This window comes from Asterias amurensis, chromosome 16 (assembly GCF_032118995.1).
Source record: "Asterias amurensis chromosome 16, ASM3211899v1".
Taxonomy (NCBI): domain Eukaryota; kingdom Metazoa; phylum Echinodermata; class Asteroidea; order Forcipulatida; family Asteriidae; genus Asterias; species Asterias amurensis.
Window position 1 is genome coordinate 7,817,873 of NC_092663.1, and position 490,554 is coordinate 8,308,426.

The window sequence follows — 490,554 nt, forward strand, 5'->3', positions numbered from 1 at the left end:
TGGCGGTAATCGACGATTTTTGGACAAATTATGACGTCACTTTTGCACCAAAAAGTTGTAATTCCCAAGGTTTTACGAATTTTGCATGACTCCACACAGGAAAGTTGTTCAGGATGCTCAACTTGGTCGATTTGCACCGTCAAAACTCGATTTCCAGAGTTGAACATTAGAAAAACAAGATGGCCGCTCTTCCCTTTTCCCTGCACGGGGAATAAACTTTTTAATTTTCGAGCTCCCGAAAAGCCGAATTAGCGTGATTACTTCTTGCGGATACCCCACCCGAGTGTGCCGGTGCAAATTTGAACCCATTTAATGTTTCACTTTGGCGGTAATCGACGATTTTTGGTCAAATTATGACGTCACTTTTGCACCAAAAAGTTGTAATTCCCAAGGTTTTACGAATTTTGCATGACTCCACACAGGAAAGTTGTTCAGGATGCTCAACTTGGTCGATTTGCACCGTCAAAACGCGATTTCCAGAGTTGACTATTAGAAAACAAGATGGCCGCTTTTCCCTTTTCCCTGCCCGGGGAATAAACTTTTTAATTTTCGAGGCACCCCGAAAACCCGAATTAGCGTGATTACTTCTTGCGGATACCCCACCCGAGTGTGCCGGTGCAAATCTGAACCCCGTCAATGTTTTACTTTGGCGGTAATCGACGATTTATGGACAAATTATGACGTCACTTTTGAACCAAAAAGTTGTAATTCCCAAGGTTTTACGAATTTTGCATGACTCCACACAGGAAAGTTGTTCAGGATGCTCAACTTGGTCGATTTGCACCGTGAAAACGCGATTTCCAGAGTTGACTATTAGAAAAACAAGATGGCCGCTCTTCCCTTTTTCCTGCCCGGGGAATAAACTTTTTAATTTTCGAGCTCCCAAAAAGCCAAATTAGCGTGATTACTTCTTGCGGATACCCCACCCGAGTGTGCCTGTGCAAATTTGAACCCCATCAATGTATTACTTTGGCGGTAATCGACGATTTTTTGTCAAATTATGACGTCACTTTTGCACCAAAAAGTTATAATTCCCAAGGTTTTGCGAATTTTGCATGACTCCACACAGCAAAGTTGTTCAGGATGCTCAACTTGGTCGATTTGCACCGTCAAAACGCGATTTCCAGAGTTGACTATTAGAAAACAAGATGGCCGCTCTTCCCTTTTCCCTGCCCGGGGAATAAACTTTGTAATTTTCGAGGCACCCCGAAAAGCCGAATTAGCGTGATTACTTCTTGCGGATACCCCACCCGAGTGTGCCGGTGCAAATCTGAACCCCGTCAATGTTTTACTTTGGCGGTAATCGACGATTTTTGGACAAATTATGACGTCACTTTTGCACCAAAAAGTTGTAATTCCCAAGGTTTTACGAATTTTGCATGACTCCACACAGGAAAGTTGTTCAGGATGCTCAACTTGGTCGATTTGCACCGTCAAAACGCGATTTCCAGAGTTGAACATTAGAAAAACAAGATGGCCGCTCTTCCCTTTTCCCTGCCCGGGGAATAAACTTTTTAATTTTCGAGCTCCCAAAAAGCCAAATTAGCGTGATTACTTATTGCGGATACCCCACCCGAGTGTGCCTGTGCAAATCTGAACCCCATCAATGTTTTACTTTGGCGGTAATCGACGATTTTTTGTCAAACTATGACGTCACTTTTGCACCAAAAAGTTGTAATTCCCAAGGTTTTTGCGAATTTTGCATGACTCCACACAGGAAAGTTGTTCAGGATGCTCAACTTGGTCGATTTGCACCGTCAAAACGCGATTTCCAGAGTTGACTATTAGAAAACAAGATGGCCGCTCTTCCCTTTTCCCTGCCCGGGGAATAAACTTTTTAATTTTCGTGGCACCCCGAAAAGCCGAATTAGCGTGATTACTTCTTGCGGATACCCCACCCGAGTGTGCCGGTGCAAATCTGAACCCCGTCAATGTTTTACTTTGGCGGTAATCGACGATTTTTGGACAAATTATGACGTCACTTTTGCACCAAAAAGTTGTAATTCCCAAGGTTTTACGAATTTTGCATGACTCCACACAGGAAAGTTGTTCAGGATGCTCAACTTGGTCGATTTGCACGGTCAAAACGCGATTTCCAGAGTTGACTATTAGAAAAACAAGATGGCCGCTCTTCCCTTTTCCCTGCCCGGGGAATAAACTTTTTAATTTTCGAGCTCCCGAAAAGCCGAATTAGCGTGATTACTTCTTGCGGATACCCCACCCGAGTGTGCCGGTGCAAATCTGAACCCCGTCAATGTTTTACTTTGGCGGTAATCGACGATTTTTGGACAAATTATGACGTCACTTTTGCACCAAAAAGTTGTAATTCCCAAGGTTTTACGAATTTAGCATGACTCCACACAGGAAAGTTGTTCAGGATGCTCAACTTGGTCGATTTGCACCGTCAAAACGCGATTTCCAGAGTTGACTATTAGAAAACAAGATGGCCGCTCTTCCCTTTTCCCTGCCCGGGGAATAAACTTTTTAATTTTCGAGGCACCCCGAAAAGCCGAATTAGCGTGATTACTTCTTGCGGATACCCCACCCGAGTGTGCCGGTGCAAATCTGAACCCCGTCAATGTTTTACTTTGGCGGTAATCGACGATTTTTGGACAAATTATGACGTCACTTTTGCACCAAAAAGTTGTAATTCCCAAGGTTTTACGAATTTTGCATGACTCCACACAGGAAAGTTGTTCAGGATGCTCAACTTGGTCGATTTGCACCGTCAAAACGCGATTTCCAGAGTTGAACATTAGAAAAACAAGATGGCCGCTCTTCCCTTTTCCCTGCCCGGGGAATAAACTTTTTAATTTTCGAGCTCCCAAAAAGCCAAATTAGCGTGATTACTTATTGCGGATACCCCACCCGAGTGTGCCGGTGCAAATCTGAACCCCATCAATGTTTTACTTTGGCGGTAATCGACGATTTTTTGTCAAACTATGACGTCACTTTTGCACCAAAAAGTTGTAATTCCCAAGGTTTTGCGAATTTTGCATGACTCCACACAGGAAAGTTGTTCAGGATGCTCAACTTGGTCGATTTGCACCGTCAAAACGCGATTTCCAGAGTTGACTATTAGAAAACAAGATGGCCGCTCTTCCCTTTTCCCTGCCCGGGGAATAAACTTTTTAATTTTCGAGCCACCCCGAAAAGCCGAATTAGCGTGATTACTTCTTGCGGATACCCCACCCGAGTGTGCCGGTGCAAATCTGAACCCCGTCAATGTTTTACTTTGGCGGTAATCGACGATTTTTGGACAAATTATGACGTCACTTTTGCACCAAAAAGTTGTAATTCCCAAGGTTTTACGAATTTTGCATGACTCCACACAGGAAAGTTGTTCAGGATGCTCAACTTGGTCGATTTGCACGGTCAAAACGCGATTTCCAGAGTTGACTATTAGAAAAACAAGATGGCCGCTCTTCCCTTTTCCCTGCCCGGGGAATAAACTTTTTAATTTTCGAGCTCCCGAAAAGCCGAATTAGCGTGATTACTTCTTGCGGATACCCCACCCGAGTGTGCCGGTGCAAATCTGAACCCCGTCAATGTTTTACTTTGGCGGTAATTGACGATTTTTGGACAAATTATGACGTCACTTTTGCACCAAAAAGTTGTAATTCCCAAGGTTTTACGAATTTTGCATGACTCCACACAGGAAAGTTGTTCAGGATGCTCAACTTGGTCGATTTGCACCGTCAAAACGCGACTTCCAGAGTTGACTATTAGAAAAACAAGATGGCCGCTCTTCCCTTTTCCCTGCCCGGGGAATAAACTTTTTAATTTTCGAGCTCCCGAAAAGCCGAATTAGCATGATTACTTCTTGCGGATACCCCCACCCGAGTGTGCCTGTGCAAATTTGAACCCAGTCATTGTTTTACTTTGGCGGTAATCGACGATTTTTGGACAAATTATGACGTCACTTTTGCACCAAAAAGTTGTAATTCCCAAGGTTTTACGAATTTTGCATGACTCCACACAGGAAAGTTGTTCAGGATGCTCAACTTGGTCGATTTGCACCGTCAAAACGCGATTTCCAGAGTTGACTATTAGAAAAACAAGATGGCCGCTCTTCCCTTTTCCCTGCCCGGGGAATAAACTTTTTAATTTTCTAGCTCCCGAAAAGCCGAATTAGCATGATTACTTCTTGCGGATACCCCACCCGAGTGTGCCTGTGCAAATTTGAACCCCATCAATGTTTTACTTTGGCGGTAATCGACGATTTTTTGTCAAATTATGACGTCACTTTTGCACCAAAAAGTTGTAATTCCCAAGGTTTTGCGAATTTTGCATGACTCCACACAGGAAAGTTGTTCAGGATGCTCAACTTGGTCGATTTGCACCGTCAAAACGCGATTTCCAGAGTTGACTATTAGAAAACAAGATGGCCGCTCTTCCCTTTTCCCTGCCCGGGGAATAAACTTTTTAATTTTCGAGGCACCCCGAAAAGCCGAATTAGCGTGATTACTTCTTGCGGATACCCCACCCGAGTGTGCCGGTGCAAATCTGAACCCCGTCAATGTTTTACTTTGGCGGTAATCGACGATTTTTGGACAAATTATGACGTCACTTTTGCACCAAAAAGTTGTAATTCCCAAGGTTTTACGAATTTTGCATGACTCCACACAGGAAAGTTGTTCAGGATGCTCAACTTGGTCGATTTGCACCGTCAAAACGCGATTTCCAGAGTTGAACATTAGAAAAACAAGATGGCCGCTCTTCCCTTTTCCCTGCCCGGGGAATAAACTTTTTAATTTTCGAGCTCCCAAAAAGCCAAATTAGCGTGATTACTTATTGCGGATACCCCACCCGAGTGTGCCTGTGCAAATCTGAACCCCATCAATGTTTTACTTTGGCGGTAATCGACGATTTTTTGTCAAACTATGACGTCACTTTTGCACCAAAAAGTTGTAATTCCCAAGGTTTTTGCGAATTTTGCATGACTCCACACAGGAAAGTTGTTCAGGATGCTCAACTTGGTCGATTTGCACCGTCAAAACGCGATTTCCAGAGTTGACTATTAGAAAACAAGATGGCCGCTCTTCCCTTTTCCCTGCCCGGGGAATAAACTTTTTAATTTTCGAGCCACCCCGAAAAGCCGAATTAGCGTGATTACTTCTTGCGGATACCCCACCCGAGTGTGCCGGTGCAAATCTGAACCCCGTCAATGTTTTACTTTGGCGGTAATCGACGATTTTTGGACAAATTATGACGTCACTTTTGCACCAAAAAGTTGTAATTCCCAAGGTTTTACGAATTTTGCATGACTCCACACAGGAAAGTTGTTCAGGATGCTCAACTTGGTCGATTTGCACGGTCAAAACGCGATTTCCAGAGTTGACTATTAGAAAAACAAGATGGCCGCTCTTCCCTTTTCCCTGCCCGGGGAATAAACTTTTTAATTTTCGAGCTCCCGAAAAGCCGAATTAGCGTGATTACTTCTTGCGGATACCCCACCCGAGTGTGCCGGTGCAAATCTGAACCCCGTCAATGTTTTACTTTGGCGGTAATCGACGATTTTTGGACAAATTATGACGTCACTTTTGCACCAAAAAGTTGTAATTCCCAAGGTTTTACGAATTTTGCATGACTCCACACAGGAAAGTTGTTCAGGATGCTCAACTTGGTCGATTTGCACGGTCAAAACGCGATTTCCAGAGTTGACTATTAGAAAAACAAGATGGCCGCTCTTCCCTTTTCCCTGCCCGGGGAATAAACTTTTTAATTTTCGAGCTCCCGAAAAGCCGAATTAGCATGATTACTTCTTGCGGATACCCCCACCCGAGTGTGCCTGTGCAAATTTGAACCCAGTCATTGTTTTACTTTGGCGGTAATCGACGATTTTTGGACAAATTATGACGTCACTTTTGCACCAAAAAGTTGTAATTCCCAAGGTTTTACGAATTTTGAATGACTCCACACAGGAAAGTTGTTCAGGATGCTCAACTTGGTCGATTTGCACCGTCAAAACGCGACTTCCAGAGTTGACTATTAGAAAAACAAGATGGCCGCTCTTCCCTTTTCCCTGCCCGGGGAATAAACTTTTTAATTTTCGAGCTGCCGAAAAGCCGAATTAGCATGATTACTTCTTGCGGATACCCCACCCGAGTGTGCCTGTGCAAATTTGAACCCAGTCATTGTTTTACTTTGGCGGTAATCGACGATTTTTGGACAAATTAATTATGACGTCACTTTTGCACCAAAAAGTTGTAATTCCCAAGGTTTTGCGAATTTTGCATGACTCCACACAGGAAAGTTGTTCAGGATGCTCAACTTGGTCGATTTGCACCGTCAAAACGCGATTTCCAGAGTTGACTCTTAGAAAAACAAGATGGCCGCTCTTCCCTTTTCCCTGCACGGGGAATAAACTTTTTAATTTTCGAGCTCCCGAAAAGCCGAATTAGCGTGATTACTTCTTGCGGATACCCCACCCGAGTGTGCCGGTGCAAATTTGAACCCATTTAATGTTTCACTTTGGCGGTAATCGACGATTTTTGGTCAAATTATGACGTCACTTTTGCACCAAAAAGTTGTAATTCCCAAGGTTTTACGAATTTTGCATGACTCCACACAGGAAAGTTGTTCAGGATGCTCAACTTGGTCGATTTGCAACGTGAAAACGCGATTTCCAGAGTTGACTATTAGAAAAACAAGATGGCCGCTCTTCCCTTTTCCCTGCCCGGGGAATAAACTTTTTAATTTTCGAGCTCCCAAAAAGCCAAATTAGCGTGATTACTTCTTGCGGATACCCCACCCGAGTGTGCCTGTGCAAATTTGAACCCCATCAATGTATTACTTTGGCGGTAATCGACGATTTTTTGTCAAATTATGACGTCACTTTTGCACCAAAAAGTTGTAATTCCCAAGGTTTTGCGAATTTTGCATGACTCCACACAGGAAAGTTGTTCAGGATGCTCAACTTGGTCGATTTGCACCGTCAAAACGCGATTTCCAGAGTTGACTATTAGAAAACAAGATGGCCGCTTTTCCCTTTTCCCTGCACGGGGAATAAACTTTTTAATTTTCGAGGCACCCCGAAAAGCCGAATTAGCGTGATTACTTCTTGCGGATACCCCACCCGAGTGTGCCGGTGCAAATCTGAACCCCGTCAATGTTTTACTTTGGCGGTAATCGACGATTTTTGGACAAATTATGACGTCACTTTGGCACCAAAAAGTTGTAATTCCCAAGGTTTTACGAATTTTGCATGACTCCACACAGGAAAGTTGTTCAGGATGCTCAACTTGGTCGATTTGCACGGTCAAAACGCGATTTCCAGAGTTGACTATTAGAAAAACAAGATGGCCGCTCTTCCCTTTTCCCTGCCCGGGGAATAAACTTTTTAATTTTCGAGCTCCCGAAAAGCCGAATTAGCATGATTACTTATTGCGGATACCCCACCCGAGTGTGCCTGTGCAAATCTGAACCCCATCAATGTTTTACTTTGGCGGTAATCGACGATTTTTTGTCAAACTATGACGTCACTTTTGCACCAAAAAGTTGTAATTCCCAAGGTTTTTGCGAATTTTGCATGACTCCACACAGGAAAGTTGTTCAGGATGCTCAACTTGGTCGATTTGCACCGTCAAAACGCGATTTCCAGAGTTGACTATTAGAAAACAAGATGGCCGCTCTTCCCTTTTCCCTGCCCGGGGAATAAACTTTTTAATTTTCGAGCCACCCCGAAAAGCCGAATTAGCGTGATTACTTCTTGCGGATACCCCACCCGAGTGTGCCGGTGCAAATCTGAACCCCGTCAATGTTTTACTTTGGCGGTAATCGACGATTTTTGGACAAATTATGACGTCACTTTTGCACCAAAAAGTTGTAATTCCCAAGGTTTTACGAATTTTGCATGACTCCACACAGGAAAGTTGTTCAGGATGCTCAACTTGGTCGATTTGCACAGTCAAAACGCGATTTCCAGAGTTGACTATTAGAAAAACAAGATGGCCGCTCTTCCCTTTTCCCTGCCCGGGGAATAAACTTTTTAATTTTCGAGCTCCCGAAAAGCCGAATTAGCATGATTACTTCTTGCGGATACCCCCACCCGAGTGTGCCTGTGCAAATTTGAACCCAGTCATTGTTTTACTTTGGCGGTAATCGACGATTTTTGGACAAATTATGACGTCACTTTTGCACCAAAAAGTTGTAATTCCCAAGGTTTTACGAATTTTGCATGACTCCACACAGGAAAGTTGTTCAGGATGCTCAACTTGGTCGATTTGCACCGTCAAAACGCGACTTCCAGAGTTGACTATTAGAAAAACAAGATGGCCGCTCTTCCCTTTTCCCTGCCCGGGGAATAAACTTTTTAATTTTCGAGCTCCCGAAAAGCCGAATTAGCATGATTACTTCTTGCGGATACCCCCACCCGAGTGTGCCTGTGCAAATTTGAACCCAGTCAATGTTTTACTTTGGCGGTAATCGACGATTTTTGGACAAATTATGACGTCACTTTTGCACCAAAAAGTTGTAATTCCCAAGGTTTTACGAATTTTGCATGACTCCACACAGGAAAGTTGTTCAGGATGCTCAACTTGGTCGATTTGCACGGTCAAAACGCGATTTCCATAGTTGACTATTAGAAAAACAAGATGGCCGCTCTTCCCTTTTCCCTGCCCGGGGAATAAACTTTTTAATTTTCGAGCTCCCGAAAAGCCGAATTAGCATGATTACTTCTTGCGGATACCCCCACCCGAGTGTGCCTGTGCAAATTTGAACCCAGTCATTGTTTTACTTTGGCGGTAATCGACGATTTTTGGACAAATTATGACGTCACTTTTGCACCAAAAAGTTGTAATTCCCAAGGTTTTACGAATTTTGCATGACTCCACACAGGAAAGTTGTTCAGGATGCTCAACTTGGTCGATTTGCACCGTCAAAACGCGACTTCCAGAGTTGACTATTAGAAAAACAAGATGGCCGCTCTTCCCTTTTCCCTGCCCGGGGAATAAACTTTTTAATTTTCGAGCTCCCGAAAAGCCGAATTAGCATGATTACTTCTTGCGGATACCCCCACCCGAGTGTGCCTGTGCAAATTTGAACCCAGTCATTGTTTTACTTTGGCGGTAATCGACGATTTTTGGACAAATTATGACGTCACTTTTGCACCAAAAAGTTGTAATTCCCAAGGTTTTGCGAATTTTGCATGACTCCACACAGGAAAGTTGTTCAGGATGCTCAACTTGGTCGATTTGCACCGTCAAAACGCGATTTCCAGAGTTGACTCTTAGAAAAACAAGATGGCCGCTCTTCCCTTTTCCCTGCACGGGGAATAAACTTTTTAATTTTCGAGCTCCCGAAAAGCCGAATTAGCGTGATTACTTCTTGCGGATACCCCACCCGAGTGTGCCGGTGCAAATTTGAACCCATTTAATGTTTCACTTTGGCGGTAATCGACGATTTTTGGTCAAATTATGACGTCACTTTTGCACCAAAAAGTTGTAATTCCCAAGGTTTTACGAATTTTGCATGACTCCACACAGGAAAGTTGTTCAGGATGCTCAACTTGGTCGATTTGCAACGTGAAAACGCGATTTCCAGAGTTGACTATTAGAAAAACAAGATGGCCGCTCTTCCCTTTTCCCTGCCCGGGGAATAAACTTTTTAATTTTCGAGCTCCCAAAAAGCCAAATTAGCGTGATTACTTCTTGCGGATACCCCACCCGAGTGTGCCTGTGCAAATTTGAACCCCATCAATGTATTACTTTGGCGGTAATCGACGATTTTTTGTCAAATTATGACGTCACTTTTGCACCAAAAAGTTGTAATTCCCAAGGTTTTGCGAATTTTGCATGACTCCACACAGGAAAGTTGTTCAGGATGCTCAACTTGGTCGATTTGCACCGTCAAAACGCGATTTCCAGAGTTGACTATTAGAAAACAAGATGGCCGCTTTTCCCTTTTCCCTGCAAGGGGAATAAACTTTTTAATTTTCGAGGCACCCCGAAAAGCCGAATTAGCGTGATTACTTCTTGCGGATACCCCACCCGAGTGTGCCGGTGCAAATCTGAACCCCGTCAATGTTTTACTTTGGCGGTAATCGACGATTTTTGGACAAATTATGACGTCACTTTTGCACCAAAAAGTTGTAATTCCCAAGGTTTTACGAATTTTGCATGACTCCACACAGGAAAGTTGTTCAGGATGCTCAACTTGGTCGATTTGCACGGTCAAAACGCGATTTCCAGAGTTGACTATTAGAAAAACAAGATGGCCGCTCTTCCCTTTTCCCTGCCCGGGGAATAAACTTTTTAATTTTCGAGCTCCCGAAAAGCCGAATTAGCATGATTACTTCTTGCGGATACCCCCACCCGAGTGTGCCTGTGCAAATTTGAACCCAGTCATTGTTTTACTTTGGCGGTAATCGACGATTTTTGGACAAATTATGACGTCACTTTTGCACCAAAAAGTTGTAATTCCCAAGGTTTTACGAATTTTGCATGACTCCACACAGGAAAGTTGTTCAGGATGCTCAACTTGGTCGATTTGCACCGTCAAAACGCGACTTCCAGAGTTGACTATTAGAAAAACAAGATGGCCGCTCTTCCCTTTTCCCTGCCCGGGGAATAAACTTTTTAATTTTCGAGCTCCCGAAAAGCCGAATTAGCATGATTACTTCTTGCGGATACCCCCACCCGAGTGTGCCTGTGCAAATTTGAACCCAGTCATTGTTTTACTTTGGCGGTAATAGACGATTTTTGGACAAATTATGACGTCACTTGTGCACCAAAAAGTTGTAATTCCCAAGGTTTTACGAATTTTGCATGACTCCACACAGGAAAGTTGTTCAGGATGCTCAACTTGGTCGATTTGCACCGTCAAAACGCGATTTCCAGAGTTGACTATTAGAAAAACAAGATGGCCGCTCTTCCCTTTTCCCTGCCCGGGGAATAAACTTTTTAATTTTCGAGCTCCCGAAAAGCCGAATTAGCATGATTACTTCTTGCGGATACCCCACCCGAGTGTGCCTGTGCAAATTTGAACCCCATCAATGTTTTACTTTGGCGGTAATCGACGATTTTTTGTCAAATTATGACGTCACTTTTGCACCAAAAAGTTGTAATTCCCAAGGTTTTGCGAATTTTGCATGACTCCACACAGGAAAGTTGTTCAGGATGCTCAACTTGGTCGATTTGCACCGTCAAAACGCGATTTCCAGAGTTGACTCTTAGAAAAACAAGATGGCCGCTCTTCCCTTTTCCCTGCACGGGGAATAAACTTTTTAATTTTCGAGCTCCCGAAAAGCCGAATTAGCGTGATTACTTCTTGCGGATACCCCACCCGAGTGTGCCGGTGCAAATTTGAACCCATTTAATGTTTCACTTTGGCGGTAATCGACGATTTTTGGTCAAATTATGAAATCACTTTTGCACCAAAAAGTTGTAATTCCCAAGGTTTTACGAATTTTGCATGACTCCACACAGGAAAGTTGTTCAGGATGCTCAACTTGGTCGATTTGCAACGTGAAAACGCGATTTCCAGAGTTGACTATTAGAAAAACAAGATGGCCGCTCTTCCCTTTTCCCTGCCCGGGGAATAAACTTTTTAATTTTCGAGCTCCCAAAAAGCCAAATTAGCGTGATTACTTCTTGCGGATACCCCACCCGAGTGTGCCTGTGCAAATTTGAACCCCATCAATGTATTACTTTGGCGGTAATCGACGATTTTTTGTCAAATTATGACGTCACTTTTGCACCAAAAAGTTGTAATTCCAAAGGTTTTGCGAATTTTGCATGACTCCACACAGGAAAGTTGTTCAGGATGCTCAACTTGGTCGATTTGCACCGTCAAAACGCGATTTCCAGAGTTGACTATTAGAAAACAAGATGGCCGCTCTTCCCTTTTCCCTGCCCGGGGAATAAACTTTTTAATTTTCGAGGCACCCCGAAAAGCCGAATTAGCGTGATTACTTCTTGCGGATACCCCACCCGAGTGTGCCGGTGCAAATCTGAACCCCGTCAATGTTTTACTTTGGCGGTAATCGACGATTTTTGGACAAATTATGACGTCACTTTTGCACCAAAAAGTTGTAATTCCCAAGGTTTTACGAATTTTGCATGACTCCACACAGGAAAGTTGTTCAGGATGCTCAACTTGGTCGATTTGCACCGTCAAAACGCGATTTCCAGAGTTGAACATTAGAAAAACAAGATGGCCGCTCTTCCCTTTTCCCTGCCCGGGGAATAAACTTTTTAATTTTCGAGCTCCCAAAAAGCCAAATTAGCGTGATTACTTATTGCGGATACCCCACCCGAGTGTGCCTGTGCAAATCTGAACCCCATCAATGTTTTACTTTGGCGGTAATCGACGATTTTTTGTCAAACTATGACTTCACTTTTGCACCAAAAAGTTGTAATTCCCAAGGTTTTTGCGAATTTTGCATGACTCCACACAGGAAAGTTGTTCAGGATGCTCAACTTGGTCGATTTGCACCGTCAAAACGCGATTTCCAGAGTTGACTATTAGAAAACAAGATGGCCGCTCTTCCCTTTTCCCTGCCCGGGGAATAAACTTTTTAATTTTCGAGCCATCCCGAAAAGCCGAATTAGCGTGATTACTTCTTGCGGATACCCCACCCGAGTGTGCCGGTGCAAATCTGAACCCCGTCAATGTTTTACTTTGGCGGTAATCGACGATTTTTGGACAAATTATGACGTCACTTTTGCACCAAAAAGTTGTAATTCCCAAGGTTTTACGAATTTTGCATGACTCCACACAGGAAAGTTGTTCAGGATGCTCAACTTGGTCGATTTGCACGGTCAAAACGCGATTTCCAGAGTTGACTATTAGAAAAACAAGATGGCCGCTCTTCCCTTTTCCCTGCCCGGGGAATAAACTTTTTAATTTTCGAGCTCCCGAAAAGCCGAATTAGCGTGATTACTTCTTGCGGATACCCCACCCGAGTGTGCCGGTGCAAATCTGAACCCCGTCAATGTTTTACTTTGGCGGTAATCGACGATTTTTGGACAAATTATGACGTCACTTTTGCACCAAAAAGTTGTAATTCCCAAGGTTTTACGAATTTTGCATGACTCCACACAGGAAAGTTGTTCAGGATGCTCAACTTGGTCGATTTGCACGGTCAAAACGCGATTTCCAGAGTTGACTATTAGAAAAACAAGATGGCCGCTCTTCCCTTTTCCCTGCCCGGGGAATAAACTTTTTATTTTTCGAGCTCCCGAAAAGCCGAATTAGCATGATTACTTCTTGCGGATACCCCCACCCGAGTGTGCCTGTGCAAATTTGAACCCAGTCATTGTTTTACTTTGGCGGTAATCGACGATTTTTGGACAAATTATGACGTCACTTTTGCATCAAAAAGTTGTAATTCCCAAGGTTTTACGAATTTTGCATGACTCCACACAGGAAAGTTGTTCAGGATGCTCAACTTGGTCGATTTGCACCGTCAAAACGCGATTTCCAGAGTTGACTATTAGAAAAACAAGATGGCCGCTCTTCCCTTTTCCCTGCCCGGGGAATAAACTTTTTAATTTTCGAGCTCCCGAAAAGCCGAATTAGCATGATTACTTCTTGCGGATACCCCCACCCGAGTGTGCCTGTGCAAATTTGAACCCAGTCATTGTTTTACTTTGGCGGTAATCGACGATTTTTGGTCAAATAATGACGTCACTTTTGCACCAAAAAGTTGTAATTCCCTAGGTTTTGCGAATTTTGCATGACTCCACACAGGAAAGTTGATCAGGATGCTCAACTTGGTCGATTTGCACCGTCAAAACGCGATTTCCAGAGTTGACTATTAGAAAAACAAGATGGCCGCTCTTCCCTTTTCCCTGCCCGGGGAATAAACTTTTTAATTTTCGAGCTCCCGTTAAAGCCGAATTAGCGTGATTACTTCTTGCGGATACCCCACCCGAGTGTGCCGGTGCAAATCTGAACCCCGTCAATGTTTTACTTTGGCGGTAATCGACGATTTTTGGACAAATTATGACGTCACTTTTGCACCAAAAAGTTGTAATTCCCAAGGTTTTACGAATTTTGCATGACTCCACACAGGAAAGTTGTTCAGGATGCTCAACTTGGTCGATTTGCACCGTCAAAACGCGACTTCCAGAGTTGACTATTAGAAAAACAAGATGGCCGCTCTTCCCTTTTCCCTGCCCGGGGAATAAACTTTTTAATTTTCGAGCTCCCGAAAAGCCGAATTAGCATGATTACTTCTTGCGGATACCCCCACCCGAGTGTGCCTGTGCAAATTTGAACCCAGTCATTGTTTTACTTTGGCGGTAATCGACGATTTTTGGACAAATTATGACGTCACTTTTGCACCAAAAAGTTGTAATTCCCAAGGTTTTACGAATTTTGCATGACTCCACACAGGAAAGTTGTTCAGGATGCTCAACTTGGTCGATTTGCACCGTCAAAACGCGATTTCCAGAGTTGACTATTAGAAAAACAAGATGGCCGCTCTTCCCTTTTCCCTGCCCGGGGAATAAACTTTTTAATTTTCGAGCTCCCGAAAAGCCGAATTAGCATGATTACTTCTTGCGGATACCCCACCCGAGTGTGCCTGTGCAAATTTGAACCCCATCAATGTTTTACTTTGGCGGTAATCGACGATTTTTTGTCAAATTATGACGTCACTTTTGCACCAAAAAGTTGTAATTCCCAAGGTTTTGCGAATTTTGCATGACTCCACACAGGAAAGTTGTTCAGGATGCTCAACTTGGTCGATTTGCACCGTCAAAACGCGATTTCCAGAGTTGACTCTTAGAAAAACAAGATGGCCGCTCTTCCCTTTTCCCTGCACGGGGAATAAACTTTTTAATTTTCGAGCTCCCGAAAAGCCGAACTAGCGTGATTACTTCTTGCGGATACCCCACCCGAGTGTGCCGGTGCAAATTTGAACCCAGTTAATGTTTCACTTTGGCGGTAATCGACGATTTTTGGTCAAATTATGACGTCACTTTTGCACCAAAAAGTTGTAATTCCCAAGGTTTTACGAATTTTGCATGACTCCACACAGGAAAGTTGTTCAGGATGCTCAACTTGGTCGATTTGCACCGTCAAAACGCGATTTCCAGAGTTGACTATTAGAAAACAAGATGGCCGCTCTTCCCTTTTCCCTGCCCGGGGAATAAACTTTTTAATTTTCGAGGCACCCCGAAAAGCCGAATTAGCGTGATTACTTCTTGCGGATACCCCACCCGAGTGTGCCGGTGCAAATCTGAACCCCGTCAATGTTTTACTTTGGCGGTAATCGACGATTTTTGGACAAATTATGACGTCACTTTTGCACCAAAAAGTTGTAATTCCCAAGGTTTTACGAATTTTGCATGACTCCACACAGGAAAGTTGTTCAGGATGCTCAACTTGGTCGATTTGCACCGTCAAAACGCGATTTCCAGAGTTGAACATTAGAAAAACAAGATGGCCGCTCTTCCCTTTTCCCTGCCCGGGGAATAAACTTTTTAATTTTCGAGCTCCCAAAAAGCCAAATTAGCGTGATTACTTCTTGCGGATACCCCACCCGAGTGTGCCTGTGCAAATTTGAACCCCATCAATGTATTACTTTGGCGGTAATCGACGATTTTTTGTCAAATTATGACGTCACTTTTGCACCAAAAAGTTGTAATTCCCAAGGTTTTGCGAATTTTGCATGACTCCACACAGGAAAGTTGTTCAGGATGCTTAACTTGGTCGATTTGCACCGTCAAAACGCGATTTCCAGAGTTGACTATTAGAAAACAAGATGGCCGCTCTTCCCTTTTCCCTGCCCGGGGAATAAACTTTTTAATTTTCGAGGCACCCCAAAAAGCCGAATTAGCGTGATTACTTCTTGCGGATACCCCACCCGAGTGTGCCGGTGCAAATCTGAACCCCGTCAATGTTTTACTTTGGCGGTAATCGACGATTTTTGGACAAATTATGACGTCACTTTTGCACCAAAAAGTTGTAATTCCCAAGGTTTTACGAATTTTGCATGACTCCACACAGGAAAGTTGTTCAGGATGCTCAACTTGGTCGATTTGCACCGTCAAAACGCGATTTCCAGAGTTGACTATTAGAAAAACAAGATGGCCGCTCTTCCCTTTTCCCTGCCCGGGGAATAAACTTTTTAATTTTCGAGGCACCCCGAAAAGCCGAATTAGCGTGATTACTTCTTGCGGATACCCCACCCGAGTGTGCCGGTGCAAATCTGAACCCCGTCAATGTTTTACTTTGGCGGTAATCGACGATTTTTGGACAAATTATGACGTCACTTTTGCACCAAAAAGTTGTAATTCCCAAGGTTTTACGAATTTTGCATGACTCCACACAGGAAAGTTGTTCAGGATGCTCAACTTGGTCGATTTGCACCGTCAAAACGCGATTTCCAGAGTTGAACATTAGAAAAACAAGATGGCCGCTCTTCCCTTTTCCCTGCCCGGGGAATAAACTTTTTAATTTTCGAGCTCCCAAAAAGCCAAATTAGCGTGATTACTTCTTGCGGATACCCCACCCGAGTGTGCCTGTGCAAATTTGAACCCCATCAATGTATTACTTTGGCGGTAATCGACGATTTTTTGTCAAATTATGACGTCACTTTTGCACCAAAAAGTTGTAATTCCCAAGGTTTTACGAATTTTGCATGACTCCACACAGGAAAGTTGTTCAGGATGCTCAACTTGGTCGATTTGCACCGTCAAAACGCGATTTCCAGAGTTGAACATTAGAAAAACAAGATGGCCGCTCTTCCCTTTTCCCTGCCCGGGGAATAAACTTTTTAATTTTCGAGCTCCCAAAAAGCCAAATTAGCGTGATTACTTCTTGCGGATACCCCACCCGAGTGTGCCTGTGCAAATTTGAACCCCATCAATGTATTACTTTGGCGGTAATCGACGATTTTTTGTCAAATTATGACGTCACTTTTGCACCAAAAAGTTGTAATTCCCAAGGTTTTGCGAATTTTGCATGACTCCACACAGGAAAGTTGTTCAGGATGCTTAACTTGGTCGATTTGCACCGTCAAAACGCGATTTCCAGAGTTGACTATTAGAAAACAAGATGGCCGCTCTTCCCTTTTCCCTGCCCGGGGAATAAACTTTTTAATTTTCGAGGCACCCCAAAAAGCCGAATTAGCGTGATTACTTCTTGCGGATACCCCACCCGAGTGTGCCGGTGCAAATCTGAACCCCGTCAATGTTTTACTTTGGCGGTAATCGACGATTTTTGGACAAATTATGACGTCACTTTTGCACCAAAAAGTTGTAATTCCCAAGGTTTTACGAATTTTGCATGACTCCACACAGGAAAGTTGTTCAGGATGCTCAACTTGGTCGATTTGCACCGTCAAAACGCGATTTCCAGAGTTGACTATTAGAAAAACAAGATGGCCGCTCTTCCCTTTTCCCTGCCCGGGGAATAAACTTTTTAATTTTCGAGGCACCCCGAAAAGCCGAATTAGCGTGATTACTTCTTGCGGATACCCCACCCGAGTGTGCCGGTGCAAATCTGAACCCCGTCAATGTTTTACTTTGGCGGTAATCGACGATTTTTGGACAAATTATGACGTCACTTTTGCACCAAAAAGTTGTAATTCCCAAGGTTTTACGAATTTTGCATGACTCCACACAGGAAAGTTGTTCAGGATGCTCAACTTGGTCGATTTGCACCGTCAAAACGCGATTTCCAGAGTTGAACATTAGAAAAACAAGATGGCCGCTCTTCCCTTTTCCCTGCCCGGGGAATAAACTTTTTAATTTTCGAGCTCCCAAAAAGCCAAATTAGCGTGATTACTTCTTGCGGATACCCCACCCGAGTGTGCCTGTGCAAATTTGAACCCCATCAATGTATTACTTTGGCGGTAATCGACGATTTTTTGTCAAATTATGACGTCACTTTTGCACCAAAAAGTTGTAATTCCCAAGGTTTTACGAATTTTGCATGACTCCACACAGGAAAGTTGTTCAGGATGCTCAACTTGGTCGATTTGCACATTGAAAACGCGATTTCCAGAGTTGACTATTAGAAAAACAAGATGGCCGCTCTTCCCTTTTCCCTGCCCGGGGAATAAACTTTTTAACTTCCGAGCTCCCGAAAAGCCGAATTAGCATGATTACTTCTTGCGGATACCCCCACCCGAGTGTGCCTGTGCAAATTTGAACCCAGTCATTGTTTTACTTTGGCGGTAATCGACGATTTTTGGACAAATTATGACGGCACTTTTGCACCAAAAAGTTGTAATTCCCAAGGTTTTACGAATTTTGCATGACTCCACACAGGAAAGTTGTTCAGGATGCTCAACTTGGTCGATTTGCACCGTCAAAACGCGATTTCCAGTGTTGACTATTAGAAAAACAAGATGGCCGCTCTTCCCTTTTCCCTGCCCGGGGAATAAACTTTTTAATTTTTGAGCTCCCGAAAAGCCGAATTAGCATGATTACTTCTTGCGGATACCCCACCCGAGTGTGCCTGTGCAAATTTGAACCCCATCAATGTTTTACTTTGGCGGTAATCGACGATTTTTTGTCAAATTATGACGTCACTTTTGCACCAAAAAGTTGTAATTCCCAAGGTTTTGCGAATTTTGCATGACTCCACACAGGAAAGTTGTTCAGGATGCTCAACTTGGTCGATTTGCACCGTCAAAACGCGATTTCCAGAGTTGACTCTTAGAAAAACAAGATGGCCGCTCTTCCCTTTTCCCTGCACGGGGAATAAACTTTTTAATTTTCGAGCTCCCGAAAAGCCGAATTAGCGTGATTACTTCTTGCGGATACCCCACCCGAGTGTGCCGGTGCAAATTTGAACCCATTTAATGTTTCACTTTGGCGGTAATCGACGATTTTTGGTCAAATTATGACGTCACTTTTGCACCAAAAAGTTGTAATTCCCAAGGTTTTACGAATTTTGCATGACTCCACACAGGAAAGTTGTTCAGGATGCTCAACTTGGTCGATTTGCACCGTGAAAACGCGATTTCCAGAGTTGACTATTAGAAAAACAAGATGGCCGCTCTTCCCTTTTCCCTGCCCGGGGAATAAACTTTTTAATTTTCGAGCTCCCAAAAAGCCAAATTAGCGTGATTACTTCTTGCGGATACCCCACCCGAGTTTGCCTGTGCAAATTTGAACCCCATCAATGTATTACTTTGGCGGTAATCGACGATTTTTTGTCAAATTATGACGTCACTTTTGCACCAAAAAGTTGTAATTCCCAAGGTTTTGCGAATTTTGCATGACTCCACACAGGAAAGTTGTTCAGGATGCTCAACTTGGTCGATTTGCACCGTCAAAACGCGATTTCCAGAGTTGACTATTAGAAAACAAGATGGCCGCTCTTCCCTTTTCCCTGCCCGGGGAATAAACTTTTTAATTTTCGAGGCACCCCGAAAAGCCGAATTAGCGTGATTACTTCTTGCGGATACCCCACCCGAGTGTGCCGGTGCAAATCTGAACCCCGTCAATGTTTTACTTTGGCGGTAATCGACGATTTTTGGACAAATTATGACGTCACTTTTGCACCAAAAAGTTGTAATTCCCAAGGTTTTACGAATTTTGCATGACTCCACACAGGAAAGTTGTTCAGGATGCTCAACTTGGTCGATTTGCACCGTCAAAACGCGACTTCCAGAGTTGACTATTAGAAAAACAAGATGGCCGCTCTTCCCTTTTCCCTGCCCGGGGAATAAACTTTTTAATTTTCGAGCTCCCGAAAAGCCGAATTAGCATGATTACTTCTTGCGGATACCCCCACCCGAGTGTGCCTGTGCAAATTTGAACCCAGTCATTGTTTTACTTTGGCGGTAATCGACGATTTTTGGACAAATTATGACGTCACTTTTGCACCAAAAAGTTGTAATTCCCAAGGTTTTACGAATTTTGCATGACTCCACACAGGAAAGTTGTTCAGGATGCTCAACTTGGTCGATTTGCACCGTCAAAACGCGATTTCCAGAGTTGACTATTAGAAAACAAGATGGCCGCTCTTCCCTTTTCCCTGCCCGGGGAATAAACTTTTTAATTTTCGAGCTCCCGAAAAGCCGAATTAGCATGATTACTTCTTGCGGATACCCCACCCGAGTGTGCCTGTGCAAATTTGAACCCCATCAATGTTTTACTTTGGCGGTAATCGACGATTTTTTGTCAAATTATGACGTCACTTTTGCACCAAAAAGTTGTAATTCCCAAGGTTTTACGAATTTTGCATGACTCCACACAGGAAAGTTGTTCAGGATGCTCAACTTGGTCGATTTGCACCGTGAAAACGCGATTTCCAGAGTTGACTATTAGAAAAACAAGATGGCCGCTCTTCCCTTTTCCCTGCCCGGGGAATAAACTTTTTAATTTTCGAGCTCCCGAAAAGCCGAATTAGCATGATTACTTCTTGCGGATACCCCCACCCGAGTGTGCCTGTGCAAATTTGAACCCAGTCATTGTTTTACTTTGGCGGTAATCGACGATTTTTGGACAAATTATGACGTCACTTTTGCACCAAAAAGTTGTAATTCCCAAGGTTTTACGAATTTTGCATGACTCCACACAGGAAAGTTGTTCAGGATGCTCAACTTGGTCGATTTGCACCGTCAAAACGCGATTTCCAGAGTTGACTATTAGAAAAACAAGATGGCCGCTCTTCCCTTTTCCCTGCCCGGGGAATAAACTTTTTAATTTTCGAGCTCCCGAAAAGCCGAATTAGCATGATTACTTCTTGCGGATACCCCACCCGAGTGTGCCTGTGCAAATTTGAACCCCATCAATGTTTTACTTTGGCGGTAATCGACGATTTTTTGTCAAATTATGACGTCACTTTTGCACCAAAAAGTTGTAATTCCCAAGGTTTTGCGAATTTTGCATGACTCCACACAGGAAAGTTGTTCAGGATGCTCAACTTGGTCGATTTGCACCGTCAAAACGCGATTTCCAGAGTTGACTCTTAGAAAAAAGAGATGGCCGCTCTTCCCTTTTCCCTGCACGGGGAATAAACTTTTTAATTTTCGAGCTCCCGAAAAGCCGAATTAGCGTGATTACTTCTTGCGGATACCCCACCCGAGTGTGCCGGTGCAAATTTGAACCCATTTAATGTTTCACTTTGGCGGTAATCGACGATTTTTGGTCAAATTATGACGTCACTTTTGCACCAAAAAGTTGTAATTCCCAAGGTTTTACGAATTTTGCATGACTCCACACAGGAAAGTTGTTCAGGATGCTCAACTTGGTCGATTTGCACCGTGAAAACGCGATTTCCAGAGTTGACTATTAGAAAAACAAGATGGCCGCTCTTCCCTTTTCCCTGCCCGGGGAATAAAATTTTTAATTTTCGAGCTCCCAAAAAGCCAAATTAGCGTGATTACTTCTTGCGGATACCCCACCCGAGTGTGCCTGTGCAAATCTGAACCCCGTCAATGTTTTACTTTGGCGGTAATCGACGATTTTTGGACAAATTATGACGTCACTTTTGCACCAAAAAGTTGTAATTCCCAAGGTTTTACGAATTTTGCATGACTCCACACAGGAAAGTTGTTCAGGATGCTCAACTTGGTCGATTTGCACCGTCAAAACGCGATTTCCAGAGTTGACTATTAGAAAAACAAGATGGCCGCTCTTCCCTTTTCCCTGCCCGGGGAATAAACTTTTTAATTTTCGAGGCACCCCGAAAAGCCGAATTAGCGTGATTACTTCTTGCGGATACCCCACCCGAGTGTGCCGGTGCAAATCTGAACCCCGTCAATGTTTTACTTTGGCGGTAATCGACGATTTTTGGACAAATTATGACGTCACTTTTGCACCAAAAAGTTGTAATTCCCAAGGTTTTACGAATTTTGCATGACTCCACACAGGAAAGTTGTTCAGGATGCTCAACTTGGTCGATTTGCACCGTCAAAACGCGATTTCCAGAGTTGAACATTAGAAAAACAAGATGGCCGCTCTTCCCTTTTCCCTGCCCGGGGAATAAACTTTTTAATTTTCGAGCTCCCAAAAAGCCAAATTAGCGTGATTACTTCTTGCGGATACCCCACCCGAGTGTGCCTGTGCAAATTTGAACCCCATCAATGTATTACTTTGGCGGTAATCGACGATTTTTTGTCAAATTATGACGTCACTTTTGCACCAAAAAGTTGTAATTCCCAAGGTTTTACGAATTTTGCATGACTCCACACAGGAAAGTTGTTCAGGATGCTCAACTTGGTCGATTTGCACATTGAAAACGCGATTTCCAGAGTTGACTATTAGAAAAACAAGATGGCCGCTCTTCCCTTTTCCCTGCCCGGGGAATAAACTTTTTAACTTCCGAGCTCCCGAAAAGCCGAATTAGCATGATTACTTCTTGCGGATACCCCCACCCGAGTGTGCCTGTGCAAATTTGAACCCAGTCATTGTTTTACTTTGGCGGTAATCGACGATTTTTGGACAAATTATGACGGCACTTTTGCACCAAAAAGTTGTAATTCCCAAGGTTTTACGAATTTTGCATGACTCCACACAGGAAAGTTGTTCAGGATGCTCAACTTGGTCGATTTGCACCGTCAAAACGCGATTTCCAGTGTTGACTATTAGAAAAACAAGATGGCCGCTCTTCCCTTTTCCCTGCCCGGGGAATAAACTTTTTAATTTTTGAGCTCCCGAAAAGCCGAATTAGCATGATTACTTCTTGCGGATACCCCACCCGAGTGTGCCTGTGCAAATTTGAACCCCATCAATGTTTTACTTTGGCGGTAATCGACGATTTTTTGTCAAATTATGACGTCACTTTTGCACCAAAAAGTTGTAATTCCCAAGGTTTTGCGAATTTTGCATGACTCCACACAGGAAAGTTGTTCAGGATGCTCAACTTGGTCGATTTGCACCGTCAAAACGCGATTTCCAGAGTTGACTCTTAGAAAAACAAGATGGCCGCTCTTCCCTTTTCCCTGCACGGGGAATAAACTTTTTAATTTTCGAGCTCCCGAAAAGCCGAATTAGCGTGATTACTTCTTGCGGATACCCCACCCGAGTGTGCCGGTGCAAATTTGAACCCATTTAATGTTTCACTTTGGCGGTAATCGACGATTTTTGGTCAAATTATGACGTCACTTTTGCACCAAAAAGTTGTAATTCCCAAGGTTTTACGAATTTTGCATGACTCCACACAGGAAAGTTGTTCAGGATGCTCAACTTGGTCGATTTGCACCGTGAAAACGCGATTTCCAGAGTTGACTATTAGAAAAACAAGATGGCCGCTCTTCCCTTTTCCCTGCCCGGGGAATAAACTTTTTAATTTTCGAGCTCCCAAAAAGCCAAATTAGCGTGATTACTTCTTGCGGATACCCCACCCGAGTTTGCCTGTGCAAATTTGAACCCCATCAATGTATTACTTTGGCGGTAATCGACGATTTTTTGTCAAATTATGACGTCACTTTTGCACCAAAAAGTTGTAATTCCCAAGGTTTTGCGAATTTTGCATGACTCCACACAGGAAAGTTGTTCAGGATGCTCAACTTGGTCGATTTGCACCGTCAAAACGCGATTTCCAGAGTTGACTATTAGAAAACAAGATGGCCGCTCTTCCCTTTTCCCTGCCCGGGGAATAAACTTTTTAATTTTCGAGGCACCCCGAAAAGCCGAATTAGCGTGATTACTTCTTGCGGATACCCCACCCGAGTGTGCCGGTGCAAATCTGAACCCCGTCAATGTTTTACTTTGGCGGTAATCGACGATTTTTGGACAAATTATGACGTCACTTTTGCACCAAAAAGTTGTAATTCCCAAGGTTTTACGAATTTTGCATGACTCCACACAGGAAAGTTGTTCAGGATGCTCAACTTGGTCGATTTGCACCGTCAAAACGCGACTTCCAGAGTTGACTATTAGAAAAACAAGATGGCCGCTCTTCCCTTTTCCCTGCCCGGGGAATAAACTTTTTAATTTTCGAGCTCCCGAAAAGCCGAATTAGCATGATTACTTCTTGCGGATACCCCCACCCGAGTGTGCCTGTGCAAATTTGAACCCAGTCATTGTTTTACTTTGGCGGTAATCGACGATTTTTGGACAAATTATGACGTCACTTTTGCACCAAAAAGTTGTAATTCCCAAGGTTTTACGAATTTTGCATGACTCCACACAGGAAAGTTGTTCAGGATGCTCAACTTGGTCGATTTGCACCGTCAAAACGCGATTTCCAGAGTTGACTATTAGAAAACAAGATGGCCGCTCTTCCCTTTTCCCTGCCCGGGGAATAAACTTTTTAATTTTCGAGCTCCCGAAAAGCCGAATTAGCATGATTACTTCTTGCGGATACCCCACCCGAGTGTGCCTGTGCAAATTTGAACCCCATCAATGTTTTACTTTGGCGGTAATCGACGATTTTTTGTCAAATTATGACGTCACTTTTGCACCAAAAAGTTGTAATTCCCAAGGTTTTACGAATTTTGCATGACTCCACACAGGAAAGTTGTTCAGGATGCTCAACTTGGTCGATTTGCACCGTGAAAACGCGATTTCCAGAGTTGACTATTAGAAAAACAAGATGGCCGCTCTTCCCTTTTCCCTGCCCGGGGAATAAACTTTTTAATTTTCGAGCTCCCGAAAAGCCGAATTAGCATGATTACTTCTTGCGGATACCCCCACCCGAGTGTGCCTGTGCAAATTTGAACCCAGTCATTGTTTTACTTTGGCGGTAATCGACGATTTTTGGACAAATTATGACGTCACTTTTGCACCAAAAAGTTGTAATTCCCAAGGTTTTACGAATTTTGCATGACTCCACACAGGAAAGTTGTTCAGGATGCTCAACTTGGTCGATTTGCACCGTCAAAACGCGATTTCCAGAGTTGACTATTAGAAAAACAAGATGGCCGCTCTTCCCTTTTCCCTGCCCGGGGAATAAACTTTTTAATTTTCGAGCTCCCGAAAAGCCGAATTAGCATGATTACTTCTTGCGGATACCCCACCCGAGTGTGCCTGTGCAAATTTGAACCCCATCAATGTTTTACTTTGGCGGTAATCGACGATTTTTTGTCAAATTATGACGTCACTTTTGCACCAAAAAGTTGTAATTCCCAAGGTTTTGCGAATTTTGCATGACTCCACACAGGAAAGTTGTTCAGGATGCTCAACTTGGTCGATTTGCACCGTCAAAACGCGATTTCCAGAGTTGACTCTTAGAAAAAAGAGATGGCCGCTCTTCCCTTTTCCCTGCACGGGGAATAAACTTTTTAATTTTCGAGCTCCCGAAAAGCCGAATTAGCGTGATTACTTCTTGCGGATACCCCACCCGAGTGTGCCGGTGCAAATTTGAACCCATTTAATGTTTCACTTTGGCGGTAATCGACGATTTTTGGTCAAATTATGACGTCACTTTTGCACCAAAAAGTTGTAATTCCCAAGGTTTTACGAATTTTGCATGACTCCACACAGGAAAGTTGTTCAGGATGCTCAACTTGGTCGATTTGCACCGTGAAAACGCGATTTCCAGAGTTGACTATTAGAAAAACAAGATGGCCGCTCTTCCCTTTTCCCTGCCCGGGGAATAAAATTTTTAATTTTCGAGCTCCCAAAAAGCCAAATTAGCGTGATTACTTCTTGCGGATACCCCACCCGAGTGTGCCTGTGCAAATTTGAACCCCATCAATGTATTACTTTGGCGGTAATCGACGATTTTTTGTCAAATTATGACGTCACTTTTGCACCAAAAAGTTGTAATTCCCAAGGTTTTGCGAATTTTGCATGACTCCACACAGGAAAGTTGTTCAGGATGCTCAACTTGGTCGATTTGCACCGTCAAAACGCGACTTCCAGAGTTGACTATTAGAAAACAAGATGGCCGCTCTTCCCTTTTCCCTGCCCGGGGAATAAACTTTTTAATTTTCGAGGCACCCCGAAAAGCCGAATTAGCGTGATTACTTCTTGCGGATACCCCACACGAGTGTGCCGGTGCAAATCTGAACTCCGTCAATGTTTTACTTTGGCGGTAATCGACGATTTTTGGACAAATTATGACGTCACTTTTGCACCAAAAAGTTGTAATTCCCAAGGTTTTACGAATTTTGCATGACTCCACACAGGAAAGTTGTTCAGGATGCTCAACTTGGTCGATTTGCACCGTCAAAACGCGATTTCCAGAGTTGAACATTAGAAAAACAAGATGGCCGCTCTTCCCTTTTCCCTGCCCGGGGAATAAACTTTTTAATTTTCGAGCTCCCAAAACGCCAAATTAGCGTGATTACTTATTGCGGATACCCCACCCGAGTGTGCCTGTGCAAATCTGAACCCCATCAATGTTTTACTTTGGCGGTAATCGACGATTTTTTGTCAAACTATGACGTCACTTTTGCACCAAAAAGTTGTAATTCCCAAGGTTTTTGCGAATTTTGCATGACTCCACACAGGAAAGTTGTTCAGGATGCTCAACTTGGTCGATTTGCACCGTCAAAACGCGATTTCCAGAGTTGACTATTAGAAAACAAGATGGCCGCTCTTCCCTTTTCCCTGCCCGGGGAATAAACTTTTTAATTTTCGAGCCACCCCGAAAAGCCGAATTAGCGTGATTACTTCTTGCGGATACCCCACCCGAGTGTGCCGGTGCAAATCTGAACCCCGTCAATGTTTTACTTTGGCGGTAATCGACGATTTTTGGACAAATTATGACGTCACTTTTGCACCAAAAAGTTGTAATTCCCAAGGTTTTACGAATTTTGCATGACTCCACACAGGAAAGTTGTTCAGGATGCTCAACTTGGTCGATTTGCACGGTCAAAACGCGATTTCCAGAGTTGACTATTAGAAAAACAAGATGGCCGCTCTTCCCTTTTCCCTGCCCGGGGAATAAACTTTTTAATTTTCGAGCTCCCGAAAAGCCGAATTAGCGTGATTACTTCTTGCGGATACCCCACCAGAGTGTGCCGGTGCAAATCTGAACCCCGTCAATGTTTTACTTTGGCGGTAATCGACGATTTTTGGACAAATTATGACGTCACTTTTGCACCAAAAAGTTGTAATTCCCAAGGTTTTACGAATTTTGCATGACTCCACACAGGAAAGTTGTTCAGGATGCTCAACTTGGTCGATTTGCACCGTCAAAACGCGACTTCCAGAGTTGACTATTAGAAAAACAAGATGGCCGCTCTTCCCTTTTCCCTGCCCGGGGAATAAACTTTTTAATTTTCGAGCTCCCGAAAAGCCGAATTAGCATGATTACTTCTTGCGGATACCCCCACCCGAGTGTGCCTGTGCAAATTTGAACCCAGTCATTGTTTTACTTTGGCGGTAATCGACGATTTTTGGACAAATTATGACGTCACTTTTGCACCAAAAAGTTGTAATTCCCAAGGTTTTACGAATTTTGCATGACTCCACACAGGAAAGTTGTTCAGGATGCTCAACTTGGTCGATTTGCACCGTCAAAACGCGATTTCCAGAGTTGACTATTAGAAAAACAAGATGGCCGCTCTTCCCTTTTCCCTGCCCGGGGAATAAACTTTTTAATTTTCGAGCTCCCGAAAAGCCGAATTAGCATGATTACTTCTTGCGGATACCCCACCCGAGTGTGCCTGTGCAAATTTGAACCCCATCAATGTTTTACTTTGGCGGTAATCGACGATTTTTTGTCAAATTATGACGTCACTTTTGCACCAAAAAGTTGTAATTCCCAAGGTTTTGCGAATTTTGCATGACTCCACACAGGAAAGTTGTTCAGGATGCTCAACTTGGTCGATTTGCACCGTCAAAACGCGATTTCCAGAGTTGACTCTTAGAAAAACAAGATGGCCGCTCTTCCCTTTTCCCTGCACGGGGAATAAACTTTTTAATTTTCGAGCTCCCGAAAAGCCGAATTAGCGTGATTACTTCTTGCGGATACCCCACCCGAGTGTGCCGGTGCAAATTTGAACCCATTTAATGTTTCACTTTGGCGGTAATCGACGATTTTTGGTCAAATTATGAACAACTTTTGCACCAAAAAGTTGTAATTCCCAAGGTTTTACGAATTTTGCATGACTCCACACAGGAAAGTTGTTCAGGATGCTCAACTTGGTCGATTTGCACCGTGAAAACGCGATTTCCAGAGTTGACTATTAGAAAAACAAGATGGCCGCTCTTCCCTTTTCCCTGCCCGGGGAATAAACTTTTTAATTTTCGAGCTCCCAAAAAGCCAAATTAGCGTGATTACTTCTTGCGGATACCCCACCCGAGTGTGCCTGTGCAAATTTGAACCCCATCAATGTTTTACTTTGGCGGTAATCGACGATTTTTTGTCAAATTATGACGTCACTTTTGCACCAAAAAGTTGTAATTCCCAAGGTTTTGCGAATTTTGCATGACTCCACACAGGAAAGTTGTTCAGGATGCTCAACTTGGTCGATTTGCACCGTCAAAACGCGATTTCCAGAGTTGACTATTAGAAAACAAGATGGCCGCTCTTCCCTTTTCCCTGCCCGGGGAATAAACTTTTTAATTTTCGAGGCACCCCGAAAAGCCGAATTAGCGTGATTACTTCTTGCGGATACCCCACCCGAGTGTGCCGGTGCAAATCTGAACCCCGTCAATGTTTTACTTTGGCGGTAATCGACGATTTTTGGACAAATTATGACGTCACTTTTGCACCAAAAAGTTGTAATTCCCAAGGTTTTACGAATTTTGCATGACTCCACACAGGAAAGTTGTTCAGGATGCTCAACTTGGTCGATTTGCACCGTCAAAACGCGATTTCCAGAGTTGAACATTAGAAAAACAAGATGGCCGCTCTTCCCTTTTCCCTGCCCGGGGAATAAACTTTTTAATTTTCGAGCTCCCAAAACGCCAAATTAGCGTGATTACTTATTGCGGATACCCCACCCGAGTGTGCCTGTGCAAATCTGAACCCCATCAATGTTTTACTTTGGCGGTAATCGACGATTTTTTGTCAAACTATGACGTCACTTTTGCACCAAAAAGTTGTAATTCCCAAGGTTTTTGCGAATTTTGCATGACTCCACACAGGAAAGTTGTTCAGGATGCTCAACTTGGTCGATTTGCACCGTCAAAACGCGGTTTCCAGAGTTGACTATTAGAAAACAAGATGGCCGCTCTTCCCTTTTCCCTGCCCGGGGAATAAACTTTTTAATTTTCGAGCCACCCCGAAAAGCCGAATTAGCGTGATTACTTCTTGCGGATACCCCACCCGAGTGTGCCGGTGCAAATCTGAACCCCGTCAATGTTTTACTTTGGCGGTAATCGACGATTTTTGGACAAATTATGACGTCACTTTTGCACCAAAAAGTTGTAATTCCCAAGGTTTTACGAATTTTGCATGACTCCACACAGGAAAGTTGTTCAGGATGCTCAACTTGGTCGATTTGCACGGTCAAAACGCGATTTCCAGAGTTGACTATTAGAAAAACAAGATGGCCGCTCTTCCCTTTTCCCTGCCCGGGGAATAAACTTTTTAATTTTCGAGCTCCCGAAAAGCCGAATTAGCGTGATTACTTCTTGCGGGTACCCCACCCGAGTGTGCCGGTGCAAATCTGAACCCCGTCAATGTTTTACTTTGGCGGTAATCGACGATTTTTGGACAAATTATGACGTCACTTTTGCACCAAAAAGTTGTAATTCCCAAGGTTTTACGAATTTTGCATGACTCCACACAGGAAAGTTGTTCAGGATGCTCAACTTGGTCGATTTGCACCGTCAAAACGCGACTTCCAGAGTTGACTATTAGAAAAACAAGATGGCCGCTCTTCCCTTTTCCCTGCCCGGGGAATAAACTTTTTAATTTTCGAGCTCCCGAAAAGCCGAATTAGCGTGATTACTTCTTGCGGATACCCCACACGAGTGTGCCGGTGCAAATCTGAACCCCGTCAATGTTTTACTTTGGCGGTAATCGACGATTTTTGGACAAATTATGACGTCACTTTTGCACCAAAAAGTTGTAATTCCCAAGGTTTTACGAATTTTGCATGACTCCACACAGGAAAGTTGTTCAGGATGCTCAACTTGGTCGATTTGCACCGTCAAAACGCGATTTCCAGAGTTGAACATTAGAAAAACAAGATGGCCGCTCTTCCCTTTTCCCTGCCCGGGGAATAAACTTTTTAATTTTCGAGCTCCCAAAACGCCAAATTAGCGTGATTACTTATTGCGGATACCCCACCCGAGTGTGCCTGTGCAAATCTGAACCCCATCAATGTTTTACTTTGGCGGTAATCGACGATTTTTTGTCAAACTATGACGTCACTTTTGCACCAAAAAGTTGTAATTCCCAAGGTTTTTGCGAATTTTGCATGACTCCACACAGGAAAGTTGTTCAGGATGCTCAACTTGGTCGATTTGCACCGTCAAAACGCGATTTCCAGAGTTGACTATTAGAAAACAAGATGGCCGCTCTTCCCTTTTCCCTGCCCGGGGAATAAACTTTTTAATTTTCGAGCCACCCCGAAAAGCCGAATTAGCGTGATTACTTCTTGCGGATACCCCACCCGAGTGTGCCGGTGCAAATCTGAACCCCGTCAATGTTTTACTTTGGCGGTAATCGACGATTTTTGGACAAATTATGACGTCACTTTTGCACCAAAAAGTTGTAATTCCCAAGGTTTTACGAATTTTGCATGACTCCACACAGGAAAGTTGTTCAGGATGCTCAACTTGGTCGATTTGCACGGTCAAAACGCGATTTCCAGAGTTGACTATTAGAAAAACAAGATGGCCGCTCTTCCCTTTTCCCTGCCCGGGGAATAAACTTTTTAATTTTCGAGCTCCCGAAAAGCCGAATTAGCGTGATTACTTCTTGCGGATACCCCACCAGAGTGTGCCGGTGCAAATCTGAACCCCGTCAATGTTTTACTTTGGCGGTAATCGACGATTTTTGGACAAATTATGACGTCACTTTTGCACCAAAAAAGTTGTAATTCCCAAGGTTTTACGAATTTTGCATGACTCCACACAGGAAAGTTGTTCAGGATGCTCAACTTGGTCGATTTGCACCGTCAAAACGCGACTTCCAGAGTTGACTATTAGAAAAACAAGATGGCCGCTCTTCCCTTTTCCCTGCCCGGGGAATAAACTTTTTAATTTTCGAGCTCCCGAAAAGCCGAATTAGCATGATTACTTCTTGCGGATACCCCCACCCGAGTGTGCCTGTGCAAATTTGAACCCAGTCATTGTTTTACTTTGGCGGTAATCGACGATTTTTGGACAAATTATGACGTCACTTTTGCACCAAAAAGTTGTAATTCCCAAGGTTTTACGAATTTTGCATGACTCCACACAGGAAAGTTGTTCAGGATGCTCAACTTGGTCGATTTGCACCGTCAAAACGCGATTTCCAGAGTTGACTATTAGAAAAACAAGATGGCCGCTCTTCCCTTTTCCCTGCCCGGGGAATAAACTTTTTAATTTTCGAGCTCCCGAAAAGCCGAATTAGCATGATTACTTCTTGCGGATACCCCACCCGAGTGTGCCTGTGCAAATTTGAACCCCATCAATGTTTTACTTTGGCGGTAATCGACGATTTTTTGTCAAATTATGACGTCACTTTTGCACCAAAAAGTTGTAATTCCCAAGGTTTTGCGAATTTTGCATGACTCCACACAGGAAAGTTGTTCAGGATGCTCAACTTGGTCGATTTGCACCGTCAAAACGCGATTTCCAGAGTTGACTCTTAGAAAAACAAGATGGCCGCTCTTCCCTTTTCCCTGCACGGGGAATAAACTTTTTAATTTTCGAGCTCCCGAAAAGCCGAATTAGCGTGATTACTTCTTGCGGATACCCCACCCGAGTGTGCCGGTGCAAATTTGAACCCATTTAATGTTTCACTTTGGCGGTAATCGACGATTTTTGGTCAAATTATGAACAACTTTTGCACCAAAAAGTTGTAATTCCCAAGGTTTTACGAATTTTGCATGACTCCACACAGGAAAGTTGTTCAGGATGCTCAACTTGGTCGATTTGCACCGTGAAAACGCGATTTCCAGAGTTGACTATTAGAAAAACAAGATGGCCGCTCTTCCCTTTTCCCTGCCCGGGGAATAAACTTTTTAATTTTCGAGCTCCCAAAAAGCCAAATTAGCGTGATTACTTCTTGCGGATACCCCACCCGAGTGTGCCTGTGCAAATTTGAACCCCATCAATGTTTTACTTTGGCGGTAATCGACGATTTTTTGTCAAATTATGACGTCACTTTTGCACCAAAAAGTTGTAATTCCCAAGGTTTTGCGAATTTTGCATGACTCCACACAGGAAAGTTGTTCAGGATGCTCAACTTGGTCGATTTGCACCGTCAAAACGCGATTTCCAGAGTTGACTATTAGAAAACAAGATGGCCGCTCTTCCCTTTTCCCTGCCCGGGGAATAAACTTTTTAATTTTCGAGGCACCCCGAAAAGCCGAATTAGCGTGATTACTTCTTGCGGATACCCCACCCGAGTGTGCCGGTGCAAATCTGAACCCCGTCAATGTTTTACTTTGGCGGTAATCGACGATTTTTGGACAAATTATGACGTCACTTTTGCACCAAAAAGTTGTAATTCCCAAGGTTTTACGAATTTTGCATGACTCCACACAGGAAAGTTGTTCAGGATGCTCAACTTGGTCGATTTGCACCGTCAAAACGCGATTTCCAGAGTTGAACATTAGAAAAACAAGATGGCCGCTCTTCCCTTTTCCCTGCCCGGGGAATAAACTTTTTAATTTTCGAGCTCCCAAAACGCCAAATTAGCGTGATTACTCATTGCGGATACCCCACCCGAGTGTGCCTGTGCAAATCTGAACCCCATCAATGTTTTACTTTGGCGGTAATCGACGATTTTTTGTCAAACTATGACGTCACTTTTGCACCAAAAAGTTGTAATTCCCAAGGTTTTTGCGAATTTTGCATGACTCCACACAGGAAAGTTGTTCAGGATGCTCAACTTGGTCGATTTGCACCGTCAAAACGCGATTTCCAGAGTTGACTATTAGAAAACAAGATGGCCGCTCTTCCCTTTTCCCTGCCCGGGGAATAAACTTTTTAATTTTCGAGCCACCCCGAAAAGCCGAATTAGCGTGATTACTTCTTGCGGATACCCCACCCGAGTGTGCCGGTGCAAATCTGAACCCCGTCAATGTTTTACTTTGGCGGTAATCGACGATTTTTGGACAAATTATGACGTCACTTTTGCACCAAAAAGTTGTAATTCCCAAGGTTTTACGAATTTTGCATGACTCCACACAGGAAAGTTGTTCAGGATGCTCAACTTGGTCGATTTGCACGGTCAAAACGCGATTTCCAGAGTTGACTATTAGAAAAACAAGATGGCCGCTCTTCCCTTTTCCCTGCCCGGGGAATAAACTTTTTAATTTTCGAGCTCCCGAAAAGCCGAATTAGCGTGATTACTTCTTGCGGGTACCCCACCCGAGTGTGCCGGTGCAAATCTGAACCCCGTCAATGTTTTACTTTGGCGGTAATCGACGATTTTTGGACAAATTATGACGTCACTTTTGCACCAAAAAGTTGTAATTCCCAAGGTTTTACGAATTTTGCATGACTCCACACAGGAAAGTTGTTCAGGATGCTCAACTTGGTCGATTTGCACCGTCAAAACGCGACTTCCAGAGTTGACTATTAGAAAAACAAGATGGCCGCTCTTCCCTTTTCCCTGCCCGGGGAATAAACTTTTTAATTTTCGAGCTCCCGAAAAGCCGAATTAGCATGATTACTTCTTGCGGATACCCCCACCCGAGTGTGCCTGTGCAAATTTGAACCCAGTCATTGTTTTACTTTGGCGGTAATCGACGATTTTTGGACAAATTATGACGTCACTTTTGCACCAAAAAGTTGTAATTCCCAAGGTTTTACGAATTTTGCATGACTCCACACAGGAAAGTTGTTCAGGATGCTCAACTTGGTCGATTTGCACCGTCAAAACGCGATTTCCAGAGTTGAGTATTAGAAAAACAAGATGGCCGCTCTTCCCTTTTCCCTGCCCGGGGAATAAACTTTTTAATTTTCGAGCTCCCGAAAAGCCGAATTAGCATGATTACTTCTTGCGGATACCCCACCCGAGTGTGCCTGTGCAAATTTGAACCCCATCAATGTTTTACTTTGGCGGTAATCGACGATTTTTTGTCAAATTATGACGTCACTTTTGCACCAAAAAGTTGTAATTCCCAAGGTTTTGCGAATTTTGCATGACTCCACACAGGAAAGTTGTTCAGGATGCTCAACTTGGTCGATTTGCACCGTCAAAACGCGATTTCCAGAGTTGACTCTTAGAAAAACAAGATGGCCGCTCTTCCCTTTTCCCTGCACGGGGAATAAACTTTTTAATTTTCGAGCTCCCGAAAAGCCGAATTAGCGTGATTACTTCTTGCGGATACCCCACCCGAGTGTGCCGGTGCAAATTTGAACCCATTTAATGTTTCACTTTGGCGGTAATCGACGATTTTTGGTCAAATTATGACGTCACTTTTGCACCAAAAAGTTGTAATTCCCAAGGTTTTACGAATTTTGCATGACTCCACACAGGAAAGTTGTTCAGGATGCTCAACTTGGTCGATTTGCAACGTGAAAACGCGATTTCCAGAGTTGACTATTAGAAAAACAAGATGGCCGCTCTTCCCTTTTCCCTGCCCGGGGAATAAACTTTTTAATTTTCGAGCTCCCAAAAAGCCAAATTAGCGTGATTACTTCTTGCAGATACCCCACCCGAGTGTGCCTGTGCAAATTTGAACCCCATCAATGTATTACTTTGGCGGTAATCGACGATTTTTTGTCAAATTATGACGTCACTTTTGCACCAAAAAGTTGTAATTCCCAAGGTTTTGCGAATTTTGCATGACTCCACACAGGAAAGTTGTTCAGGATGCTCAACTTGGTCGATTTGCACCGTCAAAACGCGATTTCCAGAGTTGACTATTAGAAAACAAGATGGCCGCTCTTCCCTTTTCCCTGCCCGGGGAATAAACTTTTTAATTTTCGAGGCACCCCGAAAAGCCGAATTAGCGTGATTACTTCTTGCGGATACCCCACCCGAGTGTGCCGGTGCAAATTTGAACCCCATCAATGTTTTACTTTGGCGGTAATCGACGATTTTTTGTCAAATTATGACGTCACTTTTGCACCAAAAAGTTGTAATTCCCAAGGTTTTGCGAATTTTGCATGACTCCACACAGGAAAGTTGTTCAGGATGCTCAACTTGGTCGATTTGCACCGTCAAAACGCGATTTCCAGAGTTGACTCTTAGAAAAACAAGATGGCCGCTCTTCCCTTTTCCCTGCACGGGGAATAAACTTTTTAATTTTCGAGCTCCCGAAAAGCCGAATTAGCGTGATTACTTCTTGCGGATACCCCACCCGAGTGTGCCGGTGCAAATTTGAACCCATTTAATGTTTCACTTTGGCGGTAATCGACGATTTTTGGTCAAATTATGACGTCACTTTTGCACCAAAAAGTTGTAATTCCCAAGGTTTTACGAATTTTGCATGACTCCACACAGGAAAGTTGTTCAGGATGCTCAACTTGGTCGATTTGCAACGTGAAAACGCGATTTCCAGAGTTGACTATTAGAAAAACAAGATGGCCGCTCTTCCCTTTTCCCTGCCCGGGGAATAAACTTTTTAATTTTCGAGCTCCCAAAAGCCAAATTAGCGTGATTACTTCTTGCAGATACCCCACCCGAGTGTGCCTGTGCAAATTTGAACCCCATCAATGTATTACTTTGGCGGTAATCGACGATTTTTTGTCAAATTATGACGTCACTTTTGCACCAAAAAGTTGTAATTCCCAAGGTTTTGCGAATTTTGCATGACTCCACACAGGAAAGTTGTTCAGGATGCTCAACTTGGTCGATTTGCACCGTCAAAACGCGATTTCCAGAGTTGACTATTAGAAAACAAGATGGCCGCTCTTCCCTTTTCCCTGCCCGGGGAATAAACTTTTTAATTTTCGAGGCACCCCGAAAAGCCGAATTAGCGTGATTACTTCTTGCGGATACCCCACCCGAGTGTGCCGGTGCAAATCTGAACCCCGTCAATGTTTTACTTTGGCGGTAATCGACGATTTTTGGACAAATTATGACGTCACTTTTGCACAAAAAAAAATGTAATTCCCAAGGTTTTACGAATTTTGCATGACTCCACACAGGAAAGTTGTTCAGGATGCTCAACTTGGTCGATTTGCACGGTCAAAACGCGATTTCCAGAGTTGACTATTAGAAAAACAAGATGGCCGCTCTTCCCTTTTCCCTGCCCGGGGAATAAACTTTTTAATTTTCGAGCTCCCAAAAAGCCAAATTAGCGTGATTACTTCTTGCGGATACCCCACCCGAGTGTGCCTGTGCAAATTTGAACCCCATCAATGTATTACTTTGGCGGTAATCGACGATTTTTTGGCAAATTATGACGTCACTTTTGCACCAAAAAGTTGTAATTCCCAAGGTTTTGCGAATTTTGCATGACTCCACACAGGAAAGTTGTTCAGGATGCTCAACTTGGTCGATTTGCACCGTCAAAACGCGATTTCCAGAGTTGACTATTAGAAAACAAGATGGCCGCGCTTCCCTTTTCCCTGCCCGGGGAATAAACTTTTTAATTTCGAGGCACCCCGAAAAGCCGAATTAGCGTGATTACTTCTTGCGGATACCCCACCCGAGTGTGCCGGTGCAAATCTGAACCCCGTCAATGTTTTACTTTGGCGGTAATCGACGATTTTTGGACAAATTATGACGTCACTTTTGCACCAAAAAAATGTAATTCCAAGGTTTTACGAATTTTGCATGACTCCACACAGGAAAGTTGTTCAGGATGCTCAACTTGGTCGATTTGCACCGTAAAAACGCGATTTCCAGAGTTGACTATTAGAAAAACAAGATGGCCGCTCTTCCTTTTCCCTGCCCGGGGAATAAACTTTTTAATTTCGAGCCACCCCGAAAAGCCGAATTAGCGTGATTACTTCTTGCGGATACCCCACCCGAGTGTGCCGGTGCAAATCTGAACCCCGTCAATGTTTTACTTTGGCGGTAATCGACGATTTTTGGACAAATTATGACGTCACTTTTGCACCAAAAAGTTGTAATTCCCAAGGTTTTACGAATTTTGCATGACTCCACACAGGAAAGTTGTTCAGGATGCTCAACTTGGTCGATTTGCACGGTCAAAACGCGATTTCCAGAGTTGACTATTAGAAAAACAAGATGGCCGCTCTTCCCTTTTCCCTGCCCGGGGAATAAACTTTTTAATTTTCGAGCTCCCGAAAAGCCGAATTAGCGTGATTACTTCTTGCGGATACCCCACCCGAGTGTGCCGGTGCAAATCTGAACCCCGTCAATGTTTTACTTTGGCGGTAATCGACGATTTTTGGACAAATTATGACGTCACTTTTGCACCAAAAAGTTGTAATTCCCAAGGTTTTACGAATTTTGCATGACTCCACACAGGAAAGTTGTTCAGGATGCTCAACTTGGTCGATTTGCACGGTCAAAACGCGATTTCCAGAGTTGACTATTAGAAAAACAAGATGGCCGCTCTTCCCTTTTCCCTGCCCGGGGAATAAACTTTTTAATTTTCGAGCTCCCAAAAAGCCAAATTAGCGTGATTACTTCTTGCGGATACCCCACCCGAGTGTGCCTGTGCAAATTTGAACCCCATCAATGTATTACTTTGGCGGTAATCGACGATTTTTTGGCAAATTATGACGTCACTTTTGCACCAAAAAGTTGTAATTCCCAAGGTTTTGCGAATTTTGCATGACTCCACACAGGAAAGTTGTTCAGGATGCTCAACTTGGTCGATTTGCACCGTCAAAACGCGATTTCCAGAGTTGACTATTAGAAAACAAGATGGCCGCGCTTCCCTTTTCCCTGCCCGGGGAATAAACTTTTTAATTTTCGAGGCACCCCGAAAAGCCGAATTAGCGTGATTACTTCTTGCGGATACCCCACCCGAGTGTGCCGGTGCAAATCTGAACCCCGTCAATGTTTTACTTTGGCGGTAATCGACGATTTTTGGACAAATTATGACGTCACTTTTGCACCAAAAAAAATGTAATTCCCAAGGTTTTACGAATTTTGCATGACTCCACACAGGAAAGTTGTTCAGGATGCTCAACTTGGTCGATTTGCACCGTAAAAACGCGATTTCCAGAGTTGACTATTAGAAAAACAAGATGGCCGCTCTTCCCTTTTCCCTGCCCGGGGAATAAACTTTTTAATTTTCGAGCCACCCCGAAAAGCCGAATTAGCGTGATTACTTCTTGCGGATACCCCACCCGAGTGTGCCGGTGCAAATCTGAACCCCGTCAATGTTTTACTTTGGCGGTAATCGACGATTTTTGGACAAATTATGACGTCACTTTTGCACCAAAAAGTTGTAATTCCCAAGGTTTTACGAATTTTGCATGACTCCACACAGGAAAGTTGTTCAGGATGCTCAACTTGGTCGATTTGCACGGTCAAAACGCGATTTCCAGAGTTGACTATTAGAAAAACAAGATGGCCGCTCTTCCCTTTTCCCTGCCCGGGGAATAAACTTTTTAATTTTCGAGCTCCCGAAAAGCCGAATTAGCGTGATTACTTCTTGCGGATACCCCACCCGAGTGTGCCGGTGCAAATCTGAACCCCGTCAATGTTTTACTTTGGCGGTAATCGACGATTTTTGGACAAATTATGACGTCACTTTTGCACCAAAAAGTTGTAATTCCCAAGGTTTTACGAATTTTGCATGACTCCACACAGGAAAGTTGTTCAGGATGCTCAACTTGGTCGATTTGCACGGTCAAAACGCGATTTCCAGAGTTGACTATTAGAAAAACAAGATGGCCGCTCTTCCCTTTTCCCTGCCCGGGGAATAAACTTTTTAATTTTCGAGCTCCCGAAAAGCCGAATTAGCATGATTACTTCTTGCGGATACCCCCACCCGAGTGTGCCTGTGCAAATTTGAACCCAGTCATTGTTTTACTTTGGCGGTAATCGACGATTTTTGGACAAATTATGACGTCACTTTTGCTCCAAAAAGTTGTAATTCCCAAGGTTTTACGAATTTTGCATGACTCCACACAGGAAAGTTGTTCAGGATGCTCAACTTGGTCGATTTGCACCGTCAAAACGCGACTTCCAGAGTTGACTATTAGAAAAACAAGATGGCCGCTCTTCCCTTTTCCCTGCCCGGGGAATAAACTTTTTAATTTTCGAGCTCCCGAAAAGCCGAATTAGCATGATTACTTCTTGCGGATACCCCCACCCGAGTGTGCCTGTGCAAATTTGAACCCAGTCATTGTTTTACTTTGGCGGTAATCGACGATTTTTGGACAAATTATGACGTCACTTTTGCACCAAAAAGTTGTAATTCCCAAGGTTTTACGAATTTTGCATGACTCCACACAGGAAAGTTGTTCAGGATGCTCAACTTGGTCGATTTGCACCGTCAAAACGCGATTTCCAGAGTTGACTATTAGAAAAACAAGATGGCCGCTCTTCCCTTTTCCCTGCCCGGGGAATAAACTTTTTAATTTTCGAGCTCCCGAAAAGCCGAATTAGCATGATTACTTCTTGCGGATACCCCACCCGAGTGTGCCTGTGCAAATTTGAACCCCATCAATGTTTTACTTTGGCGGTAATCGACGATTTTTTGTCAAATTATGACGTCACTTTTGCACCAAAAAGTTGTAATTCCCAAGGTTTTGCGAATTTTGCATGACTCCACACAGGAAAGTTGTTCAGGATGCTCAACTTGGTCGATTTGCACGGTCAAAACGCGATTTCAAGAGTTGACTATTAGAAAAACAAGATGGCCGCTCTTCCCTTTTCCCTGCACGGGGAATAAACTTTTTAATTTTCGAGCTCCCGAAAAGCCGAATTAGCGTGATTACTTCTTGCGGATACCCCACCCGAGTGTGCCGGTGCAAATCTGAACCCCGTCAATGTTTTACTTTGGCGGTAATCGACGATTTTTGGACAAATTATGACGTCACTTTTGCACCAAAAAGTTGTAATTCCCAAGGTTTTACGAATTTTGCATGACTCCACACAGGAAAGTTGTTCAGGATGCTCAACTTGGTCGATTTGCACGGTCAAAACGCGATTTCCAGAGTTGACTATTAGAAAAACAAGATGGCCGCTCTTCCCTTTTCCCTGCCCGGGGAATAAACTTTTTAATTTTCGAGCTCCCGAAAAGCCGAATTAGCATGATTACTTCTTGCGAATACCCCCACCCGAGTGTGCCTGTGCAAATTTGAACCCAGTCATTGTTTTACTTTGGCGGTAATCGACGATTTTTGGACAAATTATGACGTCACTTTTGCACCAAAAAGTTGTAATTCCCAAGGTTTTACGAATTTTGCATGACTCCACACAGGAAAGTTGTTCAGGATGCTCAACTTGGTCGATTTGCACCGTCAAAACGCGACTTCCAGAGTTGACTATTAGAAAAACAAGATGGCCGCTCTTCCCTTTTCCCTGCCCGGGGAATAAACTTTTTAATTTTCGAGCTCCCGAAAAGCCGAATTAGCATGATTACTTCTTGCGGATACCCCCACCCGAGTGTGCCTGTGCAAATTTGAACCCAGTCATTGTTTTACTTTGGCGGTAATCGACGATTTTTGGACAAATTATGACGTCACTTTTGCACCAAAAAGTTGTAATTCCCAAGGTTTTACGAATTTTGCATGACTCCACACAGGAAAGTTGTTCAGGATGCTCAACTTGGTCGATTTGCACCGTCAAAACGCGATTTCCAGAGTTGACTATTAGAAAAACAAGATGGCCGCTCTTCCCTTTTCCCTGCCCGGGGAATAAACTTTTTAATTTTCGAGCTCCCGAAAAGCCGAATTAGCATGATTACTTCTTGCGGATACCCCACCCGAGTGTGCCTGTGCAAATTTGAACCCCATCAATGTTTTACTTTGGCGGTAATCGACGATTTTTGGACAAATTATGACGTCACTTTTGCACCAAAAAGTTGTAATTCCCAAGGTTTTACGAATTTTGCATGACTCCACACAGGAAAGTTGTTCAGGATGCTCAACTTGGTCGATTTGCACGGTCAAAACGCGATTTCCAGAGTTGACTATTAGAAAAACAAGATGGCCGCTCTTCCCTTTTCCCTGCCCGGGGAATAAACTTTTTAATTTTCGAGCTCCCGAAAAGCCGAATTAGCATGATTACTTCTTGCGAATACCCCCACCCGAGTGTGCCTGTGCAAATTTGAACCCAGTCATTGTTTTACTTTGGCGGTAATCGACGATTTTTGGACAAATTATGACGTCACTTTTGCACCAAAAAGTTGTAATTCCCAAGGTTTTACGAATTTTGCATGACTCCACACAGGAAAGTTGTTCAGGATGCTCAACTTGGTCGATTTGCAACGTGAAAACGCGATTTCCAGAGTTGACTATTAGAAAAACAAGATGGCCGCTCTTCCCTTTTCCCTGCCCGGGGAATAAACTTTTTAATTTTCGAGCTCCCAAAAAGCCAAATTAGCGTGATTACTTCTTGCGGATACCCCACCCGAGTGTGCCTGTGCAAATTTGAACCCCATCAATGTATTACTTTGGCGGTAATCGACGATTTTTTGTCAAATTATGACGTCACTTTTGCACCAAAAAGTTGTAATTCCCAAGGTTTTGCGAATTTTGCATGACTCCACACAGGAAAGTTGTTCAGGATGCTCAACTTGGTCGATTTGCACCGTCAAAACGCGATTTCCAGAGTTGACTATTAGAAAACAAGATGGCCGCTCTTCCCTTTTCCCTGCCCGGGGAATAAACTTTTTAATTTTCGAGGCACCCCGAAAAGCCGAATTAGCGTGATTACTTCTTGCGGATACCCCACCCGAGTGTGCCGGTGCAAATCTGAACCCCGTCAATGTTTTACTTTGGCGGTAATCGACGATTTTTGGACAAATTATGACGTCACTTTTGCACCAAAAAGTTGTAATTCCCAAGGTTTTACGAATTTTGCATGACTCCACACAGGAAAGTTGTTCAGGATGCTCAACTTGGTCGATTTGCACCGTCAAAACGCGATTTCCAGAGTTGAACATTAGAAAAACAAGATGGCCGCTCTTCCCTTTTCCCTGCCCGGGGAATAAACTTTTTAATTTTCGAGCTCCCAAAAAGCCAAATTAGCGTGATTACTTATTGCGGATACCCCACCCGAGTGTGCCTGTGCAAATCTGAACCCCATCAATGTTTTACTTTGGCGGTAATCGACGATTTTTTGTCAAACTATGACGTCACTTTTGCACCAAAAAGTTGTAATTCCCAAGGTTTTTGCGAATTTTGCATGACTCCACACAGGAAAGTTGTTCAGGATGCTCAACTTGGTCGATTTGCACCGTCAAAACGCGATTTCCAGAGTTGACTATTAGAAAACAAGATGGCCGCTCTTCCCTTTTCCCTGCCCGGGGAATAAACTTTTTAATTTTCGAGCCATCCCGAAAAGCCGAATTAGCGTGATTACTTCTTGCGGATACCCCACCCGAGTGTGCCGGTGCAAATCTGAACCCCGTCAATGTTTTACTTTGGCGGTAATCGACGATTTTTGGACAAATTATGACGTCACTTTTGCACCAAAAAGTTGTAATTCCCAAGGTTTTACGAATTTTGCATGACTCCACACAGGAAAGTTGTTCAGGATGCTCAACTTGGTCGATTTGCACGGTCAAAACGCGATTTCCATAGTTGACTATTAGAAAAACAAGATGGCCGCTCTTCCCTTTTCCCTGCCCGGGGAATAAACTTTTTAATTTTCGAGCTCCCGAAAAGCCGAATTAGCATGATTACTTCTTGCGGATACCCCCACCCGAGTGTGCCTGTGCAAATTTGAACCCAGTCATTGTTTTACTTTGGCGGTAATCGACGATTTTTGGTCAAATAATGACGTCACTTTTGCACCAAAAAGTTGTAATTCCCTAGGTTTTGCGAATTTTGCATGACTCCACACAGGAAAGTTGATCAGGATGCTCAACTTGGTCGATTTGCACCGTCAAAACGCGATTTCCAGAGTTGACTATTAGAAAAACAAGATGGCCGCTCTTCCCTTTTCCCTGCCCGGGGAATAAACTTTTTAATTTTCGAGCTCCCGAAAAGCCGAATTAGCGTGATTACTTCTTGCGGATACCCCACCCGAGTGTGCCTGTGCAAATTTGAACCAAGTCAATGTTTTACTTTGGCGGTAATCGACGATTTTTGGTCAAATTATGACGTCACTTTTGCACCAAAAAGTTGTAATTCCCAAGGTTTTACGAATTTTGCTTGACTCCACACAGGAAAGTTGTTCAGGATGCTCAACTTGGTCGATTTGCACCGTCAAAACGCGATTTCCATAGTTGACTATTAGAAAAACAAGATGGCCGCTCTTCCCTTTTCCCTGCCCGGGGAATAAACTTTTTAAATTTCGAGCTCCCGAAAAGCCGAATTAGCGTGATTACTTCTTGCGGATACCCCACCCGAGTGTGCCTGTGCAAATTTGAACCCCATCAAAGTTTTACTTTGGCGGTAATCGACGATTTGTTGTCAAATTATGACGTCACTTTTGCACCAAAAAGTTGTAATTCCCAAGGTTTTGCGAATTTTGCATGACTCCACACAGGAAAGTTGTTCAGGATGCTCAACTTGGTCGATTTGCACCGTCAGAACGCGATTTCCAGAGTTGAATATTAGAAAAACAAGATGGCCGCTCTTCCCTTTCCCTGCCCGGAGAATAAACTTTTTAATTTTCGAGCTCCCGAAAAGCCGAATTAGCATGATTACTTCTTGCGGATACCCCCACCCGAGTGTGCCTGTGCAAATTTGAACCCAGTCAATGTTTTACTTTGGCGGTAATCGACGATTTTTGGTCAAATAATGACGTCACTTTTGCACCAAAAAGTTGTAATTCCCTAGGTTTTGCGAATTTTGCATGACTCAACACAGGAAAGTTGATCAGGATGCTCAACTTGGTCGATTTGCACCGTCAAAACGCGATTTCCAGAGTTGACTATTAGAAAAACAAGATGGCCGCTCTTCCCTTTTCCCTGCCCTTGGAATAAACTTTTTAATTTTCGAGCTCCCGAAAAGCCGAATTAGCTTGATTACTTCTTGCGGATACCCCCACCCGAGTGTGCCTGTGCAAATTTGAACCCAGTCATTGTTTTACTTTGGCGGTAATCGACGATTTTTGGACAAATTATGACGTCACTTTTGCACCAAAAAGTTGTAATTCCCAAGGTTTTACGAATTTTGCATGACTCCACACAGGAAAGTTGTTCAGGATGCTCAACTTGGTCGATTTGCACCGTCAAAACGCGATTTCCAGAGTTGACTAGTAGAAAAACAAGATGGCCGCTCTTCCCTTTTCCCTGCCCGGGGAATAAACTTTTTAATTTTCGAGCTCCCGAAAAGCCGAATTAGCATGATTACTTCTTGCGGATACCCCCACCCGAGTGTGCCTTTGCAAATTTGAACCCAGTCATTGTTTTACTTTGGCGGTAATCGACGATTTTTGGACAAAATATGACGTCACTTTTGCACCAAAAAGTTGTAATTCCCAAGGTTTTACGAATTTTGCATGACTCCACACAGGAAAGTTGTTCAGGATGCTCAACTTGGTCGATTTGCACCGTCAAAACGCGATTTCCAGAGTTGACTATTAGAAAACAAGATGGCCGCTCTTCCCTTTTCCCTGCCCGGGGAATAAACTTTTTAATTTTCGAGGCACCCCGAAAAGCCGAATTAGCGTGATTACTTCTTGCGGATACCCCACCCGAGTGTGCCGGTGCAAATCTGAACCCCGTCAATGTTTTACTTTGGCGGTAATCGACGATTTTTGGACAAATTATGACGTCACTTTTGCACCAAAAAAAATGTAATTCCCAAGGTTTTACGAATTTTGCATGACTCCACACAGGAAAGTTGTTCAGGATGCTCAACTTGGTCGATTTGCACGGTCAAAACGCGATTTCCAGAGTTGACTATTAGAAAAACAAGATGGCCGCTCTTCCCTTTTCCCTGCCCGGGGAATAAACTTTTTAATTTTCGAGCTCCCGAAAAGCCGAATTAGCGTGATTACTTCTTGCGGATACCCCACCCGAGTGTGCCGGTGCAAATCTGAACCCCGTCAATGTTTTACTTTGGCGGTAATCGACGATTTTTGGACAAATTATGACGTCACTTTTGCACCAAAAAGTTGTAATTCCCAAGGTTTTACGAATTTTGCATGACTCCACACAGGAAAGTTGTTCAGGATGCTCAACTTGGTCGATTTGCACGGTCAAAACGCGATTTCCATAGTTGACTATTAGAAAAACAAGATGGCCGCTCTTCCCTTTTCCCTGCCCGGGGAATAAACTTTTTAATTTTCGAGCTCCCGAAAAGCCGAATTAGCATGATTACTTCTTGCGGATACCCCCACCCGAGTGTGCCTGTGCAAATTTGAACCCAGTCATTGTTTTACTTTGGCGGTAATCGACGATTTTTGGTCAAATAATGACGTCACTTTTGCACCAAAAAGTTGTAATTCCCTAGGTTTTGCGAATTTTGCATGACTCCACACAGGAAAGTTGATCAGGATGCTCAACTTGGTCGATTTGCACCGTCAAAACGCGATTTCCAGAGTTGACTATTAGAAAAACAAGATGGCCGCTCTTCCCTTTTCCCTGCCCGGGGAATAAACTTTTTAATTTTCGAGCTCCCGAAAAGCCGAATTAGCGTGATTACTTCTTGCGGATACCCCACCCGAGTGTGCCTGTGCAAATTTGAACCAAGTCAATGTTTTACTTTGGCGGTAATCGACGATTTTTGGTCAAATTATGACGTCACTTTTGCACCAAAAAGTTGTAATTCCCAAGGTTTTACGAATTTTGCTTGACTCCACACAGGAAAGTTGTTCAGGATGCTCAACTTGGTCGATTTGCACCGTCAAAACGCGATTTCCATAGTTGACTATTAGAAAAACAAGATGGCCGCTCTTCCCTTTTCCCTGCCCGGGGAATAAACTTTTTAAATTTCGAGCTCCCGAAAAGCCGAATTAGCGTGATTACTTCTTGCGGATACCCCACCCGAGTGTGCCTGTGCAAATTTGAACCCCATCAAAGTTTTACTTTGGCGGTAATCGACGATTTGTTGTCAAATTATGACGTCACTTTTGCACCAAAAAGTTGTAATTCCCAAGGTTTTGCGAATTTTGCATGACTCCACACAGGAAAGTTGTTCAGGATGCTCAACTTGGTCGATTTGCACCGTCAGAACGCGATTTCCAGAGTTGAATATTAGAAAAACAAGATGGCCGCTCTTCCCTTTTCCCTGCCCGGGGAATAAACTTTTTAATTTTCGAGCTCCCAAAAAGCCAAATTAGCGTGATTACTTCTTGCGGATACCCCACCCGAGTGTGCCTGTGCAAATTTGAACCCCATCAATGTATTACTTTGGCGGTAATCGACGATTTTTTTGTCAAATTATGACGTCACTTTTGCACCAAAAAGTTGTAATTCCCAAGGTTTTGCGAATTTTGCATGACTCCACACAGGAAAGTTGTTCAGGATGCTCAACTTGGTCGATTTGCACCGTCAAAACGCGATTTCCAGAGTTGACTATTAGAAAACAAGATGGCCGCTCTTCCCTTTTCCCTGCCCGGGGAATAAACTTTTTAATTTTCGAGGCACCCCGAAAAGCCGAATTAGCGTGATTACTTCTTGCGGATACCCCACCCGAGTGTGCCGGTGCAAATCTGAACCCCGTCAATGTTTTACTTTGGCGGTAATCGACGATTTTTGGACAAATTATGACGTCACTTTTGCACCAAAAAGTTGTAATTCCCAAGGTTTTACGAATTTTGCATGACTCCACACAGGAAAGTTGTTCAGGATGCTCAACTTGGTCGATTTGCACCGTCAAAACGCGATTTCCAGAGTTGAACATTAGAAAAACAAGATGGCCGCTCTTCCCTTTTCCCTGCCCGGGGAATAAACTTTTTAATTTTCGAGCTCCCAAAACGCCAAATTAGCGTGATTACTTATTGCGGATACCCCACCCGAGTGTGCCTGTGCAAATCTGAACCCCATCAATGTTTTACTTTGGCGGTAATCGACGATTTTTTGTCAAACTATGACGTCACTTTTGCACCAAAAAGTTGTAATTCCCAAGGTTTTTGCGAATTTTGCATGACTCCACACAGGAAAGTTGTTCAGGATGCTCAACTTGGTCGATTTGCACCGTCAAAACGCGATTTCCAGAGTTGACTATTAGAAAACAAGATGGCCGCTCTTCCCTTTTCCCTGCCCGGGGAATAAACTTTTTAATTTTCGAGCCATCCCGAAAAGCCGAATTAGCGTGATTACTTCTTGCGGATACCCCACCCGAGTGTGCCGGTGCAAATTTGAACCAAGTCAATGTTTTACTTTGGCGGTAATCGACGATTTTTGGTCAAATTATGACGTCACTTTTGCACCAAAAAGTTGTAATTCCCAAGGTTTTACGAATTTTGCTTGACTCCACACAGGAAAGTTGTTCAGGATGCTCAACTTGGTCGATTTGCACCGTCAAAACGCGATTTCCATAGTTGACTATTAGAAAAACAAGATGGCCGCTCTTCCCTTTTCCCTGCCCGGGGAATAAACTTTTTAAATTTCGAGCTCCCGAAAAGCCGAATTAGCGTGATTACTTCTTGCGGATACCCCACCCGAGTGTGCCTGTGCAAATTTGAACCCCATCAAAGTTTTACTTTGGCGGTAATCGACGATTTGTTGTCAAATTATGACGTCACTTTTGCACCAAAAAGTTGTAATTCCCAAGGTTTTGCGAATTTTGCATGACTCCACACAGGAAAGTTGTTCAGGATGCTCAACTTGGTCGATTTGCACCGTCAGAACGCGATTTCCATAGTTGACTATTAGAAAAACAAGATGGCCGCTCTTCCCTTTTCCCTGCCCGGGGAATAAACTTTTTAAATTTCGAGCTCCCGAAAAGCCGAATTAGCGTGATTACTTCTTGCGGATACCCCACCCGAGTGTGCCTGTGCAAATCTGAACCCCGTCAATGTTTTACTTTGGCGGTAATCGACGATTTTTGGACAAATTATGACGTCACTTTTGCACCAAAAAGTTGTAATTCCCAAGGTTTTACGAATTTTGCATGACTCCACACAGGAAAGTTGTTCAGGATGCTCAACTTGGTCGATTTGCACCGTCAAAACGCGATTTCCAGAGTTGAACATTAGAAAAACAAGATGGCCGCTCTTCCCTTTTCCCTGCCCGGGGAATAAACTTTTTAATTTTCGAGCTCCCAAAAAGCCAAATTAGCGTGATTACTTATTGCGGATACCCCACCCGAGTGTGCCTGTGCAAATCTGAACCCCATCAATGTTTTACTTTGGCGGTAATCGACGATTTTTTGTCAAACTATGACGTCACTTTTGCACCAAAAAGTTGTAATTCCCAAGGTTTTTGCGAATTTTGCATGACTCCACACAGGAAAGTTGTTCAGGATGCTCAACTTGGTCGATTTGCACCGTCAAAACGCGATTTCCAGAGTTGACTATTAGAAAACAAGATGGCCGCTCTTCCCTTTTCCCTGCCCGGGGAATAAACTTTTTAATTTTCGAGCCATCCCGAAAAGCCGAATTAGCGTGATTACTTCTTGCGGATACCCCACCCGAGTGTGCCGGTGCAAATCTGAACCCCGTCAATGTTTTACTTTGGCGGTAATCGACGATTTTTGGACAAATTATGACGTCACTTTTGCACCAAAAAGTTGTAATTCCCAAGGTTTTACGAATTTTGCATGACTCCACACAGGAAAGTTGTTCAGGATGCTCAACTTGGTCGATTTGCACGGTCAAAACGCGATTTCCATAGTTGACTATTAGAAAAACAAGATGGCCGCTCTTCCCTTTTCCCTGCCCGGGGAATAAACTTTTTAATTTTCGAGCTCCCGAAAAGCCGAATTAGCATGATTACTTCTTGCGGATACCCCCACCCGAGTGTGCCTGTGCAAATTTGAACCCAGTCATTGTTTTACTTTGGCGGTAATCGACGATTTTTGGTCAAATAATGACGTCACTTTTGCACCAAAAAGTTGTAATTCCCTAGGTTTTGCGAATTTTGCATGACTCCACACAGGAAAGTTGATCAGGATGCTCAACTTGGTCGATTTGCACCGTCAAAACGCGATTTCCAGAGTTGACTATTAGAAAAACAAGATGGCCGCTCTTCCCTTTTCCCTGCCCGGGGAATAAACTTTTTAATTTTCGAGCTCCCGAAAAGCCGAATTAGCGTGATTACTTCTTGCGGATACCCCACCCGAGTGTGCCTGTGCAAATTTGAACCAAGTCAATGTTTTACTTTGGCGGTAATCGACGATTTTTGGTCAAATTATGACGTCACTTTTGCACCAAAAAGTTGTAATTCCCAAGGTTTTACGAATTTTGCTTGACTCCACACAGGAAAGTTGTTCAGGATGCTCAACTTGGTCGATTTGCACCGTCAAAACGCGATTTCCATAGTTGACTATTAGAAAAACAAGATGGCCGCTCTTCCCTTTTCCCTGCCCGGGGAATAAACTTTTTAAATTTCGAGCTCCCGAAAAGCCGAATTAGCGTGATTACTTCTTGCGGATACCCCACCCGAGTGTGCCTGTGCAAATTTGAACCCCATCAAAGTTTTACTTTGGCGGTAATCGACGATTTGTTGTCAAATTATGACGTCACTTTTGCACCAAAAAGTTGTAATTCCCAAGGTTTTGCGAATTTTGCATGACTCCACACAGGAAAGTTGTTCAGGATGCTCAACTTGGTCGATTTGCACCGTCAGAACGCGATTTCCAGAGTTGAATATTAGAAAAACAAGATGGCCGCTCTTCCCTTTCCCTGCCCGGAGAATAAACTTTTTAATTTTCGAGCTCCCGAAAAGCCGAATTAGCATGATTACTTCTTGCGGATACCCCCACCCGAGTGTGCCTGTGCAAATTTGAACCCAGTCAATGTTTTACTTTGGCGGTAATCGACGATTTTTGGTCAAATAATGACGTCACTTTTGCACCAAAAAGTTGTAATTCCCTAGGTTTTGCGAATTTTGCATGACTCAACACAGGAAAGTTGATCAGGATGCTCAACTTGGTCGATTTGCACCGTCAAAACGCGATTTCCAGAGTTGACTATTAGAAAAACAAGATGGCCGCTCTTCCCTTTTCCCTGCCCTTGGAATAAACTTTTTAATTTTCGAGCTCCCGAAAAGCCGAATTAGCTTGATTACTTCATCGAGCTCCCGAAAAGCCGAATTAGCTTGATTACTTCTTGCGGATACCCCCACCCGAGTGTGCCTGTGCAAATTTGAACCCAGTCATTGTTTTACTTTGGCGGTAATCGACGATTTTTGGACAAATTATGACGTCACTTTTGCACCAAAAAGTTGTAATTCCCAAGGTTTTACGAATTTTGCATGACTCCACACAGGAAAGTTGTTCAGGATGCTCAACTTGGTCGATTTGCACCGTCAAAACGCGATTTCCAGAGTTGACTAGTAGAAAAACAAGATGGCCGCTCTTCCCTTTTCCCTGCCCGGGGAATAAACTTTTTAATTTTCGAGCTCCCGAAAAGCCGAATTAGCATGATTACTTCTTGCGGATACCCCCACCCGAGTGTGCCTTTGCAAATTTGAACCCAGTCATTGTTTTACTTTGGCGGTAATCGACGATTTTTGGACAAAATATGACGTCACTTTTGCACCAAAAAGTTGTAATTCCCAAGGTTTTACGAATTTTGCATGACTCCACACAGGAAAGTTGTTCAGGATGCTCAACTTGGTCGATTTGCACCGTCAAAACGCGATTTCCAGAGTTGACTATTAGAAAACAAGATGGCCGCTCTTCCCTTTTCCCTGCCCGGGGAATAAACTTTTTAATTTTCGAGGCACCCCGAAAAGCCGAATTAGCGTGATTACTTCTTGCGGATACCCCACCCGAGTGTGCCGGTGCAAATCTGAACCCCGTCAATGTTTTACTTTGGCGGTAATCGACGATTTTTGGACAAATTATGACGTCACTTTTGCACCAAAAAAATGTAATTCCCAAGGTTTTACGAATTTTGCATGACTCCACACAGGAAAGTTGTTCAGGATGCTCAACTTGGTCGATTTGCACGGTCAAAACGCGATTTCCAGAGTTGACTATTAGAAAAACAAGATGGCCGCTCTTCCCTTTTCCCTGCCCGGGGAATAAACTTTTTAATTTTCGAGCTCCCGAAAAGCCGAATTAGCGTGATTACTTCTTGCGGATACCCCACCCGAGTGTGCCGGTGCAAATCTGAACCCCGTCAATGTTTTACTTTGGCGGTAATCGACGATTTTTGGACAAATTATGACGTCACTTTTGCACCAAAAAGTTGTAATTCCCAAGGTTTTACGAATTTTGCATGACTCCACACAGGAAAGTTGTTCAGGATGCTCAACTTGGTCGATTTGCACGGTCAAAACGCGATTTCCATAGTTGACTATTAGAAAAACAAGATGGCCGCTCTTCCCTTTTCCCTGCCCGGGGAATAAACTTTTTAATTTTCGAGCTCCCGAAAAGCCGAATTAGCATGATTACTTATTGCGGATACCCCACCCGAGTGTGCCTGTGCAAATCTGAACCCCATCAATGTTTTACTTTGGCGGTAATCGACGATTTTTTGTCAAACTATGACGTCACTTTTGCACCAAAAAGTTGTAATTCCCAAGGTTTTTGCGAATTTTGCATGACTCCACACAGGAAAGTTGTTCAGGATGCTCAACTTGGTCGATTTGCACCGTCAAAACGCGATTTCCAGAGTTGACTATTAGAAAACAAGATGGCCGCTCTTCCCTTTTCCCTGCCCGGGGAATAAACTTTTTAATTTTCGAGCCATCCCGAAAAGCCGAATTAGCGTGATTACTTCTTGCGGATACCCCACCCGAGTGTGCCGGTGCAAATTTGAACCAAGTCAATGTTTTACTTTGGCGGTAATCGACGATTTTTGGTCAAATTATGACGTCACTTTTGCACCAAAAAGTTGTAATTCCCAAGGTTTTACGAATTTTGCTTGACTCCACACAGGAAAGTTGTTCAGGATGCTCAACTTGGTCGATTTGCACCGTCAAAACGCGATTTCCATAGTTGACTATTAGAAAAACAAGATGGCCGCTCTTCCCTTTTCCCTGCCCGGGGAATAAACTTTTTAAATTTCGAGCTCCCGAAAAGCCGAATTAGCGTGATTACTTCTTGCGGATACCCCACCCGAGTGTGCCTGTGCAAATTTGAACCCCATCAAAGTTTTACTTTGGCGGTAATCGACGATTTGTTGTCAAATTATGACGTCACTTTTGCACCAAAAAGTTGTAATTCCCAAGGTTTTGCGAATTTTGCATGACTCCACACAGGAAAGTTGTTCAGGATGCTCAACTTGGTCGATTTGCACCGTCAGAACGCGATTTCCATAGTTGACTATTAGAAAAACAAGATGGCCGCTCTTCCCTTTTCCCTGCCCGGGGAATAAACTTTTTAAATTTCGAGCTCCCGAAAAGCCGAATTAGCGTGATTACTTCTTGCGGATACCCCACCCGAGTGTGCCTGTGCAAATCTGAACCCCGTCAATGTTTTACTTTGGCGGTAATCGACGATTTTTGGACAAATTATGACGTCACTTTTGCACCAAAAAGTTGTAATTCCCAAGGTTTTACGAATTTTGCATGACTCCACACAGGAAAGTTGTTCAGGATGCTCAACTTGGTCGATTTGCACCGTCAAAACGCGATTTCCAGAGTTGAACATTAGAAAAACAAGATGGCCGCTCTTCCCTTTTCCCTGCCCGGGGAATAAACTTTTTAATTTTCGAGCTCCCAAAAAGCCAAATTAGCGTGATTACTTATTGCGGATACCCCACCCGAGTGTGCCTGTGCAAATCTGAACCCCATCAATGTTTTACTTTGGCGGTAATCGACGATTTTTTGTCAAACTATGACGTCACTTTTGCACCAAAAAGTTGTAATTCCCAAGGTTTTTGCGAATTTTGCATGACTCCACACAGGAAAGTTGTTCAGGATGCTCAACTTGGTCGATTTGCACCGTCAAAACGCGATTTCCAGAGTTGACTATTAGAAAACAAGATGGCCGCTCTTCCCTTTTCCCTGCCCGGGGAATAAACTTTTTAATTTTCGAGCCATCCCGAAAAGCCGAATTAGCGTGATTACTTCTTGCGGATACCCCACCCGAGTGTGCCGGTGCAAATCTGAACCCCGTCAATGTTTTACTTTGGCGGTAATCGACGATTTTTGGACAAATTATGACGTCACTTTTGCACCAAAAAGTTGTAATTCCCAAGGTTTTACGAATTTTGCATGACTCCACACAGGAAAGTTGTTCAGGATGCTCAACTTGGTCGATTTGCACGGTCAAAACGCGATTTCCATAGTTGACTATTAGAAAAACAAGATGGCCGCTCTTCCCTTTTCCCTGCCCGGGGAATAAACTTTTTAATTTTCGAGCTCCCGAAAAGCCGAATTAGCATGATTACTTCTTGCGGATACCCCCACCCGAGTGTGCCTGTGCAAATTTGAACCCAGTCATTGTTTTACTTTGGCGGTAATCGACGATTTTTGGTCAAATAATGACGTCACTTTTGCACCAAAAAGTTGTAATTCCCTAGGTTTTGCGAATTTTGCATGACTCCACACAGGAAAGTTGATCAGGATGCTCAACTTGGTCGATTTGCACCGTCAAAACGCGATTTCCAGAGTTGACTATTAGAAAAACAAGATGGCCGCTCTTCCCTTTTCCCTGCCCGGGGAATAAACTTTTTAATTTTCGAGCTCCCGAAAAGCCGAATTAGCGTGATTACTTCTTGCGGATACCCCACCCGAGTGTGCCTGTGCAAATTTGAACCAAGTCAATGTTTTACTTTGGCGGTAATCGACGATTTTTGGTCAAATTATGACGTCACTTTTGCACCAAAAAGTTGTAATTCCCAAGGTTTTACGAATTTTGCTTGACTCCACACAGGAAAGTTGTTCAGGATGCTCAACTTGGTCGATTTGCACCGTCAAAACGCGATTTCCATAGTTGACTATTAGAAAAACAAGATGGCCGCTCTTCCCTTTTCCCTGCCCGGGGAATAAACTTTTTAAATTTCGAGCTCCCGAAAAGCCGAATTAGCGTGATTACTTCTTGCGGATACCCCACCCGAGTGTGCCTGTGCAAATTTGAACCCCATCAAAGTTTTACTTTGGCGGTAATCGACGATTTGTTGTCAAATTATGACGTCACTTTTGCACCAAAAAGTTGTAATTCCCAAGGTTTTGCGAATTTTGCATGACTCCACACAGGAAAGTTGTTCAGGATGCTCAACTTGGTCGATTTGCACCGTCAGAACGCGATTTCCAGAGTTGAATATTAGAAAAACAAGATGGCCGCTCTTCCCTTTCCCTGCCCGGAGAATAAACTTTTTAATTTTCGAGCTCCCGAAAAGCCGAATTAGCATGATTACTTCTTGCGGATACCCCCACCCGAGTGTGCCTGTGCAAATTTGAACCCAGTCAATGTTTTACTTTGGCGGTAATCGACGATTTTTGGTCAAATAATGACGTCACTTTTGCACCAAAAAGTTGTAATTCCCTAGGTTTTGCGAATTTTGCATGACTCAACACAGGAAAGTTGATCAGGATGCTCAACTTGGTCGATTTGCACCGTCAAAACGCGATTTCCAGAGTTGACTATTAGAAAAACAAGATGGCCGCTCTTCCCTTTTCCCTGCCCTTGGAATAAACTTTTTAATTTTCGAGCTCCCGAAAAGCCGAATTAGCTTGATTACTTCTTGCGGATACCCCCACCCGAGTGTGCCTGTGCAAATTTGAACCCAGTCATTGTTTTACTTTGGCGGTAATCGACGATTTTTGGACAAATTATGACGTCACTTTTGCACCAAAAAGTTGTAATTCCCAAGGTTTTACGAATTTTGCATGACTCCACACAGGAAAGTTGTTCAGGATGCTCAACTTGGTCGATTTGCACCGTCAAAACGCGATTTCCAGAGTTGACTAGTAGAAAAACAAGATGGCCGCTCTTCCCTTTTCCCTGCCCGGGGAATAAACTTTTTAATTTTCGAGCTCCCGAAAAGCCGAATTAGCATGATTACTTCTTGCGGATACCCCCACCCGAGTGTGCCTTTGCAAATTTGAACCCAGTCATTGTTTTACTTTGGCGGTAATCGACGATTTTTGGACAAAATATGACGTCACTTTTGCACCAAAAAGTTGTAATTCCCAAGGTTTTACGAATTTTGCATGACTCCACACAGGAAAGTTGTTCAGGATGCTCAACTTGGTCGATTTGCACCGTCAAAACGCGATTTCCAGAGTTGACTATTAGAAAACAAGATGGCCGCTCTTCCCTTTTCCCTGCCCGGGGAATAAACTTTTTAATTTTCGAGGCACCCCGAAAAGCCGAATTAGCGTGATTACTTCTTGCGGATACCCCACCCGAGTGTGCCGGTGCAAATCTGAACCCCGTCAATGTTTTACTTTGGCGGTAATCGACGATTTTTGGACAAATTATGACGTCACTTTTGCACCAAAAAAAATGTAATTCCCAAGGTTTTACGAATTTTGCATGACTCCACACAGGAAAGTTGTTCAGGATGCTCAACTTGGTCGATTTGCACGGTCAAAACGCGATTTCCAGAGTTGACTATTAGAAAAACAAGATGGCCGCTCTTCCCTTTTCCCTGCCCGGGGAATAAACTTTTTAATTTTCGAGCTCCCGAAAAGCCGAATTAGCGTGATTACTTCTTGCGGATACCCCACCCGAGTGTGCCGGTGCAAATCTGAACCCCGTCAATGTTTTACTTTGGCGGTAATCGACGATTTTTGGACAAATTATGACGTCACTTTTGCACCAAAAAGTTGTAATTCCCAAGGTTTTACGAATTTTGCATGACTCCACACAGGAAAGTTGTTCAGGATGCTCAACTTGGTCGATTTGCACGGTCAAAACGCGATTTCCATAGTTGACTATTAGAAAAACAAGATGGCCGCTCTTCCCTTTTCCCTGCCCGGGGAATAAACTTTTTAATTTTCGAGCTCCCGAAAAGCCGAATTAGCATGATTACTTCTTGCGGATACCCCCACCCGAGTGTGCCTGTGCAAATTTGAACCCAGTCATTGTTTTACTTTGGCGGTAATCGACGATTTTTGGTCAAATAATGACGTCACTTTTGCACCAAAAAGTTGTAATTCCCTAGGTTTTGCGAATTTTGCATGACTCCACACAGGAAAGTTGATCAGGATGCTCAACTTGGTCGATTTGCACCGTCAAAACGCGATTTCCAGAGTTGACTATTAGAAAAACAAGATGGCCGCTCTTCCCTTTTCCCTGCCCGGGGAATAAACTTTTTAATTTTCGAGCTCCCGAAAAGCCGAATTAGCGTGATTACTTCTTGCGGATACCCCACCCGAGTGTGCCTGTGCAAATTTGAACCAAGTCAATGTTTTACTTTGGCGGTAATCGACGATTTTTGGTCAAATTATGACGTCACTTTTGCACCAAAAAGTTGTAATTCCCAAGGTTTTACGAATTTTGCTTGACTCCACACAGGAAAGTTGTTCAGGATGCTCAACTTGGTCGATTTGCACCGTCAAAACGCGATTTCCATAGTTGACTATTAGAAAAACAAGATGGCCGCTCTTCCCTTTTCCCTGCCCGGGGAATAAACTTTTTAAATTTCGAGCTCCCGAAAAGCCGAATTAGCGTGATTACTTCTTGCGGATACCCCACCCGAGTGTGCCTGTGCAAATTTGAACCCCATCAAAGTTTTACTTTGGCGGTAATCGACGATTTGTTGTCAAATTATGACGTCACTTTTGCACCAAAAAGTTGTAATTCCCAAGGTTTTGCGAATTTTGCATGACTCCACACAGGAAAGTTGTTCAGGATGCTCAACTTGGTCGATTTGCACCGTCAGAACGCGATTTCCAGAGTTGAATATTAGAAAAACAAGATGGCCGCTCTTCCCTTTTCCCTGCCCGGGGAATAAACTTTTTAATTTTCGAGCTCCCAAAAAGCCAAATTAGCGTGATTACTTCTTGCGGATACCCCACCCGAGTGTGCCTGTGCAAATTTGAACCCCATCAATGTATTACTTTGGCGGTAATCGACGATTTTTTTGTCAAATTATGACGTCACTTTTGCACCAAAAAGTTGTAATTCCCAAGGTTTTGCGAATTTTGCATGACTCCACACAGGAAAGTTGTTCAGGATGCTCAACTTGGTCGATTTGCACCGTCAAAACGCGATTTCCAGAGTTGACTATTAGAAAACAAGATGGCCGCTCTTCCCTTTTCCCTGCCCGGGGAATAAACTTTTTAATTTTCGAGGCACCCCGAAAAGCCGAATTAGCGTGATTACTTCTTGCGGATACCCCACCCGAGTGTGCCGGTGCAAATCTGAACCCCGTCAATGTTTTACTTTGGCGGTAATCGACGATTTTTGGACAAATTATGACGTCACTTTTGCACCAAAAAGTTGTAATTCCCAAGGTTTTACGAATTTTGCATGACTCCACACAGGAAAGTTGTTCAGGATGCTCAACTTGGTCGATTTGCACCGTCAAAACGCGATTTCCAGAGTTGAACATTAGAAAAACAAGATGGCCGCTCTTCCCTTTTCCCTGCCCGGGGAATAAACTTTTTAATTTTCGAGCTCCCAAAACGCCAAATTAGCGTGATTACTTATTGCGGATACCCCACCCGAGTGTGCCTGTGCAAATCTGAACCCCATCAATGTTTTACTTTGGCGGTAATCGACGATTTTTTGTCAAACTATGACGTCACTTTTGCACCAAAAAGTTGTAATTCCCAAGGTTTTTGCGAATTTTGCATGACTCCACACAGGAAAGTTGTTCAGGATGCTCAACTTGGTCGATTTGCACCGTCAAAACGCGATTTCCAGAGTTGACTATTAGAAAACAAGATGGCCGCTCTTCCCTTTTCCCTGCCCGGGGAATAAACTTTTTAATTTTCGAGCCATCCCGAAAAGCCGAATTAGCGTGATTACTTCTTGCGGATACCCCAGCCGAGTGTGCCGGTGCAAATTTGAACCAAGTCAATGTTTTACTTTGGCGGTAATCGACGATTTTTGGTCAAATTATGACGTCACTTTTGCACCAAAAAGTTGTAATTCCCAAGGTTTTACGAATTTTGCTTGACTCCACACAGGAAAGTTGTTCAGGATGCTCAACTTGGTCGATTTGCACCGTCAAAACGCGATTTCCATAGTTGACTATTAGAAAAACAAGATGGCCGCTCTTCCCTTTTCCCTGCCCGGGGAATAAACTTTTTAAATTTCGAGCTCCCGAAAAGCCGAATTAGCGTGATTACTTCTTGCGGATACCCCACCCGAGTGTGCCTGTGCAAATTTGAACCCCATCAAAGTTTTACTTTGGCGGTAATCGACGATTTGTTGTCAAATTATGACGTCACTTTTGCACCAAAAAGTTGTAATTCCCAAGGTTTTGCGAATTTTGCATGACTCCACACAGGAAAGTTGTTCAGGATGCTCAACTTGGTCGATTTGCACCGTCAGAACGCGATTTCCAGAGTTGAATATTAGAAAAACAAGATGGCCGCTCTTCCCTTTCCCTGCCCGGAGAATAAACTTTTTAATTTTCGAGCTCCCGAAAAGCCGAATTAGCATGATTACTTCTTGCGGATACCCCCACCCGAGTGTGCCTGTGCAAATTTGAACCCAGTCAATGTTTTACTTTGGCGGTAATCGACGATTTTTGGTCAAATAATGACGTCACTTTTGCACCAAAAAGTTGTAATTCCCTAGGTTTTGCGAATTTTGCATGACTCAACACAGGAAAGTTGATCAGGATGCTCAACTTGGTCGATTTGCACCGTCAAAACGCGATTTCCAGAGTTGACTATTAGAAAAACAAGATGGCCGCTCTTCCCTTTTCCCTGCCCTTGGAATAAACTTTTTAATTTTCGAGCTCCCGAAAAGCCGAATTAGCATGATTACTTCTTGCGGATACCCCCACCCGAGTGTGCCTGTGCAAATTTGAACCCAGTCATTGTTTTACTTTGGCGGTAATCGACGATTTTTGGACAAATTATGACGTCACTTTTGCACCAAAAAGTTGTAATTCCCAAGGTTTTACGAATTTTGCATGACTCCACACAGGAAAGTTGTTCAGGATGCTCAACTTGGTCGATTTGCACCGTCAAAACGCGATTTCCAGAGTTGACTAGTAGAAAAACAAGATGGCCGCTCTTCCCTTTTCCCTGCCCGGGGAATAAACTTTTTAATTTTCGAGCTCCCGAAAAGCCGAATTAGCATGATTACTTCTTGCGGATACCCCCACCCGAGTGTGCCTTTGCAAATTTGAACCCAGTCATTGTTTTACTTTGGCGGTAATCGACGATTTTTGGACAAAATATGACGTCACTTTTGCACCAAAAAGTTGTAATTCCCAAGGTTTTACGAATTTTGCATGACTCCACACAGGAAAGTTGTTCAGGATGCTCAACTTGGTCGATTTGCACCGTCAAAACGCGATTTCCAGAGTTGACTATTAGAAAAAACAAGATGGCCGCTCTTCCCTTTTCCCTGCCCGGGGAATAAACTTTTTAATTTTCGAGCTCCCGAAAAGCCGAATTAGCATGATTACTTCTTGCGGATACCCCCACCCGAGTGTGCCTGTGCAAATTTGAACCCAGTCATTGTTTTACTTTGGCGGTAATCGACGATTTTTGGACAAATTATGACGTCACTTTTGCACCAAAAAGTTGTAATTCCCAAGGTTTTACGAATTTTGCATGACTCCACACAGGAAAGTTGTTCAGGATGGTCAACTTGGTCGATTTGCACCGTCAAAACGCGATTTTCAGAGTTGACTATTAGAAAAACAAGATGGCCGCTCTTCCCTTTTCCCTGCCCGGGGAATAAACTTTTTAATTTTCGAGCTCCCGAAAAGCCGAATTAGCATGATTACTTCTTGCGGATACCCCCACCCGAGTGTGCCTGTGCAAATTTGAACCCAGTCATTGTTTTACTTTGGCGGTAATCGACGATTTTTGGTCAAATAATGACGTCACTTTTGCACCAAAAAGTTGTAATTCCCTAGGTTTTGCGAATTTTGCATGACTCCACACAGGAAAGTTGATCAGGATGCTCAACTTGGTCGATTTGCACCGTCAAAACGCGATTTCCAGAGTTGACTATTAGAAAAACAAGATGGCCGCTCTTCCCTTTTCCCTGCCCGGGGAATAAACTTTTTAATTTTCGAGCTCCCGAAAAGCCGAATTAGCGTGATTACTTCTTGCGGATACCCCACCCGAGTGTGCCTGTGCAAATTTGAACCCCATCAATGTTTTACTTTGGCGGTAATCGACGATTTTTTGTCAAATTATGACGTCACTTTTGCACCAAAAAGTTGTAATTCCCAAGGTTTTGCGAATTTTGCATGACTCCACACAGGAAAGTTGTTCAGGATGCTCAACTTGGTCGATTTGCACCGTCAAAACGCGATTTCCAGAGTTGACTATTAGAAAAACAAGATGGCCGCTCTTCCCTTTTCCCTGCCCGGGGAATAAACTTTTTAATTTTCGAGCTCCCGAAAAGCCGAATTAGCATGATTACTACTTGCGGATACCCCCACCCGAGTGTGCCTGTGCAAATTTGAACCAAGTCAATGTTTTACTTTGGCGGTAATCGACGATTTTTGGTCAAATTATGACGTCACTTTTGCACCAAAAAGTTGTAATTCCCAAGGTTTTACGAATTTTGCTTGACTCCACACAGGAAAGTTGTTCAGGATGCTCAACTTGGTCGATTTGCACCGTCAAAACGCGATTTCCATAGTTGACTATTAGAAAAACAAGATGGCCGCTCTTCCCTTTTCCCTGCCCGGGGAATAAACTTTTTAAATTTCGAGCTCCCGAAAAGCCGAATTAGCGTGATTACTTCTTGCGGATACCCCACCCGAGTGTGCCTGTGCAAATTTGAACCCCATCAAAGTTTTACTTTGGCGGTAATCGACGATTTTTTGTCAAATTATGACGTCACTTTTGCACCAAAAAGTTGTAATTCCCAAGGTTTTGCGAATTTTGCATGACTCCACACAGGAAAGTTGTTCAGGATGCTCAACTTGGTCGATTTGCACCGTCAGAACGCGATTTCCAGAGTTGAATATTAGAAAAACAAGATGGCCGCTCTTCCCTTTTCCCTGCCCGGGGAATAAACTTTTTAATTTTCGAGCTCCCGAAAAGCCGAATTAGCATGATTACTTCTTGCGGATACCCCCACCCGAGTGTGCCTGTGCAAATTTGAACCCAGTCAATGTTTTACTTTGGCGGTAATCGACGATTTTTGGTCAGATAATGACGTCACTTTTGCACCAAAAAGTTGTAATTCCCTAGGTTTTGCGAATTTTGCATGACTCCACACAGGAAATTTGATCAGGATGCTCAACTTGGTCGATTTGCACCGTCAAAACGCGATTTCCAGAGTTGACTATTAGAAAAACAAGATGGCCGCTCTTCCCTTTTCCCTGCCCTTGGAATAAACTTTTTAATTTTCGAGCTCCCGAAAAGCCGAATTAGCATGATTACTTCTTGCGGATACCCCCACCCGAGTGTGCCTGTGCAAATTTGAACCCAGTCATTGTTTTACTTTGGCGGTAATCGACGATTTTTGGTCAAATAATGACGTCACTTTTGCACCAAAAAGTTATAATTCCCTAGGTTTTGCGAATTTTGCATGACTCCACACAGGAAAGTTGATCAGGATGCTCAACTTGGTCGATTTGCACCGTCAAAACGCGGTTTCCAGAGTTGACTATTAGAAAAACAAGATGGCCGCTCTTCCCTTTTCCCTGCCCGGGGAATAAACTTTTTAATTTTCGAGCTCCCGAAAAGCCGAATTAGCGTGATTACTTCTTGCGGATACCCCACCCGAGTGTGCCTGTGCAAATTTGAACCCCATCAAAGTTTTACTTTGGCGGTAATCGACGATTTTTTGTCAAATTATGACGTCACTTTTGCACCAAAAAGTTGTAATTCCCAAGGTTTTGCGAATTTTGCATGACTCCACACAGGAAAGTTGTTCAGGATGCTCAACTTGGTCGATTTGCACCGTCAGAACGCGATTTCCAGAGTTGAATATTAGAAAAACAAGATGGCCGCTCTTCCCTTTTCCCTGCCCGGGGAATAAACTTTTTAATTTTCGAGCTCCCGAAAAGCCGAATTAGCATGATTACTTCTTGCGGATACACCCACCCGAGTGTGCCTGTGCAAATTTGAACCCAGTCAATGTTTTACTTTGGCGGTAATCGACGATTTTTGGTCAAATAAAGACGTCACCTTTGCACCAAAAAGTTGTAATTCCCTAGGTTTTGCGAATTTTGCATGACTTCACACAGGAAAGTTGATCAGGATGCTCAACTTGGTCGATTTGCACCGTCAAAACGCGATTTCCAGAGTTGAATATTAAAAAAACAAGATGGCCGCTCTTCCCTTTTCCCTGCCCGGGGAATAAACTTTTTAATTTTCGAGGCACCCCGAAAAGCCGAATTAGCGTGATTACTTCTTGCGGATACCCCACCCGAGTGTGCCGGTGCAAATCTGAACCCCGTCAATGTTTTACTTTGGCGGTAATCGACGATTTTTGGACAAATTATGACGTCACTTTTGCACCAAAAAGTTGTAATTCCCAAGGTTTTACGAATTTTGCAAGACTCCACACAGGAAAGTTGTTCAGGATGCTCAACTTGGTCGATTTGCACCGTCCCACCCGAGTGTGCCTGTGCAAATTTGAACCCCATCAATGTTTTACTTTGGCGGTAATCGACGTTTTTTTGTCAAATTATGACGTCACTTTTGCACCAAAAAGTTGTAATTCCCAAGGTTTTGCGAATTTTGCATGACTCCACACAGGAAAGTTGTTCAGGATGCTCAACTTGGTCGATTTGCACCGTAAAAACGCGATTTCCAGAGTTGACTATTAGAAAAACAAGATGGCCGCTCTTCCCTTTTCCCTGCACGGGGAATAAACTTTTTAATTTTCGAGCTCCCGAAAAGCCGAATTAGCGTGATTACTTCTTGCGGATACCCCACCCGAGTGTGCCTGTGCAAATTTGAACCCCATCAATGTTTTACTTTGGCGGTAGTCGACGATTTTTGGTCAAATTATGACGTCACTTTTGCACCAAAAAATTGTAATTCCCAAGGTTTTGCGAATTTTGCATGACTCCACACAGGAAAGTTGTTCAGGATGCTCAACTTGGTCGATTTGCACGGTCAAAACGCGATTTCCAGAGTTGACTATTAGAAAAACAAGATGGCCGCTCTTCCCTTTTCCCTGCCCGGGGAATAAACTTTTTAATTTTCGAGCTCCCGAAAAGCCGAATTAGCGTGATTACTTCTTGCGGATACCCCACCCGAGTGTGCCTGTGCAAATTTGAACCCCATCAATGTTTTACTTTGGCGGTAATCGACGATTTTTTGTCAAATTATGACGTCACTTTTGCACCAAAAAGTTGTAATTCCCAAGGTTTTGCGAATTTTGCATGACTCCACACAGGAAAGTTGTTCAGGATGCTCAACTTGGTCGATTTGCACCGTCAAAACGCGATTTCCAGAGTTGACTATTAGAAAACAAGATGGCCGCTCTTCCCTTTTCCCTGCCCGGGGAATAAACTTTTTAATTTCCGAGCTCCCGAAAAGCCGAATTAGCGTGATTACTTCTTGCGGATACCCCACCCGAGTGTGCCTGTGCAAATTTGAACCCCATCAATGTTTTACTTTGGCGGTAATCGACGATTTTTTGTCAAATTATAACGTCACTTTTGCACCAAAAAGTTGTAATTCCCAAGGTTTTGCGAATTTTGCATGACTCCACACAGGAAAGTTGTTCAGGATGCTCAACTTGGTCGATTTGCACCGTAAAAACGCGTTTTCCAGAGTTGACTATTAGAAAAACAAGATGGCCGCTCTTCCCTTTTCCCTGCACGGGGAATAAACTTTTTAATTTTCGAGCTCCCGAAAAGCCGAATTAGCGTGATTACTTCTTGCGGATACCCCCACCCGAGTGTGCCTGTGCAAATTTGAACCCAGTCAATGTTTTACTTTGGCGGTAATCGACGATTTTTGGTCAAATAATGACGTCACTTTTGCACCAAAAAGTTGTAATTCCCTAGGTTTTGCGAATTTTGCATGACTCCACACAGGAAAGTTGATCAGGATGCTCAACTTGGTCGATTTGCACCGTCAAAACGCGATTTCCAGAGTTGACTATTAGAAAAACAAGATGGCCGCTCTTCCCTTTTCCCTGCCCTTGGAATAAACTTTTTAATTTTCGAGCTCCCGAAAAGCCGAATTAGCATGATTACTTCTTGCGGATACCCCCACCCGAGTGTGCCTGTGCAAATTTGAACCCAGTCATTGTTTTACTTTGGCGGTAATCGACGATTTTTGGACAAATTATGACGTCACTTTTGCACCAAAAAGTTGTAATTCCCAAGGTTTTACGAATTTTGCATGACTCCACACAGGAAAGTTGTTCAGGATGCTCAACTTGGTCGATTTGCACCGTCAAAACGCGATTTCCAGAGTTGACTATTAGAAAAACAAGATGGCCGCTCTTCCCTTTTCCCTGCCCGGGGAATAAACTTTTTAATTTTCGAGCTCCCGAAAAGCCGAATTAGCGTGATTACTTCTTGCGGATACCCCCACCCGAGTGTGCCTGTGCAAATTTGAACCCAGTCATTGTTTTACTTTGGCGGTAATCGACGATTTTTGGTCAAATAATGACGTCACTTTTGCACCAAAAAGTTGTAATTCCCTAGGTTTTGCGAATTTTGCATGACTCCACACAGGAAAGTTGATCAGGATGCTCAACTTGGTCGATTTGCACCGTCAAAACGCGATTTCCATAGTTGACTATTAGAAAAACAAGATGGCCGCTCTTCCCTTTTCCCTGCCCGGGGAATAAACTTTTTAATTTTCGAGCTCCCGAAAAGCCGAATTAGCGTGATTACTTCTTGCGGATACCCCACCCGAGTGTGCCTGTGCAAATTTGAACCCCATCAAAGTTTTACTTTGGCGGTAATCGACGATTTTTTGTCAAATTATGACGTCACTTTTGCACCAAAAAGTTGTAATTCCCAAGGTTTTGCGAATTTTGCATGACTCCACACAGGAAAGTTGTTCAGGATGCTCAACTTGGTCGATTTGCACCGTCAGAACGCGATTTCCAGAGTTGAATATTAGAAAAACAAGATGGCCGCTCTTCCCTTTTCCCTGCCCGGGGAATAAACTTTTTAATTTTCGAGCTCCCGAAAAGCCGAATTAGCATGATTACTTCTTGCGGATACACCCACCCGAGTGTGCCTGTGCAAATTTGAACCCAGTCAATGTTTTACTTTGGCGGTAATCGACGATTTTTGGTCAAATAATGACGTCACTTTTGCACCAAAAAGTTGTAATTCCCTAGGTTTTGCGAATTTTGCATGACTCCACACAGGAAAGTTGATCAGGATGCTCAACTTGGTCGATTTGCACCGTCAAAACGCGATTTCCAGAGTTGAATATTAGAAAAACAAGATGGCCGCTCTTCCCTTTTCCCTGCCCGGGGAATAAACTTTTTAATTTTCGAGGCACCCCGAAAAGCCGAATTAGCGTGATTACTTCTTGCGGATACCCCACCCGAGTGTGCCGGTGCAAATCTGAACCCCGTCAATGTTTTACTTTGGCGGTAATCGACGATTTTTGGACAAATTATGACGTCACTTTTGCACCAAAAAGTTGTAATTCCCAAGGTTTTACGAATTTTGCAAGACTCCACACAGGAAAGTTGTTCAGGATGCTCAACTTGGTCGATTTGCACCGTCCCACCCGAGTGTGCCTGTGCAAATTTGAACCCCATCAATGTTTTACTTTGGCGGTAATCGACGTTTTTTTGTCAAATTATGACGTCACTTTTGCACCAAAAAGTTGTAATTCCCAAGGTTTTGCGAATTTTGCATGACTCCACACAGGAAAGTTGTTCAGGATGCTCAACTTGGTCGATTTGCACCGTCAAAACGCGATTTCCAGAGTTGACTATTAGAAAACAAGATGGCCGCTCTTCCCTTTTCCCTGCCCGGGGAATAAACTTTTTAATTTCCGAGCTCCCGAAAAGCCGAATTAGCGTGATTACTTCATGCGGATACCCCACACGAGTGTGCCTGTGCAAATTTGAACCCCATCAATGTTTGACTTTGGCGGTAATCGACGATTTTTTGTCAAATTATAACGTCACTTTTGCACCAAAAAGTTGTAATTCCCAAGGTTTTGCGAATTTTGCATGACTCCACACAGGAAAGTTGTTCAGGATGCTCAACTTGGTCGATTTGCACCGTAAAAACGCGTTTTCCAGAGTTGACTATTAGAAAAACAAAATGGCCGCTCTTCCCTTTTCCCTGCCCGGGGAATAAACTTTTTAATTTCCGAGCTCCCGAAAAGCCGAATTAGCGTGATTACTTCTTGCGGATACCCCACCCGAGTGTGCCTGTGCAAATTTGAACCCCATCAATGTTTTACTTTGGCGGTAATCGACGATTTTTTGTCAAATTATAACGTCACTTTTGCACCAAAAAGTTGTAATTCCCAAGGTTTTGCGAATTGTGCATGACTCCACACAGGAAAGTTGTTCAGGATGCTCAACTTGGTCGATTTGCACCGTAAAAACGCGTTTTCCAGAGTTGACTATTAGAAAAACAAGATGGCCGCTCTTCCCTTTTCCCTGCACGGGGAATAAACTTTTTAATTTTCGAGCTCCCGAAAAGCCGAATTAGCGTGATTACTTCTTGCGGATACCCCACCCGAGTGTGCCTGTGCAAATTTGAACCAAATCAATGTTTTACTTTGGCGGTAATCGACGATTTTTTGTCAAATTATGACGTCACTTTTGCACCAAAAAGTTGTAATTCCAAAGGTTTTACGAATTTTGCATGACTCCACACAGGAAAGTTGTTCAGGATGCTCAACTTGGTCGATTTGCACGGTCAAAACGCGATTTCCAGAGTTGACTATTAGAAAAACAAGATGGCCGCTCTTCCCTTTTCCCTGCCCGGGGAATAAACTTTTTAATTTTCGAGCTCCCGAAAAGCCGAATTAGCGTGATTACTTCTTGCGGATACCCCACCCGAGTGTGCCTGTGGAAATTTGAACCCCATCAATGTTTTACTTTGGCGGTAATCGACGTTTTTTTGTCAAATTATGACGTCACTTTTGCACCAAAAAGTTGTAATTCCCAAGGTTTTGCGAATTTTGCATGACTCCACACAGGAAAGTTGTTCAGGATACTCAACTTGGTCGATTTGGCGCGTCAAAACGCGATTTCCAGAGTTGACTATTAGAAAAACAAGATGGGCGCTCTTCCCTTTTCCCTGCCCGGGGAATAAACTTTTTAATTTTCGAGCTCCCGAAAAGCCGAATTAGCGTGATTACTTCTTGCGGATTCCCCACCCGAGTGTGCCTGTGCAAATTTGAACCCCATCAATGTTTTACTTTGGCGGTAGTCGACGATTTTTGGTCAAATTATGACGTCACTTTTGCACCAAAAAATTGTAATTCCCAAGGTTTTGCGAATTTTGCATGACTCCACACAGGAAATTTGTTCAGGATGCTCAACTTGGTCGATTTGCACCGTCAAAACGCGATTTCCAGAGTTGACTATTAGAAAACAAGATGGCCGCTCTTCCCTTTTCCCTGCCCGGGGAATAAACTTTTTAATTTCCGAGCTCCCGAAAAGCCGAATTAGCGTGATTACTTCATGCGGATACCCCACCCGAGTGTGCCTGTGCAAATTTGAACCCCATCAATGTTTTACTATGGCGGTAATCGACGATTTTTTGTCAAATTATAACGTCACTTTTGCACCAAAAAGTTGTAATTCCCAAGGTTTTGCGAATTTTGCATGACTCCACACAGGAAAGTTGTTCAGGATGCTCAACTTGGTCGATTTGCACCGTAAAAACGCGTTTTCCAGAGTTGACTATTAGAAAAACAAGATGGCCGCTCTTCCCTTTTCCCTGCACGGGGAATAAACTTTTTAATTTTCGAGCTCCCGAAAAGCCGAATTAGCGTGATTACTTCTTGCGGATACCCCACCCGAGTGTGCCTGTGGAAATTTGAACCAAATCAATGTTTTACTTTGGCGGTAATCGACGATTTTTTGTCAAATTATGACGTCACTTTTGCACCAAAAAGTTGTAATTCCCAAGGTTTTACGAATTTTGCATGACTCCACACAGGAAAGTTGTTCAGGATGCTCAACTTGGTCGATTTGCACGGTCAAAACGCGATTTCCAGAGTTGACTATTAGAAAAACAAGATGGCCGCTCTTCCCTTTTTCCCTGCCCGGGGAATAAACTTTTTAATTTTCGAGCTCCCGAAAAGCCGAATTAGCGTGATTACTTCTTGCGGATACCCCACCCGAGTGTGCCTGTGCAAATTTGAACCCCATCAATGTTTTACTTTGGCGGTAATCGACGTTTTTTTGTCAAATTATGACGTCACTTTTGCACCAAAATGTTGTAATTCCCAAGGTTTTGCGAATTTTGCATGACTCCACACAGGAAAGTTGTTCAGGATGCTCAACTTGGTCGATTTGCACCGTCAAAACGCGATTTCCAGAGTTGACTATTAGAAAAACAAGATGGCCGCTCTTCCCTTTTCCCTGCACGGGGAATAAACTTTTTAATTTTCGAGCTCCCGAAAAGCCGAATTAGCGTGATTACTTCTTGCGGATACCCCACCCGAGTGTGCCGGTGCAAATTTGAACCCATTTAATGTTTCACTTTGGCGGTAATCGACGATTTTTGGTCAAATTATGACGTCACTTTTGCACCAAAAAGTTGTAATTCCCAAGGTTTTACGAATTTTGCATGACTCCACACAGGAAAGTTGTTCAGGATGCTCAACGTGGTCGATTTGCACCGTCAAAACGCGATTTCCAGAGTTGACTATTAGAAAAACAAGATGGCCGCTCTTCCCTTTTCCCTGCCCGGGGAATAAACTTTTTAATTTTCGAGCTCCCAAAAAGCCGAATTAGCGTGATTACTTCTTGCGGATACCCCACCCGAGTGTGCCTGTGCAAATTTGAACCCCATCAATGTTTTACTTTGGCGGTAATCGACGATTTTTTTGTCAAATTATGACGTCACTTTTGCACCAAAAAGTTGTAATTCCCAAGGTTTTGCGAATTTTGCATGACTCCACACAGTAAAGTTGTTCAGGATGCTCAACTTGGTCGATATGAGCGTAAAAACGCGATTTCCAGAGTTGACTATTAGAAATACAAGATGGCCGCTCTTCCCTTTTCCCTGCACGGGGAATAAACTTTTTAATTTTCGAGCTCCCGAAAAGCCGAATTAGCGTGATTACTTCTTGCGGATACCCCACCCGAGTGTGCCGGTGCAAATTTGAACCCATTTAATGTTTCACTTTTGCGGTAATCGACGATTTTTGGTCAAATTATGACGTCACTTTTGCACCAAAAAGTTGTAATTCCCAAGGTTTTACGAATTTTGCATGACTCCACACAGGAAAGTTGTTCAGGATGCTCAACTTGGTCGATTTGCACGGTCAAAACGCGATTTCCAGAGTTGACTATTAGAAAAACAAGATGGCCGCTCTTCCCTTTTCCCTGCCCGGGGAATAAACTTTTTAATTTTCGAGCTCCCGAAAAGCCGAATTAGCGTGATTACTTCTTGCGGATACCCCACCCGAGTGTGCCGGTGCAAATTTGAACCCATTTAATGTTTCACTTTTGCGGTAATCGACGATTTTTGGTCAAATTATGACGTCACTTTTGCACCAAAAAGTTGTAATTCCCAAGGTTTTACGAATTTTGCATGACTCCACACAGGAAAGTTGTTCAGGATGCTCAACTTGGTCGATTTGCACGGTCAAAACGCGATTTCCAGAGTTGACTATTAGAAAAACAAGATGGCCGCTCTTCCCTTTTCCCTGCCCGGGGAATAAACTTTTTAATTTTCGAGCTCCCGAAAAGCCGAATAAGCGTGATTACTTCTTGCGGATACCCCACTCGAGTGTGCCTGTGGAAATTTGAACCAAATCAATGTTTTACTTTGGCGGTAATCGACGATTTTTGGTCAAATTATGACGTCACTTTTGCACGAAAAAGTTGTAATTCCCAAGGTTTTGCGAATTTTGCATGACTCCACACAGGAAAGTTGTTCAGGATGTTCAACTTGGTCGATTTGCACGGTCAAAACGCGATTTCCAGAGTTGACTATTAGAAAAACAAGATGGCCGCTCTTCCCTTTTCCCTGCCCGGGGAATAAACTTTTTAATTTTCGAGCTCCCGAAAAGCCGAATTAGCGTGATTACTTCTTGCGGATACCCCACCCGAGTGTGCCTGTGCAAATTTGAACCCCATCAATGTTTTACTTTGGCGGTAATCGACGATTTTTTGTCAAATTATGACGTCACTTTTGCACCAAAAAGTTGTAATTCCCAAGGTTTTACGAATTTTGCATGACTCCACACAGGAAAGTTGTTCAGGATGCTCAACTTGGTCGATTTGCACGGTCAAAACGCGATTTCCAGAGTTGACTATTAGAAAAACAAGATGGCCGCTCTTCCCTTTTCCCTGCCCGGGGAATAAACTTTTTAATTTTCGAGCTCCCGAAAAGCCGAATTAGCGTGATTACTTCTTGCGGATACCCCACCCGAGTGTGCCGGTGCAAATTTGAACCCCATCGATGTTTTACTTTGGCGGTAATCGACGATTTTTTGTCAAATTATGACGTCACTTTTGCACCAAAAAGTTGTAATTCCCAAGGTTTTACGAATTTTGCATGACTCCACACAGGAAAGTTGTTCAGGATGCTCAACTTGGTCGATTTGCACCGTCAAAACGCGATTTCCAGAGTTGACTATTAGAAAAACAAGATGGCCGCTCTTCCCTTTTCCATGCACGGGGAATAAACTTTTTAATTTTCGAGCTCCCGAAAAGCCGAATTAGCGTGATTACTTCTTGCGGATACCCCACCCGAGTGTGCCGGTGCAAATTTGAACCCATTTAATGTTTTACTTTGGCGATAATCGACGATTTTTGGTCAAATAATGACGTCACTTTTGCACCAAAAAGTTGTAATTCCCTAGGTTTTGCGAATTTTGCATGACTCCACACAGGAAAGTTGTTCAGGATGCTCAACTTGGTCGATTTGCACCGTCAAAACGCGATTTCCAGAGTTGACTATTAGAAAAACAAGATGGCCGCTCTTCCCTTTTCCCTGCACGGGGAATAAACTTTTTAATTTTCGAGCTCCCGAAAAGCCGAATTAGCGTGATTACTTATTGCGGATACCCCACCCGAGTGTGCCGGTGCAAATTTGAACCCATTTAATGTTTCACTTTGGCGGTAATCGACGATTTTTGGTCAAATTATGACGTCACTTTTGCACCAAAAAGTTGTAATTCCCAAGGTTTTACGAATTTTGCATGACTCCACACAGGAAAGTTGTTCAGGATGCTCAACTTGGTCGATTTGCACGGTCAAAACGCGATTTCCATAGTTGACTATTAGAAAAACAAGATGGCCGCTCTTCCCTTTTCCCTGCCCATGAATAAACTTTTTAATTTTCGAGCTCCCGAAAAGCCAAATTAGCGTGATTACTTCTTGCGGATACCCCACCCGAGTGTGCCTGTGCAAATTTGAACCCCATCAATGTTTTACTTTGGCGGTAATCGACGATTTTTTGTCAAATTATAACGTCACTTTTGCACCAAAAAGTTGTAATTCCCAAGGTTTTGCGAATTTTGATGACTCCACACAGGAAAGTTGTTCAGGATGCTCAACTTGGTCGATTTGCACCGTAAAAACGCGATTTGCATAGTTGACTATTAGAAAAACAAGATGGCCGCTCTTCCCTTTTCCCTGCACGGGGAATAAACTTTTTAATTTTCAAGCTCCCGAAAAGCCGAATTAGCGTGATTACTTCTTGCGGATACCCCACCCGAGTGTGCCTGTGCAAATTTGAACCCCATCAATGTTTTACTTTGGCGGTAATCGACGAATTTTTGTCAAATTATGACGTCACTTTTGCACCAAAAAGCTGTAATTCCCAAGGTTTTACGAATTTTGCATGACTCCACACAGGAAAGTTGTTCAGGATGCTCAACTTGGTCGATTTGCACGGTCAAAACGCGATTTCCAGAGTTGACTATTAGAAAAACAAGATGGCCGCTCTTCCCTTTTCCCTGCCCGGGGAATAAACTTTTTAATTTTCGAGCTCCCGAAAAGCCGAATTAGCGTGATTACTTCTTGCGGATACCCCACCCGAGTGTGCCTGTGCAAATTTGAACCCCATCAATGTTTTACTTTGGCGGTAATCGACGATTTTTGGTCAAATTATGACGTCACTTTTGCACCAAAAAGTTGTAATTCCCAAGGTTTTGCGAATTTTGCATGACTCCACACAGGAAAGTTGTTCAGGATGTTCAACTTGGTCGATTTGCACGGTCAAAACGCGATTTCCAGAGTTGACTATTAGAAAAACAAGATGGCCGCTCTTCCCTTTTCCCTGCCCGGGGAATAGACTTTTTAATTTTCGAGCTCCCGAAAAGCCGAATTAGCGTGATTACTTCTTGCGGATACCCCACCCGAGTGTGCCTGTGCAAATTTGAACCCCATCAATGTTTTACTTTGGCGGTAATCGACGATTTTTTGTCAAATTATGACGTCACTTTTGCACCAAAAAGTTGTAATTCCCAAGGTTTTACGAATTTTGCATGACTCCACACAGGAAAGTTGTTCAGGATGCTCAACTTGGTCGATTTGCACGGTCAAAACGCGATTTCCAGAGTTGACTATTAGAAAAACAAGATGGCCGCTCTTCCCTTTTCCCTGCCCGGGGAATAAACTTTTTAATTTTCGAGCTCCCGAAAAGCCGAATTAGCGTGATTACTTCTTGCGGATACCCCACCCGAGTGTGCCGGTGCAAATTTGAACCCCATCGATGTTTTACTTTGGCGGTAATCGACGATTTTTTGTCAAATTATGACGTCACTTTTGCACCAAAAAGTTGTAATTCCCAAGGTTTTACGAATTTTGCATGACTCCACACAGGAAAGTTGTTCAGGATGCTCAACTTGGTCGATTTGCACCGTCAAAACGCGATTTCCAGAGTTGACTATTAGAAAAACAAGATGGCCGCTCTTCCCTTTTCCATGCACGGGGAATAAACTTTTTAATTTTCGAGCTCCCGAAAAGCCGAATTAGCGTGATTACTTCTTGCGGATACCCCACCCGAGTGTGCCGGTGCAAATTTGAACCCAGTCAATGTTTTACTTTGGCGGTAATCGACGATTTTTGGTCAAATAATGACGTCACTTTTGCACCAAAAAGTGTAATTCCCTAGGTTTTGCGAATTTTGCATGACTCCACACAGGAAAGTTGTTCAGGATGCTCAACTTGGTCGATTTGCACCGTCAAAACGCGATTTCCAGAGTTGAATATTAGAAAAACAAGATGGCCGCTCTTCCATTTTCCCTGCCCGGGGAATAAACTTTTTAATTTTCGAGCTCCCAAAAAGCCAAATTAGCGTGATTACTTCATGCGGATACCCCACCCGAGTGTGCCTGTGCAAATTTGAACCCCGTCAATGTTTTACTTTGGCGGTAATCGACGATTTTTGGACAAATTATGACGTCACTTTTGCACCAAAAAGTTGTAATTCCCAAGGTTTTACGAATTTTGCATGACTCCACACAGGAAATTTGTTCAGGATGCTCAACTTGGTCGATTTGCACTGTCAAAACGCGATTTCCAGAGTTGACTATTAGAAAAACAAGATGCCGCTCTTCCCTTTTCCCTGCCCGGGGAATAAACTTTTTAATTTTCGAGCTCCCAAAAAGCCGAATTAGCGTGATTACTTCTTGCGGATACCCCACCCGAGTGTGCCGGTGCAAATTTGAACCCATTTAATGTTTCACTTTGGCGGTAATCGACGATTTTTGGTCAAATTATGACGTCACTTTTGCACCAAAAAGTTGTAATTCCCAAGGTTTTACGAATTTTGCATGACTCCACACAGGAAAGTTGTTCAGGATGCTCAACTTGGTCGATTTGCACCGTCAAAACGCGATTTCCAGAGTTGACTATTAGAAAAACAAGATGGCCGCTCTTCCCTTTTCCCTGCCCGGGGAATAAACTTTTAAATTTTCGAGCTCCCAAAAAGCCGAATTAGCGTGATTACTTCTTGCGGATACCCCACCCGAGTGTGCCTGTGCAAATTTGAACCCCATCAATGTTTTACTTTGGCGGTAATCGACGATTTTTTTTCAAATTATGACGTCACTTTTGCACCAAAAAGTTGTAATTCCCAAGGTTTTGCGAATTTTGCATGACTCCACACAGGAAAGTTGTTCAGGATGCTCAACTTGGTCGATTTGGCGCGTCAAAACGCGATTTCCAGAGTTGACTATTAGAAAAACAAGATGGGCGCTCTTCCCTTTTCCCTGCCCGGGGAATAAACTTTTTAATTTTCGAGCTCCCAAAAAGCCGAATTAGCGTGATTACTTCTTGCGGATACCCCACCCGAGTGTGCCGGTGCAAATTTGAACCCATTTAATGTTTCACTTTGGCGGTAATCGACGATTTTTGGTCAAATTATGACGTCACTTTTGCACCAAAAAGTTGTAATTCCCAAGGTTTTACGAATTTTGCATGACTCCACACAGGAAAGTTGTTCAGGATGCTCAACTTGGTCGATTTGCACCGTCAAAACGCGATTTCCAGAGTTGAATATTAGAAAAACAAGATGGCCGCTCTTCCATTTTCCCTGCCCGGGGAATAAACTTTTTAATTTTCGAGCTCCCAAAAAGCCAAATTAGCGTGATTACTTCTTGCGGATACCCCACCCGAGTGTGCCTGTGCAAATTTGAACCCCGTCAATGTTTTACTTTGGCGGTAATCGACGATTTTTGGACAAATTATGACGTCACTTTTGCACCAAAAAGTTGTAATTCCCAAGGTTTTACGAATTTTGCATGACTCCACACAGGAAATTTGTTCAGGATGCTCAACTTGGTCGATTTGCACTGTCAAAACGCGATTTCCAGAGTTGACTATTAGAAAAACAAGATGCCGCTCTTCCCTTTTCCCTGCCCGGGGAATAAACTTTTTAATTTTCGAGCTCCCAAAAAGCCGAATTAGCGTGATTACTTCTTGCGGATACCCCACCCGAGTGTGCCGGTGCAAATTTGAACCCATTTAATGTTTCACTTTGGCGGTAATCGACGATTTTTGGTCAAATTATGACGTCACTTTTGCACCAAAAAGTTGTAATTCCCAAGGTTTTACGAATTTTGCATGACTCCACACAGGAAAGTTGTTCAGGATGCTCAACTTGGTCGATTTGCACCGTCAAAACGCGATTTCCAGAGTTGACTATTAGAAAAACAAGATGGCCGCTCTTCCCTTTTCCCTGCACGGGGAATAAACTTTTTAATTTTCGAGCTCCCGAAAAGCCGAATTAGCGTGATTACTTCTTGCGGATACCCCACCCGAGTGTGCCGGTGCAAATTTGAACCCATTTAATGTTTCACTTTGGCGGTAATCGACGATTTTTGGTCAAATTATGACGTCACTTTTGCACCAAAAAGTTGTAATTCCCAAGGTTTTACGAATTTTGCATGACTCCACACAGGAAAGTTGTTCAGGATGCTCAACTTGGTCGATTTGCACGGTCAAAACGCGATTTCCATAGTTGACTATTAGAAAAACAAGATGGCCGCTCTTCCCTTTTCCCTGCCCATGAATAAACTTTTTAATTTTCGAGCTCCCGAAAAGCCAAATTAGCGTGATTACTTCTTGCGGATACCCCACCCGAGTGTGCCTGTGCAAATTTGAACCCCATCAATGTTTTACTTTGGCGGTAATCGACGATTTTTTGTCAAATTATAACGTCACTTTTGCACCAAAAAGTTGTAATTCCCAAGGTTTTGCGAATTTTGATGACTCCACACAGGAAAGTTGTTCAGGATGCTCAACTTGGTCGATTTGCACCGTAAAAACGCGATTTGCATAGTTGACTATTAGAAAAACAAGATGGCCGCTCTTCCCTTTTCCCTGCACGGGGAATAAACTTTTTAATTTTCAAGCTCCCGAAAAGCCGAATTAGCGTGATTACTTCTTGCGGATACCCCACCCGAGTGTGCCTGTGCAAATTTGAACCCCATCAATGTTTTACTTTGGCGGTAATCGACGAATTTTTGTCAAATTATGACGTCACTTTTGCACCAAAAAGCTGTAATTCCCAAGGTTTTACGAATTTTGCATGACTCCACACAGGAAAGTTGTTCAGGATGCTCAACTTGGTCGATTTGCACGGTCAAAACGCGATTTCCAGAGTTGACTATTAGAAAAACAAGATGGCCGCTCTTCCCTTTTCCCTGCCCGGGGAATAAACTTTTTAATTTTCGAGCTCCCGAAAAGCCGAATTAGCGTGATTACTTCTTGCGGATACCCCACCCGAGTGTGCCTGTGCAAATTTGAACCCCATCAATGTTTTACTTTGGCGGTAATCGACGATTTTTTGTCAAATTATAACGTCACTTTTGCACCAAAAAGTTGTAATTCCCAAGGTTTTGCGAATTTTGCATGACTCCACACAGGAAAGTTGTTCAGGATGCTCAACTTGGTCGATTTGCACCGTAAAAACGCGATTTCCATAGTTGACTATTAGAAAAACAAGATGGCCGCTCTTCCCTTTTCCCTGAACGGGGAATAAACTTTTTAATTTTCAAGCTCCCGAAAAGCCGAATTAGCGTGATTACTTCTTGCGGATACCCCACCCGAGTGTGCCTGTGCAAATTTGAACCCCATCAATGTTTTACTTTGGCGGTAATCGACGATTTTTTGTCAAATTATGACGTCACTTTTGCACCAAAAAGTTGTAATTCCCAAGGTTTTACGAATTTTGCATGACTCCACACAGGAAAGTTGTTCAGGATGCTCAACTTGGTCGATTTGCACGGTCAAAACGCGATTTCCAGAGTTGACTATTAGAAAAACAAGATGGCCGCTCTTCCTTTTTCCCTGCCCGGGGAATAAACTTTTTAATTTTCGAGCTCCCGAAAAGCCGAATTAGCGTGATTACTTCTTGCGGATACTCCACCCGAGTGTGCCGGTGCAAATTTGAACCCCATCGATGTTTTACTTTGGCGGTAATCGACGATTTTTTGTCAAATTATGACGTCACTTTTGCACCAAAAAGTTGTAATTCCCAAGGTTTTGCGAATTTTGCATGACTCCACACAGGAAAGTTGTTCAGGATGCTCAACTTGGTCGATTTGCACCGTAAAAACGCGATTTCCATAGTTGACTATTAGAAAAACAAGATGGCCGCTCTTCCCTTTTCCCTGCCCGGGGAATAAACTTTTTACTTTTCGAGCTCCCGAAAAGCCGAATTAGCGTGATTACTTCTTGCGGATACCCCACCCGAGAGTGCCGGTGCAAATTTGAACCCATTTAATGTTTCACTTTGGCGGTAATCGACGATTTTTGGTCAAATTATGACGTCTGTTTTGCACCAAAAAGTTGTAATTCCCAAGGTTTTACGAATTTTGCATGACTCCACACAGGAAAGTTGTTCAGGATGCTCAACTTGGTCGATTTGCACCGTCAAAACGCGATTTCCAGAGTTGACTATTAGAAAAACAAGATGGCCGCTCTTCCCTTTTCCATGCACGGGGAATAAACTTTTTAATTTTCGAGCTCCCGAAAAGCCGAATTAGCGTGATTACTTCTTGCGGATACCCCACCCGAGTGTGCCGGTGCAAATTTGAACCCATTTAATGTTTTACTTTGGCGATAATCGACGATTTTTGGTCAAATAATGACGTCACTTTTGCACCAAAAAGTTGTAATTCCCTAGGTTTTGCGAAATTTGCATGACTCCACACAGGAAAGTTGTTCAGGATGCTCAACTTGGTCGATTTGCACCGTCAAAACGCGATTTCCAGAGTTGACTATTAGAAAAACAAGATGGCCGCTCTTCCCTTTTCCCTGCCCGGGGAATAAACTTTTTAATTTTCGAGCTCCCGAAAAGCCGAATTAGCGTGATTACTTCTTGCGGATACCCCACCCGAGTGTGCCGGTGCAAATTTGAACCCAGTCAATGTTTTACTTTGGCGGTAATCGACGATTTTTGGTCAAATAATGACGTCACTTTTGCACCAAAAAGTGTAATTCCCTAGGTTTTGCGAATTTTGCATGACTCCACACAGGAAAGTTGTTCAGGATGCTCAACTTGGTCGATTTGCACCGTCAAAACGCGATTTCCAGAGTTGAATATTAGAAAAACAAGATGGCCGCTCTTCCATTTTCCCTGCCCGGGGAATAAACTTTTTAATTTTCGAGCTCCCAAAAAGCCAAATTAGCGTGATTACTTCATGCGGATACCCCACCCGAGTGTGCCTGTGCAAATTTGAACCCCGTCAATGTTTTACTTTGGCGGTAATCGACGATTTTTGGACAAATTATGACGTCACTTTTGCACCAAAAAGTTGTAATTCCCAAGGTTTTACGAATTTTGCATGACTCCACACAGGAAATTTGTTCAGGATGCTCAACTTGGTCGATTTGCACTGTCAAAACGCGATTTCCAGAGTTGACTATTAGAAAAACAAGATGCCGCTCTTCCCTTTTCCCTGCCCGGGGAATAAACTTTTTAATTTTCGAGCTCCCAAAAAGCCGAATTAGCGTGATTACTTCTTGCGGATACCCCACCCGAGTGTGCCGGTGCAAATTTGAACCCATTTAATGTTTCACTTTGGCGGTAATCGACGATTTTTGGTCAAATTATGACGTCACTTTTGCACCAAAAAGTTGTAATTCCCAAGGTTTTACGAATTTTGCATGACTCCACACAGGAAAGTTGTTCAGGATGCTCAACTTGGTCGATTTGCACCGTCAAAACGCGATTTCCAGAGTTGACTATTAGAAAAACAAGATGGCCGCTCTTCCCTTTTCCCTGCCCGGGGAATAAACTTTTAAATTTTCGAGCTCCCAAAAAGCCGAATTAGCGTGATTACTTCTTGCGGATACCCCACCCGAGTGTGCCTGTGCAAATTTGAACCCCATCAATGTTTTACTTTGGCGGTAATCGACGATTTTTTTTCAAATTATGACGTCACTTTTGCACCAAAAAGTTGTAATTCCCAAGGTTTTGCGAATTTTGCATGACTCCACACAGGAAAGTTGTTCAGGATGCTCAACTTGGTCGATTTGGCGCGTCAAAACGCGATTTCCAGAGTTGACTATTAGAAAAACAAGATGGGCGCTCTTCCCTTTTCCCTGCCCGGGGAATAAACTTTTTAATTTTCGAGCTCCCAAAAAGCCGAATTAGCGTGATTACTTCTTGCGGATACCCCACCCGAGTGTGCCGGTGCAAATTTGAACCCATTTAATGTTTCACTTTGGCGGTAATCGACGATTTTTGGTCAAATTATGACGTCACTTTTGCACCAAAAAGTTGTAATTCCCAAGGTTTTACGAATTTTGCATGACTCCACACAGGAAAGTTGTTCAGGATGCTCAACTTGGTCGATTTGCACCGTCAAAACGCGATTTCCAGAGTTGAATATTAGAAAAACAAGATGGCCGCTCTTCCATTTTCCCTGCCCGGGGAATAAACTTTTTAATTTTCGAGCTCCCAAAAAGCCAAATTAGCGTGATTACTTCTTGCGGATACCCCACCCGAGTGTGCCTGTGCAAATTTGAACCCCGTCAATGTTTTACTTTGGCGGTAATCGACGATTTTTGGACAAATTATGACGTCACTTTTGCACCAAAAAGTTGTAATTCCCAAGGTTTTACGAATTTTGCATGACTCCACACAGGAAATTTGTTCAGGATGCTCAACTTGGTCGATTTGCACTGTCAAAACGCGATTTCCAGAGTTGACTATTAGAAAAACAAGATGCCGCTCTTCCCTTTTCCCTGCCCGGGGAATAAACTTTTTAATTTTCGAGCTCCCAAAAAGCCGAATTAGCGTGATTACTTCTTGCGGATACCCCACCCGAGTGTGCCGGTGCAAATTTGAACCCATTTAATGTTTCACTTTGGCGGTAATCGACGATTTTTGGTCAAATTATGACGTCACTTTTGCACCAAAAAGTTGTAATTCCCAAGGTTTTACGAATTTTGCATGACTCCACACAGGAAAGTTGTTCAGGATGCTCAACTTGGTCGATTTGCACCGTCAAAACGCGATTTCCAGAGTTGACTATTAGAAAAACAAGATGGCCGCTCTTCCCTTTTCCCTGCCCGGGGAATAAACTTTTTAATTTTCGAGCTCCCAAAAAGCCGAATTAGCGTGATTACTTCTTGCGGATACCCCACCCGAGTGTGCCTGTGCAAATTTGAACCCCATCAATGTTTTACTTTGGCGGTAATCGACGATTTTTTTTCAAATTATGACGTCACTTTTGCACCAAAAAGTTGTAATTCCCAAGGTTTTGCGAATTTTGCATGACTCCACACAGGAAAGTTGTTCAGGATGCTCAACTTGGTCGATTTGCACCGTAAAAACGCGATTTCCATAGTTGACTATTAGAAAAACAAGATGGCCGCTCTTCCCTTTTCCCTGCACGGGGAATAAACTTTTTAAATTTCAAGCTCCCGAAAAGCCGAAATAGCGTGATTACTTCTTGCGGATACCCCACCCGAGTGTGCCTGTGCAAATTTGAACCCCATCAATGTTTTACTTTGGCGGTAATCGACGATTTTTTGTCAAATTATGACGTCACTTTTGCACCAAAAAGTTGTAATTCCCAAGGTTTTACGAATTTTGCATGACTCCACACAGGAAAGTTGTTCAGGATGCTCAACTTGGTCGATTTGCACGGTCAAAACGCGATTTCCAGAGTTGACTATTAGAAAAACAAGATGGCCGCTCTTCCCTTTTCCCTGCCCGGGGAATAAACTTTTTAATTTTCGAGCTCCCGAAAAGCCGAATTAGCGTGATTACTTCTTGCGGATACCCCACCCGAGTGTGCCGGTGCAAATTTGAACCCCATCGATGTTTTACTTTGGCGGTAATCGACGATTTTTTGTCAAATTATGACGTCACTTTTGCACCAAAAAGTTGTAATTCCCAAGGTTTTACGAATTTTGCATGACTCCACACAGGAAAGTTGTTCAGGATGCTCAACTTGGTCGATTTGCACCGTCAAAACGCGATTTCCAGAGTTGACTATTAGAAAAACAAGATGGCCGCTCTTCCCTTTTCCATGCACGGGGAATAAACTTTTTAATTTTCGAGCTCCCGAAAAGCCGAATTAGCGTGATTACTTCTTGCGGATACCCCACCCGAGTGTGCCGGTGCAAATTTGAACCCAGTCAATGTTTTACTTTGGCGGTAATCGACGATTTTTGGTCAAATTATGACGTCACTTTTGCACCAAAAAGTGTAATTCCCTAGGTTTTGCGAATTTTGCATGACTCCACACAGGAAAGTTGTTCAGGATGCTCAACTTGGTCGATTTGCACCGTCAAAACGCGATTTCCAGAGTTGAATATTAGAAAAACAAGATGGCCGCTCTTCCATTTTCCCTGCTCGGGGAATAAACTTTTTAATTTTCGAGCTCCCAAAAAGCCAAATTAGCGTGATTACTTCATGCCGATACCCCACCCGAGTGTGCCTGTGCAAATTTGAACCCCGTCAATGTTTTACTTTGGCGGTAATCGACGATTTTTGGACAAATTATGACGTCACTTTTGCACCAAAAAGTTGTAATTCCCAAGGTTTTACGAATTTTGCATGACTCCACACAGGAAATTTGTTCAGGATGCTCAACTTGGTCGATTTGCACTGTCAAAACGCGATTTCCAGAGTTGACTATTAGAAAAACAAGATGCCGCTCTTCCCTTTTCCCTGCCCGGGGAATAAACTTTTTAATTTTCGAGCTCCCAAAAAGCCGAATTAGCGTGATTACTTCTTGCGGATACCCCACCCGAGTGTGCCGGTGCAAATTTGAACCCATTTAATGTTTCACTTTGGCGGTAATCGACGATTTTTGGTCAAATTATGACGTCACTTTTGCACCAAAAAGTTGTAATTCCCAAGGTTTTACGAATTTTGCATGACTCCACACAGGAAAGTTGTTCAGGATGCTCAACTTGGTCGATTTGCACCGTCAAAACGCGATTTCCAGAGTTGACTATTAGAAAAACAAGATGACCGCTCTTCCCTTTTCCCTGCCCGGGGAATAAACTTTTAAATTTTCGAGCTCCCAAAAAGCCGAATTAGCGTGATTACTTCTTGCGGATACCCCACCCGAGTGTGCCTGTGCAAATTTGAACCCCATCAATGTTTTACTTTGGCGGTAATCGACGATTTTTTTTCAAATTATGACGTCACTTTTGCACCAAAAAGTTGTAATTCCCAAGGTTTTGCGAATTTTGCATGACTCCACACAGGAAAGTTGTTCAGGATGCTCAACTTGGTCGATTTGGCGCGTCAAAACGCGATTTCCAGAGTTGACTATTAGAAAAACAAGATGGGCGCTCTTCCCTTTTCCCTGCCCGGGGAATAAACTTTTTAATTTTCGAGCTCCCGAAAAGCCGAATTAGCGTGATTACTTCTTGCGGATACCCCACCCGAGTGTGCCGGTGCAAATTTGAACCCATTTAATGTTTCACTTTGGCGGTAATCGACGATTTTTGGTCAAATTATGACGTCACTTTTGCACCAAAAAGTTGTAATTCCCAAGGTTTTACGAATTTTGCATGACTCCACACAGGAAAGTTGTTCAGGATGCTCAACTTGGTCGATTTGCACCGTCAAAACGCGATTTCCAGAGTTGAATATTAGAAAAACAAGATGGCCGCTCTTCCATTTTCCCTGCCCGGGGAATAAACTTTTTAATTTTCGAGCTCCCAAAAAGCCAAATTAGCGTGATTACTTCTTGCGGATACCCCACCCGAGTGTGCCTGTGCAAATTTGAACCCCGTCAATGTTTTACTTTGGCGGTAATCGACGATTTTTGGACAAATTATGACGTCACTTTTGCACCAAAAAGTTGTAATTCCCAAGGTTTTACGAATTTTGCATGACTCCACACAGGAAATTTGTTCAGGATGCTCAACTTGGTCGATTTGCACTGTCAAAACGCGATTTCCAGAGTTGACTATTAGAAAAACAAGATGCCGCTCTTCCCTTTTCCCTGCCCGGGGAATAAACTTTTTAATTTTCGAGCTCCCAAAAAGCCGAATTAGCGTGATTACTTCTTGCGGATACCCCACCCGAGTGTGCCGGTGCAAATTTGAACCCATTTAATGTTTCACTTTGGCGGTAATCGACGATTTTTGGTCAAATTATGACGTCACTTTTGCACCAAAAAGTTGTAATTCCCAAGGTTTTACGAATTTTGCATGACTCCACACAGGAAAGTTGTTCAGGATGCTCAACTTGGTCGATTTGCACCGTCAAAACGCGATTTCCAGAGTTGAATATTAGAAAAACAAGATGGCCGCTCTTCCATTTTCCCTGCCCGGGGAATAAACTTTTTAATTTTCGAGCTCCCAAAAAGCCAAATTAGCGTGATTACTTCTTGCGGATACCCCACCCGAGTGTGCCTGTGCAAATTTGAACCCCGTCAATGTTTTACTTTGGCGGTAATCGACGATTTTTGGACAAATTATGACGTCACTTTTGCACCAAAAAGTTGTAATTCCCAAGGTTTTACGAATTTTGCATGACTCCACACAGGAAATTTGTTCAGGATGCTCAACTTGGTCGATTTGCACTGTCAAAACGCGATTTCCAGAGTTGACTATTAGAAAAACAAGATGCCGCTCTTCCCTTTTCCCTGCCCGGGGAATAAACTTTTTAATTTTCGAGCTCCCAAAAAGCCGAATTAGCGTGATTACTTCTTGCGGATACCCCACCCGAGTGTGCCGGTGCAAATTTGAACCCATTTAATGTTTCACTTTGGCGGTAATCGACGATTTTTGGTCAAATTATGACGTCACTTTTGCACCAAAAAGTTGTAATTCCCAAGGTTTTACGAATTTTGCATGACTCCACACAGGAAAGTTGTTCAGGATGCTCAACTTGGTCGATTTGCACCGTCAAAACGCGATTTCCAGAGTTGACTATTAGAAAAACAAGATGGCCGCTCTTCCCTTTTCCCTGCCCGGGGAATAAACTTTTTAATTTTCGAGCTCCCAAAAAGCCGAATTAGAGTGATTACTTCTTGCGGATACCCCACCCGAGTGTGCCTGTGCAAATTTGAACCCCATCAATGTTTTACTTTGGCGGTAATCGACGATTTTTTTTCAAATTATGACGTCACTTTTGCACCAAAAAGTTGTAATTCCCAAGGTTTTGCGAATTTTGCATGACTCCACACAGGAAAGTTGTTCAGGATGCTCAACTTGGTCGATTTGCACCGTAAAAACGCGATTTCCATAGTTGACTATTAGAAAAACAAGATGGCCGCTCTTCCCTTTTCCCTGCACGGGGAATAAACTTTTTAAATTTCAAGCTCCCGAAAAGCCGAAATAGCGTGATTACTTCTTGCGGATACCCCACCCGAGTGTGCCTGTGCAAATTTGAACCCCATCAATGTTTTACTTTGGCGGTAATCGACGATTTTTTGTCAAATTATGACGTCACTTTTGCACCAAAAAGTTGTAATTCCCAAGGTTTTACGAATTTTGCATGACTCCACACAGGAAAGTTGTTCAGGATGCTCAACTTGGTCGATTTGCACCGTCAAAACGCGATTTCCAGAGTTGACTATTAGAAAAACAAGATGGCCGCTCTTCCCTTTTCCATGCACGGGGAATAAACTTTTTAATTTTCGAGCTCCCGAAAAGCCGAATTAGCGTGATTACTTCTTGCGGATACCCAACCCGAGTGTGCCGGTGCAAATTTGAACCCATTTAATGTTTTACTTTGGCGATAATCGACGATTTTTGGTCAAATAATGACGTCACTTTTGCACCAAAAAGTTGTAATTCCCTAGGTTTTGCGAATTTTGCATGACTCCACACAGGAAAGTTGTTCAGGATGCTCAACTTGGTCGATTTGCACCGTCAAAACGCGATTTCCAAAGTTGAATATTAGAAAAACAAGATGGCCGCTCTTCCATTTTCCCTGCCCGGGGAATAAACTTTTTAATTTTCGAGCTCCCAAAAAGCCAAATTAGCGTGATTACTTCTTGCGGATACCCCACCCGAGTGTGCCTGTGCAAATTTGAACCCCGTCAATGTTTTACTTTGGCGGTAATCGACGATTTTTTGACAAATTATGACGTCACTTTTGCACCAAAAAGTTGTAATTCCCAAGGTTTTACGAATTTTGCATGACTCCACACAGGAAATTTGTTCAGGATGCTCAACTTGGTCGATTTGCACTGTCAAAACGCGATTTCCAGAGTTGACTATTAGAAAAACAAGATGGCCGCTCTTCCCTTTTCCCTGCCCGGGGAATAAACTTTTAAATTTTCGAGCTCCCAAAAAGCCGAATTAGCGTGATTACTTCTTGCGGATACCCCACCCGAGTGTGCCTGTGCAAATTTGAACCCCATCAATGTTTTACTTTGGCGGTAATCGACGATTTTTTTTCAAATTATGACGTCACTTTTGCACCAAAAAGTTGTAATTCCCAAGGTTTTGCGAATTTTGCATGACTCCACACAGGAAAGTTGTTCAGGATGCTCAACTTGGTCGATTTGGCGCGTCAAAACGCGATTTCCAGAGTTGACTATTAGAAAAACAAGATGGGCGCTCTTCCCTTTTCCCTGCCCGGGGAATAAACTTTTTAATTTTCGAGCTCCCGAAAAGCCGAATTAGCGTGATTACTTCTTGCGGATACCCCACCCGAGTGTGCCGGTGCAAATTTGAACCCATTTAATGTTTCACTTTGGCGGTAATCGACGATTTTTGGTCAAATTATGACGTCACTTTTGCACCAAAAAGTTGTAATTCCCAAGGTTTTACGAATTTTGCATGACTCCACACAGGAAAGTTGTTCAGGATGCTCAACTTGGTCGATTTGCACCGTCAAAACGCGATTTCCAGAGTTGAATATTAGAAAAACAAGATGGCCGCTCTTCCATTTTCCCTGCCCGGGGAATAAACTTTTTAATTTTCGAGCTCCCAAAAAGCCAAATTAGCGTGATTACTTCTTGCGGATACCCCACCCGAGTGTGCCTGTGCAAATTTGAACCCCGTCAATGTTTTACTTTGGCGGTAATCGACGATTTTTGGACAAATTATGACGTCACTTTTGCACCAAAAAGTTGTAATTCCCAAGGTTTTACGAATTTTGCATGACTCCACACAGGAAATTTGTTCAGGATGCTCAACTTGGTCGATTTGCACTGTCAAAACGCGATTTCCAGAGTTGACTATTAGAAAAACAAGATGCCGCTCTTCCCTTTTCCCTGCCCGGGGAATAAACTTTTTAATTTTCGAGCTCCCAAAAAGCCGAATTAGCGTGATTACTTCTTGCGGATACCCCACCCGAGTGTGCCGGTGCAAATTTGAACCCATTTAATGTTTCACTTTGGCGGTAATCGACGATTTTTGGTCAAATTATGACGTCACTTTTGCACCAAAAAGTTGTAATTCCCAAGGTTTTACGAATTTTGCATGACTCCACACAGGAAAGTTGTTCAGGATGCTCAACTTGGTCGATTTGCACCGTCAAAACGCGATTTCCAGAGTTGACTATTAGAAAAACAAGATGGCCGCTCTTCCCTTTTCCCTGCCCGGGGAATAAACTTTTTAATTTTCGAGCTCCCAAAAAGCCGAATTAGCGTGATTACTTCTTGCGGATACCCCACCCGAGTGTGCCTGTGCAAATTTGAACCCCATCAATGTTTTACTTTGGCGGTAATCGACGATTTTTTTTCAAATTATGACGTCACTTTTGCACCAAAAAGTTGTAATTCCCAAGGTTTTGCGAATTTTGCATGACTCCACACAGGAAAGTTGTTCAGGATGCTCAACTTGGTCGATTTGCACCGTAAAAACGCGATTTCCATAGTTGACTATTAGAAAAACAAGATGGCCGCTCTTCCCTTTTCCCTGCACGGGGAATAAACTTTTTAAATTTCAAGCTCCCGAAAAGCCGAAATAGCGTGATTACTTCTTGCGGATACCCCACCCGAGTGTGCCTGTGCAAATTTGAACCCCATCAATGTTTTACTTTGGCGGTAATCGACGATTTTTTGTCAAATTATGACGTCACTTTTGCACCAAAAAGTTGTAATTCCCAAGGTTTTACGAATTTTGCATGACTCCACACAGGAAAGTTGTTCAGGATGCTCAACTTGGTCGATTTGCACGGTCAAAACGCGATTTCCAGAGTTGACTATTAGAAAAACAAGATGGCCGCTCTTCCCTTTTCCCTGCCCGGGGAATAAACTTTTTAATTTTCGAGCTCCCGAAAAGCCGAATTAGCGTGATTACTTCTTGCGGATACCCCACCCGAGTGTGCCGGTGCAAATTTGAACCCCATCGATGTTTTACTTTGGCGGTAATCGACGATTTTTTGTCAAATTATGACGTCACTTTTGCACCAAAAAGTTGTAATTCCCAAGGTTTTACGAATTTTGCATGACTCCACACAGGAAAGTTGTTCAGGATGCTCAACTTGGTCGATTTGCACCGTCAAAACGCGATTTCCAGAGTTGACTATTAGAAAAACAAGATGGCCGCTCTTCCCTTTTCCATGCACGGGGAATAAACTTTTTAATTTTCGAGCTCCCGAAAAGCCGAATTAGCGTGATTACTTCTTGCGGATACCCCACCCGAGTGTGCCGGTGCAAAATTGAACCCATTTAATGTTTTACTTTGGCGATAATCGACGATTTTTGGTCAAATAATGACGTCACTTTTGCACCAAAAAGTTGTAATTCCCTAGGTTTTGCGAATTTTGCATGACTCCACACAGGAAAGTTGTTCAGGATGCTCAACTTGGTCGATTTGCACCGTCAAAACGCGATTTCCAGAGTTGAATATTAGAAAAACAAGATGGCCGCTCTTCCATTTTCCCTGCCCGGGGAATAAACTTTTTAATTTTCGAGCTCCCAAAAAGCCAAATTAGCGTGATTACTTCTTGCGGATACCCCACCCGAGTGTGCCTGTGCAAATTTGAACCCCGTCAATGTTTTACTTTGGCGGTAATCGACGATTTTTTGACAAATTATGACGTCACTTTTGCACCAAAAAGTTGTAATTCCCAAGGTTTTACGAATTTTGCATGACTCCACACAGGAAATTTGTTCAGGATGCTCAACTTGGTCGATTTGCACTGTCAAAACGCGATTTCCAGAGTTGACTATTAGAAAAACAAGATGCCGCTCTTCCCTTTTCCCTGCCCGGGGAATAAACTTTTTAATTTTCGAGCTCCCAAAAAGCCGAATTAGCGTGATTACTTCTTGCGGATACCCCACCCGAGTGTGCCGGTGCAAATTTGAACCCATTTAATGTTTCACTTTGGCGGTAATCGACGATTTTTGGTCAAATTACGACGTCACTTTTGCACCAAAAAGTTGTAATTCCCAAGGTTTTACGAATTTTGCATGACTCCACACAGGAAAGTTGTTCAGGATGCTCAACTTGGTCGATTTGCACCGTCAAAACGCGATTTCCAGAGTTGACTATTAGAAAAACAAGATGGCCGCTCTTCCCTTTTCCCTGCCCGGGGAATAAACTTTTAAATTTTCGAGCTCCCAAAAAGCCGAATTAGCGTGATTACTTCTTGCGGATACCCCACCCGAGTGTGCCTGTGCAAATTTGAACCCCATCAATGTTTTACTTTGGCGGTAATCGACGATTTTTTTTTCAAATTATGACGTCACTTTTGCACCAAAAAGTTGTAATTCCCAAGGATTTGCGAATTTTGCATGACTCCACACAGGAAAGTTGTTCAGGATGCTCAACTTGGTCGATTTGGCGCGTCAAAACGCGATTTCCAGAGTTGACTATTAGAAAAACAAGATGGGCGCTCTTCCCTTTTCCCTGCCCGGGGAATAAACTTTTTAATTTTCGAGCTCCCGAAAAGCCGAATTAGCGTGATTACTTCTTGCGGATACCCCACCCGAGTGTGCCGGTGCAAATTTGAACCCATTTAATGTTTCACTTTGGCGGTAATCGACGATTTTTGGTCAAATTATGACGTCACTTTTGCACCAAAAAGTTGTAATTCCCAAGGTTTTACGAATTTTGCATGACTCCACACAGGAAAGTTGTTCAGGATGCTCAACTTGGTCGATTTGCACCGTCAAAACGCGATTTCCAGAGTTGAATATTAGAAAAACAAGATGGCCGCTCTTCCATTTTCCCTGCCCGGGGAATAAACTTTTTAATTTTCGAGCTCCCAAAAAGCCAAATTAGCGTGATTACTTCTTGCGGATACCCCACCCGAGTGTGCCTGTGCAAATTTGAACCCCGTCAATGTTTTACTTTGGCGGTAATCGACGATTTTTGGACAAATTATGACGTCACTTTTGCACCAAAAAGTTGTAATTCCCAAGGTTTTACGAATTTTGCATGACTCCACACAGGAAATTTGTTCAGGATGCTCAACTTGGTCGATTTGCACTGTCAAAACGCGATTTCCAGAGTTGACTATTAGAAAAACAAGATGCCGCTCTTCCCTTTTCCCTGCCCGGGGAATAAACTTTTTAATTTTCGAGCTCCCAAAAAGCCGAATTAGCGTGATTACTTCTTGCGGATACCCCACCCGAGTGTGCCGGTGCAAATTTGAACCCATTTAATGTTTCACTTTGGCGGTAATCGACGATTTTTGGTCAAATTATGACGTCACTTTTGCACCAAAAAGTTGTAATTCCCAAGGTTTTACGAATTTTGCATGACTCCACACAGGAAAGTTGTTCAGGATGCTCAACTTGGTCGATTTGCACCGTCAAAACGCGATTTCCAGAGTTGACTATTAGAAAAACAAGATGGCCGCTCTTCCCTTTTCCCTGCCCGGGGAATAAACTTTTTAATTTTCGAGCTCCCAAAAAGCCGAATTAGCGTGATTACTTCTTGCGGATACCCCACCCGAGTGTGCCTGTGCAAATTTGAACCCCATCAATGTTTTACTTTGGCGGTAATCGACGATTTCTTTTCAAATTATGACGTCACTTTTGCACCAAAAAGTTGTAATTCCCAAGGTTTTGCGAATTTTGCATGACTCCACACAGGAAAGTTGTTCAGGATGCTCAACTTGGTCGATTTGCACCGTAAAAACGCGATTTCCATAGTTGACTATTAGAAAAACAAGATGGCCGCTCTTCCATTTTCCCTGCACGGGGAATAAACTTTTTAAATTTCAAGCTCCCGAAAAGCCGAATTAGCGTGATTACTTCTTGCGGATACCCCACCCGAGTGTGCCTGTGCAAATTTGAACCCCATCAATGTTTTACTTTGGCGGTAATCGACGATTTGTTGTCAAATTATGACGTCACTTTTGCACCAAAAAGTTGTAATTCCCAAGGTTTTACGAATTTTGCATGACTCCACACAGGAAAGTTGTTCAGGATGCTCAACTTGGTCGATTTGCACGGTCAAAACGCGATTTCCAGAGTTGACTATTAGAAAAACAAGATGGCCGCTCTTCCCTTTTCCCTGCCCGTGGAATAAACTTTTTAATTTTCGAGCTCCCGAAAAGCCGAATTAGCGTGATTACTTCTTGCGGATACCCCACCCGAGTGTGCCGGTGCAAATTTGAACCCCATCGATGTTTTACTTTGGCGGTAATCGACGATTTTTTGTCAAATTATGACGTCACTTTTGCACCAAAAAGTTGTAATTCCCAAGGTTTTACGAATTTTGCATGACTCCACACAGGAAAGTTGTTCAGGATGCTCAACTTGGTCGATTTGCACTGTCAAAACGCGATTTCCAGAGTTGACTATTAGAAAAACAAGATGGCCGCTCTTCCCTTTTCCATGCACGGGGAATAAACTTTTTAATTTTCGAGCTCCCGAAAAGCCGAATTAGCGTGATTACTTCTTGCGGATACCCCACCCGAGTGTGCCGGTGCAAATTTGAACCCATTTAATGTTTTACTTTGGCGATAATCGACGATTTTTGGTCAAATAATGACGTCACTTTTGCACCAAAAAGTTGTAATTCCCTAGGTTTTGCGAATTTTGCATGACTCCACACAGGAAAGTTGTTCAGGATGCTCAACTTGGTCGATTTGCACCGTCAAAACGCGATTTCCAGAGTTGACTATTAGAAAAACAAGATGGCCGCTCTTCCCTTTTCCCTGCACGGGGAATAAACTTTTTAATTTTCGAGCTCCCGAAAAGCCGAATTAGCGTGATTACTTCTTGCGGATACCCCACCCGAGTGTGCCGGTGCAAATTTGAACCCATTTAATGTTTCACTTTGGCGGTAATCGACGATTTTTGGTCAAATTATGACGTCACTTTTGCACCAAAAAGTTGTAATTCCCAAGGTTTTACGAATTTTGCATGACTCCACACAGGAAAGTTGTTCAGGATGCTCAACTTGGTCGATTTGCACGGTCAAAACGCGATTTCCAGAGTTGACTATTAGAAAAACAAGATGGCCGCTCTTCCCTTTTCCCTGCCCATGAATAAACTTTTTAATTTTCGAGCTCCCGAAAAGCCGAATTAGCGTGATTACTTCTTGCGGATACCCCACCCGAGTGTGCCTGTGCAAATTTGAACCCCATCAATGTTTTACTTTGGCGGTAATCGACGATTTTTTGTCAAATTATAACGTCACTTTTGCACCAAAAAGTTGTAATTCCCAAGGTTTTGCGAATTTTGATGACTCCACACAGGAAAGTTGTTCAGGATGCTCAACTTGGTCGATTTGCACCGTAAAAACGCGATTTCCATAGTTGACTATTAGAAAAACAAGATGGCCGCTCTTCCCTTTTCCCTGCACGGGGAATAAACTTTTTAATTTTCAAGCTCCCGAAAAGCCGAATTAGCGTGATTACTTCTTGCGGATACCCCACCCGAGTGTGCCTGTGCAAATTTGAACCCCATCAATGTTTTACTTTGGCGGTAATCGACGAATTTTTGTCAAATTATGACGTCACTTTTGCACCAAAAAGCTGTAATTCCCAAGGTTTTACGAATTTTGCATGACCCCACACAGGAAAGTTGTTCAGGATGCTCAACTTGGTCGATTTGCACGGTCAAAACGCGATTTCCAGAGTTGACTATTAGAAAAACAAGATGGCCGCTCTTCCCTTTTCCCTGCCCGGGGAATAAACTTTTTAATTTTCAAGCTCCCGAAAAGCCGAATTAGCGTGATTACTTCTTGCGGATACCCCACCCGAGTGTGCCTGTGCAAATTTGAACCCCATCAATGTTTTACTTTGGCGGTAATCGACGATTTTTTGTCAAATTATGACGTCACTTTTGCACCAAAAAGTTGTAATTCCCAAGGTTTTACGAATTTTGCATGACTCCACACAGGAAAGTTGTTCAGGATGCTCAACTTGGTCGATTTGCACGGTCAAAACGCGATTTCAAGAGTTGACTATTAGAAAAACAAGATGGCCGCTCTTCCCTTTTCCCTGCCCGGGGAATAAACTTTTTAATTTTCGAGCTCCCGAAAAGCCGAATTAGCGTGATTACTTCTTGCGGATACCCCACCCGAGTGTGCCGGTGCAAATTTGAACCCCATCGATGTTTTACTTTGGCGGTAATCGACGATTTTTTGTCAAATTATGACGTCACTTTTGCACCAAAAAGTTGTAATTCCCAAGGTTTTGCGAATTTTGCATGACTCCACACAGGAAAGTTGTTCAGAATGCTCAACTTGGTCGATTTGCACCGTAAAAACGCGATTTCCAGAGTTGACTATTAGAAAAACAAGATGGCCGCTCTTCCCTTTTCCCTGCCCGGGGAATAAACTTTTTAATTTTCGAGCTCCCGAAAAGCCGAATTAGCGTGATTACTTCTTGCGGATACCCCACCCGAGTGTGCCGGTGCAAATTTGAACCCATTTAATGTTTTACTTTGGCGATAATCGACGATTTTTGGTCAAATAATGACGTCACTTTTGCACCAAAAAGTTGTAATTCCCTAGGTTTTGCGAAATTTGCATGACTCCACACAGGAAAGTATTCAGGATGCTCAACTTGGTCGATTTGCACCGTCAAAACGCGATTTCCAGAGTTGACTATTAGAAAAACAAGATGGCCGCTCTTCCCTTTTCCCTGCCCGGGGAATAAACTTTTTAATTTTCGAGCTCCCGAAAAGCCGAATTAGCGTGATTACTTCTTGCGGATACCCCACCCGAGTGTGCCGGTGCAAATTTGAACCCAGTCAATGTTTTACTTTGGCGGTAATCGACGATTTTTGGTCAAATAATGACGTCACTTTTGCACCAAAAAGTGTAATTCCCTAGGTTTTGCGAATTTTGCATGACTCCACACAGGAAAGTTGTTCAGGATGCTCAACTTGGTCGATTTGCACCGTCAAAACGCGATTTCCAGAGTTGAATATTAGAAAAACAAGATGGCCGCTCTTCCATTTTCCCTGCCCGGGGAATAAACTTTTTAATTTTCGAGCTCCCGAAAAGCCGAATTAGCGTGATTACTTCTTGCGGATACCCCACCCGAGTGTGCCGGTGCAAATTTGAACCCCGTCAATGTTTTACTTTGGCGGTAATCGACGATTTTTGGACAAATTATGACGTCACTTTTGCACCAAAAAGTTGTAATTCCCAAGGTTTTACGAATTTTGCATGACTCCACACAGGAAATTTGTTCAGGATGCTCAACTTGGTCGATTTGCACTGTCAAAACGCGATTTCCAGAGTTGACTATTAGAAAAACAAGATGCCGCTCTTCCCTTTTCCCTGCCCGGGGAATAAACTTTTTAATTTTCGAGCTCCCAAAAAGCCGAATTAGCGTGATTACTTCTTGCGGATACCCCACCCGAGTGTGCCGGTGCAAATTTGAACCCATTTAATGTTTCACTTTGGCGGTAATCGACGATTTTTGGTCAAATTATGACGTCACTTTTGCACCAAAAAGTTGTAATTCCCAAGGTTTTACGAATTTTGCATGACTCCACACAGGAAAGTTGTTCAGGATGCTCAACTTGGTCGATTTGCACCGTCAAAACGCGATTTCCAGAGTTGACTATTAGAAAAACAAGATGGCCGCTCTTCCCTTTTCCCTGCCCGGGGAATAAACTTTTTAATTTTCGAGCTCCCAAAAAGCCGAATTAGCGTGATTACTTCTTGCGGATACCCCACCCGAGTGTGCCTGTGCAAATTTGAACCCCATCAATGTTTTACTTTGGCGGTAATCGACGATTTTTTTTCAAATTATGACGTCACTTTTGCACCAAAAAGTTGTAATTCCCAAGGTTTTGCGAATTTTGCATGACTCCACACAGGAAAGTTGTTCAGGATGCTCAACTTGGTCGATTTGGCGCGTCAAAACGCGATTTCCAGAGTTGACTATTAGAAAAACAAGATGGGCGCTCTTCCCTTTTCCCTGCCCGGGGAATAAACTTTTTAATTTTCGAGCTCCCGAAAAGCCGAATTAGCGTGATTACTTCTTGCGGATACCCCACCCGAGTGTGCCGGTGCAAATTTGAACCCATTTAATGTTTCACTTTGGCGGTAATCGACGATTTTTGGTCAAATTATGACGTCACTTTTGCACCAAAAAGTTGTAATTCCCAAGGTTTTACGAATTTTGCATGACTCCACACAGGAAAGTTGTTCAGGATGCTCAACTTGGTCGATTTGCACCGTCAAAACGCGATTTCCAGAGTTGAATATTAGAAAAACAAGATGGCCGCTCTTCCATTTTCCCTGCCCGGGGAATAAACTTTTTAATTTTCGAGCTCCCAAAAAGCCAAATTAGCGTGATTACTTCTTGCGGATACCCCACCCGAGTGTGCCTGTGCAAATTTGAACCCCGTCAATGTTTTACTTTGGCGGTAATCGACGATTTTTGGACAAATTATGACGTCACTTTTGCACCAAAAAGTTGTAATTCCCAAGGTTTTGCGAATTTTGCATGACTCCACACAGGAAAGTTGTTCAGGATGCTCAACTTGGTCGATTTGCACTGTCAAAACGCGATTTCCAGAGTTGACTATTAGAAAAACAAGATGCCGCTCTTCCCTTTTCCCTGCCCGGGGAATAAACTTTTTAATTTTCGAGCTCCCAAAAAGCCGAATTAGCGTGATTACTTCTTGCGGATACCCCACCCGAGTGTGCCGGTGCAAATTTGAACCCATTTAATGTTTCACTTTGGCGGTAATCGACGATTTTTGGTCAAATTATGACGTCACTTTTGCACCAAAAAGTTGTAATTCCCAAGGTTTTACGAATTTTGCATGACTCCACACAGGAAAGTTGTTCAGGATGCTCAACTTGGTCGATTTGCACCGTCAAAACGCGATTTCCAGAGTTGACTATTAGAAAAACAAGATGGCCGCTCTTCCCTTTTCCCTGCCCGGGGAATAAACTTTTTAATTTTCGAGCTCCCAAAAAGCCGAATTAGCGTGATTACTTCTTGCGGATACCCCACCCGAGTGTGCCTGTGCAAATTTGAACCCCATCAATGTTTTACTTTGGCGGTAATCGACGATTTTTTTTCAAATTATGACGTCACTTTTGCACCAAAAAGTTGTAATTCCCAAGGTTTTGCGAATTTTGCATGACTCCACACAGGAAAGTTGTTCAGGATGCTCAACTTGGTCGATTTGGCGCGTCAAAACGCGATTTCCAGAGTTGACTATTAGAAAAACAAGATGGGCGCTCTTCCCTTTTCCCTGCCCGGGGAATAAACTTTTTAATTTTCGAGCTCCCGAAAAGCCGAATTAGCGTGATTACTTCTTGCGGATACCCCACCCGAGTGTGCCGGTGCAAATTTGAACCCAGTCAATGTTTTACTTTGGCGGTAATCGACGATTTTTGGTCAAATAATGACGTCACTTTTGCACCAAAAAGTGTAATTCCCTAGGTTTTGCGAATTTTGCATGACTCCACACAGGAAAGTTGTTCAGGATGCTCAACTTGGTCGATTTGCACCGTCAAAACGCGATTTCCAGAGTTGAATATTAGAAAAACAAGATGGCCGCTCTTCCATTTTCCCTGCCCGGGGAATAAACTTTTTAATTTTCGAGCTCCCAAAAAGCCAAATTAGCGTGATTACTTCTTGCGGATACCCCACCCGAGTGTGCCTGTGCAAATTTGAACCCCGTCAATGTTTTACTTTGGCGGTAATCGACGATTTTTGGACAAATTATGACGTCACTTTTGCACCAAAAAGTTGTAATTCCCAAGGTTTTACGAATTTTGCATGACTCCACACAGGAAATTTGTTCAGGATGCTCAACTTGGTCGATTTGCACCGTCAAAACGCGATTTCCAGAGTTGACTATTAGAAAAACAAGATGCCGCTCTTCCCTTTTCCCTGCCCGGGAATAAACTTTTTAATTTTCGAGCTCCCGAAAAGCCGAATTAGCGTGATTACTTCTTGCGGATACCCCACCCGAGTGTGCCGGTGCAAATTTGAACCCATTTAATGTTTCACTTTGGCGGTAATTGACGATTTTTGGTCAAATAATGACGTCACTTTTGCACCAAAAAGTTGTAATTCCCAAGGTTTTACGAATTTTGCATGACTCCACACAGGAAAGTTGTTCAGGATGCTCAACTTGGTCGATTTGCACCGTCAAAACGCGATTTCCAGAGTTGACTATAAGAAAAACAAGGTGGCCGCTCTTCCCTTTTCCCTGCCCGGGGAATAAACTTTTTAATTTTCGAGCTCCCAAAAAGCCAGATTAGCGTGATTACTTCTTGCGGATACCCCACCCGAGTGTACCTGTGCAAATTTGAACCCCATCAATGTTTTACTTTGGCGGTAATCGACGATTTTTTGTCAAACTATTAGGTCACTTTTGCACCAAAAAGTTGTAATTCCCAAGGTTTTGCGAGTTTTGCATGACTCCACACAGGAAAGTTGTTCAGGATGCTCAACTTGGTCGATTTGCACTGTCAAAACGCGATTTCCAGAGTTGACTATTAGAAAAACAAGATGGCCGCTCTTCCCTTTTCTCTGCCCGGGGAATAAACTTTTTACTTTTCGAGCTCCCGAAAAGCCGAATTAGCGTGATTACTTCTTGCGGATACCCCACCCGAGTGTGCCGGTGCAAATTTGAACCCAGTCAATGTTTTACTTTGGCGGTAATCGACGATTTTTGGTCAAATAATGACGTCACTTTTGCACCAAAAAGTTGTAATTCCCTAGGTTTTGCGAATTTTGCATGACTCCACACAGAAAAGTTGTTCAGGATGCTCAACTTGGTCGATTTGCACCGTCATAACTCGATTTCCAGAGTTGAATAGTAGAAAAACAAGATGGCCGCTCTTCCATTTTCCCTGACCGGAGAATAACTTTTTAATTTTCGAGCCACCCCGAAAAGCCGAATTAGCGTGATTACTTCTTGCGGATACCCCACCCGAGTGTGCCGGTGCAAATCTGAACCCCGTCAATGTTTTACATTGGCGGTAATCGACGATTTTTTGACAAATTATGACGTCACTTTTGCACCAAAAAGTTGTAATTCCCAAGGTTTTACGAATTTTGCTTGACTCCACACAGGAAAGTTGTTCAGGATGCTCAACTTGGTCGATTTGCACCGTCAAAACGCGATTTCCAGAGTTGACTATAAGAAAAACAAAATGGCCGCTCTTCCCTTTTCCCTGCCCGGGGAATAAACTTTTTAATTTTCGAGCTCCCAAAAAGCCAGATTAGCGTGATTACTTCTTGCGGATACCCCACCCGAGTGTGCCTGTGCAAATTTGAACCCCATCAATGTTTTACTTTGGCGGTAATCGACGATTTTTTGTCAAACTATTAGGTCACTTTTGCACCAAAAAGTTGTAATTCCCAAGGTTTTGCGAGTTTTGCATGACTCCACACAGGAAAGTTGTTCAGGATGCTCAACTTGGTCGATTTGCACTGTCAAAACGCGATTTCCAGAGTTGACTCTTAGAAAAACAAGATGGCCGCTCTTCCCTTTTCCCTGCCCGGGGAATAAACTTTTTAATTTTCGAGCTCCCGAAAAGCCGAATTAGCGTGATTACTTCTTGCGGATACCCCACCCGAGTGTGCCTGTGCAAATTTGAACCCAGTCAATGTTTTACTTTGGCGGTAATCGACGATTTTTGGTCAAATAATGACGTCACTTTTGCACCAAAAAGTTGTAATTCCCTAGGTTTTGCGAATTTTGCATGACTCCACACAGGAAAGTTGTTCAGGATGCTCAACTTGGTCGATTTGCACCGTCAAAACGCGATTTCCAGAGTTGACTATTAGAAAAACAAGATGGCCGCTCTTCCCTTTTCCCTGCCAGGGAATAAACTTTTTAATTTTCGAGCTACCGAAAAGCCGAATTAGCGTGATTACTTCTTGCGGATACCCCACCCGAGTGTGCCGGTGCAAATTTGAACCCATTTAATGTTTCAGTTTGGCGGTAATTGACGATTTTTGGTCAAATTATGACGTCACTTTTGCACCAAAAAGTTGTAATTCCCAAGGTTTTACGAATTTTGCATGACTCCACACAGGAAAGTTGTTCAGGATGCTCAACTTGGTCGATTTGCACGGTCAAAACGCGATTTCCAGAGTTGACTATTAGAAAAACAAGATGGCCGCTCTTCCCTTTTCCCTGCCCGGGGAATAAACTTTTTAATTTTCGAGCTCCCAAAAAGCCAGATTAGCGTGATTACTTCTTGCGGATACCCCACCCGAGTGTGCCTGTGCAAATTTGAACCCCATCAATGTTTTACTTTGGCGGTAATCGACGATTTTTTGTCAAATTATGACGTCACTTTTGCACCAAAAAGTTGAAATTCCCAAGGTTTTGCGAATTTTGCATGACTCCACACAGGAAAGTTGTTCAGGATGCTCAACTTGGTCGATTTGCACCGTCAAAACGCGATTTCCAGAGTTGACTCTTAGAAAAACAAGATGGCCGCTCTTCCCTTTTCCCTGCCCGGGGAATAAACTTTTTAATTTTCGAGCTCCCGAAAAGCCGAATTAGCGTGATTACTTCTTGCGGATACCCCACCCGAGTGTGCCTGTGCAAATTTGAACCCAGTCAATGTTTTACTTTGGCGGTATCGACGATTTCTTTGTCAAATTATGACGTCACTTTTTGCACCAAAAAGTTGTAATTCCCAAGGTTTTGCGAATTTTGCATGACTCCACACAGGAAAGTTGTTCAGGATGCTCAACTTGGTCGATTTGCACCGTCAAAACGCGACTTCCAGAGTTGACTCTTAGAAAAACAAGATGGCCGCTCTTCCCTTTTCCCTGCCCGGGGAATAAACTTTTTAATTTTCGAGCTCCCGAAAAGCCGAATTAGCGTGATTACTTCTTGCGGATACCCCCACCCGAGTGTGCCTGTGCAAATTTGAACCCAGTCAATGTTTTACTTTGGCGGTAATCGACGATTTTTGGTCAAATAATGACGTCACTTTTGCACCAAAAAGTTGTAATTCCCTAGGTTTTGCGAATTTTGCATGACTCCACACAGGAAAGTTGTTCAGGATGCTCAATTTGGTCGATTTGCACTGTCAAAACGCGATTTCCAGAGTTGAATATTAGAAAAACAAGATGGCCGCTCTTCCATTTTCCCTGACCGGAGAATAACTTTTTAATTTTCGAGCCACCCCGAAAAGCCGAATTAGCGTGATTACTTCTTGCGGATCCCCCACCCGAGTGTGCCTGTGCAAATTTGAACCCTGTCAATGTTTTACTTTGGCGGTAATCGACGATTTTTGGAAAAATTATGACGTCACTTTTGCACCAAAAAGTTGTAATTCCCAAGGTTTTACGAATTTTGCATGACTCCACACAGGAAAGTTGTTCAGGATGCTCAACTTGGTCGATTTGCACGGTCAAAACGCGATTTCCAGAGTTGACTATTAGAAAAACAAGATGGCCGCTCTTCCCTTTTCCCTGCCCGGGGAATAAACTTTTTAATTTTCGAGCTCCCAAAAAGCCAGATTAGCGTGATTACTTCTTGCGGATACCCCACCCGAGTGTGCCTGTGCAAATTTGAACCCCATCAATGTTTTACTTTGGCGGTAATCGACGATTTTTTGTCAAATTATGACGTCACTTTTGCACCAAAAAGTTGAAATTCCCAAGGTTTTGCGAATTTTGCATGACTCCACACAGGAAAGTTGTTCAGGATGCTCAACTTGGTCGATTTGCACCGTCAAAACGCGATTTCCAGAGTTGACTCTTAGAAAAACAAGATGGCCGCTCTTCCCTTTTCCCTGCCCGGGGAATAAACTTTTTAATTTTCGAGCTCCCGAAAAGCCGAATTAGCGTGATTACTTCTTGCGGATACCCCACCCGAGTGTGCCTGTGCAAATTTGAACCCAGTCAATGTTTTACTTTGGCGGTATCGACGATTTCTTTGTCAAATTATGACGTCACTTTTTGCACCAAAAAGTTGTAATTCCCAAGGTTTTGCGAATTTTGCATGACTCCACACAGGAAAGTTGTTCAGGATGCTCAACTTGGTCGATTTGCACCGTCAAAACGCGACTTCCAGAGTTGACTCTTAGAAAAACAAGATGGCCGCTCTTCCCTTTTCCCTGCCCGGGGAATAAACTTTTTAATTTTCGAGCTCCCGAAAAGCCGAATTAGCGTGATTACTTCTTGCGGATACCCCCACCCGAGTGTGCCTGTGCAAATTTGAACCCAGTCAATGTTTTACTTTGGCGGTAATCGACGATTTTTGGTCAAATAATGACGTCACTTTTGCACCAAAAAGTTGTAATTCCCTAGGTTTTGCGAATTTTGCATGACTCCACACAGGAAAGTTGTTCAGGATGCTCAATTTGGTCGATTTGCACTGTCAAAACGCGATTTCCAGAGTTGAATATTAGAAAAACAAGATGGCCGCTCTTCCATTTTCCCTGACCGGAGAATAACTTTTTAATTTTCGAGCCACCCCGAAAAGCCGAATTAGCGTGATTACTTCTTGCGGATCCCCCACCCGAGTGTGCCTGTGCAAATTAGAACCCTGTCAATGTTTTACTTTGGCGGTAATCGACGATTTTTGGAAAAATTATGACGTCACTTTTGCACCAAAAAGTTGTAATTCCCAAGGTTTTACGAATTTTGCATGACTCCACACAGGAAAGTTGTTCAGGATGCTCAACTTGGTCGATTTGCACGGTCAAAACGCGATTTCCAGAGTTGACTATTAGAAAAACAAGATGGCCGCTCTTCCCTTTTCCCTGCCCGGGGAATAAACTTTTTAATTTTCGAGCTCCCAAAAAGCCAGATTAGCGTGATTACTTCTTGCGGATACCCCACCCGAGTGTGCCTGTGCAAATTTGAACCCCATCAATGTTTTACTTTGGCGGTAATCGACGATTTTTTGTCAAATTATGACGTCACTTTTGCACCAAAAAGTTGAAATTCCCAAGGTTTTGCGAATTTTGCATGACTCCACACAGGAAAGTTGTTCAGGATGCTCAACTTGGTCGATTTGCACCGTCAAAACGCGATTTCCAGAGTTGACTCTTAGAAAAACAAGATGGCCGCTCTTCCCTTTTCCCTGCCCGGGGAATAAACTTTTTAATTTTCGAGCTCCCGAAAAGCCGAATTAGCGTGATTACTTCTTGCGGATACCCCACCCGAGTGTGACTGTGCAAATTTGAACCCAGTCAATGTTTTACTTTGGCGGTAATCGACGATTTTTTGTCAAATTATGACGTCACTTTTGCACCAAAAAGTTGAAATTCCCAAGGTTTTGCGAATTTTGCATGACTCCACACAGGAAAGTTGTTCAGGATGCTCAACTTGGTCGATTTGCACCGTCAAAACGCGATTTCCAGAGTTGACTCTTAGAAAAACAAGATGGCCGCTCTTCCCTTTTCCCTGCCCGGGGAATAAACTTTTTAATTTTCGAGCTCCCGAAAAGCCGAATTAGCGTGATTACTTCTTGCGGATACCCCACCCGAGTGTGCCTGTGCAAATTTGAACCCAGTCAATGTTTTACTTTGGCGGTAATCGACGATTTTTGGTCAAATAATGACGTCACTTTTGCACCAAAAAGTTGTAATTCCCTAGGTTTTGCGAATTTTGCATGACTCCACACAGGAAAGTTGTTCAGGATGCTCAACTTGGTCGATTTGCACCGTCAAAACGCGATTTCCAGAGTTGACTATTAGAAAAACAAGATGGCCGCTCTTCCCTTTTCCCTGCCCGGGGAATAAACTTTTTACTTTTCGAGCTCCCGAAAAGCCGAATTAGCGTGATTACTTCTTGCGGATACCCCACCCGAGTGTGCCGGTGCAAATTTGAACCCAGTCAATGTTTTACTTTGGCGGTAATCGACGATTTTTGGTCAAATAATGACGTCACTTTTGCACCAAAAAGTTGTAATTCCCTAGGTTTTGCGAATTTTGCATGACTCCACACAGGAAAGTTGTTCAGGATGCTCAACTTGGTCGATTTGCACCGTCAAAACGCGATTTCCAGAGTTGACTCTTAGAAAAACAAGATGGCCGCTCTTCCCTTTTCCCTGCCCGGGGAATAAACTTTTTAATTTTCGAGCTCCCGAAAAGCCGAATGAGCGTGATTACTTCTTGCGGATACCCCACCCGAGTGTGCCTGTGCAAATTTGAACCCAGTCAATGTTTTACTTTGGCGGTAATCGACGATTTTTGGTCAAATAATGACGTCACTTTTGCACCAAAAAGTTGTAATTCCCTAGGTTTTGCGAATTTTGCATGACTCCACACAGGAAAGTTGTTCAGGATGCTCAACTTGGTCGATTTGCACCGTCAAAACGCGATTTCCAGAGTTGACTATAAGAAAAACAAGATGGCCGCTCTTCCCTTTTCCCTGCCCGGAGAATAACTTTTTAATTTTCGAGCCACCCCGAAAAGCCGAATTAGCGTGATTACTTCTTGCGGATACCCCACCCGAGTGTGCCGGTGCAAATTTGAACCCCGTCAATGTTTTACTTTGGCGGTATCGACGATTTCTTTGTCAAATTATGACGTCACTTTTTGCACCAAAAAGTTGTAATTCCCAAGGTTTTGCGAATTTTGCATGACTCCACACAGGAAAGTTGTTCAGGATGCTCAACTTGGTCGATTTGCACCGTCAAAACGCGATTTCCAGAGTTGACTATTAGAAAAACAAGATGGCCGCTCTTCCCTTTTCCCTGCCCGGGGAATAAACTTTTTACTTTTCGAGCTCCCGAAAAGCCGAATTAGCGTGATTACTTCTTGCGGATACCCCACCCGAGTGTGCCGGTGCAAATTTGAACCCAGTCAATGTTTTACTTTGGCGGTAATCGACGATTTTTGGTTAAATTATGACGTCACTTTTGCACCAAAAAGTTGTAATTCCCTAGGTTTTGCGAATTTTGCATGACTCCACACAGGAAAGTTGTTCAGGATGCTCAACTTGGTCGATTTGCACCGTCAAAACGCGATTTCCAGAGTTGAATATTAGAAAAACAAGATGGCCGCTCTTCCATTTTCCCTGCCCGGAGAATAACTTTTTAATTTTCGAGCTCCCAAAAAGCCAAATTAGCGTGATTACTTCTTGCGGATCCCCCACCCGAGTGTGCCTGTGCAAATTTGAACCCTGTCAATGTTTTACTTTGGCGGTAATCGACGATTTTTGGACAAATTATGACGTCACTTTTGCACCAAAAAGTTGTAATTCCCAAGGTTTTACGAATTTTGCATGACTCCACACAGGAAAGTTGTTCAGGATGCTCAACTTGGTCGATTTGCACCGTCAAAACGCGATTTCCAGAGTTGAATATTAGAAAAACAAGATGGCCGCTCTTCCATTTTCCCTGACCGGAGAATAACTTTTTAATTTTCGAGCCACCCCGAAAAGCCGAATTAGCGTGATTACTTCTTGCGGATACCCCAATCGAGTGTGCCGGTGCAAATCTGAACCCCGTCAATGTTTTACATTGGCGGTAATCGACGATTTTTGGACAAATTATGACGTCACTTTTGCACCAAAAAGTTGTAATTCCCAAGGTTTTACGAATTTTGCATGACTCCACACAGGAAAGTTGTTCAGGATGCTCAACTTGGTCGATTTGCACCGTCAAAACGCGATTTCCAGAGTTGACTCTGAGAAAAACAAGATGGCCGCTCTTCCATTTTCCCTGACCGGAGAATAACTTTTTATTTTTCGAGCCACCCCGAAAAGCCGAATTAGCGTGATTACTTCTTGCGGATACCCCACCCGAGTGTGCCGGTGCAAATCTGAACCCCGTCAATGTTTTACATTGGCGGTAATCGACGATTTTTTGACAAATTATGACGTCACTTTTGCACCAAAAAGTTGTAATTCCCAAGGTTTTACGAAGTTTGCATGACTCCACACAGGAAAGTTGTTCAGGATGCTCAACTTGGTCGATTTGCACCGTCAAAACGCGATTTCCAGAGTTGACTATTAGAAAAACAAGATGGCCGCTCTTCCCTTTTCCCTGCCCGGGGAATAAACTTTTTAATTTTCGTGCTCCCGAAAAGCCGAATTAGCGTGATTACTTCTTGCGGATACCCCACCCGAGTGTGCCGGTGCAAATTTGAACCCATTTAATGTTTCACTTTGGCGGTAATTGACGATTTTTGGTCAAATTATGACGTCACTTTTGCACCAAAAAGTTGTAATTCCCAAGGTGTTACGAATTTTGCATGACTCCACACAGGAAAGTTGTTCAGGATGCTCAACTTGGTCGATTTGCACCGTCAAAACGCGATTTCCAGAGTTGACTATTAGAAAAACAAGATGGCCGCTCTTCCCTTTTCCCTGCCCGGGGAATAAACTTTTTAATTTTCGAGCTCCCAAAAAGCCAAATTAGCGTGATTACTTCTTGCGGATCCCCCACCCGAGTGTGCCTGTGCAAATTTGAACCCTGTCAATGTTTTACTTTGGCGGTAATCGACGATTTTTGGACAAATTATGACGTCACTTTTGCACCAAAAAGTTGTAATTCCCAAGGTTTTACGAATTTTGCATGACTCCACACAGGAAAGTTGTTCAGGATGCTCAACTTGGTCGATTTGCACCGTCAAAACGCGATTTCCAGAGTTGAATATTAGAAAAACAAGATGGCCGCTCTTCCATTTTCCCTGACCGGAGAATAACTTTTTAATTTTCGAGCCACCCCGAAAAGCCGAATTAGCGTGATTACTTCTTGCGGATACCCCAATCGAGTGTGCCGGTGCAAATCTGAACCCCGTCAATGTTTTACATTGGCGGTAATCGACGATTTTTGGACAAATTATGACGTCACTTTTGCACCAAAAAGTTGTAATTCCCAAGGTTTTACGAATTTTGCATGACTCCACACAGGAAAGTTGTTCAGGATGCTCAACTTGGTCGATTTGCACCGTCAAAACGCGATTTCCAGAGTTGACTCTGAGAAAAACAAGATGGCCGCTCTTCCATTTTCCCTGACAGGAGAATAACTTTTTATTTTTCGAGCCACCCCGAAAAGCCGAATTAGCGTGATTACTTCTTGCGGATACCCCACCCGAGTGTGCGGTGCAAATCTGAACCCCGTCAATGTTTTACATTGGCGGTAATCGACGATTTTTTGACAAATTATGACGTCACTTTTGCACCAAAAAGTTGTAATTCCCAAGGTTTTACGAATTTTGCATGACTCCACACAGGAAAGTTGTTCAGGATGCTCAACTTGGTCGATTTGCACCGTCAAAACGCGATTTCCAGAGTTGACTATTAGAAAAACAAGATGGCCGCTCTTCCCTTTTCCCTGCCCGGGGAATAAACTTTTTAATTTTCGAGCTCCCGAAAAGCCGAATTAGCGTGATTACTTCTTGCGAATACCCCACCCGAGTGTGCCGGTGCAAATTTGAACCCATTTAATGTTTCACTTTGGCGGTAATTGACGATTTTTGGTCAAATTATGACGTCACTTTTGCACCAAAAAGTTGTAATTCCCAAGGTGTTACGAATTTTGCATGACTCCACACAGGAAAGTTGTTCAGGATGCTCAACTTGGTCGATTTGCACCGTCAAAACGCGATTTCCAGAGTTGACTATTAGAAAAACAAGATGGCCGCTTTTCCCTTTTCCCTGCCCGGGGAATAAACTTTTTAATTTTCGAGCTCCCAAAAGCCCAGATTAGCGTGATTACTTCTTGCGGATACCCCACCCGAGTGTGCCTGTGCAAATTTGAACCCCATCAATGTTTTACTTTGGCGGTAATCGACTATTTTTTGTCAAATTATGACGTCACTTTTGCACCAAAAAGTTGTAATTCCCAAGGTTTTACGAATTTTGCATGACTCCACACAGGAAAGTTGTTCAGGATGCTCAACTTGGTCGATTTGCACCGTCAAAACGCGATTTCCATAGTTGACTATTAGAAAAACAAGATGGCCGCTCTTCCCTTTTCCCTGCCCGGGGAATAAACTTTTTAATTTTCGAGCTCCCAAAAAGCCTAATTAGCGTGATTACTTCTTGCGGATACCCCACCCGAGTGTGCCTGTGCAAATTTGAACCCCATCAATGTTTTACTTTGGCGGTAATCGACGATTTTTTGTCAAATTATGACGTCACTTTTGCACCAAAAAGTTGTAATTCCCAAGGTTTTGCGAAATTTGCATGACTCCACACAGGAAAGTTGTTCAGGATGCTCAACTTGGTCGATTTGCACCGTCAAAACGCGATTTCCAGAGTTGACTCTTAGAAAAACAAGATGGCCGCTCTTCCCTTTTCCCTGCCCGGGGAATAAACTTTTTAATTTTCGAGCTCCCAAAAAGCCGAATTAGCGTGATTACTTCTTGCGGATACCCCACCCGAGTGTGCCTGTGCAAATTTGAACCCCATCAATGTTTTACTTTGGCGGTAATCGACGATTTTTTGTCAAATTATGACGTCACTTTTGCACCAAAAAGTTGTAATTCCCAAGGTTTTGCGAAATTTGCATGACTCCACACAGGAAAGTTGTTCAGGATGCTCAACTTGGTCGATTTGCACCGTCAAAACGCGATTTCCAGAGTTGACTCTTAGAAAAACAAGATGGCCGCTCTTCCCTTTTCCCTGCCCGGGGAATAAACTTTTTAATTTTCGAGCTCCCGAAAAGCCGAATGAGCGTGATTACTTCTTGCGGATACCCCACCCGAGTGTGCCTGTGCAAATTTGAACCCCATCAATGTTTTACTTTGGCGGTAATCGACGATTTTTGGTCAAATAATGACGTCACTTTTGCACCAAAAAGTTGTAATTCCCTAGGTTTTGCGAATTTTGCATGACTCCACACAGGAAAGTTGTTCAGGATGCTCAACTTGGTCGATTTGCACCGTCAAAACGCGATTTCCAGAGTTGAATATTAGAAAAACAAGATGGCCGCTGTTCCCTTTTCCCTGACCGGAGAATAACTTTTTAATTTTCGAGCCACCCCGAAAAGCCGAATTAGCGTGATTACTTCTTGCGGATACCCCACCCGAGTGTGCCGGTGCAAATTTGAACCCCGTCAATGTTTTACTTTGGCGGTATCGACGATTTCTTTGTCAAATTATGACGTCACTTTTTGCACCAAAAAGTTGTAATTCCCAAGGTTTTGCGAATTTTGCATGACTCCACACAGGAAAGTTGTTCAGGATGCTCAACTTGGTCGATTTGCACCGTCAAAACGCGATTTCCAGAGTTGACTCTTAGAAAAACAAGATGGCCGCTCTTCCCTTTTCCCTGCCCGGGGAATAAACTTTTTAATTTTCGAGCTCCCGAAAAGCCGAATTAGCGTGATTACTTCTTGCGGATACCCCACCCGAGTGTGCCTGTGCAAATTTGAACCCAGTCAATGTTTTACTTTGGCGGTAATCGACGATTTTTTGTCAAATTATGACGTCACTTTTGCACCAAAAAGTTGAAATTCCCAAGGTTTTGCGAATTTTGCATGACTCCACACAGGAAAGTTGTTCAGGATGCTCAACTTGGTCGATTTGCACCGTCAAAACGCGATTTCCAGAGTTGACTATAAGAAAAACAAGATGGCCGCTCTTCCCTTTTCCCTGCCCGGAGAATAACTTTTTAATTTTCGAGCCACCCCGAAAAGCCGAATTAGCGTGATTACTTCTTGCGGATACCCCACCCGAGTGTGCCGGTGCAAATTTGAACCCCGTCAATGTTTTACTTTGGCGGTATCGACGATTTCTTTGTCAAATTATGACGTCACTTTTTGCACCAAAAAGTTGTAATTCCCAAGGTTTTGCGAATTTTGCATGACTCCACACAGGAAAGTTGTTCAGGATGCTCAACTTGGTCGATTTGCACCGTCATAACGCGATTTCCAGAGTTGACTATTAGAAAAACAAGATGGCCGCTCTTCCCTTTTCCCTGCCCGGGGAATAAACTTTTTACTTTTCGAGCTCCCGAAAAGCCGAATTAGCGTGATTACTTCTTGCGGATACCCCACCCGAGTGTGCCGGTGCAAATTTGAACCCAGTCAATGTTTTACTTTGGCGGTAATCGACGATTTTTGGTCAAATAATGACGTCACTTTTGCACCAAAAAGTTGTAATTCCCTAGGTTTTGCGAATTTTGCATGACTCCACACAGGAAAGTTGTTCAGGATGCTCAACTTGGTCGATTTGCAAAGTCAAAACGCGATTTCCAGAGTTGAATATTAGAAAAACAAGATGGCCGCTCTTCCATTTTCCCTGCCCGGAGAATAACTTTTTAATTTTCGAGCTCCCAAAAAGCCAAATTAGCGTGATTACTTCTTGCGGATCCCCCACCCGAGTGTGCCTGTGCTAATTTGAACCCTGTCAATGTTTTACTTTGGCGGTAATCGACGATTTTTGGACAAATTATGACGTCACTTTTGCACCAAAAAGTTGTAATTCCCAAGGTTTTACGAATTTTGCATGACTCCACACAGGAAAGTTGTTTAGGATGCTCAACTTGGTCGATTTGCACCGTCAAAACGCGATTTCCAGAGTTGAATATTAGAAAAACAAGATGGCCGCTCTTCCATTTTCCCTGACCGGAGAATAAACTTTTTAATTTTCGAGCCACCCCGAAAAGCCGAATTAGCGTGATTACTTCTTGCGGATACCCCAATCGAGTGTGCCGGTGCAAATCTGAACCCCGTCAATGTTTTACATTGGCGGTAATCGACGATTTTTGGACAAATTATGACGTCACTTTTGCACCAAAAAGTTGTAATTCCCAAGGTTTTACGAATTTTGCATGACTCCACACAGGAAAGTTGTTCAGGATGCTCAACTTGGTCGATTTGCACCGTCAAAACGCGATTTCCAGAGTTGACTATTAGAAAAACAAGATGGCCGCTCTTCCCTTTTCCCTGCCCGGGGAATAAACTTTTTAATTTTCGAGCTCCCGAAAAGCCGAATTAGCGTGATTACTTCTTGCGGATACCCCACCCGAGTGTGCCGGTGCAAATTTGAACCCATTTAATGTTTCACTTTGGCGGTAATTGACGATTTTTTGTCAAATTATGACGTCACTTTTGCACCAAAAAGTTGTAATTCCCAAGGTGTTACGAATTTTGCATGACTCCACACAGGAAAGTTGTTCAGGATGCTCAACTTGGTCGATTTGCACCGTCAAAACGCGATTTCCAGAGTTGACTCTTAGAAAAACAGGATAACCGCTATTCCCTTTTCCCTGCCCGGGGAATAACTTTTTTAATTTTCGAGCTCCCAAAAAGCCAAATTAGCGTGATTACTTCTTGCGGATACCCCACCCGAGTGTGCCTGTGCAAATTTGAACCCCATCAATGTTTTACTTTGGCGGTAATCGACGATTTTTGGACAAATTATGACGTCACTTTTGCACCAAAAAGTTGTAATTCCCAAGGTTTTACGAATTTTGCATGACTCCACACAGGAAAGTTGTTCAGGATGCTCAACTTGGTCGATCTGCACCGTCAAAAAGCGATTTCCAGAGTTGAATATTAGAAAAACAAGATGGCCGCTCTTCCCTTTTCCCTGACCGGAGAATATCTTTTTAATTTTCGAGCCACCCCGAAAAGCCGAATTAGCGTGATTACTTCTTGCGGATACCCCACCCGAGTGTGCCGGTGCAAATCTGAACCCCGTCAATGTTTTACTTTGGCGGTAATCGACGATTTTTGGACAAATTATGACGTCACTTTTGCACCAAAAAGTTGTAATTCCCAAGGTTTTGCGAATTTTGCATGACTCCACACAGGAAAGTTGTTCAGGATGCTCAACTTGGTCGATTTGCACCGTCAAAACGCGATTTCCAGAGTTGACTATTAGAAAAACAAGATGGCCGCTCTTCCTTTTTCCCTGCACGGGGAATAAACTTTTTAATTTTCGAGCTCCCAAAAAGCCGAATTAGCGTGATTACTTCTAACGGATACCCCACCGAGTGTGCCGGTGCAAATTTGAACCCATTTAATGTTTCACTTTGGCGGTAATCGACGATTTTTGGTCAAATTATGACGTCACTTTTGCACCAAAAAGTTGTAATTCCCAAGGTTGTACGAATTTTGCATGACTCCACACAGGAAAGTTGTTCAGGATGCTCAACTTGGTCGATTTGCACCGTCAAAACGCGATTTCCATAGTTGACTATTAGAAAAACAAGATGGCCGCTCTTCCCTTTTCCCTGCCCGGGGAATAAACTTTTTAATTTTCGAGCTCCCAAAAAGCCGAATTAGCGTGATTACTTCTTGCGGATACCCCACCCGAGTGTGCCTGTGCAAATTTGAACCCCATCAATGTTTTACTTTGGCGGTAATCGACGATTTTTTGTCAAATTATGACGTCACTTTTGCACCAAAAAGTTGTAATTCCCAAGGTTTTGCGAAATTTGCATGACTCCACACAGGAAAGTTGTTCAGGATGCTCAACTTGGTCGATTTGCACCGTCAAAACGCGATTTCCAGAGTTGACTCTTAGAAAAACAAGATGGCCGCTCTTCCCTTTTCCCTGCCCGGGGAATAAACTTTTTAATTTTCGAGCTCCCGAAAAGCCGAATGAGCGTGATTACTTCTTGCGGATACCCCACCCGAGTGTGCCTGTGCAAATTTGAACCCCATCAATGTTTTACTTTGGCGGTAATCGACGATTTTTTGTCAAACTATGACGTCACTTTTGCACCAAAAAGTTGTAATTCCCAAGGTTTTGCGAATTTTGCATGACTCCACACAGGAAAGTTGTTCAGGATGCTCAACTTGGTCGATTTGCACCGTCAAAACGCGATTTCCAGAGTTGACTATACAAAAACAAGATGGCCGCTTTTCCCTTTTCCCTGCCCGGGGAATAAACTTTTTAATTTTCGAGCTCCCAAAAAGCCAAATTAGCGTGATTACTTCTTGCGGATACCCCACCCGAGTGTGCCTGTGCAAATTTGAACCCCATCAATGTTTTACTTTGGCGGTAATCGACGATTTTTTGTCAAATTATGACGTCACTTTTGCACCAAAAAGTTGTAATTCCCAAGGTTTTGCGAAATTTGCATGACTCCACACAGGAAAGTTGTTCAGGATGCTCAACTTGGTCGATTTGCACCGTCAAAACGCGATTTCCAGAGTTGACTCTTAGAAAAACAAGATGGCCGCTCTTCCCTTTTCCCTGCCCGGGGAATAAACTTTTTAATTTTCGAGCTCCCGAAAAGCCGAATGAGCGTGATTACTTCTTGCGGATACCCCACCCGAGTGTGCCTGTGCAAATTTGAACCCCATCAATGTTTTACTTTGGCGGTAATCGACGATTTTTTGTCAAACTATGACGTCACTTTTGCACCAAAAAGTTGTAATTCCCAAGGTTTTGCGAATTTTGCATGACTCCACACAGGAAAGTTGTTCAGGATGCTCAACTTGGTCGATTTGCACCGTCAAAACGCGATTTCCAGAGTTGACTATACAAAAACAAGATGGCCGCTTTTCCCTTTTCCCTGCCCGGGGAATAAACTTTTTAATTTTCGAGCTCCCAAAAAGCCAAATTAGCGTGATTACTTCTTGCGGATACCCCACCCGAGTGTGCCTGTGCAAATTTGAACCCCATCAATGTTTTACTTTGGCGGTAATCGACGATTTTTGGTCAAATTATGACGTCACTTTTGCACCAAAAAGTTGTAATTCCCAAGGTTTTGCGAATTTTGCATGACTCCACACAGGAAAGTTGTTCAGGATGCTCAACTTGGTCGATTTGCACCGTCAAAACGCGATTTTCAGGGTTGACTTTTAGAAAACAAGATGGCCGCTCTTCCCTTTTCCCTGCCCGGGGAATAAACTTTTTAATTTTCGAGCCACCCGAAAAGCCGAATTAGCGTGATTACTTCTTGCGGATACCCCACCCGAGTGTGCCGGTGCAAATCTGAACCCCGTCAATGTTTTACTTTGGCGGTAATCGACGATTTTTGGACAAATTATGACGTCACTTTTGCACCAAAAAGTTGTAATTCCCAAGGTTTTACGAATTTTGCATGACTCCACACAGGAAAGTTGTTCAGGATGCTCAACTTGGTCGATATGCACCGTCAAAACGCGATTTCCAGAGTTGAATATTAGAAAAACAAGATGGCCGCTCTTCCCTTTTCCCTGCACGGGGAATAAACCTTTTAATTTTCGAGCTCCCGAAAAGCCGAATTAGCATGATTACTTCTTGCGGATACCCCCACCCGAGTGTGCCTGTGCAAATTTGAACCCAGTCAATGTTTTACTTTGGCGGTAATCGACGATTTTTGGTCAAATAATGACGTGACTTTTGCACCAAAAAGTTGTAATTCCCTAGGTTTTGCGAATTTTGCATGACTCCACACAGGAAAGTTGTTCAGGATGTTCAACTTGGTCGATTTGCACCGTCAAAACGCGATTTCCAGAGTTGAATATTAGAAAAACAAGATGGCCGCTCTTCCCTTTTCCCTGACCGGAGAATAACTTTTTAATTTTCGAGCCACCCCGAAAAGCCGAATTAGCGTGATTACTTCTTGCGGATACCCCACCCGAGTGTGCCGGTGCAAATCTGAACCCCGTCAATGTTTTACTTTGGCGGTAATCGACGATTTTTGGACAAATTATGACGTCACTTTTGCATCAAAAAGTTGTAATTCCCAAGGTTGTACGAATTTTGCATGACTCCACACAGGAAAGTTGTTCAGGATGCTCAACTTGGTCGATTTGCACCGTCAAAACGCGATTTCCATAGTTGACTATTAGAAAAACAAGATGGCCGCTCTTCCCTTTTCCCTGCCCGGGAAATAAACTTTTTAATTTTCGAGCTCCCACAAAGCCGAATTAGCGTGATTACTTCTTGCGGATACCCCACCCGAGTGTGCCTGTGCAAATTTGAACCCCATCAATGTTTTACTTTGGCGGTAATCGACGATTTTTTGTCAAATTATGACGTCACTTTTGCACCAAAAAGTTGTAATTCCCAAGGTTTTACGAATTTTGCATGACTCCACACAGGAAAGTTGTTCAGGATGCTCAACTTGGTCGATTTGCACCGTCAAAACGCGATTTCCAGAGTTGACTATTAGAAAAACAAGATGGCCGCTCTTCCCTTTTCCCTGCCCGGGGAATAAACTTTTTAATTTTCGAGCTCCCAAAAAGCCAAATTAGCGTGATTACTTCTTGCGGATACCCCACCCGAGTGTGCCTGTGCTAAATTGAACCCCATCAATGTTTTACTTTGGCGGTAATCGACGATTTTTTGTCAAATTATGACGTCACTTTTGCACCAAAAAGTTGTAATTCCCTAGGTTTTGCGAATTTTGCATGACTCCACACAGGAAAGTTGTTCAGGATGCTCAACTTGGTCGATTTGCACCGTCAAAACGCGATTTCCAGAGTTGACTCTTAGAAAAACAAGATGGCCGCTCTTCCCTTTTCCCTGCCCGGGGAATAAACTTTTTAATTTTCGAGCTCCCGAAAAGCCGAATGAGCGTGATTACTTCTTGCGGATACCCCACCCGAGTGTGCCTGTGCAAATTTGAACCCCATCAATGTTTTACTTTGGCGGTAATCGACGATTTTTTGTCAAATTATGACGTCACTTTTGCACCAAAAAGTTGTAATTCCCAAGGTTTTGCGAATTTTGCATGACTCCACACAGGAAAGTTGTTCAGGATGCTCAACTTGGTCGATTTGCACCGTCAAAACGCGATTTCCAGAGTTGACTCTTAGAAAAACAAGATGGCCGCTCTTCCCTTTCTCTGCCCGGGGAATAAACTTTTTAATTTTCGAGCTCCCGAAAAGCCGAATGAGCGTGATTACTTCTTGCGGATACCCCACCCGAGTGTGCCTGTGCAAATTTGAACCCCATCAATGTTTTACTTTGGCGGTAATCGACGATTTTTTGTCAAATTATGACGTCACTTTTGCACCAAAAAGTTGTAATTCCCAAGGTTTTGCGAATTTTGCATGACTCCACACAGGAAAGTTGTTCAGGATGCTCAACTTGGTCGATTTGCACCGTCAAAACGCGATTTCCAGAGTTGACTCTTAGAAAAACAAGATGGCCGCTCTTCCCTTTTCCCTGCCCGGGGAATAAACTTTTTAATTTTCGAGCTCCCAAAAAGCCAAATTAGCGTGATTACTTCTTGCGGATACCCCACCCGAGTGTGCCTGTGCAAATTTGAACCCCATCAATGTTTTACTTTGGCGGTAATCGACGATTTTTTGTCAAATTATGACGTCACTTTTGCACCAAAAAGTTGTAATTCCCAAGGTTTTGCGAATTTTGCATGACTCCACACAGGAAAGTTGTTCAGGATGCTCAACTTGGTCGATTTGCACCGTCAAAACGCGATTTCCAGAGTTGACTCTTAGAAAAACAAGATGGCCGCTCTTCCCTTTTCCCTGCCCGGGGAATAAACTTTTTAATTTTCGAGCTCCCAAAAAGCCAAATTAGCGTGATTACTTCTTGCGGATACCCCACCCGAGTGTGCCTGTGCAAATTTGAACCCCATCAATGTTTTACTTTGGCGGTAATCGACGATTTTTTGTCAAATTATGACGTCACTTTTGCACCAAAAAGTTGTAATTCCCAAGGTTTTGCGAATTTTGCATGACTCCACACAGGAAAGTTGTTCAGGATGCTCAACTTGGTCGATTTGCACCGTCAAAACGCGATTTCCAGAGTTGACTCTTAGAAAAACAAGATGGCCGCTCTTCCCTTTTCCCTGCCCGGGGAATAAACTTTTTAATTTTCGAGCTCCCGAAAAGCCGAATGAGCGTGATTACTTCTTGCGGATACCCCACCCGAGTGTGCCTGTGCAAATTTGAACCCCATCAATGTTTTACTTTGGCGGTAATCGACGATTTTTTGTCAAACTATGGCGTCACTTTTGCACCAAAAAGTTGTAATTCCCAAGGTTTTGCGAATTTTGCATGACTCCACACAGGAAAGTTGTTCAGGATGCTCAACTTGGTCGATTTGCACCGTCAAAACGCGATTTCCAGAGTTGACTATACAAAAACAAGATGGCCGCTTTTCCCTTTTCCCTGCCCGGGGAATAAACTTTTTAATTTTCGAGCTCCCAAAAAGCCAAATTAGCGTGATTACTTCTTGCGGATACCCCACCCGAGTGTGCCTGTGCAAATTTGAACCCCATCAATGTTTTACTTTGGCGGTAATCGACGATTTTTTGTCAAATTATGACGTCACTTTTGCACCAAAAAGTTGTAATTCCCAAGGTTTTGCGAATTTTGCATGACTCCACACAGGAAAGTTGTTCAGGATGCTCAACTTGGTCGATTTGCACCGTCAAAACGCGATTTCCAGAGTGGACTATTAGAAAACAAGATGGCCGCTCTTCCCTTTTCCCTGCCCGGGGAATAAACTTTTTAATTTTCGAGCCACCCGAAAAGCCGAATTAGCGTGATTACTTCTTGCGGATACCCCACCCGAGTGTGCCGGTGCAAATCTGAACCCCGTCAATGTTTTACTTTGGCGGTAATCGACGATTTTTGGACAAATTATGACGTCACTTTTGCACCAAAAAGTTGTAATTCCCAAGGTTTTACGAATTTTGCATGACTCCACACAGGAAATTTGTTCAGGATGCTCAACTTGGTCGATTTGCACCGTCAAAACGCGATTTCCAGAGTTGACTCTTAGAAAAACAAGATGGCCGCTCTTCCCTTTTCCCTACCCGGGGAATAAACTTTTTAATTTTCGAGCCACCCGAAAAGCCGAATTAGCGTGATTACTTCTTGCGGATACCCCACCCGAGTGTTCCGGTGCAAATTTGAACCCATTTAATGTTTCACTTTGGCGGTAATCGACGATTTTTGGTCAAATTATGACGTCACTACTGCACCAAAAAGTTGTAATTCCCAAGGTTGTACGAATTTTGCATGACTCCACACAGGAAAGTTGTTCAGGATGCTCAACTTGGTCGATTTGCACCGTCAAAACGCGATTTCCATAGTTGACTATTAGAAAAACAAGATGGCCGCTCTTCCCTTTTCCCTGCCCGGGGAATAAACTTTTTAATTTTCGAGCTCCCAAAAAGCCAAATTAGCGTGATTACTTCTTGCGGATACCCCACCCGAGTGTGCCTGTGCAAATTTGAACCCCATCAATGTTTTACTTTGGCGGTAATCGACGATTTTTTGTCAAATTATGACGTCACTTTTGCACCAAAAAGTTGTAATTCCCAAGGTTTTGCGAATTTTGCATGACTCCACACAGGAAAGTTGTTCAGGATGCTCAACTTGGTCGATTTGCACCGTCAAAACGCGATTTCCAGAGTTGACTCTTAGAAAAACAAGATGGCCGCTCTTCCCTTTTCCCTGCCCGGGGAATAAACTTTTTAATTTTCGAGCTCCCGAAAAGCCGAATGAGCGTGATTACTTCTTGCGGATACCCCACCCGAGTGTGCCTGTGCAAATTTGAACCCCATCAATGTTTTACTTTGGCGGTAATCGACGATTTTTTGTCAAACTATGACGTCACTTTTGCACCAAAAAGTTGTAATTCCCAAGGTTTTGCGAATTTTGCATGACTCCACACAGGAAAGTTGTTCAGGATGCTCAACTTGGTCGATTTGCACCGTCAAAACGCGATTTCCAGAGTTGACTATACAAAAACAAGATGGCCGCTTTTCCCTTTTCCCTGCCCGGGGAATAAACTTTTTAATTTTCGAGCTCCCAAAAAGCCAAATTAGCGTGATTACTTCTTGCGGACACCCAACCCGAGTGTGCCTGTGCAAATTTGAACCCCATCAATGTTTTACTTTGGCGGTAATCGACGATTTTTTGTCAAATTATGACGTCACTTTTGCACCAAAAAGTTGTAATTCCCAAGGTTTTGCGAATTTTGCATGACTCCACACAGGAAAGTTGTTCAGGATGCTCAACTTGGTCGATTTGCACCGTCAAAACGCGATTTTCAGGGTTGACTATTAGAAAACAAGATGGCCGCTCTTCCCTTTTCCCTGCCCGGGGAATAAACTTTTTAATTTTCGAGCCACCCGAAAAGCCGAATTAGCGTGATTACTTCTTGCGGATACCCCACCCGAGTGTGCCGGTGCAAATCTGAACCCCGTCAATGTTTTACTTTGGCGGTAATCGACGATTTTTGGACAAATTATGACGTCACTTTTGCACCAAAAAGTTGTAATTCCCAAGGTTTTACGAATTTTGCATGACTCCACACAGGAAAGTTGTTCAGGATGCTCAACTTGGTCGACCTGCACCGTCAAAACGCGATTTCCAGAGTTGAATATTAGAAAAACAAGATGGCCGCTCTTCCCTTTTCCCTGCCCGGGGAATAAACCTTTTAATTTTCGAGCTCCCGAAAAGCCGAATTAGCATGATTACTTCTTGCGGATACCCCCACCCGAGTGTGCCTGTGCAAATTTGAACCCAGTCAATGTTTTACTTTGGCGGTAATCGACGATTTTTGGTCAAATAATGACGTCACTTTTGCACCAAAAAGTTGTAATTCCCTAGGTTTTGCGAATTTTGCATGACTCCACACAGGAAAGTTGTTCAGGATGCTCAACTTGGTCGATTTGCACCGTCAAAACGCGATTTCCAGAGTTGAATATTAGAAAAACAAGATGGCCGCTCTTCCCTTTTCCCTGACCGGAGAATAAACTTTTTAATTTTCGAGCCACCCCGAAAAGCCGAATTAGCGTGATTACTTCTTGCGGATACCCCACCCGAGTGTGCCGGTGCAAATCTGAACCCCGTCAATGTTTTACTTTGGCGGTAATCGACGATTTTTGGACAAATTATGACGTCACTTTTGCATCAAATAGTTGTAATTCCCAAGGTTTTGCGAATTTTGCATGACTCCACACAGGAAAGTTGTTCAGGATGCTCAACTTGGTCGATTTGCACCGTCAAAACGCGATTTCCAGAGTTGACTATTAGAAAAACAAGATGGCCGCTCTTCCTTTTTCCCTGCACGGGGAATAAACTTTTTAATTTTCGAGCTCCCAAAAAGCCGAATTAGCGTGATTACTTCTTGCGGATACCCCACCCGAGTGTGCCTGTGCAAATTTGAACCCATTTAATGTTTCACTTTGGCGGTAATCGACGATTTTTTGTCAAATTATGACGTCACTTTTGCACCAAAAAGTTGTAATTCCCAAGGTTGTACGAATTTTGCATGACTCCACACAGGAAAGTTGTTCAGGATGCTCAACTTGGTCGATTTGCACCGTCAAAACGCGATTTCCATAGTTGACTCTTAGAAAAACAAGATGGCCGCTCTTCCCTTTTCCCTGCCCGGGGAATAAACTTTTTAATTTTCGAGCTCCCGAAAAGCCGAATGAGCGTGATTACTTCTTGCGGATACCCCACCCGAGTGTGCCTGTGCAAATTTGAACCCCATCAATGTTTTACTTTGGCGGTAATCGACGATTTTTTGTCAAATTATGACGTCACTTTTGCACCAAAAAGTTGTAATTCCCAAGGTTTTGCGAATTTTGCATGACTCCACACAGGAAAGTTGTTCAGGATGCTCAACTTGGTCGATTTGCACCGTCAAAACGCGATTTCCAGAGTTGACTCTTAGAAAAACAAGATGGCCGCTCTTCCCTTTTCCCTGCCCGGGGAATAAACTTTTTAATTTTCGAGCCACCCGAAAAGCCGAATCAGCGTGATTACTTCTTGCGGATAGCCCACCCGAGTGTGCCGGTGCAAATCTGAACCCCGTCAATGTTTTACTTTGGCGGTAATCGACGATTTTTGGACAAATTATGACGTCACTTTTGCACCAAAAAGTTGTAATTCCCAAGGTTTTGCGAATTTTGCATGACTCCACACAGGAAAGTTGTTCAGGATGCTCAACTTGGTCGATTTGCACCGTCAAAACGCGATTTCCAGAGTTGACTATTAGAAAAACAAGATGGCCGCTCTTCCTTTTTCCCTGCACGGGGAATAAACTTTTTAATTTTCGAGCTCCAAAAAAGCCGAATTAGCGTGATTACTTCTTGCGGATACCCCACCCGAGTGTGCCTGTGCAAATTTGAACCCCATCAATGTTTTACTTTGGCGGTAATCGACGATTTTTGGTCAAATCATGACGTCACTTTTGCACCAAAAAGTTGTAATTCCCAAGGTTTTGCGAATTTTGCATGACTCCACACAGGAAAGTTGTTCAGGATGCTCAACTTGGTCGATTTGCACCGTCAAAACGCGATTTACAGAGTTGAATATTAGAAAAACAAGATGGCCGCTCTTTCATTTTCCCTGACCGGAGAATAACTTTTTAATTTTCGAGCCACCCCGAAAAGCCGAATTAGCGTGATTACTTCTTGCGGATACCCCACCCGAGTGTGCCGGTGCAAATCTGAACCCCGTCAATGTTTTACTTTGGCGGTAATCGACGATTTTTGGACAAATTATGACGTAACTTTTGCACCAAAAAGTTGTAATTCCCAAGGTTTTACGAATTTTGCATAACTCCACACAGGAAAGTTGTTCAGGATGCTCAACTTGGTCGATTTGCACCGTCAAAACGAATTTCAATAGTTGACTATTAGAAAAACAAGATGGCCGCTCTTCCCTTTTCCCTGCCCGGGGAATAAACTTTTTAATTTTCGAGCTCCCAAAAAGCCGAATTAGCGTGATTACTTCTTGCGGATACCCCACCCGAGTGTGCCTGTGCAAATTTGAACCCCATCAATGTTTTACTTTGGCGGTAATCGACGATTTTTTGTCAAATTATGACGTCACTTTTGCACCAAAAAGTTGTAATTCCCAAGGTTTTGCGAATTTTGCATGACTCCACACAGGAAAGTTGTTCAGGATGCTCAACTTGGTCGATTTGCACCGTCAAAACGCGATTTCCAGAGTTGAATATTAGAAAAACAAGATGGCCGCTCTTCCATTTTCCCTGACCGGAGAATAACTTTTTAATTTTCGAGCCACCCCAAAAAGCCGAATTAGCGTGATTACTTCTTGCGGATACCCCACCCGAGTGTGCCGGTGCAAATCTGAACCCCGTCAATGTTTTACTTTGGCGGTAATCGACGATTTTTGGACAAATTATGACGTCACTTTTGCACCAAAAAGTTGTAATTCCCAAGGTTTTACGAATTTTGCATGACTCCACACAGGAAAGTTGTTCAGGATGCTCAACTTGGTCGATTTGCACCGTCAAAACGAGATTTCCAGAGTTGACTATTAGAAAAACAAGATGGCCGCTCTTCCTTTTTCCCTGCACGGGGAATAAACTTTTTAATTTTCGAGCTCCCAAAAAGCCGAATTAGCGTGATTACTTCTTGCGGATACCCCACCCGAGTGTGCCGGTGCAAATTTGAACCCATTTAATGTTTCACTTTAGCGGTAATCGACGTTTTTTGGTCAAATTATGACGTCACTTTTGCACCAAAAAGTTGTAATTCCCAAGGTTGTACGAATTTTGCATGACTCCACACAGGAAAGTTGTTCAGGATGCTCAACTTGGTCGATTTGCACCGTCAAAACGAATTTCAATAGTTGACTATTAGAAAAACAAGATGGCCGCTCTTCCCTTTTCCCTGCCCGGGGAATAAACTTTTTAATTTTCGAGCTCCCAAAAAGCCGAATTAGCGTGATTACTTCTTGCGGATACCCCACCCGAGTGTGCCTGTGCAAATTTGAACCCCATCAATGTTTTACTTTGGCGGTAATCGACGATTTTTTGTCAAATTATGACGTCACTTTTGCACCAAAAAGTTGTAATTCCCAAGGTTTTGCGAATTTTGCATGACTCCACACAGGAAAGTTGTTCAGGATGCTCAACTTGGTCGATTTGCACCGTCAAAACGCGATTTCCAGAGTTGAATATTAGAAAAACAAGATGGCCGCTCTTCCATTTTCCCTGACCGGAGAATAACTTTTTAATTTTCGAGCCACCCCAAAAAGCCGAATTAGCGTGATTACTTCTTGCGGATACCCCACCCGAGTGTGCCGGTGTAAATCTGAACCCCGTCAATGTTTTACTTTGGCGGTAATCGACGATTTTTGGACAAATTATGACGTCACTTTTGCACCAAAAAGTTGTAATTCCCAAAGTTTTACGAATTTTGCATGACTACACACAGGAAAGTTGTTCAGGATGCTCAACTTGGTCGATTTGCACCGTCAAAACGCGATTTCCATAGTTGACTATTAGAAAAACAAGATGGCCGCTCTTCCCTTTTCCCTGCCCGGGGAATAAACTTTTTAATTTTCGAGCTCCCAAAAAGCCGAATTAGCGTGATTACTTCTTGCGGATACCCCACCCGAGTGTGCCTGTGCAAATTTGAACCCCATCAATGTTTTACTTTGGCGGTAATCGACGATTTTTGGTCAAATCATGACGTCACTTTTGCACCAAAAAGTTGTAATTCCCAAGGTTTTGCGAATTTTGCATGACTCCACACAGGAAAGTTGTTCAGGATGCTCAACTTGGTCGATTTGCACCGTCAAAACGCGATTTCCAGAGTTGACTATTAGAAAAACAAGATGGTGGCCGCTCTTCCCTTTTCCCTGCCCGGGGAATAAACTTTTTAATTTTCGAGCTCCCAAAAAGCCGAATTAGCGTGATTACTTCTTGCGGATACCCCACCCGAGTGTGCCTGTGCAAATTTGAACCCCGTCAATGTTTTACTTTGGCGGTAATCGACGATTTTTGGTCAAATAATGACGTCACTTTTGCACCAAAAAGTTGTAATTCCCAAGGTTTTGCGAATTTTTCATGACTCCACACAGGAAAGTTGTTCAGGATGCTCAACTTGGTCGATTTGCACCGTCAAAACGCGATTTACAGAGTTGAATATTAGAAAAACAAGATGGCCGCTCTTTCATTTTCCCTGACCGGAGAATAACTTTTTAATTTTCGAGCCACCCCGAAAAGCCGAATTAGCGTGATTACTTCTTGCGGATACCCTACCCGAGTGTGCCGGTGCAAATCTGAACCCCGTCAATGTTTTACTTTGGCGGTAATCGACGATTTTTGGACAAATTATGACGTAACTTTTGCACCAAAAAGTTGTAATTCCCAAGGTTTTACGAATTTTGCATAACTCCACACAGGAAAGTTGTTCAGGATGCTCAACTTGGTCGATTTGCACCGTCAAAACGAATTTCAATAGTTGACTATTAGAAAAACAAGATGGCCGCTCTTCCCTTTTCCCTGCCCGGGGAATAAACTTTTTAATTTTCGAGCTCCCAAAAAGCCGAATTAGCGTGATTACTTCTTGCGGATACCCCACCCGAGTGTGCCTGTGCAAATTTGAACCCCATCAATGTTTTACTTTGGCGGTAATCGACGATTTTTTGTCAAATTATGACGTCACTTTTGCACCAAAAAGTTGTAATTCCCAAGGTTTTGCGAATTTTGCATGACTCCACACAGGAAAGTTGTTCAGGATGCTCAACTTGGTCGATTTGCACCGTCAAAACGCGATTTCCAGAGTTGAATATTAGAAAAACAAGATGGCCGCTCTTCCATTTTCCCTGACCGGAGAATAACTTTTTAATTTTCGAGCCACCCCAAAAAGCCGAATTAGCGTGATTACTTCTTGCGGATACCCCACCCGAGTGTGCCGGTGCAAATCTGAACCCCGTCAATGTTTTACTTTGGCGGTAATCGACGATTTTTGGACAAATTATGACGTCACTTTTGCACCAAAAAGTTGTAATTCCCAAGGTTTTACGAATTTTGCATGACTCCACACAGGAAAGTTGTTCAGGATGCTCAACTTGGTCGATTTGCACCGTCAAAACGAGATTTCCAGAGTTGACTATTAGAAAAACAAGATGGCCGCTCTTCCTTTTTCCCTGCACGGGGAATAAACTTTTTAATTTTCGAGCTCCCAAAAAGCCGAATTAGCGTGATTACTTCTTGCGGATACCCCACCCGAGTGTGCCGGTGCAAATTTGAACCCATTTAATGTTTCACTTTAGCGGTAATCGACGTTTTTTGGTCAAATTATGACGTCACTTTTGCACCAAAAAGTTGTAATTCCCAAGGTTGTACGAATTTTGCATAACTCCACACAGGAAAGTTGTTCAGGATGCTCAACTTGGTCGATTTGCACCGTCAAAACGAATTTCAATAGTTGACTATTAGAAAAACAAGATGGCCGCTCTTCCCTTTTCCCTGCCCGGGGAATAAACTTTTTAATTTTCGAGCTCCCAAAAAGCCGAATTAGCGTGATTACTTCTTGCGGATACCCCACCCGAGTGTGCCTGTGCAAATTTGAACCCCATCAATGTTTTACTTTGGCGGTAATCGACGATTTTTTGTCAAATTATGACGTCACTTTTGCACCAAAAAGTTGTAATTCCCAAGGTTTTGCGAATTTTGCATGACTCCACAAAGGAAAGTTGTTCAGGATGCTCAACTTGGTCGATTTGCACCGTCAAAACGCGATTTCCAGAGTTGAATATTAGAAAAACAAGATGGCCGCTCTTCCATTTTCCCTGACCGGAGAATAACTTTTTAATTTTCGAGCCACCCCAAAAAGCCGAATTAGCTTGATTACTTCTTGCGGATACCCCACCCGAGTGTGCCGGTGCAAATCTGAACCCCGTCAATGTTTTACTTTGGCGGTAATCGACGATTTTTGGACAAATTATGACGTCACTTTTGCACCAAAAAGTTGTAATTCCCAAGGTTTTACGAATTTTGCATGACTCCACACAGGAAAGTTGTTCAGGATGCTCAACTTGGTCGATTTGCACCGTCAAAACGAGATTTCCAGAGTTGACTATTAGAAAAAACAAGATGGCCGCTCTTCCTTTTTCCCTGCACGGGGAATAAACTTTTTAATTTTCGAGCTCCCAAAAAGCCGAATTAGCGTGATTACTTCTTGCGGATACCCCACCCGAGTGTGCCTGTGCAAATTTGAACCCCGTCAATGTTTTACTTTGGCGGTAATCGACGATTTTTGGTCAAATTATGACGTCACTTTTGCACCAAAAAGTTGTAATTCCCAAGGTTTTGCGAATTTTGCATGACTCCACACAGGAAAGTTGTTCAGGATGCTCAACTTGGTCGATTTGCACCGTCAAAACGCGATTTACAGAGTTGAATATTAGAAAAACAAGATGGCCGCTCTTTCATTTTCCCTGACCGGAGAATAACTTTTTAATTTTCGAGCCACCCCGAAAAGCCGAATTAGCGTGATTACTTCTTGCGGATACCCCACCCGAGTGTGCCGGTGCAAATCTGAACCCCGTCAATGTTTTACTTTGGCGGTAATCGACGATTTTTGGACAAATTATGACGTAACTTTTGCACCAAAAAGTTGTAATTCCCAAGGTTTTACGAATTTTGCATAACTCCACACAGGAAAGTTGTTCAGGATGCTCAACTTGGTCGATTTGCACCGTCAAAACGAATTTCAATAGTTGACTATTAGAGAAACAAGATGGCCGCTCTTCCCTTTTCCCTGCCCGGGGAATAAACTTTTTAATTTTCGAGCTCCCAAAAAGCCGAATTAGCGTGATTACTTCTTGCGGATACCCCACCCAAGTGTGCCTGTGCAAATTTGAACCCCATCAATGTTTTACTTTGGCGGTAATCGACGATTTTTTGTCAAATTATGACGTCACTTTTGCACCAAAAAGTTGTAATTCCCAAGGTTTTGCGAATTTTGCATGACTCCACACAGGAAAGTTGTTCAGGATGCTCAACTTGGTCGATTTGCACCGTCAAAACGCGATTTCCAGAGTTGAATATTAGAAAAACAAGATGGCCGCTCTTCCATTTTCCCTGACCGGAGAATAACTTTTTAATTTTCGAGCCACCCCAAAAAGCCGAATTAGCGTGATTACTTCTTGCGGATACCCCACCCGAGTGTGCCGGTGCAAATCTGAACCCCGTCAATGTTTTACTTTGGCGGTAATCGACGATTTTTGGACAAATTATGACGTCACTTTTGCACCAAAAAGTTGTAATTCCCAAGGTTTTACGAATTTTGCATGACTCCACACAGGAAAGTTGTTCAGGATGCTCAACTTGGTCGATTTGCACCGTCAAAACGAGATTTCCAGAGTTGACTATTAGAAAAACAAGATGGCCGCTCTTCCTTTTTCCCTGCACGGGGAATAAACTTTTTAATTTTCGAGCTCCCAAAAAGCCGAATTAGCGTGATTACTTCTTGCGGATACCCCACCCGAGTGTGCCGGTGCAAATTTGAACCCATTTAATGTTTCACTTTAGCGGTAATCGACGATTTTTGGTCAAATTATGACGTCACTTTTGCACCAAAAAGTTGTAATTCCCAAGGTTGTACGAATTTTGCATAACTCCACACAGGAAAGTTGTTCAGGATGCTCAACTTGGTCGATTTGCACCGTCAAAACGAATTTCAATAGTTGACTATTAGAAAAACAAGATGGCCGCTCTTCCCTTTTCCCTGCCCGGGGAATAAACTTTTTAATTTTCGAGCTCCCAAAAAGCCGAATTAGCGTGATTACTTCTTGCGGATACACACCCGAGTGTGCCTGTGCAAATTTTAACCCCATCAATGTTTTACTTTGGCGGTAATCGACGATTTTTTGTCAAATTATGACGTCACTTTTGCACCAAAAAGTTGTAATTCCCAAGGTTTTGCGAATTTTGCATGACTCCACACAGGAAAGTTGTTCAGGATGCTCAACTTGGTCGATTTGCACCGTCAAAACGCGATTTCCAGAGTTGAATATTAGAAAAACAAGATGGCCGCTCTTCCATTTTCCCTGACCGGAGAATAACTTTTTAATTTTCGAGCCACCCCAAAAAGCCGAATTAGCTTGATTACTTCTTGCGGATACCCCACCCGAGTGTGCCGGTGCAAATCTGAACCCCGTCAATGTTTTACTTTGGCGGTAATCGACGATTTTTGGACAAATTATGACGTCACTTTTGCACCAAAAAGTTGTAATTCCCAAGGTTTTACGAATTTTGCATGACTCCACACAGGAAAGTTGTTCAGGATGCTCAACTTGGTCGATTTGCACCGTCAAAACGAGATTTCCAGAGTTGAATATTAGAAAAACAAGATGGCCGCTCTTCCTTTTTCCCTGCACGGGGAATAAACTTTTTAATTTTCGAGCTCCCAAAAAGCCGAATTAGCGTGATTACTTCTTGCGGATACCCCACCCGAGTGTGCCGGTGCAAATTTGAACCCATTTAATGTTTCACTTTAGCGGTAATCGACGATTTTTGGTCAAATTATGACGTCACTTTTGCACCAAAAAGTTGTAATTCCCAAGGTTGTACGAATTTTGCATGACTCCACACAGGAAAGTTGTTCAGGATGCTCAACTTGGTCGATTTGCACCGTCAAAACGCGATTTCCATAGTTGACTATTAGAAAAACAAGATGGCCGCTCTTCCCTTTTCCCTGCCCGGGGAATAAACTTTTTAATTTTCGAGCTCCCAAAAAGTCGAATTAGCGTGATTACTTCTTGCGGATACCCCACCCGAGTGTGCCTGTGCAAATCTGAACCCCATCAATGTTTTACTTTGGCGGTAATCGACGAATTTTTGTCAAATTATGACGTCACTTTTGCACCAAAAAGTTGTAATTCCCAAGGTTGTACGAATTTTGCATGACTCCACACAGGAAAGTTGTTCAGGATGCTCAACTTGGTCGATTTGCACCGTCAAAACGCGATTTCCATAGTTGACTATTAGAAAAACAAGATGGCCGCTCTTCCCTTTTCCCTGCCCGGGGAATAAACTTTTTAATTTTCGAGCTCCCAAAAAGCCGAATTAGCGTGATTACTTCTTGCGGATACCCCACCCGAGTGTGCCGGTGCAAATTTGAACCCCATCAATGTTTTACTTTGGCGGTAATCGACGATTTTTTGTCAAATCATGACGTCACTTTTGCACCAAAAAGTTGTAATTCCCAAGGTTTTGCGAAATTTGCATGACTCCACACAGGAAAGTTGTTCAGGATGCTCAACTTGGTCGATTTGCACCGTCAAAACGCGATTTCCAGAGTTGACTCTTAGAAAAACAAGATGGCCGCTCTTCCCTTTTCCCTGCCCGGGGAATAAACTTTTTAATTTTCGAGCTCCCAAAAAGCCGAATTAGCGTGATTACTTCTTGCGGATACCCCACCCGAGTGCGCCTGTGCAAATTTGAACCCCGTCAATGTTTTACTTTGGCGGTAATCGACGATTTTTGGTCAAATAATGACGTCACTTTTGCACCAAAAAGTTGTAATTCCCAAGGTTTTGCGAATTTTGCATGACTCCACACAGGAAAGTTGTTCAGGATGCTCAACTTGGTCGATTTGCACCGTCAAAACGCGATTTACAGAGTTGAATATTAGAAAAACAAGATGGCCGCTCTTCCATTTTCCCTGACCGGAGAATAACTTTTTAATTTTCGAGCCACCCCGAAAAGCCGAATTAGCGTGATTACTTCTTGCGGATACCCCACCCGAGTGTGCCGGTGCAAATCTGAACCCCGTCAATGTTTTACTTTGGCGGTAATCGACGATTTTTGGACAAATTATGACGTAACTTTTGCACCAAAAAGTTGTAATTCCCAAGGTTTTACGAATTTTGCATAACTCCACACAGGAAAGTTGTTCAGGATGCTCAACTTGGTCGATTTGCACCGTCAAAACGAATTTCAATAGTTGACTATTAGAAAAACAAGATGGCCGCTCTTCCCTTTTCCCTGCCCGGGGAATAAACTTTTTTATTTTTGAGCTCCCAAAAAGCCGAATTAGCGTGATTACTTCTTGCGGATACCCCACCCGAGTGTGCCTGTGCAAATTTGAACCCCATCAATGTTTTACTTTGGCGGTAATCGACGATTTTTTGTCAAATTATGACGTCACTTTTGCACCAAAAAGTTGTAATTCCCAAGGTTTTGCGAATTTTGCATGACTCCACACAGGAAAGTTGTTCAGGATGCTCAACTTGGTCGATTTGCACCGTCAAAACGCGATTTCCAGAGTTGAATATTAGAAAAACAAGATGGCCGCTCTTCCATTTTCCCTGACCGGAGAATAACTTTTTAATTTTCGAGCCACCCCAAAAAGCCGAATTAGCGTGATTACTTCTTGCGGATACCCCACCCGAGTGTGCCGGTGCAAATCTGAACCCCGTCAATGTTTTACTTTGGCGGTAATCGACGATTTTTGGACAAATTATGACGTCACTTTTGCACCAAAAAGTTGTAATTCCCAAGGTTTTACGAATTTTGCATGACTCCACACAGGAAAGTTGTTCAGGATGCTCAACTTGGTCGATTTGCACCGTCAAAACGAGATTTCCAGAGTTGACTATTAGAAAAACAAGATGGCCGCTCTTCCTTTTTCCCTGCACGGGGAATAAACTTTTTAATTTTCGAGCTCCCAAAAAGCCGAATTAGCGTGATTACTTCTTGCGGATACCCCACCCGAGTGTGCCGGTGCAAATTTGAACCCATTTAATGTTTCACTTTAGCGGTAATCGACGATTTTTGGTCAAATGATGACGTCTCTTTTGCACCAAAAAGTTGTAATTCCCAAGGTTGTACGAATTTTGCATAACTCCACACAGGAAAGTTGTTCAGGATGCTCAACTTGGTCGATTTGCACCGTCAAAACGTATTTCAATAGTTGACTATTAGAAAAACAAGATGGCCGCTCTTCCCTTTTCCCTGCCCGGGGAATAAACTTTTTAATTTTCGAGCTCCCAAAAAGCCGAATTAGCGTGATTACTTCTTGCGGATACCCCACCCGAGTGTGCCTGTGCAAATTTGAACCCCATCAATGTTTTACTTTGGCGGTAATCGACGATTTTTTGTCAAATTATGACGTCACTTTTGCACCAAAAAGTTGTAATTCCCAAGGTTTTGCGAATTTTGCATGACTCCACACAGGAAAGTTGTTCAGGATGCTCAACTTGGTCGATTTGCACCGTCAAAACGCGATTTCCAGAGTTGAATATTAGAAAAACAAGATGGCCGCTCTTCCCTTTTCCCTGCCCGGGGAATAAACTTTTTAATTTTCGAGCTCCCAAAAAGCCGAATTAGCTTGATTACTTCTTGCGGATACCCCACCCGAGTGTGCCGGTGCAAATCTGAACCCCGTCAATGTTTTACTTTGGCGGTAATCGACGATTTTTGGACAAATTATGACGTCACTTTTGCACCAAAAAGTTGTAATTCCCAAGGTTTTACGAATTTTGCATGACTCCACACAGGAAAGTTGTTCAGGATGCTCAACTTGGTCGATTTGCACCGTCAAAACGAGATTTCCAGAGTTGACTATTAGAAAAACAAGATGGCCGCTCTTCCTTTTTCCCTGCACGGGGAATAAACTTTTTAATTTTCGAGCTCCCAAAAAGCCGAATTAGCGTGATTACTTCTTGCGGATACCCCACCCGAATGTGCCGGTGCAAATTTGAACCCATTTAATGTTTCACTTTAGCGGTAATCGACGATTTTTGGTCAAATTATGACGTCACTTTTGCACCAAAAAGTTGTAATTCCCAAGGTTGTACGAATTTTGCATGACTCCACACAGGAAAGTTGTTCAGGATGCTCAACTTGGTCGATTTGCACCGTCAAAACGCGATTTCCATAGTTGACTATTAGAAAAACAAGATGGCCGCTCTTCCCTTTTCCCTGCCCGGGGAATAAACTTTTTAATTTTCGAGCTCCCAAAAAGTCGAATTAGCGTGATTACTTCTTGCGGATACCCCACCCGAGTGTGCCTGTGCAAATCTGAACCCCATCAATGTTTTACTTTGGCGGTAATCGACGAATTTTTGTCAAATTATGACGTCACTTTTGCACCAAAAAGTTGTAATTCCCAAGGTTGTACGAATTTTGCATGACTCCACACAGGAAAGTTGTTCAGGATGCTCAACTTGGTCGATTTGCACCGTCAAAACGAGATTTCCATAGTTGACTATTAGAAAAACAAGATGGCCGCTCTTCCCTTTTCCCTGCCCGGGGAATAAACTTTTTAATTTTCGAGCTCCCAAAAAGCCGAATTAGCGTGATTACTTCTTGCGGATACCCCACCCGAGTGTGCCTGTGCAAATTTGAACCCCATCAATGTTTTACTTTGGCGGTAATCGACGATTTTTTGTCAAATCATGACGTCACTTTTGCACCAAAAAGTTGTAATTCCCAAGGTTTTGCGAAATTTGCATGACTCCACACAGGAAAGTTGTTCAGGATGCTCAACTTTGTCGATTTGCACCGTCAAAACGCGATTTCCAGAGTTGACTCTTAGAAAAACAAGATGGCCGCTCTTCCCTTTTCCCTGCCCGGGGAATAAACTTTTTAATTTTCGAGCTCCCAAAAAGCCGAATTAGCGTGATTACTTCTTGCGGATACCCCACCCGAGTGCGCCTGTGCAAATTTGAACCCCGTCAATGTTTTACTTTGGCGGTAATCGACGATTTTTGGTCAAATAATGACGTCACTTTTGCACCAAAAAGTTGTAATTCCCAAGGTTTTGCGAATTTTGCATGACTCCACACAGGAAAGTTGTTCAGGATGCTCAACTTGGTCGATTTGCACCGTCAAAACGCGATTTACAGAGTTGAATATTAGAAAAACAAGATGGCCGCTCTTTCATTTTCCCTGACCGGAGAATAACTTTTTAATTTTCGAGCCACCCCGAAAAGCCGAATTAGCGTGATTACTTCTTGCGGATACCCCACCCGAGTGTGCCGGTGCAAATCTGAACCCCGTCAATGTTTTACTTTGGCGGTAATCGACGATTTTTGGACAAATTATGACGTAACTTTTGCACCAAAAAGTTGTAATTCCCAAGGTTTTACGAATTTTGCATAACTCCACACAGGAAAGTTGTTCAGGATGCTCAACTTGGTCGATTTGCACCGTCAAGACGAGATTTCCAGAGTTGACTATTAGAAAAACAAGATGGCCGCTCTTCCTTTTTCCCTGCACGGGGAATAAACTTTTTAATTTTCGAGCTCCCAAAAAGCCGAATTAGCGTGATTACTTCTTGCGGATACCCCACCCGAGTGTGCTGGTGCAAATTTGAACCCATTTAATGTTTCACTTTAGCGGTAATCGACGATTTTTGGTCAAATTATGACGTCACTTTTGCACCAAAAAGTTGTAATTCCCAAGGTTTTGCGAATTTTGCATGACTCCACACAGGAAAGTTGTTCAGGATGCTCAACTTGGTCGATTTGCACCGTCAAAACGCGATTTCCATAGTTGACTATTAGAAAAACAAGATGGCCGCTCTTCCCTTTTCCCTGCCCGGGGAATAAACTTTTTAATTTTCGAGCTCCCAAAAAGTCGAATTAGCGTGATTACTTCTTGCGGATACCCCACCCGAGTGTGCCTGTGCAAATCTGAACCCCATCAATGTTTTACTTTGGCGGTAATCGACGAATTTTTGTCAAATTATGACGTCACTTTTGCACCAAAAAGTTGTAATTCCCAAGGTTTTGCGAATTTTGCATGACTCCACACAGGAAAGTTGTTCAGGATGCTCAACTTGGTCGATTTGCACCGTCAAAACGCGATTTCCAGAATTGAATATTAGAAAAACAAGATGGCCGCTCTTCCATTTTCCCTGACCGGAGAATAACTTTTTAATGTTCGAGCCACCATGAAAAGCCGAATTAGCGTGATTACTTCTTGCGGATACCCCACCCGAGTGTGCCGGTGCAAATCTGAACCCCGTCAATGTTTTACTTTGGCGGTAATCGACGATTTTTGGACAAATTATAACGTCACTTTTGCACCAAAAAGTTGTAATTCCCAAGGTTTTACGAATTTTGCATGACTCCACACAAGAAAGTTGTTCAGGATGCTCAACTTGGTCGATTTGCACCGTCAAAACGCGATTTCCAGAGTTGACTATTAGAAAAACAAGATGGCCGCTCTTCCCTTTTCCCTGCCCGGGGAATAAACTTTTTAATTTTCGAGCCACCCCGAAAAGCCGAATTAGCCTGATTACTTCTTGCGGATACCCCACCCGAGTGTGCCGGTGCAAATCTGAACCCCGTCAATGTTTTACTTTGGCGGTAATCGACGATTTTTGGACAAATTATGACGTCACTTTTGCACCAAAAAGTTGTAATTCCCAAGGTTTTACGAATTTTGCTTGACTCCACACAGGAAAGTTGTTCAGGATGCTCAACTTGGTCGATTTGCACCGTCAAAACGCGATTTCCATAGTTGACTATTAGAAAAACAAGATGGCCGCTCTTCCCTTTTCCCTGCCCGGGGAACAAACTTTTTAATTTTCGAGCTCCCAAAAAGCCGAATTAGCGTGATTACTTCTTGCGGATACCCCACCCGAGTGTGCCTGTGCAAATTTGAACCCAGTCAATGTTTTACTTTGGCGGTAATCGACGATTTTTGGTCAAATAATGACGTCACTTTTGCACCAAAAAGTTGTAATTCCCTAGGTTTTGCGAATTTTGCATGACTCCACACAGGAAAGTTGATCAGGATGCTCAACTTGGTCGATTTGCACCGTAAAAAAAGCGATTTCCAGAGTTGAATATTAGAAAAACAAGATGGCCGCTCTTCCCTTTTCCCTGCCCGGGGAATAAACTTTTTAATTTTCGAGCCACCCCGAAAAGCCGAATTAGCGTGATTACTTCTTGCGGATACCCCACCCGAGTGTGCCGGTGCAAATCTGAACCCCGTCAATGTTTTACTTTGGCGGTAATCGACGATTTTTAGTCAAATTATGACGTCACTTTTGCACCAAAAAGTTGTAATTCCCAAGGTTTTGCGAATTTTGCATGACTCCACACAGGAAAATTGTTCAAGATGCTCAACTTGGTCGATTTGCACTGTCAAAACGCGATTTCCAGAGTTGACTGTTAGAAAAACAAGATGGCCGCTCTTCCCTTTTCCCTGCCCGGGGAATAAACTTTTTAATTTTCGAGCTCCCGAAAAGCCGAATTAGCGTGATTACTTCTTGCGGATACCCCACCCGAGTGTGGCGGTGCAAATTTGAACCCAGTCAATGTTTTACTTTGGCGGTAATTCACGATTTTTGGTCAAATAATGACGTCACTTTTGAACCAAAAAGTTGTATTTCCCTAGGTTTTGCGAATTTTGCATGACTCCACACAGGAAAGTTGTTCAGGATGCTCAACTTGGTCGATTTGCACCGTCAAATCGCGATTTCCAGAGTTGACTTCTAGAAAAACAAGATGGCCGCACTTCCCTTTACCCTTCCCAGGGAATAAACGTTTTAATTTTCGTGGCACCCCGAAAAGCCGAATAAGCGTGATTACTTCTTGCGGATACCCCACCCGAGTGTGCCGGTGCAAATTTGAACCCCGTCAATGTTTTACTTTGGCGGTAATCGACGATTTTGGGTCAAATTATGACGTCACTTTTGCACAAAAAAAGTTGTAATTCTCAAGGTTTTGCGAATTTTGCATGACTCCACACAGGAAAATTGTTCAGGATGCTCAACTTGGTCGATTTGCACCGTCAAAACGCGATTTCCAGAGTTGAATATTAGACAAACAAGATGGCCGCTCTTCCCTTTTCCCTGCCGGGGAATAAACTTGTTAATTTTCGAGCTCCCGAAAAGCCGAATAAGCGTGATTACTTCTTGCGGATACCCCACCCGAGTGTGCCTGTGCAAATTTGAACCCCATCAATGTTTTACTTTGGCGGTAATAGACGATTTTTTGTCAAATTATGACGTCACTTTTGCACCAAAAAGTTGTAATTCCCAAGGTTTTGCGAATTTTGCATGACTCCACACAGGAAAGTTGTTCAGGATGCTCAACTTGGTCGATTTGCACCGTCAAAACGCGATTTCCAGAGTTGACTATTAGAAAACAAGATGGCCGCTCTTCCCTTTTCCCTGCCCGGGGAATAAACTTTTTAATTTTCGAGCTCCCAAAAAGCCGAATTAGCGTGATTACTTCTTGCGGATACCCCACCCGAGTGTGCCTGTGCAAATTTGAACCCCATCAATGTTTTACTTTGGCGGTAATCGACGATTTTTTGTCAAATTATGACGTCACTTTTGCACCAAAAAGTTGTAATTCCCTAGGTTTTGCGAATTTTGCATGACTCCACACAGGAAAGTTGTTCGTGATGCTCAACTTGGTCGATTTGCACCGTCAAAACGCGATTTCCAGAGTTGACTATTAGAAAACAAGATGGCCGCTCTTCCCTTTTCCCTGCCCGGGGAATAAACTTTTTAATTTTCGAGCCACCCCGAAAAGCCGAATTAGCGTGGTTACTTCTTGCGGATACCCCACCCGAGTGTGCCGGTGCAAATCTGAACCCCGTCAATGTTTTACTTTGGCGGTAATCGACGATTTTTGGACAAATTATGACGTCACTTTTGCACCAAAAAGTTGTAATTCCCAAGGTTTTACGAATTTTGCATGACTCCACACAGGAAAGTTGTTCAGGATGCTCAACTTGGTCGATTTGCACCGTCAAAACGCGATTTCCAGAGTTGACTATTAGAAAAACAAGATGGCCGCTCTTCCCTTTTCCCTGCCCGGTTAATAAACTTTTTAATTTTCGAGCTCCCGAAAAGCCGAATTAGCGTGATTACTTCTTGCGGATACCCCACCCGAGTGTGCCTGTGCAAATTTGAACCCCATCAATGTTTTACTTTGGCGGTAATCGACGATTTTTGGTCAAACTATGACGTCACTTTTGCACCAAAAAATTGTAATTCCCGAGGTTTTGCGAGTTTTGCATGACTTCACACAGGAAAGTTGTTCAGGATGCTCAACTTGGTCGATTTGCACCGTCAAAACGCGATTTCCAGAGTTGACTATTAGAAAAACAAGATGGCCGCTCTTCCCTTTTCCCTGCCCGGGGAATAAACTTTTTAATTTTCGAGCTCCCAAAAAGCCAAATTAGCGTGATTACTTCTTGCGGATACCCCACCCGAGTGTGCCTGTGCAAATTTGAACCCCATCAATGTTTTACTTTGGCGGTAATCGACAATTTTTTGTCAAATTATGACGTCACTTTTGCACCAAAAAGTTGTAATTCCCAAGGTTTTGCGAATTTTGCATGACTCCACACAGGAAAGTTGTTCAGGATGCTCAACTTGGTCGATTTGCACCGTCAAAACGCGATTTCCAGAGTTGACTATTAGAAAAACAAGATGGCCGCTCTTCCCTTTTCCCTGCCCGGGGAATAAACTTTTTAATTTTCGAGCTCCCAAAAAGCCGAATTAGCGTTATTACTTCTTGCGGATACCCCACCCGAGTGTGCCTGTGCAAATTTGAACCCCATCAATGTTTTACTTTGGCGGTAATCGACGATTTTTTGTCAAATTATGACGTCACTTTTGCACCAAAAAGTTGTAATTCCCAAGGTTTTGCGAATTTTGCATGACTCCACACAGGAAAGTTGTTCGTGATGCTCAACTTGGTCGATTTGCACCGTCAAAACGCGATTTCCAGAGTTGACTATTAGAAAACAAGATGGCCGCTCTTCCCTTTTCCCTGCCCGGGGAATAAACTTTTTAATTTTCGAGCCACCCCGAAAAGCCGAATTAGCGTGATTACTTCTTGCGGATACCCCACCCGAGTGTGCCGGTGCAAATCTGAACCCCGTCAATGTTTTACTTTGGCGGTAATCGACGATTTTTGGACAAATTATGACGTCACTTTTGCACCAAAAAGTTGTAATTCCCAAGGTTTTACGAATTTTGCATGACTCCACACAGGAAAGTTGTTCAGGATGCTCAACTTGGTCGATTTGCACCGTCAAAACGCGATTTCCATAGTTGACTATTAGAAAAACAAGGTGGCCGCTCTTCCCTTTTCCCTGCCCGGGGAATAAACTTTTTAATTTTCGAGCTCCCAAAAAGCCGAATTAGCATGATTACTTCTTGCGGATACCCCACCCGAGTGTGCCTGTGCAAATTTGAACCCCATCAATGTTTTACTTTGGCGGTAATCGATGATTTTTTGTCAAATTATGACGTCACTTTTGCACCAAAAAGTTGTAATTCCCAAGGTTTTGCGAATTTTGCATGACTCCACACAGGAAAGTTGTTCGTGATGCTCAACTTGGTCGATTTGCACCGTCAAAACTTGATTTCCAGAGTTGACTATTAGAAAAACAAGATGGCCGCTCTTCCCTTTTCCCTGCCCGGGGAATAAACTTTTTAATTTTCGAACTCCCGAAAAGCCGAATTAGCGTGATTACTTTATGCGGATACCCCACCCGAGTGTGCCGGTGCAAATCTGAACCCCGTCAATGTGTTACTTTGGCGGTAATCGACGATTATTGGACAAATTATGACGTCACTTTTGCACCAAAAAGTTGTAATTCCCAAGGTTTTACGAATTTTGCATGACTCCACACAGGAAAGTTGTTCAGGATGCTCAACTTGGTCGATTTGCACCGTCAAAACGCGATTTCCAGAGTTGACTATTAGAAAAACAAGATGGCCGCTCTTCCCTTTTCCCTGCACGGGGAATAAACTTTTTAATTTTCGAGCTCCCGAAAAGCCGAATTAGCGTGATTACTTCTTGCGGATACCCCACCCGAGTGTGCCTGTGCAAATTTGAACCCCATCAATGTTTTACTTTGGCGGTAATCGACGATTTTTGGTCAAACTATGACGTCACTTTTGCACCAAAAAATTGTAATTCCCGAGGTTTTGCGAGTTTTGCATGACTTCACACAGGAAAGTTGTTCAGGATGCTCAACTTGGTCGATTTGCACCGTCAAAACGCGATTTCCAGAGTTGACTATTAGAAAAACAAGATGGCCGCTCTTCCCTTTTCCCTGCCCGGGGAATAAACTTTTTAATTTTCGAGCTCCCAAAAAGCCAAATTAGCGTGATTACTTCTTGCGGATACCCCACCCGAGTGTGCCTGTGCAAATTTGAACCCCATCAATGTTTTACTTTGGCGGTAATCGACAATTTTTTGTCAAATTATGACGTCACTTTTGCACCAAAAAGTTGTAATTCCCAAGGTTTTGCGAATTTTGCATGACTCCACACAGGAAAGTTGTTCAGGATGCTCAACTTGGTCGATTTGCACCGTCAAAACGCGATTTCCAGAGTTGACTATTAGAAAAACAAGATGGCCGCTCTTCCCTTTTCCCTGCCCGGGGAATAAACTTTTTAATTTTCGAGCTCCCAAAAAGCCGAATTAGCGTTATTACTTCTTGCGGATACCCCACCCGAGTGTGCCTGTGCAAATTTGAACCCCATCAATGTTTTACTTTGGCGGTAATCGACGATTTTTTGTCAAATTATGACGTCACTTTTGCACCAAAAAGTTGTAATTCCCAAGGTTTTGCGAATTTTGCATGACTCCACACAGGAAAGTTGTTCGTGATGCTCAACTTGGTCGATTTGCACCGTCAAAACGCGATTTCCAGAGTTGACTATTAGAAAACAAGATGGCCGCTCTTCCCTTTTCCCTGCCCGGGGAATAAACTTTTTAATTTTCGAGCCACCCCGAAAAGCCGAATTAGCGTGATTACTTCTTGCGGATACCCCACCCGAGTGTGCCGGTGCAAATCTGAACCCCGTCAATGTTTTACTTTGGCGGTAATCGACGATTTTTGGACAAATTATGACGTCACTTTTGCACCAAAAAGTTGTAATTCCCAAGGTTTTACGAATTTTGCATGACTCCACACAGGAAAGTTGTTCAGGATGCTCAACTTGGTCGATTTGCACCGTCAAAACGCGATTTCCATAGTTGACTATTAGAAAAACAAGATGGCCGCTCTTCCCTTTTCCCTGCCCGGGGAATAAACTTTTTAATTTTCGAGCTCCCAAAAAGCCGAATTAGCATGATTACTTCTTGCGGATACCCCACCCGAGTGTGCCTGTGCAAATTTGAACCCCATCAATGTTTTACTTTGGCGGTAATCGATGATTTTTTGTCAAATTATGACGTCACTTTTGCACCAAAAAGTTGTAATTCCCAAGGTTTTGCGAATTTTGCATGACTCCACACAGGAAAGTTGTTCGTGATGCTCAACTTGGTCGATTTGCACCGTCAAAACTTGATTTCCAGAGTTGACTATTAGAAAAACAAGATGGCCGCTCTTCCCTTTTCCCTGCCCGGGGAATAAACTTTTTAATTTTCGAACTCCCGAAAAGCCGAATTAGCGTGATTACTTTATGCGGATACCCCACCCGAGTGTGCCGGTGCAAATCTGAACCCCGTCAATGTGTTACTTTGGCGGTAATCGACGATTATTGGACAAATTATGACGTCACTTTTGCACCAAAAAGTTGTAATTCCCAAGGTTTTACGAATTTTGCATGACTCCACACAGGAAAGTTGTTCAGGATGCTCAACTTGGTCGATTTGCACCGTCAAAACGCGATTTCCAGAGTTGACTATTAGAAAAACAAGATGGCCGCTCTTCCCTTTTCCCTGCACGGGGAATAAACTTTTTAATTTTCGAGCTCCCGAAAAGCCGAATTAGCGTGATTACTTCTTGCGGATACCCCACCCGAGTGTGCCGGTGCAAATTTGAACCCATTTAATGTTTCACTTTTTCGGTAATCGACGATTTTTGGTCAAACTATGACGTCACTTTTGCACCAAAAAGTTGTAATTCCCAAGGTTTTACGAATTTTGCATGACTCCACACAAGAAAGTTGTTCAGGATGCTCAACTTGGTCGATTTGCACCGTCAAAACGCGATTTCCAGAGTTGAATATTAGAAAAAACAAGATGGCCGCTCTTCCTTTTTCCCTGCACGGGGAATAAACTTTTTAATTTTCGAGCTCCCGAAAAGCCGAATTAGCGCGATTACTTCTTGCGGATACCCCACCCGAGTGTGCCGGTGCAAATTTGAACCCATTTAATGTTTCACTTTGGCGGTAATCGACGATTTTTGGACAAATTATGACGTCACTTTTGCACCAAAAAGTTGTAATTCCCAAGGTTTTACGAATTTTGCATGACTCCACACAGGAAAGTTGTTCAGGATGCTCAACTTGGTCGATTTGCACCGTCAAAACGCGATTTCCATAGTTGACTATTAGAAAAACAAGATGGCCGCTCTTCCCTTTTCCCTGCCCGGGGAATAAACTTTTTAATTTTCGAGCTCCCAAAAAGCCGAATTAGCGTGATTACTTCTTGCGGATACCCCACCCGAGTGAGCCTGTGCAAATTTGAACCCCATCAATGTTTTACTTTGGCGGTAATCGACGATTTTTTGTCAAATTATGACGTCACTTTTGCACCAAAAAGTTGTAATTCCCAAGGTTTTGCGAATTTTGCATGACTCCACACAGGAAAGTTGTTCGTGATGCTCAACTTGGTCGATTTGCACCGTCAAAACGCGATTTCCAGAGTTGACTATTAGAAAAACAAAATGGCCGCTCTTCCCTTTTCCCTGCCCGGGGAATAAACTTTTTAATTTTCGAGCTCCCAAAAAGCCGAATTAGCGTGATTACTTCTTGCGGATACCCCACCCGAGTGTGCCTGTGCAAATTTGAACCCCATCAATGTTTTACTTTGGCGGTAATCGACGATTTTTTGTCAAATTATGACGTCACTTTTGCACCAAAAAGTTGTAATTCCCAAGGTTTTGCGAATTTTGCATGACTCCACACAGGAAAGTTGTTCGTGATGCTCAACTTGGTCGATTTGCACCGTCAAAACGCGATTTCCAGAGTTGACTATTAGAAAACAAGATGGCCGCTCTTCCCTTTTCCCTGCCCGGGGAATAAACTTTTTAATTTTCGAGCCACCCCGAAAAGCCGAATTAGCGTGATTACTTCTTGCGGATACCCCACCCGAGTGTGCCGGTGCAAATCTGAACCCCGTCAATGTATTACTTTGGTGGTAATCGACGATTTTTGGACAAATTATGACGTCACTTTTGCACCAAAAAGTTGTAATTCCCAAGGTTTTACGAATTTTGCATGACTCCACACAGGAAAGTTGTTCAGGATGCTCAACTTGGTCGATTTGCACCGTCAAAACGCGATTTCCAGAGTTGACTATTAGAAAAACAAGATGGCCGCTCTTCCCTTTTCCCTGCACGGGGAATAAACTTTTTAATTTTCGAGCTCCCGAAAAGCCGAATTAGCGTGATTACTTCTTGCGGATACCCCACCCGAGTGTGCCGGTGCAAATTTGAACCCATTTAATGTTTCACTTTGGCGGTAATCGACGATTTTTGGTCAAACTATGACGTCACTTTTGCACCAAAAAGTTGTAATTCCCAAGGTTTTACGAATTGTGCATGACTCCACACAGGAAAGTTGTTCAGGATGCTCAACTTGGTCGATTTGCACCGTCAAAACGCGATTTCCAGAGTTGACTATTAGAAAAACAAGATGGCCGCTCTTCCCTTTTCCCTGCCCGGGGAATAAACTTTTTAATTTTCGAGCTCCCAAAAAGCCGAATTAGCGTTATTACTTCTTGCGGATACCCCACCCGAGTGTGTCTGTGCAAATTTGAACCCCGTCAATGTTTTACTTTGGCGGTAATCGACGATTTTTGGTCAAATAATGACGTCACTTTTGCACCAAAAAGTTGTAATTCCCTAGGGTTTGCGAATTTTGAATGACTCCACACAGGAAAGTTGTTCAGGGTGCTCAACTTGGTCGATTTGCACCGTCAAAACGCGATTTCCAGAGTTGAATATTAGAAAAACAAGATGGCCGCTCTTCCATTTTCCCTGACCGGAGAATAACTTTTTAATTTTCAAGCCACCCCGAAAAGCCGAATTAGCGTGATTACTTCTTGCGGATACCCCACCCGAGTGTGCCGGTGCAAATCTGAACCCCGTCAATGTTTTACTTTGGCGGTAATCGACGATTTCTGGACAAATTATAACGTAACTTTTGCACCAAAAAGTTGTAATTCCCAAGGTTTTACGAATTTTGCATGACTCCACACAGGAAAGTTGTTCAGGATGCTCAACTTGGTCGATTTGCACCGTCAAAACGCGATTTCCAGAGTTGACTATTAGAAAAACAAGATGGCCGCTCTTCCTTTTTCCCTGCACGGGGAATAAACTTTTTAATTTTCGAGCTCCCGAAAAGCCGAATTAGCGTGATTACTTCTTGCGGATACCCCACCCGAGTGTGCCTGTGCAAATTTGAACCCCATCAATGTTTTACTTTGGCGGTAATCGACGATTTTTTGTCAAATTATGACGTCACTTTTGCACCAAAAAGTTGTAATTCCCAAGGTTTTGCGAATTTTGCATGACTCCACACAGGAAAGTTGTTCGTGATGCTCAACTTGGTCGATTTGCACCGTCAAAACTTGATTTCCAGAGTTGACTATTAGAAAAACAAGATGGCCGCTCTTCCCTTTTCCCTGCCCGGGGAATAAACTTTTTAATTTTCGCGCTCCCGAAAAGCCGAATTAGCGTGATTACTTTATGCGGATACCCCACCCGAGTGTGCCGCTGCAAATCTGAACCCCGTCAATGTGTTACTTTGGCGGTAATCGACGATTTTTGGTCAAATTATGACGTCACTTTTGCACCAAAAAGTTGTAATTCCCAAGGTTTTACGAATTTTGCATGACTCCACACAGGAAAGTTGTTCAGGATGCTCAACTTGGTCGATTTGCACCGTCAAAACGCGATTTCCAGAGTTGACTATTAGAAAAACAAGATGGCCGCTCTTCCATTTTCCCTGACCGGAGAATAACTTTTTAATTTTCGAGCCCCCAAAAAGCCAAATTAGCGTGATTACTTCTTGCGGATACCCCAACCGAGTGTGCCTGTGCAAGTTTGAACCCCATCAATGTTTTACTTTGGCGGTAATCGACGATTTTTGGTCAAATCATGACGTCACTTTTGCACCAAAAAGTTGTAATTCCCAAGGTTTTACGAATTTTGCATGACTCCACACAGGAAAGTTGTTCAGGATGCTCCACTTGGTCGATTTGCACCGTCAAAACGCGATTTCCAGAGTTGACTATTAGAAAAACAAGATGGCCGCTCTTCCTTTTTCCCTGCACGGGGAATAAACTTTTTAATTTTCGAGCTCCCGAAAAGCCGAATTAGCAAGATTACTTCTTGCGGATACCCCACCCGAGTGTGCCGGTGCAAATTTGAACCCATTTAATGTTTCACTTTGGCGGTAATCGACGATTTTTGGTCAAATTATGACGTCACTTTTGCACCAAAAAGTTGTAATTCCCAAGGTTTTACGAATTTTGCATGACTCCACACAGGAAAGTTGTTCAGGATGCTCAACTTGGTCGATTTGCACCGTCAAAACGCGATTTCCATAGTTGACTATTAGAAAAACAAGATGGCCGCTCTTCCCTTTTCCCTGCCCGGGGAATAAACTTTTTAATTTTCGAGCTCCCAAAAAGCCGAATTAGCGTGATTACTTCTTGCGGATACCCCACCCGAGTGTGCCGGTGCAAATTTGAACCCATTTAATGTTTCACTTCGGCGGTAATCGACGATTTTTGGTCAAATTATGACGTCACTTTTGCACCAAAAAGTTGTAATTCCCAAGGTTTTACGAATTTTGCATGACTCCACACAGGAAAGTTGTTCAGGATGCTCAACTTGGTCGATTTGCACCGTCAAAACGCGATTTCCAGAGTTGACTATAAGAAAAACAAGATGGCCGCTCTTCCCTTTTCCCTGCCCGGGGAATAAACTTTTTAATTTTCGATCCCCCAAAAAACCGAATTAGCGTGATTACTTCTTGCGGATACCCCACCCGAGTGTGCCTGTGCAAATTTGAACCCCATCAATGTTTTACTTTGGCGGTAATCGACGATTTTTTGTCAAATTATGACGTCACTTTTGCACCAAAAAGTTGTAATTCCCAAGGTTTTGCGAATTTTGCATGACTCCACACAGGAAAGTTGTACAGGATGCTCAACTTGGTCGATTTGCACCGTCAAAACGCGATTTCCAGAGTTGAATATTAGAAAAACAAGATGGCCGCTCTTCCATTTTTCCTGCCCGGGGAATAAACTTTTTTAATTTTCGAGCCACCCCGAAAAGCCGAATTAGCGTGATTACTTCTTGCGGATACCCCACCCGAGTGTGCCGGTGCAAATCTGAACCCCGTCAATGTTTTACTTTGGCGGTAATCGACGATTTTTGGACAAATTATGACGTCACTTTTGCACCAAAAAGTTGTAATTCCCAAGGTTTTACGAATTTTGCATGACTCCACACAGGAAAGTTGTTCAGGATGCTCAACTTGGTCGATTTGCACCGTCAAAACGCGATTTCCAGAGTTGACTATAAGAAAAACAAGATGGCCGCTCTTCCCTTTTCCCTGCCCGGGGAATAAACTTTTTAATTTTCGAGCTCCCGAAAATCCGAATTAGCGTGATTACTTCTTGCGGATACCCCACCCGAGTGTGCCGGTGCAAATTTGAACCCATTTAATGTTTCACTTTGGCGGTAATCGACGATTTTTGGTCAAATTATGACGTCACTTTTGCACCAAAAAGTTGTAATTCCCAAGGTTTTACGAATTTTGCATGACTCCACACAGGAAAGTTGTTCAGGATGCTCAACTTGGTCGATTTGCACCGTCAAAACGCGATTTCCAGAGTTGACTATAAGAAAAACAAGATGGCCGCTCTTCCCTTTTCCCTGCCCGGGGAATAAACTTTTTAATTTTCGAGCTCCCGAAAAGCCGAATTAGCGTGATTACTTCTTGCGGATACCCCACCCGAGTGTGCCTGTGCAAATTTGAACCCCATCAATGTTTTACTTTGGCGGTAATCGACGATTTTTTGTCAAATTATGACGTCACTTTTGCACCAAAAAGTTGTAATTCCCAAGGTTTTGCGAATTTTGCATGACTCCACACAGGAAAGTTGTTCAGGATGCTCAACTTGGTCGATTTGCACCGTCAAAACGCGATTTCCATAGTTGACTCTTAGAAAAACAAGATGGCCGCTCTTCCCTTTTCCCTGCCCGGGGAATAAACTTTTTAATTTTCGAGCTCCCGAAAAGCCGAATTAGCGTGATTACTTCTTGCGGATACCCCACCCGAGTGTGCCGGTGCAAATTTGAACCCATTTAATGTTTCACTTCGGCGGTAATCGACGATTTTTGGTCAAATTATGACGTCACTTTTGCACCAAAAAGTTGTAATTCCCAAGGTTTTACGAATTTTGCATGACTCCACACAGGAAAGTTGTTCAGGATGCTCAACTTGGTCGATTTGCACCGTCAAAACGCGATTTCCAGAGTTGACTATAAGAAAAACAAGATGGCCGCTCTTCCCTTTTCCCTGCCCGGGGAATAAACTTTTTAATTTTCGATCCCCCAAAAAACCGAATTAGCGTGATTACTTCTTGCGGATACCCCACCCGAGTGTGCCTGTGCAAATTTGAACCCCATCAATGTTTTACTTTGGCGGTAATCGACGATTTTTTGTCAAATTATGACGTCACTTTTGCACCAAAAAGTTGTAATTCCCAAGGTTTTGCGAATTTTGCATGACTCCACACAGGAAAGTTGTACAGGATGCTCAACTTGGTCGATTTGCACCGTCAAAACGCGATTTCCAGAGTTGAATATTAGAAAAACAAGATGGCCGCTCTTCCATTTTTCCTGCCCGGGGAATAAACTTTTTAATTTTCGAGCCACCCCGAAAAGCCGAATTAGCGTGATTACTTCTTGCGGATACCCCACCCGAGTGTGCCGGTGCAAATCTGAACCCCGTCAATGTTTTACTTTGGCGGTAATCGACGATTTTTAGACAAATTATGACGTCACTTTTGCACCAAAAAGTTGTAATTCCCAAGGTTTTACGAATTTTGCATGACTCCACACAGGAAAGTTGTTCAGGATGCTCAACTTGGTCGATTTGCACCGTCAAAACGCGATTTCCAGAGTTGACTATAAGAAAAACAAGATGGCCGCTCTTCCCTTTTCCCTGCCCGGGGAATAAACTTTTTAATTTTCGAGCTCCCGAAAATCCGAATTAGCGTGATTACTTCTTGCGGATACCCCACCCGAGTGTGCCGGTGCAAATTTGAACCCATTTAATGTTTCACTTTGGCGGTAATCGACGATTTTTGGTCAAATTATGACGTCACTTTTGCACCAAAAAGTTGTAATTCCCAAGGTTTTACGAATTTTGCATGACTCCACACAGGAAAGTTGTTCAGGATGCTCAACTTGGTCGATTTGCACCGTCAAAACGCGATTTCCAGAGTTGAATATTAGAAAAACAAGATGGCCGCTCTTCCATTTTCCCTGACCGGAGAATAACTTTTTAATTTTCGAGCCACCCCGAAAAGCCGAATTAGCGTGATTACTTCTTGCGGATACCCCACCCGAGTGTGCCGGTGCAAATCTGAACCCCGTCAATGTTTTACTTTGGCGGTAATCGACGATTTTTGGACAAATTATGACGTCACTTTTGCACCAAAAAGTTGTAATTCCCAAAGTTTTACGAATTTTGCATGACTACACACAGGAAAGTTGTTCAGGATGCTCAACTTGGTCGATTTGCACCGTCAAAACGCGATTTCCAGAGTTGACTATAAGAAAAACAAGATGGCCGCTCTTCCCTTTTCCCTGCCCGGGGAATAAACTTTTTAATTTTCGAGCTCCCGAAAAGCCGAATTAGCGTGATTACTTCTTGCGGATACCCCACCCGAGTGTGCCGGTGCAAATTTGAACCCATTTAATGTTTCACTTCGGCGGTAATCGACGATTTTTGGTCAAATTATGACGTCACTTTTGCACCAAAAAGTTGTAATTCCCAAGGTTTTACGAATTTTGCATGACTCCACACAGGAAAGTTGTTCAGGATGCTCAACTTGGTCGATTTGCACCGTCAAAACGCGATTTCCAGAGTTGACTATAAGGAAAACAAGATGGCCGCTCTTCCCTTTTCCCTGCCCGGGGAATAAACTTTTTAATTTTCGATCCCCCAAAAAACCGAATTAGCGTGATTACTTCTTGCGGATACCCCACCCGAGTGTGCCTGTGCAAATTTGAACCCCATCAATGTTTTACTTTGGCGGTAATCGACGATTTTTTGTCAAATTATGACGTCACTTTTGCACCAAAAAGTTGTAATTCCCAAGGTTTTGCGAATTTTGCATGACTCCACACAGGAAAGTTGTACAGGATGCTCAACTTGGTCGATTTGCACCGTCAAAACGCGATTTCCAGAGTTGAATATTAGAAAAACAAGATGGCCGCTCTTCCATTTTTCCTGCCCGGGGAATAAACTTTTTAATTTTCGAGCCACCCCGAAAAGCCGAATTAGCGTGATTACTTCTTGCGGATACCCCACCCGAGTGTGCCGGTGCAAATCTGAACCCCGTCAATGTTTTACTTTGGCGGTAATCGACGATTTTTGGACAAATTATGACGTCACTTTTGCACCAAAAAGTTGTAATTCCCAAGGTTTTACGAATTTTGCATGACTCCACACAGGAAAGTTGTTCAGGATGCTCAACTTGGTCGATTTGCACCGTCAAAACGCGATTTCCAGAGTTGACTATAAGAAAAACAAGATGGCCGCTCTTCCCTTTTCCCTGCCCGGGGAATAAACTTTTTAATTTTCGAGCTCCCGAAAATCCGAATTAGCGTGATTACTTCTTGCGGATACCCCACCCGAGTGTGCCGGTGCAAATTTGAACCCATTTAATGTTTCACTTTGGCGGTAATCGACGATTTTTGGTCAAATTATGACGTCACTTTTGCACCAAAAAGTTGTAATTCCCAAGGTTTTACGAATTTTGCATGACTCCACACAGGAAAGTTGTTCAGGATGCTCAACTTGGTCGATTTGCACCGTCAAAACGCGATTTCCAGAGTTGAATATTAGAAAAACAAGATGGCCGCTCTTCCATTTTTCCTGCCCGGGGAATAAACTTTTTAATTTTCGAGCCACCCCGAAAAGCCGAATTAGCGTGATTACTTCTTGCGGATACCCCACCCGAGTGTGCCGGTGCAAATCTGAACCCCGTCAATGTTTTACTTTGGCGGTAATCGACGATTTTTGGACAAATTATGACGTCACTTTTGCACCAAAAAGTTGTAATTCCCAAAGTTTTACGAATTTTGCATGACTACACACAGGAAAGTTGTTCAGGATGCTCAACTTGGTCGATTTGCACCGTCAAAACGCGATTTCCAGAGTTGACTATAAGAAAAACAAGATGGCCGCTCTTCCCTTTTCCCTGCCCGGGGAATAAACTTTTTAATTTTCGAGCTCCCGAAAAGCCGAATTAGCGTGATTACTTCTTGCGGATACCCCACCCGAGTGTGCCTGTGCAAATTTGAACCCATTTAATGTTTCACTTTGGCGGTAATCGACGATTTTTGGTCGATTTGCACCGTCAAAACGCGATTTCCAGAGTTGACTATAAGAAAAACAAGATGGCCGCTCTTCCCTTTTCCCTGCCCGGGGAATAAACTTTTTAATTTTCGAGCTCCCGAAAAGCCGAATTAGCGTGATTACTTCTTGCGGATACCCCACCCGAGTGTGCCTGTGCAAATTTGAACCCCATCAATGTTTTACTTTGGCGGTAATCGACGATTTTTTGTCAAACTATGACGTCACTTTTGCACCAAAAAGTTGTAATTCCCAAGGTTTTGCGAATTTTGCATGACTCCACACAGGAAAGTTGTTCGGGATGCTCAGCTTGGTCGATTTGCACCGTCAAAACGCGATTTCCAGAGTTGACTCTTAGAAAAACAAAAAGGCCGCTCTTCCCTTTTCCCTGCCCGGGGAATAAACTTTTTAATTTTCGAGCTCCCGAAAAGCCGAATTAGCGTGATTACTTCTTGCGGATACCCAACCCGAGTGTGCCGGTGCAAATTTGAACCCCGTCAATGTTTTACTTTGGCGGTAATCGACGATTTTTGGACAAATTATGACGTCACTTTTGCACCAAAAAGTTGTAATTCCCAAGGTTTTACGAATTTTGCATGACTCCACACAGGAAAGTTGTTCAGGATGCTCAACTTGGTCGATTTGCACCGTCAAAACGCGATTTCCAGAGTTGACTATAAGAAAAACAAGATGGCCGCTCTTCCCTTTTCCCTGCCCGGGGAATAAACTTTTTAATTTTCGAGCTCCCGAAAAGCCGAATTAGCGTGATTACTTCTTGCGGATACCCCACCCGAGTGTGCCTGTGCAAATTTGAACCCCATCAATGTTTTACTTTGGCGGTAATCGACGATTTTTTGTCAAACTATGACGTCACTTTTGCACCAAAAAGATGTAATTCCCAAGGTTTTGCGAATTTTGCATGACTCCACACAGGAAAGTTGTTCAGGATGCTCAACTTGGTCGATTTGCACCGTCAAAACGCGATTTCCAGAGTTGACTCTTAGAAAAACAAAAAGGCCGCTCTTCCCTTTTCCCTGCCCGGGGAATAAACTTTTTAATTTTCGAGCTCCCGAAAAGCCGAATTAGCGTGATTCCTTCTTGCGGATACCCCACCCGAGTGTGCCGGTGCAAATTTGAACCCATTTAATGTTTCACTTTGGCGGTAATCGACGATTTTTGGTCAAATTATGACGTCACTTTTGCACCAAAAAGTTGTAATTCCCAAGGTTTTACGAATTTTGCATGACTCCACACAGGAAAGTTGTTCAGGATGCTCAACTTGGTCGATTTGCACCGTCAAAACGCGATTTCCAGAGTTGAATATTAGAAAAACAAGATGGCCGCTCTTCCATTTTTCCTGACCGGAGAATAACTTTTTAATTTTCGAGCCACCCCGAAAAGCCGAATTAGCGTGATTACTTCTTGCGGATACCCCACCCGAGTGTGCCGGTGCAAATCTGAACCCCGTCAATGTTTTACTTTGGCGGTAATCGACGATTTTTGGACAAATTATGACGTCACTTTTGCACCAAAAAGTTGTAATTCCCAAGGTTTTGCGAATTTTGCATGACTCCACACAGGAAAGTTGTTCAGGATGCTCAACTTGGTCGATTTGCACCGTCAAAACGCGATTTCCAGAGTTAAATATTAGAAAAACAAGATGGCCGCTCTTCCCTTTTCCCTGCCCGGGGAATAAACTTTTTAATTTTCGAGCCACCCCGAAGAGCCGAATTAGCGTGATTACTTCTTGCGGATACCCCACCCGAGTGTGCCGGTGCAAATCTGAACCCCGTCAATGTTTTACTTTGGCGGTAATCGACGATTTTTGGACAAATTATGACGTCACTTTTGCACCAAAAAGTTGTAATTCCCAAGGTTTTACGAATTTTGCATGACTCCACACAGGAAAGTTGTTCAGGATGCTCAACTTGGTCGATTTGCACCGTCAAAACGCGATTTCCAGAGTTAACTATTAGAAAAACAAGATGGCCGCTCTTCCCTTTTCCCTGCACGGGGAATAAACTTTTTAATTTTCGAGCTCCCGAAAAGCCGAATTAGCGTGATTACTTCTTGCGGATACCCCACCCGAGTGTGCCTGTGCAAATTTGAACCCCATCAATGTTTTACTTTGGCGGTAATCGACGATTTTTTGTCAAACTATGACGTCACTTTTGCACCAAAAAGTTGTAATTCCCAAGGTTTTGCGAATTTTGCATGACTCCACACAGGAAAGTTGTTCAGGATGCTCAACTTGGTCGATTTGCACCGTCAAAACGCGATTTCCAGAGTTGACTATTAGAAAACAAGATGGCCGCTCTTCCCTTTTCCCTGCCCGGGGAATAAACTTTTTAATTTTCGAGCTCCCGAAAAGCCGAATTAGCGTGATTACTTCTTGCGGATACCTACCCCGAGTGTGCCGGTGCAAATTTGAACCCATTTAATGTTTCACTTTGGCGGTAATCGACGATTTTTGGTCAAATTATTACGTCACTTTTGCACCAAAAAGTTGTAATTTCCAAGGTTTTACGAATTTTGCATGACTCCACACAGGAAAGTTGTTCAGGATGCTCAACTTGGTCGATTTGTACCGTCAAAACGCGATTTCCAGAGTTGATTATTAGAAAACAAGATGGCCGCTCTTTCCTTTTCCCTGCCCGGGGAATAAACTTTTTAATTTTCGAGCCACCCCGAAAAGCCGAATTAGCGTGATTACTTCTTGCGGATACCCCACCCGAGTGTGCCGGTGCAAATCTGAACCCCGTCAATGTTTTACTTTGGCGGTAATCGACGATTTTTGGACAAATTATGACGTCACTTTTGCACCAAAAAGTTGTAATTCCCAAGGTTTTACGAAGTTTGCATGACTCCACACAGGAAAGTTGTTCAGGATGCTCAACTTGGTCGATTTGCACCGTCAAAACGCGATTTCCAGAGTTGACTATTAGAAAAACAAGATGGCCGCTCTTCCCTTTTCCCTGCCCGGGGAATAAACTTTTTAATTTTCGAGCTCCCGAAAAGCCGAATTAGCGTGATTACTTCTTGCGGATACCCCACCCGAGTGTGCCTGTGCAAACTTGAACCCCGTCAATATTTTACTTTGGCGGTAATCGACGATTTTTTGTCAAATTATGACGTCACTTTTGCACCAAAAAGTTGTAATTCCAAAGGTTTTGCGAATTTTGCATGACTCCACACAGGAAAGTTGTTCAGGATGCTCAACTTGGTCGATTTGTACCGTCAAAACGCGATTTCCAGAGTTGACTATTAGAAAACAAGATTGCCGCTCTTCCCTTTTCCCTGCCCGGGGAATAAACTTTTTAATTTTCGAGCCACCCCGAAAAGCCGAATTAGCGTGATTACTTCTTGCGGATACCCCACCCGAGTGTGCCGGTGCAAATCTGAAACCCGTCAATGTTTTACTTTGGCGGTAATCGACGATTTTTGGACAAATTATGACGTCACTTTTGCACCAAAAAGTTGTAATTCCCAAGGTTTTACGAATTTTGCATGACTCCACACAGGAAAGTTGTTCAGGATGCTCAACTTGGTCGATTTGCACCGTCAAAACGCGATTTCCAGAGTTGACTATAAGAAAAACAAGATGGCCGCTCTTCCCTTTTCCCTGCACGGGGAATAAACTTTTTAATTTTCGAGCTCCCGAAAATCCGAATTAGCGTGATTACTTCTTGCGGATACCCCACCCGAGTGTGCCGGTGCAAATTTGAACCCATTTAATGTTTCACTTTTTCGGTAATCGACTATTTTTGGTCAAACTATGACGTCACTTTTGCACCAAAAAGTTGTAATTCCCAAGGTTTTACGAATTTTGCATGACTCCACACAGGAAAGTTGTTCAGGATGCTCAACTTGGTCGATTTGCACCGTCAAAACGCGATTTCCAGAGTTGAATATTAGAAAAAACAAGATGGCCGCTCTTCCTTTTTCCCTGCACGGGGAATAAACTTTTTAATTTTCGAGCTCCCGAAAAGCCGAATTAGCGCGATTACTTCTTGCGGATACCCCACCCGAGTGTGCCTGTGCAAATTTGAACCCCATCAATGTTTTACTTTGGCGGTAATCGACGATTTTTGGTCAAATTATGACGTCACTTTTGCACCAAAAAGTTGTAATTCCCAAGGTTTTGCGAATTTTGCATGACTCCACACAGGAAAGTTGTTCAGGATGCTCAACTTGGTCGATTTGCACCGTCAAAACGCGATTTCCAGAGTTGACTATTAGAAAACAAGATGGCCGCTCTTCCCTTTTCCCTGCCCGGGGAATAAACTTTTTAATTTTCGAGCCACCCCGAAAAGCCGAATTAGCGTGATTACTTCTTGCGGATACCCCACCCGAGTGTGCCGGTGCAAATCTGAACCCCGTCAATGTTTTACTTTGGCGGTAATCGACGATTTTTGGACAAATTATGACGTCACTTTTGCACCAAAAAGTTGTAATTCCCAAGGTTTTACGAATTTTGCATGACTCCACACAGGAAAGTTGTTCAGGATGCTCAACTTGGTCGATTTGCACCGTCAAAACGCGATTTCCAGAGTTGAATATTAGAAAAACAAGATGGCCGCTCTTCCCTTTTCCCTGCCCGGGGAATAAACATTTTAATTTTCGAGCTCCCGAAAAGCCGAATTAGCGTGATTACTTCTTGCGGATACCCCACCCGAGTGTGCCTGTGCAAATTTGAACCCCATCAATGTTTTACTTTGGCGGTAATCGACGATTTTTGGTCAAATTATGACGTCACTTTTGCACCAAAAAGTTGTAATTCCCAAGGTTTTGCGAATTTTGCATGACTCCACACAGGAAAGTTGTTCAGGATGCTCAACTTGGTCGATTTGCAGCGTCAAAACGCGATTTCCAGAGTTAACTATTAGAAAAACAAGATGGCCGCTCTTCCCTTTTCCCTGCACGGGGAATAAACTTTTTAATTTTCGAGCCACCCCGAAAAGCCGAATTAGCGTGATTACTTCTTGCGGATACCCCACCCGAGTGTGCCGGTGCAAATCTGAACCCCGTCAATGTTTTACTTTGGCGGTAATCGACGATTTTTGGACAAATTATGACGTCACTTTTGCACCAAAAAGTTGTAATTCCCAAGGTTTTACGAATTTTGCATGACTCCACACAGGAAAGTTGTTCAGGATGCTCAACTTGGTCGATTTGCACCGTCAAAACGCGATTTCCAGAGTTGAATATTAGAAAAACAAGATGGCCGCTCTTCCCTTTTCCCTGCCCGGGGAATAAACATTTTAATTTTCGAGCTCCCGAAAAGCCGAATTAGCGTGATTACTTCTTGCGGATACCCCACCCGAGTGTGCCTGTGCAAATTTGAACCCCATCAATGTTTTACTTTGGCGGTAATCGACGATTTTTTGTCAAATTATGACGTCACTTTTGCACCAAAAAGTTGTAATTCCCAAGGTTTTGCGAATTTTGCATGACTCCACACAGGAAAGTTGTTCAGGATGCTCAACTTGGTCGATTTGCACCGTCAAAACGCGATTTCCAGAGTTAAATATTAGAAAAACAAGATGGCCGCTCTTCCCTTTTCCCTGCCCGGGGAATAAACTTTTTAATTTTCGAGCCACCCCGAAGAGCCGAATTAGCGTGATTACTTCTTGCGGATACCCCACCCGAGTGTGCCGGTGCAAATCTGAACCCCGTCAATGTTTTACTTTGGCGGTAATCGACGATTTTTGGACAAATTATGACGTCACTTTTGCACCAAAAAGTTGTAATTCCCAAGGTTTTACGAATTTTGCATGACTCCACACAGGAAAGTTGTTCAGGATGCTCAACTTGGTCGATTTGCACCGTCAAAACGCGATTTCCAGAGTTAACTATTAGAAAAACAAGATGGCCGCTCTTCCCTTTTCCCTGCACGGGGAATAAACTTTTTAATTTTCGAGCTCCCGAAAAGCCGAATTAGCGTGATTACTTCTTGCGGATACCCCACCCGAGTGTGCCTGTGCAAATTTGAACCCCATCAATGTTTTACTTTGGCGGTAATCGACGATTTTTTATCAAACTATGACGTCACTTTTGCACCAAAAAGTTGTAATTCCCAAGGTTTTGCGAATTTTGCATGACTCCACACAGGAAAGTTGTTCAGGATGCTCAACTTGGTCGATTTGCACCGTCAAAACGCGATTTCCAGAGTTGACTATTAGAAAACAAGATGGCCGCTCTTCCCTTTTCCCTGCCCGGGGAATAAACTTTTTAATTTTCGAGCTCCCGAAAAGCCGAATTAGCGTGATTACTTCTTGCGGATACCTCACCCGAGTGTGCCGGTGCAAATTTGAACCCATTTAATGTTTCACTTTGGCGGTAATCGACGATTTTTGGTCAAATTATTACGTCACTTTTGCACCAAAAAGTTGTAATTTCCAAGGTTTTACGAATTTTGCATGACTCCACACAGGAAAGTTGTTCAGGATGCTCAACTTGGTCGATTTGTACCGTCAAAACGCGATTTCCAGAGTTGATTATTAGAAAACAAGATGGCCGCTCTTTCCTTTTCCCTGCCCGGGGAATAAACTTTTTAATTTTCGAGCCACCCCGAAAAGCCGAATTAGCGTGATTACTTCTTGCGGATACCCCACCCGAGTGTGCCGGTGCAAAGCTGAACCCCGTCAATGTTTTACTTTGGCGGTAATCGACGATTTTTGGACAAATTATGACGTCACTTTTGCACCAAAAATTTGTAATTCCCAAGGTTTTACGAAGTTTGCATGACTCCACACAGGAAAGTTGTTCAGGATGCTCAACTTGGTCGATTTGCACCGTCAAAACGCGATTTCCAGAGTTGACTATTAGAAAAACAAGATGGCCGCTCTTCCCTTTTCCCTGCCCGGGGAATAAACTTTTTAATTTTCGAGCTCCCGAAAAGCCGAATTAGCGTGATTACTTCTTGCGGATACCCCACCCGAGTGTGCCTGTGCAAACTTGAACCCCGTCAATATTTTACTTTGGCGGTAATCGACGATTTTTTGTCAAATTATGACGTCACTTTTGCACCAAAAAGTTGTAATTCCAAAGGTTTTGCGAATTTTGCATGACTCCACACAGGAAAGTTGTTCAGGATGCTCAACTTGGTCGATTTGTACCGTCAAAACGCGATTTCCAGAGTTGACTATTAGAAAACAAGATGGCCGCTCTTCCCTTTTCCCTGCCCGGGGAATAAACTTTTTAATTTTCGAGCCACCCCGAAAAGCCAAATTAGCGTGATTACTTCTTGCGGATACCCCACCCGAGTGTGCCTGTGCAAATTTGAACCCCATCAATGTTTTACTTTGGCGGTAATCGACGATTTTTGGTCAAATTATGACGTCACTTTTGCACCAAAAAGTTGTAATTCCCAAGGTTTTGCGAATTTTGCATGACTCCACACAGGAAAGTTGTTCAGGATGCTCAACTTGGTCGATTTGCACCGTCAAAACGCGATTTCCAGAGTTGACTATTAGAAAACAAGATGGCCGCTCTTCCCTTTTCCCTGCCCGGGGAATAAACTTTTTAATTTTCGAGCCACCCCGAAAAGCCGAATTAGCGTGATTACTTCTTGCGGATACCCCACCCGAGTGTGCCGGTGCAAATCTGAACCCCGTCAATGTTTTACTTTGGCGGTAATCGACGATTTTTGGACAAATTATGACGTCACTTTTGCACCAAAAAGTTGTAATTCCCAAGGTTTTACGAATTTTGCATGACTCCACACAGGAAAGTTGTTCAGGATGCTCAACTTGGTCGATTTGCACCGTCAAAACGCGATTTCCAGAGTTGAATATTAGAAAAACAAGATGGCCGCTCTTCCCTTTTCCCTGCCCGGGGAATAAACATTTTAATTTTCGAGCTCCCGAAAAGCCGAATTAGCGTGATTACTTCTTGCGGATACCCCACCCGAGTGTGCCTGTGCAAATTTGAACCCCATCAATGTTTTACTTTGGCGGTAATCGACGATTTTTTGTCAAATTATGACGTCACTTTTGCACCAAAAAGTTGTAATTCCCAAGGTTTTGCGAATTTTGCATGACTCCACACAGGAAAGTTGTTCAGGATGCTCAACTTGGTCGATTTGCACCGTCAAAACGCGATTTCCAGAGTTAAATATTAGAAAAACAAGATGGCCGCTCTTCCCTTTTCACTGCCCGGGGAATAAACTTTTTAATTTTCGAGCCACCCCGAAGAGCCGAATTAGCGTGATTACTTCTTGCGGATACCCCACCCGAGTGTGCCGGTGCAAATCTGAACCCCGTCAATGTTTTACTCTGGCGGTAATCGACGATTTTTGGACAAATTATGACGTCACTTTTGCACCAAAAAGTTGTAATTCCCAAGGTTTTACGAATTTTGCATGACTCCACACAGGAAAGTTGTTCAGGATGCTCAACTTGGTCGATTTGCAGCGTCAAAACGCGATTTCCAGAGTTAACTATTAGAAAAACAAGATGGCCGCTCTTCCCTTTTCCCTGCACGGGGAATAAACTTTTTAATTTTCGAGCTCCCGAAAAGCCGAATTAGCGTGATTACTTCTTGCGGATACCCCACCCGAGTGTGCCTGTGCAAATTTGAACCCCATCAATGTTTTACTTTGGCGGTAATCGACGATTTTTTGTCAAACTATGACGTCACTTTTGCACCAAAAAGTTGTAATTCCCAAGGTTTTGCGAATTTTGCATGACTCCACACAGGAAAGTTGTTCAGGATGCTCAACTTGGTCGATTTGTACCGTCAAAACGCGATTTCCAGAGTTGACTATTAGAAAACAAGATGGCCACTCTTTCCTTTTCCCTGCCCGGGGAATAAACTTTTTAATTTTCGAGCCACCCCGAAAAGCCGAATTAGCGTGATTACTTCTTGCGGATACCCCACCCGAGTGTGCCGGTGCAAATCTGAACCCCGTCAATGTTTTACTTTGGCGGTAATCGACGATTTTTGGACAAATTATGACGTCACTTTTGCACCAAAAAGTTGTAATTCCCAAGGTTTTACGAAGTTTGCATGACTCCACACAGGAAAGTTGTTCAGGATGCTCAACTTGGTCGATTTGCACCGTCAAAACGCGATTTCCAGAGTTGACTATTAGAAAAACAAGATGGCCGCTCTTCCCTTTTCCCTGCCCGGGGAATAAACTTTTTAATTTTCGAGCTCCCGAAAAGCCGAATTAGCGTGATTACTTCTTGCGGATACCCCACCCGAGTGTGCCTGTGCAAACTTGAACCCCGTCAATATTTTACTTTGGCGGTAATCGACGATTTTTTGTCAAATTATGACGTCACTTTTGCACCAAAAACTTGTAATTCCAAAGGTTTTGCGAATTTTGCATGACTCCACACAGGAAAGTTGTTCAGGATGCTCAACTTGGTCGATTTGTACCGTCAAAACGCGATTTCCAGAGTTGACTATTAGAAAAAAAGATGGCCGCTCTTCCCTTTTCCCTGCCCGGGGAATAAACTTTTTAATTTTCGAGCCACCCCGAAAAGCCGAATTAGCGTGATTACTTCTTGCGGATACCCCACCCGAGTGTGCCGGTGCAAATCTGAACCCCGTCAATGTTTTACTTTGGCGGTAATCGACGATTTTTGGACAAATTATGACGTCACTTTTGCACCAAAAAGTTGTAATTCCCAAGGTTTTACGAATGTTGCATGACTCCACACAGGAAAGTTGTTCAGGATGCTCAACTTGGTCGATTTGCACCGTCAAAACGCGATTTCCAGAGTTGACTATTAGAAAAACAAGATGGCCGCTCTTCCCTTTTCCCTGCCGGGGAATAAACTTTTTAATTTTCGAGCTCCCGAAAAGCCGAATTAGCATGATTACTTCTTGCGGATACCCCCACCCGAGTGTGCCTGTGCAAATTTGAACCCAGTCAATGTTTTACTTTGGCGGTAATCGACGATTTTTGGTCAAATAATGACGTCACTTTTGCACCAAAAAGTTGTAATTCCCTAGGTTTTGCGAATTTTGCATGACTCCACACAGGAAAGTTAATCAGGATGCTCAACTTGGTCGATTTGCACCGTCAAAACGCGATTTCCAGAGTTGACTATTAGAAAAACAAGATGGCCGCTCTTCCCTTTTCCCTGCCCGGGGAATAAACTTTTTAATTTTCGAGCCACCCCGAAAAGCCGAATTAGCGTGATTACTTCTTGCGGATACCCCACCCGAGTGTGCCGGTGCAAATCTGAACCCCGTCAATGTTTTACTTTGGCGGTAATCGACGATTTTTGGACAAATTATGACGTCACTTTTGCACCAAAACGTTGTAATTCCCAAGGTTTTACGAATGTTGCATGACTCCACACAGGAAAGTTAATCAGGATGCTCAACTTGGTCGATTTGCACCGTCAAAACGCGATTTCGAGAGTTAAATATTAGAAAAACAAGATGGCCGCTCTTCCCTTTTCCCTGCCCGGGGAATAAACTTTTTAATTTTCGAGCCACCCCGAAGAGCCGAATTAGCGTGATTACTTCTAGCGGATACCCCACCCGAGTGTGCCAGTGCAAATCTGAACCCCGTCAATGTTTTACTTTGGCGGTAATCGACGATTTTTGGACAAATTATGACGTCACTTTTGCACCAAAAAGTTGTAATTCCCAAGGTTTTACGAATTTTGCATGACTCCACACAGGAAAGTTGTTCAGGATGCTCAACTTGGTCGATTTGCACCGTCAAAACGCGATTTCCAGAGTTAACTATTAGAAAAACAAGATGACCGCTCTTCCCTTTTCCCTGCCCGGGGAATAAACTTTTTAATTTTCGAGCTCCCGAAAAGCCGAATTAGCGTGATTACTTCTTGCGGATACCCCACCCGAGTGTGGATGTGCAAATTTGAACCCCATCAATGTTTTACTTTGGCGGTAATCGACGATTTTTTGTCAAACTATGACGTCACTTTTGCACCAAAAAGTTGTAATTCCCAAGGTTTTGCGAATTTTGCATGACTCCACACAGGAAAGTTGTTCAGGATGCTCAACTTGGTCGATTTGCACCGTAAAAACGCGATTTCCAGAGTTGACTATTAGAAAAACAAGATGGCCGCTATTCCCTTTTCCCTGCACGGGGAATAAACTTTTTAATTTTCGAGCTCCCGAAAAGCCGAATTAGCGTGATTACTTCTTGCGGATACCCCACCCGAGTGTGCCTGTGCAAATTTGAACCCCATCAATGTTTTACTTTGGCGGTAATCGACGATTTTATGTCAAATTATGACGTCACTTTTGCACCAAAAAGTTGTAATTCCCAAGGTTTTGCGAATTTTGCATGACTCCACACAGGAAAGTTGTTCAGGATGCTCAACTTGGTCGATTTGCACGGTCAAAACGCGATTTCCAGAGTTGACTATTAGAAAAACAAGATGGCCGCTCTTCCATTTTCCCTGCCCGGGGAATAAACTTTTTAATTTTCGAGCTCCCGAAAAGCCGAATTAGCGTGATTACTTCTTGCGGATACCCCACCCGAGTGTGCCTGTGCAAATTTGAACCCCATCAATGTTTTACTTTGGCGGTAATCGACGATTTTTTGTCAAATTATGACGTCACTTTTGCACCAAAAAGTTGTAATTCCCAAGGTTTTGCGAATTTTGCATGACTCCACACAGGAAAGTTGTTCAGGATGCTCAACTTGGTCGATTTGCACCGTAAAAACGCGATTTCCAGAGTTGACTATTAGAAAAACAAGATGGCCGCTCTTCCCTTTTCCCTGCACGGGGAATAAACTTTTTAATTTTCGAGCTCCCGAAAAGCCGAATTAGCGTGATTACTTCTTGCGGATACCCCACCCGAGTGTGCCTGTGCAAATTTGAACCCATCAATGTTTTACTTTGGCGGTAATCGACGATTTTTTGTCAAATTATGACGTCACTTTTGCACCAAAAAGTTGTAATTCCCAAGGTTTTACGAATTTTGCATGACTCCACACAGGAAAGTTGTTCAGGATGCTCAACTTGGTCGATTTGCACGGTCAAAACGCGATTTCCAGAGTTGACTATTAGAAAAACAAGATGGCCGCTCTTCCATTTTCCCTGCCCGGGGAATAAACTTTTTAATTTTCGAGCTCCCGAAAAGCCGAATTAGCGTGATTACTTCTTGCGGATACCCCACCCGAGTGTGCCTGTGCAAACTTGAACCCCGTCAATATTTTACTTTGGCGGTAATCGACGATTTTTTGTCAAATTATGACGTCACTTTTGCACCAAAAACTTGTAATTCCAAAGGTTTTGCGAATTTTGCATGACTCCACACAGGAAAGTTGTTCAGGATGCTCAACTTGGTCGATTTGTACCGTCAAAACGCGATTTCCAGAGTTGACTATTAGAAAAAAAGATGGCCGCTCTTCCCTTTTCCCTGCCCGGGGAATAAACTTTTTAATTTTCGAGCTCCCGAAAAGCCGAATTAGCGTGATTACTTCTTGCGGATACCCCACCCGAGTGTGCCTGTGCAAATTTGAACCCCATCAATGTTTTACTTTGGCGGTAATCGACGATTTTTTGTCAAATTATGACGTCACTTTTGCACCAAAAAGTTGTAATTCCCAAGGTTTTGCGAATTTTGCATGACTCCACACAGGAAAGTTGTTCAGGATGCTCAACTTGGTCGATTTGCACCGTCAAAACGCAGTTACCAGAGTTGACTATTAGAACAACAAGATGGCCGCTCTTCCCTTTTCCCTGCACGGGGAATAAACTTTTTACTTTTCGAGCTCCCGAAAAGCCGAATTAGCGTGATTACTTCTTGCGGATACCCCACCCGAGTGTGCCGGTGCAAATTTGAACCCAGTCAATGTTTTACTTTGGCGGTAATCGACGATTTTTGGTCAAATAATGACGTCACTTTTGCACCAAAAAGTTGTAATTCCCTAGGTTTTGCGAATTTTGCATGACTCCACACAGGAAAGTTGTTCAGGATGCTCAACTTGGTCGATTTGCACCGTCAAAACGCGATTTCCAGAGTTGAATACTAGAAAAACAAGATGGCCGCTCTTCCATTTTCCCTGCCCGGGGAATAAACTTTTTAATTTTCGAGCTCCCAAAAAGCCAAATTAGCGTGATTACTTCTTGCGGATACCCCACCCGAGTGTGCCTGTGCAAATTTGAACCCCGTCAATGTTTTACTTTGGCGGTAATCGACGATTTTTGGACAAATTATGACGTCACTTTTGCACCAAAAAGTTGTAATTCCCAAGGTTTTACGAATTTTGCATGACTCCACACAGGAAAGTTGTTCAGGATGCTCAACTTGGTCGATTTGCACCGTCAAAACGCGATTTCCAGAGTTGACTATTAGAAAAACAAGATGGCCGCTCTTCCCTTTTCCCTGCCCGGGGAATAAACTGTTTAATTTTCGAGCTCCCGAAAAGCCGAATTAGCGTGATTACTTCTTGCGGATACCCCACCCGAGTGTGCCGGTGCAAATTTGAACCCCGTCAATGTTTTACTTTGGCGGTAATCGACGATTTTTTTGTCAAATTATGACGTCACTTTTTGCACCAAAAAGTTGTAATTCCCAAGGTTTTGCGAATTTTGCATGACTCGACACAGGAAAGTTGTTCAGGATGCTCAACTTGGTCGATTTATACCGTCAAAACGCGATTTCCAGAGTTGACTATTAGAAAAACAAGATGGCCGCTCTTCCCTTTTCCCTGCCCGGGGAATAAACTTTTTACTTTTCGAGCTCCCGAAAAGCCGAATTAGCGTGATTACTTCTTGCGGATACCCCACCCGAGTGTGCCGGTGCAAATTTGAACCCAGTCAATGTTTTACTTTGGCGGTAATCGACGATTTTTGGTCAAATAATGACGTCACTTTTGCACCAAAAAGTTGTAATTCCCTACGTTTTGCGAATTTTGCATGACTCCACACAGGAAAGTTGTTCAGGATGCTCAACTTGGTCGATTTGCACCGTCAAAACGCGATTTCCAGAGTTGAATATTAGAAAAACAAGATGGCCGCTCTTCCCTTTTCCCTGCCCGGGGAATAAACTTTTTAATTTTCGAGCTCCCAAAAAGCCAAATTAGCGTGATTACTTCTTGCGGATACCCCACCCGAGTGTGCCTGTGCAAATTTGAACCCCGTCAATGTTTTACTTTGGCGGTAATCGACGATTTTTGGACAAATTATGACGTCACTTTTGCACCAAAAAGTTGTAATTCCCTACGTTTTGCGAATTTTGCATGACTCCACACAGGAAAGTTGTTCAGGATGCTCAACTTGGTCGATTTGCACCGTCAAAACGCGATTTCCAGAGTTGACTCTTAGAAAAACAAGATGGCCGCACTTCCCTTTTCCCTGCACGGGGAATAAACTTTTTAATTTTCGAGCTCCCGAAAAGCCGAATTAGCGTGATTACTTCTTGCGGATACCCCACCCGAGTGTGCCGGTGCAAATTTGAACCCATTTAATATTTCACTTTGGCGGTAATCGACGATTTTTGGTCAAATTATGACGTCACTTTTGCACCAAAAAGTTGTAACTCCCAAGGTGTTACGAATTTTGCATGACTCCACACAGGAAAGTTGTTCAGGATGCTCAACTTGGTCGATTTGCACCGTCAAAACGCGATTTCCAGAGTTGACTCTTAGAAAAACAAGATGGCCGCACTTCCCTTTTCCCTGCACGGGGAATAAACTTTTTAACTTTCGAGCTCCCGAAAAGCCGAATTAGCATGATTACTTCTTGCGGATACCCCCACCCGAGTGTGCCTGTGCAAATTTGAACCCAGTCAATGTTTTACTTTGGCGGTAATCGACGATTTTTGGTCAAATAATGACGTCACTTTTGCACCAAAAAGTTGTAATTCCCTAGGTTTTGCGAATTTTGCATGACTCCACACAGGAAAGTTCATCAGGATGCTCAACTTGGTCGATTTGCACCGTCAAAACGCGATGTCCAGAGTTGAACATTAGAAAAACAAGATGGCCGCTCTTCCCTTTTCCCTGCCCGGGGAATAAACTTTTTAATTTTCGAGCTCCCAAAAAGCCAAATTAGCGTGATTACTTCTTGCGGATACCCCACCCGAGTGTGCCGGTGCAAATTTGAACCCCATCAATGTTTTACTTTGGCGGTAATCGACGATTTTTTGTCAAATTATGACGTCACTTTTGCACCAAAAAGTTGTAATTCCCAAGGTTTTACGAATTTTGCATGACTCCACACAGGAAAGTTGTTCAGGATGCTCAACTTGGTCGATTTGCACGGTCAAAACGCGATTTCCAGAGTTGACTATTAGAAAAACAAGATGGCCGCTCTTCCATTTTCCCTGCCCGGGGAATAAACTTTTTAATTTTCGAGCTCCCGAAAAGCCGAATTAGCGTGATTACTTCTTGCGGATACCCCACCCGAGTGTGCCTGTGCAAATTTGAACCCCATCAATGTTTTACTTTGGCGGTAATCGACGATTTTTTGTCAAATTATGACGTCACTTTTGCACCAAAAAGTTGTAATTCCCAAGGTTTTGCGAATTTTGCATGACTCCACACAGGAAAGTTGTTCAGGATGCTCAACTTGGTCGATTTGCACCGTCAAAACGCAGTTACCAGAGTTGACTATTAGAACAACAAGATGGCCGCTCTTCCCTTTTCCCTGCACGGGGAATAAACTTTTTACTTTTCGAGCTCCCGAAAAGCCGAATTAGCGTGATTACTTCTTGCGGATACCCCACCCGAGTGTGCCGGTGCAAATTTGAACCCAGTCAATGTTTTACTTTGGCGGTAATCGACGATTTTTGGTCAAATAATGACGTCACTTTTGCACCAAAAAGTTGTAATTCCCTAGGTTTTGCGAATTTTGCATGACTCCACACAGGAAAGTTGTTCAGGATGCTCAACTTGGTCGATTTATACCGTCAAAACGCGATTTCCAGAGTTGACTATTAGAAAAACAAGATGGCCGCTCTTCCCTTTTCCCTGCCCGGGGAATAAACTTTTTACTTTTCGAGCTCCCGAAAAGCCGAATTAGCGTGATTACTTCTTGCGGATACCCCACCCGAGTGTGCCGGTGCAAATTTGAACCCAGTCAATGTTTTACTTTGGCGGTAATCGACGATTTTTGGTCAAATAATGACGTCACTTTTGCACCAAAAAGTTGTAATTCCCTACGTTTTGCGAATTTTGCATGACTCCACACAGGAAAGTTGTTCAGGATGCTCAACTTGGTCGATTTGCACCGTCAAAACGCGATTTCCAGAGTTGAATATTAGAAAAACAAGATGGCCGCTCTTCCCTTTTCCCTGCCCGGGGAATAAACTTTTTAATTTTCGAGCTCCCAAAAAGCCAAATTAGCGTGATTACTTCTTGCGGATACCCCACCCGAGTGTGCCTGTGCAAATTTGAACCCCGTCAATGTTTTACTTTGGCGGTAATCGACGATTTTTGGACAAATTATGACGTCACTTTTGCACCAAAAAGTTGTAATTCCCAAGGTTTTACGAATTTTGCATGACTCCACACAGGAAAGTTGTTCAGGATGCTCAACCTGGTCGATTTGCACCGTCAAAACGCGATTTCCAGAGTTGAATATTAGAAAAACAAGATGGCCGCTCTTCCATTTTCCCTGACCGGAGAATAACTTTTTAATTTTCGAGCCACCCCGAAAAGCCGAATTAGCGTGATTACTTCTTGCGGATACCCCACCCGAGTGTGCCGGTGCAAATCTGAACCCCGTCAATGTTTTACATTGGCGGTAATCGACGATTTTTGGACAAATTATGACGTCACTTTTGCACCAAAAAGTTGTAATTCCCAAGGTTTTACGAATTTTGCATGACTCCACACAGGAAAGTTGTTCAGGATGCTCAACTTGGTCGATTTGCACCGTCAAAACGCGATTTCCAGAGTTGACTATTAGAAAAACAAGATGGCCGCTATCCCTTTTCCCTGCCCGGGGAATAAACTTTTTAATTTTCGAGCTCCCGAAAAGCCGAATTAGCGTGATTACTTCTTGCGGATACCCCACCCGAGTGTGCCGGTGCAAATTTGAACCCATTTAATGTTTCACTTTGGCGGTAATCGACGATTTTTGGTCAAATTATGACGTCACTTTTGCACCAAAAAGTTGAAATTCCCAAGGTTTTACGAATTTTGCATGACTCCACACAGGAAAGTTGTTCAGGATGCTCAACTTGGTCGATTTGCACCGTCAAAACGCGATTTCCAGAGTTGACTATTAGAAAAACAAGATGGCCGCTCTTCCCTTTTCCCTGCCCGGGGAATAAACTTTTTAATTTTCGAGCTCCCAAAAAGCCAGATTAGCGTGATTACTTCTTGCGAATACCCCACCCGAGTGTGCCTGTGCAAATTTGAACCCCATCAATGTTTTACTTTGGCGGTAATCGACGATTTTTTGTCAAATTATGACGTCACTTTTGCACCAAAAAGTTGTAATTCCCAAGGTTTTGCGAATTTTGCATGACTCCACACAGGAAAGTTGTTCAGGATGCTCAACTTGGTCGATTTGCACCGTCAAAACGCGATTTCCAGAGTTGACTCTTAGAAAAACAAGATGGCCGCACTTCCCTTTTCCCTGCACGGGGAATAAACTTTTTAATTTTCGAGCTCCCGAAAAGCCGAATTAGCGTGATTACTTCTTGCGGATACCCCACCCGAGTGTGCCGGTGCAAATTTGAACCCATTTAATATTTCACTTTGGCGGTAATCGACGATTTTTGGTCAAATTATGACGTCACTTTTGCACCAAAAAGTTGTAACTCCCAAGGTGTTACGAATTTTGCATGACTCCACACAGGAAAGTTGTTCAGGATGCTCAACTTGGTCGATTTGCACCGTCAAAACGCGATTTCCAGAGTTGACTCTTAGAAAAACAAGATGGCCGCACTTCCCTTTTCCCTGCACGGGGAATAAACTTTTTAACTTTCGAGCTCCCGAAAAGCCGAATTAGCATGATTACTTCTTGCGGATACCCCCACCCGAGTGTGCCTGTGCAAATTTGAACCCAGTCAATGTTTTACTTTGGCGGTAATCGACGATTTTTGGTCAAATAATGACGTCACTTTTGCACCAAAAAGTTGTAATTCCCTAGGTTTTGCGAATTTTGCATGACTCCACACAGGAAAGTTCATCAGGATGCTCAACTTGGTCGATTTGCACCGTCAAAACGCGATGTCCAGAGTTGAACATTAGAAAAACAAGATGGCCGCTCTTCCCTTTTCCCTGCACGGGGAATAAACTTTTTAATTTTCGAGCTCCCAAAAAGCCAAATTAGCGTGATTACTTCTTGCGGATACCCCACCCGAGTGTGCCGGTGCAAATTTGAACCCCATCAATGTTTTACTTTGGCGGTAATCGACGATTTTTTGTCAAATTATGACGTCACTTTTGCACCAAAAAGTTGTAATTCCCAAGGTTTTGCGAATTTTGCATGACTCCACACAGGAAAGTTGTTCAGGATGCTCAACTTGGTCGATTTGCACCGTCAAAACGCGATTTCCAGAGTTGACTATTAGAAAACAAGATGGCCGCTCTTCCCTTTTCCCTGCCCGGGGAATAAACTTTTTAATTTTCGAGCCACCCCGAAAAGCCGAATTAGCGTGATTACTTCTTGCGGATACCCCACCCGAGTGTGCCTGTGCAAATCTGAACCCCGTCATTGTTTTACTTTGGCGGTAATCGACGATTTTTGGACAAATTATGACGTCACTTTTGCACCAAAAAGTTGTAATTCCCAAGGTTTTGCGAATTTTGCATGACTCCACACAGGAAAGTTGTTCAGGATGCTCAACTTGGTCGATTTGCACCGTCAAAACGCGATTTCCAGAGTTGACTATTAGAAAAACAAGATGGCCGCTCTTCCCTTTTCCCTGCCCGGGGAATAAACTTTTTAATTTTCGAGCTCCCAAAAAGCCAAATTAGCGTGATTACTTCTTGCGGATACCCCACCCGAGTGTGCCTGTGCAAATTTGAACCCCGTCAATGTTTTACTTTGGCGGTAATCGACGATTTTTGGACAAATTATGACGTCACTTTTGCACCAAAAAGTTGTAATTCCCTACGTTTTGCGAATTTTGCATGACTCCACACAGGAAAGTTGTTCAGGATGCTCAACTTGGTCGATTTGCACCGTCAAAACGCGATTTCCAGAGTTGACTCTTAGAAAAACAAGATGGCCGCACTTCCCTTTTCCCTGCACGGGGAATAAACTTTTAAATTTTCGAGCTCCCGAAAAGCCGAATTAGCGTGATTACTTCTTGCGGATACCCCACCCGAGTGTGCCGGTGCAAATTTGAACCCATTTAATATTTCACTTTGGCGGTAATCGACGAGTTTTGGTCAAATTATGACGTCACTTTTGCACCAAAAAGTTGTAACTCCCAAGGTGTTACGAATTTTGCATGACTCCACACAGGAAAGTTGTTCAGGATGCTCAACTTGGTCGATTTGCACCGTCAAAACGCGATTTCCAGAGTTGACTCTTAGAAAAACAAGATGGCCGCACTTCCCTTTTCCCTGCACGGGGAATAAACTTTTTAACTTTCGAGCTCCCGAAAAGCCGAATTAGCATGATTACTTCTTGCGGATACCCCCACCCGAGTGTGCCTGTGCAAATTTGAACCCAGTCAATGTTTTACTTTGGCGGTAATCGACGATTTTTGGTCAAATAATGACGTCACTTTTGCACCAAAAAGTTGTAATTCCCTAGGTTTTGCGAATTTTGCATGACTCCACACAGGAAAGTTCATCAGGATGCTCAACTTGGTCGATTTGCACCGTCAAAACGCGATGTCCAGAGTTGAACATTAGAAAAACAAGATGGCCGCTCTTCCCTTTTCCCTGCCCGGGGAATAAACTTTTTAATTTTCGAGCTCCCAAAAAGCCAAATTAGCGTGATTACTTCTTGCGGATACCCCACCCGAGTGTGCCGGTGCAAATTTGAACCCCATCAATGTTTTACTTTGGCGGTAATCGACGATTTTTTGTCAAATTATGACGTCACTTTTGCACCAAAAAGTTGTAATTCCCAAGGTTTTACGAATTTTGCATGACTCCACACAGGAAAGTTGTTCAGGATGCTCAACTTGGTCGATTTGCACGGTCAAAACGCGATTTCCAGAGTTGACTATTAGAAAAACAAGATGGCCGCTCTTCCATTTTCCCTGCCCGGGGAATAAACTTTTTAATTTTCGAGCTCCCGAAAAGCCGAATTAGCGTGATTACTTCTTGCGGATACCCCACCCGAGTGTGCCGGTGCAAATTTGAACCCATTTAATATTTCACTTTGGCGGTAATCGACGATTTTTGGTCAAATTATGACGTCACTTTTGCACCAAAAAGTTGTAACTCCCAAGGTGTTACGAATTTTGCATGACTCCACACAGGAAAGTTGTTCAGGATGCTCAACTTGGTCGATTTGCACCGTCAAAACGCGATTTCCAGAGTTGACTCTTAGAAAAACAAGATGGCCGCACTTCCCTTTTCCCTGCACGGGGAATAAACTTTTTAACTTTCGAGCTCCCGAAAAGCCGAATTAGCATGATTACTTCTTGCGGATACCCCCACCCGAGTGTGCCTGTGCAAATTTGAACCCAGTCAATGTTTTACTTTGGCGGTAATCGACGATTTTTGGTCAAATAATGACGTCACTTTTGCACCAAAAAGTTGTAATTCCCTAGGTTTTGCGAATTTTGCATGACTCCACACAGGAAAGTTCATCAGGATGCTCAACTTGGTCGATTTGCACCGTCAAAACGCGATGTCCAGAGTTGAACATTAGAAAAACAAGATGGCCGCTCTTCCCTTTTCCCTGCCCGGGGAATAAACTTTTTAATTTTCGAGCTCCCAAAAAGCCAAATTAGCGTGATTACTTCTTGCGGATACCCCACCCGAGTGTGCCGGTGCAAATTTGAACCCCATCAATGTTTTACTTTGGCGGTAATCGACGATTTTTTGTCAAATTATGACGTCACTTTTGCACCAAAAAGTTGTAATTCCCAAGGTTTTACGAATTTTGCATGACTCCACACAGGAAAGTTGTTCAGGATGCTCAACTTGGTCGATTTGCACGGTCAAAACGCGATTTCCAGAGTTGACTATTAGAAAAACAAGATGGCCGCTCTTCCATTTTCCCTGCCCGGGGAATAAACTTTTTAATTTTCGAGCTCCCGAAAAGCCGAATTAGCGTGATTACTTCTTGCGGATACCCCACCCGAGTGTGCCTGTGCAAATTTGAACCCCATCAATGTTTTACTTTGGCGGTAATCGACGATTTTTTGTCAAATTATGACGTCACTTTTGCACCAAAAAGTTGTAATTCCCAAGGTTTTGCGAATTTTGCATGACTCCACACAGGAAAGTTGTTCAGGATGCTCAACTTGGTCGATTTGCACCGTCAAAACGCAGTTACCAGAGTTGACTATTAGAACAACAAGATGGCCGCTCTTCCCTTTTCCCTGCACGGGGAATAAACTTTTTACTTTTCGAGCTCCCGAAAAGCCGAATTAGCGTGATTACTTCTTGCGGATACCCCACCCGAGTGTGCCGGTGCAAATTTGAACCCAGTCAATGTTTTACTTTGGCGGTAATCGACGATTTTTGGTCAAATAATGACGTCACTTTTGCACCAAAAAGTTGTAATTCCCTAGGTTTTGCGAATTTTGCATGACTCCACACAGGAAAGTTGTTCAGGATGCTCAACTTGGTCGATTTATACCGTCAAAACGCGATTTCCAGAGTTGACTATTAGAAAAACAAGATGGCCGCTCTTCCCTTTTCCCTGCCCGGGGAATAAACTTTTTACTTTTCGAGCTCCCGAAAAGCCGAATTAGCGTGATTACTTCTTGCGGATACCCCACCCGAGTGTGCCGGTGCAAATTTGAACCCAGTCAATGTTTTACTTTGGCGGTAATCGACGATTTTTGGTCAAATAATGACGTCACTTTTGCACCAAAAAGTTGTAATTCCCTACGTTTTGCGAATTTTGCATGACTCCACACAGGAAAGTTGTTCAGGATGCTCAACTTGGTCGATTTGCACCGTCAAAACGCGATTTCCAGAGTTGAATATTAGAAAAACAAGATGGCCGCTCTTCCCTTTTCCCTGCCCGGGGAATAAACTTTTTAATTTTCGAGCTCCCAAAAAGCCAAATTAGCGTGATTACTTCTTGCGGATACCCCACCCGAGTGTGCCTGTGCAAATTTGAACCCCGTCAATGTTTTACTTTGGCGGTAATCGACGATTTTTGGACAAATTATGACGTCACTTTTGCACCAAAAAGTTGTAATTCCCAAGGTTTTACGAATTTTGCATGACTCCACACAGGAAAGTTGTTCAGGATGCTCAACCTGGTCGATTTGCACCGTCAAAACGCGATTTCCAGAGTTGAATATTAGAAAAGCAAGATGGCCGCTCTTCCATTTTCCCTGACCGGAGAATAACTTTTTAATTTTCGAGCCACCCCGAAAAGCCGAATTAGCGTGATTACTTCTTGCGGATACCCCACCCGAGTGTGCCGGTGCAAATCTGAACCCCGTCAATGTTTTACATTGGCGGTAATCGACGATTTTTGGACAAATTATGACGTCACTTTTGCACCAAAAAGTTGTAATTCCCAAGGTTTTACGAATTTTGCATGACTCCACACAGGAAAGTTGTTCAGGATGCTCAACTTGGTCGATTTGCACCGTCAAAACGCGATTTCCAGAGTTGACTATTAGAAAAACAAGATGGCCGCTATCCCTTTTCCCTGCCCGGGGAATAAACTTTTTAATTTTCGAGCTCCCGAAAAGCCGAATTAGCGTGATTACTTCTTGCGGATACCCCACCCGAGTGTGCCGGTGCAAATTTGAACCCATTTAATGTTTCACTTTGGCGGTAATCGACGATTTTTGGTCAAATTATGACGTCACTTTTGCACCAAAAAGTTGAAATTCCCAAGGTTTTACGAATTTTGCATGACTCCACACAGGAAAGTTGTTCAGGATGCTCAACTTGGTCGATTTGCACCGTCAAAACGCGATTTCCAGAGTTGACTATTAGAAAAACAAGATGGCCGCTCTTCCCTTTTCCCTGCCCGGGGAATAAACTTTTTAATTTTCGAGCTCCCAAAAAGCCAGATTAGCGTGATTACTTCTTGCGAATACCCCACCCGAGTGTGCCTGTGCAAATTTGAACCCCATCAATGTTTTACTTTGGCGGTAATCGACGATTTTTTGTCAAATTATGACGTCACTTTTGCACCAAAAAGTTGTAATTCCCAAGGTTTTGCGAATTTTGCATGACTCCACACAGGAAAGTTGTTCAGGATGCTCAACTTGGTCGATTTGCACCGTCAAAACGCGACTTCCAGAGTTGAATATTAGAAAAACAAGATGGCCGCACTTCCCTTTTCCCTGCACGGGGAATAAACTTTTTAATTTTCGAGCTCCCGAAAAGCCGAATTAGCGTGATTACTTCTTGCGGATACCCCACCCGAGTGTGCCGGTGCAAATTTGAACCCATTTAATATTTCACTTTGGCGGTAATCGACGATTTTTGGTCAAATTATGACGTCACTTTTGCACCAAAAAGTTGTAACTCCCAAGGTGTTACGAATTTTGCATGACTCCACACAGGAAAGTTGTTCAGGATGCTCAACTTGGTCGATTTGCACCGTCAAAACGCGATTTCCAGAGTTGACTCTTAGAAAAACAAGATGGCCGCACTTCCCTTTTCCCTGCACGGGGAATAAACTTTTTAACTTTCGAGCTCCTGAAAAGCCGAATTAGCATGATTACTTCTTGCGGATACCCCCACCCGAGTGTGCCTGTGCAAATTTGAACCCAGTCAATGTTTTACTTTGGCGGTAATCGACGATTTTTGGTCAAATAATGACGTCACTTTTGCACCAAAAAGTTGTAATTCCCTAGGTTTTGCGAATTTTGCATGACTCCACACAGGAAAGTTCATCAGGATGCTCAACTTGGTCGATTTGCACCGTCAAAACGCGATGTCCAGAGTTGAACATTAGAAAAACAAGATGGCCGCTCTTCCCTTTTCCCTGCCCGGGGAATAAACTTTTTAATTTTCGAGCTCCCAAAAAGCCAAATTAGCGTGATTACTTCTTGCGGATACCCCACCCGAGTGTGCCGGTGCAAATTTGAACCCCATCAATGTTTTACTTTGGCGGTAATCGACGATTTTTTGTCAAATTATGACGTCACTTTTGCACCAAAAAGTTGTAATTCCCAAGGTTTTGCGAATTTTGCATGACTCCACACAGGAAAGTTGTTCAGGATGCTCAACTTGGTCGATTTGCACCGTCAAAACGCGATTTCCAGAGTTGACTATTAGAAAACAAGATGGCCGCTCTTCCCTTTTCCCTGCCCAGGGAATAAACTGTTTAATTTTCGAGCCACCCCGAAAAGCCGAATTAGCGTGATTACTTCTTGCGGATACCCCACCCGAGTGTGCCTGTGCAAATCTGAACCCCGTCATTGTTTTACTTTGGCGGTAATCGACGATTTTTGGACAAATTATGACGTCACTTTTGCACCAAAAAGTTGTAATTCCTAAGGTTTTGCGAATTTTGCATGACTCCACACAGGAAAGTTGTTCAGGATGCTCAACTTGGTCGATTTGCACCGTCAAAACGCGATTTCCAGAGTTGACTATTAGAAAAACAAGATGGCCGCTCTTCCCTTTTCCCTGCCCGGGGAATAAACTTTTTAATTTTCGAGCTCCCAAAAAGCCGAATTAGCGTGATTACTTCTTGCGGATATCCCACCCGAGTGTACCTGTGCAAATTTGAACCCCACCAATGTTTTACTATGGCGTTAATCGACGATTTTTTGTCAAATTATGACGTCACTTTTGCACCAAAAAGTTGTAATTCCCAAGGTTTTGCGAATTTTGCAAGACTCCACACAGGAAAGTTGTTCAGGATGCTCAACTTGGTCGATTTGCACCGTCAAAACGCGATTTCCAGAGTTGAATATTAGAAAAACAAGATGGCCGCTCTTCCATTTTCCCTGCCCGGGGAATAAACTTTTTAATTTTCGAGCTCCCAAAAAGCCAAATTAGCGTGATTACTTCTTGCGGATACCCCACCCGAGTGTGCCGGTGCAAATCTGAACCCCGTCAATGTTTTACATTGGCGGTAATCGACGATTTTTGGACAAATTATGACGTCACTTTTGCACCAAAAAGTTGTAATTCCCAAGGTTTTACGAATTTTGCATGACTCCACACAGGAAAGTTGTTCAGGATGCTCAACTTGGTCGATTTGCACCGTCAAAACGCGATTTCCAGAGTTGACTATTAGAAAACAAGATGGCCGCTCTTCCCTTTTCCCTGCCCAGGGAATAAACTTTTTAATTTTCGAGCCACCCCGAAAAGCCGAATTAGCGTGATTACTTCTTGCGGATACCCCACCCGAGTGTGCCTGTGCAAATCTGAACCCCGTCATTGTTTTACTTTGGCGGTAATCGACGATTTTTGGACAAATTATGACGTCACTTTTGCACCAAAAAGTTGTAATTCCCAAGGTTTTGCGAATTTTGCATGACTCCACACAGGAAAGTTGTTCAGGATGCTCAACTTGGTCGATTTGCACCGTCAAAACGCGATTTCCAGAGTTGACTATTAGAAAAACAAGATGGCCGCTCTTCCCTTTTCCCTGCCCGGGGAATAAACTTTTTAATTTTCGAGCTCCCAAAAAGCCGAATTAGCGTGATTACTTCTTGCGGATACCCCACCCGAGTGTACCTGTGCAAATTTGAACCCCACCAATGTTTTACTATGGCGTTAATCGACGATTTTTTGTCAAATTATGACGTCACTTTTGCACCAAAAAGTTGTAATTCCCAAGGTTTTGCGAATTTTGCATGACTCCACACAGGAAAGTTGTTCAGGATGCTCAACTTGGTCGATTTGCACCGTCAAAACGCGATTTCCAGAGTTGAATATTAGAAAAACAAGATGGCCGCTCTTCCATTTTCCCTGCCCGGGGAATAAACTTTTTAATTTTCGAGCTCCCAAAAAGCCAAATTAGCGTGATTACTTCTTGCGGATACCCCACCCGAGTGTGCCTGTGCAAATTTGAACCCCGTCAATGTTTTACTTTGGCGGTAATCGACGATTTTTGGACAAATTATGACGTCACTTTTGCACCAAAAAGTTGTAATTCCCAAGGTTTTACGAATTTTGCATGACTCCACACAGGAAAGTTGTTCAGGATGCTCAACCTGGTCGATTTGCACCGTCAAAACGCGATTTCCAGAGTTGAATATTAGAAAAACAAGATGGCCGCTCTTCCATTTTCCCTGACCGGAGAATAACTTTTTAATTTTCGAGCCACCCCGAAAAGCCGAATTAGCGTGATTACTTCTTGCGGATACCCCACCCGAGTGTGCCGGTGCAAATCTGAACCCCGTCAATGTTTTACATTGGCGGTAATCGACGATTTTTGGACAAATTATGACGTCACTTTTGCACCAAAAAGTTGTAATTCCCAAGGTTTTACGAATTTTGCATGACTCCACACAGGAAAGTTGTTCAGGATGCTCAACTTGGTCGATTTGCACCGTCAAAACGTGATTTCCAGAGTTGACTATTAGAAAAACAAGATGGCCGCTCTTCCCTTTTCCCTGCCCGGGGAATAAACTTTTTAATTTTCGAGCTCCCGAAAAGCCGAATTAGCGTGATTACTTCTTGCGGATACCCCACCCGAGTGTGCCGGTGCAAATTTGAACCCATTTAATGTTTCACTTTGGCGGTAATCGACGATTTTTGGTCAAATTATGACGTCACTTTTGCACCAAAAAGTTGAAATTCCCAAGGTTTTACGAATTTTGCATGACTCCACACAGGAAAGTTGTTCAGGATGCTCAACTTGGTCGATTTGCACCGTCAAAACGCGATTTCCAGAGTTGACTATTAGAAAAACAAGATGGCCGCTCTTCCCTTTTCCCTGCCCGGGGAATAAACTTTTTAATTTTCGAGCTCCCAAAAAGCCAGATTAGCGTGATTACTTCTTGCGAATACCCCACCCGAGTGTGCCTGTGCAAATTTGAACCCCATCAATGTTTTACTTTGGCGGTAATCGACGATTTTTTGTCAAATTATGACGTCACTTTTGCACCAAAAAGTTGTAATTCCCAAGGTTTTGCGAATTTTGCATGACTCCACACAGGAAAGTTGTTCAGGATGCTCAACTTGGTCGATTTGCACCGTCAAAACGCGATTTCCAGAGTTGACTCTTAGAAAAACAAGATGGCCGCACTTCCCTTTTCCCTGCACGGGGAATAAACTTTTTAATTTTCGAGCTCCCGAAAAGCCGAATTAGCGTGATTACTTCTTGCGGATACCCCACCCGAGTGTGCCGGTGCAAATTTGAACCCATTTAATGTTTCACTTTGGCGGTAATCGACGATTTTTGGTCAAATTATGACGTCACTTTTGCACCAAAAAGTTGTAACTCCCAAGGTGTTACGAATTTTGCATGACTCCACACAGGAAAGTTGTTCAGGATGCTCAACTTGGTCGATTTGCACCGTCAAAACGCGATTTCCAGAGTTGACTCTTAGAAAAACAAGATGGCCGCACTTCCCTTTTCCCTGCACGGGGAATAAACTTTTTAACTTTCGAGCTCCCGAAAAGCCGAATTAGCATGATTACTTCTTGCGGATACCCCCACCCGAGTGTGCCTGTGCAAATTTGAACCCAGTCAATGTTTTACTTTGGCGGTAATCGACGATTTTTGGTCAAATAATGACGTCACTTTTGCACCAAAAAGTTGTAATTCCCTAGGTTTTGCGAATTTTGCATGACTCCACACAGGAAAGTTCATCAGGATGCTCAACTTGGTCGATTTGCACCGTCAAAACGCGATGTCCAGAGTTGAACATTAGAAAAACAAGATGGCCGCTCTTCCCTTTTCCCTGCCCGGGGAATAAACTTTTTAATTTTCGAGCTCCCAAAAAGCCAAATTAGCGTGATTACTTCTTGCGGATACCCCACCCGAGTGTGCCGGTGCAAATTTGAACCCATTTAATGTTTCACTTTGGCGGTAATCGACGATTTTTTGTCAAATTATTACGTCACTTTTGCACCAAAAAGTTGTAATTCCCAAGGTTTTGCGAATTTTGCATGACTCCACACAGGAAAGTTGTTCAGGATGCTCAACTTGGTCGATTTGCACCGTCAAAACGCGATTTCCAGAGTTGACTATTAGAAAACAAGATGGCCGCTCTTCCCTTTTCCCTGCCCGGGGAATAAACTTTTTAATTTTCGAGCCACCCCGAAAAGCCGAATTAGCGTGATTACTTCTTGCGGATACCCCACCCGAGTGTGCCTGTGCAAATCTGAACCCCGTCATTGTTTTACTTTGGCGGTAATCGACGATTTTTGGACAAATTATGACGTCACTTTTGCACCAAAAAGTTGTAATTCCCAAGGTTTTGCGAATTTTGCATGACTCCACACAGGAAAGTTGTTCAGGATGCTCAACTTGGTCGATTTGCACCGTCAAAACGCGATTTCCAGAGTTGACTATTAGAAAAAACAAGATGGCCGCTCTTCCCTTTTCCCTGCCCGGGGAATAAACTTTTTAATTTTCGAGCTCCCGAAAAGCCGAATTAGCGTGATTACTTCTTGCGGATACCCCACCCGAGTGTACCTGTGCAAATTTGAACCCCATCAATGTTTTACTATGGCGTTAATCGACGATTTTTTGTCAAATTATGACGTCACTTTTGCACCAAAAAGTTGTAATTCCCAAGGTTTTGCGAATTTTGCATGACTCCACACAGGAAAGTTGTTCAGGATGCTCAACTTGGTCGATTTGCACCGTCAAAACGCGATTTCCAGAGTTGACTATTAGAAAACAAGATGGCCGCTCTTCCCTTTTCCCTGCCCGGGGAATAAACTTTTTAATTTTAGAGCCACCCCGAATAGCCGAATTAGCGTGATTACTTCTTGCGGATACCACACCCGAGTGTGCCTGTGCAAATTTGAACCCCATCAATGTTTTACTTTGGCGGTAATCGACGATTTTTGGACAAATTATGACGTCACTTTTGCACCAAAAAGTTGTAATTCCCAAGGTTTTGCGAATTTTGCATGACTCCACACAGGAAAGTTGTTCAGGATGCTCAACTTGGTCGATTTGCACCGTCAAAACGCGATTTCCAGAGTTGACTCTTAGAAAAACAAGATGGCCGCACTTCCCTTTTCCCTGCACGGGGAATAAACTTTTTAATTTTCGAGCTCCCGAAAAGCCGAATTAGCGTGATTACTTCTTGCGGATACCCCACCCGAGTGTGCCGGTGCAAATTTGAACCCATTTAATGTTTCACTTTGGCGGTAATCGACGATTTTTGGTCAAATTATGACGTCACTTTTGCACCAAAAAGTTGTAATTCCCAAGGTTTTGCGAATTTTGCATGACTCCACACAGGAAAGTTGTTCAGGATGCTCAACTTGGTCGATTTGCACCGTCAAAACGCGATTTCCAGAGTTGACTCTTAGAAAAACAAGATGGCCGCACTTCCCTTTTCCCTGCACGGGGAATAAACTTTTTAACTTTCGAGCTCCCGAAAAGCCGAATTAGCATGATTACTTCTTGCGGATACCCCCACCCGAGTGTGCCTGTGCAAATTTGAACCCAGTCAATGTTTTACTTTGGCGGTAATCGACGATTTTTGGTCAAATAATGACGTCACTTTTGCACCAAAAAGTTGTAATTCCCTAGGTTTTGCGAATTTTGCATGACTCCACACAGGAAAGTTCATCAGGATGCTCAACTTGGTCGATTTGCACCGTCAAAACGCGATGTCCAGAGTTGAACATTAGAAAAACAAGATAGCCGCTCTTCCCTTTTCCCTGCCCGGGGAATAAACTTTTTAATTTTCGAGCTCCCAAAAAGCCAAATTAGCGTGATTACTTCTTGCGGATACCCCACCCGAGTGTGCCGGTGCAAATTTGAACCCATTTAATGTTTCACTTTGGCGGTAATCGACGATTTTTTGTCAAATTATTACGTCACTTTTGCACCAAAAAGTTGTAATTCCCAAGGTTTTGCGAATTTTGCATGACTCCACACAGGAAAGTTGTTCAGGATGCTCAACTTGGTCGATTTGCACCGTCAAAACGCGATTTCCAGAGTTGACTATTAGAAAACAAGATGGCCGCTCTTCCCTTTTCCCTGCCCGGGGAATAAACTTTTTAATTTTCGAGCCACCCCGAAAAGCCGAATTAGCGTGATTACTTCTTGCGGATACCCCACCCGAGTGTGCCTGTGCAAATCTGAACCCCGTCATTGTTTTACTTTGGCGGTAATCGACGATTTTTGGACAAATTATGACGTCACTTTTGCACCAAAAAGTTGTAATTCCCAAGGTTTTGCGAATTTTGCATGACTCCACACAGGAAAGTTGTTCAGGATGCTCAACTTGGTCGATTTGCACCGTCAAAACGCGATTTCCAGAGTTGACTATTAGAAAAAACAAGATGGCCGCTCTTCCCTTTTCCCTGCCCGGGGAATAAACTTTTTAATTTTCGAGCTCCCGAAAAGCCGAATTAGCGTGATTACTTCTTGCGGATACCCCACCCGAGTGTACCTGTGCAAATTTGAACCCCATCAATGTTTTACTATGGCGTTAATCGACGATTTTTTGTCAAATTATGACGTCACTTTTGCACCAAAAAGTTGTAATTCCCAAGGTTTTGCGAATTTTGCATGACTCCACACAGGAAAGTTGTTCAGGATGCTCAACTTGGTCGATTTGCACCGTCAAAACGCGATTTCCAGAGTTGAATATTAGAAAAACAAGATGGCCGCTCTTCCATTTTCCCTGCCCGGGGAATAAACTTTTTAATTTTCGAGCTCCCAAAATGCCAAATTAGCGTGATTACTTCTTGCGGATACCCCACCCGAGTGTGCCTGTGCAAATTTGAACCCCATCAATGTTTTACTTTGGCGGTAATCGACGATTTTTGGACAAATTATGACGTCACTTTTGCACCAAAAGGTTGTAATTCCCAAGGTTTTGCGAATTTTGCATGACTCCACACAGGAAAGTTGTTCAGGATGCTCAACTTGGTCGATTTGCACCGTCAAAACGCGATTTCCAGAGTTGACTCTTAGAAAAACAAGATGGCCGCACTTCCCTTTTCCCTGCACGGGGAATAAACTTTTTAATTTTCGAGCTCCCGAAAAGCCGAATTAGCGTGATTACTTCTTGCGGATACCCCACCCGAGTGTGCCGGTGCAAATTTGAACCCATTTAATGTTTCACTTTGGCGGTAATCGACGATTTTTGGTCAAATTATGACGTCACTTTTGCACCAAAAAGTTGTAACTCCCAAGGTGTTACGAATTTTGCATGACTCCACACAGGAAAGTTGTTCAGGATGCTCAACTTGGTCGATTTGCACCGTCAAAACGCGATTTCCAGAGTTGACTCTTAGAAAAAACAAGATGGCCGCACTTCCCTTTTCCCTGCACGGGGAATAAACCTTTTAACTTTCGAGCTCCCGAAAAGCCGAATTAGCATGATTACTTCTTGCGGATACCCCCACCCGAGTGTGCCTGTGCAAATTTGAACCCAGTCAATGTTTTACTTTGGCGGTAATCGACGATTTTTGGTCAAATAATGACGTCACTTTTGCACCAAAAAGTTGTAATTCCCTAGGTTTTGCGAATTTTGCATGACTCCACACAGGAAAGTTCATCAGGATGCTCAACTTGGTCGATTTGTACCGTCAAAACGCGATGTCCAGAGTTGAACATTAGAAAAACAAGATGGCCGCTCTTCCCTTTTCCCTGCCCGGGGAATAAACTTTTTAATTTTCGAGCTCCCAAAAAGCCAAATTAGCGTGATTACTTCTTGCGGATACCCCACCCGAGTGTGCCGGTGCAAATTTGAACCCATTTAATGTTTCACTTTGGCGGTAATCGACGATTTTTTGTCAAATTATTACGTCACTTTTGCACCAAAAAGTTGTAATTCCCAAGGTTTTACGAATTTTGCATGACTCCACACAGGAAAGTTGTTCAGGATGCTCAACTTGGTCGATTTGCACCGTCAAAACGCGATTTCCAGAGTTGAATATTAGAAAAACAAGATGGCCGCTCTTCCATTTTCCCTGACCGGAGAATAACTTTTTAATTTTCGAGCCACCCCGAAAAGCCGAATTAGCGTGATTACTTCTTGCGGATACCCCACCCGAGTGTGCCGGTGCAAATCTAAACCCCGTCAATGTTTTACATTGGCGGTAATCGACGATTTTTGGACAAATTATGACGTCACTTTTGCACAAAAAAGTTGTAATTCCCAAGGTTTTACGAATTTTGCATGACTCCACACAGGAAAGTTGTTCAGGATGCTCAACTTGGTCGATTTGCACCGTCAAAACGCGATTTCCAGAGTTGACTATTAGAAAAACAAGATGGCCGCTCTTCCCTTTTCCCTGCCCGGGGAATAAACTTTTTAATTTTCGAGCTCCCGAAAAGCCGAATTAGCGTGATTACTTCTTGCGGATACCCCACCCGAGTGTGCCGGTGCAAATTTGAACCCATTTAATGTTTCACTTTGGCGGTAATCGACGATTTTTGGTCAAATTATGACGTCACTTTTGCACCAAAAAGTTGAAATTCCCAAGGTGTTACGAATTTTGCATGACTCCACACAGGAAAGTTGTTCAGGATGCTCAACTTGGTCGATTTGCACCGTCAAAACGCGATTTCCAGAGTTGACTCTTAGAAAAACAAGATGGCCGCACTTCCCTTTTCCCTGCACGGGGAATAAACTTTTTAATTTTCGAGCTCCCGAAAAGCCGAATTAGCGTGATTACTTCTTGCGGATACCCCACCCGAGTGTGCCGGTGCAAATTTGAACCCATTTAATGTTTCACTTTGGCGGTAATCGACGATTTTGGGTCAAATTATGACGTCACTTTTGCACCAAAAAGTTGAAATTCCCAAGGTGTTACGAATTTTGCATGACTCCACACAGGAAAGTTCATCAGGATGCTCAACTTGGTCGATTTGCACCGTCAAAACGCGATGTCCAGAGTTGAACATTAGAAAAACAAGATGGCCGCTCTTCCCTTTTCCCTGCCCGGGTAATAAACTTTTTAATTTTCGAGCTCCCAAAAAGCCAAATTAGCGTGATTACTTCTTGCGGATACCCCACCCGAGTGTGCCGGTGCAAATTTGAACCCATTTAATGTTTTACTTTGGCGGTAATCGACGATTTTTGGACAAATTATGACGTCACTTTTGCACCAAAAAGTTGTAATTCCCAAGGTTTTGCGAATTTTGCATGACTCCACACAGGAAAGTTGTTCAAGATGCTCAACTTGGTCGATTTGCACCGTCAAAACGCGATTTCCAGAGTTGACTATTAGAAAAAACAAGATGGCCGCTCTTCCCTTTTCCCTGCCCGGGGAATAAACTTTTTAATTTTCGAGCTCCCGAAAAGCCGAATTAGCGTGATTACTTCTTGCGGATACCCCACCCGAGTGTACCTGTGCAAATTTGAACCCCATCAATGTTTTACTATGGCGTTAATCGACGATTTTTTGTCAAATTATGACGTCACTTTTGCACCAAAAAGTTGTAATTCCCAAGGTTTTGCGAATTTTGCATGACTCCACACAGGAAAGTTGTTCAGGATGCTCAACTTGGTCGATTTGCACCGTCAAAACGCGATTTCCAGAGTTGAATATTAGAAAAACAAGATGGCCGCTCTTCCATTTTCCCTGCCCGGGGAATAAACTTTTTAATTTTCGAGCTCCCAAAAAGCCAAATTAGCGTGATTACTTCTTGCGGATACCCCACCCGAGTGTGCCTGTGCAAATTTGAACCCCGTCAATGTTTTACTTTGGCGGTAATCGACGATTTTTGGACAAATTATGACGTCACTTTTGCACCAAAAAGTTGTAATTCCCAAGGTTTTACGAATTTTGCATGACTCCACACAGGAAAGTTGTTCAGGATGCTCAACCTGGTCGATTTGCACCGTCAAAACGCGATTTCCAGAGTTGAATATTAGAAAAACAAGATGGCCGCTCTTCCATTTTCCCTGACCGGAGAATAACTTTTTAATTTTCGAGCCACCCCGAAAAGCCGAATTAGCGTGATTACTTCTTGCGGATACCCCACCCGAGTGTGCCGGTGCAAATCTAAACCCCGTCAATGTTTTACATTGGCGGTAATCGACGATTTTTGGACAAATTATGACGTCACTTTTGCACCAAAAAGTTGTAATTCCCAAGGTTTTACGAATTTTGCATGACTCCACACAGGAAAGTTGTTCAGGATGCTCAACTTGGTCGATTTGCACCGTCAAAACGCGATTTCCAGAGTTGACTATTAGAAAAACAAGATGGCCGCTCTTCCCTTTTCCCTGCCCGGGGAATAAACTTTTTAATTTTCGAGCTCCCGAAAAGCCGAATTAGCGTGATTACTTCTTGCGGATACCCCACCCGAGTGTGCCGGTGCAAATTTGAACCCATTTAATGTTTCACTTTGGCGGTAATCGACGATTTTTGGTCAAATTATGACGTCACTTTTGCACCAAAAAGTTGAAATTCCCAAGGTGTTACGAATTTTGCATGACTCCACACAGGAAAGTTGTTCAGGATGCTCAACTTGGTCGATTTGCACCGTCAAAACGCGATTTCCAGAGTTGACTCTTAGAAAAACAAGATGGCCGCACTTCCCTTTTCCCTGCACGGGGAATAAACTTTTTAATTTTCGAGCTCCCGAAAAGCCGAATTAGCGTGATTACTTCTTGCGGATACCCCACCCGAGTGTGCCGGTGCAAATTTGAACCCATTTAATGTTTCACTTTGGCGGTAATCGACGATTTTTGGTCAAATTATGACGTCACTTTTGCACCAAAAAGTTGTAACTCCCAAGGTGTTACGAATTTTGCATGACTCCACACAGGAAAGTTGTTCAGGATGCTCAACTTGGTCGATTTGCACCGTCAAAACGCGATTTCCAGAGTTGACTCTTAGAAAAACAAGATGGCCGCACTTCCCTTTTCCCTGCACGGGGAATAAACTTTTTAACTTTCGAGCTCCCAAAAAGCCGAATTAGCATGATTACTTCTTGCGGATACCCCCACCCGAGTGTGCCTGTGCAAATTTGAACCCAGTCAATGTTTTACTTTGGCGGTAATCGACGATTTTTGGTCAAATAATGACGTCACTTTTGCACCAAAAAGTTGTAATTCCCTAGGTTTTGCGAATTTTGCGTGACTCCACACAGGAAAGTTCATCAGGATGCTCAACTTGGTCGATTTGCAACGTCAAAACGCGATGTCCAGAGTTGAACATTAGAAAAACAAGATGGCCGCTCTTCCCTTTTCCCTGCCCGGGGAATAAACTTTTTAATTTTCGAGCTCCCAAAAAGCCAAATTAGCGTGATTACTTCTTGCGGATACCCCACCCGAGTGTGCCGGTGCAAATTTGAACCCATTTAATGTTTCACTTTGGCGGTAATCGACGATTTTTTGTCAAATTATGACGTCACTTTTGCACCAAAAAGTTGTAATTCCCAAGGTTTTGCGAATTTTGCATGACTCCACACAGGAAAGTTGTTCAGGATGCTCAACTTGGTCGATTTGCACCGTCAAAACGCGATTTCCAGAGTTGACTATTAGAAAACAAGATGGCCGCTCTTCCCTTTTCCCTGCCCGGGGAATAAACTTTTTAATTTTCGAGCCACCCCGAAAAGCCGAATTAGCGTAATTACTTCTTGCGGATACCCCACCCGAGTGTGCCTGTGCAAATCTGAACCCCGTCATTGTTTTACTTTGGCGGTAATCGACGATTTTTGGACAAATTATGACGTCACTTTTGCACCAAAAAGTTGTAATTCCCAAGGTTTTGCGAATTTTGCATGACTCCACACAGGAAAGTTGTTCAGGATGCTCAACTTGGTCGATTTGCACCGTCAAAACGCGATTTCCAGAGTTGACTATTAGAAAAACAAGATGGCCGCTCTTCCCTTTTCCCTGCCCGGGGAATAAACTTTTTAATTTTCGAGCTCCCGAAAAGCCGAATTAGCGTGATTACTTCTTGCGGATACCCCACCCGAGTGTACCTGTGCAAATTTGAACCCCATCAATGTTTTACTATGGCGTTAATCGACGATTTTTTGTCAAATTATGACGTCACTTTTGCACCAAAAAGTTGTAATTCCCAAGGTTTTGCGAATTTTGCATGACTCCACACAGGAAAGTTGTTCAGGATGCTCAACTTGGTCGATTTGCACCGTCAAAACGCGATTTCCAGAGTTGACTATTAGAAAACAAGATGGCCGCTCTTCCCTTTTCCCTGCCCGGGGAATAAACTTTTTAATTTTCGAGCCACCCCGAAAAGCCGAATTAGCGTGATTACTTCTTGCGGATACCACACCCGAGTGTGCCGGTGCAAATCTGAACCCCGTCAATGTTTTACTTTGGCGGTAATCGACGATTTTTGGACAAATTATGACGTCACTTTTGCACCAAAAAGTTGTAATTCCCTAGGTTTTGCGAATTTTGCATGACTCCACACAGGAAAGTTGTTCAGGATGCTCAACTTGGTCGATTTGCACCGTCAAAACGCGATTTCCAGAGTTGACTATTAGAAAAACAAGATGGCCGCTCTTCCCTTTTCCCTGCCCGGGGAATAAACTTTTTAATTTTCGAGCTCCCAAAAAGCCAAATTAGCGTGATTACTTCTTGCGGATACCCCACCCGAGTGTGCCGGTGCAAATTTGAACCCATTTAATGTTTCACTTTGGCGGTAATCGACGATTTTTGGTCAAATTATGACGTCACTTTTGCACCAAAAAGTTGTAACTCCCAAGGTTTTGCGATTTTTGCATGACTCCACACAGGAAAGTTGTTCAGGATGCTCAACTTGGTCGATTTGCACCGTCAAAACGCGATTTCCAGAGTTGACTATTAGAAAAACAAGATGGCCGCTCTTCCCTTTTCCCTGCCCGGGGAATAAACTTTTTAATTTTCGAGCTCCCGAAAAGCCGAATTAGCGTGATTACTTCTTGCGGATACCCCACCCGAGTGTACCTGTGCAAATTTGAACCCCATCAATGTTTTACTATGGCGTTAATCGACGATTTTTTGTCAAATTATGACGTCACTTTTGCACCAAAAAGTTGTAATTCCCAAGGTTTTGCGAATTTTGCATGACTCCACACAGGAAAGTTGTTCAGGATGCTCAACTTGGTCGATTTGCACCGTCAAAACGCGATTTCCAGAGTTGACTATTAGAAAACAAGATGGCCGCTCTTCCCTTTTCCCTGCACGGGGAATAAACTTTTTAATTTTCGAGCCACCCCGAAAAGCCGAATTAGCGTGATTACTTCTTGCGGATACCACACCCGAGTGTGCCGGTGCAAATCTGAACCCCGTCAATGTTTTACTTTGGCGGTAATCGACGATTTTTGGACAAATTATGACGTCACTTTTGCACCAAAAAGTTGTAATTCCCTAGGTTTTGCGAATTTTGCATGACTCCACACAGGAAAGTTGTTCAGGATGCTCAACTTGGTCGATTTGCACCGTCAAAACGCGATTTCCAGAGTTGACTATTAGAAAAACAAGATGGCCGCTCTTCCCTTTTCCCTGCCCGGGGAATAAACGTTTTAATTTTCGAGCTCCCAAAAAGCCAAATTAGCGTGATTACTTCTTGCGGATACCCCACCCGAGTGTGCCGGTGCAAATTTGAACCCATTTAATGTTTCACTTTGGCGGTAATCGACGATTTTTTGTCAAATTATGACGTCACTTTTGCACCAAAAAGTTGTAATTCCCTAGGTTTTGCGAATTTTGCATGACTCCACACAGGAAAGTTGTTCAGGATGCTCAACTTGGTCGATTTGCACCGTCAAAACGCGATTTCCAGAGTTGACTATTAGACAAACAAGATGGCCGCTCTTCCATTTTCCCTGACCGGAGAATAACTTTTTAATTTTCGAGCCACCCCGAAAAGCCGAATTAGCGTGATTACTTCTTGCGGATACCCCACCCGAGTGTGCCGGTGCAAATCTGAACCCCGTCAATGTTTTACTTTGGCGGTAATCGACGATTTTTGGACAAATTATGACGTCACTTTTGCACCAAAAAGTTGTAATTCCCAAGGTTTTGCGAATTTTGCATGACTCCACACAGGAAAGTTGTTCAGGATGCTCAACTTGGTCGATTTGCACCGTCAAAACGCGATTTCCAGAGTTGACTATTAGAAAAACAACATGGCCACTCTTCCCTTTTCCCTGAACGGGGAATAAACTTTTTAATTTTCAAGCACCCAAAAAGCCAAATTAGCGTGATTACTTCTTGCGGATACCCCACCCGAGTGTGCCTGTGCAAATTTGAACCCCATCAATGTTTTACTTTGGCGGTAATCGACGATTTTTTGTCAAATTATGACGTCACTTTTGCACCAAAAAGTTGTAATTCCCAAGGTTTCGCGAATTGTGCATGACTCCACACAGGAAAGTTGTTCAGGATGCTCAACTTGGTCGATTTGCACCGTCAAAACGCGATTTCCAGAGTTGACTATTAGAAAACAAGATGGCCGCTCTTCCCTTTTCCCTGCCCGGGGAATAAACTTTTTAATTTTCGAGCTCCCGAAAAGCCGAATTAGCGTGATTACTTCTTGCGGATACCCCACCCGAGTGTGCCGGTGCAAATTTGAACCCCATCAATGTTTTACTTTGGCGTTAATCGACGATTTTTTGTCAAATTATGACGTCACTTTTGCACCAAAAAGTTGTAATTCCCAAGGTTTTGCGAATTTTGCATGACTCCACACAGGAAAGTTGTTCAGGATGCTCAACTTGGTCGATTTGCACCGTCAAAACGCGATTTCCAGAGTTGACTATTAGAAAACAAGATGGCCGCTCTTCCCTTTTCCCTGCCCGGGGAATAAACTTTTTAATTTTCGAGCCACCCCGAAAAGCCGAATTAGCGTGATTACTTCTTGCGGATACCACACCCGAGTGTGCCGGTGCAAATCTGAACCCCGTCAATGTTTTACTTTGGCGGTAATCGACGATTTTTGGACAAATTATGACGTCACTTTTGCACCAAAAAGTTGTAATTCCCAAGGTTTTGCGAATTTTGCATGACTCCACACAGGAAAGTTGTTCAGGATGCTCAACTTGGTCGATTTGCACCGTCAAAACGCGATTTCCAGAGTTGACTATTAGAAAAACAAGATGGCCGCTCTTCCCTTTTCCCTGCCTGGGGAATAAACTTTTTAATTTTCGAGCTCCCGAAAAGCCGAATTAGCGTGATTACTTCTTGCGGATACCCCACCCGAGTGTGCCGGTGCAAATTTGAACCCATTTAATGTTTCACTTTGGCGGTAATCGACGATTTTTTGTCAAATTATGACGTCACTTTTGCACCAAAAAGTTGTAATTCCCAAGGTTTTACGAATTTTGCATGACTCCACACAGGAAAAGTTGTTCAGGATGCTCAACTTGGTCGATTTGCACCGTCAAAACGCGATTTCCAGAGTTGACTATTAGACAAACAAGATGGCCGCTCTTCCATTTTCCCTGACCGGAGAATATCTTTTTAATTTTCGAGCCACCCCGAAAAGCCGAATTAGCGTGATTACTTCTTGCGGATACCCCACCCGAGTGTGCCGGTGCAAATCTGAACCCCGTCAATGTTTTACTTTGGCGGTAATCGACGATTTTTGGACAAATTATGACGTCACTTTTGCACCAAAAAGTTGTAATTCCCAAGGTTTTGCGAATTTTGCATGACTCCACACAGGAAAGTTGTTCAGGATGCTCAACTTGGTCGATTTGCACCGTCAAAACGCGATTTCCAGAGTTGACTATTAGAAAAACAAATGGCCGCTCTTCCCTTTTCCCTGCCCGGGGAATAAACTTTTTAATTTTCGAGCTCCCGAAAAGCCGAATTAGCGTGATTACTTCTTGCGGATACCCCACCCGAGTGTGCCGGTGCAAATTTGAACCCATTTAATGTTTCACTATGGCGGTAATCGACGATTTTTGGTCAAATTATGACGTCACTTTTGCACCAAAAAGTTGTAATTCCCAAGGTTTCACGAATTTTGCATGACTCCACACAGGAAAGTTGTTCAGGATGCTCAACTTGGTCGATTTGCACCGTCAAAACGCGATTTCCAGAGTTGACTATTAGAAAACAAGATGGCCGCTCTTCCCTTTTCCCTGCCCGGGGAATAAACTTTTTAATTTTCGAGCTCCCGAAAAGCCGAATTAGCGTGATTACTTCTTGCGGATACCCCACCCGAGTGTGCCGGTGCAAATTTGAACCCCATCAATGTTTTACTTTGGCGTTAATCGACGATTTTTTGTCAAATTATGACGTCACTTTTGCACCAAAAAGTTGTAATTCCCAAGGTTTTACGAATTTTGCATGACTCCACACAGGAAAGTTGTTCAGGATGCTCAACTTGGTCGATTTGCACCGTCAAAACGCGATTTCCAGAGTTGACTATTAGAAAACAAGTTGGCCGCTCTTCCCTTTTCCCTGCCCGGGGAATAAACTTTTTAATTTTAGAGCCACCCCGAATAGCCGAATTAGCGTGATTACTTCTTGCGGATACCACACCCGAGTGTGCCGGTGCAAATCTGAACCCCATCAATGTTTCACTTTGGCGGTAATCGACGATTTTTGGTCAAATTATGACGTCACTTTTGCACCAAAAAGTTGTAATTCCCAAGGTTTTACGAATTTTGTATGACTCCACACAGGAAAAGTTGTTCAGGATGCTCAACTTGGTCGATTTGCACCGTCAAAACGCGATTTCCAGAGTTGACTATTAGACAAACAAGATGGCCGCTCTTCCATTTTCCCTGACCGGAGAATAACTTTTTAATTTTCGAGCCACCCCGAAAAGCCGAATTAGCGTGATTACTTCTTGCGGATACCCCACCCGAGTGTGCCGGTGCAAATCTGAACCCCGTCAATGTTTTACTTTGGCGGTAATCGACGATTTTTGGACAAATTATGACGTCACTTTTGCACCAAAAAGTTGTAATTCCCAAGGTTTTGCGAATTTTGCATGACTCCACACAGGAAAGTTGTTCAGGATGCTCAACTTGGTCGATTTGCACCGTCAAAACGCGATTTCCAGAGTTGACTATTAGACAAACAAGATGGCCGCTCTTCCATTTTCCCTGACCGGAGAATAACTTTTTAATTTTCGAGCCACCCCGAAAAGCCGAATTAGCGTGATTACTTCTTGCGGATACCCCACCCGAGTGTGCCGGTGCAAATCTGAACCCCGTCAATGTTTTACTTTGGCGGTAATCGACGATTTTTGGACAAATTATGACGTCACTTTTGCACCAAAAAGTTGTAATTCCCAAGGTTTTGCGAATTTTGCATGACTCCACACAGGAAAGTTGTTCAGGATGCTCAACTTGGTCGATTTGCACCGTCAAAACGCGATTTCCAGAGTTGACTATTAGAAAAACAACATGGCCACTCTTCCCTTTTCCCTGAACGGGGAATAAACTTTTTAATTTTCAAGCACCCAAAAAGCCAAATTAGCGTGATTACTTCTTGCGGATACCCCACCCGAGTGTGCCTGTGCAAATTTGAACCCCATCAATGTTTTACTTTGGCGGTAATCGACGATTTTTTGTCAAATTATGACGTCACTTTTGCACCAAAAAGTTGTAATTCCCAAGGTTTCGCGAATTTTGCATGACTCCACACAGGAAAGTTGTTCAGGATGCTCAACTTGGTCGATTTGCACCGTCAAAACGCGATTTCCAGAGTTGACTATTAGAAAACAAGATGGCCGCTCTTCCCTTTTCCCTGCCCGGGGAATAAACTTTTTAATTTTCGAGCTCCCGAAAAGCCGAATTAGCGTGATTACTTCTTGCGGATACCCCACCCGAGTGTGCCGGTGCAAATTTGAACCCCATCAATGTTTTACTTTGGCGTTAATCGACGATTTTTTGTCAAATTATGACGTCACTTTTGCACCAAAAAGTTGTAATTCCCAAGGTTTTGCGAATTTTGCATGACTCCACACAGGAAAGTTGTTCAGGATGCTCAACTTGGTCGATTTGCACCGTCAAAACGCGATTTCCAGAGTTGACTATTAGAAAACAAGATGGCCGCTCTTCCCTTTTCCCTGCCCGGGGAATAAACTTTTTAATTTTCGAGCCACCCCGAAAAGCCGAATTAGCGTGATTACTTCTTGCGGATACCACACCCGAGTGTGCCGGTGCAAATCTGAACCCCGTCAATGTTTTACTTTGGCGGTAATCGACGATTTTTGGACAAATTATGACGTCACTTTTGCACCAAAAAGTTGTAATTCCCAAGGTTTTGCGAATTTTGCATGACTCCACACAGGAAAGTTGTTCAGGATGCTCAACTTGGTCGATTTGCACCGTCAAAACGCGATTTCCAGAGTTGACTATTAGAAAAACAAGATGGCCGCTCTTCCCTTTTCCCTGCCCGGGGAATAAACTTTTTAATTTTCGAGCTCCCGAAAAGCCGAATTAGCGTGATTACTTCTTGCGGATACCCCACCCGAGTGTGCCGGTGCAAATTTGAACCCATTTAATGTTTCACTTTGGCGGTAATCGACGATTTTTGGTCAAATTATGACGTCACTTTTGCACCAAAAAGTTGTAATTCCCAAGGTTTTACGAATTTTGCATGACTCCACACAGGAAAAGTTGTTCAGGATGCTCAACTTGGTCGATTTGCACCGTCAAAACGCGATTTCCAGAGTTGACTATTAGACAAACAAGATGGCCGCTCTTCCATTTTCCCTGACCGGAGAATAACTTTTTAATTTTCGAGCCACCCCGAAAAGCCGAATTAGCGTGATTACTTCTTGCGGATACCCCACCCGAGTGTGCCGGTGCAAATCTGAACCCCGTCAATGTTTTACTTTGGCGGTAATCGACGATTTTTGGACAAATTATGACGTCACTTTTGCACCAAAAAGTTGTAATTCCCAAGGTTTTGCGAATTTTGCATGACTCCACACAGGAAAGTTGTTCAGGATGCTCAACTTGGTCGATTTGCACCGTCAAAACGCGATTTCCAGAGTTGACTATTAGAAAAACAAATGGCCGCTCTTCCCTTTTCCCTGCCCGGGGAATAAACTTTTTAATTTTCGAGCTCCCGAAAAGCCGAATTAGCGTGATTACTTCTTGCGGATACCCCACCCGAGTGTGCCGGTGCAAATTTGAACCCATTTAATGTTTCACTATGGCGGTAATCGACGATTTTTGGTCAAATTATGACGTCACTTTTGCACCAAAAAGTTGTAATTCCCAAGGTTTCACGAATTTTGCATGACTCCACACAGGAAAGTTGTTCAGGATGCTCAACTTGGTCGATTTGCACCGTCAAAACGCGATTTCCAGAGTTGACTATTAGAAAACAAGATGGCCGCTCTTCCCTTTTCCCTGCCCGGGGAATAAACTTTTTAATTTTCGAGCTCCCGAAAAGCCGAATTAGCGTGATTACTTCTTGCGGATACCCCACCCGAGTGTGCCGGTGCAAATTTGAACCCCATCAATGTTTTACTTTGGCGTTAATCGACGATTTTTTGTCAAATTATGACGTCACTTTTGCACCAAAAAGTTGTAATTCCCAAGGTTTTACGAATTTTGCATGACTCCACACAGGAAAGTTGTTCAGGATGCTCAACTTGGTCGATTTGCACCGTCAAAACGCGATTTCCAGAGTTGACTATTAGAAAACAAGTTGGCCGCTCTTCCCTTTTCCCTGCCCGGGGAATAAACTTTTTAATTTTAGAGCCACCCCGAATAGCCGAATTAGCGTGATTACTTCTTGCGGATACCACACCCGAGTGTGCCGGTGCAAATCTGAACCCCGTCAATGTTTCACTTTGGCGGTAATCGACGATTTTTGGTCAAATTATGACGTCACTTTTGCACCAAAAAGTTGTAATTCCCAAGGTTTTACGAATTTTGTATGACTCCACACAGGAAAAGTTGTTCAGGATGCTCAACTTGGTCGATTTGCACCGTCAAAACGCGATTTCCAGAGTTGACTATTAGACAAACAAGATGGCCGCTCTTCCATTTTCCCTGACCGGAGAATAACTTTTTAATTTTCGAGCCACCCCGAAAAGCCGAATTAGCGTGATTACTTCTTGCGGATACCCCACCCGAGTGTGCCGGTGCAAATCTGAACCCCGTCAATGTTTTACTTTGGCGGTAATCGACGATTTTTGGACAAATTATGACGTCACTTTTGCACCAAAAAGTTGTAATTCCCAAGGTTTTGCGAATTTTGCATGACTCCACACAGGAAAGTTGTTCAGGATGCTCAACTTGGTCGATTTGCACCGTCAAAACGCGATTTCCAGAGTTGACTATTAGAAAAACAAATGGCCGCTCTTCCCTTTTCCCTGCCCGGGGAATAAACTTTTTAATTTTCGAGCTCCCGAAAAGCCGAATTAGCGTGATTACTTCTTGCGGATACCCCACCCGAGTGTGCCGGTGCAAATTTGAACCCATTTAATGTTTCACTTTGGCGGTAATCGACGATTTTTGGTCAAATTATGACGTCACTTTTGCACCAAAAAGTTGTAATTCCCAAGGTTTCACGAATTTTGCATGACTCCACACAGGAAAGTTGTTCAGGATGCTCAACTTGGTCGATTTGCACCGTCAAAACGCGATTTCCAGAGTTGACTATTAGAAAACAAGATGGCCGCTCTTCCCTTTTCCCTGCCCGGGGAATAAACTTTTTAATTTTCGAGCTCCCGAAAAGCCGAATTAGCGTGATTACTTCTTGCGGATACCCCACCCGAGTGTGCCGGTGCAAATTTGAACCCCATCAATGTTTTACTTTGGCGTTAATCGACGATTTTTTGTCAAATTATGACGTCACTTTTGCACCAAAAAGTTGTAATTCCCAAGGTTTTGCGAATTTTGCATGACTCCACACAGGAAAGTTGTTCAGGATGCTCAACTTGGTCGATTTGCACCGTCAAAACGCGATTTCCAGAGTTGACTATTAGAAAACAAGTTGGCCGCTCTTCCCTTTTCCCTGCCCGGGGAATAAACTTTTTAATTTTAGAGCCACCCCGAATAGCCGAATTAGCGTGATTACTTCTTGCGGATACCACACCCGAGTGTGCCGGTGCAAATCTGAACCCCGTCAATGTTTCACTTTGGCGGTAATCGACGATTTTTGGTCAAATTATGACGTCACTTTTGCACCAAAAAGTTGTAATTCCCAAGGTTTTACGAATTTTGTATGACTCCACACAGGAAAAGTTGTTCAGGATGCTCAACTTGGTCGATTTGCACCGTCAAAACGCGATTTCCAGAGTTGACTATTAGACAAACAAGATGGCCGCTCTTCCATTTTCCCTGACCGGAGAATAACTTTTTAATTTTCGAGCCACCCCGAAAAGCCGAATTAGCGTGATTACTTCTTGCGGATACCCCACCCGAGTGTGCCGGTGCAAATCTGAACCCCGTCAATGTTTTACTTTGGCGGTAATCGATGATTTTTGGACAAATTATGACGTCACTTTTGCACCAAAAAGTTGTAATTCCCAAGGTTTTGCGAATTTTGCATGACTCCACACAGGAAAGTTGTTCAGGATGCTCAACTTGGTCGATTTGCACCGTCAAAACGCGATTTCCAGAGTTGACTATTAGAAAAACAAATGGCCGCTCTTCCCTTTTCCCTGCCCGGGGAATAAACTTTTTAATTTTCGAGCTCCCGAAAAGCCGAATTAGCGTGATTACTTCTTGCGGATACCCCACCCGAGTGTGCCGGTGCAAATTTGAACCCATTTAATGTTTCACTTTGGCGGTAATCGACGATTTTTGGTCAAATTATGACGTCACTTTTGCACCAAAAAGTTGTAATTCCCAAGGTTTCACGAATTTTGCATGACTCCACACAGGAAAGTTGTTCAGGATGCTCAACTTGGTCGATTTGCACCGTCAAAACGCGATTTCCAGAGTTGACTATTAGAAAACAAGATGGCCGCTCTTCCCTTTTCCCTGCCCGGGGAATAAACTTTTTAATTTTCGAGCTCCCGAAAAGCCGAATTAGCGTGATTACTTCTTGCGGATACCCCACCCGAGTGTGCCGGTGCAAATCTGAACCCCGTCAATGTTTTACTTTGGCGGTAATCGACGATTTTTGGACAAATTATGACGTCACTTTTGCACCAAAAAGTTGTAATTCCCAAGGTTTTGCGAATTTTGCATGACTCCACACAGGAAAGTTGTTCAGGATGCTCAACTTGGTCGATTTGCACCGTCACAACGCGATTTCCAGAGTTGACTATTAGAAAAACAAATGGCCGCTCTTCCCTTTTCCCTGCCCGGGGAATAAACTTTTTAATTTTCGAGCTCCCGAAAAGCCGAATTAGCGTGATTACTTCTTGCGGATACCCCACCCGAGTGTGCCGGTGCAAATTTGAACCCATTTAATGTTTCACTTTGGCGGTAATCGACGATTTTTGGTCAAATTATGACGTCACTTTTGCACCAAAAAGTTGTAATTCCCAAGGTTTCACGAATTTTGCATGACTCCACACAGGAAAGTTGTTCAGGATGCTCAACTTGGTCGATTTGCACCGTCAAAACGCGATTTCCAGAGTTGACTATTAGAAAACAAGATGGCCGCTCTTCCCTTTTCCCTGCCCGGGGAATAAACTTTTTAATTTTCGAGCTCCCGAAAAGCCGAATTAGCGTGATTACTTCTTGCGGATACCCCACCCGAGTGTGCCGGTGCAAATTTGAACCCCATCAATGTTTTACTTTGGCGTTAATCGACGATTTTTTGTCAAATTATGACGTCACTTTTGCACCAAAAAGTTGTAATTCCCTAGGTTTTGCGAATTTTGCATGACTCCACACAGCAAAGTTGTTCAGGATGCTCAACTTGGTCGATTTGCACCGTCAAAACGCGATTTCCAGAGTTGACTATTAGAAAAACAAATGGCCGCTCTTCCCTTTTCCCTGCCCGGGGAATAAACTTTTTAATTTTCGAGCTCCCGAAAAGCCGAATTAGCGTGATTACTTCTTGCGGATACCCCACCCGAGTGTGCCGGTGCAAATTTGAACCCATTTTATGTTTCACTTTGGCGGTAATCGACGATTTTTGGTCAAATTATGACGTCACTTTTGCACCAAAAAGTTGTAATTCCCAAGGTTTCACGAATTTTGCATGACTCCACACAGGAAAGTTGTTCAGGATGCTCAACTTGGTCGATTTGCACCGTCAAAACGCGATTTCCAGAGTTGACTATTAGAAAACAAGATGGCCGCTCTTCCCTTTTCCCTGCCCGGGGAATAAACTTTTTAATTTTCGAGCTCCCGAAAAGCCGAATTAGCGTGATTACTTCTTGCGGATACCCCACCCGAGTGTGCCGGTGCAAATTTGAACCCCATCAATGTTTTACTTTGGCGTTAATCGACGATTTTTTGTCAAATTATGACGTCACTTTTGCACCAAAAAGTTGTAATTCCCAAGGTTTTGCGAATTTTGCATGACTCCACACAGGAAAGTTGTTCAGGATGCTCAACTTGGTCGATTTGCACCGTCAAAACGCGATTTCCAGAGTTGACTATTAGAAAACAAGTTGGCCGCTCTTCCCTTTTCCCTGCCCGGGGAATAAACTTTTTAATTTTAGAGCCACCCCGAATAGCCGAATTAGCGTGATTACTTCTTGCGGATACCACACCCGAGTGTGCCGGTGCAAATCTGAACCCCGTCAATGTTTCACTTTGGCGGTAATCGACGATTTTTGGTCAAATTATGACGTCACTTTTGCACCAAAAAGTTGTAATTCCCAAGGTTTTACGAATTTTGTATGACTCCACACAGGAAAAGTTGTTCAGGATGCTCAACTTGGTCGATTTGCACCGTCAAAACGCGATTTCCAGAGTTGACTATTAGACAAACAAGATGGCCGCTCTTCCATTTTCCCTGACCGGAGAATAACTTTTTAATTTTCGAGCCACCCCGAAAAGCCGAATTAGCGTGATTACTTCTTGCGGATACCCCACCCGAGAGTGCCGGTGCAAATCTGAACCCCGTCAATGTTTTACTTTGGCGGTAATCGATGATTTTTGGACAAATTATGACGTCACTTTTGCACCAAAAAGTTGTAATTCCCAAGGTTTTGCGAATTTTGCATGACTCCACACAGGAAAGTTGTTCAGGATGCTCAACTTGGTCGATTTGCACCGTCAAAACGCGATTTCCAGAGTTGACTATTAGAAAAACAAATGGCCGCTCTTCCCTTTTCCCTGCCCGGGGAATAAACTTTTTAATTTTCGAGCTCCCGAAAAGCCGAATTAGCGTGATTACTTCTTGCGGATACCCCACCCGAGTGTGCCGGTGCAAATTTGAACCCATTTAATGTTTCACTTTGGCGGTAATCGACGATTTTTGGTCAAATTATGACGTCACTTTTGCACCAAAAAGTTGTAATTCCCAAGGTTTCACGAATTTTGCATGACTCCACACAGGAAAGTTGTTCAGGATGCTCAACTTGGTCGATTTGCACGGTCAAAACGCGATTTCCAGAGTTGACTATTAGAAAACAAGATGGCCGCTCTTCCCTTTTCCCTGCCCGGGGAATAAACTTTTTAATTTTCGAGCTCCCGAAAAGCCGAATTAGCGTGATTACTTCTTGCGGATACCCCACCCGAGTGTGCCGGTGCAAATTTGAACCCCGTCAATGTTTTACTTTGGCGTTAATCGACGATTTTTTGTCAAATTATGACGTCACTTTTGCACCAAAAAGATGTAATTCCCAAGGTTTTGCGAATTTTGCATGACTCCACACAGGAAAGTTGTTCAGGATGCTCAACTTGGTCGATTTGCACCGTCAAAACGCGATTTCCAGAGTTGACTATTAGAAAACAAGTTGGCCGCTCTTCCCTTTTCCCTGCCCGGGGAATAAACTTTTTAATTTTCGAGCTCCCGAAAAGCCGAATTAGCGTGATTACTTCTTGCGGATACCCCACCCGAGTGTGCCGGTGCAAATTTGAACCCATTTAATGTTTCACTTTGGCGGTAATCGACGATTTTTGGTCAAATTATGACGTCACTTTTGCACCAAAAAGTTGTAATTCCCAAGGTTTCACGAATTTTGCATGACTCCACACAGGAAAGTTGTTCAGGATGCTCAACTTGGTCGATTTGCACCGTCAAAACGCGATTTCCAGAGTTGACTATTAGAAAACAAGATGGCCGCTCTTCCCTTTTCCCTGCCCGGGGAATAAACTTTTTAATTTTCGAGCTCCCGAAAAGCCGAATTAGCGTGATTACTTCTTGCGGATACCCCACCCGAGTGTGCCGGTGCAAATTTGAACCCCATCAATGTTTTACTTTGGCGTTAATCGACGATTTTTTGTCAAATTATGACGTCACTTTTGCACCAAAAAGTTGTAATTCCCTAGGTTTTGCGAATTTTGCATGACTCCACACAGCAAAGTTGTTCAGGATGCTCAACTTGGTCGATTTGCACCGTCAAAACGCGATTTCCAGAGTTGACTATTAGAAAAACAAATGGCCGCTCTTCCCTTTTCCCTGCCCGGGGAATAAACTTTTTAATTTTCGAGCTCCCGAAAAGCCGAATTAGCGTGATTACTTCTTGCGGATACCCCACCCGAGTGTGCCGGTGCAAATTTGAACCCATTTAATGTTTCACTTTGGCGGTAATCGACGATTTTTGGTCAAATTATGACGTCACTTTTGCACCAAAAAGTTGTAATTCCCAAGGTTTCACGAATTTTGCATGACTCCACACAGGAAAGTTGTTCAGGATGCTCAACTTGGTCGATTTGCACCGTCAAAACGCGATTTCCAGAGTTGACTATTAGAAAACAAGATGGCCGCTCTTCCCTTTTCCCTGCCCGGGGAATAAACTTTTTAATTTTCGAGCTCCCGAAAAGCCGAATTAGCGTGATTACTTCTTGCGGATACCCCACCCGAGTGTGCCGGTGCAAATTTGAACCCCATCAATGTTTTACTTTGGCGTTAATCGACGATTTTTTGTCAAATTATGACGTCACTTTTGCACCAAAAAGTTGTAATTCCCAAGGTTTTGCGAATTTTGCATGACTCCACACAGGAAAGTTGTTCAGGATGCTCAACTTGGTCGATTTGCACCGTCAAAACGCGATTTCCAGAGTTGACTATTAGAAAACAAGTTGGCCGCTCTTCCCTTTTCCCTGCCCGGGGAATAAACTTTTTAATTTTAGAGCCACCCCGAATAGCCGAATAAGCGTGATTACTTCTTGCGGATACCACACCCGAGTGTGCCGGTGCAAATCTGAACCCCGTCAATGTTTCACTTTGGCGGTAATCGACGATTTTTGGTCAAATTATGACGTCACTTTTGCACCAAAAAGTTGTAATTCCCAAGGTTTTACGAATTTTGTATGACTCCACACAGGAAAAGTTGTTCAGGATGCTCAACTTGGTCGATTTGCACCGTCAAAACGCGATTTCCAGAGTTGACTATTAGACAAACAAGATGGCCGCTCTTCCATTTTCCCTGACCGGAGAATAACTTTTTAATTTTCGAGCCACCCCGAAAAGCCGAATTAGCGTGATTACTTCTTGCGGATACCCCACCCGAGAGTGCCGGTGCAAATCTGAACCCCGTCAATGTTTTACTTTGGCGGTAATCGATGATTTTTGGACAAATTATGACGTCACTTTTGCACCAAAAAGTTGTAATTCCCAAGGTTTTGCGAATTTTGCATGACTCCACACAGGAAAGTTGTTCAGGATGCTCAACTTGGTCGATTTGCACCGTCAAAACGCGATTTCCAGAGTTGACTATTAGAAAAACAAATGGCCGCTCTTCCCTTTTCCCTGCCCGGGGAATAAACTTTTTAATTTTCGAGCTCCCGAAAAGCCGAATTAGCGTGATTACTTCTTGCGGATACCCCACCCGAGTGTGCCGGTGCAAATTTGAACCCATTTAATGTTTCACTTTGGCGGTAATCGACGATTTTTGGTCAAATTATGACGTCACTTTTGCACCAAAAAGTTGTAATTCCCAAGGTTTCACGAATTTTGCATGACTCCACACAGGAAAGTTGTTCAGGATGCTCAACTTGGTCGATTTGCACGGTCAAAACGCGATTTCCAGAGTTGACTATTAGAAAACAAGATGGCCGCTCTTCCCTTTTCCCTGCCCGGGGAATAAACTTTTTAATTTTCGAGCTCCCGAAAAGCCGAATTAGCGTGATTACTTCTTGCGGATACCCCACCCGAGTGTGCCGGTGCAAATTTGAACCCCGTCAATGTTTTACTTTGGCGTTAATCGACGATTTTTTGTCAAATTATGACGTCACTTTTGCACCAAAAAGATGTAATTCCCAAGGTTTTGCGAATTTTGCATGACTCCACACAGGAAAGTTGTTCAGGATGCTCAACTTGGTCGATTTGCACCGTCAAAACGCGATTTCCAGAGTTGACTATTAGAAAACAAGTTGGCCGCTCTTCCCTTTTCCCTGCCCGGGGAATAAACTTTTTAATTTTAGAGCCACCCCGAATAGCCGAATTAGCGTGATTACTTCTTGCGGATACCACACCCGAGTGTGCCGGTGCAAATCTGAACCCCGTCAATGTTTCACTTTGGCGGTAATCGACGATTTTTGGTCAAATTATGACGTCACTTTTGCACCAAAAAGTTGTAATTCCCAAGGTTTTACGAATTTTGCATGACTCCACACAGGAAAAGTTGTTCAGGATGCTCAACTTGGTCGATTTGCACCGTCAAAACGCGATTTCCAGAGTTGACTATTAGACAAACAAGATGGCCGCTCTTCCATTTTCCCTGACCGGAGAATAACTTTTTAATTTTCGAGCCACCCCGAAAAGCCGAATTAGCGTGATTACTTCTTGCGGATACCCCACCCGAGTGTGCCGGTGCAAATCTGAACCCCGTCAATGTTTTACTTTGGCGGTAATCGACGATTTTTGGACAAATTATGACGTCACTTTTGCACCAAAAAGTTGTAATTCCCAAGGTTTTGCGAATTTTGCATGACTCCACACAGGAAAGTTGTTCAGGATGCTCAACTTGGTCGATTTGCACCGTCAAAACGCGATTTCCAGAGTTGACTATTAGAAAAACAAATGGCCGCTCTTCCCTTTTCCCTGCCCGGGGAATAAACTTTTTAATTTTCGAGCTCCCGAAAAGCCGAATTAGCGTGATTACTTCTTGCGGATACCCCACCCGAGTGTGCCGGTGCAAATTTGAACCCATTTAATGTTTCACTTTGGCGGTAATCGACGATTTTTGGTCAAATTATGACGTCACTTTTGCACCAAAAAGTTGTAATTCCCAAGGTTTCACGAATTTTGCATGACTCCACACAGGAAAGTTGTTCAGGATGCTCAACTTGGTCGATTTGCACCGTCAAAACGCGATTTCCAGAGTTGACTATTAGAAAACAAGATGGCCGCTCTTCCCTTTTCCCTGCCCGGGGAATAAACTTTTTAATTTTAGAGCCACCCCGAAAAGCCGAATTAGCGTGATTACTTCTTGCGGATACCCCACCCGAGTGTGCCGGTGCAAATTTGAACCCCATCAATGTTTTACTTTGGCGTTAATCGACGATTTTTTGTCAAATTATGACGTCACTTTTGCACCAAAAAGTTGTAATTCCCAAGGTTTTGCGAATTTTGCATGACTCCACACAGGAAAGTTGTTCAGGATGCTCAACTTGGTCGATTTGCACCGTCAAAACGCGATTTCCAGAGTTGACTATTAGAAAAACAAGATGGCCGCTCTTCCCTTTTCCCTGCCCGGGGAATAAACTTTTTAATTTTCGAGCTCCCGAAAAGCCGAATTAGCGTGATTACTTCTTGCGGATTCCCCACCCGAGTGTGCCGGTGCAAATTTGAACCCATTTAATGTTTCACTTTGGCGGTAATCGACGATTTTTGGTCAAATTATGACGTCACTTTTGCACCAAAAAGTTGTAATTCCCAAGGTTTTACGAATTTTGCATGACTCCACACAGGAAAAGTTGTTCAGGATGCTCAACTTGGTCGATTTGCACCGTCAAAACGCGATTTCCAGAGTTGACTATTAGACAAACAAGATGGCCGCTCTTCCATTTTCCCTGACCGGAGAATAACTTTTTAATTTTCGAGCCACCCCGAAAAGCCGAATTAGCGTGATTACTTCTTGCGGATACCCCACCCGAGTGTGCCGGTGCAAATCTGAACCCCGTCAATGTTTTACTTTGGCGGTAATCGACGATTTTTGGACAAATTATGACGTCACTTTTGCACCAAAAAGTTGTAATTCCCAAGGTTTTGCGAATTTTGCATGACTCCACACAGGAAAGTTGTTCAGGATGCTCAACTTGGTCGATTTGCACCGTCAAAACGCGATTTCCAGAGTTGACTTTTAGAAAAACAAATGGCCGCTCTTCCCTTTTCCCTGCCCGGGGAATAAACTTTTTAATTTTCGAGCTCCCGAAAAGCCGAATTAGCGTGATTACTTCTTGCGGATACCCCACCCGAGTGTGCCGGTGCAAATTTGAACTCATTTAATGTTTCACTTTGGCGGTAATCGACGATTTTTTGTCAAATTATGACGTCACTTTTGCACCAAGAAGTTGTAATTCCCAAGGTTTTGCGAATTTTGCATGACTCCACACAGGAAAGTTGTTCAGGATGCTCAACTTGGTCGATTTGCACCGTCAAAATGCGATTTCCAGAGTTGACTATTAGAAAACAAGATGGCCGCTCTTCCCTTTTCCCTGCCCGGGGAATAAACTTTTTAATTTTCGAGCTCCCGAAAAGCCGAATTAGCGTGATTACTTCTTGCGGATACCCCACCCGAGTGTGCCGGTGCAAATTTGAACCCATTTAATGTTTCACTTTGGCGGTAATAGACGATTTTTGTTCAAATTATGACGTCACTTTTGCACCAAAAAGTTGTAATTCCCAAGGTTTTACGAATTTTGCATGACTTCACACAGGAAAGTTGTTCAGGATGCTCAACTTGGTCGATTTGCACCGTCAAAACGCGATTTCCAGAATTGACTATTAGAAAAACAAGATGGCCGCTCTTCCCTTTTCCCTGCCCGGGGAATAAACTTTTTAATTTTCGAGCTCCCAAAAAGCCAAATTAGCGTGATTACTTCTTGCGGATACCCCACCCGAGTGTGCCTGTGCAAATTTGAACCCCATCAATGTTTTACTTTGGCGGTAATCGACGATTGTTTAGTCAAATTATGACGTCACTTTTGCACCAAAAAGTTGTAATTCCCAAGGTTTTGCGAATTTTGCATGACTCCACACAGGAAAGTTGTTCAGGATGCTCAACTTGGTCGATTTGCACCGTCAAAACGCGATTTCCAGAGTTGACTATTAGAAAAACAAATGGCCGCTCTTCCCTTTTCCCTGCCCGGGGAATAAACTTTTTAATTTTCGAGCTCCCGAAAAGCCGAATTAGCGTGATTACTTCTTGCGGATACCCCACCCGAGTGTGCCGGTGCAAATTTGAACCCATTTAATGTTTCACTTTGGCGGTAATCGACGATTTTTGGTCAAATTATGACGTCACTTTTGCACCAAAAAGTTGTAATTCCCAAGGTTTCACGAATTTTGCATGACTCCACACAGGAAAGTTGTTCAGGATGCTCAACTTGGTCGATTTGCACCGTCAAAACGCGATTTCCAGAGTTGACTATTAGAAAACAAGATGGCCGCTCTTCCCTTTTCCCTGCCCGGGGAATAAACTTTTTAATTTTCGAGCTCCCGAAAAGCCGAATTAGCGTGATTACTTCTTGCGGATACCCCACCCGAGTGTGCCGGTGCAAATTTGAACCCCATCAATGTTTTACTTTGGCGTTAATCGACGATTTTTTGTCAAATTATGACGTCACTTTTGCACCAAAAAGTTGTAATTCCCAAGGTTTTGCGAATTTTGCATGACTCCACACAGGAAAGTTGTTCAGGATGCTCAACTTGGTCGATTTGCACCGTCAAAACGCGATTTCCAGAGTTGACTATTAGAAAACAAGTTGGCCGCTCTTCCCTTTTCCCTGCCCGGGGAATAAACTTTTTAATTTTAGAGCCACCCGAATAGCCGAATTAGCGTGATTACTTCTTGCGGATACCACACCCGAGTGTGCCGGTGCAAATCTGAACCCCGTCAATGTTTTACTTTGGCGGTAATCGACGATTTTTGGACAAATTATGACGTCACTTTTGCACCAAAAAGTTGTAATTCCCAAGGTTTTGCGAATTTTGCATGACTCCACACAGGAAAGTTGTTCAGGATGCTCAACTTGGTCGATTTGCACCGTCAAAACGCGATTTCCAGAGTTGACTATTAGAAAAACAAGATGGCCGCTCTTCCCTTTTCCCTGCCCGGGGAATAAACTTTTTAATTTTCGAGCTCCCGAAAAGCCGAATTAGCGTGATTACTTCTTGCGGATACCCCACCCGAGTGTGCCGGTGCAAATTTGAACCCATTTAATGTTTCACTTTGGCGGTAATCGACGATTTTTTGTCAAATTATGACGTCACTTTTGCACCAAAAAGTTGTAATTCCCAAGGTTTTACGAATTTTGCATGACTCCACACAGGAAAAGTTGTTCAGGATGCTCAACTTGGTCGATTTGCACCGTCAAAACGCGATTTCCAGAGTTGACTATTAGACAAACAAGATGGCCGCTCTTCCATTTTCCCTGACCGGAGAATAACTTTTTAATTTTCGAGCCACCCCGAAAAGCCGAATTAGCGTGATTACTTCTTGCGGATACCCCACCCGAGTGTGCCGGTGCAAATCTGAACCCCGTCAATGTTTTACTTTGGCGGTAATCGACGATTTTTGGACAAATTATGACGTCACTTTTGCACCAAAAAGTTGTAATTCCCAAGGTTTTGCGAATTTTGCATGACTCCACACAGGAAAGTTGTTCAGGATGCTCAACTTGGTCGATTTGCACCGTCAAAACGCGATTTCCAGAGTTGACTATTAGAAAAACAAGATGGCCGCTCTTCCCTTTTCCCTGCCCGGGGAATAAACTTTTTAATTTTCGAGCTCCCGAAAAGCCGAATTAGCGTGATTACTTCTTGCGGATTCCCCACCCGAGTGTGCCGGTGCAAATTTGAACCCATTTAATGTTTCACTTTGGCGGTAATCGACGATTTTTTGTCAAATTATGACGTCACTTTTGCACCAAAAAGTTGTAATTCCCAAGGTTTTACGAATTTTGCATGACTCCACACAGGAAAAGTTGTTCAGGATGCTCAACTTGGTCGATTTGCACCGTCAAAACGCGATTTCCAGAGTTGACTATTAGACAAACAAGATGGCCGCTCTTCCATTTTCCCTGACCGGAGAATAACTTTTTAATTTTCGAGCCACCCCGAAAAGCCGAATTAGCGTGATTACTTCTTGCGGATACCCCACCCGAGTGTGCCGGTGCAAATCTGAACCCCGTCAATGTTTTACTTTGGCGGTAATCGACGATTTTTGGACAAATTATGACGTCACTTTTGCACCAAAAAGTTGTAATTCCCAAGGTTTTGCGAATTTTGCATGACTCCACACAGGAAAGTTGTTCAGGATGCTCAACTTGGTCGATTTGCACCGTCAAAACGCGATTTCCAGAGTTGACTTTTAGAAAAACAAATGGCCGCTCTTCCCTTTTCCCTGCCCGGGGAATAAACTTTTTAATTTTCGAGCTCCCGAAAAGCCGAATTAGCGTGATTACTTCTTGCGGATACCCCACCCGAGTGTGCCGGTGCAAATTTGAACCCATTTAATGTTTCACTTTGGCGGTAATCGACGATTTTTTGTCAAATTATGACGTCACTTTTGCACCAAAAAGTTGTAATTCCCAAGGTTTTGCGAATTTTGCATGACTCCACACAGGAAAGTTGTTCAGGATGCTCAACTTGGTCGATTTGCACCGTCAAAATGCGATTTCCAGAGTTGACTATTAGAAAACAAGATGGCCGCTCTTCCCTTTTCCCTGCCCGGGGAATAAACTTTTTAATTTTCGAGCTCCCGAAAAGCCGAATTAGCGTGATTACTTCTTGCGGATACCCCACCCGAGTGTGCCGGTGCAAATTTGAACCCATTTAATGTTTCACTTTGGCGGTAATAGACGATTTTTGGTCAAATTATGACGTCACTTTTGCACCAAAAAGTTGTAATTCCCAAGGTTTTACGAATTTTGCATGACTCCACACAGGAAAGTTGTTCAGGATGCTCAACTTGGTCGATTTGCACCGTCAAAACGCGATTTCCAGAATTGACTATTAGAAAAACAAGATGGCCGCTCTTCCCTTTTCCCTGCCCGGGGAATAAACTTTTTAATTTTCGAGCTCCCAAAAAGCCGAATTAGCGTGATTACTTCTTGCGGATACCCCACCCGAGTGTGCCTGTGCAAATTTGAACCCCATCAATGTTTTACTTTGGCGGTAATCGACGATTGTTTAGTCAAATTATGACGTCACTTTTGCACCAAAAAGTTGTAATTCCCAAGGTTTTGCGAATTTTGCATGACTCCACACAGGAAAGTTGTTCAGGATGCTCAACTTGGTCGATTTGCACCGTCAAAACGCGATTTCCAGAGTTGACTATTAGAAAAACAAATGGCCGCTCTTCCCTTTTCCCTGCCCGGGGAATAAACTTTTTAATTTTCGAGCTCCCAAAAAGCCGAATTAGCGTGATTACTTCTTGCGGATACCCCACCCGAGTGTGCCTGTGCAAATTTGAACCCCATCAATGTTTTACTTTGGCGGTAATCGACGATTGTTTAGTCAAATTATGACGTCACTTTTGCACCAAAAAGTTGTAATTCCCAAGGTTTTGCGAATTTTGCATGACTCCACACAGGAAAGTTGTTCAGGATGCTCAACTTGGTCGATTTGCACCGTCAAAACGCGATTTCCAGAGTTGACTATTAGAAAAACAAATGGCCGCTCTTCCCTTTTCCCTGCCCGGGGAATAAACTTTTTAATTTTCGAGCTCCCGAAAAGCCGAATTAGCGTGATTACTTCTTGCGGATACCCCACCCGAGTGTGCCGGTGCAAATTTGAACCCATTTAATGTTTCACTTTGGCGGTAATCGACGATTTTTGGTCAAATTATGACGTCACTTTTGCACCAAAAAGTTGTAATTCCCAAGGTTTCACGAATTTTGCATGACTCCACACAGGAAAGTTGTTCAGGATGCTCAACTTGGTCGATTTGCACCGTCAAAACGCGATTTCCAGAGTTGACTATTAGAAAACAAGATGGCCGCTCTTCCCTTTTCCCTGCCCGGGGAATAAACTTTTTAATTTTCGAGCTCCCGAAAAGCCGAATTAGCGTGATTACTTCTTGCGGATACCCCACCCGAGTGTGCCGGTGCAAATTTGAACCCCTTCAATGTTTTACTTTGGCGTTAATCGACGATTTTTTGTCAAATTATGACGTCACTTTTGCACCAAAAAGTTGTAATTCCCAAGGTTTTGCGAATTTTGCATGACTCCACACAGGAAAGTTGTTCAGGATGCTCAACTTGGTCGATTTGCACCGTCAAAACGCGATTTCCAGAGTTGACTATTAGAAAACAAGTTGGCCGCTCTTCCCTTTTCCCTGCCCGGGGAATAAACTTTTTAATTTTAGAGCCACCCCGAATAGCCGAATTAGCGTGATTACTTCTTGCGGATACCCCACCCGAGTGTGCCGGTGCAAATCTGAACCCCGTCAATGTTTTACTTTGGCGGTAATCGACGATTTTTGGACAAATTATGACGTCACTTTTGCACCAAAAAGTTGTAATTCCCAAGGTTTTACGAATTTTGCATGACTCCACACAGGAAAAGTTGTTCAGGATGCTCAACTTGGTCGATTTGCACCGTCAAAACGCGATTTCCAGAGTTGACTATTAGACAAACAAGACGGCCGCTCTTCCATTTTCCCTGACCGGAGAATAACTTTTTAATTTTCGAGCCACCCCAAAACGCCATATGAGCGTGATTACTTCTTGCGGATACCCCACCCGAGTGTGCCTGTGCAAATTTGAACCCCATCAATGTTTTACTTTGGCGGTAATCGACGATTTTTTGTCAAACTATGACGTCACTTTTGCACCAAAAAGTTGTAATTCCCAAGGTTTTGCGAATTTTGCATGACTCCACACAGGAAAGTTGTTCAGGATGCTCAACTTGGTCGATTTGCACCGTCAAAACGCGATTTCCAGAGTTGACTCTTAGAAAAACAAGATGGCCGCTCTTCCCTTTTCCCTGCCCGGGGAATAAACTTTTTAATTTTCGAGCTCCCGAAAAGCCGAATGAGCGTGATTACTTCTTGCGGATACCCCACCCGAGTGTGCCTGTGCAAATTTGAACCCCATCAATGTTTTACTTTGGCGGTAATCGACGATTTTTTGTCAAACTATGACGTCACTTTTGCACCAAAAAGTTGTAATTCCCAAGGTTTTGCGAATTTTGCATGACTCCACACAGGAAAGTTGTTCAGGATGCTCAACTTGGTCGATTTGCACCGTCAAAACGCGATTTCCAGAGTTGACTATTAGAAAAAACAAGATGGCCGCTCTTCCCTTTTCCCTGCCCGGGGAATAAACTTTTTTAATTTTCGAGCTCCCAAAACGCCATATGAGCGTGATTACTTCTTGCGGATACCCCACCCGAGTGTGCCTGTGTAAATTTGAACCCCATCAATGTTTTACTTTGGCGGTAATCGACGATTTTTTGTCAAGCTATGACATCACTTTTGCACCAAAAAGTTGTAATTCCCAAGGTATTGCGAATTTTGCATGACTCCACACAGGAAAGTTGTTCAGGATGCTCAACTTGGTCGATTTGCACCGTCAAAACGCGATTTCCAGAGTTGACTATTAGAAAAACAAGATGGCCGCTCTTCCCTTTTCCCTGCCCGGGGAATAAACTTTTTAATTTTCGAGCTCCCAAAAAGCCAAATTAGCGTGATTTCTTCTTGCGGTTACCCCACCCGAGTGTGCCTGTGCAAATTTGAACCCCATCAATGTTTTACTTTGGCGGTAATCGACGATTTTTTGTCAAATTATGACGTCACTTTTGCACCAAAAAGTTGTAATTCCCAAGGTTTTGCGAATTTTGCATGACTCCACACAGGAAAGTTGTTCAGGATGCTCAACTTGGTCGATTTGCACCGTCTCACCCGAGTGTGCCGGTGCTAATGTGTACTCCGCCATTGTTATATTTTGGCGGTAATCGACGATTTTTGGTCAAATGATGACGTCACTTTTGCACCAAAAAGTTGTAATTCACAAGGTTTGCGAATTTTGCATGACTCCACACAGGAAAGTTGTTCAGGATGCTCAACTTGGTCGATTTGTACCGTCTAAACGCAGTTACCAGAGTTGACTATTAGAAAAACAAGATGGCCGCTCTTCCCTTTTTGCCTACCCGGGGAATAAACTTTTTAATTTTCGAGCCACCCCAAATAGCCGAATTAGCGTGATTACTTCTTGCGGATACCCCACCCGAGTGTACCGGTGCTAATTTGAAATCCGTGATTGTTATATTTTGGCGGTAATCGACGATTTTTGGTCAAATTATGACGTCACTTTTGCACCAAAAAGTTGTAATTCCCAAGGTTTTGCGAATATTGCATGACTCCGCACAGGAAAGTTGTTCAGGATGCTCAACTTGGTCGATTTGCACCGTCAAAACGCGATTTCCAGAGTTGACTATTAGAAAACAAGTTGGCCGCTCTTCCCTTTTCCCTGCCCGGGGAATAAACTTTTTAATTTTAGAGCCACCCCGAATAGCCGAATTAGCGTGATTACTTCTTGCGGATACCACACCCGAGTGTGCCGGTGCAAATCTGAACCCCGTCAATGTTTTACTTTGGCGGTAATCGACGATTTTTGGACAAATTATGACGTCACTTTTGCACCAAAAAGTTGTAATTCCCAAGGTTTTGCGAATTTTGCATGACTCCACACAGGAAAGTTGTTCAGGATGCTCAACTTGGTCGATTTGCACCGTCAAAACGCGATTTCCAGAGTTGACTATTAGAAAACAAGATGGCCGCTCTTCCCTTTTCCCTGCCCGGGGAATAAACTTTTTAATTTTCGAGCTCCCGAAAAGCCGAATTAGCGTGATTACTTCTTGCGGATACCCCACCCGAGTGTGCCGGTGCAAATTTGAACCCATTTAATGTTTCACTTTGGCGGTAATAGACGATTTTTGGTCAAATTATGACGTCACTTTTGCACCAAAAAGTTGTAATTCCCAAGGTTTTACGAATTTTGCATGACTCCACACAGGAAAGTTGTTCAGGATGCTCAACTTGGTCGATTTGCACCGTCAAAACGCGATTTCCAGAGTTGACTATTAGAAAAAACAAGATGGCCGCTCTTCCCTTTTCCCTGCCCGGGGAATAAACTTTTTAATTTTCGAGCTCCCAAAAAGCCAAATTAGCGTGATTACTTCTTGCGGATACCCCACCCGAGTGTGCCTGTGCAATTTTGAACCCCATCAATGTTTTACTTTGGCGGTAATCGACGATTGTTTAGTCAAATTATGACGTCACTTTTGCACCAAAAAGTTGTAATTCCCAAGGTTTTGCGAATTTTGCATGACTCCACACAGGAAAGTTGTTCAGGATGCTCAACTTGGTCGATTTGCACCGTCAAAACGCGATTTCCAGAGTTGACTCTTAGAAAAACAAGATGGCCGCTCTTCCCTTTTCCCTGCCCGGGGAATAAACTTTTTAATTTTCGAGCTCCCGAAAAGCCGAATGAGCGTGATTACTTCTAGCGGATACCCCACCCGAGTGTGCCTGTGCAAATTTGAACCCCATCAATGTTTTACTTTGGCGGTAATCGACGATTTTTTGTCAAACTATGACGTCACTTTTGCACCAAAAAGTTGTAATTCCCAAGGTTTTGCGAATTTTGCATGACTCCACACAGGAAAGTTGTTCAGGATGCTCAACTTGGTCGATTTGCACCGTCAAAACGCGATTTCCAGAGTTGACTATTAGAAAAAACAAGACGGCCGCTCTTCCCTTTTCCCTGCCCGGGGAATAAACTTTTTTAATTTTCGAGCTCCCAAAACGCCATATGAGCGTGATTACTTCTTGCGGATACCCCACCCGAGTGTGCCTGTGTAAATTTGAACCCCATCAATGTTTTACTTTGGCGGTAATCGACGATTTTTTGTCAAGCTATGACATCACTTTTGCACCAAAAAGTTGTAATTCCCAAGGTATTGCGAATTTTGCATGACTCCACACAGGAAAGTTGTTCAGGATGCTCAACTTGGTCGATTTGCACCGTCAAAACGCGATTTCCAGAGTTGACTATTAGAAAAACAAGATGGCCGCTCTTCCCTTTTCCCTGCCCGGGGAATAAACTTTTGAATTTTCGAGCTCCCAAAAAGCCAAATTAGCGTGATTTCTTCTTGCGGTTACCCCACCCGAGTGTGCCTGTGCAAATTTGAACCCCATCAATGTTTTACTTTGGCGGTAATCGACGATTTTTTGTCAAATTATGACGTCACTTTTGCACCAAAAAGTTGTAATTCCCAAGGTTTTGCGAATTTTGCATGACTCCACACAGGAAAGTTGTTCAGGATGCTCAACTTGGTCGATTTGTACCGTCAAAACGCAGTTACCAGAGTTGACTATTAGAAAAACAAGATGGCCGCTCTTCCCTTTTTGCCTACCCGGGGAATAAACTTTTTAATTTTCGAGCCACCCCAAATAGCCGAATTAGCGTGATTACTTCTTGCGGATACCCCACCCGAGTGTACCGGTGCTAATTTGAAATCCGTGATTGTTATATTTTGGCGGTAATCGACGATTTTTGGTCAAATTATGACGTCACTTTTGCACCAAAAAGTTGTAATTCCCAAGGTTTTGCGAATTTTGCATGACTCCACACAGGAAAGTTGTTCAGGATGCTCAACTTGGTCGATTTGCACCGTCAAAACGCGATTTCCAGAGTTGACTCTTAGAAAAACAAGATGGCCGCTCTTCCCTTTTCCCTGCCCGGGGAATAAACTTTTTAATTTTCGAGCTCCCGAAAAGCCGAATGAGCGTGATTACTTCTTGCGGATACCCCACCCGAGTGTGCCTGTGCAAATTTGAACCCCATCAATGTTTTACTTTGGCGGTAATCGACGATTTTTTGTCAAGCTATGACATCACTTTTGCACCAAAAAGTTGTAATTCCCAAGGTATTGCGAATTTTGCATGACTCCACACAGGAAAGTTGTTCAGGATGCTCAACTTGGTCGATTTGCACCGTCAAAACGCGATTTCCAGAGTTGACTATTAGAAAAACAAGATGGCCGCTCTTCCCTTTTCCCTGCCCGGGGAATAAACTTTTGAATTTTCGAGCTCCCAAAAAGCCAAATTAGCGTGATTTCTTCTTGCGGTTACCCCACCCGAGTGTGCCTGTGCAAATTTGAACCCCATCAATGTTTTACTTTGGCGGTAATCGACGATTTTTTGTCAAATTATGACGTCACTTTTGCACCAAAAAGTTGTAATTCCCAAGGTTTTGCGAATTTTGCATGACTCCACACAGGAAAGTTGTTCAGGATGCTCAACTTGGTCGATTTGCACCGTCTCACCCGAGTGTGCCGGTGCAAATGTGTACTCCGCCATTGTTATATTTTGGCGGTAATCGACGATTTTTGGTCAAATGATGACGTCACTTTTGCACCAAAAAGTTGTAATTCACAAGGTTTGCGAATTTTGCAAGACTCCACACAGGAAAGTTGTTCAGGATGCTCAACTTGGTCGATTTGTACCGTCAAAACGCAGTTACCAGAGTTGACTATTAGAAAAACAAGATGGCCGCTCTTCCCTTTTTGCCTACCCGGGGAATAAACTTTTTAATTTTCGAGCCACCCCAAATAGCCGAATTAGCGTGATTACTTCTTGCGGATACCCCACCCGAGTGTACCGGTGCTAATTTGAAATCCGTGATTGTTATATTTTGGCGGTAATCGACGATTTTTGGTCAAATTATGACGTCACTTTTGCACCAAAAAGTTGTAATTCCCAAGGTTTTGCGAATATTGCATGACTCCGCACAGGAAAGTTGTTCAGGATGCTCAACTTGGTCGATTTGTACCGTCAAAACGCAATTTCCGGAGTTGACTATTAGAAAAACAAAATGGCCGCTCTTCCCTTTTCCCTACCTGGGGAATAATTTTTTTAATTTTCGAGCCACCCCGAAAAGCCAAATAAGCGTGATTCCTTCTTGCGGATACCCCACCCAAGTGTGCCGGTGCTAATTTCAATTCCACCATTGTTATATTTTGGCGGTAATCGAAGATTTTTGGTTTAATTATGACGTCACTTTTGCACCAAAAAGTTGTAATTCCCAAGGTTTTGCGAATTTTGCATGACTCCACACAGGAAAGTTGTTCAGGATGCTCAACTTGGTCGATTTGCACCGTCAAAACGCGATTTCCAGAGTTGACTATTAGAAAACAAGATGGCCGCTCTTCCCTTTTCCCTGCCCGGGGAATAAACTTTTTAATTTTCGAGCTCCCGAAAAGCCGAATTAGCGTGATTACTTCTTGCGGATACCCCACCCGAGTGTGCCGGTGCAAATTTGAACCCATTTAATGTTTCACTTTGGCGGTAATAGACGATTTTTGGTCAAATTATGACGTCACTTTTGCACCAAAAAGTTGTAATTCCCAAGGTTTTACGAATTTTGCATGACTCCACACAGGAAAGTTGTTCAGGATGCTCAACTTGGTCGATTTGCACCGTCAAAACGCGATTTCCAGAGTTGACTATTAGAAAAAACAAGATGGCCGCTCTTCCCTTTTCCCTGCCCGGGGAATAAACTTTTTAATTTTCGAGCTCCCAAAAAGCCAAATTAGCGTGATTACTTCTTGCGGATACCCCACCCGAGTGTGCCTGTGCAATTTTGAACCCCATCAATGTTTTACTTTGGCGGTAATCGACGATTGTTTAGTCAAATTATGACGTCACTTTTGCACCAAAAAGTTGTAATTCCCAAGGTTTTGCGAATTTTGCATGACTCCACACAGGAAAGTTGTTCAGGATGCTCAACTTGGTCGATTTGCACCGTCAAAACGCGATTTCCAGAGTTGACTCTTAGAAAAACAAGATGGCCGCTCTTCCCTTTTCCCTGCCCGGGGAATAAACTTTTTAATTTTCGAGCTCCCGAAAAGCCGAATGAGCGTGATTACTTCTAGCGGATACCCCACCCGAGTGTGCCTGTGCAAATTTGAACCCCATCAATGTTTTACTTTGGCGGTAATCGACGATTTTTTGTCAAACTATGACGTCACTTTTGCACCAAAAAGTTGTAATTCCCAAGGTTTTGCGAATTTTGCATGACTCCACACAGGAAAGTTGTTCAGGATGCTCAACTTGGTCGATTTGCACCGTCAAAACGCGATTTCCAGAGTTGACTATTAGAAAAAACAAGACGGCCGCTCTTCCCTTTTCCCTGCCCGGGGAATAAACTTTTTTAATTTTCGAGCTCCCAAAACGCCATATGAGCGTGATTACTTCTTGCGGATACCCCACCCGAGTGTGCCTGTGTAAATTTGAACCCCATCAATGTTTTACTTTGGCGGTAATCGACGATTTTTTGTCAAGCTATGACATCACTTTTGCACCAAAAAGTTGTAATTCCCAAGGTATTGCGAATTTTGCATGACTCCACACAGGAAAGTTGTTCAGGATGCTCAACTTGGTCGATTTGCACCGTCAAAACGCGATTTCCAGAGTTGACTATTAGAAAAACAAGATGGCCGCTCTTCCCTTTTCCCTGCCCGGGGAATAAACTTTTGAATTTTCGAGCTCCCAAAAAGCCAAATTAGCGTGATTTCTTCTTGCGGTTACCCCACCCGAGTGTGCCTGTGCAAATTTGAACCCCATCAATGTTTTACTTTGGCGGTAATCGACGATTTTTTGTCAAATTATGACGTCACTTTTGCACCAAAAAGTTGTAATTCCCAAGGTTTTGCGAATTTTGCATGACTCCACACAGGAAAGTTGTTCAGGATGCTCAACTTGGTCGATTTGTACCGTCAAAACGCAGTTACCAGAGTTGACTATTAGAAAAACAAGATGGCCGCTCTTCCCTTTTTGCCTACCCGGGGAATAAACTTTTTAATTTTCGAGCCACCCCAAATAGCCGAATTAGCGTGATTACTTCTTGCGGATACCCCACCCGAGTGTACCGGTGCTAATTTGAAATCCGTGATTGTTATATTTTGGCGGTAATCGACGATTTTTGGTCAAATTATGACGTCACTTTTGCACCAAAAAGTTGTAATTCCCAAGGTTTTGCGAATTTTGCATGACTCCACACAGGAAAGTTGTTCAGGATGCTCAACTTGGTCGATTTGCACCGTCAAAACGCGATTTCCAGAGTTGACTCTTAGAAAAACAAGATGGCCGCTCTTCCCTTTTCCCTGCCCGGGGAATAAACTTTTTAATTTTCGAGCTCCCGAAAAGCCGAATTAGCGTGATTACTTCTTGCGGATACCCCACCCGAGTGTGCCTGTGCAAATTTGAACCCCATCAATGTTTTACTTTGGCGGTAATCGACGATTTTTTGTCAAACTATGACGTCACTTTTGCACCAAAAAGTTGTAATTCCCAAGGTTTTGCGAATTTTGCATGACTCGACACAGGAAAGTTGTTCAGGATGCTCAACTTGGTCGATTTGCACCGTCAAAACGCGATTTCCAGAGTTGACTATTTAGAAAAAACAAGATGGCCGCTCTTCCCTTTTCCCTGCCCGGGGAATAAACTTTTTTAATTTTCGAGCTCCCAAAACGCCAAATGAGCGTGATTACTTCTTGCGGATACCCCACCCGAGTGTGCCTGTGTAAATTTGAACCCCATCAATGTTTTACTTTGGCGGTAATCGACGATTTTTTGTCAAGCTATGACATCACTTTTGCACCAAAAAGTTGTAATTCCCAAGGTATTGCGAATTTTGCATGACTCCACACAGGAAAGTTGTTCAGGATGCTCAACTTGGTCGATTTGCACCGTCAAAACGCGATTTCCAGAGTTGACTATTAGAAAAACAAGATGGCCGCTCTTCCCTTTTCCCTGCCCGGGGAATAAACTTTTGAATTTTCGAGCTCCCAAAAAGCCAAATTAGCGTGATTTCTTCTTGCGGTTACCCCACCCGAGTGTGCCTGTGCAAATTTGAACCCCATCAATGTTTTACTTTGGCGGTAATCGACGATTTTTTGTCAAATTATGACGTCACTTTTGCACCAAAAAGTTGTAATTCCCAAGGTTTTGCGAATTTTGCATGACTCCACACAGGAAAGTTGTTCAGGATGCTCAACTTGGTCGATTTGCACCGTCTCACCCGAGTGTGCCGGTGCAAATGTGTACTCCGCCATTGTTATATTTTGGCGGTAATCGACGATTTTTGGTCAAATGATGACGTCACTTTTGCACCAAAAAGTTGTAATTCACAAGGTTTGCGAATTTTGCAAGACTCCACACAGGAAAGTTGTTCAGGATGCTCAACTTGGTCGATTTGTACCGTCAAAACGCAGTTACCAGAGTTGACTATTAGAAAAACAAGATGGCCGCTCTTCCCTTTTTGCCTACCCGGGGAATAAACTTTTTAATTTTCGAGCCACCCCAAATAGCCGAATTAGCGTGATTACTTCTTGCGGATACCCCACCCGAGTGTACCGGTGCTAATTTGAAATCCGTGATTGTTATATTTTGGCGGTAATCGACGATTTTTGGTCAAATTATGACGTCACTTTTGCACCAAAAAGTTGTAATTCCCAAGGTTTTGCGAATATTGCATGACTCCGCACAGGAAAGTTGTTCAGGATGCTCAACTTGGTCGATTTGTACCGTCAAAACGCAATTTCCGGAGTTGACTATTAGAAAAACAAAATGGCCGCTCTTCCCTTTTCCCTACCTGGGGAATAATTTTTTTAATTTTCGAGCCACCCCGAAAAGCCAAATAAGCGTGATTCCTTCTTGCGGATACCCCACCCAAGTGTGCCGGTGCTAATTTCAATTCCACCATTGTTATATTTTGGCGGTAATCGAAGATTTTTGGTTTAATTATGACGTCACTTTTGCACCAAAAAGTTGTAATTCCCAAGGTTTTGCGAATTTTGCATGACTCCACACAGGAAAGTTGTTCAGGATGCTCAACTTGGTCGATTTGCACCGTCAAAACGCGATTTCCAGAGTTGACTATTAGAAAAAACAAGATGGCCGCTCTTCCCTTTTCCCTGCCCGGGGAATAAACTTTTTAATTTTCGAGCTCCCAAAAAGCCAAATTAGCGTGATTACTTCTTGCGGATACCCCACCCGAGTGTGCCTGTGCAAATTTGAACCCCATCAATGTTTTACTTTGGCGGTAATCGACGATTGTTTAGTCAAATTATGACGTCACTTTTGCACCAAAAAGTTGTAATTCCCAAGGTTTTGCGAATTTTGCATGACTCCACACAGGAAAGTTGTTCAGGATGCTCAACTTGGTCGATTTGCACCGTCAAAACGCGATTTCCAGAGTTGACTCTTAGAAAAACAAGATGGCCGCTCTTCCCTTTTCCCTGCCCGGGGAATAAACTTTTTAATTTTCGAGCTCCCGAAAAGCCGAATGAGCGTGATTACTTCTTGCGGATACCCCACCCGAGTGTGCCTGTGCAAATTTGAACCCCATCAATGTTTTACTTTGGCGGTAATCGACGATTTTTTGTCAAACTATGACGTCACTTTTGCACCAAAAAGTTGTAATTCCCAAGGTTTTGCGAATTTTGCATGACTCCACACAGGAAAGTTGTTCAGGATGCTCAACTTGGTCGATTTGCACCGTCAAAACGCGATTTCCAGAGTTGACTATTAGAAAAAACAAGACGGCCGCTCTTCCCTTTTCCCTGCCCGGGGAATAAACTTTTTTAATTTTCGAGCTCCCAAAACGCCATATGAGCGTGATTACTTCTTGCGGATACCCCACCCGAGTGTGCCTGTGTAAATTTGAACCCCATCAATGTTTTACTTTGGCGGTAATCGACGATTTTTTGTCAAGCTATGACATCACTTTTGCACCAAAAAGTTGTAATTCCCAAGGTATTGCGAATTTTGCATGACTCCACACAGGAAAGTTGTTCAGGATGCTCAACTTGGTCGATTTGCACCGTCAAAACGCGATTTCCAGAGTTGACTATTAGAAAAACAAGATGGCCGCTCTTCCCTTTTCCCTGCCCGGGGAATAAACTTTTGAATTTTCGAGCTCCCAAAAAGCCAAATTAGCGTGATTTCTTCTTGCGGTTACCCCACCCGAGTGTGCCTGTGCAAATTTGAACCCCATCAATGTTTTACTTTGGCGGTAATCGACGATTTTTTGTCAAATTATGACGTCACTTTTGCACCAAAAAGTTGTAATTCCCAAGGTTTTGCGAATTTTGCATGACTCCACACAGGAAAGTTGTTCAGGATGCTCAACTTGGTCGATTTGTACCGTCAAAACGCAGTTACCAGAGTTGACTATTAGAAAAACAAGATGGCCGCTCTTCCCTTTTTGCCTACCCGGGGAATAAACTTTTTAATTTTCGAGCCACCCCAAATAGCCGAATTAGCGTGATTACTTCTTGCGGATACCCCACCCGAGTGTACCGGTGCTAATTTGAAATCCGTGATTGTTATATTTTGGCGGTAATCGACGATTTTTGGTCAAATTATGACGTCACTTTTGCACCAAAAAGTTGTAATTCCCAAGGTTTTGCGAATTTTGCATGACTCCACACAGGAAAGTTGTTCAGGATGCTCAACTTGGTCGATTTGCACCGTCAAAACGCGATTTCCAGAGTTGACTCTTAGAAAAACAAGATGGCCGCTCTTCCCTTTTCCCTGCCCGGGGAATAAACTTTTTAATTTTCGAGCTCCCGAAAAGCCGAATGAGCGTGATTACTTCTTGCGGATACCCCACCCGAGTGTGCCTGTGCAAATTTGAACCCCATCAATGTTTTACTTTGGCGGTAATCGACGATTTTTTGTCAAACTATGACGTCACTTTTGCACCAAAAAGTTGTAATTCCCAAGGTTTTGCGAATTTTGCATGACTCGACACAGGAAAGTTGTTCAGGATGCTCAACTTGGTCGATTTGCACCGTCAAAACACGATTTCCAGAGTTGACTATTTAGAAAAAACAAGATGGCCGCTCTTCCCTTTTCCCTGCCCGGGGAATAAACTTTTTTAATTTTCGAGCTCCCAAAACGCCAAATGAGCGTGATTACTTCTTGCGGATACCCCACCCGAGTGTGCCTGTGTAAATTTGAACCCCATCAATGTTTTACTTTGGCGGTAATCGACGATTTTTTGTCAAGCTATGACATCACTTTTGCACCAAAAAGTTGTAATTCCCAAGGTATTGCGAATTTTGCATGACTCCACACAGGAAAGTTGTTCAGGATGCTCAACTTGGTCGATTTGCACCGTCAAAACGCGATTTCCAGAGTTGACTATTAGAAAAACAAGATGGCCGCTCTTCCCTTTTCCCTGCCCGGGGAATAAACTTTTGAATTTTCGAGCTCCCAAAAAGCCAAATTAGCGTGATTTCTTCTTGCGGTTACCCCACCCGAGTGTGCCTGTGCAAATTTGAACCCCATCAATGTTTTACTTTGGCGGTAATCGACGATTTTTTGTCAAATTATGACGTCACTTTTGCACCAAAAAGTTGTAATTCCCAAGGTTTTGCGAATTTTGCATGACTCCACACAGGAAAGTTGTTCAGGATGCTCAACTTGGTCGATTTGCACCGTCTCACCCGAGTGTGCCGGTGCAAATGTGTACTCTGCCATTGTTATATTTTGGCGGTAATCGACGATTTTTGGTCAAATGATGACGTCACTTTTGCACCAAAAAGTTGTAATTCACAAGGTTTGCGAATTTTGCATGACTCCACACAGGAAAGTTGTTCAGGATGCTCAACTTGGTCGATTTGTACCGTCAAAACGCAGTTACCAGAGTTGACTATTAGAAAAACAAGATGGCCGCTCTTCCCTTTTTGCCTACCCGGGGAATAAACTTTTTAATTTTCGAGCCACCCCAAATAGCCGAATTAGCGTGATTACTTCTTGCGGATACCCCACCCGAGTGTACCGGTGCTAATTTGAAATCCGTGATTGTTATATTTTGGCGGTAATCGACGATTTTTGGTCAAATTATGACGTCACTTTTGCACCAAAAAGTTGTAATTCCCAAGGTTTTGCGAATATTGCATGACTCCGCACAGGAAAGTTGTTCAGGATGCTCAACTTGGTCGATTTGTACCGTCAAAACGCAATTTCCGGAGTTGACTATTAGAAAAACAAAATGGCCGCTCTTCCCTTTTCCCTACCTGGGGAATAATTTTTTTAATTTTCGAGCCACCCCGAAAAGCCAAATAAGCGTGATTCCTTCTTGCGGATACCCCACCCAAGTGTGCCGGTGCTAATTTCAATTCCACCATTGTTATATTTTGGCGGTAATCGAAGATTTTTGGTTTAATTATGACGTCACTTTTGCACCAAAAAGTTGTAATTCCCAAGGTTTTGCGAATTTTGCATGACTCCACACAGGAAAGTTGTTCAGGATGCTCAACTTGGTCGATTTTTACCGTCAAATGCGATTTCCAGAGTTGACTATTAGAAAAACAAGATGGCCGCTCTTCCCTTTTTCCCTACCCGGGGAATAAACTTTTTAATTTTCGAGCCACCCCGAAAAGCCGAATTAGCGTGATTACTTCTTGCGGATACCCCACTAGAGTGTCATGGGGCTAATTTGAACTCCGCCATTGTTATATTTTGGCGGTAGTCGACGATTTTTGGTCAAATTATGAATTCACTTTTGCACCAAAAAGTTGTAATTCCCAAGGTTTTGCGAATTTTGCATGACTCCTCACATGAAAGTTGTTCAGGATGCTCAACCTGGTCGATTTGTACCGTCGAAACGCGATTTCCAGAGTTGACTATTAAAAAAACAAAATGGCCGCTCTTCCTTTTTCCCTACCCGGGGAACAAACTTTTTAATTTTCGAGCCACCCCGAAAAGCCGAATTAGCGTGATTACTTCTTGCGGATACCCCACTAGAGTGTCATGGTGCTAATTTGAACTCCGCCATTGTTATATTTTGGCGGTAATCGACGATTTTTGGTCAAATTGTTACGTCACTTTTGCACCAAAAAGTTGTAATTCCCAAGGTTTTGCGAATTTTGCATGACTCCACACAGGAAAGTTGTTCAAGATGCTCAACCTGGTCGATTTGTACCGTCAAAACGCGACTTCCAGAGTTGACTATTAAAAAATAAAATGGCCGCTCTTCCCTTTTCCCTACCCGGGGAATAAACTTTTTAATTTTCGAGCCACCCCGAAAAGCCGAATAAGCGTGATTACTTCTTGCGGATACCCCACCCAAGTGTGCCGGTGCTAATTTCAATTCCACCATTGTTATATTTTGGCGGTAATCGAAGATTTTTGGTCAAATTATGACGTCACTTTTGCACCAAAAAGTTGTAATTCCCAAGGTTTTGCGAATTTTGCATGACTCCACACAGGAAAGTTGTTCAAGATGCTCAACCTGGTCGATTTGTACCGTCAAAACGCGACTTCCAGAGTTGACTATTTAATAAACAAAATGGCCGCTCTTCCCTTTTCCCTACCCGGGGAATAGACTTTTTAATTTTCGAGCCACCCCGAAAAGCCGAATAAGCGTGATTACTTCTTGCGGATACCCCACCCAAGTGTGCCGGTGCTAATTTCAAATCCACCATTGTTATATTTTGGCGGTAATCGAAGATTTTGGGTCAAATTATGACGTCACCTTTGCACCAAAAAGTTGTAATTCCCAAGGTTTTGCGAATTTTGCATGACTCCACACAGGAAAGTTGTTCAGGATGCTCAACTTGGTCGATTTTTACCGTCAAATGCGATTTCCAGAGTTGACTATTAGAAAAACAAGATGGCCGCTCTTCCCTTTTTCCCTACCCGGGGAATAAACTTTTTTATTTTCGAGCCACCCCGAAAAGCCGAATTAGCGTGATTACTTCTTGCGGATACCCCACTAGAGTGTCATGGGGCTAATTTGAACTCCGCCATTGTTATATTTTGGCGGTAGTCGACGATTTTTGGTCAAATTATGAATTCACTTTTGCACCAAAAAGTTGTAATTCCCAAGGTTTTGCGAATTTTGCATGACTCCTCACATGAAAGTTGTTCAGGATGCTCAACCTGGTCGATTTGTACCGTCGAAACGCGATTTCCAGAGTTGACTATTAAAAAAACAAAATGGCCGCTCTTCCTTTTTCCCTACCCGGGGAACAAACTTTTTAATTTTCAAGCCACCCCGAAAAGCCGAATTAGCGTGATTACTTCTTGCGGATACCCCACTAGAGTGTCATGGTGCTAATTTGAACTCCGCCATTGTTATATTTTGGCGGTAATCGACGATTTTTGGTCAAATTGTTACGTCACTTTTGCACCAAAAAGTTGTAATTCCCAAGGTTTTGCGAATTTTGCATGACTCCACTCAGGAAAGTTGTTCAAGATGCTCAACCTGGTCGATTTGTACCGTCAAAACGCGACTTCCAGAGTTGACTATTAAAAAAACAAAATGGCCGCTCTTCCCTTTTCCCTACCCGGGGAATAAACTTTTTAATTTTCGAGCCACCCCGAAAAGCCGAATAAGCGTGATTACTTCTTGCGGATACCCCACCCAAGTGTGCCGGTGCTAATTTCAATTCCACCATTGTTATATTTTGGCGGTAATCGAAGATTTTGGGTCAAATTATGACGTCACTTTTGCACCAAAAAGTTGTAATTCCCAAGGTTTTGCGAATTTTGCATGACTCCACACAGGAAAGTTGTTCAGGATGCTCAACTTGGTCGATTTTTACCGTCAAATGCGATTTCCAGAGTTGACTATTAGAAAAACAAGATGGCCGCTCTTCCCTTTTTCCCTACCCGGGTAATAAACTTTTTAATTTTCGAGCCACCCCGAAAAGCCGAATTAGCGTGATTACTTCTTGCGGATACCCCACTAGAGTGTCATGGGGCTAATTTGAACTCCGCCATTGTTATATTTTGGCGGTAGTCGACGATTTTTGGTCAAATTATGAATTCACTTTTGCACCAAAAAGTTGTAATTCCCAAGGTTTTGCGAATTTTGCATGACTCCTCACATGAAAGTTGTTCAGGATGCTCAACCTGGTCGATTTGTACCGTCGAAACGCGATTTCCAGAGTTGACTATTAAAAAAACAAAATGGCCGCTCTTCCTTTTTCCCTACCCGGGGAACAAACTTTTTAATTTTCGAGCCACCCCGAAAAGCCGAATTATTGTGATTACTTCTTGCGGATACCCCACTAGAGTGTCATGGTGCTAATTTGAACTCCGCCATTGTTATATTTTGGCGGTAATCGACGATTTTTGGTCAAATTGTTACGTCACTTTTGCACCAAAAAGTTGTAATTCCCAAGGTTTTGCGAATTTTGCATGACTCCACACAGGAAAGTTGTTCAAGATGCTCAACCTGGTCGATTTGTACCGTCAAAACGCGACTTCCAGAGTTGACTATTAAAAAATAAAATGGCCGCTCTTCCCTTTTCCCTACCCGGGGAATAAACTTTTTAATTTTCGAGCCACCCCGAAAAGCCGAATAAGCGTGATTACTTCTTGCGGATACCCCACCCAAGTGTGCCGGTGCTAATTTCAATTCCACCATTGTTATATTTTGGCGGTAATCGAAGATTTTTGGTCAAATTATGACGTCACTTTTGCACCAAAAAGTTGTAATTCCCAAGGTTTTGCGAATTTTGCATGACTCCACACAGGAAAGTTGTTCAAGATGCTCAACCTGGTCGATTTGTACCGTCAAAACGCGACTTCCAGAGTTGACTATTTAAAAAACAAAATGGCCGCTCTTCCCTTTTCCCTACCCGGGGAATAGACTTTTTAATTTTCGAGCCACCCCGAAAAGCCGAATAAGCGTGATTACTTCTTGCGGATACCCCACCCAAGTGTGCCGGTGCTAATTTCAAATCCACCATTGTTATATTTTGGCGGTAATCGAAGATTTTGGGTCAAATTATGACGTCACCTTTGCACCAAAAAATTGGAATTCCCAAGGTTTTGCGAATTTTGCATGACTCCACACAGGAAAGTTGTTCAGGATGCTCAACTTGGTCGATTTTTACCGTCAAATGCGATTTCCAGAGTTGACTATTAGAAAAACAAGATGGCCGCTCTTCCCTTTTTCCCTACCCGGGGAATAAACTTTTTTATTTTCGAGCCACCCCGAAAAGCCGAATTAGCGTGATTACTTCTTGCGGATACCCCACTAGAGTGTCATGGGGCTAATTTGAACTCCGCCATTGTTATATTTTGGCGGTAGTCGACGATTTTTGGTCAAATTATGAATTCACTTTTGCACCAAAAAGTTGTAATTCCCAAGGTTTTGCGAATTTTGCATGACTCCTCACATGAAAGTTGTTCAGGATGCTCAACCTGGTCGATTTGTACCGTCGAAACGCGATTTCCAGAGTTGACTATTAAAAAAACAAAATGGCCGCTCTTCCTTTTTCCCTACCCGGGGAACAAACTTTTTAATTTTCGAGCCACCCCGAAAAGCCGAATTAGCGTGATTACTTCTTGCGGATACCCCACTAGAGTGTCATGGTGCTAATTTGAACTCCGCCATTGTTATATTTTGGCGGTAATCGACGATTTTTGGTCAAATTGTTACGTCACTTTTGCACCAAAAAGTTGTAATTCCCAAGGTTTTGCGAATTTTGCATGACTCCACTCAGGAAAGTTGTTCAAGATGCTCAACCTGGTCGATTTGTACCGTCAAAACGCGACTTCCAGAGTTGACTATTAAAAAAACAAAATGGCCGCTCTTCCCTTTTCCCTACCCGGGGAATAAACTTTTTAATTTTCGAGCCACCCCGAAAAGCCGAATAAGCGTGATTACTTCTTGCGGATACCCCACCCAAGTGTGCCGGTGCTAATTTCAATTCCACCATTGTTATATTTTGGCGGTAATCGAAGATTTTGGGTCAAATTATGACGTCACTTTTGCACCAAAAAGTTGTAATTCCCAAGGTTTTGCGAATTTTGCATGACTCCACACAGGAAAGTTGTTCAGGATGCTCAACTTGGTCGATTTTTACCGTCAAATGCGATTTCCAGAGTTGACTATTAGAAAAACAAGATGGCCGCTCTTCCCTTTTTCCCTACCCGGGTAATAAACTTTTTAATTTTCGAGCCACCCCGAAAAGCCGAATTAGCGTGATTACTTCTTGCGGATACCCCACCCAAGTGTGCCGGTGCTAATTTCAATTCCACCATTGTTATATTTTGGCGGTAATCGAAGATTTTTGGTCAAATTATGACGTCACTTTTGCACCAAAAAGTTGTAACTCCCAAGGATTTGCGAATTTTTCATGACTCCTCACAGGAAAATTGTTCAGGATGCTCAACCTGGTCGATTTGTACCGTCAAAATGCGATATCCAGAGTTGACTATTAGAAAAACAAGATGGCCGCTCTTCCCTTTTTCCCTACCCGGGGAATAAACTTTTTAAAATTCGAGCCACCTCGAAAAGCCGAAATAGCGTGACTGCTTCTTGCGGATACCCAACCCGAGTGTGCCGGTGCTAATTTGAACTCCGCCATTGTTATATTTTGGTGGAAATCGACGAATTTTGGTCAAATTATAACGTCACTTTTGCACCAAAAAGTTGTAATTCCCAAGGTTTTGCGAATTTTGCAAGACTCCACACAGGAAAGTTGTTCAGGATGCTCAACTTGGTCGATTTGTACCGTCAAAACGCGATTTCCAGAGTTGACCATTAGAAAAACAAGATGGCGCTCTTTCCTTTTCCCTACCAGGGGAATAAACTTTTTACTTTTCGAGCCACCCCGAAAAGCCGAATTAGCGTGATTACTTCTCGCGGATACCCCACCCGAGTGTGCTGGTGCTAATTTGAACTCCGCCATTGTTATATTTTGGCGGTAATAGAAGATTTTTGGTCAAATTATGGCGTCACTTTTGCACCAAAAAGTTGTAACTCCCAAGGTCTTGAGAATTTTGCAAGATTCGACACAGGAGAGTTGTTCAGGATGCTCAACTTGGTCGATTAGTACCGTCAAAATGCTATTTCCAAGGTTGACTATTAGAAAAACAAGATGGCCGCTCTTCCCTTTTTCCCTACCCGGGGAATAAACTTTTTAATTTTCGAGCCACCCCGAAAAGCCGAATTAGCGTGATTACTTCTTGCGGATACCCAACCCGAGTGTGCCGGTGCTAATTTGAACTCCGCCATTGTTATATTTTGGCGGTAATCGACGATTTTTGGTCAAATTTTGACGTCACTTTTGCACCAAAAAGTTGTAATTCCCAAGGTTTTGCGAATTTTGCATGACTCGACACAGGAAAGTTGTTCAGGATGCTCAAGGTGCTCAACCTGGTCGATTTTTACCGTCAAATGCGATTTCCAGAGTTGACTATTAGAAAAACAAGATGGCCGCTCTTCCCTTTTTCCCTACCCGGGGAATAAACTTTTTAATATTCGAGCCACCCCGAAAAGCCGAAATAGCGTGACTACTTCTTGCGGATACCCCACCCGAGTGTGCCGGTGCTAATGCGAACTCCGCCATTGTTAGATTTTGGCGGTAATCGACGTTTTTTGGTCAAATTATGACGTCACTTTTGCACCAAAAAGTTGTAATTCCCAAGGTTTTCCGAATTTTGCATGACTCCTCACAGGAAAAATGTTCAGGATGCTCAACCTGGTCGATTTGTACCGTCAAAACGCGATTTCCAGAGTTGACTATTAAAAAAACAAGATGGCCGCTCTACCCTTTTCCTTCCCGGGGAATAAACTTTTTAATTTTCGAGCCGCCCAAAATAGCCGAATTAGCGTGATTACTTCTTGCGGATACCCCACCCGAGTGTACCGGTGCTAATGCGAACTCTGTCATTTTTATATTTTGGCGGTAATCGACGATTTTTGGTCAAATTATGACGTCACTTTTGCACCAAAAAGTTGAAATTCCAAAGGTTATGCGAATTTTGCAAGACTCCACAATGGAAAGTTGTTCAGGATTCTCAACTTGGTCGATTTGTCCCGTCAAAACGCAATTTCCAAAGTTGACTATTAGAAAAACAAAATGGCCGCTCTACCCTTTTCCCTACCCCGGGAATAAACTTTTTAATTTTCGAGCCACCCCGAAAAGCCGAATTAGCGTGATTACTTCTTGCGGATACCCCACCCGAGTGTGCCGGTGCTAATTTGAACTCCGCCATTGTTATATTTTGGCGGTAATCGACGATTTTTGGTCAAATTTTGACGTCACTTTTGCATCAAAAAGTTGTAATTCCCAAGGTTTTGCGAATTTTGCAAGACTCGACACAGGAGAGTTGTTCAGGATGCTCAACTTGGTCGATTTGTACCGTCAAAACGCGATTTCCAGAGTTGACAATTAGAAAAACAAGATGGCCGTTCTTCCCTTTTCCCTACCCGGGGAATAAACTTTTTTATTTTCGAGCCACCCCGAAAAGCCGAATTAGCGTGATTACTTCTTGCGGATACCCCACCCGAGTGTGCCGGTGCTAATTTGAACTCCGCCATTGTTATATTTTGGCGGTAATCGAAGATTTTTGGTCAAACTATGACGTCACTTTTGCACCAAAAAGTTGTAATTCCCAAGTTTTGCGAATTTTGCATGACTCCTCACAGGAAAGTTGTTCAGAATGCTCAACCTGGTCGATTTTTACCGTCAAAACGCGATTTCCAGAGTTGACTATTAGAAAAACAAAAAGACCGCTCTTCCCTTTTCCCTACCCGGGGAATAAACTTTTTATTTTTCGAGCCACCCCGAAAAGCCGAAATAGCGTGACTACTTCTTGCGGATACCCCACCCGAGTGTGCCGGTGCTAATTTGAACTCTGCCATTGTTATATTTTGGTTGAAATCGACGATTTTTGGTCAAATTATGACGTCACTTTTGCACCAAAAAGTTGTAATTCCCAAGGTTTTGCGAATTTTGCATGACTCCTCACAGGAAAGTTGTTCAGGATGCTCATCCTGGTCGATTTGTACCGTCACAACGCGATCTCCAGAGTTGACTATTAGAAAAACAAGATGGCCGCTCTTCCCTTTTCCTTACCCGGGGAATAAACTTTTTAATTTTCGAGCCGCCCCAAATAGCCGATTTAGCGTGATTACTTCTTGCGGATACCCCAGCCGAGTGTACCGGTGCTATTTTGAACTCCGTCATTTTTATTTTTTGACGGTAATCGACGATTTTTGGTCAAATTATGACGTCACTTTTGCACCAAAAAGTTGTAATTCCCAAGGTTTTGCGAATTTTGCAAGACTCGACACAGGAGAGTTGTTCAGGATGCTCAACTTGGTCGATTTGTACCGTCAAAACGCGATTTCCAGAGTTGACAATTAGAAAAACAAGATGGCCGTTCTTCCCTTTTCCCTACCCGGGGAATAAACTTTTTAATTTTCGAGCCACCCCGAAAAGCCGAATTAGCGTGATTACTTCTTGCGGATACCCCACCCAAATGTGCCGGTGCTAATTTGAATTCCACAATTGTTATATTTTGGCGGTAATAGAAGATTTTTGGTCAAATTATGGCGTCACTTTTGCACCAAAAAGTTGTAACTCCCAAGGTCTTGAGAATTTTGCAAGACTCGACACAGGAGAGTTGTTCAGGATGCTCAACTTGGTCGATTAGTACCGTCAAAATGCTATTTCCAAGGTTGACTATTAGAAAAACAAGATGGCCGCTCTTCCCTTTTTCCCTACCCGGGGAATAAACTTTTTAATTTTCGAGCCACCCCGAAAAGCCGAATTAGCGTGATTACTTCTTGCGGATACCCCACCCGAGTGTGCCGGTGCTAATTTGAACTCCGCCATTGTTATATTTTGGCGGTAATCGACGATTTTTGGTCAAATTTTGACGTCACTTTTGCACCAAAAAGTTGTAATTCCCAAGGTTTTGCGAATTTTGCATGACTCGACACAGGAAAGTTGTTCAGGGTGCTCAGGGTGCTCAACCTGGTCGATTTTTACCGTCAAATGCGATTTCCAGAGTTGACTATTAGAAAAACAAGATGGCCGCTCTTCCCTTTTTCCCTACCCGGGGAATAAACTTTTTAATATTCGAGCCACCCCGAAAAGCCGAAATAGCGTGACTACTTCTTGCGGAAACCCCACCCGAGTGTGCCGGTGCTAATGCGAACTCCGCCATTGTTAGATTTTGGCGGTAATCGACGTTTTTTTTTGGTCAAATTATGACGTCACTTTTGCACCAAAAAGTTGTAATTCCCAAGGTTTTGCGAATTTTGCATGACTCCTCACAGGAAAAATGTTCAGGATGCTCAACCTGGTCGATTTGTACCGTCAAAACGCGATTTCCAGATTTGACTATTAAAAAAACAAGATGGCCGCTCTACCCTTTTCCTTCCCGGGGAATAAACTTTTTAATTTTCGAGCCGCCCAAAATAGCCGAATTAGCGTGATTACTTCTTGCGGATACCCCACCCGAGTGTACCGGTGCTAATGCGAACTCTGTCATTTATATATTTTGGCGGTAATCGACGATTTTTGGTCAAATTATGACGTCACTTTTGCACCAAAAAGTTGTAATTCCCAAGGTTTTGCGAATTTTGCATGACTCCACACAGAAGAGTTGTTCAGGATGCGCAACTTGGTCGATTTGTAACGTCAAAACGCGATTTCCAGAGTTGACTATTAGAAAAACAAGACGGCCGCTCCTCCCTTTTCCCTACCCGGGGAATAAACTTTTTAATTTTCGAGCCACCCCGAACAGCCGGATTAGCGTGATTACTTCTTGCGGATACCCCACCCGAGTGTGTCGGTGCTAATTTGAACTCCGCTATTGTTATAGTTTAGCGGTAATCGAAGATTTTTGGTCAAATTATGACGTCACTTTTGCACCAAAAAGTTGTAATTCCCAAGGTTTTGCGAATTTTGCATGACTCCTCACAGGAAAGTTGTTCAGGATGCTCAACTTGGTCGATTTGTGCCGTCAAAACGCGATTTCCAGAGTTGACTATTAGAAAAACAAAATGGCCGCTCTTCCCTTTTCCCTACCCGGGGAATAAACTTTTTAATTTTCGAGCCGCCCCAAATAGCTGAATTAGCGTGATTACTTCTTGCGGATACCCCACCCGAGTGTACCGGTGCTAATTTGAACTCCGTCATTTTTATATTTTGGCGGTAATCGACGATTTTTGGTCAAATTATGACGTCACTTTTGCACCAAAAAGTTGTAATTCCAAAGGTTATGCGAATTTTGCAAGACTCCACAATGGAAAGTTGTTCAGGATGCTCAACTTGGTCGATTTGTCCCGTCAAAACGCAATTTCCAAAGTTGACTATTAGAAAAACAAAATGGCCGCTCTACCCTTTTCCCTACCCCGGGAATAAACTTTTTAATTTTCGAGCCACCCCGAAAAGCCGAATTAGCGTGATTACTTCTTGCGGATACCCCACCCGAGTGTGCCGGTGCTAATTTGAACTCCGCCATTGTTGTATTTTGGCGGTAATCGACGATTTTGGTCAAATTATGACGTCACTTTTGCACCAAAAAGTTGTAATTCCCAAGGTTTTGCGAATTTTGCATGACTCCTCACAGGAAAGTTGTTCAGGATGCTCAACCTGGTCGATTTGTACCGTCAAAACGCGATTTCCAGAGTTGACTATTAGAAAAACAAGATGGCCGCTCTTCCCTTTTCCCTACCCGGGGAATAAACTTTTTAATTTTCGAGCCGCCCCAAATAGCTGAATTAGCGTGATTACTTCTTGCGGATACCCCCACCCGAGTGTACCGGTGCTATTTTGAACTCCGTCATTTTTATATTTTGGCGGTAATCGACGATTTTTGGTCAAATTATGACGTCACTTTTGCACCAAAAAGTTGTAATTCCCAAGGTTTTGCGAATTTTGCATGACTCCTCACAGGAAAAATGTTCAGGATGCTCAACCTGGTCGATTTGTACCGTCAAAACGCGATTTCCAGATTTGACTATTAAAAAAACAAGATGGCCGCTCTACCCTTTTCCTTCCCGGGGAATAAACTTTTTAATTTTCGAGCCGCCCAAAATAGCCGAATTAGCGTGATTACTTCTTGCGGATACCCCACCCGAGTGTACCGGTGCTAATGCGAACTCTGTCATTTTTATATTTTGGCGGTAATCGACGATTTTTGGTCAAATTATGACGTCACTTTTGCACCAAAAAGTTGTAATTCCCAAGGTTTTGCGAATTTTGCATGACTCCACACAGAAGAGTTGTTCAGGATGCGCAACTTGGTCGATTTGTACCGTCAAAACGCGATTTCCAGAGTTGACTATTAGAAAAACAAGACGGCCGCTCCTCCCTTTTCCCTACCCGGGGAATAAACTTTTTAATTTTCGAGCCACCCCGAACAGCCGGATTAGCGTGATTATTTCTTGCGGATACCCCACCCGAGTGTGTCGGTGCTAATTTGAACTCCGCTACTGTTATAGTTTAGCGGTAATCGAAGATTTTTGGTCAAATTATGACGTCACTTTTGCACCAAAAAGTTGTAACTCCCAAGGTCTTGAGAATTTTGCATGACTCGACACAGGAGAGTTGTTCAGGATGCGCAACTTGGTCGATTTGTACCGTCAAAATGCGATTTCCAAGGTTGACTATGAGAAAAACAAGATGGCCGCTCTTCCCTTTTTCCCTACCCGGGGAATAAACTTTTTTATTTTCGAGCCACCCCGAAAAGCCGAATTAGCGTGATTACTTCTTGCGGATACCCACCCGAGTGTGCCGGTGCTAATTTGAACTCCGCCATTGTTATATTTTGGCGGTAATCGAAGATTTTTGGTCAAACTATGACGTCACTTTTGCACCAAAAAGTTGTAATTCCCAAGGTTTTGCGAATTTTGCATGACTCCTCACAGGAAAGTTGTTCAGGATGCTCAACCTGGTCGATTTGTGCCGTCAAAATGCGATTTCCAGAGTTGACAATTAGAAAAACAAGATGGCCGCTCTTCCCTTTTCCCTACCCGGGGAATAAACTTTTTAATTTTCGAGCCACCCCGAAAAGCCGAATTAGCGTGATTACTTCTTGCGGATACCGCACCCAAGTGTGCCGGTGCTAACTTGAATTCCACCATTGTTATATTTTGGCGGTAATAGAAGATTTTTGGTCAAATTATGGCGTCACTTTTGCACCAAAAAGTTGTAACTCCCAAGGTCTTGAGAATTTTGCAAGACTCGACACAGGAGAGTTGTTCAGGATGCGCAACTTGGTCGATTTGTACCGTCAAAATGCGATTTCCAAGGTTGACTATGAGAAAAACAAGATGGCCGCTCTTCCCTTTTTCCCTACCCGGGGAATAAACTTTTTTATTTTTCGAGCCACCCCGAAAAGCCGAAATAGCGTGACTACTTCTTGCGGATACCCCACCCGAGTGTGCCGGTGCTAATTTGAACTCTGCCATTGTTATATTTTGGTGGAAATCGACGATTTTTGGTCAAATTATGACGTCACTTTTGCACCAAAAAGTTGTAATTCCCAAGGTTTTGCGAATTTTGCATGACTCCTCACAGGAAAGTTGTTCAGGATGCTCATCCTGGTCGATTTGTACCGTCACAACGCGATTTCCAGAGTTGACTATTAGAAAAACAAGATGGCCGCTCTTCCCTTTTCCTTACCCGGGGAATAAGCTTTTTAATTTTCGAGCCGCCCCAAATAGCCGATAGCCGATTTAGCGTGATTACTTCTTGCGGATACCCCAGCCGAATGTACCGGTGCTATTTTGAACTCCGTCATTTTTATTTTTTGACGGTAATCGACGATTTTTGGTCAAATTATGACGTCACTTTTGCACCAAAAAGTTGTAATTCCCAAGGTTTTGCGAATTTTGCATGACTCCTCACAGGAAAAATGTTCAGGATGCTCAACCTGGTCGATTTGTACCGTCAAAACGCGATTTCCAGATTTGACTATTAGAAAAGCAAGATGGCCGCTCTTCCCTTTTCCCTACCCGGGGAATGAACTTTTTAATTTTCGAGCCACCCCGAACAGCCGAATTAGCGTGATTACTTCTTGCGGATACCCCACCCGAGTGTACCGGTGCTAATTTGAACTCCGCTATTGTTATAGTTTAGCGGTAATCGAAGATTTTTGGTCAAATTATGACGTCACTTTTGCACCAAAAAGTTGTAATTCCCAAGGTTTTGCGAATTGTGCATGACTCCTCACAGGAAAGTTGTTCAGGATGCTCAACCTGGTCGATTTGTACCGTCAAAACGCGATTTCCAGAGTTGACTATTAGAAAAACAAAATGGCCGCTCTTCCCTTTTCCCTACCCGGGGAATAAACTTTTTAATTTTCGAGCCACCCCAAATAGCTGAATTAGCGTGATTACTTCTTGCGGATACCCCACCCGAGTGTACCGGTGCTAATTTGAACTCCGCCATTGTTGTATTTTGGCGGTAATCGACGATTTTTGGTCAAATTATGACGTCACTTTTGCACCAAAAAGTTGTAATTCCAAAGGTTTTGCGAATTTTGCATGACTCCTCACAGGAAAGTTGTTCAGGATGCTCAACCTGGTCGATTTTTACCGTCAAAACGCGATTTCCAGAGTTGACTATTAGAAAAACAAGATGGCCGCTCTTCCCTTTTCCCTACCCGGGGAATAAACTTTTTAATTTTCGAGCCGCCCCAAATAGCAGAATTAGCGTGATTACTTCTTGCGGATACCCCACCCGAGTGTACCGGTGCTAATTTGAACTCCGCCATTGTTGTATTTTGGCGGTAATCGACGATTTTTGGTCAAATTATGACGTCACTTTTGCACCAAAAAGTTGTAATTCCAAAGGTTTTGCGAATTTTGCATGACTCCTCACAGGAAAGTTGTTCAGGATGCTCAACCTGGTCGATTTTTACCGTCAAAACGCGATTTCCAGAGTTGACTATTAGAAAAACAAGATGGCCGCTCTTCCCTTTTCCCTACCCGGGGAATAAACTTTTTAATTTTCGAGCCGCCCCAAATAGCTGAATTAGCGTGATTACTTCTTGCGGATACCCCACCCGAGTGTACCGGTGCTAATTTGAACTCCGTCATTTTTATATTTTGGCGGTAATCGACGATTTTGGGTTAAATTATGACGGCACTTTTGCCAGCTCCAAAATTTGATTTGCCCAATATATCAGTCTTTAAGATTGCGGAATAAAAAAGCAAATATTTGTCTTAATGAAGGGTACAAATTCTTTGCAAATTGTTTTTAAGTCAACCGCATTGTTATGTGCGGTAAAATATATTGAAAATTGCGTATATTACTGTGATTAATTAACCACTAATTAGTGGACCAAATTGGCCAGCTCCAAAATTTGATTTGCCCAGTATATCAGTCTTAAAGATTCTGGAACAAAAAAGCAAATTTTTGTCTTAAAGGAACACGTTGCCTTGGATCGGTCGAGTTGGTCTTTGAAAAGCGTTTTTGACCGTTTATTATAAAATGCATATGGTTAGAAAGATGATGTAAAAGTAGAATACAACGATCTACACAAATATGCCTCGAAATTGCGTGGTTTTCTTTTTACCTCGTCCAATAACACGGTCGGCCATTTATGGGGGTCAAAATTTTGACCCCCATACATGGCCGACCGTGATAGTTCGCGACGTAAAAAGAAAACCGTGCAATTTTGAGAGATACTTGTGTGGATCATTATATTCTACTTTTAAAACATCTTTCTAACCATATATATTTCATAACAAACGGTTTCAAACGCTTTTTATAGACCAACTCGTCCGATCCAAGGCAACGTGTTCCTTTAATGAAGGGTACAAACTCTTTGCAAATTGTTTTTAAGTCAACCGCATTGTTATGTGCGGTATTACAATATATTGAAAATTGCGTATATTACTGTGATTAATTAACCACTAATTAGTGGACCAAATTGGCCAGCTCCAAAATTTGATCTGCCCAGTATATCAGTCTTATAGATTCTGGAATAAAAAAGCAAATATTTGTCTTAATGAAGGGTACAAACTCTTTTCAAATTGTTTGTAATTCAACCGCATTGTTATATTTACACAGTATATTAAAATGACATAGTGCAATACAAACGATTTGATTTTTGCCTTTGTATTTGCCGGTCATTTTGTGACGTCTTCTTAATAGTTTATTTCTTTGTTCATTGTTTTTTAATCATATATACTAGTTAAATTGATATATTATTTAAAAAAAAATGTGTTTTATGGCTAATATTTCAGAATTCGTTCGAATAAAACAGATCTTCACCTTCAGAATTGAACCTCCCTGTACTGTATGTGTTCTATTTCCCGAATACGCGGCTGGCTTTTCCGGGAATACGCGGCTGGCTATTTCGGGCCCAATACTGTGCTAGGTTCCGTTCGGTTATAAAAATAAACCATTCTGTGCATGAAAAGCTGGTTTACCTAGGCATCATCAACAACTTAACATGTTAACCACAATGATGCGCCCATATATTAATGGGGACCAGACTGATTTACTCAGGGCGCTCATTTACTTTTTGCGCAGACGGGCGTAAAATGCGCAAAGGAAGCTTGCACACTACTGCACACAATTTTGATTTGCTCATCAGCGCGCATGCAGAGCGCAATCAAGGTGGATTGTCCCAAGATTGTCCCTATACTATAAAATGACGGACCTCTTGCGCTTTTCAAATTCACCAGTTCACCGTCGTCGCGTCCTCATGAAGAACACAAACCATCTAAAACCAGAACACAAATGATTCAGTTGCATTAAACATAGGCTACAGATTTAATACTCACCCTATTATTTGTGATGTCTAGCAACGATAACTATTGCCAAACTGGAAAGCTAGAAAAAATCGTCTATTAGGCACGGTGGATCCTCAATCTGATAGCTTTTCTTGCAGTTGTATATGGCGCAAAATCGTTGACACGTGTTACTTTCTTAACTCTACGTACGAGTCGAATGATTTCACTTCTTGTGTTAGCCTTTTGAATGAACTAGCGGGAAGCCGCGCTTAGCGCGGCAACCCCGCTAGAAATGCGGCGTAAAAACCTGCACGTGTATTGACCAAACCAACAGCGGACGAGCCGCCAACTACAGGAAAGGATTCACACAAATTAAAACTCTTCATATAGACTATATAAAATAACATGTGTGTACGAGTTAACAATTAAAATAGAAAACATTTTAGGAAAGAAAATTGAAGGAAAAGTTGAGAAATAAATATTGTAAAAATTGGGAACAGAAACAAATAAACATGAACGACTAGACTGTGAAAAAAGTTGTACAAATACATTATAAATATTTCAAAAAGCATGCCTACATTAAAAAAGAATAAAGGTTTAAATTTTTATGTGGATATCACTGAAGGCAAAAATAACAAAGGAAATAACGTGAAACAAACTGACAAAAAAACAAAAAATAATATAAAATAAATATTTGTTGAGATGACAAAAAAATACATGGAGAAATAACAAAGGAAACAATACCTGTTCCGACGGTAAGTACGTACACGTGATTATATGTACTAAGTTCCTATTCCTAAATCAGTGACATAATGCCATAATTTAAACGCTGTTTTGTCACAATGGAAAAAGTTTGGTTTTATGGATTTTGAAAATTTGCAGTATTTATGAAGTACATGGTCAACTGTATACAAACATCATGATATTACTCTATTATTTTTTTGAGATTTTGGATATGTTTGTAACAAAAAACGCTAGGACAACAAAATGAAAAAAATATAAACAATCTGTTTTCATCTGAAATATCTTTATTTTGTATTCATAAAGAGACAGATCATCGATGCAACAAGTTTGATGAACATGGTGATATTTCAATTTTTCACCTAAACCCTTGCAAGTATTTTGATTTCACACCACATGCCTGTCATGAAATGCACGGTCAGAATGATGTTTTAGAACTAGTCAAACTGTTGAATTGCAGACCATATTAGTTCCAATAATATGTAAAAGGAAAACCACCCAATTTAAAGTCATGCTTGTGTTGATCATTCTATCCTACTTTATACAACCAAATCACCCGATCTAAGACATGTGTCTCTTTAAAGGGTCTATGTAACTTTTGTAAAACAAAAAACTCAATATCCACAGATTTACACCAAACTTACACAACTTGAAGATAATGATGGTAGAAAGTTTCCCTGAAAATATTATTTGCCGAGGTGCTGCAGTTTTTGGGAAAAGAGTAAAACAGTTTCATGAAAATAATTTTCGTTTCATGAGACGAAAATTATTTTAATCATTTAAACGTATTTTCATGACATTGTTTTATTCATTTCTCAAAAACTACAGCACCTCAGTAAGTAAAATTTTAAGGGAAGCTTTCCACTATCATTATCTTCAAACCCTGTAAGTTTAATGTAAATCTATGGACATTTTGAAAAGGTACCCAAATCCTTTAAAGGGAAGGTACCCGTTTGGTAATTGTCACACACCAGTGTTCTCACTTGGTGTATCCCATACAAAAAGCATAAAATAACAAGCCTATGAAAATTTGAACATGATGAAAGAAAAAACACCCTTGTTGGACGAATTTGTGTGCTTTCAGATAGGAATAAAAGACTTCTAGCTAGAAGTCTTTTATTATTTAAGTGAGAAATTACCTCTTCCTCAAAAACTACGTTACTTCAGAGGAAGTCGTTTCCCACAATGTTTTATACTACCAACAGCTCCCAATGCTCATTATCAAGTCAGGTTTTAAGTTAATATTAGTTTTTAGTAATTACCAAACGTGTACCTTCCCTCTAAAGGGAATTAATACCTCAGATATTAGTCTTTCCAAGGTAAGCCGTTGGTCCCGTGTGTTGTGTAACGCACATAAAAGAACCAAGTCCACCTATCAAAAAGAGTAGGGGTTCACCCCAGTGTTCCTGGCTGAATTGGCGGCATATGACGCCACATACAGCATATCGTAAACCAATACATGGTGCTATTATTATGTATGGAGTATAGATCTCACAATTCAAAACTTAGTCCCATACCTTGCATTTAATACTGTATGTTTCAGCGCTTTGAGACGCCCTTCGGGTGTATAAAGCGCAATATAAATATCGACTATTCTTCTTATTATTGGTAATTACTATAATTTATCACCATAAACCTCACTTGATACAGTCCACATGAGAGGCATGTAAAAGGACTTGTTTCAATACTGCAATGGGGTTTTTCTTTCACTGTTTCTTGCAACTTCTTTTGCCCAAGTTAGCCCAAACTGCACAGGTTTAAGTATACCATACATTAATCATTATCATTTGAAAATACAAGCAGAGTTTTATTGTGTACTGGTGTGTATTATACAAACATTTGTCTCAATTGTCCTTATAGTCTTATAAAGTTCCTATAAATTTGTGTCCAAGACTCTCTTCGTTTACAAAATGATACAAACGAAATGCCCCATAATGACGGAAATACCCACAACCCAACTAATTACCTTCAAAACTGGCTACTGGTCTCTCCATAATATTTTTTTAAAGACAGTAAATGGAATGCAAATGTCTTCCCAAGTAAAAGGCTTCGCAGTCCTCTTTATAGACGTTTGCACCGGTCAGCATCCCGTCCCGAGCTTCCCAGAATCGAAAGAGGATGCGCTTATGGCTTGCGTTACCTTTTATACCGTTTATGACTTTCTCAAGCATGACCATGTCTTGAGAGGTAGTACGCGCGCCCTTATCAAAGCACATATGTGGGGAAAGTAAAGAAAGAAGTACGGTTCAGGTTTAAAGGTACAAAATGTGACCATATAAAACTTTCCAGTATCAATGAGACGAAGGAAAACGGCCATTTTAACAGGCAAAACTTGTCCGTTCTTAATGTGTCCATTTCCACTCAACATTTAAAGTGAGGAATGAATTTTTATAAGCGGGAATTAATATTGAATTCGTGTATACAATGATGTTTTACTGTTTTTATCCGGACTTTGCCACCGGGGAATAGTTATAGCAAAAGTATACATCAATCCTGATTCATTCACTTGATAGGGGCCTAATTTTTATTGTGTCTTGTTCTTTCTTTACGCGTAGCAGATTATTTATTCACATACAAGGCAAATTGTAGTTGTTTTTAATCCATCTAAACTTTTTGTTTGTGATTAAACTACGGTGGAAGGACCCATTTGTTGAGCCATCGACGGCATTTTTCTACAGATGAAGCGTGAATTCTCGTGTCAATTTTTTTGTCAATGTCGCTTAAATGCAAGTTTCTGTATTCGTCATTACCAACCGGTTCCAGTAAATCCACGAACCTAGTATCATACCCAGGGAACGTAATCTCGAAGGACTTTTCTCTCGCCAGTTCCAAGCTGTCTGGGAACATATTGGTGTCCAGGTGCTCATCTGCATGCCCTCCCCGTGGTTGTATTTCAGATCTTGCTTTCCATTTTGTCGACACATTTTGGTTTGTAGTGTGCGAGTTCTGAATGATCGGTATTTTATTTTCAGCATGATTGTTGGACAAGACACGAGTTCGAGACTGTAGCGAGGCTTGCCGATGTATATCAGCAATGCCGACAGGTGTCCGCTTTCTAACAGTTGCATCAAACGTCCGACTCCTTAGCATTTTAACCATCATTGGGCACTTCTTAGTTTCATTTGACTGCTCTATACCAACGTCACTTGTTCGACCTCGGACATCAGGCGTGGATTGTACATCAATTTTGGTTTTATGAATACTCTGGCGGGTCTGCCGCTTGCAATCTTTGGATTTCCTTGCCGATACTTTTCCTTCAGAAGAGCTTGTAGGGATACAGTTTGGCAAGGAGTTTGGTGGTTTGGTGATGCTCTGTTGACGACCCGCGAGTTTTCGACCTGCGAGGTTTGTGGCCGGCAACTTTGTACTCTTTGCTTGAAACGCGCCAGTCATTGAAAGTGTTCCTAACTGGCGATTGATGGTATCACAGTGACATGCATGAACATGTTTCCCGTCGATGTTGGGAAGTTTCAGCTTACACCAAAAGGGTCGCGACTCTGATACTTGAACATGACTCTCACCTTGTTTCCCCAATATAGCCTGTACCATGGAGTGCTGATACTGCTGTCCCCTTTCTCGACTGATCTGATCCATGACCAATCTGGCTTGTAGCGATGGATCTCGACAAGCAAAAGTTATTCCACCGTTGCCAATAGTCTTTGATGGTTGCTTGCTCTCCATAGGAGCCAAATTCATGTCTGGCGTACATTCGCCAGTATCAAACCTAGGATCCATACAAACTACAACGCTTAAAATCTCAAGAATCAAGTAAGTTTCACGATGAAGAAAAGATTATTTTTTTCCCGCAAATGATGCTATAGATATTTTTACAATGGTATTTTTAACTCATTCCGTAAGGTTATCCGTTTTAAGATATAGCAAGTTCATGGCTGTTGAATTAATAGTAATACCAAAGAATATCAGAGGCCTATAGAAGAACATTCATTGCTGGTTTTCTGATAGCACTTTTGTGTCCGATCTGCACTACACCAACAATTAACCAACCTTGGCCTAACGTCCCAACTTTAAGGATCCTGCTGAGTAACCAACGTAAACGTAAACGTACACGTAAACGTATAAAGTAAATTAGTTTCAGTTGCCTACCGTGTGGCTGCGCTGGCTGGAATGTTCTGTTTATTACCAGGAGGTTGTTGAGTATAATGTACAAAGCTGGTTACCGTGTGCATGTCTGCTAATAACTAGAAAACGGTTGTCAAAATAAGCCACTGTAGCTGTGTGAAGAATTACGGCAGTTATTTCCCATACACGCCTCTGGGAGGAGACGCTTTCAGTGTCACCGGTATGACGAAATACACCTACAATATCGTATCATTGTCTACGACGTACCATGAATGTTTGCTTTTAATGTTCCATTACAAACGAACTCGTGTGCTTTTGTAATAATTGTGTCACCGGTACGACACCTATTACCGTATCATTGTCTACGACGTACCATTATATGGAATGTTTGCTTTTAATGTTCCATTACAAACGAGTTCGTGTGCTTTTGTAATAATAATCAGTCCTTTTAGTCTGGCACTCCACGGAATGTCGGCTTTCAAGTGGCTGAACTTATCTCAATGCGATCGAAGGTCAACAACTATTTAAATTATGCCCATATATGTTTTTTGAAGCTAGGAAAACAAATATTATTGTCTGCGCTTCATGGGATTGTTGATATGCACGACAAAATAATGAACTCAACAATACAAGTCTTTATACAATCATCTAGACCCAACTGGACGAATAATTTATATATCATCTAGCCCATATACAATGTAAAAAGTAAACTAGACATTAAGTGTTTGTGAACAAACACGAAGCTGTTCCGTGATGTTTTGCTTGGATTATGTGCTTCATTGCCCAAGGAATTTATAACTGAAAAAAAGTTTCAAAAAAGTTGTGTAGCTCTTGATATTAGGTCACACTTCCCGGTTGACCCGCAAGTAAAGGTCAAAATGGGCCCACAGCTACCCAAGACTAATCTGCAATGCCAAGGAGTCTATAAATGAAAAAGTGAAAACAATCGGTTGGGAAGATCTTGATATATAGTCCCACTTCCGGTTGACCAAGAAGTAGAAGTCAACATAGGGTCACAGTTTTCCAAAGTTAATATTTATTGCATTAGAGTCTATAACTGAAGTTTTAACATTGGCTCTGTACTTCTTGAGATATGGGCCTACTTCCGGTCGACCCGGAAGTAAAGGTCAACATGGGGTCAAATGTGTTTTAAACTAACTTTGAATGCCCAAGGAGTCTATAACTGAAAAAAGTTTGAAAATCGGTTGTATATTTCTTGAGATATGGTCCCACTTCCGTTTGACCCGGAAGTAGAGGTCAACTTGAGGTCACGGTTTGTCAAAAGTAATATTTAATGCTTAAGGAGTTTATAACTGAAAAAAGTTTAAAAATCTGTTGTATAACTCTTGAGATATGGTCCCACTTCCGGTCGCCCCGGAAGTAGGGGTCAACTTGAGGTCACGGGTTTATTTAAATTAATCTCCAATCCCCATAGTGTCTTTAGCTTAAAACAGTCTTAAAATCGGCTGTATACTTATTGAGATATGGTGCTACAAAGATTTTCTGACTTAATATGCAAATGAGGGTCATGTGGTTAATTAGTTACTAATTGACATTTTTCAAAAACAAATAAAAGATACCAACATCACGACATCATCATCTCAGACTTTCCTCGAGAGTCCTCCTCAACCCATACAGGCCCGCAGTGTGTTGCAAGAGCCATTGAAAAGTTTAATCATTTTAATGAAAGTGACTGCACCCAGTTTATGAGGTACTACGTTGTACCCATGACGCTAAGATTCTAATCGATTAATTAATTAATAGGCGAACGTTGATTGCTTTTATGGACTGAAACAAATCTTATTAGAATCAGTGTATTTTTCTACACATAATATGATATTTAGGAAACTAACAGAAGTTATTGTGTTTTTGACCAGTTCAAAGTATAGATTTGAAGAGCCATTGTGTTTGTGCATAGACACAAAACGTGCATTACATGACGTCATGGTGACGTCATCCGAAATTTTATGTCAGAAATCACCTTAACAGGACCTGACTAGTGTAAAGCTGAAAAAAGTTTCAGGATCGGCGGTCTACTTTTTGAGATATGGTGTTAACTAGGTTTGCTAATTAAGTATTAATAAGCTTAATTAAGGCTTATTAATTAACCATTTTAATTTTTTCTACGATAAGAATTAAGCTTATTAATTTTTTGTTTTTACCCATATACACCGATGTGTGTAGCACTGTATACTCAGTACTTTCCCGAGTCCTGTGAGGAAAAAAAACAAAAAACACAGGCATTTTACTCGGGAGGGATTTGAACCCACGACCTTTGCAATTCCAGAGCAGTGTCATACCAACTAATTAAGCTTATGTTCTAAGCTTCAGTTTGGTATAATAAACTCACTCTTTCGTATTATGGTTTAGGAGATTAGGCTGCCGCAAAAACGTGTACAAACGCTATGGGATTTAGGGAGAAACAAAGAATAATAATAATAATAATAAAAATAATAAAAATCTCGACGAAAACAAAACCTGTTCCGACGGACGGTCGGAACAGCTAATTACTGTATAAACAAAATCAACAATTAAATGTTAATTGATTCATAGCCGAAGGTTGCCCGGTCCATTACTTTACCGTATGCATAATCATCATAATACAGGTGCATTTGGTTTTGTTTCTCTTTTTGGTTATGAATATTAAATGTCCAGTGACTAGGTGAACACTAAAAATGTTAGTGTACTTTCAGACGGCTATGGAAGCTGTTGCACCTTCGTCTGCAACAGAAGCCGTCATGATTTGGAGGATCGCTATTAGCACACATATTATATGCCAGCACCTATAGCCAACACGCTTCTTCCAACCCCCTTTATCCAGCACAAAGCCATGACACGCATGATGTTAGTTATATAGGCCAAGCACTTTATCAAACACACTTAGCCAACATCTTACCCAGCACACTACAACAAACACGCTTGAGCCAAAACGAATGAGCCAAACGCTTGTTTTTCGGGTTTATTTCCGAACACACTGGACACGTATTTGTCAAAGATCAGTCTTCTCACTCATTTTATCTCAAACCATGCATACACAATTACAAACCTATAAAAATTTGAGCACAATCGGTCGTCGAAGTTGCGAGATAATATGAAAGAAAGAACACTTTTGCCGCACGAAGTTGTGTGCTTTCAGATGGTTGGTTTCAAGACTTCAAATTCTAAATCTGAGGTCTCGAAATCAAATTCGCGGAAATTTACTTCTTTCTCGAAAACTATGGCACTTCAGAGTGAGCCGTTTCTTACAGTGTTTTGTACGATCAACCATGGAGGTAGCCATGGATCGACCTCTCCCCATTACTCGTTACCAAGTGATGTTTTATGCTAATAATTATTTTGATTTAAATTACCAATAGTGTCCACTGCCTTTAACATCATCTTCAGGTGCGGATCTATGACATAAGTTTTAGGGGACAAATTTGTCAAAGAGTCTGCACGCAAGTGTGAAACCTTTACGGCACGGGTCCGGGCCTGCTGCTGTGAAGGGCCCGGGAAAATTTAGAATTCTAAATGCCGTGTTTTTTCAAAAGTGTTTTCATTCTTTTTCCCCAAGGATGCCTATGGCGGGACACAGGGTTTGGTCTTACACTTTGCAATACTTGGCTTCATGATAAAGGTGGTCAAAAAGATGGGGGCATTTTATTTTGATATAATAATAATAATAATAAACCGTTCTTTTAAAGCGCATTACACACGGAGTCCCAATGCGCTGTACAAAGTCAGAAAGAAAAAGAAAAAAAGAAAAAAAAAAAAAAAAAAAACAGACAAAACTAGTTGGAGTTTAACAAGTGAGATTTGAGAAGGCGTTTGAATTTATCCAGAGTTTTAGCGTCTTTGATGTTGCGGGGGAGTTTGTTCCAAAGAGTAGGAGAAGACGTAGAAAATGCACGCTGGCCGTAAGACTTAGTAGAAGCGGATGAACAGGCAAGTAGAGATTGTGATTGAGAGCGGAGATTTCGAGAAGGCTGGTATTTGTGAACAAGTTCTTGCAAGTATGTAGGTGCGTGGCCATGGATACAGCTGTATGTCAGAAGAAGGGTTTTGTAAGCAATCCGTTGTCTAACCGGAAGCCAGTGCAAGTCCGAGAAAATAGGTGAAATGTGGTCACAGGTTTTGGATCGTGTGACCAATCTGGCTGCTGAGTTCTGAACTCGCTGAAGTTTGGAGATTCCGGAGTCAGGTAGACATTGTGTCCCCCTCCCTCCAAAAGATAGAAAGGAGGGTAGGGTGGACATGTCCCCTTGTACCCCTCCCCCCCCCCCCCCCCCCCGATTGACGCCCACGGCATGCTGTGAATCGAGTTGGCCCAGCACAAGAATGTTCAACTTGTCAAATTCTAGAGCCTGGAACCCTTTGAGATTTTGTAAATTGACGGGGGAACCGAAAGCAATCAGTCGAATTTCCCTAGATTTTTCGGTGAATGGAGTCGGTTCAGCGGAAAATCACTTGACTTTGGAGTTGAAGGTCCCGGGTTGTTTCCATGAAGTATAAAATCAAACCACTGGACCAACTGGCTCGACTAAGAAACTTAGGAAAATTGTTAAAATTATTCATACAAATCGGGAAGCTGGATTTGTTTGCCGTCGATTACTTACCGTAGTCGATGACAACAAATTGGGTCTCATAGTTTGGTTTTAGAAAGAAGACAAAAATCTGAGCCCCAGTCAAAGATTCGAACCAGGTTCTGGACATTAAAATATGAAATCCAACTACTGGACCAACTGGCTCGACTGAAACACGCAGCGAATTTATAATATCCACGAAAGTCACATCTTTAAAACAAACTTTACGAAAACTTAATTTAAAATTTAACAATTTAAAGTTTGAGAAACACAAGAGACTCATTCTGAAAGTTGCACAAGGCCTTGTTTTTGTGTGTATTTTCCTGAAAGTTTTTTTCAACTCGTATGAGCCCCATATGAATCTCGGGTTCATCGGCAGAAGCTTTTGGTTTAGCCCATGTTGCTTTGGACCGTTATCTTGAGAATGCTGCATGAGGAGGGTCTGTTTATACGTACCTGCAAATTTCTCACAAAATGCCACTGAATTGGTAGCGGTGTAACTAGCCCCCCCCCCCCCCCAACCTCCTCCCAAGACCTGAATGCCCTTCAAAAGCAGGTTCAATAGGATCTAATTGAAAATTTATAACCAATGAGCATAATTATCTCACTCGATATTTTTTAAGAATCTGGACAAAAAACAAAAAAAGTGTAATTCATTTAAGTTGTTTTTATTTGGTATCAAAATGTTTTTTTAATCATCACTCACCAGGTAATAACCATTACACAATCACAACGTAACTTATTAAAATAAAATGTTTTATTTGAAGTCTTTTGAAGTTACTCGCTTATTTTTTAATTCGATCCAAATACTCCCAATAATATCATTATTCATTACCCCGATGCACAGCAAACACACATGCGTCTATCCCTGTCCGCCATTTTGGAGTCAAAATCGTGCACAATTAATGCAAAATTTGAATCCCAAAAGATGGAAATGGTTGACGTGCATCTGTAAGCAGGTAGGTTCTGCATGTAATGTGTTCCTATTTATACGAATAATGTCATCATGCTGACAGGTAAGCTAAAGGTCTCTCCGACGTTAATGCGCAACGAACAGCTATCGTCCAATGGTCTGCCTCCTTTACACCGCTGTTCAGAGCTCTACATCGAGTGCCAAATAGTTTTGCGCATGCGCGAGATTTTCAGAAAGTCCAACATTAGATAAATTATTCACAGCAGTGACCCCATCGCTGTTTTGTGCATGTTTCTATGCATTTAACGATGAGTTTTGTTGGCGTTTGTGAGTAAAATTGAATTTCCCTGATATTAAAACAATGTTTGTTGTAGAGGAAAATTATTATTCTATCAAATTATTCCGTTTATATAGCAGCAAACCCTCTGGATTAATTAAAATCAGTGGGGTTCCACCAACGTTTTTCTGACGCGGCCCACATGTTTCACATACAAACTAAACAAACGCATACAATGCACAATGTTTATTACAGTTTGCACACGTCACAAAAAGCGACAGTTGCCCAATGCTTGTGTACATTACTCTTGATAAAAATGCTTCACCAGAACGTCGTCATGTGTTACAAAAATAAACAGGAAATTGTTTTCAAAGGGTTTGTTCTCTCAATTTTGAGTGGAAAACATTAGTTGTTATATATTTCTTACGTGTGAGGTCTATTTCTCAACAAGAAAATTCACATTACGTAGATTTTGAAGGATCAATTCGACTCAAAATCCGACCATCGCAACTAACTTCATTGCATATTCATGTTTAGTTTTCCATCTTGGCTTTTAATTGGTCAAAAATCGCGATGACCCCAGATCGTTTTCAACGGTTGAAAGGCTATGTTTTGTTTACGATTTTGACTCAAGAGAGCGCTCGTCAACAACTTCGCACATGCGCAAAACTAACTGTCAGCGAGTAAGCAGCGGTGTTTATGCACCAGGGATGGCGCTTTTTGTTAGTGCGATGTCATAAGCAAGGGGTCAAACATATTGGTTTAACTTTAAACAGATGGTATATGAGTTGAATGTATAATAGAGACTTTAAGCTCAACATTAACTATGTGCAATAAGTAATTTAATTTGATGAGAGAAAAAAAGGCTATTCAAAATGGCCCACTTTCCTAGAGTTGCTATTAAAGGGCCGTGTATACTTTTGGTCATACTCAAAGACCAGCATGCTATCCCCCAACATATGCATCAATTTTTCACCTGTAAATGTTTTGACTCAATTTGTCGTCGAAGTTACACAAAATAAAAAAATAAAAACTCTTTTGTTGTATTGAATTGAGTGCGTTCTTTCAGATGCCAGAAAAAGGCTTTAGTTAAACCCCCGTTTTTCGATTCAAATTTTGTGTGTGAAAGATTCCCCATTTTCTCTGAATCTGTGTTACTTTAGTCTTTTCCAACAATCAGACGTATAATTGCATTTCAGCTGGTAACATTAATCTGGTCTAACCATTTTGCTTTGCTTATCAACTTGTTATGCTAAATTAAAGCAATTTGACACTTTCGGACAGAAAACAAAAGTTCACAGATTTACAAATAACTTACAGGGTACCGAGGGTAATGAAATGCTTTACTTTTTGAGAAAAAAAAAATCAAAACAGCTATAAATTCTCGATATCGAGAATTACGGATTTATTTTAAACACATGTCATGACACTGCGAAACGCGCGGAAACAAGGGTGGGTTTTCCCGTTATTTTCTCCCGACTCCGATGACCGATTGAGCCTAAATTTTCACAGGTTTGTTATTTGATATATAAGTTGTGATACACGGAGTGTGTGCCTTTGGACAATACTGTTTACTGAAAGTGTCCAATGGCTTTAAGCAGGTCTATAAAATCGGGCCCTGATACCCACAATCAATTGCTCCTTTCCTCTGGAAACCTTATCGATATAGAAAAATATATGTCCTTAATAAGGAAACTTTATCATTAATTACTTATTCTGAAGTTCATACTAGATCAATTTAAACATAATTATTTCCCCTTGAAAAAAAGTAATTTTTGACAAAGTTAAATCTGAAAATTTTGAACAAAATTCAACAGCCGATTTCTGTTTTTACAACCAAATTATGGACAATGTGTATAAATATGGGAATCAATGTAAGGTGAAGAGGTTTTCAACTAGTGGTTTAATACCAACGAGGCCTGGTTCTTGATAATTTTACCGAGACGAAGTCGAGGTTAATTATCAAGAACCAGGCCTCGGCGAGTTTAACCACTAGTTGAAAACCGATTTAACACACTTTGATTCCCATTCATAAATACCTTTTCGGTCAAAAACATGAAGACTATTTGGATAAAAAAAGTAAAATAAATGCAAAAATTATAATTGTTTAACACAACACCCCTCCAGCTATGAAATGGTAAAGCCCTCCGCCGCCCTCGGGTAAACAACTCCTTATAAGGGAATGCTGTGCGCGTCGCGCGTATCGCGTGATGTGGCACAACTGTTTCAGCCGTTGCTCTTCACCAATAGGAATAAGGAAACTGTCTTATAAGAACAGGTGTAAGCTCGCGTGTCACGCCCATGTTTCAACACTTTTTACTGGTCATAAACAAAGATTTATACACATCCACGTGACGCGCTCTCCACCAATAGGAATAGCGAAACTGTCTGAGGTATTTACGAATGCTGATTTCATAATGACTAGAATAAACATTGTCATAATTATGTTTAAAATGGTGCATGTTTTATCACGAGTTTCACTTGACTGACACAGCAAACTAAATCCAAATTTGCACAGATCTGTTACTTCTTGAATTGGTTGATCACGACATGAACAGTCTGCAACTATTTTGTCAGATCTACAAATCCTATTTAGTACCTTTGAAATTATTTACTACAGTAGTAAAAATAACACATTTATATAGCGCCAAATCCATTAAAAATGTTCCTAGGCGCTTTAAAAAAATATATAAAATTAAACCACAAAAAGCAAAACAATTTTAATGATTTAAAGGTCAAAAATAAAATCCACAAAATATGATGATAAAAAATACCAGTACAAGTAATCAGAAATGTTTATATATAATAAATCAAATACATTTAGTAAAAACCACGTAAAATATAATATATCGATCCAGAAAACTATCCGAGACACAGAAACAGAAAAATAAGAAAAATGCAACCAGTAAACATTTAAAAAGAAAAAGGCGCAAAATACCATGGCCGTTGTAGAACCACACCATAAAAAAAACCCAAAACGCAACAATGATGTTATTAAGCAGCAGGGCATTAAGAACGTTGAACATATATGAAACATTGTTTGCAATTACAACCTTACAAAACATTCTTTTTAGCCTTGCCAATTAGGCACTCACTTTAGCAAAGTAGTCTTAACTAGATCTACCAAATAGTTACTTTTACTTTGACCATTAATTTCCCAAAATGAGCATTTACAGAAACATTATAGCAATGCAAATAATACATTTTTTTGTGTGTGAAAACATCAATTGTCATTGTAATTTATGGGTCTGTTATTCTCCATGTGTGTTTTCTTAACCATCTTTCTGGAGGGTTTGCTTGCCAGGAATTCAAGCAAAGCATTTTGGCCCTAATAATTTTCCAACCCATGCAACACCATCTTCAGTTTGTATCTGTACTTATGGCACTCGTTGCTGAAGAGTATCATGAAAGTGATTCTCATACCAAAAGTGACTAAATTTACCCCTTAAAATTCAAAGGAGAGGTCACTTTCAATGATGCATAGATCGCATTAGCAACAATTTATGTAGCGGCATGATTCCCACAAATTGCCTGCCCAAAGACAATTTAAACCATCGCAGCAGCTGAGGGGTGCTAGCAGAAGGACTAGTTGAACAATTTGCATTAATAACTACAAAATGTGTACAACAGTTCCGCTATCTTTTTCTACCTTAAACTGTATAAACATCACTCTATCATTTATCGGTACTGTGGTTATTTCTGGGTGGGTTAACTGAGAGATTGACAAAATAGTGTGGGATGGCAGATTAGTCTACATGGGCCCAACATAATATGCACATCAAATCCTACTGTGTGCACAAAAACTTGATCCTTTGAGTTAGTCGTGAACCAATGAGTAAAATTTCAGAATGCCTCATTCTTTATATATATTGGTCCTATATGCAAAACAAGAATTGTGCCCGACAAACACAATAGACCCTTCCCATGAAATATGTAAATTGCACATACATGTAGCGCGTGCACTAGTGCTGGGCGAATAGTGAAATTTTGTTATTCGGATACCGCTGGCCAACTATCCGAAATTAACCGGATATTCGATAAGTTTTTTCGCCGCTAGAGGGTGCTATTTAAAAAAAAATTAAAAACAAAAATTTAAAAATATATTTTTTGTTTGCCGCTAGAGGGCGCTATTCGTTTGTGAATGAGATCATATGGGCGGATTGATATTAGTTTTAGACAGTGTCACCCGGTTCATTCATAAAAATGACCGGATCTAATTTAAAGATGGCGACTTGCTTTTTCTTTTGATCGTGATTGGCTCTACGTGATGGAAAACTTTTGTAATCTTTGAACAAATTACGTCAGAAATGTCATTGTTGTAACTCTTCACGGAGCTGAGCATAGTTAAATACTTAATATATGCTGTTTTATGCTGTCTTAATAGAAGTTTCATAAGGATTCAGAGAAAACATTCATATCAGTTGTCGCCCGACGTCCGCGGATATTCGGATATTAAAGAATATCCGGTTACTCGGTTGTAATTACAGAATTATCCGGTTTGTAAATAGGTATTCGCGCCCTATGCGGATATCCGGTTAAGAAAAAAAAGGCATTCGCGGTTACGGATAGGAAAACCTATTCGCCATTAACCGGATATTCGAATAATTCGCCCAGGCCTAGCGTGCACACTAACGTTTTGGTTGGCAAATTGAGGGAACTTCACGCTGTTTTGTACACGGCTAATAGGTGCGTGACGCAGACGCGATTGCGCGTCTGCTAAGTGCACAACTCTATGGCGTTTGCCAACCAACAGGGTCTGTACACATGCGTGAATGTAATTAGCATATTTCATGGGAAGGGTCCATTGATTACCTGTAATACAATCTGCCTTCACAGGCATCAGGCATTGGGCTTTACAGGCTAAAGGTCAAAAGGTCGTCCAGTGATGAACCTGTCAATCATGTCAAAGCAGCGTCTTGGTTGGTCATATGGCAGAATGTGCCCGCCCCCTTTCACAAGTACCTAATAACAAAATGAAAGCATGCAGCAGATCAGTACATATAAATCCATTATTTTTATAAAATTTATGATTAATATTAATGTTGTTGTTATTTTATTACACTTTAAGCCATTATACACTTTCGGTAAACAGTATTGTCCAAGTCCCACACTTCGGGTATCACAACTTATATATAAAACAACAAACCTGTGAAAATTAAGGCTCAATCGGTCATCGGAGTCGGGAGAAAAAAACGGGAAAACCCACTCTTGTTTCCGCGCGTTTCGCCGTGTCATGACAAATATGTGTTTAAAATAATTCCGTAATTCTCGCTAACGAGAATTTATATTGTACCGTTTTCTCAAAAAGTAAAGCATTTCATGGACTAATATTTAAAGGGAAGTCTTTCACCATTACCTTCTGTAGACCCTGTAAATTATTTGTAAATCTGTGAACGTTTTTTGTTTTTTTCTGTACCGAAAAGGTCCAATGGCTTAAAGGCAATTAAAAAGGTAAAACAAAGAAAACATACATTAAAGAAAAACAAAGTTTATACACGTATACACCTGTACAGTATTTTAAAACAGGGGGAGGGGGGGGTGAATGAAACTGGGCCCAGTACCTCTACAGAACCAAAATTTTAAGGAACACGTTGCCTTGGATCAGACGACTTGGTCTTTGAAATGCGTTTGTAATCGTTTATGAAAATGCATATGATTAGAAAGATATTTTAAAAGTAGAATGTAATGATCCACACAAGTATCTTTCGAAATTGCATGGTTTTCCTTTTACCTTGTCGACCAACACGGTCTGCCATTAAATGGAAGTAAAGAAAAAAACATGCAATTTCGAGGCAAATTTGTGTGGATCATTGTATTCTACTCAAAACAATCTTTCTAACCATATGCATTTTATAACAAACAGTTACAAACGCTTTTCAAAGACAAACTCGACCGATCCAAGGCAATGTGTTCCTTTAAGGGAAGGCTGGAGTTGGTGGAAGGGGGATCGGAGAGAGGGAGGAGGCAAAATTGAAAATATCTGCAGAAAACAAAGTTGTTTAAAGGCAGTGGACACTATTGGTAGTTACTCAAAATATTTATTAGCATAAAACCTTTCTTGGTGACGAATAATGGGGAGAGGTTGATGGTATAATACATTGCGAAAAACGGCTCCCTCTGAAGTGCCATAGTTTTCGAGAAAGAAGTACTTTTCCACGAATTTGATTTCGAGACCTCAGGTATAGAACCTGAGGTCTCGAAATCAAACATCTAAACGCACACAACTTAGTGTGACAAGGGTGTTTTCTTTAATCATTATTATCTCGCAACTTTGATGGCCGATTGAGCTCAAGTTTTCACAGGTTAGTTATTTTATGTATATGTTGAGATACACCAACTGTGAAGGCTAGTCTTTGACAATTACCAATAGTGCCCACTGCCTTTAAGTTATGAGATAAATCATACAACTGACTTATAGTAAAAGCTCTAGCATATCGCCTTTCTCAATCCAATGTGCACAGCCTCTTTCTATTAGTACTGATAATAATATTGCAATCTTGTATAGCATATAAAATCTCAACCATTAACGCATTAAGGCACTTGAACAAAGAAAGGTTTTGAAGTTTGATTGAATTATGAGATTGGTTTATGTGTTACCTTTGTAAGGGTGCTGTGGCGCAATCGGCACTAGTGTCAGCGTGCTGCCCTTGATTCTCATCTCAACGCCATGCCATTGCAGTTGTTTTGAGGTTGTCTTTAATAATTTTTAAAGTGATGATTGACTAAATGAATGAGTGTTTGTTGAAATCAAGTTCCTTTACCTGATTTTAAAAGTTGTGTTTGTTCACTGGCTACGCTCATACACCCATAAGCTTTATCATGTTTCTAACATATTGGTCATGTTCCCTGTATCCAATAAGATTTATAAAAGCTTATTATTCATTGTACAAAAACAGAGCCAGACTATTTCTCCTTCCAGCCTTGGTTTGGTTAAACTGATTTGAATGGAAGAAAAATCAAGATGGTCGCTCAATGATAAAGGTCTAGTGCCTTACCTGTGTAAGGTTCCCTGCTTTCTTTGCATAGCCAGCTACTTCAGTGTCACCAGAGACCCTCCAGACAACTCTCTCAGCTGAGAGATATTTGTCACGACCTTTCCACAGTAGCTGATTGAGGAAGGCTTCTGTGAGCGGAGCAGCGACTATGACATCAAGTTGACCACTGTAGTACAGAATCTGTATACAAATTATGCAGGGCTGAGATTTAGCGACTATTACGTACACAAATAATGAATGTTTATGAGTGCAATGGTGCGAGTATGTTCATGAGTTGAAAGATGGAATGTTCTGTTCAGCAAGGCGGAGCAGAGTTGAATGGAATATTTCATCTTTCAATGAATGTACACATTTGCACTATTGCACGATTGAAAAACATTTATTATTTGTTTTATATAACATCCAAGTAGATCTTTGTCATTTTGAAGATCAACGGACAATCCTCCAATCAAATGGCAAGGATCTGCTTGGGTTTTATATAATATAAGTTAAAACACAACCTCGAGTGGAATACGGAGAAATATAGCGCTACTGCGTCTTGGATAGGGAATGCAGAAGCGCTATATTCCACGACTGCTTGTGACGAATTTATCTTCCAGTCTCACGTGCAACACAAAAAGTTAAAAGTTTCAGAACGTTACAATGCGACAAACAGCATGTATATGTATGCGAACAAAGTTTATAATGTTATTTTCGCACTGTCTATATGCAGACCGTGACACGTTGACACTCAAAACATGCAGGTAGTCTGAGAAACTTGCATAATCCGTGCACTTATCTGATAGTACCCTGATAAAAAAAATTAAGATCCAGTGTTAAGCAAAAAACCCTCCCAATGTGTAACAGGGTGTACGTGTAAAATAAAAGGAACAAGCTAAATAGTACCTTGAAATCGGCATCGGCGAGAATTGCGAGGGTATTCTCGACCGACTGCATAAAATCCTCTCGAAGGTGCTCAGCAACTTTGTCCCCATTGTTGAAGGTAAGATTACCCACATGTATGGCTTTCCTCACCTCTGGTAGGGCTAGGTAGTTATTGAAGTAACCCTGGTCAGCTGGTGACTACATTGTAAGTAATTATAAATTAGTTAGTTTAATAATAATTATAATAATAGTAGGTATTTGTAATGCGCCAAATCAATCTTTACAGATGTTCAAGGCGCAAGCAGAGACAATGTTAACACAAAAATACATGTACAATCCAGTGAATGCTAAACAAACAATAATAACAACACCATTTAAAAACAAAAACAATGGGAAGAAATCAGAGGAGGGAAACCACAACCAGACCTGCAGCATTGAGCCAAAGAAAGTCCCGCCAAAGCCGGTCTCTCTATGACAAGAACATGCAGGCCAAGCCGAGCAATACCAGGCACACACTAAAACATAATATGAAAGATCAAAAAAGCAAAATAGCATTTAGGGAAAACATACAAAAATTGTATAATGGAAAGCAACAAAAACTATGCATTTAAGAAATACATCTTGAACAGGTGAGTTTTCAGGGAAACTTTTAACTTGTGTACATCGAAATACTATGAATTATACATGTATGAGGGAGGGAGTTCCAGAGAGAAGCTCCAGCATTTGTGAAAGAACGTTCCCCCCATAGGGTGCGAGTTTAAGGAACAACCAGTGAGAAAGAACTGAAGGATCGAAGATTTCTAGATGGATGATATTGACGAACAGATTTAGTATTGTACTCAGGAGCAGAACCATGCAAGCAATGAAAAACGAGCAAACGTAACTTAGTTTACATGTATGTGTAATCAATCAGGCAGGGTGTCATGGCTGAGTGGTTTAGAGCATCAAATTCAATTTCTGGTAGTTGAGTCATCAGAGTGTGGGTTCGAATCCCGATAGGGACGCTCAAGTCCTTGGCAAGATACTTTACTACCAATGCTTCTCTTAATGGAGAATTGGTACCATTCGGTTGATTGTGTATTTTAATAAGGGGGGGTTGGGGGTGGACCCTGCGGCCAAATAATGAATCTAGGGCCAAACTTGAGTTGCATACACCTTTTTGGGTTGTTCTAAAACCCCCTCTACCCACGACCCACAGCCTCCCGACATCCGCCCTGTGTACAAAGAATGTCCCAATTCCGAGTTAGAAGTACGAATTAAGTCCTCGATTTAGAATTCACGTGATCCAAAGAACAGGAGACACAACTTTCTTCCAGGACTAGACTTGATTTCAAGTCTGAGACGGCGGTTATTTATCTGCATCAGCAACGCAGAATTGGGAGTATTAACTGTCCGCCTCCACACGTCACGTGCACACCGATATGGGGGAGGCCCTGTCTGTGTGTATGGCCGGGGTTGTGGGAGACTGACAACAACCCCAAAACACGTGATGGGCCATTTGGTCAGTCGGGTCTACAACCTTGAGCTCTGCATAGAACTGTATACACAGGACGTGAGCGATCAGCCAGTAAACGCAGGTTGCCAGTTGGGCTAATAATCTTATTCAGGCTCGGGTCGGCCAAGAGATACACATGGAAATGCTGCGTTCTTCTGTACATCAAAATTGCCACAGGCCCGACCTCAGCTAGCCTTGACTCAAGGCTGTTGGTGTAGTGTGCCCCGGCCCGGCGCGATTCAGCAGTCTGCACGCTGTGCATACACGAACAATGTACATGTATACAGTACATTGTATGTACAGTACATTGTACAGTGAGAACAGTATAGCGAAGTCATGAGTACGGTCGTGTCTTTCTACTTTCAACCTCGCACACGTGGCTCAAACAACAGCCTTGATGGGTCTGTAACAGCTTTATCGGAATTCCGATAAAAGGGCGTGCATGATCTGGGCATGTCATTCTAAACATTGGCCAATCACAAGCGCGATTGAGAATGACGTATTACTGCTAGCAATCATGCCACGTCCATGTGTGTATGTTTGTGTGTGTAACGCTGTACGCTAGCTGTATGGACATGAGCGTGGTGTCACTATGATGTATAATGGGTCTGAATGCGCTGCCGGACGGTACACGGGCTGCCGATGTGAGCCGGACAAGCCTCGCTCGGTCGGTACGGTGTCAAAAAACTTCAAAGTGAGGAGGGGTTCCTTGGCCCCGTTGTCTTGCGTTTCATTATAACACGAGGACTAGCATCAGTACAATGTAGCTGGTAGATTTGTCCCTGAATGGGAAGCTGCTTTACTATAAGTGTAACGTTGTAGTGTAGTAGTATGGCAAGAGTTAGTTTATGAAATTGATCTTTACTTGTAGTTGTTGTTCAGCCACACGCCATCTTCTACCGTCTGGTATGTTTTTGACCAACACATAATTTATTTTCGATCCCCAACTTTGATTTACTGCGAGAAACGTAACGCATAATATGTGTAGTCAAAATAAACAGCTGGGTTTCTTATCTCATCTGGTCTGAAATGGGGAAAACAGAATCTTATTAAATGTTAGTGCTTCAAGGGGATGGGGTATGCCCAACATAATTCTAACCAAGTAGCCATTGCCGGAAACCCATGACACCTTGATACTTTTTGAACTTTTCTCAAACACACTTCACACACTGTATGGTCCCATTTTCTTCCTTCTTATTTCTAAATCCATGATTGGTGCATTAAACTTGGTTGTTTTATCTTGTTGAAAGCTTCTGCAGTTGTGCCATGTTGTAGGCTACTGTTGCAAATTATACACCATTGATTTACACAACTTTGTTTTAGGGTAGGGATTTCTTCCTCTCGCCCGCCCCCATTGCATTCTTTTGCACAGCAGCCACGGCTTGTTGTTTATGTCGGAGCACGTGCGTGTGCTTGCAGAACGTTGTGATTGACATCGCAGCAAGAGTTTATAGGTCAACCAACAACCAATGAGAACGGGTTGTTGGTAAACATTACCATAATGAGCTCCGCCCTAAATTTTGGCAGTTACAAAACCATCAAGGCGCTACTTAGAAAGTACTCATGATGTACCGTACGTGTACCATACAGATGGTACATGTAATGTACATACATACAGTAGGTATGTGCATGGAGGTAGGATTAGATCCATGGTATGTGTGTGTACATACGCTGTACACGTATTATATGCACTGTGTTATGTATGGGGTGCGCTGGCGGAACTCGGTGACAGGGACTGGGATTTTGCAGGTGCGGCTGGCTGTAGCGCCTTGATCAAGGCTAGACCTCAGCCAATCACACGCAGTTCCTTCGTGCATACCATGCGTGTAATGTTTGTTAGTATGCTGTGTTTAGATATGCGAGGCATGGTAGTCAACCTCAGCATACAAATTTGTGTGCGTGATTAGCAGAGAATGTGAACCGACTGTGGCAATTTTGGTGTAAAAAAAAAATCGCGCAAAAGTCAGGGGCCGAGGTGTGTCATGAGTCTTGGGGGTCAAGAGGGTTTTAGAACAACCCCACCTTTTGAGCCCTACATCTGGTGTCTTTATTGAATTATGGGCTCTTAAAGTTTGCACAGAAAATATCATGACGACACGTGGGGCCAGGGGCGGAGCTCCACAAAAGGGGTTGTATGGATTATGGATTAGGGAGTATGGATTTAATTTGTTGTGTGTTTTTATTTTAGCCTTAGTGGAACAGTTAGACAAAGTTTCTTGTAGATCTGAGCTAATTTGACAATTATATAGAAGAGTTTGCGGTAACACCATGTAATAACAATCTCTAAATGAGTTGGGGTGGTTCTGAAAAGAACCGTTGGATTAACTCGACGTTTCAATCAGTATGCTCTGATCGTCTTCCACCCCAACTCATTTAGAGATTGTTATTACATGGTGTTACCACAAACTCTTCTATATCTATTTCCACCATGCAAAGTTTCAAATCCTACTTAATTTGACAATTGGTTAATTTCAACCCATAGGTTTGTACAGTAAATATTTGGGAGGTGGTGTCTGGCAGGCCTAATGCAGCAGAAAAGTTGTGTGGCAGTTTATATTATTTACTAAGTTTCATGTTAATGATCATTTCCACTTGGTTTCATGTGGTACCTACAATGTTTGATTCAGCCCATTATTTTGCCTCTTCGTTGGGGTCTATGCGCCACACGCAGCGGGGGTTCCCAGCAGACATCCATATCTGACTATGTCAGTTAATGCTGTAAATGTTCCTGTACTCGAATACTGGTACTTCCTTCCTTTAAGCGCTTAGAGAATTAAGTGTTAATTATTAGGCGCTATATAAATCGAAAGTTATTATTATTATTATTATTTAACTAAAGTGCTCTGGGCTGCGGTCTAGGAGGCCTCCTGAAACAAGTGGGCTTTCAGAACTGTTTGGAATGTTGTGTGCCTGATTTGGAAGATTGTTCCAGAGTTTCGGTCCTTAGACTGAGCAGAATTGATGTGGCTTGATCTTGGCACGCCAATGTATGGTGAAAATGAGCCATTATGTTCAATGTATACTCATAACATACATTCACAAAATTAGTTTGTTTTGTTTTGTTTTGATGATCTTCTCAAAGGGAACTTGGCAAAACAATGACTAGAATAAATATTGTCATTTAGTTACTGGTGAAGCACATTTCTTGATTTGTGCAATTTGTAATCACAGACATTAAAGAGACACGTTGCCTTAGTTGACATGTTTTAAAGGGTACTTTTTTGTAGGACACAAAACACAATGTCCACAGATCTACACTAAACTTACAGAGTTTGAAGATAATGATAGTGGAAAGCTTCCCTGAAAATATTACGTGCTGAGGTGCTGTAGTTTTTGGGAAGTGAGTAAAACAATGTCAGTAAGTAAGTTTTGAAGGGAAGCTTTCTACTATCATTATCTTCAAACCCTGTAAGTTTAATGTAAACCTATGGACATTTTGAAAAAGTACCCAAATCCTTTAAAAGTAGAATATAATGATCCACACAAATATGCCTCGAAATTGCAAGGTTTTCCTTATACATTGTTTGTACGTTGTGAACTACTACAGTCGGCCACTTTGTGAAGTCAAGTTTTTGATCCATAAAATCACCAATCGTGTAAGTTTGCATTTGTGTGGATCATTACATTCTACTCTTAAAACATCTTACTACATGCATTTTGTAACAAACATGTTTCACACATTTTTCATAGACCATCTTGAACGATCCAAGGCAACGTGTCCCTTTATGAGGGACTGGCTGTTGCTTGCTTGGTAGATCCCCATGTGAGAGTTTGCCCACATGTAGTTACCTTGAAGACCTGCACACTATTGGTAATTGTCAAAGACAAGTCTTCTCACTTGGTCTGTCTCAACATATGCATAAAATAACAAACCTGTGAAAATTTAAGCTCAATATTGGTCGTCGAAGTTGGGAGATAATAACGAAAAAAAAGAAAAGAAATAAAAAACCTTGTTGCACGACGTTGTGCGCTTTCAGATGCTTGATATAAAGACCTCAAATTCTAAATATGAGGTCTCAAAATCAAATTCTTGGAAAATTACTTCTTTCTTGAAAACTACATCATTTTAGAGGGAGCCGTTTCTCAAAATAGTTTATACTATCAACGTCTCTCCACTACTCGTTTACCACGAAAGGTTTTGTGCTAATAATTATTTTGAGTAATATTTTAATTGCCAATAGTGTCCACTGCCTTTAACCTGGAATCAATGAATTCCTCTATGAAAAAAATACTGACTTACATTGGTTCTCAAGTAGTTGTAGTAATCTGTCATGCCAGTCACATTATTGAAGAAGGAATTCTCCCCATTTATAAGCTTATCCATTACCTATAAAAGACAACATTTATGCATTAGTTTCAACTAATTAATGGCTGCTTGGCGAAACAGACTGCATTTAAAATACAGCACTGCTGGTCCTCCCCAAAACCAGCCTTGCTACTATTGGCGGCTTGCCATATCAATAACTCTCCTCACAAACCCTTCCTTAAAAAGGATTCGCTGAAGAACCACTGCTCTATCAACTGATGAGCTATCTACATGTTGTAGCCAAGAAACAATACACAAAACCACACCCTGGTCCTCCTCAAACCAGCCCTGCTACTATTGGCGGCTTGCCATATCAATAACTCTCCTCACAAACCCTTCCTTAAAAAGGATTCACTGAAGAACCATTGCTCTATCAACTGATGAGTTATCTAGCCCGGAAACAAGACACAAAACCACACCCTGGTCCTGGATCCCCAAACCGGCCTTGCCGCTATTGGCGGCTTGCCATATCAATAACTCTCCGCACAATGCCCTCCCTAAAAAGGATTCGCTGAAGAACCACTGCTCTATCAACTGATGAGCTACATGTATCTAGCCCAGAAACAAGACACAAAACCACACCCTGGTCCTCCTCAAATAAGCCCTGCTACTATTGGCGGCTTGCCATATCAATAACTCTCCTCACAAACCCTTCCTTAAAAAGGATTCGCTGAAGAACCACTGCTCTATCAACTGATGAGCTATCTACATGTTGTAGCCCAGAAACAAGACACAAAACCACACTCTGAAAATCAAAGGCCCACTTAGAACTGCTTCAGCACAAGTAGTACATGTAGCTGAGCACAACAGAACTACATTTACCAGAATATGGTTACCAGCCACAATACCATGTCACATGCACAATCCATGATTGGTATCCTGCATTTTTGTGCTTATTTGAAAATTTGTATGCAATATTTCCTGTTTGAAGACACTGGGACTATTGGTTATTGTCAAAGACAAGTCTTCACAATTGGTGTATCTAAACATATGCATAAAATAACAAACCTGTGAAAATTTGAGCCTTGTCGGGTCTGTAACTTCCGGTTTAATGTGTTGTATTGAAAAATTTCCACAAGTGGAAAAAATTGGGGGGGCTCTCGGATATGCTAGTATGCAGCTCATAAATATGTTTATCTTTCGTTAGACCTATCAGACAACACAGGATGTGAGGCAAATGAATTATTCATTTTGACGTCCAATCACGCACGCCTATCATGCTCGCTGAGCGTCCGTGGTGGTGGTGTGTGATGTAGACATGTCTTGTCTTTCTCGGGCATTATGGTAATGAGCTGACCGTGGGAACTCTTCGCTTATTATAGTAATGAGGTCAGTGGCTTCAACACAGACCCTACAAGGCTGTCGGCCTGACGGCCTCCGCATGCGGATAGTGTACAGGGCATCGTGTAGTGCAGTGTTACGCACAGTGAATACGGGTGGGTTTTTATACTGCGCCTGTCTTTTTTCCTGAGCAAGGCTAGGAAAATTACTGCTTTCTCAAAAACTACATGTATGTCACTTCAGAGGGAGCTGTTTCTCACAATGTTTTATACTATCAACCTCTCCCCATTACTCATAATCAAGAATGGTTTTATGATAATAATTATTTTGAGTGATTACCAATAGTGTCCACTGTCTTCAAGCAGCTGTATGAAATAAGGCCAAGAACTTTAGCTTACCACATAATGCATTGTGAAAACAATCAGCAATGGAAGCAGGGTTTAGTTCAAAATTAGTCCTGGTGGCCTTACACCTTCATAGTATACTACTGTATCTGTTTACAAAGGAAGAATCCCCAGCCGTTGACAGTAGGGATTTTTCGTTCTCGACGACGGATGGTTCTGCGACGGTAAAGATGACATTTGGCGTCATATGCGCATGCGTCGGCTTTGAGGACGGTCGTCCCTCAATTTCTACAACAGTACTTGGGATGAATCTTCATTGTGCTGAAAACAACAACATTTAGCTGAACAACCGTCGCAGAACCATCCGTCGTCGAAAACGAAAAGTCCCTACTGTGTCCTTGAGCCAGACACTTAACCATTGCTTCGTCCTTCGGATGGGTTTGTAAAGCCGTTGGTCCCATGTGTTGTGTAACGCTTGTAATAGAACCCAGTGCACTTATCGAAAAGAGAAGGGGTTTGCCCCGGTGTTCCTGGTTGTGGCAGCACCATGTTAACCCTTATAAGGTGCTAAATAATTGGGTCTCAGAATTCATCACTGCAATAACCTATCTTTCTGAAAGTTTGTATATACTCAGCGCCTTGAGTACCTTGTTTGGTAGATACATGCGCTATATAAGACTTCTATATTATTATTATGGGGCTAGTTCAAAATAAGTGTAAAATGAATGAGAAATTCATATGTACAGTACCTTCGCAGCCAACTCCCACTCCTCTGCTGCAATGAGAGTCACAATGTTGGAGGTAATTTCATCAATTTTCCCCTTCTGGGTAAAATCAGCAATCCCAACTTCTGCCATGAATGCACCGTAGCCTGGAATAAGCTAAAAAGGAACAAACAAAACAAGATTTAGAACAAACTTGTGCTACAATGCCCCACATTGAGCGCTAAATGTTGACTGGAGTCATTCAGAAGTACTACTGTACTACAGTACATTGTACATGGGAATACAACATGTTTACAAGTTAAAGGCATAGACACTAATGGTTATTACTCAACAAAATTATTATCATAAAACCTTTCTTGATTATGAGTAATGGGGAGAGGTTGATAGTATAAAACATTGCGAGAAACGGCTCCCCTCTGAAGTGATACAGTTTTCAAGAAAAGCGTAATTTTCCACAAATTTGATTTCAAGACATCAGATTTAGAATTTGAGGGCTCAAAATCAAGCATCTGAAAGCACGCAACTTCGCGTGACTAGGGTGTTTTTTCATTCATTATTATCTTGCAACTTCGACGACCAATTGAGCTCAAATTTTCACAAGTTTGCTATTGTATGCATATGATAAGATGCATCAAGTGACAAAAAACATGTCTTTGACAAATACCAATAGTGTCCAGTGTCTTTAAATTTGCTTCAGCTTGCTCAATTACTAAACAAGAAAAAAAACATACAGTTTAAATCGCACAAAATTGTGATATATTTTAACCATACTTGAACTGAATTAATTACTGTGAATTTGTTGCAGTAAAACAAAGCATTTTCTGACCTTATCCGGAGCTGTGAACCCGTCACCCACTGCCATTCCTTTTAAGTTAATTTTGACTTTGGTGCTTGGCCATGGATCCTCAAGATGGATGAGGTAGCTCAGAACAGGCACATACTTTCCGGCGTAGGACTGTAACAATGAAAATGCAAAGCATGAATGCATAAACATGGACAGAAAGTTAACTATTTTAAACATTTGAATTATTTTTAAAGCATCTTTAAGTGAGAGATTGCCTATTAAAAGAACACAATGCCCTGGATCGGACGAGTTGTTCTATAAAGAGCATTTGTAACATTTTTTTTTATATAAAATGCATATATGGTTGGAAAGATGTATTAAAATTAGAATACACTGATCCACACACAATTGCGTGGTTTTCCTTTTGTGGGAGTAAAAAATTTGACCCCCATAAATGGCTGATCGTGTTAGTCGACGAGGTAAAAGGAAAACCGTGCAATTTCGAGGCATGTTTGTGTGGATCATTGTATTCTACTTTTACAACATCTTTCTAACCATGCATTTTATAACAAACGGTTACAAGCGCTTTTCAAAGACCAACTCTACCCATCCAAGGCAACGTATTCCTTAAACACCACAAGGCCACGGACGGCTACTTTAAGATGAGGGCTACATTTAACTGATTTGGGCCATCAACCCAAGTCAACGGCTACCAGGGACACTAGTCACTGCCACCTACTCCTGGGGCAAAAATAATTACAGTCTGATGTAAGGATATAGGCATTTTTACGGTATCATCCACTAGGAGCCTAGCAGAATGCATCTTTTTACAAAGCAACTATGGTTATGTGCATTGCTTGTGTCTTGACGGGGTTACAAAACCGGTCCGGTGAACAAGACAGCTGGGCCATGAAACACCACAGATGTAATAATTATATCTGGGACAAAGATATTCTGATCTTTTTTACCCAACTGCGACCCAATCAAAAAGCAAATTACTAAAATAGCCTGATGTAACTCTACTCTGTGTGCTTTTTATTCTTACCTCACCAGTTGTATAAAAATCGTTTTTCTGATATTCAGGGAACAGCGTGAAAAACTGCTGTAGGGCACTGAAAATAACCAAAAAGAAAGAAAAGGAACTTTAGGGGCCAGTCAAAATAGTCAACATACTCTTACATGTACATGTACATGTACATGTAAGTGTTCTTTCTGTACACTGTGGAGTGAGGGGAAGGGGTCTGTAGCCAGTGTACTCTTTGTAAAATAAAATTAACAAGTTGAATTTAGTAAATTATAGTAAAAGTATTTATAAAGTCCTTTATCTTCCTGTACATGCTTGTCCACCAATCAGATGCTCGAACTGGAGAGTGGTATAAAAAGCTATAAGCAACTTCAAGTTGTTACAATGTACTATGTTGCACTCTGCGTATTGTGAGTAGCAATGCATAACGCTCTGCATACAGACAGTGCAAAAATTAAAATTTAAACCTTTCGCGTGCATGTTATTCGTCGCAAAACAATATTTCTGAAATTTTAAACCGAGTCTGGCAGACAAATCTGTTCTAACACCCATACTTGTGAAATACATCCAAATATAGCGCAGTTGCATCCCATATCCAACATGGCCGAAGACGTATTGAAGCGCTTTATTTTTCCGTATTCCACTGGCACTTTGTGTGATAACTTATAGTGTACGTATCAAACGATAAGGTGCTCAAGATACTTGAACAGACAGAATCGTGTGCTTAAAGTGGGATGTTCTTGTAAAAGAACCCAGTGCACTTAACAAAAAGAGAAGGATTTTGCCCAGTAAACTTGGTTTGATCGACACCATATTGCACCACAGCACTCGATCTTAAATGTGAAATAAGAACAGAAATCTGTAAAAGAAAGGAAGTTCTGACATGTAGTTGCTGTTCACGGTTCATGTCAAGAGAGTGCGCTGTAACCAGGCACTATTTTCAAAGACTAGTGCCGGCGGGCACTATTCCCACAAAACATGCGTGCACAATCACTAGAATATATTAGTTTGTCCCACGTCACTGTGTTTCAGCCAACCAGACTACATGTACAGAACAAGCAAGAGGTGTGCTATAATAACAAAAAGTAACCATATTTATGCACGCCTTTTGCCAAAGGTAGCACCAGGTATTATTACTGCAAGGAGTGGGCCGAATTTTGAGATATAAGACCTAATCCTTAAGCACCATGTAATGGTTTACAAGGTGCTGTGGCGCAATATGCTGCCAATCCAGCCAGGAAAACCGAGGCACTGGGTTCTTTACATGCGTTTACACAACACATGGGACCAATGGTTTTACGTCCCATCTGAAGGACAAAGCAATGGTTATGTGTCTTGCTTAAGGACACAAGTGTCACGGCTAGAACTACATGTATCATTGGGAGAGTTGGATCTAAAACATCAAGACCAAGCTGGCTCTTTTAAGAGCCAACATTCATACAAAAGAGATTTACACATGGTTGGCTGTACCTGCAAGATTACTATTTTTGTTAAAGTTTCTTCCCATCTCGGAACCTCAATGAAAGAGCTCATACAAAACATACATTGAACTTGCATCAATATGTGACATACCTGTATAGTTGTGCTGCAATGATAGACTGGTTGTTGGCATAACCTTGGTCATGTTCAGTGAAGCTGAATCCAGTTCCAACCTAGTGAAATGGAGGCGTTTAAGAATTAGAAATGACCCGACTTGTTTGGCAAAAATACAACTTCCCACTTTACAGCTATGTTATTCCTACATGTAGATACCTGTTCATGTTTGTTGTGTTGTCATATAACTTTTGAGGAGGACAACATCAGGCCGCTAACTTAATTTATACCATACGTGTAGGTCCTTATGGTTGGTAAGATGACAAGAACATAAAAACTATCTATTCCACTTTTTTTATTTTTTTATTATTCAGATCCAACTACTGTTATTTATTTATTTGAAATTATTACACAATTTTGTTTTTTAATTTAATTTGGTTATATCTTCAAACCTTAGTATATTTATAATGTTGAAATTAGTTTTTGCGTAGGCCTCCTTGGTTTAACATTATGACACTGTTTGTTTCATTTCTTGAGTGACGTTAATAAAACATTGCCAATCATGTAAGTTTTAGACATTAAGTTATTTGAGTTAATATTGATGGTTTTGACCTAAACACAAACTAAACATAGGCTTTAAATTGGTCTCAATCAATATCCTTTTAAAAATATTAATTAAGCCACTTTCCAGACTAAATAACATCCAGGGGCGACCTTGTCTTGGGCGATTTTGTTAGGGGGCCACTTTGCCAGGGGGCAACATTATCAAGGTATGACTTTGTCAGGGGGCGACTTTGAAAAGTCCCGGGCGAGCCAGTCAGGGTGCACTTTCTAGGGGGGCGAGATGACCAGCATCCATACAAATTCTCTTTTCACCCATCCCTGCCCCTTACACTGCTTTTCAATCTATGTTGTTTTTTTTTTAAGCTGTGTTCCTATTGCCCATTTTTTTCACTAAATTACTGAGACTTTTCTGTAGAATGACAAAACGAAATCCAATGGGGACGCACAGTAAACTGACCTCCATGTCAAAATGATGTGAAAATAGCAGGCCGAAAGAGGTCACGGAAGACTTCCACGCAGCCATGGTATAACTCAATAGGGCCACTAAAGAGCAAGAAGTAGAAATCCTGTTACCTACATGTATCCTATCTATTCTATATTGAATTATCCATGTGCTCTCATGTGTGTCTGTATTATTGTTATTTATTTTAGCTGAATATATAAGATTAAATAACAACAATGACAACTTAGCATTTGAAACTTACCGGGTTGTCAATGTACAGAACAGAATACTTAGAGGTCCAGGCATACTTTTTAGGTACCACTGAAAAGAAAAAAAACAGAAAAAAAAGGGTTTGTTGCAGTTTGTTGACGGATTGTCTCCCCGTTAACATTTTGGTCAGTAATACTTCTAAGTTAAATTGTTTTAATTTGTCCGTTTGTTGAGGTGTTTGTTTGTTCGTTGGGGTATTTGTGATTTGATATTTGTCTATTTTGTTTGCTGTGAAGTTTGCATGTATGTTGTTGTTGGTGTTTGGTGTTGTTTGTTTGTTGTTTTTTCTTGTTTTGTTTTAGGTTTTTTTATTTTTTTTTTTTTATTTTTTTTTTTTTATGTAATTGGGGTTTCGTGTGTTGTTTTGCTTGTGTATTTCTTACTACATGTGTTTGTTTTCATGTCCGATGTGTGTTTGTGTTCTCATTGGTGTTCCTTGGTCTGTTTTATGTGGGTTTCGGTGTACTATTTTTGTCTATTTATAATAATGTTCTTATCATTATTAAGTGGCGGCTATCCACTGTTGGATATCAATAATTAATAAATAAAATTAAAATAAAATAATAATGTGACGGGCAGAAAAACGTGTGTAAAACGTATTTTTATGCTTTCTTTGCTGACCTAATATATTCATTTATTCACACTTCAAACCCCGGTTCAAGCGCCCCCAGCAGTGGCTTTATTTTCAAATTTATCAATTCGGGTCATTCTATACTTTGATGTCGGGAGAATAACAACTGTCAACTTCTTGTTCTTCTCCGACAGGTAATGATCTTTTCTCTTTATTTATTTCACATTTCCCCTTGACCATAAATTGCATTTACCTTCATACAATACCTTGCATTTATACTTGTTTTATACATTTTGCTTAGATTTATAGCCACTTTTTAATGTTGTTTTGGCAAGATTCCGAATTGAGATTCGGCAATCAGGAGTTCCGCCCTTTTTCAGAACTTAGTTTCATTAACCTTTCTTTATTTATTATACATGAGTTTGAGTTATTAGAAAGAGATAGTTGAGCTCTTGAGTAATATTTCTTTAGGTATATTTGCACAGTTTGCAAGGTTTATTTAATTGAATATTTGGGCGTTTCCAAGATGGCGGACGCCATGAAGGTTTTGGCGGGAACCTGCCAGAGGAAATACTGTTTTGTATTATTTCTTTCTTTAATGTTGCCATCCAACTACAATCGTTACTTGATGGCCTTAGTTAGTAATCGCTTAGACATTAATGTACATTTTCTAGCGATGTGTCTTTTTCTACTTGTTTAATTCCGGGGCTGAGAGAAACCCGCCCCGTTTGTGGATTTATAGTTGCCTTATTCTTCGAATAACTGGTAGGCATAAGCACTGTATATATTAACGTTTATTTTATTGCCATGTTATTGTTTCTCATTTAATATTATTGGATTCTATACTTTGATGTCGGGAGAATAACAACTGTCAACTTCTTGTTCTTCTCCGACAGATTACGAATAAAGCCCAATAAACTAAGATATGTTTCCACATTAAAATCTTTCATTTAAACCGGTCACAATAACAAAAGACTAATGGACTTGTTCGGTAAAGTTTACTGGCCTAACATGGCTAACACTAAAAGTCATCTGTACGGGATAGCCACACCAGGCGTTTGTACAGTAACCAACAGATGCTTGCATATGGTATGGCCGTGGGTCTGCGGTCCAAGTATACAATTGTTGTAGAGGGTACCATTTGCCCCTGCCCCCAAGAGGGTGTAGGAAAACCCATGGACCCCTTCACAGCATGCAACAATTGTTTTGCTATACCATGGTAACATTGTTATTCTTATGTATGTTTGCAGAAACACCAAATGTGTTTCTACTTGTCAGAACAGTCTTTCTTGATTTTACTACCGCGGATTTGATTTATCAGATGTTCGGGAGACTTCTCAGTTCTGAAAAGAACTGTCCTGCTTTTTGACTACTACCCGGGCGGAATTAAGGTGTATGGAAAATTGGCTGGTACTTCTTTAGCTTAAAGGATTGTAACTAACTGCACTACGGCGGATTCAGTTCTAGAATGAATCTCAACGCTTTGACTAGCTTGCTCTAGTCATGGTCAGGAGACTGAAGAGATTCACGTACTTGTAGAGAGAAGTGGGCCTATTTGGCATACCATCCTACCACCTTCCTCCTCTAACAACCCACAGTCTACTAACATGCCTCACAACACACAAGGGGTTTCTCACACAATGGGTAACCTACCAAATAGCCCTGAGCCAACCAACCACAGGTCTCCGTTCAGGAGAACCAATCAGCGCGTTGATTGACTCTGCATTGAAGCATTCTCTATGGTTAATGCAATACAGTGTGGACCTATATGAGTGTACGCCAACCTCCGATACTCTCAAGTATGAGATACTACTTTAATCGAGCGTTCTGCATTGGACCTATATTCTGGATAGGCCCTATGAGCCTCGACTTGTGCCTGTACCAGAAAACTACACCTGACTCCATGTTTAAAGAATTGGACATAATAGTCAACAAGGACGAAGTCTCATGCCTGCAACACCTCCATGATAAGAAATGATGCATCACCCTCAAGTCAGCAAACGCTGCAAACAGACTTCAGAGTCACCCACTCACTAGACGACAAACCTTCCAAGATCAGCAGAATACAAGAGCGAAAACCTTACTTAAATGTGTTCAATGCCCCTACGGAGATGGGGAATGCTCCGGTTTTAACCATGGCAAAATCATCTCACACCGCCGGGGACACTGGAAAACTCATCAGACCTGACTAAACAGGGTAAGACATTATGCCATAATACTTACAAAATCAATACCCAGTTTTTTTAAGAAAAAAAAAAAGAGACGACCATCAGGATCACTTACAACGGACAAATACCAATGGCGGTATTTGTAATGAACAAGGACACAAGGGGGCTCAATGTCCAAATGAATTTTGCACAAACTGCAAGCAGCACGACCATAGTAGTGGCAATTGTCGTGAACTGATGTAACACCTGCAGCCAAACAAGACACCTCGCCCGGGATTGCCCAGTCGGGTACAGAACCACAACCTATAGACCAGTTACATGTACCATGGGTTTCCCACCTCTCCCCGAGGGACGCCCCAGCAAAATGGATCACCCATAATAACAGCTAAACGAGCAGCCCCAGGTACTGGTCCGTGCACCACCACCTAACAAAGCACAACCACCCATCGCAACACCACCATCCAACGAAAGCAAAGGAACAACAAAAGAAACCTACACTCCCACCGCAACCTACACTACCACAGAAACAGAAAAACAGGACACCCATCCAAGAACCCAACCTAAGTGCATCAAGCCTACCTACATCAACGGACCAATCTTCAGATGACGACTCCGTGTGGTAAGTAAATCAACAAAGCGCCACCTCACCACAGACGAATCAGAGTCGTCTTTCCATGACGCACACATATACCGCAGACAGAACCAGAGCCTCCACCGGAACTGGAGTTTGGAATACTGAGAAGCATGAAATCACGGAGAAGAAAACCCTCTGAACACTGAACTTTATAATGAACTGGTTTCCTTACTTTAAAGAGGCACACAAAACACTTACATTTTTGTTATACTTTTCATGTCTTCTTTAAACGTGTACCTTCAATGTAAATGGTCTGAGAAACCTAAATTTCCACCTCTGGCAGCAGTAGAAAACCCAACATTCTACTGCTGCAGGACACCCATGCCTCTGGCTTCTATGAAGCTACATGTAGAGGCTAGGCCAAAGAATATAACTCTGAAGGTTTTTGGTCTTTCAGAACTAGTTCTAGTTGTGGCGAAGCCATTATGTTTTCAAACCGGTACTCCTGGAAACCGATGGACCAGTTACGACACAATGACGGCAGATTAGTTTCCATCACAACAACTTTGCCTGGTTCTATTTCATACAAGCGCTGGAAATCGACCAATGGAGGGAACGATCAAGGTAAAGTACATCGGTTAACTAAACTCATGTTACCCTCAACGCTGTGTGTTATGCGCAGTGCACGTCCTTAGCCAAGGAACATGTACTTTGTATCACATCACATGATTGGTTCTCGACCAATAAACCTTCACAATTCGTTACGGTGGTAATAATGTAAATTGTGAGCCCTGGTTAATCATGTAAATGTTCTTCATCTGTCATGTGGATCTTTTTTGTCAATAGCATGTGGCATATTTAATATAAAAATAACAAAGTCATGTACATGTACATGTAGCACACGTATCTACCAAACAAGGTACTCAAGGCGCTGAGTATATACACCATTTCAGAAAGATAGGTTATTGCAGTGATGGATTCTGAGACCCAATTATGTAGCACCTTAAAAGGGTTTACAAGGTGATTCAGCAGCCACAGCCAGGAACATCGGGGCGAACCCCTTCTCTTTTCAATAAGTGCACTAGGTTCTTTTACATGCGTTACACAACACATGGGACCAACGGCTTTACGCCCCATCCGAGAGGACGAAGCAATTGCTAAGTGTCTTGCTTAAGGACACAAGTGTCACGGCTGGGGATTTGAACTGATCAGAAATACTAGAGTTTGAATTCGGTGCTCTTAACCGCTCGGCCGCGACACTTCCAAGTTAGTCAAGTTGTTGGTGCTTCCTACTTACATTTGAGGTCCTTTGTAACAGTGAAAGGTCCATTTTCTGCAAAGAGACCAAACATGGAGGTGCCACCTGGACCACCTTGCAACCAGAGTAACACTGGGGCATTTACTGGATCAGACTGCAGACAAAAAACAAGAACAAACTTTAAAATTATGACCAACCCAGGCCTTGCGCTTCAAGCATGTCAAGAGAAAGGGAAATGTCAAATCCAATAGGCTCAGGTGGGTCAGGAGAAAAACAAAACAATGAGATTAAAAGATTTAGGTAGCATAATATCAAAATGAACTCACCTGTGATGGGAAAAACCAGAAGAACAAATTGCTGTTGTAATCTTTGTTCACGGTAAGATACCCTATGCAACAAAAACAAAAATCGATAAAGGAATATTTAATACAGAATTGGTTTTCGCTAACCAAACAGTTGCTGGTAGTGTACATGTAAGTACTTTATGTAATCCACCATATACACATTATAAACTGACAAACCTGTAGAAGTTTGAGATCGATCGGCCATCTGGGTCACGAGAAAATAGTAAGAAACCAATTACACATTTTTGCATGGCATTGATGCAAAAATAAATGAATAAAACGCTCACTGAGCGATAAACTTGAAACGCGAAATTAGATTTATTTATTTCCCAACAAATATGACGTTACAGACAATAATATTTCATGGGATGTTTTCTACTATCATCATCATCATCATCATTTAATGATGAATAGACTGAGTAAGTTTTATGTTAATCTGTGATCTTCACAATTTTTGTTTCTAACCAATTCTGTAACGCTCCTTCATAACACAGTATGGATCAACCAAAGGATTAATTAGGCCTAACTATCAAGAATGTATTTGGGTACTTCAAAGTAATGCTACCAGGGAGAGAGATGGCACGGGGAGATCATACACCACAAACAAGGTTAGATCAGGAGGAACTTCACAATCACTGAGTGAGAAATCACTGTTTTCGGATAAGATTATCTGCTTAAAAAGGGTCTACATGTACTCTTTGTTGGACAAAAAACACATGTCCACAGATTTACATTAAAGCTTACAGTTTGAAGATACTGATAGTAGAAAGCTTCCCTCAAAATATTACATGCTGAGGTGCTGTAGTTATTGAGAAATGAGTAAAACATTGTCGTGGAAATAATTTTCGTCTCAGTGTTCATGAGACGAACAATATTTTAGCATGTAAAAACGTATTTTCATGACATTGTTTTACTCATTTCTCAAAAACTACAGCACATCAGCAACTAATACTTTAAGGTACGCTTTCTACCATCATTATCTTCAAACGGTGTAAGTTTAATGTGAATCTTTTGACATTGTGTTTTGTGTTACAAAAAGTACCCAAATCCTTTAAACATTACTGTTGAAATATTTTGCGTTCATCTACTCTAGCTATAGACTTATATCATGGTGCCTCCATCCTGGCCATGTTCCTCAAATCGAATAACAATAATGAATGCTAATGATCATTTTGCAAATAGAACCAGACCATTGTTCTTCCAGCCTCAGTTTGGTAACATTGATATCGATGGGAAAATTCAAGATGGCTGCACCATGACGAAGGTCTATTAGACTCTTGTAAAAACAAAAAGGGGGGAAAAATAGGACATACGCAACAACAAAAGTTCGTAAATTTACCTGAGAAACTCGCAACTGTAGTTCCATTGAGCACCCCAACTTGACTCAATGTTTGACCTGCGTGTTGAAAAAAATTATTCCTTTTTTTGTAACAGATGTTGCTGCCGGATAAACTAGTCTTGAAACTAGTCTTGACTGTGTTTGTTTGTTTTTGATACACTATCTGTGGCTTCACACTGCGCTACACCAACTGCTTTCCCAAAGCTGCATCTCCAGTTGTGCGGTACCACACATGAGTAGGTAGCAGGTGTAGCTTCCTCTCACAAAAACGGATGTGTATCAAGAACATCACAGCCTTGAACAATGACTATCAATGTAATATTTATCCACCCTTTGAACAAATGTTTTAGAACTTTCATCGTGCACTCTTTTAAGTCGCACTCTGTGAAGTTAGACACCAGAAACAAAAATCTGTGCTTGGTACATGTATATAAACTGCGCCAATAAAGTATCTAAACACTTGCAAATTGTCAGATATATCGGAACCTGAAATAGTATGCCAAAAAATAATTATTCATTTCGAGTCACCGTTAATTTCTGCACATTTTGACACATCTTGTGTTGCGCTACGATGTTGTTTAGTGGATTTATGGACACTTGAGTGGCTTAAGGTCAAATTTCAAAAGTTGTAAAAGCCCCTATTCAAGCTAAATCGTTGTATTGTAATGAGTAAGATCAGCGTTTCTTTTGCCCACCTTTTATAAACGATTTTTTTGGTCGCTTGTTTGATAAATCGGTTGTGACGAACATCAGCAATAATTGTCAGTAACCAAGCAAAGGGGTCAAAGATGGGAGGCATACAACAATATGGGTTAAGAGCCAGAATCCCTGATTATGATGAGATAGGGAAAGGTGGTTCAAGATAACAGGAAAGATGGCTCAAATGACCAAACAGGAAAGAGGACGGATCGTTGGTTTGATAGAAGCCGGTACGTCGATGCGAGCTGCAGCTCATGGTTAGAACGTCACCAGCGACGGTCAGTAAATGATGAAATGGCTACCAAGCTCAGGGAAATGGGGACGACCTGTCAAGGAGTGGCCGTCCGAGGGTGACTTCTGCAGCAGAAGAAAGTGAACAAGTCCATAAAGCCTGACACCACTCTCGAGGCATTGCGACGCATCCTGATCAGGAAATGGCAGGGGATTGACCAGGTACAGTTCAGAGGTCTCATTGGGAGTATGAGAAGACGACTCCTTAGCGTTCAGGACAGTGATAGAGGACACACTGAGGACAGGATACATGTATCAGCAGTTTTAAAGTTAAAGATACGGCAATAAATTTCATGGTCAAGTAAACGAAACAAGTTTGTGTCTTTTGATTTTGTCTGTGTGTGGTGCTTGTGCGAGTTCCCTTCTGGAATTGGGGTGAATAGGATCTTTTGCAACTTTTGAAATTCGACCTTAAGCCACTCAAGTGTCCATAAATCCACCAAACAACATCGTAGCGCAACACAAGATGTGTCAAAATGTGCAGAAGTTAACGGTGAATAGAAATGAATAATTATTTTTTTGTATACTATTTCAGGTTCAGATAAATCTGACCATTTGTAAGTGTTTAGATACTTTATTGGTGCAGTTTAGTTTGACCTGGTGTAATAAGACAGTTCGCTTGAAGCTTTGCATGGTGTAGAGAAATAAGAAGAAACTATAAATAAATAGTAAACTTGGGGGTACAACCATGTGTAAATCTGTTATGAGTGAGTGTCTCCTGAAGCGAGCAGAGTACACTGAAACACCAAGACCAAACCGGCTCTTTTCAGAGCCAGCACTCACTCATATAAAGTGATTAACACATGGTTGTACCCGCAAGTTTACTATTTATGTTTTAAACACACCTCTTGCTTGTTCTGTATTCTTGTTGGCTGAACGCTGTCATGTGGGGTGAACTAATATAGTCTAGTGATCGCGCGCCCATGTTTTGCGGGAATCATACAAATAATAGTGCCTGGTTACACACAGCGCCCTCTCTTAACTCTGTTCTTGTTTCACTTAAGACTGAGCTGTGTTACAAAACACATACTAATTGGCATAATTCGGTAACTAGTGTACATATATTTCCCCTGTGAGTGACCAGAAGAGGGACCTATTTCACTTGGCCTCGGGAAATAGGTCCTTCTTCTGGTCACTTAAAGTCCCTTGGGGGAATAGACGTACACCAGTTACCTCATTGCCTATCAATATGTGTATAATAGTCACTTCTTAAGACAGACTAGATTTAATCTCATCCTTGGACAATTTTACTTGTGAAACTTTTAGAAAATAACAAGTTAACATGGTATCTGTAAACGCCCTTTCGAGTAACAAATTTGATTAGTCGATAGAATTATGATGGTCAGATACATATCATGTAATCAATCACCTTGTTTGATTTTGCCTGCCTCAATATAAGGTGTCAGGAACAAGGGCTGGCCTGGGTCAGCACCCGTCTTTTTGGCGTATTTTGGCGGGTTGGCTGCAAACATTTTCTGGAATGGTCCACGGTAAGCCTGTGCGCTACCAGGCAAGGAAACCATGCCACACATGAGGATCACAATAATCATCAGAAGTAACATTGCGGCTGAAATCAATAAAACAAATTTGTTTAGTGTCATATCGAACAATAATTTCAGAAGAATGCAGCCATTCATAACCTCTTAATTTAGAAACAAAATAGTCCATACAGTACACTTCTTATCAGATTAATTTACAACATCATTGGAGTGAGTGGTACACATCGGGGTGTGGGTTCGAATCCCGACCATGACACAGTACTTGTGTCCTTTCAGTTGATGTATGGCATCATTATTTTTTTGTCCAATTAAAAAAAAAGAGCAATATAATGTTGAAAACAGGACAGTGGAGGATACAGAAAAAACATCGTGCAAAAGTCGAGGGGTCAAGGTTTTGTTTAGAACAACCCCAGGCGGAAAGTGTGTAAATCATTGAGGAAGACACAGAGTAAGTTTAAAAGACGATGATTTTTCTATTTCTTCTTGTACAAACGAGCTTTTTAACATTAAGTTATTGTTTGTGCATGTGCCGCGTTTGTGTAGGTGCCGAGTTTGTGTAGGTGCCTTGAAGTACCTACCCGTCAGTCATGAATTGATTGCAAACGACAGTCGTGACCTCAGTCACGAAATGATGATGATAGGATTTTTATAAAATGTATTTAATTTATGGGTTGTTCTAAAACCCCCTCGACCCACGACCCCCTAGACCCCTCGACTTGTGTGTAACTTCTTTTTCTGTACACCAAACTTGCCACAGTTCACAACCTCAGCCAATCACGCATACAATTTTGTATGCTGACGTCGACTACCATGCCTTGCACATGACAACACCGCGTACGACACGGACCAAACACACGTTTGGTAATTGTCAAAGACCAGTGCTCTCACTTGGGGTATCCCATCATAAGCAATATTAAAAAGCCTGTGAAAATTTGGGCTAAATCGGTCATCAAAGTTGCGAGAAAATGATGGGGAAAAAAAATACCCTTGTTGGACGAATCTGTGTGCTTTCTTCAGAAAGGCAAAAAACACTAGGTTTCTAGAAGTAGGAATAAAAAACTTCTATCTAGCTAGAAGTCTTTAATATTTTTAATAAAATGAAAATGAAAATGAAAATGAATGAAATATTTAAGTGAGAAATTACAACGTTTCTAAAAAACTACATTACTTCAGCATAAGAGCTAGTCAGGCCCAGTCTCAGAGGTTGTTTCCCAGGGTCAATGTTTTCCTTTTTAGTTTTATACTAACCTAACTTATGAATTGCACAAATCAATACAAGAAATTGTATCAACTCATTTACTAGACGACAATATTTATTCTACTTCTAGTCATCATTGTGAAATCAGCGGTTAGCTGGGGGATTTGAACCCACAACCTTGTGATTACAACTTCAAAAAAATTCAAGTCCAGCCATGCCAGCAGTCTAACTAACCACTTCGGTGACGCATCCCATTGCAAGCAGTCCCGGGTCGCACTAAATACCGACAACTCACGACACCTCACGACAACAATTTTTAAATGCACTTTAACAGAACATCTGAACATAAGTCAACCGGTAAATATATGCACAAGAGTCATATGCACCCAAATCACTTTCAAACTGTTGAAAAAATTGTGCAAAAAGTGTTTTTTACCCCCAATTTAGTAACAAACGAAAATATCTGCCATGTTGTCTTTCGACGTACTTGGACGATTCCATTACACCGCAGGGGTGATACAACATGCAAGATGATTATTTACCATTTAATGTGCCTCTCATAGTCCCCATAGAGTTTAAAGAAATATTATATTTAAATCTTCCTTTTTATTGAATTCCAGAGTGTCGGCTTAGTTACTAACAAGAAAGAAAAAAAAACAGCAGCTAACTAAAACCAAAAAGAAAAAAATACAACTATAATCCCTCAGAAATTACCCATGCCCCCTGCGGTGTAATAGAATCGTCCAAGTACGTCGAAAGACAACATGGCAAATATTTCCGTTTGCTACTAAATTCGGGGTAAAAAATAGTTGCGATAACGTAACCCTCCTCCCGACGGACGCCAAGCCGGAGGGTTACGCGATTCTTTTGATCGGAAACGGTTGATCTGGTCCAACACGTACAGTTTCGACAGCTAGTCACCAGATTTGCCCCATTTTTACCACTTTCAAAAAACATGACACAAATTCTGAGGGTACGAACTTAATCTGCAATGTCTAATGCAGCCTGCCATAATACTCAAAACACCATTTAGGAAATATTTCAAAGAAAAATTGACTAGCTGTCGAAATTGTACGTACGTGTTGGACCAGATCAACCGTTTCCGATCAAAAGAATCTCGTAACCCTCTAGCCTTGCTCAAGGCAGTCGCATTATTCGCTCCGAAAAGACGCAGCTGTAAACCCACCCGCCGTATACCCTGTGCATGGTGTGTGCGATCACACCGAATGACCCACCCGTATACACACTGTCACATCGCACGAATACTGTTCACACAAGTCATCGCACTCGTACACCACTAACCGCATGCGGAGGCCGTCAGGCCGACAGCCTTGTCGGATCTGTATCTTCCCGTTTTAATGTGTTGTATTGAAAAAATTCCAATAGTGGACGAAATTGGGGGGGCTCTAGGATATGCTAGTATGCAGCTCATGAATATGTATATCGTTCGTCAGACCTATCAGACATCACAGGATGTGAGGCAAATGAATTATTCATTTTGACGTCCAATCACGCACTTCCCTTATCACGACCTTTGGACCCTATCATGCGTCCGTGGTGGTGGTGTGTGAGGTAAACATGTCTCGTCTTTCGCGGGCGTTATGGTAATGAGCTGACCGTGGGAACTCCTCGCTTATTATAGTAATGAGGTCAGTGGCTTAAACACAGATCCTACAAGGCTGTCGGCCTGACGGCCTCCGCATGGGATGCGGATAGTGTACGGGGGCATCGTGTCGTGTGATGTTACGCACAGTGAATACGGGTGGGTTTTACGCACAGTGAATACGGGTGGGTTTTTATACAGCGGCGGTCTTTTTTCGGAGTGAATAATTCGACTGCCTTGACCAAGGCTAGTAACCCTCCGGCCTGGCGGCCGTCGGGAGGAGGGTTACGTTATCGCAACTAGGTAAAAAACACCTTTTTTACACTGATCTAATTACTAATAAAACTTAAAAGAAAAAAAATTTCAAAAGTTTAAAAGTGATTTAGATGCATATGACTCTTGTGCATATATTTAACAGTTGACTTATGTTCAAATGTTTTGTTAAAGTGCATTTAAAAATTGTTGTCGTGAGTTGTCGTGAGGGTTCGTGAGTTGTCGGTGGTATTTAAGACTTGTGCGACCGGCAGTCCCATCCCCAAAAAATGAATGATTTTCACACTATTTTGATATGTTTAAATATTAATAATATACATGGTTGATTGTTCTGGTTGGTAACAAAGAAATGACAACACGAGACTTATATTTACCAAATTAAACGGAAAGACAGAGCAACCACAACTGCAGACAGATCAAACCAAAATCGCACAAATTTTACTCATGGGCGTCGCCATCTTTATTACATTCTCGCGATCGTTTGGAATTCTCGCGCGTTTTAGATATGTGTCGATGGTAAACACTGGTGACGTTTATCTTTTAATAGTATTTTTACGTTTAGAAAGCAGAAACGGGTACCAACACTACAAAATTTGTACCTGCCACCCAAGCTTAAAATGACATGGGATTCAAACCGGAAGAACCTGCCTTGAAATTTCTCTTTTTACAGAAACATGATCAACTTAAGACACCAGGTGACATATCAGATGTACAATAAGTCTCTATAACCTTTCTCCGGTTTCTAAATACTCAATTTAACCGAGGGAATTAGCTGTCAAGATGATGAGATTTTTGTCGCGGAGATTTTCACGGCGGTATCGTCGACACGACAACTCTGCCGCAGCTGGTGGGGGGCATGGACATGGCGGACGGGGGACCGAAGTGCATGTCCCGGCGGCAAGCAGCAAACATGTTTTCGTCTGTAAGGTGTTATTCTTGGATGGCACAGACAAAGTTTACGAGGTTAAAGTGAGTATAAATAATCTGAAATACACACTTAACTATCTATGACTATGCTTCAAAGTTCAACTGGATGACTTCCTAACCTAACCTAATAAATAGTATTATAGATTTAGGGGGGGGGTTAGTAGGCCCTAAATCCTAATCCTAGCTAGATTCCTAGAATGTTGTTAAATTTCAATTCGTTTTTCCTTTCAAAAAATACTTTTTTAGTTTTACTCTTGGTTTTGCCTTGACTTGACGACCTAAAAAGGCTTTGATGAGTTGACTTGCAGTTAGCAATTATTAATGTTAGCGGGAAACGCTTGAAAGTTGAGTTCTGCGCTGTTCCGATTTCACAATACAATTTACAAAGCACTAAGCATGCTTTAGTGATACAGTATAAAATATAGTATTGTTGTAGTAGTATGCTAAGAATGATTTATCTTAACTTTGTATCTTACTTATTAATTTAATTATTGCTAAACAAGACCAAGAGTGACGTCTCAATACCAATTATCCTTTCCCTGTATTTGTACTCAGTTTCGTTTATTTTTTCCCCGTTCAGCTTATTTGTTTCCTGTCCCGTACTATTTATTAGTTCTTTTCTTTTTTCCTTTCCCGTATTATTTCCCCAGCCCTGTAAATTGTTTCCGTCCTGATCAATATTTCTTGTCCTGTTTTGCCCGTTTGATATTGTCTGTCTGTCGAATTAATTTTGTTCCCGTCTAGTTCATTATCCCCCGTTCGCGCGCTTGTAAGCAATTTTGGTAGGATTCATTAGGCATTGAGGATCAAGTTCGTGTTCCTAGAGTTTGTGTCATGATTTTCAAATGTGGTAAAAATGGAGCAAATCTGCTGACTAGCTGTCGAAATTATACGTTTTTAACCATTTCGCCCTGCACAGATTGCGGATGCTTCGTAACCCTCCGGCCTGGTGGACGTCGGGAGGAGGGTTACGTTATCGCAACTAGTAAACTGGGCACTTAGCACACCTGAATACCCTGCTACATGTACACATTATACATGTATACATCTATTAACATAACAATGTGCACTGTTATATTAATTTTTGGTTTTTACCAATACACCGATGTGTGTTAGCACTGTATACTCAGTACTTTCCCGAGTCTTGTGAAAAAATATCACAGGCAAGTTACTCGGGTGGGATTCGAACCCACGACCCTTGCAATTCTAGAGCAGTGTCTTACCAACTAGACTACCGAGGTTGCCCGGCAGCTAGAGGCAGTTTGAATCCTATGTTTTGGCAGCGGGTACCGCAACAATATAATAGATGTTAAATTTGCATCGGGGATAAAGTGCACTGTTGATGATCTGATCATAGTGCAAGGGGGTGATGCGTTACACAATGAACATGTGACGACAGTAAAGTTGCGATGACATCATCAGATCACATCAAGCTGTCAAGAAATCAGTGTTAGTGTTGCGTAGTTTTACTGTCAACTGTCAGTGTCACTTAAAAGAAATACATGTAACAATACGTAGGAAACACCCATCAATTTGCATTTTAAAGATATTGTGAAGCACAATGTGTGACACATGCAAGCTGCCATTATTATACCAAACCAATCCAATAACTTCATAAAAGAGGTGTACATAGATGCTGCGAGGTTTAAAATAAAAATTAATGGGGGGGGGGGTGGTTGCTTGTTGTCTGGTTTCAATAACACTCAAACACTGGGCTCGAATTTGGGGAGAAAATCAACAAGTAGGGTCCGTCTGTAGCACAAAATGTGTATTGGGCTGGAGTGTTTTATACACGGACAGAATCAAAATCAGAAAAACTTTCAATTTGCAATGTTCCAAGAAATTCACAATATATCCCCATACACCTTGATGCTCTTGCCCTTTCTGTTTTCCTAGAATGACGCTTCAGGCATACCGCTCTATTGACATCAAGGCTTAACACAAATAGAAGGGTGCACCTCTTGGCAAACAAATTATTCAATTTAAACAAAAACAATAAAACAAATAGGCTTGTTATTGCATGAGTTCATCTGGCCAAACTGGGAAATCAATGACCTACTATGTTAAACATGCCCTGCGGCCCACTGTAAATTTTAAGTTGAGCCCCTGTACTGTTTGATAACTTATTATTTTGTGTCATTGTCATTAAACTGGTTTATAATCATGCATCTAATCAGGATTATTAACAAACTAAATACAATTACATGTACAACGCAAGTTGGATGATTTTTGTTTGTTTTTGAATTAGTTTGTGCAGGGTTAAAAATTTACAGACTTGGAAAGTCTTTTGCCATCCTGGTCTTATGAGAAAAACAATTTTGGTCAATGTTAAAAAACTTGAGCTACTATGTATCTTTTGGTCTTGGGGATTTTCACTTCAAATTGAAGCCCTGCAGTCATGGCAGTACCAGTCATCAATGGTGTGGAAGACGTTACCCATTGTATAATTATTGCTGTGTGCGGACACTATCAGTTATTACCAAAATGTGTGCAAAAAATATAATATGACCTATTAAATAAATATGAGACATGAAAACATTCCAATGGCATGACACACACACTTGTAACAAAGGTTGTGGTTGGTCAATTTAGAAATGGTGGATGCCATTTGGCAAATCAATTATGCTGTCTGGTGTTGGCCATGTAAACAAGTCATGGTCTGATAGTTTCTTGAATTTGGGAATCAAGGGTGATTTATTGTGAAGTTAGGGTTGTAATAAACACAGTTTGCATACATGTCCTGTAGTAATTGAAAGTGCAATAGGTAAGATAGTAAACTGTAGTTCATGTTTTCTCTGTTATGTTTTGAAATGAGTTGAAGGTTTTTAAAGTTTTAAGTTGAATGAGCTTTTTAAATTGCTCTCTGAGTACCAGTTATATTTTGTTTTTTGAGGGTTTTAGTGCATTCTGTGGTTTTTATTTTTTAATTGTTGTCATGGTTTTTCATTGGGGGTGTTTTTTTTTTTTTTTTCTTCAATAATCTGGTTTTTCTTGTGTTTTAATTAGTGTGTTTTTTAATGTTTCAGTGCAATCTCCTTTTTATATTGTAATATAATTATATTTTTATCGTTGGCAGGGGTCTGGTTTTACACATCTTTTTATGAAAGTTTTTATACTTTAGTTTTAACCTTGACAGCCCCTGTACAACTTGTAACTATTGTGTTTGTCTAAAGATTTAAAATAAAAAATAAATAAAGGTTGGTGCTGAAAAATACAATGATGTACAAATAGTGTTCATACATTTAGTGCTAAATGTACAATGATGGCAAGGGGAGTGGGGCAATTTAGTAAGGTGACTATACATACAGTACATTAGTAGGCCTACTGTTTACTTTGTATGCAGTTGCCACCCATTATTGGTACTTGTTTTGTGTACAGATTGTGTGACACATACAAAATGTCCAGTTACATTAACCTACACTTTCATTACAGTGTACATCACACTGGCGTCAGGACACTTTGTACAGTATCTTCCTTCCTAGTAGTACCCTGGAGACTTTGTAACTTTTGCGAGGTACAGTGTACAATCTATGAAGTGACTTTGGACATGTTGGGCACTTCGTACCTTGCAAAGTTACTTCATACCTTGGACACTCTGAACCTTGTTTACAATACATACCTTGTACGTGTGAGCTTGTACATTCTTTTAGTATCCTGGCAGGCAAGATACTACTCTGGTCCTATGGGAAAGTTGACATTTTGTGTCTTAATTTTCACATAAAACCAAGACTTATGAAAGTAAAAGATGGTCAAGTTTTGAGATGTGCCCCCTTTCATCATATCAAAAGTTGAGTAGAATTACACAGTGCAATCTCCACAAAATATAAGATTCTACGTTTTCTTCTATTGAGCTGGGATATGTACAAATCATGCCTGCAGGAAGTCCAGGCTCTGTGGCTCTTTTGTAAACATGTGATGTCACATGTCACATTGTCTATATTTCTGGGCACGTTACGCCAACATTACATTTGTTATAAAATGCCTAATTTGGGGGTTTTACCCTTACACTTATGTGTGTTAGCACTCGATACTCACTTTGACTTCTATAAAATAATCAGTAGGCAAATTATGTATTACTCGGGGTGGGACGTGAACAGACAACCGTTGTAATTCTAGAGCAGTGTTTTACCAACTAACCCACGATGAGTGTACAATGTAAATTGGGTAAAACCTTAGTTATTCTTTATCCTCAGGGTGGCGAAGTTTTAGGCATTACCGTATTATTTGTGAGCATTTAGCCTAGTATACTATTATGGTGTACAATTGTAACTTTAAAAGTACATTATTATTATATGTAGAGGCAATTTGTCCAGAGGTGGAATAAAATACACTATACAATACACACCTCTGTACAACCCATTCAAATGGGTTGATTTAACTCGGGAAATAAATAAAACATTTGTAAGCATGGAGAAAGGACAAAGTAACATTGTAGATTGATCATACTACATAAACATGTAGGCCTCCCAACCTTCGTATTTATGTGTACATCATGGAACACACATTTTGGTTACAGTCCTTTTTAATTTGATTTTCAATATAAACGAACAGCTTTCAGGGCCTTGTTTACAACACAGAGCCAACTGGCCCTACATGTACTTGTTAAGGTGTACATGTAATACATGTATAAAGGATGACAGCCTGGGCTGGTATACATAAATTACAATAGAATAGAAGGACAATGTAAGGGTCTGCATAATCAGGCATCCCTGTCTGTAACTTCATGGACCTTGTATTTATTACAGTACAGACATTTTGTTTGTAGTCTGTTTACAAAGACGTGGAGCATAATTGGAAGGCAAAAATACAGAAAGCTTCATGTCGTATTTAATTGACAGAAAGGGAAATTGTATTAATTAAATACAAATGTACATCGCTAGGTATTTGCACTGTTCAAAGTTTAAAGGCAGTGGACACTATTGGTAATTGTTCAAAATAAATATTAGCATAAAACCTTAATTGGAACATGTACATGTAATGGGGAGCTGTTGATAGTATAAAACATTATCTTCAAGTACGCGCTAATCCTCCAATCAGATTGGCAGAATCGAGTGGTGATAAAAACCTTTATCTTCAAGTGCGCGCTAATCCTCCAATCAGATTCGCAGAATGGAGTGGTGATAAAAACCTATATTGCACGGCTAATATCACTACCATGCGTATTGTGTGTTCTATGTCACGCGCCAAGTTTGCTTGAAGATAAATACGTTATCACACGCGCGCTCGTGGAAATACGGAAAATATAGTGCGTCTGCGTCCCATATCCAACTCGGCCTTCGGCCTCGTTGGATATGGGACGCAGAAGCGCTATATTTTTCCGTATTCCACTCGCGCTTGTGTGATAACTTATATTGTGAGAAACAACTCCCTTTGAAGTAACATAGTTTTTGAGAAAGAATTAATTTTCCACGAATTTGATTTCGAGACCTCAAAATTAGATTTTGAGGTCTCGAAATCATGCATCTGAAAGCACACAACTGCGTGTGACAAGACAAGCATGACCAGTGTGTTTTTTCTTTCATAATTATCTCGCAACTTCGAGCAGGCCATTTACATGGTATATGTATGATGTCACGTCCAGTTGACTCCCATAAATGGGCGACCGTGTTAGTCGTTGAGGTACAAATAAAAGGAAAACTGCAATTTCGAGGCATGTTTGTGTGGGTCATTTGTTTTACATGTATCCCCTCTGAAAATGAAGCAATCGCCATTTAAAAGTTATCACATTTTGTTTAGAGGAATTATATTTAAAAAAAATTAACACACCGTTAAACCAACATCTGGAACTTCAGCAAATTACAATACCGCACGTACACATGTTACATTTATAACACGTATGTATGACAATTATTAGCACAGAAGTCGACAACAAAATATTATATTTTACAAAAAATATATACTTTGAATAACTTTTTTTTTTGCTGGATGTGACATGTTGTACATACAATGTACTTTTCAATTTCAGTTGATACAAACTTAAATCTAAAAGAAGGAAAACATCAATATTCTTTTTGACAAACTTAAGGCTTTTTGGTTTGTAATAAAGATGTGGTGAGAGTAGAAAGTGTCCCAATTGTTTGTGACTCTCACAGCCACTGTATTTTTCTAGTGTAATAACAATGTTAAGGGTGGACAAAGGCAGAAGCAAAGGGAGAGAGGTGATTGCCACCATTTTCCGCCACAAAGTTTCAGGGCTCAGATGACACATTTGCAACCACCCGTTCAAAGACCAACCAATTGCTTCCAAAGTCTTGTGAACAGTAACCTTTAAATCATGACGTACAGAATAGCAAATTAGAGTTACAGTGTATGTCAAGTGGCAAATTGCATTGTACATTCCAATTGGTATAATCACTCGCAAAACAAGTTTTCATATTGTAGGAGGGATTTGAGGACATGAATCACTATGCCCCACCCAGGCTCAGAAACTGTGTAACAGTTGCCTTGTGGAAGTGTGTGTTCTCTGGAAATAATAATTAAACGCAACTGTACACTTTTCATTAGATTTAAATGGCCAAATTGTGAGTGGATCCCATGTACAATACATCTATGTAATATGTTTTAAATGAACACGGCTCTGTTATTAAAAGGCAAGAGCTTTGGTCGGGGTCGTCATTTCTGTTGCCAAGCTTGGTCTAAGACTAAGCCGAGTTGTCCCTTGAAAATATGTCAAATGTTATAATGCATCTTTTTGGATAGATCTTTGTTTTGTACAGAGACACTGTTGAAAAAACAAAAACTGATCTGCAGATTACGATATATACATACGCTAAAAGTACATTTTTACACTAGGCCTGAAACATTGTACTGTGGGTATATGTACATCTTCAAGGCTACTAACAAAGCAGGTCTGTCAATGCCATGGTGCTCTGACAAGTTATAAATACATTTTTTTCCTTGAATTGAAGTGGCCTTCATGGATCACTGAGAGAGAATTTTTTCTGGGCAATGTTTAATTCGGGTGTTTTTTTACTGTTTTTGTTTTCTTTCTTTAAGCAATTGACATGAGGACAGCTGTACACAACTATGTACATGTACATCTATAGTACAATGTATTCAAACAGTTGATTGGGATGTCACCAGACAGTGTCATGTACAATGAATACCCCTTGCTCGTTGATTATCCATTGTACACAGTACACACTTCATGTACAAAAAATGTGTAGGTGGCCGTTTTCTTTTACAGGCAGCAGAAATTTATGGCTACCAGAATGTGAAGCCAGATCAGAAACATGAAACACACCCATGCTGGTCAGGACCTTTGGTGTTGTCATTCAGACATCAATAGCACCATGGGGAATGCAGGGCACAGGTTGTGTCAGCTGGTCGTGTCACTGTATGACAAATTGTGTGTAAATGGGTCATATTTAGTGATTAAATACAAGTTTGTATAGTACATGTTATGGTAACGTCTGTATTCCCTTAGTCCCTGTTCAACATTTTGGGGTCAAAAATTAGAATGGGGTAAAATTTCACAAAGATGGTACCCCAAAATGATTGAAAACACAATGTTAAATTCACGCTAGGAATCTGTCCTCGCAGAATCATTGGTCCATTTCATAGACTTTATGATGTCTGCTGCAAACCTCACTTTAGGTCTATAGAAACTGTTAACTTGTTATAGTGGTTTTCAGGCCCAAACAGGCTTGAATATTACAATGCAATAACCAAAAATAAACTTTCTTTTTTTTTAAATCTTTTGCAGAAAAACGCCAATGCGGAGGAGTTGTACAACCAGGTTTTTTATACCCTAGACATCGTGGAGAAAGATTACTTCGGCCTCAGTTACAAAGATCACCAATCAGTCCTTGTAAGTACAGATATCCCCTTAAAGACAGTGGACACTATTGGTTATTGTCAAAGACAAGTCTTCTCACTTGGTGTATCTCAACATAAACATGTACATGTATATATGCATAAAGCAACAGAACCTGTGAAATTTGAGCTCAATTGGTCGTCGAAGTTGCGAGATAACAATGAAAGAAGAAACACCCTTGTCAAACGAAGTTGTGTGCGTTTACGTAGGTGGTTGATTTGGAGACCTCAAATTTTAAATCTGAGGTCTCGAAATCAAATTTATGGAAAATTACTTCTTTCTCGAAAACTATGGCACTTCAGAGGGAGCAGTTTCTCACTATGTTTTATACCATCAACCTCTCCCCATTACTCGTCACCAAGTAAGGTTTTATGCTAATAATTATTTTGAGTAATTACCAATAGTGTCCACTGCCTTTAAAAATCCAGTCCACAAAGGCACCTCCTTCATTGTATGGACTCTTGGTATATGTAGGTCTGAAATTCGGAACCCTGATATATTCCTGTAATAGCTCTTTTGTTTAAAGCCATTGGACACTTTTGGTAAACAGTATTATCCAAGACCCACACTTCGTGTATCACAACTTAATATAAAATAACAAACCTGTTAAAATTTAGGCTCAATCAGTCATCGAAGTCGTGAGAAAATAAGGGGAAAACCCACCCTTGTTTCCGCACGTTTTGCCGTGTGATGACATGTGTTTAAAATAAATCTGTAAATCTCGATATCGAGAATTGATATTGTTTTAATGTTTTCTCAAAAGTATATAATTTCATGAAATAATATTTTAAGAGAAGTCTTTCACCATTACCTTCTGTAAACCTTATTTGTAAATCTGTGAACTTTTAATTTTGTTCTGTTCCGAACAGACGGCAGATGGATATTACATTGTAAGCTTTAAAGAACAAAAATACAAGCAATGGCCAAGGCACTCCAGGCTCCCTCGGGGAAGACACCTGACAAAAAGATGATAAGAAACCTCCCTTTACATGTACATGGGGGTGTACACACAATTATATAATACTGTATAGTATCTGCAGACCTTTTTGAAAAACAACTCCGGTATACACGTACACATACGTACATTGTATAGTACAGTAGCAAATTTGGAAAGTTCTTCCTGATTATAACAGAGTGAACTGTTACAGTGATGACTGATCGCTTGTGAATTCTACACCAAGAGGGCTACCGGGATTGACCTGAACATGAGTTGAGGTCATGTTGAACAGTTTAAAGCAAATGTGCCATGAAAAACACTAGTGGACTGTACACTGGCAACATTGTAGAGCCTACAGTTGACACCAAATCAATAGAATGGACCCCAAACTCATTCACCTGCATCAGACCATTGTCCCTCTTTGCTCTGATTGGTTTTGTACATTTTCTGGGGAACATTCACTCAACTGGGAACCTTAACCCAACTGGGAATCTTAACCCAACTGGGAACCTTAACCCAACTCACCAACTGGGACTCAATTGTCCTCTATTGCAGTTGGGCAGGTCCAAGCTACATTTGACAATGTGGCGTACATACATTATGTACCTCACGTACGAACGGAACATCCAGAGACTTAAATGTTTCTACATGTACTGTACATTGTACATGCATGTACAGTAGTTCAAGCAAAGAACACAAATACATGTATTTGAATGAGTCTGTTATGCTTTTAACATGTATTTATGCTGGTTTATTGTGAATAATTTACAAGTTTGTTACTCTCCATTAACAAGGTTAAAATATCCTAGTGTAAATTGTGGCGTTTGGGACCAGAGAAAAATTGAGTTTAAAACAAAAATGTTTGTTTGCAAAACACACTGAAAGTACCTTAAAAGTTTTAATTTCTCAGTATTTTATGTATACTCTTTCTGACTAATTTAATCTGACCTGGAAGTGGAAATTTTTCAAAATAAAGCTTTTGTCACTAATGTATGTTTTGATGAGTGGAATGTGAATAAACAGTTAACTAAGGTTTTAAAAAATCAGTTCTTATGTTATTTACAAATTTAAGAGTAGACCCCGACCCGAGAGGGCGCTGTTCGTGACGTCAATCGAGGCAGACTTTGCCTGTAATGCGTAGAGTAAACACAATTGCAAAGTACATGTACGGACCAAGTCATGAGTTTGTACATTTCAAAAAAAAAATTATTTGGGTGTTTTTCCGGCAATGCCGACCAGGTGTATTGCTGCTGAATGCAGAAAAACACTTTTTGAAACATACCAACTCACGACTTGGACGTACATGTACTTTGCACGTGTGTTTACTATACGCATTGATTGACGTCACAAAAGGGGTAGGCGGAGTCAGCCCCCCAAACAACTTTATATATTTTTTAAACATATAAATGGTGACAAACAATTACTAAAAAAATTGTTTTATTGTTCGTAAGCATATACTCTTAATGTTTGAAAGAAAAAAAAGTCTATTTCCAGGTGACTTTAAGGCAAAGTAGTTGTACAAATATATAAAGTCCTTGTTGATGTAGCCAAAAATCTGAACTTCCATAGAGCCACTGTGACGTACAGGACAGTGACGTACGGGACATTTTTTCCATTGGTGAAGATCATCTATTTTAGCTATTTCTTTTACAGTATTGGATAAAAGTTACAATGTTCTTTACAGGGAAAACACGTCACATGTTGAAAACTAGAAATCATTGCGTATAAAATGCTACAAATGTTGGTGTACGGGGGGGGGGGGGGGGGGGGGGGTGTTAAGTGGAGGGCAGGGTCACCCATCCAACATGTACTTTGTGAAATCGCACACTTGCTCGTCTTTGTTCCGTTTCTTATTATTTGTCAATCCCATCCAAATTGTTAGTTTCCCGCAGGTCTCGCTAGTGGTTCTTTCCAAGTAGGCCTACCGTTTATACCCATTTTTATTTTTTTATTTTTTCTCACATTGAGTTTATTACTTTCCTATCCCGTAGGCCTATCGCTTCATTGAGCTGCTTTTAAAGCAGAAAAAGTAACCTTTAAAGCACAAAATGCTTAATAGATTAAACAGAATGTAATATTAACTATAAGAAAGATGTAGGACCGGTATCCTGCTCATATTTCGCTTAGCAGAAATTTGTTTTAAAGCATAATGTCCTCTTAAAGGCAGTGACACTATTGGTAATTACTCAAAATAATTATTAGCATAAAACCTTATGTACTTGGTGATGACTAATCGGGAGAGGTTGATGGTATAAAACATTGTGAGAAACGGCTCTCTCTGAAGTGACATAGTTTTTGAGAAAGAAGTAATTTTCCACGAATTTGATTTTGCGACCTCAGATTTAGAATTTGAGGTCTCAAAATCAACCATCTAAACGCACACAACTTCGTGTGACAAGGGTAAGAGGTTGATAGCAATCAAGATTATTGTGACTGGTGAATGAGGTCAAAACAATTGAAGAAAGGAAACAAACAAAATAGCAAGTTTGTTAGCGCTTTAAAAAATGCAATCAAAGCTTGATGAAATTGACCTTTTTTTTCCTTCTTTTGTTTTTCAGAACTGGCTGGACCCAACAAAGAAATTAAAGAAACAGTTAAAAGGTGAGTTTTCAAGCCCAACTCAAACCCCCATCTCTGTACTTCAAACAAGCTTTACATTGAAAGTTACACGTGAACAAAATGTAAATTTACAGTGAATACATTAGGCATAGACATTAAGATTTCAAAAACCTTAAATGCATATAATATGTGACACAATAAAGTAGACCAGTGATCACCAGATGCAATGTACATAGATGTAAGTGGAATAATTTCTTTTTATTGTTTCAGAAAACTTTTTATTTTGTGGTACCCAGGGTTCGTATTGTTTTGGGGGGATTTCTGGGTGTGTTGACCACTACTTCTGCTGTTTTTTTTTTTTTTTATCCCCATTTCAAAGGAAAAACGTGCTTGTTTGTTAAATGGCTTACAGTATTTGGGTTCTCTCCCATTCCCGGTACCCACCTATGTACATTGTAAGCCGGTCTCCCATCACCACCACTACCACTACCACCACTCACATTTCCCGAGGGTAACCCTGGCGATATTTCCTTAAGACAACATGTTTGATCAAGAAGGCCTTCATTGCTTTTGACAGTACATTTAACATGTTTAAGCTTGCGGACCCTCAGGGTTTGAAAACACCAAGAAGAGCTCCTATTGACTACGGTGTGAAACCCAGGGTTAAAACCGCAGTGGTTTCCCTCTGATGCTTTGACTGTCCAAGTGTATTTTCTAAATGCTTAGGCCCTACAGACTGCACAGCAAAATAACCATTAAGAAGTATGACATTTGCCATGCTACAATAATTAACTAAAGTAGGGCCTACATTGTACTTCTTGTACATTGTACAACTCCTAGGGTGGATTTCAAAAGTTAAAGGAGCACGTTGCCTTGGATCGGTCCAGTTGGTCCATGCTAAGCGTTTGTAACCGTTTGTTATGAAATCAATATGGTTCAACAGAACTTGTATTTCATATAACTTATGTTTGGAATGTACATGTACAATGTAGGCCTACATGTATGCAAAGAAATCAATTTTTTCGTTCAATGTTCTATCAATAAAATGTGTTTTTTTACAAATTCGACTTTGGTCTTTGAAATAGAATGCTACAGATTCAGATTCATTTAGGCCTATAACTTGAGGTGTAAACACCTAGAATAATGTGTAGGGATTGGTTCCCATACCATCTAGCCTGTAGGCAGGGTCAGTATAGAGGTCGAAGCAGTGGGTTAGTACAGGGGACCTTTGACCTCTATAGAACAATCCAATCACAGTTTGATGCTGTGTACAATAGACGCCCCATGGGAACTGGGGAAAGTGGCACTATGTAACAGAGGCCAGGTGCCCACAAAGTCCAGGGTGAACAAGTGCCAGAAAAAGTTTATTTTTACTTAGAAATTTCAAGTTTGACAACATTTTACAGGAAGGGTACGTGTACATTACACCTTTTTGTAATTACCCTGATAATTAGTGACTTAAAAGCTGTGGACAGTTGTTGATACCGATATTAAACAAGAAATTAGGTTTTTAGAGAAAGGGATAAATCAAAGTTTCAATCTGAATTCTTAGATTGTGTGTACCAATTACGGACTTGTACAATGTATATTATTGCGTCATGTGCGCCGACTTAAAGATGCTTTGTCAGATTTTTGGTCCCTAACATTAAAAAATAGATTTTTTTGAGTGAATGGTATTTCAAAGAGTATCACCCGCTCTAACGAAAACAAGTTTAACTTTTATTTTTAATGGTCGGGAACCATGAAACAAATTTAAAACGTTTCTTATAAAACACATAAGAATCGGTCACATGATATATTGTCGTGATCCCGACAAAAGCTAATTTTGACCACTTTATTTGACTGCTACTAATAATTGGCGGACTTTGAAAGCTTGTAACTTTCTCGACCCCCATCAAAATACCTATTAAATTTTAAATCAAAATTTTTGGGGTCAAATCGGCCAAAAATCTGACATAGCATCTTTAACAGATTGTTCAATTATGCTTAGCATTGACCAAAAAACTTGTGTTTAGAATTTCCTAAGCCTATTCTCGTACGAGATGATTTTGTATTTATTTATCTACCCTCTAGCTGGTCCTCCTTATGTGCTGAAATTCCAAGTGAAGTTCTACTCTTCAGAACCCAACAACCTACATGAAGAACTCACAAAGTAAGCCCTTTAGTTCTTACTGGTTCTACAGTGTATGGACTAATTTTACTTTTGTTACAGAAGTCATTCATCCTGACAAAAGTTACTGACTCTAGATTTTCATCAATGAGAGGGCAAGGGCATTTCCATTTGAAAATCTTAAAGTCTAGGCCTATAGGAAACTTTTGAAGGAACCAATACACCAATGCTAATAATTAAATACATTAAGTATGCACACATTTCTGTCAGTAAAGCTACCCACGGTGGACTAATATGTTTTTTTTGTTATGCAAAAATTAGCAAGTTTCCTGACCTTTTGACCCTAGCAGCGATTTTCTGGAAGGTTAAGTGAGGGGTTTCGACCTTAGCAGAGTCTGTCTCATTTAGACTTTGAGAAAGACACTACTACGGTCGGAACCTCAGGCCACTACCTATTTTTTGCATTTAAATGCCATTTAAGTCCTTTTGGTTAGTAAATGATTACAATGTCTTTTCTTTCTCGCCAGGTACTTATTTTTCCTGCAATTGAAGCAAGATATCTTGTCAGGGAAGCTGGAACCACCAGTCACCACGGCAATAGAACTTGCTGCTCTGAGCCTCCAGTGTAAGTTTTGACAACATAACTGTAACAGTTGTACAACTCTTTTAATCTGTTTAGGAAAACAAAGAGCTAGAGTGGGAATCGCTCAATGAAAGTCTATGTCGTTGATTCGGTGCCAAGGGACTCACTGAGTTTTGGCCAAGATCGTAAAATAAAGCCTTTTTCACACAAGCTTTTTAAACCATGGTCGTGGGGAATGAAATCAATTCTCGTTATAATAATCGCAAATTTGCGTCGTGTAAAATGAATCCGTTTGATGAAATCGCCATGGACCAGCGTTATTAGCAACCTGGATCAAGACCTCCTCCAAAAATGGCATCCTTGTTTGAATCGCCAAAAGATCACTCGTGTAAAAGGACGCACACCATGATTACCAAGGTCCCAGTCAACCGCCCAACGATCACCCATGCAGAAACCATGGAGTTGCCTTTCTCCATGCACAAACTACAGGTCTTCACAAGGTGGAGAAAGGTTGTTTGTTTATTCCAGGTATCCATCAAAATGGTGTCGACAGCACAAATTGAAAACTAGTTTATAATGCTTTTCTTTAAAGTTTTTTATGCTACAGTCTGTCCAAGAAGCTTCTGATCAAGAGAGCGTTGAATTTGGTCTTTCCGCGTGCATTTTTTCCAACAAAATGCTCTCAGAAACATTCATCTTTCGAGCCTGGACACTGAGAAGTTGCATAAAAAAAAACAATGGTGCATCAAGAAAGCGATCGATGGTAATCTACATAACACAAATTCATAACCCTAAACAGGACACTGACAGAGCACCAGGGAACAGATTAACAAACAGTGCGATTTCACATTAAATAAGGGGCGACGCGTTGGGAACGCAATGTGTGTGATCAAGTGAATGTTTGTCATGAAATCGCAAACGACCTCTGGGACAGACAACTGGCGCGTAAACGATGGTCGTTGGTTTTTAGTTCTCCTGTGAAAAGGGCTTATGGGGAGAACCCATTTTAGGAATGTTGACATTCGAGGAAAATGGGTTCTACATGTACATGTATTTCACTAAGCACTTGTGATCTTAAGTTGAGTTGTCACTATCACCATAGTGATTTGTATTCACACCTTAGCTTAGAAATTAAGATGGATACAGAGTTAAAGGCACTGGACACTATTGGTAATTACTCAAAATAATTGTCATCATAAAAAACTTACTAGGTAACAAGTAATGGAGAGCTGTTGATAGTATTTTAAAAACATTGTGAGAAACGGCTCCCAGTGAAAGCACATGTTTTTTTTTATTTTGAGACCTCAGAATTAGACTTTGAGGTCTTCAAGTGATAAGGGTGTTTTTTCTTTCATTATTAGCAACTTGGGTGACCAATTGAGCTCAAATTTTTACAGGTTTGTTATTTTATGCATGTGTTGAGATACACGGAGTAAGAAGATTGGTCTTTGACAATTACCAATAGTGTTCTGGGGTGGATTTCACAAAGATTTAGAACTAGTCCTAACTTAGGACTAAGTCCTAGGAGATATTAAAAACGTATGGCAAGTCCTAAGCTAGGACAAGTAACTCATCCTAACTAGAGATAAGACTTTTCTTAACTCTTTGTAAAATCCACCCCTGTGTCTTTAAGATCAATCTTAGCTTTTTGTGAAATCCCCTGATCCCTAAACCTGCTTGATTGATGTTCTTGTATCCCTAACAGCTGAGCTGGGTGATTACGATGAGTTAGACCACACTCCAGAGATGGTGTCAGAGTTCAGATTTGTCCCCTACCAGACTGAAGACATCGAGGTGGAAGTTGTGGAGAAATTCAAAGAAATGAAGTAATGATTTTTAATTGTATTTTCATTTCATTTATTGATTCTGGTTGTGAAGGCAAAGGACTCTCACAACTTAATCAGTATACTAGTCAAGAACCCGAATGACAGAAGACAATGAAGAAGTTTCAAATTCAGACGTGGGAGGAAAACCACAGAGAGTTATTCCAGGGAAAACCCATGCAGTCAGGTACATGTGTAGGGACTGAAAACCCAAATCACATAGTGCCCCCAGTTGGATTCAAATCAGGTTTCTAAAGGTGGAATTTGAGGAAAGAAACCACTATGCCAAACCACTAGAGGATTCCTAGCTTCAGTGATTAATGTTAACTTTTTGAGGCATCCCTTGTTATATTAAAATAATCTCAGCGACTCCAAAAATGGGTTCACCTATTCTCTTTCATTGCTAAGGTCGTACAAAAAGAAAAAGAGAGAAAAGTCACACAATTTTGAATTTTTTTTCGTTTGAAAAAAGGTATTTATTAATGGGAATAACAGTGTTATCCTGTGTGGTATTGACCTTGGTTGGTGGCTGGTGTGTTCGCTGGCACTGTTATTTTATCTCGCCTCCTGCTCGGTCTGTTAACATGACAGCCACCAACCTGTTCATTACCATGCAGTGAAGACCGGGTTCTGTTTTTTTTTTAATGGAACCTTTTCAGAATATGATTATTTTTCATTGATTACTAAAAGTAAATGTTTCAAGTTTTACTTCCATTGAACAAATTTTCTTTTTCTTTTTCCAGGGGTCAGTCACCAGCTCAAGCGGAGATCAACTACTTGAATAAAGCAAAGTGGCTGGAAATGTATGGTGTAGACATGCATCATGTTATGGTAAGAAATATCAGAGTCCAGTGCACTACATAAATTTTATAAAGTGTTCAATAAAAGCTAGTGTTAGCACTTTGGGACGAGTGAAATAAAACAAAACTTGCATGAGTTTTCTTGAAAGAACTTCTCCACAAGCTGCAATTAAGCCAACAACTTTGTCCAGACATTATTTGTTTAGGGTGGAGGGGAACGGTGAATGATACAAACCATCCATGTCTGGGTGAATGGTGACAACCATACAAAAACGCATGGCTTTTAAAAGCTGGCTGCATAGCTTGGTCACACCAAACTAAATCTCAAGAAAGTATAGCTTTGGTCAGTCAACACCTACTTGTATTTTTGACCCTAGTTAGTTAAATTCTGTTAGTGAGTTGGGTCTGTCTGAAACGGGATGAACGCGCTACAAACATAACCTGTCTGTGTGTACAGGTACATGTAAATTGGGCCCATCGCGCCACGTCTAGAATGCCCCTGTGCGATCCAAGTTAGGCAATAGACCGATCCACTAAGCTCCGCCCCATTGCGTATTGACCAATCACAACGCAACAAAGTTTTGACAGATAAGGTCCGACATGCGTCTGTGTATCTTTGCGTGCGCGGCAGAGTTGTGCAGAAAGGCATTGGAGAGCCCCACGCGTTCTTGCTAAAACGTGTGTCGAGGGCGGAGCCTACTGGATCGGTCTATTCTATTTGTAGAGGACCTCGTTTTTGTAATTTGCCACTTGGTCTAATTGCAAGACAGGATGGTCGCGCACGCGAAAATTTTTGAAAAGTCGAAACTTTCTTGAGCAGCATTCCAATCAAACCTGTCCGAGCCTGTCCATGAAGTTGGTAAACAAACCGTAAAAAAGTTGCCACTACAGAATGTCCACTCCGTTTGCACACAGATAAAGCATTTGCCACATTTTTCAAAATTTACAGGAGTGAAAATGTGTTGGTTGTGATTAGGGGTACAGAGTTTTCAGCAAATCTTTAGAAATTGGGCCAGGGTCATGGAAAGAACCAAGGCCTAACCTGGCCAACAAGAGTTGATGTATTTTTACAGATCCTTCCCTTCACCCTGTCCAACATGAACAGCAGAAGTCCTTGGGCCACACAATAGACTGCTTAATCCGATATGAAGCCTTTTTGTTATGGAATTATCCACTTGACTTGAGAGGATTATAGTCATCACCCTATAGATGGATTAACCTTTGGTCTTTGTGCAGAGTCATGGCATAAATCTGGCATACCCCTCTGTCTGCCTATCATGCTAAGCCAATATCTCTCACACTCTTTGAGAGCCATTAGCCATTTCTAGACCATTAAACCCTTTGTTTACGAAAAGAGTGACCTCATATACATTCCAGGGCTCTCCCGAGGGCAAGATACACTGGTCAGATGGGAAATTTTATATTTTGTGTCATAATTTCCACAAAAATTCAAGAGTTGCAAAATGAATGCCTGAACAAGTCTTGCGATATGCCCCTCTTTCTTCATATCAAATGTGGATACGAGTTGGTGCAATCTCCATAGGATATCAAATTCAATGTTTTATTTCTTTGAGCATTCTACATATCATGCCTGTAGGAAGCCTACATGTACTACATGTGGACTGTGTGACTCTTTTATAAATGTAATGACACAGGTTTACGGGGTTTATTTGTCAGTCATTTTCACACCATCTAACTTTTCTAATTTGTTTTTTTGTGTCAAGTTTCAACTGACACCTGTTTTGTAGCATATCTTTGGATTTCCTGTTCTGTGAATTATGCACTTTCACTTTACATGACCGACATGAAGTCCACATATTTTCAAAGATATTGACTTGGTTCTCCTGCTATAGGGAAAAGACAGCCAGTCTTACTCGCTTGGCCTAACCCCAACAGGAATCCTAGTCTTCGAAGGCAGTCAGAAGATCGGCCTCTTCTTCTGGCCCAAGGTCACCAAGCTCAACTTCAAGGGGAAGAAACTTCATCTAGCTGTCGTGGAAGATAATGAACAAGTAAGTAGACAGTCTATATGACCCTTTAGGGACTGGACACCACAATACACCACAGGCCATGAGGACTCACTGTGGGAGTATTGTTGTTCAATTACAGGTCTGGAATAACATGCAGGTCATGGATACCATGGCCTCTGTTGCCCCAAGTCTTGGCCTTGGTGCCCCTTCAAAAGTTTTCCAAAGACTTTCCAATAAGATTTTCCAATGGAAGTGCCCCATTGCAAAATGGCTAATGGCCTTGACCTCCCAAAGTTGAAATTACAGGCCTGCAATTAACATTGTAACTTCAACATCACTGAAGTATTCGTAGAGTTCTCCCTTAACAGTGGCCCATTCACTCAAAGTGGTCCTATTGGCAAATTTATTTTTGAGTACAATTCCTGGTTCATTTGAAATATGGCATCATAAAAAAGCCGATAAACTAGTGAAATGACAAGCAATTTTGCAAGACGCAAATATTCAAATACCAGTTGAACGTCCTAAGGACCAGACAAAATTCTGTCCACCTAATCTGCTTGGCTAGATCTTTACTTGCCAAAGCAACATTAAAGGCAGTGGACACTATTGGTAATTGTCAAAAATTAGCCTTCACAGTTGGTGTATATCAACATATGCATAAAATAACAAACCTGTGAAAATTGGAGCTCAGTCGGTCAACGAACTTGCGAGATAATAAAGAAAGGTTTTATGCTAATAATTGTTTTGAGTCATTCCCAATAGTGTCCACTGCCTTTAAAACAAACTGATGGTTCATTTGTTCAAAAATCCCATGCTGTTGAATGTTGAAAGAAACCACAACATATGAAATGAAACAACCAGTGAAATACCAAGCTAACCACTGAAAAGGTTAAGGGCAAACTCTTGTAAGTCTGCCATCACCTAGCCCTGGCAGGCTTACACTTTCTTATTACATGTATACTACAGTGACGTCCAGGATATCAGGGTCCATTTCTGGGGGGGAACATTTTCAAAGCTTCAATACTCAAATCTTACCGGCAAGAAGCGACTAATCTCAACAGATTCACATTCTATGGCAGCATACATTTTTCTGCGCTGGGTTTTGGTCGTCATATTCTTCACAAATCCGTCACTTCTGGAAAAACTGCAGCTCCCAAGGTTAAGAAAATCCTGATTTGATCGTATTCTCACAGTCTTCCATGCATACTCAAGACACAGGATGCGCATATCCTTGCACTGCGTTTGCGTGTTAATGCTGTGCAGTCAAGATACGGTGACCAAGTCACTGTACATAAATTTGTTTACTTGCGTAAACTTGATGGTACGCGTACGCACTGCAGCAGACAACACTGTGAAAATATGATCAAAACGGGAATTTGTTTAACCTTGGGAGCTGCACCCACCTCTACCCCCACCACTTAACCCACATTCATCTCTTACCAGGGCCAAGAGCAACAACACAACTTTGTTTTCCGTTTGGAGACTAACAAGAGTTGCAAGCACCTCTGGAAATGCGCAGTGGAGCACCACGCCTTCTTCAGACTACGAGGGCCAGTCAGACACCGAGACGAGAGACAAGGGTTCATACGCATGGGGTCAAGGTTCAGATACAGGTCAGGCAGACAGGGTCATACTATCTCATTTAGAGGGAGAGAGCTTCTTACAGTTGGGTTTTTCATTCTGGGCTACAATTTCACTTTCATGTTCAATAATTGTGGGGGCTGATTTGGCCTTTGAATTTGGCTAATTTGATCACTGGCCAATGACAGTTATTGGTTACAGCCAAAAACGCACATCAGCTAAATGTCAGCAGATGGCAGTGTTGTAGTCGAGACCTGGAAGTCCGAGGGGGAGACCCTGACAATCGAAACCGAGACCGAGGGGGAGACCAGCCCTACATAGGGGGACATCAGCCCTTCCTCGACCAAGACTTTTGCAGTCCAAGGGCCGATTTAACATAGAACTAAGATTGGTCGTACTGCAAATCAATCGTAGTTGCTAAGTAAAATGTGATGTCACAATACAAATCACTATGGTGATACTGAACAATTTCTTCCGGTGATTTTGATTGCTTTGTGAAATCGGCTCCAAGACCGAGATGAAACCCGAAACAGTAAAAAAAATCTTTTGAAAAAGGTCTTGAGAAGGTTATTGGGACCAAGACCAGGTATAGAGACCTACAACACCGGCAGATGTTTCACACCATTTTTTTCAAGGGGAGGTTTTGTGAGAGAAGGGTCCATACACAACGTTCAGATTGAGGTCAGGAAAACTGAGACTATACCATTTTTTATTAGAGAGGGATCTTTCCAAAATGAGGGAAAGCGTTTTCCTCTTTATTTACCCTACATGTACACGTAGCTCTCTTTTAATAGCCAGGTATTAAACGGCAGGTAATGGCAGCAGCACGTGTATGGACACCAACCCTTAGAAATCTGAGAAACAATTCTTCTCTGAGAAATGAATCACCAAACACTGGCTACTGGTGCAGTGGTTACATGTGTTTCAAGCATTGTTTTTGCCATCATTAAATGAGGGAATCAGTGTGTGGTGAAGAGGTTATGAACAAGGTTATAACGTCAGAAATCCAAGCAGGGGCCACACAAAGGCTAAGTCTGTTTAACGTTTCTAGATTTGGTTATATCATCTGTTTAATACCCCCGCGTGATGTCCTCTCAGCCAATCGACATAGAGTAACAGTCCCAGGGGTTGATTTCACAAAGAATTAGGACTCGTCTTATCTCGAGTTTGGACGAGCTACAGTGCAGGGTTGGGAATCGTCCATTATCCTGAGATTAGTCTTAAGTTAGGAAGAGCTTTGTGAAATCGACTGCAGGTGTTTATGAATCTGTATTTACACCAACAGTGGCAGGACAGAATTCCAATCTGCTAAGACAAACCGGTCCCGACGATCGATGATGATCGAGAGAAGACCAAGCCAAAGATTCTCTCGCCGCCCTTCGTATGCCCAGAAAAGAGGTAAACAAAAAAGCCTGCGCTCTTTAACTGTAAGCTGCGCCCACTTCGCACATACATGTACACTGTACCTATTGATCTTGGACTTAATATTTTGAGTATCGTAATGTAAAACCCAGTTCATACTCCGTGCGGATACATTGTACTTCATGCCATGGGAATTTGATTGTGTTACCAATGGAAGAAACAGTGCATACCGAGTATTGCATCACCAAAATTTGATTCGCATGAAGTATGACCCAGGCTACAGAAAGAAATAACCCTTATTTGACCTGATATGTACTTTTACGAGGAGATTTAACCTTGTTTGAATTATCATTTTCTGTCATATAAAATCAGATGTCTAAGAAAAAGAACAAACATCTTTAGATCATTAAACATTTTGGGAGCAACTACTCTAGTTAGTTTGTGAGCAAGTTTCCTGTAGCATTGGTCTGTGTTGCAAGGCCCTAAGCTGTAGTAGTTTTCCAGGGTACAGGAGTTTCTATCTAGCCTAAAATGCCCAGCCCATAATGTACACACAACACAAGAAAGCCCCAAGATTTAACAGTTTTGCACGAGATACAAAGTACAGCACTCTAAGCGATATACAGTGTTTTTGTATAATCGTAATATGACATACTGGCAAAATCAAGGTATAATGTTTTTGCCAATAGATTTATAATGATTTTGCAAAATTCAGATACATGTATGTACAGTATGAGTTTTTTTGTGTGCAAATTTTAGACAAGGAGTTTTTTTTAAATCGACATGAACGTTTCTGCAAAATCCAGAAATAAATTGTTGTAAATTCATTTATTTATTATTTCCAATCCTGCAGCAACTCATCTGCAGCAAAGTGCAGCCCATGCAGCGGCCCATGCAGCCTCCATGCAGAGCCATGGGTAAGTCACGAACCAAAAACCATGAAAAAGTAGCTAAGCACATCAGGATTACGTACATGTATGCTTACCAGAATAGGGTCACCGGGCAAAGGTCATTTGTCCAAATACAATCTGTCACTGGTATCTGCTAATCTTTGCTTAGCCAAAAAAATGTTTAAGCAATTTTTCTGCTTAATCTGCTCTGTGAAAACCGGGCCTGGGATACCAGTCACAGATGGCTACATAAGAAATGGTGTTTCAGCTGGTAACCTTTTTATGGTATGCATAATAAGATAAAGTAACATGTGATGGACTGACAACCTGTCAATACCAAGATAAATGCCAAACCGGATCTAAACACTGACCTGATGAGCCACGTTGGCTCGGCCCAGATTTTAGTTTCTTGATTTTGTTAAATAGTTAGTGAACCAGACCACTTTGTTTAGCATTTTTCCAGTAAGTTTACCAACCCTATAAAACCTCTCATCTGTAAGGGTTTTGTAGGATGGTACAACTGACTGTGATCATTTTATTCTAATCTTGTCTTTTTGTATTGTGTTCAGTTCTATCGTTTTGGTTTTGTGTAGTGTTTTGTGTATTTATGTGTTTTTTCTATACTTTAAATAATTATTGAGAGACGACATCATGGAATTTCTAGCTTTGGATTTAAAGGTTGTATCTTATTTAATGTAACCTAGGCATGATATAAGCAATACCAGCACGCTCCCAAGCCATGCTGTCATGCCACAGAGCTTGATGGTCAACGTTGACGTCACCCCAGTCGGAACCAACCGTACTATGGCCGGCAGCACCTCCAGCCAAGTCAATGTGATGCAGAGTCAAGTCACACCAATGACTGACCCAAATGACTCCATGAACCTAGTGGAGACTAACGTGGATACGGGGGCTACGGCGGAGATGGTACCGCACAGCGCGAGACGGGATATGATTGGGGTAACGCTTAGCATGGATGATGATATGGACGATCCCATGCAGTCTGGACTGAGTAAGTTTGAACACAAGAGGGCAGATTAAAAAGTGTCTCGGCAGGGTAGCAAAGCATTTCAAATTATAGCAAATGCAGGGATGTGATTTTTCCGTTTGAAACCGAAATTCCTTTTTGTTTTTTGTTTTTTTTCCTAAAATAGAAATTCTGTTTCTTTTGCCATCCCATCATCCCATCCCAAGAACGTAGCAATAATGGTTGGGTGTCTTGCTAACGTAGACAAGAGTCACAACCGGGACTCACACTCTACTGATCAGAAACACTACCTCTGAGTGTGATCCTTCTGTGATTAGGGAATCGGACAAAGATGAAAACCCCAGTGATTGCAAGAACATTTTGAATATTTGTTTGTAGGTAAGGCGGAGCTAGCCCAAGCTAAGCTGAAGGGTCTAGAACACGAGCCCTGTGCCATCCAGCCCAATGCCAGAGTTCGTCCAAACATCATCACCACCCCGATGGGAGCCACTGTGGTCAACTCAAACCTCATCAAGCAGAACAATAACCAGACCACCAAGATGCTGGTCGGGGGACAACTCACAGCTGACCAGATCAAGTTTAACCCGCTGAAGGCTGCACTGGATGAACGCAATCAGACCCCGGTGGGTGAAACAGAGAAGATCTCAGACTTGAAGTACAAGCTGCTCCAGCCAGAGTCTGCTAAAAACGTTCTGATGGTTGAGATGGATGATGGACAGTTTCGGTAAGGAAAATGTTCAAGCCTTTGCGGTACAGAACTTTTTTTTATGTCTTTTTTCTTTCTTCCTGTTGATGATCGCAAAGGACACATTAATTTGTGAGGGATGAACAAGGACAAAAATACACACTATTAAACAAGTGGTGTTAAGATTTGTTTTCACATATTTTGCGCTGCACTGCAACTCGAAACTACAAAACGTTGTTACATAGTGCTAAAGTAAAGTTGGTCAGTAGTTGCTGCCAACATGATGACTGTCCAGTGTGTAAGGAACAATTTCATCCAGCAATTTTGCTAACCTTTTTTGTGCACAGGGAATGCTTATATTGAGATGCAAATGATGATCTTTGAGTAGCAACTGACACATTTTGCATAGCATTTTGCCCTGCTGTACAAGGGAGATCAGTCACTGCTTCTAACAAGTTGTAAGACCTTCCCAACTATGATGTTGGGTCAAAATTTCTTTACTTTTAAATTGCTGCAAACAAAAATTATCACTGCAAAAATTGCATCTGCTATCAAAGCTCATTTGAAAAACAACTCAGTGGAGTTGTGACATTTGATCTTGCCTAAAAAAAGCTGCGTAGATAATGATCTCTGTGAATGATTACCAGCTTTTTGCTCCTGTAATTTGGGCTAGATTTAGGTTGAAGGTCAAAAGAGCATGTGCAAAGGGTAAAGCAGTTTTGAATTTTAGTAAGAGATATTTAGCCAAACAAAAGTCTTTTAATAAGACCTCATGCCATCATAGAAGCTGTCCATTTCATGCAAATCCTTTGCATTTTTCAACCATTTTTGATGTGGAATTCATTTCAACTTATGACATTCCAATAAGCATGTGTGGCTTTAAAAGAAACATTCATTCTGCTGGTATTCTTGTAGCAATTTTGCTTTCTTGGAAAAAAATATTTGTCATTGATGAAAATAGTTCATCAGATTTTCCTTGATGTAGCGGTGAAATTTTATTTACTCTGTGAACTTTGTGTTTACTGTGTTTATTTTGTTTTCTTGCGTTTTTGATGTGTTCATTTCTTTTGGATGTTGTATTGCTTTTGCATGAAACAATTCTGCCATTTTGGTGAAAATTCTGCTTCTGTGGGTGACCCACTAAACTGACAAGAAGACAACACTTTTTCTTGTTTATTTTTGTTGTGAAGCCCCCTTTTTAGACCTGTATAGAAGCAGATTGTGATTTGAATGCATTTCTCACAAAACAGTTTCAACCAATGAAATTGGTCTTTATCAGGAAATTTCTCAATCATAGTCAAACGGATTTTGTAATTGGTCCTAAACTTATTCCAATAATCAGGTTGGAGTTCAACCAATGAGGTCATTGCTTAACAAGACATATTGTTAAACAGCAGCTCTGATTGGCTAATGAATCTAATAACTACAAAAGTGATAAAGTACCAACCAATCAAATCATTCCTGTGAAGTTTACGAAAGATGCTATTTGTTTATTTTCGGTACAGCAATGCCCTCAATCCATCGTGAGAAACTACAGAACAAAGAATCCCTTTTGTTTGTTTTTGTGGAAATGCATTTAATCAGTGTTGCCCTTCCTCTGTCCCCCATGTGTGTGTATGTTCGCTTTTATTGTTTCCAGACGCCACAACTCTCTACCCCCACACAGCCGGGTGGATACCCCACAACGCCCAGCCAGCAAAAGCTTCTCTAGCATGCAGAATGTGTAAGTTTCCCCCTACCCCAAACTCCGACCCCTCTCCACATATCCTTACTGCTAGCAAACAGACTTGGTTGTATTTCAGGAACCTCTAAATTTCCTATTGGGATGACACCCCTGCCGTCGATTTCACAAAACTCTTCCTAACTTAAGATTAATTGTAGGATTTAGGACGAGTCCCAACCCTGCACTGTAGCATGCAGACCTTAAGATTAATCCCAAGTTAGGAAGAGTTACTCGTCCTAACTCGAGATAAGATGAGTCCTAACTCTTTGTGAAATCGACGGCAGGTCTACGCGTTTTTATATTAATTTTTGGTTTGCTCATCATTTGTTAAGCTATAAATCTCTTCACTTAATAGTGTTTCCAACTCCTTACGCAAAAAAATCCTCAAGCGACAGGAGTTGGTCTCAGACCCATGGTGCCCTGGAACAGCCCCCAGTTTCATGGTGTAGTTTGCTGCGAAATTCTGCCCTTACATCCTATAGAATCATATGTATGGTTTATATGCGCAGAACTAAGCAAAGCACTGCCTTAAAATTTGAGTTAAATTTCATTAGGCTGCTAAGCACATATAACAATATTGCTTGGCAGGTACAGGTTACCATCCACAATCACTGTGTGATGTATATTGGTTGTGACTGGTCCCCTGCAGTAGCTAAGCAGAGCTATGAAATTGGACAAGAGATTTCCTGAGTGATGGGCAGTATGTTAAATCACAATAATGACAATGTACATTCCAAATGCAAGCATTAGGCTGTTACTGAATTAGTGGCTATATCTGCCGATTGATCATCACATGAAGCATTGCAAGCATAGTTGGCCCATACCCACAGTCAAAGCCGCAGCCACCAATTTTGTTTTTATATCACTAAATAAATGCATGCGAAATATTTATTTTAACCACACACACATATCTGTGGCATGCTTGTACAATACATTATTTGTTCTGGTTTGGTATTAGTTTAAAAGCTGTTGTGATCTAAGGACACATTTATGCATGGTAGTCGATCACTTTCACTAATAATGTACATTTCTGTTGTCGGCCTTGAAAGGGAAAGTATATCATTTTTAGAAGCTGTGTACATTGTAGTAACAGTGTAAACTACAGCATGGAGGAAGGGAGAGAAGGAGCTCGAAGGAAGGGACTTCAAAAGTCGAACCCATGGTACTGCGGTCATTTAACGACACCTCGTAATCACCCACATACCTTATACAGACAATGGGCGACCTGGCGTATGTGAGTTTGCGCGTGCGCACTTGGTTCTTCACTCAACTATGGTATCGTATGTCGTATGGATATAATACAGGAAAAAACTACTTTTTTGAGACCTGATAAAAATTGTGTACACTTTGTGCCCACCAAATCTAAAAACACAATTGAACACCAACCACCCTCGTGTGTTAATACCCAAATTTTTAACCACCGCTAGTGACCGGAAAGTCGCAAAAAATGTCAAAATATGCCATGATGTTTCCGTGAAACACCACAAACGGTAAATGAAAACAAGTAAATTCACAATTCTTGTCTCCAATGATTCAACTTTACACGAAGGCAACGGTGCAGAGCGGCGGTACCACACCTTCTGTACAAAGAGATGTAATCATGCTTGTTAATCGGCCGTCCAGCTGGAGGTCTCCTATCTTTTTCCACTGGTCAGACAGGGGCATTGTCAGGGTATTCTTTTGTTACTCTGCTGTTTTGCAGGTCGTTCGAGCTCCTTCTCTTCCTTCCGCCATGACTACAGCAAGTCATCCATTTTGGTAGCTTGATATATTTTGTTTACTTTACTCGGTTTTCCAATATCCACTGTATAATATTTTTAAGATGCCTCTAATGCCTCCATGAAGCATCAAGCCTAAAGTAAGTTCTAGAACGAGCTGTTTTGGGTTTCTTGGTATCACCAATCCAGATTGTCTGTAAATTATCCAAATAAGACATTTAAATGCTGCGGAGCCCAGGAAGTGACGTGCTGAAAATAATTGTGTCTGTTTTCCTGTGAAAACTGTTTTCTAAAGTCAGTTTTCCTGTGGAGATTTATGTAATTTTCCAGATATCCTTTTCCGGTGGAAATCATTTTTTCAGATTTCTTTTTCCTGAGAAAATAATTGTCCAATAACTAATCCTAAATTCTGTTTTCCCGTGAAAATAAAATTCTGAAGTCCATTTTTCTGAGAAAATAAGTTTCCAAAATTATTTTCACTGAAAAAAGACATTTGAATAAATACTTCCACAGGAAAACGGAATTTTAGAAAAATGATTTCATGGGGAAAAAAAAGATTTGAAAATTATTTTCTCTGTAAAATGTATTTCAAAAAATTATTTTTACTAGAAAACAAGTAATTTGAAGGTTGTTTTCTCTGGAAAATGAAATCCAGAAAATTATTCCACGGAAACTCTGCGGGAAAACAGACAAATTTATTTTCAGCATTTCACCTCCAGGCTCTGTAAAATATGTCACTTCTGTGATAATAAAAATATGTCTTGATGATAGAACTGTTATTTTTCAAACTCTGAAATCTATTAAACAGGGTAAGAAAGTCCAAAGTCAGGTAAGATTTTGCGTGATTCGCAAATCATCAGCGCTAAAGCCATTGTCAAACATCTAGCACCATTTTGACATTTTCCAACCATATTTTTTCTCTCTTCCAAAACAACAAAATGCTTCCTCATAAAAATTCCAGGCCTTGGAATGGATAGTAAGTTTAGTCACTGCAGTTTCTTTTAATATTGTAGATGTTTTGTGTTCCCCCAACTTATGTACAATTTACCCTTTTAGTAACCCAAAATTAGCAATAATTGCAGCAAATCTGGGAAAAAATTGGAAAGAAGCTGATTTCAACTGATAATGGAAGGTATGGGTGTCGGTTACCACCAAAAAAAAGTAAGGACCAATTAGGGTTGGGGAAATCGTTTCCCCGGGGAGTAATTAAAACCCGGGGGTTAATTACCCAAAATTTACCCAAAGTATGTTGTGTTTGGTATCAAATGAAAGGAAATTTAATTTTAAACCAAGTATGTGATGTTCATTTTGTCATTGTATCATCCTGTGAAAAGTTACGCTTGATTTAACATGAGGTGCTTGCTAACACAGGATCAACAAGGTCATTAAAACACATTCTAATGTTAAAACCTTAAAACTATTATTTTACATTACTTTGTGTTGATCAAAGTGTACCAAACTGTTTGAGGGTTCAAATTAACTTGGTTCAAGACATTTTAAGTGGATATTACTGGTACTGACAAGCCAAACGTGACAGAAAGCCCATTAAAGACCCTTTTTACACACATTTTAGTCCAAACGGCTTGAATGGCAGTTTCCTCTACATCGCTCAGTTATTCAGTGTCTGTAACATCAAAATGTCCGCAGCACACCCTACATGCAAACACACATGACATGCCAGCTTTTATGCTGCTACATTTCATGGTTTGGTACTGCATCTCCCCTACATTGCAGTTGCAGCAAATTGTTGTTAAAAGATTTCTTGGGTGATACTCCGACAAGCATCTTGAGAGTCCCAATTTATTGTTGGTATCCAACTCCCAGCCTCTTCCAAGGGGCTCAAAGAGAGGTTTTGAGATGCTTCAACATCACAACTTGGAGGTGTTCACGAAGGGAGTGTTGTGCTGTGGCATTTGGTGTTGGTGGTAAACGATCAGGATCTATTTTTTCCTTGGCTGCTTGCTTTTGGCAACCTTGCCAGGACGTAATGTGGTCAGTGCATGTCAATGCATTGTCACATAGCTAACTTCGAAGAACGTCCCAGTAGTATCATGAAGGCACCTCCATGGTAGTATGCGGTAGTTAACATCCGGAGGCAGTGAGGGAAGCTGAAGAGAGAGTTTAAAGTGGATGAAGACATTTTTTGCATGGCTTTTCTAAGAAAATAAAGCATTTTGAGGATCTTCAGAGTTGTTGCTGGCCAGATCGGTTCCCTGAAGGAAGAACCACAGCAGGTATGCTGACAGTTGGAGTGGACCAGACAACCCCTACCCAAGAAAGCACTCCCCTCGTAACCCGACATCTCAACATCGATAGGATAGAGGAAACTGAAGATAAAAGTCAGAAAGATTTGAAGATCTTGACAGCTTTCTCAAAAGCATGTGACACCAGGGACGTCAGTCAAAAATCCCTTACACTGTAAAAAAAGAAGCTAGGGTGCCTGTTTAATCACCGTAAACTTTACGTGGAAGTTTTGTAAAATTGTGCCTTGAAGGGGTAGTTTACAAAACCTCCACAGTAAAATTTACGGTGCTTTACCTGGCAGCATAGGGCGCCAGGTAAAGAACCGTAAATTTTACGGTTTTTTTGTACAGTGTCAGAAGCAAGCTCACAACAGCGACCCAAGATGCCCCAAAGATGCACCCACAGACACACTAGCAGCTCAAGGGCCACCATGCCGGTAAATCAAATGGGCGGTTTACTGAAGAAGGAGTTTCGCATTATCAGCCAGTACGGTGAATCGGGTCACGATGAAACCTTGTTCCAGCATCTCAAAATTGCTGAGGGTAGAGAGATACATGTTGTTGGTTTAGCCGAGCAGAAGAAGAACACGGAAGTTGGTAGAGTGCAGGAGGTGAGTGCCGTCAAGACCAACCTGATGAAGCAGCTCAAACAAATTCAAGCTTGCTTGGCTGCTCTCAAAGCCACCTTAACCAAAACAGCAGAGAGGCCTAAATGCTCCAAAAACACTGCCCTCTCATGAATGGGGCTGTAACGACAAGCCAGTAAATGACCTGAATATGACCACTGCTTCACCTGTGGTAGCTCTAAGCACTTCAGGAGAGGCTGCAAACAGCGACAACCACCCCAACAGGCAGGAGACGGCAATGTGGCGAACGGAGGGGATGAGTAGCCGTCCTGACACCCAATCAATCTCAAGAAGTCCAATGTCCTCAACCCCAACCCAATTAACCAAAACCTCTATACACTCAGTGATGTCTCAGAGAGTGCTGCCCTCATGGCAATGTCAGCTCAGCAACTACCACAAGGTTTGAAACTGACCAACTTAGTTAATCTAGGAAGAAGACCAACCTAAGTCCTAGGCTTTGTGGGATACTGGTGCCCAGGTTTCCCTAGTGTCAACATCATGGCTCAACCAGAACATGTTCAACCAGTGACTGACTTGCTAGAGAACAGTACTCTGCTGAAAACGGCAGCAAATAATTCAACTCTTCCTTATGATGGCTTTGTTGAGATGGAATTTCAGCTACCAACAGGTTGCCATCGCCCCTGTTGGTTCCAGTGTTGGTAACAAGTGACCCATTCTTACCCAAATCACGGCTCCTACGTTCTGGAAGAGTTGTTACAAGATCCCAAGTAAACGTTTTTTTGAAGCTTTGCATGGTGTGAAGAATAAGGATGATAGTTAACTTGCAGGTTTAACAACACTTGTCAAGTTTCAAGTTAAATTTCTATTTATTTGAAACCAAACACAACATACTATTAAAGGTTCCAAAAGCAAGCAGCCAAGGGAAAAATAGATCCTGATCGCCTACCACCAGCACCAAACGCTACAGCACAACACTCCCTTCGTGTTCACCTCCAAGTAAGGGTATGACAGTATCTCAAAACCTCCATACTTGGGCCCCTTGAAAGAGGCTGCATGTGGAGTGTGCTGTGGACATTGCTCCAATGGAGCCAATATTACAGACACTGAAAAATGAGCAATGTAGAGGAACTTTGCTATTCAAGCCGTGGTGGCCCTTTAATGTGTTTAGGGTCTTAATGAGCTTTCTGTCACGTTTGGCTTGTCAGTACCAGTAGTATCCACTTAAAATGTCTTGAACCAAGTTAATTTGAACCCTCAAACAGTTTGGTACACTTTGATCAACACAAAGTAATGTAAAATAATAGTTTTAAGGTTTTTACATTAGAATGTATGTATGACCTTGTTGATCCTGTGTTAGCAAACGCCTTATCTTAAATCAAGTGTAACTTTTCACAGGATGATAAAATGACAAAAAGAACATCACATACTTGGTTTAAAATTAAATTTCCTTTCATTTGATACCAAACACAACATACTTTGGGTAAATTTGGGGTAATTAACCCCCAGGTTTTAATTACCCCCCGGGGAAACGATTTCCCCAACCCCAATTGGTCCTTACTTTTTTTTGGTGGTAACTGACACCCATACCTTCCATTATCAGTTGAAATTAGCTTCTTTCCAATTTTTTCCCAGATGAATCCTAATATAGGGATACTATTTACCCCAAGGTGTTTTTGCTTTGACCCCTCCCAAACTTCCAAAATCCCACACCAACAGACCCCTGTACTGACGATGTTACAGTTTGTTTACCACATTGCTTAGTGCTGTAACTGGGTACAGCATTTCTGACAGGTTTGCAGAGAGACAATGGTTTCCTGATCTTCTGCAAAATGGTAAAGAAACCGTGACCTCATCAGTACTGAGGTCGATTGATCTTAATTTAACACCAACAACTGGGTTAGATTCTCATGTGTGGCCTTAGCCAACCTTGCTGTGGTTGTTGTAGTGCTTCTAGCATGATGTTTTTTTGGCCCTCAAAACAATCACAAACTGTTAATGTTATACAAATAAATAGCCTGAAAGCGTTCAAAACCGAAACCTTGCACTCAATCAAATCCTCCTACTTTTTTCAAAGTGATAAGTACATGTATCATGCCTAAATGCTGAATCCATCAGACTCCAGATGGATTTCGGTTAACTTTTAGCCCCATGCTACATAGGCCAGTTGGTCTGGTTTTACCAAATCCATCAAATCAGGCAAATCAGGGTCGTTGGGTGAGTTTGACTCTCCATGATACTGATGAATACATCAAAATCAGGACAAAAATGCGAGGTGAATATTTGTTGGTCAACACCCATGCCAACCATGTGTTAGTTTGACTTGGCAGTACATCGAAATCAGCAATACAAGGTGAAGGCCTTTGAACACAATGACTTTGATCAGGGGCTTAAAATTTTTCTGGACTGCAGGCTCATGACTTGAAAAATGTCTTGTGTTTTTGTTTGAATGTTGACTTTCGGTCTTTTTTTGGGGGGTGTTACAAACAAATTTTGGTACATCGTTAACAATTCTGAGACACATGCGCTGCTGTCTTTCGGATTCTTAGCACACAAGAGGTTGTGGGAAACTCTCAGACCATTGGATCTAAGGGACTCAGTCAGGTCCACTCCACTGCCTGTATTATAGTATCATTTTGACTAATAGGCACCCACTACTAATTTTGTTTTAAGACTGTCAGTTTTGTCAAATCCATTCCTGAATTAGTTCCATGTAAAACGTGAAGCCCTTTTTACCCTCCTCCCCAGTCTTGTTGATCCCAATCCACCTGACAAAACCACCATAACAGTCTTGCTTGTTTATTTTGGGAGTCAGTTTTAGCATGTTGGCGTGTGGTGGCTTATTGTTTTAAAAGAGCACCGAACTAAAGCTTTGGTGTTTCTGATCAGCAGAGTGTGGGTTTGAGTCCTGATCGTGGCATTTGTATCCTTGAGTAATAATTTACCATAACTGCTTTGTGGTTTTGATGGAACATTAAGCCTCAGGTCTTGTGTACTACATGTAGGATTGATACTTGATAGTGCACATACAATCAAAGAACCAATAACACTTATTGTGGATGAGTAGGGGTTGACCCCAGTGTTTCTGGTTTACAGCAAGCACACTTGTTAATAGGGTTCATGTGGCTTGCCAGCTACAGTCATTCACTTACATGTATGAGACACCCTTGGTAGCATTACCAGAAATTTACGATATTAACAAAACGCGACTGTACAGTGTACATACCTTTGAGGTGACATGCCTCAAGTGTTTTGTTCCTTGTACACTATTGTAAGAGCTTTTTCCAAACCTACATGTACAGTATATGTAGGTTTGGGCTACAGCTTTGGCCTCGGCTCCATTTCCATTTTTGGATTTTTTTTTATTTTACATGGTTCAAATATCAAACCAAGCTCTGATGCTGGAGTCCAACTGAGGTTACTATCCTATAGAAATAATTCCTGCACTTTTTGTTGCCAGCTTCTCTATCTGCTTGTTTTGAAATGAAGATGTTTGACTTTGTCTATATGGTTTGTCTTTACGAATTGTTTTGCTAAGTAGTACTCCTTGCATGGGGTGTTTAGATGAATTTGATCTTGTAGTAAATGATGTGTGCACTGTAATGTAGTCTAGTACCCTGCTTGCAGCTGTGTTCAAGATACTGAGTAGAGAAAGTACAGCAATGCACCTTGCCACTACTGCATGTTCTGTCATAGGCCCTTTTATAAACCATGGCTTCGTCTTTGGATTCGTCTTGAGGCTCCGTTCTCTCTTCTGAAGCCCTGAGCACGTACATGTATATGCAAAGCACGTGCAATTGTCAAATCAACTGGCGGGGCCAAGCTAACCTGAGCCGAATCCAAAGCCGATGATTCGAAAAGGGAAATAGGCGCAAGCAATAGTCAGTTTTACTAATAGTTTGCAACACTGGTAGTTGGCCTCCTGTAGGCTGGTAGCAAATCAATACTTGCTCAGTTTAGGTACAATGTAGTATGTTTTTTTAAGAAAATGAAGTGGATTTAGAATTCACATTGTGAACAAAAAAAAATTATGTTTTTTTTTTAAGTTGAGTCTTTTTAATTTGAAATATTATTGTGTCAAGCATGAGGTCTCACTGTAGTAATTGTTAATCCAATTCAATGAAGAAATTGTTTTCATAAATAGATAAGATTTAAGAATTTTTGTAGTATTGAAAACAACAGATGTTTTAGAAAATAAGTATTCAAATTCAATTGTCTATTGCCTGTTTTTAAACTTTCGATAGAAGACATTGAAACATAACTTTGTAATTTTTATTTATTTATTTTTTTTTTTGGGGGGGGGTCGAGCTTTTACAGATACATGTAGTATGCATTTATATAGAAACTGTTTCCCCAATATAGACCCTTGGCTTGACAATTAAAAAATAAAACACATGTTTTCTTACTACTCGGATGGTTTTGCAGTTTTAACAAAAAAATTGTTGTTGAGAGACTTACACCTTTAAACGTTCATTTCTCAACAGTGGTGTGTACAGTGGAAAAGATGGACAGTCAGCCAGCCTAGACAATGGCCCCTTCCCCAATGGCCAAATCAGCGATGACCCCATGGACGACCCCATGATGGACCCCTTAACTCCCCCTCCCCCTAAGTCTGCTGACGCCATGATGAGAACCAACCAGCTGATGGTGAATGGAGATGGGAGACTGAGGAGCATCAGCAACCCTGATCAACAACAAAATGGTGTCAGTCCGAACATGCTACAGGTAGTAGACACTGGACAGTTACTTTGTCCTCGCATTAACACCTAGGGTCAAATTATAAGTAGAGCTGCTAAGGCACTATAAGTAGCTAAGCACAATACAAATGATGCTTACCAGACTAGGGTGGAAAGCAAAATATTTGACACTGCAGTTTTTTTAGAAATTTGAATAGCAGTCATCTGTTTGGTAACTAACGGTGTCCAGTATGAGGGTCAATGGTCCACCACAATATGCAGGACGTGTTTATAAAGGAAATTATTTACATGTAGGTCACAAATTCTTTAGTGTATATGTTTTGACATCACTTGTAATTGCGTCTGCACTGGTGTTCAGAATGAAGTAAAGCTATGTGTTGAGAGAGGTGCGACAACTTGTGATTGAGGTTGCTATTGCATTGGGTTGTGCTACATTTGGACAGTGAATGGCATCTAGCAACGTCTGACAACATAAAACTGGTCCCTCCATGCCACATCTCTCTCAAAACACAGCTCTGGATTGAACCAGAGCTGTGTATTGAGAGAGTTGCGACATGGAGGGACCACTTTTCTTTGGTCACGTGGTTGCTGGGCGCCATGTTGTCTCCAAATGCAGCACAACCCAATGGGCAGACTAGTCTGGCACCCCGTGTTCGCCCATGCGTTTCTTGGGAACAAAATGGCTTCTAATCGCAAGTTGTCGCAACTCTCCCAATATACGGCTCTGGATTGAACAAAGTAATGCTGCCCTCGTGGACAGTCTAGAACAAACCTTGAAGAAGAAGATGAACAAAATATTCCTCAAAGACAAGCACTTGCTGAAAGCAAACCAAGCTTCAGCCCTACAAGTATTGATCAGTTTGCAGCAAACTTTCTTTTCAATCACCATCATTAACTAAATGTTCATTCACAAATGCCTGAAATATCACAAATTTTACATGCATGTGAGCATGTATGGTAAAAACTTAAACGCAACCCATGATGCACTTTTCAACCTCTTCACTTAACAAATTAATATGAAAATTAGTTGACATTTTTGTTTGACAGTTTGACAGTATGACAGTTGGCATACACACATTCAATCCTTTGACATCTACTATGGCAGCTCAAACCAGGACTTCTTTAAGATTGTACAAAAATTACTTTCTTGGAGCTAGCCATATCAGCAGTCATTTTCGGGAATTCATTTTCCACATCCATTTCATCTATTGTATCACAGGGAATGCTATGCGCCACTCGGCTTGTATTTGTAAAAACGCTTGTGTACGATTGTCACCTTTTTATCAATGAGAATGCATTTCAAGTCTCTACTCGGCTTTTATGAAATTCAAACACTTAAGTATAAGTCGGCCGTGGCTGAGTGGTCTAGAGCTAGAGTGTGGGCTCAAATCCCTGTTGTGACAACTTCGTTCTTGGGTGATAAACTCAACTATAGTTGCTTCTCATCACCCAGGAGTAAATGAGTATCTGACAGGGTAGAGATAGTTGATGTGAATGATTAGTAAAATGTGTGCCCATTTGGCTTCCGGTGCTGCATACTCGTAAGGAGTTGAGATGGTTCAAGAATGCTGAAGGGCCAAAAAACAGGGGATAGTAACAGAGGTGGTAATTTGAGGTTAGCCTTAAGGTTTGTTGTGGTTTTCTAGGGTTATCCGGGTTAACCTCAAGTTACCATGAGTTGACACCAGTTACCTTGGGTTACCGTTTGTTCAATTCTGCATTTCTCTTTGTAGTGTAAGGTGCTTTGATACAAAATTTAAAGTGCTTAAAAGAGTTTAGTTTAGTTTTAAAATGCTCGCTTGCCCAAAAAACACTCACAGGCATGACAGGTGTACATTTTCATTTTTTTTCTTTTCTTTCTAACTCAACACATTATACATGCAAATCTTATTCCACACTGCATGCATGAAATCCACAGGGGCACATCTGCATACTACATGTACAAGACTAATACACAAATCATCTCTAATCCAATGATATAACGATTCTTGGAAGACATTGTGGTTTTGTTTCTAAAAAGCAGGCAAAACAGATGCTCACTTCTGTAGTTCATGCATTCAATGGGTCAATACTGGACAACCTGGCACACTTTCTGGCTCTGACGACACTATTCTTTCTGGATCTTAGACTGAAATTTCTTCCGGTAACAACATTTCAGCTAATCCTTTATTACTTACTGCTAAATCCATCGTAATCCAACAAGAGTTTACCCTGAAATTGTTCATAATTCAATTAAAGTTTTGACAATCAAACAAATATTACTGAAAAATTTCCAAATCCACTGGCGACAGTTGCGATGTTTTTAAAATCCGAACATCAGTATACCTGACGATGACTAGAGCAAGCTAGTCGAAGCGTTGAGACCAATTCAGAACTGACTCCGCGGCAGTACAGTTAATTACGATCCTATAAGCTAAAGTAGTAGTCCAGTCTATTTTCTATACCATCCGCCCTGGTAATAGTTAAAAAGCAGGACAGTTCAGAACTGAGAAGTTTACCGTACCTTTGATTATCTACTCCGCGACAGTAGAATAAAGCAATACAGTTCTCTAAGAACAACTCTACCTGGCAAGTAGATACACACATGGTGTTACCGCAAACCAAATATTATACATTGATACCTCACCATGCAATGCCTCAATCCTATATCAGTAGACCTCCTTGCATTGGCTGCCATCTTGGATGAGGAACAATGAAAACGAGCACACAACTCTATGAATGAATGAATGAAGGAAGGGATGAATGAATAGCTTGTCTGGTGTGCCAGTTTTATCAGCAATGGCAGCCAATGCAAGCTGTTATTGCCTAACTAAAAAAAAAAAGGAAAGGAAAAACAAAATAGTACTGCCAAGCTTCCAAATTCGAGTAAAGGTTCAAAAACCAAAGGCATACTGCCATCACATTTTAAAATTTAAGCTAGTGCAAACAGATGTAAATTTTGCATCAGGGATAACCAATGTTCTGTGTTTTTTGCCCTTACATCAATGTGTTACCAGTGCTGCCAAATACTTACCTAGAAGTTTGTCTCCATTTTGACGGAGTTGTTGTTTTTGGCCAGACATACTATCTGTATTGGAAATCTATAGGCTTGGGTTTTATAAGCTTCCTTAATCTTTTGGAATGTGATTGATTCAGGGTTACGTTTTTAAATAGGCGTCAGTGCTCATTAATTTTGTCCAGCTTTTATTGCACTGGCTTAGCTACTTTCCTGCAGTTGTTGACACAGACATTATGATACTTTGCAAATGCAATCTTTTTTTTTCTTTCTTTTTTATGAGCCTGTTTTCTTGATACGATAAAAAAGGAAGAAGCATTTGCAAACTTTGTTTCTTTTTTTTTCTTCGATCACACATTGTGTGTTTTATTTTAATTTTACGGTTGGGTCATTTTTTTATAGAGCATTTCTAAACTAAACAGTTAATGTAATGTTTAGCTTACAATCAGTGATTAGTGTTTAGATTAAGACTTGCTTCTTAGACTACTGACTCTTCCAGAATTTACCCCCAAACATAACCCATCTTATTCCACTGTAAAACCCGTCATGTTTTTTTTGTTCCCTCCTTTTTTTAATTTTGATTTATTGCATGAACCCCTTATCTCCTTCACCCTTCACACTAGCCATTGCAAGAAGTTGACATCCCTCCCCAGCACAACGCAACCGATGAACAGAAAATTGACAATATCACCGCCGCTGCGGTGCTTGAGAGCAGCCAGGCTGGCAACGAGCCAACAACCGAGGGTGCTGCGGCATTGTCCCTCGTAGACAAGCAGTCCCCCGGCGGCGCGGTGTTCTCTTTTGTTGGCTCGCCTGCCAACGAGGGTGCTATTCAGGTCACCGTAGGGAGTACACCTATTGAGTCTAACCCTGAAGACGTAGATAAAAGCATGGCCACTTCTACCACTCCCTCCCTTTCCAACATCGGGGTATGTCATTCTGTATTATTTTTGTACATTTTAGTTAACTTTTCATTTGCCCCATTTTTGTATTTGTACAACAAATATTGTTTTCCCAAAGTTTTTTTTCCATGTCTTGTTTTATTGTTTTCATGCTGCATTTTACTTTTTTTTTGCATTTGATGCTCGTTTGACAAACCTAACTTTTGCAATCACTAACGCTGCACTAAATGCATGCACTAAAATGCGCTGAACTTCTGTGGTCTAATCAAGTTCTGGAATTCATCCAAACCTAATTTGACAATATGGCAAAAGAATCGTGTTTGCTATCATAAGTTGCTGCTAATTTGTCATAAATGCGTGTGATTACCTCCCTATTTCAAGCTGTTAGCTTTATCATGATTACCAACTTTAACATGTTAACCAACTTAATAATTTTGTTGTTTTTTATGTTTTCATTACTTGTTTGTCTTGTTCTCCCCAAATACTTAAGGACCCCCCCCCCCCTCTCCCCAACCCTAAAAAGATTTGAAAGAAAAAAGGAATTGTTCACAATAAAATTAAAACAAAACAAAATTTTGCAAGTATGTCCAGGTAAATTATCTTCAACATTTCCCTGCACTATTTGTTGACCTGTTCGAAACATAAGGTGAAATTCAGTTGTGAAAGAAAAATTCCCCAATTTTCTTTACGGGGTTGGAAGGAGGGGGGAACCTTAATTATGTGATGTCATTGACTCACTACCGTTCTCCAAACCCCCTTTCTCTCATGCAGAGAGTTTCATCGGTAACCAGCTCCGGTTCAGCTGCCAGTAAACTAGAAGTAGGTAGTTGGTTCCCTGCTTGTACTAATTCAAAACGGATGCACTCGTAAAAGTATACACTCCAAAAGATTAAAAAGATATATACTGTATATCGGCAGCAAATGACTTCATGAACAAATGTTAGAAAAGAAAGAGTTATATTACACAGGAACAGTTACTTCAGATTCTGAACAGTAACTTTGAGATTCTTGCACAGGTAAATACTTCAGCCGATTCATTCTTCAAGCCAATGTGGTACATATGTTAATGTGACGGGGCTATTTTTGCAGTGAATGTTTCCGTGGAATTGAACACACAAGTCAACTATGTTATGCAAATTATTTGTTATGCAAATCCCATTTGCATTCGCAAGAAGTATGAACCGGGCTTCACTGAGTTGATCATATCATTTGACCTTTTAGCAACATGATGTAATTTGAGTTTGGCCCCTCCTGTAGAGGTCAGAGGAGGTTGCTTATTGGCCAGTCCTGTTGGACTCTGGGCCCAATTTAATCACTCTGCTTATCTCTGAATTCTGCGCTTATCATTACCATTCTCTGCTTGCAGGACAAGCATTGAATTTCCGTGCTACATGTACATGTAGCTGTGTAAGCAAAGAATGCCTGTAGTAACGTTGAGTAGGCAAGCACACAAGCCAAAATTCCCCGCTAACCTGTGAAATACGCTTGATGTAAGCGCGTCATTCTCTGCCTCTGCAAGTGTCAATTCTTTGCTTACGGTAAGCAGGGCATGAATCTGGGCCCTGTGCGTTTCCATTGTTTCATCATTGGTTCATCTTCAAGATGGCCGCTGAAGACATCAGTGCAAAGAAGGTCTTAATATTCTGATGTATTGTTTCTCATGTGCAATACTGACTGACTTGATTAAAAACTTGGGTTAATAGATGGGAGGATACATTTCATGATTGTGTGGGCGATCTGTGAGTGCCTCCATTTTGAATCAGTTCTAACAACTTGCGTTAATATTAGATTCATATATACCCCTTAGATATTGCCATATCCTTCATCCAAAATGTCTAAATGAGGTTTCAACATAGCAATAGAGTACAGAGAGTTATAAAATCCTACCCCATATGTAAAAACAAAATGTAATTTTATTTTTCAATTTTACCGTTTCAACATTTACAATATTCAAAGAAGGATAGATTTCTTTGAAGGTTACACTCCTCCTCAACTATCCTAAACTCTTCACACACCAACTGCATGATTTGTTTGAATCGGTTGTTCTAAGGACTGCCCTTGTGAACTTGGCCCAATTTCATAGAGCTGCTAAGCACAAAAAGTTTGCTTAGCATGAAATTTTTGCCTTTATAAAAACGGGATTTCCAACCAAATTTCTGTGTGGTTTCCAGGATAAGCAAACAACAGCTGAATACCAGTAACAGGCAATATATATGTTTTTCATTTTTTTATTATTTTTTTTTAATTTTTTTTATTGCAAGTCGCCAGACACACAAGGCCGGAAGGCCACTTGAAGGTGTGGGCTACAATGAATTTATTCCAGAGGCAGTTGCCACCTACTCATAGGGCTGAAACAGGGTTACCCCTTTTACAGTCCATACATGTACGGATGCCGGCTTGGGTATCATCAGTCCGAAGCCTGGGTAGAGCAGAAAGCACTACCTCCCCAATTTATTGAGTTACCTTATGGTGTTGGGTTTCGTTGGAGTGAGGTTGCATCCAAGTAAATCACTCGAGGGAGTGGGGTGGACTTTAATATTGTGATTCTAACCCTTGTTGAAGCTAACTCTCTGTACTACTTGGTAAGCTGAAACCTTTTTGACAACCCATGACAGTAGTAAAAGGCACTGTGAGAAACGGCTCCCTCTGAAGTAATGTTGTTTTTGAGAAAGCGATAATTTCTCACTCGAACATTAAAGACACCTGACACTATTGGTAATTGTCAATGACCAGTCTTCTCACTTGGTGTATCTAAACATAATTATGCATAAAATAAAAAACCTGTGAAAAATTTGAGCTCAATCATTGTCAATTGGTCGGTGAAGTTGCGAGATTATTATGAAAGAAAACACCTTTGTGACAGGAAGTTGTGTGCTTTCAGACATGGCAGATGCTTGATTTCGAGACCTCAAAATCTAAATCTGAGGTCTCAAAATTAACTTAATGGAAAATTACTTCTTTCTCGAAAACTATGTTACTTCAGAGGGAGCCGTTTTTCACAATGTTTTATACTATCAAGATCTCCCCATTACTCGTTACCAAGTAAGGTTTTATATTATGGCAACAATTATTTTGAGTAACTAATAATAATAATAATAATAATAATAATAATAAGACTTGTAATGCGCACATATCCACCCTGCTGGGTGTTCAAGGCGCAGTAAAACCAAAAACAAAACAAAAACAAAACACAACACAAAGAAAAACAGACACAACAAAACTACCAATAGTGTCCACTGGCTTTAACCATTACAATAGCATAATATTTCCTGGGTTTTATTCAATGTGATGTGTCACTAATGTGGTTCATGCAACACTCTTCTAACGGGGCACGTTTTCTTGATCTCAATGTGTGTACTTGGCTTGTGACGTCCTATGCAAGGGGTCTGCAATGTGTGTAACCAAACTGAATGAGCCATTTGAAAATACGAGTTGATTAATGTTTGGTACGATGACTTGCTTAGTCACACGTCACAAATTAAATTTGAATTCATCCAACTATAGAGACAGTTGCTATGTCACATAATTCGGGTCAGTGACCACCCATACACAATTCTGAACGTATGTGTATGGAACTATGGTACCAGGGTTAGCTCATCACGAGTTAGCTATATATAAGCTTGCCCGAAACATTTGACACAGCAAATGTCTCTATAGCAGAAACTTGTGACTAAGCAAGTCATTGCACCAGACATCATTGTTATACCTCGGTAACAAATTGTGAAGTTTGATTGGTCCTCGTGATGTGAAACAAAAACTTATGTTCTATGGCTGCACAGGCCGGAGGTGACATGAGTTTTATTATTATACTATTGTTATTATTATGTATTTAAATTGTAGGTATGCTATTCATAGAAACCAGTGATTGTTCCCACCATTGGGCGATTTTCAGCACTTTGTACAAAACAGCCGTGGGTTTAAGGGAAAAGTGAAAAATTGTTTCTCATTTGAACTGTTCGTCTGCTTATTATTAAACTATGCATAATCTGTTGTAATAATGTTTGAAGATGACAACAGAACTTCGTGAAGAGGAACAATCATGTTTGTTACCGAGGTACATGTACAGTATAACAAAAAAATTGTTGCACGCTGTGACGGGGTTCACGGGTTTTGTACACCCTTGGGGGGCACATGGCACCCTCGGCTTCACCTCAGGAACCATTTTCCCCCTCGGGGGTACAAAACGCCATGGATCACGTCACAGTGTGCAACAATTGTATATTCAAACCTAACTTGCAAATGGCTAATAGATGGCCAAGCGTTGTACATGTACATGCCAATTTGATTCCACAAATTGAACAGTGAGGAGATGAAGTTGCAAGGGTTCCCCTCAATGTGTCAAACCTAACCATTTCGTCTGTTGCATTTCTTTCTTGAAGGCCTTGGAATCAGTGCCTAAGCCAACCACTTCATCAAGTAACCTCCGTAAGATCCAGAGTCTGCGTCACAAACCACCAACGAGCAATGGCGTCGGCAACAGCGCCCCCAGTGTCTCTTTGTCCAACAGTATGAACTCGGGTCAGATGGCGGGATCCTGGGCGGCTTCTGACCCCTACCAAGAGGTCAACTTGTCTGCCTCGGGCGGGTCAAGCAAAAAATGTACTCTGACAACAGAACTGTGATTCATTGCAACAGTGTATCTTCCTGCTTGTGATTCTGGTTTGGAATCAGGCTCCAAACTCTTACTATACATCTTCACTCCGTACCACAGTTGGAACAGTGACTCAAATTTGACATAATTTTTAAACTCCTGAAGCAGTCTTCACAGGAAGGATGTGCAGGTAATCTTGACATTTTATCGGGTGAGGTTTGCGCAGCACCATGTCTAAATCTCTTTTGAGTAGTGTTGATTCTGAAAAGAACCCCTTGTTGACAACTCAACGTTTCCATCAGTATGCCCTATAAATCTTCAGGACATTGATGTTGTCACCGTGGTGACAATTGTTGGTTACCCGTCGATAGTGATCTTTGAGATGAGTAGGACATACACAGCAACAGAAATTAGCGCTGACATTAGCCTTGGACACTCACCATGTATCTTCTCAAGTCAACCTGATGTACAACATCAAATTGCCAGACTAGAAACCGGCATCCACCAATATATTGATGAACTATAGCCTGGAACACTTACTGTGTAACTTTCCATGTACAAATGTTGCACATCTTTAAATTGCCAAGCTAGAAAAGTCATAAAGCATTGAACAGGAAACTTTGGTGAACTTAGTATGCCCTTTGTGTATCTTTTTCAAATTAAAAGGGATGCATAACTTCAAATTGCCACGCTAAAATAGACATCAACATTTGAACAGCAGCTTATAGTGACAATAGATTTAACAGTTCTTAAAAAAAAAAAAATCCGTAATTGTCATTACTCATTTAAGCCTCATAATTTAATTAATTGTGTACATTTTTAATAATTAATTTTTGGTATTCCATGTAACTAAAAAGATGTAAATTCATAATTTGATATATATGTGATTAGTTGAAATACATTATTCATCAGTAATTCAACCTGTTTTCTCATTTGTAGGTACATCCCTATGTTATCTGTGCAGGTACATTAATTTAATAATTCGTTTTCACAAATGCATAGTTTGTGTTAGTTATAATAATAATGATAATACTGGAGTTAAACAAAGACCAGGGGGTAAGACTGCAGGACTTGCAATCACAAGGTTGAGGGTCCGAATCCTACCAAGCTAACCACTGATTGTACAATGAATAGAATAAGTATTGTTTTCTAGTTACTGAATCACAACTTTGTGAACTGGCATTTTATAACCATCAAAGCTTAACCAATGATTGTATGAGAGATACTGTCTGTGCCAGCTTCGTGGCGGGACGATCAATAAACAATTCGAAAAAGGACTTTTATAGTCTGAATTATGACACCAGTAGGATTTGAAACTTTGCATGGTGGAAATACGATATAGAAAGGTTTGCGGTAACACCATGTAATGACTATCTCTAATGAGTTGGGGTGGTTCTGAAATGAACCGTTGGTTTCAACTCGACGTTTCGATCAGTATGCTCTGATCGTCTTCCACCCCAACTCATTTAGAGATAGTCATTACATGGTGTTACCGCAAACCTTTCTATATAATTATGACACCGATACATCATACCAATAAGACGTTATTCAAGATCCAGGTATTCCTAAATAAGAGCACACCAGAGCATTGATTGCATTATCCAATATATTCAGTTCATAATCATTTCAGATTTAATTTGTTGGTGTTGGGCATGGTGTTGGGCAAAAGAGGGCATTAACTTCTCAAACCGTGCTTATTAATTATAAGCGGAATGATTATTTCTTTCTTTTTTTAAGTTCTTGTCTCTTGGTCATAGAGGGTGCTCTTTTAATATTACTAGTCCTTGATTATTATGATAATTATAATTGATATTATGTTAGCCCAAACTGTGCTTCGTGAATATGCATAGATGTATAATTGTATTCAAATTAGTGAACAAAAATTGTACAAACGATATTAATAATGAACTATGACTATTTTAATTAGTTGATGCAGAACAAATTTGTATTACTGAAACTTCTTTTCCCATTTTCATTTTTTCCCATTCATGCATTTCAAAAGCTACTCAATTTATTGCATCTCTCATTCAGGTTTGGTAGCATTGAGAATCATTTGCTTAAACTCAACTGACAAAATGTTTCTTTCTTTAGGGTTATCAAATAAATTATCATGTTCTACAACCATGGTCCTTAAATTTCTTTAATCACTTGTTTCACTTCTTAATTCGTATTCATTTTATTTTTATTTGTTTTAATTTAACATCACAAAATATTTTTTAAATAATAATGATAACCAATTCTTATATAGCGCATTTCACAATAACTGTATCAATGCGCTTTACATTAGTGCCCTGGTCATTGGGCCAATAACATCCCTTTTTTAATGTTTCTCAGCTCCCTTGGGAGTATACAACCTGGGCAACAGTTTATATCGCTCCAAAGGCTTTTTCATTCAAAAAAATTTGTATTCAAGTTTTAGATTGTACACTTCCCTTCATGATATTTTACCAAATTTGTTGTTCTTGTAAAATTCCTTCAGTTTTTTGCTTTATTTTTATTATCAGTTTCACCAAATCAGGAGAAGGGAGTGCGAACAATGACGGCCAAAAAAACAATCTGTATTCTTGAACTGTAATTGTAAAAAATAATTCATCCAGATCGGATTATGTACAGATATTTTGTAAGAAATAATGGCCGAATCGTTTTGGTAATTAATTAGTTAAGGGTTTCCAAATGGCCAACTAAAAACTGTATTTAATTGTAGAATTATCAACATGTACATGAATTATTATTTAAATCATAAATTTTGCATCACATATAACACCACCTCTGATTGGTCTGGTGCTTACATGTTTGTCATAAGCAGCCAATCAGATTCCATGTATATTTAATAGTGCATGAGACTGTTTTCTACAGTCACATGCCTTCTGGTGGTAAAGTTTTACATGTATATTTTTATAGCTGTTTGTTATTGTGATAACTGACATGAAACCCAATAAGTAAAAAAACTGTATCAAATATATTTCTATTTAAGGGCAAGTTTTAGGCATGATCCTTTTTTGTTTTCTCAGAAAGTCAGTTAGATTGTTATCATATGCCTGTAACCCCAAAAGCCTATTGTCATTCAATAACACAAATGTTTAGAATTGGCTAAGATTGGTATGCCAAGCCCGGTGCTCGGCAATGTTTGGGACCACTCTCTTAATGTAAAAGAGTGCAAAAGCACTCTTTGAAGAGCCATATGAAGGACAACTCTTTTTCGAGTGGTCTTCCACTCTTTTGGATTGAAGTTTGCATCTTTTTGAGTGATTGTTCACTCTGTCCTGGAGTGAAACCCCTCTAAAAGAGTGAAATAACCACCACTCCTTTTGAAGAGCCATATGAGGGACAGCTCGAAATGTAAAGAGTGGTGTTTTTCCACTCTTTTACATTTAGAGAGCACAGTCCTCAATCCTCCACAATATGACAATAACAGGCCCTAAATCGACCCATGGCACCCAGATCAATTACTGTGGTGCCATACTTTGGGAGCTAAGAACAATGCCAGTTATATAAGGACCGATAGTATAGGGTTAAATATTAACCAACCATTACTAACAAATGGCTAAGTGTAATTCAATATAGTTTTGTTAACTTGGAGGTCTGGCTTTACCAAGTAAACATAAAAGCATCAACACAAGATCAAGTATTTATCTGTTAGATTTAAGCTTAGTCATGTTAATCAGCAATGTTATTATATCCGCCAATACACCCACATAGTAATAACACGAACTTCAAAGACCAACCCAGACGATTTGAGCTTCTTAAAACACAACAGTCACTAATTTTCAACAAACCTTGTGCACCAAATGCATTTGCATGATGTACACTTTTAAAACACCATACAGTAAATTGTTACTACCTACCATTTTGTTGCCAACAGATGGCGCTTTGAATAAAAGCAGGTGACTTGTCACTTGTGCCTACCTGGCGAGCAGCACGAGAATTTCCTACCATTGACTTGTGTTCTTTTGTTGTTTTACTGTTTTGTATACCTCTCTAATCTTTAACAGTGTGATTTCTATGCATTAAGTTATGTCAAAATTTGACCCCTAACTGTTTGTCACAGTGCTGTAAACTCTGCAAACATTTTGGTTAGTACAAGGCTTAGCCTGTGTAATTGGTATGGTTAAGATTTTACCAAATATTGTTATCAAAGTAAAAAGTTTAAGCAGTTTTATCAAATTCGGGCGAGAAATTATAATAAGAGGTAGGTGCAGCAGTTTGATATAATTTTTGCCAAAAAATTTAAAAATCACAATTTTTACAAAAGAAAATGAACAAAATCATAGGGGGCAAGTCTAGCAGTTAAACCAATTTTTTGCAAAAAGTGATGAAATCACAAGGGGTGATTCCAGCAGTTGTAATGCTGTAATTTGAGTGAAAACAAGGCTTTATAGGCCTACCCTTTGAAGGCTGCATTTTTTGTATAAGATTGAAATAAGTGTGAATACTGCATCACCGTATCATCTCGGCCACGATCCACCGGTGAGTTATTGGCAGTTAGGTCAGTCATCACAAAACAGCGTGTATGCCTAGGACACTGACTGCTGAGGACCACACAAAAGGTGGCCGCGTCTTTTTTTTAGGGACTAAATTTACCCAAGCGTAGCAATTGAATAACAATCCAAAAAAAAGAAGGAAAATTAACATCAGGGAGGGGAACTTTAACACTTCAGTGTACTGCATCATTTTTGAGCCTAAGGCGCAATTTTAACAATTCTATTCAATGTAAACTTTATTACTGTACTCACAATAAGAAAGACAGAATCATACATAAAGTAGCCTACAAGTAAAAGAGTAAACATGACTAATGACAACGATACTGAAAATGTAATAATATAGAGTTAAAGATGCTATGTCAGATATTTTGCCCCAAACATTAAAAAATAGATTTTTTTGAGTGAATGGTATTTCAAAGAGTATCACCCGCTCTAGCGAAAAAAAAGTTCAACTTTTACTTTTAATGGTCAGGAACCGTGACAAAAATTTAAAACGTTTCTTATAAAACGCATAATACTTGGTCACGTGATATATTGTAGGAATCCCGACAAAAACTAATTTTGAGCACTTTATTTCACTGCTACTAATAATTGGCGGACTTTTTCGAGCAATGACTCAAATGAAAGCTTGTAACTTTCTCGACCCCAATCAAAATACCTATTGAATCAACATTTTTGGGTCAAATCTGCCAAAAATCTGACATAGCATCTTTAAACTTAAAAAATTGTCAACATTTGATAACAATTCCGGACTTGTACATTTAATTATTATTATTTTTTATTTTATTTTCAATTTTTCGCCTATTTTCGAACTCAATATTTCCTCAAATAAAGCTAACATCCTTGGTCAAAGTACATTAATAACGCTTCAGTAGAATCTTTACTGGGTTAATTTTTAGCCTTAAATCGCAATTAGAAAAATTGGCTTAAAATTTTTAAAACCAGCATACTGTTAAGAAAATAGTTTGTTTAACCATTGAAAAACAGTCACAAAAACCATAGACAGAACAAATGCCTTCTGACTACATGTTTACTAATTATAGGGAAGGTACACGTTTGGTAATTGTCAAAGACCAGTCTTCTCACTTGGTGTATCCCATCAAAACCATTAAATAACAAACCTGTGAAAATTTGGGCTCAATCGGTCATCAAAATTGCGAGAAAATGATGAAAGAAAAACACTCTTGTTAGACGAAATTGTGTGCTTTCAGATAAAAATAAAAGACTTCTAGCTAGAAGTCCTTTATTATTTTAGTGAGAAATTAACTCTTTCTCAAAAAACTACGTTACTTCAGAGGAAGCCGTTTCTCACAATGTTTTATACCATCAACAGCTCTACAATGCTTGTTACCAAGTCAGTTTTTAAGTTAATATTTGTTTTGAGTAATTACCAAACGTGTATCTTTCCTTTAAGTCATAACTAAATTGCAACAAAATGACACAAAAAGTTGGGAAATATTAGAGGGTAACATTTTGTTTCAATACTTCCAGCATTAACAAATTGCATCAATTATTGATCTTGAACATTTTATAGGTCTTTTGGATTGATCTATTCAAAAAATTATTGTAAAATACGAAAGCTTCTTGAATATTTGGGGGCATAAAACTGATATAATACGCAACCACATTATTACTTCTTTGTGAACTGTTTCTCAAGATGCTTTATATCGAAAGCTGCTGTGGGTTCAAATCAACAGTTTTGTATTTAAATAAGGGAATAAAAGCGTACACTCTCTCAATGTAAAAGAGGCAAAACACCACTCTTTACATTTTCGAGCTGTCCGTCATATGGCTCTTCAAAAAGAGTGGTGGTTATTTCACTCTTTTAGAGGGGTTTCACTCCAGTACAGAGTTAAAGGCAGTGGACACTATTGGTAATTACTCAAAATAATCATCATCGTAAAACCGTTCTTGATTACGAGTAATGGGGAGAGGTTGATGGTATAAAACATTGTGAGAAACAGCTCTCTCTAAAGTGACGTAGTTTTCGAGAAAGAAGTAATTTTCCACGAATTTGATTTCGAGACCTCAAGTTTAGAATTTGAGGTCTCGAAATCAAGCATCAGAAAGCGCACAACTTCGTGTGACAACGGTGTTTTTTCTTTCATTATTATCTCGCAAATTCGACGACCGATTGGGCTCAAATTTTCACAGGTTTGTTATTTTATGCATATGTTGAGATACACCAACTGTACAGACTAGTCTTTGACAATTACCAATAGTGTCCACTGTCTTTAAAAAGCACTCAAAAAGAGACAAACTTCAATATAAAGGAGTGGAAGACCACTCGAAAAGGAGTTGTCCTTCATAATATGGCTCTTGAAAGAGTGATTTTTCACTCTTTTACATTAAGAGAGTAGCGACTATCTTTCACAGTCTTTTTTAGCAGGTCGTTGCTATGTGATAAAGGCCCGAGCCGAGCCGAAGGCGGGGGCCTTTATCGGCCGTTAAAGAACGAGTCACTACTCATTTTATTCCCATTCATAATTGCCTGTTTGGTTAAAAGGCGTAATAAAGTAAGAAACTCTGTAAAACTTATCCGTTTCCGGCGTGCTTGAGCTCTGTATGTACATGTACGACGTCCGTATGTTGCATAACTATTGTTTACTGAGACCCCTATTTCCGACAGTTCGTGCGCGTATAGTCTTGGTGCAACACGTTCTCGTTTTCCTTTCAATACAGCGCGGCCAAGTCACCGACAGCGCCCGCATTGCCCGTAACAATAAATATCTTGCACCAAGACTAGCACGGAGTATCCGCTCACAACCGGTTATAAACACTGGTCATTATCAAAGGTTTAAACACCCCACGTGACGCACTCTCCACCATTAGGAATAGCGAAACTGAGGTATTTATGAATAAATTTTAAAAGTGATAACCAAACGTATACTTTCCCCTTTAAGGAAAAGGAAGTGCACAAAATAAGTGACCACATTATTTTAGTCGAGGAGGTATCCTTATAAGTATTAAGAACTTATACATGTATACACATTTTGTATGCAGTTACCATACAACAATAAATTAAAATGTAGGTTCGACAAACAGAGAATCGCAGTATGTCACTTTAGTTCTAAATCCTTCACTTTGTTAGTCCAACGCAACGGTTTCAACAGTCCGCCCACCAATACCCGCAGTTCCCCCGTTGAAGTTTCCAGTAGGGTCCGTGCGAGACGTCGTGAAGTCCGTGGGACGTCTCACTCGCTGGCGGAAGCACACCGGGAACGCCTTCTTGAAGTACCGCCTGTAGTTCTCTCCCATAAAGGCGTACACGAACGGGTTGACGCTGGAGTTGGCGTACGACAACGTGTGCGCCGCCATCTTGAAAATATACGTGGCGTTGGTCTTGGGGAAGTACGGGTCAAGACGGATCCAGAGGTTGATGATGTAAGTGGGCAGCCAGCATATAGCGAAGACCAGCACCACCACCAGGACCATGCGGGTGACTTTGCGTTTCTGACGGGCGTTGTTAAGATGGGAGTTGTTGTCTTCACCAGGTGACACGCGAGACCACAGCTTGCGGAGCATGAGGCTGTAACAGACGGAGATGGTGAAGATGGGAATCACGTAGAGGAGGATAAAGCTGAAGACGGCGTATCCAGGGAACATGATGTCCAGGGGCCACATCTCAGAGCAGACCAACAGGTTGATGTAGAGGGATAAATCAAAGAAGATGGCCACCGGCACGGAGATCAGCAGTGATCCTGATGTAGATGGGATACCAGTTAGAGAAAACAAAACAAAAACATACACGATAGGCATCTGTAGTTAAAGAAAGGGTATTAGTATGGTGGCCCTGACGGGACACAGCCAGTCGTGAATATTTTTGCGACGTCGTGAATTTATTCACGACAAGTCGCGAATATTTTTGCAACGTCGTGAATATTTTTGCGACGTCGTGAATTTATTCACGACAAGTCGCGAATTTTTTCACGACTAGTCGCGAATTTTTTCACGACTAGTCGCGAATATTTTCACGACTAGTCGCGAATTTTTTAACGACTAGTCGCGAATTTTTTCACAACGAGTCGCGAACATTTTCATGACGTCGTGAATATTTCTGCAACTAGTCGCGAATATTTTTTCAGTAGCTTGAGTGTGTAATTACTGTATTCGCGTTGACGGCTTAATAGTGATCATTCGTTTTACACGTTCAAAGCACCGTCGCACGTCCAGATCTTGCCAATGCCCAATCACAAGCTCGATACTGAAGGCTCCACCCTACTCGGACCGTTGTCTTTGTTAAACGCTATACATATTCATGTTATTCAATAGAGCAGGAGAGCTGGAGGCATGTGTGTAAGCCCCAGGAAAATTCTCTTATTGTCTGCTCCTTGTAAAGCATGCAGGTAGCGGACATTCACTCACAAGGTGATGTTAGCATTCATTGCTAAGCAAGCAGGGTGTGTAAAAAACATGCAACAATAGCCTATACAGTATAATACCACTACTTGTGAGCTCAATCCAACATGTGCAAGTCCCTTTGGTTGGGCAGTTGGATCCTAACAATGTAGGTGTGCTCAACTTGTAAAGAGAAGGTCTGCTGTTCACATTCAAATAAGATTACGTTCGTCTGTGATGATATTCAGGTCGACTGTTCACATTCAAATAAGATTACGTTCATCTGTAATGATATTCAGGACTGCTGTTCACATTCAAATAAGATTACGTTCATCTGTAATGATATTCAGGACTGCTGTTCACATTCAAATAAGATAACGTTCATCTGTAATGATATTCAGGACTGCTGTTCACATTCAAATAAGATAACGTTCATCTGTAATGATATTCAGGACTGCTGTTCACATTCAAATAAGATTACGTTCGTCTGTAATGATATTCAGGACTGCTGTTCACATTCAAATAAGATTACGTTCATCTGTAATGATATTCAGGACTGCTGTTCACATTCAAATAAGATTACGTTCATCTGTAATGATATTCAGGACTGCTGTTCACATTCAAATAAGATAACGTTCATCTGTAATGATGTTCAGGACTGCTGTTCACATTCAAATAAGATTAGTTGGTCACTTACAAAATTATATTCCTTTTTTCTTCTCTTTTTAAACCCTACTTTGAGTGATCACTACTGGATTTTGGAGATTCAATCCAACATCTGAGTGATATGAATATGGTGTTTTTGTGTTTGCACATAATAACAGTAAGTAAGGACGCTGGAGTATCAGCTTTAACAGTTAAAAATAAATCCTTATGTTATTCGGCCACAGTGACACCCAACATACTTCACCCAGCCCCTTCTTAACATACATTTTTTTGCAAAATAGTTTAGGAGGGTACTTAAAAATAATTACAAAATGTTCCCCTTTTCGCTTTTTCCTTTGGTTAAATTTGGCTGGGCACTAGTTGACAACAGCAATTCTTAGTAAATCTTTCCTTAATAATGAATGCTAACACTACACTGTCTTGTGAGTGATTGTCCGCTACCTGCATGCTTTACAAGGAGCAGACAATAAGAGAATTTTCCTGGGGCTTACACATGCCTCCATCAGCTCTCCTGCCTCTATTGAATAACGTATACATGAATTATGTATAGCGTTTAACAAAGACAACGGTCCGAGTAGGGTGGAGCCTTCAGTATCCAGCTTGTGATTGGGCATTGGCAAGATCTGGACGTGCGACGGTGCTTTGAACGTGCAAAACGAATGATCACTAGTAAGACTAAGTAAAAGCTGTCCCGTACGATGATGATGGATCCGGAGGAGAGTTCCGACTCTTGCAAATCGATGGTGGGTTATTTAAACAAAACTAACGTTGACGTATGGCCCTTACGGTAGGCCTAGGCCTAACGTTATAGTTTTACTAGTGATCATTCGTTTTACACGTTCAAAGCACCGTCGCACGTCCAGATCTTGCCAATGCCCAATCACAAGCTGGATACTGAAGGCTCCACCCTACTCGGACTGTTGTCTTTGTTAAACGCTATACATTATTCATGTTATTCAATAGAGCAGGAGAGCTGGAGGCATGTGTGTAAGCCCCAGGAAAATTCTCTTATTGTCTGCTCCTTGTAAAGCATGCATGTAGCGGACAATCACTCACAAGGTGATGTTAGCATTCATTGCTAAGCAAGCAGGGTGTGTAAAAAACATGCAAAAATAGCCTATACAGTATAATACCACTACTTGTGAGCTCAATCCAACATGTGCAAGTCCCTTTGGTTGTGCAGTTGGAGTCTAACAATGTAGGTGTGCTCAACTTGTAAAGAAAAAGTCTGCTGTTCACATTCAAATAAGATTACGTTCGTCTGTGATGATATTCAGGTCGACTGTTCACATTCAAATAAGATTACGTTCATCTGTAATGATCTTCAGGACTGCTGTTCACATTCAAATAAGATAACGTTCATCTGTAATGATATTCAGGACTGCTGTTCACATTCAAATAAGATTACGTTCATCTGTAATGATACTCAGGACTGCTGTTCACATTCAAATAAGATTACGTTCATCTGTAATGATATTCAGGACTGCTGTTCACATTCAAATAAGATAACGTTCATCTGTAATGATATTCAGGACTGCTGTTCACATTCAAATAAGATTAGTTGGTCACTTACAAAATTATATTCCTTTTTTCTTCTCTTTTTAAACCCTACTTTGTGTGATCACTACTGGATTTTGGAGATTCAATCCAACATCTGAGTGATATGAATATGGTGTTTTTGTGTTTGCACATAATAACAATCAGTAAGGACGCTGGAGTATCAGCTTTAACAGTTATAAATAAATCCTTATGTTATTCGGCCACAGTGACACCAAACATGCTTCACCCAGCCCCTTCTTAACATACATTTTTTTGCAAAATAGTTTAAGAGGGTACTTAAAAATAATTACAAAATGTTCCCCTTTTCGCTTTTTCCTTTGGTTAAATTTGGCTGGGCACTAGTTGACAACAGCAATTCTTAGTAAATCTTTCCTTAATAATGAATGTTAACACTACACTGTCTTGTGAGTGATTGTCCGCTACCTGCATGCTTTTCAAGGAGCAGACAATAAGAGAATTTTCCTGGGGCCTACCATGCCTCCAGCTCTCCTGCTCTATTGAACATGACATGAATATGTATAGCGTTTAACAAAGACAACGGTCCGAGTAGGGTGGAGCCTTCAGTATCGAGCATGTGATTGGGCATTGGCAAGATCTGGACGTGCTACGGTGCTTTGAACGTGTAAAACGAATGATCACTATTAGTACTTTAGTAGAAGTAGGCTATCCTATGCTAGGCAATAAACGTTGGCACTTTCACTCTTCAGATAAAACATAACGTTATATGTCACCCGCTCCTTCGTAATGATGAATATCGAGTACATTTCATTTTTGAGTTTATATCATAATAATCCCAACAAGCAAATCTCAACATTTTAAATAAAATAAAAATCATGATCATACGACCTTCCTGTCCAAAATAATATGTAATTTTCGATGACCTTGACACCATAAATTTTACGACCCGTTTTGAAAAACACAAACGCTAGAAAAACTTACTTTTAAAAGTGCGACGTCTCACCCACTCATGAAAACAACTATTTTTTTACGAAATGAAAACATCAATTTTTAACCCCGGCGTAGTCGGATCAACAATAGGTAAATTTTACAAACAACCCAATGATAAGTTTAATTATAATGTGTTGACAATTTCAGCAAATAAATTTGAAAATCTTTTCCTGAAATGTTAGAGCAATTTGCGTTGTTATTTCCAACTTGAAACGCGAGTTCGTTCCGTCACGGCAGGGTGCAACGCATCACGTAATCCCCCACCAAGTTTAACTGAAAGATTAATCCCTTTAGCATTCAGAATTATTTGGGTTTGGAGTAATTCAACCTTGAAAACCCCCGAAATATTGATGAAAATCAGACACTGTTTTTTCGAACTATGATAACAATTCTACTGGATAAAACATGGGCCCATTACACATAACCGAGTGGCTACAATCGTCATAGATTGGCTCTCTACGCGTGCCGTGTAAGAATTACGCACTCAAGCTACTGGAAAAATATTTACGACTAGTCTCGAATTTATTCACGACTAGTCGCAGAATTATTCACGACGTCGTAAAAAATATTCGCAACTGGTCGTGAAAATAATCGCGACTAGTCGTGAAAATATTCACGACGTCGCGAAAATATTCGCGACTTGTCGTGAATAAATATACGACGTCGCGAAAATATTCGCGACTAGTCGTGAAAATATTCGCGACGTCGCGAAAATATTCGCGACTTGTCGTGAATAAATATACGACGTCGCGAAAATATTCACGACTGGCTGTGTCCCTTCAGGGCCACCATATATTAGGCCTACTCTACAAATTATTGATCATGAAAACTTATTTAGTACATCAGGTCGCACTCTGGAGAGCTATTGTTGAAGTGATGTAGATTTAGAGAGAAGTATTTTTTCACTCCCCACCCGAAATATTGACTGGAGAGGCGTTGGGCATTAGGCCTACCTGCCGCTTCCCGGGTTGTAACGTAATTTGGGTGTGATCCTCTGCACGGCAGATATGGTTTTATAGCTTTAGACTGGCACCCGGAAAAGACATTGAAAAATAAAACAGGGAGACCGCCAATATAAATAGTTGTTGGTAGAATGCCGGCCGTCCGGGGTTCGTTGGTGCAAAAACCGCTCTTTAAATTTGTCTTTGTTTTCAACCCCATTAAAAAGGGTTTGCGTATTTTTCGTACGACACCAAACACAATGATCGTCCATGGTTTAAAGTTTATGAGGGTATAAAGCTTCCCTTAAAACATTACTTGCTGAGATGCTGTAGTTTGTGAGAAATTAGTAAAATAATCTAACGAAAATCATTAATTTTAGCATAAATAATTAATGCGAATCTCCTGAAATCATTGCTCTATGATTTTCACTTTTTGACGAATAATGAAGCTGAAAACTTCTACATGTAAATTATGTTACATACATCTTCATTCACAGTGAATAGCGAATCATGTCATGGTCATTTTTTTTTTTTTTTTTTTTTTTTAATCAACAAAAGGTTTCAAAACCCTTTAAAATATTTACAACAAACTGATAAAGCGATGGGTACTCACCAATCCAGATGCACATGTTGACAATGCACGCTACTCTGGTCGTTCGAGACTTGAGTGATTTGATTGGATGAACAATAGCCTGGTACCGGTCCACACTCATAGCTGTCAGTGTTAGACACGTGCACTGACCAGTCACCTAACGTGTGGAATAAAGAAAACAAAAATTGAGTAGTACTTTTTAATAAAAAAACACCCATTCTCAAATAATGCATTATTGTGGGTCTTTCTTTGTTCCTTTTTTTTATTTGACATATTCCTAAAGACTTTGTTAACATGTTTTCTTGTGGTGGAGCACCCCATAGTCTTTAGAATTCCCCCCTGTAAGAATTTGTTTTTCTATTGTTTTTGTTTTGTCCTTGGTATCCACATGATGTACCGAACAGAGCAAAAAAGACACACTCCAAAAGTCATACTTGAACACGTGTGGCAGGGGATTCTGTTCACCGGAGATTCTGTGTCCCCCTTTCCCCATACGGCAAACTGTGTAAAAAAAAAAAAAAAAAAAAAAAAAGCAAGGCAACGGGATGAGCGAGGGGACGGTAACAAATTCTACGCGTATTTTGCTTTCCCAAGGTAGATGAGGCCACTCGCATCAAGTGGCGTGTTTTACCTACTTTCTCACGTGTCATGCAATTCCAATGGATAGTCGCGTATCCGGGTGAGCCCCTGACAAGAGCTAAACGAACTACCACTCACCGCTCTCGTAGTAACGTCATGCATGGGGCCAGCCCCCAAGTGATCCACTCCACAAGTAGGGCACTGGGCGCTGACCCGGGTGGGCCCCTGGAAGGACGTCACTATTCGAACACACCGGGGGCAGACCGGAGTCGACCCAGGGAAGCTAAACGAACGCACCCATATAGATCAGTGTAAGGGAGCAGGAAAATCGATCGACGCATGCGTCAAACTGAAGTAGTCTCCGTCGTGCAAATAATGGGAACCCTATTTGGGTGAAACAACGTCCGGTCTGTACGCCAACGGGGTGATGTCGTTTGTACTCGTTGTATAGTTGGGGAGCCTTGCACTGGATAGTGCAGAGGGATAGACTTGATTCAAGCCTCGTTCTCGTGCGAGAGGTCTCTTTTCATATCCGACGTCAACATGTAGCTATTGTGGTCCTGAGAGTGGCCAGTCAAAGGTTGGGGGATGCAAGCAAAAATAGTCCGATGGTTTAGGTGATGCATGGTTCCTTCATAGGTGATGGGACTAGACATAAAAAAAACTCATTTCTATGTCACCGGGCGGTCCACAACATGCAGGACGGAAGCACTCGAGCATGAGCATATTATACGGACTACCATGTTATGCTACCTCCCGTCCTGCGTACCTACCGTCGTCTTGCGAAAGCACGCTATTTCCCCTTATAGGGGACATAATCTCCTGATTACATATTCAAGGCAGGACTCTCCCTTTACAAAATTAAAACCTGTTTATTTTAATTAATATATTAAACCTCAATATTTTCTGATTTCGAAAAAGATCACTTGTTGCCATTTTCGTTCGAGCATCTTTTAAAAACACAGAAAGAAAAGAAAAAATAATATAACGTAAAGTTAATAAACAACAAAAAAGGCAGCAATAAACATCCTTTTCTTTAAAATCTGAAGCGAATTTCGAAGAATGTCAGTCGAAATTGATCGGTAAATCCAGAATCTTATGCTCGTTGATAGGCCTAAACCTTCTTGAAGGCACGCACGCCAGAGAAAGAACAAAAAAATGGTTAATACAAAAAAGGACCCGTGGTGAATAGTCTAATATTAGTCAACAGGGACAAGTCATAACTCTTAACCGGTAATACCAAGCAATAGGTTCCAGGGATTTGGAAGCAATTTACGGCGAGAGACACAGGGGCCCCGGGGGAAATTTGAGTGGCAATCGTGGATTCATCACTTGTTCCGATCATGTCAGATGTTGACTTTCATTATCTGGCGAAGGTTAGAAAATGTTTACGTCTCGATCTGTCTGAAAGGGAAAGTTTCTTAAAGCATGGAGCAATAAACTAGTTTATTGCTCATGCTTAAAGGGAATGTTTACTTGTGGAAATGACTCTGAAAAAGGCAACAAAACCCCTATAGATGTTCAATTTTCATGGGAGATAAAAACAATTGTTTGTTGTTTATACCGATGTGTGTGAGCACTGTTTACCCAGTAAGGGGCCTATTTTCCCGAGTTCTGTGGAGAAATCACAGGCGAATTTCTGCTATAGATTGACAATGGTTGTATACGTGTGTCATCACTCCCATCACAAGTGCTACTTTGGCCCCTGTCATGGCTGCCGGAAAATTGCTTTAAAGGCAGTGGACACTATTGGTAATTGTCAAAGACTAGCCTTCACAGTTGGTGTATCTCAACATATGCATAAAATAACAAACCTGTGAACATTTGAGCTCAATCGGTCATCGAAATTGCGAGATAATAATGAAAGAAAATAACCCTTGTAACACGAAGTTGTGTCCGTTTAGATGGTTGATTTCGAGACCTCAAATTCTAAACTTGAGGTCTCGAAATCAAATTTGTGGAAAATTACTTCTTTCTCGAAAACTATGGCACATCAGAAGGAGCCGTTTCTCACAATGTTTTATACCATCAACCTCTCCCCATTACTCGTAACCAAAAAAGGTTTTATGCTAATATTTATTTTGAGTAATAACCAGTAGTGTCCACTGCCTGTAAGAAGTGCGTTAACCGTGCAAAGGGTCTATACAGTTGTACTGGTCTTTGACAATAACCAAAATGTAGTGTCCATTGCCTTTAAGAGGTGGTAGTACGCTTTGCTTTGTTTGGACGTGTCCGGCTCGTGTAGGAGTCAGAGAAATTAACTCATGAGAAGAAGTGGTGATTACAAAATGGATAAGGTAACCGAAAATGAATTGTATGCTAATTGATGTAACTATTGCAGCGAAGATAAAGACTCACAACCGTAAAGTCTAATGTATTTTTCACGGAAACTGCCTAGTCACATCGTATTGTGGGAGTAAATCAAAATTATTACCGTGTATGATTGTGAGGCCTTATTACGCGAGTGCCCTTGTTTCCTCTTTTACACAATGGAACAATTCCCCTGTGGGGTACAGCTTAAACGTAGAATTCCCTTCTGGGGTAGGCCCCATGTAAGGTAACTGAATGCATGAAGTATAGTATTGGAAGTTGACAAACTAGTTCCCTCGGCTTCGCCTCGGGATTTTGTTTGTGAACTTTCAATACCGAAGGAAGCTAATGTCGACTAGTCACCTTCAGCTTCGCCTCGGGAATTAGTTTGTAAACTTTCAATACCTCGGGGAGCTAATATCGACTAGTCACATTCAAACCGTGCTATTTTTGTATAACAATTATAACAAACAACAATAACAACAATTATTGTTGTTATGTTGTTTGTTTTGGGTGTTTGTTGGTGTTGTTGGTGTTGTTGTTGTTGTTGTTGTTGTTGTTGTTGTTGTTGTTGTTGTTGTTGTTTTGTTTTTGTTTGTTTTGTTGTTGTTTTTTGGGGGGAAGCACAAAATATTGAAAGCAATACAAACATGCAACGTATGAACAAAGCCAACTGTATACGAGTGGTTGGGACGCGTTATGGTGAGCGAGTTTGTTTTCTTGGTACGTTTAACGTGGGATCAAAGTGAATTTTGGTGATACCATGGTCCTCAAAACATTTCGAGTACGCGCGAAACCCACACGGTCTTTTGATGCGATATTAGAAAGGTGCACAGCCACAATAAGTTCGTTCGTCTCCATTATGAGCAACAGTTCGAAAACCACTTCCGTAGCAGTTATTTTAATGTTATCCATTTGGCGATGGACAATCGTCATGCCAATGATGAATAAAAAGTGCTTGAGTAGGCGAATGCAATGCCCTATCTGCAAAGACTTGAGCTACTCAATTATTGAGCTGCTGTTCCTTCGGTGTCCTTGTAACAAAACGAGTGCCAATGACTTCGGTAAACTTTTGTTCATTTTACCAGTTCCAATATGGATGCAAAAATGGAGAAACTGATTTCACCACTACACTTTAGTGGCTTCATCAGTACACATGACTGTGGCTGTGCACAAATAAATTTCTCTGTGATATTTCAGAAAGATAATACTCCAATGTCTACTCACCTGCATCATGTAGAAGACGAACTTGCACATGAATCTCCCAAAGAGCCAGTTTGGAGACACAAATAGAGTAGCCGTGAACGGTGCACAGCAGAGCAGAAAGGAGATATCAGTAACGGCTAGGTTCACGATGTAGTAGTTCGTCACGGTCTTCATGTGACCGTGACGGACAATCACGTAGATCACGAGGGAGTTACCAACCACGCCACAGACCGTGATCAGCCCAAAGATGACCGGGATAAGCCAGGCAGCTTGTCCCGCTGTGGCTTGCACCACTGCGGCTTCGTCTGTGGTGATGATTGGGATGCTGCGAGTAGTAGTCGTTTCTCCGAAGATAGTTTTGGTTGTGAAAGCGATTGACTCATGACAGCACTCAGAGGAATTCACGAGAAATCCAATAGTTTGAGTGATCGAGGTCGTCATCTTGACTGAAACTTGAGAAACCTAAATTTACCTACCAATAGTAAAAGTTCGCATTGACATTGCCGAGCTTTGTAAAGTAATCCACTCAAAAGCCACGGGATCCAAACCTCTTTTTCAACCAGATCTCTTATTTTGCAGAATCCACCTCCACTGTTCTGTTCAGCCGTTTGGTACTGCTCGAGTACTTTCCTCTACCTTATGTGGCCACTGCCATAGGCCGCTTCATTCTTTGGCAGACGGTTTTTCATTTGTCATTTTCCCGCCCAAACTGCAAGGAAGTTTTACTCTATGTCCGCAATGATAGTCCTACATATCAAAGTCTATAGAGCAGGGTAGATTTATTCTTATCGGCAGTGCGCGTGCAATTTCACAGGAACTTGTTCTGCAGACCGCCGGGATAAGTCCGAGATTTATAGCGAGTTCACCGAACAGTGATGACCCACGTCACCACAATTACCTCCGCTGCACGGCTGAAATCGTTGCAATTAGACTCACTCTCTCGCAGTTTGGGGACATATTAAAAACCGCACTAAAAACAAATTCGGGACAGTTGGACAGATTGTGTTGCTCCATTTCAGAGACTTGCTCAAGTCATTCGTGAGATTGCCCAACTCAGTAATCACTATAGCATGAATGGTACATCCCCCATTATGAAGCATACCGAGCAACATGCTTAATATTAAAAAACACACGCAAAAATACTAGAATTATACATTGACTGCTGAACTATTATCCTCTACTCATCTTGATATTGGGTGTCCCAAAAAACACAAATACACCGGTGTAACTTTCCAAACGTCAATCTTGAAAATTTTACCTTACAGCTCTCGGCAAATAGGGCTATTTGTTTCAGGGCCTACAACATCCAAAATACCCAAAGTTGGAAGTCAACAACCCCCATGTGACAATTGGGTATTATTTAAACACTTTTCTAGGGCTCTCAAATGTGTCTTTATAGAGAATATTTTCAGGGCCTATACAAAATGTTATTGAGGCCCACGCTCTGTTTTCTCCTATGTTATTGGTGGGGTGCACACTGTAAGCATAATCGTCCACAATATTACACATTGCTTCTCGGCTTGGAGGACTAGGACAACTCTAAAAGTTATCATCAATAAACTGTTTATGTAGACAAGGTAATGAGAAAAACTCAAATAAACAGAAAAACAATTATTGGGCTCAGTCTCGGGGCAGTGATAGAAGTTGCAAAGAAAAAAAAGAAACAAAAAACTAGAATGAGGAACCGATGAATTGCTGTGATGGACAGCTAATTCAACGGAATGTGTTTACGGTCTCGTCATCATTTTTTTGTTGGTGGGGGGGGGGGGGTTGGATAATTGGAAAATTACTTTGACGGATTTGAATTCACAAACTGCTAAAGCCGTCTAAAAATAGGTCAATCTGAAATGCGGAAACCTTAAGAACATGCAATGCCAAAAAGCCCCCCCCCCCCATCTTGCCCTCCAAAAAAAAAATGTTAAAAATAACAATTATAACGGATACACTAATTCATAGACAACAAAATTGATTTCAATACGTACACAAAAAGTTAAATATATTCATTTCTTTCCGTTCAAAGAAAATAGACTTAAATGATTTCCCCAATGTTTTCCACACAGGTGACTCATTTGTGATTTATACGGCGAAATTGCCAAGCGGGTTAAATACTTTGCACTGTGTGCAAATGGGGGGAGGGGGGGGGGTTATAATAATTTTGGGAGCTAATCATCCTTACTCGCAGCTAAGAGCTGAATTGCGAAGGACGCGGCTACAACGTGTTTGAGAAGCAGGCATGCAAGGGCGCATTCAGCTGCCAGCCACATCAACCCATTATGACCACGAAGCACAGCCAAGATCGAAAGTGTTTGATTTTTTTCCTGAGGGAGGAAAACCGGATAGTCTGGAAAACCCTCGTGGCACAGCAGAGAACCAACGCACAACTCAACTCACATATGGCCCCGACCGGGAATCGAACCGGGGTCACCTTGGTGAGAGGCGAGCGCTTTACGCACAAGCCAACCGTGCCATCGGCTTTACATTGTACTGGTGTTGTTCGTTTTGGTAAATAATAATAATAACAATGACAGTATTTATAAAGCGCCAAATTGCCAAAGGTTACAAGGCGCTGAGAAGAAAGGATAAAGATACAGAACAAAGATAAAGACGACCAGCTACGGAAAGGGAAAAGGTGGGGTTTGAGAGCATGTTTGAACAACCTACCTCCCCCCCCCCTCAAAAAAAAGAAGAAGAAGAAGAAAAAACAAAAGGTCTCCGAAAAGATCACGTCATAGAATATGTCTATGGTTGGTCTACGTAACTGTTGGTTGGGAACTACAAGAATCCATTACTTTTCTCAAATAATATCCCGAACTAGCCTGCCTGTGAATTATATATGAATATTCAGTGGGCCAAAAACTAATAGCCAATCAGAGCGCGCCTCTCCTAAAAAGAAGTAAAACCGAAAAACTACTAATGCGAAGTTAATTTGTATTATTTTATTTTCCCTAACTCTTTGTCGCTTATGCTTTGATTTGCTTCAAATGTCTTGTAGTTCTTGATCTCTCTCGAGTATGAATTGTCCGAATCACACCACTTCTGCAGCCACCTGTGCGGAGTCCACTTGGCATGCCCCTTAAAGTGCTTCTCGAATATCTGGCGGTAGTGGTAGCATTCTTTTGTACGTGGAGGTTTGAAGGGAAACCGTTTGGGGGCGCCCTCTAGCATGGCGTCACTCACCTAAACGTACGCACCAATTAGAAATGGGAAGGGAAACGTAAGTCATTTTGTTTTGGATCTTTGAGTTTCGAAGAGCACAACCATACAACCAATCTCAATTTTTTATATAAAATTGATTTGTCTAAAACAAATACAACAAACTAAACAAAAACACGAATAAATAAAGAATAAGTTAATCATTATTATTACTACATATATTTTGTGGCAATATTTGTATTGATACCAAGGATGCACTACAGGTGAGAACTCAATCACTGTAGCTGACAACCAGAATCTGTGTGAAAAATAATTAAAGTGATGCGGAAGTCCGTACCCCATGTTGCCTTGGATTGGTCGAGTTTGTCTTCGAAAAGCGTTTGTAACCGTTTGTTATAAAATGCATATGATTAGAAAGATATTTTAAAAGTAGAATATAGTGATCCACACAAGTATCACTCGAAATTGCGTGGTTTTCCTTTTACCCCGTCGACTAGCACGGTCGGCCATTTATGGGAGTCAAATTTTTGACTCCCATAAATGGCCGACCGTGTTAGTTCGCAAAGTAAAAGGAAAACCACGCAATTTCGAGGCAAATGTGTGTGGACCATTGTATTCTACTTTTAAAATAGCTTCTAATCATATGCATTTTATAACAAACGGTTTCAAACGCTTTTCGAATACCCACTCGACCGATCCAAGGCAACATGTTCCTTTAAGTGACCAATTTCTGAGTTAGCCCGACCCGGATATGGGATATGTCCCCCCCCCCCCCCCCACTCCCCACCCCAGTGCTGGAATCTTAGTCAATATTATAACCCGAGAGATTTTAAGTGTACCATGTGAAAGTGTCACCTGTCACCACTTTCGCCCAAATGGAGAAGAAAAATGTCTCAGATGTTGTAAAAACTACACAATCCTAAACAATGAACAATGTGTGGTTGGGTTGGCGTGGGTATCTTTCCTGACCATCCACATTATACGGACCCCAGTTCGAAGCCTTCCGGGTGAGGGGGGCACTATATCTGCCTATTCTTGCTGACTGCATGGGTTTTCCCTTGATTAACTCTCTGGGGTTTTCCTTCCACATCTAAAACGGCTTCTCGGCACTATTTTGGTTCGTGGCTTGAACAGTGATTTAAATTCACTTCTATGAGAGCCATTGGCTTCACAACCAGATTTAATGCAATAAAATGAAATGAAATGAAATAAAAGAGAACTTTGGTATTTACCTCTTGACAGGCAAACTCTTGCAGACTCTCATACCATGGTTTCTCAGCCGACGACAGACCATCGCTGAATGCTACTTTCGGCCTCCAAAGGATCTCTGGTGGCAAAAGTCCTGTCCCATCAAACGCCTTCCGGAGTAGATACTTCTCAATTCCCTGTTGAGGACATCTCATACTTGCAGGCAGTGACAGATAGTACGAGGTCAAGTGATGGTCAAGTAGAGGTACACGCACCTCCAAACTAGACAAGAAAACATTTCGATAGAGCACAACACGTGTTGTTTTAGACAGAACAAGCTTTTACCAAATTTAAGTCAAGAAGGGCACGCAACTCCAAGCTTGGCAGTAAAACATTTCAATATTCTAGCTTTTGCCAACTAGGAGCAACTTCAAAGTAGGAAAAATACAACATGTTGACACCCTAGCTTTTGCAAACCTGTTTGCCTCTATCTAAAACCTTTAGCCGTAGTAAACTTATCTTTCGCAGTATTCCTGGGGCCGATTTCACATCGGCCTAAAATTGATTTTCCCTGCATATCAATCATAGTTGCTATGTAACGTGTTATGTCCCGATTTAAATTACTATGAAAATACTTGAAGTTTTGTGCTTTGTGAAATCGAGCCCTACATCTACATCTATTCAGCTACTTGTCAAAGCCTATACAGCATCTGGACAAGGGGTGCGGCTGCCGACAGTTGACGGTTTGTGTGTAAGTGGGTGCTGAAATATGTACAAAAATAAAGATGTGTGCAAGTAAAAACAGGACTTGATGCCTACTCGCATCTGATTGCCTCCTTGAACTGCTCCAAGGTGGGCAGCTCGCTAATGTGTTGAGGAAGCTCATCCCAGTCTTTTATGGTGCGAGGAAAGAAGCTGTATTTGTATGAGTCTGATGATGTTCTTAGTCTTGAATGTAAATTTCAGGCGATGTTGACTTTTGGTTGCTCTGGCTTTATGTTTGATGTAGTCTGGGAGAGGAATAGCTATCTACTGGTTGAGGATCTTGTACATCATGACTAGACGCGATTAACTAGAGCCCTATAATACCAGTTCATCGTAAAACAATTTATTGTCAGTATTACTAGAGTGATTTGTATTGTTTCAACATTAATAAAGTTAAGATCAATCTAAGCTCTTTGTGAATCATCCCCTGGTACCAATTAGTGGCAATTAGGCCACCGCCTGAAATAGTATGTTTGCTTGGTTTCCTTAATCACTATTTCCACAAAATGCGTTCCCATTTTGCTATAAAGACCTTCCCCTCCACCAACAGTTGACACGGTACACTCACCCATGTGCTGCAGTGGTACGGTCCGATCTCAATACGTCATAGAGGTATAGATCCTTCAAGAGGCGTCGACTTTCAGCATCCCCCACTTCGGGAGAGGGTTGTTTGTGGAAGTAAATATACCCCTGGGCAAGCTCATCAGACCCCTCTCCTGAAAATATCACTACCCTGTCTGTTTCTTTCTGAATGTAGCGAGAGACTAGGTACATGGCTGCAATGGAAAAGTAGTCTTAATTTGACACTTTGAAACGCTAGGTGGCAGCAGACTTACCAGGTAACGTTTCAACGTCTGAACATGTGCACATTACCAAGAGCAATGAATTTACCTGGTAAGTCTGCTGCCACCTAGCGTCCCACAATCCCTTTGGCGACGCTGGTTTGTTTGATTAGTCATTAATTAATAAAATATTGTAGGATTCACAACAATCGAAGGGTTCCAAATGGAGTTTTAGTGAAGTACTCATTTTCAAACAGATAGAGTCAGTCCTCATAACAATACACAAAGTCTTTACCCCAAAGTTGCATTTTATTTCGAAATTTGAAACATGTCATTATCGGACACTCTAGTTTGACACTCTAAAGAGGAGTTTCTGTGCCAGTCAAGGGCTCTTTTAGCATTCCAGTTCAGTGTAGAGCGCAATGAAAGTAGGGAGCGTTCCACAGCTATAATGCCTCAACATGCTCATCTTTCACAGTAGCTCTTCGGTTTTTCTAAGGTTTGTGATGAGAATATAGGGAAGAATACCTTAGGAGCTTTGATGGCATGTTAGGTGCAATTAAACAAGATAAAGGGGAAAACATACCTATTGAGCACCTGATATTTGAAGTGTCCCAAGTTTCCAAGGAATAAATAACGTCTTCTAAGACGGCAGTTCCTTCCTCTGGAGTGAATGACACCTCATGATGTTCACTTCCAATGTGCGCTGCTACCTATCAATTCAATTCATTTCAAATCAATCACTATTTATTTCCATAAAGAGAGAATAATAAACAAACTTGTACAATTAAGTCAAAGACAGTCAAGAACTTGTTAAGAAAAAATTAACATAACGTATTGGATTCGGAGCAAACCAATAAAGAGGCTTTTACAGAAGCCAGAAATTCATGTTTTAAAATGACCAATGAAAAATACAAAACGAAACAAATGAGAACAAAAAAATAAAGGAAGACACAAAAAAAAACCAGTTTAACCCAAAGAGGAGTATTTAAGAAAAAAAATAATAATATGGTAATGAATGTGGGATAATACTACCAATGAGGAAGGATTTTTAAAGAGGGTCACTTATAGTATACAAATAATATTGAGTGGCTCAGAGTGGAATGGGAGGAATATTATCGCTCGGTAAAATTTGGACTGTTCCATTTCACGAGGCGAAGCCGAGTGAATGGAACAGGCTATATTTTACCGAGCGATAATATTCCTTCCATTCCACGAATTAAAGCCACTCAGTATTTGTTTTATATAACTGACATATAGATTTTTGTCATTTGATGTATTTTGAAAGTATAATATTATGAAAAATCTGTTTGTTTGACAACCAAAAATCATATAGCGCGGCGTGGCGGCAACAATGCACAAATTTAATAGCAATCGGATCACAACCTTTTGCACAGGTGCTACTTTGTTTTAGCAGCGGCGTAGTCTGGTTCTCAGACCCCAACATCTCCGACTAGGCTCTGTCGATTTTTAACGAGAGACGTCAAGGAATCTTTGGTCAGGGGACCAGACTAGCAGTAGCCTTGATCAAGGCGCTACAGCCAGCCGCGATCTGCAAAATCCCAGTCCCCATCACTGAATTCCACCAGTGCACCCCCATACATAACACAGTGCATATAATACGTATACAGCGTATGTACACACATACGTACTGTACATGTACATGTACCATCTGTATACGGTACACTTACGGTACATGGGTACTTCCTAAGTAGCGCCTTGATGGTTTTGTATCTGCCAAAATTTAGGGCGGAGCTCATTATGCTAATGTTTACTAACAACCCGTTCTCATTGGTTGTTGGTTGACCTATAAACTGTCGCTGCGATGTCAATCACAACGTTATGCAAGCACTCGCACACACGTGCTCGTCGACGTAATTGTAAACAAACCGTGGTTGTAGTTGCAATGGCGGCGGGCGAGGGAGAAATCCCTACTAGTAAAACAAAACTGTAAGTCGCTGGAAATCAGTGGTGTATAATTTGCAACACAACTACAAAAACTTTCAACAAAATATAACAACCGCGTTTAATGCATCAATCATGGGTTTAGAAATAAAAGGAAGAAAATTAGAACATGTGAAATGTGTTTGAGAAAGGTTAAAAAAGTATCCAGGTGTCATGGGTTTCCGGCAAGATGGCTACTTGGTAAGAATTCTTAGGTGTTGGGCATATGACAGTACAACACACCCATCCCCTTGAAGCACAAACACAGACCAGATGAGATAAGAAACCCATCTGTTTATTTTGTCTTAATGTAGACATATATTATTTATTACCTTTCTCGCGGTAAATCAAAGTTGGGGATCGAAAATATGTGTTGTCGAAAACATACCAGACGGTAGAAGATGGCGTGTGGCTGAACATGTGGCTGAACAACAACTACAAGTAAAGTTCAATTTCATAAACTAACTCTTGCCATATTACTAGTACTACACTACAACGTTGCACTTTTAGTACAGCAGCTTTCAATTCAGGGACAAATCTACCAGCTACGTTGTAATTATGATGCTAGTCCTCGTGTTATAATGAAACGCAAGACAACGAAGTTGTTCGAAGTTGTTCAACACCATTACCGACCGGGCGAGTCTTGTCCGGCTCACCCGTCCGGCAGCGCATTCAGACCCCTTACAATCATAGCTATTATAACACCCCTTGCAAGTATTCTGCCTGCTCATTGGTTTAGAGCGCGTCACATGACATGTCCTAGTTTTGCTAGACGACGGCCGTGTGATAGTGCGTCGGTTTGCCATGCGCTAGTCCGAAGACTAGCACACGGCGCCGTGCGCTAGTCCGACAGACTAGCACACGGCGTGCAGTACCCAGACGTCCGTTGCGTGTACGAGGATGATAAATTAATAGTCTGTAACCATTTCGGATTGCACGACACTACATGCAACACAGTAAGTAAAAGTGTTTGCAATCTGTATTCGCGTCGTCCGTGGATTGTAGCATTCAGGTCTGTAACTTAATAATAATAGTACAGTATTTAGAAATGCTTGGGGTGTTATAAAACAAATATTGACTGCTTTTACTCGTGCAACGGTTAAAAACTATGACTCCCTCGGTGATCCCGTGAGCGTTCTATTTTCCCTCGGCTTTGCCTCGGGAAAATAGAACGCTCCGGGGATCACCTCGGGAGTCATAGTTTTAACCATAGCACTCGAAGCAGTCAATATTTGTATAATATACACACCACGCTCCCGACACTGCTATAAAAAGCACGTATTACAGTACATGTCCATACAGCTAGCGTACAGTGTACACACACACACACACACGCACACATGCATGGACGTGGCATGATTGCTTGCAGTAATACGTCATTCTCAATCGCGCCTGTGATTGGCCAATGTTTAGAATGACACGCCCACATCATGAATACCCTTTTATCGGAATTCCGATAAAGCTTTACAAACCCATCAAGGCTGTTGTTTGAGCCACGTGGGCGAGGTTGAAAGTAGAAAGACACGACCGTACTCACGACTACGCTATACTGTTCTCGCTGTACAATGTATGGTAATGTACATTTGTGTATGCACTGCATGCGTGTGCAGCGAACCGGGCCGGGGAACAGTACGTCAACAGCCTTGATCAAGGCTAGACTAGCAGCGGTGCGGCGACGCTGTACTGCTCAAAAATATTGGGAACAAGGATCGTCGTAACTGTTGAATGGGAAATGCTATTCCCCATGGGCGAATATGTCTTTTTGATCGCCGGTGCGGATTGGAGTAATAGTGAATGTCACGTGAAGTAAGTTCCATCAATCAAATGACAAGGATCTGTATATGTCAGTTATATAAAAATGAATATTAAACACAGATAGGTTAACCAGACAAAACACGTTAAAAACAGATTCCAACATTTTTAAAACTATACTCGTCACTCTCGTTGGCCGATCACTCCCCGTTTAACAATACCATGCCAACATATTCAAACTATTTAGCTTTTAACATAAGCGTACGTTATACGTTTATAAATCACTTTTTAACAAGTTTATTGCAATACAACTTTACTTGGTTAGAAGTAGGCCTATAGCAGCTTTCGATAGTAAAAACATTTTTTTAGAATAATTACACTTTGAAGTATTGGTTATGTAAAAATAAGTCAGTTTATATGACCTTAAATAAAAATCTTTAATTCTCAGATTGTGTATTCTTAATAATGATTGTTTTCCCGAGTGGACATATTACTCAATCCGGATCTTATCTAAAAACGCCACCATTCTTTGGGATTAAAACTATCAAACGGGTATACTTTGCGTTTAAACCATTCCATAAAAAACCATTTGGATTATTATGTAAGCTTTAGTTCTCATCATTTGCGTTCGTGGAAAAATGCTTTATGTCCATTGTAAGAACAGAACAGTATTTTGCTCGAATCTCTAAAAAAAATGTGTATCGAATGCTTGTACCTTTCTAGACTTGGTGACAAGTCGTTACAAACACACATGCTGACGTTCATGCAACAGTCACAGTGTGATTATACATTCATGTAACGGTTGTAGGTAGTGCGTGGCAGCTTTAACTGACTCACACACGTACTGGGATCGAGGGTGTGTGTACCGTCCCCTTAACCACACCGCACTTTAACAGTTACCGACTTGATTTCAAGACTAACCTTTCTCGCTGCCAGGATGTCGGTGCTTCCCTCCAGCCCAATAGAGTAGGTTTGTATTGGGTACTGGATACCAGACTCCTTGGCTAACTTAACTACAAGAGCTGCTACCAGACTAGAGTCTACGCCACCTGAAACAACATGCAGTTTAACACAAAATACTATTACATCAGGAATAGAGGTTTTACCAAAAAACAAACTTAATGTGCGATAAGCACTAAATTCACTGTTGTCCCTGTATGCAGCAAAGTAGAGTGGTTCAAAAGCCAAATAAAAAGAGGCATTTTTTTACGTCTTGATATTTGACACATTAATTAATACAAGAACAAATTAATCAACACAACTTAATAGTATAACCTTTTGAACATTTTTGCATTACGCTTTCCCCACATAATTATATAAAAAGGGTAGATCTAAGTATTAATAGAACTTCAAAATGACATATATTATCTAGAGAAAAAAAAACCAATTTATTTGTCCAGCGCCTGAAATACAATGAGCGTCTGTTTGAGTTTCAAATGGCTAGTTGGCGGAGAACACGGATGGGGAAGCGTAACTTGAAATTGAATTAAAACTATAGGCATGACGATAGATTAAGCTGCCGGGCAATCTCAGTGGTCTACACTGGTTTATAAGACACTTACCTATAAATGCAGCAAAGCATTTATGGGTCAAATCCTACCCGAGTAAAATGGCTGTGATTGTGTTCACATGATTCGGGAAAGTACTGAGTATTATAGTGCTAACACACATCGGTGCAAGGGTACAAGTAAATTTTAAGAAACAATTGTGTTTTGGCATATGGCACATTGGAAGGGAAAAGTTGTTGAAAAGATGGCTGAAGAAGGAGACTAAAGACTTACCTGACAAGAGACATCCAATGGAGCGATGACTCATCAGGCGTTTACGGACTGCATCGGTCACGAGGAGGCGGATATTTGCATAAACATCTTCACCTGTTTCCGGTAGGAAAAAAATGATAGGAATGAATTTACCAAATAAATTTATTGTATTGAAAAAAAAATTAGCATTTATTTGAAATTAATTTACCACTTGGTTGCACACACGATGGGATGTCTGACCACTTAGGCTTGTTCTCCAATGAGTGGAATTCAACTCGCTCACAAAGTGTGACTTTCCCTGATGGGGCAAGATCGTAGCTTTCTATATTTCCAGGAGGAAATGGAATAATTTCAAAGTCGGGAGCACTGTCGGTGTCCTCATGCCCATGATCAAGTCCAAGCAACCCTGACAAGAAAAACAGAAACAAAAATCAACCAATGGGCACAACGTTGGTTTTCCTTGCAAATTTCAGCACAATTTCTTGCAAAGCCCCGCCAGTAGAAATCCACTTAAACGATTTTGTTAAGCTATTCATGCATTCATTTTCGTTTTCGTTCACACACGAATTCGTTGTTCTCAATCAGAACCATTTCAGTCTTTCTATTTCATTTTATAGTCATGGAATTCTACACTTTTACAATTTCTAAATTGAATTTTGACTACCTATTTGCACTTGACGAAATTGAATGGTTGACTAGCAGTATAACTCTATGCTCGGGCTGTTACGAAATTGAACGAGTCTTGCTACCTAATGCAATTGAATGATCTTATTTTGACCAGTGGATGCTGATGAATATGAATTGCTCTTTTTGACTATTGAATGATGATTCAAATAGTATTTTTTTTACAAAAAATGATTGAACTGATAGTTAAAATGATATTTATTTTATTTTTTATATTGACCGATGGAAATTGCCCAGAATTCAAAGTGTATTGTGAGCGACTTCAACCAACCTTTAGCTTCAGAGCAGATGGCCAGAAACCCATCATCCTTCAAGAGTCTAAACATTGGCCGAACTCCGTAAGTGTCTCGACCAAGGTAAATCTACAACACAAGTATTGATAAAATGGTCCCGTTATAAAAGCTCAGCACAGTTTATTTAAAGGAACATCACTTGTTGGGGAAGTTCGGTTTTTCTCATTTTGTAATTACATTGAAACTAAGACTTGTTTTTTTTTTTTACGGGGCTTACGTATTGTTATTATTATATCCGAACCTTTGTTTAAAAGCAGTGGACACTTGGTAATTGTCAAAGACTAGCCTTCACAGTTGGTGTATCTCAACATTAGCATAAAATAACAAACCTGTGAAAATTTGAGCTCAATCGATCATCGAACTTGCGAGATAATAATGAAAGAGAAAAAAAAAACTTGTCACACGAAGTTGTGTGCGTTTCGATGATTGATTTTGAGACCTCAAATTATAAATCTGATGTCTCGAAATCAAATTACTTCTTTCTCGAAAACTATGGCACTTCAGGTGGAGCCGTTTCTCACAATGGTTCATACCATCAACCTTTCCCCATTAATTGTCACCAAGAAAGGTTTTATGCTAATAATTATTTTGAGTAATTACCAGTAGTGGCCACTGTCTTTAACCTATCAAGCACAATGTTTAGCTTGAGGAGTGCATTTGGGGACAATGTTCACCTTCTTGGCAGCCGTGTCCAGTAAACAGAAAGCGAAGACACCGTCCAGCATAGAGGCAGCGTACTCGGCTCCTCCCCGAACATAAAGATGAATTAAGATCTCACAGTCACTCTCGGTCAAATACTGCAAGTCAAACTGCTTCTGCAACTAAATGAAATAACCAGTTGCAATAAATAGCTGTAATAAAATTATGTATCCCTTTGTTTTGAACTGCCACACATGGTATGGCACACAGTAGGTGTCCGTTTGGTTATCTGAAAGTTATTATGCCAATAAGTCCTCTATGTTCGAAGCTTTCGTCAGCACGTTTCGATAGCAAAAAACAATTTGAGAAACATTCTGCTTTAAAGTAATGTGGTTATGTAACAATATATCCTTGTTTAAGTCCCATATTTGAATCTGAGAATACGGCGGTAACACGTCTCATATTGTGTAGGCCTAGTCGTTTAAAGAATACACAATATTCGCCCTACTCAGGATTTTCGGAGAAATCTTAACACCACCACCTTTTGAAAATAAATGTTCAAATGTTGAATTGTTTATAGACCTACATCCACTGGATTAAAGGCACTATACACTATTGGTAATTGTCAAAGACCAGTGTTCTCACTTTGTGTATCCCATCATAAGCATAAAATAACAAACCTGTGAAAATTTGGGCTCAATTGGTCATTGAAGTAGCGAGAAAACTATGAAAGAAAAAACACCCTTGTTGGACGATTTTGTGTGCTTTCACATAGGAATAAAAGACTTCTAGAAGTATTTTAATATTTTAATCAGAAATTACCTTTTTCTCAAAAACTACGTTGCTTCAGAGGGAGTCGTTTCCCACAATTTTTTTTATACTATCAACAACTCTCCAATGCTCGTTTACCAGTTTTTAAGTTAATATTTGTTTTGACTAACTACCAAACGTGTACCTTCCCTTTAAAGCCATTGGACCCTTTCGGTTCAGACAAAAATAAAAAAGTTCACAGATTTACAAATAACTTACAGGGTTTACAGAAGGCAATGGTTAAAGACTTCTCTTGAAATATTATCCCATGAAATGCTTTACTTTTTGAGAAAACAGCAAAACAATATAAATTCTCGTTTACGAGAATTACGGATTTATTTTAAACACAAGTCATGACACGGCGAAACGCGTGGAAACAAGGGTGGGTTTTTCCGTGTTTTCTCCCGACTCCGATAACTGATTGAACCTATACTTTCACAGGTTTGTTATTTGATATAGAAGTTGTGGTACACAAAGTGTGGGCCTTGGACAACACTGTTTACCGAAAGGGTCCGATGGCTTTAAGGCAATCGAACGGTTCCAGAAACCAAATGTATATTTTTGTCTATACTTTAATCAGCGTATAACCTAAAGGCCTATATATAACGATGCTCTGCTCCCAACCATAACAATGTTCGAAAATGAGTAAATATCTTGTTAAAAAGAGGGAAAATGCTACTCTGTCAAAGGAGTGGCGCGGATGTAGCCCACCTACCGCGGATTTCACTTAAGTCCCAATTTGCGTCCATCTCTGTCACACTAGTGCAATGAGATCGCAAATCCATCGCTCTTGCGACGTCGCTGGGTTGTGCGATTCACAAGTCGTTGCAGTCGCGATAATACAAACGGGAAAATAAACGTTTTGTCGGGCGGCTAAAAGTAGTGACCTTTGACGAAAGCCACCAGCAAAATGTCTCAATTTTTGTGACACGGTTCGATTACCTTAAATGGGACATATTGTTACAAATTTACCATGAACTTATATTGTGCGGTCCCTAAAGACTCATCGCAACAAGAATGCCATTGCTATAAATTGTTTAGCGATGGGTAAATTCGTCGCAAAAACTTGTTGAAATCGTTATCCAAAGCCCATCGCTATGTTGCAATGGATTTTGAATGGTTTCTGCGTTTGCAATGATCGGTTCCGACCTTGGCAAAATTTTCGTTGTCCTAACTTTTGCACACACAAAAATTCTCAAGTGTAAGCGATTTTACAGATTAGCAAGCAAATTAGTGGCCCATCTTTGGACTTTCACCATGGATTTGCATCGTGACGTCATTCATTCTCGTGCAGTAAGCATGTACCGGACAAGTCGCACAGTATAAGCAATAAAATCGGCCGTTAAAGACACTGGACACTATTGGTAGTTGTCAAAGACCAGTCTTCCCTGACCACTTGCTGTATATCCACATGTGCATAAAATAATTAACCTGTGAAAATTTGAGCTCAATGTGTCGTCGAATATGCGAGATAATGTTGACAGAAAAAACACCCTTGTCACACGAAGTTGTGTGCTTTCAGATGCTTGATTTCGTGACCTCAAATTCTAAATCTGAGGTCTCGAAATCAAACTCGTGGAAAATTACTTCTTTCTCGAAAACTACTCCATTTCAGAGGGAGCAGTTTCTCACAACGTTTCATACTACCAACCTCTACCCATTACTCGTTACCAAGTAATTAGGTTTTATGTTAATACATATTTTGAGTAATTACCACCAGTGTCCACTGCCTTTGAGCAGCTCTATGAAATCTGGCCCTGCACTTGGCCGTACCACACGGCCTAAAATGGCTCGGCCCAAGCTGAGGTTTACTTACAGTGCGGTGATTGTAGATTTCTCCATTGCACAGAACGTAGATATTGGGATGGCTCTTGATTCGCATTGGTTGCATACCAAAGAGGTCATCCATGATGGCCAGTTGATAGAACACTAGACAGCAGTTACTGTAATGGCTGATGTTCTCAACACGGAACGAGTCAGGGCCTCGATGTGCTATGTTCAGCGAATTCTGGCACTGTTTGAAGACGTTTTGGTCGCTGCCGAATATCGCCCAAATTCCACACATTTTGCGTCAAAATACGCTGCCTTCTCAACGAAATCCAAACCTCGATCTGTTTAAAAAGATAAATTGAGTAAAGATATAAATTTAGTTAAACAATGATTTAGTTATAAAACTACACATGATGTACAACTTGTCCTTCATTGCAGTAAACATAGATTTCAACCCATAGAAATACATCAATTGGATTGAGAAAGAAACACATTTAGAATGCTTCCAGTTTGGTTTAAGAACTTTTTAAGCAAATTAATATCAAGCCTATAAGCCCAGAAGACTTCCGACGATGATAATAAGCCAAACAACTCTCTCCCTGGCCCCACTCCATCTCTAGTAGGGGGATGGTTTTTGCCCGTGGTCTCCTCCTAAAACCCTCAAACTGTACCCCGCTGAAATCACTTGATCTGTATATAGTCCTAACGCTCGTATAGAACCAAACGAGAAGAGATAAGACAATGAAGACATTTAGGTGTGGGAGGAAACCCCAGAGAATTATTCCAGGGAAGCCCACGCAGTCAATAGGGACTGAAACCCCCATCCACGCTGTGCCCTCGGTGAGATTCGAACCGGGGTCCCAGAGGAAGAAGGCTTTGCAAGATAACGCTACACCAACCTGACTGCCAACCTGGTACCGCTCCCACCATATCCCGTCTTTAACAGTGCTGCTGCCTCGAGTTCTCAACAAATAACCATACTCACTGGTCAGTACGACCGCCGCCTTGAAAACAGTTGCGTACGTAGGTTAAAGGCACTGGGCACTTTGGGTAATTTATTAAAAAATAATGATGATTAGCATAAAAATTTAATTGGTAAAGAGCAATGGAGAGTTGTTGATGACATAGAACATTGTGAAAAACAGCTCCCAGTGAAGTAACGTAATTTTTGGGAAGGAGATAATTTTTGCCTAAAAATATTTGAATAAAAAAAAAAGAAATTAGGCATCTGAAAGCAAAAACATTGTGCAACGTGTTTTTTCTTTGTTTATTTCTCTTGCAAAGATGACCAATTGAGTGAAAATGTTCGCAGATTTGCTAATATATGCAAATATTGGGATACACCAAGTGAGAATACTGGTCTTATACAATAACTATTACCAAAGGCGTCCAGTGCCTTTAAGTGTTAATAGATAGCTTGAAACTATGTCTGTGCCGTAACTTAATGAAAGTGCGGATTACATTTACGAATCCACACCCAGCTGTTGATTGTTTACATACTTTATAGAGAACAGCTAAGATGTATTTATTGAAATACAACATAATGTATAGGCATGCAAAAAAGACAGCTGGCAAACATATCTTTCAACTAACAAACAAAATAATTGTAAAACTGAGGATTGCAAGCACTAAATGCCTCAAAATTTGCTAGATAAGTTATAAATGTGGTACAACACCGTTTCACATAACACTCAAATCTAGATCAACTCAAGGAATAACACACATTTCAAACGTTCCTGAAAAGCAACTCCATTTATTTCTGGAAAATTCCCGAGTGACCAATTCAAATTGTATACACTGTTGCTCTTGTCTCACAAGCAAAATGAGACAAGATAACCAAATCATCAGACTACATACAAAGATAACATTTTAAAGTTGTTTTCAACAAACTAATCAAACAACAAAATGATAAAATATACTATTGACCATTTATAAATACCCCAACAGTTTCGCTATCCTATTGGTGGAGAGCACGTCACGTGTGGTGTTGAAACGTCACAAATACGGCTAGGAGTGTGTTTGAAGCTTTTATCATTATTATTAAAAAAAAACGATCAAACTTGGCAGTTAGAGGCTGAATTTGCGTTTAAAATTACAGGGCATTAAGAGAATATATATAATATTTTCAAAATTACAGAAAAACATTACGAAATATTAAGTAACACTTCTTGCTACACACAAGCTCTGTTAAGTGTTACTATTAATTTAATATTTTAAAAGATCATAAATAGAAGCACGAAAAACCCAATTGCACTACAAGAGCATACAGCAAGAGACATGGTGTGAAAAAAGGGTTACTATAAATACTAAGTAGCAAACTTGCGGGTATATGGAGGTAGAAGTTGTATAAGATCTCCTTTGAGGGAGTGTTGGCTCTGAAAACAAACGGTGTGGTCTCCACGTTTCGAAACAGTATCTCTGCTCGTCTTCAGGAGTGTTTAAACATAGGCGTGATGGGCAAGCTTTACGCTTGGCACCAATTTACATGTAATGCAATAAATACACTGGTAATCGATGTAAGCCTTCACTTTAGTGCACGCAACCCTGCCGGTTTAAACGAACTTTTTATGACCTCGTATCACTCTTTTACTCCCTTAATCTATCACCTATTATGCACGGTCTTATGTGATAACTGGCCTCCTGCTGAAGATGTTTTCAGGGCCCAATTTCATGGGACTGATCACCGTCGAATTCTGCCTGGCGATTACCATTCTCCGCTTATACGTGCAAGCGCCGAATTTCCTATGCCCTTTTGTAGTAACGTAGACTACGCAAGTGCAAAGATTCACTGCTAACCAGTAAAGAACCACTTGATGTATGCGGAATTCCCTGCTTCCGTATGCGCCGATTCTTTGCTTACGGTAAGCAGTGTTTAACAGTACGCCTAAGAGACTATACCTAAAAGACTTACCCAAATGTTGCTGACACACATGCTGTCGAGGCTCGTGAATTATGCCAGAGTTCTGCTGTTGAGCCCATGTACATGATTACCTTTGACCTCGCACCATTCATTAAGCCTAAGATTCGCAGTTAAATCCGACGTACATGACATTGTGTATACGTAAGTCAATACCGTTCTTATCCTTGCGGACTCATGACAGGAGATAAGTCTACCCCTTGGACGACCAACTAAACGCTTATCCTAAATAACATAACTAGCTGAAGAGCTATCTTCTCTCTCGTGAAAGCTCGAGAAGAGTGAGAGAATCTGTTGTGCCATGGTTTTCTTATGCCTATCCTGGATTAGGGTCTGCTCTACGCATACACAAAAGAAGTTTTAAAAACTCTCGTTTTTTGTTTTGCTCCTCCTGTAGCTAAGGTAGAGAGTCCATTGTGACTATTCACCATCAATGGACATTCGAATACAATTACAATTACACAAAAAGCACTAATAATACATGTTCACGGGCAGCTGTTTAAAACGGAAATTCACGACAAAACTATTACATAATCAGTGGCATTGAGGCAAATAATTTAAAGGCACTGACCACGTTTTTGTCAAAGAACAGTTTGTGTCAATATCAACAAAATAACAAAACCGGTGAAATTTTGGTGTTCATTGAAGTTGCAAGAGAATAATGGAAAAAACACCCTTTTTAGTTGCACACAAATAATGTGGGTCGGGATGCCTAAAAAAGACTTTAGCTGAAGTATTTTTATTATTTTGAGTGAGAAATTACCTCTTTTTAAAAAAAAACTACGTTACTTCAGAGGTAGCCATTTCTCACAATGTTTTATACTATCAACAGCTGCCCACTGCTTGTTAAATAAGTTTGTATGCTAACAATTATTTTGAGTAATTACCAATAGTTGTCCAGTGACTTTCGCCCAGCGTCTATGCAGAGTAGGTTCGTGACTGTACTCCCTTCGGATCGTACATTCTATCCATGAATAAACACTTTCTCATCCATTCTACTGAGCTTTCAGTTTGATTCATATTTTAATTGTGCTTGACTGAACCACTTGAAATGTCTATATACGTTTGGTAATGACTCTGGAAACTAATGGCAATTCAACCTTCTGTAAGAAGTACAGCAGCTTTGGGTAGTATAATGCATTTTTAGAAACTTTTCGCTTCGAAGTGTTGTTATGGAAAAAGATATCACTTTTTATCCCAAAAAATGTTGAATATAAGAAGCGTCACCGAATATATAGAGATTATATTCTTACTGTGTGGACATTATAATAGATGTTAAATTTGCATCGGGGATAAAGAATACTAATTTTTTTTTTTTTTACCCATACACCGATGTGTGTTAGCACTGTATACTCAGTACTTTCCCAGAGTCCTGTGGACATTATTCACTCAGGAGTTTGGACGATATCTAAAAAACGCGACCACCTTTTAAATAAAAAAAAAATCCACGAGTTAGGCCTGATTGTGATTATGTAAACAACTATGTAATGATTAAAACAGTCAAACGGTTCCAAAAACCAAAGATTTCATTGGTGACGAAAATTTGAACCCTTTACACAGCGGTTTGGGGAGTTATTAGTCCAATTGTATCAAATGTACCCACCAAAACTATCGTATATTGAAGCTTCTGATGCTGTCTTCGTTGTGCTGGCTATGTAAACATCAATACGGCCAATGGTCTTATGAACATCTTCTATTGCCCCTTGGCCCAGAGGTCGTCCCAGATTCCGTGATGGAGGACGTCCTGAAACGCGAATATAAGTAACACTACGAGGAGTCAACTGCCACCAACCGTTCCCATTATTACTGCTATCTACAATGGTAGACTGGACATCTGACGTCGCACATCAACGGTCGGATTGTGAATAACGCCAGAGATACCGACCTTGAGCGCCGGGTGCCATCTGATCCTCACATCCCATTCACACGAGCGAAAAATTATATTCATGTTTATATTAGTTTCATTTATTTAATCGGGTAGGTAAAAGGTACAATTATGCACATTTATTATGCAAAAATATTAACAGATACAGAAATGAGCAATTAAAATACAGAGGATGGGAAACGAAACGGCTGGAGCTAGAAGGATTGCCCAAAAGAAACAAAGTTCTTGTCCAGAGGCTCTACCCAGCTGATCCTAAAGAGAACAACAACTATTTAAAAAAAATTGAAGTATAAGAATATATGAATATATAAACAGGAAAGCAACACAAATTTTAAATTTTGCTTTGATTCGTAGTCTATCTTATACACACAGGTTCTCAAAAACGCATCCCTAGGTAGCATTCTCCTAATCTTTCCTATATGTCTCTGCACTATAACAGATTTCCATTAACTTTGTATATAAAAACTATTCTTGTGGAACGCTCTAGTCTTTACAATTCACGAGTTTCACAGTGTGACGTGAAATGTTCAGCCTCAGTGCACACTGGTCAAAAATAGATGACAAAGCCCAGGGCTTGATTTTAAAGGGCCATGAGAACGGCCGCAATGCAACTGGTAAAATTAACATCAGTACAAACAGTTGCACGAATAATATTCGTTCGTCAGTCAAACGACAATGAACAGCGTGTGCGCGCTTGTTTAAGTTGTATAATACACACAAAATTAAAAGTTTAGGAAAATATATTAGGGTATTATAAGATCAATTAACAATAGTAAGTTGTTATCATCTTCGTTATTGGTGGCCAATAGTGGCTCCTGTTGTGTTTACCTGTCCCTACTCAAGAATCTTTTTCATTTTGATCTTCGACTCCGTCAAATGTAATTGTCTTGTAATGCTTGAGCGCTCTGGCGGATGGCTCGTTAGTTTCACACCACTTTTGCACCCACTTGTACGGAGTCCACTTGGCACGCCCCTTAAAGTGCTTCTCGAATATCTGGCGGTAGTGGTAGCATTCTTTTGTACGTGGAGGTTTGAAGGGGAACCGTTTGGGGGCGCCCTCTAGCATTGCGTCACTCACCTATACGTACAAAATGTGTTTAAGGGAAGCGCATGGTTGGTTTTGAGAAAAGTTTTTAAAATTTTATCAGAACACTTTAAAGGAACACGAAACCGTTTGTTATGAAATGCAATATGGTTATAAAGATAATTTACGAATTGAATTTAATGATCCACACAGCATGTCTCAAAATTGCACGGTTTTCCTTTCACCTCGCGAAGAAACACGGTCGGCCATTTTGTGGAGTCAAAATTTTGACTCCATAAAATGGCCGACCGAAAAAGGAAAACCGTGCAATTTCGAGTGATACTTGTGTGTATCATTACATTAGGTCCTATATTCTACTTTAAAAATATCTTTCTAACCATATGCATTTCATAATAAACGGTTTAACGCTTTTCAAAGACCAACTCGTCCGATCTAAGTCAAGCACCCAATTCACTAGCCCTATAATAGGACTCTTCCGCTGTACACAGATACAGTAGTACAATACGAAAGAGTAAGGCCGCCATGGCTACCAATTCACCTAACGTTATCACTCACTAGTAACATTGCGGGAAAGCTCCGTTGAAGAATTTCCAAGTTTGGCCACAGACAATTCAGAAAGTATACATCCTTTTTAGTGAGCGAGTGTGTTCACATTGAATTACTTGGGTCAGGGGCTTTCAACAGCACTACCGGTTTGTGCATTATCCAATTTAGTCAACTGTTAAGAACTGTTGTGAACAGCAAACATAGGGTATCAGGATATACAAGACCCAAATGTATAGACCTGCTTAAGCACTCATTTTGAGGCAAATAAAACAACTTGGATGATTACGGGATCTTCAAATGCTCTTCTTGTATTTGACGACATAGACGGCAAAAGCTCACTGGATGTTTTGCTGTTGTGACATCATTGCATTCAGTGGACTTCTAGATTAAAACATTATTCCGTGACAATAATAGCCGGTTCCATTGTCACCTTCCGCAAGGAATAAAATGTTACTTAACTAGTGTAAAGGTTAAAATTGCAGGTGTCATAATTATTTGGCTGATAACACTTAAGAAAAAAAATATATATACAGAGAAGTTTATTGCTTATTTAAACTGTATTAGGCTTAAAGGCATGGTACACGTTTGGTATTTGTCATAGACCAGTGTTCTCACTTGGTGTATCCCATCTTAAGCATAAAATAACAAGCCTGTAAAAATTTGGGCTCAATCAGTCATCGAAGTTGCGAGAAAATGATGAAAGAAAAACACCCTTATTGGACGAATTTGTGTGCTTTCAGATAGGAATAAAAGACTAATATTTGAGTGAGAAATTACTTCTTCCTCAAAAACTACGTTACTTCAGATGGAGTCGTTTTCCACAATGTTTTATACTATCAACAGCTCTCCAATGCTCGTTACCAACTTAAGTAAGTTTTTAAGTTAATATTTGTTTTGAGTAATTACCGAACGTGTACCTTACCTTTAACAAAGATGGTGGTATAGTACAAGGGGATACATAGAGCAGTGAAGAGAAGGCTTGGGTTACTGGATTTAACCACAGTGTACACTGAGCTAACCAGAGGGGATATGATGACTGGGAATGGAACCTACAACATTGTATATATTGGTCAGGAAAGATGGTCAGTGAGGATGAGTGTGGTGGGAGGTCATTAGAAAATGCATAAAGTTGTCAAGTCCCAGACAGCCAGTGGGTGGGCTTTGTATTGGGATGGGTCGGAGTCTGGGGTGTGACTACATAGAAGGATGTGCAAGGCACAACACAATCTTACACTAGCAAATCACGCTTAAAGGCAGTGGACACTATTGGTTATTGTCAAAGACTAGCCTTCACAGTTGGTGTATCTCAACATATGCATATAAAATAACAAACCTGTGAAAATTTGAGCTCAATCGGTCATCGAAGTTGCGAGATAATAATGAAAGAAAAAAAACACCCTTGTCACACGAAGATGTGTGAGTTTAGATGGTTGATTTCGTGACCTCAAGTTCTAAACGTGAGGTCTCAAAATCAAATTCGTGGAAAATTACCTCTTTCTCGAAAACTACGTCACTTCAGAGGGAGCCGTTTCTAACAATCTTTTATATTATCATCCTCTCCCCATTACTCATTACCAAGTAAGGTTTTATGCTAATAATTATTTTGAGTAATTACCAATAGTGTCCACTGCCTTTATCGAACGAGAACCCTTCAATCATTTACCTCTTGACTTGCGAACTCTTGCAGACTCTTGAACCACGGTTTCTCAACAGAAGATACGCCATCACTGAACCCTTCCTTCGGCCTCCAAAGGATCTCTGGTGGCAAAAGTCCTGTCCCATCAAACGCCTTCCGGAGTAGATACTTCTCAATCCCCTGTTGAGGACATCTCATACTTGCAGGCAGTGACAGATAGTACGAGGTCAAGTGATGGTCAAGTAGAGGTACACGTACCTCCAAACTAGACGAGAAAACATTCATAACAGTGAGAAGGTATTACCAATTTGCTCACGTTCGCCCAAGAATTTCGAGTGAAACGAGTTGTGCGCCGCCACCGTTGTAGTCTTGGCCCAAGACGATGGTGCTTGATTCTGAATAGTGTACTACGCGCGGTTGAATCGCCAAAGCGCGCCCGCCACGGTGTTATTTAGTTACGTGGACGGCTCGAAATCTAGACTACACTCTGCAAAGTGTAGTCTAGATTTCGAGCCGTCCACGTAACTAAATAATACCGTGGCGGGCGCGCTTTGGCGATTCAACCGCGCGTAGTACACTATCCATCAGAATCAAGCACCATCGTCTTGGGCCAAGACCACCACCGTTGGCGAACGTTGGCAACCTTAGACAAACGTACTTCTGAGGTGTTGGTGAGTGGTTTTTATAATGGCGGACAAGCAGACGATATTATTTCCTTGTCACGAACGTAGTTATAGTTGTTGCTATTTATTTGTTTAACTTGCCTCTTGCTGCATGCTCTTATAGTGCAAAATTATTGTTTTATCGTGCCTCAACTTGTGATTTTTTTATATAGGTTTTCTCGGTCAATTTCGGCAAATGAACAGCAAATTTAACCACCAAGCTATTCTAATTCGCGCGAAATCGAATGCTATTGAAAAGGGTCATTCGATTTCGTTTTATGATTAGTCAAAATGTAATGTTGTGTCATTCGATTTTACAGAATAATCATTCAATTTAACATTTCATCAAAGCAGCATTCAAATTCACAGACGCTCCTTGAGGCGTTTGTGTCACGAAAAGGAATGACGATACGCTAAGTTGAACAGACTGCTAAAGGAATTTGACTCGACTCAATACGAAATTGAATGGCCGATATCTGAATTTGAAACGCAGTAACAACTGGAGAGGCAAAACAGCTTTAATTCGAACTCATGAAAATGAAATTGGCTGCTCATTTTCTGAATTCGACCGAGAAAACCTATATTAACTTAATAGAAGCACTAATCAGAGTTTAGGTAGCAAGATGTATGTTCTGCCTTCCCAGTGTACTACAGTATTTTGTATTTTAGTCTTTGGGTATCTTGTATTTTGAAGTTGTACTTGAATAAATGTTTTTATATTTCTTAATGTTTTTCTATAATTTTAAAAAATAGTGTATTATATTTTCTTATGCTCAATTTTAAACGTATTTCAGCCTATGGCTGCCAAGTGTGTTTTCAGTGGTTGATAAAAACGCAGTCAAGTGGAGTAAGTTGAAATTGTCATTGATGCCAAGACTAGGTCTAACTATAGTGACAGTCTCGTTAATTTATTGTTTTGTTTTTGTAAAAGTAGCTGTATTCATCGACAAAAGGAGTATTAAATACTGTCCACTTTACTGTTTATTTGTTGTGTTTTATAGGCCTAATTTATAGCCGATAGAAGCCACATTTCTGTATTTTATGATGTGGACAAATGCAATAATGTCTTGTCTTATCAAACCCAGACCAAAGTACAAGGCCCGAACACCTACCTGGTTGGTTTTATGTAAACGACTGACATGGACAAAAATACCAAGGTCTCTCTTTTCCTATAATTTAGCACTTTATCAGCATTTACTCCCTTGGTTTTCCAGTCTTTATATTATTTCCTTCAACTTATCAGAGAGTGGTTTCTTATAGCCCTTCCTCCATTAATAGGTGACAAGGTACACTCACCCATGTGCTGCAGTGGTACGGTCCGATCTCAATACGTCATAGAGGTATAGATCCTTCAAGAGGCGTCGACTTTCAGCATCCCCCACTTCGGGAGAGGGTTGTTTGTGGAAGTAGATATACCCCTGGGCAAGCTCATCAGACCCCTCTCCTGAAAATATCACTACCCTGTCTGTTTCTTTCTGGATGTAGCGAGAAACTAGGTACATGGCTGTATAAACAGTACAAAAAGTAGATTAATGGTGATTTGTATAGTTTGTAGAGATGAGATGCAATCTGTCCCTTGACTCAAACACTTTTAAAGGCAGTGGACACTATTGGTAATTACTCAAAATAATTATTAGCACAAAACCTTACTTGGTGACAAATAATGGGGAGAGGTTGATAGTATTAAACATTGTGAGAAACGGCTCCCTCCACACATTAAACAAGGTACCAATATCGCACGTTTCAAGAGTCTTCTTTTAAACGTATCGAGTACTTTTCTTTAATCATCTGAGCTCTTGGGGACTTTCTTTTGGAGGTGTTATGCGCTATATAAATGCAGTTGTTCTTATTGAGGCACTCTTAAAGGCAGTGGACACTATTGGCAATTACTCAAAATAATTATTAACATAAAACCTTACATGGTGACGAGTAATGGGGAGAGGTTGATAGTATTAAACATTGTGAGGAACGGCTCCCTCTGAAGTGCCATAGTTTTCGAGAAAGAAGTAATGGTCCATAATTTGATTTCAAGACCTCTGATTTTAGAATTTGAGGTCTCGAAATCAACCGTCTAAACGCACACAACTTGGTGTGACAAGGGTGTTTTTTCTATCATTATTATCTCGCAAGTTCAATGACCGATTGAGCTCAAATTTTCACAGGTTTGTTATTTTACGCATATGTTGAGATACACCAACTGTGAAGGCTAGTCTTTGACAATTACCAATAGTGTCCACTGCCTTTAAAGGTTTATATTAGGTACTTTTTGTAAAAAAACACAATGACCACAAATTTACACTAAACTTACACTGTTGACTTCTTCCTGCGTTGACATATTCGCTTAAAAATGAATGGCCATTAATTTAACTAATTTATAGACCTAAAAGTCGCCGAGTTTCTTAATTATGCTCAGATTGTGAAGGATAAAAACCTCAAGAACCAGTAGAATTGCGTTTTCACGAAGAGCTCAAACCTTTTTGACACACTGTATGCAACGAAGACATGGCTGACACTGCGTCAAGTACAAGTGTTCCGACTTAATGCTACTCACTGTTTCATCTTAGGTCATAACTTAATTACCTTGACGGATGAGAAATGGAAAAGGGATACATACCAATGGAACTCCTGATAGTTATGGTGTCCCACATTTCCAAGGAATAAATAACGTCTTCCAAGACGGCAGTTCCTTCCTCTGGAGTGAATGAAACCTCATGATGTTCACTTCCAATATAAGCAGCTACCTAAGAAACAAACAAATATTTTCTTGAAACAATTTTTGTACCTACACTATATTTTCTCCCCAAACCTCCTCGTCACTGTCATTGGCTCACCACACCCACCAACGATAGCATCATTGAACTTATACAAACTAGTGGGATGCCGCGCTTCGCTAGATGATGAAAATCCTTTACACAAATATTTCGAAATGTAATGTGGGTGAGGGTGTTATACGCCTCTCTTAATATTTATGCATGGCGTCATAATTCTAACCCAAAATGAAGCTATTGCGCACGTCCGCCACTACTTGCAGTGGCTGCGCCCACCTCGTTTTGGGTTAGACGACGTACCTTAAATGCATACTTCTAGAAACTATAAGGCTCCCCCGTGAGCCTTATAGGGGTCTAATATTTTGGGCCTCCTTAACGCAATACGTTTTTCAAATGAGCGTTGATAGGTGAAACTGACCGTTAGCCAGCAATAACTAAAGTTTCTTTTGTACTACACTACCAAAACTTTCCCCACACACTCAATATGTATTCATAATGCTTGCATTTCCTTTTTAAAAAACATCGTCAAAAAAATGACATTTTCAAGTCCCACGATACATAGCGTTGCTACAGCACTATAAGTAAAGCGAGTTTTCGGAACATGCTGTGTGCCACAAATCTAATTTATCTACTGTTTTGGGTTTTTTTCGGGGGGGCGGTAAGAGCGTAGGCCTCTTTTTAGTTTATTCTCATCTGAATTGGTCTTGTAAACTTTCTGGTCAATAGGCTGCACGTTACGGGAGCACTAAACGTGAACGTGAAAAAAGTGTTTTGTTTATTGTCACTTTGGGCTTATTGCATCTCGCGAAATTTTAACGACAAACGACACAATTTCTGACCGCGTTCATGTTCACGCTGCTCTAGGAACAAACCTCCATACATCCCATATCTCTGGAACCCTATATCGTACAAACTAAATAAAAACGATAAATTCGTCCTCACTCCTTAATTTTCTTTAACTTATTTCACTTTCAGAAAGCATGTCAAGTTATTTTTAGGGTTTGTTACGTCCAGTTTGGGTCAATCGACAACCTCCTAAAAATGTACCCCATTCAGCCGCATGAGGTCTCTTTTGTTAATATTATCTCCAGTAACCAACCCGACGGGCCGATTGCTAAATTAGGCTACAACATGGATTTGGCAAAATGTACATTCTGAGACCTGACCGACACACTGCTCTAACCAATTTTGTGAATGGACTTATTCAAAAGGAAACTTAATGTCGTTTTGCTTAACAACTTTGACCAAATGCAAAGTTCTTTTTTACAGCTTCAAAACAGCCTTTGACGTACGTGTATAAGTTTCACAAACTTCCGTGATGGGGTAAAATTCAAAAGGAAACTTAATGTCGTTTTGCTTAACAACTTTGACCAAATGCAAAGTTCTTTTTTACAGCTTCAAAACAGCCTTTGACGTACGTGTATAAGTTTCACAAACTTCCATGATGGGGTAAACCCTGAAACTGCAACACTATACCTCCATGAACAGACCGTATTCTAAAATGTTATTCATGTACTCATTTGAGTTTACTGGCAAAAGATAGTGTTCATAGTTTAAAAACAGCAAGATACGTTTTGCATCAATAGTGCAATTTCTGTATGGAGATTTTTGTAAGTCCGAGGTCGCCACCCACTTTGAACCTAAAGTGGTCCCACGGCGACCTCCTTCACCAAGCAACAGGTGGCCTGTCTCAAAACCAGACAACACACCGCTCACAATACACTGACCAGAATATAATGAGAGGTTAGGCTCTTTGTGTAAGGCCCCCCCCCCCAACCCCAAAATGTTATTAATTGTAAAGTTCCCTTAGACACCTTCCAACCTAAAGCCGGCCCTACCCAATGTTTTCAAATTATAAAGCTTCCGTTTGATCCCATCCTTGTCCATCATGATAATTCTCATGCCGTTTGGAAGTGAATGCTTTTTATAAATATTCTCCATTTAAAAATCTTTTCAACAAATGAGTCACCTGTCAGAAGGGTTTCTAGGAAGTCTGGTAACAACATCGACCAGTGGTTGACACATGGTCGCCTGCGAAACATCAATCTGTGAGTTACTTCATTCATTCAATGCAAATTCGTGAGATTTGTTTCGGTTTTGTCCTGGCACCCAGCCTCTTCGACCCTTCGACCCTGCGCGGCAATGAATGAACCAATCCGGAGAACCATGCTTAGTACAACATGAAAGTAACCCGACCAAAAAGGGCGGACCGAATGGCGGGTGGGCGGGTAAGGGGCAATGAGTGAACCAATCCGGAGAACCATCTGCGAAACACTGTCCAATGAGTCGCCTGTCAGAAAGATTTCTAAGTAGGAAGTCTGGTAACAACATCGACCAGTGGTTGACACACGGTCGCTGCCCAAACTTCCTCCAATCAGATAACTTGTAAGTGGGAGTTTGGGTCAGGGTTTTGTAGACTTGCAACCCGACGTCTGAAACCACACAAACGTATTGAATTCCACGCACTTAACCGTGTTGATTTCCACAAGGATGCCATGCCACTGGACCTTCTAATTTCAATCCAAGATGGCGCGGGTTACGCTTTTAATAGTATAGATATTTAGCCTGTAAAGTTGTTTCGTGTTAAGAGTGCCTCAATAAGAACAACTGCATTTATATAGCGCATAACACCTCCAAAAGAAAGTCCCCAAGAGCTCAGATGATTAAAGAAAAGTACTCGATACGTTTAAAAGAAGACTCTTGAAACGTGCGATATTGGTACCTTGTTAGATGTGTATAGAAGGGATGCTCCAAAAATGAGGTGCAGCAAACTGAAAACTACGTTGACCATGTTTTGGTGGCAACATTAGGGAATAACAAAGGTGTCTTTGATAGCTGAACGGAGGTTTCTAGTATAGGTGTGCGTGGAGTGAGTAATATCGAAGTCTTATATAGCGCACGTATCTACTAAACAATGTACTCAATGCGCTGAGTATATACAAACTTTCAGAAAGATGGGTTATTGCAGTGATGAATTTTGAGACGCAGTTAGTTAGCACCTTATAATGGTTTACAAGGTGCTACGGCGCATACAGCAGCCATAGCCAGGAACACAGGGGTGAACCCCTTTTCGATAAGTGCACTGGGTTCTTTTAAGTGCGTCACACAACACATGGGACCAATGGCTTTACGTCCCATCCGAAGGACGAAGCAATGGTTATGTGTCTTGCTTAAGAACACATGTGTCAGTGTTGGGGAAGATCTTTCAGGTGAGTTGGTCCACTTCCACGACTGCATTAAAAAGTTTGGAGGGGGATTTTAAAGATGATGCGAGCGTGAATACGAAGCCAACGGAGAGATGCTGTAGTAGGCCCTAATCGATTCACGTTATCTTAACCAGCCAAATGCTCACAAATTTTAGTGATGATGTGGAAAGATCTGTCCATTGAAGGAACAAAACAGTATTTTGCTCGAATATCTTAATGTGTCTTGAATGTATACCTTTCTCGCTGCCAGGATGTCGGTGCTTCCCTCCAGCCCAATAGAGTAGGTTTGTATTGGGTACTGGATACCAGATTCCTTGGCTAACTTAACTACAAGAGCTGCTACCAGACTAGAGTCTACGCCACCTGAAATAACATGTTCATAACAAACCTGTGAAAATTTTGACTCAATTTATCATGACTCAAGTTGCATGAGAAAAATGACAGAAAAACACCCTTGATTGTGGCATTATATACTTTGTGTTTTCAGATGGCCGATAAAAAGCTTCAGCTGAAGTATTTCATTATTTGAGTGAGAAATTACCTCTTTCCCCAAAAAACGTTTCTTCAGAGGAGCCGTTTCTGACAATGTTTCATACTATCAACAGCTCTACATTGCTCGTTACCAAGTCAGTTTTTATACGAACAAATTTTTTTGGGGGGAGTAATTACCAATAGTGTCAAGCGCCTTTAAAGGCAGTGGACACCATTGGTATACTCGAAATAATTATCAGCCAAAAACCTCACTTGGTAATGAGTAATGGGGAGAGGTTGAAAGTATAAAACATTGTTAGAGACGGCTCCCTCTGAAGTGACGTAGTTTTCGAGAAAGAAGTATTTTCCACGAATTTGATTTCGAGACCTCAGGTTTAGAACTTGAGGTCTCGAAATCAACTATCTAAACGCACGCAACTTCGTGTGACAAGGGTGTTTTCTTCTTTCATTATTATCTCGCAAGTTCGATGACCGATTGAGCTCAAATTTTCACAGGTTTGTTATTTTATGCATATATCGAGATACACCAACTGTGAAGGCTAGTCTTTGACAATTACTAATAGTGTCCCCTGTCTTTAAACAAAAATAATGTCAGTGTATTGAACTAGGAGTGTATATTCGGTGAGAGTCAAGCCAAAGAATTGTTCATCATTGTCACCTTAATGTTGAAACAAAAATCCATTTTCTGACAAAGATTGGCGATTATACAATGACCTGACTTTGATTTTTTTTGGTAGGAAATTTGGATTTTAAGACAGTTTTTTTATTATGAATTCATATCTTAAAAAGAAATCAAACTGTGTGATTAAAATGTTTGCTTTTGTTCTAAGTTAACACTCCTAGCTTTACGTACGACTTGCTTACTAATTGCTATTTATGCTTATACTGTTGTTTATACCCTCCCCAGGGTAAAGCCCAGTTCATACTTCCTGTGAAGAAGAAGAATTCGCATGGGTTGGAATGTGGCCAATCCCTGTGAAACATTTCCGGTGCAAAACAGACCTGTGACGTCAAAACTTGTATCGCATTGGAAAGAAGTTATGAACCGGGCTTGTTTTTTAAGTTTCGGAGTGAATAAAATACAAAATACAATTAACCTTACCTGACAAGAGACATCCAATGGGGCGATGACTCATCAGGCGTTTACGGACTGCATCGGTCACGAGGAGGCGGATATTTGCATAAACATCTTCACCTGTTTCCAGTAAACAACAAAATTTTGCAAATATCAAACAAAAAGAAAAAATCACTGGGTTAAAGCTATACTGTACAAATCGTTTTAGAAAAATAATTCGTATGAAAAAAGGAGTTTGAAAGAGTACCCAATTTACCACAACCGACAAAGTCATGTGCACATAACAACGGGACCCGACATTTCAAGACAGATTGACGACAATGCCAGCTTGTCTTGTCTCCTTGTTTGTCAGGCCGTCTTACACAAGCCTTGGCTTAAAGGCAGTGGACACTATTGGTAATTACTCAAAATAGTTGTTAGCATAAAAACTTATTTGGTACTTGGTTCAAGCTATGGAGAGCGGTATAGTTAAACAAATTGTGAGAAACGGCTCCCTCTGAAGCAATTAACGTTTTCAATAAAGAAGTGATTGGCCACTACAAGAGTTGAATTTGGATTTTGAGACCTCATAATTACATTTTGAGGTTCCAAAATCAAGCATCTGAAAGCAAACAACTTCATGTGACAAGGGTGTTTTTTCTTCCATTATTATCTCGCAACTTCGACGACCAATTGAATTCATTTTTTACAGTTTTGTTATTAATGTGCTTATGTTGTGATACAGCAAGTGAGAAGACTGGTCTTCGACAATTACCAATAGTGTCCAGAGTCTTTAATCCGAACGCCCCATACTCTCTTCTTAGATCAACTCTTTCACCTCCATCTTCTGTTCATATTATTTTATTTGTAGTACGATTTATATAGGCCTATGTTATATTTTACGAAAGAAACGTGTGGTGGTTTTTTAATTTTTTATTTCTTTCAAGATCTTCATACAGGACGCAAATATCAGCACAACGGCTGTTTGGTTCTATGTCTTAAAAATGACAATAAGGAAAAACATTACTAAAAAATATACCAAGTCAGAGTAAAAAGGTTTTAAATTTTTAAAAGAAGAAAAAAAAAAACAAGACAATTAAAAAGAAATTAAAAAAATGATTAGTTTTTACTTAACAACCAATAGTCAATGTTTGGGCCTTAGCAGGTAACTTGTACCATTTAAAAGATTGTTTATACAATCCCCGTATGTTTAGGGGGAACAACATTATTGGACACTATTGGTAATTACTCAAAATAATTATCAGCATAAAACCTCACGAGGTAACGAGTAATAGGGAGAGGTTGATATTATACAACATTGTGAGAAACGGCTCCCTCTGGATTAACGTAGTTTTTGAGAAAGAAGTAATTTTCCACGAATTTGATTTCAAGACCTCAAGTTTAAAATTTGAGGTCTCGAAATCAAGCACATGAAAGCACACAACTTCGTGTGACTTTCATAGTTATCTCGCAACTCCGACGACCAATCGAGCTTAAATGTTCACAGCTTTGTTATTTTATGCATATGATGAGACACACCAAGTGGCAAGACTGATCTTTGACAATTACCAATAGTGTCCAGTGTCTTTAAGAGAATCAACATTTCTAGCTAGTATTAAACCTATGTCTTGACTTGAATTGAAAACAAAATACCATTTGGTTGCACAGTCGATGGGATGTCTGACCACTTAGGCTTGTTCTCCATTGTGTGGAATTCAACTCGGTCACAAAGTGTGACTTTCCCTGATGGAGCAAGGTCGTAGCTTTCTATATTTCCAGGAGGAAATGGTATGATTTCATTGTCGAGATTCTCAATTCCATGATCAAGTCCCAGCAATCCTGAAAAAGGGAAAAGTTCAACTATAATACAGAAATAATTTGTCATAAAAGTCCTTTAGATGACCCCAAAGGTGTAAAAAGGGGTTTACTGGAAGACCGATGCCAGAGTCGTAAAGAGCGGAATAATGTTTTAACATCGAACGGAACCGATTGTGCCAAACCACTGAAACAATATCACAAAACGAATGGTGTTTCAAGTTATCAACTTGCCTGATTACAAATTATGAAAGTGTAGACATCAAGGATGGGAAAAAGAGAATATAAAACAAGATTTTTTAAGAAACAAATCCCCCTCCACCATGTAAGAGCACATAACGTGAAATGGCATAGCGCGTCTTAAATGGAAGGTAATTGGTAATTACTCAAAACAAAAATTAACTTAAAAACTGACTAGGTAACGAGCATTGGAGAGCTGTTGATTACAACATTGTGAGAAACGGCTCCCACTGAAGTAGCATAGATTTTGAAGTAGAGGTAATTTCTCACTAAAATAATAAAAGACTAATAGCAAGAAGTATTTTATTCCTATCTGAAAGCACACAAATTATTCCAACAAGGGTGTTTTTCTTTCATAGTTTTCTCCCAACTCCGATGACCGATTGAGCTCAAATTTTCACAGGTTTTTTATTTCATGCATATGTTGAGATACATCAAGTGAGAACACTGGTCTTTGACAATTACCAAACGTATCTTCCTGTGTATCAGGCCTGTACTGTACGCTTTGTTTTTAAAAGGGCAAGGGCATCAAGGCATTTTCTCCTTGATAAAGGGCACCCCATGAGGAAATGTAAACTTCCATTGGAGCATTTCAATGCCCCCAAGGCAAGACCGGGGCATGGGGGCAATAGCGAGTCGTTGCCTCCCTGAAGTGTGTCTTGTGAGTGACTTCAACCAACCTTTAGCTTCAGAGCAGATGGCCAGAAACCCATCATCCTTCATGAGTCTGAACATTGGCCGAACTCCGTAAGTGTCTCGACCAAGGTAAATCTACAACACAAGTATTGATCAATGGTCCAGTTATAAAAGCTCAGCACAGTTTATTTAAAGGAACATCACTTGTTTAGGCTTAGGTTTTATAAACTTTTTATTTTATTTTAATTACATTGAAACTTAGACTAAGGTTTAATTTCGTTCAGTTAAAAAATCTTGTTGTTTCTTTACTTTTAATTGTTATTATATCCGGACCTTTGTTTAACCTATCAAGCACAATGTTTAGCTTGAGGAGTGCATTTGGGGACAAGGTTCACCTTCTTGGCAGCCGTGTCCAGTAAACAGAAAGCGAAGACGCCGTCCAGCATAGAGGCAGCGTACTCGGCTCCTCCCCGAACATAAAGATGAATTAAGATCTCACAGTCACTCTCGGTCAAATACTGCAAGTCAAACTGCTTCTGCAACTGTATTAAGAGAAAAAGAAAATAGAGTTAGCTGATTGCGAACTGCTTTCAAAAAGGACGTTATATGGTATAAATGCAAACAGAAGAAGGTTATGATCTGAAATTTCGACCCTCCACTCCAGCGTCTTTCTCGAAGAGAAAAGAAGAGAACTTGTGTGTCTCACCTTCTTTCAAAATACCACTGTAGGCGTCCTCAAAGACCCAATTTCATAAAGCTAATTACTCACAAGCAAATTGCGTGCTTACTGTAGCAGACAAAATGTGTGTAAGCATAAACGTATCAATGGATGCGTTCGTTTAGCTTCCCTGTGGATCGACCCCGGTCTTCCCCGGTACGTTTGAATAGCTTTGGCGTCATTCCAGGGGCTCACCTGGGTCAACCCCCAGTGCCCTGCTTGTGGGTGGGTCACTTGGGGGTGACCTGAGGGGCATGCCGTCACAACGAGAGGGAGAGTGTGATCGCTCGATTAGCTCTTGTCGGGGGCTAACCCGGGTGAGCACCGCGGGGTAGACCCAGGGAAGCTAAACGACACACCCTGATTTACCAAGTTGTAGGACGCCGGCCTTCTATCGGTTTTGATCTACTTGGCTGTTTACACATCAAAATACTGTTCGGCTCAAACTGAAGGTTTACAGTTATTTGTAGGTTTACTTACAGTGCGGTGATTGTATATTTCTCCATTGCACAGAACGTATATATTGGGATGGCTCTTGTCTCGCATTGGTTGCATACCATAGAGGTCATCCATGATGGCCAGTTGATAGAACACTAGACAGCAGTTACTGTAATGGCTGATGTTCTCAACACGGAACGAGTCAGGGCCTCGATGTGCTATTTTCAGCGAATTCTTGCACTGATTGAAGACGTTTTGATCGCTGCCAAATATCGCCCAAATTCCACACATTTTGCATCAAAATACGCTGCCTTCCAAACGAAATATCCAAACCTCTATTTATAGAAACAAAATAACAAACTGTATATGCAAGAAACTATGCATCAATTTGGCTTGCTACTAAATAATGATACAGACATATAACTATAAAACGCATATGATGCAAAAGCCTACTTTATGTAATGCTTTATTATATTTATGGCATAGTCAAATGTAAACACTCGTTCACCTGCCAGATCATATCCATGAGATCTATTGATTGTAGAAAATAAACACACATTGACCTGGAACTGACCTATCCTGCAAATACTGCTGTGCTACAGTCCATTATCAGACGTAGGCCTATCAGACGTGAACTTACCTCATCTGAGTATCTTTATAAAACCGGAGTATCTTCCCTAATCTGAATCACTTGACACATTTGGTAATTGTCAAAGACCAATTATCTCAACATATTATACATAAAAAAAACCTGTGAAAGTTTGAGTTCAACTGGTCGTCGAAGTTGCGAGACAATAAATAAAAGAAGAACACCCTTGTCACAAGAAGTTGTGTGCTTTTGATTTCGATACCTCAAATCTAATTCTGAGGTCTCGGAATCAAATTCGTGGAAAATTACTTCATTCTCGAAAACTACATTACTTCAAGGGAGGTCTCGCAATGTTTTATACAACCAACGTGCGCCTTGATTTAAGACCAAATCATGACCAACTATACCGTACACTGGTCCTTTTCAATGACTGCACGTTTATTGGTTTTAGTGTCTGTGGCATACGCTAAGCCAGCGGACATAGAGTAACCTGGACATCTGACATCACACCCCGAGGCTCGTGAATAACGCCAGAGACCGGCATCAAAAACTGGCGTGTGTTTTAACCTTTGACCTCATTAATTTCACCTAGGGTGCGTTCGTTTAGCTTCCCCCTTGGTCGACGACACTAGCCCCACTTGTGTGGCCAAGGCTAGCTGAATCCTTAGTCACACGTCCATGCCATTTCCTCATGCAGCTAAGAAATAACCAAAAATAAAAAAATTCTGGCGCCTCCCCTACGAGTCACCCGGCAGTATAAACCGGCTGAATGTGTTCACCTAGCTCTTAGCTTGCTTTGTGTGTGTTGAAAAGTGAAAAAAAAAATATATATATATATATATAAATATTTTTAACGATAACTTTGCTACCTTCTCCGACTTTCCTCGATTCGTATGCGGCGCAGCTATCTTGAAATTATGCCAATCAGCATGACGTCATCGGCCTGCCGAACTGTGGGCTCGTGAGGGCGCGAATACAAATCAACGGCTATTTCAAGCCTACTCAGAACAGTACGAAGAGTGTTTTTCGAACGTAAATTTTAGCCGTTCTAGAAAGAAATACAATGTAAAACGGCTCATCCTTAATAAATCACTGGATTCGCACATACTACATGTATGTACCACTGTTGCATAAGCCTATAGACGCGACAAACGCGGTCAAAGAGCTATCTCCACCCTAATTTTTGCCAAGGCTTAAATGTAAGCTACTCTGGAAAACAATACAGTGTAAAAAGTTTCAAAGTCTATCCAGTTCAACACATTTACACACACGCATTATGGTGTAAGGGTACAAGCCAAATAATTATGCGTGTGATATAAATTTAACATCTACTAAATTCCAGCTGATTATATTATAACTAAAAATCAAATTTTGTCTGTTAAATCTTAAAATAGTAGGTCTTTATTGGAATGACAACTTACCCGGAATTATGGTCAACAATGTGATCTAAAGCAGGGTGGGCCAGATTGCCTTGGCGCTATATCATGCTGGGCTTACCGGGCGAGGGCAGTCGGAACCCACGGGCCACCGTAACCATTCTGCCCGTCCCAGCTGAGCTCGGCGCCCGCTCTGCGGTCACTCTTTCCGGTCACAAGCTGAACCTCCATCAAAGGCGATGAACAATGTCCGTATCATGCCACAATATTTTCATCCATTCTGAATCAAAATATAAACATCAAATTTAGTCAAATGAGATATTCCTTTTGGTAATAATTAATGAAAAATTGGTAGCATGATACGGAAATCTTTCCCATGTAAGGTAGGCCCACCGTGACTATCAACGCACGTAAAATACCCAAGTACACTTACTGCAAATAGACGGGAGAGAAGTGGTTCGCCCCAGTGCTTTCATTTTCAATACCTTGTGGAAACCAAGGAGAAAACAAAAAGGGGAAATAAAAGGACTCCTTAGAGAAATTCTAAAGACCTGGGTGATCCACAAGGAATTTTATGTACAAAGTCTATGGGAAGATCTACAGTACAGGGACAATTGAAAGAACAAAAGATGTCTCCACATGGATGTAAAAAAAGGAATGTGTGGGTCTGACAGTGCATTCAACTATCTTTAATCATAAGAGGCACTACAAAGGAAGAAGTAGAAGGAGCATGTCGAAGAATCCACAGTTGTGGATTTCAAAGTTGAAAACTTAATAAGGGTATCTGTGAACGAAACGTCTTGGCTTCGAAACACATGCCTAACTCATGTGGGAAGGAACAACTTTGGGTACCAAACAGCAGACGAAAAGACTTGGGAAGAACTTAAGACCATTCCATACATACCAGCGGGACAGTTAAATCACTTGAACAGTGCAAAGTTATTTCTATACTGATTGTGCGGTTTCACACTGCCATGTATTGCTCAACACAAGATAAGATAAATTGTTGGCTCAAGTAAACAGGAAACTTCAATACGAAACAAGCCGAAATTAGGAGTATAAAATAAAACATAAAATAGAACAGGTATAATTTTCCATAAACACATTAATTCAAAGTGAGTGGTTCTCAAATCGTTATACCTCTCCTTCAATGCGTCCTAACGGAACTTATCTCGTCTTAAAGTCCTAAGATTAATCCTAAGTTAGGAAGAGTTTGGTGAAATCGACGCAGGGCACATTTTGATAATTGTCAAAGACCAGTATCTTCACTTGGTGTACCCCAACATGCATGCATAAATATCAAGTCTGTTAACAATTGCACTCAATGGGAGACTTTGGAACGCTAGGTGGCAGCAGACTTACCAGGTAAATGTCCATTGTTTACGTAGTTCTGAGCATGCGCAAATTACCGAGAACAATGGATTTTACCTGGTAAGTCTGCTGCCACCAAGCGTCCCGAAAGTCCCCTATTGATCATAAAAGTTGCAAAAGAGTGATGACAGAAAAAACTTCGTTGTTTCGGTGCTCTTTCAGATGCGTAAAACATGCTTCAGGCCTGAGGTCTTTTAAAGTCACCTGGAAGTGGTATTTTTTCAAAATAAAGCTTTTGTCACTAATATATGTGTTTTGATGAGTGGAATGTAAATAAACAGTTTGCTAAGGTTTTAAAAAATCAGTTCTTATGTTATTTACAAATTTAAGAGTAGACCCCGACCCGAGAGGGCGCTGTTCGTGACGTCAATCGAGGCAGACTTTGCCTGTAATGCGTAGAGTAAACACAACTGCAAAGTACATGTACGGACCAAATCGTGAGTTTGTACGTTTCAATTTTTTTTCCGGGAATGCCGACCGGGTGTATTGCTGCTGAACGCAGAAAAACACTTTTTGAAATGTACCAACTCACGACTTGGATGTACATGTACTTTGCACGTGTGTTTACTATACGCATTGCAGGCAAAGTCTGCCTCGATTGACGTCACAAAAGGGGTAGGCGGAGTCAGCCCCCCAAACAGCTTTATATATTTTTTAAACATATAAATCGTGACAAACAATTACTAAAAAAAAATGTTTTATTGTTCGTAAGCATATACTCTTATGTTTGAAAAAAAATATATATATTTCCAGGTGACTTTAATATTTATTATTACCTCTTTCTCATAGACTATACGCTACTTCAGGGGAGTGTAATACTACCAACATCTCTCCATGATTGCTCGTTACCAAACAAGCTTTTATGCGAACAATTATTTTCAGTAGTTATCAATAGCGTCCAGTGCCTTTAAAAGAAGTAATCTCGAAAAGATTTATCAAGGACAACACGACAAGTTTTTATCAGACTTGAAGTAAGATTGCTGCTGACAGGTTTCAACAAACAGGGTAAGTCAATAATCTGTTTGTATATAGCGTTTCCTCAAAAAGAAAGAAGGGAAAAAAAAACACTGAAAAGGGTGAATCAAACCCGAATAAATTCAACAGGGCGTAAACGTAATGCGTAATTTAATACACATGATCGGGTGGATGGTATTTAATGTTAGTTTGGACATGTCAACACATTGAGTGTTGTTACTTAAAGGCACTGGACACTTGGTCATAATTGTCAAATACTAATATTCACACTTGTTGATGATAACAAATTTGCATAAAATAACAAACCTGTGAAAATTTTTACTCACTATGTGGTCATCGAAGTTGCAAAATGATAATGAAAAAAAAAACAGGAAAAAAACTTGTTGCACAAATTATTTAATGTGTGCTTTCAAATGCCCCCAAAAAGCTTCAAGTCTGAAATATTTTAATATTTGAGTGAGAATTTACCTCTCATAAACTACGTTACTTTAAAGGGAGCCATTTCTCACAACTCTCCATTGCCAGTTATATCAACCAAGCAAGTTTTTATGCTAATAATTATTTTGAGTAATTACCAGTAGTGAAAATTTTTGCCTAAGTATATAAATCAAACAGGGGGTCTCATCTTTGTGAAAGCAAAGTGATGCTTAAAGTGTTTTTTAACATTTGTCATTAAATAATGTTAAGCAATGCATGTTTCACAAAAAAACAAAACTAAAAACGCGACAGAAATTGAAGTTGCCTTGTAAACTATGTCTAAAAAAAATGTAAAAAAATCGAAAACAACAATAATAGTCAATATACGGTATCATATAGCCGTTACTGATTCCTTTAAAGACAGTGGACACTATTTGTAATTGTCAAAGACTAGTCGTGACAGTTGGTGTATCTCAACAATATGCATAATTTCACATACCTGTGAAGATTTGAGCTCAATCGGTCGTCGAATTTGCGAGGTATTAATGAAAGAAAAGGAAAAACTTGTCACACCATGGTCACACGAAGTTGTATGCTTTCAGATGTTTGATTACGAGGCCTCAAATTCTAAATCTGAGGTCTCGAAATCAAATTTGTGGAAAATTACTTCTTTCTTGAAAACTACGTCACTTCAGAGGGAGCCGTTTCTCACAAAGTATTATACTATCAACCTCTCCCCATTACTCGTTACCAAGTAAGGTTTTATGCCAATAATTATTTCGAGTCGGCCTAATTACCAAAAGTGTCCACTAGCTTAAAAATATTTGCACCAAACTGCAAATTCAAAGTTGTTAATTTATATGATAAGGCCTACTTTTTTACTTCTTATCCCCTTTAAATCGGTTGAGAAGTCTTTTTTAACCGGGCCTTCGCCTGACTGCAGACCCTGACGGGTGTTTGGCGCGAGTTATTGTGGACCTGTCACAAATATGAATGAAGGGGGACTGACAGAGCTAAAACCACACAAAGCTTCTTCATCCGACTACCCCGCCTCGACCCATTCTTCTCAGTCAACAATACCCTTTAACGAGCGTCTCTGCACGGGCTGAGTGACAGCCACGAGCTCACCCCTGATCCACGTAAAGCCTGGCTGGAGTTTTTGTTCTGGACTGGTGGCCACCGTTGCACGCCAGTCAAACTAAATTCAATCAGGCAGCCGTTTGTTTGTTTCACCAATTGCTTTGAACATTAAGAGCCCAGGGAATTTAGGTTCCCCCTTGTTGATGAGCTAGGTGACAAGGCTGTGAAAACTAGACGGAATACCAATCCTTGGATTACTTGTGAGGAGGACATCAGTCTAGCAACATCACTTGCTCTTCGAGTTAATCACCAAAGTTGAAAAATTCATTGAACTCCAATTTTTTTTGATAATCTTCTTCTGATAATATTTTTTACAACATGACAGTCACTTTGAGCTTCCTGTTTGCCTGCGGCTTGGTTGTGATAACCGCTTTACCAGCCGTCGAAGGGTACTTTTTGGCGTGGACGTATGGAAGGCACAGTGGAACAAGCAGCGATGCCTCGATAGAGGATGACACTCGAATCAACCACCCGAGAAACGTCTACAACAGAGCTACTAGAGACGACAATGCCACAACGGAGGATGAAGTGAGTATTTATTTTTCTAAGACTGCGTCTAATATTTCTAGAATGTGCACCCCATTAGATATCAGTTAGCATTTTTTTGGCAAAAAGTGCGAATTTTTAAATTAGGGTCACGACTCAAACATGTCAAAACAAAGAAATCTTTGAGGCGAAATAGTTGTGGTTTTATAAGGTTTTTCAAACTAGGTTGTTGTTTGCAGCTGATCAGGCAAGAGTAGACAATTCTGTACAATTTTGCTGATGAAAATTGCACTTTTGTTTTCCTCCCTGATACCCACAGCTGTTGGAAGTTTGCCAGAGTGACCGTACGTGCGGGCGGGGTTTGTACTGTGACAACCATTACGGAAACTGCGTACAGCACAAACTTGAACTAGAGCCGTGCCGTCGTGACGGTCACTGTGACCGGGGACTGGAGTGTCGATTCGGAACGTGTCAGAAGGTTCTCAAACTGGGAATGGAAGGTGAGCTTATACTTCAACAAATAATCTTAAAGATTTACGACAATTGTCCGCTGCATGCCAACGATGTACCCACCGTAATTTTGATCATGTTATATTGAGTTTTATTCTTACCGAACATTAAGGGTTTATCATTAAGAATGTACATTCCAGGAGGCTTAAAAATGTGTCACAAATTTGATGGCAGGATAAGAAAAAATCACAACAGTTTTATTCGAGTTATTACATTTACTTAAATCCTCTATACTGACCGACCTTTCAGTCCACTTGGTTTGGAGTGAAAGATGAACCAAACGCAGCCTGCAATTTGATTGGCTATTAATTACTCATCAACATCGATTGACCAGTTGTTTTGCCATTAGCAGAAACCTGTAACCACAATGAAGGGTTTCAAAAAGTTGTATGCCACGAAAATACACCGAAATTGAATATTTAACAACTGGGTGGTCGTATCGTGATTCAGCTGGGGGAAAACACATCATAACTCTTTGTGTATTTGTTGTGTTTACTTGAAGTGTAACTTGTTTACGTCGAGTAAATACGTTTAACAATAGACTTTGCTCTCGCCTGTGGGCTCTATTTTGACACCCTCTCCAAAATTACACAATTAAAATTAGGCTAATTTGATCTACTTCACATAATGTTACCCCTTGATTTCCAGAAACTATGCTCCATCCTTGAAAATAATTGGGGTTGGAAGTCTAGGAAACTGTCAGGTCCAATAATCGTGCCTTTGGTTCTTGAATGAGACAAGCAGGAGGTGGGAGTCGTGCTTGGTGCACGGGTCTGTTAACTGCTATAAACAACCCCTCCCCTTATTGTTCCGTTCGACAATGCCCTTTGATTGCCGTGTATTGATGGAGGTGTTGGATTGTGAAGATTCATTGGAAGGATTTCTATTTAAATTAGTGGGATCCTGTATTTTGTTTCATTAATCTGGTATTGTTGCGAATATTGAGACTGATTGGGAACTACGTAGTGTGTGTGTGTGTGTGTGTGTGTGTGTGTGGGGGGGGGGGGGGGGTACAAACAGACTGGTGGCACCTGTACATGAAAACGTCCCGTGCCGTGAGAGAAAGTTCCCCATTACTGTGACAGACAATCAACACTAGTGCAAAATTCTTCTAATTGCTTAGCTTTTCTTTAGGGCCTTGTCTCATGAGGCAACTTTTTTGCAACTTTGGAGACAACTGCAGTGCATGCTACAGTGCCACTTTGGCAGATTGTTAAAATAATGTCTTACCATGGAATAAGGGCCTTGCTCTATGGTCTTAATACGATCCAAATATGTGAACTTTTCAAATGCCTTATCTTCTTTGAGATTGTAGTGTGGAACTGGTTGCATGTAAATTGCGTCGTGATAACCCTTAGACTTCCAATAAACATACACAGTATACTCATGTCTTGATACGAATTCAAACCGAGTCTGGATTGACAAAATAGTCTGACCCCATTTTAGTAGCAGTATCCAATGTCCTTGTTGCGTATAGGGAACCTGACAAGATGATGACAGCATTGGCAATACTTGCACATCTATTGCTTGGTCAATAATGCCCTTCCCAACTATCTAGAAAAACGGTGCAAGGTCTTTTAGTTTTAAAACTCGACACCAGAAAGACAGTTCCAAATGGTTCCAACGAGCTGAGTTGGCATTGGTCCACTCATTGCAACGATAATAATTCCCAAAACCCAGGGGGAGCGCATTGGTATGTCATTTTGGGGGAGAGAGAAAACCCGAGCAAATAAGAACACACAGAGAGTTTCCCTTCGAACCAACACAATCACGACTGTCACTCCCTATTGTTGCGAGAGATCGTTACCCGCTGTTTTCATTGTAGGGGGTCCCCCGGGTGAGCTGTCAAACCGTTTGAGTGGCAGGCTGATAATAGTAATGCTTCTTTACAAGGGACAAACCAAAATCCGAGTTGTTGTATGGTTTCGGTGGCTGGGGACATCTAACTTCATCCTATTTTTTTTTTGTCAATGTGCGCAGATATTTTAAGGTCTTATAGTTTACTTATTATTATTACACGAGAGATTTGCAAATTTTACTGGGCTTTTATACCCTTTATAATATCAAAACTAGCATACAATCACCATTAGACTAATCTTGAATATTTCAAAAAAGCACAACCGTACGTTTATAAAAGTTACCGCATCGGAAACAATTAAGGAATTAATATCGTAAACCAATGTTCAACTTGTTTGTGATTTGTTGTTGAGTATATGGCATGTCATGAAACCATGACAGAAATTTACAAATTGGAAGCTGTCCGTTACGTATAGACTACCCACGTGCAGCAAACGGACGACAATATCTCTGCAAAGCACACACTAAACCACTCGTATGAAGAAAGAAACAAAAACCCTAGTTGGTCTAGATTTCAGTTGACACAACCATTATTGTTCGTCGACCCACAAAAGAAAGCAAAATCCCATACTGTTTATCCTGTTGTCAATTTGTCAATCTCGCTCAGGAGCGAGAACAATACACTTCAGGTTTCCCTTTTGGGAGCTTTGCGGCAATTTCTCATTTCAGTTGTCAGGGACGGGTTTTTTTCTGCTGGTGTTTTATTTTGTTACTGTTACGAAGGCCGGTCTCGGTGTTCCTTTTCACTGGTTGACAGTTGTTGGATTTAGAGAGAAGTGCCCAGGGCGAAGTTGCATGTAACTGACAAGCGTAAACCCCTGTTATTAAGTGCAGTACTTCGCTGACTTAAGGGTACTTTGTATTTTGACTGAACGTGTAATCTATGATTATTTGATGCACCATTAACTCTTTTATGAGTGAAAGTATTTCATTTACATGCGTTTTAAGTACAGGACCAAATTTCATAAACTCTGTAAGCACATTAATTTGCTAAGCACAACAAAGTGTTTCTTAGCAAAAAAAAAAAAAAAAAAAAAAGACTAGAGATTGAGAGTTTGTGAACAAACTCAAGGTGTTCGGTTACCGGGAGTAAAAGCCTGGATTAAAAAACAAATATTACAGCTTGCTTTGTTCACAAGATTTGTAATAAATGATTCAAATTGCAAAAACTGTCAAAACAACATGATTACGTCATCTAGTAAAAGTGTATGTTTGGTGACGTCATCAGTAATATTTGTTTTAAACCAGACCTTTGCCAGACTTGTATGCTGTGATGGTAAAGCATCAAAGGATGTATATTTCAACTTAAAAGGCAATAAACAACGCCCTTTCAAATCATTTCACAGTCACTTCCGGTTTAAACAGATCAAAAGGTCAACGAAAGTTCACCAACATTTCCGTTTTTGTAAAGTACGTAAAGCCCTTTCATATGATGTATAGATTGTCAAAATAGCTTATGAACTTAGGAAATATTGACGACTGTAGAAAAGACTGTAAGGGGCATGTATGTTTTAACCGCCTTGAACGAAGACTATTCTTAATGAAGCTTTTTCGCGCTCTATGGACCTCTACGAACAAAAATAAGAGGTGTTCCGGGCTGTTGGCCCGAACACCTAAAAAAACTGCCTAAATGAGGTTGATATTGTTGTGGCTGTGCCCTCATTTTTTCTTTGCTGCGCAAAGCCAATGGACCCTTCCCATGAAATATGCTAATTACATTCACGCATGCGTACAGACCCTGTTGGTTGGCAAACGCCATAGAGTTGGGAAAGCAGACGCGCAATCGCGTGTGCGTCACGCACCCATTAGCCGTGTATAAAACAGCGCGATGTTCCCTTATTTTGCCAACCAAAACGTTAGTGCGCACGCGCTACGTGCAATTTACGTATTTCATGGGAAGGGTCTAATAAAAAAAAAAACGGGCCTTGAATGAAGTTACACATCGAATGCTTCATGTCTTTAAAATCAAATCATAGGCTAAGCCACGCATTGATGCCATAAAAGGCCACGGACATTTGCTGTATTTACGAGCCATGCTCAAACACCAAATCAACAACTCGTCGAGTAGACCTATTTTTGATTTCTTCAACAATATAATATTACAATCAAGAAAGAAAATATATCGTTTTACGTCGTGCTTCGTTGTTTTCCTCAAGTCCTACGGATGCAAATGTATTTCAATGACGTAGAAAGAAAAACTTATTGACTCTTCTATTTATCTTACAGGGGCGCGATGCAAGAACGACAAGGACTGCGGCGATAACATGTGCTGCGCTAAGCAACACGGAGAATCCGTTTGCAAGAGAAAATTACCCCTTAACGCAAAGTGCTACGTTCCGGAGGGAGGAGTGGAGTATACAATAGACAGCATTTGCCCGTGCGTAGATGGGCTCGTCTGCAGGAGAACGCACCAAAGTAGAGAGTAAGTTTTATCGTAGGCTTTCACACACACACAACACAAACACAAAGGCGAAAGGTTGGGAAAGTTTAAATACTAAAAAATATTATTGTTTGAAGCAATTAAAATCTTTTGGGAAAATCGAACCTTCGTAGAACTTTGTCAACTCAGCCGCACAAAGAAATATTTCATACGTTTGACGCGATTAAACTAAATTCTACAAAACAAAGGCATACGACCAAGGGGGTAGCAAATTCTCTTTAAAAAATTAGGAAAATTATGGCAAAGCAAAAAAAGGGGAAAATGGAACAGAGAAAGCAAGAAAGCACTTTTTATCCGGTATTTGAACTTTTTTTAAAATTCCGGTGTGACATTACGGGAAAATACCCCCCTCTCGGACACCTCCCTTTCACCACCACAAAGTCTTACCCATGCAACAAAAGCTCACGATGCCAATCATGTAATTATTTCTTTTTTTTCCCAGAGAGGATTTCGTTTGGCAGTTCTGGACCGACTATGACCACATGCGATGCACGGCACTCCACGCGGCACCATCCAAATGATGTCGTTACATAATTCTATCCAAGACACCACATCAACAAACAAACTAAACAAAGTATTTGTAAATCTTAGATGTATATAATGAGCTTATAAAGTTTTGAGACAAAGAATTAACTTCAAAAGTTAACTATGATATGAACTCCTTTTTTGAAATGTTTACTTTTACTTTTTTTTTAAATACGAATTGCTCACTCAAAAAATGTAAATGTTGTATTTATAACGTGAGTGGCAATGTAACTCTTATAGGGCAGTCCTTTGGTATTGACTTAGCCCGCCTTGGGCTGTAAAATGGCTCTCTTTTAAAATCAGTCTCATCACATGTATTGACCCAACAAGTTTGTTCCACAATGATAATTTCCCTGTTTTAAATCAGCCTCGTTGACAAATACCACAACAATGACACTACCTTTCTTATTCTACACTTTCTAAATCCTTCAAACCTACACTTTAGTTTTGCTTGATTTTGACATAAAAATATTTACGATTCAGTAAGGTTTTTCTTATCGAAATGTCTTCAGATTTGAGTTAACGGGAAAAGTATCTTAATAGCAATGTTATAAACAAAACACTGTCCATTAAAAGCATGGTACACTTTTGGTAAAGACCCTACAAGTTATTGACAATAAAATTAGTAAAATAAATTGTTAAAGATCAATGGGGAGCTGTTGACATTGTGAGAAGCTAACCCTGCTATTAGAGAAATTGTGTATTTTTTAAGAAAGATGTAATTTTCACCCTCGACATTTGAATATGAGAAACACAGGCATTATATTTGGCTCTATGGAAAAAGTAGGAACAAAAGTTCAAGTACAGGGCTTTCTGTAATATGATAGACTTTTCAGGCTATTTAAATTTCTGATTTTTCCAAGGGCAAACAAAATTGGGAATGCCTGCTAATACCTTATCATGTATCTGAAAGCACAGCAAAAATTGTGTTTCTGACCAATCGAGTATAAAATGTTCACATACTTGAAATTGTAGGCAAAGGTTGTGATATACCTAGTAAAGAAACTTGTTGACAACTACCAAAAGTGCACCCTGCAAAACGCGATATTAATAATTCAGCTCAACAACAAAAGTGCTTGTTTTGTTTTGCCACTGGGCCTACAAAAGGTCTTCACAACCTGGGGGTCAATTTCATAGCGCTGCTTCAGCACAAAATCTGAAGCTAAGGACAACAAAATTATGCTTACCAAATTAAGGTTACCAGCCAAAATAATGTGTCACATGTACAATAATTGTGACTGGTATCCTGCTCATTTCAGCTAATAGCGGAATGTGACAAGCAATATTTTCTGCTTCCAGCTCTATTAAATTGGTTTCAGATAATTGGTCGCCTCGCTGGTAGATCAAGAGTACTGTGAGGACTTCGTTAGCAACTTTATTCTATACCGTAAACTAAATTGACCAACGTCAATAACAATTCTTGTATTATACTGTATAGAATGATAGGAATGTGATATTCATATCTTTTAACATTTGTACCATTTATAACACGCCAAAAATTAAATCATACTTCCATATAAAACTAAACAGTTTTTCTGTTATTGCTGTCTTTAATAGTCCATTTCGGTGTCTAATTTCCTCTAGGTAACCCATTGGAAATCTTGATCAAAGAAAAGTTTAGACTTGTGAAGAAAACAAAAACTTTAAAATCAGCGAAGTCACAAAGTAAAGCCAAACTCTGTGGGAAAACCATGGTGGATATTTCTTCAAATTGGAGAAACATCACAACGACGGGCCAGAATTTGAACTAATGTGAGACTATGTGACAGCCGTCGATTTCACAAAACTCTTCCTAACTTAAGACTAATCTTAGGACTTAAGACGAGTTCAAACCCTGCACTGTAGCATGCAGACCTTAAGATTAATTTTAAGTAAGAACGAGTTACTCGTCCTGACTCGAGATAAGAAAAGTCCCAACTCTTTGTGAAATCGACGGCATAGAGCTGCTAAGCACAAAAAACTGCTTAGCATGAAATTTCTGCATCGCTAAAAATGGGATTACCAACCAAAATGTCCACATGCACTGGTCATTTGGGCCATTAAACATTCCTTTAATCTTTCTCAGATGACTGGGATGCAGCCCTGAGCTGCTGTGTGGTTCTAGTGTTTTTTTAATACAACCTCTACCCTCTACCCCGAGTATAGCAAAGCATCTTGCTCAAGGACACAAGTGTGACTAATGTCATGACCCGGATTCGAACCCACAACCACCAGAACTTGAATTCGATCCCACTCGGCCATGACACCCTACAGAAGGTTTTTAAACAAAATGGAGAAAATAAAACTTAAAAGTTCTCAACTCACATGCCAAGAAGACTTTGCTCTCGACATCTTCCGTGCTAAACCTCAGGCTCTTTTACTTGAACTTTTTCAGCAACATGAGTCCTTGAAGTCAACTCCTGCAGTGGCTAATAAAACTGTCTTATAATTCACTAAATGAGTAGTCACAGCACAACTTCAATTCTACTACCAAGCATTTTCAATGTTCTTTTTAATACAAGATGTCTACCACATACAAAACATTAGATCCAAAATATAAAAATCATTCACCGCGCTTCAATAAGTAAAGACAATACTTTTTTAGAGTGCATTTTGAAAACAATTACACTTCCATGCCCCTTTCACACTCAAGCTCAAGGAATTTCATCTGGGATATAACTTGGTTGACATATTATTAACACTTGAACTGCTACCCGAGAAAACTTCTGGGAAATGTTTTACCTCTTTCTGGGAGTAGGGTTTAACGAAACCAGGGTTAGCATAACGTGTGTTAATTTCGCACAAGAGAAATGCTGTTAAGCTTGGGGTGGTGTTTATGTTTAAACTCCCCAGGAATTTCCCAGGGGTTTATATGTCCTGTGAATTCTGTTTGCAGTGTGAGAATGGTTATATTCAAGACTGAACTACAGTGTTGGTTATCACCACCCCTCTCACAAAGTGTTTCATGTTTTTAACAGTCTTTAACACTTCTAGTAATTTCAACACAATACCAATTTTGTCTTAAGCACCTTTGGAAAAACGGAAATGTTTCAAATTTCAAGTGTTCTCATCCATAAGCATCTTTTCACTGAAAAAACAAAACGGTTGACAATCTTTACTAACGGAATTAGAAAAAATGTTGTATAAAATTTACCAAATCGGTGTACTTTCTTTAGGTGTACATACATTGTGCAAAACAATTGACTAAACATCACTTTCAGATCCTCATGAGTTTAAAATCAAAATATTTATTAGAGAGGAAAACCAAAGTTAAGGTGTAAAACAAAACGGCTGCAGATGCAGTTTGAATAGCCACATAACACAATGCATGTGAACTGTGCATCTACACAAAAACATTGCAAACCAATTTGAAGTATTTTACTCTGACAACAAGGAGTGTACAAAAACTACATTGGGGGCCATACAACGTTTTGCATATTCATAATGCGACAATGGTTGTACACCTTTGAACATGCGTTGCAAGTGCAATACAATGTCTAATTTGCATACAGTTTTCATTAAATATAATCACTATTCTACCCGCCTTTTTTGTTTAACTTGAGTACATAATTTCAAAATGGTTCATATCAATTGGGGACCATATTGTTTTCCAACTCAATTAGTCAGTGCCCCTATTTAGTATCCTCATAATCAGCTTCCATAGTTGCTATTGCACACAGGGATTATGACCAAGTTAGTGGCCACATATGACTACAATGTAAGAAAAGATAGAGCATCCCTTGTGGTTGATAAAAGCAAACGTAGTAAACTTGCAGGTAAAATGTTATTATGAGCAAAAACACTTATTTGGGAGGAGTTTTGGCTCTGGGAACAGAACCAATTTGAACTTGTTTAGAACGGTATGCTCTGCCCTTCTTCAGAGGAATAGCAAGAAGAGTAAACTATTCAAAACGTTGAGACCAAACCGGCTCTTCTCAGAACACACTCATCTCCAAAAAGTGTTTTATACATCCATTAGTTTACTACCATAGTTTTTATGGTCCACACCATGCACAGCTTCAAACATCAATGACTACAATGGGGTTGATAACAAGTTTATACACCCATAAATATATTGAAAGAGTTACAGCACCACAGAGAAAATGAATTTGACTTGTTGAGCTGTTTATCACGATGCCCAATTTAGCAGGTGTCCGAATAAGTGGCTACAGCTGTTGCTAATAGCAACCTAACCTTCAACGCAATGATGAACCAGCCACAGCCATAGCCAGAGATGTAGCCGCTAATGTCGACAAAGCCTCAAATTACATTCTGTTGCGTTTAAACCTACAACAACCCAGGGAATAAACAACTTACTCTGTCTAAACTTTGATGAAACTTTACAATATTTCCAAACACATGTAATACTCAAATGAAATCACTGCTAACTTTTCTAGCATCATTATTTTGAATAATAAAAAAACTTTGAAAAAGCTCCAGTGCTACCAAAAAAACCACCCTATTAAAATTAAATATATCCAAGAATACTTATCACATAAAATTTCAATCCCATGTTAAAGGCAGTGGACACTATTGGTAATTGTCAAAGACTAGCCTTCATAGTTGGTGTATCTCAACATATGCATAAAATAACAAACCTGTGAAAATTTGAGCTCAATCGGTCATCGAAGTTGCGAGGTAATAATGAAAGAAAAATAACCCTTGTCACACGAAGTTGTGTGGGTTTAGATGGTTGATTTCGAGACCTCAAGTTCTAAATCTGAGGTGTCAAAATCAAATTCGTGGAAAATTACTTCTTTCTCGAAAACTATGGCACTTCAGAGGGAGCCGTTTCTCACAATGTTTTATATCATCAACCTCTCCCCATTACTCGTCACCAAGAAAGGTTTTATGCTAATAATTATTTTGAATAATTACCAAAAGTATCCACTGCCTTTAAGTTTCTATGAAGTCAAACGTTACAACTGGTCAGAGTCCCAAAATAGAAGTACAAAGTTTAACAGGAAGCGTCTAGCATCTCAAATCACGTATTTTGAATTTTAAGGCCGGAAATCCATATGTCCCTCATGTGTTCTGTGTAATGTGTCAAAATGAACACACATCATTCCATGCATCCGTATTGCACAGTGTTGTCCATTAAAAAAAGTGTAGTTTTAGTTTAAAAAAGCACACTACGCATTACCTTATAATGCATGTAAACACATGTATTGCCGACCTTGTCCCTTAAGAATGTAACTATTCACTTTCATGTGTCTTGAAAGAGTAAATTATGTGCAGAACGGGAACATATTATTCCATTACAGTCTATATGAAGCCACGCTAGACTTACAATAGATTTACATGACTAAATAAAATTGAGGTCACAACAAAGGGGTGGGTTTGGTGCAATTTGCATACTATGATTGTTAAAGAACCGCTTGTTAAGTTCTACAATACCAGGACTGATTCAGCGAGGTGTTGGATTCAGGTTTACTTTTGGCATTGTCCGCTTACGCAGTTGTAACCGTTGGGACAACAGTGAAGCATGTCAGCACAGCAACTTGCCTGGAGGAAAAAGCAGACAACAATAATACTCAATGATACCTTGCACTAAACCTCTTTTCAAACCTCCCAGACAGCTCCGCTCCTCAAACAACCTGCTCCTGAACGTTCCACGTTGCCTGCACTCCTGGAGCAATCAGAACGTAAGCCTCGGGGCATATACCCAGGCGCTATGAACTCCACGCGTGCGGGTCTCGCCGTTAGCTTGGGAGGGGTTAGGAGCCAGACATCAAAGTACATGTTTGTCATCGTGGGTTTGTCAGTCGGTACACCTTGTCGTGTCGATTCCGTTATTTCTTATGATCGCATAATGCTCTGTTTTGTTTCAAGGCTCCTAGTTTCTTTTTGTTAGGAGTTTTCAGGGAATTAAAAAAGATTGATTATGTCAAAACGTAGGAATACCGCATTTTGTTATATTGACAGTGTCATTGTGTGAGTATGTAGCTTAAAAAATGTTTTACAAAGAAGAAAAAAGGATAACAAAAAATGGAGGCCGATCGTAAAAAAGGACACAGGTGAATAAGAATTTTGTAAAAGGTTGAAACAAAAATACTGATAAAACAAAATTTCATCAAAGTATTATTTTGTCAAAAAAATATAATTTTTTAATTCTGTGAATGAAGTGTTATTTTTGAGATTGTTAAGGTATTATTTGGTTCTGTTCCAAGCTACGCAGATACTCAGCTACGCTTATGTTCCTTCAAGTTACACTATAATATCAACAGGTATGTTTTACAGCCCGAGTCAAGCTACGCTTACGTTCAAAGATATGCTTACATTCCAAAAGATAAGGTTACGTTCTAAGCTACACAGCTACTCAGCTACGCTTACATGCCAAGTTTTGCTTACGTTCCTTCAAGTTACGCTATAATAACAAAAGGTACGCTTTCAAACCTAAGTCAAGTTACGCTAACGTTCCATACGCAGCTACGTTTACGTTCCAAAATACCCAGCTACGCTTACGTTCCAAGGCATGCTTACGTTCAAAAAAATATGGTTACGTTCCAAAAGATATGGTTACGTTCAAAGCTACACAGCTTCTCAGCAACGCTTAATCCAAGATACAATTATAGGTTCCAGTTACGCTATAATCAAAAGGTACGCTTTCAATCCCGAGTCAAGCTAGGCTTATGTTTCATACGCAGCTACGTTTACGTTCCAAAATACCCAGCTACGCTTACGTACCAAGATATGCTTACGTTCCCAAAAATATGGTTACGTTCCAAAAGAAATGGCGTTTCAAGCTACACAGCTACTCAGCTACGCTTATACAATCCGAGATAGGTTTCAGTTACGCTATAATCAAAAGGTACGCTTTCAATCCCGAGCCAAGGTAGGCTTACGTTTCAAGATTTGCAGCTATGCTTACGTTTCAAAATACATTCTCACAAGGACGCTTTTGAATCCCTCAAGATGCACACCCCCCCCCCCCCCAGAATGATTATCTCAACACACTAGTCATATATCGAAGGATACTAACACTCAGTTCAGACAGACACTACAGAGTCGCGCTGAACCAAAGAGATTAGGGGTGACTCTGGGTCGACCCAAATAAATTTGGCGACCTTAACATCACATTTTATTAGGTTCAGCTCATGATAAGATCGACGTCTGAAACATAGGCGCTCACGAGTCGTACCGAACGACTGCAACAATCGATCTTTCAACTTTTAGCTCGTCCAACCGCTGTTTCAGATGTCAAACTTTTCATGCACTGAATTCAATCACTTGGTTCGGCGCGACTCTGGAACACCCTTCTGAAACGTGTGTAACTGATAGCAATCTCAGTCTTCAAACTTGATGTTTCTTAAGCGCATCATCTTAGAAGTTGGGGAGAATAGGATTTTAGCTCAATTCATACATAGAGTAATGACAAAAGTCCTTATTTTAGCCAGTTGCTACATCTACATCTAACGATGCCTTTTAAGTGAACTAAATCACTGTAGCTCGTAAGCATGAAGAAACCTGTAAACAAGGGTGCTTGCTATGTGAACTAGAAACACCAAGGAATCATTCTGGACTCTTTTATGGGCACCACCAATTCTAAATGTACATCTATGATAATACACCGATCCATTAGGATCCATGGCGCACGTGTGAGCAAGAACACGTGAACCTCTCCAATGCCGTTCTGTACAATCCTTCAACGCGCACCAAGCATATACGTGCACGCATGTCAGACTTTATAGTGTCCTACTTTTTGTTGTGCAATGGGTTGTGTTTGGTCAAACGCAATGGGGCAGAGCTTAATGTATCAGTATATTCTTGTCAAAGCCCATTCAGCATCTAGACAAGATGAGAAGACAATAAAGATTTCAGTTTTAGATGTGGGAGGAAAACCCCAGAGAGTTATTCCAGGGAAAACCCATGCAGTCAGGTAGGGACTGAAAAACCCAATCCATATAGTGCCCCTGGCGAGATTCGAACCAGGGTCCCAGAGGTTGATGGTGAGGCAAGACACCACTATGCAAACCCAACACCCCAACTTGCTCACTGGCAGTGAAACTCACCAAGAGTTATTAAAACAGAGAGGCATACCTTAGGTAGAGGGCAGCAACCCCAGGTTCCAGTCAGGATCTTACAGCAGGTGTTACCCTCGGGGCAATAGTGCGTATCGTCACACTTTATATTGCCCAGGGTCAGTAGGGCCAGTGACTCTGTGGTCCAGGTTAGGACCTCGTCCTTCTTGTTGCACTTTCCTTCTGGAATGTCGCAGGTAGTGTCCTGAGGGCAGCAGTGCTGTTGATCACTGCAACATGTTGCCTGGTAGGGAGAGGAACAAAATATGCTGAGGTTCATCTCTCACAGCTCTCAATAAACAGACAAACCCCCTTCAAGTAAATTGAGAGGTTTTGCAAGCAAACGGATACGCATAGAGATTTGATAATTGTATCCGCTCACATTGGTTGTGCGTCAAATTTTGTTTAACAATCATAGAGTCATGTGTCAGGCCTAGGCCAGAGTATAGACCCTTCGATGACATAGGTTTTGCAAGCAAAACAAATCCAAACATGTTTTGAGTATTAACTTGTTACATCACATCGATGGAGAGTTTGATTGAATAGTAGTTTTGCGAGGATATGTTTGCTCTGGATCTTGGGTAATATCCCCAAAACACAACCATCTTTTGAAACAAGATTTTCACAGGTCAGTTTTACTATACATCTACATTTATATACATGTACCACTCCAAAAAACAAATGTTTACTTTGCCTTTAAAGGCAGTGGACACTATTGGTAAGTGTCTAAGACTAGCCTTCACAGTTGGTGTATCTCAACATATGCATAAAATAACAAACCTGTGAACATTTGAGCTCAATCGGTCATCGAAGTTGCGAGATAAGAATGAAAGAAAAATAACCCTTGTCACACGAATTGTGTGCGTTTAGATGGTTGATTTCGAGACCTCAAGTTCTAAATCTGAGGTCTCAAAATCAAATTCGTGGAAAATTACTTCTTTCTAGAAAACTATGGCACTTCAGAGGGAGCCGTTTTTTACAATGTGTTATACATGTACCATCAACCTCTCCCCATTACTCGTCACCAAGAAAGGTATTATGCCAATGATTATTTTGAGTACATGTAGTTACATGTACCAATAGTATCCACTGCCTTTAAGGCATAGGAGCTTACCTTTGGTAAGGGGCAACATCCCCATTGTCCAGATGCCAACTTGCAGCAGGTGTTGCCGGTCGGGCACTGATGAGTGCTATCGCACTGCACATCCCCAAAGCCATCCGGTAGGGCAAGGTTCTTCAAGACCCATGGGATGGGCGCTGAGGATTTGCTGCAGGTACCGGCCGAGACATCACAGGTGTATCCATTTGGGCAACAGTGGATGCCGTCAGAGCAACACACAGCCTGTAGGGCAAATATATAATCAGTGGTGGATTCACAAAGAGTTACGACTAGTTTTATCTCGAGTTACGACGAGTGGGACTAGCCTTGTGTTTTTAATATCTCCTAGGACTAGTCCTTCCTAACTCTTTGTGATACCGACCGCAGGGATGTGATAGACTGTTGTAAAAAAAAACTTAACTCTGAGCCCAATGAGCAAAAATGCGAAAGATTGTGAGCACGAAAGCTTGTTGGTACGAAGCATGCTTAAAGTATCATTGGGTTTGAAAGCACTACTCTGCATATTGAGGTGTGGTAACAACATTGGAAACATTTATGGTGCACTACATATTGGGTGGCACAGGCTGTATTCCCCCCAGGGAGCTGAGATGGTTTAAGGAATGATTTAAGGCCCAGTGACCAGGGGTAATAATAGTGAAGGGCTGTGAGTGCTATATAAGAAGCAAATATTATTTTATATCGTTATTATATCTTAATTTTCTTAACAATTTGATCTAATTTAATAAATACAATAAATTTAAAAGTAGGGGGGAGGGGGTGGTTAAACAAATCAAACCGATTTCTGGTTAAAAACTGACAATTCTCATCCCTCTATAATGGAAGTATTAGAGCTGCTAAGCAAAAGAGGAGTCTTGCACTTAGCATAAATAAGATACCAGCCAAAATCCAATGGTATTCTACATTGCTAATCATTGGTTCCCTATAACATTTCTGCTTAATGAATTAATCTGGTTCACATAAATTTCTACTTGACAGTTAGAAAACACAAATCATTTCCATGTTAAAGGGATGCTTAAGCGGGCAATATAGCACTTAACAATTCTGCTAAGCATAGACAACATCAGTTGCAAATTGTTTATATGGTACCGGTACAGTGTTTGGCTGGTAACCAATCTCTGGTACATTCAAACAACTTCTATGCAAATTATTGTGCTTTAGAGACTCTGGTGCATTCAGAAAAATGATAGTGTAGCAGAAGAGCCAATGACAAAGACTGGACTCGATTTCATAGATCTGATGGCAACAAAAATGTGTTAAAGGCAGTGGACACTATTGGTAATTACTCCAAATAGTTATTAGCATAAAACCTTACTTGGTTGATAGTAGAAAACATTGTGAGAAATGGTTCCCTCTGAAGTGACATAGTTTTCGAGAAAGAATTAGTTTTCCCCGAATTTGATTTTGAGACATCAAGTTTAGAATTTGAGGTCTCGAAATCAAGCATCTTAAAAGCATATGTTGAGGTACATCAAGTGAGAAGACTTGTCTTTGACAGTGTCCAGTGTCTTTAACCAGACAAAAGGTTACCAGCCAAAAAGGTATCAAGCCACATGCACAATCTACGACTGATGTCTTGCATATTTATGCCAAGCAGAAAGTTGCTAGAATCAAAGAAATTGGGCCCAGATTTGAAGAGCACCCTCACCTTTACTTGGGGGCAGCAGCCCCATTGTCCGCTAGCGAGCTTGCAGCAAGTGTTTCCATCAGGACATTGGTAGGAGCTGTCACACACGACAGAGTCTACACCAGTGGTAGTAAATGCCAAGGTCTTGCTGGACCAGGGAACGATCTCGGCCTGAAAATTAGAGCAGACAGTGATTTGATTTGGTCAAAACTGATACTCTGAGATGCCAACTACACAAACAGGTCGCAATGTGAGCTACAATTGCAAAGCCTATAAGCCTTTTTGAGATATGGCGGACACTGCTACATAAACAACACTATTTAGGTTTGGGTAAATTTGTCTGTATACACCCAAACAAAACAGTAGGCTACACCTTTATCACGTCCACCACACCTCAAAATGGCTTATGGCCACTCACTGCAATTTACTTACAACACACTACAGTTTCGGTACACTACACTCTCACTACACTGTATTGTACATGTACATGTAGTATATACATGTATGTATACTTGACGTACTCCATCCAAAACCATGCACTTTCCCCAAAACTCAGCAAATAGATGGCAATAAGAGCTTATAACAACCATCTTCACACTGTAGCAGGAAATCAAAATTGTGTCTTGTTAAAATTTTATTGGAGTAAAACATTAATTTTTTTGCCTAAATTTGATAAATTGTTTTAAAAAATTTTGAAAATAACAATTCATTTCTTGTTATTGTTGGAGATATCACAGCACTTGTCTATCTTGGTTGATGCTTTGGCGGTCGGCCGTTGTGCTATTTCTGCGAAGTGCATAATTTTGGATCAGAGTGTCACAATAATATGAAAAAATTGGTACAAGCTTTAAAAACAAATGCTTAATTTGACATAACCTACGAAAATGCTCTAACATGTCTAAGATCTAACAAATATCTCAAACCTAACCTATCCCAAGGATCTTTGTTTTCAGAAGGAGAGGTTCTGATTATTATAAATACTACAAGAAAGATCTACTAAGAATCTAGCAGGAACTTAAAGGCAGCAAAACATATCCAGTGCACTCCTGGTTCCTACACGCAGAGGGAAGAATTCATGAATACAGTTAAAAATCTACTAACAGCAAACGTAAACATTCTGTTGGGTAAAAACAATCAGAAAGACTTACATAGAAAAACTGCCACTTTTATAATCGGTAATTACTCAATTTATGCAAACTCGGCTGTGGATGAAAAGTTATGAATGCATAAAAAAAACATATCATGACAAGTGGAAAAGAGTTTAGAAGACTGGGTACCAGACGCCACTCATCACACATTTCTGCATGGTAGGAGACTGGTACCAACAGTTTAAAGAAAACCTAAATGGGTAAATGCACTGCTGCTGAGTGAGACTGCACTACAGCTTAGTAGGGTCACTATCATGAAGCTGTGACCTCATAGGAATGGCTGTTGTTGCTATGGCGATGATAAAAACTTCTTCAGCCTACAAATAAAAGGACAAAACAAGAAAGTTAGCAACAAAATGATACAGAATATAATGAGATGGGATAATACTCCATAAAGGAGTGTTGTGATGGCTTGATATTTGGTTCATGGGAAAAAGTAGGAACATCTAATTGAGAACAAGGTTTACATGTGCACAGTATGGTATAGGCTTAACTAGACATTTCAGGCTATTCAATCATAAACTGTTTGATTTTTCGAAGGGCAAAAAATCAAAATCAAAAATCAGACTAAAGTAGGAAGAATATCATGCCTGGATTTGTGTTAAAGGCAGTGGACACTTTTGGTAATTACTCAAAATAATTATTAGCATAAAACCTTTCTTGGTGACGAGTAATGGGGAGAGGTTGATGGTATAAATTATTGTGAGAAACGGCTCACTCTGAAGTGCCATAGTTTTTGAGAAAGAAGTAATTTTCCACGAATGTGATTTCGAGAACTCAGGTTTAGATTTTGAGGTCTCGAAATCAACCATCTAAACGCACACAACTTCGTGTGACAAGGGTTATTTTTCTTTCATTATTACCTCGCAACTTCGATGACCGATTGAGCTCAAATTTTCACAGGTTAGTCATTTTATGCATATGTTGAGATACACCAACTGTGAAGGCTAGTCTCTGACAATAACCAATAGTGTCCACTGCCGTTAAAGATTAATCCATTGCATAAACCCATCCAAACAGATTCCAAAGAAAGATTGTGTAATCTGAGTGTATCTGCTTCAAGTCAAATCATGCACGCTGCCAGTATAAGTCTCATGTAGTTTTCTATTAAACTTTTCCCTGTCGCATCCTGTCACTGTCCTTTGCGATGTGCGGGGCTGCATACCTGCGGGTAATATAGTGGTAAATTCTACTTTTGCAGCCTCTGACCCACATAGCTGTTTCTTTCGAATTGTTATTTGCATTTTGGTTTGTCTTCGGTACATATTTATTGTTTTGTGCTGTTATACATAACTTTGTACATTTGGTGTTGTTCTGGTAGAATAAATAATAATAATACTAATAATTTTAGCCGTGTGTTCAACTTTACCATTGCTTGATATCATTTCAGGAAAGCTCCGAGGTTTTTGCCATTACTCTCCTCCCTGTCCCTTCTATAAATTACACATGACACCTCAAATGTTTTCTAAAACTCTCCTTTCAATAAATATATGAATCCCACTTGCAAACTTGTCAAACAAATTATGAGTGGGTTCTAGTCTTAAAGTTTCTTTGAAAGTTTATTGTAAAAATCTCTGTATATCAAATATCGAGCCAAAATATTTGTTTTTGTGGCAACATTGTCTAATCTAATGACTTGCTTGCACACGGCTGCATGTATGATTTCACTCTTCACTCTATCAGCATCAATCAAAACTTAATGGGCAAACTTAGAGGTTCAACAATGCTACTGCACATAAGAACATTCGACCTCTGCACTCTACCAAACAGGTTGACATTATGCGCTTAGAGGCTTTTGCATTAGGCGCTTTACAAATGTCTTATTATTATTATTATTATTATTATTATAAATAGGTAGATAGCAAAAGAGGGCTAGAATGCTGGTCGATGGCTGGCATAATAATCCAGCCGTTGAATTCACGAGTTAAGTTTTGTATGCATAGACGTTAGGCGGCATTAATTATAATAATAATAATAATAATAATAATTTTTTTCACAGGACTCGGGAAAGTACTGAGTATACAGTGCTAACACACATTGGTGTATGGGTAAAAACCAAAATTAATATTCTTTATCCCCAATGCAAATTTAACATCTATTATATCGTTGTGGTACCCGCTGCCAAAACATAGGATTCGAACTGCCTCTAGCTGCCGGGCAACCTCGGTAGTCTAGTTGGTAAGACACTGCTCTAGAATTGCAAGGGTCGTGGGTTCGAATCCCACCCGAGTAACATGCCTGTGATAATTTTTTCACAGGACTCGGGAAAGTACTGAGTATACAGTGCTAACACACATCGGTGTATGGGTAAAAACCAAAATTAAATAATAATGTACATTTATTAAACACATTAAACCCATCTTAATTTTTCCTTGTTTAACCAAAAGTTAAATACAGTTTATTTCTGATTACTCATCACTGTACAACCAGCTGTCACTAATATTGATGATTTGTGAACTCAATCTTACAGTAAGAATGCCCCGGCAAAATAAAACAGCCTCTAGATCTGTGGTCTCTAAATGGTTAAAGGCAGTGGACACTATCGGTAATTACTCAAAATAGCTATTAGCATAAAACCTTACTTGGTAATGAGTAATGGCAGTAATGTATAAAACATTGTAAGAAACGGCTCCCTCTGAAGTGACGTAGTTTTCGAGAAAGAAGTAATTTGATTTCGAGACCTCAGATTTAGATTTTGAGGTCTCGAAATCAAGCATCTGATCGAAAGCACACAACTTCGTGTGACAAGGGTGTTTTTTCTTTCATTACCATCTCGCAACTTCGATGACCGATTGAGCTCAAATTTTCACAAGTTTGTTATTTCATGCATATGTTGAGATACACTGAGTGAGAAGACTGGTCATTGACAATTACCAATAGTGTCCACTGTCTTTAAAAGAAACATAAAACAAACAAAAGTTTTAATGAAGTCAACTTACGTGTATTCGAGGGGCTACGTTTTGCGCTCATCATGTTCACTACAGCTAGCGCTTTTTAGAATGCGCATTTTGCAAAAACAGACTACCAGTCTATGCATAGATGGTGTTATTTAATGGAGCCGGTGTGGCGGTTTCAGTCTTCCGCCGTGTTCAGTTTTCCGGGTGACGTAGTTGAACATATCATCACGTTGTTCGAACGGTTTTAGCTTTCCGGCGTGTTCAGTTTTCCGGGTGACCTGTCAGATACCGCCGCGGGTACCCTGGCGAGTACTGTAGTTCTCTCAGCAGTGACCCCAAATTGTTTATATTACGATTCTTTTCTGTGTAGTCACATAATCTCTTGCCCCACTCTTTACATGTATTCATGGGTACAACTTTAGGCAGGTCACACTCTGCTTGCATATAAAACAACTCGTACGATCCACACGTTTGTTACTAGTTGTGCTCGACTCGTGGACGCCGCCATGACAGCTACCGGAGGGTAACGGACAACTCAATACGGCACTAAAAATGGACTACTTTCGCTTGCTGTGCGCAGGCATCACATGACGTAATGCTACCGTATTTGGTCATTCGGAAAACTGAACACAGCGGAAAGTTGAAACCGCCACACCGGTAACAGAACATCTTTCTCAGGATTAACATAGCGGAGACACAACCTGTAACATCATCTTGAACATTATTAAATAGTTTTCAAAAACAAGTCATTTCTGAAAAGAAAAAAAATGATGGGGAAGAAACTTACACTGAATTTTGAACAGCTTTTGAAAGGAAAATAATCATATCATATTGGAGGAACAATAAAAAAAATTGTCCAGTACAAAAACGCAGACTTTTGCAGCTGGAGGTTGTCCCTAGAAATAAATTGAGAAAGTTTAACAGGGAAGAAAGATTCATTCAAGACAAATTCATAGAAGAAGTGAATTAATGATTATTTAACTGAAAATTATCAACTGCGTTGGTACACATCTATCTATCCTACATGTCCTATTAGCCAAAGTAATGCTATCCTATATACGTATGTAACACTGACCAATTCTATGACTTAACTTTAGCTAACCTCAAAGAACTACAGCAAATTTTCAAGGTGTTTAGATAAATTATGACCTTTGAGGGTGAGTTGACCTGGATCAAACACTATGGTCATTTTTCGAATCCACGGCTCCACTTTAGATTCAGCTTCAGGCTCTGTTCTCTCGTCTGATGCCCTGACCATGTATATGCAAAGTATGCGTAATTGTCAAAACAATCACTGGGCCAAGCTAGCCTGAGCTGAATCTGGAGCCGAAGCAGTGGTTTTGAAAAGAGCCTAAGACCGAATCCGGATTGGTGGCTACGGCTACGGCTAAGACCGTTGCCAGGGGTGTTGCAAAGGGCGTCCTATACTTCAATGCATGATGACGCGGCGATCCGGCCGTAGCCGTAGCCGCCAATTCGGATCCGGCCTAAGACTGCTGCAGGTGCTCCTTAGCCACCTGCTGCTGTTGTTCACTATTAAGATATTTTAAAAACAAAACAGCTCAAGCTTTTTATCTTCAATGTTAACGTACATTTTGTGGACCGTCTACAAGCAGTAGTATGGTAGTTCATTTATGTTTGTTTTCCCAACACAAGACCACAGCGCCACTTCAAAGTGAGAGCTACACTTAACTGATTTGGATGTCGACACATATCAACTGCCACCAGGGAAACATTGCCACCAGCTTCTGGGGCCAAAACAGAAATTACCCTTCACAGTCCAGAAAGGGTGCCGGGGATGGTGAAAGCAGGAAAAGGGTGTAGGTGTCAGAGGGGAGAGGACAAATATCTACTTGAACAGGTTCAAGAATTTGTTTTCTCATCTAGGGAATAATAACAAGACTTTATGGGCCTGTCCCTGCTGAAATAACACATCTGTAGCCCTGTGGACAACAGTGGGTATCTTCAAACGAGGAACGTTACACCATCAAAAAACAATCAGAAAAACAGTTTGCACCAAGGGAATAAAACGAGCAAGGGAAATGGGAAAAAGGGTATTTGAAGTTCTCCCTTTTAACCCTGGCGGAATTCCTGTCAGACCATCAAAGGGCATTCAGATTTTGAACCATCCATGTGTACAACTTGCTTCTCAGCGAGACTAGGCTGGGGTGAAGGAAAACATTCTCCCTATTTTACCTCGATTGGTTGAGCGACATTCTTCGTCTCCCATGGGAGGGTCAGGGCTCCTTTGGTGCAGGTTCCTTGTGCGACGTTGCAGATGTAGCCAGTTTGACAGCAGTGGGTGTGGTCACTGCAGCATACCGCCTTTATGATACAAATAAACCAAAGGTAACTTAAATTACTGTGACATCACTATAGTAAAGACCGGTTAACTTCAACGTTTTTCTCTAACCCCAAAGACTCATTTTCTAGGTAACCAAAATGTTGAGACTCTAAATAGAATTGGCCTGCCTGATCAAATGCCAAGCATGTGTGCAACAAAATAGTGGCTTCTTATATGTATATAGTGTGTGTATTTTCACTCAATGACGCTCAAGGTATGATTGACTACATTTGCATGATGAGACCTACTCCTTTTACATGTACATAGCATCATGTAATGGTTTTAAAGATGCTGTGGCGCAATATGCTGCCGATCCGACCAGGAACACCGGGCAAACCCCTTCTTTTTTCAATGAGTGCACTGGGTTCTTTTACATGCGTTACATAACATACGGGTCCAACGGCTTTACGTCCCATCCGAAGGACGAAGAATCATGGTTAAGTGTCTTGCTTAAGGACACAAGTGTCACGACTGGGACTTGAACCCACACGTGAACTTAACCCGCTCCGCCACGACACTAACAGCGAGTCTAAATCCAGGTCGCTCACTTAAATCAACTTCTAGTGACTATGCAGATACATTATAAACTGCGGTTGGTGACTTGCCTTTTACTCAATTATAACACACAGGGGAGGTTCGAATCCTGTTATCGGTAACTTACCTTTGGGAAAGGGCAGCAACCCCACTGACCAGAAGCTAGCTTGCAGCAGGTGGTACCAGATGGACACTGGCTTGTACCACCAGGGCAGATAACAGCTTCAACCTTTTTCAAAGTATAAGACGAAAAGAGTATTAATTTGACGATGAGAAAGCAATCACAGGGGGAATTCAATGAAGCATTGGATTAATAGAGAAGTCAGATACAAGAAGAATTACAGAGCACTGGAAAATGGGACAGGGTTTCAGAAATTACCCCAGTATCCGAAGGAATTAACCTCGATATTCAAATACTGAATTTCTACCACAACAGGAAACCTCCATAACAGAAAGAGGCTAAATTAAAACAACCTCTTCATCTGTCAACTCACACCTGTTATCTTCATGTAAATCCTTTTCCAAACAGTGGACTTTATTGGATCATGGACAAACACATAGGGCTGCTGACTGCCCCAGCAGGCAGATTAACTGCTCACCTGTCTAATGACCATAGTAATTCAATGTAAACAGACCCACTTATGAAAAGGATGTAAACTTATCCAGTTTCTGTGACCAAACCCAGAAAATCTCTAGTGGGGCTTTCCCATTATGCCATCTTCAAACTTGTTCAAGCTAGGCTCAGGTGGGTGAAAGTTGGAGACACAGTATGCATACGTCCCAACTTCAAACAATTTCTACAAAAATTATGTATTACCTTGATTGGTTGGGCGACGTTCTTTGTCTCCCATGGGAGGGTCATATCTCCTTTGGTGCAGGTTCCTTGTGAAGTGTCACAGGTGTAGCCGTTGGGACAGCAGTGGGTGTGGTCACTGCAGCACACCGCCTAAGAAATAAATACACATATTGGTTGTTTTTTTAAGACACTGTACGCTATTGGTAATTGTCAAAGACTAGTTTTCTAACTTGGTGTATCTCAACATAAATCATAAAATAACAAACCTGTGAAAATCGGTTGTCGAAGTTGCGAGATAATAATGAAAGAAAAAACACACTTGTCACATGAAGCTGTGTGCTTTCGAGCAGATGCTTGATTTCGAGACCTCACATTCTAAATCCGAGGTCTCGAATCAAATTCGTGGAAAATTACTTCTTTCTCGAAAACTACGTTACTTCAGAGGGAGTCATTTCTCACAGTGTATTATGCTATCGACAGCTCACCCTTACTCGATACCAAGTAAGTTTTTATGCTAATAATTATTTTGAGTAATTACAAATAGTGTCCACTGCCTTTAACCAAGGACTAACCCCTTGTTTGATTGTGTACAACCAGAGAAAAATATCAACTTTGTTTTTGTCACCAGGCAAACACAACAAAATTCTGAATTCAGATACAAAAGTTTGAAAAGTTTTCATCACAGAAAAGATATCTTGGGATTAGCTTCAACTCCTGGTACAAAAATATGAGAGAGTTCAAATCCGTTAGAGTGACTCACGTTAGGGATGGGGCAGCAACCCCACTGACCAGACGCTAGCTTGCAGCAGGTGTTTCCATCAGGACACTGGCTTGCACTACCAGGGCAGATAACATTTTCAACCTGATACAAAGTAAAAGATGACAAATCAAAAAGAATTAATTTGATGAAGAAAAAAAAATTCAAAGATGGAATGATATGAAGCACTGGGTGTCATTCAATAGAGAAGTCAAGACCAAGAAGAATGACAGAGCATTGGGGAATAGGGACAGGGTTTTAGAAGTTCCCACTTTATCCTAAGGAATTTCCTTTGTCGTTCAAATACTGAATTTCTACCATTACAACAAAGCTCCATAAAAAAATTATACTTTTCGAGAAAACATTAAATCAATTATAAATTCTCGTTGTCGAGAATTACGGATTTATTTTAAACACATGTCATGACACGTGAAACGTGCGGAAACAAGGGTTGGTTTTCCCGTTGCTTTCTCCCGACTCCGATGACTGATTAAGCCAAAATTTTCACAGGCTTGTTTTTTTTATATATAAGTTGTGATACACCAAGTGTGGGCATTAGACATTACTGTTTACCGAAAGTGTCCAATGGCTTTAAAGCGAGGCGCAGGTGGGGTTAGGTTGCAGGAACAATATTTAAAGAGCCTACTGGGAAAACTTTACACAATCAACCACAAATTATGCTTTACCTTGATTGGTTGGGCGACGTTCTTTGTCTCCCATGGGAGGGTCATATCTCCTTTGGTGCAGGTTCCTTGTGAAGTGTCACAGGTGTAGCCGTTGGGACAGCAGTGGGTGTGGTCACTGCAGCACACCGCCTAAAAAATAAAAATACCAATTGTCTTTCCGTTTGTGACGCAACTTAAACTTTTCTTAACCAAGGACTAACCCCTAATCAAATAAAACCCATGTTTTGTTTTATTGTTTTTGTAACCGGAGAAAGTTTCGTTTTTTTTGTTTTTTTCACCAGGCAGACATATTTTTTTAAATTAATTCAGATAACAGTTTGAAAAGTTTTCATCATTAGCTAGCTTCAACTCCTGGTACCAAAAGTAAGAGAGTTCAAATCCATAAGAGTGACTCACATGAGGGATGGGGCAGCAACCCCACTGACCAGACGCTAGCTTGCAGCAGGTGTTTCCATCAGGACACTCGCTTGCACCACCAGGGCAGATAACACTTTCAACCTGGTACAAAGTAAAAGGTCAGTGTCACAAACAACCTCACAATCTCATCACTACAAATACCATAGACTTCATAGTACTTCATGTGGCAACATCACAGTGTTCTTTAGTCAGTGTCACAAACAACCTCACAATCTCATCACTACAAATACCATAGACTTCATAGTACTTCATGTGGCAACATCACAGTGTTCTTTAGTCAGTGTCACAAACAACCTCACAATCTCATCACTACAAATACCATAGACTTCATAGTACTTCAGGTGGCAACATCGCAGTGTTCTTTAGTCAGTGTCACAAACAACCTCACAATCTCATCACTACAAATACCATAGACTTCATAATACTTCATGTGGCACGGCACAGTGTTCTTTTTGAGAGCGATCTTCTGAGCAATGAATAAAATAAAAAGATGAAATTGCAATAGACCGATCCATTAAGCTCCGCCCCATTGCGTATTGACCAATCACAACGCAACGAAGGTCCGACATGCATGTGTGTATCTTGGCCCGCGCGGCAGAGTTGTGCAGAAAGGCATTGGAGAGTCCCACGTGTTCTTGCTCACACGTGCGTTGTGGGTGGAGCCTACTTGATCGGTCTATTATTTGACAACTGTAAAAAGCTGCATGTATAGCCCTTTTCACACTGCGTCTCTTAATCCTGTGGAAAACAGCCCCATGAGTTGTTTTACTCCACTGTTAGTTACCCTGGTGCACTTTCATACTGCGCTCCTCTAGGTCCCTACTTCCTGGGTTCCGCTGGCACCTAGATCACCCCTGTGGTTTTAACGCTTACCCCTACTCCAGAACAGGCGGTTGCCGTTCCTTGGGTATGCCCATTTCCAAGGGTTAAAGGATGGTCCATTATTTCCAGGGCTGCCCCCAGGGAATAGAGTAATGCGAAAAGGGTTCATGTAGGGTGGAAAACAGTACTATAAAAAAGCCTGCATGCAATGCAAAATGACTACTAGCATCAAAACAGTAATGGGTGAACAACAGCATTTTATATGAGATTTGGAGGTGAAGGCGTTTGGTGGCTTTAGAGGGAGGAGGTATGTCAGGAATTGGCATTAGATATCTACAAAGCATAATTTCACATCATCAAACTTTTCTCGTCATCAAACTAATACTGGGCGACCCTTCAAATGCTTAATTTGTTTACCAAAAAGTAAAATCATTTGTTATGTTAAATTTCTTTGGCACGACACAATTCATGAAAGGTCAGGTTGTGACACCACCAAACTGAAAACAGCAGCACTGGAAAGATGAGCTGCGATGGGAGTGGTACCAGTGATTCAAGCGAGGTACAACTTGAGGAGGAGACTACGGGCAAATGCTAACTAGAAAGAGTGAGAGAGAAGCTATGACGCAAATTAGTCTGGCTCCTCAGTTGTAGAATTAGCTGTTCATAATGTTAATTGCACACAGGGGGACTTTATAAAGAAAGATGGTGGCACCTTTTTAAGGCTTATTTGAGGACTGACAAATTGTTTGCTCTTTTTTTGTGCTTATGGAAGTTAAAAGCAATTCGATTTCAAGCAATTCGTGCAGACTCAAAATGCATTTTTTGATATCACAACAAAACAGAATTTAAATGCACATTAATAAACAACTGTTATAGCTCCACCTTAGCTACATACTACTTTCATTCATAAATGTATTTCAGCATGGCTTCAAACCGCTTCAAACAGCCACAACCATACAACCATCTATAGGCAAAGTCACCCAGCTTTGGTTATGAAAGCCAAGGTTTTGGCTATGGAAGCCAAAGTCACTGAGCTCTGGCTGTGGGTAGATGACTATTGACCCAATTCACCTGACGTCATTGTCAGAATAATTTTGGATGCGCCATTTTGGTGGTAAATGTAAATTTGTTTGACTGAGCGCCTGACAGCGGCCACTCAAATCAGCTCTGTGTTTGTTTGCTAATTTCTTAGTATATTGCTCAATTTGTGTTCTTATTCTTATACAACTGGATTTGTTACTACACCTGGAATCTAAAGGACTTTTTCTGTGTATCCTGGAGTCATCTGAATTGTGAAAATAGTGTTTTTCTGTTAGAAATTTTCACTGTCTCAGCTGAGAATTCTGGTGTATAAAGCTTACACACACTTACAAATGTAGGTGGCTGCATCCTGTGCAGTCATCCACCTAGTCCATGGACATTGTTCTCCCATCTGGGGACAATGGAGGTAAGTATCCTTTTCATTCTCTCCCTGCTTGCTAGACCATTGTACTGTACTGACTCATCTGTGGTCAGCTTTGTTCCATCAGCATCAATTGTGTCTGGTGCTTGCATTCTGCCAAAGACACATCTAGGCCTCATCCACCATCGAAGATATCTGAAGTGCCCTGTTTCTTACTATGACAACTCCCCAGCCACTTTTCATTTGGAAATTGTGATTTTTGGTGACATTGCTGTAAATCCCAGCCCTGAAGGTGTAAATAACTCAAACTCAGCTATGCCCCATCCACACGTGCTACAACTCTTCTGCCTTCCTGTATATTATCATTACAGAACCTTGGCCTTTTTGTAAATCCCAGCACTGTTTATCGACCTACACATCGTGGTTAAAAAGCTGGTCGCCGTAGAACTGTTCATAATCCCCCTGTACCCGAAGTTACACCCCCTTCTGTTCCAGTACCAGTGACTACTGCCAAATCTCAACTCAGCCTTTGTGTTCTAAACACACAGTCCATCTGTAACAAGTATGATGATTTTGTTCTGCAAAAAGATCTGGACCTTGTTGCCGTTTCAGAAACATGGCTGAGACTAGACTTGACTCAAGTCCCAATCCCGTGCCATCCCCAGGAAACTACTGTTTTGTGTTGCTCTGCATTCCCAAACCTGTTCCGCATGCGGGACAGGGACTTGACGATGTCGCAGTCGCCTGGTATGTAAATATATTCACTTATGAATATGTAACATTGTTACGTGATACGTTTTGACCAATCAAACGCACCCAAAAAGAAGACTAGTTCATTTGTCATTTGTGGGTTAAGTACTTAGTTGATGATTGAAATACATTTTTTAATAACCAATTAATTATGAAACAGAAAGCACTAAATGTTCATTTGAATTTAAGTAATACGTTGTAACATACATTGGGGTCGGTTTTGTTTGCAAAATTTGAATTTTGGGAAGTGCAATAAAACGACTTATGACACCGACACCCCCTTGCCTGCTAATGAGTTTACCCGCCCCACGTGTGTGCCGCGTATAGACGCGTGCATTTACAACGTCTTCTACTGTGATGTCACAGAGTATAATGAATATTTTACCAACAGGGCAGCGCTTCCACGCTCCCATTGGTTTTGTACATCTCCCCATTTGGGGAGATTTTCCAATAACAACGTGCAGAGCAAGAAACGACTTCGTCAAGTCCCATTCTCGGGACCACATTTTGACGGCGAGCGCGCACTGTACTGTATGCTACGGGGTTGTTTCATAGTAAGTTGAGGTAATAGCTTAGGGACCTCTCACACGAGAATGGGACTTGAATCAAGTCTAGGCTGAGACCAGACGACAACTTAACATGTCGTCAGTGTACCCCAGCTGGCTACTACTTTCATCACATCCCAAGACCTCACAAGACTGGTGGAGGAGTTGCAATACTGTACAGATCTACTTTATCTGTCTCTGTGAAAAATAATGACGTCCAGTACACAACTTTTGAATCTCTTCATGCTGAAGTTTTCCGGAAACTCTAAATCTGTTCGCCTTGTCATTGTATACAGACATGAGAGGGATTCAAACGGCCAACATGTGACTTTCTCAAGTTTTCTAAGGGAGTTTGAGAATTTGATTTTGGAATATCTGCTTCATCCATCGGAAATCATCATCACCGGCGACATTAACATTCATGTTGATGACATCCATAACACCAATGCAAACCAGTTTAAGCATCTACTTCAAGCTTTTGGTCTCACCCAGCATATCCAGGAGCGGACTCATCGTCTCGGTCATTGCCTGGACCTTGTCATAACTCGTGAAATCTCCCCACCAATTGTCTCAAACTTTGTTATTCTACCTGGATTATCTGACCATTATGCAGTCATGTGTAATTTGAGTCTGTGCAAGCCCAAAGTCCCAACCGTCACTATAAAGAGCCGACAATGGAAACATGTGAATCCTCCCGAAGTGTTCCACGACATAGGCACTCAGATAGCAAATCTAGAAGTTGATCATGACTGCTTGGATTCCTATGTCAGCCAATATGAGAGTACAGTCAGTGACATCTTGGATAAATACGCACCTTGGAAAACGAGATCAGTCAAGGTCCGAACTGAAGTCTCCTGGTTCAATGATGATATTCGTACAGCGAGAAAGATCTGTCGTCAACTGGAGCGGAAGTGGCGGAAAAATGGCAAATTGGCAATACAACGACAAGAATATCGCAACCAATGTAAAGTAGTTAGGAATTTGATCAACCAGGCAAATATCATCCATTATTCATCTCAAGTACAAGAATCCTCAGGAGATCAAAAGAAGCTCTTCAAGATAATTGGTAAGTTGTTGCTCAAACCCAAAACCCCTGTCCTTCCATCCACCTACAATAACCAGGACTTAGCAAATGAGTTCCAGAAATTCTTTGTCACCAAGATTTCAGACATCCGCTCATCATTTTCATCAGTCCCTTACAACGTGCCGCAGACATTGCCACATCTTCAACCCGAGTGTAGACTATCTGTGTTTGAACCTGCCACTGTTGATGAGATTCAACGGGTTATTATGAAATCTCCTTCAAAATCCTGTGAGCTGGATCCAGTATCAACATCCATGATAAAGCAAAACATTGATATATTTGTACCCTTCATCACTAAGCTTGTAAATGAATCTCTCAGTTCTGGTTGTTTCCCCGATAGCCTCAAAGTTTCCTACATCAGGCCGCTCATCAAGAAACCAAACCTGGACAAGGAGATAATCAAAAACTACAGACCGGTTGCAAACTTAAAATATCTTGGAAAAGTCATCGAACGAGTAGTGTCATCACGTATTTCTGATCACATTCATACTTTCAACCTGTCCGACGTGTTCCAGTCAGCATACAAGCCTTTCCATGGGACCGAGGCTGCACTAGTCCGTGTGAGCAACGATATTGTCTCTTCTATGGACAATGGTAACCTTACAGCACTAGTCCTGCTAGACTTGAGTGCTGCTTTTGACACTGTTGATCATAACATCCTTCTCTCTCGGCTCCAGAATCACCTTGGCATAGAGGACACAGCCCTAGCATGGTGCAAATCGTATCTCCACAACAGAACTCAGCATGTATGTATTGGCACTGCGATATCCGACCCTGTTGTTTTGAACTACTCTGTGCCACAGGGGTCGATACTCGGCCCGCAGTGGTTTACGCTGTACACTTTACCGATTTGTGACATCATCCTCAAATTTAATCTGAATTACCATGTGTACGCAGACGACACTCAGCTATACATCACGTTTAAATCTTCTCAAGAAAACGCCAATGCATCTATTGCAAGACTTGAGAAATGCATACAACAGATTCGACGTTGGACACAACAAAACTTCCTGAAGTTAAATGATGATAAGACAGAGTTCCTTTTATTTGGGTCACGTCAACAGTTAACTAAGGTTTCAGTGCCATACATCTCCATCGGTGATGCTCGGATAGCTCCCTCGCTGAAAGCTCGGAACTTAGGGGTTATTTTTGATTCATCGATGACACTTCAGCCACACATCAACAACATTGTTCGTTTATCATCATATCACATCAGGAATATAGGTAAGATTCGCAAGTACTTGGACAAAAGTGCCACTGAAAAGGTCATTCACGCATTTGTTACTTCTCGTCTTGACAACGGCAATGCTCTTCTCTACAGTCTTCCTAACAACCAGATTTCCCGACTTCAACGGCTCCAAAATACTGCTGCCCGCATTGTGACACTGTCTAGAAAATCCTGTTCTATCACCCCCATTCTGAAACAACTACACTGGCTCCCTATCTCTCAACGAATCATCTTCAAGCTGATGCTCATTGTCCACAAAGCTCTAAATGGCAAGGCTCCCCACTATATTTCTGAACTGCTTCAAGTTTACATTCCATCAAGGAATCTTCGATCAAGTTCCATGCTTCTCCTCATTGAACCCAAGTCTCGACACTCATGGGGTGACAGGTCTTTTTCTTCAGCCGCGCCACGCATCTGGAACTCTCTACCACTTAATCTTCGATCTTGTCTTTGTACCGCAAAATTCAAGTCTCTTCTCAAAACTTATCTTATGTCACAGGTTTTCAATGACTAATTTTGTTGTGTCTGTTTTTCATTGTGTTATGTTTTTGTTTTGTTTTGTTTTGGTTTACTGCGCCTTGAACACCCAGCAGGGTGGATATGTGCGCATTACAAGTCTTATGATTATTATTATTATTATGTGTGTTATTCAGAGAAGTGCGTATTTTAGGCAAAAACATTGACCACCAACATGGTGAGCGTGGCATCAGTCGCCTCGTGTGATGCACGTGCAAGGGGTCGATACTCCAACATGGCTGCTGAAGCCAACAGCAAACAGCCATAGCAAAAATCACAAAGCTTTGGCTTCACCTGCGGCTATAAGTAGATCACTGCATCTGCCCATACTCCAACATGGCTGCTGAAACTAACAGCCATAGCCAAAGTCACTCAGCTTTGGCTTCAGCTGTGGCTATGAGTAGATAACTGTATCTGCCCATACTCCAACATTGCTGCTCAAGCCAACAAACAAAGACACAGCCAGAGTCACTCAGCTTTGACTCCAGTTATGGCCGTGCTGAACTGAAGCCATGATCAACATCATGCAGTTAGCGGGTGGATAGCTTTGCTTTCCTTTGCTTTAAAGCCATTATACACTTTCAGTGCAGAAAAAAAATAGCAGTTTTTAATAAACCATAATAATAATAATAATCGGTAGCGTCATCCTGGTTTGGTAGAAAAGGCTATAGAATGAAAGGCAAATGAAAATGACATTCCGGATGAAAGCAAAAACTGCAACAACAAAAAAATGATTGAAACCTCTGTGGTCGATTCTTCTGCGTCCAGTTTTTCACTCCACGGCAGTGACTCCATGTTCTTGTCACATTTTTTTGTAGTGTCATTGCATACGTGACCATTGGGGCAGCAATGTACTTGGTCTTTGCAACAAACAGCCTGAAATTTCCATTCGAGGAAAATTGTAGCATTGTGACAAAGCGATAGACATTTCTTAATTTGATAAAATATTCCCCCACAAAAACAAAAACAAAACTTTTAAGCCAACCCCAGCTACAGTACCCAGAGAATATCTACCTACTTACATTAACAAATATTTACCTCAAACTTGCTTTTTGAGAAGTAATTAATGTGTTTCTGTATTTTGCTACACATTTGTTTGTAAAGTTCCAAAAACTGATTTCTCTAATGGCTTCCAAAGAAATTTTTAGCTTGAAACTAAAGGACAAGTATAAGTATACTTTTTTATTATGGATCTGTTCGATTTTTTTTTATCCTACAGTAAAAATAAATATGCAACAAACCTACCCTGTTGATATTTCATTTCATAAGGTGGCAGTGTTTTCATATGGACAAAAATATGGAGCGGTTTTGTCCATGCAGGAAGACTAATCCATAACTGGAATACACAATCTGAGAAAAATTTCATGCAGAAACGTTTCTCAGATTGAAGTTTATTTTCATCTATGTCTCTAAAACCACATTCCTTTGAAGGGAAGTGTTTCTCAAAATATAACATATTATCAACAGCTGCAGCACTTCTTACCAAGTAACATTTTTGGACACAATTGGTAATTACTCAAAATAATTATCAGCACAAAACCTTACTTGGTAACAAGTAATGGAGAGTTGTTGATTAATATAAAACATTGTGAGAAACGGCTCCATCTGAAGTGATGTAGTTTTTTGAGAAAAAAAATGTTTTTCCACGAATTTGATTTCGAGACCTCAATTATATTTTGAGGTCTCGAAATCAAGCATCTGAAAGTACACAACTTTGTGTGACATGGGTGTTTTTTCTTTCAGTACTATCTCGCAACTTCGACAACCAATTGAGCTCAAGTTTTCACAGGTTTTTTATTTTATGCATATGTTGAGATACACCAAGTGAGAAGACTGGTCTTTGACAATTACCAATAGTGTCCAGTGTCTTTAACAGCATTACGAAATAGGAACTAAATTTCTTTTGATCCTAATGAAATACTGCTTCCCAACCAAATTTATTGAAAGAAACTGATTAGAACCTTTGGCAACGGACAGCACGCAAACTTCCCCACTGTCGTGGTCAAACAGCACGTGAAGTTTGATTTACACATGTAACGGTCGTTACATTTTATTCCAGTCTCGACCTGTGGATCCTGAAACAAAAATGCTACTGAGTTACCATGGCAACCATCCAGATATTAACTAAACATTATACATGGATTGGATAGGCTGTTGAAAAATCATGAAATGTGAGTGCAAAGCGTGAAAGCTTGCAAGCGCTAAGCCTGTTTACATACATTTGTCTTTGGTTTTTAAACGTCCGTCTGCAGTATATGGTTTCTATGAGGTCGTTCACACGCCGTACTAAAGTTGGTCTAAGTCCACTTAGACCGGTTCGGGTTCAACCTTTGTGCGTGTGAACGCAAATAAAGTTAGACCGGATCGGGTTTAAACCCAAAAACTTAAACCGTCCAGCGAGGCGGTCTAAGTCTAAACCGGTTCGGGTTTATCTTTTAACACTGCGTGTGGACAGAATGACATCCGGTTTTAACTCACAACGGACGACCCATTGTGTGGTTCAATGCACACGCCCGGGACCCGGAGTGCTTGTATACGGTTTCTGTTGCCTCTGATGCTGAAAAGCACCGAGTATTTATATTACTTTCTTGCCGCTTACCGAGTTGGCGAAACCCTCTCGATCGGTGTATGCAGTTTAAGACAGGCCCACGCCCATGATTTATTAAATTCTGAAACAAAATTATATTTTCCAAGCTTTTTTTGTTGAGTGTCCTACAATAAATTGTTTTCCATGCGTATACTACGAGCGCAGCGAAGAAGCATATTTTGTAATGCTTCTCATCACATGTAGAGCGCTGCCATCCCATAGTGATCACTCTCTGACATCCCATAGTTACCATCACCGATCCCGTGGATGTGCCTTTCTATTGCCGTCACCGTTAAAGCGTGCTGTACTTTCAATCTAGGAGAATGAACTGCAGTGGGCGCGAGGCTGTGTGTAGGGGGAAATTCCCTACGCCAGTAATACCACCACGTTGTTGGGAAGTTGGGAAAATACTGCAAAGTACATGTATTTACGTAACTTGCACGTGTGTAGTTGTGTTTATGAACGAATCGGAATAAAAATCGCGGCACCAGCTTTTGAGAGATCGCAACTTCCAATCGATTGAAGTACAAACTAAAAGTATTTATTAAATCGGAAACAGTGGTATAAAACAAAACACAAAAATGAAACGTGTTCTGTTTCATGGAATATGGACAATATTTTGGTGAGTTTTCTCGGCGGTTTGTATCAATATTTTGTTTGTTTAAAAAAATAATTTCGAGTCGTGTTCATGTTTGTTTTAAGTGCCCATATCCTCCCAACGGTAAAACTGTTACCGCGTTCGATTGAGCCATTTGTATCCAATAATTATGCCCTGTCAGATTATGGAGCCAATCAGAATTGTGAATCACTGAATCCCACCGCGTTGTTAGTGAGGTGAGGATTTCATATGATGCACCCATGGGACCAAGGAGAAAGTGTTTCTAAACACTGGATGCCTTAAGACACTAGACGGCAATAGACTTCCATTGTTAATTGAATTCTTAAAGTGGATATATAATTTGATAGTAATTGTAAGAACCTGCGATGTTTGAAAGCTCGCATACATGTAACTCCCAAGATTTGTTGTATGTATTCTTTTTCTAACTGTCTAAGATATCGACTTACATCACAAAGTGAGCACTACACTTAGCTTAATCGCTGTTGACCCAAATCACCTGCCACCAGCGATACGGCGCAGCCTTACCCTAGGGCTGCAAAAGGGAACACCCCCTTCACAATACATTACAACATGAAGGATGTAGGCATGAGAATCATCCACTAGAAGCCTGGCTGGTAGAGCAGAATGCACTACCTCCTAACTTAAACCTTCTTAATGTTGCTTATCACAATCAAACAAATTAATGCTCTCACTGACATAGAAAACACTGAAATACGAATAATGAGTATGTACACAAAAACATTTGAATAATTTACCTTAATTGGTTGAGCGACATTCTTTGATGCCCATGGGAGGGTCAGGGCTCCTTTGGTGCAGGTTCCTTGTGCGACGTTGCAGATGTAGCCATTTTGACAGCAATGGGTGTGGTCACTGCAGCATACCGCCTTTATGATACAAATAAACCAAAGGTAACTTCAATACCCATGACAAATTACTACAAAACTTTTGATTCATCCTGTGTATTTAACAAACGAGGACCCAAAACAAACAAACAAACAAACAAACAAATAAACAAACTGAGATTTTGACCTCCACTCACAATACCATTCTTAGGAGAGTTTGAATCCTGTAAACGGTAACTTACCTTAGGGAAAGGGCAGCAACCCCAGGCACCAGATGCTAGCTTGCAGCAGGTAGTACCAGTTGGACACTGGCTTGTACCACCAGGGCAGATAACAGCTTCAACCTGGAAGATATTGATTAAAATATAAACAGAATTAAAAAACAGGAGTTTTAGAAGAACTCTGAAGTGTGGGTGCTTCACAAAGCGAAACACAAGTTCTGGGCAGTATGTCACCCTATCGAGACCAGTTACAGAAACAGTAAGAAAACAAAAGATTCTCAAACTCTAATTTGTAACTTAATTCAAGCCCATCACACCAAACATGGCTCACTTTGTTCTGAAAAATAAATAAATAAGCGGGACAGGCTGAAACTGTGTTCAAAAGGAGTGGACGTCGTAGCAACTGTCAACAATCTGTTAAAAAACTTCTTTCTGACTTCTTCCTAACTTTTTTCACCCTATCGAGACCAGTTACAGAAACAGTAGGAAAACAAAGATTCTCAAACTCTAATTTGTAACTTAATTCAAGCCCATCACACCAAACATGGCTCACTTTGTTCTGAAAAATAAATAAATAAGCGGGACGGGCTGAAACTGTGTTCAAAAGGAGTGGACGTCGTAGCAACTGTCAACAATCTGTTAAAAAACTTCTTCCTAACTTCTTCCTAACTTTTTAATGTTTCACAATCAAACAAATAATGCTGTGACTGACATACATGTAGAAAACACTGTGACAAAATTAATTAGAATGTATGCAACTTAAGAACTTTAATTGATTTACCTCAATTGGTTGAGCGACATTCTTTGTCTCCCATGGGAGGGTCAAGGCTCCTTTGATGCAGGTTCCTTGTGCAACGTTGCAGATGTAGCCATTTTGACAGCAATGGGTGTGGTCACTGCAGCATACCGCCTATTTGATAAAAATAAACCAAAGGTAACTTCAATCAAAACTTTTGCTTCATCAATGTGTCTTTAACAAACGAGGACCCTTAACAACAAACAAATAAACAAATAAACAATACAAACTGAGATTTTGACTTGCCTCCACTCACAATTACATACATGGGAGGGTTTGAATCCTGTAAACGGTAACTTACCTTAGGGAAAGGGCAGCAACCCCAGGCACCAGACGCTAGCTTGCAGCAGGTGGTACCAGATGGACACTGGCTTGTACCACCAGGGCAGATAACAGCTTCAACCTGAAAGATATTGATTAAAATATAAACCGAATTAAAAAACAGGAGTTTTGAGAGAACTCTGAAGTGTGGGTGCTTCACAATGCGAAACAAAAGTTCTAGGCAGTATGTCATCCTATCGAGACCAGTTACAGAAACAGTAAGAAAACAAAAGATTCTCAACCTCTAATTTGTAACTTAATTCAAGCCCATCACACCAAACATGGCTCACTTTGTTCTGAAAGAAAAAAAAAAAATAAGCAGGACAGGCTGAAACTGTGTTCAAAAGGAGTGGACGTCGTAGCAACTGTCAACAATCTGTTAAAAAACTTCTTTCTGACTTCTTCCTAACTTTTTTTCACCCTATCGAGACCAGTTACAGAAACAGTAGGAAAACAAAAGATTCTCAAACTCTAATTTGTAACTTAATTCAAGCCCATCACACCAAACATGGCTCACTTTGTTCTGAAAAATAAATAAATAAGCGGGACCGGCTGAAACTGTGTTCAAAAGGAGTGGACGTCGTAGCAACTGTCAACAATCTGTTAAAAAACATCTTCCTAACTTCTTCCTAACTTTTTAATGTTTCACAATCAAACAAATAATGCTGTGACTGACATACATGTAGAAAACACTGTGACAAAATTAATTAGAATGTATGCAACTTAAGAACTTTAATTGATTTACCTCAATTGGTTGAGCGACATTCTTTGTCTCCCATGGGAGGGTCAAGGCTCCTTTGATGCAGGTTCCTTGTGCAACGTTGCAGATGTAGCCATTTTGACAGCAATGGGTGTGGTCACTGCAGCATACCGCCTATTTGATAAAAATAAACCAAAGGTAACTTCAATCAAAACTTTTGCTTCATCAATGTGTCTTTAACAAACGAGGACCCTTAACAACAAACAAATAAACAAATAAACAATACAAACTGAGATTTTGACTTGCCTCCACTCACAATTACATACTTGGGAGGGTTTGAATCCTGTAAACGGTAACTTACCTTAGGGAAAGGGCAGCAACCCCAGGCACCAGACGCTAGCTTGCAGCAGGTGGTACCAGATGGACACTGGCTTGTACCACCAGGGCAGATAACAGCTTCAACCTGGAAGATATTGATTAAAATATAAACCGAATTAAAAAACAGGAGTTTTGGGAGAACTCTGAAGTGTGGGTGCTTCACAATGCGAAACAAAAGTTCTAGGCAGTATGTCATCCTATCGAGACCAGTTACAGAAACAGTAAGAAAACAAAAGATTCTCAAACTCTAATTTGTAACTTAATTCAAGCCCATCACACCAAACATGGCTCACTTTGTTCTGAAAAATAAATAAATAAGCGGGACGGGCTGAAACTGGGTTCAAAAGGAGTGGACGTCGTAGCAACTGTCAACAATCTGTTAAAAAACTTCTTCCCAACTTCTTCCTAACTCTAACCTTCTGAATGATTTTATCACAATCAAACAAATTAATGCTGTGACTGACAAACATGTAGAAAATACTGTGACAAAATTAATTAGAATGTATGCAACTTAAGAACTTTGAATGATTTACCTCAATTGGTTGGGCGACGTTCTTTGTCTCCCATGGGAGGGTCAGGGCTCCTTTGGTGCAGGTTCCTTGTGCGACGTTGCAGATGTAGCCATTTTGACAGCAATGGGTGTGGTCACTGCAGCATACCGCCTTTATGATACAAATAAACCAAAGGTAACTCAATCAAAAATTTTGCTTCATCATAGTGTCTTTAACAAACGAAGACCCTAAACAACAAACAAATAAACAAATAAACAATACAAACTGAGATTTTGACTTGCCTCCACTCACAATTACATACATGAGAGGGTTTGAATCCTGTAAACGGTAACTTACCTTAGGGAAAGGGCAGCAACCCCAGGCACCAGACGCTAGCTTGCAGCAGGTGGTACCAGATGGACACTGGCTTGTACCACCAGGGCAGATAACAGCTTCAACCTGGAAGATATTGATTAAAATATAAACCGAATTAAAAAACAGGAGTTTTGGGAGAACTCTGAAGTGTGGGTGCTTCACAATGCGAAACAAAAGTTCTAGGCAGTATGTCACCCTATCAAGACCAGTTACTGAGACAGTAAGAAAACTAAAGATTCTCAAACTCTAATTTGTAACTTAATTCAAGCCAATCACACCAAACATGGCTCACTTTGTTCTGAAAAATAAATAAATAAGCGGGACGGGCTGAAACTGTGTTCAAAAGGAGTGGACGTCGTAGCAACTGTCAACAATCTGTTAAAAAACTTCTTCCTAACTTCTTCCTAACTTTTTAATGTTTCACAATCAAACAAATTAATGCTGTGACTGACAAACATGTAGAAAATACTGTGACAAAATTAATTAGAATGTATGCAACTAAAGAACTTTGAATGATTTACCTCAATTGGTTGAGCGACGTTCTTTGTCTCCCATGGGAGGGTCAAGGCTCCTTTGATGCAGGTTCCTTGTGCAACATTGCAGATGTAGCCATTTTGACAGCAATGGGTGTGGTCACTGCAGCATACCGCCTTTATGATACAAATAAACCAAAGGTAACTTCAATCAAAAATGTTGGTAAATAAATGTGTCTTTAACAAACGAAGACCCTAAACAACAAACAAATAAACAAATAAACAATACAAACTGAGATTTTGACTTGCCTCCACTCACAATTACATACATGAGAGGGTTTGAATCCTGTAAACGGTAACTTACCTTAGGGAAAGGGCAGCAACCCCAGGCACCAGACGCTAGCTTGCAGCAGGTAGTACCAGTTGGACACTGGCTTGTACCACCAGGGCAGATAACAGCTTCAACCTGGAAGATATTGATTAAAATATAAACCGAATTAAAAAACAGGAGTTTTGGGAGAACTCTGATGTGTGGGTGCTTCACAAAGCGAAACAAAAGTTCTGGGCAGTATGTCATCCTATCAAGACCAGTTACTGAGACAGTAAGAAAACAAAAGATTCTCAAACTCTAATTTGTAACTTAATTCAAGCCCATCACACCAAACATGGCTCACTTTGTTCTGAAAAAATAATAATAAGCGGGACGGGCTGAAACTGTGTTCAAAAGGAGTGGACGTCGTAGCAACTGTCAACAATCTGTTTATAAAACTTCTTTCTAACTTCTTCCTAACTTTTTAATGTTTCACAATCAAACAAATTAAAAGAACTCTGAAGTGTCACCCTATCGAGACCAATCACTGAAACAGTTGGAAAACAAAAGAAACTCAAAATCTGATTTGTAACTCAATTAAAGCCCCCATCACACCAAACATGTCTCACTTGTTAAAAAGAAAAATTAAGCGGGGCTGGCTGAAACTGTGTTCAAAAGGAGTGGACGAATTAGCAACTGTCTACGGTCTGTTTAAAAACTTGTTCCCAACTTCTTCCAGACCTTAAACTTCTTAATGATTTTATCATAATCAAACAAATAATGCTATGACTGACATTTAACATGTAGAAAACACTGACAAAATTTATTAGAATGTATGCAACTTAAGAACATTAATTGATTTACCTCGATCGGTTGAGCGACATTCTTTGATGCCCATGGGAGGGTCAAGGCTCCTTTGATGCAGGTTCCTTGTGCGACGTTGCAGATGTAGCCATTTTGACAGCAGTGGGTGTGGTCACTGCAGCATACCGCCTTTATGATACAAATAAAACCAAAGGTTACTACAATGGCCGTGACATCATTTCGAAAAAGACAAGGTACTGCTGTTTGGTCGAGTAAGAGGTTCACACAAATAAATGTTTTTCAAATATTCAATTCAATCATTCTATTCAATCAATAAGATCAGCCCTACGCCACAAAATACTTTTCTGCCGGTTTATGTGGTGGTTGATGGTGACTGGTGCTAACCAAAGAGGCTACAACAGTGATGGTGACTTACACTGACTTGTAATGACTATGTAGCATACATGTATGCTGAAACATTGACTTGCCCTAGGGGAGGTTCAAATCCAATAAGGTTTCATGTTACTTACCTTTGGGAAAGGGCAGCAACCCCACTGACCAGAAGCTAGCCTACAGCAGGTGGTACCAGATGGACACTGGCTTGTACCACCAGGGCAGATAACAGCTTCAACCTGGAAGATATTGATAAAAATATAAACAGAATTAAAAAAGAAGAACTCTAAACTGTGGGTGCTTCACAATGTGAAACAAAGTTCTGGGCATAAACCCATTTACTTGGATGTTTGGCTGGTACATCTGGGGTGAGATTGGGGTGTGGTGGAGGGGGGGGGGGGGGGTAGAGAAGTCTGTCGGTAGGTACAGCATGGAGCAAAGTTGAAAGCTTTCTATCTGCACAACGGAAGTGGACAACTACACTCTTATGTTTTCCAGTTCTCTATGACCCTAACAAATATTCAAGAACAAGGTGGACATCTGCTGAAAAGTTGGAAGTTTGAAATAGAAGAACATTGTTTTAGGTGAGGTTTGCGGTAGCACCATGGGTTAATCTCTTTTGAGTAGTGATGGTTCCGAAAAGAACTGATGGTTGAAGAGCATTGGCTGAAGTAAAAAAAAATGCTTTGGACAGCATCTTGAAAGAGTTGTAAGTTTTACCTTGATTGGTTGGGCGACGTTCTTTGTCTCCCATGGGAGGGTCATATCTCCTTTGGTGCAGGTTCCTTGTGAAGTGTCACAGGTGTAGCCGTTGGGACAGCAGTGGGTGTGGTCACTGCAGCACACCGCCTAAAAAAAGCCAAAAGTACAGTCATTAGAGTTGCCTGTTACTCGAGAGAATACAATTATTTCCCAAAAAATGGTTGGCACACAGGTTTTCTCTAATGCGATCAGGATCAACTGCACAACGAAAAAACCTAAAACTGAAATGAAACAGTAAATTGAAGTTTCTCAAGAGTAAAATTTCTCTAACGGATAATTTTGTGCGGTATTTTCAGCTGAGTAATCTTACCCATATCCAAAACATAACATTTCTTTTCCTTTTTTCTCTTCTTCGTGATTGTGTTGCAATCTTTTTTATTTATTTATTTATTTATTTATTTATTTATTTATTTATTTTTTTATTTTATTTTATTTTTATTTTTTATTTTTTTTTTGGGGGGGGGGGGGTGGGGGGGGGGATTTAGCGCCAAAAAAAAACAAAAAAAAAACGCAATCCATCAACATCCAACAGGATGTTCTGTTTGATTCTGCTGTTTGATTGAAGACTGCACTAGACTACGTACGAATCTGATCATGCTTTACATGGGATCAGGCATACCAAAATCAGAGTGCAGCAGTTTTGGTGTAAAGTTATCATGGTGTTAGACATTATGCAGGGCTATAAAAATATTCCCAAACTCACTAGAACCAGGATAGGGGTCGAATTTGGGGGAACTAAAAATGTTAATTGGACAAGATTATTCTTTACAAGACTAGCCTGTTAATCTGGAGGTCACCAGTTCAAATCCCATTCTCCCCACTTATTTATGATCAGCCAAACATTAATATTATTAGAGAAAATGGTCTTTCACACTCACATTTGGGATGGGGCAGCAACCCCACTGACCAGACGCTAGCTTGCAGCAGGTGTTTCCATCAGGACACTGGCTTGCACCACCAGGGCAGATAACATTTTTAACCTGGTACAAAATGACAAGAATTAATGGTCAGGGGGACAGTGGTCCGCTGGCCAAGAAGCAAGGACAAGTTTACAATTCACCCCAAGCAGTCTCCAGCTGGCTAGTTCAGTGTTGAAAAAAAAAACTATTTCATTTGAATGAGTGGACAGGCTGCCCTGTTGGGCAGTCACTGCAAAAAAGTAAAGGGCAAACCTTGCACATTTTTTAGGACTGGGGGAAGGGGGTATTAATATTAAAGGGAGAAGGTTTGAGGGCAGGTGGGCTAGCAGCTACGAGGGTAATTCTAGAAAGAGTTTAAAATTTTGGAAAAGAAATTGAAGTACAGACTTGTACGCTTTGTTTTTGATAGGGTAAGGGCACCAAGGCATCTTCTTCTTGATAAAGGGGACCTATGAGGAAGTTGTAAACTTCTACTGTCAGAGCCTGTCAAGGGCACAAAGGAAATGACTGGGGGCAGTGAAGTAAAAGACCTGGCAAGTGCAACTGACTCTAGTCTGTATGTCATGGTCATTACGACCAGCGACTCAATGTGTGTTATCGTTTGGTCCACTCTGCACTTTGCTTTGAAAATGGTGATTGATAACCAGCGATGCGACCTTGTTCCAAACAGTCAACTGGCAAAGTCCAGCTATCATTGACTGGACAGACTTTAGGCTAACTTAGTCAAACTACATGTATAGTCAATGATTGTCCTTGGCCCATGATGCTTAAAGGCACTGGATACCTTTGGTACATGTAGTTGTCAAAGAAACAGTGTTTTCACATGGTGCACATGCATAAAATAAACAAGTATATATTTTGGCTCAATTTGTCACCGAAGTTGCAAGAGAATAGTGAAAGAAAAAACACCCTATTTACACAAACTTGTGTGCTTGCAGATGCCTAATAAAAGGCTTCAGGCCTGATGATTTTCATACCTGACTGAGAAATTTACTTTCTCAAAAATTACGTTCCTTCAGCAGAAGCCGTTTCTCACAATGACTATCAACAGCTCTCCTTTGCTCGCTATCAATTAAGTTTTTATGCTAAAACAGCAATTTTGAGTGAACACAAATAGTGCCTAGGCCTTTAATAGGGCTGTATGGGAAGTTAGACCCGGGGGAGGGTAACAAAGTGTTTCAACATGTACCTCTTGGCTGTATGCAGCGTGTACCAGCACCAGCAGGACACCAGCTAGCACGGCAGTCTTCATCTTGAATCCGGGTGGTATCTGAAAGAAGGCAATCAAAAAAATACACCATTACTGACCAGACCTGATCAAACCAGTACAAAATGATCGAGGTAAAAAAAAAAAAATAATGAAAAAAATAAAAACAGAAAACAATTCATGTACATGTAATGCACATATTGTTCAACCAGGCACCTGCTTACAGTTTGAACTAGCTTAACAAGTATCAAAAATTGTTAAACAATAAACCAAAAACAGCCTTATAAAATAAATAAATCGTTTCACACATGATATGCAAAAATACTTGTTATACATTTTAATATATATGTGCTGTGATACACAATTTAGGTGTACAGTTCCCAGCTTGGACAAAAACTAGTGTGAACTATTGAACAAAAAGACACATTCGAAACTTACACCAAATGCTACACGCAAATACCAAGACTCTCCCACAAACCAAAACAGTGCTCTGCCTTTGAATGAGGAAATGAAAATGAAGTGCTGTAAGACAAGGTTACTCCCCTTAGTGAGTTCAGGTGCACAGCTAAACTAAAAACATCATGTGATCATACTTTATATTATCAATTACAAAGCTTTGTGTAAATATCCTTAGCCTATTGTGATGATTGCGATCAAAACCACAAAGGTCGCGACCTTGTTGGGTTTTTTGTTCACGTGTGGGCAATGACAACTGAAGCACATGAGCAACTGCACATGAGGTGTTCCCCTATAGACAGACACGCTACGACTATTTCATGCACAAGGATGTGAACAAAAATGAGAGCAGTTTTCTATTGATTGTTATTTTTTCAGTTCAGCCTTTGAGAGACCCTGCTAGGGTCGAAAGTCTAGGCATTTATACCAAAGATTAAATCCACCTTTCAGTTTGTTTGAGAAAAGATAAATTTAATATCTGCTTAAATATTCATTTCTACCTTCATGAATAAATCTTCATGGATTCCATGGTTCAATTGTTCTGTTGTGAAAATACATTTTCTTTTTACAAATTATCTACAACTATTTAATGTCCTTCACCCTTTTTAAGCACCATTTATTTTAGTGATAAACTGATCATATGGACACACTACAGAGATGCCAAAAAATTAAGTCCAGAGGCCAGCTTTGCGTGAGATTTTTCAAAGCTCACCCCCCCCCCCAATTTGAAGTTTTTGTGTTACAACTATTGTCTGCACGTGAAAAAAATTACCAGCATATTTACTTAATATGTATGCTTTCAAAGCTGATCACTTATTAATAAAAAATGTGTCAAAATTTGTTACAGTTACATGTAACTGATATTAAAGAAGTCAATACCAAACTATTTGAAAAAAAAAAAAACACTGTCTTTTAGAAAATGGAAAGGAAAATGCAAACAAGGCAAAGATGTATCAAACCAACCATCAATGCTTGGATGCGCAAGTGCCCCTGTTGAGTGTTGATTAAAATATCAATAGGACTATGTTGAACAATGATAAATCTTTTACAATTGGCACCGGGCAAAGTTTGGCAATTCAACTTTCCCTGGTGTCCATTTAGGTAATGCTACCCTCCATTAATTCATGCTTAAAGGAACATGTTGCCTTGGATCGGACGAGTTGGTCTATAAAAAGCGTTTGAAACCGTTTGTTATGAAGTATACATGTAGTGTATATACGGTTAGAAAGATGTTTTAAAAGTAGAATATAATGATCCACACAAGTATTACTCAAAGTTTCACCGTTTTCTTTTTACGTCGCAAACTATCACGGTCGGCCATCTATGGGAGTCAAAATTTTGACTCCCATAAATGGCCGACCGTGTTATTGGACGAGGTAAAAAGAAAACCATGCAATTTCGAGGCATATTTGTGTAGATCATTGCATTCTACTTTAACATCATTTTTCTAACCATGATGCATTTTATAACAAACGGTCACAAAATGCTTTTCAAAGACCAACTCGACCGATCCAAGGCAACGTGTTTCTTTAAGCCAGAGATGCAGTTGGTACCCACTGTCACATTGCTAAACTGGGCTGAATTCAACATTCGATTTATAAAAATACTATGACAGTTTTCCCCCAGTTTTCTCAACAAATAGACACTGTATTAAGCTGAAACTTTCAGATGATGAAAGAGATATTCTGCATTTACACTATTAGAAAGAATTCTTGGGACGAAAGGAGAAGTTTTCTTTCTCAAGATTAAAGAACTTTGGATCGTTTAGAATCTGTTTTTATAGAATACAGTAAGTGAAATAGGCGTAGTGAAACTTTATATTTGATTTCACTTTCCAATAAGAATATAATAACAATAGGAAACAGAAGCTTTTGTGACAAAGAGAATCCTAACTCCTGCACTATACTGTAGGTTTTTAAATACACTCGGTGCACACTTTGGGAAAGAATAACTTTTTCATGGATGGGTTAGAATCTGTTTTTATAGAATACAGTCAGTGAAACAAGCACAATGAAAAAGGATTACTCCTGCACTACACTATGGGTTTAACCCTTAGGAAACAAGGAAGTCTCTTTTTCACATTTAAAGATCTTATGGGCTAGAATCTGTTTTTAAAAACATAGTACAGTGAAATGGACTTAAACTATTTCTGTGACGTCACTCAATTGTTGAAAGTGTAGATTATTTTTTACAAATCTACACTTTGTTACGAATCTAAAGTTCGTAGGGTGTCGTGGTGGATAAGAGCACCGAACTCAAGCTCTAGTGCTTCTGTTCAACAGAGTGTGGGTTCGAGTCCCGGTCATGACACTTGTGCCCCTGAGCAAGATACTTAACTATAATTGCTTCTCTCCACCTAGGGGTAAATTGGTACCTGTGAAGGCAGAGATGGTTCTTGTGATTGATTTAGACGAGTAGCGCATATAAGTGTTGGAAAAGGCTGTATACTCCCCACCAGGGAGCTCAGATGGTTTAAGGAGTGATTTAAGGCCCAGTGACCAGGGTAATAATGTGAAGCGCTTTGGGACGCCCTCCGGGTGTGAAAAGTGCTATAAAAATGGGTTATCATTATTATTATTATTATTATTATTAAGTGGAAAGTTAGTGAAACAGACATATTGACAAGAATTATAATTGTTGTCCCTGCCTCCTGTTGTTACGGTGTTTTGTTGTGGGTGCTTTTTTTTAATAATCTGGATTAGCTTTTGTTTTAATGTTTGCTGATGTGTGATTTGTAAATGTTTCAGTGCAATCTCCTTATTATAATAGTTATATTTGTATCGTTGGCAGGGGTCTGGTTTTACACATCTCTTGATGATGATACTTTTGTTTAACCTTGACAGCCCCTGTCCAACTTGTAATTCATTGTGTATGTCTGAAGATTTAAAATAAATAAATAAATAACTAAATAAATAACTAATGCATAACACTAATAGGTTTTACCCTCAATAGCCTACACACATTGGAAAGAACTCGGGGGAAATAATAAGGAAGATTTCTTTCTCACAATTAAAGAACTTTCGATGGATTAGACTCTGTTTTTAAAGAACAAAGTAGTTCAACCAAGCATAAATAGACCAAGAAACTTTATATTTTATTTCACTTTCCAATATTATGACTACAACCACCATACAGAAAACAAAAGCTTGTGTGAGAAAGAGATTAGAGAACTCTCCTTTTGAAGGGTTCCGTTCATTAGATCTTAATCGTTGTGTATCAACAATGAAAGCGTTACTTTGATTTCCTGTTTTACATGTGTAAGACTTCTTTATTTCTTTCTTTTTGCCCTCCCCTATAAACAAATAATAAAGGATATACAAATATGAAACAAAATAAAGGTGCAATGTAGGATGAACTAACAATAACAGATTCTAACTTTTTGTTTCTTTTGGGAGAAATCCTATCTCCTTGGGGTCACACTGTAGAAACCAAAAATTAAGGTTACAAAGTTAGACTAGATGAGAAAATGCCACTAGATGAGACACTAGATGACACTAGATGAGAAAATGTTCCAGGGATTTATTTAGTTTTATTGTATTTTACATTTCTCACAATTCCAAAAAACCAACACGATCCCTTTAGTTGTTCCAAAATGGATATTCATGACAACAGGCCTATTCATCACCAGGCAGGCCATGATCTCCATTGCCCCTGGTCTTGGCGCCTCTTCAAAGGTTTCCAATCGACTTTAAGATTTTCCAATAAGCCTTTCTAAAATGAAGTTCCAGGCATTTGTGAGTTAACAGTTTCCATGACTTTGTACCAAATTACAAAACTTGTAACTTGAAGTCATCTTCACAAAGTTCAAGAATCGTCATAAAAAGTTAATGGATTATTGACCTCACATTAGAAACCAGGAAACGTAAAGTTTTCCTCTCAACTGGTAGCCAGTTATAAATGACACCACAGCCTGACCACTTCCAACAAAAAATACCGTTCATTGTTTCAACTTTAATTACAGATGACGAACTGTCATTTGCAATATCACATGTCTTGGCCTACTGGTCAGTTGCAAAGGAAGTACATGCATCCTCATGAAGTCTAGACCTTACGTAACGGAACCCAAATGGAAAAATAATAATCCTAAGTTATTTTTATGGGTAGAAACGTCTCACTGAGCTGATCATTGCAAATCAACGATTACATACTAAAAAAAATTCTAAAAGAAAATTGTAAATATCAAAAGACTAGCAATTATCAATGCATTATCATTTTCAAATTTTACTCAATCAAAATGTATGTCATAGCATGCAGGAGGGCGCCCTCACGTAGAGGTCAAAGGAGGTTGCTCATTGGTCCAGTTTCCATATACATGTCCTGTGTGCTGCAGCACTTTCTTTGACAATTCTTTTGACAAATACATCCGATGCATTTATGACTAAGTTTATCCCTAGATGCATGTTTTCTATGCATCCTGCTCACGCTACATGCAGCAAAATGCAACAGAGTTAAAATGAAAAACCTGATACATTAAAATACAGCAAAATGCAACAGAAGATTTTCATGAATAGCCAGGTTTATGCCACTCAGCCTTGGCACTGGGTAGTTAACCTGCTAAAAGCACCAGTATGCTCCCAGTTTGCTAGGGAGTTCCTGGTGCACTTCAATCTCCTTATAATCTTAGCCCTATTAAAGGACTCTTCCTCTGTACACAGACACAGAGTCCTAACTATTAGGCTTCATTTCTGGGGCGGAAAATTTTCAAAGCTTCATAATTTAAATCTTACCTGCAAGAAGCCACTGATCTCAACAAATTCACATTTTTTTGCGGTGGCTTCTTGCAGGTATTAAGTTACGAGTTTAGAAAACGATCCGCCCCAGAAATGGACCCTGATATCCAGGACGTCACTGTAGTATAATATGAAAGTGTAAGGCCGCCAGGGCTACTTATAATCCGTGCTGTAAACTTCACATGTTATTTATTTAATTCTGGTTGTGAAACCGCAAGGACTCTCTGAAAAGCAAATCTACTCACTACACTAGCCTAGATTACAATCCCATGGAGAGATACATGAGAGAAGACAAAGAAGGAAGTTTCAGTTTTTAGATGTGGGAGGAAAACCCCATAGTTAATTATTCAAGGAAAAACCCACGTAATCAGGTAGGGACTGAAAACCCATAGTCCCAGATATCCCAGAAGTGGACATTGAGGGAAGATAGAAGAACCTGATCATCCAAATGTAAACAAGAGAATGGGATGTAAAAACCAAGTGCTACATGTAGCTACATGTAGTGTAACAAAGTCCTACAACCTTTACCAATGGTCTTTTTTATGCAGCAGGGTCACAGTAGTAGTTGTTGTTTTTCCATTTTAATCAGTGATGGTGAGATTTTGATAACGTTTCTCTCTTTGAAAAACTGGAACTACCCCATTTATTGCTCATACTAAATTTTTGTAATTAATTCTGTGTTTTTAAAATGTAATGTTTTTTTGTTTTTCTATAAGTATCAAATTTGAATCTTTTTAGTGCACACAGGGAAAACAATTTTCACTTTTTACTTGTAATCTGTGATGAAATAAATAAATAAATTGAATTGAATTGAATTGAATTAGGCCCTATAGGCTTGAAATTATCTCAAACTGTTGCTTATTAAAAACGGGATTTTAGTGCACTCCCAGTCAGGGTTTAAGAATTTGATTGGATCAGCCCAGTGAGCCGAGAGATTTTAATTCTTTGAGCAACCCAAGGACACGTGGTCAGATGACAAAGAAGAAAGAATTATTCAATGACAACGTTTCTCGTGACTGAGCACCACTACTTGAACACGAGAACTCCACCAACTTTCATTATTGTTATTGTAGTAAGTTTTAACTTGTGATCATTGAGGAAGGAAACATAAAAATGCCTTCCTGATTGAACAGGGCTTCAAGGTTGAGCTATTTTGTGTCATCCGTTCAGAACCCATTTCCTGATGATATTGTTTTGCACCCCTTTGTCACACCCCACAGCAGGACAAACAGTTCAGGGGTGGATTTCACAAAGGTAGTCCTAACTTATGACTAGTCCTAGGCAATGCTAAGAGTCAGACTGGTCCTAAGTTAGGACCAGTAACTCATCCTAACTTAGGACTGGGGTGGATTTCACAAAGGTAGTCCTAACTTAGGACTAGTCCTAGGCAATGCTAAGAGATAGGACCAGTCCTTAGTTTGGATGAGTTTAATAATATCTCTTAGCATTGCTTAGGACTAGTCCTAAGTTAGGACTACCTTTGTGAAATCCACCCCAGGGCTCAAGTTTTGAAAACAAATCCATAAGACCACAGGACTTGTATCTCAAAAAGATCACAGGACCAGAGATAGTTTTACAAAATCAGAAATATATACTTCCTACAAAAGTTTAATTGATGCATGCATTTTGACTGTTTTTATTTTAATAAGCTTGATGAAATGTAAGAGAAGATTGATCTCATTTGTCGTCATGATTAAATTATCTTTCATTACTCAATAGAATTGAAACAGTATTAGCTGTTCAAGATATTACAAAGTGAGGTATTGTGATATTGAATTGAAAATCATTAGACTGCCGGATTTTGCGAAATCACAAATTTACTGTCCCCATGCTAAAATCACTGGCCTCAGGCCTGTGGTCCAGTGTCAAGTTAGAGCCTCGTTGCGATTATCACCCTCCTCTCAATGGCCGTCATCGGGAGGAGGGGTACATTATATTGCAACTACCTGTAATTAGAGCCCTGCAGTTGAATAGTTTCAAATCGTCGGACAACTGAGAAATTAATCTTTTACTAAAAATGTGGACACCTTTTGCGTACAGCCCTTTATAAATGCTGGCGAGGAGTGGCACTTACCTATGCACTTTATACAGTTGAGAACCTTTAGTAAGTTATGACCTTCTTCAGTTCAGGAAATTTAGTTCACTGTCAAATTCAAAATTCGAATGTACACCCCAAAAAATGAAAAAATTACTGGATCAAGCCAAAGAGCAAAGACTTCTTTATGGGTGCCTTCTCCCCGCATCGACCCTGGTCTGCCCCGGTCTGTTTGAATAGCTTTGACGTCATTCCAAGGGCTCACCCGGGTCAGCCACCAGTGCCCTGCTTGTGGAGTGGGTCACTTGGGGGTGACCGGAGGTGCATGACGTCACCACAAGAGGGCAAGTGTGATCGTACGATTAGCTCTTGTCAGGGGTTCGCCCGAGTGAGCACTGCGGGGTCGACCTACATGTAAGAAAGCTTATCGAACGCACCTATGATTCACAATGATGATCATACAAAAATAGATCTGGGGAATTTTCCATTCCCTGCAACGCACTGTAGAGTTACAATGTCGCCCAAATCTAGCTGAGCATGCTGACGTTTGTGAACAAAATGTATCCTGGTGTCATGGGTTTCTGATAGGATAATGGGAACATTGGTCACAATTTTGTACAAGACACTTGCACTTCATTGTGTGTTGAATCTTAAAGAAGTTTTGGTCTTACCAATTACCATTGAGGAATAAGAGCCTCCATAGTCTTACAAGTTGCGAGAGATCTTTCGCCATTTATGTGGTAATGCATGCACGTAACATTGGAGCAGCATCAAATATGTTTCTGATACTTTCATTGGTTGGCATTTTAATAAATATTCAGAAGCATAAGAACTGTATGGCGTGCAAATAAATTAAAAAAATTATAAACTTTTGGTCCTAAGTAAGACATTGATATCTTCATTACAATCACCCCCCCCCCCCCCAACCTGAAGCATTTCCAGCATTTATTCTCAAAATGATGAAGCCTTACGAAAGCAAGGACCTACATTGTAGCCCCATAAATCGGTCCAATCCACTGCATATCATTGGTCTGATATTAAAGCAAGTGGACACTATTGGTAATTGTCAAAGACTAGCCTTCACAGTTGGTGTATCTCGACATGCATAAAAATAACAAACCTGTGAAAATTTGAGCTCAATCGACCATCTAACTTGAGATAATAAGAGAAAAAACCACCCTTGTCACACCAAGTTGTGTGCATTTAGATGGTTGATTTTGAGACCTCAAGTTCTAAATGTGAGGTCTCGAAATCAAACTCGCGGAAAATTACTTCTTTCTCGAAAACTATATAGCACTTCAGAGGGAGCCGCTTCTCACGATGTTTTATACCATCAACCTCTCCCCATTACTCGTCACCAAGAAAGGTTTTATGCCAATAATTATTTTGAGTAATTACCAATAGTGTCCACTGCCTTTAAAGTCTTTCGCAATTGCCTCCGTTGCCCTTGTCATTGCCTTGGTGCCCTTGAAATGCTCCAGTAGAAATTCACTGACAGTGACACTACTAAATCTTTATCTGTCACCTGGGGTCCTACAACTTGCCGTCAACTCGCCGTAAACTCACTTACGGTGCGGTTTGTGCCGTCATTTCGCCGTCAACTCCCCCAATATACATTTAAAATCCACAAAAGAAGCATAGAACTGTAGTGTATCAGCTCATAGTCATAGAGAATACGCGTAAGTTTTACATGTTTTAGGTCATATTTCGGAATAAAATTCGAGTTTTTTTCTCGTGAAAAAAATATCTTGAAGCAGCAAAACCGTCACCGCCATCTTGCTTTTTGACATGGATTAGTCTTGGCCCAAGATGTCAATGTTTGGTACTTTTTTTTTATCAACTCAGAGTCGTTTTGGGGAATGAATTTACCGAAAACTATGAGAAATAATTTATGTAGTTTTAGCCCAGACTTACACTTCCGTGCCCCATTTATAAATTTTTCATGTAAATTTAATGAGTTGACGGCACAAAAATGAGTTGACGGCAAGTAGCAGTCATTTGTCGATGATGTGAACATTATTAATTTGTTTGGGATAGCCCCATAAATCGGTCCAATCCACTCCGTATCCTTGGCCCCAGCACCACCGATATCAAAACCTTTCGCTTCCTTGAAAAACCATCTGCAACGTTCTGCATCATGAAACTTACCGATCTAATACTTCAGAAGTTGCAGATACATGTAGCACTACACTTGGAATCGTTCACATAGGTATCACAGTTTTTGAGTAAAAATCATGTGAATTTTGCGTGTGAATTTTCTCAACTAACGCTCTTTTACCGCAATGCCGATTGTCCCCAGAGACCGTGCGCAGATTTTTTCCCAGGACAAACGTGTGGAATCATCTGCACACGTTCGTCCTGGGAAGAAAAGATACCCAATCCGCGCTTTGAACTATTCTTTGTAGTTCCCAGACGCGTGTCCATATGTTTGTACACAAAGCACTGATTGGGGAACCATTCTTTGTAGTTCCCAGACGCGTGTCCATATGTTTGTACGCGAAGCGCGGATTGGGTATCTTTTCTTTCCAGGACGAACGTGTGCAGATAATTCGACATGCTTGTCCTGTGAAAAAAATCTGCACACGGTCGGGGGACAATCGGCATCGCGGCATTAGCGGTAAAAAAGAGCAGTAGTTGAGAAAATTCACACTCAAAATTCACTTGATTTTTACTCAAAATCTGTGATACCTTTTTGAACGATTCCAAGTGTAGTGCTATTTGCAACTTCTGAAGCATTAGATCGGTAGAGTTTCATGATGCAGAACGTTGCAGATGGTTTTTTAAGGAAGCGAAAGGTTTTGATATCATCGGTGGTGCTGGGGCCAAGGATACAGAGTGAATTGGACCGATTTATGGGGCTAGTTTGGGATAACCCCTAGGCCTAGCCCTCTGTCCTTAACCAGTGATAACAAGTATTTAGTACTACCATGGAGGAAGGAATAGAAGGAGCTCGAACGATCCGCAAAACCGCAGAGTAAGAAAAGAATACCCTGACAATGCCCGTCTGACCAGTGGAAAAAGATAGGACACCTCCAGCTGGACGGCCGATTAAAGAGCAGGATTAGATCTCTTTGTACAGAACGTGCGGTACCGCCGCTCTGCACCGTTGCCTTCGTGTAAAGTTGAATCATTGGAGACCAGAATTGTGAATATACACGTTTTCATTTACCATTTGTGGTGTTTCACTGAAACATCATGGCAAATGTTTTCATTTTTTGTGACTTTCCGGTCACTAGCGGTGGTTCAAAATGTGGGTATTAGCACACGAGGGTGGTTGGTATTCAATTGTGTTTTTCGATTTGGTGAGCACAAGTGTACATACATTTTATCAGGTCTCAAAAAAGTTGTTTTTCTGTATCATATCCATACGACATACGACACCATGGTTGAGTGAAAAACCAAGTGCGCACGCGCAAACTCACATAAGCCAGGTCGCTCATTGTCTGTATAAGGTATGTCGGTGATTACGAGGTGTTGTTAAACACCGCGGTACCGCAGGTTCGACTTTTCAAGTCCCTTCGTTCGAGCTCCTTCTATTCCTTCCTCCATGGTACTACTCTACACTACACAAGTTACAGTAGAGTGGTAATAGTAGCCTATTTATTTTATTTAGGCCCTATTATTTATAAAATAATAAAATAACAATATTGTTTATTCTATATAGTATAATATTAATAAACTATAAGTATAATTTCATTTAATAAAATAATATGTTGAGTACGTTTTCGTGACAGTACGATTATTATGCTTACCGGTGTTAAGTGCTTTTTAGATGCTTATTTTGGTGTTGGTCCTAAAAAAGATACGGGGTTTTTGCAGACCACTTTCCAAAGCTGAAAAGAAGGGGGTTGAAAAATGCTGGTTGTGTTGTGGACAATGAAAGAACGTCGAACACACACAATTCGATGCAATGAGCTTGCTGCATGAACAAATGAGCTGCATGAACAACACACAATTTCGCCGGTACGCGCACGTCGAACACACACAGTCTACCATAGAGTAGACAAGGCCACCAGCGATATACTGGAGCGCACGTGACTCACTGTCAAAGGCCAAGGTGCCTGGGATCACGTGGTTAATATTTTTTCGTGTCACATGATTTTTTCGCCAGTCGCCTTTTTTTTTTTTTACTAAACTCAGAGCCGTGACTAAACTGTTAAAACAGCGCCCTCTGTGTGTGAAACAAGTGACAGCTTGCTCATGAAAATATTCCCCGTTGTTTGTTGTACGAACAAGCTGTTCAATTCAATGTATAACATTGTCATATAAATCCAAGACCAAGATGATTGGGTTACTAATTGAAAATTAATTAATCAGTCAGTTAATTATACCAAAAACTGTACTTACTCCACCCATCTCCGCCCTGGTCTGAATTAATAAAACAATAACTTGACAAATAGTGACTCAATCAAAATAAAAACCTTATTTGTACTACCCCTGCAGTCTTTTGACAATTAAAGACATTGGACCCTTTTGGTAAACAGTATTATCCAAGGCCCACACTTCGTGTATCACAACTTCTATATCAAAATAACAAACCTGTGAAAATTTAGGCTCAATCGGTCATCGGAGTCGGAAGAAAATAACGGGAAAAACCCTTGTATCCGCGCATTTTGCCGTGTCGTAAGCATTTCATGGAATAATATTTCAAGAGAAGTCTTTCACACTACCTTCTGTAAACCCTGCAAGTTATTTGTAAATATGTGAATTTTCTTTCTGTACCGAAAGGGTCCAATGGCTTTAAGAGCTTTTCAAAATTGAAAGAAAATTAATGGAAGTGAGAATAACAAAAAAATCTAGGGAATTCTAAAGGGGAAAAAGACTACCAGACTGACAGATAAATGTACACAATGGATATTGTAAAAGCTTCAACAATTTATTACAGCTTCAATTGATATGACAACATTAATGAACACAACACTGTCAAGCATTTCAGCATTTATAACCAATGTACATCATGTTTGATGTGGATGTGATTTTTAATTGCCAAAGACAAGTACCTGCACTTTGTGTGATCCAAAATAACAAGTCATGGTGACTAATCAAAAAGAAACCCTTTGTATATGCCCAACTGTTTGCGATCAGCTGCAAAATGCATCTATAGCAGAACCTAAATTAGGCCTATATCAGGTTTGATACTTCACAGAGGCAACGAAGGCGATTGCCTCCAGGCCCCTGGTCAGTGCCTTGGTGCCCTTGAAATGCTCCAGTAGAAATTTACAATTTCCTCATAGGGTGCCCTTTACCAAGGAGAAAATGCCTTGGTGCCCTTGCCCTTTCAAAATGAAGCATACAGGCCTGCTATATACATGTAGGTACTGGGGCGACAGCTCTCTCTCTCTCTGACACAGCTCCCGGTTATGGAACTCACTTCCCAATCATGTATAATTAGGCTTCTCCATCACTTGAGACTTTCAAAAACAGGCTGAAAACACACTCTGCTTATGGTCAGGATCGTGTAAATGCTCATTCTGTTTTGCCAATGTTAAATCATATGATTGCATCTTACTATTTTGATCTATGAGCATTTTTTTTTTTTTGCAGATTTGTGCGCATTATAAATGTTCTGTTTTATTATAAATAAAAGGTGGTTGCATTCAATAACTGAGTGAGGGTTGTGAATTCCATGTACAGCCAAAGGCCTGCTTTGATCAAGACAACACAGCCCTTGTAAGAGGGTACAACTTGATTATAAAAGGCAAACGTTAATTGACTAATGACAAGGAAATCAAACTGAATTATTCATGAGCTGTATACAAATCATTTCCTCTTCCATTGGTCCATAAGGAAAGAAGTTTTCTTGTTTAAAAAATACACAATGAGTCACAATACACAACATAATCATAAATATGCATGACCACCGATCTGCTGCTAAAGAAAACGCTGCAACCACTAATCAGCAAATAGTTTCGAATAAATTTAGTGTATTCAACGGATAAAACCACTCAATGAATAAATTTATTCCGAGTGGTTTGACAATTTGGATTTTTATTGCTTTGTGAAATCGACCCCTGGATGGCTGAAACATGGTCATGAGGGGTCAACTTATCTAGTCTAGTAATCAAGCATGCCTATTTTGCAGGAACTAGTGCCCGAGCGGGCCCGAGCAGGCACTAATCTTTTAATGTTTTACTGGTTACAGCGCCCTCTCTTGACCTGAACCGTGAACAGCATCCTCGGAAATTAAATGCGTTCCGTTCTTTTCCAAGAGTCTTGTATTTCATGTTTAAAGACACTGGACACTATTGGTAATTGTCAAAGACTAGTCTTCACAGATGGTGTATCTCAACATATGCATATAACCTGTGAAAATTTGAGCTCAATCGGTCATCAAAGTTGCGAGATATTAATGAAAGAAAAAACACCCTTGTCGCACCATGGTCACTGCTGTGTGCTTTCAGATGCTTGATTTCTAGACCTCAAGTTCTAAATCTAAGGTCTTGAAATCAAATTCGTGGAAAATTACTTCTTTCTCGAAAACTACATCACTTCAGAGGGAGCTATTTCTCACAATGTTTTATATACTATCAACCTCTCCCCATTACTCGTAATCAATAAAGGTTTTTTGAGTAATTACCATTACATGTAGTGTCCACTGCCTTTAAGACAGAGGTGTTTTATAAATACATGTGCGGACTGGCATAATTTGGTAAATAGTGTACATCTATTCCCCCTTGGGCCACTGAGTGACCACTGAGGAGGGACCCATTTTCCTCGGCCTTTGGCGTTGAGAAATAGGTCGCTCTACTGGCCACTCAAAGTGCCTCAGGGGAATAGATGTGCACTATTTACCTCATTGCAAGTCAATTAGTGATTTTGATACCACCATCTTGGCACGTCTGGTTCCTATGGGCAATCACAAGCATTGATACTAAGACTCAGCACACCAAAAAGTCACCAGACTATTTTTCTCTCCCATTCTCGGGCTGTGTCTGCAACTTCGGCTACAGCTACGGCTAGATCAGTGTTGAAGAATAAGCCAACCTAAGTTGCCGTTTCAGACACGGCCTTACTCTGGTTACAATAATTAAGATTAAAGAAAAACAAGATGGCTCCACAAGATGCTTCACCTTGTTGCTTAGTTACACACCCCAAAGTTAATTTTGCATTCAGTTTTTTGTACACAAACACTCATGTGCAAAAGCACTGTAAATCCAGTATTTTCCTGAGTTCTGTTATTTTATTCCACAGGCAAATCAAGTTCTCAGGAGGGATCAAACCCATGACCTTTATTATGTTGCTAGAGTACTTGTCTTAACACTAGACCAACGAGCTAGCCAGGGCCCAATTTCATAAATCTGTTAAATAGGTACACTGTACTCGAGTGAAAAAAGCCAAGCTGTGATCTTTGCTGAATTTCATTTGAAGTGTTTTCAATCCATAAGGAAATCTATCGTATGACTATTAATAGATTTTAATTGTGTTCAAAAAACATTCATTTCGACTATCCTTATCAAGTGCTTTTCAGAAAAATTTGTGAAAAGCTCTGTTGTATCATTACATGTATTTATTTTACATCGTAAGTGGGAGCTCCAATTTGTATAGCAGCTAATGTTCACCAATAATGTCAAATCCACCAACGTCTAACGAGGTGACACAGGGTACCAACCACAACTGTGCCATATTGAGAGCAGCATTCAATAAGCCATTTGCGAGTTAAATTTGAATATCGTCTGGTACAATGACTTGCTTAGTTACAAAGCACCCCTTACATTTGAATTCCTCAGACTATCGAGACAGTTGCTACGGCACGTGATTAGGGGCAAGCTTTTGTGTAGCAACCTCCAGGATGAGCAAACCCTGGTACCATTGTGCTATAAACATCCATTCAGAATTGTGTATGGGTGTTCACCGTCTCTTACATAACTACGCAAAAGCTTGCCCCTAATCACACGGCGTAGCAACTGTCTTGATAGTCTGAGGAATTCAAATGTAAACAGTGCATTGTAACCAAGCGAGTCATTGTACCAGACATTATTTAAATCTAACTCGCAAGTGGCTTATTAGACAACCATAGATTTGAAAGGCACTCTGTGGAGATTCATTTTTGTTGACATATTTCTATTGATTTCATAGAGTTATATATAAGAACTAGAGGGCGCACTGGCCTATATACGCGCCCCGGTATGTGCGCAGGCGGCCATTTTCTAAGTTGACAAAACAGCTATCTCACAGCGTGTGTTTGTGCGGCCATTTTTTAAGTTGAACAAACAGCATCGCGTGAGCGTTAAAAAAAAAAAAACTCAAACGTGTATTTCATATTCATAGAATGACGCGCTTGTCATCTTGCGGTCCCATGGCGTTTGTGCATGAAGCATCACTCGTGCGCCCTCTAGTTCTTATATATAACTCGATGATTGATTTCTAGCCACCATTCACTTCAGAGGAAATACTTTCACATGATGCTTAGTACTACACATGTACAGATTACAAACTTGTTATAACCAGCAGGCTTTCTAAAAAAAAAAAAAAAAAAAAAAGACAACTTCTATTTGGGGTCATTTCCAAAGTATGACCCTACCTTCAAACACGTTCCTGCTTAAGTTGCCTTGGATCGGTCGAGTTGTTTATTGGTCTATAACAAGCATTTGGAACCTTTTTTGTGTAAAATGCATATTATGGTTGGAGAGATGTTTTAAAGTACAAATTTGCCTCAAAATTGCATGGTGTTCTTTTTACTGTGTGAACTAACACGGTCGGCCATGTATGGGAGTCAAAAATTTTACCTCGACTGTCGACAAGGTAAAAGGAAAACAAGGCAATTTCAAGTAATACTCGTGTGGATCATTATATTCTACTTTTAAAATATCTTTCTAATCAAATGCATTTTACAACAAACGGTTACAAACGCTTTTCAATGTTCAAAGACCAACTCGACCGATCCCAGGCAAGGTGTTCCTTTGACACTCTTCTGCTAAGCGAAACTAACCGGGAAACTATTTAAAGACTAATCTGGTAACCTTATTCTGGTAAGAATATTGTTGTGTGCTTGGCTTGTTTTTGCACTTAAAAGCAGCTCTGTGAAACTCAGCCTAGATTTCTAAAGTAAATCAAATGAACTCTGTAGCCTGATTTGTTAGAAAACAACCAAAAGTTGCACAGGCCTTTGTACATGTAGGCCAATATACAAACAAAGATACTCATTTATCTCCCTGTGCAGCAGTTTCAAAGTTTGCCAAAACAGCGCAGATATGGACCAGCATTTCAATGTGCGGCAACATGTCGCATGGCAACTTGGATCTCAAGATTCCAAATGATCGTAGCCGCTGCTTCAGCATGTCAACGTGCTTGTTCAAGAGGACGGACTCCTCTTTGTAAATAGGGTTCGTCTGTGTGATTATTCGAGGCAAAATTGGAGCTTGGAAGATGGAGACTCCTTGCATGCTGCTTATGAAACTATCGGGCTGTAACGAAAGTACCTGATCGCCGACATGAAGGGCATAGTAGACAGAGCTTAGCTTCGACAGTTTACTTTGTAGGATCTCCCCTGAGAAGAACTTGGAGATAAAGCAGATGCAACCGTTCGGAGTCAACCCGATGAGAGCCTTCGCCTTGAAGGTGCTGTCCAGTCTTGAGAGCATCGGTAGCTGATCCCGCAGTTGCTCCGGTGCCTCCACTTCAATCTGAAGACAGTCCAAGACGAGTCTACACTTAGGGTAGCTTCTCTTGATGCACGGTGGCATCTTGCTGAGCACTGTCTCCTTAAGTGGCCACTGAATGCAAGCAGAAGACAGCTCCACGAGGTAGACTAAGATGCAGAGGAAGGTTTGCTCAATGGTCGCCTGGGCCACACTGAACTGAGCTGCGAGGTACTTATACGGTGGGTCCATCCGTAGTTTCATCAGGAACATGAGAAGCCCATTCTCAGTGGTCAGACCTCCAAGTATGGGTAGGGGATCTGGAAGCTGCTCAAGGAGGATATGAAACGTCTTTAAGGAGACACCAGTGATTTCCATGACCAGGCTGTCTGAGTAACGCACATCTTTCCAGCCGTGAAATCCGATGCAACTTCTCAGGGGGGTCGATTTTTCACCAAAGCTGTACAGGTAAATAAAAAAATTGAAACATTTTGTTAAAAATCATGACTCTATAAACTACGTACATGTAGAAGCCTTTGTTTGTAAAGTATCTGGCCATTAGATCTCAAAAAGCCATTTCTCAAAGTCTAGTTCACCTAAGTAAAATGTCTTCTTAAAAGTTACACTGATAAGAAATTGGTGATGGCACAATAATCTGAAGAAGAAAAAAATTGGTCGATTCACACTTGCAAAAGAATATTAAGCTTATTATTCAAAGAAAATATTATATATGTAAAAGTGTTTTATCAGAAGCAAAAAATCCTTATTCCTTGTTTAGCAAGAGAAATGGGATCTTTAGTCTGGTTGTATCCAATTGATGATGATTTTTCTCCCAGGTCAGCAGTTAAGGTCACGAGCCCAATGATCTACTTCCAGGGTCCAATTTCAAAGAGCTGCTTAAGCACCAAAGTAGCTACATGCAAGCACAATTAAATTATGTTTACCAAAATAAGGTCGGCAGCCAGTCAAACGCCACATGTACAATATGTGACTGGTATGGTGCATATTTTTGCTTAGCAGAAAATGTTCAAGCAATATTTTCTGCTATAAAGCAGCTCAATGAAACACAACCCAGGGCTGCTAATACCACCATTATTGTACTAAAAAGTTTCATGGTTGATACCACCAACATACCAGATAATACACTCTTCTAAGGGCAAGGTGGATTTTCCTGAGTAAAAGGGCACCTCAATCAGTGATGTATTTGTACTGAAACATTTAAAGGGACACCAAGGCATTAACCAGAGCCCAATTTCATCTAGCTGCTTAAAGCACTTAAGCAGTAGCTTACATATAGCACAGCTTACTATGCTAAAAATCGGAACAAGACTACCAACCAGTCTGTATAACATTCGTCATGTACAATTTGAGACTCGTATCCCGCTCATTTATGCTTAGCAGAAAATTGTTAGGCAATAGCAGCTCAATCAAATTGGGGTCGTTTTACCCGTGGGCAAGGAGATAATTTTGCCTCCATTACCCTCTGTGAAGTATCAGGGCCAAATTTCATAAAGCCTGTAAGCACTAAAACTTGCTATGCAAAGAAAGTATTGCTTAGCACTAGCAAAAATAGGTTACCAGCCAAATTTACATTAAGTTTGCTGTATTGTGGCTGGTATCTCACTCAACTTTTGCTTTTAAGCAAAGAAACTTGCCAAGCAGTATTTCTCCAGGGGCCACCAAGGCAAGTGACAGGGACATGAAGGCAATCCCACCTGATGTAGTATCAGGCCTGTACCAACCATTTCAAACTTACAAGTTAACATCAGTTGATCCTTGAGATGCGTGATAGAGTTCCAGAAGCTTTATTGCGAGCTGATTCTTGTCAAGTCCAAGTTTATAAGACAGGGGAAGCCAAAGGGCACTGATGCTAGGCGATAGCTTCAGCCGATTGTCAGGCTCGCGGCTGTGCGACATTCTGTACTTCTTTTGAGCAGCTTTGATGGCTTTTTTCTTCTCTGCTTGTGGGAGTCGCTTTCTGCCCCCGCCTGGGGCACGTTTTCGTTTGACCGGGAAAAGAGTTGGGTTTTTCTCTTGGAGCGTTTGCCCTGAGTGCTCGGCCTGAAGTGTATCTTGGTTGTTGTCCCTGTTCTTGGACTGGTGTTGGGAGTCTGTTCGTGATGCCTGCATGTCTGTAGAAACTGCAGAAATTGGAGGTGTACTCTCGCACTGCCATGAAGTTTGAGGATTGTCATCATTGTGCGTCCAGTCTTCTGAGAGGCTGTTGTCTGAATTTGAATAACTTTCGGTGTCGCTTGATCTACTGTGATAGTCTTTCATCATCCCCTTGCTACGTAGAACAGCCACAGGGGTAATTCTGAGACAGTCATTGGTGTAGACTTTCCTACATTCAGCATTAGTTGAAATTATTTTCACTTTGTCACTGAGGGAATGAAGTCCTACAGGGGCATCAATGTACCATGGACCAGTCTTTGGTGCTGTTTCTCTAGGTCGTTGCCAAAACAAATCCGGGCGGTTTGGATTCAACTTTGACAAGTACTTTTGAAATGACCTCACAGGACATTTGTCAGAGTTTGAAATCTCGAACATAGCACCCTTGGTAAATTCATGATCGTCTTCACTGAAGCTATGGCCACATTTTGAGACATACTGATTATAATTGTTGTCTCTGGCAACCGTGAAATCGCTCGGCTTCATCTCTTGCATGCGGTATCGGTTTGATTTGCCCAAATAAACCATAATGTCAAAAAAGACTTTATTCTGGAGTCCCCTAGGAGATTTCATATCCAACTCAGGGGAAGATTGAATTTTGTCCATATCGGCTGCTGAGATTGGAGTTTTGTGTTTGATTACCACTTTGCCTCCTTTCCGTATGCTTATAAGAATATCTTTAAAGACTTTATTGCTCCCTTTAAATTCAGCACTCTTTTTGCAAATGTCCCAGTTATGCAGTGTTTGAAAGTACCTCTGCAATCCATACCTGATCCCTTGCATTGATTTCTTAGTGTACATTTGCCCATCAAACTTACGCAAGTTGGCATAGAATCGACAAAGAAACTCATCTAATTCTCTCATAGACATAGCTTCAACCAAGGGTATCGATGAACCAAGATGCTTGGCAAACACCTCCAACCTTGTCAGTGCATATCTGAGCTGTCTGTTCGTGCTCTTAGAATCTTGGACTTTCATCAGATCTTTAAGATTTATGGATGACAGAAAAGAGAACGAGGGAAGATCTTCTGAAGTTTCTGCTGTGGCTAGATCTGAAGGCTTGGGTTGTTTAGGTTGTTCAGTTTGAGAGTGAGGGTGGTCCTCTTGTAATTGTTGAGAAGCAGATGCACTCTTGTTACTGTTCTCATCCTTGAGCAGCGATAAAGAAACATCAGAAAGAATCTCTTCCGATGCAGAGTCTTGAGTGTTTTCCCCAGACCTACATAAGATTTCCAATCCATCCTTGTTTGAAATCTCCCTGTCAGCAGCCTGTCTCAGCGAGCTTGCAATGCGTAAAATACCAACAGGAGTCGCCTTAAGACAATTGTTTGTGTACAATTTACGACAACCCGCATTTGCTGAGATCGTTTTCATTTTGGAGCCGAGTGTGTGCAGTGGTGTTGGGCGACTAATGTACCAGGGTCCAACGTCTGGTACATGTGGGATTGGTTTTTGCCAAAATATATCAGAGCGTTTGGGATTCAATTTTGATAAGTATTTCTCCAAGGACGCTACGGGGCATCTGTCATAGCCTGGGATTTCATACATAACACCCTCACATGAGCTCTCACTGTTGACGTCACGACTTTGACATGTATTTTGACTGCAGTTTGTTACAATTACATAACGAATGTTATCTCCAGTTCTTGAAAACGTAAAATCATTCGACTTCATGTCACGCATTTTTTCACATCCGACAATCCCAAAATATACTGTGATGTCGATGAATACCTTATTCTGTAGCCCAGTCGGGGAACTCAAATCCAACTCATTGGATGTTTGAATTTTGTTCATATCCGCCACAGAGATCGGACCCTTGTGTATCACTTTATTATTCTTTCCTTTCCAATTCAAGTTGACCAACATTCCCTGAAACACCTTATTACTGCCAGCAAATAAGGCATTCTTACAGAGTTTCCAGCTGTGCAAGGATTGGAAGTGTCTCTGCAGGCCAAACCGAATTGCAAGCATCGATTTCCTTGTGTACGCTTGGCCGTCGCTTTTCCGTAAACTTGTGTAAAATTGACAAAGAAAATCGTCGAGTTCACTGATTGTTAGAGACTCCACAGACGCCATGGTCGTACCTACAGTTCTTGTGTAAGCTTCCAGTCTGCTTGTCGCATATTTAATTTGCTTGACTGTGTTTTTAGAGTCCTCAACGTTGAGTAGGTCTTTCGAATCGGGATATTGCGCCGAGGCGAACCCTGGAGTTTCTTCCGAACTAGCCGCCATTATTGTTGTTGATAGTTTGTCGGATCGTTTTTAACGCACTTGTACAGCAACAATGAATCGTATCCGAACAGATGCATTAAGCAGTCCATTATTGACAAAACAAATGTTTTGCGTTTTGTTCGTAGTGAACACAACAATGCTGGTGATGGGGGATAGACAAGGGATTTTTCTTATTTATTTTTCTTTATGGAGATAATTTGTATGCTTCATTTATGTCGGACCTTTTTTTATGGGCAAATTGTTTTTCCCCCGACATTTTCGCTCGCTGGACACCAAAAATAATAGTCTAGCGCCCTCAGTCGTCATAATCATAATTACACTCAGGGGTACGTGTGACGGAGGTGTGTCTCATTCGAGTCAAATGATTGGTCAATGGAGTAAAGCGGGGACGAGTCAGCCAATGATTAGCCACAGGCTTATACCGGCATTTGATTGGTCAAGCATCTACGCATAAATGAATACTTAAAATCGACACGTGACGCTGGAGTTGTCAACCTGTCACTCACGTCTCATAACAGCCAGCTAGCCACAGAGAGAAACAACGCAAATTATCGTCTGCTCCTACCAGTCAGCTACCAAAACATTGCAGTGTATCGGGAAAAATATTGTGTGTTAGCTGGTACAGCGAACTTAATTCTAGGCTTTATTTTACAATTTGGAAACAGACAAACTTTGCCAAAATGCGTCGGCAACGTTCGATGATGGTTTTGAATGAAGTTGTCCGGAATAAACTCGTTGTTGTCGGGGACACAGGCTGTGGAAAGTCTGCGTTGCTCAACACATTTCTGGGTCACAAGTTCACAGACGTAAGTATTGAATTTCTGTAATAATATTTATATGTTGTTGTCTTGTGGCATTTTTTGTATAAGTCTCCATCTATTTCTTGAGGTTAAATTATTGTTTTTATAGCCTCCACCTGAGAGACGAATGTTTTGGTATCGAAATTGTATCCAATGGCGACGTGCATTATAAATGTATTTCATGTTGCTGTGTAGAAATAGTTCGGTGAACATTTCTGTATTCCACTTTCGGATGTAAGCCAACAATAATGTCTGTTATTTAAAAGTTTCGCTCTTTCAAATTTGTGATAAAGTTCATAATTTGGTTTTAGCAAATGTAACTTTTCTTCCAAAGTAAAATGAAAGACTGAAATTTACTTTTTAAATAGACAGCAAAGTTTGATCTATCGCAGTAAACACAATTTTCTGAATATTATATTAAAAAAGTACACGACTGCAGGATTTGTTTGGTTGGAGGTGCTACTATTGGCAATATTTCGCCAATTGTCAATTTTAAAATTACAGGATTCTCACTCATCAGATCAGTGGATAAAATTTTCACAGGTTTGTTATTTTGTACTTATGTTGAGATACAGCAAAGTGAGAAGACTGGTCTTTGACAATTACCAATAGTGTCCACTGTCTTTAAAACATTGATGTAATGAAAATTTCGTAAAGGCTTATAAAATATATTATAGGTAACAGGCTCTCCAAATTTGCCAGTCAATTTCCAAACTGAGTTTCCAAACCATACACTTACAATACATTTTACATAAAAGAGTAAAGAAGGAATATGGTATCAAAACCGAAAACAGGGTGTCCAAACGACACCCAGACACACCTCTGGCTAACTGTATGATGGAAATGATTAGGAACAACACGACAAATTTTAAACTAAGTTGTTCCATCCCTTTAAGGTTTTGTTGAGAGGAAACGCGCCATGGTGTCAAGAGATAGTGGTATGGAACAAGGGAAATGAGTCCACCAGTCTGATGGGGCATCATAACCCAATGTCAGCCCGGATGAACCCAAGGGCAATGCAATCATAAACTCTGTCTCATTGCAGAATAATGATCATGAAACCCCAAAACCAAAAACAGTCAACAGTACACGTGACCTGGTATTTTAGCCGGTAGATTTTACTAGTATGCGAATTACCACTAACAGTCAGCAGAATTTGATGGTTTGTGTTAATTTGGCATCAGGGATGAAGATCAATATTTGGTTTTTCACCTTACATTGATGTATATTACACAATATACACAATGTGTTAAAACACATCATCAGTGTTACTGTTAGTGCAAAAACAACCAAAGAAAAACAATATGAGTAGTTGAAGTTTTTTTTTTGCTAAGCTTGTTTCTTTCAAAGGATTTGAGGAATTGCATGGTAATGTATATTTGGTTTGCGGTAACACCATGTGTATTTTTCTTTTGTTTAAGCAACTCAAATACATTTGACCTAAAAATTTGAATCAGATTATAAAAAGGGTGTACAACCTGCAATTTTTTATTTCAGTGCTAGTGTTTTCCCCAGACCTACATAAGATTTCCAATCCATCCTTGTTTGAAATCTCCCTGTCAGCAGCCTGTCTCAGCGAGCTTGCAATGCGTAAAATACCAACAGGAGTCGCCTTAAGACAATTGTTTGTGTACAATTTACGACAACCCGCATTTGCTGAGATCGTTTTCATTTTGAAGAAAAACAATATGAGTAGTTGAAGTTTTTTTTTGCTTAGCTTGTTTCTTTCAAAGGATTTGAGAAATTGCATGGTAATGTATATTTGGTTTGCGGTAACACCATGTGTATTTTTCTTTTGTTTAAGCAACTCAAATACATTTGACCTAATAATTTGAATCAGATTATAAAAAGGGTGTACAACCTGCAATTTTTTATTTCAGTGCTAGTGACAAAAAGGTGTATAAACATCAAAACCCATCCTCTGTGGATAAAATAGCTGTAACCACAGCTCCAGACCTGTGTCATGTGGGGTGTGGAAGCCCTAAGGCATTATACAGTCTAAATGCAACATAAATTGTATGATGCTTAATTTTTACAAAGGTGCTTAGCGATAATAAAGTCTGAAGTGAACAACTGTTTCCGCTTGAAACTGTTGGAACTGTATTTGTAGTTATTTTCTGAACTACACAACTTGTACACTTTTTAAAATGTTTGTTTTCCAATTTTGTGCTTTTCCTCACAGATCTACTCTCCAACCACCTTTGAGAGTTACTCGTCAACAATGGAAATAAACAAATATAGAATAGATCTGACTATCTGGGACACATCAGGTAAGTCACATATCCAAAACAAGGGGGTGATAATGAGTTCAATCCCCTGAGGTAAACCCAAACTCTGTAAATTATATTAAGTAATGTGTGCCCAGCCACAGTCATGGGTACACTTTCTGTTAAAAAGAAACCAACAATAATAAACATGATACAAACATTGAGTAACTCTTTGCAGGATTTATCTTGTATTTGACAAACTCAGCACTTTTTTACCTTGAAATAGCAATTATTAATTGATATATAAATAACAATGAAACTACTGCTATGTCAGTGGTTTTCAAATTTTCTTAAAATGGACTCCAAAAAAGTGTAGCCATGATCCTTGCTGACTTGCTGTGCACACCATAAGAAAAGCGACCCGTCATTTCATATTTTGTCAGAGGGCAGCCTACATTGGCCAGGTGTTCTAATATTGCTCCAGCTGAACCCAGGTCCCCATAATCTAAAAGAATTTTAATTGGTATTTGAGTATTCTGTCAGAACTCGTATTCATTTCATTCAGTTTCGTGGATAACTTTGCCCAGAGCTCTGTTTAGGAAAAAATAATTATGTTGTTCATTAAGGAGGAATGCAATCACTGATCCCTTTCCATGGAATGTTTTTATTGTCATTTGGTCACCCTTACACAAATACAGCTCTAACGCCCCATGTGTTTGTGGACTCCCCCAACCACCTCAGACCCCATGGCCATATGTGTACATTTTTGGCATTGTTTACCCTGTGGTCAAGTCTGCTGGAGATCTATATATAGTAATTTTTTGATTAGTACAATTGAAACAAAGGATGTTTTCCCCTAAATGAATTCAGAGGTAAAACAAAATTAAAGGGAGGCATTTTTTGATTGACTTACAAAAGTGATTTGAATGATTGAACCTCAAAATTTAAATCAAGGTAAACCAAACAAAAAATAAAGCAAAATATTATTATTATCATTATTAAAGGCAAAATACATATAAGAAAATAAATTTCTAGATTAAGTTCTGAGTTTACTCTACAGTGGCTCTCATTTCAAAGAGCTACCGAAAAAATGTCACCCTAAGCAAATTTAAGTAGGATACCAGTGTTATCATTGCAGTCTGGCTACCTTAAAAGCAGTGGACACTATTGGTAATTACTCAAAATTATTATTAGCACAAAACCTTACTTGGTAGCGAGTAATGGGGAGAGGTTGATAGGTTGTTTTTTATTTCATTTTTATCTCCCAACTTTGATGACCGATTGAGCTTAAATTTTCACAGTTTTGTTATTTTATGCATATATGTTGAGATACACCAAGTGAGAAGACTGGTCTTTGACAATTACTGATAGTGTCCACTGTCTTTAACACCAATCGAAATGTCTATGAGAAACCTACCAGTGTGTGTAGGTTACAGACTTTCAGTTTCACAACTTCTCTTATTACTCCAACAATGAGGGGGAATAAATCAAAACCTTGGTGGGTGTTGTTGACTGTACAGGTAGGTACAGATCATGTCTCCCTATATATATCAGCATGTTGTCAAATGTTGGCAGCTGAGCCAAGAATTTACTAAGACTACTGATACTGGATGCTCTTGACCCAAAAATTGTTTTGTCTGTGGGATTGAATTGACTTATTGTACAATCTTTGGTGTTTACATATTTTCAATGGTCCACAAAATATTTATTGGTCGGACCACCTCCATGGTCTAACGTTTCGACCCTAACAGAGTCTTTCTCGAAGGCTACACACATGTAAAAGTGGGATTATTTTTTCAGAAGAGGAATATATATACAATTAGTTCCATCCACATTTTTTTCTCCACACAACCATTCACTCCCACAAAATCCTGTTGAAACAATGACTGTATTAATGTTTTACAAGCATACCAAGCAGAGTCCAACAGTTTGATTGATGAGTAAGAAATGATCCTTGTGAGCATCAATAGAATTACAAAAGTCACCCAAGACCCAAATCACCAGGAGAGGAGGAGTTTACACAAATATTGCTTAATTATTCAGAAGATGAAAAATTCCAGTAGTATTTCCCCATCACGTTTTCCATTACCAGACAGAATGGCCACAAGCTATTGGATTGTTTTGAGAGTGCTGAAGGATCCCAGTATAATCACAGATGGGAGTTAGGGGGTTAATTAAAAGAATCACTCTACATTTTAATTATGAAGCGTTTTTTTGTGGAGTGGTTGGACTGAAAGTAAACATGAATTGCATCAGGAAAAAAAAACTGTTTTCCTTTTTAATACTTGAGCAGAGACTAGGTGTAGCTGCACCTGAAGTATGTGGATTTTGAACAAGATTATTAATGACTTGATGATGTCTGCAGGGTGAAAGATTAACAGGTTGTTACACAGTATTTCATTGACATTGCCATCAGAGAAAGTGCTCTGTCAAGAGATAGTTGTTTTCCCTGGGCAGCAGAGGGGGGTAAAGGTCACCTTCAAGCCCATATTTTGAGTGATTTGTAAATAGTGGTTTCAAGAGATTACCTCCACCCAACTTGTCCACAAGAAAGCAAAACAAACAGTATCTCTGAAAACACACCCACATAAAAATAAGCCACATAAATTGAATGTCATAAAACTACAAAGCAGTTCGTAGAATTTCGATGGTGCAGACATGCACTTATTGTGGTACCTGTGTATAATTGAAATCTCTCTTTAGGTTGTGTTGGTTCTAAATAGAGCATGCATTGGTGTAGACTAACAACACAATTTTTTTTATCATCAGATGATCCGAACGTCTTTGATATGAGGTTAAATTTCTTCTTTAAAATGTTCAGCATGTAAAATCTCAGACATACTTTATCACAGGGCAGCATGTTTCTTTAAATTAATTTTTTTTGTCAAATAAACAAATGCTGTACCAATGCAACTCAATATCCATGAATGCCACTTTTTTGGCCAACCTAGACTTGTTCTTTTGAAAGCTGCCTGATCCATATCCGATGCTAGTTCAATACAAAAGAACATCTGGAGCTTATAAGAAAAGCAGAAAAAAAAATCATCCCTAAAACTTAAGCCCCTGGAAAATGGACTGTTCAAACAATATTGTGTGGAGGTCTTTCAGAAAGAAGTTCTGAACAAAAACAAAATTGTGTTTGGATTGTAATGGAATGCCAAAGTGTCACATTCTTTGCATGGTTGAAAACTAATCCAGAGAATTATAAGGGTGGAATATTTACTGTTGGATTCTGGTTCATGTTACATTTCACACATGGGAAAGTCTGTAAGTCTGTGGTAAATCGTGCTCAGTGTTATTCTGTTTCTTCAATTTATAACTTGGGAAAACTCAATTTGTAACCACTGGCAGATTTGACAACACTGCTGTAAAACAAAAATACATGTATGTTTGTTTTCCAGAGCATTTGAAGTAATTTACAAACTTGGGAGAACAACAAACTTAAAGAAAACAAACTTTAAATATAAAAGTGTTGGGTAACTGTTCTGCAAATTTTAAATGAAAATATCTTCATTGATATATGAGGAGGTAATGATTTTTAGAGACTCGTAAATACTTATATAGGGCCGAAATACCTGCTTTTCCTGGTATTATGGTAAAATTGTATTTCGCCATCTACATAAAACTACCTGGTTTTAGCAATTTTAACAATTGGTGCAAGTTTTGTAAATGAAGCTGATTTATCATGGTTGTTTCCTTGTAAAAAAACACCACATTTGCTCTTTTAAAATGTGCGATTGAAAATAATTACATACAAGATAAAATTCTTAACTTCACAGAATTCTGTCTCCCTATAAGCTGACATTATGACCTGCACAGATTGGATAGCTTTATTATTCACAACTGTTGTGGTGATTGATATGAGAGAGTTTCAACTTGACATCATCTTAAAACATATCATGTGCCCTTTGAACCCTAAGGTCCTTTATGGGTTTTACTTTCCATAAATTATTTGTAGAGTGTACCCTTTTCAAGCTTGAGGCAAAATCTATATTTTTAGAAGACATGGCAGGTTTTTATTGGCATTCTGAGTAATATGTGCCTCCAGGGTGAATCCCACATTTGGAAATGAGGCCAATATGAAAAAGCTCCCACAGAGTTCGTAATTTGTAAGTTTTGATTTGGTTTGGGGTTTAAAAACCTCAGGACCCAAGGGGGCTGAATAGTTATTGACTATTTTGGAGGGGTAAAACCAGATTTGTCAATAGCATTGTAACCGGGAAAAAACAAAAAATTTCCCCTTACAAGTAAAGTAAGTCTTTAGGTGCAAAACTGTGGTAACCTTTTTTATTCTAAAATGTTGAATGTTTGTTATAAGTTCCAAGTTGAAATTCAGCTTAAACAAATCCTCTTTTAGAAGTAATAAAAAAAAGAAAATTCTCAAAAAAAAAATAATAAAAAAATACTTGTGCCATTCCCACTCCCTCACTAACTTCATCCTTGAGTCATTTGAAAAATGCCTTGATGTTCTATAAAACGGCTATTATATTCCTTTATAAAAACAACCCTGCACTGTTACAAGTGTCAACCATCAAAAAAACAATACTTTTGAGTGAAAATGACATCCCACAGTGAGCTAATGATAACATTGAAACTCAAATATCCGTGGTAATTGCTCAGTTTCTGTCCGAGGGACAAGTGCTGCGTGAGACCACGACCCAGCGGTCAGGACAAGCTGTGACATGTGTTTCGCACGGTAGCGGTCTCGGGCCAGTTCTCTGTTGTTTCATTACAGTCGATGATGAATCATGAATCATGGTATAAACATGGGACTCCCCTGTATGCAATCATAATAACACAGGCTGAATCCAATAACATCAGACGGAGGTTATTCATTTATAAATGCTGTCTACATGTAAATAGTTGAAACCTTTTTCAGACAATCTCATAAACTATAAAAAAAAATATAATGGCTGAGTCAACAAGGTGGGTGGGGTGTTTTTAAAATCAACTATTTTAAAACAGTTGTAGCTTACAATCATTATAATTTTTATACTCCAAATCAATGCACTTTTTTCCTGAGACAAAATATTAATTGTATTTGTTGACAGACAAATTATGATCAACACAAATCAAATAAAACAATTTTTTTTATGAAATTGCATCAAATGTAAAATTGAATACTCGAAGCTTAGATATATGAAAAAAACAAATATTTAAGTAAAGGGGCAAACCCAAGCAGGATCTTGAAGAAAACAGAAATTCTCAGTAGATGGTGCCAATTTCTCATGCGCAAAACAAAAGGGAAATTCCCTCATGGCATGTTTGAACATTGCATCACATGTCATGAGACATCAGTCCTATTTTTAGGAAAGTCAAATTTCACCTAAATTGCCATCATTCATGGCTGCCTGTGGTTATTCCATTCCCCTTTGGTAAAGAAAACTGTCCTCACAAGTTTTGCTTTATTTATAGATCCGATTTCTCTGAAAATCAGAAGTTTCTAATTTGCAATTCCCTTTCCCCTCATTGAACAGGATATTGGGAGTGTACATTTTGCAACACTTTTCTGCACTTAGCATATTGCTTAACACCAAAAATGCTGCGTAGCAGAAACAAAGATTACCTTGTTGAGTTTTAAAAATACAGGTGCTATAGGAACGCATTGCTCTAAAAGGACCATATGGTTGAATCTCAAATAGAAGCTCAAGTTGTCTTCACACATAAAATTTCTCACCCTTTAAAGCATAAAAGCTGATGAAAAGATCACTTGATCACATCTGTTTCAACTTTTAAATCCAGCCAAATTACGTTGTACAAATTGATGACAGAGTTTCCAACCAGAAGGTTGGACACAACTACCAGTGTCAAATTCTTGCCATCATCAAATTCTCGCTAGCGCCAAATTCTCGCTAGCGCCGTCGCCAAGTCTTAAACCTCTCAAAATGCCTCAAATGTCTGCTTTAATGGGAAGCATGCTGGTATAGACATTGACGCCAATCCTGGCAAGGACTAATATTACTGGGTTCACATAAGAGGTGATCGCCAAAATTAATATTTTAGGAAAGTGCCATCTGGGTCCAATTTGATATAATTTTGTATCATAAAACTTTAATAGACCTAAGTGTACACAAAATCATGCCTAAGTAGACACACAGGTTAGCTGCAAATTTTGTAATTTGACAAGTATAGCACTTTAAAAGGCCCAAGCTCAACTTTGGAAAATACTTCCATGCCAAGAAAACCCCACAAAACAAAATTTTGCAACTCATTTCTCTGACCATAAATCTTGTAGTCATTCATCCCTCGTTCTTGTTTTCGCTAATGTCACCACCGACCATACAGGATATAAGATACCACCATCTTTATTAATCAGCCTCCTAAAGCTTCCTGCTAAAATTAATTACTCAACAATAAATAGGTTGAGTCATTAAATGTGACAGACAATGAAATCTAACGATTTGCATTTATGCAAGCAAAGCCTGTTCTACCAGCAACCAGTGATAGCTTTATTATAGGTGTGACTCATAGTGTCATTTCATTGTTTCTTTCAATCAATATTCATAGGGTTCGTTTTATTACATCCTTGTTTTTGTTTTATATTTTCAAACCAATCGATATTATTTCAGAATATCAGAGATGATATTTAAAGGCACTGTACACGTTTGGTAATTGTCAAAGACCAGTGTCTTCACTTGGTGTTTCCCCTCATAAGCATAAAATAACAAGCCTGTGAAAACTTGGGCTCAATTGGTCATCGAAGTTGCGAGAACATGATGAAAGAAAAAACACCCTTGTTGGACGAATTTGTGTGCTTTAGTGAGAAATTACTTCAGAAGGAGTCGTTTCCCACAATGTTTTATACTATCGACAGCTCTCCATTTCTTGTTACCAAGTCAGTTTTTAAGTTAATATTTGTTTGGAGTAATTACCAAACATGTACCTTCCCTTTAACTGGAGTTGTTTTTCATGCAGATAGATGTATAAAATAGTCTATGGATGTATAAAAACAATTTAATTGAATATCCACCCGAAACATCTGAGCTTACCAGATTAAAGTTACCAGCCAAAATGGCATGCCATGTGTGACTGGTGTCTGACTTGTTGCTAAGCAGATAATCTTTAGGCACTTGCTATGAAATTAAACCTGCTCTTTTCAGAGCCAAAACAAATTCTCATGGACTTTCTAGAAGAAATTAACACATACCCGAAAGACTTCCAACGATATGCCTACAAATGTATTTATTTCAATCATAAAATTAATTTGATTAACTAGGCAGTCACTGTAACTAGGGGCCTATTACTCGACTAATTATTTGAGTCTCTGCTAGGGTCAAAACGTCAGGCCATTAACTTTTTTCTTTTGCATTTATATCATTGGTCCTTTTGATTGGTAAACAGTTTGCAACAGCTAATTCTACTTTCTCGCGATTAGTTACTGATAAAAAACTAAGCTACAATCCGTAAAACACCTACCTTTTCAAGCCACCTGCTCAACTAAAAGGAAATGTTAACCTCAGTTTGTCTGCCCTCTCCCTGCACACAATGAAAACCCATTTTAAGTCCCATTGCTTTGGCATTATTATAAACCATACATTGACCTTAATCCTATATGCTATTTCAATTGAATCTCTTGTCCTCCAATGTATGCTCAATTCTTTTGTACCAGGGCCACATGTTGTGTTCGCTGCAGTTGTTTGCGGAATTTAGGTTCACTGCAGAATTATTTTGCATTATTTGACCAAGTGGGATTGACGAAACCTTACAAGTTAAGGCTGGTAGGCCGACTGCCAAAAGCACAACTGGTTTTGTATTTACTTAAGGGGGGGGGGGTGTGGGTGTTGTATTAGGGTCATAGAGGTTACTTGATCCTAGATGGGAAGTCACCATGGACCGAAAATATGAGGTATTTAATAATCAGGGTTGATGTAAACTTGCCAGTCAAGAGGCTTTTGAAGGTCCTTTGAGTCATCAATCAAATTAAATTAATTTGTTGAATTGAGAGACAATTTAGCATGACGTCAATGAACTAACCTGACAATCTGAGCTAAGGCGTCTGTAAAGACATCCATATTTTAATTTAATTGAAAATCAAGAGACGCGTTCACACTAACTCAAAACTTAGGTTTTATACAATCATATTTCAACCTATTGAGTCAAATATTCGTTTTTTTTTATTGCTTTCTTAGTGATTTATTTTCAAAGGATTCTACGGAATTTGAAATCAAATACATGTAAGGTCAATGAATGCAAAATTAATATCATTATTTAATGAACACCACACCCCTTCATTTATCAATGGATTCCTATGGTTGGTTGAATTGTCATGCAAAAAGTTTCTGGGGGAATGAAATACTCCAGATAAACAATGTCCTCGTTAAAAATACAACAACACTCATAAAAATAATTACTTGGCACTGAATAGAAATCTATGCTTGACAAATTATACTGGTGGTGAGACATAATACTCAACATTTCCACATGCCTCAAAATCTCTCATCTGGAAAGCCATAAAAATCTCGTACTTTATGAAAACTAAGCCATCACACCACCAGCATCTCACATTGGGGATCTTTACAACATATTAAATGCCAACCCAAGGACACTGTTACTTCACTGCACTCTTTTGGCCATGACCCTTTGGGTGGACAATATAAGTACAAATCCAATTTTATTCCAGACCTGCACGCTCCATATTCAAGTGCATTTAATATATACTTGTGAAAAAATTTCTAACATCTGTTAGCAGAGCTGCCAACATTTGCATCTTGCAGATTTTGTACAATATAAGGAGATATTTGGAATTACATTCAACATAAGAAGATTTTTTTTGTCCATATCAGGAAGCTTTTAAAAATTTGCTCACCAGAACATTGAAAGATTGGTTTCAATTTCAGGGAACTTTCTGCAGAATCAGAGAAAATGGGCAGCTCTGGTTTGACGCTTGCAGCTTGCACTGTGACTATTTCCAATGGTTAATTTGGGGAAAGAAAGTAAATGGCCTGAAAACGGCAGGCCTTGTATAGAAACCATTGCTTATTAAAGCTTCGTCTATCGACCATCTGCTCCGAAAGTGTACATTTTCAAATTACTTAAGGAGCCTACATGTACAGTAAGGCTCCAAGCTGAGACATTCTTAGAAACAGATACCTCTTAATAAACTAATATGAATCAGCGTTTATTATTGCAATCGAGTACATCGTACATGACAAAGTAGAGGCAGCTTATTAACAGAAGTTGTGCACATTGACATGGCTATGATGAATGCGTGGTCATTGCATTTCTGATCAAACTTAGGAAAACACCCAGAGCAAACATTGGCAATACCAAGTCCAAGAACAATTTGATAATATCTCATTACAATACTAACGTCAGTAGAGATTACAATATTTCTCTGCCAACATAAACAATGTTCAGAGAGCCAGTGTGATTTCTGCATACAGGGGGGAAATGTCAATGGCATTTAATTACAATTAATTAACTGTCGGAGTACACCGCATGTTACAAATGTCATTGACATTTGTACATGTGATATACAATAAGCCTCACCATTCAGACTTGGCGTCAAGTAGAATAATTCTATTATACGAGGCAATAACAAAGTGTGCATCTTTGATTTATGATTGGGATAGAGAACTGAACTTTTGAAAGGTCTGACTTCCCTGAAGAATAGCTAGGCCCAACTTCATAAAGCTGCTAAGCACATAAATTTGCTTATTGAACTGCTAACTGGTTTCCTTTCCAATCGCTCATTTCTGCTAACCAGCTTGATTAGTTAGACCCTGGTGGAAGATTGATTTATAACTTGTGTACCTCAAAGCCTATTTAATTTGTTTTTACAAATTTAGTTGGACAAGAGCAGGATTTGCACCGGGAAATGTCTGAATTCACATGCCGGTACTCTACCAACTGAGCTATACCAACCTATTGCATCTGATCATGGAGGTTCTGATGTCCCCTTTAAAAAAAAATATTTGTGGGGGGGGGCACTATTTAGTAGAAGACATTAACCTCTAATACTGTTGACATTAAACTGTCGTTAACCAGAGGACCACGATGGGCTACAAAAATAGGAAATCACCTCTTCTTAAATTACCAAGTAATATTCCACAAGAAAAATGGACTTTAATAGTTCAACTCAAAACTTATAAATTTATCAATATCATCAATAAAAAAGGGGTGTTCTGTTTACGAGTTCCAACAACAAACACACAACACCAAGCTACACAATTACATACTTAACAATGGGTAAGGGAACATATTAACCAGTTGAATTTGTTTGAATTCAAGCCACTTCCGGCATCAGACTTCCCCTTATAAAAAGCGTTCATCCTGTCAGGGTGTTAGGAAAAAGAAACAGTAGCAGCAAGAACCTGGCAGTAATCCACTAATAATAAACCAAGCCCCAGGCATCAAGTTATGTACCTGCCAGAATTCTCACAGTCAATACCTAATCCTTTAATTAGCTCCCAGTTCAATGACAGATGAACAATGAGGTGGTCCTAATGGAGCTCTCAACTCCTCTAATTTGTTTAGGCTGCTAAAAACCACAAAGCTATTGTTATGTTAATGTGATAACCTGTGGACTGAGGGCCAACATTGCCACTGCTAGTATTTGCTTAGAATAGAACCTGGAAAGGTTTTGAGCATAATTGAGTCCATATTAGAATCCTGAAAGGTTCTGAGCATAATTCCATATTAGGTCAGGCAATTAACTTCTTCTTTTTTGCATAATTCCACAAAGCAGACAAGCATTATGTTAAAAATGTGATAAACAGAAATTATATGTGGGTGGAATGATTATTTTAATTAGCCAGGATCAAAGCCAAATATAACTATGGAGCAGAAAATAGTTCTTGAAAAGTTTTGCTGATTAGCACAATTTTGCAGGTAGTCACCAAAAATAGTTAAACATATATCATGTAACGTGGTATTTTGGCTGGTAGTGGTGTTTTTCTGTGCTTAGCATTTTGAATCAGGTCATCATTTGCGAACATTTAAGAAAAAGATCATCCACCTTCAATATAATGTTAATAAGTAGCATCTGAGTTTGAAACAGAGCAACAAACATTACCAGAATTAAACCCTCTATAGTGAATACAGGCATGATATTAGTCTTTTGAATCAAGTATGGCAATATTGTATTGAGTACAAGAGCTGACCACCATGTATTTGTGCCAACATTTTTAGGTGTTCTAAAGTTTCCAAGGGCCCAATAATCGGAAATCAGACTTAAGTAGGAAGAATTTCATGGATAGTAAACTGGATGCCATGTATTGCTTACTGCTTGGCATGGCAGATTAAGTTGATTGTCAGCTTTTGCATGATGCTAACCACTGGAATGTCACATTAAAAACTGTGATGATCCCTATACACCATGAAAGCCAAACACTCTCTTTGAATGAGATTGGATTTCACAGAATCTCTTTATCTCTACACAAAGCTACTCAGACCATACAGGCCTGAGACCACAGATAAAGGGGATTGTGGCATCCATAATGGTTTTCTTAAGATAAAAACTTAAGTTGTCATCACCAAATCATCTGAGTCTTAATTCAGCTGAGTGAAAGCCAAGACTGTCTATCAATCAAGGTATATAAGTAAAAGGCACAAAGGATTGGTGGAGAGAGCAATTCCTAGAAGACTCGTAGCTGTTTCATAAATCCATGAATCCTTTGATTAAACTGTATTTGTGAAAACTGTATCATTGATAGAAGATGTGTAAGTAGACATGTAGTCTGGACTTCCCTTGTTTGACATGCTTTTGAGATCACAATATGCAGTCAAACAATTAGCCTACCTTTTGATTGAGTGCCTCAATTTCAAAGAGCTGGTTAAGCAGAATATATTGCTTAGCATGTCAGAACAGCTAGCAACATTGAAATTGGGCCCTGATGAAAATGTTGAGGCTGTTGTGTAGACCTGTTATATAAACATAATTGGTTTACTTTCCAGTCTATCAACAGGTACAAATTAGAGAGGTGGTTTTATCCTGGGTAGAACTAGTTTTACAATTGACATTTCTTCTGATGTTCTGAGCGCTGTTTTGCTAAATCTTCAGATGTAGGAAAATAAAGTGTGTACTTTCAGCGTTAGATAAACCGTATGCTATGTGAAGCTATTTTAATTGATGTACAGACTTGTTAATGAGTCAGACTGATAATCATCACCAACTTCCTGTCCCGTGGATTATTTCAGGGTTTTCGGCTTAAAAAGTAGAGGTGCCACAACGCGCATATCCTTGACATTTCAACTGCTGATTTTCCTTTTGACCTAGATTTCCTCTCAATTAGATCTGTCCTTAGTTTTTTTCATAACATGGGGGAGCAAAATATCTGCAATTCTTTCATGTTGGAGTTAAATAGCCTACAGGAAATGGTAGCATTGTCTGAATGTCTTTTCCAAAATGTTTCATTTATGTATTGTGTGTTTGAGCAGTAGAATAACCAATGGATATTTTCACATTGTAAAGAGAATTGCGGCCACCTGGAAAAAAAACAACAAAAAACTCTTCCTTCCTTTTTTTGAGAAACCCGGACGCTAATCATGTTTATTTTTTTACTAATCCTCTTTGATTTTCTAATCCTCTTTGACTGTGCTTCTTTTTAAGGGTGGTTAGAGACTGTCGTTTGATATTTCTTTCAATGTTTTAACAGAGTCGATTAGGTTGATACCCGATCAAGTCGACACCCTGTCGACAGCATCTCATAACACGTGTGGTTTGGCAAACAATAATATAAAATATTATGTCACATTTATTTTCGTTTGAGAAATTAATCAATTCAAAATAAGCAAAAGTATGCACAAAATTCCTGACAACACATAACTTTTTTTTAAATTGTTTTCCTAAAACACTACCACTAAGTTTGATTGATTGATGTTCACAGTTTATGGTCAGGTTTAATGGAAATTCCATTGTAAGCCAGAGGATGGAGTAGAATTTACCCTGCTGACAAAAATGTTTTAATAACATACCTCTAACCTTTGAACTTTAACAACATATGTTCAGTATTTATCATTATCTTTCTGCTATTTCTTCACCAGGTAAACCTGAATACGACAGTGTCCGACCACTCTCATACCAAGAGATTACAACAACTCTGATATGTTATGATATCAGCCAGCCTCACACACTACAGAGTGTCCTTAACAAGGTATGAATTATAACACGTCATTCTACTCCAAAATGTGTATTATAGTCCTTGTTTGAGATAAAGGAACTTGGACCCAATTCGCCAAATCTCCAATACTCCGAATAGATCATCAAATCCGGTATAGAGTATTGTGTTGTGACAAATAAAAGTCATAAGCCAAACATGCCTTGTGATGATCATTGTTTGTAACCTGCTCTTTCGTATATGTTTTAAAAGTGACCAAAACCTTAGTGTGCTGTGTTGTCATTTTGCCTATGAGTAAATCAATTCAAAACATTATGCCATTAACCAATTGTTTGCATTTATATATTATAAGTATGTCCTTTTGGGTGGTAAGCAGTTTGCTACTTTATCAATGCTATTTCGTCAGTGCGAAAAAATTGCCCTGGAGAAATTGTTTGTTATTCTCATACCACATAATTCTGTCTTACACACGGATAGGAATGCAATAGGTGGATTGTGAAGTCAAGCAATTGCAGGAAAAAAATGATGCCCACCCATTTCATTCAAGTATTGCCATATGCAAAGCTTTTTGTTTCCTTAGAATTGTTGCAGACCCTCTGTTCTTTTCTTGATTGTCTTCATACGAGTGGCACATTTCTACTAATTTTAAAAGAAGATTAAACAATTTGCACTGATTGGTTTCCTTCCCTTTAAACCAACGATCTAATTCATCAGGACAATCCTCTGTCCTGACATTTCAACTCGTCATGTGTCGAGTGAATGGTACTGGAGTCTGGGAGACATTCAGGCATAGATATAGATATGCTATGTGAACTATTTCAGGGTGCTACATGTAGGGACCCTTATAGGGCAGGTCATGTTCAGAGGCCAATGGCAGACGCCCTCTTCCAAATCCAAAAGAAAAAGGGTTATGTTGATGATTTCCAACAAAACAAGCTACAAAATTACAGACTCTAACCCAAGTCATAGGATGACTTATAATTAATTCTGATTTCACATTAGATACATGTATTCTGAGCTGTCCACAAATAAAAAATCATTACATAAATCCAGGCTGGCATCTCACCACGAAATTCAAGAATTAACCCATGTACCTAGTTCAGTCTGATATTACATTAGATTAACAACAAACTTGGAACCGTATATCCTTATTTGCACCACGATTGATGAAATAGTAGCCATTTGTCAAGTCCTTTGTGGCATCATGGACAGCTTCGCAGAGCCGCGATCCCAGTGCGACTGAAAGGGAAGACCACACACATGAGTGGCAAATTCAGCACTCGACTCCCGTGCGTGGTCTCCTGTTTCAGTCGCTCCGCTGTTTACGAAGCTGTCCAGTCCACAAAAACCTTGACGATAGGCTAATGAAATAGCTGGTATGAGACAAACCTGAACCCTGAGCGAACCGGTTACCGCTGATATCTCATTCATCCTTATCGTGAACAACCCTGATATTTTCAATATCAAGGACTCTATGACTCATCCATCACGATAAGTAACGTCACGATAGTTTATAGTTATTAAGCAATCTAAAGTAATACAGGATTGCTAAGTAAGATTGGTTACAAAGTTTATTAGCTTTAATCTCAGGAAAATCATTGATAATTACAAAGTTTGTGTATCCAGAGAGAATCTGAAAAACTGTCAAAGTTCAGACTATAGCATTTAAATGAACATGGATACCATCTGTAGCAGGCTGCATCCATTATCTATGTGGAATTAAGGATGAGATTAATAAGTGGTACAAATTTGTCTGACCATTCAAGCAGTTAATGATGACAGGGTCTCATCTGGAGACGACGGTAGAGGGAAATAAATTAACAATTTCTCTTTGAAAAAAATTTGTCCTAGCTAATGAACTGTTGCATGTGATTTATTTTCACATCTGTCGCGTTTAATAACACTGGACACTATTGGTAATTACTCAAAATAATTGTAAGCAAAAGTTTGCTTGCTAATGAGCAATGGAGAGCTGTTGGCACAAAACATTGTGAGGAAACGGCTTCCTCTAAAGTAACATTAAGAGATAATTTCTCACTCAAATATTTCGATCTGATAATTTTTTCAGACTGAAGCCTTTCGTAAACATCTGAAAGCACACACATTTGTGCAACAAGGGTGTTTTTTCTTTCCCTATTTTTTTTCTCTTGCAACTTTGATGACCAATTGAGACAAAATGTTCAAAGATTTTATATTTTATGCACATTTTGGAATACACAAAGTGAGAACACTGAATCTGCAAAGGTGACCAGTGAAGTATTGCACATGAAAATAGTGACTGAAATCTTGTTCATGTATCCTAGATGCGTTAGCAACAGTGAAAATTACATGTTAACTCTCAGTTTACAAAGAATAGACCGACTGTTTTCCCTTCTAGCCTCACTTTGGTCACACTGAGTTAAGTGTGAAATAATTGCTTCTTAAGGAACCCAAGCTTCAGAAAGAAATGAATCAAAACCTCAAATTTAGATTACAACATGGCGTCTGTGAGCTTGTGCGTGGGGGGGGGGGATTGCGTACGTGTGCCATAGAAATCGATCTGGGAATGCTGCGTGCTTCATTGATGTGGGCGTTTAGGTGCGCATATGTTTTGCCTCACAAGATGGCGACTTTCATAGCAACAAAGGGGTTATTCAATAGACCTTTATCACGCTGTCACCATCTTGGTCATGTTCCCTGTTTCCATAACAGAAATGATTGCTAACATTCATTGCGCAAACATGGCACCAGACTTTTATTTTGTCCTGCCTCAGTTTACTACAATGAGTTGGAATGGAGTAAGATCAAGATGGCCACACCGTCATAAATGTCTACATGGTCTATTGAGCGATCTAGCCATACGATCTCCCAGTGGGTGCATTCGATAAGCTTCCCTGGGGTCGACCCCACGGTGCTCACTCGGGTGAGCCCCTGACAGGAGCTAATCAAACATTCATTCTCACCCTCTCGTGGTGACGCCATGCATATCGAGTCACCCCCAAGTGACCCACTCCACAAGCAGGGCACTGGGGGCTGACCCGGGTGAGCCCCCGCAATGACGTCAAAGCTATTCAAACGCACCGGGGGCAGACCGGGGCTGACCCAGGGTAGCTAAACGAACGCACCCTACATGTATATTAGACCACCCACATCTATCAGGGTAGAGCACCAGCAGAGATCGTTGATCCCACTATCATCAATTTTTCAGTGCCAAATTGTGTAAACCTTAACTGGAGTCAATTACCCTTGTACATGTTGTAGTTTATTATTTGATAACTTTGACAAGGTGTACACCAGGGGCTTCATTTGCCCAATTTCATAGGGCTGCTAAGCACAACAATTTGCTTAACATGAAATTTTTACCATGATAAAAACAGGATTACCAACCAAATTTCCAGGTGATTTTCAGGATAAGTAAATTACAGCTGAATACCAGTAACAAGAATGATGCAACAAATTGAAGTTTGGTTGGTAATCCTGTTTTTATCAAGAAAGAAACTTCATGCTAAGCAAATGTTTGTGCTAAGCAGCTCTATGAAATTGGGCCCAGAACTAACCAAAACAATTGGAGACTTGTCTAGCTCTAGAAATGTACCCAGTGTGTCAGATTTTTCATAATGGGAAGTCTAGGTTAGAAAACTATCATGATCTGCATAAATATGCTAGTTTTTGACTTAGATGTTGTCGTTGTTGTTGTTGTTTACACAGTGGTACACAGAGGTGCGTAAACATTGTCCAAACTGTCCTATCATCCTCGTTGGTTGCAAGATGGATCTAAGGAGTAACATTCAGGTCATGGCTGAACTATCTAAAGACAGAAGAATTCCAGTTTCTCATGACAAGGTAAGGAATTTCAGACCTAATTTAATAGATGTTAAATTTGCATCAGGGATAAAGAATATTAATTTTGGTTTTTACCCATACACACTGATGTGTGTTAGCACTGTTTACTTAGTACTTACCCGAGTTCTGTGAACAAATCATAGGCATACTACTCGGGTGGGATTCGAATCCACGACCCTTGCAATTCTAGAGCAGTGTCATATATATTTCTACATCCATGCTCATACCAACTAGAATTTCAGACCACAATTAAGTTTTGATGACTTATGCAGGCGTCTAAAAAAAAGGTAGTAAGCCACAATTTTTGTGTGTGATTAAACACTCCATACTACAGGATCTTGGTTAGTTATAGATTTCATAGACTTGTGGACAAGTCGTTAAATGGTTGTTGTTATAAAAGCGTTCCGATTCTCTCTGCGATTCTCATGACACTGGCAATGTTCTTGCGAGAATGCTGCCCTCTCCTTCTCAGGTGTTACAGACAAAACTGATATATTGACTTGGGGATTGACGGAAATAAGGGTACATGTATCATACTTGCAATTTTTCAGTTTATTTTCTGTGCTATACCATACGCTGTACTATTATGCATTCGAATACCATCAAAATCAACAGACATTGAAGTGGTGCAGAAAGAGCTTAAAATAGTTGGCATATTTTCTGGAGGAGCGCAATGTCTTGTTAGTTTGATAGGAGCATGAAGAAGATTAATGTGGAGTGCATTCCTTTTATGATGATAATGAGAAGAACCAGAATGTCGGCTGTCATCAATTATTACAGGAATTTATTCACATTTATTCTATTATTAGGGCTTTGATTACATTGCAGATGCAGTGAGGACCACTTTTTAAATTGTATATAAATCCTAACCTTATCAAAATGTGTGTGGATACTTTTTGAGTCCTAGAAACGTACCCAAGGTGTCAAATTTGTTATCTTTCATTACTTTATTCAAAATATAGGTTTGGCGGCACAACATGGCATGAAATTTTATCTGCTGTAATAATGCGAGACTATTTTCATTTTACAAAGGGCACTTAACCTTAATTAAATGTAACTAAGCACCCTGAGTAGTAAATACACACGCTACATAAGACTTCAATATTATTATTATTCAAGGTTAGCTTAGGAAAACTTTATAAGGGGCACCAAGGCAAAGAACAGGGCAACAGAGGCCATGTGACCTATGTGTTATTCCATGCCTATGTAACATGTCAGCATCTTCTTCCCCTCAATGGAAAGTTCTTAAAGAAGACTGTTGAGGCAAAGATGGATTAGTTTTTTAACCCTGAAGTGTGGCAATAAAATATTAACAAACCATGGAGTCTAGCACATACATTTACTGGCTCTTCGCCATGGCTCTTCGCCAGTACAATCATATTCGCACGCACTTCAAGTCAGTATAATTGTGTATACAGATGGCTAGCATCCAGAGAACCAAAGTTGGTTTCCTGTGCACTTGTAAATATTAGCAAAGGTCAGTTGGTATAACTGATAAACAATGAGAAGAATAAATCACAAGTATAAAGCCATCATTTCCTCTAGAGCAAGAAAGACAAAATCCTTGATTTGTTCCCAAGCTAGTACATAAGCCTTTCTCAAAGCCAATTGGTCATCTGTATTCACTAGATTAGAATCACGCTGGATATGAAATAAAAGATGCCGGCAATCCTCACATCCACTTTTAATTTCCTGCCACGCAAATCCGACTGATCCGAAGCACTTTAAAGGGATCTAACATAAAATGGTTTTATTATTTGATTAGAAGGTTCATTCAAATTGTCTAGATCAACAGTCTTAGGTATTCTTACACTTAAGTGTATCAGTACGTCATCACTCATTGATCAGTATGACTAGAGCTCCAAAACCAACACAAGAAGCTTTTGAATATGGGTTTCATTTCAACTACAATCTGGGAACTGGGTTTGAACATGGAGGTAGGAATAGTGCACTTTAAATTATTTACAAAAATAAAAAAATAAAAAAAAGTGTCTGTGAATAATTCAGTTTATCATGTAATGAAGAAAAAGTATAGGAACATTAGGGGGTACCCTCTGCCCACATTTTGTGAATGGTATAAAAATTTAAAAACAAAGTCTGTAAAGACACCCAGTCTCTCCTCTGGTTTCTCTTCACAATGCCCCTTTAAGCAGCAGGTGCTAGAATATTTACCCTTGTTGATAATGGTTCATCGTTTCACAATAGTCGGGGGAGTGAGACGAACTTCACTTATTGAAGAGAGGAAAATGAAATGTCCACACAGTCATGCATTGATAGTGCAGACCTGACTAATAGACTGTGGATCATGGTTGAGACTGCGGGACTTGCAAATACAAGGTTGTGGGTTCGAATCCCCCAAGCTAACCACTGATTTCACAATCTCTGTTTGTCAATGTCATCTAGTTACTGAATCAACAATCTCTTGATTTGTGCACTTCATAATCACCGTGTGGGAGAGATTGGCTATGCCAGCATGGTGTTAATATCCCCTCGTGGGAGTTTGCTGAGTTCCCTTGCCAGGAAGATCATCTAAACAAACTAACAAACAAACCCTTTGGAAAAAACAAATCCTGTCTGTGCATTTTATTTTGTTGCAAAACAGCAAGGAATTGCTCTTTGAATTTTTTTTCTTCAGAATTCCTGTTTCTTCCAAGATAAAATACTAGACAAAAGATCACTTCATTCAATTTTTCATAGAATAATATTATACGGCATGATAGAGCTAATAAAGGCCTTGTGTGGGAAGTTTTTAAGGCGGGGCACCAAGACAAAGACAGGGGGGGGCAAGGGGAGCCCCAGGCCTGCTTGACCCCTGACCCCTTGAATTCCACACTGGCTTCTTGTTATTTTACACTTGAAGCTGACAAAAAAGTTATTAAGACGCTTGAGAAAGGAAAACAAATCATCACAGCAAGTTTGATACATGACACTTGGCCAGCTTCGACACAGATATATTTAGAATTGACTTAAAGCCATAATAATCAAACATGAATGTCTGCACGTAGGCAGAACTCGCTGCCATTTTGTACGTAGGAAGAGTGTGTGGCGTGACCCTGGATCTACTCTTTGTCCTTTCTCTATGATCTACCTCACCATCCATAAGAAAGTTCATGCTTCAAACCTTCTGTACATGATTTCGGAGTGTGAACCATTACCAAATGTGTGAATCAATTCAAACAAAGTACAAAAAATTGTCTAGGACTTGCCAGTGGAACCACATGAAAAGTTTACTAGTTAGAGTTACTTCTCATTTTCCACACCATGCAAATCTTCAAACATCAAAACAAAACTTTGCTTAGCGTTAACAAGTATTGCTAAGCTGAAACAGATTACTAGCAATTCTGTACCTTCAACATAGAATATCCAAGCAGTTGCTATGCCACATGATTCGAGGTAAGCTTTTTGCAAAGTTATTTGAGTGATGGCCAACATTCATTACATAATGGTACCAGGGTTTGTTTATCTGGAGTTTGCCTAAGCTTATTCTAACACAATTTGACACAGCAACTGTCTCTAACATCTGATGAGGAATTCATACATATTTAAGCGGTAACTTGTGACTAAGCAGGTCACTTGTACCACAAGTTTTGCAGGTTTGAATTACACACCAAGGCCACATGGCCTGTTGCCCTGGTCTTTGCCTTGGTGCCCCATATTGTGAAATCATATACACATTACCACTATTCAAATCTAACTTGTAAATGGCTCATGGGTGGATCCAGAGAGGGTCATAAGCCTCAGGGCTGGGCGGCCAACGAACCAGCAGACAGGTGTTATATTAATTCTACTAGGGAAGTGGTGATATGGGGACTCAGATAACCCCCCCCCCCCCTTCCCCCAGCCTCCATGGATGCATTGCCATAGTGAGTGGGTGGTTACAGGTGATACACCTCATTACTAATCAGTTAGTTATCACCTACTCCCCTTATCAATCAACATGTCCTAGCAGTGATCAGTGGTAATATTGGGTAATACGGAAAGTACAGTGATCTTTTTTCAACCCAGCCAGCTTGACTGATGCAACAGGATACGTTCATACCTTGGTTTGCTAATATTATCAAAGCTCATGTAAAACATGCAAACTGTGGCAATGAAGGTGTTTGTTTAGGTACTTTTTGTTGTTTTTCATTCTGTTTTGTGCATGTGTTTTTTTTTAATGGCGTGAGCTCGATAACTTCCACAAGGGTACATAAACATCAAGCTTGCAACAGCCAATGTCTTTCATACAAACACTGGTTTAAAGTCTGGAATTATGAACTGCACAAATCAAGAAATTTGTGTTTCAGTGACTAGATGACAATGCTTATTTTAGTTGTTATGAAATCAGCAGTTAGCTTGGTAGGATTCGAACCCACAACCTTTTATTTTAATTGCAAGTTATACATACAGTCTAACTACTGGTCCACAGTTCTCCCAGCATCGCTCAGAGTAAGCGAACTAAAACAAGAAGAGTAAAATACTTCTCCAGTTTTCTAAACAACTTTAACTTGAGCATGGAGTAGGTGCATGTATACCTCCCCTTTTACGTAGAACAAAAACATTCAAAGTGAAATTGACAGCCGAATAGCGAAAAAAATAAAAAAAAGCGTGCACAAGAAGTCCTTGGGAACACACTAACACATCACCTCTACACTTGTCATGGCTTCCCCTGCTGTTAGATAAATTAATGACATCAATTTCTAGCCTTGATGGTGTCAAAGTGTGTAAAAATCAATTACTTTTAGAGCAGATGACTAAGCCATTGGGAAAAATCAAATCCTAGGTCTGCTGAAATGAAAGGATTTGCTTTCAGTCGGCTGAAGTCGTGCATAACATTATTTGGTGTTAATATATTTTTTAAATCTATTAATAATAATCACAATAGTGCAACAGATTCTTAAATAGTGCACTAAATACCAAACAGGTGCTCATGCGGTTGAAAAAGGAGAAACATTGCAGACAGGTTTCTGAGATTTTTGAATTTTGAGACCAGTTACTTAGCACCTTATTGACCCCTTGCACGCGCGTCACACGTGGCGACTGATCTGCACTCACCATGTTGGTGGGCAAATTAGGTTTACGTGTATTGATGCCGCGTCGCCCTAAAACGCGCACTTTCACTGCATAACGCACATCATAGAATTATATATAAAAACGTACAGTGAAATTGCCCACCAGTATGGCGCATTCAAGATTTTGTTGATGACGACGTCAGGTGAAATGGGTCAATAAAGTTTTTTTACAAGGTGCAGCAGTGCATTCAGCAGCCGCTGCCAGAAACACTTGGGAAACCCCTTCTCTTACCAATAAACGTAACCTAGTTCTGATAAGTGCATTACACAACACATGGGATCAATGGCTTTTCACCTCACCCAAAGGATGCAGCAAGTTGTCTTGCTTGAGGACACAAGTGTCAAGTCTAGGACCTGAGCTCGAGATGGGTGCACATGAATGCTCGGCCACGAAACGCAATTTTTGGGGGCCAAAAACCCATCTACCGTATTTTCCTGCGGATAAGACGCGTCTTATCTGACTTTTTAGACCCCAAAAACATCGATGCGTCTTATCTTTCGGTGCGCCTTGTCTGCTGACGATTGATTTTTTTTTATGATCACTGCGTGAAATAAAAAATACCTTCATGTCCAGTTCAAATCAACGATCTTTGTGTGAAGAATCCTTACTCCATAATGCGGTCGAACAAGGCTATTCAGACACTGAGACCGTATTTTCGTTCGAACAATGCCGCAATCCCCCAGACGGTCCAACTATTCCAACAATGCTGCAACGTGTTTATACCCCATGACCGTGCTTTCATTCCATTAATGCCGCAATTTCGGTCCAACAGACGTCGGCAGTGTACAAACGTTTTTCTGTGTGGCCGGGTATTCGTTCCGAAAACGATTGACAGTCAATAACTTCATACAAACGTCATTCACCCAACCGCTATTGTGTGGTAAACTTTGAGGGTTTATTTTATTCTATTGCTTCAAAACTTCGGGTAGGAACGGTTGTTAAAATCATGGTTGCCCTTGCATGAAACTTGCCTGTAAAATCAACGATGTCCAAGTTCAGACTCGAAAATCTCTCAAAACGACACAGAAAATTAGCCCCAAAACGCAACCGTTCCGAGGTCTGTAAATTTAATCACGCAACACAAAAGCAGATATCACGCCTATAGTCGTTGTTACTGTGAGTGTGACAATAAATACAAGAAACATTGAACGCTAGAGGGCGTTTTGGAACATTGTATAATAGCGTGAGGTTAAACGCTCTCTATTGGTAAAAAATACGTGAACCAGCAATAAACGCATTGAGACAAGACTCGACGTGTGGGCTAGACTGCGCCCCTGTCTTTATCCGGAAGGTCCCTGCCGCTAGATCCAGTGATTCCCTTTGGATACAATGAACGTGCAGTGATATAGATGCCCAATAGTCACTGCTCTCAAGTCCGCAATGGAATTTGACTGCATACGTTCAGGCTATGTCTGGGCATGCTTGGGATCCGCACAGTCACGTGGGAATTTTGGCGCATTTCCAGGCAGCGCAAATGCGACGGCTTAGCGCAACCCGTCGGCGAACATCGTTCAATACGGTGCCCACATGGTCTCCAACATCTGTTGTGCAATCTCGAGATTGAGCAGCGCAATCCACTGTGTACATGTGCATAGTAATGTGCATGCAGCGACATCCCGGCCGGAGGATACATTACTACACCCACACGCTACGTCCGTCTGTCGTTGCAATGTATCTGTATCAGCAAGGATCATCGTAGTTTGTGGGGACGTCGGATGGATGTGTCCAGGGAGGCATTGTGTTCATGTTGCAAATAAAATTAACTTCAGACAGTGCGTGGACCATGGTTTCTGCCCGCTGATTGGGCCGAACTTTATGTTATTTACAATATACAGCGTTGGCTGATTGGATAAAGGTCGGTATACGTAGGTTCTCAAAGGCAACAAATTACGTCTTTGTGTCAATGTACCGACAACGGGTGGCGCCAGGTGTTCTTTTGTTTGCGGTTAAACGTGCGCCTTGTGCGGCGGTGCGCCTTGTCTGCTGACGTTTGAATTTTTTTTGGTCATTTTAGCGTCCTGCGCCTTGTCCGCCGAGCGTCTTATCCGCAGGAAAATACGGTATCCTCAAAAGCGAATGGCACTGTATTGTAACCCGTATAGTAGGCCTGAAGATACAAGCTGAGTTTTAAAAACTATTTAGCTAATACTGTTTAGACAGAACTTTTTATTTCATCCGATATTTGTTCTACATCTGCCATGACCCTTTAGGTACTGGAGTGATGCTTCTAAATTGGGCGTCATCTGTTAGTCATCAACAAACATTTTTACTTCAGGGTGTGTCTAACTATGATGGAATTTCTCTAAAGAGAGCAGCAGAGGGATGATGCAACATGCCTCTGGAGCTCTAGAATCGACAGAAAAGACTCATACTTTTTATAAAGCAAACGAAAAATTGATTAAAATTACTGCATAAACAATTAGACACATGGAGAAGGTTAGACTGATGAATAATTTGTTTCCTCCTGAAACCAAAAGGCTCAGTGTGCCTATTAAAATTATCAAACTTTAACCATTCAATTTTACTGATATTTCTCCGAGCAGTCTTTGATGTTCAAAACTCCTCCGAATTGACATGTTTGCTGTAGACGTTGGATGCAATTTCTCTGCACCTGAGTAACAATCTATAAGGAGATAATCTATATGGGTCTATAAATAGGATGATTCATGAAATTAGACTCCGGATAAACAGAGGAGAAATGTAACCTGAGCTTTTATCCTTAAACCCCTTTATCCGCACATGCTATTTTGCCTTGTAAGTTTAGTCCGAATTTGTGTTTGTTGGTGTGACTGTCGGTTCTATGCAAATAGGGCAGATTGAGTTCGTTGGGGGTCAACAATGCTTTATGCTCCAACACAGATTCTGGAACAGTAAGTCAGGGCCCCCTTGGTATTTATCTTCCCGCTCCAAACAGCTGCCGAATCCATCCTGTTGGCAACTTGGAGTCTTTATTTTGGCATACTATGTACATCCTTGTCGGGTGACATGATAATTTTAAGTTTGCTTAAAGGGAGGGATACCTTTGGTAATTATTGCAAAAATGAATGTCCATCAACACGTTCTCGATGAGCTTAAGAAGCACTGCAGCTGTTGATAATTTAACCAATTTCGAGAATCGATTCCCTTGAAAGGGATGTGGTTTTGGGTTCAAAAGCATTTCAAACATCCTATGATTGGTTGCTTTGTTCAGCGAATATTCAACGAACATTTGTGTTACAAACTGTGGCTGTGTTACAAACTGTTTTGCATTGATGGCCTCCCATTTATGGCTTCCCATGGACTGTTTTCCAACCTTGGTTGGCCAACACTTGAGCTCTGGTGTTGCAATGAAGTTTTAATTGTACTACGACCTCCAGCCATTGCTATGCAAAAATGTCATGTACTCCTTAATTCTGTTTGTATAATGTTCCACCTCCATGCATTCCCAAGAGACGTCTCAAGATTTCCTTCCTAGTTCCACTTTATTTTACATGTCTTAAAGAGATTTCCTTAGTGTTTCCACACTCTCAGGTTGCACCCTCAGAGCATCAAACACCTGGGTTAGTTTCATCTATTTTTAACTCCTTGGTTTATGAGGAGTGAGATGATTTCCATCCACTAGTTTTTAATAAACACACCATCCAAGTCCAAACCGAACGACCGGTGGAAAATGTCATCAAATTTCATTGCAACGATTCAATGTAAACATTGAAAATTGGGTTTTGTTGTGTCGGGATCTTGTGTCTGCTCAAATCATAATGTTGGCTTATTTAAATTGTGGCAATCAAAACAAGCATTGGTTATTACAAGGCAGTTGATCAATTGCTATTTTGTTGACTTTGGCAGTATTTCAGAGTAAAATATTTGATTATTACCTTGGTACTTTACTTTCAGAGGGCTGTTCTCAGCTTTTGTTTGTTAAATTACTTTTTTATGTAAGTAAGGTTTCAGAGATACTATGTAAGAATCTCTTTTGTGATTTGTTGTGGCTCTGAAAGGAGCCGGTTTGTACTGCTCCTCGATGTTTCGGTAGGTGTGCTCTGACCATATTCTGGAGAATGCTAGATATTTTTAACTTTTACTCTGTCTTTAACTGTTTCTCTTATATCTGTTTTGCCTTCCAGGGAGCCAAAGCAGCAACACAGATTGGCGCAGCGGCCTACGTAGAATGCTCCGCCCGCACAAGTCCAACAACAGTCCAGGAAGTCTTTGAGATGGCCTCCCTAGCCACCATGGGGAAATTGAAACTACAAAAGTCCTACATTGACCTCCCGTCAGCATGCAAAGGAGGCACCTTCCCCATCAACACATCCTCCCTAAGACGTCTCAGCATCCGTAAGAAGAGTGAGCCAAAGATCCCTCCTCCAGTACGGGTGAAGGCTGTGGTAGTCGAGAGAGAGTCAAGAGGATGCATTGTCATGTAAACAAACTGTTCGAGCCACCTTCTAAATATCAACTCAGTCATCAGCCATCTAGACGATGACATCATGCTCAGATGAGTCACAGACTTTTAAGTGAGTCCATCACAGATCTCTGCCATGGAACAGCCACAAACGAGTTGGGTTTCTAATCCACTATTTATTGTGATTCATAGGACATACAAGAGAGGCTTTTGGATGTCTATGTTTTTTTTTAATGGAATAAAAACACCTCAACAGAGGTTGGTGTCAACAATCACAGCACTACATGCATCTGAGGAATGTGATTGACTGAACTTTTATTTATACATTTGTGGAAACTTCTTTGACCTATGACCTGCATAAGTTATCCAGAATAAGTGTAGAACAATAATGATGGAATGAGTGCATTGAGCCAGTTGCCATGTTACCATAGGAACCAGACGTTGCTTTGTACATACTCTACAGCAGACAGTTGCTATGGGAACCTGCTCAACAAAGCCATTTTTACCAGGGCAATGTGATATCATCCATGGGCACTCAACCTCAGTTATAAATGAGTTGAATATATAAAGCTGCTTATCAAGGCCTATGTAAGACAAAATGTATCTGGTCTCCTGTTTAATATGCGATAAAGACTTTTAAAATACAGGAAAAAAAAAAAACAGGATGTGTTTCCTGTGGTAAACAATAAGTGACGCACTTACATGATGTACATCTCAGCATTAAGTGGTATATACTACAAACAAAATCCACACATTATTGCAGCCTGCGATTAATTTATATTCAGTAGATGTGTAACGGTGCTAATACATGTACATTTAAACTAAGAAAGTTGAGGGACATAGTCAAAAATACATGGTACACGTACATTGGTTGGGCCATCCTGCTACATGTACACTGTACTTGTATAGCAATCCTTTTATACACAGGGATAAGTTGTACATGTTTAAATATAGTGATGTTGGTTTTGTTAGCGAAGTCACATAAGTCGCTGCTTATCAAGGCCTATGTAAGACAAAATGTATCTGGTCTCCTGTTTAATATGCGATAAAGACTTTTAAAATACAGGAAGAAAAAAAAAAACAGGATGTGTTTCCTGTGGTAAACAATAAGTGACGCACTTACATGATGTACATCTCAGCATTAAGTGGTATATACTACAAACAAAATCCACACATTATTGCAGCCTGCGATTAATTTATATTCAGTAGATGTGTAACGGTGCTAATACATGTACATTTAAACTCAGAAAGTTGAGGGACATAGTCAAAAATACATGGTACACGTACATTGGTTGGGCCATCCTGCTACATGTACACTGTACTTGTATAGCAATCCTTTTATACACAGGGATAAGTTGTACATGTTTAAATATAGTGATGTTGGTTTTGTTAGCGAAGTCACATAATCAACCCACAAATAATTGGAAAAGAAATCTTTATCAAACAAACATCTCTGGATCAAAACAAAATTGGTCCCAATCAATGTAGCGCCCTCTACTGGCAGGAGTGATAAAAAAAAAAAAAACAGCATCGCCAAATAAAGACTAGCAGTTAGCTCGGTGAACAATTATTTTAGTGACAATCAAATTTTTTTAAGTTCTGTTGTTTTATGAGAAGCTAGGGGGATAGGTTCTCATTCCAAATCTTGAAAGTTCATTTTTAACGCTCTACACTGTTTAAATCTCTGTAAAATGTTTAGTCTGTACAGTACAAATCTTGCCATGCTCCTTACAGTAGAAATCATGATTTTTACCTTACTAAACCTTGAGGTAGAACCATTCAAATACTACCAATCTAACCACTGATTTCACAATGACTAGAATAGATATTGTCGTCTAATTTCTGAATCATAATTTGTTGATTTGTGCAATTCATAATCACAGGCGTTAAACCAATGTTGCCAGCATTGCATTTATATCCACTTTGTGGGAGTTTGCCCAGTTCCCTTGACTAGAAGATCTTCTAAACAAACAAACAAACAAACAATAGGATGGTATGATACCTCACTAGGCAACTTGCCTTTTGGGTTACTAAAACTGCGAAACCGTACTTGTTTAAAAAACACTCATTAAATGAGATCAATACACTTTCAAAATGGGCTAATGTAGTTTTTGATCATGTGAATGTAACTTAATTTAAAATCTGGGCTATTTCAAAAAAGAAAGTGTTTTAACACTAAAAGCTGACTTATTGATATTTTTAAAACTTCCCTAAATTCCCTATCTTTTAAAAGTCTGCAGAGATAATCTCAATAACATAGTAACAAATTTCAATAAAGACAAACACTGAAATGTTTAAAATATTGTGCAATATAGCAGATGGTTGTGTTTTTCAGAGTCCCTGGATGAAAAGTTCAGGGCTGATTTCAACTATTTCACAATTCAAGGACTTGGCCAATACTCACCAGTACAGAATCTGATTATAATCTATAATCCAAACTTCCTGTTGATTGTCTTTATCCGAATGAATAATTTATAGCAGAGAACACAAGTGTTCACAAGGCCTGGAATTACACGAAGGCTGAGGCCTCTGTTTCCCCATGCATTGGCCTTGGTGCCCCTTCGAATGTTTTCCATTGACTTTAATGTTTTACAATTGAAGTGCCCTTTGCAAAATGAAAGTGGCCTTGCCCTTTGAAAGTTTGGGTACTGATCTTAAAAAAACTTGATTGGTATCTCAAAATTCACAATCATTGCCATCAAATCAATAAATCATTAAATCTTTTACCAAGGTTTCTGTTTTGAAACAGGGTTTTTTTCCCAGAAATAAATGAAGAGCGAAAACTCATTTTAAAATGATGGTTTAAACAATTTTTACAATTTAGAAAAAGGTTTTGTCAAATTCAGCTCAGTTTGCTGCAATGTAGAAAATGCATGAGATTGAGATTGTTAAAAATGAATGGGATCTGGGCCCCTGTGCATGTAAAATACTGAGTGAGTTTTGCATAATTGACAAATTTGGGTATAAAAACGATACCTTGACATTGATTGTGATTCACTGTAAATGTTTTTTGTGACTTAAAAGTTTATTTAGTATATTATTTTAGTGTAAACAAAAAGAAAAAACAAATGCTCACATGATGTTGTTCTCAGTGCAACAAAGTTGGATAGACTGTGTAACCTGTGACATTACATGACTACAAAAGAGACTGGATTTCCTGTAGGCACAAACTGTACACAGTGAAATCATAGAAAATATTTATTAAGATTGCATTGTCTGAGTTTTATCAATTTTTGGTGAGAAAAAAGGGGACCCTCTCAAAACTCATTAAGCTGATATTAGTTTGACCATGGTTTGATGTGTGGAACTTATAACACAGTCAAAAAAGTTTATAACCCTAAACCAGTTCAAAGTAGTATCCTTTTGACTGCCATAAATGCCCTGATATTGTACAAGGTTGCTCTGGAAACAACTATGTTACATTATAGAGAATGTCTCTATAGTTACATGGCCTAGTTTGTACTTTGCTTGCTGTATAAATCATTTATATGTTAATTATTTTCTTGTACTGTAATTCATGATGGACAGTGCACTTTACAGATAATATGCATAGTATCAGCAACTGTGTTAAAGGGCAGAGTTTGCATTGTACATTGGGCATTGTCTTTTTTTTTAAACTCAATGAACCATTCTTGATTCTCTGCATCTAGATGTATAAACGGACATTTTTGAAGTTAATTTATATTGGGCTGAAACACCACTATAGGGAAAGTAATAATGCAATTTCAGAAGACCTATAAAACCAGATGGTGAAAACCTATAATTGCTTACTCTACATTTGAGTACGTATGCAAGGTTTATGTAAGCTGAGGGCCAGTGATTGGCTTGGGCTAACAAAGTGAAAGTTATAATGCAGAGGTCAGAAAACTAGGCCAGGTACACCAATCTTGGCTCTAGGCATTGAGGTAGAGAAATAAATTAATGCCTTAAATGTATAATTAATTAACCGTTTTATTCCCATGACTGTGGGTATTGTGTATCTCTATTATGTTGCTTATTATTTTGTGTTTGCCGATGTTTGGACAACGGCCTCCAATGGTCATTTATTTAATTGTTTAAAGTTCTTGTAAAAAAATGTATGTATATAATGTATATAATTACTTATTTTGAGAGTTCAATTTTTAATAAAACATTTTTCAGAAAAGAAGAAGTGTTTTTTTGTGAATTTGTAAGTTATAATATAAAAATGTTGTTATGAAGGATTTGGGTAATTTTTGTAACACAAAACACAATGTCCACAGATTTACATTAAACCTACACCGTTTGAAGATAATGATAGTAGAAAGCTTCCTTTGAAATATAAGTTGCTGATGTGCTGTAGTTTTTGAGAAATTTGTAAAACATTAAACAATGTCATGAGAATTCGTTTGTACATGCTAAATAATTTCCGTCTCATGATCACCAAGACGAAAATTATTTTCATGACATTGTTTTAATAATTTCTCAAAAACTACAGCACCTCAGCAAGTAATGTTTTCAGTAAAGCTTTCTACCATCTTTATTTTCAAATTGTGTAAGTTTAATGTAAATCAGTGGACATTGTGTTTTTTGTCCTACAAAAAGTACCCATACCCTTTTATAAATTGGAGAAAATAATTCATGTCTAAAACAAAACTAATTTCTCATGAGGATTAGATCAATACAAATCATTTGATTATATTCCTATTATTGATTTTGAATTATTTTGTTTTCAAGATGTTTGGCACAAGTTCCATTTAACCAATTCTAAACCTTTACAATTGAATTAATAAAAAGGGAATAAATATCAAATAAATCATAATGATATGAAAAGAATCTTCCCTTTACTTTAAGTGGTACAATTCTCCCACCTTAACTTCAAATTCACAGCCCCGAAAGCGTTTGTCAAAATGCTCTTTCCTCCTTGCTTTCCGTTTATTACGAGGTGGATTATGTTTTTGGTGGAACCAGAACTGGCCCTTTCCAACCATATGGTGGCGCTGTTGCAAAAAAAGGTCATTATAAAAATGCCCGCAAAAATAATTGACGCTGCAACGGTCAGCTAAACTTGTTCCGTTTTCACTAAATAATTTCAACAATGCATTTTAAATACAACAGTATTACAAACACGAGGTCATAGTGGGTGTAGAGGCTGAGGAGGCCGCTGTTAACAATTCTCAATTCTGTGAACTCATAAAAAAAATTATTACGGGACGCGCGTGAACGAGTCCGTGAAACCATGATTGATTGTAAAGTCATAAAATCATAACAAGCCACGAACAACCCATACAAATTGGCTATTTAATAGTATTGGTTACTGCTGTTTTAACATCAAATATTTAGGATAGTTGATGCGCTTACAGCTATCTAATTGACTGAGAGATCTACTTGATCTGACATCAACACGAGAGCCCGGAAGTTCCGAGGCTCCTTTGCCTCCGTCACGTCTGTGATGCCAAGGCTTTTGACGGCGCGAGGCGCCGCAGTCGTTGGCACAAGGCCAACTCCAAGATGATACTTCCAATTATCGGAAGTCTCGCTGATGTTCATCAATTAGTACAGTGGTTACAACTTTTAAGGAGCCTTTCTATGTTGCTGGCATTGATTTTAAAGCCATTATACACTTTCGGTACAAGAGAAGAAAAAAAAAAAAAGAAAAAAAAAAAGTTCACAGATTTACAAATAATTTACAGGGTGTACAGAAGGTAATGGTGAAAGACTTCTCTTGAAATATTGTTCCATGAAATGCTTTACTTTTTGAGAAAACATTAAAACAATATCAATTCTCGATAGCGAGAATTATGAATTTTTTTTAAACACATGTCATGACACGGCGAAACGCGCGGAAGCAAGAGTGGGTTTTCCCGTTATTTTCTCTCGACTCCCCGATGACCGATTGAGCCTAAATTTTCATAGGTTTGTTATTTTATATATAAGTTGTGATACACGAAGTGTGGGACTTGGACAATACTGTTTACCGAAAGTGTATAATGGCTTTAAAGGCAAGCAATCCGACAATTCATAACAAACACAAAAATTTGTTTTTCGCATTTCCTTACGACAAGAATCAAGTATACTACTAAAATATTTCCTTCCTCTCCGCTCCACAGACCACTACTACACATCAGCAAATTAATACTTCGCGTTGGTAGGCTGCTGTTTGTTTTTCGTGTTTGGTTGAATTAGTCTTCCGTTATTGTATTGTCTTGTTTTTTTAAAGCCTGAATGAATAAATCAATAAATAAACAAATGCAAAAAAATATTTTAGTACGGAAATATGGGCCATGCACATCAGTGGTTTTAGACGCGAAAGGTCCCGCCTTTTTGTACGCGCCAATGTGTGGATATGTTTGAAATTGTATTCCGGTGGAGCCGTGGATCTTTGACGAACTGGCGGTCTGACTGCCAGGCGGGAACATTAACAAGACCGTGGGCCTCGGTCTGGGTTTGTGCGGCGAGACGGCCGGCACGAGTACCCCACAATCACTTTTTGGTTACGGAAACGATCGGAAACGGGATGCGTCTGGAGTGTTTTTACGAATACAAAAAAATAAAATCCCAGAAAATAAATTCCTACTATCAATATTGCCGCGACTTGTGAGAAATTTTACAACCGACACATCCTCATGATTCAGTGAAAGGAAGACTGTCAGACCATTTCTTCTCTATGATTGATGGTCAGACGATATCGATGGAAAGCCATTTTCTGTATGCAGGTCGCCGTATCCCGACACCGGGACACCGGCGACCGGCATCCTGATTCGTGGTTGGATCACGCAACGCAAACAGAGACGGAATTCCGGTGACGAACATATTGACACTTTTTTAATCACTTTTATGTTTCGTTCTAATGGGCATGTTCCGTATAAGAAAGAGTTATTAGTCTTGTTTCGAGGCGTATTTGTTTATATATATCTTTTTTTTTAAATAATAATTGTTCAATAGGCCTAGCCGAAAATAAGAAGGTTCATTCTATAGCGACTGTTTGTTAGGAGACTAAATGTACGCTGCATGGCTGTGATGCATATAGCTACGTAACTGCACCACCATTGAAGGCGCACCATCACTAACTTCAAATAATTATATTAAGGGAACGCGTTGCCTTGGATTGGTCGAGTTGGTCTTTGAAAAGCGTTTGTATTCATTTGTTATAAAATGCATGACTAGAAAGATATTTTATAAGTAGAATATAATTATCCACACAAGTATCACTCGAAATTGCGTTTTTCCTTTTACCTCGTCGACAAACACGGTCGGTCATTCACCACTAACTTCAAGTAATTATATTAAGGGAACGCGTTGCCTTGGATTGGTTGAGTTGGTCTTTGAAAAGCGTTTGTATTCATTTGTTATAAAATGCATGACTAGAAAGACATTTTAAAAGTAGAATATAATTATCCACACAAGTATCACTCGAAATTGCGTGGTTTTCCTTTTACCTCGTCGACAAACACGGTCGGTCTTTCATTTACTCCCATAAATGGCAGACCGTGTTAGTTCGCAAAGTAAAAGGAAAACCATGCAATTTCGAGGCAAATGTGTGTGGATTATTGTATTCTACTTTTCAAACATCTTTCTAACCATGCATTTTATAACAAACGGTTACAAACGCTTTTCTAAGACCAACTCGACCGATCCAAGGCAACGTGTTCCTATAAAGAGATTTGAACAATGACCTCTTTTTCAAAGCCATAACTCCCAAAAGAGATATGCCTATGTCTAATGTAATCAAAAGGTTTGCTTACAATGTCGAGAGTCGAAGTCATCTGTGAGAATACTAGCAATTAAAATATATTCTCGTATAGTTTATGTTGATGTTTTAAATTAACAATGAAAGAGGCACAATACTGAGAGACCATAAAAGGAGGTACTCCATCCAAAGTGATGGTTAATATTAGGAATAAAACTATTTACATCTATACATCCAAGGATATACCAAGAAGAAAGCCAAGAACTGACAGATAGAGGCTTCTCTGGGTAATCTTGTGACAGTGGCTCGAAAACATGCACACTTCAAATCAGTTACAAAATTATATTTATTTCCCACTTGATGCAATTTTCCTTTGGGAAAAAGAGGCCATGGTTTGTAGGTGGAATATCCCTACTCCCAACAGGGGTGGCCTGGGGTCGATTTCACAAAGAGTTAGGACCAGTCCTAACTTTAAGGACTAGTCCTAGGAGATATACACATTACATGGATAGTCCTAAGTTAGGACAAGTAACTGGTCCTAACTCGAGATAAGACTAGTCCCATTACTCTTTGTGAAATCCACCCCAGGCCATTCCTGGGGAATTTATATTTCCAAGTGAGTTTGCCAGAGTTAGCAGCCCAAGGGTGGAAAGTTCAACCATAAATCCAGAGCAATAACTCTGGTGTGAACTGAAATGGGTTGATTAGGTTGTTCGTAACAGTAATAAGCTAGAGGCTTGATGAGTAAAATACCCCCCAAAAACTTTTTAAAACCGCTTGTTAGTGTGTATTCTTCTATGGTCACCTTTCCAGTTAGTTTAGAATTTTAGCATAGATAGGGTTAGAGGCGTCTGTCTCCTGAAAAGGTCAAAACATTACCGATGCCAGGAAGGATAGGCCTATGTAATAAGTAACTATTAGTTCTCTGTTGGCGGGACAGAGACGTATCCCCATACTTTTTTGTTTGGGCACTGGCCTGGTGACCAGTCTTTTTTCTTTGTCTTTTTCTTCCACTCTGTACTTTTTAACATGTGTTCTGCGCCTTTGATCATCTTGTATGTAAGGGGCGCAATATAAACTTTAAATATTATTATTATTATTATTATTATTATTATTATTATTATTATTATTATTATTATTAACACAAAATGTTCCTTGAAACAGCAGACCTAGATGTACAAGGAGAGGAGGCAAAAGGGCAAGAGACCAATGGCCTCTGTTGATTGCCCCTTGTCTAGGCCTTGATGCCCCTTTTGTTTTGGTAGAAGTTCCTGCAGCCTCCAAATTGCTACAGATGGGTGACGGTTCATTAAATAATAATGCTCAGAAAATGAGACGCACAACATACATGTTGACTTCAATGACTTAAAGATGTTTATTGTTGTACCTAACTATGCTGACAATGGTGTGGCAAATACATGATGACAAGGATCATATACATGATGTGGTATTAAATCAGAAGATGGCAATTCGTAGCAAAGAGATGTGATGACGAAACGTGGTTAATATGGTGCGTGTAAAAGTGTGTGTGGTTCAATTTTAGTCACCAGGGGTGACTAAAATGGGACAAAAATTAAGCTGATTATGAAACAAAGGGTTTATCAAAATGGATAACTCTCAAAGCATCGTTAAAACAAAGAGATGGTTAACAAAGATCAATAATGATGTTCTGACTGTTTACAGTTCCTATAGATTATACAAATGTAATAGTAATTTGTTGAATTTATATTGAGCTCTCTCCGGGACCAGCCTATTCGAGGGCGCATTACATAAAAATCACAGTAAAAATTACACAAAAATAATAAGTACATAGAAAAGAAAATTTACATATTATATGCATATAATATGTAATAGATGTAAGTGACCTTTGCAAAATAAAACAGCCTCTGCTCTCAGAGTGGTCAAATTCCAGGCCTACAACATTTGTAAACTGCGGTTTGGCCTAAATAGGTAGTAATGCCATAAAATGGGGGTCCATTGCATGAACGTACATGTACATGGACAGAGAGAAAAAATGTTGTCATTGGTTGATGCTATAAAATATACCATACTATATAATAGTCAGCTGTAATTAATTGGCCGCGTAGGTACTAGGTTTGCCTGGTTTAGTCTTGGGTGGTGTAAAGTTCCTGATCGCTTAGAAAGTACTTTAACACTTTGTGCGCTATCGGTGACTACAGTCGCCGAGCTTGTTTCATTCCCTGCGCGCTGTCGGCGACTCCAGTCGCCCAGCAGTACTGTGAGTAAACAGATGTATGCAAACATGTATGCAACGATATTTCATCAGGAAAAAACGATCTTTTGTCCCAAATTTTCTCACAATTTCCGATCAAAAAGCTATACACTAAGACAAAAGGCGGACACAATGGACGTCCATGCAGCATTTCTGGAAATTTTATCAGGACTCAGACTCCGGAGAATCAGACTTCGAAGAGCTTTTTTCGAGAGATTCTGATGTGTTGAAAATGCTGTATGTGTACTGTGTACATGTACTGTGTACTTGTCAACGATAACGATGTACATGAACACGGCACTGGGTCTGCCGGCAGCAGCGATGGGTCTGGATCGAATGATGGCCCCGATGGAAATCGACAGCAACTGGGCTTGGCGGCCGGTGATAGAATAGTGGTAATGAAATAAGCGTATCTCGGTTATTCTTTATCCAAAACTCATAATGTTTACTGCATTAGATGAGAAATAAAATACTGAGTAAAAAGCTTATTTGGCAATTTAGCCAAAAACACTTTCTTCACAGAGTAAAAGTCTTCAGGAAAAATGTATGTGCATTTTAGTAGCGCCACGCAGGAAATTCAGTGCCAGGGGAATACTGTGTGTACAACCTGGTAGCGTGCTAAGGGTTAATCATGGAGGAAGACCCCCTCCGAGTCCATGCTTTACACACAGTGTCCAGTGATTGTTCACAAGCCCATGTTTCCTTTACTAATAAATTCATTGGGGGAGGGGGTAAGCTGTTTCATTTAGAGGTCTTACCTATCGAGCAACATTCCTGAGAACATGGGGTCCATCTGTGGCACGGGAACATCCTGGAAGACCATCAATTTATCCCTCATTGTGGCCCATCTTTCGGCATGTTCCCCTGCAGTGTGTTTTAGATACTTCTTTGCAGTGGCACGTTGTGCCTGTGCTAGTCTATTTGCCTTTTTGCGATCTACTGCTTGCTTCCTCTGTGTCGATGTGTTACGGGGCCGGCCCGACCCAAAGGGGAGCTTGGGCTTATTGAGGTCCAATTCCGTTGCTGCATTTTCCTGACTTGCAACCTCCTCTTCTCCGTTCTTCTCGGGCAGGTCGGGGGCTTCGGCACCCTCAAGATTCCCGCGCTGCGTTGACACTTGGACGTCCTCCATGTTGTAAATACGGCATTATCGCCAGATACCATTATGAGCACCGTATGCAAAGAACACGTAGAGGAGTATAGGTACAAGACAATTCGGCCCTCATTGTTCGAGTGGCTATTATTATTCGGGACTCAATGAATTTTTTTTTTCACACACAGTTTTCCTGCAGTTTCCTTCTTAATGCAGGTTCAACAAGAGCATTTAAACTCATAAACTTGAAATTAAATTAACTAGAGAGACAGGTGTCATTTTTTTTTAATAAACAATATGGTAAGTCTATTTTTTATAGATTATAACTCAAATATTAAATACAACATTATTTGAAAATGGAGCCCAAATCACCGAGGTTGACGACTCCATACCTCGATAGCTACCCCTACCTGGTTGATTGATATTGATTGATTTATGATCTAATTTTGTATTTTATTTTTTATTTTGCTTCAATGAAAATACAACCATTCATTCTTTAAAGGAATTCTATGACACGTACAGTTAAACTAAAGGTAAGGCATGTTTGAAAATATTTTGAGTAGCCTAATAATATCATCATTATTCATTAGTTCACTATTATAACCTCCATGACCATAGTTTACTTGATTTTAAATCTTGCCTACCTTCTTGGTGAATAAACTGGTCGTACACTCTGGTTTTGACCACAAGTAGACGTAGAAGGTATAGGCATACTACTGCTACTAGTAGGCCCACTAGTAGTTGTAGGTAAACAAGACCGCGGACAGTCATGGCAGTATCTCTTGTGTACAGTCATCAGATGTTTGACAAACTCGGCCGGTTTTGATTGCTTAAATTTACACTTCTCTCGCATTGATTGGAACTCATCATTCGCATCAGCTAGATTAACCCTGTGTCCTTTCTTCTGATAATCTCTATTTTGCTCAGATCTCCTTCTTTTGCTTTCAGATTCCGATATGCCCAGGTAACTTCCTGGTCCTCCCCTCTTCCTCTTCGTGGCCATTTTTATTGCGCCGTCAAAAACGCACAGCACACCCCGTACCCGCGGCCTGCGCCGCCCCCGATCCCCTGTACGACGAGGTTTGCTCGAACAGAAAAGCGGTAGACCGACCACAGACACAAGCTATCGACCCGTGCCATTGCTTCAGCACGTACCTAGACAGCGCCCTCAGCTCGCCGCACTTGGTGTGAAAGGTGACTGTGCGTGGCAAGAATTATTATCGTTGGTGCTTTGACGACCGTGTGTCTTTAACCGTGTTGTTGTTGTTGTTGTTGTTGTTGTTGTTCACCCCTTTTGTTTTCGTTCTTTATTTTATTTTTGTATTTTTTTATATATAATTTGTTTAGTGGGTGGGGGGGGGGGGGGTTTGAAGTTATTTTGACGAGCCTCGGCTTTTAGGATGATGCAAATAAATGTTAAATTGATTTAGTGATTGATTGATGTTGTGTCACTGTATATACATAGGCAAGTTGGCTGAAGGGCTCTTGATTTTGGGAAGATCTTTGTGAATTATGAGAAGAGATTGCATTTTAATTGCTATGGTAATCAAACAATGAGACTGAGTGGCCCCCATCACCCATTGAACTTTTCAGTATAGGTTCATTCGTCATACCAAAGTCACGTTCATGAAAAAGTACTTAAATAAAGGCGTGCGAGTTTCGGATTGAAATCGAAAAAATTGTCATCATTCTAGGACCGCAAACACCACAAGGCCGGATATCATGCAGTTGATGATGCCAGTTCCGCTGGCCTTCCTTTTATAGTTAATAGGTCCCTCCCCGGTTGGAAGATCTCCCGCAAAAAGTGCACGAGTTGAAGAACTAGCGGCCCATTTTCATAAAGCTGTTAAACAGGAAATTCTGCTGTCGACCCCAGTGTGTGATGTTTTTTTTTTCAGGACAAGCGTGGGTAACTATTTGCACACGTTCGTCCTGGAAGAATAAAAAACCGCCACACATCGGGGTCGACCCAGGGAAGCTAAACGAACGCACCCAGTATGATCGCGGAGTATGTTTTCGGAAGTTTTGAGACTTCTCATCAGTTCTGAAAAGAACTGCGCAGTGCTAGCCCTCCTGATTGTTGACTACTTTAATTAGGCCTACTCTTAACTACAAGCTAGGCCAAAATTCATACACAACCATTATTGACACCTATTTTGATAACATTAAAACAACTTAATTTTTCAAAAGGCAAACATTAATTTTGATGAACTGAATTTGCCGTACATGCGCTTGAATTAAGGTTCATCAATGATCAAAACAAAAGTTTCGCAAATGCGACAAAAGAAATAATCATAAGCGTGACTTTGGACGCGTCATGTGGCTTTAGAAAAAAAACACAACTTCCGATTGAAGTTATAAAAATGATTACTTTTCCATGTTTGGGATTTCCTTTGTTCCGTGATAAAGCTAATTCTGTCTCACAACTACATCAATAGCTAGTTTGAATGTAATAAACACCTGTGCTGGATTCACAGCATTGTTTGTAAAATTCGAGAGAAAAAAAAATAAGGTGATGTGCCTAAGGGGTTACGACGAGTGATCACTGGCATTTTTTTCTGCTTTTCAGTTACCATGCCGTGTGAAAATTTAATATTTAATTCTAACTTTCTGGAAAAGTAGTTTTGATTTTTTTCTCTAGTTGGACCGGGCTTTAAAATAGATTTATAGAAATGGTGTAGGGATCTTGGATTATTCTAAGTTACCAGGTGCAAATGGAGGCTAAAAGGAAATGTCGTGAGAGGTATTAAAATACACTTAGCTGGGCACTAAAATAGCAAACATGTGAACATTTGAACTCAATAGTCTTCGAAACTGCGAGAAATTAATGGAATAAAGAAATCCCTTGTCGCACGAAGTTGTGTGCTTGATTTGAGACATCAGCTGAGGGCCTCATCAGTGAGGTCTCGAAATGAATGTTAGTGTGTACTGTAATGACTTTTTTTCCCTCTCAAAAACTACGTTACCAGTTACCTCACAGTGTTTTATAGTATCAACAGCTCTCCATTGCTCGTTACCAAGTAAATGTTGATGCTAACAGTTATGTTGAGTAATTACCAATGGTGTCCACTGCTTTAAGCAGGATTGGAAGAGCTGACATAAAATGGTACCAGATAGTGGTAATGTTGTGTATGCTCAACAATAACACAATGAACCACAGACAATTTGGACTAATAATAGTTGTGTGAATCTTGAGAGAAAAAATAGTAACAAACCATGCTAAATTTTCAGTATGTCAAGACATTGTGCCCGTATTTTGGTTGTAACATCCAGTCAGCTATTGCATTTTTTTTAAAGGTATTCAGATACAGTTTTAGGCCTGTATGCTTCGTTTTTGAAAGGCAAGGGCACCAAGGCATTTCCTCCTTGGTAAAGGGCACCCTATGAGGAAATTGTAAATGTATACTGGAGCATTTTCTTGCCTTCATACAAATCTTGTTATAGGGCCTATCTACCGATAAACACCCA

At 41.0% G+C, this 490,554-nt stretch overlaps 10 protein-coding genes across 21 annotated transcripts; 3 read left to right on the forward strand and 7 right to left on the reverse strand.

Annotated features, from left to right (window-relative positions):
- Positions 1-235,921: 235,921 nt before the first annotated feature.
- LOC139948886 (uncharacterized) lies at positions 235,922-239,498 on the reverse strand. Its single transcript, XM_071947245.1, has 2 exons — positions 239,160-239,498; positions 235,922-238,779 (listed from the first exon to the last, which is right to left on the reverse strand). Exons 1-2 carry the CDS (start codon positions 239,240-239,242, stop codon positions 237,684-237,686), a joined length of 1,179 nt encoding a protein of 392 aa, XP_071803346.1. The 5' UTR covers positions 239,243-239,498; the 3' UTR covers positions 235,922-237,683.
- A 5,541-nt stretch (positions 239,499-245,039) lies between these two features.
- Positions 245,040-277,806, reverse strand: LOC139948737 (probable serine carboxypeptidase CPVL). The gene is made up of 14 exons (XM_071947033.1): positions 277,706-277,806; positions 274,128-274,325; positions 271,769-271,825; positions 270,412-270,473; positions 270,125-270,239; positions 265,507-265,565; positions 264,278-264,357; positions 262,727-262,793; positions 261,724-261,852; positions 260,922-261,053; positions 258,482-258,568; positions 252,768-252,944; positions 251,883-252,062; positions 245,040-249,849 (listed from the first exon to the last, which is right to left on the reverse strand). Exons 2-14 carry the CDS (start codon positions 274,318-274,320, stop codon positions 249,748-249,750), a joined length of 1,440 nt encoding a protein of 479 aa, XP_071803134.1. The 5' UTR covers positions 274,321-274,325; positions 277,706-277,806; the 3' UTR covers positions 245,040-249,747.
- A 122-nt stretch (positions 277,807-277,928) lies between these two features.
- On the forward strand, positions 277,929-325,740 carry LOC139949274 (uncharacterized). Of its 9 annotated transcripts, none has more exons than XM_071947671.1 (19): positions 277,929-278,300; positions 285,964-286,068; positions 289,570-289,612; positions 291,644-291,722; positions 292,208-292,305; positions 293,969-294,089; positions 294,830-294,917; positions 296,740-296,898; positions 298,300-298,469; positions 299,723-299,835; positions 300,653-300,716; positions 301,394-301,701; positions 302,056-302,401; positions 304,002-304,085; positions 306,612-306,632; positions 313,115-313,355; positions 316,946-317,251; positions 317,996-318,043; positions 321,604-325,740. In XM_071947671.1, exons 1-19 carry the CDS (start codon positions 278,112-278,114, stop codon positions 321,844-321,846), a joined length of 2,826 nt encoding a protein of 941 aa, XP_071803772.1. In that variant the 5' UTR covers positions 277,929-278,111; the 3' UTR covers positions 321,847-325,740. The 9 variants fall into 9 exon arrangements, with proteins under 9 accessions (XP_071803772.1, XP_071803773.1, XP_071803775.1 ...); XM_071947672.1 differs by lacking the exon at positions 306,612-306,632 and adding an exon at positions 306,765-306,779; XM_071947674.1 differs by lacking the exon at positions 317,996-318,043.
- LOC139949276 (G-protein coupled receptor 54-like) lies at positions 324,995-341,464 on the reverse strand. Its single transcript, XM_071947682.1, has 3 exons — positions 339,458-341,464; positions 335,363-335,498; positions 324,995-329,997 (listed from the first exon to the last, which is right to left on the reverse strand). The coding sequence occupies exons 1-3, from the start codon at positions 339,875-339,877 to the stop codon at positions 329,384-329,386; spliced, it is 1,170 nt and encodes a 389-aa protein (XP_071803783.1). The 5' UTR covers positions 339,878-341,464; the 3' UTR covers positions 324,995-329,383.
- A 725-nt stretch (positions 341,465-342,189) lies between these two features.
- Positions 342,190-355,309, reverse strand: LOC139949047 (asparagine synthetase [glutamine-hydrolyzing]-like). Its single transcript, XM_071947446.1, has 10 exons — positions 355,023-355,309; positions 352,432-352,578; positions 351,736-351,826; positions 350,989-351,186; positions 350,802-350,894; positions 349,942-350,069; positions 345,911-346,037; positions 345,111-345,318; positions 343,822-344,059; positions 342,190-342,613 (listed from the first exon to the last, which is right to left on the reverse strand). The coding sequence occupies exons 1-10, from the start codon at positions 355,269-355,271 to the stop codon at positions 342,368-342,370; spliced, it is 1,725 nt and encodes a 574-aa protein (XP_071803547.1). The 5' UTR covers positions 355,272-355,309; the 3' UTR covers positions 342,190-342,367.
- A 4,347-nt stretch (positions 355,310-359,656) lies between these two features.
- Positions 359,657-376,543, reverse strand: LOC139949046 (asparagine synthetase [glutamine-hydrolyzing]-like). Its single transcript, XM_071947445.1, has 11 exons — positions 376,493-376,543; positions 375,077-375,369; positions 374,274-374,420; positions 373,923-374,013; positions 372,841-373,026; positions 371,236-371,328; positions 369,877-370,004; positions 366,282-366,408; positions 364,964-365,171; positions 363,033-363,270; positions 359,657-360,856 (listed from the first exon to the last, which is right to left on the reverse strand). Exons 2-11 carry the CDS (start codon positions 375,323-375,325, stop codon positions 360,617-360,619), a joined length of 1,707 nt encoding a protein of 568 aa, XP_071803546.1. The 5' UTR covers positions 375,326-375,369; positions 376,493-376,543; the 3' UTR covers positions 359,657-360,616.
- A 4,470-nt stretch (positions 376,544-381,013) lies between these two features.
- LOC139949239 (dickkopf-related protein 3-like) lies at positions 381,014-389,037 on the forward strand. The gene is made up of 4 exons (XM_071947633.1): positions 381,014-381,430; positions 381,708-381,888; positions 385,982-386,177; positions 386,638-389,037. The coding sequence occupies exons 1-4, from the start codon at positions 381,221-381,223 to the stop codon at positions 386,714-386,716; spliced, it is 666 nt and encodes a 221-aa protein (XP_071803734.1). The 5' UTR covers positions 381,014-381,220; the 3' UTR covers positions 386,717-389,037.
- A 144-nt stretch (positions 389,038-389,181) lies between these two features.
- Positions 389,182-436,744, reverse strand: LOC139949238 (uncharacterized). 4 transcript variants are annotated; one of them, XM_071947629.1, is made up of 28 exons: positions 436,563-436,744; positions 425,572-425,652; positions 424,341-424,442; positions 423,421-423,549; positions 422,838-422,939; positions 422,368-422,496; positions 421,558-421,659; positions 421,242-421,370; positions 420,703-420,804; positions 420,388-420,516; positions 419,838-419,939; positions 419,522-419,650; positions 418,757-418,858; positions 418,441-418,569; positions 417,681-417,782; positions 417,352-417,480; positions 415,352-415,465; positions 414,132-414,266; positions 407,023-407,124; positions 406,627-406,755; positions 405,944-406,045; positions 405,205-405,333; positions 404,515-404,616; positions 403,706-403,834; positions 397,486-397,635; positions 395,835-396,062; positions 394,740-394,964; positions 389,182-392,204 (listed from the first exon to the last, which is right to left on the reverse strand). In XM_071947629.1, exons 2-28 carry the CDS (start codon positions 425,632-425,634, stop codon positions 392,130-392,132), a joined length of 3,300 nt encoding a protein of 1,099 aa, XP_071803730.1. In that variant the 5' UTR covers positions 425,635-425,652; positions 436,563-436,744; the 3' UTR covers positions 389,182-392,129. The 4 variants fall into 4 exon arrangements, with proteins under 4 accessions (XP_071803730.1, XP_071803731.1, XP_071803732.1 ...); XM_071947630.1 differs by lacking the exon at positions 436,563-436,744 and adding an exon at positions 426,028-426,141; XM_071947631.1 differs by lacking the exon at positions 415,352-415,465.
- Positions 436,745-437,682: 938 nt separating this feature from the next.
- On the reverse strand, positions 437,683-446,779 carry LOC139948632 (uncharacterized). The gene is made up of 2 exons (XM_071946832.1): positions 444,145-446,779; positions 437,683-442,848 (listed from the first exon to the last, which is right to left on the reverse strand). Exons 1-2 carry the CDS (start codon positions 446,634-446,636, stop codon positions 441,951-441,953), a joined length of 3,390 nt encoding a protein of 1,129 aa, XP_071802933.1. The 5' UTR covers positions 446,637-446,779; the 3' UTR covers positions 437,683-441,950.
- A 540-nt stretch (positions 446,780-447,319) lies between these two features.
- Positions 447,320-480,344, forward strand: LOC139948633 (ras-like GTP-binding protein rhoA). Its single transcript, XM_071946833.1, has 5 exons — positions 447,320-447,598; positions 449,775-449,862; positions 462,784-462,893; positions 466,545-466,679; positions 475,835-480,344. Exons 1-5 carry the CDS (start codon positions 447,473-447,475, stop codon positions 476,132-476,134), a joined length of 759 nt encoding a protein of 252 aa, XP_071802934.1. The 5' UTR covers positions 447,320-447,472; the 3' UTR covers positions 476,135-480,344.
- Positions 480,345-490,554: the final 10,210 nt, after the last annotated feature.

Coding starts and splice junctions, on each gene's coding strand:
- LOC139948886 (XM_071947245.1), bottom strand. CDS start 239,242: ATGCACACGGTAACCAGCTTTGTACATTATACTCAACAACCTCCTGGT. Junction 238,780..239,159: donor CCAGCCAGCGCAGCCACACG/GTAGGCAACTGA, acceptor TATGGATCCTAG/GTTTGATACTGGCGAATGTA.
- LOC139948737 (XM_071947033.1), bottom strand. CDS start 274,320: ATGTTACTTCTGATGATTATTGTGATCCTCATGTGTGGCATGGTTTCC. Junction 265,566..270,124: donor TGTTACAAAGGACCTCAAAT/GTAAGTAGGAAG, acceptor TTTTCTTTTCAG/TGGTACCTAAAAAGTATGCC. Junction 264,358..265,506: donor TTCTGTACATTGACAACCCG/GTAAGTTTCAAA, acceptor CCATTTCACTAG/GTTGGAACTGGATTCAGCTT.
- LOC139949274 (XM_071947671.1), top strand. CDS start 278,112: ATGATGAGATTTTTGTCGCGGAGATTTTCACGGCGGTATCGTCGACAC. Junction 289,613..291,643: donor ATTAAAGAAACAGTTAAAAG/GTGAGTTTTCAA, acceptor TCTACCCTCTAG/CTGGTCCTCCTTATGTGCTG. Junction 306,633..313,114: donor GTAAGAAAGTCCAAAGTCAG/GTAAGATTTTGC, acceptor ATTTCTCAACAG/TGGTGTGTACAGTGGAAAAG.
- LOC139949276 (XM_071947682.1), bottom strand. CDS start 339,877: ATGACGACCTCGATCACTCAAACTATTGGATTTCTCGTGAATTCCTCT. Junction 335,499..339,457: donor TCGTCTTCTACATGATGCAG/GTGAGTAGACAT, acceptor TCCACACGTTAG/GTGACTGGTCAGTGCACGTG. Junction 329,998..335,362: donor CAACATGTGCATCTGGATTG/GTGAGTACCCAT, acceptor CATCTACATCAG/GATCACTGCTGATCTCCGTG.
- LOC139949047 (XM_071947446.1), bottom strand. CDS start 355,271: ATGTGTGGAATTTGGGCGATATTCGGCAGCGACCAAAACGTCTTCAAA. Junction 351,187..351,735: donor CATCTGCTCTGAAGCTAAAG/GTTGGTTGAAGT, acceptor TTTTCTTGTCAG/GGTTGCTTGGACTTGATCAT. Junction 346,038..349,941: donor ACATCCTGGCAGCGAGAAAG/GTTAGTCTTGAA, acceptor TTGAATTGATAG/GTAGCAGCGCACATTGGAAG.
- LOC139949046 (XM_071947445.1), bottom strand. CDS start 375,325: ATGTGTGGAATTTGGGCGATATTTGGCAGCGATCAAAACGTCTTCAAT. Junction 374,421..375,076: donor AAATATACAATCACCGCACT/GTAAGTAAACCT, acceptor CTCTTAATACAG/TTGCAGAAGCAGTTTGACTT. Junction 370,005..371,235: donor CATTGGATGTCTCTTGTCAG/GTAAGGTTAATT, acceptor ATGTTATTTCAG/GTGGCGTAGACTCTAGTCTG.
- LOC139949239 (XM_071947633.1), top strand. CDS start 381,221: ATGACAGTCACTTTGAGCTTCCTGTTTGCCTGCGGCTTGGTTGTGATA. Junction 381,431..381,707: donor ATGCCACAACGGAGGATGAA/GTGAGTATTTAT, acceptor TGATACCCACAG/CTGTTGGAAGTTTGCCAGAG. Junction 386,178..386,637: donor AGAACGCACCAAAGTAGAGA/GTAAGTTTTATC, acceptor TTTTTTTCCCAG/AGAGGATTTCGTTTGGCAGT.
- LOC139949238 (XM_071947629.1), bottom strand. CDS start 425,634: ATGAAGACTGCCGTGCTAGCTGGTGTCCTGCTGGTGCTGGTACACGCT. Junction 407,125..414,131: donor CAGAAGAATCGACCACAGAG/GTTTCAATCATT, acceptor ACTTTGTACCAG/GTTGAAAGTGTTATCTGCCC. Junction 396,063..397,485: donor GCTGCTGCCCCCAAGTAAAG/GTGAGGGTGCTC, acceptor TTTGCCCTACAG/GCTGTGTGTTGCTCTGACGG.
- LOC139948632 (XM_071946832.1), bottom strand. CDS start 446,636: ATGGCGTCTGTGGAGTCTCTAACAATCAGTGAACTCGACGATTTTCTT. Junction 442,849..444,144: donor GGATCAACTGATGTTAACTT/GTAAGTTTGAAA, acceptor TTACCTGTACAG/CTTTGGTGAAAAATCGACCC.
- LOC139948633 (XM_071946833.1), top strand. CDS start 447,473: ATGCGTCGGCAACGTTCGATGATGGTTTTGAATGAAGTTGTCCGGAAT. Junction 447,599..449,774: donor TGGGTCACAAGTTCACAGAC/GTAAGTATTGAA, acceptor TTTTCCTCACAG/ATCTACTCTCCAACCACCTT. Junction 462,894..466,544: donor TACAGAGTGTCCTTAACAAG/GTATGAATTATA, acceptor TTGTTTACACAG/TGGTACACAGAGGTGCGTAA.